The sequence below is a fragment of the Colletotrichum orchidophilum genome (genome assembly GCF_001831195.1).
Source record: "Colletotrichum orchidophilum strain IMI 309357 chromosome Unknown Scaffold_6.1, whole genome shotgun sequence".
NCBI classification, from domain to species: Eukaryota; Fungi; Ascomycota; class Sordariomycetes; order Glomerellales; family Glomerellaceae; genus Colletotrichum; species Colletotrichum orchidophilum.
In genome coordinates, this window is record NW_019172962.1 from 1 (window position 1) to 539,724 (window position 539,724).

The 539,724-nt window shown below is 53.9% G+C and overlaps 158 protein-coding genes across 158 annotated transcripts; 83 read left to right on the plus strand and 75 right to left on the minus strand.

The window, feature by feature from the left end:
* Nucleotides 1-1,818: 1,818 nt before the first annotated feature.
* CORC01_01114 (uncharacterized protein) lies at nt 1,819-2,598 on the plus strand (the record flags this gene model as incomplete). Its single annotated transcript, XM_022612770.1, has 1 exon — nt 1,819-2,598. The coding sequence occupies one exon, from the start codon at nt 1,819-1,821 to the stop codon at nt 2,596-2,598; it is 780 nt and encodes a 259-aa protein (XP_022480531.1).
* A 4,807-nt stretch (nt 2,599-7,405) lies between these two features.
* Nucleotides 7,406-8,771, minus strand: CORC01_01115 (FAD dependent oxidoreductase superfamily; the record flags this gene model as incomplete). The annotated part of the gene is made up of 2 exons (XM_022612771.1): nt 7,406-8,186; nt 8,320-8,771. The coding sequence occupies 2 exons, from the start codon at nt 8,769-8,771 to the stop codon at nt 7,406-7,408; spliced, it is 1,233 nt and encodes a 410-aa protein (XP_022480532.1).
* Nucleotides 8,772-9,122: 351 nt separating this feature from the next.
* Nucleotides 9,123-9,991, plus strand: CORC01_01116 (short-chain dehydrogenase; the record flags this gene model as incomplete). Its single annotated transcript, XM_022612772.1, has 3 exons — nt 9,123-9,308; nt 9,362-9,523; nt 9,581-9,991. The coding sequence occupies 3 exons, from the start codon at nt 9,123-9,125 to the stop codon at nt 9,989-9,991; spliced, it is 759 nt and encodes a 252-aa protein (XP_022480533.1).
* Nucleotides 9,992-11,291: 1,300 nt separating this feature from the next.
* On the plus strand, nt 11,292-12,193 carry CORC01_01117 (TATA-binding protein-associated phosphoprotein; the record flags this gene model as incomplete). The annotated part of the gene is made up of 4 exons (XM_022612773.1): nt 11,292-11,313; nt 11,646-11,672; nt 11,765-12,024; nt 12,086-12,193. The coding sequence occupies 4 exons, from the start codon at nt 11,292-11,294 to the stop codon at nt 12,191-12,193; spliced, it is 417 nt and encodes a 138-aa protein (XP_022480534.1).
* A 429-nt stretch (nt 12,194-12,622) lies between these two features.
* Nucleotides 12,623-13,377, minus strand: CORC01_01118 (uncharacterized protein; the record flags this gene model as incomplete). Its single annotated transcript, XM_022612774.1, has 2 exons — nt 12,623-13,236; nt 13,326-13,377. 2 exons carry the CDS (start codon nt 13,375-13,377, stop codon nt 12,623-12,625), a joined length of 666 nt encoding a protein of 221 aa, XP_022480535.1.
* A 470-nt stretch (nt 13,378-13,847) lies between these two features.
* Nucleotides 13,848-14,624, plus strand: CORC01_01119 (PRP38 family protein; the record flags this gene model as incomplete). Its single annotated transcript, XM_022612775.1, has 1 exon — nt 13,848-14,624. The coding sequence occupies one exon, from the start codon at nt 13,848-13,850 to the stop codon at nt 14,622-14,624; it is 777 nt and encodes a 258-aa protein (XP_022480536.1).
* Nucleotides 14,625-15,170: 546 nt separating this feature from the next.
* On the minus strand, nt 15,171-17,639 carry CORC01_01120 (uncharacterized protein; the record flags this gene model as incomplete). The annotated part of the gene is made up of 3 exons (XM_022612776.1): nt 15,171-16,576; nt 16,635-16,796; nt 17,504-17,639. The coding sequence occupies 3 exons, from the start codon at nt 17,637-17,639 to the stop codon at nt 15,171-15,173; spliced, it is 1,704 nt and encodes a 567-aa protein (XP_022480537.1).
* Nucleotides 17,640-18,725: 1,086 nt separating this feature from the next.
* On the minus strand, nt 18,726-19,931 carry CORC01_01121 (parasitic phase-specific protein PSP-1; the record flags this gene model as incomplete). Its single annotated transcript, XM_022612777.1, has 4 exons — nt 18,726-18,957; nt 19,011-19,424; nt 19,485-19,545; nt 19,631-19,931. 4 exons carry the CDS (start codon nt 19,929-19,931, stop codon nt 18,726-18,728), a joined length of 1,008 nt encoding a protein of 335 aa, XP_022480538.1.
* A 2,024-nt stretch (nt 19,932-21,955) lies between these two features.
* CORC01_01122 (uncharacterized protein) lies at nt 21,956-23,470 on the minus strand (the record flags this gene model as incomplete). The annotated part of the gene is made up of 4 exons (XM_022612778.1): nt 21,956-22,526; nt 22,593-22,894; nt 22,948-23,410; nt 23,463-23,470. The coding sequence occupies 4 exons, from the start codon at nt 23,468-23,470 to the stop codon at nt 21,956-21,958; spliced, it is 1,344 nt and encodes a 447-aa protein (XP_022480539.1).
* Nucleotides 23,471-25,924: 2,454 nt separating this feature from the next.
* CORC01_01123 (uncharacterized protein) lies at nt 25,925-26,086 on the minus strand (the record flags this gene model as incomplete). Its single annotated transcript, XM_022612779.1, has 1 exon — nt 25,925-26,086. The coding sequence occupies one exon, from the start codon at nt 26,084-26,086 to the stop codon at nt 25,925-25,927; it is 162 nt and encodes a 53-aa protein (XP_022480540.1).
* Nucleotides 26,087-26,507: 421 nt separating this feature from the next.
* On the plus strand, nt 26,508-26,654 carry CORC01_01124 (uncharacterized protein; the record flags this gene model as incomplete). The annotated part of the gene is made up of 1 exon (XM_022612780.1): nt 26,508-26,654. One exon carries the CDS (start codon nt 26,508-26,510, stop codon nt 26,652-26,654), a length of 147 nt encoding a protein of 48 aa, XP_022480541.1.
* Nucleotides 26,655-27,031: 377 nt separating this feature from the next.
* Nucleotides 27,032-30,175, plus strand: CORC01_01125 (polysaccharide deacetylase; the record flags this gene model as incomplete). Its single annotated transcript, XM_022612781.1, has 2 exons — nt 27,032-28,558; nt 28,619-30,175. 2 exons carry the CDS (start codon nt 27,032-27,034, stop codon nt 30,173-30,175), a joined length of 3,084 nt encoding a protein of 1,027 aa, XP_022480542.1.
* A 3,564-nt stretch (nt 30,176-33,739) lies between these two features.
* CORC01_01126 (calcineurin-like phosphoesterase) lies at nt 33,740-35,677 on the plus strand (the record flags this gene model as incomplete). Its single annotated transcript, XM_022612782.1, has 1 exon — nt 33,740-35,677. The coding sequence occupies one exon, from the start codon at nt 33,740-33,742 to the stop codon at nt 35,675-35,677; it is 1,938 nt and encodes a 645-aa protein (XP_022480543.1).
* A 3,651-nt stretch (nt 35,678-39,328) lies between these two features.
* On the plus strand, nt 39,329-41,239 carry CORC01_01127 (uncharacterized protein; the record flags this gene model as incomplete). The annotated part of the gene is made up of 1 exon (XM_022612783.1): nt 39,329-41,239. One exon carries the CDS (start codon nt 39,329-39,331, stop codon nt 41,237-41,239), a length of 1,911 nt encoding a protein of 636 aa, XP_022480544.1.
* Nucleotides 41,240-43,889: 2,650 nt separating this feature from the next.
* Nucleotides 43,890-44,877, minus strand: CORC01_01128 (uncharacterized protein; the record flags this gene model as incomplete). Its single annotated transcript, XM_022612784.1, has 2 exons — nt 43,890-44,789; nt 44,842-44,877. 2 exons carry the CDS (start codon nt 44,875-44,877, stop codon nt 43,890-43,892), a joined length of 936 nt encoding a protein of 311 aa, XP_022480545.1.
* Nucleotides 44,878-45,739: 862 nt separating this feature from the next.
* Nucleotides 45,740-46,336, plus strand: CORC01_01129 (uncharacterized protein; the record flags this gene model as incomplete). Its single annotated transcript, XM_022612785.1, has 1 exon — nt 45,740-46,336. One exon carries the CDS (start codon nt 45,740-45,742, stop codon nt 46,334-46,336), a length of 597 nt encoding a protein of 198 aa, XP_022480546.1.
* A 635-nt stretch (nt 46,337-46,971) lies between these two features.
* CORC01_01130 (uncharacterized protein) lies at nt 46,972-47,193 on the plus strand (the record flags this gene model as incomplete). Its single annotated transcript, XM_022612786.1, has 1 exon — nt 46,972-47,193. One exon carries the CDS (start codon nt 46,972-46,974, stop codon nt 47,191-47,193), a length of 222 nt encoding a protein of 73 aa, XP_022480547.1.
* A 675-nt stretch (nt 47,194-47,868) lies between these two features.
* CORC01_01131 (short chain dehydrogenase) lies at nt 47,869-48,681 on the plus strand (the record flags this gene model as incomplete). The annotated part of the gene is made up of 1 exon (XM_022612787.1): nt 47,869-48,681. The coding sequence occupies one exon, from the start codon at nt 47,869-47,871 to the stop codon at nt 48,679-48,681; it is 813 nt and encodes a 270-aa protein (XP_022480548.1).
* A 1,071-nt stretch (nt 48,682-49,752) lies between these two features.
* On the minus strand, nt 49,753-52,794 carry CORC01_01132 (uncharacterized protein; the record flags this gene model as incomplete). Its single annotated transcript, XM_022612788.1, has 1 exon — nt 49,753-52,794. The coding sequence occupies one exon, from the start codon at nt 52,792-52,794 to the stop codon at nt 49,753-49,755; it is 3,042 nt and encodes a 1,013-aa protein (XP_022480549.1).
* A 1,594-nt stretch (nt 52,795-54,388) lies between these two features.
* CORC01_01133 (uncharacterized protein) lies at nt 54,389-58,520 on the minus strand (the record flags this gene model as incomplete). Its single annotated transcript, XM_022612789.1, has 4 exons — nt 54,389-57,063; nt 57,117-57,335; nt 57,391-57,462; nt 57,527-58,520. 4 exons carry the CDS (start codon nt 58,518-58,520, stop codon nt 54,389-54,391), a joined length of 3,960 nt encoding a protein of 1,319 aa, XP_022480550.1.
* Nucleotides 58,521-63,098: 4,578 nt separating this feature from the next.
* On the plus strand, nt 63,099-63,443 carry CORC01_01134 (uncharacterized protein; the record flags this gene model as incomplete). Its single annotated transcript, XM_022612790.1, has 1 exon — nt 63,099-63,443. The coding sequence occupies one exon, from the start codon at nt 63,099-63,101 to the stop codon at nt 63,441-63,443; it is 345 nt and encodes a 114-aa protein (XP_022480551.1).
* A 3,650-nt stretch (nt 63,444-67,093) lies between these two features.
* CORC01_01135 (uncharacterized protein) lies at nt 67,094-68,123 on the plus strand (the record flags this gene model as incomplete). The annotated part of the gene is made up of 2 exons (XM_022612791.1): nt 67,094-67,442; nt 67,567-68,123. The coding sequence occupies 2 exons, from the start codon at nt 67,094-67,096 to the stop codon at nt 68,121-68,123; spliced, it is 906 nt and encodes a 301-aa protein (XP_022480552.1).
* Nucleotides 68,124-70,513: 2,390 nt separating this feature from the next.
* CORC01_01136 (uncharacterized protein) lies at nt 70,514-71,233 on the minus strand (the record flags this gene model as incomplete). Its single annotated transcript, XM_022612792.1, has 1 exon — nt 70,514-71,233. One exon carries the CDS (start codon nt 71,231-71,233, stop codon nt 70,514-70,516), a length of 720 nt encoding a protein of 239 aa, XP_022480553.1.
* Nucleotides 71,234-71,628: 395 nt separating this feature from the next.
* On the minus strand, nt 71,629-73,314 carry CORC01_01137 (uncharacterized protein; the record flags this gene model as incomplete). Its single annotated transcript, XM_022612793.1, has 4 exons — nt 71,629-72,272; nt 72,498-72,731; nt 72,796-72,969; nt 73,101-73,314. The coding sequence occupies 4 exons, from the start codon at nt 73,312-73,314 to the stop codon at nt 71,629-71,631; spliced, it is 1,266 nt and encodes a 421-aa protein (XP_022480554.1).
* A 5,461-nt stretch (nt 73,315-78,775) lies between these two features.
* On the plus strand, nt 78,776-79,464 carry CORC01_01138 (uncharacterized protein; the record flags this gene model as incomplete). The annotated part of the gene is made up of 2 exons (XM_022612794.1): nt 78,776-78,974; nt 79,145-79,464. The coding sequence occupies 2 exons, from the start codon at nt 78,776-78,778 to the stop codon at nt 79,462-79,464; spliced, it is 519 nt and encodes a 172-aa protein (XP_022480555.1).
* Nucleotides 79,465-80,745: 1,281 nt separating this feature from the next.
* On the minus strand, nt 80,746-81,388 carry CORC01_01139 (uncharacterized protein; the record flags this gene model as incomplete). The annotated part of the gene is made up of 2 exons (XM_022612795.1): nt 80,746-80,962; nt 81,207-81,388. The coding sequence occupies 2 exons, from the start codon at nt 81,386-81,388 to the stop codon at nt 80,746-80,748; spliced, it is 399 nt and encodes a 132-aa protein (XP_022480556.1).
* A 4,820-nt stretch (nt 81,389-86,208) lies between these two features.
* Nucleotides 86,209-87,690, minus strand: CORC01_01140 (major facilitator superfamily transporter; the record flags this gene model as incomplete). The annotated part of the gene is made up of 2 exons (XM_022612796.1): nt 86,209-87,516; nt 87,589-87,690. 2 exons carry the CDS (start codon nt 87,688-87,690, stop codon nt 86,209-86,211), a joined length of 1,410 nt encoding a protein of 469 aa, XP_022480557.1.
* Nucleotides 87,691-88,844: 1,154 nt separating this feature from the next.
* CORC01_01141 (uncharacterized protein) lies at nt 88,845-90,947 on the minus strand (the record flags this gene model as incomplete). The annotated part of the gene is made up of 7 exons (XM_022612797.1): nt 88,845-88,907; nt 89,002-89,867; nt 89,939-90,079; nt 90,139-90,180; nt 90,247-90,450; nt 90,510-90,522; nt 90,591-90,947. 7 exons carry the CDS (start codon nt 90,945-90,947, stop codon nt 88,845-88,847), a joined length of 1,686 nt encoding a protein of 561 aa, XP_022480558.1.
* Nucleotides 90,948-94,003: 3,056 nt separating this feature from the next.
* On the plus strand, nt 94,004-94,800 carry CORC01_01142 (uncharacterized protein; the record flags this gene model as incomplete). The annotated part of the gene is made up of 2 exons (XM_022612798.1): nt 94,004-94,283; nt 94,349-94,800. 2 exons carry the CDS (start codon nt 94,004-94,006, stop codon nt 94,798-94,800), a joined length of 732 nt encoding a protein of 243 aa, XP_022480559.1.
* A 985-nt stretch (nt 94,801-95,785) lies between these two features.
* CORC01_01143 (uncharacterized protein) lies at nt 95,786-96,082 on the minus strand (the record flags this gene model as incomplete). The annotated part of the gene is made up of 1 exon (XM_022612799.1): nt 95,786-96,082. The coding sequence occupies one exon, from the start codon at nt 96,080-96,082 to the stop codon at nt 95,786-95,788; it is 297 nt and encodes a 98-aa protein (XP_022480560.1).
* Nucleotides 96,083-98,324: 2,242 nt separating this feature from the next.
* On the minus strand, nt 98,325-99,020 carry CORC01_01144 (uncharacterized protein; the record flags this gene model as incomplete). Its single annotated transcript, XM_022612800.1, has 1 exon — nt 98,325-99,020. One exon carries the CDS (start codon nt 99,018-99,020, stop codon nt 98,325-98,327), a length of 696 nt encoding a protein of 231 aa, XP_022480561.1.
* Nucleotides 99,021-99,698: 678 nt separating this feature from the next.
* Nucleotides 99,699-102,428, minus strand: CORC01_01145 (OPT family small oligopeptide transporter; the record flags this gene model as incomplete). The annotated part of the gene is made up of 4 exons (XM_022612801.1): nt 99,699-100,651; nt 100,707-101,604; nt 101,748-102,041; nt 102,177-102,428. The coding sequence occupies 4 exons, from the start codon at nt 102,426-102,428 to the stop codon at nt 99,699-99,701; spliced, it is 2,397 nt and encodes a 798-aa protein (XP_022480562.1).
* Nucleotides 102,429-105,434: 3,006 nt separating this feature from the next.
* CORC01_01146 (glutamate decarboxylase) lies at nt 105,435-107,330 on the plus strand (the record flags this gene model as incomplete). The annotated part of the gene is made up of 4 exons (XM_022612802.1): nt 105,435-105,452; nt 105,535-105,773; nt 105,828-106,430; nt 106,481-107,330. The coding sequence occupies 4 exons, from the start codon at nt 105,435-105,437 to the stop codon at nt 107,328-107,330; spliced, it is 1,710 nt and encodes a 569-aa protein (XP_022480563.1).
* Nucleotides 107,331-107,987: 657 nt separating this feature from the next.
* CORC01_01147 (RNAse P Rpr2/Rpp21/SNM1 subunit domain-containing protein) lies at nt 107,988-108,506 on the minus strand (the record flags this gene model as incomplete). The annotated part of the gene is made up of 1 exon (XM_022612803.1): nt 107,988-108,506. The coding sequence occupies one exon, from the start codon at nt 108,504-108,506 to the stop codon at nt 107,988-107,990; it is 519 nt and encodes a 172-aa protein (XP_022480564.1).
* A 619-nt stretch (nt 108,507-109,125) lies between these two features.
* Nucleotides 109,126-111,095, plus strand: CORC01_01148 (ATP-dependent RNA helicase SUB2; the record flags this gene model as incomplete). The annotated part of the gene is made up of 4 exons (XM_022612804.1): nt 109,126-109,348; nt 109,914-110,324; nt 110,375-110,993; nt 111,047-111,095. The coding sequence occupies 4 exons, from the start codon at nt 109,126-109,128 to the stop codon at nt 111,093-111,095; spliced, it is 1,302 nt and encodes a 433-aa protein (XP_022480565.1).
* A 9,640-nt stretch (nt 111,096-120,735) lies between these two features.
* Nucleotides 120,736-121,038, minus strand: CORC01_01149 (uncharacterized protein; the record flags this gene model as incomplete). The annotated part of the gene is made up of 1 exon (XM_022612805.1): nt 120,736-121,038. The coding sequence occupies one exon, from the start codon at nt 121,036-121,038 to the stop codon at nt 120,736-120,738; it is 303 nt and encodes a 100-aa protein (XP_022480566.1).
* Nucleotides 121,039-122,288: 1,250 nt separating this feature from the next.
* CORC01_01150 (uncharacterized protein) lies at nt 122,289-122,609 on the plus strand (the record flags this gene model as incomplete). Its single annotated transcript, XM_022612806.1, has 1 exon — nt 122,289-122,609. The coding sequence occupies one exon, from the start codon at nt 122,289-122,291 to the stop codon at nt 122,607-122,609; it is 321 nt and encodes a 106-aa protein (XP_022480567.1).
* Nucleotides 122,610-125,681: 3,072 nt separating this feature from the next.
* Nucleotides 125,682-127,805, plus strand: CORC01_01151 (cyclin; the record flags this gene model as incomplete). Its single annotated transcript, XM_022612807.1, has 2 exons — nt 125,682-126,075; nt 126,136-127,805. The coding sequence occupies 2 exons, from the start codon at nt 125,682-125,684 to the stop codon at nt 127,803-127,805; spliced, it is 2,064 nt and encodes a 687-aa protein (XP_022480568.1).
* A 217-nt stretch (nt 127,806-128,022) lies between these two features.
* Nucleotides 128,023-128,400, plus strand: CORC01_01152 (uncharacterized protein; the record flags this gene model as incomplete). The annotated part of the gene is made up of 1 exon (XM_022612808.1): nt 128,023-128,400. One exon carries the CDS (start codon nt 128,023-128,025, stop codon nt 128,398-128,400), a length of 378 nt encoding a protein of 125 aa, XP_022480569.1.
* A 4,566-nt stretch (nt 128,401-132,966) lies between these two features.
* CORC01_01153 (uncharacterized protein) lies at nt 132,967-134,263 on the minus strand (the record flags this gene model as incomplete). Its single annotated transcript, XM_022612809.1, has 3 exons — nt 132,967-133,329; nt 133,397-133,789; nt 133,844-134,263. The coding sequence occupies 3 exons, from the start codon at nt 134,261-134,263 to the stop codon at nt 132,967-132,969; spliced, it is 1,176 nt and encodes a 391-aa protein (XP_022480570.1).
* Nucleotides 134,264-134,939: 676 nt separating this feature from the next.
* CORC01_01154 (CorA-like Mg2+ transporter) lies at nt 134,940-136,801 on the plus strand (the record flags this gene model as incomplete). The annotated part of the gene is made up of 3 exons (XM_022612810.1): nt 134,940-135,563; nt 135,628-136,259; nt 136,348-136,801. The coding sequence occupies 3 exons, from the start codon at nt 134,940-134,942 to the stop codon at nt 136,799-136,801; spliced, it is 1,710 nt and encodes a 569-aa protein (XP_022480571.1).
* Nucleotides 136,802-142,830: 6,029 nt separating this feature from the next.
* CORC01_01155 (IBR domain-containing protein) lies at nt 142,831-144,957 on the plus strand (the record flags this gene model as incomplete). The annotated part of the gene is made up of 2 exons (XM_022612811.1): nt 142,831-143,426; nt 143,571-144,957. The coding sequence occupies 2 exons, from the start codon at nt 142,831-142,833 to the stop codon at nt 144,955-144,957; spliced, it is 1,983 nt and encodes a 660-aa protein (XP_022480572.1).
* Nucleotides 144,958-146,878: 1,921 nt separating this feature from the next.
* CORC01_01156 (major facilitator superfamily transporter) lies at nt 146,879-148,949 on the plus strand (the record flags this gene model as incomplete). Its single annotated transcript, XM_022612812.1, has 6 exons — nt 146,879-147,029; nt 147,108-147,164; nt 147,214-147,724; nt 147,791-147,921; nt 147,974-148,571; nt 148,631-148,949. The coding sequence occupies 6 exons, from the start codon at nt 146,879-146,881 to the stop codon at nt 148,947-148,949; spliced, it is 1,767 nt and encodes a 588-aa protein (XP_022480573.1).
* Nucleotides 148,950-152,139: 3,190 nt separating this feature from the next.
* Nucleotides 152,140-153,093, minus strand: CORC01_01157 (SH3 domain-containing protein; the record flags this gene model as incomplete). Its single annotated transcript, XM_022612813.1, has 2 exons — nt 152,140-152,883; nt 153,040-153,093. 2 exons carry the CDS (start codon nt 153,091-153,093, stop codon nt 152,140-152,142), a joined length of 798 nt encoding a protein of 265 aa, XP_022480574.1.
* Nucleotides 153,094-154,067: 974 nt separating this feature from the next.
* Nucleotides 154,068-155,919, minus strand: CORC01_01158 (2-methylcitrate dehydratase; the record flags this gene model as incomplete). Its single annotated transcript, XM_022612814.1, has 3 exons — nt 154,068-154,687; nt 154,737-155,514; nt 155,638-155,919. The coding sequence occupies 3 exons, from the start codon at nt 155,917-155,919 to the stop codon at nt 154,068-154,070; spliced, it is 1,680 nt and encodes a 559-aa protein (XP_022480575.1).
* Nucleotides 155,920-157,895: 1,976 nt separating this feature from the next.
* On the plus strand, nt 157,896-159,075 carry CORC01_01159 (ELL-associated factor; the record flags this gene model as incomplete). The annotated part of the gene is made up of 2 exons (XM_022612815.1): nt 157,896-158,046; nt 158,120-159,075. 2 exons carry the CDS (start codon nt 157,896-157,898, stop codon nt 159,073-159,075), a joined length of 1,107 nt encoding a protein of 368 aa, XP_022480576.1.
* Nucleotides 159,076-159,961: 886 nt separating this feature from the next.
* CORC01_01160 (POPLD domain-containing protein) lies at nt 159,962-162,934 on the minus strand (the record flags this gene model as incomplete). Its single annotated transcript, XM_022612816.1, has 1 exon — nt 159,962-162,934. One exon carries the CDS (start codon nt 162,932-162,934, stop codon nt 159,962-159,964), a length of 2,973 nt encoding a protein of 990 aa, XP_022480577.1.
* Nucleotides 162,935-164,081: 1,147 nt separating this feature from the next.
* On the plus strand, nt 164,082-164,949 carry CORC01_01161 (uncharacterized protein; the record flags this gene model as incomplete). Its single annotated transcript, XM_022612817.1, has 2 exons — nt 164,082-164,191; nt 164,256-164,949. The coding sequence occupies 2 exons, from the start codon at nt 164,082-164,084 to the stop codon at nt 164,947-164,949; spliced, it is 804 nt and encodes a 267-aa protein (XP_022480578.1).
* Nucleotides 164,950-165,268: 319 nt separating this feature from the next.
* CORC01_01162 (polygalacturonase) lies at nt 165,269-166,894 on the minus strand (the record flags this gene model as incomplete). Its single annotated transcript, XM_022612818.1, has 4 exons — nt 165,269-165,400; nt 165,469-165,570; nt 165,645-166,157; nt 166,232-166,894. The coding sequence occupies 4 exons, from the start codon at nt 166,892-166,894 to the stop codon at nt 165,269-165,271; spliced, it is 1,410 nt and encodes a 469-aa protein (XP_022480579.1).
* Nucleotides 166,895-168,940: 2,046 nt separating this feature from the next.
* Nucleotides 168,941-170,227, plus strand: CORC01_01163 (pectinesterase; the record flags this gene model as incomplete). The annotated part of the gene is made up of 2 exons (XM_022612819.1): nt 168,941-169,751; nt 169,815-170,227. 2 exons carry the CDS (start codon nt 168,941-168,943, stop codon nt 170,225-170,227), a joined length of 1,224 nt encoding a protein of 407 aa, XP_022480580.1.
* Nucleotides 170,228-170,562: 335 nt separating this feature from the next.
* On the minus strand, nt 170,563-172,779 carry CORC01_01164 (C-5 cytosine-specific DNA methylase; the record flags this gene model as incomplete). Its single annotated transcript, XM_022612820.1, has 1 exon — nt 170,563-172,779. The coding sequence occupies one exon, from the start codon at nt 172,777-172,779 to the stop codon at nt 170,563-170,565; it is 2,217 nt and encodes a 738-aa protein (XP_022480581.1).
* Nucleotides 172,780-174,552: 1,773 nt separating this feature from the next.
* CORC01_01165 (HhH-GPD family base excision DNA repair protein) lies at nt 174,553-175,914 on the plus strand (the record flags this gene model as incomplete). The annotated part of the gene is made up of 1 exon (XM_022612821.1): nt 174,553-175,914. The coding sequence occupies one exon, from the start codon at nt 174,553-174,555 to the stop codon at nt 175,912-175,914; it is 1,362 nt and encodes a 453-aa protein (XP_022480582.1).
* A 1,580-nt stretch (nt 175,915-177,494) lies between these two features.
* Nucleotides 177,495-183,981, plus strand: CORC01_01166 (helicase sen1; the record flags this gene model as incomplete). Its single annotated transcript, XM_022612822.1, has 5 exons — nt 177,495-177,853; nt 177,916-181,635; nt 181,683-183,534; nt 183,605-183,835; nt 183,889-183,981. 5 exons carry the CDS (start codon nt 177,495-177,497, stop codon nt 183,979-183,981), a joined length of 6,255 nt encoding a protein of 2,084 aa, XP_022480583.1.
* Nucleotides 183,982-190,878: 6,897 nt separating this feature from the next.
* On the plus strand, nt 190,879-194,247 carry CORC01_01167 (uncharacterized protein; the record flags this gene model as incomplete). Its single annotated transcript, XM_022612823.1, has 1 exon — nt 190,879-194,247. One exon carries the CDS (start codon nt 190,879-190,881, stop codon nt 194,245-194,247), a length of 3,369 nt encoding a protein of 1,122 aa, XP_022480584.1.
* A 992-nt stretch (nt 194,248-195,239) lies between these two features.
* Nucleotides 195,240-196,109, plus strand: CORC01_01168 (oxidoreductase; the record flags this gene model as incomplete). Its single annotated transcript, XM_022612824.1, has 1 exon — nt 195,240-196,109. One exon carries the CDS (start codon nt 195,240-195,242, stop codon nt 196,107-196,109), a length of 870 nt encoding a protein of 289 aa, XP_022480585.1.
* A 319-nt stretch (nt 196,110-196,428) lies between these two features.
* Nucleotides 196,429-197,771, minus strand: CORC01_01169 (BRCA1 C Terminus domain-containing protein; the record flags this gene model as incomplete). The annotated part of the gene is made up of 2 exons (XM_022612825.1): nt 196,429-197,526; nt 197,700-197,771. The coding sequence occupies 2 exons, from the start codon at nt 197,769-197,771 to the stop codon at nt 196,429-196,431; spliced, it is 1,170 nt and encodes a 389-aa protein (XP_022480586.1).
* A 788-nt stretch (nt 197,772-198,559) lies between these two features.
* Nucleotides 198,560-199,738, minus strand: CORC01_01170 (uncharacterized protein; the record flags this gene model as incomplete). Its single annotated transcript, XM_022612826.1, has 1 exon — nt 198,560-199,738. The coding sequence occupies one exon, from the start codon at nt 199,736-199,738 to the stop codon at nt 198,560-198,562; it is 1,179 nt and encodes a 392-aa protein (XP_022480587.1).
* Nucleotides 199,739-200,503: 765 nt separating this feature from the next.
* Nucleotides 200,504-201,342, plus strand: CORC01_01171 (translation initiation factor eIF-1A; the record flags this gene model as incomplete). The annotated part of the gene is made up of 3 exons (XM_022612827.1): nt 200,504-200,524; nt 200,762-200,840; nt 200,960-201,342. 3 exons carry the CDS (start codon nt 200,504-200,506, stop codon nt 201,340-201,342), a joined length of 483 nt encoding a protein of 160 aa, XP_022480588.1.
* A 752-nt stretch (nt 201,343-202,094) lies between these two features.
* On the minus strand, nt 202,095-204,119 carry CORC01_01172 (WH1 domain-containing protein; the record flags this gene model as incomplete). The annotated part of the gene is made up of 3 exons (XM_022612828.1): nt 202,095-202,126; nt 202,180-203,857; nt 203,910-204,119. The coding sequence occupies 3 exons, from the start codon at nt 204,117-204,119 to the stop codon at nt 202,095-202,097; spliced, it is 1,920 nt and encodes a 639-aa protein (XP_022480589.1).
* Nucleotides 204,120-205,569: 1,450 nt separating this feature from the next.
* On the minus strand, nt 205,570-205,847 carry CORC01_01173 (uncharacterized protein; the record flags this gene model as incomplete). Its single annotated transcript, XM_022612829.1, has 2 exons — nt 205,570-205,743; nt 205,800-205,847. 2 exons carry the CDS (start codon nt 205,845-205,847, stop codon nt 205,570-205,572), a joined length of 222 nt encoding a protein of 73 aa, XP_022480590.1.
* Nucleotides 205,848-207,119: 1,272 nt separating this feature from the next.
* On the plus strand, nt 207,120-209,973 carry CORC01_01174 (DNA repair protein; the record flags this gene model as incomplete). Its single annotated transcript, XM_022612830.1, has 2 exons — nt 207,120-207,161; nt 207,214-209,973. 2 exons carry the CDS (start codon nt 207,120-207,122, stop codon nt 209,971-209,973), a joined length of 2,802 nt encoding a protein of 933 aa, XP_022480591.1.
* A 483-nt stretch (nt 209,974-210,456) lies between these two features.
* Nucleotides 210,457-210,745, minus strand: CORC01_01175 (uncharacterized protein; the record flags this gene model as incomplete). The annotated part of the gene is made up of 2 exons (XM_022612831.1): nt 210,457-210,651; nt 210,725-210,745. 2 exons carry the CDS (start codon nt 210,743-210,745, stop codon nt 210,457-210,459), a joined length of 216 nt encoding a protein of 71 aa, XP_022480592.1.
* Nucleotides 210,746-214,546: 3,801 nt separating this feature from the next.
* Nucleotides 214,547-216,238, plus strand: CORC01_01176 (uncharacterized protein; the record flags this gene model as incomplete). Its single annotated transcript, XM_022612832.1, has 4 exons — nt 214,547-214,609; nt 214,733-214,756; nt 214,818-215,427; nt 215,496-216,238. The coding sequence occupies 4 exons, from the start codon at nt 214,547-214,549 to the stop codon at nt 216,236-216,238; spliced, it is 1,440 nt and encodes a 479-aa protein (XP_022480593.1).
* Nucleotides 216,239-216,904: 666 nt separating this feature from the next.
* CORC01_01177 (hsp70-like protein) lies at nt 216,905-218,749 on the minus strand (the record flags this gene model as incomplete). The annotated part of the gene is made up of 3 exons (XM_022612833.1): nt 216,905-218,327; nt 218,403-218,529; nt 218,617-218,749. The coding sequence occupies 3 exons, from the start codon at nt 218,747-218,749 to the stop codon at nt 216,905-216,907; spliced, it is 1,683 nt and encodes a 560-aa protein (XP_022480594.1).
* Nucleotides 218,750-219,225: 476 nt separating this feature from the next.
* CORC01_01178 (exosome complex exonuclease RRP40) lies at nt 219,226-220,033 on the plus strand (the record flags this gene model as incomplete). The annotated part of the gene is made up of 2 exons (XM_022612834.1): nt 219,226-219,423; nt 219,503-220,033. The coding sequence occupies 2 exons, from the start codon at nt 219,226-219,228 to the stop codon at nt 220,031-220,033; spliced, it is 729 nt and encodes a 242-aa protein (XP_022480595.1).
* Nucleotides 220,034-220,509: 476 nt separating this feature from the next.
* Nucleotides 220,510-222,510, minus strand: CORC01_01179 (uncharacterized protein; the record flags this gene model as incomplete). The annotated part of the gene is made up of 2 exons (XM_022612835.1): nt 220,510-220,789; nt 220,841-222,510. The coding sequence occupies 2 exons, from the start codon at nt 222,508-222,510 to the stop codon at nt 220,510-220,512; spliced, it is 1,950 nt and encodes a 649-aa protein (XP_022480596.1).
* A 3,104-nt stretch (nt 222,511-225,614) lies between these two features.
* On the plus strand, nt 225,615-228,280 carry CORC01_01180 (nonsense-mediated mRNA decay protein 1; the record flags this gene model as incomplete). Its single annotated transcript, XM_022612836.1, has 3 exons — nt 225,615-225,758; nt 225,818-227,528; nt 227,592-228,280. The coding sequence occupies 3 exons, from the start codon at nt 225,615-225,617 to the stop codon at nt 228,278-228,280; spliced, it is 2,544 nt and encodes an 847-aa protein (XP_022480597.1).
* Nucleotides 228,281-229,034: 754 nt separating this feature from the next.
* Nucleotides 229,035-229,754, plus strand: CORC01_01181 (uncharacterized protein; the record flags this gene model as incomplete). The annotated part of the gene is made up of 2 exons (XM_022612837.1): nt 229,035-229,145; nt 229,365-229,754. 2 exons carry the CDS (start codon nt 229,035-229,037, stop codon nt 229,752-229,754), a joined length of 501 nt encoding a protein of 166 aa, XP_022480598.1.
* A 679-nt stretch (nt 229,755-230,433) lies between these two features.
* On the plus strand, nt 230,434-231,514 carry CORC01_01182 (uncharacterized protein; the record flags this gene model as incomplete). The annotated part of the gene is made up of 3 exons (XM_022612838.1): nt 230,434-230,581; nt 230,652-231,062; nt 231,123-231,514. 3 exons carry the CDS (start codon nt 230,434-230,436, stop codon nt 231,512-231,514), a joined length of 951 nt encoding a protein of 316 aa, XP_022480599.1.
* A 202-nt stretch (nt 231,515-231,716) lies between these two features.
* Nucleotides 231,717-232,836, minus strand: CORC01_01183 (uncharacterized protein; the record flags this gene model as incomplete). The annotated part of the gene is made up of 2 exons (XM_022612839.1): nt 231,717-232,545; nt 232,607-232,836. 2 exons carry the CDS (start codon nt 232,834-232,836, stop codon nt 231,717-231,719), a joined length of 1,059 nt encoding a protein of 352 aa, XP_022480600.1.
* A 260-nt stretch (nt 232,837-233,096) lies between these two features.
* CORC01_01184 (uncharacterized protein) lies at nt 233,097-233,441 on the plus strand (the record flags this gene model as incomplete). Its single annotated transcript, XM_022612840.1, has 1 exon — nt 233,097-233,441. The coding sequence occupies one exon, from the start codon at nt 233,097-233,099 to the stop codon at nt 233,439-233,441; it is 345 nt and encodes a 114-aa protein (XP_022480601.1).
* A 1,207-nt stretch (nt 233,442-234,648) lies between these two features.
* Nucleotides 234,649-236,688, minus strand: CORC01_01185 (AMP-binding enzyme; the record flags this gene model as incomplete). Its single annotated transcript, XM_022612841.1, has 6 exons — nt 234,649-235,319; nt 235,373-235,535; nt 235,589-235,846; nt 235,915-236,280; nt 236,339-236,574; nt 236,646-236,688. 6 exons carry the CDS (start codon nt 236,686-236,688, stop codon nt 234,649-234,651), a joined length of 1,737 nt encoding a protein of 578 aa, XP_022480602.1.
* Nucleotides 236,689-239,880: 3,192 nt separating this feature from the next.
* CORC01_01186 (uncharacterized protein) lies at nt 239,881-242,382 on the plus strand (the record flags this gene model as incomplete). The annotated part of the gene is made up of 6 exons (XM_022612842.1): nt 239,881-240,089; nt 240,149-240,258; nt 240,321-241,328; nt 241,381-241,673; nt 241,722-241,907; nt 241,957-242,382. 6 exons carry the CDS (start codon nt 239,881-239,883, stop codon nt 242,380-242,382), a joined length of 2,232 nt encoding a protein of 743 aa, XP_022480603.1.
* Nucleotides 242,383-244,409: 2,027 nt separating this feature from the next.
* On the minus strand, nt 244,410-246,264 carry CORC01_01187 (eukaryotic aspartyl protease; the record flags this gene model as incomplete). Its single annotated transcript, XM_022612843.1, has 3 exons — nt 244,410-245,358; nt 245,433-245,994; nt 246,060-246,264. 3 exons carry the CDS (start codon nt 246,262-246,264, stop codon nt 244,410-244,412), a joined length of 1,716 nt encoding a protein of 571 aa, XP_022480604.1.
* Nucleotides 246,265-251,059: 4,795 nt separating this feature from the next.
* Nucleotides 251,060-254,435, plus strand: CORC01_01188 (uncharacterized protein; the record flags this gene model as incomplete). Its single annotated transcript, XM_022612844.1, has 2 exons — nt 251,060-251,274; nt 251,330-254,435. The coding sequence occupies 2 exons, from the start codon at nt 251,060-251,062 to the stop codon at nt 254,433-254,435; spliced, it is 3,321 nt and encodes a 1,106-aa protein (XP_022480605.1).
* A 366-nt stretch (nt 254,436-254,801) lies between these two features.
* On the plus strand, nt 254,802-256,038 carry CORC01_01189 (ATP12 chaperone; the record flags this gene model as incomplete). The annotated part of the gene is made up of 2 exons (XM_022612845.1): nt 254,802-255,159; nt 255,251-256,038. The coding sequence occupies 2 exons, from the start codon at nt 254,802-254,804 to the stop codon at nt 256,036-256,038; spliced, it is 1,146 nt and encodes a 381-aa protein (XP_022480606.1).
* Nucleotides 256,039-258,346: 2,308 nt separating this feature from the next.
* Nucleotides 258,347-259,215, minus strand: CORC01_01190 (uncharacterized protein; the record flags this gene model as incomplete). Its single annotated transcript, XM_022612846.1, has 2 exons — nt 258,347-258,913; nt 259,033-259,215. 2 exons carry the CDS (start codon nt 259,213-259,215, stop codon nt 258,347-258,349), a joined length of 750 nt encoding a protein of 249 aa, XP_022480607.1.
* Nucleotides 259,216-261,299: 2,084 nt separating this feature from the next.
* On the minus strand, nt 261,300-263,373 carry CORC01_01191 (uncharacterized protein; the record flags this gene model as incomplete). The annotated part of the gene is made up of 3 exons (XM_022612847.1): nt 261,300-261,660; nt 261,720-262,758; nt 262,809-263,373. 3 exons carry the CDS (start codon nt 263,371-263,373, stop codon nt 261,300-261,302), a joined length of 1,965 nt encoding a protein of 654 aa, XP_022480608.1.
* Nucleotides 263,374-263,979: 606 nt separating this feature from the next.
* On the plus strand, nt 263,980-264,840 carry CORC01_01192 (WW domain binding protein 11; the record flags this gene model as incomplete). Its single annotated transcript, XM_022612848.1, has 2 exons — nt 263,980-264,052; nt 264,116-264,840. The coding sequence occupies 2 exons, from the start codon at nt 263,980-263,982 to the stop codon at nt 264,838-264,840; spliced, it is 798 nt and encodes a 265-aa protein (XP_022480609.1).
* Nucleotides 264,841-270,190: 5,350 nt separating this feature from the next.
* On the minus strand, nt 270,191-270,673 carry CORC01_01193 (uncharacterized protein; the record flags this gene model as incomplete). Its single annotated transcript, XM_022612849.1, has 2 exons — nt 270,191-270,405; nt 270,469-270,673. 2 exons carry the CDS (start codon nt 270,671-270,673, stop codon nt 270,191-270,193), a joined length of 420 nt encoding a protein of 139 aa, XP_022480610.1.
* Nucleotides 270,674-271,654: 981 nt separating this feature from the next.
* CORC01_01194 (uncharacterized protein) lies at nt 271,655-272,572 on the plus strand (the record flags this gene model as incomplete). Its single annotated transcript, XM_022612850.1, has 1 exon — nt 271,655-272,572. One exon carries the CDS (start codon nt 271,655-271,657, stop codon nt 272,570-272,572), a length of 918 nt encoding a protein of 305 aa, XP_022480611.1.
* A 506-nt stretch (nt 272,573-273,078) lies between these two features.
* Nucleotides 273,079-273,573, plus strand: CORC01_01195 (uncharacterized protein; the record flags this gene model as incomplete). Its single annotated transcript, XM_022612851.1, has 1 exon — nt 273,079-273,573. The coding sequence occupies one exon, from the start codon at nt 273,079-273,081 to the stop codon at nt 273,571-273,573; it is 495 nt and encodes a 164-aa protein (XP_022480612.1).
* Nucleotides 273,574-274,362: 789 nt separating this feature from the next.
* CORC01_01196 (uncharacterized protein) lies at nt 274,363-275,240 on the plus strand (the record flags this gene model as incomplete). The annotated part of the gene is made up of 2 exons (XM_022612852.1): nt 274,363-274,913; nt 274,979-275,240. 2 exons carry the CDS (start codon nt 274,363-274,365, stop codon nt 275,238-275,240), a joined length of 813 nt encoding a protein of 270 aa, XP_022480613.1.
* A 4,685-nt stretch (nt 275,241-279,925) lies between these two features.
* Nucleotides 279,926-281,580, plus strand: CORC01_01197 (major facilitator superfamily transporter; the record flags this gene model as incomplete). Its single annotated transcript, XM_022612853.1, has 2 exons — nt 279,926-280,541; nt 280,673-281,580. The coding sequence occupies 2 exons, from the start codon at nt 279,926-279,928 to the stop codon at nt 281,578-281,580; spliced, it is 1,524 nt and encodes a 507-aa protein (XP_022480614.1).
* Nucleotides 281,581-282,530: 950 nt separating this feature from the next.
* CORC01_01198 (DNA/pantothenate metabolism flavoprotein) lies at nt 282,531-283,718 on the plus strand (the record flags this gene model as incomplete). The annotated part of the gene is made up of 1 exon (XM_022612854.1): nt 282,531-283,718. One exon carries the CDS (start codon nt 282,531-282,533, stop codon nt 283,716-283,718), a length of 1,188 nt encoding a protein of 395 aa, XP_022480615.1.
* Nucleotides 283,719-283,917: 199 nt separating this feature from the next.
* On the minus strand, nt 283,918-285,691 carry CORC01_01199 (acetyl-CoA transporter 1; the record flags this gene model as incomplete). Its single annotated transcript, XM_022612855.1, has 2 exons — nt 283,918-284,251; nt 284,304-285,691. The coding sequence occupies 2 exons, from the start codon at nt 285,689-285,691 to the stop codon at nt 283,918-283,920; spliced, it is 1,722 nt and encodes a 573-aa protein (XP_022480616.1).
* A 982-nt stretch (nt 285,692-286,673) lies between these two features.
* CORC01_01200 (cenp-O kinetochore centromere component) lies at nt 286,674-287,611 on the plus strand (the record flags this gene model as incomplete). The annotated part of the gene is made up of 2 exons (XM_022612856.1): nt 286,674-286,743; nt 286,803-287,611. 2 exons carry the CDS (start codon nt 286,674-286,676, stop codon nt 287,609-287,611), a joined length of 879 nt encoding a protein of 292 aa, XP_022480617.1.
* Nucleotides 287,612-288,605: 994 nt separating this feature from the next.
* CORC01_01201 (uncharacterized protein) lies at nt 288,606-289,544 on the minus strand (the record flags this gene model as incomplete). The annotated part of the gene is made up of 1 exon (XM_022612857.1): nt 288,606-289,544. One exon carries the CDS (start codon nt 289,542-289,544, stop codon nt 288,606-288,608), a length of 939 nt encoding a protein of 312 aa, XP_022480618.1.
* A 2,080-nt stretch (nt 289,545-291,624) lies between these two features.
* Nucleotides 291,625-292,332, minus strand: CORC01_01202 (Yae1 protein; the record flags this gene model as incomplete). The annotated part of the gene is made up of 1 exon (XM_022612858.1): nt 291,625-292,332. One exon carries the CDS (start codon nt 292,330-292,332, stop codon nt 291,625-291,627), a length of 708 nt encoding a protein of 235 aa, XP_022480619.1.
* A 673-nt stretch (nt 292,333-293,005) lies between these two features.
* CORC01_01203 (pirin) lies at nt 293,006-294,055 on the minus strand (the record flags this gene model as incomplete). Its single annotated transcript, XM_022612859.1, has 1 exon — nt 293,006-294,055. The coding sequence occupies one exon, from the start codon at nt 294,053-294,055 to the stop codon at nt 293,006-293,008; it is 1,050 nt and encodes a 349-aa protein (XP_022480620.1).
* A 12,891-nt stretch (nt 294,056-306,946) lies between these two features.
* Nucleotides 306,947-307,510, plus strand: CORC01_01204 (uncharacterized protein; the record flags this gene model as incomplete). The annotated part of the gene is made up of 3 exons (XM_022612860.1): nt 306,947-307,045; nt 307,225-307,436; nt 307,486-307,510. Coding segments are annotated over 3 exons (336 nt in total), but the record flags the coding sequence as incomplete, so codon positions are not given.
* Nucleotides 307,511-310,624: 3,114 nt separating this feature from the next.
* CORC01_01205 (uncharacterized protein) lies at nt 310,625-311,769 on the plus strand (the record flags this gene model as incomplete). Its single annotated transcript, XM_022612861.1, has 2 exons — nt 310,625-310,843; nt 310,903-311,769. 2 exons carry the CDS (start codon nt 310,625-310,627, stop codon nt 311,767-311,769), a joined length of 1,086 nt encoding a protein of 361 aa, XP_022480622.1.
* A 3,285-nt stretch (nt 311,770-315,054) lies between these two features.
* CORC01_01206 (uncharacterized protein) lies at nt 315,055-315,492 on the minus strand (the record flags this gene model as incomplete). Its single annotated transcript, XM_022612862.1, has 1 exon — nt 315,055-315,492. The coding sequence occupies one exon, from the start codon at nt 315,490-315,492 to the stop codon at nt 315,055-315,057; it is 438 nt and encodes a 145-aa protein (XP_022480623.1).
* A 9,003-nt stretch (nt 315,493-324,495) lies between these two features.
* CORC01_01207 (uncharacterized protein) lies at nt 324,496-324,973 on the minus strand (the record flags this gene model as incomplete). The annotated part of the gene is made up of 3 exons (XM_022612863.1): nt 324,496-324,601; nt 324,682-324,775; nt 324,871-324,973. The coding sequence occupies 3 exons, from the start codon at nt 324,971-324,973 to the stop codon at nt 324,496-324,498; spliced, it is 303 nt and encodes a 100-aa protein (XP_022480624.1).
* Nucleotides 324,974-326,537: 1,564 nt separating this feature from the next.
* On the minus strand, nt 326,538-329,407 carry CORC01_01208 (uncharacterized protein; the record flags this gene model as incomplete). The annotated part of the gene is made up of 2 exons (XM_022612864.1): nt 326,538-328,670; nt 328,736-329,407. The coding sequence occupies 2 exons, from the start codon at nt 329,405-329,407 to the stop codon at nt 326,538-326,540; spliced, it is 2,805 nt and encodes a 934-aa protein (XP_022480625.1).
* Nucleotides 329,408-331,139: 1,732 nt separating this feature from the next.
* On the minus strand, nt 331,140-331,667 carry CORC01_01209 (uncharacterized protein; the record flags this gene model as incomplete). Its single annotated transcript, XM_022612865.1, has 1 exon — nt 331,140-331,667. One exon carries the CDS (start codon nt 331,665-331,667, stop codon nt 331,140-331,142), a length of 528 nt encoding a protein of 175 aa, XP_022480626.1.
* Nucleotides 331,668-331,770: 103 nt separating this feature from the next.
* Nucleotides 331,771-331,998, minus strand: CORC01_01210 (uncharacterized protein; the record flags this gene model as incomplete). Its single annotated transcript, XM_022612866.1, has 1 exon — nt 331,771-331,998. The coding sequence occupies one exon, from the start codon at nt 331,996-331,998 to the stop codon at nt 331,771-331,773; it is 228 nt and encodes a 75-aa protein (XP_022480627.1).
* Nucleotides 331,999-332,948: 950 nt separating this feature from the next.
* CORC01_01211 (uncharacterized protein) lies at nt 332,949-333,173 on the minus strand (the record flags this gene model as incomplete). The annotated part of the gene is made up of 1 exon (XM_022612867.1): nt 332,949-333,173. A coding segment is annotated over one exon (225 nt), but the record flags the coding sequence as incomplete, so codon positions are not given.
* Nucleotides 333,174-335,398: 2,225 nt separating this feature from the next.
* On the plus strand, nt 335,399-335,506 carry CORC01_01212 (uncharacterized protein; the record flags this gene model as incomplete). Its single annotated transcript, XM_022612868.1, has 1 exon — nt 335,399-335,506. The coding sequence occupies one exon, from the start codon at nt 335,399-335,401 to the stop codon at nt 335,504-335,506; it is 108 nt and encodes a 35-aa protein (XP_022480629.1).
* A 426-nt stretch (nt 335,507-335,932) lies between these two features.
* CORC01_01213 (uncharacterized protein) lies at nt 335,933-336,802 on the plus strand (the record flags this gene model as incomplete). The annotated part of the gene is made up of 2 exons (XM_022612869.1): nt 335,933-336,336; nt 336,574-336,802. The coding sequence occupies 2 exons, from the start codon at nt 335,933-335,935 to the stop codon at nt 336,800-336,802; spliced, it is 633 nt and encodes a 210-aa protein (XP_022480630.1).
* Nucleotides 336,803-337,751: 949 nt separating this feature from the next.
* CORC01_01214 (uncharacterized protein) lies at nt 337,752-337,979 on the plus strand (the record flags this gene model as incomplete). The annotated part of the gene is made up of 1 exon (XM_022612870.1): nt 337,752-337,979. A coding segment is annotated over one exon (228 nt), but the record flags the coding sequence as incomplete, so codon positions are not given.
* Nucleotides 337,980-340,213: 2,234 nt separating this feature from the next.
* On the minus strand, nt 340,214-344,025 carry CORC01_01215 (RNA-dependent RNA polymerase; the record flags this gene model as incomplete). Its single annotated transcript, XM_022612871.1, has 2 exons — nt 340,214-341,151; nt 341,202-344,025. 2 exons carry the CDS (start codon nt 344,023-344,025, stop codon nt 340,214-340,216), a joined length of 3,762 nt encoding a protein of 1,253 aa, XP_022480632.1.
* Nucleotides 344,026-345,377: 1,352 nt separating this feature from the next.
* Nucleotides 345,378-347,408, minus strand: CORC01_01216 (glycolate oxidase; the record flags this gene model as incomplete). The annotated part of the gene is made up of 5 exons (XM_022612872.1): nt 345,378-345,784; nt 345,844-346,242; nt 346,316-346,534; nt 346,598-346,997; nt 347,049-347,408. The coding sequence occupies 5 exons, from the start codon at nt 347,406-347,408 to the stop codon at nt 345,378-345,380; spliced, it is 1,785 nt and encodes a 594-aa protein (XP_022480633.1).
* Nucleotides 347,409-348,316: 908 nt separating this feature from the next.
* CORC01_01217 (uncharacterized protein) lies at nt 348,317-348,532 on the plus strand (the record flags this gene model as incomplete). The annotated part of the gene is made up of 1 exon (XM_022612873.1): nt 348,317-348,532. The coding sequence occupies one exon, from the start codon at nt 348,317-348,319 to the stop codon at nt 348,530-348,532; it is 216 nt and encodes a 71-aa protein (XP_022480634.1).
* A 429-nt stretch (nt 348,533-348,961) lies between these two features.
* Nucleotides 348,962-349,599, minus strand: CORC01_01218 (uncharacterized protein; the record flags this gene model as incomplete). The annotated part of the gene is made up of 2 exons (XM_022612874.1): nt 348,962-349,323; nt 349,446-349,599. Coding segments are annotated over 2 exons (516 nt in total), but the record flags the coding sequence as incomplete, so codon positions are not given.
* A 2,968-nt stretch (nt 349,600-352,567) lies between these two features.
* CORC01_01219 (ribosomal family S4e) lies at nt 352,568-353,826 on the minus strand (the record flags this gene model as incomplete). The annotated part of the gene is made up of 3 exons (XM_022612875.1): nt 352,568-352,919; nt 353,200-353,622; nt 353,813-353,826. The coding sequence occupies 3 exons, from the start codon at nt 353,824-353,826 to the stop codon at nt 352,568-352,570; spliced, it is 789 nt and encodes a 262-aa protein (XP_022480636.1).
* A 1,020-nt stretch (nt 353,827-354,846) lies between these two features.
* CORC01_01220 (MYB DNA-binding domain-containing protein) lies at nt 354,847-356,550 on the minus strand (the record flags this gene model as incomplete). Its single annotated transcript, XM_022612876.1, has 1 exon — nt 354,847-356,550. One exon carries the CDS (start codon nt 356,548-356,550, stop codon nt 354,847-354,849), a length of 1,704 nt encoding a protein of 567 aa, XP_022480637.1.
* A 1,365-nt stretch (nt 356,551-357,915) lies between these two features.
* CORC01_01221 (uncharacterized protein) lies at nt 357,916-358,516 on the plus strand (the record flags this gene model as incomplete). Its single annotated transcript, XM_022612877.1, has 3 exons — nt 357,916-357,983; nt 358,047-358,365; nt 358,427-358,516. The coding sequence occupies 3 exons, from the start codon at nt 357,916-357,918 to the stop codon at nt 358,514-358,516; spliced, it is 477 nt and encodes a 158-aa protein (XP_022480638.1).
* Nucleotides 358,517-359,587: 1,071 nt separating this feature from the next.
* Nucleotides 359,588-362,645, plus strand: CORC01_01222 (uncharacterized protein; the record flags this gene model as incomplete). Its single annotated transcript, XM_022612878.1, has 5 exons — nt 359,588-359,927; nt 360,003-360,083; nt 360,139-361,216; nt 361,279-362,244; nt 362,399-362,645. The coding sequence occupies 5 exons, from the start codon at nt 359,588-359,590 to the stop codon at nt 362,643-362,645; spliced, it is 2,712 nt and encodes a 903-aa protein (XP_022480639.1).
* A 1,051-nt stretch (nt 362,646-363,696) lies between these two features.
* On the minus strand, nt 363,697-365,306 carry CORC01_01223 (uncharacterized protein; the record flags this gene model as incomplete). Its single annotated transcript, XM_022612879.1, has 2 exons — nt 363,697-364,768; nt 364,837-365,306. 2 exons carry the CDS (start codon nt 365,304-365,306, stop codon nt 363,697-363,699), a joined length of 1,542 nt encoding a protein of 513 aa, XP_022480640.1.
* Nucleotides 365,307-365,817: 511 nt separating this feature from the next.
* CORC01_01224 (uncharacterized protein) lies at nt 365,818-366,066 on the plus strand (the record flags this gene model as incomplete). Its single annotated transcript, XM_022612880.1, has 1 exon — nt 365,818-366,066. One exon carries the CDS (start codon nt 365,818-365,820, stop codon nt 366,064-366,066), a length of 249 nt encoding a protein of 82 aa, XP_022480641.1.
* A 2,580-nt stretch (nt 366,067-368,646) lies between these two features.
* Nucleotides 368,647-369,306, plus strand: CORC01_01225 (uncharacterized protein; the record flags this gene model as incomplete). Its single annotated transcript, XM_022612881.1, has 1 exon — nt 368,647-369,306. One exon carries the CDS (start codon nt 368,647-368,649, stop codon nt 369,304-369,306), a length of 660 nt encoding a protein of 219 aa, XP_022480642.1.
* Nucleotides 369,307-371,629: 2,323 nt separating this feature from the next.
* Nucleotides 371,630-373,720, minus strand: CORC01_01226 (ABC1 family protein; the record flags this gene model as incomplete). The annotated part of the gene is made up of 1 exon (XM_022612882.1): nt 371,630-373,720. One exon carries the CDS (start codon nt 373,718-373,720, stop codon nt 371,630-371,632), a length of 2,091 nt encoding a protein of 696 aa, XP_022480643.1.
* Nucleotides 373,721-379,718: 5,998 nt separating this feature from the next.
* Nucleotides 379,719-381,998, plus strand: CORC01_01227 (uncharacterized protein; the record flags this gene model as incomplete). Its single annotated transcript, XM_022612883.1, has 3 exons — nt 379,719-379,908; nt 379,971-381,414; nt 381,473-381,998. The coding sequence occupies 3 exons, from the start codon at nt 379,719-379,721 to the stop codon at nt 381,996-381,998; spliced, it is 2,160 nt and encodes a 719-aa protein (XP_022480644.1).
* Nucleotides 381,999-384,442: 2,444 nt separating this feature from the next.
* Nucleotides 384,443-384,784, plus strand: CORC01_01228 (uncharacterized protein; the record flags this gene model as incomplete). The annotated part of the gene is made up of 1 exon (XM_022612884.1): nt 384,443-384,784. The coding sequence occupies one exon, from the start codon at nt 384,443-384,445 to the stop codon at nt 384,782-384,784; it is 342 nt and encodes a 113-aa protein (XP_022480645.1).
* A 905-nt stretch (nt 384,785-385,689) lies between these two features.
* On the plus strand, nt 385,690-387,489 carry CORC01_01229 (uncharacterized protein; the record flags this gene model as incomplete). Its single annotated transcript, XM_022612885.1, has 1 exon — nt 385,690-387,489. The coding sequence occupies one exon, from the start codon at nt 385,690-385,692 to the stop codon at nt 387,487-387,489; it is 1,800 nt and encodes a 599-aa protein (XP_022480646.1).
* Nucleotides 387,490-388,114: 625 nt separating this feature from the next.
* Nucleotides 388,115-391,127, plus strand: CORC01_01230 (uncharacterized protein; the record flags this gene model as incomplete). Its single annotated transcript, XM_022612886.1, has 5 exons — nt 388,115-388,190; nt 388,287-388,597; nt 388,657-389,971; nt 390,023-390,841; nt 390,895-391,127. The coding sequence occupies 5 exons, from the start codon at nt 388,115-388,117 to the stop codon at nt 391,125-391,127; spliced, it is 2,754 nt and encodes a 917-aa protein (XP_022480647.1).
* Nucleotides 391,128-392,374: 1,247 nt separating this feature from the next.
* CORC01_01231 (CDP-alcohol phosphatidyltransferase) lies at nt 392,375-393,825 on the plus strand (the record flags this gene model as incomplete). The annotated part of the gene is made up of 3 exons (XM_022612887.1): nt 392,375-392,682; nt 392,786-392,928; nt 393,023-393,825. The coding sequence occupies 3 exons, from the start codon at nt 392,375-392,377 to the stop codon at nt 393,823-393,825; spliced, it is 1,254 nt and encodes a 417-aa protein (XP_022480648.1).
* Nucleotides 393,826-396,131: 2,306 nt separating this feature from the next.
* Nucleotides 396,132-397,318, minus strand: CORC01_01232 (bZIP transcription factor; the record flags this gene model as incomplete). Its single annotated transcript, XM_022612888.1, has 3 exons — nt 396,132-396,645; nt 396,738-397,117; nt 397,196-397,318. The coding sequence occupies 3 exons, from the start codon at nt 397,316-397,318 to the stop codon at nt 396,132-396,134; spliced, it is 1,017 nt and encodes a 338-aa protein (XP_022480649.1).
* A 7,552-nt stretch (nt 397,319-404,870) lies between these two features.
* Nucleotides 404,871-405,965, plus strand: CORC01_01233 (uncharacterized protein; the record flags this gene model as incomplete). The annotated part of the gene is made up of 1 exon (XM_022612889.1): nt 404,871-405,965. One exon carries the CDS (start codon nt 404,871-404,873, stop codon nt 405,963-405,965), a length of 1,095 nt encoding a protein of 364 aa, XP_022480650.1.
* Nucleotides 405,966-408,810: 2,845 nt separating this feature from the next.
* Nucleotides 408,811-409,175, plus strand: CORC01_01234 (uncharacterized protein; the record flags this gene model as incomplete). Its single annotated transcript, XM_022612890.1, has 2 exons — nt 408,811-408,886; nt 408,946-409,175. 2 exons carry the CDS (start codon nt 408,811-408,813, stop codon nt 409,173-409,175), a joined length of 306 nt encoding a protein of 101 aa, XP_022480651.1.
* Nucleotides 409,176-409,714: 539 nt separating this feature from the next.
* Nucleotides 409,715-411,175, plus strand: CORC01_01235 (aromatic prenyltransferase; the record flags this gene model as incomplete). Its single annotated transcript, XM_022612891.1, has 2 exons — nt 409,715-410,991; nt 411,046-411,175. The coding sequence occupies 2 exons, from the start codon at nt 409,715-409,717 to the stop codon at nt 411,173-411,175; spliced, it is 1,407 nt and encodes a 468-aa protein (XP_022480652.1).
* A 1,434-nt stretch (nt 411,176-412,609) lies between these two features.
* Nucleotides 412,610-413,812, minus strand: CORC01_01236 (uncharacterized protein; the record flags this gene model as incomplete). Its single annotated transcript, XM_022612892.1, has 2 exons — nt 412,610-412,835; nt 412,911-413,812. 2 exons carry the CDS (start codon nt 413,810-413,812, stop codon nt 412,610-412,612), a joined length of 1,128 nt encoding a protein of 375 aa, XP_022480653.1.
* Nucleotides 413,813-419,171: 5,359 nt separating this feature from the next.
* CORC01_01237 (uncharacterized protein) lies at nt 419,172-419,552 on the minus strand (the record flags this gene model as incomplete). Its single annotated transcript, XM_022612893.1, has 1 exon — nt 419,172-419,552. The coding sequence occupies one exon, from the start codon at nt 419,550-419,552 to the stop codon at nt 419,172-419,174; it is 381 nt and encodes a 126-aa protein (XP_022480654.1).
* A 4,288-nt stretch (nt 419,553-423,840) lies between these two features.
* On the plus strand, nt 423,841-426,784 carry CORC01_01238 (uncharacterized protein; the record flags this gene model as incomplete). The annotated part of the gene is made up of 2 exons (XM_022612894.1): nt 423,841-425,353; nt 425,406-426,784. 2 exons carry the CDS (start codon nt 423,841-423,843, stop codon nt 426,782-426,784), a joined length of 2,892 nt encoding a protein of 963 aa, XP_022480655.1.
* A 3,609-nt stretch (nt 426,785-430,393) lies between these two features.
* CORC01_01239 (uncharacterized protein) lies at nt 430,394-431,320 on the plus strand (the record flags this gene model as incomplete). Its single annotated transcript, XM_022612895.1, has 1 exon — nt 430,394-431,320. The coding sequence occupies one exon, from the start codon at nt 430,394-430,396 to the stop codon at nt 431,318-431,320; it is 927 nt and encodes a 308-aa protein (XP_022480656.1).
* Nucleotides 431,321-435,043: 3,723 nt separating this feature from the next.
* On the minus strand, nt 435,044-436,128 carry CORC01_01240 (Ras family protein; the record flags this gene model as incomplete). Its single annotated transcript, XM_022612896.1, has 8 exons — nt 435,044-435,231; nt 435,284-435,541; nt 435,592-435,620; nt 435,679-435,701; nt 435,763-435,842; nt 435,907-435,933; nt 435,993-436,024; nt 436,097-436,128. The coding sequence occupies 8 exons, from the start codon at nt 436,126-436,128 to the stop codon at nt 435,044-435,046; spliced, it is 669 nt and encodes a 222-aa protein (XP_022480657.1).
* An 8,586-nt stretch (nt 436,129-444,714) lies between these two features.
* Nucleotides 444,715-445,064, minus strand: CORC01_01241 (uncharacterized protein; the record flags this gene model as incomplete). The annotated part of the gene is made up of 2 exons (XM_022612897.1): nt 444,715-444,895; nt 444,961-445,064. The coding sequence occupies 2 exons, from the start codon at nt 445,062-445,064 to the stop codon at nt 444,715-444,717; spliced, it is 285 nt and encodes a 94-aa protein (XP_022480658.1).
* Nucleotides 445,065-451,842: 6,778 nt separating this feature from the next.
* On the minus strand, nt 451,843-453,477 carry CORC01_01242 (RNA recognition domain-containing protein; the record flags this gene model as incomplete). Its single annotated transcript, XM_022612898.1, has 1 exon — nt 451,843-453,477. The coding sequence occupies one exon, from the start codon at nt 453,475-453,477 to the stop codon at nt 451,843-451,845; it is 1,635 nt and encodes a 544-aa protein (XP_022480659.1).
* A 1,823-nt stretch (nt 453,478-455,300) lies between these two features.
* Nucleotides 455,301-456,119, minus strand: CORC01_01243 (uncharacterized protein; the record flags this gene model as incomplete). The annotated part of the gene is made up of 2 exons (XM_022612899.1): nt 455,301-455,602; nt 455,834-456,119. Coding segments are annotated over 2 exons (588 nt in total), but the record flags the coding sequence as incomplete, so codon positions are not given.
* Nucleotides 456,120-457,646: 1,527 nt separating this feature from the next.
* CORC01_01244 (uncharacterized protein) lies at nt 457,647-458,169 on the plus strand (the record flags this gene model as incomplete). Its single annotated transcript, XM_022612900.1, has 2 exons — nt 457,647-457,671; nt 457,757-458,169. 2 exons carry the CDS (start codon nt 457,647-457,649, stop codon nt 458,167-458,169), a joined length of 438 nt encoding a protein of 145 aa, XP_022480661.1.
* A 6,998-nt stretch (nt 458,170-465,167) lies between these two features.
* CORC01_01245 (short chain dehydrogenase) lies at nt 465,168-466,256 on the plus strand (the record flags this gene model as incomplete). Its single annotated transcript, XM_022612901.1, has 1 exon — nt 465,168-466,256. The coding sequence occupies one exon, from the start codon at nt 465,168-465,170 to the stop codon at nt 466,254-466,256; it is 1,089 nt and encodes a 362-aa protein (XP_022480662.1).
* Nucleotides 466,257-468,405: 2,149 nt separating this feature from the next.
* CORC01_01246 (uncharacterized protein) lies at nt 468,406-470,838 on the minus strand (the record flags this gene model as incomplete). Its single annotated transcript, XM_022612902.1, has 5 exons — nt 468,406-469,202; nt 469,266-469,810; nt 469,870-470,427; nt 470,544-470,615; nt 470,714-470,838. 5 exons carry the CDS (start codon nt 470,836-470,838, stop codon nt 468,406-468,408), a joined length of 2,097 nt encoding a protein of 698 aa, XP_022480663.1.
* An 803-nt stretch (nt 470,839-471,641) lies between these two features.
* CORC01_01247 (uncharacterized protein) lies at nt 471,642-473,042 on the minus strand (the record flags this gene model as incomplete). Its single annotated transcript, XM_022612903.1, has 2 exons — nt 471,642-472,025; nt 472,086-473,042. 2 exons carry the CDS (start codon nt 473,040-473,042, stop codon nt 471,642-471,644), a joined length of 1,341 nt encoding a protein of 446 aa, XP_022480664.1.
* A 389-nt stretch (nt 473,043-473,431) lies between these two features.
* CORC01_01248 (splicing factor 3B subunit 10) lies at nt 473,432-473,799 on the plus strand (the record flags this gene model as incomplete). Its single annotated transcript, XM_022612904.1, has 3 exons — nt 473,432-473,434; nt 473,490-473,696; nt 473,755-473,799. 3 exons carry the CDS (start codon nt 473,432-473,434, stop codon nt 473,797-473,799), a joined length of 255 nt encoding a protein of 84 aa, XP_022480665.1.
* Nucleotides 473,800-474,048: 249 nt separating this feature from the next.
* CORC01_01249 (MAGE family protein) lies at nt 474,049-475,130 on the minus strand (the record flags this gene model as incomplete). Its single annotated transcript, XM_022612905.1, has 4 exons — nt 474,049-474,588; nt 474,690-474,784; nt 474,840-475,047; nt 475,101-475,130. The coding sequence occupies 4 exons, from the start codon at nt 475,128-475,130 to the stop codon at nt 474,049-474,051; spliced, it is 873 nt and encodes a 290-aa protein (XP_022480666.1).
* Nucleotides 475,131-475,420: 290 nt separating this feature from the next.
* On the plus strand, nt 475,421-478,207 carry CORC01_01250 (uncharacterized protein; the record flags this gene model as incomplete). Its single annotated transcript, XM_022612906.1, has 4 exons — nt 475,421-475,426; nt 475,607-476,450; nt 476,498-476,760; nt 476,813-478,207. 4 exons carry the CDS (start codon nt 475,421-475,423, stop codon nt 478,205-478,207), a joined length of 2,508 nt encoding a protein of 835 aa, XP_022480667.1.
* Nucleotides 478,208-478,955: 748 nt separating this feature from the next.
* Nucleotides 478,956-480,567, minus strand: CORC01_01251 (translation elongation factor EF-1 alpha; the record flags this gene model as incomplete). The annotated part of the gene is made up of 4 exons (XM_022612907.1): nt 478,956-478,991; nt 479,054-480,126; nt 480,244-480,367; nt 480,520-480,567. 4 exons carry the CDS (start codon nt 480,565-480,567, stop codon nt 478,956-478,958), a joined length of 1,281 nt encoding a protein of 426 aa, XP_022480668.1.
* A 3,863-nt stretch (nt 480,568-484,430) lies between these two features.
* On the minus strand, nt 484,431-484,751 carry CORC01_01252 (uncharacterized protein; the record flags this gene model as incomplete). Its single annotated transcript, XM_022612908.1, has 1 exon — nt 484,431-484,751. The coding sequence occupies one exon, from the start codon at nt 484,749-484,751 to the stop codon at nt 484,431-484,433; it is 321 nt and encodes a 106-aa protein (XP_022480669.1).
* Nucleotides 484,752-485,361: 610 nt separating this feature from the next.
* CORC01_01253 (uncharacterized protein) lies at nt 485,362-485,856 on the plus strand (the record flags this gene model as incomplete). Its single annotated transcript, XM_022612909.1, has 1 exon — nt 485,362-485,856. The coding sequence occupies one exon, from the start codon at nt 485,362-485,364 to the stop codon at nt 485,854-485,856; it is 495 nt and encodes a 164-aa protein (XP_022480670.1).
* Nucleotides 485,857-487,017: 1,161 nt separating this feature from the next.
* CORC01_01254 (uncharacterized protein) lies at nt 487,018-487,659 on the plus strand (the record flags this gene model as incomplete). The annotated part of the gene is made up of 1 exon (XM_022612910.1): nt 487,018-487,659. The coding sequence occupies one exon, from the start codon at nt 487,018-487,020 to the stop codon at nt 487,657-487,659; it is 642 nt and encodes a 213-aa protein (XP_022480671.1).
* Nucleotides 487,660-488,300: 641 nt separating this feature from the next.
* CORC01_01255 (uncharacterized protein) lies at nt 488,301-488,870 on the plus strand (the record flags this gene model as incomplete). The annotated part of the gene is made up of 1 exon (XM_022612911.1): nt 488,301-488,870. One exon carries the CDS (start codon nt 488,301-488,303, stop codon nt 488,868-488,870), a length of 570 nt encoding a protein of 189 aa, XP_022480672.1.
* A 367-nt stretch (nt 488,871-489,237) lies between these two features.
* Nucleotides 489,238-491,588, minus strand: CORC01_01256 (type I phosphodiesterase/nucleotide pyrophosphatase; the record flags this gene model as incomplete). The annotated part of the gene is made up of 2 exons (XM_022612912.1): nt 489,238-489,689; nt 489,749-491,588. The coding sequence occupies 2 exons, from the start codon at nt 491,586-491,588 to the stop codon at nt 489,238-489,240; spliced, it is 2,292 nt and encodes a 763-aa protein (XP_022480673.1).
* A 1,539-nt stretch (nt 491,589-493,127) lies between these two features.
* On the plus strand, nt 493,128-495,676 carry CORC01_01257 (uncharacterized protein; the record flags this gene model as incomplete). The annotated part of the gene is made up of 4 exons (XM_022612913.1): nt 493,128-493,312; nt 493,424-493,974; nt 494,027-494,227; nt 494,277-495,676. 4 exons carry the CDS (start codon nt 493,128-493,130, stop codon nt 495,674-495,676), a joined length of 2,337 nt encoding a protein of 778 aa, XP_022480674.1.
* Nucleotides 495,677-495,776: 100 nt separating this feature from the next.
* On the minus strand, nt 495,777-496,841 carry CORC01_01258 (uncharacterized protein; the record flags this gene model as incomplete). Its single annotated transcript, XM_022612914.1, has 1 exon — nt 495,777-496,841. One exon carries the CDS (start codon nt 496,839-496,841, stop codon nt 495,777-495,779), a length of 1,065 nt encoding a protein of 354 aa, XP_022480675.1.
* A 1,045-nt stretch (nt 496,842-497,886) lies between these two features.
* Nucleotides 497,887-499,096, minus strand: CORC01_01259 (metalloprotease 1; the record flags this gene model as incomplete). Its single annotated transcript, XM_022612915.1, has 4 exons — nt 497,887-498,010; nt 498,069-498,101; nt 498,165-498,697; nt 498,794-499,096. The coding sequence occupies 4 exons, from the start codon at nt 499,094-499,096 to the stop codon at nt 497,887-497,889; spliced, it is 993 nt and encodes a 330-aa protein (XP_022480676.1).
* An 890-nt stretch (nt 499,097-499,986) lies between these two features.
* On the minus strand, nt 499,987-500,437 carry CORC01_01260 (uncharacterized protein; the record flags this gene model as incomplete). The annotated part of the gene is made up of 2 exons (XM_022612916.1): nt 499,987-500,039; nt 500,146-500,437. 2 exons carry the CDS (start codon nt 500,435-500,437, stop codon nt 499,987-499,989), a joined length of 345 nt encoding a protein of 114 aa, XP_022480677.1.
* Nucleotides 500,438-501,330: 893 nt separating this feature from the next.
* On the plus strand, nt 501,331-503,918 carry CORC01_01261 (fungal specific transcription factor domain-containing protein; the record flags this gene model as incomplete). Its single annotated transcript, XM_022612917.1, has 4 exons — nt 501,331-502,513; nt 502,626-503,055; nt 503,140-503,428; nt 503,523-503,918. The coding sequence occupies 4 exons, from the start codon at nt 501,331-501,333 to the stop codon at nt 503,916-503,918; spliced, it is 2,298 nt and encodes a 765-aa protein (XP_022480678.1).
* Nucleotides 503,919-504,271: 353 nt separating this feature from the next.
* CORC01_01262 (phytoene desaturase) lies at nt 504,272-506,011 on the minus strand (the record flags this gene model as incomplete). The annotated part of the gene is made up of 1 exon (XM_022612918.1): nt 504,272-506,011. The coding sequence occupies one exon, from the start codon at nt 506,009-506,011 to the stop codon at nt 504,272-504,274; it is 1,740 nt and encodes a 579-aa protein (XP_022480679.1).
* Nucleotides 506,012-508,169: 2,158 nt separating this feature from the next.
* On the plus strand, nt 508,170-510,060 carry CORC01_01263 (squalene/phytoene synthase; the record flags this gene model as incomplete). Its single annotated transcript, XM_022612919.1, has 3 exons — nt 508,170-508,192; nt 508,254-509,177; nt 509,247-510,060. 3 exons carry the CDS (start codon nt 508,170-508,172, stop codon nt 510,058-510,060), a joined length of 1,761 nt encoding a protein of 586 aa, XP_022480680.1.
* A 666-nt stretch (nt 510,061-510,726) lies between these two features.
* CORC01_01264 (thioesterase) lies at nt 510,727-511,908 on the plus strand (the record flags this gene model as incomplete). Its single annotated transcript, XM_022612920.1, has 1 exon — nt 510,727-511,908. The coding sequence occupies one exon, from the start codon at nt 510,727-510,729 to the stop codon at nt 511,906-511,908; it is 1,182 nt and encodes a 393-aa protein (XP_022480681.1).
* Nucleotides 511,909-513,372: 1,464 nt separating this feature from the next.
* CORC01_01265 (DASH family cryptochrome) lies at nt 513,373-515,567 on the minus strand (the record flags this gene model as incomplete). Its single annotated transcript, XM_022612921.1, has 2 exons — nt 513,373-515,005; nt 515,062-515,567. The coding sequence occupies 2 exons, from the start codon at nt 515,565-515,567 to the stop codon at nt 513,373-513,375; spliced, it is 2,139 nt and encodes a 712-aa protein (XP_022480682.1).
* A 1,865-nt stretch (nt 515,568-517,432) lies between these two features.
* On the plus strand, nt 517,433-518,089 carry CORC01_01266 (uncharacterized protein; the record flags this gene model as incomplete). The annotated part of the gene is made up of 2 exons (XM_022612922.1): nt 517,433-517,622; nt 517,683-518,089. 2 exons carry the CDS (start codon nt 517,433-517,435, stop codon nt 518,087-518,089), a joined length of 597 nt encoding a protein of 198 aa, XP_022480683.1.
* Nucleotides 518,090-518,928: 839 nt separating this feature from the next.
* On the plus strand, nt 518,929-519,285 carry CORC01_01267 (uncharacterized protein; the record flags this gene model as incomplete). Its single annotated transcript, XM_022612923.1, has 1 exon — nt 518,929-519,285. The coding sequence occupies one exon, from the start codon at nt 518,929-518,931 to the stop codon at nt 519,283-519,285; it is 357 nt and encodes a 118-aa protein (XP_022480684.1).
* A 3,750-nt stretch (nt 519,286-523,035) lies between these two features.
* Nucleotides 523,036-526,600, plus strand: CORC01_01268 (peptidase family M20/M25/M40; the record flags this gene model as incomplete). The annotated part of the gene is made up of 4 exons (XM_022612924.1): nt 523,036-523,070; nt 523,139-523,207; nt 525,111-526,375; nt 526,446-526,600. The coding sequence occupies 4 exons, from the start codon at nt 523,036-523,038 to the stop codon at nt 526,598-526,600; spliced, it is 1,524 nt and encodes a 507-aa protein (XP_022480685.1).
* A 281-nt stretch (nt 526,601-526,881) lies between these two features.
* Nucleotides 526,882-532,000, minus strand: CORC01_01269 (WSC domain-containing protein; the record flags this gene model as incomplete). Its single annotated transcript, XM_022612925.1, has 3 exons — nt 526,882-530,403; nt 530,458-531,804; nt 531,920-532,000. 3 exons carry the CDS (start codon nt 531,998-532,000, stop codon nt 526,882-526,884), a joined length of 4,950 nt encoding a protein of 1,649 aa, XP_022480686.1.
* A 2,089-nt stretch (nt 532,001-534,089) lies between these two features.
* Nucleotides 534,090-534,404, minus strand: CORC01_01270 (uncharacterized protein; the record flags this gene model as incomplete). The annotated part of the gene is made up of 1 exon (XM_022612926.1): nt 534,090-534,404. The coding sequence occupies one exon, from the start codon at nt 534,402-534,404 to the stop codon at nt 534,090-534,092; it is 315 nt and encodes a 104-aa protein (XP_022480687.1).
* Nucleotides 534,405-537,103: 2,699 nt separating this feature from the next.
* CORC01_01271 (uncharacterized protein) lies at nt 537,104-539,550 on the plus strand (the record flags this gene model as incomplete). The annotated part of the gene is made up of 2 exons (XM_022612927.1): nt 537,104-538,753; nt 538,807-539,550. 2 exons carry the CDS (start codon nt 537,104-537,106, stop codon nt 539,548-539,550), a joined length of 2,394 nt encoding a protein of 797 aa, XP_022480688.1.
* Nucleotides 539,551-539,724: the final 174 nt, after the last annotated feature.

A 539,724-nucleotide genomic window follows, 5' to 3' on the forward strand; every position in this document is an offset into this window, starting at 1 on the left:
GGGGGGGGGGTCAAAAAGAGGCTAGTTGTTGCTGCTGGTTTCGAGAGAGAGGACAGGTGGAGAGTTTTTGAACCAGGTGAACCGTGAACCTGAGAAAGCAGCTGCCCGAGGGTTCATAGGCGGAGGATGAGGTGGATAAGCTGGGCCAACACCGCCTTGCTGAACCCCTGTCCCTGTTCATCTTTCTCAATAGGCTGTCAGCCTGGTCGATTCTTTTTCCTTCTCTCATGATTCCGTCTTCGGAACTCTCTTTATGCCGTGAACTAAATTTGGTGATTGCCCCATCGTGTGCTTCGTTTTTCAAGGTGGACATTTTCAAAGTCTTCCAAATCTCACGAAGAAACCATCAAACAACCACCAAACATTCACCCCGTTTGGGAACGCTAGTCTCGCCTCGCCTCTCGCCCGGGGAATACACAATACCGCATTCTATCCTCGTTGCTGTTCCCCCCGGGGAGAGGAAGGAAGGCCACGCACGACCATCCGCAGCAGACTTCAGACGGCACATCCGACCGCCGAAAGTTGGAATTGGAATGACGACTTCCTTTTTCCTGGCTTTTGCTTCCTCTTGAGGTGTACCTTGCAAGATGAAAATTACGGTACGGTCTGAGCAGAAACTAGGCAAGGGAACAGGTAGCGCCGCGCAAGTGCAGCCTTGTCCTTGGGATTCGACTCGCGTCCACGGCGGTGAGCAATAGACATTCACGCCGGCCGGGACGGGCGGCGTCAATTCTCGCGAGATCTTCTCAATCTCTCTTCCCTCTCTCTCTCTCTCTTTCTCCGTCGTTCCGCCTCTGCTGGAGTACCGTGTGTCTGGTCCTCTGTCCCGCGGCATCTATAATCATCACACGCACCTCGGATACGTATACTACCCTCCATGATCAATCGGCGTGGCATGCGCCTGATCCTCCTGGTCTCTTCCTCCCAGTGATCCCCCCTCCCACTCATGCATCCACCCCAAGATTCCTCTCGACGTGCGGAACCTGCAAGGCACCATCTCTCATTCCTCAAGGCCCCCCAACCCTAGCAAGCTAGTGGCTCAACTCACTAGCGTGTGAGTCCTTCCTCTTCCCACCCCTGCTCCGTTCACGTCTTGTAGGCTATCCTCCTTTTAGCCTCGATCGTCAGGGACCTTGGCTCCGCGGCGTGCAGTGCCCACTCCACTTGTACGGTGTGCGGTGTGCGGCGTGCGTGTACCTGTCTTGTCTCTCTCTGCAGCGTAGCGTACCCTCGCGTCCACTCGCTTTTCCCGCATTCGGGTTGGGGCGGGTGGTTTGCCTTGCCTTGCCTGCCGTTCCTGCCTGCTGCCGATTTGCTCATCCCCACGCTTGGCAGGCAGATGTGGTTCCCCATGAAAATCCTGGTTTCCGCCGTCATGGATGGTGAAGTTTTATAATAAGACCATGCCCGCTTTGGTTTCCCAAACGTGAGCACTCTATCCCGGATCTCCCTTCAACCACTCGACACCCTTGCCACCGTATCACAACCACACTCTTTGAAGACTATCCAATATATACCTGTGCGGTAAAATTCAAGTCCTCTCGTGGTAACATATCATATCTAAAACAGCCTACGAGCCTCACTGTCGCCTTTCTTCCCTCTTTGACGGGCTTCCTTCTCTCACCGTTGCTCGTCTCCCGACACCAACCCGGATACACAAGGAAGGAAACACAGGAACGACTAGGAAAGGGAAACAAAAACCAACAAATTTATACATTTATACATATAAATATATTCATCGACAACAATAAGAGGCCTACGTCAAATTGACCATTCACCATCTCGAAGGAGCTATACTCGACTTACACAATCATCACGATGCTCGGATCACCACCATGGGCCCATGGCCAATCTTCACCATCATCCAACAAGGGAAGACGCCACCCAGAAGCACTACACACCCGCAAGCCCTCCCTCACCAACTCCGTCTCCAGCAGCGACTCCTCATCAACACAATCAACCCGCTCAACAGCAACCATGCGCCACACAAGAGTCCTCGACTTTGACCCCCTCTCACTACACCCGACCTTTCACGCACCACCAAGGCTCTACGAGCGGCCTTTTATCCACAACTCCCAGTGCATCGAGGACGAGGTCATCAACTCGTACTTCTCGAGCCAGGAGGCGGCGGCAGCCGCCGAAGACAAGGCAAAGGCCTCCTTTGCCGCCGCCATCCCCGATATGCCCGTCCCGCCGGTCGACTCTCCCCGGACGCCGATCCAGCAGCAGGAGAGATCCCGAGAACACGCCGCCGAGGGCGACGACTACTTCCTCTTCAAGGTCCAGCAGCACATCGCCGCCACGAGGCCGCAACTGCCGCGGTCCCACTGGTCCGAGTCGACCATCAACACCATGGCATCTCAGCACGACGACGATGAGGAGTCCTCCGAGGACGGTAGCATTGTCGACGATGAGAGGCCCGTGAGGGAGTCGCAGTGGCAAAACTTTTCTATGAAGCGCAGCTCGCCTTCGACAGTGAGACGGCCAGCAATGAAGTCTCTGGACAGCGTCGAGGACTTTATCAAGCGCGGTGGCTGGAAGAGGCGTGGCATTGTCTTTGAGCAAGAAGGCGCCCGAACTTCCAACACATTGTTCTAAGGAACATACTCTACTCAACTATCCTTTTACAAGGTTTTTATTTATGGAAGCTTATTATCGACTGCTTCAACAACATCATTCACCCTTCAAATCTTTTCCCATCACCAGTCTGGGGCAGCAAAAACGGCGAGAGACACCTCCGGGGGCGGGGCGGTTTTAACGGCTTTCACGACAGCGGGCGCATCTTTTGCTTTTTGATCCCTCGATATCTTCTCCTTTCTTTCTTTTTTTTTTTTTTTAAACAGCGAGCCTCATTTCTATCGGATATCCTCCTTTCACCACGGATTTTTCAGAATTCAATCACTCGGTTTCTACTACTGTAAGACTGCGGCTGTTTGGTCGGGCACTCGGGGAGGTGTACGGAGCATTTGGGTTGACGTCATTTGGGGGGACGCGGTTCTTTCTTGGGGTATGAAAAAAAACGGTAACTTTTTTTCACGCACGCGCGCGCACAGGCAACTGTCATCCAGGGCAGGCAAGGGCGGAATCAGGGCCGGTTTACCTTCCGTGGAAAGGACCCCGAGCCTGAGGACGACGGGGGTGGTATGGGCAAGTGGCAGGCCTACGTTACACCCCCGGTATATCCGTAGCATCATCTTCATATCCCGTATTGTAATTTTATTCACGGAGAAAAAACCTGGCAGTGCATCTTGAATGCTGCAGGCTCTCTTTTGGTCAAACATCAATTCTTTGGTACCGATGATCGATAATATGTTCCAGTGATGCCATGATCGGGCGTTTACCTTGGAAGTATCCGTAAAAGGGCATCCACTGCTCAGTGAAAAATCCGATGCAATGCATTTTCTTGCTTCTGACTTCATCGTCATGGTCACGTCGCCCAATCCCTCTGCAATGTTTTCCCTTCCCCAACCTCGTCCCGATAATCATCTTGGTCTCCCTGCCGAGTCATGCCAAGCATCGTCCCTTGCTCGTCACAGGTAAAACCCAAAGAAACAATGATGGAAAGATTATTCACAGATTTCGGGCACCTGACTGGGTTCCGCGGAGACGGAAACTTAGTGTAGTCAGTGAACCTTACCCTTTAAACCCCCCTGGCTTGCCGGTCGGGCATCTCTAAACCGTTCCATTACCCTTGTGGTGAATTTACCAGCCCAACAGAATGTTTCCGCCTTGTTCCTTGCCGTGCCGCTGGAAGGGCCCGAACCTCCACAGTGTTTGGGAAGTTAGGCTTTCATCGGCCCTTGAAAAGCCCGGATCCGAATTGGATCAATGGATAATGGCGGCACCGGCGTGTCATTCTCAGCAGTTAGTGAGGGGAGGAGGCAGGGAAACCTCTACCCATCGTGGGCCTCCGTCACCGATGGGACTCACGAATGCAACGTTTTGAAAGTTTCCCTGCTTACAGATGCCTTACGCACGGAGACCAATGCTCTGCTAAGAATCCGCAAACAATGGATAACAAGAGACGGACAGCTAGTCTTGAAGGCGATTTGGCCCAGTACCAGTAGGCCCGAATCTTTTGTCTCGGCGGGCTCTCGAGTCTTTGCCAGTGCCTGGTCAGCTACGGATAGTAGCCCCATTCGGGAGATGGACCTTCGGGAGATGGACATGAGCTGGGCTTTCCTACTCCTACCGAAATCTCCCACCAAGGTCGGCACTGGAGACCTTTTCAACAAAGGAAAATAGGCCAGCCAAGCCCGGGCTATTCGGGAATCGGGACGAAGAAAAAAGGTCGACTTGTAGTCTCTGATTGGACAATTGCACACCCACCACGTACACCGTGCCCGGCAGCCGGCAGGTGATGCTGGTTGCTAAGAAGCGTCGATTAATTATGAATCACCTTTGGCTCGTCCACGGTATCTTTGTAAGTGGGTTCGTTTCCCGCGGTGGTGGGTAGATACTATAAGAAGCTAACAAATGTTTCCACGTGGACATCAAACTGGGCGCAGCCTTTTATTCTTTCTCTTTCTTTGCATTCTCGTGCTCGTGTTTCGGTTTCCCTCTGGTGCCACTCACCTACCACATGGCTGTGGTGGCTCTCCAATGCGACGCTGCGGAAGTGCTGGGAGGGATGGCGGTGCCCGACACGGCACAGAAGCTTCAACGGGTCCGCGGAGAAACGGGTTTAATACCACCTGGTGGGCTATGGATTCGATTCGGATTCGACAGCTCGCTCATGGTGGAAACCAGACTCTTGGCACGGTAGGGTAGTACCGAGAGGCGAGGTTGAGCTTCGAGCCTTCGAAAGGACCTTCTGTTCTTTTTTTTTTTGAGAGAGAGTTCAGCACGACAGGGGCGTAAATTGTTGTCCCAAAGGCAAAAAGGGTCAAAGCTCTCAGAATAAACTCCATTACGAGGTTGACGCCGAGTAGGTTGGCTTACAAAGTTACGACCGTAAGGTCCCGGGGACGGGTTCTCGTCCTCTGACGGGCTTATTCGGTCTTTGACGTTTAGGCCTACCAGGATGCACATGGAGACTTCCCATGGTCGATAGTGCCTGCCACGAGTGCCACGAGTGCCATGCAGAGCGGCACAGCGAATGCGCTAGCCAGGCACGCCATGGGCCTTGGTTAATGCCGAGTATCCCATCCGTAACGAACCTGTTCGGATCCGGAGAACCCTCTGCGCTTGTCAAAGGTGCATTCGCTGTCGAGATCTTGCGAGAGGGAGCCAATCGATTCGGGAAGGAGGGGCACGGTCGTTTCTCGGGGTGGACTCTTCAGCTGGCGTTGTAGAAGTCGTTCGTTCCTAGCGCGGTTCGTCCATTGTGACTTTGCAGGTACTTACGATACTAGTTCGCACGATGAGTCGTGCGTGGATGGATTCATTCTGCGGGACCGAATCGGTGCGGGTGTGCGGGTGTGCGTGTCTGGTGATCTTCATCATCTGGGTCCATGGATCATTGAATACGGATAGCTACCAGAGCCTTGGAAACCAACACAAGTCCAATGTGGATGACTGATTTCATCTCGTTCCCGCACGCCGGGCCCGCTCAGGCTGCCAGCTACGGTGCACTACCCGGACGATGGTAAGTGTGATGGGCGGATGACATCGCGGAAACGGTGTCCATGAGTCGCGACAGCTTCTACGTGGTAGGGAACGGGGGCCCGTGCCTGGGCAGCTTCGTTGCTTACGCATCACTTTGGTCGACGCGGCACGCAACTGCCGTGCCTACGTCAGGTTTCTTGGGCTGCTGGGCATGACCAGAAGGACATCATCATTATCGCCATAGGCGACTAGCCGAGGAAAAAAGCTTGGAATTTCCAGCAACGAGTATCCGTGGATGTAGGTCATATTATTCCAGACTTATAGCACAAAAAAGGGGTACGAGACAGACACAGACATGCATATGATGAGGCGGAGTTATCAGACATGCAGGTACCCGCGCCGTCTGGTTTGGCCCCTTGCTTGAATTGTGGCAAATTAGACAGTCTCGTGGACGCGACACGCAACGGAGCCTCAGAAGCAATAATGCCTTTTTTTTTTTTGTGCTGTGGACAAGGGACAAAAGCACCCGCGAACTGCAAGGGAGGCAGGTTGTGGCTCTGGTGCAGAATGAGGCTTGCTACCCCGGGAGTACGTAGACAGGGGATACGAATTGGGACGATGATGAGAGATGGGGTTATTAACAGAGCCGAACTATCGGTTTTCACCGATGCAGTCAGCTTGCCTCGTCTGATGTGCACTACCGGTACCTGAGTTGACTGACCAGGGGATGGATGACGGGCCTTTGGTTCAAGACCTAGGACCAAGGGATGGTAGCGACGGCGGAACAAAAGATGGAAACCCGGAGATATGATGGAAACGTTGAGAAGCCCTTTGATTCGAGCCAAGCAAGTGAGCAAAAAAATACGAATTGGAAACGCCGCGAGGACGGCACAAATCCCACAAAATCCGTCTGTTGCCCAGGGTCGCAATGTCCGACCCAATCAATGTTCTCCAGTGATTAAGCTACATTTTCCGTGTGGACGCCACTAACTCCATTTCAGCGCATTCGTTTCGCTTATAGCTCTCATGTTTTGTACGGATATAGTCCACTGCCAGACCTGTCCAGTGTCCACCTCGTCAGCCCAGCCTGGCGCGTGGGCTGTGGTAGCCTATTTCTGTTCACCTCATCTCGTTCACTAATCCCCACGACAACCTCAGAGCCACGCGTGGGTCAGAAATACGAATAGCTCCATCATCTTTTCTTTCCCGCCGCCTCACTACTTCAAGCGGTGGGAACTCACTCCCCTTGAGGCAGCCTAGCCTCTAGTAATTAGTGTCGACAGTTGACCGACTTGGGCGGCTATTTCTGGGCGGATTTTCGACAGGGCGAAAAGAGAGTTTCCCCTCCCACGAGTCTGACGAGAAGAAACGACGGGGCCATGCCGCCTCCCTTTCTGCCGAGAATCACCGTTCGCCGTCCGTTACTCTTTGCGTGCCCGGGTCATGACATATTACCGCAGAAGAACCACCCTAGCCGCGCCAGCCTGTCGCCCAAGCGTTTCGGCCATCGAGGAGCGACTGCTCACCCGCGACGGAGACTGGTCGGTGCTTGCACACCCTCACGACGCAAGCGCGACGGCGGCTGCCATGCATTGTCATAGCACCCGAGGCCGTTACGAAGGCGCCAACATGGGCTTCCCGGTAACGAGTGGCGATGTGGATGCGGCGCTGATCGTTATATCGGTCACACCCATCAATCTAGTTACAGACTCACGGGGCCTCGGGAGGAGGCGAAATTTTGCAAGCGGAAATTGGGGAGAGCCTGTTTCTTCTGAAGAGATGACATTGAGCGTGGTCATCAACGACCGCGCCAAGTTTCTGCATGAGATCTGCCAAGTGGCTAGCGCACCCAGGCTCTTCATGTCAAGGCAAGCCTGGATATGTCGGCGCTCAGCTTCCGCCCCTGCATAAGTTCCGCCATCACCTTCCCCGTCCCAAGGCATAGACTGATGCCCCAAGGACCATGCCCCGCCGCGAGATACACCCCGCCCTCGGCGCCGGTGCGCGTCGCAACTCCCCCGAGCCGGCCGTCCGGCACCCGAGTCAAGATGGGAGCGCCCGAGTCCGTCACCGGGCGGAAACATAGCCCCTCCCGGACGACTTCCAAGTCCGTTTCGCTGTTATTGGCGATGATACGTGCCGCCGTGCTCTTGAGTTTCGCAATTGCATCAGCAGAGATGGGTGCTTGACCGGGTAGAGGCGGGATGGGCATCGATGGCGAGTTCACGCCGGCGATGTAGACGTGTCCGCCGACCCTCGAGAACAGCTCCGGTGAGAACCCGGCGCCGTCTGTGCTGAAGATTGCGTGGCAGGCCGTCTGCTGTTGCTGGGCATCACTTGATTCCGGAAGGAGGGTCTTGACCACGAGCGAGTGTCCCGCCAGGCTGGAGATGGGCACCTCTAGTGACGTGCCAGGGAAGAGCTGTGAGAAGACACGAGGTGACCAGGCGCCGGCGGCGACGACGAGGCGCGTACAGGGGACGTCGGTCTCTGTGGAGGATGTCGTTTCCCCTATGCGGACCGACGAGAGCTCGTCGCGCAGGTCGGTGCGGACGGAGAGAACTGTGGCTGGGTGGTGGAGGTGGACGCGGGCGGATCTGCATTCTTGGAGGAGGAAGTGGCAGAGACGGAGGGGATCCCTGGCGATTGGAGTCAGGTTTCATGTTCAACCAGCATGTTAAACCGGGTTGTGAGAGAGAAAGAGAGTGTGTGTGTATTGTGTATATCACACGGGTGCGTGATTACATGCATGCAGCTGGACTGGAGACGCACACTTGACCCGTACTTTCCGAACCCCCAATCAGCTGCACATCATCGCCATGCTCCCTTCTCAACCACGGAGGCCCGTTAGTTGGAGACTCAGCGGCTTCGATAACTTCAGCTCTGCTCCCGCCGTCCCGCAACCAGTCGGTGTCTTTCTTGCTCTTCTTCACGGGTGCTGCCGAGTGGCTAAAAGCCGTGCTTGTCGACCACCCCCATTTCTCTCTGCCACCGTTCTCCTCTGCGAGCTTCTTGTGCTCGTCAAAACTCAACACTCCGAGGGCGGCGTATTCGAGCGGGAACCAGTCCCTCGCGAGAAAGCCACCCGCGTACCCCGACGCTGAGGCAAAGAGCTCTGGTGAAGGGTCGACGAGGTGTATTGTTGAGCCTGGTTGGTGGTCTGCCAGATAATACGCAATCGAAAGGCCTATGATACCAGATCCAACTATTACTGTTGTGCTCATTGTCACAGTGACTGAGACAATGGTGGCTTTTGTGATCCGTTCAAAGGAAGCTTGAATTTCGAATCTTGAATAATGACGTTTTGGGTTGAAAGCTCGAGCTCCAGCAGACCAGAGCTCTCGACCCCGCCAACCTGATAAGATAAGGACTTTGATCCCCGCTCCATTGCACAGCGCAGAAACAGCAAGAGCGCTTCGCTGCATTGGAATGGCGCAAGCCGCCAGGCCCATTTTTGGCATTGCATAGGTACACACTTTTTTTTCCCCCTTGCTGCACTTCTTTCGCTGATCTCAAGCCAGAAACAAACCTGGATACAGCCAAATTTAGCGTCGCATCGCCTCTGAAGAAAAATCATGACCTCAAAGGTGATAATCGTGACCGGCGCCAGCCGAGGCATTGGTCTTGCCATCGCCCAACACCTCATCAAGGACTCCCACAAGGTTGTCTTGGCGGCGAGATCCAAGGACCAGTTGGAGGCTTTGAAGACTGCTCATCCCGGGCAGGTTGAGTACGTTGCAGGTGACTTGGGTGACCTCAAGGTAGGACTAGTGGGTAGATTCATCGACCAAGTTCAAGGCTAATAGGGATGCAGGCCATCCCCAAGATCGCCGAGGCAGCAGTCAAGGCCTTTGGCAAGATTGATGGACTTGTCATCAATCACGGTGTATTGGAGCCCGTCACCCGCCTGGCAGACTCTTCTATCGAGGAATGGAAGAAGGCATACGACATCAATGTTTTTAGTGGGCTCGCATTGGTGAGTGAAAACTCTGATTTATTTCTCTAGTCTGTCTAATCTGACCATTACCACAAGGTGCAAGCATCTCTACCTGAGCTGCGCAAGTCCAAGGGCTGCGTCCTCTGGGTGTCCTCCGGCGCCGCCACTGGCGCATACACCGCATGGGGAGCCTATGGAACTTCCAAGGCCGCCATGAACCACCTCTCAGCACACTTGGCAGTGGAGGAGCCCGAAATCACCAGCATCGCCGTCAGCCCAGGCCGCGTCGACACTGCTATGCAGAAGGTAATCCGCGACACTGGAGCCGGGCACATGGCCGACAAGGACCACACCTCATTCGTGTCTGCTTTCGACAAGGGAGAGCTTTTCAAGCCTGAACAGCCCGGCAGCGTCATGGCGCGGTTCGTCGTCAAGCCTCAACACGACCTCTCGGGCAAGTACTTTAGGTGGCAAGCTGGAGAGCTTTCAGCGTATCATGACGCGTAGAAATTCGCTGGAAGTTCAACGTTAGCAATTGCTTGACCATAGAGGTGCAAATAGAAAACATTGATAACAAGATGCCTCAGATGAAAGATGAAAAGCTCATATTTGATTCCACATTGTTTATTCAGGATTAGCATGGAATATGTTTCATCATCATTGGCAAGCCCATGCGGGTGTATAGTTGAAGAAATTTTCGCATTTGCGACTTACCTTGAACTGGCAACCTGAAGGCGTGGTTTGGTAAATCCCAGCGTTGTCCAACACCACGAAACCAAATTCGAGCTTGCATTAACAATCTCCAGTCGGCCGGGAAAGGCGATGTGAGGCAGATGCCCACCCCATTACTGGCACATGTGCGTAAAAACATGGAATCGATTGAATTGCGGGCGGCGCATGCTTCCTGTCTGAAATCCTTGTTAGCAACGCGGTCTCGAAAACACAGCTGCAGCAAAGAAAACGAAGATTCATGGTGATAGATCAGATCATGTCCGTTTGGCAGGACGGTCATTCACCACTATGAGGGGAGTTATTCCTCGTAAGTTTGGGGCGACAACAAGACTCATCATATCGAGGTGAATGGAAGAGGGAATGGATGACCTACCAAGTTCAACCAGGACAAGCAGCAGAGCCGCCAGATGCTCTGAAATAAGAGCGCATGGTGTTTCTCGACTCTGCTGTTTGCTGATGCAAAAGAGAAGATAGTTTGGGCATCGTGGAATATTTCGTCTTTTAAGGCTAAGAAAAAATTTGGAGTGATTGGGGACAGCTGGCCCGTGCGATACGGAACCACGGAGGCATCTCTTGCCGACGCACCGCTGGGTTGGGTCTGAACTCTGAACAACCTGAGGTAGAATTCTTGCGTGAACCTGGAAAGCGCGCGGAGTGAGCCCCACTGCGGCGGGACCAGGCAATGACTGAGCCTGCACTTTGTGGCTCAGTGGCCCCTGCTTGCTGAAGGCGCACGGGGGGTTCAAATGCACTTGATGTCCCGCATCCCAAGGAACATAAAAGACCCCACCAAAGACACGGCCAGACACTGAACGTGCCAGTCCTACAAAGTCTCCGCGATAGCTTAATTACTTTGCATGCCCACTACGCCACCGCGTCTCGTTCATCCACAGCGACCTATTTCCGTATAAGTCTACGGTCGACACGAACGCATCACGAATCAATCAGCCCATTCTCATCACTACCAAGGCGAAAATACAACGCTCGTCGTCAAAAAGTAAACGAAATCGGCCATTCCGCGGTCCCGCCAACGTTTCCTTCCGTCTCATCGTCGCTCTCATCTCACATTACAACCATGTCGGACCACGATATTGCGGGTAAGTGTAGATCGATGTTTCCCAAAATCCTCCAACGTTCTCCAAGAGGCTTTCCGGTTGCTGCACACCTATCCTGCCTGGTTTCCACGACCGGGCCTCGCCACCGGCTTGTGCCCCCCGCAAGCTTCACTGAATCCCAGAGTTGGTCACCATGTAAAAGATGTCGCAAACTGCACCTTTCTGTGCATCATGCGGCGCTTTGATCGTGCACCCTTGCGGCCAACGTGGGAACCAGAATCAGGGGATACCTGGAAGTTCATGGACTGCCTGGGTATCCTTTGCTACTCACTCAGCCTGATTTTTGAACTTCGATGCTGACATGACATATCTAGGCAACGATGACTTGTCCTTGCCCAAGGGTATGTGACTCCCCCCTACAAGAGATGTTTCTCTCACGAAACACCTCTGACTCCCCTTCACTCGGTGGTTCTCATGCTAATCTGCCGCATAGCCACCGTTCAAAAGATTGTGACCGAGATCCTACCGCCCTCGGCTGGCGTTGCCTTTGCCAAGGAAGCCCGCGACCTGCTCATCGAGTGCTGTGTCGAGTTCATCACCCTCATCTCCTCGGAAGCCAACGAGATCTCAGAGAAGGAAGCTAAGAAGACTATCGCCTGCGACCACATCACCAAGGCCCTCGAGCAATTGGGCTTCGCAGACTACGTACCGGCCGTACTAGAGGCCGCAGCAGAGCACAAGGAAGTGCAAAAGGTACGCTACACACCCTGGCACGACCCACACAAGGGGCCAGTCATCGCTGACAACTATGTAGGGACGCGAAAAGAAGGCAAACAAGTTCCAAAACAGCCAGATTCCCCTCGAGGAGCTGGAAAGAATGCAGAGAGAGGCGTTCGAGGATGCTGCCAACCGCCACGCTTAGAGAATAGCGGCACAAGGAGAGTAGGCATTGGCTTCGTTTGATTCCGCATAGTTTTGGGGTTTGGCGTTCAGGGTACTTTGGGACAGAAAGATGATGATTATACAACGCTGACGAATGCATGAATCCGGCTCACGGGCCGCGGTGGAATTAGCTTTGAGGGAAACGACCATTCGGCACATGGATATCGAATAGTCTTCTCGGCACATCAATACAAAGCTCACATGGATTTGGTCCAGTACTGTCATTCGTTTCGTTTGCTCTGGTTCGACATCTCCTATCTGCACAAGTGTACATGGCCAAACTGTATCTACCGACTTCGTAAACATCCCTCATTATTGACCTCCCAAAATCCAAACAACGCCAGCGTTCCCGTATGTGTGCCCAAGGGACCGCAATCCGTGACCCGTATAAACCCATCCCAACATCATCCTACCACAGTCGTCGCTGGTAGTAAACCCTCTCTTCGCTTTCCGACAGCCGCCTCAGCTCTTCCTTGATCAACCGCCGCCTCTCGGCACGGCTGATGGGCTTCTGGTTCGATGCTTCGGGGTCGGGGTTCGCCTGGTCCTTCACGTTCCAGCCGTTGATGTTTCTCTCCCTCTCGTCCATCTTCTCCAGGTCTTCCCTACTGATCCCGCCCTTTTCCTCTTTTTCCGATGGCCCCATCATCTTCTGCCACATGCCGGATGTCCACCTTGCGGGTTGCAGTCCGGCCTTTGGCTTCTTCCCTTGCTGCTGCTGTTGCCTATGCTTTTCGGGCACCGTGGGGTTCACCTCGATTACGATCTGCTCCTGCTTCCCATTCGCGCCGTAGAGCGGTGCGTTCTGCCCGTTGCCTGCGGCATCCTTTAGGTGCTCGGGAACGTAGTACGATGCCTTTGGAGAGGGCCGTAGTTCGGGCTTGATAGCTTCGCGCAGCTGGCTGAGCGTGCGCTGTTGGATCACGTAGCCGCTAAGAAAGAGGGCCGTAGTACACGATACAACTATTTTCAAGGGGAAAAGCGTTTGCACGGAGTGGCGAAGCACGCAAACGCGGATCGCCGCTCGCGCGCAGGACGCAGTCTGAGGTTAGCCGTTTGTTCTGATTATCGGGAACGCGGGGGACTGGAATGCGGGAACGGGCGGGTGTTACCGATGGCCGAGGAGATGAGGACGGAGACTTGGGAGGAAGTGAGGAGCACCATGGCAACAACTGTGGACTTTAGGTGACGCAAAAATGGCGATTTCTGAATTCTGGAGACTTGAAGTAAAATTTCCTAAATGATTTGAATGATTTTAATGAGTTAGAGCTCGTTGAAGGCGTCGGCTTTTCACCTGGGCCAGCGTCGCAGTCGTCAGGGATGCGCGGCGTGAGCGTGAACTTGGAAGTGGGCTGTTTACTTGGTTCGCACGGCAACTATCGATAAGCGCCGTCAATTGGCTGTGACCTTCAACTTTTCCACCCTGCGTCACAAGCGGGAGCTCCCAACGCTTCGCTACCACCCCACCACCCGAAGAGCTACCTAATCCTCCACGAAACGCGACTTCTACTCAAGCCAGGCCTCGCCTTCATCCAATCTTTCCGTTCCCCCCATCCACACGCAACAAGACAGGCCGAGCCTCCCGAAAACATCCCAAAAACATCCCACTCCCCCCCCAAAGAGACGTCGCAAAGATGAGCAAACCCGACCTCGTCTACGCCGACGAGCGGCGCTTCCTCGACGAGCGCGGATCCTCCGCCTCCCTGGCCCCGAACGGCGAGAACCCGGCCACAATCATGGAAAAGGCCGTCCGCGAGCGCATCATTGACTCGTACTTTTACAAAGAGCAGTGCTTCGCCGTTAACGAGGCCGACATTGTCGACCGCGTCGTCGAGCACGTTACCTTCATCGGCGGCACCTCGGGCGTCACGCAGAAGCCCACACCCTTTTTATGTCTCGCGTTCAAGCTGTTGCAGCTTGCGCCGTCGGACGATGTGCTGGAGACGTACTTGGGCTTCGGCGGGGAGAAGTTCAAGTACTTGCGCGCGCTGGCATGCCTCTACGTCCGCATGACGAGGAAGGCCAAGGACGTTTTCCTGTTATTGGAGCCATTTCTGGAGGATAGGAGGAAGCTAAGGAGGAAGGGGCGGCAGGGAACGAGCTTGACGTATATGGATGATTTCGTCGACGACTTGTTGACCAAGACGAGAGTTTGCGCGACGAGTTTTAGGGAGTTGCCTAAGAGAGTTGACTTGGTGGATCTGGGTGAGCTTGAGGAGAGGATCAGTCCTCTGGGCGATATCGACGAGCTCCTGGATGAAGAGGAGGAGGACGAGGAGAATGCAGGAGCGAATGGTGCGGACGAGTCAGAAGGCGAAATAGGGGAAGACAGAAGTGGTGACGGGGAGCCGATGGACGTGGAAAGATCGAGGTCAAGGTCGAGGTCGAGAAGCCGAGACCGGTCTCCTTAAAGAGTATAGCGTTAGCAGAAGATGATACCCAACCCCTCGCCCACTACGGAGCAGAGAACAAAACAGACTCGAGCATGATTTGGGTGCCCTGAGCAGGTGTTCTTCAGTACTTCGGACATCTTCAGCTTGTACATGATCTCCTGACTTGGCGAAATATATACCAATGACTAAGCATCAAAAGATCCAAAAGACCAAAAAAGAGTTCACCCCCCGGTGGGGGCTACATCTCTGGTGCACTTGCTGGGAATTGAACTCGAACTCGTAGCCTGTCGTCGAGTAGGCTGTTGGCGTAGGACCTTAAACCCCTCCACCACGACACAGTTTGACCTGACCCCTCGACCTAGAGGGACGCCTGCTGTGCTGGTGACAGGAATGGAGTTGGCGCGCCCTATAGGGGCTTCTCTCGTGGTGTAAAGGTATCGGATGAAAGGGTTGATCGTTTTGGGTATATTCTATCGTAGTATACATTTTACAGATTATCACCTCCCAAAAGGCAACGTGACATATTACAAAACGCTTGCTGGCCGTCTCGGAGAAGACTTGCCATCAAGCAGACAGTTGACGGAAGAGGTTATTGGCCACGCCGAGCAACCGTTTATCGTCCCAATACTGGCCGATCAACTGGAGACCCGCCACACTCCAGCTATCGTCCGCCTGCCCATCTTGTGACTTGATCTTGATGGGAATACTGATGGCTGGAAGCCCAGCCAGACTGGCCGGGACCGTAAAGACATCGTTCATGTACACCTGCACCGGCGTCTGGCGCTTGATATCCTCGATTCGCGGCGGGAACGTCGGAGCAGTGGGACAAAGCAAAAAGTCCACCTGCGATGGGCCGAGTTTGTCCTGAAGCTCAATCTCATCCTTCATATCGCTCAAATCGAACTGTTGTTCGTCATAGAGAGGATTCTCGAGCCTGAAGACTCGGTCAAAGTCTCGCTGGACAAGCTTGCGCACTCGCTGCGCTTGGATGAAGTAGTTATCCATCGCCTCGGAGCTCAAGCTGTAAGAACCGAGGAGGATACGGCGTTTGACTTCGTCGCCGAAGCCAAGGCCACGGGTCTTGGAGTAGAGGACCTCGCCCGCGCCATCGCTCTCGTCTCCCCGGGTACCGTAACGGACGCCGTCGTATTTGGCGAGATTTGAAGCCGCTTCCGCAGGCGCGATGACGTAGTATGCTGATAGGGCATGCTTCGTGGACGGTAACGACACTGGGACCACCTCAATGCCGGATGTCTGCAGAAGATCTGCTGCGTCAGACCAGGCAGCCTTGATCTTCGGGTCCAGCTCCTCGATGTTGTATTCCAGAGGTATGCCGATTCTAAGTCGTGACTGGCCAGCTACCCCTCGACTCTGATGCTTTCTTCGAAAGCTCTTCGACAGGGAGGTCGGGTCCTGAGCATCGTGCTCCACGTCCAATCCGGTACTGAACACCAGATCCTCAATGACACCAACCTCCCTAGCCAGCAGACCAACAGTGTCCAAGGAATTCGCATAGGGAACGACTCCAAATCTCGAAAGCATGCCGTAAGAAGGCTTGTATCCCACTACACCGCAGTATGCAGCAGGAAGGCGGATTGATCCGCCCGTATCCGTCCCCAGCGCGACGTCCGCTTCACCAGTCTGAACCGCAACCGCGCTGCCTCCTGAACTCCCGCCAGCAGAGGTGGGCGTCGAGGATAGCGGATTGAGCACAGGACCGTGGACCGAGTTCAGCGAATGGGAACCCATGCCGAATTCATCCATATTTGTCTTTCCAATGACTCGGGCGCCTCGTTCTCGGAGCTGGCGCACGATGGTGGCCTCGTAAGGGCTTTTGTGGGAGGAGAGGATGGCGGAGGAGCATGTTGTCGGCAGCCCTGAGGTCGCGATATTGTCTTTCACCGCTAGCTTGAACTTGGTCGCGGCGTCAAGAGTTATTGCAGGTGTAGCTGTCGCTGCATTGGAGGGATCTGCGGCTCCTTGTTAGCTGTGGCGCAATCGGGGCGGGATAGGTGAGCTGTCTCGCACCTGGCCGCACGAAGTGGTTGAAGTTATGGTGCGAGCGTCTCGGCTGCCGGGCTGCTTGCGCGCCACATCTTGATCTCAATGGCCGCAGATGCAGCCGCGAGAGCTTGACGTGAGAAGACATGTGGCTATGAGCCTGTGACGTTGGTTTATGCAGCTCCTGGACTTTTTTGGAGAGCTTCCCGACTCGGTGAAGATTGGGGCCAATTCACGGAATGCCGGATGATGACTAAGCTAAACCCGGGGTGGACCTCAAGCTCCGGGCCCGTGTCCGATTACCCTACCTAGGTATCCGAATAGATGTTTCAATCACACGGGACGTTTTGTTTGTCCAACCATCGCCAGTTTCTACACCTCGTCGCTTTTATTATTGGCCTTTCCTGTTTCAATTGAACCGATGAGAGCCCCTACGAAGCCAAATTGAATCAGAGAACCAATTTACGCGCAGAAGATCGTCTTTCAAGGAATCTATTCAGACTAATCTCATTTCTTCTTGCACTGCATGATATTACTAAGCTTGTGGGCTGCTATTGAAAGTCGCACCATAGACTTGGTCAGACTTTGTAATTGGTGTCATCTTTACTCCAATGTCCCGAGCCACACTTTTGCCAGATTATCTATCTTTACCTGAAGGACTGTTCCATTCCTTGTAATTGTAATTATTCACCTGAAGGCCCACCCTCTTCACACCAGAAGCTAACAAATATCTTCAGAACGTCCTGCTCTTTGATACGAGTCCAGTCCCAAAGTAAACGTGCTCGTTTCCGCAGCCAGTCGTTTTCGGGAAGCATGATTCAACAAGTTAGCGGCATGCAAGTGTTGGTGGCGCACCGACTAGCGTGAGGACTTGTCTGTATCGCGGTTGTCCTCACAAACGAAATTCATCTTGGCAAACTCAGGTGTGCTCAATTCTTCCAAATCGACGTCGTGGTATGGATACACATCCATTTTCTCACCCATGGTCACGGGGTGATTGGTCTGGCCGGACTCAAAAGCCGAGTCGAGCATTTCTGGCTTATTTTCGTAAGAATCGTGCCTCGATGAATTCAATGCGCACCCAAGTTGCTCATTCTCCCAAGGTGGGTCTCTGTTAGACAACCAAGAGCACGCTTTTCCATGTCGATCGTATACCTTCCCACTGACGGCACCGAAAAGAATGTAAAATAAGTCAACACGATAGAAGGCGCGAGAGAAGCGGGCGTGCTCGGCAGGCGATAGAACGGCGGGTGCCGGTGGTCTTGGGGTGTCACGACAAGGCTGGCCCCAGGATTATACTGCAAAATCGGTTATGATAGTTTCAGTCAAGGCGTGGGTGTGCGACATCAATCGTATGAGTCCTGAAGGCAGTGGCCGGATCATGGTTCTCTGTGGAGCATGTCTAGCAAGCCGCGAATAGAGCTCTCATCGCACTGATGCGGAAGTCTTGTAGCTTCTAGCGGTCGTTACTGAGTAAGGTAGTAGGTTTGGTTCCACTTGGCGACGACAAATGGCTGTTTCAACACCATGATTTTGCTTGAAAAAAAGAATGCATATAGCAATATAAAAGAACAACTCAAGCCAGAATCTCAAAATCCTCTAGACTGTAGAATCGATGGCACCAGTTTGCAAGGGATCTCTGTACTTAGAGGCATTATAACGACGATTACGCTTCCGCCTATGACCGAAGATTTAATTAGAATGCTCAGTGCGGGAGGAAGTTTAAGACAACGTTGGCAGTGGCGGGAAGTGTATTGAGTGAACTTTTGAACTGTGAACCCCGACGTTGCAAACGCCCTGTGAGGAGCTAGGCAATCCTCGACCAACGCAGCGCTAAGTGCAGACAATACAACCAACAGCAATCAGGTGGGAAAAGCCGCTCTAACGATTGCATGCGACCTGTTTCAGGTTTAGTCACCCAAGCTAGACCAACCGGCCTGTTTTCACATGAGGAGAATAATGCCAAGGTCATAGGTCGCTTGTTAGGCTAGAGTCGATCGCCTACACCGTGGTGTGGCAGTTAAATTTAAATCTAGCACACAAACATATCTAATCCGCCCATCGCTTGTCTATCATCTGAGGTTTAAGAACAAAGGAAATAAACATTACAAATCTAATCTATACCGGCTGGGCCGACGTCGACTTTTCTTTTGCTGCCTCCTGTGGCAGATCATTTGCTGGAGCTTCGCTATCGTCTGTGGTCGTGTCATTGATTTTATGCTTCGGTATGGCGTCGTCACGAGACTCCAAGTTGCGGAAGTTGTGTGTGTCGAGTCTTTCTCTCTCCTTCTTGTTGAATACCACACCCGGATGTCCAAATAACAATGAAAAAACAGCCAAAACCATTATACTACGCAACGTTAGTAATCAAGCTTATCTGAATAATAGAGAAAGGGGGCTTACGATGACTCCAACACAATGAAGAGTGTTTCGTCTCGGAACCAATGACTGAAGTACCCCTCGTGCAATTCCACGATACGGTAGATGCAACGCACCAGGATGAGCAAGGTACCGGCGCTCAAGAAACTCAGAAAAATGACGAGTCTTTTGCTCATGGGAGGACGAGTCTTTAACTGATTGTAGGCAAAGATGTAGTCTGCAAACAGTCCGCAGAATACCGAAAGCGAAGCGACTTGCAGCACCAGTCCAGCGAGTGAGATGTCGACGCCTTGGTCTGCGTCCGCTTTGGTGTCGCTGACGGCGGACAGGGCACCCCCAACAGCCTGCAGGACCAAGGAGACAAGGTCCACGGGGATGAAGGTCCAGTAATACAGGCGAGGTGAAAATCGTGAGATTGATGGATCGAGGAAGTTGATACTGCAAAAGCTTTTAGTCAGCGTTCAAAGCTTGGGCAATGAACACAATCAAGGAACTGACGTTTGAGAGAGTAGAACGTAGGTGGCGGCAGAAAAGAATACTGGTGCTATTGTGATGCAGACTGTGATAGGCATTAGCTCCAGAATCCTTTGAGCGTTTCGGGTAGCCCGAGGAAGAGCATCCTGGAAAGAGGAAGAACTACTTACTGATTTGCATGAGAAACCCATTAAAGTCGAAAGGGTTGTCGTAGATGAAAAGCCTCCCTACGTAGCCGACAATTTCCAAAACGCAACCGCTGATCATGCTTGCTGTGAATCCCCAAGTTTTCCACTTGAACCCAAGGACGGCATGTAGGGCCAAGGCTGCAGAAAAGAAACCGATAAAGATGCCGCTAGCGGGAACAGAAGGCTTGTACTGAAGAATACTCCATTCTATCGGGCAAAGGCTGAGCGTGCAGTTGGCATCAGGTCCGAAAGCGATGAGGCCGTCGGGTAAAGTTTCCGACATTGTGAAGTTTGCACCGGCGAGGTGTGGCGTGAAGCTGTTGATGAGAGTTCAAACGGGTCGGGCACTATAGATGAAGAGGGCGGATCCAGGGCAAGTCGGCATGAAGGAAGTTTTATAAATATGGCCTTGCGCCAAGGAGACGGAGTTCAGAAAAGTTGACAGCTACAGTCAATCAGTCATCAATGACCCAATCCCCCGGTGTTCCGCGGGTGCAAATGGGTGTCCGGCGCTCCGTGTCCGTCTCGCACAGGTACAGCGGGCCTGCACATCATCACGTCAGAAGGTGGCTTAGACGCGTCCCGACATGGCCCACTTCGAATATTTGCCTAGTCGCAGCCTCCCGTGGTCTGAGCTATCTAATCTAAGCAGCTAATCCGCGGATTCTCTTTGGCATCTCATTGACAGCTGGGCAAACCTCCTCTCGACGAATCCTGTCGCAGTCAACTCAGCCGCAAAACAGAAGTGCCACAAGATGGGGACTTATGAAAGTTCTCAATTCACAAAGCTTGACTAACATCTTTGGCCGCCCGGTTTTTGTCGGAGAACAACTGGATAAAATTGCAAGTGCAGCGTCGCACGGCCTGTGTAAATACATGTCGCCTGAGGAACCAAAATCAAGGTATCTCCGATGGAATAATAAGGCAAAAGAGCCAGAATAGACCAGACTTAACCCAAGTCCCTGGGACGCGTGGGAGTGCTGCGCTAAAGAGCGGTGATGGTCTTAGTCTGACGTTTAACACCCTGGACGGTTTTGCCTTTTTGGGATAAAATCTCGCGGCGCTAGCTTTTGTGGAACGATTGCCGGGTGGGCCACTCCGTTTGGCTCCGCAGACCCATAAATTCCAGGCCCGAATGATCCGTCGGCCGAACAGACTGGAGAGCAACACGCCGAGTGAGACGAAACAATGACCGACACTCACTCTCTGGTCTTTTCCCTGGAGCAAGGCGGCCTCACTTAGGGATACCACATGTGGGCTATTTAGACTCAACAGACGGTCCTGCGCGCGGTATCCAGAGACATCGGATTCCACATCACTGGTGATCTGTCCAATTGATAACTCCCCCTGTATTCATCTTATTTTTATTTCATATCGTATTAGTAATTTAAAGCGCCCGGCTGTTTTGATTGTGCCGCCGGGCTATTTTGAGTGTGTGCCAGTGTCAGAAACGTCCTGCCACTGGCAGCAAGTCCGCGGCAGCCGCCGCCAGCCAAACAATCGTCAATTACGACCGCAAAAAATCGCAAAGTGCGCCTATACAGAGTACAGCTGGCTGGCACTGGCATACAAACTTTGGTCAAAATAGCCGCAGCGGCTCAATTTAAATAGCTTCACGTATCAAGAAGTTTAAAAGATTTGCTTGTGTTTGGTTGTGAGGTTGTGCCGCGCGCCGCGTGCCGTCGGCGTGCCGTGCCTTGCCTGCGCTTCATTGCAATGCCACGAAGTACGGCGCCCCCGACAACCCTGTCCAGCCAATCGGTTTGGAGTCTTCCAACATGAGCGACGCTAAAATTTAGACTGATGACGTGTATTCAATTGTTTGACTGTTAGGGCTGTTTGCAACAGGCACCGGAGCAAGAGTTTTCTGCACTACTTCAATGATCTACCTTGCAGACAGAGATCCACCAAAGTGCCGCTAGTTCAAAAGCACATCACCTACGAAGGGTTTCGCAGCAACAGTTCATCACTGTGTGTACCTACTGTAGATGCGCTGTGTTAACTGAAGAAAGAATTCAAAGATTGTCCCAGTTGTAGCATATGTGCCCCGCGGGAATCTCGAGTTCTCTAAGAAGAAACAGTAGTGATATATAATAGACATTTGCGAAGTGGTATATGGAATCTAGAGGTTTCATGATGGCGTTTCTATAGTATGAATTGAGCCGGATATGACATAAAACTCCTGCATCTCGAAAGTCAAGGAAACTGTTTCATGTTAATCTGTTCGTCAATGAGACGTCTCGGCCTAGATCAAACTGATGTGTACCCCATAGTATCAGCTGAACAACCGCGATCCCGTTAGCCCTGTCAGAACTTCAGAAGAGCTCGAGAAACTTCGTCCGGCGAGGGCCGCGAGGCAGCTCTCCAGACCTCCAACAAGTCTTTCCTGTACTCATCGGCCAGTCCAAAGCCCCGACCTTTGACGATGTCGAGGAACGCAAGCATACGAGTCTGCTCTGTCGAAGTTCCCATCTCCCTTCCTATGAACTCGGCAAGGGGTAGATACAGCGCGACATCGAAACCCGACTGGCTCGTAAGCGTCTCAACGCAGCCAAGCGCAACCAGTGCTTGCTGATGGAGTGCTTCCGCCGGCAAAACCGGCAGCTCGCACAAGAGTGATTTCCAAGATTCGTGATTCAGTCGGTAAGACAGCCCGGTGAGAGCCCAGTGGTAGTAAGGGGTAATACAAACAGAAACCTGGCTGTCGGGGTCTTGGGAGAGCTGCAGGAGGTTGCTAATGACTCGAGCTTGCAGAGTCGATGCTTCGCAAATGATATCGAGGCCTTGTACTTTGAGATTGATAGCTTCTCGACGGTTATCGCCTTCGGAAGGCCACGCATTGGCTCTGCTCTCTGACTTGAGGGTCCATTCAACCATTCTAACGGTCGTGAGTCTGGAGTCTGCATATTGCTGCTTTGATACGTTGACGAATCTGGAAGCTTACCTTGACTGTAGCCTGGCCCACTGGTTCAAAAAAGATATCATATCATCAATCTTTGCGTCATCTGATATAATTTTAGGTGCCAGAGGACGTCCTATGGAGACTTCAGGCTCCGTTCGGCGCTCTAAAGGCGCTTCGTTGGCGGCAATAGCCGAGAGAATGTTGAGGAAGTTGAAAAATTGGATTAAGCTTCTCTCAAATGTGGTGAAGCCAGCGTAGCCATTTACTCTTGTATGTTGTGCAACATAGCTCGAGATTCTCTGAAGCCATTTCTTGAAGGCTCCATCTTCAGCACATAATACCAGCTTATTACTGTTAGCTGGAATCTCAACACCCGAAAAGATAGTGTGGAGCGGACCTCGATGACTGCTAGTAGAAGGGTGCTGAGTAGGACTGAGCTGAAGGGTGACGAGTTGGGCTTCTTCAACTCCATCGCCATCAGAGCCTTTTGCTTGACCCATGTACCCAAGAGTGCCCTCTTCTCTTTCTGGCTTACTCGAAGTACTTGGGGATTTTGACAGGCGTAAAGGCCGCCCATGATTGACAACGTGCGACTAACGTTTTCATCTCGATGTGAGAGTGCCGTCACGCCGGCGCTTCGCATCACGGACGCTTGGGTCAAGTATCCGACTGACTGGAAGTATGTGCTGATGTATTTCCAAGAGTCTTGAACCAGCACTCGAGGGAGTGAAGATGCTTGCTGCTGCTGCTGCGGGACGAACCGAAAGCCTGCGGACGGCCCCGATGAGGCGCACTCCAAGCCGCGGGCCACGCAATTTGAACAGGGCCGACCACCATTGCACTGACATTTATCAGTATCGCTCAATTGTTTGTTTCTGAAGGAGGTCTTGGACGGATCTGTAAATGTCAAACCTTTGCATGCAATCTCTTGCAAGACGCGCAGCGGTGTCCGGCACGGCGCTGGTCAAGTTGTCCACATGGCATTGGTGTGGCTCTGTAGCAGATTAATACGTGCGAATGGGGTATTTGGAGGAGCACATCACATACTGCAGGCGTCTGACTGGATCCTTGGAATCAGATTGAGGCGTAAGAGATGGATGGGGGAGAGATGTTCGTCAGGGAGACATTGCCTGGCCTATCCGCGGGGTCCGAAAATGGAGCTGGTTACATCAGCTATTGTTGTGGCGTTTGGTGAGGTGATAGAGGCTTGGCAGCACGCTTCCCTAGGCTTGGAGGGGTTGGGCTCCACAACGCTCCTGTCAGGCTGCGTCACATCAAGAGTAATGCACGTAGGGTCAAGTGGTGACTGGCATTCGAATCTGTCCTTCTTAGGCCTACTACCTCTATTTTGACTCCCGAGCCTCGTTCTATAGGTAAACCACATCAGTTACCGGCACCATAGTGGCGGTGCCCCTGTTGTGGCGGTACAACTGAAAGCTTCTATAATATGTCACGCGCCAGAGCCTAGAGCACACAGCAATGGGCCTATGAAGTGGGTAGAAAGTAGCTTGTAGTAACCCAAAGTGAACAAGGAAAAGGTCAAGTCCATATCTTACGTGAGTGTGAGGGACACGTGAGAAAGCACGTGGCAGACGAAGTCGTTTGTGCTGATGCTAGGCCACATTCCGTGTCGTAATATACAACCAAAAAGCTCGGAACAAAACTTTCAGATCAACACTGAGGTTTCGATCCTCACCTGATCTTTCATGAAATATACACGTCTCTCTCGTCTGCCATGTGAAATAGCTAGAGCTATCGCTGCCTGTAGTTGAAGTTTTGCATCCGAAGTCCGGGCGAGCCTCGAAGCAAAGCGAATTCGATTTCGCCAGGTTTCTATTGCAGAGAAGATTATTTTTCAGGTCAATATGGTCTATTTTGGTTTCGGAATAATGCCGTGCTTGCTGCCGTATACGATTCAATAAAAGGAGAAGAGTCGGAGCCAAACATACAAATGCCGAATGTCCGTACAAGGCCTTTTGAATGTGGAGTGGATGAATCACATAGCCTTTGTGTACCTATTATTAAGCAACGCGTGGCATCTACCGTTCATGACGGTTGCGACGGAGATTGAGAAAGCTAAAATGGTTTGCGTCCATACGGCCAAGTCGGCCCTCCAGCTTAGTTTCATCTTGGGAACAGCCAAATACCAGAAAGGGTAGGAACTGCGAAATCGGCAAGTATCGATAAAGTTGCTTGCTACTCTCCTGTTGTAGTTATAGGAGGTGGGCTCTGCAGCATATACTTTGGACGGACAATGATTAGTCATGAAAAAGTTAGATAGAGCAGTTTCGCTAGGTTTCGATAGTGTGGAAACAAGTTTTCTATATCCGTAGTTTGCTCGGGTTCTCAATACATGTCTTCAACGAAGCCAGAGACGCCGTGTGCTCAGTATGTCTGTTTCACTACAGCTTGCCTTAGCAATCAATGGATTGAAATTCCGAGGAACCAATGCCCTGATCCGATAACCGATGCACCTGTTGGAGACTACTTGCCCTTGAATTTCATTATGGAGATACAAAGCTGCTGGCAATGCGCACAGATCAAACCCCGTCACTCCGAGCCTGTGCATTGACCAGACTCGTTGGCGCCCCGCTGTCTCATGGCGTGGCATCCTAAGTGCAAGATCAACGTTACCTAGGAAAAGTTGACGCTAATAGAGTCTAGAGCCTGGAGGTCACGATAGCATAAAGGGGTAAGTGGGCAGTGATGGCTAGGCAAAAGTTTCTTTTCGCGATGAAGCAGGTGCATATACAAAATCAGCTGTCGTCAGCTGCAAGACGATGCTAAATCAACGGCATTGAAGACGCGAAATTGAAGCAAGCGTTCTAGTGTCTGGGAATAGGAGACGAGACGTCTCGGGGGGGAGATGCAAGCGACGCCAACGCACCAAGTATAACCGTCCCGAAGAATGAGAAGCCGCTGAGGTAATAAACAATGACTCCAACGATAGGGTTATCGTATGGACCTTCCGACCGAGAGTCCTGTGCTGGCGAATGCGGGCTATCCGGAGCTTCTGCGTTGCCCTGGGATCAACTCGTCTGCTCCAACAAACAAGCAGCCAACCCCTGTTCGGCCCCTGACAGCTCGCAGCGACGCCCAGGCCAGCGATCCTTGCAAGCGCACCACCCATCGGCAATGTCCAGACTCTCATTCCCTGATAGCCTTCGGCGGCCCCTCTCTTGTCCGGCGTATCTGGCGTTAGCTTGCGGCATTGGCTTCCAGTGGTACGGTCCGTAGGGACTTGGCCCCCCGCGAAAAGATCTTTTGGTTATTCGTGCAGCAACATATGGCTTTAGACAGGATCCAACGCATCTGCAGCGGCACGCCGCAGGGCTGCTCCAATTGACAAGACGCCGATGTCGGTTGTGCAATCATTAGTGATGCAGAGAAAGCACTTCATCAAACACAAACGGGGCGGTTTTGGTGAAGGTAGCCACAATTCGATATTGTGATGAATTACCCGCACCAAATGGACGCGCCCATCCAGGCCCAGTGTTTAACCCTTCCGAGATGCAGAACGAGGCCACAGCTTCCATCTTATATAGATGGCGCACGGAGACGGCGGCGACATGCCGGAGAAGTCGGGCCACGCGCGCGTTCAAGCAGCATTATGCTAGTTAAGAAGGACATTGAAGTGGGCTTATATCGAGTCATGCGGGATTTCATTGGTTGGTTTGAGGTTCATAAGATTGACCAAGAGCCATTCGAAAAGTTAAACCGGCGGGGACAAAGCGACGACACCTCAACAACCTGCCATCACCTTGTTTCCTCTTAGAAGCCAGACCCGCCGTGATTTAGGATTTAGTAGCTTGGCACCACCGTTAGTGATATCGCCCATATTGCGCGCCGCTCGCCGTCGCCAGTCGTTGCCAACAACGGCCGCCACTTTAGGGGCGGGGAAGAATAACGGTGAGACGGAGAGCAAGCTTTTTTTCAGTACCGTTGCTTGTTGCACGGATGATGGGCCAGCTATTTTGGGGACCCGTCATCTTGTCTCCCGCAGCTCGTTGTCCTTGTAGCTCGTCGTATACGGAAACCTTTTCGACCTTTCCCATCTCCATTTCCCAGCCAGCTGGACAGCTCCAAGACGCTAAGCCAAGCTAACAAGGTTACTTTGCTTTCCTGCAGCGCGGTGCACCGCCCAGGCGAGGATCCCCAACCATGACTCGGCCTTCTTTTCATAGCTGGGACTGGAGCTTTTGGCTGAAAATCTTGGCAATCAAAACGGGATGAACATGAATGGGGTTGATGGTGCTGCACTGTTGATAACCCGCATGGGCGCAAAGGGGGCCCCCGCAGACTTGGCAAATTTCGATAGGATATATGGTCGGCTTGCCATGCCTTCCTATGATAGATTCTGATCCTTCTCTTGTCCTTTACTACTACCTAGTCAAATGTTAGTCTTACTATCGTAAGACAACGTCACTCGTTTTACCAAATACCAAAGTCGTTCTTTATAATACTAGTCATTCTTTCGCACCATGCATTTCAAAACAATTGCTGCCTCGCTCCTCGTGGCGGGAGCGGCTGCCTCCCCCTTCCAACGCCAAACCTCGAACGAGACCTTCTGCGATGAGGACCTTCCCCTCCCTGAGCCGAGCACCACCGGGACTCACTTGCCGCCGTTCCCCGTGAACACCACCGTCCCCGGTGTCCCGTCCAATCCTGGCGGCTCTTACCCCGGCTCTCCGTCACACCCTGGAAACGGCCCAGGTAACGCTGGTGCCGGCTCTGGTTCTGGTTCCAACTCTGGTTCTGGCTCTGGCTCTGGTTCTGATTCTGGTTCCAACACTGGTTCCAACACCGGATCTAACGGAGATTCCGACAAGGGATCCGACGACGACGACTCTTGCCCCAGTGAAGACCAGCCTGGATCCGGCGATTCACAGCCTTCCGCCGGCTCTAACGCTGGTTCTGGTTCTGGTTCTGGTTCTGGTTCCGAGACTGGTTCCGGCTCTGGTTCTGGCTCTGGTTCCAAGACTGGTTCCGGCTCTGGTTCCGGCTCTGGTTCCGGCTCTGGTTCAGGCTCTGGCTCTGGTTCTGGTTCCAAGGCTGGTTCCGGGTCCGGGTCCGGGCCCGGCTCTAACACGGGCTCTTCCACCGGATCCTCGACAGGTTCCAACACTGGATCTAACGCTGAATCTAACGCTGGATCTAACGCTGGTTCTGACACCGGCTCTAACGGCGATTCCGACAAGGGATCCGACGCCGACTCTTGCCCCGGTGAAGACCAGCCTGGATCCGGCGGTTCACAGCCTTCCGCTGCCCCGTCCGCCCCCGCCGGCAACGTCCCCTCATACCCGGGCAAGCCTGCCGCCGGCTCTTCCTATGTCCCCTTCCCTCAGAACAATAGCATTCCCACCAATTCTCCTTCCCTCATTCCCACCGAGCCCATCGCCATCCCCAGCACCACCGTCCCCGTCGGCAGCAACAACACCGCCCCGGCCTCCGGCACTCCCTCCGCCAGCGCCACCGCCCCGGCCAGCAACGTCCCCTATGGCGATCCCATCTTCAAGTGTACTGTCCAGGGTGACTTTGCTCTCACCTTTGACGACGGCCCGTTCCTTTACACCAATCACGTCCTCGACCTTCTCGCCGAGGCTGATGCCAAGGCCACTTTCTTCCTCAACGGCAAGAACTTTGGCGACATCAACGACTACAAGGATGTCGTCAAGCGTATGATTGCCGACGGCCACCAGGTCGCCTCGCACACTTTTGACCACGCTGACCTAGCCACTCTGGGCGATGCTGAAATCATCACCGAGATGACGGAGCTCGAGGATGCTCTCCTGAAAATCATCGGAAAGTACTCCACCTACATGCGTCTTCCCTACTTCAGCTCGAACGACAACACCCTCTCCATCCTCAAGGCTCTTGGGTACCACGTCATCCAGGCCGACATCGACACTCTCGACTACGCCAACGACGCTCCTCTCGGCAACCTCACCAGTGTCGGTATCTTCCAGAAGGGTGTCGATGCCGGTGGCTCCATTGCCCTGGCCCACGACGTGAGTTTTCATGAGTTCAGTTGACATCTCGCTTCATACCCATACTGACATCCATGGCAGGTACACCAGAACACCGCCGAGTACCTCGTCCCCGAGTTCCTCCGCATCATCAAGGAGAAGGGCCTGAAGGCCGTCCCCGTCGGCGAGTGCCTTGGCGACCCCGAGGCCAACTGGTACAAGACCAAGCGCACCTCCACTCCCTCCGCTACCGCCTCCAAGATCTCCATCACCATCACCAGCACCGCTACCCCCACCGGCGTCATCGGTCCCGGAGGCGCCTGCGGTGGCCCTAATAACTACGTCTGTATAGCCGGCACCTGCTGCTCCGAGTACGGCTACTGCGGTTCCTCGGAGGCCTACTGTGGCACCGGCTGCCAGTCCTCATTCGGCATCTGCGGTGCCCCCGGCGCTGTTCCCTCCGGCAGCGGCAGTACTCCGAGCGCCCCTGCCCCCTCCCAGACTTCTGGCGGCGTCGGCCCTGATGGCTCATGCGGTGGTCCCAATAACTACGTCTGTAAGCCTGGCAACTGCTGCTCTCCGGCTGGCTACTGCGGTACCTCGGAGGCCTACTGCGGCACCGGCTGCCAGTCCTCATTCGGCATCTGCGGTGCCACCGGCAGTAGTACACCGAGCGCCAGCGCCCCTGCCCCCACCCAGACTTCTGGTGGCATCGGCCCTGACGGCACCTGCGGTGGTCCCAATAACTACGTCTGTAAGCCTGGCAACTGCTGCTCTCCGGCTGGCTACTGCGGTACCTCTGAGGCCTACTGCGGCGCCGGCTGCCAGTCCTCATTCGGCATCTGCGGTGCCCCCGGCAGTAGTACTTCGAGCACCGCTACCCCAACCCAGACGTCTCCTGCCTCTGGTCGTATCGACCCTGAAGGCACCTGTGGTGGTTCCAACAATTACATCTGTGAAGCTGGTAACTGCTGCTCTGAGTACGGCTTTTGCGGCACCTCTCCAGCCTATTGCGGCACCGGCTGCCAGTCCTCATTCGGTAATTGCGGTGTCCCATCTAACTACGTTGCCCCTACCCCCACCCAGACTCCTGGCGGCATCGGCCCTGATGGCTCATGCGGTGGTCCCAATAACTACGTTTGTAAGCCTGGCAACTGCTGCTCTCCGGCCGGCTTCTGCGGTACCTCTGCAGCCTACTGTGGCGTCGGCTGCCAGCCCCTATTCGGTGTTTGCCCTAGCACTGTCCCTACCCCGACGCCTGGCACTGGCGGCATCACTCCTGACGGCTCCTGCGGTGGCACCTTTAAGTACAAATGCAGGGCCGGCGACTGCTGCTCTGAGTACGGCTACTGCGGTGGTGACGACGATGCCTACTGTGGCACCGGCTGCCAGCCCTTGTTCGGTACCTGCTATACCCAATCTGGCTCCAGTACCGCCACCCCCACCCCGACTCCTTCTGCCCCGAACTCTTCTGCCCCGACCCAGACTCCTCCTGCCCCGACCCAGACCTCTGGCCCCGTCAGCACCGACGGCACCTGCGGCGGGGCTCAACGCCTCACCTGCCCTGGAACGACCTGCTGCTCCCCTTACAACTTCTGCGGAAGCACTGATGCTCACTGCGGCACTGGTTGTCAGTCTGCATTCGGCCACTGCTCTTAAGCCGGTGGCTCAGTTGAGAGAGTTTGTGGGCTATAATGGTCACAATAGATTAATGTGGTTTGGGGACAAATTTTCTTACATGTATCTTGTAGAATTGTGTGCACAGAGTCAATAAAGTGTATCTACTCCATCTTTGATATAGCCACCTAGTCATCACAAACCCGTCACACTGCTCTTCTCGCTTGAGCAATATCCGCATGGTTTTGTAGGCCATGAGCTGCCAAGCTACTACTAGTAGTCTGCGAGAGACTGAAACAGTCGATTGCAGGTGCCCGAATTGTGAATGTGCCAAGATCTGTGGCTCGCTTCAAGGATTCCGCCATAGGCGTGCCATGTAACTAATAGCCAGACTAGTAAGAGTAGGTAGGCTTGAAGAGCCGCCGAGAGACAGTGACTATCACGACTGTGTAGAGACCAATGAGAAGGCGACTAAAGCACACATGAAGGCCGTCATCTCACTGACCTGTCTATCACCGTAGTAATTTCTACAGGAACCTGAGTTGTGCAGAGACCGCGGGAATCCGGGGTATCGACGACGGGCTGATGTGATCAGCCGATGCCTTTGGCGGGACTTGTCTTGCTTATGTGTTCCGGCTATGCACATCCATGGTTGCAACCCGCGTATCGTCCGGAATCGGGACACTCCGTATCGGGACACCCCGCATCTGGCAATAGGTACATCTTGTGTGGTCGGCCGACGTGATGAGATAGTGCCAAGCAAGAAAAAGCCACTGATATATCTGGGGATGTCGTACTCGAGTTCGTGCTTTCATGCCCGAAGGTGGGTGACCCTGAGAGAACCCACCACTTGAAATAAAGACCGACCTCGGTAGCGGAGTTGGTTTCTTTCAGAGATCAGCCTATGTGTACAGGAGATTGCTTTTGGGGCCTTCACTCTAACTAAAACTCTTCTATATGAGGATACCATCGTCATTCCCCCTAGTCTGGCTTTTCGCAGTGATTGCCAATGAAGGGGAACGTCATCAATAATCATGTCATTGTGTCGAACCTTGCGGAACAAATGCTAAGTTGAGTTACAGTGCATGCTCATAGTTCAATTTCATATCCATCGCGTCACTAGCCGTTGGGAATATTGTAAGTTGCACCGATCAGATATCATTGCTTCCTGCTTGAATCGTCTTCAACTCCTTCTCCTGACTACTGGATCAGCAACTCGCAGCCGATTTGTTCTTCAAATGGTTCCGCGGCATGATTTCTTACAGAAAGAATGTCACAGTGTACGGCTTCGGGTATGGAACTTTGGACGGCAACGGAGAGACTTGGTCAGTAGCTCGATCCTCGGCAAGATTCTTCCAACTTGAACTGACATTTCAGTTACAACCTGGTCAAAGGTCAATCTAAGTATCCGGAACACCCTCATTCTCTAGCACTCTAGAAAGCTTCAGACATGATGGTAAAGAACGTAAGCATGATTCAAAGTCAGATGTGGACCATGGCAACCATCACGTTCCCCATCAATGTACATTCAAAACCGCGACGACGCGATGGCTATCAGAGATAACTCCATAAACATCCTTATTGTGAATTCCACTATGGATCACTCTCTGGGTGTAGCCTTTGGTAATCTTGGCCAACACAAGGTCGACTTTGAGCGCGTTGAAAATATCACTTTGAGACATATTAGGGGCCTTGAAACTCGGTACCAGTCTGTCAAGACGGAGACTAAAGATTAGGTGACCTATCCTCCAAATGGAGGTGGAGGTGGTATCGGATGTATGTGGAAGCTGAGAAGCTTCCGGCCTGTCTTCTGAAACAAAAGCAGGCTAACTAATGATGCGGAGAAAAGACTTCAAGAAAGCGAGCAAGTCGCTTGCTTTGCAATACCAAAGCCTCCAAACAGTAGTAGAAACGCACTAATCGTATTTGTAGCTCTCCAAGATTCCGAACTCACTGTAACACGAGAGGCGCCCTTCCTCATTGGCTAACGCACCAGTTTCAGTGGCCAACAAGGAAACTGTGAAAGCAGTACGTTCAAAGATTCGTACATGACGCTCCGCAACTGGGTTGGCGATGGCGCTTCTAGCTACGGTGCAGACATGAACTAAAGCCAAGGCTCCGGAGGGTACGGGAACATCACCATTTAGGACATTGACTTGAAAAACACCACGACCGGAGCTGTTATCACCAAGTACCGATGCAGAGATGTTGTTTCGGTACACGGTTTCGAATGCAGCTTAGCGCCGTCAAGACAGCCACAAGTTGATCAAGTTATATATCTTCTTTCAACACGACTGCTTCCACCGTCACCAAGAGAGTGGCCTGGAAGCGCCAACAAAGTTGTCTCGCAAGAGTTGGGCGTAAGCTACTCTCATCTTATAGAACTCTTCAGACAGGAATCAATCCCTCTACTCATAGCCTTCCCCCATCAGACATTGCTCTGAGTTCGAGACGACGACTCTGCTCTGCCTTGATGATTCAGATTGCAACCATCTCCTCTACCTCCTTGCATCTTTTTTGGCTCGTCTGGGATGGGGGAATATTATTCCCACATCTCTCAATTCGTTCGTCACTTGAAGAACATTTATGTCACGGTCAAGTCTCTCAGAGGCCGCTTTGTCCCAGCGACTGCTTGCGGCATATCACAAAGTCTGTGGCGAAGTAATGTGTCACTCATATTGACTTGATGAACCTAATCTCAGGCTCTTCCCAAAAGCTCCTGGATGATTTATCCAAAACCCCGAGTTCATGATCCTCTCTGTCTTGGACTGTATTAACTCGGACTCTTGGATACTGATAGTCGTCTCGAACTGGCTTGGAATTTGAGCCTTCGGAAATCAAGGCAATGACCCATTCTGTTTTGGTTCGACCCCTTTCCCCAGAGCTCAAGCTCAACCTTCGACTCAACAATGGTTTCGAAGTTCGCTGCGGCAAGCCAAAAGTGTCCGCTCTCCCGTTTTTCAATGCCGGTCCGGAGGACAGGATACCAAACCGTTCCGAAAAACCCTGTTATTCATCACGCTAGAAGCTCAGATGAATATCAGCTTGCTTTCATATGCCCCGAGCATTTACATATTTATGGTGGACTATGGTTGGGACGACGAGGCCTAACAAAGTGTGGACGGAGGAAATCCCATTGGTAATGGACCCAACTTTAGCCGACGGGCCCAAGCTCAACGCCTCAATGCAGGTCCGGGGATCGTTCCGGGCACGTGGACTCGGACCCTAGCTCTGCGCCATCACAGTTTCAGACACTCCAGAGCTCGCATCTGTTAGTCCTCTACCCCTCTTTCTTCGCATTTCAAGGCCGATAGGCGAGTGGTATCCTAACAAGAACCTTGAGGGATCGTCGCTGACGTAGCGGGTCGTCAGGGCACCCATCGGAGACTGGACGGAGAGCTTCAGGGAGCTCTCTATCTCCAGGCACCCGTGACCGTGACTCGCCAACGCATCGCATCAAACCCAGCCGCCTCAGCATTCCCATCATCCTCCCCGCACGAGGCGAAGCGAAGGGGTGCGGCATTCTATTTTCTCGTGCATTAGCTCTTTTGCTCTTCCTTCTCATCACCAAACCCAGCTACCACATACCTACACACGCACACAAGTATGGCGAAACAACGATCATCACCACCCTCGCTCCGGCGACACCCCTCCGTCCTCACGGCCGCGGCCGCAGCGGCAACAGCCCTCTACCTGCCCCTCGCCTCCGCCTCCCAACCCGGCGCCGCGTCTCCCGTCCCCGCCCCGATGCGCGACCTGACCTGGGGCCAGGTCAACTTCCTCCACACGACCGACGTCCACGGCTGGCTCGGCGGCCACCTCCTCGAGCCGCAGTACTCGGCCGACTGGGGCGACTACGTCTCTTTCGCGGAGCACATGCGCCGCAAGGCCGACGAGCAGGGCGTCGACCTCCTCGTCGTCGACACGGGCGACCGCGTCGAGGGCAACGGCCTCTACGACTCCTCGTCCCCAAAGGGACTCTTCACCTATGACATCTTCAAGGAGCAGACCATCGACGTCATCTGCACAGGCAATCACGAGCTCTACCAGGCCGACGCCGCCCAGCGCGAGCACGACATTACGGTGCCAAACTACCGGGAAAACTACATCGCGAGCAACCTCGACTACATAGACCCCAAGACGGGCGACCGCGTGCCGCAGGCGCAGCGGTACCGCAAGTTCAAGACCAAGAACCAGGGTCTCGAGGTCGTCGCCCTCGGCTTTCTCTTCGACTTCACCGGCAACGCCAACAACACCGTCGTCCAGCCGGTCGAGGACACAATCAAGGAGGAGTGGTTCAAGACGATGCTGCGCGAGGAGAAGCCCGACCTCTTCGTCGTCATCGGGCACGTTGGCCTGCGCATGCCCGAGTTCAAGGCAATCTTCACCGCCATGCGCAAGGAGGCCTGGTTCGCGCCCATTGCCTTCTTTGGCGGCCACGCCCACGTCCGCGACGCCCTCTCCTTTGACAGGGAGGCGTACGCCATCGCCAGCGGTCGCTACGGCGAGACCATCGGGTGGATGTCGATCAACAACGTCAAGAAGAAGTCCAAATCTACCACCGCCGACGGCGAGGTGTCGGACGAGGCCGCGGCATCAGTCTCCTTTTCCAGAAAGTACATTGACAATAACCTGCTGGGCCTGTACCACCACACCGGCCTCAACGAGACGACCTTTCCGACAGAGCACGGCAAGAACGTCAGCAAGCTCATCACAAAAGCCCGCAAGGCCCTCGACCTGGACTACAAGTACGGCTGCGCGCCCCAAGACCTATGGGTGAACCGAGCCACGTACCCGGGCAACGACAGCATCTTCACCTGGCTCGAGACGCAAGTGCTCCCCGACGTGATCCACAAGGACGACAGAAAAGACGTGCCCCGACTGGTCATCGTCAACACGGGCGGCCTCCGCTTCGACATTTTCAAGGGCGCCTTCACAAAGGACAGCACCTACATCGTCTCCCCTTTCACGAGCACCTTCAAGTACATCCCTGACGTCCCCTACCCCGTGGCCAAGCGCGTAATCGATCTCCTCAATAAGGCCGGCAAGATCTTTGAGGAAACAAATACGCACGATGCCCGCTTCATGAACATCCCGGAGATGATGTACCCCAAGGACGACGTCGTCATGCTCAAGACAAAGGAGAAGGAGACGGAGGGCGAACCCCGCCGCCTGGAACTCCGCCACGCGTCCGACGACCAGCAACCGCTATCCGATGGGAACGACAAGTCCAAGAAGCCAGACCTCATTGGCGGATACACCACCAAAGACGACATCGGCACCGACGGCGACGACACGGAGCACTCACCCATCACATTTTACGAAGTCCCCAACTGCATCCAGACCGAAATCGGGTTCCCCAAAGAGGGTGAGCCGGAAAAGGTGGACCTCGTCTTCATCGACTTCATCTTGCAGTGGATCATTGTCGCGCTCAAGTTCAGCGGCGGCGAATACAGCGAGAATGACGTGTTGACCTGGTCCGACGAGACGCTGACGTACAAGATGGGCGAGTGGATCAAGGAGAACTGGAAGGGAGACTGCTAAACGATACGGCAAAGACAGAAGGTCTCCTTGGCTGCTCGAATACTCGCATCTTCATTTGTTTAAATTGATTTGAGCCTCAGATAAATGGGGTCACTCGATAGGAGTTTTTGTTTGAAATGGATCTGAACCCCAGATTTTTGCTTTTCATTGGGTTGTAAACAACACATGCTCTCTATCTTAGTTAGAAGAGGTCGTATTTTTACACTAAGATGCGAATCTCGGCACAGAAGGGGGGGGGGGATATTGGCACGATTTCACGGTATGCCACAGAATGTATGGTAACACAGGTAGAACTACACACGGTAGACTGCAATAAACAAGCCCGAGACACACTCACCTGCCACGTTGCGTCTCAACAATGCCGAGTCAGAATGTGTTGTCCGCGCTGGGACACTTGCGCTCGGCCGTATGGTTCCTGGGTAGCTGACTGTCGACGGACCTGTCAGTGTCATTCACCCACCTGAAGGACCGACCAATACGACCTCGTATTGGGGGCTCACCGGCAAACGCACATCGTCCGAGTCCGAGTCCATTCTCTCCCATGTGGGCAACACGATAGCTCTCTGCAGCAACCTCCTTTCCCGCCACCCTCTTGCACGCCGTGTACTACTGTGGCGCACGGCAGAGGCCCCGAGACGAGCAAGCCACGCAAGCCAAAGGCGATATCAAAATGACTGAATATGGTCGTGGGGAAAAGCCGTATGGCGTCCAGACTTGCAACTTTGTCAAGTCTGGATCTCTTCTAGCGAGTAAAAGTTTTTCCTCTGGGTAGCCCCCCCCCTTCTTGAAGCCTTTTTGTCAACCGACGTCGGGACGCCCGAGCGAGTGCATTAGTTGTCGTTAGCTGGTGCGGGCCGACCTCTGTTTTTAGGGCGTGGCATCAAGGCGGCGACGCTATTGACAGACTGTCAGCTGAAAGCTGTGCAAACCAATGTGTAAAGTTGTCCGACTCAAGCCTGGTGGATTTCTTCAGTAATATGGGTGGTCGGGATCCTAGGGGGTGGGAATGGCACCATCCTCCTATTCATGCGTCTCCCTAGATCTGGGTCCTGGCTTTTTCCCTAGTCCCGCTACACCAAGATAAGGGACGGCATGAAGAAGAAGCCTACTGTATCGGGTGTGACCCAAGTATCGTACGCATCCACGCGTGTGCATGTGGGGGGTTTTCCAAGAAAGACAAACCGGATCCCGAGTCTGCCCTTCGCAAGGCGGCTGCCCGCGTAAGGAGCATCGTCGATCCGTCGGAGGGTTTCTTGTCCCTGGAGATACCCACAGACTTCTGCAGGCAATACGAGAAAAGGTGTCGTGCTCACCCGTAGATCTCAATTGAAGTTTGGATACGTTTTGACGTCGACGGTCCACCGGCGACGGAGAGATTCTGATGTCACTTCCCTTGATAGCTCGTGGGTATGCTTTCCCACCTCGGCATCGAGCTCGTCTCTACCGTCCTGGTTGTCGGTTTTTTTTTTTTTTTTTTTTTTTTTTTTTTTTTTTTTTTTTTTTTTTCTTTTTCTTCTCTTTTTTTCTTGTTTTTTTTTTTTTCTTTTTTGTTTTGTTTTCCTTTTTCTTTCTTTTTTTTTTTCTTTTTTTTTTTTTTTTTTTTTTTTTTTTTTTTTTGCTTCAAGGGTTCCATCGGGCTCCATCGACTCCATGTTTTGTTTCGTTTCGTCAATGGATCAACACGGCAGTGATGTAGCACCTGGCCGGGGGTACAAATAAGTTTCAAGGTCTCTGGTTGCTCGAATGGAGAAACCGACCCAAAAGAACATGCAAGCTAAAAAGGAGCTGCTTAGCCCAAGGACACAGGCACGACAGGGTGCCGGTACCTTAAACCCCTTTTCTGGGAGATACGTACCGGCGGTTTGGCATCGCATCTCGTTTCTTCTGAATGACCCTGGTTAAAACGCCCTCCCGTGCCTCCCCCTTGCCTAATATAGTTATCTACCCCCGAATGATAGCATAAGGTAGGTAGGTAAGCTTCAGGCACTTCAGGTACGGTGAGCATCCCGAGTAATGTACCTTTCAGTTGGCCGAACTCTGCAGCACTGCAGAACCCGCAGACATTAAACCTGCGGCGGCGGTGGGCTAACGAAAGATTTTCGAATGAGAGAAGCTGTACTCCGTAGAAACTTCCAAGAAGGAGATGAGTACGGAGTATGCGGGTGTTGAAATCTCGCGAAACCCTTGATCCCAGACTCAGCGAGGTCGTATTTTCCGGGGGATTGCGTCTTATCAAACTGTATGATCCTTATCGTGGACTTCGAAAGTGGTCCATCACGCGTTCTTGTCCACTGCACCAAGGGTTGAAATCGCATAAGGCTCGTCATGTCCTTTTTTCAGGGGTCTTCGCCGTCTCCCTTTACAGGCCATCCGAACTTCGTCACAACTCGAGCCGGCTTGGTGCGAGTGTGGGTGCGAATCTGGATGTGTGCCCACGACCTCCTTGCAGCTGCAGCGAAAAATATTAGGTTTTCGGATTAGATCCCCCCTTCTTCTCCTTCGTCTTCTACCTCTCACCCCTTCGGTCGACCTCCCCCACTCGAGCTGTTGACGTGCGCGCGTGGAGGCCCTGCCCCCGATCATATGTAGCTACGTCAAAGGGGGAAAAGTGCGAAATTGCACACACACTTGCCAATACGGCCATCAATTCCCAGCGGAGGGACGTGGGCAGCAAACGTTATTTGTCGCGCTCTCACCGGGCTGCCGTTTCATTAGATACCAGTCCCAAGAGGGAAAATGTGCCTGGGAGACGGCCTGTTTCTCATCTCCACACTGCACTCGGTCCTGGTCCACCCCTCACTGGCGACAGCGGCGACGTCGCAATAGCTCGGTCTGCTCCGGTTGAGTTCCCCATCACAGGTGCGTTTCCTTGGCCTTTTGTTTCCCATCGTTCCTCGTCTCAGCCCTTCACGATCTTTCATCGTCTCTTCGTTCTCTCGACTCCTTGCTGGTCGCTACTTCAGACTTGTTTTGCAAGGGATCAATAGAAGTCTCATCGCCCTTTATCACAGACAATCCGCCAACAAGAGACTCACCACTTATTGCTTTTGCGCTCAAAAACTCAAACCCTCGCTCAACCTTGTCTCGACCCAGAATCCACTCCACCGGAGCTCTGCCTGTCCACCGATCTAGGCAGCTCGTCCATTCTTGACTCCCTCTTCAGGACGTTATTGCTGCTGTGCCCCTGATCTTGTGACGGATCAATTGTCTTGGGGCCGCGAATAAGGATCGTCGCCCATGTCCATCACCCAACGCAACCTCCACAACTCGAGCACTTTCACCCGGAAAAAGACGCGACATGGCCCGTATGCAATAACCATCACCGCTCTTCCTCTTTTCACGACAACGTTGTTCTTGCTCGGTCGCATTCCACATCCCCGAGTGCTCGACATTGGGGCCGTGGCAGCACTTTGAACGATTGTTCCATCCCCTTGAATTGGTTCCTCGTTCATTTCGCATAGCCAAACTCATTCGATTATTGACCCGGACGTTCATTGCCGGGATTCGTCCCATTCGCTCTCTCTGTGCATAGCTCAGAGCCATTTTATGCCCTTCATTTGTTTTGTATGCCCCTCACCAACCCCTCCATTTCGCTTCATGGGCCAACCCGGCTGACCAACAGTCTTTTGATACCCTCTTCATAACGCAACCATGGTGTCTTTTTTCGGGTTGAAGCTCGGGGCCGATAAGAAGAAGTGCGCTGCTCCTAGTCCTCCGTCGTGGGAGTGTGAACTGACTTTGTGTAGGAAAGCCGCTGAGAAGGCCGACATGAAGCCTCAACGGAAGAAGATTGACCAAAACAATCTCGGTGAAGGCCAATTCTTCGGGAAAGATCTGGAGCGGCCCGTCCTCATCAACGGATCGCGTCCCGGCACGGCCATGTCGAACAAGAGCTTCACCGCTAACTTTCGTCATCCAAATGCGCCGTACCTGAATGGCGGCTCATCTTCCCTAGTCGACCTGGGTGCACCTGGCGCCAAGGGCATTCGATCTGTTGGATCCGAGGCTAACTTGAATATGCGGTGGAACAACGTTTCTGTGGCCAGCCTGAACAACATTGCGTCTCCGCCGATCATTACCGGCGGTAATGGATCAGGAAGTAGACCGGGAACACCAAATTCAGCCCGGGCGAAGGCTTGGGTCAACCCTCTCGACGTCCACTTTGCTCGTGATGGTACGGGTTCCAGGAGCGACGGAGCTCTCAGCCCGGCGCCGAGTGCTGCACCAAGCGGCTATCACTCCGGCTATCACTCTCCGAATAGCTTATCGCCCCTTCCTACGCCGACCGTAGCCAACGCACCTCGAAGCCCACTTCGGCAGTTTGAATTCAACCTGAATCCGTCAGACTCATCAAAAGATGACAAGCCAACCCCGGCTCCGCTGTCATCCACCAAGGCCTTACCTTCGCCTCCCCAGTCCATCAACGGTTCTCTCCCACCGTTGAGAACAGATTTCAGACCCAAGACGGCAGTCACCGCCGTTCGTGAAGCTCACAGGCCGCGGCCGGCCGCACTCCCGTCTCCAACCGCGTCGACGGGACGCTCCAGCGACGAGGACCATTTCTATCCCAGGCCAATAATCCAGAACGTTGCCGCAAAGAGGGATACCCTCACTATCACCACACCTAGAAGGCAGAGCTTTTCCATGAATATCGATCATGAACCTACTGGACTCGATTTTGGTATGGCGGAACGAGGACGGAAACCAGAGTGGGAAAGCCCAATTATTCCGATAAGTCCTGTTATGCCAGTCAGTCCACCGCCGAGGAGCGCCCGGCGACCGCGTCCGCCAGAGATGAAAAACCTGCCGCAACCTCCCAGGAGCGCCGGTTTGCCACCCCCAAGACCGCAGCAGGTACCATATGAAGGGCCGCTGCGAAGTCCTGCCCGACCTCCGGACGATTGGCCCCCTGCCAGACAGCGTCAAGGTTCGGATGCGCGAGAGGGGGCAGTCTCTCAGGCCAGAGGCGGGCTAGAATCGGATGCCTTTGAGCGTGCCCAGTACGATAGCCGGGAACGGCAAGGTCCAGAGGTCAGAGAGAGGAAAGATTCCGATAGTCGATCTCGCGACGATTTTTCTTCTCCGCTACAGGGATATCTCGGACCCCCGCCTCCCTCGAGACGGGTCGCACCAGGCGAGGGCGAGCGGAGCTACGGTATAACACCTTCGAACCGGCGACAGCCTCCGCCGCCGCCTGTCGAACTTCAGCGCAAGGCGTCAAACCCACAGCAATATCAGCCGCCCAGCTGGGACGATCGGGATGTTCACCACGGGAACTTCGCAATGATCTCACCTCGCATGCAGTCACCGCAGCCGCCCACGCCGAACAGCTTGTTTCCCGAGGCCTCGAACGATGCGAACTGGCCGTTACCGAGCCCGTTGGCAAGCCCAACATTTGGGAGTCAAAGGCCGCACACGCCAAAAGAAAAGTCCGAGGTTCAACAGATGAGCCCTCCGCCAGGGATTGCCCCGCCACGTGAGCGAGGTGACGCGAGACGGCCAGACTTTGGGCTGAGAGCCCCGACTGGTATTGCGGATGAGTTTCGGATAGGATTCATCTAGATAGGCAGCAAGAGACGGAGCTTTGTACCAGAGTTGGCAAAGTATGCATTTCATCAGGCCGGTGCAGTATATACGGCATACCTTGAGACAGTAGCAGAAGACGTCTCGGAAAACTTGAGTTGGGGGGGGCGCATGAAGGGCGAAAACATTCTTTGAACATTTGCTTCGAATCATTTGACGTTGGTTGGGAGAACAGAATGGCGAATAGGGCGAGGTATGAGGTTGGAGTTTGCTTCCTGAAGTAGTCATTAAATGATAATGGAACCATCCCAATTCAGGCCAGCTTGGTCGTGACTTCCACAAGGTCTTGCATATTCTTCAGCGAAACGCAAGGCAAGCACCGGCCGGCAGGTTACGGCAACCTGACCCCGGCCCCAGAGCCCGATGGCTCTTTCCTTCACAACCACGGCTCGCCGGGTGTTGAGGTAAGTTGTGAAACGATGAGATGGCAAGCTGCAAGGGAAATCTCCCATATTGACACTAGAAAGGCACTTTTACCTTCAGACTCCACACAATCCCGGGACCGCGTGGAGGTCGCGATCCGCTCCTTCATCAACTGGTTTTTAAGGTTTAAAATCATCAGCGGCGGACATAGCTCAGTTGGGAGAGCGTCAGACTGAAGTCAACTTCAATCACTTAATCTGAAGGTCGTGTGTTCAATCCACACTGGCCGCATAAATCTTTAGTTTTTTTTTTTTTTTTTAGTCATGGTCGGTCTTCGAAGCTTCTTTTCACAGACAGAGACTCAATTTGAATTCTGTGAGTAGTAAAAATAAGCCATTTTTGGCACTATCTCTCCCGTTTGCAATGATCGTGCAGTGCCATTTTAGATTTTGTTCCGGTCTGCCGCCTTCCGAAGGCTGGGCGGCTCGGCAGGCAAGGGTTTCCAAAACACGTCCCGCTGCACGTAAACACTGCACGTTGACGGTGCAAGCTGAATGAGCCTCCGGCCGGCCGACAGGGCGGGTCCCGGATGCGCCCTCTTTTCCCAGGGAAATAGCCATGAATTGAAGCTTATAGACGCCTCACGCATGGGTTCGACAAAACTGGTCTCGTGAGGTGCCGTGGCCCTGGATTGGTTCGACTGTTTCCATTCTTTCCTAATTCAAGGTTTTGATCACACCCAACTGGGTACATGGAAGTAAGGCATGTCCAACCACAAGGGACGGAAAACGTCCATGTCACGTCTGAGGTTTCCGGACGAGGGGCATGCCATCTGAACTTCCGATGTAGAAGAGTGCTTGCCGTGCTGTTGGCCAAGATCGGATGTCTGAAGCCCAGCCGTTTGGTCGGTGAGAATTGGCGCTGGCACTGCTGGTGGCTGGTGACTCTGTGGCTATCCGACGGGACGGCACTCGAGGGCGGGACGAAGTGAGTATAATGACCAGGACAGTCTTCGAGCCGAGTGCGTCTTTTCTCTTTCGTCCTCAATCACTGCATGATCCACACTGGTTTTCTCTTTCTTGTTTGCAACCTTCATTTCAGTGCTGTGCACTTACTTTTGGAATATTTTCAGCTCTATCCCTTTTCCATCGATACCCTTGATTCAGACTGTGATCTTCCTTCTTGCCCACCTAAAAACATCAGCACATACCTCAAAATTTGTTACACGAACATCACTCCCCTTGTTGTCAGTCTTCTCACAGGCATTGCCTTGACAGGTAAGTCACTCGCCCGGTCTTCAGCATACTTCCTTTTCTCAAGAGAGGGTCGCAAGCCTGACTTGGATTCTGTACAGCACCGAGTCCTCAATTAGGCGGAGGCGGTGGTGGCTTCGGTGGAGGCCGGGGTGGTGGCGGCCGAGTAGATTTCGGCGGTGCCAGTGATACTGGAGGCTTCGGAGGTGCTGGCTGTGGAGGAGGCGGCGGTGGCGGCGGCAACGGCGGGCTGAACGCCGACCAGAATGAAGGCTACAACAACGGCGGCAACAGTAATGCCGGCAATGCAAACGCTGGCCAGAATAACAGCAACAATAACAACCAAGACAATGCCAACCGGGATAACGCAAACGATACTGCCAACCCCAATGCTGATACGAACGCGGCGGCCGATTTTGTCGGCCTGGCTTGCGCGGATGGAAGGGGTGCTGGTGCCCGCCTAGCCGACGGCCAGTGCGATGTCAATGGCGACGTCAAGTTTGTCGAAGGCCAGTGTGGCCAGTAGATACCTGGAAGCAGGTGGTGTTGTGTATATCCAGATGGTTGAAATAGCTTGATGGAGGAGGTTTTACATCGTACCATGGCTCTCACAGAGGCATCTTTGGGAGGTTATGCAGTTTGGATATACCGGTGTCAGACCACGCTTCACATGCCTGAACGCTGTTCCAGTGGGCAGGAGGTGCCGGCCTATCACGTTCGGGATGGGGAGTCGTTTGAGCTAGCGAGTTGAACATTGCAAAGGACGGTCAGTCGAAAGTGATGCCTCTTTGGGAAGCTTGCCAGATACGAAGGTGCCTGCCTTCTTTGAGCCAAAAGCATTTCACTTGTAACTCTGACTGACCAATCTCGTCTGAGCTGCAGTTGCGGATGCTTTCGGCACACCTGGTTCGAATACTCCTTGAAACTGATGAATCGAAAAGAGTGGAATTAGAAAAGTTGCGTCCCAGCCGTCTAAATAAGTCTTCCTATATCGTACAGCCTGAAAGGCGGTTCTAGCTCAGATAAATCTTGATCGCTTCGTAACAGCTAATATACAGTCCACCGCCAACAGCCGACGCCAGAATCGTCACCGTGGCACCTCTAAACAGACCACGAACACCCTCTTTCAAGATAATGCCCTTCGCCACCGCAATCGGACCAATCTTTGCACGGGGAGAAATACTCGATGCCTGCAGAGACCTGTCATTGCCAACCACGTCTCCGCCAGCCGCCAGCCTCATCCTCGTCTTGACCACGTCAATGGGCACAAACAGACTCGACGACGCGCTCCCAGCAACAGCGGCGCAGAGTCCGCTCGCGAGTACCTGATGCGAAGTACCCCTCTCCTGGCCCTTGAAATCCCTTCCGATGAAACGTTCCTTGAGGGTCTCGTAGAGACAAAACGTCAACGTGGTATTGGGCAGGTCGCTCGCCACGAGAGCCGTATACCCAGCCCACAGCTTCTTCGGCTGCTTCGCGAAGCGCCTCAACGTGCTGATGGTCGGAGACGCACCACCAACGCCTCCCAACGAGCGCACATCTCTCGTACACACCTGCGCATTCTGCTTCAGGACCTCGGCAGGGTTGGTGATGGCGCAACTGACGAGACTAGCCGCCGCACCGCTAGCCCCATAAAGGACGGGCAGAGGAACGCCAGAAAGGCGCCCCTCAGACTTTGCGCGCAGGGCATAGCTCTTCAGCCCCTCGTAAATGGTGAAGAAGGCGGCCGATGACGGTACGCTGGTGATGATCGTGGGGCCGAAGCCCTGGTACAGCCCGAGGAATAGGGTCCGGTTTACGGCGCCGTTGACGGTCCTGTACTGCGTCGTGTACATTGGCGACTGCATCCGCGTGACGAGCGTGTCCATGGGATGGACTAGAAAGTCCACGCTCAACGCGGCGCATGCTGCGGCCTGTCCGTTCGTAAGTCAGTCTGCGACGGAGCTCAAAGTGCAATGGGCTTACCGAGACCACCGATTCAATTCCAGCCCCAGTCGACATTCTCACCACCAACGCCCACTTGTGAAGCAGAGCATCCTTGACTTCGAAACAGTTATCATTTCGGGTCGTTCCCTCGATAAGCGGGTTCCTCAGAATAAGGTGCTAGCGCGTGTCAATGAAAACTCGACGTTTTTAGGTGCCTCAGTGCCTCAGTGCCTCAGTACCCCAGTTCCCGATAAATCCGCCGCCCGCTCTAGACCCCCGGGCTGTCCCGGCAAAACCAGGCACCGATTCAGGCCATTGGCGATCACTGAGACGGAGAATAAGAGAAAACTATACGAATCTGTCTTTTGATCCTTTTGTCTTTGGAGTTTGGTATCCTGTCAAAACACCTTCCGGTTTGCTCAACTTTTCACAGAAATAGCGTCTCTACTCAATGCTCATCTGAGAGCTGTAGTCCGTTCGGGAATCTAGAGCTTAAGTCATTCTGTTGCGTTGAAATGCCTATAATGAATGGTGAGTTTTGTCCCTTCGACGTTCCAAACGAAATACGATGTCTCCCTTCTATTTATTCAAAATTCTGAGTTCTATTCAACAATCAAGTCCCTGGTGCAATGTGGATCTTGCGCCCTACACCCAGTCGTCTTTGCTACAACGCCCAGTCGAGCGGCTATGCCAGCTTTGACGCATGTGTGAAGCATCCAAGATCTTTGTTCACTTCACAGAGAAGTGATTCACTGACAACGGCATTATGACAAACCATTTCTTCGGCGTATAAAGGTGCCACTCTGCTGCACTCACCAAGACATCTTCAAGGTAATTACAGGTCGTCAATCGGACTGACAAGCGGGATAACAACTTACAACTATCGTCAACTTTACCCACCCACTCATCACTGCACTCGTCTAACAGGGGAAGAACCATGTGCGGAACCAAGCAGTTCGTCGACCAGTGCAGGACCTGCTACGGCGTCATCTCCATAGAGGAGAGACCGACCAAATGCGACAAGAGGACGTGGGTGTACCCCCACTTCTTTGAGCGCAGAGTCCCCTACTGCCCAGATGAAGGAAAAGTCTACGTCTGCGTGCGGAAAAACATAAACCAATGCCAATATTGCTACTGGAAATCTCTCGAGATCACACGGGGACTGGACATGCCCTGCCACGAACAGCGCCCAGAGCGCAGCGGCGAGCCGCCCAGCAGCAGCAGCCTGGGTTCTCGCTCACTGACACATGGCTTAGGCCGGCCCCGGTCGATGAGCGCCTACCAGAGCGTCCACAGCATAGAGGCCGAGAAAGAGTCGCAGGGAATAGCCGGGTCCGTGAAGAACTTCCTTGGTAAGTGTCTTTCAAAGATTTTTAAAGGAGCCCGCCGAACCTCGGGCTCTTGGCCGAATCTCGACGAGTGGGAGGACGTTTGTGGTGAAGAGGACAGTAAGAAAGAGACCAACAACAACAGCAACAAGGCTGCGTCAGTACCAACAACGACGAGTTTTGAAGCGCGCCAGGCATTCAAGTGATTAGATGCTTCTTATCTCGTCTTTGTTACAAAATAGGAATTATCTGAGGATGCCCAATTGGAATACCACCTCGTGGATAATGTTGTTCAAGCGTAGGTCTGGTGCTCGTTGACTCTACTGAGTATTTCGTACTGCCTCTCAACTCTGAAAATATGAACTAAACTTCGCATGAGAATGATGATGCATGAAAACTTGTCTAGGCGAAACCTCCCAAAGTTGGATTCTGCTTCGAGTTCCATTTTCTGCTGAATATGCCTCGCAAAGACTCGGTGTGAATGAGGCATGCTCAGACTCAGGGATCACAATGTTGAGATTGCCCAATGTGGTTCTCCTAATATTCGTTTATAGTTGTATTTTCCGATGGAACCCTGCCAACCTGGCCAAAGGGTCATCTGTATCGGTCCCGAGTCGGCACCAGCCAGACTTATGGAGTCAATCAACAGATCCAGTGGCACGGAATGGGTGTCGAGTTCATCCCATGAAGAAGCAAAGACGCCAAATCAATAATATGACGGGCCCGGGTAGTTGCAGAGACACCTTAACTTGGGACTAGAACCCGAATGGGAGATGCGAATAGGGGAGATGTCACCGAATTCGCATCGACTTGAACCCATTGTCCAAAGCACTATAAGCTCATGGCTCAAGCGCAGCTACAACTGCAGACAGGGCTCATCACCAAGTATGCAGTCGCCTCGGACGCTCGCTGCCCGGCCAAGCAGACGGCAAAGCCCGATGAGCGCCTCGAGACGCAGTTCTCGAGGGGGGCGCGGCCGCTGTTTCTTCATCCGCGTCAAGCATACTTCTATCGCAAAATTCCATTAGAAGCACACATGGTGTTGAAGACATCATTCTCATGAACGGGCCCGACGACATATGCAGCAAGGCAGGGACAGGCAACCGTGCCGCACGGGATCATACCAGCCAAGACACCAGGGGTCTCTGAATCCCCAAAACCAAAAGGAGTGGGAAGCGGGGGGCATGCCCTTCAAGAACCTGCGGGGAAGCCTGGATTGAGAAGTGCCTAGAGAAGAGGTCAAGGGATCAAGGCATAAAATGAAGAAAAAAGAAAACTTAGGAGAACTGATGAACATCGCTACTTACCGGAACCGTATACGACCATTTCACACCCTCAATACCAGGATAGAGAGAGAAAAAGAGTCCAAGAAGGTTCCGCCGGGCATATTAACGGCGCTGAGGCCAGCGCCCAATCGAGACGTCTCATTCTCCACAAGATCGCCCCGCAACAGCCCCTCCGTCTGACGATGCAACGTAAATGGTCCACGGCGGCGACCTTCAATGACGCACGTGGAGGGAGCACTCGCTCAATTGAAATCAAGAACCTCTCATATACTCTCACTCTCACTCACTCACTCACAACCAAGTCACGTAACCATCACCACCTCATCAATCTTTTTTTAGCTTAAACGCTTCGCAAACACTAGAACCAACCCTTCAACGTCGCAGCCCGCAAATCTACCTCGCGGGCCAAGCCCCTTCTCACCACTCACACAGTCAAAGTCACAGTACACACAATGTCGACCCCACGCCTCCCCGGCACGACGGTAATCGTCACCGGCTCCGGCGGCGGCCTAGGCAAAGCCATCGCCGAAGCCTACCTCGTTGCCGGCGCCAACGTCGTAATCTCCGACATCAATGAGGACCGCGTCGCCGCCGTCACCTCGGAATACCGCGACACCTACGCCGGCAAGCTCCACGGCATCGTCGTCGACGTCACCTCGGAGACCTCTGTCGAAAGCCTCATCAAGGGCACCGTAGAACGCTTCGGCCGCCTCGACGTCGTCGTCAACAACGCCGGCGTCATGGACAAATTCGACCCCGTCGGCGACTGCACAAAGGAGACCTGGGACCGCGTCCTCGCCATCAACCTCACGGGGCCCTTCCTCACAACAAAGTACGCCGTCAACCAGTTCCTCGCCCAAGGCGGCGGCAGCGGCAGCGGCGGGCCCGCCGGCCTCATCGTCAACATCGGCTCCAACGCGAGCTACCGCGGCCTCGCCTCGGGCGTCGCCTACACGGCCTCCAAGCACGGCGTCATGGCCGTCACCAAGAATACGGCCGGCTTCTATGGCGACAAGGGCATCTACTCGGTCGCGCTGCTGCTCGGCGGCATGGACACCACCAACATCATGGACGCCTTCGCCGAGGGCGTCAACCAGACCGGCATGGCCAAGGTCACGGCCGGCATGCCTGAGTACAAGCGCGGCGAGACGGGGCTGGACCCGGCTGCCGTTGCAAAGTACTGCGTATTTTTGACGGACAAGGACATTGCTTCGTCGGCGAACGGGAGCTGTGTCGTTCTCAACCGAAACTGGCCATACGCCTAAGCTTGGTTTTGCTTATGAAGGCTGAGTGAGGTTGAAGGAGAGCACGGATGATAAGTTTCATAGAATTGGTGCTCAAACCTAGAGGATTGATTGGATGATACAGGAGCCGGAAGTAACCTAGAAATAGGAAAGATACCTACCTACCTGAGGAAGGTTATTTATGATTGTCAATTTACAGAGTTTTTGTCGGTGACGAATTAGCAGGCCATGGCGACACTTCGGCTGCAACCCAAGCACTAAAGGCAAACTCAAAGTCAATTAAGGCTGAACAACCAAACTGTCTGTCATCAGAACCACAAGTCTAAAAAAGAGCAGAGACGAAGTGTCAGAATATGCAAAATAGAAGATGCGGCCAGTGTGGATTGAACACACGACCTTCAGATTAAGTGATTGAAGTTGACTTCAGTCTGACGCTCTCCCAACTGAGCTATGTCCGCCACGATCTTCGAACAAAGTGGGCAAATTTGGGCCCTACGTACGGTTAGACAGCGGGGCCCCCACCCCCCTAGGGCACTTCATCCGTGTCATATTCATCATGAAAGGAAGGCAACGTGAGGATACCAAACCAACATAAGAATAATGTCCACAAATATAATTCTTTCTGGGTCACTTTCCCTTGACGACCTCTGACGGTGGTAGATGAGCTGGTGACGACGCCCTATATACATAAATACATACCTACCTTCCCAATCCCAGTTATCCCGTGAGGAATGATCCGCGCTCTCTTGTTGGAGCGACTTGTTGGAGCGAATGCTTTATTGTTCTTCTCCGACACATTCGGCTGCGTATGTTTCAATTGATGTTCTTTTTCTCTAATTAAAGAGCCTCCGGCGCCATGTATTAGTTCTGGTCTCTACTCCATCTCGGCTGCTTCCTATCTGTGAGCGTCTTACTCATCAGCACTCGTGATCTTCGTCGCATAGGTTTTACAATCCTTCGTTTCCCTTCATCCAAGATATGCCAAGCTTTAATAATGAACACCACGCTAAATGCTAGATCTCCCTCCTCTCTCTCTCTCTCTCTCTCTCTCTCTTTTCGTGCGAACTGTATGCTCTCCAAACTCCCAAGCCCTCACCCATCCCCACGCATAAGCCCAACCCTCCTATCCCGCTCATCCCTAAGATGCTTATCCTCCCCCTCCAACAGCATCTTCTCCTCCACAAACGCAGCATCACCTGTCCGAAACTTCTCCCTCATAATACCATCCTCCGCTGATATATCGGATCCGGACCCCAGAGCCTGCCGCTGTGGTGAGGAAGAAGAATTCCGCGCCGGCGAGACTGTCACCTCCGGCGGCCATAATATACGCCGCGCCTCAGCCTCGCTCAACATCTCCTCCTCCGACGACGAATTATCATCAAACGCAGAAGCGCCGCCCCCGGCAGGCGAAGAGGGGACCGCCAAGAACACATTCGCGACAGTCTCATCTGCGCCCTGCCCCTGGTCCAGCTGATTTCCCACTCGTGTTCCACCGTCTCCGGCTAGCCGCTCACGTCCCCACTCATCGACAGAGACGACATCCTCTACACCGTGGGCAGCCTTCGCCTCCGCCTTCATCACGTCCGCCTCCTCCCTCGGCACCTTATCCTCCCCGCCCGCGACAACGTCCATAGAAGTCAACTTCATCAACGTCCTCAGCCTCTGGTCCCCGACGAACCTCCTCATAAGCACCACCTCGTTCTTCCGAAACGTCTCATAAAACCTCTGATTCACCATCGCCGCGGCACGCAAGTCGTCCAGGCTGTCCACGCACTTTTCCAAGATCAACAGCCGAAGCGCGTCCGACCACTCCAGAATATTGCTCTGCCCTTGTTCTGCGTCCAGTTCCGGCTTCTTACCAGAGGAGAAATTCCTCAACCCCCTGTGCAACACGGCCTGCGGCTGCGTAGACCGATGCCTCGACAGCCCCCACCCGTGAGCCCGCCCGCTGACATCATGCAACGTCAACCCGGACACGCTATTATAGATATCATTAATTGCCGCGCGGAACGGCGGCGCAGGGTCGCACACCCCGCCCTTATGGATCGCCAGCGGCGAGCTCGCCATAGTCCGGAGCAGATTGACGAGCTGCGCCAGGCTCCTACGAGGTGGTGAGTGCTGCTGCTGCTGCTGCTGGTCGCCGCCGGCCAGGTGCCCGAGCACTGAGGGGTTCATGATGGTGGGCAGCAGCTGGAGTTCGCCGTAGATTAGCATGAGCCAGCCGAGATTCGTCGCGTCGCAGCCGTGACTTCCTTTGGGGCACCTGGGAGTGCTGGTGAACATCAAGGCGGGGACGGTGGCCGTAGATGACGCTTCGGCTGGGAGTTTTGAGCTCACCGGCGAGCGGTTCCTGACCTGCAAAGGACCCTTGAGCGGAACCGCGGGAACCGTGGCGCGATCTTGCTCGACGGCACTGGAAGGTGGACGCAGGTACTCCCGTATAACATTCACGCAGCACTCATGGACCTGCGCCATCTTCGCCCCCCTCACACCCCAAATCTTATCCTTGATCCTCTGCGGCCACGACATGGCCCTTAGCTCCTCCTCATCAACAAGGTTCAGGATAGCCGTCTTGGACATGCGTGTAAACAGCTGCCGGAACCCAAAAGCGTAGCTGATGAGCAGCCAGCCGTCGGGCATGGCTTCGCTCCCCTTATGAATCCACTGCGGCAGCCACCTGTGCTCGACGAACAGCTCGAGCGGCGACGTGCATCGATATCTCAGACACACTTCAGCGATGGCGACGAATTGCTCGAAGGTCACGTCCCTCGGGATCTTATCATTATGCATGTGTGCCGCACGCAGAAGAATCGTCAGCGCCTGCTCTCGATCACGTTCCAACTGCGGCATGCGGTAGAGCTTCGCCTCGGTGCCATCGTCGCAGATGTACGAAGTCGGGGGAGGCGCCAACTGGTCAGCCACATCTTCGTTGTCGTGGATTTCTATGTGCGCATGCTCGGTGAACATTCTCTCAAATATGGGCGAGGTTTCCGCGAGTAAAAAGGAAGAGACGCGAAACCTGAGCACGGGCAGTGCCTCGGCTCCGATATTCGCAAACTCGAGAACGGCATCCCCGCGAGGCGAAACATTGAGCTCCTTCACAGGCCTCTCGTCCGTGACCCCGGATTCTCCCAGCTGGAGGGTGCGCGTGATCTCGACGAGATCTTGCTTGGCTCGATCGTGGTTCCTGAACCGTATGTCATAAAGTGGGAAAAAGTCCGGGTTTGGTGAGAACGTCTTGACGATGCTGGTCCTTCTCATCTGCTGAATTGCGGCGGCACGGAATGCTTTATCTTGGAAAAGGGATTTCACCATATTTGGCGTGGCATCGGGTTCGTAGTTTCCGTACGTCTCTGATAGCGATAGTTCAAGCGCCTCCACCAGCGACTCAATGCACCTCTTCCACTCGCGGACGGCAGACAGGCAGACCTCCCGGGTCGGCCCGCGATGTTGCCCAAGGCTCTGGCTGGTCGTCATTTCCGAAAGGCTCCTCCCGCTGAAGGAAGATCGAGTATTGGCCGATGCAGGGCTCTGTGGCACCTCTAGTGACGATTCTCGTGACGGCCCCCGGCCTTCCACCCACGTTCCGGTCGCCTGCCCGGGCCCCTGCCCGGACGAGGTGGGTGCGGTTGTGGGACTACGCAACAAGGTCCGACATAGGGCTGCATGGTCCTTGACTTTGGCATATTCTTTATAGGCAGCGTCCGCGTCCTTGCTCGAGAGCGTCGAGCCGACTCGTTGCGTCAATTGTTGGATCTGGCGGAGGTTGACGTCCGATTCATCCGCGGCGCCGGCGGAGCTGGACCCACGGGAGGAGACCCCCTCGATCGGCTCTCCACCAAACTCAAAATCGCCGCCATGCCTCTGTTCTCGCAGTGTAAGCGGCGTCCGACAGCTCGAGCGTCTCATCGCCATCGTAACGTCAAGGGCAGTGAATGGGTAGTGGCTTGAGGAGAGAAGTGCAGATGGCAAAGATTTAGTGTGTGGGACTTCTAGGAGTGGAGTTTCTCTCACCGTAGGAGGCCTGTCGTCCTTTGCCGAGCTGATGCTTGATATCTTGCGCAGCGCGTTGCTCAACCGCCTAATCTTGGGAGACGTCGAGGCGACATCGCTCCGGCTGCGTTGGCGTCCCATCACACCGGCTGCGACCCAGATGCGATGCAGGGGACAGCGTCCAGACCAAGGAGCCGAGCGCAGGGACCAATCATTGCCGATATCCACCGATCCGAGGGATGAAAAGGCGGACGACAAACCAAGGTTATCAATGTAAAATGATCGCTAATAACGCTACCTCCGCGTCCTAAAGTAGGGACAAAACGGGACGGACTCTTTTCCGGTATTCGTAAGTATCGGCATGGGTAACGGCAGCGAAACGGTCAGTTTTTTTCAGATTGCGTTTCACGGGTACAGACGAATTGCTTCTGCCTGGGCTAGCTGCATCCTGGGGGGAGTGAGGGGCAAAATACGAGACAATTGGGGGCCAGGCCATGTAAGGAACTGCCTTTTGCCAAGCAGGGACCGCGGTGGTAACCGTGGTATTGTCATTTTGGAGCACCGGCCACTTGAAATAAGGCTGATGGCGGGGTTCAATCACCATGCCGATGACGTAATCTTGCGTCCCTTCCGAGACCCTTACCCTAGGTTGCACAGTAGATGACGATGGCTTCACAATGGCGTCTGGAAATGGCTGCAGAAAGCCAGATTCGGTTTATTACTCGGTATCCTCCCAAAGACTGTGGCTCGCGTTTTCAAGCCAAGGACTTGATCCTCCAGGGACATCTCTCTCACAAACGTAATACTTGCTTTTTAAATCATGGTCTTTTTTTTTTTTCGCTTCCTGTCTATCTGCTTACACTGACACTTATCATTGATGTCTTTTTTCCACTCCTTGAATGCGGTCATGCTGGCTTCTCCTGTCTTCCTCTCTTCAGTGACAGATGCCCAATCATTCCCCGCCGGGTATTTCATGACAATCGAAGCCGTCCTAAATACAGCCCTTGTAACGTTATCATCCACTCAACGTCTTGCTTCCTCTCCATGTACCTTACCCCCCATGGTATGACGTTGTTGACAAAAGGAAACTTGATGACGAATGCCCAACCGTGTACCCCATTTCGAAGACCGTTGACGCAAATGCAATGAGACAAATAATAGACCCTGCCGCCCAATATAACTCAACAGCGTTCCCCCCTTTTGGGACCTTGGTAGGTGAGGGGGCAAAAAAGACAATTGAGGCGTGACAATAGCCTCTCCAATTTCCATGCTTGAGCCAACAACCCCGTCTCGTTGAATCAGCACTCACTCTTGCGCAATCCATTGATGTGTTGCTCCCCGAAGATCCTTGGACACGTTCGCTAATCTCATTTTTGTTCCGCCTTGCCAGTTCCGTTCGGCTACCACTGAGCACGACTTGGTCGCGGCAAGTCCAGTTGGTATAGGGTGCTCGTCATAGCACCAATTCGATTCCCGGATCCCACTGACCACCTCCAGGCCACAGGTGCATTGCAACACACTTGCCACTAACGACCACCAAACTCATCGCTGCAATCCAGAAGCAGAGTATCCAATACTTGTGCATGACCAAAGAAGGTGAGCAGTATAGTAGCATTGTTTTCTGCAGAGGCCACTCATCTCGTGTGCCCTATCCAAGAAAGCATCAGTAGCTGTCTGCCGTGCAACGGTCACTGCGTTCATGTGCAAATTGTTGTGTTGAGTCTTGACCGTCTCCTTAGCCGCCCTTTCGGTCTGCTTCGTGCTTGGGTGGCTGCTCGCTGGAAACAAAGCCGCCACCATGGTTCTTAGTGTCGGCACCTTTCTTGCGGCCCTTGGTGGCCTTTTGCCATGTGCCTTCAGGGCTTTCACTCTTGACACCACGAGTGTGACCGTTTTCTCGAACGCCGTTGACCTTGGGAGATTGGGCCTGAGCCTGGCCGGAGGTATGTAGCTGTGACTGAGTCTGGGCGGTCCCTTGAACTGAGCGCTGTGCGGCCGTTGAACCTCGCTTCGGTGACTGAGTCGATACATGGCCTTGCTTGGATTCCTTTGCGGCAACCCCTTTGCTATGGTTCCCTGAAATAAATGGCTCAACATGGGCCTTCGGTGCTGAATTCTGTGCAGCTGGTGGCAACTGGTCATTTTTTGATGCGAAGTCATTCTTTCTCACAACTGTTGGCGAAGGGGATCTAGTCTCGTTGATTGGTGAAAGGTGCTGTGCCTCAATGCTCAACTGATGGCCATTCATCCTGTTTTCTCGAGTTGCGAGATCAAGTGGCGCTATTACTCCACTTTGCGGTCTCGCTAGGGCTCTCTGGCGGTGTGATGTCTGGGTGCCATTGATATTGTCTGGTTGCGGCTGCGTTTGCGCTTGACCTTGCGGTGTCCAAGCATACTGATTCATCGACATGAGTGCGATCCTGTCACGAAATGAGGCGTCATCGACGGGTTGAGGAGCAGAAGCAGGCGAGGCCGAGGTCGTCGCGATGGCGGTTGCCGATGGAGTGGTGGTGCCGTTGACAATCACTGGAGCCCGCTCAGGAACGGGCGTCTGAACTGGTTCAGACCTGGGGAAGGCCTGGCCGTCCACCTGATCTGCGGCGTAGCCGCTTATTCCGAGGCCTTGAATTTTCAGCGTACTTTCCTGAGATGAACGGCATTGATCATCAGCCGCATTGGATTCCGTTGCAATCACTGCAGAAGTGTGACGTTGCGATGGCGTCGAACTCGTGCGCAAAGATGACCCAGTGCCGTTGACTACCAAAGGCCGCGATGCTGTTCGAAGACCATTCGTGCTGCCAGACGCAATGGTTGGAGCGGACGCCACCGAGTTACCTCCAGTGGAGAAGGCTCGGGTATGGCCAAGGGGAGACGGTGAGCGAGATGTTCTTCGCATTCTGCGGTCCAGAATAGTCTGCGGAACCTCGGTCGACAACCTACGACGACCTTGGGTTGGCTGAGTTGTGTCCGCAAAAGCTATGGCGTTGGGCGCTACTTGAGAACGCGCCGGGCTGGAGGCATCTGAAACGTAGTAACCCAAATAAGCTCCTTCGTCAGAGGCAGGCGAATTGCTCGCTGGGGCCTTGGGGGTTTCGTCGTGATCGACGTCACCTAGCACGCCGTTCGAGACCGGTATGCCATTCACTTGCCGTGTAGGATTTGAACTAACGTTCATCGGCGTGCTGGTCCCCGGATATGCCTGGTTGTGCTGTGCTGTAGGGGCAGAGCGGGAGGCAGGCTGAGACTGCGACCTGAGTGAGCTTCCTGAAGTCGAGGCGCCTGACTCTGTTGTCGCTGATGATCTCTGAAGGCCCCTTCGATACTCTGGCGTAGTGGTTGTCACTGTCGCCGGCGAGGAGGGATAGGCGAAGCTCGACTGGCCGTAGTAGGCCGTCATGGGGACTCCGTACATGCTATACCAATCTTGAGGGCTAGCGATGGGAGCACTCAGGGGCGGGTTGTCGAAAGAGTTGGTTCTGGGCCGTTCTGGGCCCTGCTGCGAAGCTGAAGAGGACCCCTGCATCCTCTGAGCAGCGTGCATTTGGGCGGCCATCTGTGCTTGGACTTGCTGATAAACCTGGGATTGAGTGTACAGCTGGAACCGAATGTTATTTTCTTGCTGAACCTGGGCGGCCATGGCTGCACCTACAAGCGCTGGATATTGCTGATGAGACTGTGCCTGTTGCGCGTACCACGCAAGCTCCTGGGGGGTCATAGCCACGGAAGGCATGTACATGGTGTTGGTGTCGTAGGCAACGCTCGAAGAAGCTCTCCTGTTCGAGTTCACATTCCGCTGGAAGTTGTTCGAGTGTCGTCCTCCACGGAAGTTTCCACGGCCCCCTCTACCAGAGTGTTGCTGAGAAGAACTGCGGATCATGACGGGCCTCGAAGTGTTTGGCGGACGCTGGAACAGTGGTGTTTCTTCCTTGGGGTAGACGTATTGTTCGCAGCATTCGCCCAGATTTCCTTCTGAGATCAGGTCAAATGCTCGTCGCAACTCCAAATGGAGACCGCGGAAAGAATATTCATCTGCGGTGTTGCCCAGGTTGCGAACAGTATTGAATGGCTCCTCCACGCACAAATGATTGTTTATGCCAATGTGCCATCCTTTTTCCAGTCTCGTTGCCTTCCGTCCGAGGCGGATCGATATCACATGTTTGTCGTAGTCGAACTCGTGCGCGTAAAAGCGCAAGAACTGGAACAGGAGCTCACCCAAAGACGCCTCGTTCTTTTCGCCGAATCCGCCCAGCTTTTCCAAGTCATCGGCGAATGCGCTCTCGCGCCCGCCTCTCTTAGGGAGCCGTTGATGTTGTCGCTGGTGAAGTGAGGGAAGTATCGGCGGGTCGCGGAGCTGGAGAAATCCGATGATCAGGCAAATCCACGTGTAAGAGCTAAGGGTACCGCCGAACGCTGTGCCAATCAGTAAAATGTGCATAGAGTCAAAGGTATGCGGCAAACCATACCAGCATCATTTATGATCCTCTTCCGCGTCCAGTACTTGATAACCATTGCCAAGGGCCGCACTCGAGGATCGATCTCAATGTATGTTCTGACCATTCTCGTGTTCTCCAATGCCAGAGTATTGTTCACGTTCATGTCGCATGCAAGGCCGAGCTCGGGATCCCAGATCTTGACGATGGGAACTTTAGCGCCGGAAATGCAGACGACTTTTTGCATGCCCTCTATGGTGATTCGTATTAGCGGTGTTGGTTCTGACCCAAGGAACAGTGTACGCACTCTTCGCAAGCAGTGCTGCAATCATGCAGACGCCCTCTAAGTCCTTCCAAGGCGTTGTAATGCAAATATCGACTGTCGAGGCAAGTTAGCGTTGCATCCCTAAGAAGCAGCCCGGTATCCAAGAGAGCCCACGAACCATCCGAGTCGTCCGAGCAAAGCCAGTTGCCCGAGGAGCCAAAGAGATGTACGCGGATATCATTCCCAGGCCATTCCTCGTTGAATATTCTCTCCAGCTTGACGACGAGCTTTTGACGGTTCTCCTCGACCTTCTCAGTCGGTCGTAACCGGTCGTACAACTCGCGCATATCTGTGGTCAGTTTTCTCTCCTCATCTTCCGACAACTTGCTCTTGATCTTCTCGAGGCTGATCTTTTCCAGCTTGTCGCTTCCTATGCTGTAGGGCATCCTCCTCTTCGAATTCATCTGAGAAGTCTCATATTGGCAGCCACCCATGAGTCGGGGAGGAAGGGGGCGTAATGACGGGAGGTTGCTGTTCGTCTCTGAGTAAGCTGACCGGGGAGAGTGATTATTCGTGGCCGTTGGCGAAGGTTCCCGCGACTCAAACGAGAAGTTTCTAGCATGCTGTTGAGGAGTCGAGGGCATCGAGTTGGAGTGGGATTGTCCATTGCCAGTCCGGGCAGCTGGGCGTGCGGGGAGAGGATGTGAAAGCTCCGGTTGCTGCGATGACTGCTGCATCTTGGGCGGAGCGTCCTTGCCTGTTATGACAGCGCGATCGCCTTTGTCTTTAGTCTGCACAGCTCTATTCCCATGGCCTCCTTGGGAACCCTTGATTGAGGATATTTCCTTGTTCGACACCTTGGAGGATGATCTAGACCGAGGGGCCGCCTGGATCTGAGGGGTAGCCACCGTCGCCGGAGGAAGCGCTTGGGGTTGTTGCAAGCCGCCTCCTCGTCCCGGTGAGACGAGATTCGTGTAGTGTAGCAACTGCGCCTGGTAGACTGAGGCTTGCTGTGGGAAGAGCAAGGGCCAGAAATCTAGCTGGGCCGGAACGCGGGAGGAGACGTCGCTGAAGTAAGAAGCCGAACCCGAGGATGATATTGTATGGGCTTGGATCCAAGGAGACGTTGGATATATATGCTTGGATTCTGTTGTGGTAGCTCGACTTTCCATGGAGCGAGACCTGGCTCAGCTTCCGTGATGAGGGCGAGCGGGACGAGTCGGGCGCTAGCGCAGGACGACGAGAGAGGGAGATCGATGAAGGTCTGGTAGCGGTGGCCAATTCGTTGCGAATAGAGTAGAGTAGAGCCGAGTACGCGAAGGGAATCGAGGCTATTCGAGAGGGCAATAAAAGGACTGGTCTGAACGCGGTCGGGCGGGAGGTAGACACTGTTCAAAGTGGTCGAATCTCTTGCTTTTTGCCCCAAGTTTGAGCCGGCTGCGTAGAACGAAGAGGGAATTTCGGTGGGAAAGAGGGTCGGAGTCTTTGTGATAGCCGCTGCTAAGGCAAGTAAAGGGCTGCTAGAGGAACGCGAATGAACCGGAAATATTCATGAAGTTTCGCAGACTCGGTCTGATGCAGTCGGTGCGAGGAGGAATTGCTGTGGCAGAGAGCACAATCCTCTCTCTCTCTGGTCGTGTCGTGGAGGTGGTGCTCTGGGGGGAAGAGAGAGAATGTCGTCGACGGCAGGAGGCGAAGGAAAGGGTGTGGAGTTTAGATCGGGGACGTTGACCCAAAAGCGACAGGACTCGGGGGGCCTCGGGCGGTGGACCGCGAAATAACGCTGGGGGGGAAGGGTCTAAGGGGGTGGTGCGTAACGCGTAGTTGCCGCCACGAATTGTGATGCTGAGGTCTGTGAATCTGGTGAGCGGCAAAGGGCAGAATAATCAGCAACGGATAGGAGAGAGAGAGGAGGATAGAGACAAGAAGGTCAATCCTCGGAGGAGTGAGAGAATTGAACGATGTCCCGGAAGAGCGAAGGAAAGTGTGAAGGGGAGCGTTTCGTTTGGGGGTGCAAGGAAGGGAAGGTACCTCAATCCAGGGAAGGTACCGGGGGTGGGGAGGATGCACCTGTGGGTGGTGCAAGTACTCTTTACGCGAAAACAAGAGTGCGGCACTGGGTGTGTTTGGTAGGCACCTTCCTTAGGCAAGTGGTGAGGTACCGTGGCTGGGCGAGAGTGAGGAGAGCAGGGTAAGATGAGGTTCCTGAAGCGGCAAAGTCAAAGTCGGGAAAGTAAGGTAAGGCAAGGCAAGGTAAGGCGAGGTCAGGTAAAGGCAAGGTAGGGGCAGTTCCAGGTCGCGGTATGGGTCGAGGGCCAGTCGAATGAGAGCGTGGTGGTGTCGAGGACTTGCTCTACAGCGAGGGGAGAGGAGAAGAGAGTGTGTGTGTGCATGTGTGAGTGTGTATAGGTATGTGTGCAGCGAATTGAATCGCACACACTGTGCAATGAGAGGAGCGCCTCCGTTCGTGGAAATAAAATAAGCTGGGCAGGAGGGAGATGTACCTCCTAGGAACGAGGGAGCGGGCAGTGATTACCTATGGCACCTCGCAAGAGGGTCAGTCCCAGCCCCGGTCCTAGTTCCAGGTCCAGTACCAATTCTTGTTCTTAGACTACGCAAAACTCAGCCAAGAATTGGATGGCTTCACAAAAAAAAAAAAAAAAAAACGGTACGCAATGCAAGGTCAAGTGACGCTCATGTTCAGACAGGATGGGGTTCGGCAAGGCACGGAGCGAGGTGTGCTGGTGCAGCGTTCGTGGTGATTTGGCGGCGCATGTCCTGCGACAGTCCCATTTGATTGCTGGTTTGGTTACGGAGTAGGTAGTCTCGTCTGGTGTGTGGCCCCAGTGCACTTTAAGAGGAGGGGAACATGAAATAAACCGTGCCAGGGCAGCACCTCAAAAGGCAGCATGAGAATCAGTAACAGCATCAGCAACATCAGCGATAGCCAGCTCGCCGCAGTAACTGGACTGACGATGATTGCTGAACCAACCGTTGTTTTTTCTTTACTTGGACGATGGCAGCATACTCAGTGAGCAGCAACAACCAACTTGTTACGAGGCAGACTTATCTGTTGGAAGAATGTGAAGTGGTCGAAGTGCCGTACGGTACCTCAGGTAAGGTACTGACGTACTCAGGTTCCCTACCTAAGGTAGTAATGGAAGGACATGACACCTCCAATATGAGAATTGGCCGAGGACGGGAAGGGAAGGTACATTCCTTTCTTCTTCGCAAAAGCCTAGATGCAATATCACGATACAGCAACGCCTAGGTATCTGAGGTAAGGTACGGTACAGAACCTAAGCCGGCACCCATTTTCTCGATTGGGTCTCTGGGTTGCTTCTTCCCTTTACTGCGAGTAATGACTTCAACTCGTTCCCTCCACGATTGTCACATTTGGTCGACCTCGCCATGGTAAGGTACTGGGTGACACCGGGAATAAGGTAGGTCAGGCACTCATTCGCAGACGACAAGGCACCTTGAGGGGTTCGCTCAACCAGTGTGCCGCCGCCTTCCCCTTTCCCCTTCTTTACTCCTCTACTTCGTACTCTGTATCTTAATACCTACCCCTAGTACGGATAGGTAGGCAATCTTGATAACATGAGAATTCCCTCATCTTCCATTACCGACCCGAGTCCCTTAAGGAGCGCTGGAGGGTTTACTTTGGCCGCATCCCTTTGATGCGAAGAAGCTACGACCACTGGCTGTACCATGTTCGGTCCCCACAGTGCGTGCACGGAGCGCGCAGGCAGGCAGGAGCAGCAGCTCAAGTGGGTAAAACGACACACTCTGGGGGCAGGGAGAATGCACATGTGGGATATCCGTACAGAGGAGAGGAACATAGGGGAGGGGTCATTTCACGGGTTTTGTCGCGGTCCTCGCGGGAGTGTGGTCGCTTGACTCACATTCCCACCCTCGCATTATCTATCGCCTACATTATCCGCCCACGACGTTCTGCCCGGCACCTCTCCAAGATACGGGATACGGCGCCTTGAAATTGCATCCCGTAGCTTGCTCGCTCGGCGTGTGGGATGGCGGGCAGAGTACCCCCAAGATGGGCAAAGTACTTGCAGCTGCGCTCCGCGAGTCCGTACCAACGTCGCGGTGTAAAACGGGCTACAGACAGGGGTTAAGGGGTTAGACAGGCGCCACACGCCCCTCCGACCACCGCTTGTCACTTGCTGCTCGGCTCCTGACGGGCCTTTTCTCTGTTGGGATATGACGTCGCAAAACCGGCTACCTGTGGCTTGTCTTGGGTTTTGGCGTTCTAGCCGGCGTGGATATGTGTGCGTGTGTGCATATGTACGTGTGTATACGAATTTTTGTTCGTGCGTGCGTGTGTGCGTGTGTGTGTGTGCGTGTCTGCTGTGTACGGATAGTGTCGTGCTATATTAGATTGGACGCTCCTCCCTGCTCTCCAGCGACTATGTAATTATTTGTGGTCCGCAAACCGAGGCAAGAAGCTGGAGGGAAACCAGAAAAGAAAGTAACATTTCATGCGTGTGCTCTCTGTGGCTCGGCAGCTCTCTCCCGCATGGGGGAATTACTCTCACATTGGGCTGATTCCCGGTCCATGACATGAACTAAGGTACCTACGAATGCTTTCTTTACTTTGCATCTCTGCCTCTGTCTCTTACCTGTCAACCAACACAGTAAGTCCTGGGTTGAAGGAACACCGAGGTAGAGGAAGACACTTGGTCCGCGGCCCCAATACCCGGGCTCGGTGTATCTTATCTTAGTAAGCGTGTATATGAGCCCCGCTTACAAGCACTCAAGCCAATATTGCAATGTGAGGGATTTGGCAATGTCATTTGGGAACGTGGATGCGGAATGGGCCCTACCTTCCTCATGTCCCCCGCCTCCCCGTGGAAGGAAGAAGGAACTTTCTGGGAATGGAGCACAGGTAGGTACCTGCTTGCCTGGGCTGCGTCTGCTGCTGCGCCTGTGCTGCACCTCACCCTGCCTTGCCATGCACGTTTCGACCGCGACCGCGACTTGCCCTGACACGGTGAAGAATGAGAGCCATGTCTCTACTGACGGAGAACACGATGTTAATACTTGATATTGCCTACTTCGTACCAACACAGTGGACAGGATTCCACATTCTAAACGCTCGCTTGATTTCCGAATGTCAGGCCCGGACTCCTGCACCTCCCTTTTTTTTTGTCCCGCCTCGGCTTGTCGTTCATCTGGTCTTGTCTCGCGCCCTGTCGCTTGTCGCTCCCTCTTCTCTTATTTCCTGGCGGATATTTCCATTTCCCATTGCTCCCACCTTCCCTGCCGGCATCATCTATTTCCACCACCTTGAAATTATCAGGGTCCCGATACTATGGCCACCTGAATGTCTTTCCAGGAACCCAGCAGCTAGTGGGGTCTCTCCGTACACATCCCGGCTCACAAGATACAACAGCATCTGCCGCCACTGCCTGCAGGCTGGGGACTCCTCGAGTGCTTGTCAAAGAGGCCTGTCCGGCAACGCCTTTCGACGACCCCCGATGCCATGGGCCCCAAACCGTCCAAAGCCGAGCCAACAATGGACGAGAATCACCAACGCGCTTCCCAGAACCCGGTCGTGCTTTCGCGCTGCCGGTCTCCGCAAATCACCCCGTCGTCTTCCTCGGCCGCTTTCTCACCTTTCTCTGCTCACTCCTGATCCAATTCGTCTCGGACCCTCCCTCTCCCCGGTCGACCCCTTCTCCGTGCGTCTCGCTCATAGCCTGCCATCGCTATTCTAAGCCCCAAGATCCGGTATGAGGGAGCGTCGGATGAGGGAGCCCCGTCCTTTCCGATCCCCGTTCACCATCCAGTCATACGCCGAACCTCCCTCGCCACACCGCGCCATACTAGGAATACCACACGGGCCATCCAGCGTTTCTTCGTGTGGGGTCGGTCAACTCGAGCGGTCTTACAATGCCGACGCCGCCGCCCGACGCCGCAACACCAGCACCGCTCCAGTAGCGTCAGCGTCAGCGTCAGCGTCAGCGACGACAGCGAGAGCGGCACAACACGAGCTACAGCACCTTATGGGGCTGATACTCGATGATGCTCAGCTGATGCAGAAGGATTCGGCCCTCATCCCGCCCATCCCCCAGTGACTTGGGACTCGGAACTATGGCCAAGTGCCCCCTCACTGCCGAGCCGTCTTTCAGCTATTTGCCTCTGCATCAACCCTTAGGGGATCTTGCACAGTGACTTAAGCGCTTTGGGTGGGTCGTCACATTACTCCGTCACGGCGTCTGGCGACACTGCCTCTTCATTCAGAGTAGATTGCCCAATCCAGGCACCTTGCACACACCCACCTGCTCTATCGATTCATTGAAGTGCTGTAATTATCTCGCGATGAGCAACTAGAGTGAGACATTTACTCGGTTTCAAAAGAGCAAGCGAAAGCATCGCCGTCCCCGCTCATCTCTACGCTTGGCATCTCGGAATTCGACGATGGCTGGAAGTATTCACGATGTCTAGAGACACGGTCTGCCATTAAACTCCTTCTATTCCAAGCAGTGGGCCCCCATCGATGTAAGTCCCTCGTGTTGAGGATTGGTCGGGACGGCCCTTTAGCTCTACGGCTGGCTAGCAAACCACTTACACTTGTCCGTAGCCATGTGGCTTCGGGCTGGAGAAGGGCTGGGAAGCGGCCATAATCCGTGAACAGACGAGCAAGAAGGGCGAAATGTCTCGTGAAAGAAGCTAAGTCGAAAAGTGGCCGACACTTGGCGGCTGAATCTCTTGCCCTCGTCCTTTCGTACCGCTTGAACTCAGACAGTTCCCGTCTCAATGCATCGCGACTAGTTTTCACCCGATCTCTTGTTTGGATTCCAAAGTCACGGTTTACGTACAAGAGACCACAGCCTGTGGCAGCTCACTTCATACCCAAACAGTACAGAGGGCATCGCTAATTGAGGTGTCAATCGGACTAAGTGTACCACCGCCACTGCTGACCTGAGATGATCGAGGAGCTGTCTCACCTCGATTGCCACTGCAAACAGATGAACAACATCTCTTGGTCGAGATGGTCCGTCTGATAATTCGATCCACGAGTCGAACGTTGCCATTATGGAATAAGTCTACTTGTTGCTATACCGAGATTTTTCTACGCTACTGTCTTACGGCGCTAAGTTGCTGATGCTATTAAATGGCACTCCTGCTTTCAACCAGAACTTGAAGTTGGACAGCACTCGTCGGCAATTCGGTTTCGCATACCTATCCCAGTGAACCACAAGGTCACCAAGCTGGACTCGTGCACCAAACCTTGCGGCTGACTTGCGCAACGTGGCTGCTCATCTCACAAGGGTACCTGACTGGATACAATCACCGACGTCATGGCTTTGATTCGGATGGTATCCAATGCACGCTTGGATGCCACCTCTGGTTTCTCGATTGACGACCTCACTGGAGTCGCAGAGAGAGACGAAATGGGCTAGACGTCCGCTCGTCATTGGTCTGGATCTAAAATGGCCATTTCGCTTCAACCCCCCTCCACAGATGTCTCGATCAACTTGCGTGATGAGTATCCTCTGCAGGCGCCCGACCGAGTGGGACCTCTGTGATGAACTGCAAAGGCGCGCTCACAACTACGTTCCCAGATGCAATGCAACCTTCCGTCAGATGGCTCCTACCGCGGGACGCCGGAGACAAATGTACTTCGTCAATGAGAGCCATTTGCTCGTCTCTAAAGAATAGCATCGGCAGTCCGGCTCGGACTACAGGCTCCGAGTTGGGGTTTCCCACCCTTTTCTCTCCGGCAACGTGTACAAGGGGTACGTTTATTCAACACTCGCGGAGCAAAGAGTCAGACACCAGGAAATGGCCACGTTTTCAATAACGTAGCGTTAACCAGAGATGTTTTTCAGCTTGGGGAACGCAGCATCTAGACCGGGCAAGAAAAGTCTAGCACTCGGAAGATACCTGCAACAGTCTAGACTCTCAGCCACCCGCACCGCCATGCCGCTCGCTACAAGGTTTTTCAACTGAGACCTCCCGCCAACTCAACTGTCTGTACGAGAAAACGTCCGCAATCAAATGTACGGCGGAAGACGATCCGTGAACGCTTCCCGCTCCCCACATTCCTTCCCGCCAGTCCAGTCTCCCTAAATCTAGGGGCGCGCAGATCGACGTTAGTTCCACCAATCTGCTGTTGGGACCGAATTCTCATTTTTGGACGGGGCGATTTCACAAAGCTCCGACTCACCCAAACATTGGCTTCTCCGGATCTTGGCACATTTCTCTCGGCTCCAGCTTGCCGGCGATCCTCAGCCGAACCTACTGCTCCAAATGAAGCGACCACTGGCGAGCAATATCGAGGTTGAAGTGAGGCTGCTTACTTTGGTCTCGATTAGTATACCTCAGGTCTGGTGAAGCGAACACATGCCGCCGATGGCCACTTTCGACCTCCATGCAACCTCCTTGCTATTCAAGTGGGTCTTCACGGCTGGACAGTGCCATGTTTCAATTGTTGATTCTTGTCCCTGCCTCAGATTACCCCCAGTCGGCCAGTGGCAACCTAGTCGTCCAAAAATTTCCATGACATCTTCGATGATTGTGGCGTCAATAGCAATGTCCAGGCACGACTCCGCCCCTTCCTCCATGGCCATTAGCACACAATCGATTTACTTGAGCGTTGCAACGCGGTTGCTGAGAGATACGGTCAAGCTTGAAGGGAATCCGGCCGGCGCTTTCCTCACTTGAAGTTCTGTGAGCAGTGTCGACCGGTTCAAGCGAGTCGTGCCTCAATAAACATGCACATGTTTCGACGGGGATTAGCCATCTGAAGATGGCGGGCGTGCGTTCCAGCGAAGTCAGCACCCCTCGGACCTCGGATCGCAGACTATGTCAGACTCAGTAATATTTGGAGTTCTCTTTTTGGGTTTTGAGGACTTGGATCGTGTTGGACCATTTTTCCGGCTTCGAGAAATGGTCCAGAAGACAAGGCATAGTTACTTGTTTTCCGAACTTATTTGAAAAGCTCTCCAAAGGCCAGCCATATTATATAATGCGCCCAAGTATCTTGGTATGGAGTGGTTATATTTCAAGACAAGCTCCCGCATCATTCAGTACAAGCGAAACAAAAGTCTGTTCTTTTGTGTCTCTTGTTTCTTTCCTCGCGAGAGGCGCAGGGCGCGGAGAACCAGAGAAATCAGTGTTCTGCGACTCGCGGAAAACACCAGGCTGAGAATCGCACCGACCAAGTCCTACACACAACAGCTAATTCTATCGGAGAGAAACCTCCCACCCAATCAGGGGTTCTACAAAGCAAGCCAAGCCGACATGGGACTTCAGCCTCGCGACGTGGCTCTCACCGTGGTTCGACCAGGAGCTCAGGGCGCTCGCTAACCAAACATGCGACGTGCCCTGTATCGAAAGTTTCAGGAAGCTCCCCAGAGCTCCTCGCCGGTCCCGTCTCCCACCAGTTTCTCTGAGGTGGTCTCTTTGGGATGCCGCCCGCCGACATGAGCTTACCCGTCATGTCCTCCTTTCACACCTGTCCTTCTCCTCGCTCTTCTTCGCCATCTGAGTAAAGTTAACCTTGCATTTGCATTACATCTGCACGCTGTCTTAACCCAGTTGATCCTTGCCGGCTCATTGCTCCTTTCCCGCACCGCTTGTCACTGTAAGCCATTCCCGCAAAGTCGTTCCATCGCTTGAGACGTCTGTAGTCTTAGAAACAGGATACACACTGCCTACCGCATTGCTATTACCCACACATATACGCACGCTCGCACACATATATCAAAAGATCACCACCATGCTGTCCAGTTTGACAACCAAGATCGCCCTCAGAAAGGTGGGCTTAAACAGCAAAAGTTTCGATTTCGGCGGCGGCGATTCGACCGACTCGAAGAGCAAGAAGGGTTCCAATGCGGGTCTCGACGACGACGTGGCGGACAGGAACTCGGGCGGCTGGCCGGCGTGGATGTCTATGAAGTCGTTGCCCATCACCGTCGCGCCGTGGTTCTCCCCGCCGCCCCCGCCGGTCCCCATCAGCGAGGTCCCGAAGATTGGCGACCTGGCCCCGTTGGACCGCGACAGGCAGCTCGAGTTTGGCCGCGGCCGTCCCGTTCTCGTTGTCTTCCTGCGCTGCGTCGGTTGTGCTTGTACGTTGTTGGCCGTCCCTGTTGCCCTCGTTTGACCACTATGTGATCGATTGCATTACAATATTTCCTTCATAAGGCTCATTATGGCTGACATCTGTCCTCTCTCTCTCTCTCTCCGATATAGTCGCCCAAAAGACTTTTCTTGCCCTACGGACCCTGGCCAACAAGCACGCCCGCACCCTGACTTGCATAGCTGTCTCCCACTCCTCCCAAGCAGCGACCAACAAGTGGATCGACATGCTAGGCGGCGCGTGGAACGTCCAGGTCGTCATCGACGAGGACCGCGCCATCTACGCCGCCTGGGGCCTCGGTCTGGGCAACGTGTGGTACGTCTTCAACCCGACGAGCCAGGTGCAGGGCTGGAAGGAAAAAGGGTGGCTAGGGGAGAAGGTCGCGGGGGCCATTCAGCGAACCGGGACGGGGGCTGCGGCTGAGGCCGCCGCTGCTGCTAAGAAGCCGCCCATGGAGAGGCGGGGAACGGGGATGAGCGGTGCGTCGGCGATCAGTACTGGTGGAGAGGACGAGGCGGAAGGAGGGGCGAGTACGGTTATGGGAAATAAGTGGCAGACTGCGGGTGCGTTTGCTGTCGATGGACGCGGGACTGTGGTTTGGGGTGGGAAGGCGCTGCGGGCTGATGATCCGATGGATTTGGAGACTGGGGTTAAGATCTTGGGGGTGTAAACGATAGAGAGTAGTCTTTGATTCCAAGAAGATACGATATGGGCTGAGATGAGGCTTGGCGGATGTGATGGGTCGGGCGTTTTCTATAAGGGTTGGTATGAAAGGGGGGCGGCGTATTGTTGGTTCGATAGCGGGATCTAATGTTATATTGAACGTGTACAATCACAGTTTACGGGGTCGCCAGCTTTGGGTAACGTGGTATGCTTCTCACATGATGGCAAAAATCCTCGCGGGGCGATAACGTATCCTGGTATACTGGTCAAGCAGTCCTTTCCGGCAACACTCGGCGGTCCGCCCAACGTGACGGATCTAGATAAAAAACCAAGCGTTACATCGCGGGCATCGCCGTCGACAATGCTTCAATCTCTTTCAACGTCGGATGTTAGACGGAAGTAGAAGTAGTAGAAGAAGCAAAGTGGAGGCAGTGTTCTCTTGATTTTGTTTGGTTTAGAGATGTAGACGAGTCTCGTGGACAGGAGAATATCCCCGCCCGCTGAGTTCCTGATGTTGATGACTCCAAGCTGAGACGACCACTCTTCTCACACATTACATATCACCAGCCTGGACAGAAAAACATAGAAATGGTAAAAGAAAAGAAAAGAATCCAACCAAGACGTCCGCTTCTTCTCACTAGATCAAGCCTATCGCCATATTCACGAAAAACGCTGGTTGCAGTTGCGAGGAATGAGACCTGTCCTCGCTGGGTTGGTCAGACCATGGATCGTCGGCCAGTTGGGCGACGCGCATTGCCCACTGCGCTGCCGACTTCATCCACATGCAGGGCGATAAACAGACGTTGGGAACCGGGTAAGTGGGACCGGGCCGCGCCGGAGAAGGGAGGGGCCGGGGGCGCGGGGCGGGGGCGAAGAGGTGGTCAGGCTTGGGGGCGGCCGAACCAACACCAACGGTTCCTGTTACATGAGCCTAATACCAACGTCGCTGCCGCGGCTAGAATATGTGTTTGCTTCTCGTACCCAGGCATTCTGCGTATGCCTGGTCTTGCAGGAAGTACCTATAGTTCAATTTCGGAATGTCGTATTGAGGGGAAGAGGGGTACGCACGCGTACGCAGCTCCGCAATGTGAATTGTCTTGTTGGTCTTGGGGCGGGAAGGGGAGGTAACGGGGGAGGACAAGGATTTTTCCCCCTTTCGAATTGGAGGTGTCATTTGTCTACTGCTAAGCCATGGCTCGTTGGATGTCGGTGCCGGCTGCTGTTAGACGGGAGAACTACCTGGACTGGGACGCGTGTCCTCGCTACTCTGACTCAACTGCCGGGATACACGCACCCTGGGAGGAAAAGAAGAAAAAAAGCGCAGGCTGACGCTGAGAAAAGTATCTTGCGTTGGAGGGAAACAAGCATCACCTTGACCAACACAATCTTGTAGGTTGATTTTTTAAAAAGGAAAAAAAGAAGAAGAATTTCCTGCCGAAGCGTATTTGACTTGTTGGAGCGCGAGCGGGTGTTCGTTCACAGGATGACAAAAATCCCGGAATCAGCGCCGGATCCATCGCCCGCCACCAAGATGATTCCATCGAGGCACAAAAAAAATTGATGTCTGAATGAAGACACACGCACACACCCTCTCGTCCTCATCTAACATCAGTCTCCAAAAAAAGTCGAGGAAGCCATACGAAGAAACTTATCGTCCAAAAGACGATTCCCTTGGATGATATAATACTGGGTGCGAAAATAACCAAGCAAAACGCCGCGCCCCACCCCGCAATCCTGGTTTCTCCCGTCCTCGTACAGCTAGCATCCCTCCATCCCACTCCGCTTACGTCAAAATTCAGAATATCAATAGTATGGCGCTTTTAATGGTTCCCAATGATCAATCCAAAACCGCAAACCAACAAATCCGCCGCCCCCAATCCTGCCTCACCTGATAAAGAAATCCCCAAGCGCTTAAATCCCCCCCCCCCAAAGAAACGGGTTCAAACGGGCGGAAGCGGCAACGGAACCTCCCGCAAGCCACACAGCCCGAGCCTCCCGTCTTTCACCCTTTCACCTTCGCCATACGGATAGGTAAGGAACCTATCCCACACGGACCATATACCCGTCCGTCCGTGTGACGCCCGCAACAAGCGCTTTATCACCACTCACTCGTCCGAGCGGGTTTTGTTCGACAACCACTACAATGTGCTACCCATAGTGCCGTTCTCCTTTACCGGCAACCTGTGATAGGTCGGATTACTTACGTCCCAAGTTTTTCTTCTGAACCAAACCCCGCCACCGACTGTAGATCCTACTACCCTTCCACGCTTCCAATCTTTGGCATGACCTCACCTTTGCTCGAGTGCAGTAGATCAAAGTTCGGGCCTCGCTAAACTAGAAGACCTCAGATTAAGGTAGCTTGCTCATTGACATCGCATCCTTTGGACACCACACGCATTAATCACGAGGTGAAGTTCGAATGATGAGGAACCAGACAGCCTTGGGGGGAGACCAAATCCATATATTTTTTTCATTAGGTTGCTGCTCCATCCTGAGCGAGCGTGTGTGCCAAAAGAAAACTAAAGAGAAAGCAGTCCATCCGTTCCGTCTCCAACGCAAACCCATGTGATGATCTATCCGCATCTTTCCCAGCAAAAATCCCCCATCTTGATGCGGCCAAGTTTCCCTGTCTTTTCCATGTCGAAGGGAATCACGAAAACCCATTATGGCTCCGGCCGTTCTGGTATCCCAGGAGCGGTCGAGGGCTGAAAGGCAAGTGAAGAACTCCTGCGGCGCAACCTCCGGTGTAGAAAACCCCATAGCAGGAAGACAAGGAAAAAAGGATCCCCCCAAGTAGCAAGCCAGAAACACCCCGATCCCCAAACCCCTGTTTTTTGTGATTTTTTTCGCCGTGTGAAGAAAGAAGAGTCGTCTTGTGTGCTTGTACCAACTCCCCGGATGTGCGTTTCCCAGTCCCAACCCATTCGAGTCAAACCAGATGTCGGAATCCACGCCCACGCCGATTGTATGCTCGCAAATCGAATCATAGGTTGCCCCTCCGACGCTTTTGGCACCCGAATCGTTCCATGCCCAGCCCCGAATGGACAACTGCCCAAAAGAACAGAAAAATGAATCGCCCTGCTCCGTGTTCACAGTCGCCAAAATTTCCCAGATCATCCGAAGCAGTTCCTAGACGCTGTGATGTCCCGCCGCAGCTCCTGGCCGACACCCAAGATCACTGCTGACCCCCTCTTTCGAATCCCTTTGACATGCATCCCCTTTTACCCCGTAGCAATACTGTTCGACTCCAAGATTGCAGAATGCGGCCCCTGCTGATGGTGTAAAAAGAAAACTCCTCAAAAGATGCCGAAAGACACCTTCACACCGAGTACCGTGTCGAGCCCGAGGTATATATCAAGTTTTCCGTGACCGTGGAAATTCAATCGAGGTTGAAATCAAACTGAAACCCTCCACCCGCGCAAACCTCCCATCCATCTTTCTCCTCCTATTCAATTCCATAGTTGCGCCGATGTTTTTCAAAGACGTAATGCGATTTAAGGCGACAAGATCTTCTAGCCCCAAACGCTCGCCGGAGGCTGGCTCAGGCCGGAAGACTGAGGACCCCACACACCGTTTCCGCGGCCCCAACCACCGGGGGACGCCAATGGAGTCGTAGATCTCTTCGAGGACGAATTCGAGGCTCCAGCCTGATTTCCTGAAGGCCGAGTGCCGATGGGAGCGACCGTTTGGGCCGGTTTGGCTCCGGCCGGAAGCTCCTGACGCGGCGGAGAGCCGCCGGGCGACGAGTTGTTGGTGCGGGCTGCAGCCTGACTAACTGCCGACTCGAATGCACTCTTATTGTTGCTCGGAGCGTTGGGCTGAGGGCTAGCAATGCTACCGCCGCGGGAGCCTTGTTCACCCGGGGGTCCGGCAATGGAGCCAGGACCGGCATCAGTAGCGGAGACGGGAGTGTGAGCATCACCGTGAGGAGGCGGGCCGCGAGCCGGGTCGTAGGTCAAGGGAGATTGTCCGCGTAGGCTGGAAGGACCGCTATGGGTCGGGACACCAGTGCGTACGACTCCGTTCTCGTCAACGTAGCCTGCCTTCTCAGCAAACGGGCCCTCGCCATATAAGGCGCTCCGCTGACGAGCGATCAGGTCGCGAGTCTCTTCCTCGGACATGGCCTTGGCACCATAAGGGATGTCAGAAACGACAGCTGCGCGCACAGTTGATTAGCATGGCTTCCTCCGAAATCTCTCGGTATTACGGGGAAGGGATGGACGAAGGATCTTTCAGGATAGCATCTTTCGACAATGACATGACGGGGCAGCAGGATGCGCATGATGGTGAAACCCCTCGGCCTGAATTATCTATTTTTCTGCTTTGCTGGTTCCCCCCTGGCATATGGAGTATGTGTGCTATACAGAAGAGGGCGGCCTACTTCGTTGGTATTGCTGCTCAGTGTGCAGGTTTCGCAGTTCCCGCTCCCGTTGGGCGGCCATCCTTCTCTTGGCCTGCATCATCTGTTCCGCGTCGTTGGAGCCTCGGGAGGGCTGGTGGCGCTGGGAGGCGTAAAAGTTCTGGAGGTTCGAGTTGGGATGGCCTCGGGCATCATCGAACTGATTCATCGAGTGCGGTCTGGGTCCGGGACCGGCTCCGGCTCCCATGCGTCCGGCTGCGCATTCAACGTTAGTATCGGGAAGGCTGCGGTGATGCCCGCCTGTTGCGGGCAGACTTACTGAAGTCGAGGGATTTTCTGGCGGGACCATGACCGGCGGGACCCATCTTGGGACCACCAGGGGTTGGGTACTCACGTCCGCGACCGCCCATGCCGTATGATTTCCCGCCCTTGGCAAGATTCTCGTACGCACGATCAACCTCTGTAGGCCTAGCAGTCAGTGTCCGCACCACATCTATAGTAATCATCTTGTCAGCCAGGCTCTTCCTGCGCGCGACACATTGCAGACGCGGGTCCACGATGGAGTTGGAGAAACCCGCGCCATGTATTTGCTTGCCATGCGCCGAAGATTTCGGTGTGACCTACCCTCGAATTGGTAGAAGAATGCGAAGTCGTCCTGGGGCGTTGGGCCGCTGGCACCTGTTGGCGAGAACCTCGAGTCAATTCCGGCGTCTGGTTTTGCGATCTGGTGCTGTTGCGACAACTGGGCCGACTCACCAGCACGGGCAGGAGGCGCTTGGTGTTCCCAGTTGTTCTGGCCGGGATTGGACCATTGCGGGTTGTTCTCGTAGTAGGACATGGTGATGCTTGTGGTTGAAAGAGATGAAACCCGGTTGGCCACAGTTGTTGTCTGAGAGGTCGAGACGAAAGTGCCGCGCGAAAACGTCGCTCAAGTGTGTCCGATCCTTCAAGAAAGAGGCGGGGATCAGTTGATGTCTTCTCACAGCGATGTTCAAGACCAGAGGCGCGGTTGAGAAGCCTCAGGGGGAACGATGTCGCAAAGGGATGGGTTGAAGGAGGGCGCCGCAGTGTCAGGGGAGAGGCCAACAGGGAAAATAAATTTTTGGGTATGGGCGGCGGCGCGGTTAAATGTCTCGCGGCTTTTTTTGCGCAGGGGTTGTAGCGGACTGACAGGGAAACCACTCACCAAAGGGGAAAAGAGGGACGGGGTTTGTTTCTCAAAGTCGTTGCGCGGACTCGAGTCAACGACCACCGGACTAGAAAGCAGGCGGGTAGAGCAAAAGCAAGGCTCTCTTTCGGCTTCGAATGCGCAAGAAGAGCTCTTTGCAGCGAACCTTGGTGCAAGGGCACTCGTTTGAAGTAGGCGGCTGTCGACTGGTGCAGTCTGAGGTGATGGGTAGGAGGAATCAGGCGAGTGCTCCGAGATGTAGGAGAGTGAAAAGAGTAAGGTATGCTGGAAACGAGACGACAGGGAACTGGCGGGTCGAATCGGACGTATGGGAGTGTGCTCTGGGTATTAGAATGCAGCGGCCGGGTCGGACAACCTAGAGTGATGCCGATGTCAATGTATCCTTTGCTGGAGGCTCGTGCCTAGGCTTGACTTGGAACCGTGGCCAGGCGACGTGGAACTTGAAGCAGTGAGGAGAATATAGGAGAGCCAGCAGGGTAGGGCAGGGAGGAAGTCACAAAGAGAATGATGATGATGACTCTGTGTTTGCTAGTGCAGCCAGTCCCGGGGTGGCAGGATTAAAGAGGCGAGTGTGGAAAATGAGATAAAAAAAAATGGGGAGAAACGGGTGTAAGAGACGGGTGTGAGAGGGATGAGCACTGGAGTACTTCGTGCGGTGCAGCCAAGCCGACGCGGAAGGTAGGCCCAGTTGTCAGTGGGTGGGTGGAGGTCGAGGAGCAAAGGATGGGACAGACAGGAGGCAGCGGCAGGCTTGTACTGCGACTTCCAGTTGTGACTTGCAAGTTGCGACTTGGGCCGACTGCAATTGGGGGAGTTCGGCAGCGACAAGTTTCCAGCCAAGGACAGAAGTGGAGGAGAGGGAAGGGGGGAATACCAATGTGAGGTAAGGCAGGGTGGCAGGCTTGGAGGTACCTTGGGGGCAGCGAGAAGACGAGGCAGGGGTGGCGGGGAGGATGAACGATGGAGGGTGTAGGCCATGGGCGAAGGAGATGGAAGTTGACGGGAGGAAGGTGCCAACTGGATGAGGTACCTTCGACTACCTTGAGGTGGCACTACGCAAACTCCAGAGAGTGGGAGCCACCCGACATACAACCCGCCCACGCCCATGCCCACCCATCGCTTTCAGACGTCGGAGCTTCAAAAATGTGCTGGGTATCTGTACGGATACTATAAGTATACCGGGTATTGTGTCCTCAGTCTTGTACCGTCCTCATATGTACCTTAAGAGCGTATATACATCACCTGCCCCGCCCAAGGTGCCTTGCTTCACCTCACCTCACCTCAGGTCGTTCAAGGTAAGGAACCGGATATGCAACAACCAGAAAGAGCGAAGGGGGAAGGGGGAAGGGGGACCGGGGGGAAGGGGCACGAAGGGGGTGCAACCCCCCCCCCCCCCCCCCCCCCCGCCAAAAAAAACGGGGGGGGGGGAAAAAAAACGGCGGCGGCCCGGAACTGGACCTGCAAAGGACGCACACTGCAACCGCGCCGGGGACCCCAAATGGGAATCTGGGCCAAAGGGGGCGGCGGACTGGAACTGGACCTGCAAAGGACTGCAACTGCAACTGCGACTGGGACACCAAATGGGAATCTGGGACCAAGGGGAGGGGGGGCAGGGACGAGGGATGAGGGACGACATTGGACATTCGTGACATTCAGCAACGGGACGCTAGCACAAGAACGTGACGGAAACTCCATCGCTGGGAAGGAGGAGGACGGGGTGGGGGTGACCGAACCGGAGGAAGGTTCCGATACATGCTGCATTCGAAAACGTGCCTTCGACTTTCCATGTGGAGCCCAGAGGTGTACTTACTTACCTACCTCTAGGTATCTGACTTTGCCTGGCATTGCAATGAATGGATTTATCAACATCGTCAACTTTCTATCGTGATACTTCTTGTCCTCAGTCTCTTCAATCTCATGGGTAAGAGATATCATGTCTGGCGCATCACACCCAGACACAACACACTGGGCGCGGCCGACGGTTCTTCCAGCTGCGGTGCCAAGCCTACGCGCTTACCTCGAATTCCTTTAAAGCTTCTCCCTTCCACTCCGTGACTTGGAATTCCCCGACACTGGCCGAGGGAGCCTGCCGCGACTCGGGAGGCGAGACGGCGACTTGAGACGAGACACCACAGGAGGCATGTACCAGATACTGAAGTTGGACGGTATTCCTCCGTTGGGCAGTCTCCAAATACCTTTACTTACCCGCCCGTCTTGCTGTCCATGTAAGCATTTGACAGTGCTTACTCAACAGCCAACAACTTCCATCATGATACCCACCAGGCTGCACTCGGCTGGTCCGTCGCAACTTTCGACGAGGCAACCAAAATGCAGACCATGCACTGCTGGACTGCGTGGTGTATGCATACAAGTAGGTTGAGGTACTTTGCCTCTTGGAAGATGTACACTATTTCGGTGATGTGAATGGGAGAGATGCGGAACACGGGGGCGTGTCGACATGGGAAAAGGCCGAGGTAGCTAGCTGGTGGATGGGTTTTTTCTATTTTATTTTATTTTTCGGAATGTGGCCTGGCCCCTGCCGCTCAGCATCCAGAACCCATTAAGGTAGGAACTGGAACAGATAGCTAATATGATGAAAGACCATGTCGTCGTCAGCGGTCGCCCGCCTGCACCTGTCGCCTGTAGCCTGTCGCATGCGGAATCGGGGATAATTAACATTTGGGATATCGCGTGGGCAAGACGCCATTAGATGAATACAATCTCTAGGTGCTCTACGGATACTCCGTAAGGTAGCTTCGCAGTGCTCCATCCCATCAGCAAGCTTCCAACCCAGGCGGGCCGGGGTCGGCAAGCGATCCACTCGATATTGGAGAAGCACGAGAAGGAGATTGGCATTTCGAGATGAAAAGAGGAGCATGCATACTCCGTACTGATTTGTATCCATGCCTTCCGCGCACCATCTCGCCAGCCCTATCTGTCTATAATATTGTATATCTCTGCTGCCGTTGGGTCAAGTTCTCCGACTGGTACCAAGACAGCTGGTAAGGAAACTGCCAGCCTCCGGTTCTTCGTGATGAGGTAAAACGGAAAAAGGAAAAAGGAAGGTGGACGAAGAAAAGATGAAGATGACCCGACACGTTCCTTAGGTAGTTCCCCGTCGAAATCTCCATTGTTGCGTTAGCGCCGTTTCGACTTCACGGTATCGGTACCTCTTTGTGTCTTGGGTTCCCGCCCGCGCCGTTCGTTCTTTTTCCCGAGCATTTCCATGTTCGTCTCTCATTCCACGTCGCGTCTTTTCTCTCCCCCGTCCTTCTCCCGCCCCTTGAACAGTCGATGCTGGGATTCCTGCCATCTCGCGCCGCGCAGCGCACCAGGACAGACTCGTGAGCGTCACTGACGAAGCAAGCAGACAATCTCCAGGGAACCTGAAATAACGACTGGGCCAGACACAGACCAATGTGTGGAGAGCACCCCTGCCAACCACTTAAACCTCTGCTAGTCCACCCACGCTGAAGAGCAACAAGTACCCATGTGCATGGCCCTTTCCGCGATTGCCATTACCAAACAGTATCTACGGGGGGACGTGCTTTATCCGTATCGCCGCAGCTCAACCTGGAAAGTGCGATGAAGAGATAGGCATCTGTACTGTACCTTACGTTGGCTCCGAGAAGCTGTCCTTGTGGTGCTCACCTCCAGGTTAAAGGAAACAACGTCTAGCTCCCTGGGCTTTCGTCAGGAACGTCACATCACTTATCTGTTAATGAACACCTCTGCGGCCCGTCGTTGCGAAAATCCGTCACCGTCATGTGAAGTTCCAAACAAGTTGGCCATTTTGCAGGATAAGCGATAGGCAGGCGCATGCGGTTTTTGGATATACACATAAACCTCTCTCTCTGCTCTCACTTGCTGCACACTAGAAACCCTCGCATCGCGCACATCATGTTCATTGACGATACGTCCAGCGCCGGCGAGTTACTTTCAGCTAAGCTGGACATCACCAGGACCCATCATAGTTCTCCTCGCAGGAAACCGCTTTCCCGAAGACCAAGAACTGTAGCTCGGGCGTTATCTCGCCACACATCAACTATCCCCGGTCTTCGTCAGGCGCGACCATTTCGAACCTGTTGCGGCGTCTTGCTGACGCCTATTTGAGTCAACGTTGATCTTTCTGCAGAGCGAGCAAACATTTCAGCCACCGACGCAGGAAACAGAAAGCAAGCCATTGCCACCAGTCCCGTACTCCTACTTCGGCATGCCTCCATGCCTATCCCAAAGAGCAAACCCCATGGTCAAGGCCGAGACCCTTCTCATCAATTAGTACCCCAGGTGCCAAGTGGGCCGCAGATTTGCTCTTTCGCGCGCTCTAGCAGCAATAATTCTCGCGCCTTGGCATACGGGTCCCTAGAACTCACCTCATTCCCGCCAGCCTACAGACAAACCCCTATTTCACCACATTGGAACGACAGTCTCGAGGTTCGTACGAACGTGCCATGCTTGCAAGACCTCAACAAAGAAGCATCGTGTCGGTAATTTCCTTCTGTGTACGCATCTAGCCCCAGCGGCTACTCGCAGCTTCGGGTCCAGCAATTACGTCAGCTGAGGCCGTAACCCGCCTCTATCTCGAGATGCGATTTGATCGGTTAACGTCTCAGATGGTCACTCTTCATCTTTTTTAGTTGCGTTTCTTCGCCTCTGGGGGCCGCCCTAGTCTGACTTACCCTACCCGCTAACCAGGTACCGACTCCGGAGGTGGGTGTCCTTGAACCTCCTTGCCTCGCCTCTCGCTCTCCGAATTCTGACAACTACCTACAAATTAAAATACGTTACCACCACAGTTGATCAGCTCGGGCTTGTCGACAAGGATGCACCGCCTATGGCTTGCAACCCTTTTGGCCAGCCATCACTGACACGTCGACGTGCTGCCGTAGCGTAGGTGTTGCCAGCAATTGACCTCCTCTACTTTGAAGGTTTCCTTGCCGGCCGCTGTCAACGTGATCGGCCTTATTCTATTTAATGATTTGGGTGCGGATGGCTTCCTGAACAACGAGAGATCGAGCTTGTTACCCCGCACAGCGGTCGCCTTGTACACTCGCACACGATCACCGAGGCACCATTCGATCCAACCGAGCCGCCTTCCTTACCGTGTACAATGGACCGACCTCCCGCCGCGTTCCCACCTCCCTCTCCCCCACAGGTCATGCACAGGGCTTTGCGGACGGCGCGATTCCGTCGGGAACGGAACGCGGGAAGACTATCGCTGGCAATTCTAGTGCTGGGAGAGCAGCAGTTCGATCACCATTGTCAGAGGGCGCCGGCGTTTTCGGACCAAAGACGACTTATCTTCATGGGTTGAAAGTCACTGACATCAAAAGTTCGGCAATAATTTTGACACCCAGGTCGCCAGTGTTCTAGAAGGTTACAGAAGGACAGTTCTCGCCTCCAAGATGGAGAGCCCTGCCTGCCTTATGCGTAGAAGTGGTAATCAAATACAACTTTCCCGGATTGCTCCTCACTTCAGGTCTCGAGAAGTTGAGGTTCGCGCTGCGGCCCCATTCGCCTCAGGCAGTCAGCGTCCCGAGCTTCAGACCGCGAGGCCAGATCCCCCAATATGGCAATATCTACGGATACGTGATCCACACTTCATCCTACCCTGATCCCAGATCCCTCAAGCTTTACGATTCAAGGCGCTGGCAGACTGGCAGCTGGGGCCGTCGCAATGTCAACGAATCATCAAAACCGTGCGATGTGATCAGACCATCACCGCCGAGACGAGATAGGATAGTGATGTCCGCGGAGTCTGTCCGTCTTGGGCTTCCGCTCGGTTGCTCTGAGGCCTAATGTCGAAACGGTCATGATTATGATTCATCTTGATTCGGTCCAACGTTCCGAGCGAGTGGACGACCGTTTGATGAATTGATGAGACTCCCGAGAGACCTGGACACGCAATCAAGTAAGGGTGATTGGATACCGACGACGACCACGACGACGACGCCGCCGCCGCCGCCGTTGTTGCCAAAGATGCAGCAAATGGCCGCAGTGCCGTCATATCTGGAACCTGCGCAGCCTGCAGCAGGTCATCGTCACACACCTACGTAGCAGGCATCACGTCTCACGCTGCAAGCCTGCAGGGCTGTTCTAGTACTGGTGGCTCAGCTCTCCGAATGGGGGAGCAACAAAGTGGCTGCAGAAGGGCCAGCTATGCGCGGCAAAAAGTCGGCATCGAACTCGAAGGTAGCTGGCCGATGTCTCTCAGCGATCCGTCGGCTACTGGAGCCCTCCCTGACGGAATGGAAGACGCGCCGCTGATTGTTGAAACTTGAATGGAACAGTTTCCAACTCTGTTCTCTTGTCGGCTAGGGAAGTGGATCCATCAAAGGATCCCTGAACCTGCTCCCTTTCATTGGAAGCAACTTACGTCTTGGCTCTTCACCTGTTTGGACCCTTTGGGCTCTGGCTGGTACGATTTTTCCCCCAGCCGGAAACACCTCATTACCGGTCTAAGGGATCTTTGGGGAGACTGCGAGATACGACAGACCGATCCGTCACGTCTATTGGACGGTCGTAATCGCCACGGTAAGGAATCCGCTGTGGTAGAGTTTGGATTCTGTCGCGACTGCGACAGCCCAACCCGACGATCTGGATGGTGATGGTCTGATGACAGCCCGCCTCCCAAAGGACCTCACAGTCGTCCCATCTCGCTGAACCTTAGATTCTTCATTGCGAAAATCGATGGCAGGCTGTCCAGGTTGCCTACCAATGTACGGGTATCGTATGGCCGGCTGATACCGCTCAGGCACCGCGCTGTCGAGAATCATCTTGTCGTGTCAGGTATAATGATTCAACACGAGGACCTTGCTTGCGAGTGATCGGCGCCACGGGCGCAAGTTTGGAACCGCGTAGTCAGTTAGTCAGTACAACGAACGTGCTGCCAGTTGTCCGTTTCCTTACCCGTCACACAAGGGTTTCCTCAGCTGATCTGAGATGGCCAAATGGTCTTGTTCTTCCTCGAAGGATTATTGTCCCGACAATGCCGAGAGAAACTGCACCGTTGGCTGATGGCGTCCAGTCAAGATCCGCAACGTCTTGTAACACAGTCCCAGCTCTCTTACGGGCGACCAGCTAGCACTGCGCTGCGGCCAGTTTGGTCTCCAACTTGCAGTACTTAACTATCACATCCAGTCTCAGCTTTTTCATGGGGTAGCGTCGGCCATCCTTTCCATAGATCATTCCAATTAGGTGATTCGCGGGGTTACGCTTACGGGGTACCAGGCGACGGATATGTCCCCGAGTTCGCGCCGTTACTACTTGGCATGGGCATTTGTCCATCATGGTAACGCTACACATCCATACCACAGCTGTTGATCGGGGACAAGGCAGATTTCAACAGTCACGGAGAGTCCGCTACAATTCACTGCACCGAAACCAACTTGATATAAAATCTTCAAGCAGTAGTTTAGCAGTGCCTGCCTTTCACTAAGCGTCGATCCCGAACAGCAAAGAGCAGCGGCCTGACTAAGCAATACTGACCAACACCAAACCGAATCTAGGACGAATTCCGGTGCAACGCTCCAACGGTCTACCTTTTTGTTGCCTCCAACAGTTTGCTGACAAGACTAATGGTGCTGGGCAGCGGGAAACATGGGGGTAATCCCGCTTGGCTGCTCTTGGACTCGCCGCTTGGGGGCCACTCCAACAGAGCACTAAGGCTGCATGTCACCAATTGCAACAGGGCTAATTTTCTGGAAGCGCCGCGGTCCATCATGGTAGGACGCGAAACTCGTACGACACACTGATCGAAATGGCAGTGCGCAATCGTCGGCAGCAGTGAGCTTGGCCCCTCTGAATTCTGCTGCAACGTGAAGCCGCGCTGGCAGTCCTCCCAAGCCAGAGAGGCAGATCCGATGCTTTTTGCAGCACGGAGGATACCTTCACACGATCCAGCAGGCCAGTGAGGTGTTGCCGACCACCCAGATTTTGTTGCCGGGGAAAGTTCGGAACGTTGCATTCTACCTCGACGCTTGCCCTACTGCGTGTGTGGAACATTTGGATATATAGGTGAATGTATTGTTTACCAAAGTCGTATCATGGGCCTTCTGTCCATAAAACTGCCGGCTCAACGCTGCCTCCGCCGTCGGGTCAGCCTCGTTGGTGATGGCAGCAGCAGGGGGGGAAGGGGGTCAAGTAATAGCTTCCAATGTTGCAAGACACGCATGCACCTACATGCAGGTTCTTGCATTTGGTACTTCGACATCACATCTGGGAAACCAGTTAGAGCAGACCAGGCATGGCACATGGCGTCCAATCCAGCGCTTGTAGGTTGGGCACACGGCTCACGGGAAGAGCGTTCCCCACGTATGTTTGGCATCAGGCCCCGATCAGGGATGAAAGGGGGCACATATGCCACTTTGCCCATCTCGGCCCAACCTTCTTGAGCCTTTTCAGGTCTTCCTTCCAGTGTGGAAACTCAAAAGGTGGGGTGAGCCAATCATTCAATGTTCCCGGTCGATGTACGCACTCTTACATCGAACTTCGGATGAACTCGGCAGGTGACATGCTTCTTGTCTGAGGGAGGAGGAGATTTTTGGTTTTGTAGTTGTTTCCCCGCGCCCAACTCTCGCGAGCACTAGCCACATACCCGACTCATCTTAAATAGCTTTCATGTGTGCTCCGTGCATGGCATACCGCATGCCGGGGTGGGTGTTGAAGCTAATATGACACTCGGCAGCTTGAAGAGACCACTCTTTTGGTCGGCGAATAGAACGGCCCGGATACCAAGAGCTTAGTCGGCCGGCGATTCCGAACTGGACAACGAATAAGCCATCGTCTCTGTAAGGCCTTTGCCTACCCGTAACTATGCCTTCTTCGAACGACCTCTCTTCCACCGAGTTTGCGCGCGGAAAGGATAGGCTCTTTGAAAAATCTTTACGTCACCGAACAGCGGCGATTGCGAGCTCGGAAAGCCCGCCATGGGGCCAACCAGCACGATACTGTCCCCTTGCCAAACCCCGTCCCACGTTGGCCAGTCTGATGAGGGTAGAGCCTCTTTGAGCAGATCGTGAAGCTGAGCCATCGTACGTAGCTAGTCGTATCCGCGGACGCCTGGGCCAGTAGACAGAGTCTCGTTTAGCTCAGAGGCTCTGGGCTCAACTCGAGCGCTTGTTTGATCTAGGTAGTATCAAGAGCCTTATCAAGCTGCCATCTGGGCCGAGGTAACGTTACAACGTGTTGATCAGCTTCATAGATGCCGTGCCATCACAACGTCCGTCTGGTTGCTGTACGCCCTCTACGGGAGTCCGTTGCCTCGGCTTACAGGACAGCCATCGGATTTCATGATGTTGTTGTGAGAAAGTTCGAACTCAAAGTCCAGTGGAAGTAAGTCTTTGGCGAGGATCCTACCCGAAGGACAATATTTCCGATGGTATTGACCAGGTTCATTATAAAAATAAAAATGAAAATGAAAATAAACGAAATCGGGGTTCCTAATACTGGTAGATGGTGGAATCCAGATTGTTTATAGAACGAACCTGGATGCGAACAAAGTTTTTCAGAAGAACAGCTTTCGGGGCCTTGCCAATCGTGTTCGTTCCACCCTTAGCGATTGGAGCTGCCATGACTTTTGATGTTGTGAATAATAATGCTGTACACTGGCAATGATGTTGCTTGAGGATGAATTTTGGGCGTAACCTTTTGTACGGTGGCATGAATCTCAAGCTTGTTGTACCTACCTGTGTTCCAGGAGGACTTAAGGGTCAAGGTATAAAAGAGGGAGACTGGGCCAAGGGGTGTATATCATGGTGATCTCAGACAGAGCGGTCCTTCGCTTGGAGCGTATTGGGACAGCGATATTGCCCACTAGAATGAGAGAATAAGTTGATTCCCTTGCAGCTGAATATGAAAAGAATCCATCGCGACCACCAAGGATATCTGATATCAACCTAGATTCGCACTTCTTGGGGGTGAAATCCCAAGACTTTGGCAGGCCTAAGACGGTCATCTAGAAGAGGTGGAAGGGCAAGAGATTCCAAAGTTGGCTAGAAATCAATGAGGTGTTGAATAGGCGCCACAAACACTAAAGACTTGAGGGCAGGTATAAGGGAATGAGAAGCAGACTCTCCTCTCTTTGTCTCTCTTATGCTTACTTTCAACACGTGGCAGAATCAGAAACGGCATCGATTGCCTTTCGCTTGGAAAGGAATGTGTGGGGATATCGTTGAGGCATGCTGGGATGGAGGTGGCATTGTCTTCCAACTTAACTTGTTCCATGAGAGTTTTGCAATTTTTAGTGAGAATTCTTTTCTCTGGAAAGAGGGCGGGGCGTCTTTCTGTTTTCCATGTTTCAAACGGTATCCAGGTGAGAAGTATATACGGGATAATACTCTGACGCCTTTCCACCTGGCAAGGTATCACACACACATTTCTGCGAAAAGGCTTCCCCGAAAACAATGCCTAATCTCCAATCGTAATACCCATATTCAATCAATTATACATATAGTCATGGGACCAAGTGAAGCAAAGAAAAAGAGCACAAAAAGTTGTACCGACGGCGGGACTTGCACCCGCAACCTTTGGCTGAAACCCCAGAGATAGGAGGCCAATAAGCTACTATTGCTCCACGCCGGCTGCTGTACCGTTCGACCATCCGATCGTTGGCTTTTTATTTGTTTGTTGGATCAAATGAAACGGGAAGGAGCGTTAAGAATGGAAAAGTGTGAGCTTAGGGAAGGGGCGGGCGGTCGGGAGGGTGAATGTTGAATAGACAAAGGCCAGGTGAGTTGGCGGTGTATATTCTGTTTGTAGACAACCTCAGGCTGAGAAATTTTTGAATGAGGCAGCGGAATCTGGAAACTGAGTTAATAGATGATGATGATACTACTGTTGTGTATGTGACCTGACGAAATATTGGGGGTTTTGAAGGCTTTCAGGTGTCACCGCAATACCTCAACAATGATGCAAAGATGAGCTGGATATAAAGGATAACAGGCCTCTGGGAGAAGCCCCTGTAGGTTTCCTTTTCAACACCGTCCCAAGAAAAACCCATCTCTGTTTGATGTTCTCCTTGACTATGATAACCGGCAAGAAAGAAGAGGGGGAAGGTTCTGGGCTGAGAACCACGGTCATTGTCAGATCGCCTAGGTATTTCCATACTTCTTTCTTAGCGCAAGAGAGTTGGGAGGTTTGAGATTGCACTTTATGTTCATGAAATAAAAACACAATGCATCGAAGCCACGGCTTATATGTAGGAAGCTCTAGTATGCTTCCCAATAGCTTCTCGAACTATGAGTCTCACGCATAGCTCTCGTACAAAAGACCTCATCAGGTGGTAGAAGCAGCATCACAGTAGTGGGATCGCATCCAATAAGATTCTTTCAGAACTAATTCTTTTTTTTTTTTTTTTTGTGTTTGGGGTGGTAGTTGTTGATTTTCGTAAAAACACACGAAAAACAAAACGACACAGCAGACAAGAAGCCGCATAAGTCGCCTGGGTGCTCCTCCCCAAAAATTCCTTCCGACACTATTCTTTTTTTTTTTTTTTTTTTTTTTTTTTTAAATCCTTCGTCAACATTATCTGCGCCCTGCCCAGGCAAGCGAATTGTCCCAGAGCGAAGTAGCCTACCATACGCATGGTCGCCGTGCCCGGGACCCCACGGCTCCTCCGCGGGATCCCAGGGTCCGATGATCTGGCAATCTTCGAGGTACACGCCCCTCGAGAGCCGCGGCGGTGGCCACCCACACGGACATCGACACGCCCTGCGACGCCGTCTTGAAAATCTCGGAGAGGTACGGGTGCTTCGTGAAGCCGCCCGGCTGCAGGCTCAGGGCATGGATGCCAAGCGCACCGTACCGCCGCTCAATCTCGTTTGCGGTCCAGAGGTTGGCCGCTTTGTTATCGGCGTAGGTAGTTTACGTTGTCAAATTGCACCCCGCCGAAGCGGTGGGCGACGGAGGAGACGATGACGACGCGGGAGGCGTGTTCCGGGGCCGCGGCGGCGCGGAGGGCGGGTTGCAGGAGGTTGAAGAGGAGGAGGACGAGGGGGTCGGTTTCTGGGTTGAAATGTTTTCCAGTGTTGACTGTGGTTTGAGAGGAACCGCCATGTCCAGAGTGACATTTCTATTGCTACAAGAAGCAGCCCCTCCGACCTCCCGCGCCAGTGTCAAGGCTGTACACAGTGGTAGCGTTGAGATTGGGAGTCAGGAAGAGGATCCAAAGCAATCCCAGATTCAACTCACTAGTCTTCAGCTCCGAAGGTATGCGAAGCAAAGCTCACATGTCGCCTCCCATCCCGAACACAAAATATTACTCGCCATGCCTCCGTTTCAGCCGTCGATTACCCAAACCCAATGTGGGACAGTAGCTCACGCTCACGCTCATGTTAGCGTGCTAAGCAAAAGATAAAATCATGTACATTTACCACCCCTGAGTATACTACACTGATCCTTGTATCAGACTCCTTTAAAATGCTCCCCCGGGCCGAGTACATGTACAGTAGATCGAATTTATCAACACCAAAAAAAAAGAGACCCCTGACAAATTGTCACACAGTGCTCTGCTTCTCACTGTTATACACACAATAGACCGTCTCCTCACGCGGCCTTCTTCTCGGCAGGCACCTTCTTCTTCAGTGACCCAGGCGGCGTCTTGAGACCGGCAAACACCGCCGCCGCGACAACAGCCATGCCTGTGGCACCCATGGTATACGCGACCTGGCGGCCGGCCCACCAGTACACGCTGGTGAAGAGGATCGGCCCCAGTCCGCGACCGAGCTGGCCCCAGCTGCGGAGGATGCCGAGCTTGCCGCCGCGCTCGTCCTCGGCGGCCTCGAAGCTGCTCAGCGTGTTGAGGCCCGAGACGACGGTAGCGGACGTGACGGCCAGGCACGTGGCCGCGGCGTACAGCCCGCCGGTTGTGGTGATACGGCCTAAGAGGATGAAGGAGGCGAGACAGGCCACGACGCCCGTGCGCACGGAGAGCAGAGGCGGGAGGCGGCGCGTGACACCGCCCTGGAGGATGGAGGCGACAAGGCCAACGAAGCCGAGGAGGCGGCCGTTCTTAGCGGAGCCGAAGGCGAAGAGCTCGTAGGTCATGAAGGAGAGGGAGGACTCCATGCCGGAGAAGAAGAGCAGGAATACAAAGTGGACGGCATTGAGGAGGAAGTGCGAGTTTGTTCGCAGCAGCGGTGTCGGCGTCGATTGCGGCGTCGTCGTATTGTTCTTTTCGCCCTTCTTGCCGGGTGCGCCGCGGCCCTTGCCAGTCAAGGAGGGAAGGGTCTCGGGGAGGCAGAAGTAGAGGTAGACAGTCTCGGTCAGGATGAGGAATAAGCTGAAGCCGGCGGCGGTGGCGAAGGGGTTCTCCTTGACCGTGCTGATGCTGCTTAACCACGCGCCCAGGCCGGGACCAAAGGTGAATGCGATAGAGAAGCAGGCGCCGATGAGGGCCATGGTAGAGCTTCTGCTCTGCTCGTCCGAAATGTCCGTCGCCATGGCGGTGGCGAGCTGGACGTTGCCCTCGGACAGGCCGCCGACGACGCGGGAGGCGACAAAGGTGCGGAAGTCGACGGCGACGACCCAGAGGAGCACGGAGAGGATGTTGCCGCACATGGAGGCCAGCAAGGCGGTGCGGCGGCCGTAGCGGTCCGAGAGGTGGCCGATGAGCGGGGAGGCGACGGCCTGGAGCAGGCTGAAGAGGGAGCCGAGGGCGCCGCCGAGGAGGACGATGTCGTAGCGGGAGTCGATGGGGCGGGCGAAAGCGGCCTTGTAGCGGTTCAGGCCGGAGAGGATGGACTGGAGAAGGGTGGCGGGACCGGTTGCGTTTGCGATCTCGGGGCCGATTTCGCGGTCGCGGTAGAATTCGAGCAGCTTGGGGAAGAGCGGGAGGATGAAGGTGAAAGAGATCTAGAGGAGGAGGAGTTTGTCAGCTATGGGAGGTCTAGATTGCGAAAGTTGCTTGAGGGGGCAGAAGGTTACCAGGTCAAGGAGCAGAGAGATAGCAATGACTCTGAGCACACGTTTGCGCGTGGAGGGGTCGACTGCCGTCGAGGGCGGCGGTGATGTTGCTGCCGCTGCCATTGTCGCGAACCTGCGCGGAGTGTCCTGTGCGTAAGAATGAGGAGGACGGATCCGTGGACGACGTGGGATTCGGTGTTGTTGACCCGAGAGACGGGTTCCCGTTGTACAAAGATCAAGTAGACCAGAAGAATGAGCGTGGGGTATTTCGGGGGAGATTGGCCGAACAGGGGAGAAGAAGACAATCAGTCAAGGCACGAGAAGAAAAACCTGGGTAGCAATAGGCAGGGGAATTGAAGACGAGGAAACGAAGACGAAGGGAATATGCAGAAAATAAGAAAAAGAATTCAAGGTGGGACGACAGGTGACAGGACCAGAGACAGAGTCTCCGTACCTAAGACACTGGAGTGTGAACGGGGCCGTAAAGGAACAACGTGGAAGTCGTGGCGCGCGGTGTCCAAGCTCCCCCGTCATTGGCGTCGGCCGGTGCAAAAGGTGCAGAAACATGCTCTTTCCGCCCTTGTCCCCTGAATTGGTGATCCAGTCGGCCCAGTCCGATGTTTCAGGGTCAGGGGCTGACGCTGGGCTGCTCCAGTGGCCCGCCGCCTGGGGGGCCCACCCGACCTCACTGCTGCAGACTGCGGTGCTGGGCTACTGCACCTTGCGGCCCACGGGCTTATGCTGCTGCTGCTCGCGCTAAATATCGGACGGCATCCAAGCCGGACCGGGGACCTGTTGACTTGGCCGAGTCCGGGGTGGGGTAGACATCGTCAGCTGCATTTTGGCGCCTTTTCATTGGTCACTACTTCCAACGGGCACGGATGTGGACTTGGACCTCAACTTGCGTCTGTCTCTTTCTTCTATGCATTTGCGAGGAATGATCCGAACTCTGGAATTTCTGCTTTCCCGCCTGGTGAGATACGGCAAGACACAACTATGACATGGCTCATTCCGTCCCATCTCACCTCATCTGATGACAAGTCTGCCATCAGCATGATCAATCATCACCAGCCGTAGTCCCGGAGATGACGGGCAGCTGAAGCCAAGTACTATTGACCTTGTCGTTTTCCCGAATCGACGCCAAAGTCCAGACTATCGCAGCTCTCAAAGGCCCGTTGATGGGATACTTGTCACCTTGACAAAGACGGCACTACCCGTTCCTCGAGCAAGCTCAGCCACCAATCCTAACTGTCCAGAATAAGCATCTCTCTGCCGCGCTAACTATGACCGCCGTCGGTGTTGTCACTGCTTTCAAACACGACACGAATCCCCTTGGAATTCTGTATGCTCGTCAGTCAAATGTCAGCCACACGAGAAGGAGATTCTTCAGTCAATACACGACCCTCACTGCGATCCATCAGAATGTAAACGTACCTTGTAGGGAATCGGAATAAAGTAATCCGCCGCCATCTCACAATCTCTCACCGTCGTCTCGAAAATCTTGACGACGCCCACGTCGCCCGCCCGCCGGTCGTCGTCCTCTTCCTTCCCGCCGCTGCTGCCGTCCACGACGACGCCCGCCCCGCCCCACCGCCGGAAGAGCTTCGCCAGCATGAGGTACAGCTCCGCCTGCGCGAGCGCCATCCCGAGACAGACGCGCGTGCCGCCGCAGAAGACGGTCAGGTACTTTTCCAGCCGCTCGCCGTCCTCGACCCACCGCTCCGGGTGGAACCCGAACGGGTCGTAGTAGATCCGCGGGTCCGTCTGCGTCTTGTACGTGCTCATGCCAATCACCGTCCCCGGCGGGAGGTGCACCGTCGTGCCATTGCCGGTATCGCCGTCCTGTCCTCTGTCGTGGTACACCAGCGTCTCCTCGGGACACACCCTCGCCAGCCGCGAACTCGTGCCGAATCCCAGACGCAAAGACTCCTTGACGACCCCACGCAGGTACGGCAAATTCTCGAGCTCCGCCAGCGGGATCACGGCGTCACGGTCCGGGATCGCGGAAAAGAGCTCGTCGCGCAGCCGACGCAGCGTCGACGGCCGGTTGAGGAGGTGGAACACGGCCAGGGACAGCGTCCACGACGTCGTGAGCGTGCCGCCCTGCACCAGAATCTGACCATCCTGCGCAAGGCGGGATACCGTCTTCTCCCGGGGAGGCAAGAGCTTCGAGGACAGCATGTCGTGGAAGATTGTCGGGTGGCTGACGTCCAGTTGCCACTTTTCCGTATCCTGCGTGGCTTTGATCTCGGCGATTTGGTCCTTGATGTCGTTCTTCATCTTGAGGAAGCCGCCCCAGCCTGTATGGACATGACGTGTAAGTGAGGGCCCGACAAGGAGAGTGTGAAGGGCAAAAGGGGTGGGGTTTCACCAGGAATGAAACGTCCGGAGAAGGACTCGGGTAGTGCGTTGATCAGCGTCAGGGCCCAGTTCATGTGCTTGATCATTGGCCCTAGATGTGTGCCCATGAGGAGGTTGTCAGTAACCACCTTGCCAAACGTCTCGTCCTCGACTGCAAAGTCCTCGTTAGCTTCGTCCGATGTGTGCAATCTTTACGAGGGCACTACTTACTCAGGTGATCACTCCGGGCGAAGCTGTATTCGTTGATGACATCTGATGGTCCGTCAGTTGCTGAACTCTGTACTAGTCGGTGAGACACATCGTCCCGGCATTGCTTACCGTTGGTGAAGGCCGAGAATGGGTACATTACATCCACGGGTTCGTCCGACCTCTTGCTGAGTTCCAAAAGACGGTCGAGCAGCGCATCAACCCGTTCTTCGATGACAGGCTGCAGTTTGCGAACCGTCTGCGTCGAAAAGAAGGGATTCAGCGCCGCGCGTCTCAGTTTGTGGTGGTCATGGTTCACCGTCGCCAATGCGCTCTCTCCAGTCTCGTCAGCTCATCACTTTGTTCATCAAAGTAGAACTCCATTAGAGCCTTACCAGGGGATCCAAACTACCCAATCTGGTCAGCAACTGTCTTCATTTCTTTCCACCCCGTCCCGGAAAATTCAAGGTACATACCTGCTGCGTATAAAACGCCCACTTCTCTCTCGGCCTGCTCGGCCCCGTATAGAGCTCCGAAAAGAACTCTGGGTCGCCCACGTGGACCTCCCACGGGCTGATGCGCACGACGGGCCCGTATTGCCGGTGCAGCTCGATGATCTTGAACGTGTACTGGCCTCCCAGGACGATGTCATAGTAGAATTCGTACAGCTGCGTCAGAGCCGCCAGCCTCGGCCCGGGAACGTGGGAGATGGGGCTGAAGTAGAGTCGTCGGACGCCAAGCTGGACGGCGTACAGCAGCCAGAGGCTGGACAGCAGAGCCGCGAGCTGCGCCGGGCCGAGGGTGAGGCCCGAGAGGAGATCCTGTATCGCCATCTTCAATGCGGGATTTCTTATTGTTTCTAGCTGAGCGATGAAGATGCTGCAGCATAGAAGATGGGAATGATCCCACGGCTCGCTCGACGATAAATAGGTTGCCGTGTCTACTCCAGAGGCCGGGTCCCGTGACCGTATAACAGACCACCACCGCTGCCACCACTACCACCACCACCTCGGTCCTCAATGTGCCCACTAATTTATGCCAGGATACGTGCTTAACGGGAACAAGGTGGCGCCAGCGTATGGTCACTGTGAACAATGGAAGGTACTCGGTTTAGCAAAAGAGTCTAGCGCCGCACGCTTAGATGCCACTAGTACAAATGATGGGGGAAGCTAGCTTGTGCGCTGAAGCAACTTCGTCATCTTGACGCGAGAGATTGTGGGCATCCGAGCCTACTAGTAGGTAGATAAGTCGGCCTGCGTCGAAAAAGAAGAAAGTTTCGAGTGGCATCGAACGGGACAAGGTTGCGGCCGAAGCAGCGGGGGTCCGGGGCGCGAGTCGGGGCGCGCTACGACTCGAGTGCCAAGTCAAGTAAAAATATACAGAATGAAAGTCAATGGCTTCATGGACGCTTCTCGTCTCGATAGCTCCAGCACGCGTCTGCGGAGTGAGGGTGGCTCTTTGTGTTCGAAAAGACTTTTCGAATATATAAAGAATAACCCATCTGTTGTGTTGCCTCAAGCGAGAGGAAGAGCGTTTGGTGACGAGGTGGGTCTTTTCAAAGTGAACTTTATACCGGACAGACCGGAGACTACAAGGAAAGGACACTTCATCGAGGACTCGTAACCTCGGCTTGGCATGGACGACAGAATGAAGAAGCCGGCTGATTTCAAAAGTTATCATCGTCGAATTTCTTCCGAGGAAATGTGCTGAAAGAAAAATATGCCGCCGGTCATGATCACGTTCCCATCGCTGCAAGGTTTCATGGTGTCCAAAGAAGACAGTACTAGCGGACTTGGCAGACAAGTAGCAGAACCCGTACGGAGTACTCTGAGACGATCAAAACAGACCTTCAATGTGGCAAGCATGCGACCTCGCATGAGAGAGCCATGTGTCGTTCGCACGTCAACTGATGCCAACACAAAGGCAAAAAGAGCCTCACAAGTCCATGTTGGAGCGAAAACCGCGTAGCCCGTACGGCAGCACCGCCACAGACGTGCAGCATCGCCCAAGCAAGGTAACCTTGATCAGCGACCGCCCCCACGATCACGTTTACTGGGGCGAGATGAAGTCGGAATTGACTTCCAACGCCAACAACATGCTCTGAGGAAAATACCACCGAAACCCGGATAAGCTTTTCAAAGTTTCCATTTCGGAAGGGGGGGAGTTTGCGTGGCCGCCGGCCCGCGGAGGCCCGTGGCGTAGAGCGCAGGGTGGCCAGCAAGCAAAGGCAAAGCAGCAACCCATCATATCCCTCGTTCGCATGTAATGCAGACTCCCTGGTTGTCTTCATTGTGTTTTCTTGTTTTCTTCATTTCCGAAGCGACGTCTGCGTCTGCTGTCGTCTTGGATTGTCTTGAACATCGAAGACCATGGTTGCTTGCCAACTTGCCAAGCTTCTTCGACAAAGAAGGGGAAAGCACCACCACCCTCGTGTCTGTGTGGTTTCGCAACAGACATGACGGCATACACAGCAGAAGGTGAGCGGTGCTGTGCCGCAAGAGAAGGAGGAAATGGCTGAAGTCTGGACCAACCCGAGTTCAACGTGCGCCGGGCGATGATCTGCAACGAGTGTCCTGGGAGGGGGTCCCCGAATGACGTCGCAGCTATCCGCATCTTCTTGTCAGTTTGTCAATACGACCGGCTCTGTTTCTCTCTCTCTCTTTTATGAGAAGTTCCAGGTGCCAAGGATCCCATTGCAGATGCCTAGAAGTGGAAACATTCTCAAATTTGTTCCTGGTGGAAAAGAAAGTGGTACTGGCACCTGCGATGGCGGAGTCGAGTCGAGCACACGGAGAAATAAGCTTCCAGGGGACCTGGCAGGTTGGCACGACCGTTCCCCCAGTCTCTTGGGTCCTGGGATTCGATCACATCCCCTTGCGCCCCTGTACAAGGTACGATAAGCTCCGAGGACAGCATTGGTCCCTCTTCTCACAGCCCTCCGGTTGCCTCCATAAGGGCAAATGGCGGGCCCGTAAGGCTGATTGAGGGTCCTCTATCCTAACTGCCAATGCAGCTGCCAACTGGGTCTTCATCTTGATCTGTCTCCAGGTTCAGAAGGGGTTATCCATCCAGCTGCGCTTATGTGCGTGCCCTGGTGGTAGCGCCGCCCGAAACTGTGGTAACTTCAATGCCAAAAGAAGAAGCATCAAGTCACTTCTTCGACTTTTCCATTCTATGGGTATCTACAGGCTAATACCACAAGCTAGGCCGGCGCCAAGGAGGAGGCCCGGGGGTTTTGTGGTGACAGTGACGAGATTACCATCCTCCACACCGTTTCCCCTCGCGCGCAAACGGACGAATAGCATCAGGTACGGCTGAGCTTTGCCAAGACAGCCCCCCGTCAAGTTGGTCTCTCACCAGCCAGAGGGCCGTCTGCCGGATAGGCTTGTTTTCTTGGTAAGCCAGCACTTACCAAACTGCTTTTGGAGCGAGAATCCCTCCCCCGGCTCTCTCACTTTGCAGTTTCGGGGGTTGATGTGCGCTCACGAAGTAGAAAATGCAGGCCAGAATGACGAGGGAGCCGCCAACCGACCCCTCGCCCCAGACTATCTCACCCTAGCAGGGCTCACTCAAACGAAAAGGTCGGGTGGGACTAAACGCCGGCCGTCGATGCAGGTAAGACTGGCGGACGACGTCGCTTGCAGTCTCTTTAATAAGTGAAGACTCCGCAGCCTGCCTCTTCACCTCCCCTTCAGCCTCGCATCTTACTTTACTCCCCTACTGTGTACAGTGTTTGATCAATCTTCTCTCGATCCGAATGTTTTGTGTAACAATACATTGAACAACCAATCAGAGATCATCCACCGAGGGACAAAGACAATTGACCCCAACATCCAGTCACACAGTGTTTGGCGAACCGTCGACTCGCAACACAACTCTCCCGTCCCAAATGGACTTCATCCTCGAGTCCCGCGTCCCCAAGGGCGGTGGCTCCAGCGGCAGCCGCGGCGGAAGCAGTGGCAGCAAATCCTCAAAATCATCATCAAAGTCAAAGCCCAGCAAGAACAAGTACAAGGGCGGCCACGTCGGTGCCGCCGGCGGGGGCGGAGGAGGAGGAGGCGGCGGGGGCGGCTTCAGCGCACTTCCTCTCTGGGCCCGGATCCTGATCATCGTCCTGATTGTATGGCTCGTCCTGTTCCTGGTCTCTCTCGCATATTACACGGTCAAAGGTACGAGTTTCTCAACTTTTTGTGGAAAAAAAACAAGACCCCCAACGACTTACACCGGAAAACAGAATTCAAGCGCAAAAAGGAAGGCAAGCCATTCCGCTTCGGCCACGTCCTCGGCCACGCCCTCCTCGTCTCGACGGGCCTCTGGATCCCCGTCACGCTCTACAAAAAGTTCATCTCCCGCCGCAAGAACACGTCCGGAGGAGGCGCCGATGGCGCTAGGCGCTCCGCCGGCGGCGGCACGTACGCCAAGCTCGAGGAGGGAGGGGAGTCTGGCGACACCGGTAACCGAGACTCTTGGTACGCCGGGGCCGGGGCCGGCACCCACAACAACGCGGATAGCAAGTACGAGCCCATGGGCTACGCACCTCATCGGTTCCAATCACCCGCTCCTCCCCCGGCTTTCTCGGCCTCGGCCGGCACTGCCCCGACACCCACCGGCGCGGCGGCCGAATATTACACGCCGCAACCCCCTTCTCACACGGCGCCGACTCAGCACCCGCCCCAATACAGCTAAAGACTGTCCGGTCGATGTGATCTTGGGCCATGATATTGGGATGCTGTCTAAATTTTTTGATGATGATGATAACGCCTTGTTCAACATTTCTGTTTTTCTCTTCCCTTCTCCGGAGCGATACCCCTTTTCCTAAATGTAGCGTGTCCTGTGCCACTTGGCAAGTATGTATGCGCGTCGTGGAACAGTACATAAAGTAGACATCAAGAGAGACTTTTCTACTTGTTTTCTTTTCTGGATATTCCTCCTACATGATTAGTACTTGCATTGCGATGTTCTCGAACCATTGGTGCCGATTGCTGATGGAAATGCTCCCAATGTGTGTAGCTAGGCACCCAATCCAGTCCACGTACAGCAACATAGCTTTAATGCACCCGAGCTCATATAAGCTTTTTTTTTGGTCAATGACCTTCTCGTCCCCCGTTGCCTAGGAGGTCATCACGCGGCGAGGATGATATCAGACAACTACGAGGCCAACAGGAGCTGGGCTTCGTCGTACTCATGTATATTGCTGTGTGTGGGCTGGGTTCCTCGCATCCATCCTCTCATTCTCATGTTCTATGGGACCCCCACTCGCGCCTCATCTTCCAGTCAGCTGGAAAGCGTCGGCAGACGATGGGCTGTAAGTGCTCTTTCGCCAATCCACGAGGCAACGGAACCTGAAACCAGCGCTTCGCTCGTCTCAAAGCTCGACCGTCATCCGTATATTTTTGTACAAGGTACCACCAGCGCATGGTTCTGTTGTCTTCTTCCTTCTTTCCTACCCGCCTCATGATGTGACTTACACCGTCAGCTGGCCTTATTCTCATAATCCCCCCACACTGGCCAGTACTTGCAACCATCAGGACCTTTGTCCAACTACCTCAAGGCAATTAGTTTCAGAAAAACTCCAGGTCAAAGACACAAGCAAAGAGCGAATCAGACGTACCTCTCAACGGCCGACAGCCAACGCCGATACCTCATGTTGAAAATCCTCAATTCTGCTCCACTACCTCTGAGACGCAGCACCGTCACCGCTACCGCCCCGATTCTCACTCGAAGCCGAAGCCGACGTCAAAGTCGCAGCAAAACCCGCGCCGTTCCCTCCTCCCGCCTGTGACTGCTGCTGTGACTGCTGCTGTTGCATCTCCATCCGCAGCATCCTCGCCCGCTCAGCCGAGACCGCACCCATGCTCTTGTGACAGCCGCCGCCGGCCTTGGGACTACACGCAGCGGCAGGTGTTGGCTTTCGCTTCGGCTTTGCGAGTCCTCCCAGGTCCGTGGTATCATACCCGCTTCGGCCCATGATGTCCACCCCGGCCGCAGCGTCGCCCCTGGGAATAGGAAGAGGATAGCAGTTCTTTTTTCCCCCTCTATTCTTCGAATTGTACGTTGGCGAGCGATTACCCGCGTGGAAAAGGGCCTCTCGTTGTGTCTCTGTAATAATGGAGGTGAATCCAATTTCTAATAGTTGGTAAAGAACAGCGTTCGTCTGCGCTTACTGTTGTCTTTACCGCTTTTAGCCCCTTATTTGGCAGTGAAAGTCAATGTCGGTGCGGCAATGTTCAGGACTGCAAAGTCAAGTTTCTTTTAAAGATCAAGTCCAAGGAGTGTATCAGCGTGGCCGTGGCTGTAGAAGAACAGAGCCTTGGCAATCGGGTATCGTCTCGTAAAGTATCGTGTGTTTGCTACCTTCTCTTGCGAATGACATGGTCTGGGTAAAAAATCTTAACCTCTACTTGAGAAAAACAGCAATGTGGGTTTTATGATAGGACTGATGTTATGGTGAAACCAAAAGCCAAATTGAGAGAAAGCTGATTTATGGCGATTGATCGTTGGTTTTTCTGTTATTCACCCTCAAATGACGCGGGCATATATGTGTTTATGTGTGTGGGTGTTCGTACGTCTGTGTAAGGACAAAGTCGCGGAACGTCGCACCTTGTCAAGTTTCCGTGCTTCTTTCTCTTTGCTTTATAATACCAAACACAAGAGTCTGCCCCGTTTGGCTTGTCCCAGATGTCTTGCTGTTTGCTCCAAAAGAGACCAAGATTGCGAGATTTGACCCAGACTTTTCGTTGCCCGTCACTGACTCAGCCTGTCTCAGGCGGTTCTCCTTGGTGTCACTTTCTCCCAAGGGGACAGACACATAATCGAGACAGAGGACATCAAGAAGAGGGAAATGGGTAGGGGTTCATTTCTCCTCGTTGTGTTATTTTTGCTTTTCCCCCCCTTCAGTACCCCTTTCGCCCCTCCCCTTTCCTTCTTCCTACTTGACGGACTGCACGGTCGTTTTCGCCCTGTGCAACCACATCTTGGAAAGAAAAGTGAGACAATGACTAGGCTCTCTCGCTGGTATTTGTTGAGCAAGGGAGATCGGTTCACGGCCCGTCTCGTCTGGAATATCTGGATTGGCATGTCTCTCCATACCTTGGCCCCTTCTCCTATTGTCTAGACTGACACAAAGTTCCGAAGGACAATAGATTATCAAGACATGCTCACAGACGCTGTCAAGATTGTCAGATATCGAAATCTCGGGGAGACTACGGAAATAAATCCGGCTGGGCCAGATAGCTAGGATTGGATCGGGGCCCGCTCCGCGAGAACAACGTTCCTCCAAGAGGCTCAAGTAAGACGTTCCTCGTTCCCCTGTGATAATGATGAGGGAGGAACTCGCCCCCAACGATTCTGAAGGATCGCTTATTAGACATCAAAGGGGATAAATGATTCTAAGGGCTTCAGGAGTTAGGGCTCGCTAGTCAGGAACAGCGCCACCAGAGATGTTGTCTCAATCCGTCACGGGAGGGAGTCGCCGGCATCCTTCTTGTGTTTTGAAATGCATTCATTCATAAGCGACGAGGATCTCCCACAGTTCAGGCGATGGAAACTGATGTGACGGCAGCTGCCACTCAGCCGGCCTCGATCCATGGAAATATCGAACCGAAATATCGATGCTTGGTGTCTCATATTCTGAAACCTGGTTCCTGGCGCCATTTTGCCGTATGCTCCAGCACCGGTTCGCCCGCGATAGATGGTCGGGCATTCTTCTGGTGTCCGAAATTTACCATAAAGCATCCATCAAAGGTAGAGTTCTGGCATTCATAGGAAGGGTAATTGCATTAGGATCGGAATGGATCCACCAAATGAAGCCATCTATACGATGGTATACAAACCTACACCATTCTTCCATCCTAGGGACCTGCCGATAGGCCTTTAGAGCTTCTCCACGGGCCGGATACCAAAGGAGCCCAACAGCTTCAAATTGCTAGTTGCCGATCTGCGTGATCAAGCCATATTGAGCTGCTTACTGCAGGTCGCTCTATGGCTTATCAAACCCCGCTCGAGCTGTTGCTCGGCTCTTTTCCTCGGCTCTCTCTGTTCTTCGCCTCGATGTTTGGTGAGAAAGCTTCTGCCCGTGCGCGTCAGTTGACAGGCTCCTGTGTCCTAACTATCGAGATCAACGACAGCTTTACGTACCCTAGGAGTTTACAGCTGTCGCGAGGCGTAGTCCCTTTTGAAGAAGGTGCATCAGCCTTGGCTGGTTGAAAATGCTACTGTGCCGCGGCGTCTTGCTCGCCAGAAAGCCTCGAGTCATCGCTCTGCAGGTCTCGGGTCTGTTCATGGCCGTAAGGCGACTCGTGGCCAGCTTTACTCTTTTCCCTATCCTGGCCGAGGAGTCGTCGAAGTCTGGCACGGAAGCCGCGCTTCCTCTCCTTCTTGTTCTTCTTCTTCTGCTGGACGCCAGCGGCCTCCGACATTGGCTCCTCCTCCATCCAGCCCGCCGAGACAAAGCCGCCACGCTTCCATTTCCGCGGCTTTCTGCTGCTGCTGCTGCGGTGCCATGGACGCTCGGCGGACCGAGAAGAGGGCGGTGCAGAAGAGTCCCAGTTGTCTGCCAAAATGTTCGGTGGCAGCTCAAGGTCCTCTACGTCGTCCACGTCAATGTCCAGGTCCTCGTTGGACGAAAAGGGACCCCGGGACTCAATCGACGCCCTCGACCTCCTCGTCGCCCGCGACCCCTGGCGCGAGACGAGTCTACTCCGTACCGCCTTCAACGATTCCTTACTGCGGCCAGATTCGTTGGCCAGCTTTTCCGTGGCCGCGAAGATGGGCTGACTCTTTTCGCTCCCGCGGCTGCCATCGTGACTCCTTATTTTCTTGTTGTTATTGTTGTTGAACTCGGGGCCGGCGGTTGGTGGGTCGCTCCATAGGAAGGTGGCCGGTGGGAGAAGTGCGTTTGTGTCCATCAGCGAACTTTTGGGGTATATACTGGTAGGTACATGTACTCGTAGTGATGGTATGTTCCGTTGCTTCAAGTCATGCGGATTACGGAATACTGAGAATGAGTGAACGATGGATACCGGAACTCGAGGTTTGCGGCGTCTTGAGGTCTTTTGCGCCTCCCGAGGTAGGCAATGAGTGACAAGTCAAATCCACTGGTGTGATGATCCTGAGTGGAAGGAAAAGAACATTGAGAACTTGCTCAACAACCTCAAATGTAAAGTTGAGGCAGGGGCGAGCCTCCGGTGACGCACGTAGTGCTCTTGTCATTAGCATTTAGGAAGCTGCGTTCGACATCATGCAGAACATTGGAAGGGACCCCCTGAGCAACTATCCAAAGATTTGGAGCAAGCGGCACTTTCTACACGAGCCAATCATTTAGGCAACTGGAAATGAGTAGCAACGTCGATCCTATCGTTGATTCATAATTATTAAATAGACGGGCAAGTAGATTCGCATCGAGGTATCATCAGCCGTACAGACAATCCTCGCATCAGAGCCGTGAAAAAGCAATACCCAAATACTCCCCCCAAGGGGCCGTGAGACCGTAATACATACGTTCAGGAAGCCACCAAACTCCTATATCCTTGTCAAACTGAACATCATTAACACGCTTCTCGAATTTTCACAACCTAGGAAATTCCTCAAGGCCAGCTGCTGGGCCCAATAGTCTCGCCTGGTGCCACTTGCGTCCTGATTGCCGTGCCCTTCCAGTCCATCGTTTCAAAGACATTGACATTACCCCACCATTGCGGTGGCCTGGCAGATGTGAGGTACAGCGTGAAGAAGATGATGAGCGTGGCCACGATGAGGCCACAGTCGAGAGCCGCCGAGGTAATGTAGTTGTACTGCAACCACCAGCCGGTGTAGCGACGTTTGATGAAGAAGTTGAAAATGGTGCCAACGAGCGCCCAGCAGAGGTAGATGTAGACGCTAGCAGGAGGGAGCCAGCCAGAGCCACCGTACAGAAGCGGCGTGTTGACGTAGCGCCAGATGCTCTTGGGCCACTTCCGGGCAAGGAACCAGGTGATGACCGGAGTGATGGCACCGACGAGCCAAAACCACTGGAGAGAAGCGTACAGCGCCTGGCCGGAAAAGATACGGGCGGGACCGATCGCACCCCAGATGATTGATGCAGTGAAGAAGACACGACCACCGGGGCAAGTGTAGCTGTTGGGCTGGTCGGGCTGGCAGACGTCTGGAATGGTGCCAAGAGCCCAGTTCATGACAGCAATCTGAACAATGGCCGACCATAGCGATGCGACGAGTTGGGAGGCGAACATGGTACGAGGGGGTACCTTCATGTAGTGACCGAGCTTGAGATCCTGCGCAAAGTAAAGCGCTTGCGACATGCAGATGTAGCCGTAGTTCTTGAACATCATCATCGCGAGGGGGCGGCCGGGCACCATGTAACCGATGATGAACTCGGTCAAGACATTGAGGCCAAGCTGAATGTTGGTGATGGCCTGCACAATGCCGATGGGGATGATCCAGAAAACCGGAATCAAAATGCACACAACGTAGGCCCATGCTGGGAAACCAGTCGGCCAGCCAGCAACAACACCAAACGAGATGGCAACCATGACGACAAAAAGTGCTAGAGACGATTGTTAGTCTAGGGGAAACCAACATGACATAGGGCTGGGACCTACCGAGATACCACCAGTCCTCGGCGTCGCGGTACTTCTTCATTAGACGCATGTGCACGTCGTCCTCTTGGTGGCGCGCAAGCTTGAATTGACCCCATATCTCTGTTCCGTGATACAACACAACATGGACGACGACGGCAGCCACGGCGGCAAACGACAGACCATAGGCTAGAGCAAACTGGGTCGGCAGGTAAAGAGGCGAGTAGTCATTATAGGCGGTCTCGTTGAACTGCAAGTTAGCGTCGAGGATTCGAGTTACGTTGTAGACGGCGCCAGTGTTGTCGAACGATTCTGAGCTCTGTACAGGGAAGTAGTCGGAGTACCAGGTTCCAGAGAAGTGGATGCCGGATGAGATGATGACGAAGAAGATGATGATACCCGCAATGACGTTGGCGATAGCGTGGAAAGGCGGGATCAGCGGCGATGTCAGGTAACCTGAGATGACGGTCCAGTCAAATGAGATGGGCATGAGTCCATAACCCGAAAGGCCACCAAAGATCTTGTTGACAATCTCGTTCTGGGGCGCAACCCAGCAGATCCAGGTGAAATACGAAAGGCCCTGGAAAATCCAACCGGGGAACCAGTACCAGATGAATGCACCGCTGCTAACAATGAGAAACCAGCGGTAGCGGCCAATTTTCCAGCCGTTGGTCTTGGTCGGGTCTGAACCAGAGTGGTCGTGGAGGGTGTAGAAGAGAGCACAGTTGACCAGGTTCGACGGCCAGATCATGGCAGATGGCCATACAAGGAATCGTCGTGCCAGACCGGCCAGACCGTATCCGGTGCAAAGGGTAGTGATGCCAAAGAGCAGCTGGAAAGCCCAGCCGAAGTGCTGCTTGTAGAAGAGCTGCTGCGCAAGCAAAACGTCTGTCGCGTACAAGACACCGCCTCCATAGGCAGCCTAATAATCATTGTTAGTTCCAACATTGGTCTTGTCTCGCCAAGGAGCCTCATTTGCGCCTCGACTCGAAATCTTGGCTGCTGTAAATCTCCAATTTGGAGTATCTACCGGGTCCCGCTCTGATAGAATTCGTCCGAACTCACATTAGACATGGCCACAATAATAACGTGCTCCTTGTAGTTGAAACGGCCGGGTTTAAGGTTGAATTTGACACCAAAGACATTCTGCTCCTTGTCAGGCATGACTAAATCCCAACCCAAGCCGATGGGATAGGCAATGAGCTGGACGACATAGGTGGTGATGGTGACGCTGGGGTTGCGGAGTGAGAAGAGCATATTGACACCGGAACCAACCGTGCACAGAAGCATGCCGATGACCCAGGCGCGAATCGTATTTGCTGGCAAATCGACATCGTAATTCCGTACCACAGCGCGGACCTTTATTGCGGCGTCGCATCATGTCAGCGATTTGAACGAATATCTCACTTTGCGAATTTCTTCTGCCTGTCCCTCCCTTCCCACCGCGATGCCAGCGATTGTTTCTCGAGCCTGAGCTGAGTCTCTGCGACGTACCTCTGGATAGGGTGAGTTGTCCTCCATCAGAGCCTGTTCAATCTCGAGGCCCTTCTCGGCGTTTCCAGTTGCGAGCGCGGCATCGACATCGTTGAGCTCGTCAATTGGCATGTTGGGATCGAGCTTGTGTGCCTTCTCGAACTGAGCCAGAGCCTTCAGCGGCTCGATACCCGTGGCCTCGGCATCATCTTCGAGGGCGGGGTAGGGCGTGATCTCCTCGGGCTCGCCACGTTTGCGAAAAATGGACGGCATCGTGACGACTGTGCCTCTCTCCTTCGCTCTACTGTCGACGGAGTAGATTGAAAGGTGAGGATTTAGGTGCGCCGATTGCGGATGGGCTGGAGAGTGACCGACGAGATAAGCACAAGGACGAAAAGAAGGCCCCAAGGCCACAACGGGGAAGATTGGGGACAGCGGGCGCCAAGGGCTTTTTCAATCAAATCAAGCGAAAAGATGGCGGCGGCGGTGGCGGCGAAGGTAGTGCCGGTCGGCAGTCTGCAGGCTACCAGTAACAGAACAAGACAATATGACAAGGCAGAGTCAGCCCGCCAGACCAGTCAAAGTCCCACTTCTCGCAGATTGATCACCAACAAGAGGCAAGATGGCTTGTGGCCTCTTTGATGTGGTCCCTAAGAATTCTGCAGAGCAGAAAAGTGTGTGCGCGTTGCGTGTTTTTGGGTTGAGATTCGCAGAGTCAAAAGAACGGCGCGCCCAACGACACCTATGAGTCGACTCTTTACCCTCCCTATTATCCTGTATCTATCCCCCCAATAGGTATCACACTCTGTGTGTGTGTGTGTGGGTGGGTGGGTGGGTTCTACTTGCGGCCTTGTCGGCGACTTGCGGCGCTGGAAGGGATGGGGGGGATCCAAGGGGACCAGAAGAAATCGACCGTCTAGCGTGCTATCACGACACAAATGCAGCGTCGACGCGACAGCCCGCATGCCCAGCGGCCGTTTGTCGACCTTCCTAAATTGGGGTAGCGACGTCCGAGGGGGGCTGTGGAGGAGGCGAGGGGAAAAGAAGAATGGTTCGCCGGGGGCATGGTGACATTGGAGGACAATGGTCAATGGGCGACCACCCTGATCCACACCTCTTGACCTCTTGCACACCTCGGGGCCGGGGAACACCTGGAGCTGACTCTCTGTTGGTCCAGGGTAGACGCCTCGGTGGCTTGATGCTTGTTGGTCTGGATGGCAGGAAAAGGCTTTTGGCATCCCGGCTTCTTCCCTTTTCGAGCTGCTCTGCCTCCCACCCTTTGTCCGAGAAACTTGGGGATCGCCGTCCGAGCAGCAAGACTGAAGGACGGAGAATTGGCGAATCAACTGCAACCGGCTTCGAGTGACCTTCGTCCGATGTATACCTTACTGAGCTGCCAGTTCGAAGATTGTCCGAGTGCCAGTTGCCTTTAATTCCCAAGGGTCCCGCTAGACTCAGAGTCCTGGAGTAAAAGCCACCACTGCCATCGCGCCAATGCCATGGCCACTGTAGCCGTCCACTCGGCTCAGCCGCAGCCATTGCGCGAGACTTGGCGAGTCACTGCAACGGAACTTTGGTCGAATAAGGCCATATCGGCCAATCATCAGCCGTTCTTTTCGGCCGGGAAGAGCTGGGCTTCCTGGGAGAACCCGGCTTATCTCTGGTTGATGAAGAGGGAAACCGACGTGAATGGCCACTAGGACATCCCCGTCAGTACTGACAATCTTATCTAATTTCCGATGGTGCCTCGTTGCCTTCTCCCGGTGTTGATCTGTTCGCCAGGACCTGATAGATGCCCTTTTTCTTAAGGTTTATCGAACACGCGTGCGAACCCCTGGATTTGGAGTGTCGGTCATTATCGAAGAAAGGCTTCAGTGAGTTGCTAGCCAGACCTGGGTCGAGTCCTGATCCGGTTTCTTCGGGATATGGGTAACATGATGCTGATGGACCTTCCGGAGGGCTCTGACCGATCGAACGAGGCGTCAAACTCCCGCAGTCAATCTTATGCGATCAAACCGGTACCGGGATCGAAATGGTAGGCGGATGCTGTTCGAGAGGCATGTCTCTTGTTGAACGACTTGAAGTTGCAAAGAACCTGGTCAGCCTCCTTTCGAATCGCCCGCCGATGCTTCGTTTTCAGAGGCTTGGCTTGGGCATAGGCGATATCAACGTTGTGATCCTCAGCCATTGTGGGCTTTGTAGATTGATCGTCGAAGAAGTGGACAAGTCTTTGCCGGGGGGCTGGGTCTCCCAAACAGACTACTTGACAGCTGAGAAAGAGGAAGATAAACAACACCAGATTCCAACTTGATCTGGGTAAGGTAAGGCGCCCAGCTCATGAAAATTAAGGTACCGTACTGCGATCACGTCCAAATTCCGCGGTGACTTCTTTTTTTGGGTTTTGCCGTCTGCCGGCGTACCTGCTGCAAAACTGCTGTGCCAAGACGGGAACGGGACCCACCCGACCTGTCACTGGAAGGGATGCGGAAGGAGCCCCCCCGGCTATTCAGGTCCCGGCCCCAGGTCGCAGCTTCCCAATGCCGTCACTCATCCACTCTGTAGGGCCAGACTTTCCGAGTCCTAATTCCTCTGCGATCCAACCGTTTCCTCCCTGCCTTACCTCACCAAGCATTTCAGACATGTCATAGCACGTAACAGAAACTCCTTCTCCTCGGCCACTCGCCCGTCCAAACTCAACTTTCAGCTGCGCTGGCGCGACACGCAAGCCATCCATCATACCTACCTTACGTACTGAACCAAAGAGGAACTCCACCGGCAAACTCGGCAATGGATCGTACCTCCGTTCACGGTCTGCTCCACGTCCCCAGCAAAGCTGAAGAGCTGATGCTGCACCACCAAACTGGTTGGCCATGGCCTTGGTAGAGAACCCTGAGGGGCCTCGCACTAGGAGGTCGGAGACATCATTCCTGTCTAGCCCATCGCAATTCCTCCCCTCCTCGGCCCGTGATCTGGGGCTGGAGGCGTGTCTTTCATGCACTTAGAACTACCACTTCCGACAAAACTTGACCGCATGGAAACTCCCGTGCTCCGCTCGGTCTCCCGTATGTCGTCATTCATCCCTCATCATCGGCTTGACGGCCACCTTAGCTGTGTCCAACGCTCTTCGTGATCTCCTGTTGTATTTAAGCCTCACGCGGTGCCTCCCCGGCCGTAGCAATTCTCATCTAAACATCAATCCATCGCATTTTCCACCCCGTGCATGCAATCTCCGTTCCGATCCTTGAAACGATTTCCACAGCTACCAATCCACGCGTCATTATGCCTCTCGCAAGCCACGTAGGTCTCGCAGCCATCCTCAAACGATGAATGATGCACAACACACGATTGAGATCACATTGAAAACTGATACCTTCTACAGGTCAACCCAGAGGACATTGTCCAACGCCTTCAGGCAACTCACATCACAGCCCCGGGCAACGCCAACGTCCTCAGCCATGGTACATCAGCACACATCCAACCCTATGACAGTCGATACACCAGTCAAACCAACATCCCCAAGTACAAGATTCCCGACGAGGGCGCTCCGGGAGACACCGTCTTCCAGATGATCAGAGATGAACTAGACCTCGATGGCAAACCCAATCTCAACCTGGCGAGGTGAGTGTCCACGCCCTTCCCAATAATCACCTTCTCACTAACACCATCGCAAAGTTTTGTGGGAACATGGATGGAACCCAACGCCACCCAGCTCATGCAGGAGAATCTCTCCAAGAACCTCTCAGATGCAGACGAGTACCCCGCCATGATGGAGATGCACCAACGCTGCATCAGTATCATCTCCCATCTCTGGGGTGTCCAGCCTGGTGAGAAGGCCATCGGTTCCGCAACTACTGGCTCTTCCGAGGCCATCCACCTCGGCGGCCTCGCCATGAAGCGCAGATGGCAGCTGAAGCGCAAGGAACAGGGCAAAGACACCTCCAAGCCCAACATTCTCATGGGTTCCAACGCGCAGGTCGCGTTGGAGAAGTTTGCCCGTTACTTTGACGTAGAAGCCCGCATCTTGCCCGTTAGCAAGAAGAGCCACTACCGTCTGGACCCGGCACTGGTAAGAGAAAATGTGGATGAGAATACCATCGGTGTCTTTGTCATCCTCGGCAGCACTTACACAGGGCACTACGAGCCCGTTGAGGAGATCTCACAGATCCTTGACAAGTACCAGGAGGAGACTGGCATCGACATCCCCATTCATGTCGACGCCGCGTCTGGCGGCTTCATCGCCCCTTTTACCCACGCAGGCGCCGGCGGTTCCAAGTGGTAGGTAACCTCTACCTGTCTTAGTTCACAAAAACGCTAACAACCCGCAGGAACTTTGAGCTCCCCCGCGTCAAGTCAATCAACGTCTCGGGCCACAAGTACGGGCTCGTCTATGCCGGCCTCGGCTGGATCATCTGGCGCGACCAGTCCTTCCTGCCAGAGGACCTCATCTTCGAGCTGCACTACCTGGGCGGTACAGAAAAATCCTTCACCCTCAACTTCTCCCGCCCAGGTGCCCAAGTCATTGTGCAGTATTACAACCTCATACACCTGGGCTTTGACGGATACCGCTCCATCATGGAGAACTGCCTTTCCAACGCCCGCCTGCTTGCCCAAAGCCTCGAGGCCACGGGTTGGTACACCGTCGTCTCCGACATTCACCGCCGTGTTCCTCATAAGGAAGCCAGCAGTGCCGTGAAGAAGTTTGTGAACCAAGCGGCCACCGCCGTCGGAGGCGAGAGCGCGGCGCCCGGGGAGACTTCTGCCGATTACGTTGCGGGTCTGCCCGTCGTCTCCTTCCGTCTGACGGATGAATTCAAGGCCAAGTATGAACACATCAAGCAGGAGACCATCTCCTTAATGCTGCGCGCCCGCGGCTGGATCATTCCCAACTACCCGCTACCGCCCAACGAAGAGAAGATTGAGATTCTTCGAGTTGTTGTCCGCGAGACGATGACCTTTGATCTGCTCGAGCGACTTTTGACGGATATCGCCGAGGTTACGGAGACGCTTATCGAGAACGATCAGATTGATTTACAAGTTCTGAAGAAGCATCACAGCCGCCGAAGAGTGCGCGTCAAGGGCGATGAGGAAAAGCATAAGAAGAAGGAGGGTGCTGCCAAGGAGATTGGAAAGGAAGTTAGGTCGATGGAGGATGGCATTCATCGTGCGGTGTGCTAAAGCATGTGCTCAGGCGTGACGTGCCGGCAAGAAAAAGTATTGGTAAATGGTAGCAGCAGCGGAAAAGTTCATGGCTTATGTGTTGCAAAGATTGAGCTGATAAGTTCCTCTAATCTTTCGCGTCCACTTCCTGAAACTGAATGTGACTACAAAAGCCCCGTCTTCGTCGTTGGACCTGACAGCTCAGCCTCAAGACCTCCACTACTCGCCGCCGCATCTGATCTGGACTTTCGATTGTGTGATCAAATCCATGGAACGTTAGCCAGGCTTCCTCTTTCCTCGTTCCGGTGGCTGGAACAATAGGTGTCCAACTCTCGTCCTCTGTCTGTAGAAGGGCGAGTCGCTAGCTTCGGAGCAAAGCCGAGCTAGTAGCTACACGCTCTACTGTGAGTCTATATTCTTGTTAGGAAATCCCACGGCGCTTTCTTTACAAATTCCAAAGAGATCATACCTGCTGTGAGTGCATGACAGGTGTTAAGCTATTCAACTTGCTGCACAGCATCACTAGGCAGTGCCGTTTGATGCGGCAGGCCTCAGGCCTCTTCTTCTTTCATTGGCTCTCATACGGAAGAAGAGGCTTGAGGCCTATCGCACCAATGCTATTTGGAGAAATATTCCCTGGTGCTAGGAATCTGGTGAGGAGAAAGAAATCGATTCTCATTCACTTGGGGCTGACGGAGCAGAAACCTCAGCCATCGTGTCCTGCTCTTCGACAGCCTTGGAGTCTCTGAATGGTCGTCTTTTCTGCCGGGGCGCGCTGACGGGAAATCGCTTGACGTTGCCGCAGGTCTTGCACTTCGTGACCATGACATCGGCCCAAGGCTTCTTCCCGCCCTTGCTCAGATTTTCAACCGTCGTAGTGCACGACTTGCCCTCGATGAGCAGTGAGTCACAGAACTTGCACATCGTCTGCTTGACCAACGGGCTCGGGCGAATTTGAGCCTTGAGAGAGACGGCTCGAATGTCGGATACGAACCGCCGGGCGACCTTCTCGGTCGTAGAGCGCATCTTCTCGAGCCCAGCGAGTCGAGCATCTTGGTGAGGCCGTGATGAGTTTGAGGGCACTTGGGCGTCTGGGATTTGCACAGTCGCTAGGTATGAGGCGGCCTGGTGCAGGTAGGATACCCGCGTGTATGCGTGCCGGTTTGGCAGGCTTTCATTTTTGGGTTTTGCCATTCTCGTCCTCCCTACGATTTGTCCCACGTTTCAGGCCCTGAGTGGCATTGAAGCCTGCGTTGCAACGAGAGTCAGTCGGCCTTGTTCTAAAAACTTCGGCAGGGGTGGTGGGTATGCACATATGGTTGCCAAACATGCATTCAGTGTTTCTCCAAAGCAAAGGTTAAGGTTATTAGCGAGCGTGCACTGTGTAAGTACTGCCTGGATACGGTCTTGCCAAAAACGGGTCTGGTCACATGACGTCGCCTTGGGCGAACTCAGCCGCCGTTCCTACGCGAAAGCTTTTGACCTGCGCTGCCCGCGTCCTCACATCTTCTACTTCCACATCACCTACGGCGCCTATCTCCATCACGCCTTCCCACCTTGCACCTCCAATTGCCATCCGCTTTTAATCCCCCCGCCCATCGTGGACTTTCTTCGACACGAATCCGCGGTTTTTCTTCTGCGATTTTTCCAGTCCTTCGACCTACCTTCCTCTCTACGCGACCAGATCGTCACGCATCTCCTGACACCCCAAGCGTCGCATCGCAGCCTTGGGACCTTTTTCGCCGTTGCGCATCAGTTCAACCACCATTTTCCCTCCCACCATTAAATAACGACACCCCCGACAATTGAAAACATGTCTGCTGAGGAGGATCTCATCGACTACTCCGACGAGGAGCTTCAGACCAATGAGACTGCGGCCGCCTCCAACGGGAAGAAGGCTGACGCTGCCGCCGGTAACAACGTCGACAAGAAAGGCAGCTATGTCGGCATCCACTCGACCGGTTTCCGCGACTTCCTCTTGAAGCCCGAGCTTCTCCGCGCTATTGGCGATTGCGGTTTCGAGCATCCTTCGGAGGGTCAGTCCTGAGTTTATGATACCCTAACCCATACATCATCCCCTCCCCCATCAGCAAGCGTCCGTCCATCTCGCAAGCCACAAGACAAAAGCCATCGACGTCGCCATCGAAGAAGAAGAACAAGAAACCTTATCGAGAAGCAGGAGTCAAGTTGGACATCCATGTTTTTGCACGGGCACTGCTCGCGAATCCACCGGTGACAGGTGGATTATACATGCGGTCATTGAGGGGAAGCGTGATAGCACCCTCGGCCGTGCGAACACTGTGGTGTTCCCGAGTCTACTTTAGTCGGACGGTCGCTGCTAGAGCTTCGCCTCTCAGCGGCCTGGCTTCTTTTGTATCACAGTTGCGAGCGACACGGGGCGCCCGCGACGCCGACGGTCGCGACTCGTGCTCTGCCCCAGCCACCATCTTGATTGATCGATTGGCGTGTTGTCGTGGTGGAGGAGGAGGAGACCAACTCGACAAAATGGCTTCTTTGCGCAGATGGACGGGCTCTTTGCACGCCCTCTACGTCGTTCTTCTGCTCTTGGAACATATATCTAACCTCGGCGCGATCCAACAGTCCAACAAACCTGTATCCCTCAGGCTCTCCTCGGTGGAGACATCATTTGCCAGGCCAAGTCTGGTCTCGGAAAGACGGCCGTCTTCGTCCTGACGACCCTGCAACAAGTCGAACCTGTTCAGGGCGAGGTCTCCGTGTTGGTTATGTGCCACACTCGTGAGCTCGCCTTCCAGATCCGCAACGAGTACAATCGTTTCAGCAAGTACATGCCCGATATCAAGACTGGTGTCTTCTACGGCGGTACCCCCATCCAGAAGGACGTCGAGACGATCAAGAACAAGGAGACCTGCCCCCATGTCATTGTGGGCACCCCTGGCCGACTTAATGCGTTGGTCCGCGACAAGGTTCTCCGCCTCGGCAGCGTCCGCATCTTCGTCCTCGACGAGTGCGACAAGATGCTCGACCAGATTGGTGAGTTACGGCCTCACCCCCACCGCCGGCCAATCCCTAACACAAACCAGACATGCGTCGTGACGTCCAGGAGATCTTCCGCGCCACTCCCACCCAGAAGCAGGTTATGATGTTCTCGGCTACCCTGTCCGATGAGATCAAGCCCATTTGCCGAAAGTTCATGCAGAACCCTACCGAACACTACGTCGACGAGGACACCAAGCTCACCCTGCATGGTCTTCAGCAATACTACATCAAGCTCGAGGAGCGTGAGAAGAACCGCAAGCTCAACGAGCTCCTGGACGACCTTCAGTTCAATCAGGTCATCATCTTCGTCAAGAGCACGCTGCGTGCGACTGAACTGGACAAGTTGCTGAGAGAGTGCAACTTCCCCTCCATCGCCGTCCACTCCGGCGTCAGCCAGGAGGAGCGTATCCGCCGCTACAAGGAGTTCAAGGAGTTTAACAAGCGTATCTGTGTTGCTACCGACGTCTTCGGCAGAGGTATCGACATTGAGCGTATCAACCTGGCCATCAACTACGATCTGCCCGCTGACGCCGACTCTTACTTGCACAGAGTCGGTCGTGCCGGTCGTTTCGGTACCAAGGGTCTTGCCATCTCCTTTGTGAGCACTGACCAGGACCAGGAGGTTCTCAAGGCTATTGAGAAGCGCTTCGAGGTCGCTCTTCCGTGAGTTAACCTTCCATATCTCCCTCGAGCGCTGCATCTAACACGTCCGACAGTGAGTTCCCCAAGGAGGGCATCGATGCCAGCACCTACATGGCCTCTTAAGCGTATAATGCCACGGTTTGGCAGTGCAGTCTGCCGGTGGATTTTCTTGGTTCTGGTTTCGGGAAATTGCAAAATTTGGACGTGGGTAACGCACACGTAAAGCGGTCACGCAAAAGGGAAGATGAAGCTGCTTTAGTGCAAATGAGAAAAAAGTCTGTCAGCCTCTCACGGAGACGCCTGTTGCTATTTGTACAGAGTAGTCCTCAACATGGAATCAAGACTGGATCACCACGCTCGTTTACTTCGATCGCTCAGATGATGTGTCACATATGCTACCCTCGAATTGATTTTCACGTGCCCCTAACTACAGGCTCGGGTTGTAAATTGATGCGGCCGGGTCAGATAGATGCTGGCGTCGCTCCAGCATCACGGGCGATTTCTCACAACAGCATGTTGAACGCAAGCTTGCTCAGATTAGTAAAGTCAAATACTACACAGAATTCCTCCATTCCGCTATGTGACTGGCTGCCTTAGTTTTAGCAGACCTCTGGACTTTGTCTTTGTTACACGATGTCGTCCTCAGACCCTCCGGAGAATGAGCGATGCCTTCGCGAGCGGTGATGTTTTACGGCTGCACAGTTGTAATGAGCAGCACCTCGTGGTCGAGTATCCTGATCAGCCGTCAGCCCTGTGTGATTGATGGATGGATGGGCGGATGATGGTCCACCAAGAAAGCCAAAGAGGAGAATAAGCAAGCAAGAACATGGCCATTGACGGAGAATCAATCAAAAGCATGAGCGGTGGTTGTAAGTGGTTCTCCGAGCGCCACTGGAGACCCGGTGATCCAGTCCTCTCTATCTAGCTGCAGGTGAAGCCCTCGGCCGCCCGCCCCCCGCGCCGGGACCACTTGATAGAATTTCCGAGGTGAGAGTTTGCTGAGTAGGTATCCGCCTGCTACTCGTGTCGGCGGTGAATGTAAAGGAAGGATGACTATACGTGACCACCTAGGCTCATCACGTTGTACTATGGCAATTGCGCGGTGTCTCCTCCGGTGGGAGGACAGTGAAAGTCAAGAAGCCACAGGGTCTCAATACATCAACCATATCGAATCGCATCCCTTTTCAGGAGTTCCTTTTTCGAAAGATTGATGTCATGGAAGGGAGCGTGGGCCCCGAACTCGTTTTGGAAACGCTGGCATTCCACATGCTTCATGAGAGGCTTCAGGTTCACGATCTAGCATCCCACTATTGATTGAAGGTTTTCGCCATACTTGATTCCATTTCATCCTTACAGGCTGATGCTAGTCAGGTGAATGCCGACTAGTAGGGCGTCAAGAAAATCTTTGACTGCGCTCCTCACGTACATCGTGATAACTTCCGTATTGGGTTGCCCATGTCTGGAGAAGGATCCGAAGGGGTTGAGGGAGCACCTCTCTCCGAGTCACTTGCCACTAAGCAGTACTTCTTCTCTTCTATTGCCAGGAGACTCGACGAGGAGTGACTGACTGACATGGCCACTTGATTAGGTTCGCTTATGCTGCTGGCAAACGAGATCGCTATTGAGTTATTGAAATTCAAGACGTGATTTTGGGTAAAGCGACCGCTCTCACGCAGACCTGACTTGTTGTCTTCTTTTTCTTCCCTATATCCAACCGCCTGTGCTGTGGGAATTGTACTGACGTTCTGAATTAAAACTTTCATATCGTCTGCTAGGCTCGCGCCTATTCAAAAGACCTTGTCTAGAACTCATAATCTGTTGTCAACAAAGCTGGGGTTATGCTGCTGGACTCACTCTCTGTGGACAACGAGTGGTATCATAGAACAGCTTTCAAAAGACGTTATCCAAGCGTAGAGTGGCTTGAGACTCTGGGCGTCAAATGGTCCAGCATGTCTTGACGTCGTTAATGGATTGGCCACATCTTATTATTGTAGTGCAGATATCTCTGTCACAGTAGACTTGTTATAAACTACTTTGATAGGGCGTTTTCTGACCTATAGCCATCTTGTCTTGAATCTTGTCTTGGTCGTCTTCCACTATCTGTTGCTGCCGAGCGTATGCCGCGCGTACACAAGGGGAGAGAAGCCAGAAAGGTAATTGCATTATTCATCTTCATCTTGTTCCATACGCTGAGTCGAGTAGTTGCTTTTTGTGAGCATTATTATTAGACTGCCGCGAAACAGTCTCAATCACCCCATTTTAACTTCTTCATGAACGTCGATATGCCTGCTCTGCCCGTCTTCCAGAAGCGCTTCCTCGGTCAGAGCACACGGAATCTCACGAGTGCGGAGAGCAGTAGTAGCATCCCGTTCCTCGTTTCCTTGCTCAAATGCGCGGCTGAGGATATCTCAAACGTGTGTTCATCTGACGGGATTTTGACATTGGTCAAATATGAACAGGTTGTTCCTGTAGCATCCACGTGGTGTTCATTGGCATAAGCTCGATTACCGTCACGGGAAGATAAGCATTAAAGGCAGCATCGTCACAAGTCTCCGCCGCGGCCAGGTGAGCTTGACTTGAGTGAAGTTCTCGAAGGCGGGAGCCTAATGATGCCAATGGCTTTGTTATATGGGCGATGTCACATAGACATACAAACCCTCGAATCACATACACGGAATGGAATTTGTGAAAGACACATACCCTATCCCTCTACCCATCAACTCTGCCGTATTCTTCACGGAATGAGTGAACAATTGGAGACAGCACATGAGAAACCCGAGCATTAGAGCTATTATGGTACGTAGTGACTGTCAACTGAAGTATGGCAAACATCCTCATAAGCTCTACCAGCTCCCCGAATTTGTGCAAATCCTGCAATCATCTCATACCGCGCTGCCGGATTCGAGACCTTCAGCGTCTATAACAGTTTATTTATACCATCCATTCCAGGCCTCCTTCCTTATGATTACAAATCACATGTCGAGATCCGCCTGTGGACGAGGCCTTACGGGCAGTTAGTATCCTTTCTCTTTTGACCTACGTTGAATAAGGTAGGATAGCAAACGGTATAAATACAGATTTTGTGAACTCCCTGGTACCAAGATCTCCTCTCCAAAGAACTAACCCGCTTGTATGCACCGAGAACCAGAGGCTGTGAGACGCGGTCCAGGGTTTTGTTGTTTCGGATACTTTAATGCCCAGCAGAAAGGGTCTCTCACCTGGACAACTACAGCTTCATCACAAAGGGCTCCAGATCTCATCTCAGTACCCGGATACAGGCTTCGCAAAAGGTCCCAAGCAAAGTCCTCATCAAAGTTACGTATCCGTCCCCGGCAGAGGCTAGCGCATCGACTCTGCCTAGAGCTCGCTCGAAAGGACAGACAAACATTGTGAGTCATCTCACAACTATCGTCAGACCGAGTACGATGGACGGACTTTGCTTTCCTCGAGTCTCCTGACACCGACAACCTCCTCATACCCGTATCACTCCTCGCCTCTTTACCAACCTCGGTTCACATATACCTCAATGAGAAAAGCCTCACATCACTCCATCGCAAACCACCCAGTCCAAAGCTAAGCGGACAAGCCTTCCCCTTCGGAGGAAAGCTTACGAAGAGAGTCATCATCTATTTACCTCATGACGCAGCAAAAAAAAAAGTGTCATTCACGCATGACTTGCACAAAAGAAGACACAAAATTTCCTTTGTCCCTCCACACCCCTCCTCCTTCCTCACCTCTAAGCGAGGCCAAAAATCACAATGGCAACCTCGCTTCCCGAGCAAGGAAGACCAGGCAGAAAACACCACGAGGCCTCAATGACGATGATTCATGCAAACAGTTGCTTGCCCACACGCCGCTGAGAAGACCATATTTAATTCTTGAACCAAAGCTAGCTAGCCTCGGGTCTAAATCGGCCTCGCTGCCTCGCGGCCCCGCTGCCTGCCTGTTTGCCTGCATGCATGTGTAGCCAGCCATTGCAGAAGATATTCAATTACCTTACAATTTGTACACACATCATGAGATTACGTACAACGCATCAAAAAAATCAAATAACACTCGGTAGGATTCGGCAACGGTTTAAACTCAGCCTTCATCCTCACTTCCTCAAAGACAGCCTCGGCCCACGGAAAGTCAGCCTTGGTAACAAAGCCTCGCAGCCTGACCACTTCTCCAAGGGGACTGAAAGACAGCCAGACTGCCTGCCTGCCAATATGCGCAATCAAACAAGCTCGGCCCTACGACGCTGCATATCTGGGGAGCCAAATACAATATTTTGCGCATGTTGCACAGTGGCAATCCTGCCGTGCCGTGATTGCGGCGTCATCTATTCCGCAAGTGACTGGAATTTTGGCTTTTGTAACTCTTACAATTACTGCAACATCCCCAGTCTGCCTACTGGGCGCTCCATCTCTAATGACCTACCTACCTGATGTTTCCATCAAATGTCGTCGCAGCAAGCCAAAATAGACAAAACACAGCCACAGAAGGCGGCTGAATCAAGCGCCGACCACTCTGGACGTGGACGCCTTTTTTTTTGCCGACCATATTGCTCTCGCTTGCTGAGCTGGCGTCTTCTGCGCCTGCGCCTGCGCCTGCGGACGCGCGCCTACTTGATGGGGAGGAGCCGCGTCCGCTGTGCCTCGGTTACCAGCAGTCCCATCATGACCCCTTTACCTTGTTCGAATCGTGCTAAATGTGTACTCTAAATAAATTACAAAGACCCCGAGAAAGGTTGTCGCGAGTCGTGTGCGAAACCCAAGATCTGGGGCAAAAGCATATCCGGCGGGGTGGGGGAGGGAAGCCAAGAGGGTCGCAGTGAGCAAGCTGTCACGCGCGGGAGCCGGATGGGGTGGGTGGTGCAGAAGGTTCGGATTGCGCAAAGCGGGAACTGTTGCAGCTAATCGACAGTTTGACAGTCCGGACACCTTGTCCCGTCCATTCGGGCTCGCTTTCAACGGAAGACGTCGGGTTCAGAGGCATCGTAGGTTCTCCGTCCAGTCCAGTAACAGCTGCTCTTCGGGCCTTTCTCCCCCCGCAATGGCCACATTTGCGGTGATAAGGACAGCACATCATAAGAGTCATTCTCTATGACGGCGAGATAGGTTGCTGACACGTCGGCGAACCGGTGACTAAATCGTCCACGCTGTCCCCCTATTGCCGACACCGGTCCTTCTTCCCCCACATCGTTCTTTCTGTCTGAGGCCGCTGGAGCGATTGCGCGCACGCGTTGCTACCTGGAGACTGGCGAGCTGACAAGGGCGTGTGTCGTGAAGTTTACGGATACACGATGGTCGCGTCGCCGTGCTGGTCCATCCCCTCCAGCCTGTCCCAAGGGCAAGGGGTCAATCGGCCGAGGTTGGGGCACTTTCATCCTCGCATTCTGAAAACCCCATGCTGTCCGAGGGGCTGCTTTTGGCTTCATGACGTCTAGAGCAGGACCAAAGCTGGGTGTCAGCCGCCCGGCGCAGGGGGATTCAGATCTGAGATGAGATTCACGCCATAAGCCCATGCAAGGCTACTGCTCAGCTGCCTCCGCGTGAAGAACTGCACAATAGATGAGGATGGCTGGGCAGCCTGTTCGCGATGACCTTTTGGAGCGTTTCGATAGGCTGTCGAGCCGAGCCAAAAGGCCAATCAGCAGGGCCCCCCATCTTGTTCCCTTGGTGATTTGCCTTGCGGTGCTGGTGAAGTTGGGGTCGCAGACGGGTCGTTTGTGGATGACATCCAATCCATGCTGCTGCCTGGTTCAGGATTTGGGAGGAGGCCCCCAATGGCTTGGTGATCCCTCGCCCGTGGGAAGTGGGTGAGAGCGGTCACCAGGAATAGATAGAGATCCATCGAGGTTGCTGAGTGGCAAGGTGATTCGCCCGTCAGCTCCCCTCCAGGCCCACTTCTCATGCGAGCATGTCTCATCGACTGGCTAAGGCTGTGGATGCCTTGGGTATTCGGATAGGCGTCCGGAACTCCATCTTTGACGCGAGCTTCTATCCAAAATCCATATGAATGACAACGCAAGGAGCCGGACTCTGGACGCGGCTGGAATGGCCTTCAGATCGTTAGTAATGCCGCCTGCCGAGCTGAAAGGTCACGCGAGGCGCCGCTGTCGCGTCTCCATCACCTCAGCTTGCGGGTGGCCGTGAAACCAGGCCCAAGTTCCAAAAGACTGCGCCGCCAGCGCGGCCAGCGCCAAGCTGTCTTAGTGATGGCCTCGCAGAATCGAGGATCGAGGGGGCGAGACGCCATTAGGTGATCTGACTGCTCACGAAGGTTCACACCGTGCTTACAGGGGGAGAAAAAGGCAAACGTCCCAATCACCGACACTTCCGGGGCCGCGGACGGCTCTCCACTCTACCTTGGGTGCTTGGCTTCAGATGCGCTGGGGTTTACGACTTGCATCCTCTCGAACTGACTGATCAGCATGCGCAGGTTCAGACGACCTCACCAGTTCACACATTAGCCAGACGGGGAGGCACAATGAGGGGTTCCGTCCGCCACCAACAGCATGCCTAACGTCAACATTGGCGAAGCCTCTCCCGCTAACTCGCTTGGGGGACGGCAAATCGCCAGCGACGAAGCGTGACTGAAGCCTAGTGGCACAACCGCCTCCCCACAGTTAGTGACTATGATTGAATGGCGTCGACGAATGACAATATTTCGATTTGACAAGCGCTGTTTCTGTGGGATCACGGTGACGGAATAACAGCAGACGTCTCCCCACAGCATCGAAATCTCCGCATCACGGGGTTGAGATGTGTGGTTGGGTTTCTCCCAAACACGTCGACCTACATCACCAATAATTCACCATCAAGTGATGTCTGCATTTCCACGATCCCCAACACGCGGGGTATTCCGGGTGGGATGATCTGTCTCCAGGGGACACGAGGAGATCACGGAAGAGCTTCTCGCTATCGCCGATGACTGTAGGGGAGGAATCGGTATTGGAGGGTTGTTGGTGTCGCCCGTCCTTAGTCATGCTGAACAAAAGCGAAATTGTCGCTCGGATGAGCTCTCGGGCGGTGCTGAAACCCAACGCAATTCCCGTCAGGGGGTGATCATCACCCCATATGTTGCGCCAGCCGAGCTAGAAAGCCGCGATCTTCTCGAAGCCTTCCGCTTTAGACCGCTCGAGGCCTATGGTTGGTCTGGGCCGACCGATTTTCTCCAGCAGGCAACCAAATTTTGTCTCGGTGACGCCTTTGGTGTGTCGCACTCCTGTCACTCCATAAACTATTATGGTGTGTTGTTCGAGATTTGAATGCGCACCGAAAAATTTCTTCATGATCCGGTGCAAAATTAATGCGAGCTTTACCGAAAAACTAGAACAGCGGATGTGCTGCTATCAAAACATCCGGTTACTTGGTTGCGCGCCCGGTTGTTCAAGCCTTCGTGACCGGGTGGTTTGCTTGAGTCGTGTGCATCAGCCGCGCGGCAAACCACGGCAGCGGCATCCTGCAACTTCCCGCCATCATCTACTGTCACTGGCAGTATTGTGTCCCGCTCTATGACTATCGCGAACATGATACGGTCATAACATGGGCCCCGGGAAAGCCCCTTTTCCCACGGGTCCGTTGAATCGAGGTATTCCGAGATTCCACGGACATGCGCTCTCCCAAATGAAGCCTCGCTTTTCTTTTCATGCCATGGCAGTTTTGGTAATGCCAAAACTCAGACCTCCTTGCCGCCACCACCAAGACACTCCGGGCCATGAGTTGTGCCACTTTCGTGAGCGCTGCGCTGCTCCTCGTAGTGAGAGATGGGTTGAGAGCCTGACCTGCCAGATTTGACTTATCAAGGTAACAGGATGGCCACGTACCGGCGCTCATTGGTCTAGGGGGATCACGGATCGGAGGAGGCAAAGGATGCTAAGAGCCCACTAGCTACCTTACGACCTGGACAACAGGTGTACCTCTTTGCAAGGCGCACACAGGGCTTTGGCTGGAGAAAGTCCATCCACCGCAATACAGTGCTGCTTCCTGGCTTGAAGAACAGCGCCACGTTGTTGTTCTGCTCTCGGAGTAAGCTCCTCGAGCGAATGAAATTCCGGAAAGACAACGGTGAGAGTCCATCCAATGACTGCCAGTTGTCTGTTGTTCGCCCCTCTTCATGTTCCCTTCATTGACGCTGCCCTGCATCCAAGATGGCAATGCTAGATATATTGAGAACAGCCCTCCAATGATGGTCTGCCGCGGAGCTGAGCGGGGCAGGCTGCGACAGAGGTGTGTGACATGGCAACATCACTGAAGCTGCAGAAAGCCTGCAGCTTGCAGCTAGACCGAGTGATGCCTGCGAACTGCACAAGGGGGCGGTGGCCAGGTGACGGCATTTGGAGGCAAGCAGACTCAAATCTTCATGCCCCCCTCCTCCCGCCTTGGGGAGCTAAACTTGATGCCATTCCCAGCCCCCAACTTCAAGAAGAGATATGGCCCCAGAGTCGCCTTGGTGGGGACACTTTATGAGACGGTCGGACTTTCACGGCGTCGACCCTGGCCGTGTTCTGCGCAGTGCTTGACAGGGTGCCCTCGTTCACTGTATGAATAAGCTGGGCAAAGATGCCAAAATTTGCAGGTTCGGTACGAATCGGAACGAATATCGTGGTCGCCGGGGTCTAAACTGGCGGTCGGTCTCCCGCGCGCCCATTCCCCAGTTCTGTAGTGCAGTCCGGCGGGCCAGATGAGTCGGTACGCGCAGTCCATGTATCAAACGTGACAAGGCTAAGAGCACCGGGCGAATAAGAACCGTCAGCCGTCTAGGACACTCAGCACTGATTGGGTGTTTGTCTTTCCGTCAGCGTTATACTTTGTGGCAAACAGAGAGCTCCCTGTCCTCCCTGCCTTTCCCGATGCTCAGTTGCTCTGTTGCTTTGGTGTTATCTGGTATTACCCCCAGCAAAGTAATATAGAGCATCCATGCACTGTTTGGGTGAATTGTGCACATTGTGCGCCTTCCTCAAAATGGAGATATGCAGGGAGTGGGGGTCAACACCCAAGTACTACTTCAGGTCGTTCCAAGTTCCAAGTTCCAAGTTCCATTGTGATTGACCTCGCAAAAGTATATCAGAGTTGCCGCCTGGGATATTTTGGGGTCTCTGTTTGAAGGTCAAGTGGGTGTAGTATATTGGAAGGTTAGGCAAGAGCGATGCATGACAAAGATGTCATGGCTTTACCAAGGGTTGAACAGTCCCTTTGAAGAGTGGGTGGCTTCGTGCTGTTTTGGAAGACAAGCTGCGTCTTTCAGAGAGGATGCGACGTGCACATGAGAATGTACACAGAGGAGACCATGAGGCTAGAGGCGCAGACGGGATCCTCGGATCGTGGGAGGAGGGACAAGACGGCCATATCGAGATATTATTGAACAGTGAGGCTTGGTCTGTGGAGCCTTGATAGACGATACGTAAAATGAAATGAATGCTGGTGACAGTGTGGCTGAATCTGCCGGATGCGACCTGTTCCATTGTCCCCGAGACGTCCGTGTTTTGCAAGAGTCCAAGTGGTGCATCCGTATCACAGTAACTTCGTAGACGGGCTGACAAAGACGTCAAGCGGCTGAGAAATCGCCCCTGGGATCAAGAAAGCGCCGGAGACGCGCAACTGGCATGTCGTGGCCCGTAAGTGTCTCGTCAAGCCCTTTTTCGGGACTTTCAAATCTACCAATACAGCTTTGAATCTGAAGCGGAGTTTGTGGCGGAATTTGAGGGGGCGCACTTCGGTGTCTCGGGGCTCGAGGATCCACTGGGTCCTCACGGGAGCCCGCGCGGTATCCGTAGCTAGGACCTCTTTCTCGGCGACGGTTTGTCATTTCCAGACTCGCAGAGACTACTGAGCCACTCGGCATTGGGCAGTGACTGAGTGCGTATGAGGTCACTGGCCAGGGCCGATTCTGAGGTTCCCAGGACCCGTACAGAGGCCCATCGTTCCTGTACGGATACCTGATGGGGACTCCGGGCGTCGACATCGGCAGGAAGTGCCGTCGGCTCTCGAGCAATAGTCCGACAGCGAGATTGGAGTGATATCATCGTTGGACGCGTCTGCGGAATTTCGGTGGAAGAGCTCTCGCGATGACAGGCCATGATGTCCTTGGAGATCGCTCTGACGTTGGAAACCGAGCAGTGGTATTCCGTACATTGAGTCTGCGCCGTCAGTGGTCAGGTCAATGTCTGGAGACGGACGAACGTGGCCATGTGAACTCGGCTTAGCAGCTCATCGAGATCCCCGCACAGCACTGATTGGAGCTGACGCTTTTGTATGGTTCGTGCGCGTGTCGGTATCTCTTGCAGGCGGTTTCTGGCTGTGGCTAAGGTAATCAGGGGCGTCGCGGTTGGCTGGCTTACTTGCCCCGATTCCCCGATTCCCCGAATTCTGAAAGGGTGTGTAGTAGCATGATGAGAGAGGGATGAGACGCAATTCCTCTACCCTATTCCTCCTCTATTCCTTCAGATTCAAGTTTGACCACCCAGTGGCGAGACTTTGGGCGAGACAACAGCTGTTGTCAGCCGATTCTTTGCAGACTGTCGCGTGCGCTGGGGACGCATAGGATCGCTTGCAGTTCGCCGGGTAAAAAAGAGAATATTGAATAACAAACCGTGGTGATGGCCGGACTCGTGATACCCTCATCAGCACAAGCCATGGCGTGTTCATACTCGTACGAGAGACACGGCGCGCTTCATCCCAAGGTTCCAAGGGTTATCGAGGGTCTGTGTTTACTTCATCCTGCGAATCTGCGTTTATGCCTGGTGGGCCTGCTGGATGGACGGAGGAGAAGGAATGGATAGGGTTGTGAGGGCGTCAATGTCTGCAGAGTTCATGGCGCACGAGGAGGATCAATTGCGACGGCGTAGCGGAGAGGGGCTTGCTGGTCAACGATGACTCTTTTTTCTTTCTGCCATCGTCCAAATTATCCCCTCCCCCCTGTTCCCCTTCTCTCCCTCCGTTCACACCTTCATACCAGACTCGTGCCTCCAATCATCCCCCCCCCCCCCCCCCCCCTTCCCCCCTGCTTCCCTGCTTGCCTGCCTTACCCCGAAGGCTCTTTCTCTCTCCTTCGACGCCCAGGTGCTCTTGCCTTGCCGGCTTGGGGCTGGGCAGCAGCAGCCATTCAGCGGTGCAGCTTGCCAGAAACCACAAAGGCTGGGCCACCGCAGAGGGTGTGTTGCTGCCGCACACGAGTGGTCGAGCAGCCATTTAGGCTTGGCGGGGCTAACCCCGAACGACATGACGTGAAATAAATTTGACCAATCAGAAAGAAGATAACGAAGTGAGCAGCCACTTGGAAGTTGGCGACGGAAGATGCCAGAGCCAAAATAGTCGCGCAGAAGATTTGATGCAGGCCGCGAAGAGGGAGAGAGAGAGAGAGAGAGAGGGGGGCTTCAAGCTTCAAGCTGAAGCACCGGGCAGGAAGGCAGAATCCCCAAGGTTGCAAGGCATCAAGGGGTGGGATGAATGCATGGAACGAAGTGGAATGGGTACCTCACTTTACGCACTACACCACAAGGTCACAGTGTTGTGTTTGGTTTGGTTGGTGGCGATGGAAAGTTCGGGCATCATCTCGGGCTTTTGGGCCGGGTGGAAACAGAAGCAGAGGTACCTTACGCCGTACGGCCGTTGGGAGTCGGGACGGGAGGACAGGCACTGGAGCACGTAGGAATGCAAAATTTGGATGAATGGGGAGTTTGGGGCCTTGGGCATAGAACAAGCAGACAGGAGATAACGACCTTGGGAGCTTGGGAGAAAAACACTGGACAGGCATGAGAGGTAGATAGAGTGGGGTTTGGGGGATATGCAGCTGTCAATATGGGAGGGAGTGTGAAGCAAGAGGAGGCAAGGGGATTTGGGGGCATTGGTGTGTACTGTGAGAGAGGTGTGCGAGAGCAGCTGGATGAGTATGAGTATCCGTACCTAGCAGCAGAATGAGTGACGAGAAGCGTGGTCAGAACGAGAAAGAGAAATAGAGACGTGACACAGCGGATGAAAGTGTGAGTCTGAGAGCGATGAACAAGAGTGGAGACGGTGGCTATTTTTTTTTTTTTTGGTTTTCAATATGCCCCTCCATCCCGGGAAGGAGGACGAGGGTGGCCCACTTTGTATCACGATGCCGGCCAATGGAAGGACGGATGAAGAAAAGGCAGTGGACGGATGCTGAGACTCGCTGGGTGTTCCGGGCCCCGGCTGCATCCTCTCCTCTCTGCTTCTGCTCCTCTTTTCCCTGGGAACCCGAGTGAGGTGGTACCGTGGTAGCAGCGCCAGCAAGAGGTCGGTGCCGGTGCAAGTGCAAGTGTAAGTGGCAGTCTCCCTCTGCTCCCCTACCTAGACTCCCACCCACCCCCCGTGGCCCACACCAGTTTCCCATACCAGAATCCAGTGTCCGGTACTTCCTTCTATGTACCTTTCCCTGTCCCGTCCAATGTACCTTTTGCCTCTGCTATTTGCTCTTGCTCTTGCCTGTATCCATACCGTCGCGACGACAGAGGGTTAGAGAGGAGAGAGAGAGAGAGAGAGAGAGAGAGAGAGCGTGTGTGTGGGAGGGTGTGAGTGCTCCCCCAGGCATTCAAAACTATCGCCGCGCCCACATCGTCGTGCACATGTGTCTTCCCCCCCTTCCTTTTCCTTTTGATCCATCGAACAATCGCCATCGCCATGTTCGATTCCAAGGTCTAAATTCGTACGACAGCGACTCTCCGAAGTCTGCTAGACGTGCCTCTTCTCGGGAATCCCTGAGACGAGACTCTAGACCATCTCTCCGCTTATTCCTTTGTAACCTTGCTTTCTGGTCGTGTAGCAACACGCCTACGCCTACGCCTCTCTCCTCTCACTTCCGTCTCCCCCTCGCCAGCAGATCAATCACTCACCGTGTCCTAATCTACCGGATCCCTCTTCCTCGCCTCTAAGAGTCATCTCGGCCACCCTCGGTCACGTTACTCATCGAGCACCATCGCAACACATCACCAACACCAACACCATACGACAACCGCCCAACCCTCGCCATCCCTAGGCTCCCTTGTTTGCATCCGCAGCGGCATTCACTTGTTCCTTGCGGCTAACAAAGGCATTAACCTCCGGATACTTTTTATTTTCAGCTCCAGCTCCACCATCAGCAACAACCATCACGAAGCAGCCCAGGCACGCAGGCTTTCAATCCCTACTCCGCTGGGATATTTCGAGATCGGACTACGGCTTCAATAGAGTCACACGCGCCTTTCTCATCGTCACCCAACGAACCCTCTGCTGCCTACCTGCCTACAAGCGTTTCCACGCACCTCCTTAGTCTCCCAGTTACTCATTTCCTGCCTTTCAAAAAAAATTATCTCCGATACCCTGCAACTTTCATTCGGCTGTTACACATTATACTCATTCCTTTTTAATCATTTGCCCCGGCAATACCCACGACGACAATTCACACGACGATTACGACTCATCACTCAACCTGGCGCCTCACCAGCTGACCCAGCATCTCCTTCGCCACACTCCTCTGTAGTCGCAAAGAGACATCTCCATCCGAGGGACTCGAAGCACTGCCTGCAAGGTTAGTACCAGTCCAGATTGATTCCTGCGCCGCATACCCTTCAGCACACCAGTCAGCACAATTATGTCAAACGCCGCGAAAGTGGATGAGGGCCAGAGAGTGTGAGAGTGAAAGACAGACAGAGCGCGACCAGACTAGCGAAGCCAACTGCACCAGCAACCTGAGGTGGGCTACCTACCCTGCCTGCCTGTCACTCTTCTCCCCGTTGCCTCTCCTGGACCTCGAGAGCGATCACGCACTCAACCCCCCTGGTCCACCCCCGGGGTCTCCTTCTCGGCCTTCCCTAGGCTGCCACTGCCACTCCCACTGCCACTCCCACTGCCCTCTCTCTCTCCTACGCGCGCGCACGCACTTTACTTTCCCTCCACTCCCCTCCCCTCCACACTCCAGTCTTCACACCTGCCTGGCATCTGGAGCCACCTGCCTGGGCGGCAACCCAACCAGGCTCACCCCCCTTCGCCACCCCAAACCCGAAAGAGTCATCCACACCCAACCTGGGGCCCTCGAGCCAGACTTGAGCCACCCAAGGGGTCCTCCGACTTCGTCACGCCAGCCAAGTCGCCCCTCTGAACACGTTCAAGATACCACGGGCGGCGCAAAGGCGAAAAAGAGTCACACCTCATCCCACCTGCTTGGATATAACCTCTCCTCGCAGCCACACTTGGCTCGTACCTTGCATCCCCTCACCTCTCCCCTCACCCTTCCCTTCGACTCCGACCTCGCCCTCCTCTAATCATCACCACCACTCACCCTTAACCAACACCCATCACCACTCATATACTATACACCTGACTACACCGTCGCGTCGCATCCATGGTGGCTCTGCAGTAGCTCACTATATTATCAGGATCTATTAGCCCTCCTTATCAGATGCATTAAACCTACGATGCCTCTTCGAACTACAAAATCTACTCCAGTCGCCCGTCTTGTTTCGTCTTCCGGTTTGATCCTTCGTGTAACGTCGGCTGTGGACATTTGCGTCTAGTAGCCGCCTCCCCTATCTACGACTCTCAAAGACTTTACAGCAGTAGTTCCATGCTGTTGTGAGGTTTCGCGTTTCTGATACGGTATCACGATCTGCTCATACGAACCCTTTACGGTTTACCCGGTTGACTTAGCTTGACGGCGACTGGAGGTATCTCTTCCACATCGAAACCCCAAACGCCGAAACACCCTCCACCAATTGTATCCAAGATGACGTACGCCGACGATGACTCGTCGGCTTTCATCAGCACCTACCAAAGCAACACTTATAGCTCCTCGCTCGAATCCTTGACCTCCACATCGTCCGGCTCAGTTTGGTCTGCTGTATCTTCTCAGTCATCTACCTCGACATCCCCTACCAACACCTCCGATTCCGATTCCGCCGACGTATATTGCTTGTCGCGACCCTCGGCTGCGTGTGACACTGCTGTCAGATTCACGAGTCCTTGGGCCCGTCAACCCAGCCAGCAGGCTGCCGCTACCATCCCCCAGGAGTTGCGACAAAATCCTAGACGGACCAGTGGGAGTGCCACCCGCTCTGGAGCCCCTCCCACCCTGGTTCGCCAGGCCGAGCGCAAGGTCAACTTTGTCGACAACCTTGTCGGTAAGCAGTAATGGTGTATATGCGCAATAGATCAGACTCCTGACCCAGTGCTCCCTCTAGATTCGTCGACCCAAATTGTCGAGGCAATCTGGCCCCTTTCCTCTGTCGTGTGTCGCAATGAGCTTGGTAACAAGGCAGTGCTGCCACTGCGGACCTTTATCCAGGAGACCTTGCGCCGCTCCCGCACTAGCTACTCCACTCTCCAGGTTGCGCTGTACTATCTGATCCTGATCAAGCCCCACGTTCCGAAGCACGATTTCACCATGGAACAGCCCGACGACAAACAGGAGTGCCGCGCGCTTCAGTGCGGCCGTCGCATGTTCCTTGCTGCTCTCATCCTCGCCTCCAAGTATCTGCAAGATCGAAACTACTCCGCCAGAGCTTGGAGTAAGATTTCAGGGCTCAACACGGGGGAAATCAACCAGAATGAGATTGCATTCTTGCTGGCGGTCAACTGGAAGCTCCACATCACCGACGAGGTATTCCAGCGCTGGACAGAAATCGTCTTGAAGTACACCCCTCCGTCTCCCCCCGCCCCCGGAACTTCAGCCCAATGGTACGCCCAACAGAGCTCGAACTGGAAAATGGTCATTCTCAAGCTTAATCCTGAGCTGGACAATATCGAAGGCCTGATCCCTATGGTACACATCGCTCCCAGCTCTCGCACCTTGTCACGTCACCGTACCATGCTTCCGGCGGCGCAAGATGTTATGGCTGCGACAGGTGCTTGTGGATTGGGCTACGACTCGACAGAACTTACCCCCACCCCGCGATCCTGCCAAACCCCGAATATTATGGAGCCCGTTCCGGCCACTGTATATACCCCGGGCCGGCTGGCTCCCGCGCTTGGGCTACTTCCCACCCCGCGTCTGACACCCCAGTCGAGCGGATACAGCACTCCTGCCGTGAGTGCTGCGTCTTATCTCAGCAAGGGCAGCTCAATGGGCCTCGCCATGGCCCAGGCCTCCTGCGTAAGCGCAACCCATTGTCTTGATCGCTGGCCTGTTGCAAACACCTCGTCGCCTCAAGGTTACTTCCCCGTTCGCCGATCTTCTCTTGCAACCACAATCTCGACTGCGTCTTCTCCCGAATCGATGGTTTCTGATACCTCGCGCACCTCTCGCTCCTCCTCCATTTCATCTGCCTCCTCACTGGTCAACGCGCCGGCCCCTCTGGGTGTCCAGGCGCGATTCCGGTCTGCGAAGCTGTGCAGTGAGAGGTCAAGCTTGAGACCGACTATCGCCTCGGTTCCTGAAGACTACGAAGAGAATTGCATCACGTCTTCGCCTGAGTCTTACACTGGCCCGGTCGGCAGGCTCTGCGAAATGTCGTTGGATACTCCCTTGGCTCAGAGAGAACGTGAATTGGATGAGATGACTCACGACCCCGCGAACGACGCTGCTCGCGCACTTCAGGAGCTTCAAAACTACCGTTCAGACGATTCTAGTTCTATTGCCATGTCTTCGCGTAAGCGTGCTCGAGGTGTTTCGATTGTCGACAACTGTCTCCAGGAGAACGTTCGGGACATGCTTTCGGGTAATTACTCCGGTAAGCAGTGGACTCAAACTCTGGTTCGCACCAGAAATAGCCAGATGGGCACAAACGACCGAGGTTCCCCTCGTAAGCGCGTCTGCTGCGCCAGCGAAGCTGGTCCGGGGTACGAAGCCTCAATGCTTCATTCAATGGACGGATACCGCGGACCGGGTATGTGGGAGGGGATTCTCAACTGAGCACGTTGGGCAAACCTCCCGAGATACCCACAGGTCAAATGTTTTCCACAGCTTGACCCTCTTGTGCAATATCCTCCATTTCCTTTGTTAAAACGAAACCAAATACGGGGCGGCGGGGAACGGAAAGTGCTAATGATACCACCTTGGCGGTTCATCGAGTCCTTAGAACAACTTAGATGGCGTCAAGGAAAGGCACGAAAAGCGTGGTAATCTTTGCATGCATCAACGGATCAAGGCATATGGGGCGGTGGATGGTGAAGAAGATTTGTGTCGGCATTCTCGCCGCGATTGTGTTTGTACGATCACACTGAAGAAGAGAGTCGATTTGCGTTTTGAATTTTTTTGCGTTGTTTTGCAACTGGGAACCAAACGATTACTGGTTCTCGGATCATTTGCACTCTGGGATGGAGATGAAAGGGTCTTCCGAATCGAATCGCCCGCGATCAGAGTTTGGGAGAGTGTGATTGGGCGCTCGATGGAAGATCCGAAAGGGGCGACCAAAACGAGCCAACAGGAAACACGATCCTACTCGCTGCGAGCGGCGTCAGTCATCCGCCGCGGTTCATCGGAAATGTTTCATCACGAAAGAGGATGAGAACGACACAGCAGGTGTTACTACAACTTCACAGAAAGCGATGAAGCTATATTCGAGAGATTCATAGCTAGCTTTTGGACCATGAGACGAAAGTTGTTGCTTTGTCTGGCCTATCAAATCAATATCACCAGATTTGGGACCGAGTTTCCGTCTGTGTACCCTAGTGCTGGAAACAGCCTTGTTGACATGTGCTATTGTGAGAGCAGTTACCATAGTGTACCTGCCAATGCTAATATCAACGGAGTATTACCGATGAGCCCGTCTGTCGGCACGACTAATACGGTGACATTGGGTGCCTCTCGACGTGCTGAATAGGGGCTCTCGAAACGGATTTGGCAACGGCATCCCAGTCTAGATGGTCCGAGACGGAGAAGGGCCTAATGCGAACCTGGTCGATTGCTTTTGACTTGACCCTTGAAGAAATGATGAGACGTCATTTGGCGGCGGTGGTGGTGCTGCTACTAGGTACGCCCGACGGTTCATCGGCGATAACGCGGCGCGCGCGGTTGGGTGGAGTTCGTTCGAGTGAGCGAGTGTGAGTCATACCGCGCCCGTGGCCGCCGACGCGGCACGCTGCTCATCCAACTACACCACTACCAGCGGTTCACCACCACCCAACCGTCAGTTGCTGGTGGGTTTCCCGCTTGCCGCTTAAGGAAGTCCAGTATGGCTTTTTTTCCCTAAAGAGTTTTGCTACCCTACCCTGGTCACACATTGGGCGGTGAAAAATGCGGAAGAGGGTGGGGTTGGGCAAGGCAAGTTTTTACAGGTCTGTCATGTGAAAAGCGGTTTCGTTGATTTGTTTTTATTAATTTATTTCAGTATGCCAAGTGGCAAACTCACCACCTGGTTCTCATTCGTTTGGAGGACTGGCTACTCAGTCTGAGAGGGTCATGCGTGAAACGGTGCTTGGCGCCGTTTCGGGGTTCTCGGAGGAGAGGGGAGGGATGAGTATGATTCAGCATGATGTTGAACGGCATACCGCGATTCGGTAACAAGGAGGAAAGGAGGAGGAGTCCGTTTCCCTCTTTCTGTTTTGGAGTACGGCCCGAGCAAGCTGGCGAATAGACTAGTGTCTCCTTGCATTGAGGGGATTCACAAAGGGGTGGGGGGTCAAATGTCACCTAGTGGTGGAAGAACGATACGGGGAATGGTTATGGACTTTTGGTTATGATTACGTGACAGAAGAGGAAGCCTTACACGAGGGCTTTCGAGGCCTGGCCCTTCTTGGGAACTTTGGACGACAAGTGTCATCTCTGTTCGGACGGCAGGCTACCTTTGATGTCACGATGGGGCTCAAGGGGAAAAGCCTAGGTTGTGAGGTTGGATAGGATATTCGCTCGTCTCGGCCCGGTAGGCAGGCAGTCACTGATGTCGTGGACGGTGATGTTGGGGGGGTTTCTCATAAGGAGCAGGGGTGGGGGCGGTTTGTCAAGCGTTCAACGCTACTGCCTGGCCCTTCTCTGTCTGCCTGCTGTCAAATGTGATGAGGATGCAGGCATGCTAATTCTTGAAAAAGTTTCCGAGGGTTTCTTGTCTGCGAGAGGGTGTAAGTTGTAGGAGGCAGCAGGCAGTGGAGTGGACAAGCTTGGATGTGAAAATGTCAGATTTGGCTACACCCGATCTGGGACGCCGGAACGGGGGGAGGGGGAGGGGAAGGGGACAATGGCTTCCTTGCTTAATCAACGTCGGGGAAACCTACCCCATCGGTGTGAATGATGCCTTCCAGTCGGCGATTTTGGTTCTGAACCGGGTATCCCGGTGGCCTTTTTGGCCGTCTTGCTTACTCGGCCAGCGCAGAGCAAGCTCCTATACCGGGAATGCCATGATGGGAAGTAGATTGCTCAACGCCCAGCCCGATTCAGCTCACCGATGTTATCTCCAAGATGGTGTCTCGGCGAGATGGTTTGGGAGTAAAGTTGGCTGGATGTTGGTGTGGGAACACGTAAGTACGTGCCCGTGCCGCCTGTATACTCGGCGATGTGTCAAAACGCAGGCCGGTATCGTGGAGCGGTCCCCGAGAGATCCGGCGCTTGGAGGTGGACACATTTGGGATCAGGAAAATCTGGGGATGGTGTGTAGAGGGGAACAGAAGTTTGATGGCCTGTCATGCCGTGTTGCTGTTGCGCGCGCCCTTTGGAGCTGGGGTGAGATGAGTTCGGATGCCGCATGCCGGATCTGCGGGAGGGGTTACGGGTGAGAGACTGTTTCGGGCAAGTAGAGATGGTCTGCTTCTGCTGTTTATTCTTTGGTCACGTCATACTTGATGGTTTTTGGTGTGTGTCAAGTAAGAGCAATGAGCTTGCCAAGGCATTTTATCAGAGCATATCCTCCAGCAACTCTGGTCACAGGTTGATTGGACGTATGACGTGGTATCCATCAAGCCGAGCGGGCTCTCTTTCTCTTTGTTGGTAGCGTTGGACGACCGAAGAAGTCTTCGCGGAGGCCATTGAAACGTAGTGTATGTGTGTCGTTTGCTGACTTGCTACTCCCAAAATGGGAGGTTTCCTCGAGGTTCATCTAATCTTCAAACTGTCGTATAGCCATCCCTGTTTCTAGAAACCGCAGGAACGATGGTGTCAGTTTGGCTTGCCGTCTGTGAAATTATCGGATCATCTTGTACGTTACGGCATGTATGGTCCAGGTACATCCAATGGCTGTGGCGCGACTAGCACCTTCGTCATCAGACGATCAAGAATGGATATATGTGTGACGTTGTTGCAGCTATTGTCTATACAAAAACCGGGTAGGCGGTCTCTTCTGTGGACCGATATGTCTCAGGACTTTACACCGTTGGCACGGTACTTGGTTGAAGGATGTGTAGCTTCTTGTCTGAGTGTGATATCATTACAAAGATTTCACATCGTCCATCGCCGCTATAGACGAGTAGTTGAGCTGTAATCTTTGGGACTTCCCCGCCTGTGATCAATCTTTGCCAAGTGTTACTAAATCCTCCCCTCACGTCTTCAACCACCTCAGCTATCGGAGACTGATCCAAGCTGGTCCCCTACACATCTCTCAAATCAAAGTGTACGCGCATTTCATAGTTCTCAACAAGGGGCACTCAATGCTTTTCGAGGAGACCGATATTCAAACCGCAGTGGCTGTGTCACTGTTTCACGAACTGCAATTTGCTGCACTTTTGCACTTCCGTCTACAAGTCCGGAGGGTCGCTTAATACAACTGTGGGTTAGGACCTTCCATCCCAGCCTTTACTGATGTATATTTTATCCCAAGGAGCAAGTCATCGAGTGAGGATTGATTGCCTGCGTACAATTGCCAGTTCCTCAACTTCGCGGTCAAGGTTTGGGACTTCCCCGGGGACGACGGTTGATCAGGTAGTATGAGTGCTTCGTCTCTCTAGAAAAGCAGAGTTACTGCCCTGATAGGTAGCAAACCTCCAGTTGAAAAGCCGGTTCCTACTTTTCTACTGGCCCCGTGACAACTCTCACACTCTCAGATCAGCTGTGGTATGATAGCCTAAACGCTCGAACTCTCGAAATGTCTGTTCGAAACAGAAGCCATATCATCAGGGGACAAAATCAGAAGGCTGTAAAAGAAAAAAGTTGCGAGAATCGTTGAGGGTATCTAAAGCCAACTGCGCCCTGCTGATCCCAACACCGAGCGGGGCTTTGGCTCCGATCCTCCCCTTGGTGTAGTTGGTTCATCACGTTCGACTGTAATGGTTACATTGTCATCGAAAGGTCTCTAGTTCGATTCTGGAAGGGGAGAAAAATATGATTTTTTGTGTTTTTTCGCGATGGTTTGCTTCTAGAAAGGTTTTGGGAATGCTTGTGAGAAGGACAAGTTGCTCCTGTGCTTGTTGGGGAAGGAGAAGCCGGAAAGGACTGGTGTGGGGGGCTCTGGCAGTTGTGGAGACTGAGTGTTGAGTTGTGATGTTAAGAGTTCCCAGTGCAAAGTAGCAAATCTACTTACCCAGAGCTATGAGTGCAGAGACAACCTGCAGAGACAACTTGCAGAGATGATTTGGTGTCTTTGCATCCTCGTACCATTCTGTAAGCATCTATGCCTGCCTACTACTGGCATTCTTGCTCAAATTGTCACCACACAAGCGTGTCTCATTTGTATTATAACTTCGACGAATTCGTTACTACGGCCTAGGAACACATCGCCAAGTAAAAGAGTTGCTGTGTAGTTTTTAGTGTTCCGTTTTAGCTGATAAATAGAAAGGCATCGTCTTTACCCATGACAGGCACGCTCTCGTGTCTCTTTCAAACTCCAGATGGGACTTGACCTTGAGTACCTACTGTCTCTGCAATTGAAGAGGAATTTGACAAAACATTTGGGTTCAATACTTGTTCAGTACTCGGTTTTTAGCATCACAAAATCGAAAACTCGAAAAAAAAATTCATGCCAATCCTCGGTTTTGAAGGACTTGACCCCAAATTCGTCTCAGGGCTATCTATAGCCTCCTTCAAAAGTCTCGTTGCCCACGCGCCCAGAATTGCATTAGTGCAAGCGTGTGACTCCCATACACTAATACATCATATGCAGAAACGGCCCATTCTTTTAAAAGCGTAGGTCATTCCTCTCCACCCACTGTATTCAATGGTTCCGCGGCTGAGGCATGAGACCAGCAGCCATGATCGAGTGCGGCGCCAAACGATCATGGCGGCCAAGTCTCGACGTAAGCAGGTCGATCACGCGGCGGTGGTATGCAATCATTCGCTTCTCAAGCTCGATGAGCTCGAACAAGGGCCCCGCTTTGCTGCGGGCTCTCGCCGCCAGCAGTCGGTTGACCTTGGCGTGCTCCTCTTCGAGGATCTCGAGCGGCCACAGCGACGGGTTGTCTTCCAGCGCGTGCGAGGGGAAGTAGTCTTCCACCAGGAGCAGCATTTCGATCAGACGGCCGTCTAGGTTCCCTGGATTACGATGCGTGACGGCATTTTGAAGACCGATGCGAAGAGTCTGTACCGGTTCAATTTAGCTCGTGATCCGCACAAGTAAAAGCCCCTGGAGGCCGGGATCAACTCACTTCCCAAGTCTGACTTTCTGGCTGAGTCTTCGCGCCGCCTCTCCGGAGCCAGAAAAGGAGCCTTTGCTGCTCGAGCGTCCACGGACCGGTGAGGAGGTCATCCGGGATCGTCGTCTTTGGATGGACATCGACGTAGAAGTCGAGCGCTGGTTTGGAGCCGTTGAGGCTGTAAGAGAGCCAGTCGTATTCGAAACAGCTGCGGGAATCAAAGTGACCGAAACCCCCGACTCGATCGTGAGGTAATTCGAGGGGGTTATTCGGCTCTGCTTCCTCATCTTTCAGGCCCACGTGGGAATGCGAGTACCACCTGTGGCGGGCGAAGCGCCAAGCCCAGACCTGTCGAGCCTCAAAGATGATGTCCACGTTCACCCATGGACTGCTCAACAGAGAAGACTGATTAAACCATCAGCAAAATAGGAAGCCTCGGGCAGTGACGTGGAATCGGACCTGGAATGCAGAATCACCTGGAAAGAACTCAGGGGAGCTCTCATAACGCCATAGTCCGCGGGCGTCTTCTGTCGCGCCTTGCCTCAAAGCCGTCTTGATAACTCGCTTGTCGACACCAAACCAGCAGTCCCACGTGGGATGAAAAGCCGTGATGACGAGGTTGACGAGCGTAGATCGCCCAGAGAGCAGGCAGCCGAGGCGTGGGCTGCAACGAGGGAAGTTGAGATTTTCACTTAGTATGAATATGTACTCGATGATCTCGAGGGGAAGGACCTGCTCGAGGCCTGACGCGCGCTTGGTGACTAGACGACCTGACAGGCGTGACGTCCGTTTCTGTGCTGATGATTCCCTGGTCTGTGGTCCGGAGGAGGAAGCGGCTTTGCCACGCTTGCCTCGGACTTTGATCGGGGTCAACGGCATGATCTGCCCATAGAACAGCCGCTTCTCCCCGTTTGCGCTCTCTCGTATCCCCAGGCGGGTTTTTATGTCTGCGGTCTCATTTCAGAGATGAGAGTCGAAGTAAACTGCCAAGCTTGGCAGACCTTCATGTGAGAGGGGTTTGAATGAAGATGGTTCAAAGGTAAACTGGAGCTGAGGTAAGAATGGTGTAAGTGAAAAACCTTGTGCCTCCAAATATCAGAACTGGTCAGGATTCCAGATGGAGAATGTGCTCAACAGTTAAATTATTGCTCAAAAAAAAAAAGTCAAACAAAAAAAGACTGTGACTAATCGGAAGAATTCCAGAGATGCTGTTCTCCATGAAAACCCTTCAATGCCGCCTTTTCTTAACCCGCTAAATTAAGTGACTGAGGAGGGTCTCGAGATTTCCAGTGGGGGTTTTACTGTGCGAGGGCCGTGCCGAATGACATCAAAGACTGTATGTGATCACCTGGACCGTGCGCGTGGTCTCAACCTTAAACTCGCTGCGCGGTAAAACGATCAAAAAAAAGTTGGTGTCAGTTGAGTGATGGCTGAGCTTCGCGTTGTCAATTCGCCCAACACCGTCCAGCGCAAGTGACCCGACGACCTCACAAGATATCGAATCTCCAAGCTAGGAGATTGTGTGCAGTGTAGGTCCGCCGCGATGCCTCCCGCAATGTCTCCCGCGATGCAGGCTCGAGTACCCTCGACAAGTCTGCTCAGGTTCCTGCGGTCGCAAACGGAGGCCTCGATTTTCAGCCGAAACCAAGGCATCGAAGCCGCCGCCTGTCTCTCTCGATGCGGCGGCTCAGCTCGCCCAGCCCAGAACCCCCGTTGTCTCGCAAAGCGACCCCAAAGGACGGGAACGAGAACCATTTCGACAACGAGCTGCAGACGACCCGAGCTCCCGGCTTCTTCGCCTGTTATTACCCGGATAAGCCGCAAGCATAGAGCACTTGAACAACCACTGGTAATAGCATCGTCGCCCTCAACCGTCGCGTTCTTCAGCACAACCCGCACAAGACGGAATGCCTGCGGCGACGACGACTCCTCTTCGGCGCCGCGTCGGACGTGGAAGGAGAAGCTATGGGGCATCAGGAGCTGGGGCGGCGCCAAGGCGCTGAAGCCCAACGACCTCCCCTTCCACGACGAGGGAGGCGCCGGGTCCATGTTCAACAACCGCCGCGTGTTGACCGCCAAAGCCGCGCTCGAGCCTAGGCTGCGATGCACCGAGGTGGACGAGAATGGCGAGGTCATCTTGGTGGATGGCGAGTTCAAGAAGACGGAGCTCATCGCAAAGGTAAGAAGATGTCCATGGGACAGACAGTCATCGAGACGACGCTGACGAAGATAATGCTATATAGTACGGCCTGCTACCCCGCGACTTGCGAAAGATTGACTCGTCGAACTTGCCTCACATCTTCGTCCGCCAATCCGCGATCCTCCTCAACTTGCTCCACCTCAAAGTCCTCATCAAAAAGGACCGCGTCCTCCTCTTCGACGTCTACGGCTCAAAGACGTCGTACCCGCAGTCCGCCTTCATGTACGACCTGCAAGGCAAGCTCAAGCAGAAGAATGTCCAAGGCGGCGTCGGCGGCCTCCCCTACGAGTTCCGCGCCCTCGAAGCGGTGCTGACCTCCGTCACCTCGGAGCTCGAGGCCGACTTCGAGTCCGTTCGAGACCCCGTCATCCGCGTACTCAGCGAGCTCGAGCACGATATCGACCGGCACAAGCTTCGCGTTCTCCTCATCCTCTCCAAGAGAGTGAGCACCTTTGAGCAAAAGGCCAAGCTGGTGCGCGACGCCATCGAGGAGCTGCTCGAGGCCGACGACGACCTGGCGGCCATGTATCTTACCGAGAAGGCGCACGACCTCTACCGCGGTGTCGACGATCACACCGAGGTGGAGCTGCTGCTCGAGTCGTACAACAAGCTCTGCGACGAGATCGTGCAGGAGGCTCAGAACTTAGTGTCCGGAATCCGCAACACTGAGGAGATGTACGCACACCCATACTTCCCCCTTGCAATTTCAAACCCATCCTTCAGCCTCGAGAAAACCAATACTTCACTAACATGAAATTTCTAGCATCCGCGCAATCCTGGACGCGAACCGCAACGCCCTTATGCTCCTAGATCTCCGCTTCAGCGTCGGCACCCTAGGCCTCGCAATGGGCACCTTCCTTGCCGGCCTCTACGGCATGAACCTCGAAAACTTCATCGAGGAGACAAACTGGGGCTTCGCCGGCGTCACAATCACCTCGACAATCTGCTCCCTCATCGTCTGCTGGTACGGCCTCGTCAAGCTCCGCAAAGTCCAGCGCGTTAAGATGATGTTTGACGAGCGCGGGCCCCTGACGCGGAACAGCCGCGCGTCATCGCAATCCCAGCAGCAGGCACTGGGCCAGCAGCATTGGTTCCAGGACGACGGGCCGGGTAGCCTGCTGGACGCGAGGAACCGTGAAAAGATTCGGCGCGTTACGAACCAAAAGGCCGCGGCGGCGGCGAACGCCAAGAGCACGACCAAGAAGTGGTTTCAGTGAGCCTGGCATTGCGAGGGGGAAAATGTTTTAAAACAAATCAAAAATTCGACAACCTCCAACGAGCTGGGCATGGCACAGAGAAACAACGCAAAAACAAAACCCCCCGCCAAAAAAAAAAAAAAACCAGCACTGTCTTGTGCTCCTCCAGCCTTGCGCGTAAGCCGTACGCGCCGCGGCGGCATCTTTTCCCAGAGAAGGAAAAAACGCGAGCATTTGACCGCTGAAAGGTAGACTGTTCAAAGATCATTGCCTATGCGAATGCTTATCCTTGGAACGGACTGTACGCGGCGTTTCCGGAAGCAGACGTGAGGCGCAAAGAACGAAAAGTATACGAGCGCCACGAACAACATGTCCCCAAACGACTTGTCGTCTACAATGACTACTCTTCCCCCCCAAATTCTATTTCTGTACAACACATGTGGCTTGTAAATTGTCAAGGTTCTTCCTGCGTATAGGACATCATACCACATCTTCCAGCTCACTAGAACGAGTTTGGTGATTTTCGTTGCGTGGCTAGAACCCCTGTACAACAAAATGTTACCTATACCCAACACCTCCCACTAGATCGATAGACAAAGATGAATATTCTCCTTCAACGAGATTCAATGGCAATTTCTTCGACGTGTCTTTTCAGGTATGCCACGGTGGTATTTCGGTCTTCCATATCGCCCCAGCCGCCCTACCCGAAGTCATGCTCAAATATAGGAGCACTAAAACTCTGTGAACTGATAGCCTGCGACCAAGGTCCACGCCCGCAGCTAGCGAAACAGCACCGACGCCGGTGGCGGCTCCAATTTGCCCCGATCATTGCCCAATGCATCGAAATGGGCGGCGGCGAAAAGGGCAACAAACTTGGGGAACGCCAGTTATTATTTGCACAGAGACGCTAGAGGAAACGCTTTCCTTTGATCGACTGGCAAAAAAAAGGATAGTTGGCCGGAAACGTCAAAGTCGGAAGTCTGGTTCAAAGCCAGATGCCACTTCGATGCCGCAGTGAAAACAGGGTGACATGGCGAGGAAGGTAGTAGAAACCCAAAAGAAAAAAAAGACTTCGGCTGATGATATCAGAGAGTCAGCAGCTGCAGAAGGGAAGCTATTTCCTCCTCTTTCTTGCACCATTCTGGGCCAGCCGGAGGTCTGTCTGTACAATGAATTCCAGCGAATCAGCCCAATATCAGTGCCGCGAGGGTTTTGCTGGCTCTCGAGAGTTTGACAGGCTGGAAGGAGTAAGCTACTAATACTAGCGGATCAAGTGCTAACCGGACATCGCGGAAGAGGAGGGTCGAAGCTCTCTCGACTAAGTAAAGCAACGACAGTCTGATTTCTCACGTTCTCGACAGTAAAGGACGGCTAGGCATCCCATCAGATTGGCGAGTCCGTGACTGCGTCCAATGACCTTGGGCAGATGAGGGCAGCCGGGGTCACCCTTACTCCGGCTTTCGTGGGAAACGCATCTGACTGACTCGGGCGCAGGGTGGTATTTCGTTCCATACTGTGTTTGCTAGTCAACGGCCTGGAAGAGGCAAAGAACTATAACAACTGAAGAGCGGTGTGCTTCGAGACCTTGGTAATTTTCCACCATCGAATGGGAGCCCACGTCTGGTGAAGTCCTGCTCCTAGTTGGTGAGATGAGCATCGATGACGAAAGATGTATGGAAACATGAGGAGGAAACAGCTGGCGAGCCTCTTCCCGCGGGACATGCTGACAACGATAACCCCTTGCCTCAAATATCGGAGAGGGGTCATCCGCCATGTCGCCTGCCTAAAATCAAGGTAGGCAACCGATGCCGGCCATGTTTCCTGATGCGTGGCGACAGACATCGGGTAGTGAGTGAATGGTGTAGGCAAGTAAGCGACAGCGTGAGCGACAACGACGTGGCTTTGTGTAGAAATCTCAAAAGGATTGCTTCGAGGATGAGAAAGGGTCGTAACCGCTTAGATACTTTCACGGCTACCTTGTAGCAACGGATTCGATAGTGGTAGTTCGTTCGTCTGAGCGTCTTCAGGACAATGGAAAGGCCTGAGAAGTAAGCAGTTTCTCAGCGGCAACTCGGTCGAGAACGCCTCGCTGAATACGTGATATAATTCGATAATCCACCCAGAAGAATCATCAGTCAAAAGGGAGAGTGGCCGGGAAGCTTGGGCTGTTAGTGGCCCATCATCCCACGGCCGTTCTTGCGCTTCGGTGAAGTTCGAGCCTTAGCTCTGCCTTTTTGCCTTTTGCCTTGACCCCCCATCCTTCTGTTTCCTTTTGGCGAAGAGGAGAGCTGACCGTCACCAATCTGGAGACAGCTAAAGGTACCCATGACCAACGGACAGAAATAAAACAGACACAATTGTCGGCCCAGGGAGCGACCACTTTGGCGCCTGTGCATGGGGATGATTTGTTTGCTAGTCTAGCGGAAGCGGATCTTGGCCTCCTGGTGAAAGTAAGATGAACCCCGGATATGAACCCGGCAGCGGACCGGGCATGGTGGGGCCGATACGGTGCGGGCTTTCCATGCTAACGGTGAGTATCCGTATGCCGCGCGAACTTGGACCCCAATTGTCGATGAGGGGAATCAGGGGATAGGGGAAAGGGTGAGAGAGCCATGCTTCCCGAGGGCGATTAGAGTTGTGGAGTAGAATCGCGATTGGACCTCCTCCGCCGCGGTCGAGAATCCTCTGGCGAGTCAAGGCGCTCGTCTTTGGGGAGTATTGGAGGTTTCTTTGGAGTCATGGGTTACTTTGGCCCTTGTCAAGACAACTGTGGGGAGCTCAGACCATCTACCGACCTTATTATCGACCATATGAGTGTCACGGACGTTTCCAAAGCTTAAGTGGCGAGCAATGGATGGCTCAGAGTTTCGCATGTACTGCCCATGTAGCTGTTGGAGAAGCGGGATTCAACGTTGGGGGGTCCTATTGAAGCTGTTTCGTAGCTATGTGTGAAAAGCCCAGGATGCAGTTGCCCGGCGACCAGTTCTGGATTCTATGCTGCCGTGGGCATGGCCTAGTTGGAATACAAACAACTTCTTTTGCATAGACACTATTAACATCAATATCAACCTCAGCCATTTCCCCTGCCGTTGGCGGATACGGAGACGCGTAGAGTGAGTAGGGTGGGAATGTACGAACGCGATTGTGAATGAGAGACAGAAGTTTGTGTTGACGGGACTTCGCGAAGCTTTATCCCGGTCGGCTGGAACGGGGATGGGGTTTCTTTATTGGAGAAAGTGGGCTGATATCTACCTATAGACCATGGGGACGGATAGCTTCGGACGTTTCCTCTCAACCGGCCAAAGCTCACGATGCGATGCGAAGCGTCGCTGCAAGCTGTTTGCGGACTGACTCTCGGGTTCGGCAAATCATCTGGAAACGCCTGCTGATACTGGCCAATTGGACTGGGTGCCTATGATGTCGGAGGTTTGGAAAACGGCTGGCGCTCGAGAGGTCGCTGGGAATCATGCGGATCTTTCCCATCCGACCATGCAGGATCCTAAGCCGGGGTTTGGATAAAGGCCGGAGAAGACCTGTATGTGCTGTCAGCAACAGGCCAGACGAGCAAAGAGGCCGTCAGCGATGGCAAGGAAAGGGGGAACGACTCCATATACTTAGGAGGATGGCTCGAACTGCAAACGAATCAGATGCGTTTACGACTTTATGTTTAATCTTGATCTGGGCTGCTTCAGAAGCATGCATCTGGGGAGGATCACGTTTGCTCACCGCCGGGCAGCAGTAGGAATTGTAGGTATTCGTAGGTCGACCTGCCATTTGGCAGGGGCCACAGGAGGGCAGTGGAGGGGTCAACAACGAGTGTTATCAGCAGGATCTCGTCCAGGATAGGTACCTCAAGTCTGTGGCGTTGTGGAAGTCAGTCGGTCCACCGTTCGGCGCCTAACGCCCGTCAGTACCATATGGAGGAGGCTTGTCAAAGGGGCTGCCGGTAGATTGTGAAGTCCATGGTTGATGTGGGATGGAGACTCCATTGTGGTTTGGTCGGGACCAGCTTCCAATAGTTGTCGGCGTTGAGGTCCAAGCCCAACCAAGCAATAGATGCAAATCTGCCGCTGGTATATTTCTGCGGCAGGTTAGTTAGTAAGGTAGGTTCGTTTCTCAAAGGACCAACCTAAGCACTAAGAAGGTTCCTTGCTCTGGTAAGGCAGGCAAGCCGTAGGGTGCCTAGGTCAGGCGCACGGGATGTAATGTACCCAAGACGGGCTTGGGATAGGGAAGGCGCCCAATTACCTTCTTCTCCCAACTGGGATCCAATGGCTGACCTGAGATGGTGCGGGTGATGTGGGACGAGACTCAATACGTATCTGTCCGTGGCGGCGGCACCGGCGGGGCCTTGTACCGGTATCCACAGAGGAAGGTGCGATTGCTGTTGTGTATCTTTTATATAGAGAGCCCGGCCTGGCGGTACTTGTTCACAACCTTAGTAAGTAACCCTCCTGCTTACCCAGGACCTGAGGTAAGTAGCTACCGGTATCTCATTCTTGGCCCCCCCAGCCATGTAGGAAATGGGGAATCAGGCCATGTCGGATGTGGCGCCAACAGCCAGAAGCCCAATCCCATGTCACCATGTCCCTCCACTCTCCAGTTTGTTCCAATCCTTCCCAAAGCAGTGGTTCCTACCTGCGTCTTGATGCCTGCCCTCGGATGTCCTTCTGGACGTCTTTGTCATATCTTACCGGCCGTCTTGTGGCCTCGACGTGATCCCAGTCGCCTACCTCTCCGAGCCTCCAGCACTCAGCCCATAATTGAAAGTGCACAGCGTGCCAGCGACCACCCGACTGCTCCCTTTTCTGCTGGGCCTGCTACCCGCCACTGTTCTCACCTTGGACGGTACACTTTCCATCGCCCCTGTCGCCCTGCCGCCCTGCCACCCTGCGATTCCGATTCCCACCTGGCCAGTCTCCAGCAAAGGCTCCTTTTCTCCCTCACGCTCTGCAGTCCTGTTGTCGTTCTCGTCACACATCAGCCGACAAACCACCAACAAATCATACTCGAGTCCCGCTCTCACCCGACTCTTTCTTGGATTCGACAGAAACATATAGCAGGACATCAAAGCAAAAGAATAGGCAACGTGCTCAACAAACCGAGGTCCACCCACATCATCCTCCCTTTGCCTTGAACCTCCTGTGTCGCTGCGATCTTTTTCATTCCAACGCTTCACCGTACACACTTACCTGACTTGAACCGCACCCACCGTTCGGACCTTGGCTCAAAAACGTTAGCATCGGGACGTTGATTATCGACAACTTAGAGAGCCCACCCCTTACGAATACCGTCTGGCCTCCGCGGTCTCCAGAACCTACGGCCCCTACCCGCCCGCGACTCACCCATCTCACCACAAGGTGGTAGAACGCCCTCGCTGCCTCTCCCCGCGCCATCTCTAGCCTGCCGTGGACGGATAGGCCCCCTCGTCATTCTCAAGGGTCCGTAAGATCTGCGCTTTCGCCCCTGCCATCAACCGCCCTTTCACTCGACCGTATTTCCGGTACAGCGACGCTCAGCTCCCCTCCTTCACCAAACCGGAAACCTTGCATCATCCTCCTATCCCCTCAGTCACGTTCGCGGTCCAGGCCGCATCCCAATTCGCCGTTTCGCCTTCTCACCCAAAAAGAAAGAAAACCCACCACCCTTCCACGCGCTCAGCGCTGTAGAGGATATCCCACCGCACCTATTCCTGCTTCCTGCCCTAGGGTCTTCCTTGCCCATTACCACCATCTGCAAACCTTGGCTCTTCTCTCGTCCTATCATTGCCGCCGTCCATTTCGCCTGCTCGACAGACCTTGTGGTTGCCCTGCCTCGTGGGTTCATCCTTTCTCCGGCCTCACTTGATCCGTTCGATGTCAAGTCAGTACCTGCAACCTCCGTTTCAAACCATCTGCGCATTAATTGCCAATTAGTCGTACGACAGGAGTCTGCTTGACTGGCCGGCAGGGTCCGGAGAGCTGTCAACCACACCGAGCCCCGAACCACGATGCCTCTGCTCGCGCTGCCCTGACTTGACGATTTCCTCTTTTCCGACCCCTCTGCCCGCCATGGGTTCGCTCGCTGGCCAGACGAGCTCATCTCCGGACATAGCCCGCCTGCCGCCTGTTATGACAACCCCAGAAGACGGCGAGGCAGAATATAGCGCCCAGGTGCTGCGGCTGTCGTCGCAAAGGTCAGAAGCAATTGTCGAGGAGGAGCTATTGGCAAAGGCAACTGCCCTGGGCATTTCAACCTCCCGATTTTCACACGACAAGCGCAACACGTCGAGCGCGGAATCGCAGACCTCAACCATCGCGACCCAACATGTTCGAACCTTCTCAACTGCCTCGCGGGGTTCGGCCAGTACAACCTTGACCTCACATCCCTCTCTAAACGCAGTTCCGATCGCCGCCGACGTACCTCCACAGTCTCTCGCCAGGAAACGGTCCAAGAGCCTCAGTTTCTCCCAATATGACAAGTATCTATCGCAAATAGATCCAAATATGCATCAACCCAAAATTCAAAAGACACCTCCACCCATTCCCCACGATACATCTGCACACAGCCTATTCAGTGTGACTTCACGAAGAAGTTACTTCAGCATCAAAGAGGGCATGAGGAAGATACGATGGAAGAGAAAGTCTGGCTTGCTGGAATCTACAATGTTTGTTGCCTCCCTGATATGTTTTCCAATTACTGCGCGCTGACCAAAGTTGAGTTCTTGCATATGTTGTCGCAATGACTTCAACAAGTCGAACGCCTTACACAGCTTGCCTTGTGGCCATACGTACTGTGCCGAATGTCTCAGCATCATGATCCAGCAAGCTACGACAGAAGAGTCAAAGATGCCGCCTCGATGCTGCACACAACCGATCCCGGGATCAATCATTCAGAAGATCCTCAACCGAGAGGAGCAACATGCGTTTTTGAAGGCGGTTTTGCAGTTCAGCACGCCCTGGGAAGCTAGAATCTTTTGTCCAAACACAGCTTGTGGCGAATTCATCCCTCCTCGCAACCGAATCGAGCCGAAGCACCCCTTCGACGTTGTGTGCCGTAAATGTCGGACACGAGTGTGCGTGATGTGCAAACGCAACGCCCACCCCGTCGGCAAAGATTGTCCGTCTGATTGGGAACTGGAAGCCGTCCTAAAAATGGGCGAGAAGTCTGGCTGGCGACGTTGTTACAAGTGTCGCACACTGGTCGAGTTGAGCCAGGGCTGCACCCACATGACCTGTAGATGCAAGGCTCAGTTTTGCTACATTTGTGGCGCCATCTGGGATCCGTCCGTTGGCTGTCCCAACTTCTGCAACGGAGACGAGGAATTGGAACGTAGGAGAATAGAAGAAGAGGCCAGGAATGCTGAACTAGAGGCAGAAAAGGTTGCACAAGAAGCAGCCGCAGCTGCTGAAGCCGCCGAAAAGGTCGAAGCCGAGAAGCGGACCCGCGAGGATGCGCAATTTTCCGCACTACAAGGCGAGATGATTGAGGAAATGGGTCGCTTTCGAGTATACATGAGGAGGAAGAAATGGGTCATGTGGACGCGGCAAGCCGAGAAGAAGCAAGCTTTGACCGACAGATACTCGGACCAGATCGACAAAATGAAGGAGCGCCACGCGAAAACGGCTGCTCACCTGGAAGAACGTCAGATCGAGGCAGAGATGGATTTGAGGTCAACCCTTGACCAGAGCGAGAAAAGCGTCAAGATTCGCCTCAAGCACATGGAGGCATACTGCGATGGCCTCGGCCGCACTCAAAATGCCGACCTGCCACCAAGAGTAGTTACGGAGAGAGACCTTCGTCTGCTGGGACAACAGTACAATGTGCGAGACGGCATGGAGCGTTTGCATCAGGCAAAAATCAACGTTTTGCGCGACCGACAGGCTAAGCGCATGGAGGAACTTTTGGAACGACAGGAGCAAGAACTCGAGAAACTGACCGACAAGAAAGAGCAGGAGATAGAGAATCTGGCAACGGATTTTGCGCAAGAAGAAGATACCCTGGTCAAACTTTCTAATGACCGCAAGCAGAGACTGCAACGACGTTGGTTGATTGCAATCGAAATCCTCCGAAACGAACTGGAGGAACAGACCGGTGACCAATACGCGTCACTCATTCTACCAACATGGCCCGACGATACCGAGACGCAGGATGAGATCCTGGCATCACTTCCCGAGTCTCCCCCAATTGGGGACTAATATGGTTTCGCCGCCGGCTCGCATCAACGCTTGCTTTCGATTCATAGCATCACTTGCAACCACTTTTTCTTTGGCTTCTCACGTCGCGTACAGATACCTAGGATATTGATGTTTACAAGGAGTCTGGAGGTTTGGGGACATACCGGGCATGGATACCACTCATTGGTTTTACAAGTGCAATAGCAGCGTTGGCTGCTGAGATTTCCTTCTGTTATCGAGAGAAACGTGGCCTCTCAATACCTATTTACGATGACGGGTGGACGGATGGCAGCATTTCATGGCACAGACGTGCGGACCACATAGTGCCGATTAGGAAACCCGATGAATGGGGGGACCTGACACGAATGGACGATTTATTCCACATACTTTTTTCGCCGATGAGCGTCTGGTGTCGGTCAGCTAGTAGGACGGTTTTTCCATGGAAATCCGAACGAGACAAACACGCCACTAGCAGGGTCTTTTGGATTCGAAGATTGGCCCGAGGCTCATCCCATGACGGCAGCTTGTGAAAGCGGGCCGAGACTAGCGATGGAACATGGCGGCCAGCGCTTCTGCCTCTAATGAATATTCATCTATCTGGAAGTATGTTTGGAAGACTGCTGGATGTGAAGAAGACTTGGCGTCGCATTAGAAGGTATGACTCTCATCAAAATCGGATGTTGAGCCCGCAAAGCAAGCGCCATGTATGCCATGAATCACCGTCGGTGATATATGGCAGAATACGGGGTAAAATGTGGGATGTCAATTGGATGCCGGCTCGTCGAAATTAACCTCTAGGCGTTATTTTTCGAATTCTCCGAGCACTGCGCTGCCGTTGGTCTGCAGTAAGTTGCCGCCGGATTGGACTCCTTTGAGGCTCAAGACGAAGAGACAAGGGTTGACCTTGCATAGACTATTGTGATTGTGTTTCAGCTCGAACCAATTCGCGGCCAACGCACCCCTCCATCGCAACAACTCAAAACCCTTCGCCGTATCTGAGAGTTTTACAACAGTGGGATCTTGGCGGTTCATGAGTGACTCAGTGGTCGACGGTGCCGTCACTTGCAACCATCCCATCTCAACAAGCTCGCAACGCCCGGCCTCTTGCAGTGATGAGCTGACCAGAGCTTTCCCGAGAAATGGCATGGCAGCCTTCTCTCCTCTGATTGTCGTGCTGAACCGGATTCGCGTTGGCTGGCATCGACGTCTCACTTCCCCGTTGGTCCGTTTGAAAAGAGACTTTGTCTAGTAGTGTCTCTACACAGCAAAGGCAGACCAACGCGACCATTTCGTAAGCATGTTTGGTTTGGCTCAGCGCGGGGCAGATCGACTTGGGCTCCATTGTCTTGTTTGTGTGGGCCAGTGGAGGGCTATAGAGTTGTCGAGTGTTGCTAACTAAGACCCAGGTTGACGTACTGCCCGAATAGGCTCTTCACCAACAGATGCGTGGCCAGGATTAGGTCGATCCGAAAGCCGCCCATCCCACCCAAATCAAATCAAACCCCAAACGTCCGCATGAGTTGACCAATCTGGAAATGCTTCGAGTCTATCCCTCCTTACCCCCCGTATAGTGCTCCGTGCGCTCAAACAGTTGCGCAGTTGCACACATCGGCCTTCGTCTCAGATTAGACTGCTCGTCTAACCGCGGCCGGCCTATGACAGAGCGCTCGCCCCTCATGCCAACCTGTCACCACACGGCGACATGCAACAGTATATTTCCAAACCCTCGCCGCCATCCTCCAGTTACTGGATTCCTCTTCGCTCTTCTAGTCAGACGACAACATTCCGCGGGGAGGAATACGAAAGTTACTCCGTGATCAAAAGGATTTTAGAGACTGGAATTGGCCGACATCACACCACGATACTTTGTCACTTCTGTAAACACGGCGACGAGACGAGATCTCCCGAAATCTAGATAAGTTCCTTGGACAGGACTTTCAAGATGGCGTCAAAGAGCGGCTGGACCGAGTCTACAGATAACCTCGCCAATGTGCAGAGGGTCGAGTCCCCGAACGCCCTGGTGGTGGGATCGACGCAGCTGTTCGAGGGAGGAGTTATTCGATATGTACCGATGCCCACGCCGGATCCAAAAGGTTAGTTTAGATCGGTCGAAGTTCAAGGGCTGGGGGGTCAAATTCGAGATGCGAGCGTTTACTGACATAGCCTGATAGATCCCCTAAATTTGCCGAATTGGAGAAAATGGACGTCCATTGGCGCTCTCTGCTTCTGTAAGTCTGGTAGTCAGGGTGGGTTTGCTGTGTACTGATTCGTTCGCAGTCGGTTCTCTCGCCCTCGCGGCTGAGTTCATTGTTGGTGCTCTGGTACCCGTATTTGTATTGGAGTACTCCGGCATCGACCCCCACATTCTCAGCCAGATCGACATCGGCGCCTTGAACAAGCCCGGTGAAGTCAACCTCGACCCCGTCAAGCTGCTTGCTGGCCTTGGCGGCCCGCCACTGTACCAAGTCGCCTTGTTGGCCTCTGTTCCCTTGCTCGTTAACGGACTTAGTTCCTACTTGCTCGTGCCTCTCTCAGTCGCCGTTGGCCGTCGCCCTGTGCTTCTGCTCTCTGGTTTCCTCGCATGGACCGGCGGTCTTTGGGCCGGCTTCTCTCAGGGACTCGGGAGCCATTTGGCTGCCCGTTGCTTCCAGGGATTCGGAGCGGGTGCCGTTGAGGCTTTGATCCCCCTGATTATCCAGGACATGATGTTCATTCACCAGCGCAACAAGGCCATCGCCTCTGTCGGTGCTTCTCAAGGTCTCCTGATTGTGAGCTTGGGTATTATGAGGTAAGCTTTTGAAACACTCATCAAGTAGACTAGCGGTCTTCTGCAGTCACTAACTACTTGTCACAGCCCCATCATTGTCTCTCGTCTCTCTTGGCGCTTCATCTACTGGATCACTTCCGGCGTCGGTGTGCTCGCCTGGGTTGGTCTGATTTTGCTCGTGCCCGAAACCCGTTGGATCCGCAGCGACGATGAGCTTGGTAAGTATTATTCGCCTTTAAATCAATACACACATCTGATACGTTGGCACAGCTGGCAAGGAGGTCTACCCCCTGCGCCCTGGCGAAACCCGCCCTCGTGTTGACGAGTCGACATTCCGCCCACGCTCCAATTGGGAAGAATTTGGTGTTTTCAACTATGGCTACGAGTGGAAGGAGGCCAAGCAGTCCATCATTGACATGTTCAAGACGACCTTGTTCCCCAATATTATTTGGGTCATCATCATCAACTCCATCCTCGTCTCCATGCAGGGTGCCGCAGGTCAGGTCGGTTCGTCACTCCTGATTGCCGCAGGCTGGAAGTTCGAGACGCTCGGCTTCGCCGTCATCCCCATTGTCATCGCCAGTCCGTTCGTCTGGTTCTTCGGTGGTTATGTGGCCGACAAGATTTCCAACTACGTCGCCAAGCGCAACGGAGGCCGACGTGAGCCCGAGGCCCATCTCCTCAGCTTGATTTTCCCGCTTCTCGCTTCCATCGTCGGTCCGATCTTGTTTGGTTACGCCGGTGAGAATATTCGAACTCTGCCGTCGATTGTCGTACTTGTCGCCATCTTTTTGATCGGCTTCGGTCTGCTGACCGCCAACACCATCTTCGCCGTCTACTTGGTTGAGAGCTACCCCCGTTTCGCAGGGTAAGTGAATCTGCTCTTTTGAGATGTAGTAAAATCTGGTAACTAACACGTATACTTAGACCCGTGTTGGTTAACGTGTCTTCATCTCGTCTCATCATCGGCTTCATCATGTCATTTAATGTCACCACTTGGATTGAGCAGCTTGGATTCTTGAAGAATTTTGGCATTTACAGCGCCGCCCTCGCGGGTGTTTCGATGCTGTTGCCCGTCATGTACAAGTATGGCAAGCCGATGCGTGCCTGGACCGCTGGCCGCCTCGAGCCTAGCGTCATCCCGGCGAAGACGCTCGAAGACGACGACCAGTACTGGAACAACGAGCGGCCACAGTGGCAGGATGAGAAGATGGGTACCCCCATTGGCATCGCCCGGCCGATGTAAGGCATACGCGACTCCCGAAGGACTATTTTGTGGCAGCGCACATAGTCTGAGCAACAAGCGTAAGCGTACGACAGATTGAAAAGAAACGACAGAATGTTCAACACGGAGACAGGAGCATTTCAGCGTCGCTGTAGAAGCCGGAGCGGAGCAGAACTGCGAGCGCCATTCTTGGAAATCTGTCAAGGATGGGGGCGTCGCTTACGAGGTGTGGCTGGAGGGTTTGGAGAGAGAGAAAGCTTGTGTATGATTTGCACTCGCGCCAGACCCGGAACTCGATTTGGGTCCGCTATTCATTTCACGCTTGGGAGGAAGGGGTGGCAGCGATGGGTGGGAACGATTTCGGAGCCTGCTAGTAGACGGTGTTTTTGTTGCGTTTTCGCTCTTCCTGTCCCCTTCACTATCCTGTTTCCCATTTCCTGCTGTGATATGGCTGCGGGAAATTGGGGAGGAAAAGGTTTTGACACTTTAGATGCCATTCTGTCACACATGCAGCAGTGGATCCGAGGTTGTTTGGCCCTTTGGTGTGGATGGTGATTGTTCATTACCTCGCGTCCTGGTTGTCAGAGAGGATTGTGTTCTCTAAGATACTGCAGGCCTATGGTCTTCTTCACACGGCGAGGGCGAGGAAGTTGGATAGTGGAATGAATATCAACCCTCTTTTTGTCACGAATTATCGCCGTCCCTCCCGTGACGCGTCTTCATCTTGTGATTGCTAGAAGATTACCACAGTTGTCTCTCTCAAATCACGAAATGATGTAATGCAACCCTACGGCGACAAGCTGATTCGCCTGCCAGTAAAAGTGACAATATCCAGTCTAGCACGCCAATATACACTGCTAATCTTGAACTTCATCGTATACCTCAAAACGAAGGTTTCTGGCCCAAGGGCAAGTTCCAGGGGGACCAACAAATGAGGCTCGATCTGCTCAGCTGCATCCCCGAAATCAATTCTTTCAAACCTCCCCAGATTATTCCCCCCGCCGGACAGCCTCCCCGTCAATGAGAAGAACTCCCCGGCTAGGCGGGGAAGGGGGCTATGGGGGAGAGTATGAACCAAAGAAAGAAAGGGCGCGGGGTAAAAGTTCGTGCCCGAACTGACTTCACGTCCCCCCCCCCGTCTCTTTCCTTTCCCCGGATCGAGCACATGTTCATCCATGGCCTCGGTAACGGCAAAAACGAAAAAAAGTCTATGAATGACCCGCTAGCGAGAGAGGATTGTCGTGATTCGATCAACCTTGATCCATCCCGTTATAGGTGGTAGGAAAGGGGGTTCATCCACGTAGTTGACCTCCGGGTGGTTGATCGACGAGTCTGGGGTTGTGGTAGTGGACTGGGATGGGAAGAGGACGGAGAAATATCGTCTGGGGAACGGATTGGATGAATGAATGGGGGGGCGGGGCAGTGAGGGCAGTGGAAGAGTAGGAGAGACGAGTCTCGAGAGAGGCTGCTTCGCACTTTCACACCGGCGTATCAGTATCAGAGATGGATGGGAGGGAGGGACTGACGGGATGGGGGAGATGGTATGTGCGCTCGTGCGCGCGCCTCTCTCGGTAGGTAGGTGGGTATTTGTGTTTGTGTATGTGTATGTGTACGGACGGGATGAGTGGGATGTGATAAGTGTTGTAGGAGAGAGACAGAGAGAAAAGGAAAAAGGTCCTCAGCATTCCCCGAAACTACCTCCCTCAAGGCATGATCCCTTTTGCCAGGTTCGCTGGGGAAAAGAAGGTGATTGCACCCGGGCTATGCATGCCGAACGGAGAGGTAGTAGTTCTAGCACTACGTACGCAACTCGGTACACGAAGCTTAGCAGCTCAAAAGGGTTTCATATACCGCCTCCCTCAAGCCGGCCTCGAACGAGATGTCGAGAGATGAAAGTCAAAGGTTGCCGCTGTTCTTTCGTCATCGTACAATCTCACTCTCACATACTTGGCATCATTTACCGGGGCTCTCCCGGATCCGAAAGAGAGGTTGGGAGTGATGGAAAAAGAACAACACCGAGAGGGAGAGGGAGAAAAGGCGTACTGGGAGAGAGCAAACATGGCCTTCCGATTGGAGAAAAACACCCGACCTTACCAATCTCTATTCTTCCTTTCTCTCTCTCTCTCTGTCTCTCTTTCTCTCATTTTCTCTCTCAGATACCAAAGACAGGGAAAACGAGGGCATCGTCGCGCCGTGACCACCCTCCGTCCTAACTCTCTCCCCCTTCCCCCATCCACCCTCCGACGTCCGTTCGGGCCTCTGAGCCAGCCTCCCCCACTTCCTTCACCACCCCCTTGTATCCGTACTTGATCAAAAACACCCGTCAGACGGGTTACGACCAGAAGGAAAGACAATTCGAAGCCAGGACCAACTCGGATCCGGGGTCACCGAGCCGGGAAGTCGCCCCCTCCCCTTCCTCGCCCACCAACACCCCCCTTTCCATTCCCCTTTCCATTCCCCTTTCTCCGAAGCTTGCGTATTGACTGGAGTTTCGAGTTACGAGTTGTGTCGTTTTGGATATTGGCAAGACCAGACAATGCAAGAAGACCAAGGTGGTGGGAAGGATTCAAGATACTTCAGCAACACCCCGGGTTGAACTTGGCCCTTCCCACTTGTTGCCTCATTTGGCCCCAAATCATTCGAGCCCCCCAATCATCTTCAAGTCCTCGGGACACCCTTCAGTAGCCACTTACATGACTAGAAGCCTGGCCTGCCAATCTGCGATACTTCACATCGTGTAAATTGACCTCGACAAATGACGAAAGGCAACACGTGGAAGACCCTCAAGGACGCAACAGCATCACGTCACCGGGTAGCTTTATGTACGCGTAAGATGGTTTTGATGTGTGGAAATGCCTAAAATGCAAATAAACGCCCTAACCAATGACCGATTAAGGGGGAAGAAACCCTCGTTGAGTAAAAAAAGAATGAGCGTGCCCAACTTGTGCAGTCTATCCCGCGAAAACCATCTTTCACCGGCAAACCGATTCAAGCAACATCAGCCGAGAAGGCATCAGCACCCGGCTAGGCTTTCCCAAGGATTGAAATACACCCAATCCCAGCAAACAACACAAAGAAAGAGCGATTTACCCTTTCCCCCCAACATGTTCATCCCCGAGCAAAGAGCTCTCCATCGACCCATAGAGTATGTCCCATAGCAAAAACGGCAATAGCAACAAAATCATCAGCACTTTCACAGTCAAACACACATCTAGAAGATGCTGTTGACAATGTTGGAACCGATAGTAGCACCAGCACCAAAAATAGCAGCGTTACCAAGCTTCTTTCCAAACTTCTTGCCCATCTCGGCGCCCTTGCCGCCACCCTCCTTACCCGCCGTGCTCTGATCAGCGACAGCTTGAGGCGGCACGTCCGCATTGTACGGGTTCTGCTGAGGCGGCGGGCCCTGAGGCTGGGCATACTGCGGCTGGGGAGCCCACTGCGGCTGCTGGGGAGCATACTGTGGCTGCACCGGGGCGGGAGCAAAGGCGCCCTTGGCCATGTCCTGCTCGACGAGGACGTACGTCTTGGGGAAGATGCCCTCCTGGCCGGTGCGGAGGTTACGGCCCATCCACCAGTCGGCGTTCATGTACTCGTGGATGGCGATGCGGTCGTCCCGCTCGAAAGCCACGTCGCGGGCGTCGGCGCCAGCGTAGCGGTACAGCGCGCGGGCGTGTGCGAGAACGGGCTTCTCATTGGTGCGGGCGGGGAGGGACGGGGGACCCGTTTGGTTGTAGGATGGCGGCGCCGGCGACGGGGTCGGGTTGACGTTGAGGGCCGCCATTGCGGCGGTCGGGGGAGGGGAGAAAGAGTTGTTGTTCTGGACGGGGGTCGCGGCGTTGGGGGCCGCGCGGGATGCGGCGCCGTGAAGCGGGGTTTCGGCGGGGAGGGTGGCGTGCATACTGTCGTAGGCATCTTCGGAGATGACGCCCTTCTCGAGCAGGTTCTCGAGTTCCTGGATGAGGAGGGGATGTTAGACGAGTGTTTCTGCGGTTCCGTGGGATTGCGGATCGGGCGGATATCGAGAGAATCGGTATGGAAAGCGGCCAGAGCCGGTCGATGCTTTCCACGCGCTCTCGATACCTCAAAGACGCGTCGAGAGATGACCTACGTTCTTGATGGTGCGCAGCGACCGGTTGGTCTCAATGATGGTTTGTCTGTCCATGTTGCCTGTTGTGAGACTAACTCCACTTGAATCGAGGTCGGCTATCACAAGGGTTGCTCAAGGGGAGTAGGAGAAAGTTGAGCGTTGTGGTCGATATTCAGGTCAGAAGATTAAAAAACTTCTGTGAGCCGTAGAGCAAGAGGGTATCAGACGTTGGGAAAATCTGAGGAGGCGAGGTTGTTTCCAGAACAAACAAATGCCGTCGGAGTGAAGTAAAGGTCCGAACAGGAGATCAAGACGGACTAAAGTGGCGCTGTTGGTGGAGGGCCAAGTGGGAGGTACAGTAGCGCGATTAGTACCTAGGCACCTAGGTGAGTGGCAGTGCGGCTTAGGTAACACGCCAGGCATATCGAGTCCCTCTAGGTGGTCCCGGTGGTTCCAAATGACACTCTGGAAAACGAAAAGTGTCTGGCCTGTGAAACACCAAACACGCCGTGACCCGAGCTAGCCGTTTCTCTTGTCATCCTCCCCATTTTCACCGTTCCAAGAAAAATGTTCACTGCAAATGCGCCCGATGAACTTGCCCAGACTCCAGCTCAGGGAACGGGGCTTGGTGATCATCAGTCATCCAGGTCAACGACGAAGCCAATCATTCCCGAGAGCGGACTCGGGGAGGCTGTGCCCGCAACCTGGCCGTGACTGGGCAGCACTTGCCCGAGTCGGGAGCCAGCCGTGGGAGCTTCTTTCAGGGGCGGCTTCGTCAGCGACAAGCCGTTAGCGCGCAGCCAGCCGGGTGTCCAACAATACTCGTGTCGCCTTTAACTTCCATATCTATATCCTCTTTAGACCACACGCACTGACCGGCGCGTCGTAAACGGTACCGATACGAGGACCACAAAAAGATCTGTTGCACAAAAGATGGTCCTTTCCTGAGCGCCACAACACTATTTGTCAGATTTCCCTATCTAAATCCTGTAGAAACATAACATCTATAGTATCCAACCTTTTCATATAATTCCTTCATGCGTCGCCGCCTAGATGAACTTGCTGTCTTTGGCAACATACAGATCGACATACTCATCCACAGGCGTGGCCTCCAACTTTTTGGGGTCGAGGCCGAGGTCGATAAGCTGCTTGACCCTGCCAGCATCGAAGTGGGGCTCCAAGTGTCTCTTGTACTTCTTGAGAATCTCGGGCTTGGCCTCCTCTCTTCTCAGGCGGTGTCCTAGAGGTGCCTCGACGACAACCTCCTCGAGCACTGTACCGTCGTTCAGCTCGACAGTTAGGGCGTTGGAGATGGTTCGGAGGGCGGGGTCGTGGTAGTCCTTGGTGAATTGCGGGTCCTCGACGCACTTGAACTTCTGGCGCAGGGACTCGACGAGAGGGGAGGTTGCGGCCTCACTGCCGTCGACGTAGTCGGTAGCCTCGAGACGGCCGAATACGAGCATGGTAGCGGCCATGTACTGGATGCAGTGGTCGCGGTCGGCGAAGTTGTCCATGGGCTTGAACTGCTTGTCGATGATGCGGATGCAGGCCTCGTGCGTGCGACAGGTGACGCCCTTGATGTCGGCTGCCGACTTACCGATCTCCTTGAGCTTCTGGTGAATCTTGGAGGACGCCTCGACGGCGGTCTGAGAGTGGAACTCGGCTGTTTCTGATCAGTTGACAAACTCAGGATTGCGAAAATCACCAAAACTACTCACCGGGGTAGGAGACCTTGAAGAGAACGTTCTCCATGACGTAGCTGCCGTAAGGACGCTGGAACTCGAACTTCTTTCCCTTGAAAAGGACGTCGTAAAAACCCCAAACGGGAGCAGACAGAACGGTGGGGATGCCCTGCTCGCCCTTCATGACCTTGAGAGCCAGGTTGACGGCGCGCTGGCAGGCATCACCGGCAGCCCACGACTTGCGGGACATGGTGTTGGGGGAGTGACGATAAGTCCGCAAGCTCTGGCCGTCAACCCAGGCCTGGGTGACGGCATCGGCAATCTGCTTCTCGTTGAGGCCGAGCATCTTGGAGACAACAGCAGTGCTGGCAACCTTGACGAGGACAACGTGGTCCAGGCCGACCTTGTTGTACGAATTCAGGAGAGCCAGGCAGCCCTGAATCTCGTGGGCCTTGATCATACCCTCGAGAACATCGCGGATGGTGAACTGCCTACCACCAGCAATGTTACCGCCGGCCTTATTGGTACGGGTGATCCAGTCGGCCACGGCCAAGATGGCACCCAGGTTGTCGGAAGGGTGTCCCCATTCGGCAGCGAGCCAGCAGTCGTTGTAATCGAGCCAACGGATCATAGCACCGATGTTGAAGGCACCGTTCACAGGGTCGAGCTGGAAGTCGGTACCAGGAACCTTTGAGCCATTGGGAACAATGGTGCCGGGGACAATGGGGCCCAGCAGCTTGCTGCACTCCTTGAAGCGGAGACCCTCAAGACCACAGCCCAGAGTGTCCAGGAAAACCCATCGTGCGGTGTCGAACTGTTCTCATGAAAGCGGCGGTTAGCGACGGCGATCTGGTTGTGACGCGGGGTAAAACTCGGGCAGGTCAGGCCCGACAGCGGCAGGAAGAGGGGGGTAGTAATAGGGAGAAAGGGAACTCACGGCAAGCTCGGAATCGACTTTGTAGCTTTGGACGTAGTTGGCAATGTCCTTGATCTCAGGATCGTACTCTCGTGCTGCGGCCATGGCTGGTGCAGCGCTCTGTCTCACAGATGCGGTGGTGAAGTTGTGGGATTGTTGAGGGGCGGAGCGGGCGGTGGAAGAAGCGGCAAAGTTAGTGGAGGCGACGCCGGCGCGGAGGGGAGTGGCCAGGCGGACGCTTCGCGATTGGAGACGCAGCGATTGGGAAGCTGTCCTGAGACCTCGGTTGAGCGCCGCAGACATGACCGTGAAGGTGTATGCAGGTCAATTGAGTGGAAGGCGAGTAGTGAGATGAGGAGGGGAGATGTGGATGGTCTTGGGGTATATCAACGATATCTTGTAATTGTAGCAGTCTCAATGCCTCGTGCTCTCTCTCTCTCCCTCTTGGTCACTCGAATCAGGAGGAAGAAAAGTTTGGAAAGAGGAAGAGAAAAATCTTACAAAATGTTTACTACGCCGTAGCAATGCTGGAGCTTGTCTCGGCCAAGGGGAGAGGGGGAACACATGGACGCAGGGTATGGCCGCTCGCTGCCGAAGCTTATGTGGCTGTTTGATCCGAGGTTGTCTGCGCTTACCCCTGGTGGGCCATGATGGCATTGAGGGCCACAGGGCCTGAATGCTCCTCTCTAGCCTGGGGCAGCGGCGGGGGAGCTTTGACGTGAACCTGGGCGAGGTTGGGGCCTTGGGGGAGGAATGTGGAGAACGGTGGCCCTCCACTGCTCACCCCGGCAAGCCGCCAACACCATTGATTTCCCCGCCATTATGAATTTACTACCTGGGATCTGTAATCGATATGGGCACGATGCATCGATCATGTTTAATCAATTGACGAACAGAATATCTTCTAGGGCTTGCACTGGATATTGAGGACTAGGGCAATCTCATTGATAGCATGTGGAGGCTGGGGAGGGGATGACAATGCTGAGCAGGGGACATTTCAATCGAGCCGTGCAAAACCCGGATGTCTCCTCGGCTACCCGCGGGTTCTAGATAAGGACGAACCCAATCTTAGCGCCAAGTATGGCGCTCTGGCGGGTAACGGGGAAAGTCGAGAAATGGATCTCCCTGTGTTGTGCCATCTCTGAAGTGCGTTGGCTAGGTATGAGACGTGGATCTTGTCATCGAGAGAAGCGCAATGTCGAGCAAGCATCGCCCCCTGATGGCCTGGGTGAATAATATGAATATTTTCTCAAACAATATTGGAACGAGATGCTAGGCATATAGTCATGTTTCTTTGTCGTTGAACGCTCAGCATTTGCAGCGGAAAGAAATACCGCTCTCTTCCAACTTAAGAGCTTACGAGGGCCTCATTTGGACAGCATCGTAATCACCACATTCTTGGGTACGGGCTATCTTCTGCTGGGCGTATGAGTAAGCTAGATTTCAATCTGGCTAGGAACAGTTAGAATATAAGGTAGTACCTACCCGGATGACTTGGCCTTCTAAGTTCGTCGATTTAAAAGGCTATTCTTGGGTCCAAGTCAGCAGCCCAGCTGCCGAAAATGAAATGTGTATCACTCCTTCAAGTTTGATGGTAGCCTGATTCATTCTTGGACAGCAATCCATAGAAGATCTCGGTGTTCTCATTGTTGCTGGTTCAGGCGTCCAAGCGTCAGCCTGTCTAAAAGGTCACCAACGGCGAGCTGAAGGCACTGGAACAGAAGGAAATGAATTAAGCGACTACCTGTAGATCCTGCAATCTCCAATCTTCAACTCACTCGTCTCGCCTCGCCTCACCTGTCTCAGACTCAACCTTTGTACTTTCTCCATTAGAGTCCTTTACACCAAAATCAATGACAAGAATTCTGCTCTTCTCGGAACCCGGAACCCTTCGTTAAATCGCATCACCTTCTCCATCAACTTCTTGTCCGACATTCATTTTTGTCGGTTTTCAATCCCTGGGCTTTCATCCCGCATCCACCACCCTGCATTATTAGCAGCGCAACCCACCTGCGGTCTCGGCCATTCTGCCTGAACGGCTGGAGCATCAGCGCACCCTCCGCGGAACAATTCTAGAGTTTGCAGGCGACTTTAGCGGAAGCGCGGCTGAAGCGCCTCGACTGCAAAGGGACCGGCCCCCCAGTCCCGTCTCTAATCATCTCCCTACGAGGTCCCCTCTCCCCACTTGCCTTCAACGATCATCGGCCTACCGTAATCTCTCCCTCCACTCTCCCTCCTCACTTCACTCTCACCACTCCCTCTTTGCGACAGGCGCCACAATGTCGGCTCTTCGTCCAAACCATAGGGAAAAGGCCGTCCCCAAAAACCTAAATGGCCTCATCGACCCGACGAAGACGGGCAAATACCCCGTCATCCTGAGTGACACTCTCCTCGGGCGTACCCAGAAGGAGGTCTTTACCTCTGTACGATGTACGTGATATCCGCGGCAGAGCCCATCCTTGATCACGACGCCATTGACTGACAACTTGCGGCCTCACCGCAGACAACCACAAGCCAGAACTAGCCTCGGAGCCAGCGACGGCCAGATTAAAACCCGAAACCCCTGGCAGCAAGTCGAGCTTCGACCTCTCCTTTCCCGACGGCAATAATGGCATGTACGGCTACGCCGGCACTCGAACCATGGACGACAACCAGTATGTCCTCTACTTCGACCCCAACAGGAAAGCCTTCATCCTCGACAAGGTCGACTCCACCTTCCATATGAACGTCACCCGCACCCCGAGCAATGACAACCCCGAGACCCTGCGCCAGCAGTTCGAGCAGCTCGATACCTCCATAACCGCCACTCCCGAGGTTCGCAAATCAGCCGTCGAAGGCAAGGACAAGCCCCCCCCGAAGCCAGCCTCCAAAGCCGCTGCCAGCAGCGGTCCCAAGCGGCCCTCGGCCAGCAGCAACAAGAAAGCCCCCAAGCCCCGTCCACCGCCTGCGCCCAAGAACATCACCCTCGCCCTGCCGACCAACGACGCGCCCCCGCCGAAGGCCGCCTCCCCGGCCAAGAAGAAGGACAAGGTGCCCGCGGGCTCGGACGAGGAGGAGGAGGACGATGACGACGACTTTGGTTTGACGATAGAGTACCCCGACGAGCATAAGAACAAGAAGCCCGACTTCTCGCCCGCCTTTGCGCCCAACATCCAGGTCCGCAGTTTCTCCGACTTCTTGCGGGACTCCGAGGCCGACGATGCCGACGGCGAGTCGGACCTGGAGGAGCGCGATTTTGCAAACTTCAATCTGCCGAGCCCGATGAACGGCCAGGCGCAGCGGCAGCAGCACCACGACCAGGATGAGGATGCCGAGGGCGAGGTGGAGCAGATGGACGTTGACTCGGAGCCCGACTTTGAGGATGCGTTGGAGGACGATTTGGAGGCGGAGCTGGAGAAGGAGCTGGAGGCTGCGAACAGCGGTGATGCCGAGGAGAGCGAGGTCAGCGAGGAAGACTAAGGCGTCGCCGTCGTGGTTGCATTTGCAACCCATATCGAGAGGCCTATGATCTCAAAGCTTTGACTTCCGATAAGGGGCTGATGAAGGTGGTGTCTACCAGCCGCCGGAAGCGTTGGACGAGTCAGTGGAAGATGAAGTCTTATCGTGTGTTTGAAAAGAAATCCACCCCATTGGAAGCGGCGCGTTTGCCCTCGGGGAGGGGATATAATGACGGCGTTCACAGCAGGGTCAAAAGGAGTTGTTGCCATTTGTTTTTTCCCATATCCAGGCGGCCTTTTCCGTTCTTACGGAGTCCAGCCTAGGCAGAGCGGGTATACCAGGCAGGATATCTCAGCCAGATGCATGTTGTTTTGATTTCAGCAGGAGGACTGGACAGGACAGCACAGGACAGATTACACTCGTCAAAATAGTCGATTGTTCTTTCACTTTGGACTTCTCTCTTTCCTAGTGAAGATTTGCGAATGCGTCGATCTTTCGTCGCGTATGAAAGGGTGGTGGTATGTTCCGGGGATTTGGTACCTCAGTTCCCTACCTTACCTTGGAATCCCTGCCTGGGTAGCCGTTCCAACGGCAGGTGTCCACTGAGGTTAGTAGCAAAGACGACAAGATGGCACTCGGGGGAGGAACATGACGTGGCGTAATCTCGAAATGCTAATGGGTATATCAATTCCCCTTGTCGGTTCTTGTTCTTTATCCTGAGAAGACCCTATTCTCCGGGGCTGGCTATAAAGACGCCCTTGGGACATCTCCATCTATGGTCTTCACCCGTGGCCGACGTCCGCTTTAACCAATGCGTGTCCAGCTGGGTATTGCAAATTTTGCGCAACTGCAGTATGCCGTTCACCAGGTCATCGAGTCTCGAGTTGTGCAAAAACTGAGTACTTTTTCAAACAACCTCCCACCGCGCAATCCATCCAACGCTCTCCCCGGCATTCCGCACAATACACAACGTCCCCTCCCTGGCACCACCACCACCACCGCCATCCCTCATCGCCTCAGCAGCCCTCTCGGCCGATAAACACCCGATAGCCGTGCCCCTTCCCTCGCTGAGCGAATACGACCCCGTAGTCACGAAGCCAATCAGGTCTTCCTCGCCAGGGATCAGGGGGTGTCCGTTCATGTCCGTCTGGTTCGGTTTCGCGGGGGGATACGCCTCCTGCGCGGGGGACGCGAGAAGCGTCTTGGCTAGCATTTGCTTCCGCGTTTGCAGGTCCGCGTTGGCCTGCTGCTGCTTCGTCTTTCGGGTGCTCTTGGCCAATTTCGCGCCAGGCGGGTTGGGAAGCGTGGCGAGCCATTGGGCGCGGAGATCGGGTGGTAAAAGGCTGCCGCCGCTACCGCCCTCGACGACGGACTTCGTCGGCGGCGGCGGCGGCGGCGGCGGAGGGGCCGTTGCGGGTACTTCGGCGGATGATGTTGGGACGGTGGCCGTCGGGCGCGGGGGAAGGCGATAGATTCTCGCGCAGGAGGTGACGACGCCGCGGTTGAGAATGGATATCTTAACATTGATGATGGATCTCGGGGGTAAAGGGGATGACGAAGCTGCTGACGACGGCGGCGATGATACATGCGCCCGGAAGGTATCTTTCCGAATCTGCTGAAGCGTCTTGAGGAAGTCCCCTTCGGACGACGCGGCATCGGACGCGGCTGCGGCTTCCTCCTGACCTTCCTCTGCGGAAAGCTCGTCGACGTCCATCTCATCCGCGTCTGGCGCAGCCCGTTTCTTATTCTTCTCTTCTTCCTCCTTCGTCGTCATTGTCGCCGCCGTCTTCTGCCGGAACAGAACCTCGACATCGCACGCCCACCCGCAGCCAACCTCCCCTTTCCGTCTGGCGCCGAGGTCCAATGACGCCCATGAGACCCGCTTGCTCTTCGGCCGCCGCTCCCACGCCGCCTTCCGCAAGGATCGCTGCTCCAGCTCCCACGCCGCGCCGGCGTCGGTAGCGATAAAGTCGAAAGGGAAGCACGGCGCGCCCCGCTCGAACGCGACCTGCCGGATCTGGTCCAAGCCCGAGAAGCGCGGGTTGCCGCCCGAGCTCAGGGGGAAATGGACCAGGCTGTGCCACAGCGGCTGGATGCACCTCCACGGGGCGAGGACCGTCCAGTTCCCTTGGGACCGGGTAACGGTCGTGCGTGATGCTAACAGTATGACGGGGATCGGCGGGTCGGCGTCCGAGACGCCCAGCCCCGTTCCCGGACGCCTTGCTCCTTTGCGCTTGTCGACTGATTTTTGTGATGGCAGTCTGGTGGCCGAAGCACGCGCATCTCTGTGGAAGAGATTGTAGGGCTTCAGGCTGACGTCTGCGGGCCACTTTGCTAGAAGGTCGAGAGAATCGTTTTGCTCTCCTTCGTCGTTGATGTCGGGCTGCGCGACTTTCCTCGGCGGATAGCGAAGGCGCGGATCCAGGACGTAGAAACCCAGAATGGCGTTTAGGGGAAGCGACGCGGGACTAATAGGGCTCGTCAGCCCCTCGAAGATCTCTGCATGCTGTTCTCTGGATCCCTCTACTGTGTGATACGCATGCAGAATGCCTAGGAGGGCCTCAGTTGATGCAGGACCGGTGAGCTCGATGCTGCCGATTTCGAAACGCAGATCCTCAATGTAGAGCCTGGGGTTCTGCATGTTCACCAGCCGAAGAAACTCGTTAAACACCTCGAGAAACGCGGATGGGTGCACTCTGACAAAGACCTGTCGCTGGACCTTGACCGTCTCCGCTCCCTCTCCAGCCTCAGCTTGCTCAGCGACTGGCTCGGGATTCCAAATAATCGTGGCCGGGCAGACATCCCGCCTTGCGCCCCTGACCTCTCTGCTCAAGAACCCAGTCCAGTGCCGTGTGCCCTGCCTCCACTTCATTCCCCTCTCGTTCCAACAACTCTCTTGTGTGACGCCGAGCCTGCGGAGGACTTGCTCCACGCCCCTGGCCGAACCGTAGAGCCCGATCGTGCTGACGTAGCTCGTATCCCAGACGACGGCGCCCCTCTCGCCCTGCGACCGGTGCGTCGCCCGGTACGTTTTCTCGTTGGGGGTCAGGGGTATCGCGAACCGCCAGAACGGGTTCTTGGGCTGCGTCATCCGCGCCCTCTTGGCGTGCCACAGGTGCGTCGGCAGCCACGTCTTGTTAATCTGCCGCTTCCTGAACTTTGACTTGCGCTGAGGCGGGTCGTTGAGCTGGTTCCGGCGGATCTTTGGCCGCGGCGGTCTCGTTGTGACTGTGACTGCGACTCTGCTCTTATCCGAAAGTGCCTTCTCGCCCGTCTCCTCGCCCGTCTCCTCGCCGTCCTTGGCCTTAGCCTTGGCCTTCGCGGCTTTCATTAGCCTCTTCCTCTTCTTCTCCGCGAGGATCCCCAACCTCTTGGCCGTCTCGGCGCGGATCCGCGCCCTCGTCGTCTTGGGCCTCCTCCGCTTCGATAGCACCACCGGCGTGTTATCCTCCGCCATCTCCTTGAGGGCCCTCCTACGCAGCCTCTTGGGCACCCTCTTGGCGTTGTGGCTCGCCGTCCGCCGCCGCAGGCCGCGGGGCACCTGCTGAAAGGCCCGGCTCGTAGCCTCGGCCTTGGTGTGTCGCATGCTCTCCTCGAGCGCCCGAATCTCGAACTCGCGCGCGTTCAAAAAGGACTGGAGGTCGAGCTCGCCGTCTTTAAGGGCCGCGTCGGAGGACTGCGCCGCGATCTCCCGGTCATTGCGGATCTTGACGCGCTTTTGCGCCCAGCCTCCGCCGCCGCCGCCGCCGCCGGTACCGTTGTTCCCTCCTCCATCGCGGCTGTTGCCGGGCCGCGAGCCATTGTCGCCCGATGGGCCCTGTTTTCGTTTGTTGGCGAAGGCGGACTTCAGTGGTCTCTTGTTAGGACCTGCTGCCGACATCACTGGTCATGGCGTGAGTGCAATGGCGTAGAATGCGTTTGTTGCGTCCGTCGCGTCAGTAGGCAGCTCCCGTCTCTGGGGCTTGGAAAGTTTGGAGGTTCGAAAAAAGTCTTATCTTATCGGGAATGCTCTAGGAATGCCCCCGGAGGGTGGGCAGACGAAATTGAGGGGTGGGCGATGGGGTGGGGTCTGGAGAAGCGACTCCTGCCTTTTTCGTTCAGTCACTCAACAGATCAGTGTTATTAGCTTTCAGTCCAAAAACAATTTGCGAGGCTCTTTAGAGCCATATGTCTCCTAAACTCGGTCTTTTTGCTTGTTGGTTGTAATCGGCTGAGAGAAAGATAAGTTCTGCAAATGAACTGGATCCTTCGGTCCATTTTGTCCACTCGTCACTTAGATACGTTGTAGTACATCCCTTCTCCCAATATAACTATTCCACAAAATACCTACCCGGGTTGGGGGGAAAGTGGGGGGGTGTTGGACGTTGCCCTGTCCTAGTATCCCAATTTATCCTGACACCCGTATTATAGTCTGATTATGTAAATTTTATTTGGTGATCTTGAAGGCTAGGAATCTCCCTTTATATATACATACAAAAGCCTCAGACACATGTTTATAATCTCTTTTGTTCAAGGGTAAAGATTGGTTATATAATGTAAGCTCGGAATGGAACTGTTCCAAAGAAGAAAACAGAAAGGTGCATTGAGGGTACACCCTGCTGGGGGTAATGTTGAAACCCCCCCCACCCCGGGTACCTAGGTAGGTAAGAACCGAAACAGCCACGGTCAGCATCATCAATGGGCAACTTTTCCCTGGAGATAGTGTAGCAGGTACTTTGAAACGCGGTTGCAGGGCTGGGTTCATCTAGGCGTTGAGAGGTCGGGTTGGGGGCTGCAACATAAGTCCATACCTTAGGAAGTGATCTCAGGCTTAAACCATCCATGAAGCTAGCGAGGGAAGAGTGAGTCACTGGACCGACGAACCTCTCAACCTGAGCCGCCCCAGGCCTATCATAGCTAACCGCGAATCCCCTGCTATGAAAAACCCAATCTTTGGGTATTTTGACTTCTCCTATCGTCACACCTGAGTTCCTTCTTTGTCACATTCTCATTGTTGGATTAGGACGGCGAACATCCGAATGCCCAAAATGCCCTCGCAAACACCCAAGCTCGACTTCTGGCTAGAGCCCCTAGACCTACGCAAACATCTCCAGGACTTCCATGAACTATGTTCCGACGAAAAAGCGTGTCTCTGGAGGTAAAATACATCGCTCTTTACAATGCTCTTCCCCACATGCTTTGCTCACACCCCCGTCACCTAGCTCCCAACCGTGCACCACAGGCTTAGAAGTCTCCAAAGAACGGCTGTTCAAAGCTCTCACGCACAACCCCGAGAGTAAACCATGGCACCTGAGCTGCGCCGTAATGTCCTCGGACTACGTACGTCCGGCGCCGGCGGGCAGCAACGGAAGCATCAGCAATACCACCACCGAGACTAAGATGATTGGCGTGGTCAGGACGACGAGGGCTTCGACTTGGGGCTTGTCGATAGGCTACAAGCTGAGGTCTGACTGCTGGGGGAAGGGGTACGCTACGCGCGCTATCCGGGCGTTTTTGGAGCTGTACTGGAGCCTGTTGAGGGTGGCGCCTCGGAAGGAGCTAATTATCTCTGAGGCACGGGAATCGGGCCAGGGAGAGGAAGGCGGTCCAAGTGCCTCGGCTGGAGATCTACAGATGGATCAAGGTTTGCAGCCAGGGAATGGAGCTACCACGTCGGCCGGGGACGTAGCAGTGGACTTGGGCGAGAGTGACGGCGACGGCGACGAAGTCGAGATTACTCACCTTATCGCTCAAGTGGATCCGGAGAACGTAGGCAGCATGAGGGTCTCTGAAAAGTGCGGCGGGAGGCTTGTCACCGTCGGCAGAGAGTGCGTCAAGGTGTGGCGGTTTTCTGAAATGAGGGACATGGCCGTGTGGAGGTTTGATAAACCTTCTGACAACGTCGAGTCATTTTGACGGGCAATTGGACGGAAACAAACATCGCCGGATATTTCGAGGGGATGGACGCCGTTGCGCACATACAAAACGGAGGAAGGAGATTTTGTGTTTAATGAGGTGAAGATTTCTTCGACAATCAGTCGATTTTTCAGCCTCTTGAGTGTGTGGACATGAGAGATATGAAGCTTTAATATAGGAAGTATCCACATCTTCTCTGACGGAAACTTTGGCCCTGTTTGGGTGCCGAAAGTCCCCGGGAAAGTTCGCTCTCGAATACAAGAAAAAAAACCAAATACACAGAATGAGATTGCCGAATTTTAGCCCAACAACTCGGAATCTAGTTCTTGGTCACCTTGGTCACGCAGTTGATTTGAAGAAGGCTATTGTCCAGGTTGATGCAGACCCACTGGGGGGGCTTGCCGCTCGGGACCTTGACGTTGATATTGGTGGCTCTGATATTGTGGCATGTCTATATTGGGGGTTAATGCCATGCGATCAATAGGTTACGACGGATAAAGAGCAGAAGGAGAAACTTACATCAGGGCTGCTGCAGACGAGGCTCCCGGCGCCGGGGTCGTTTTTGGGAGAGGTTGTGCCGACAAAATTCTTGAAGATGACGTCGCTAATGGTCACCTTGGACTAGGCAGATGAATGTCAGTACCCTCCATCCAGTTTCAATTGACTTGAAATGAGGCCTGCTCATAGTATCTTACAGGGTATTGTTCGCAGAGCGTCTGGTTCTTCTGGCCGTAGCACTGGTTAATGGTGATGGCGTTGTCATTGTTGTCATTGGAGAAAGTGTCGTAGGTGATGTTCTTGACGTATCCGGCGCCACCACCACCAGAGAGCGAGGGCTGGAATTGGGAGTTGAAGTTGGGCCAGACCTTAATGCGGGCGGCGTCCGGGGCGTTGGACATTGACGTGTTGTAGACTAAGACGTTCTCGACGATGTCAAAGGTGCCGGCGTACTGGCCGAGGGAACCAACGGACATGCCGTGGGGGGTGCCGATGCAGGTGAGGCCCTGGACGATAATGTTTGTCGCGTTGGGCTTGAAGGAAACGCAGTCGTCGCCGTTGTCAATGTGCGAGTTTTGGATGACGATCTCGTCGGAGCGGTAGATGTCCCAGCCGTCCGTGTTCTTGGCCGGGTTAGCCGAGCTGGAGGCGGCCTTGATGTTGATGTCCGAGATGAGAATTTCGGAGCTGTTGGCGATGAGGTTGAACCACTGTTGGTTTTTTGTAAGCGGTTGTTCCATCACGTGAGGCATGGTGAGAAGGAGAGTGAGTATGTGAGTCTTACTTGAGGCGAGTTGATCATATTCAGGCCCGTGATGGAGCCGCCGTGAAGGCCGTCAGTGACGAACAAAATAGGTCTCTGGAGGGTGGCGTTGGTCGCAAAGAGGTCGTACCACTTCTGGCCGTTGCCGTCGATCGTGCCCTTGCCGTTGCCGTAGATTTGGACATCCTTGCCGCCAAACTTCCAGAAGGACACGGACTGCTGGAAGGCGTACTGGAACAGCCGGGGCAGCCAGTAGTCAATGTCGTCGCAGAACTTGACGGTGCCGGTGATGGCGACGTCTACGGCGTTGAGGAAGGTGAGGTCAAGGGGCGAGCAGATGGTGTACGAGGCGTCGAGGACGATAGTGCCACCGTTGTTGCAGCTCTTGAAGGCCTGGAGAATGGCGGCCGCGTCATCGCTGCCGTTGGTGCCCGGCTTCACTGCGCAGGTCTTGGTCCTCGGAGGCGAGGTGGGGAAGGCGCGGCTCGGGTGGTAGGGCGCGGGCTTGATATTTGGGCGCTGGGGAGCGGCGGCAAGGGGAGCGGCGGCATGGGTAGCGGAGGCATGGGGAGCGGAGGCATGGGGAGCGGAGGCATGGGGAGCAGAGGGATGGGGAGCGGCGGCATGGGTCAGAGGGACCAGGGCGGCGGCGAGGAGACCGCCGAGCAGAGTTGGAGCGACCATGATTGGGCTGGTAGGAAAGAAAGAATGAAGTAGATAAAAAGAGTGTAACGGCGGTCAGGATTTCTGAAGCGCCAAGGACGATGTTAATTGCCAAATGATTGGAGAAGCTGTACAATACGGCTTTGAGACCTGACTACGTAGGATGAATCCACTCTGTGACTCTACGAAGGGCTGGAAGGATTTATATCAGATCTTCCGGGTGAGCGTCGGAGCAGTGGAGGGGGATGCGCCGATGCGGAGCAGGGATGAGCTTCTCGGCGCGGCAAGGTTTGGTTTGGAGAACCTTGAATATTCACCATGAATGATACGGCGACAACTGGATTAGGGGTGGCTGCCGTAAGTAGAGCAGTGCACTAGGAAGGGGTCTAGGAAGGGGGGAGCACATGGCAAGGTCTACGGTTTTTCCGTCCATATGAAGGGGTCCAACGGAACGACAAGGCACATGGGATGGGATGGACGGTCGAGACGGCAAAGCTTCGCCGGTGTGTGTTCGTACTGCATAGATATACTAACTGGTAGCCACGGGGGACGCAAGGCGAACTGCGATTCATCAGATCAACCCCCGGTGCGGAGGGAAAACAGCCAACAAGTCAAGCTTTTTGTGGTTTATATGGCCAAACCGGGGTCATGCTGGCGATAATTGCGCGCGTTGATGTCCGCTGTTTCCGAGAAAAGTTTGGCAGGAGGAAATCTGGCAGGAAATGGAGGTGCTTTGGGCGGTTTGGACATGGAGTCTTGGGTGAGAGCGCCAGAAGGTATGATATCTCTTATGAGGACGTGAGAAAGAGGCTGAGAGAACTCAAGATGAGACAGTAGCGGGAATTGGAGACTGGAGACAGGCAGAAAAAAATAGAGTAGACGAAATGCAACGGAAATCAAATAAGTGGAACCCTCACTGAGTTTCCCGAGCACCCATTGGACTATATAAAGTTGTCAATTACATTGCGGGCTAGCGCTAATTAAGGGCCAAGCGAGGGGCGCCTTTTGCGAACTCTCACTGATTGGGCCCCTGAAAGCGTGCAGCGGACAGCGGACAGGCGTGCCAGTATACCCCACGTGTCCAGTGTGGGGCGCCCGGCAGGCCAAGCCGGCTGGCTGAGACTTGGCTTCGTCCATGCCGCGTTCCGAAGGCTTGATTTCCGGGCCACCCTCCTTCCCTCCACGGGCCGTCATTATTCACTGTCCAGTGTCCACCTCTCGGGTCGCCATTTCCCCGCGTCATCAACAACCACCATTGACACCTTTGGCATGGCTGGCTGGTGGCTTATAGCTAGTGCATGTGCCCTGCAGACGTGGTTCGTGGAATCCGCCAGCTACATTTCTTCCACCTGCAAAGCCCTGCAAGGCTCTGCAGAGCCCCAAAAGTTGGAGTTCGACCTCCTCATTTTCCCCAACTTTTGCCATCTATCCGCACTACCATGTCTCTCTTCCCCATGGGCACATCGTCTTTCACACGTCTGCCGAGGACGATGAGCTTCCCGGGGGAATATTTCCGCGTCTACCCCGCGCGTCCACCTGGGAGAGAGAGAAAAACAGAGACAGAGAGAGGGAGTCGTAAGCTGATCTGCCTGAGGTGGTATATTGGACAGAAATGCAAGGCCAAAGACGGCGAGTAATGCAAGCTTCGCGCACTCTCCCGGGGCCAATATGTTATACTTTCGCGCTGCCACTGCGAGTGCCACCTTTGTCTCCGCCCGCAATACCAGCGGCCGGCCACGTTCTCCTGAGGCGCACTCCGATGTGTCGCAAGGAGATTGTGACCAGCCCCGGGTAATATAGGCAAGGAAAGCTTACCGCGTACTACATAGCACTGCTAATCGAGGTAGCAATGGACGACGGGAAGGATACCTATATAGCAAGCACCTATCCAGATTCCCGGATCCCAACCCGAACTCCGTCAGAGACCTATCAGAAACCACACTCTTTTCACTTAACCACCACACTCTTTTCATATCTTTCTAGGCTTCCACTCCCTCTAGCCTCTCTCTGTCTCGTTTCTGTGAATATCTTTGTCTTCGTATGTGAGAAAGCCAGCGTCGCTTCATAATGAAGGCATCCATCCTCCTCTCCGGAGCCCTCGTCTCCCTCGCGGCGGCCGCCGTCCCAACAGGCCCGGCAAAGACCTACGCGGCATGCCAGAAGAAGACGCCCAACAACCCCCTCAAGGGTTGCCCAGCAGATACCCTCTTCGTCAGCCAGACGTCCAAGTTTGCCAACTTCACCACCATCCAGGCCGCCATCGCCTCCCTCCCCCACGACACCTCCGCCCACATCATTCTCATCGACTCGGGCATCTACATCGAGCAGCTCAACGTCACCCGCCCGGGTCCCCTGACCCTGCTGGGCAAGAGCGACTTACCCAGCGCGGGAATCTCCTACTCCTCCTCGTCTAACGCGACCGCCGGCAACGCCCAGAATGAGGTGCAAGTCCACTTCAACGCAACGAACCACCAAGCCCGCTTCCCGGACAACGCCTATACCAGCGTCCTCTCCGTCGGTCCCACCCTCAACGCCACCCTGGCCGGCTCCGGCCCCACGGGCTTCCCGGTCCCCGCGGACACACCCTTTGGCTGCTCCGACTTCCGCGTCTACAACATTGACTTCCGCAACGAGGAGTACCCATATTCCAACGGCCCCGCCCACGCTGCGGGTGTGAGCAGAGCCAATGCCGGGTTCTACTCGTGCGGCCTCTACGGGTTACAGGACACCTTGTATGTCGGCAAGCTGGGCAACGCCTACCTTTACGACACTATCGTTGGCGGCGAGACGGATTTCATGTATGGCTTCGGCCTCTTGTACGTTGAAAAGTCGACGCTCTCGCTGAGAAACTGCGGCGGCGGCATCACCGCTTGGAAGGGTAAGCTTTTCCACAAGCACTCAATCTTACACATATGCGGCGTGTTGACTAACACAACCCTAGGAACCAACACCACCTTTGAAAACAAGTACGGAGCCTACATCTCCGACTCCCAGGTCCTCGCTGCAAACGCCACCATCGCTCCCCTCATTCGTGGCGCCTGCTCCCTAGGCCGCCCCTGGAACGCCCAGCACCGCTCCGTCTTTATGGAGTCCTTCTTGGACGCCAGCATCAAGCCCCAGGGGTACACGAAATGGCAAGCCACCGACCTGCGTTTCAACAACTACACCTTTATGGCCGTGTACAACGATCGCGGACCGGGTTGGACGCCCGAACAGATGAAGGCTAGCAACATCACCATCGTGTTGGACAAGGCGGGCGTCACGCCGTACAGGAACCCCGCAGATGTCTTCCAGACCCCCGAGGGTAAGCCTGGGTTTGTCAGCTGGATTGATAAGAGTGTGCTGAGAGCGTAATGTCTCGAGTATGCTAGGGGAACATTGTGTGAGCACAAGAAAAGCCGAGCAAACGCAGATTAATCTCGAGATTTGGACTGCAGAAAAAGACAATTCCCTTTCTGTCGGTCCTTCCTTTCCATTCAGTGTAACATCAAAACCCCGGTTCCTTCACGTCTCTGCGAGAACATGTGTCCTTGGGCCCATTCCTCGTAGTCTCTGGAGACCCATAGTCCAACACCATCAGTTTCCCGTATTATCGTTCAACATCGTCTTCCCAATCGTGACAACGCATCAAAGTGAGCACGATTTCCACGCGCGATATAGTCCCTCGCCCGAAGCAAGATGGTGCCTCTTCAGTCAATCACTATGGGCGAGCCTCTGACTCCAAACTGTGGCGGCTCGGGCGAGGGCCCAAGCGACATCGTCCTCGGGGTCGAGGACCGGAAGTACGACAGCGGCGTGTCGGGGGTATCCGGGGTCTTTGGCGCCTCGGGCACATCCTCCATCTCGACATCCGAATCTCCGTAGAACTTGATCTCGATCTGGTCATTCTCATCGAGCATCATGGCGTTGTCCTCCGAGTCTCCCTGGTTGCGCAAGGGCGATGGCAGCATCGCGGCGACCGGGGTAGGAACACGGCGCGGCGCCGGCGCCTCGGTCACAAAAACAACTTCTCTCCCGCCGACGCTGCGCCTGGCGTCTCGGGGCGGGGCGAAGCCGTCCTCTGCCAGAAGCCAGCTCTTCAGGTGCTCGTAAAGAAGCCTCACAACGCAAGCCGGGAAAGCGTTACCAATCTGCTTCTTGAGGGCGGACTTGGGTGCCTCGGCGAACTGGTGCCAGACGGGGAACCCCTGGAGGCTGGCGAACTCGCGGACCGTGTAGGCCCTGGTGTTGGACCAGTGCATATTTTGGCCGCCGGAGCAGGTCACGCATCTCTTCAGAATCTCGTCGGGGTTGGATACGACCGATCCCAGCGGCAGAGTGTCTCTCACCTCGTCCTCTGGGTTGTGGAAGGACGAGGTAACCCGAATCTTTGATAGCGCCTGCCTCACCGTAACGTATCTAGCGAGGCCGCCGGCTCCCGTCTCGGAATGAGTCGCCCTGGGGAAAGGAGGCAACTTCTCTCCGGGACATGAGCCGATCATAATGAGCCTCTTTCGGACCTGAGGAAGACCCCAGGTCTGAAGATGTACAATTTTCCAAGTGATGGAGTAGCCGAATTCGGTGAAACCACCTACCAGTGAACAGAAGAAGGGGGCGTGGACTGGTTGCATGATACCGAAAGTTTGTTCCAACGTGAAGATACGAGGTCGCACCTTTTCGACGAGGCTTCTGCAGGCAAACAAGGCGGCAATGTTTGCTTCATCGTTCTGTCCGGCGACGGTGTGGGCTGGTGACCATGTCTGACACGGCGGGGACAGGTGAAGAATGTCAACGCGCATAGCAACGTCCCTCTGGGATACTATAAACTCGTCTACCGTCATCTCGAAAAGGTTCGTGGCGGGGAAGTTCCGACGGTAGGTATTACATGCCCGATCCCACGAGTCCACGGCGTGCTGCAGCTTCAAGCCTGCCCTCTCGGCGCCTCTTGAGAAGCCGCCAGCGCCGCAGAATGAGTCGAAGACAGTGTACTGTTGCTTCTCAGGAGGTTGTCCATGCGCTTGGAGTTGCGCCTCCGGAATATGAGCGCCTCCTCGGATTGTCACGCCTCGCCAGTCTGATCTCAAGTCTTTCTCAGAGACTTTGAAATCTTCTCGCTTAACTTCGTCCGCTCTGACCCGCTCCAAAGTCCAGTGATGAGCTCTGTGCGCCTTTTTTTCCTTGGAGTCTCGGTAGTGAATATAGTACTTCCATCGACACACCAGCGGACCCTCCTTCTCAACCGCTTCATGGTCGAGGAAAGCTTTCGGATCGTACCTGTGATGAGGATAGAGGGCATTGGTCATATGTAAACTTCTCGGCCCGATTATGGCCGAGAAGGGCACTTCGATGCTTGCTTGATCGTCGGCCGTTCTATCGTCGGTTTCATCCAGTTCGTAGACGATTGCCACCTCGTTTAGCTTTCGTGGCAGCTTGGCCATTAGTGAGCGTGCTCTGACGAAGGGCAGCCCGCCAATGGTGAAGTGATGTTTTGCCAAATTTTCAGTGATAGAATTCACCAAGATGAACTGTGGCTCCAGTGCCGGTTTGACGCATTGCGCGGGATCGAGCTCGTACAGCCTGTTGAGCTTGATGGATAAGTCGCCAATCTTGATGTTCTCGTGACGACGCTCTGGATCCTTGGCACGGGGCGCCTGGCGACGTCTTCTACGAACATGGATGATCGGATAATCATCGACAGTAAGGTCAATTAGGTTCTTGAGCTCCTTGTCGGCAAGATCTTCTTCTTCTTGTTCTAGCACATCAAAGTCGCTGCAGATTGTGATAACAGAATTGTTCCTGCCTCCTTGCGGCTGGTATGCGTTTATTCTGCGCTGGAAATCAGCCGTTGCCTGATCTTCAGCAGTGTGATCATCGTCGACAACGATGGCCGCAGAAGGGCTGCTGCCCGAGCATTCGACGGTCGCCATGAGGCCTGAAGATTCGGACCTTGGCTGTTGAGTTAGCTCAAGGTAAATGAGAATGACAGGGAAGGCGCTCACGTGATTTTCTCCGTTGACAGTATGCAAGTCTCAAACGAGACGGTAGCGCTTGCAGGAGATAAGAAAATGAGTGTGGAAAGGTGTAGATATCCGAGTCTGGTAGGTTCTTGGCCTAAGATAGAGAATTCTCAGCCAAGACTTTTCCCTCGCCCAGGCTATACTCGAATTCGCCTCAGTCACGCCCTGAGGATCACGTCAGTCAAGAGCAAAAGGTAAAAAGGGTTCAGAGTTCAGAGTTGAATAAAGACATACGGGGAGTTCAATCTGTTCGGTTTTGAGAAAGAAGAAAGCGAATGGGTGGGCTTCAGAAGTGGAAGTTTTGAGGGCAAGAGTAGGGCTGCGACCCTTCCAAGTAGAAGCAGGAAAGAATGAGGGGAACTTGAGGGCTGAAGAATTGCTGACAAGAAAACAACTTATGTAGATAATTGAGATCGTCCAAGGGGTCGGTGGATGACAAGGACACGGTTGGAGACGTAGGTAGACGAGTGCAAAGTAACTCATCACCTTTCTTCAGAAAGAATGCCTGGCTTGCTCTTGACCTCACTATTCATGGCTATACTTCACCTCTTGAATTGGGAGTAGCGCAGAACCACTACTGCTAGATTCTCTAAGCCATCTTTCACATGTTTGAATAACATCTCAAGGTCCTAAAATCACCTTCAGCTTCAGCTCACATAGTAGCAAGGTAAAAGGTTTGGAATGGTACCATAACGCTTTGAGCCCCCTTCCATGTCCTCTTGATCAGGTGTATAAGAATTTTCCTAGCAGATTGAAGCTCAGCAGAAAACTTCTAGTGTCTTCAAGCTTCATGTGCATCTTCCTTTATGTGCCTATAGTCTTTTGTCGTGGACCTTGCCTCCTTTCACGAACGATCACAGCGAAAGGTCAAGGTGATTTTACAACTCCTTTCTACACCGTGTTCTATCTCTTTCTTCTGCACCAAAACTGCTAAGTCATGGCAGTCGCTTGTAACTTCTTAGGAACAGCCTATCTGCCTATATAAGTAAGGCAGCAGCACTGTGAATGAACATAGGTAGACGCCTAGCGGCAGGCGCAAGGAACGATAACGTACCTTACCCAACCCGCTGACACTTTCCCAGCTTGCAGTCCTCCCTTCCCAGAATGAATTTACAGTCCTCTAGGCTGCCAATTGCCTCGGATATTTAGGTAGGACGGGAGGTCTCGCTTGTTTCATCCGCGATTAATTTCATCCGAGATGCACAACTTCAGTGATTGAGGCTCTAGCACAACACAAAACTGCTTTCGTTCCACCCTAACTCCTTAATGTGTGAATCACCACATCTTCCTCATTTTCGATATATGAATCCAAGCAAAGCCCTCCGAGAGTTAGATGTATGAAATCTTGGGGCGCTGCAAAACAGCTACCACGTCCCCTTTTCGCCCCAAAGCAGAGCACAGCGCACCCATACCATTTCGCTATAATCAACCAGCACCTGGTCTACCTAACCTCTTGCCACCATGCAGACTCGGAGTGCTACAAACCGTGCTACCCAGGAGAATCCACTACCTCCAGTAAAAAAAGAAACGGTTGAACCGGCTTCTACTGGAACCAAAAGACCTGCCGATGATAATGACCAAGATGGTGGTCATGTACAGCGGAACAAGCGCGTGAAAGACACAATCGGGGACAAATCATCCACACAGGAGATCAGAGCAGATCATCCACATGGCCTGGGTAGCATGGCTTATCACCTGACAATAACCAGCGTAGATGATGAGTCGTTTCCAAATAGCTGCCCGGAAGTCTTCACGTTGACTAGACAGCGTATGACTGCAGAAGAGCTAGAGAAAGCTTCCAAGAGGCGACGACTGCCGAAGAAGTCGGCAACGAAGAATGCAGATGACGAAGAGAGAGATGAGAAGGTGGTAGAGCAAGCAGACCCCGAATCAGACACGGATTCAGTTGACGACTCCGATAGAGAGGCTGGTAGGAGGGTCAACAATGACTATCGACTGATGCCAGGAGCAACACCCTTCCCTGACTGGCCCGGACCTGGTGCCAAGGAGTGCCAGACTGTCTACGACATCCTCGTCACGGAATATCAGCAGAGAGAGCAGCGCGCAGAGCCTGCAAAACGCAAGGCGCTGAACTTCAGACAGCCACACAAAATCCCGCCAGCTTCCGCCACCGTTGCCGGATGTGGAGAAGTGCCATGCTTGGTCGATGCCATGATGAGAACAATCATTAGTCAGGCTGTTACCCGCGAAAGCGCCAACAGGGTCATAGAGAACGTCATTGGATTGGTTGGTCTGGTTGACGTGAACGGACTAGGTGCAGGAAGCATTAATTGGAATGCTATTCGACTGGCACCGAAAGATGTCGTATTGGAGGCTTTCCGAACAGGTGGACTTGGGCCCACCAAGTGCAACGCCATCAAGTTATGCCTCAAGATGATTCGAATGGACAACAAGAAGAGGGCAAAGGCGTACTTGAAGGAAAAGGAAACGGGAGAGCCTGCCGGTTTGCCTGGCATCGCGAGACTGAACCAAGAACAGAAGGACCACCAGCTGAGCAAGATCAATGCGGGAATACTGACACTGGATCACATCCGGGTCATGGAGCCACACGAAGCGATGCTGGAGCTGGTCAAATATCCCCAGGTCGCAGTCAAGACAGCCTCTTGCCTTCTCCTATTCAACTTGCAGATGCCCAGCTTTGCCGTAGACACACACGTACATCGAATGACTAGATGGCTGGGATGGGTTCCCATGAAGGCGAATCACAATGACACTTATATGCACTGCGACTTTCGAGTACCCGATCACCTCAAGTATGGACTCCATCAGCTGTTCATCGAGCACGGAGGAAACTGTTATCGCTGTCAAGGATCTACCGTTGAAGGTACTGAGAAGTGGGACAAGACAGTCTGTCCACTCGAGCATCTTTTGGCCCGTGTCAAGAGGCAGAGCCAGGCGAAGCTCAAGAAGAAGAGTGTGGAAGTCTTGGGCACCATTGATGGATGGGTCAAGCTCGAAAAACAGTCAAATGGAGCGGCGACCAATGAACAGTATGAGGATGTCGGAAATAAACCTAACGTCTAGGCCGGAGAAATACAGGAAGGGGTCCAGAGGGCCCGGATATTATGGTGGACGAATTTTGGAGGTCTGAATCTATCTTTGAAAGGAGACCATTCCCGAGGGAAACATGATGTTCAGTTTTTGCCTTCTAGGGAAGGAGTCTGGAGGTTTGTTATTTTATCTGGGTGATTACTTTTTCTCACAACATGATTTGATGGGCGTATGAAGTTGGGAGAGAATGGAAGAGGTTGAATCGTTTGAGAGACTTCATTGCGGAGCGGGAGCATTTACTAGACAGCTTATTCTTAGAAGCTGGTGCATAGAGAGCAGCGCAGATTTACAATTGCGACAGACACGAGCGGCAACGAATACTTAAAGATTCCCATGAAGCCATATCTTCCCCGTGGTTGTTGCACTCACTTCAGCCTGAAAGAGTTCCTTGCTCTCCGGGATGACTTTCTCACTGAGGGTTGTCCACATCTCTAACACGTGTGACTGAATATTGCTTCGAAGGCGGTGGATGAGATGGAAGAATCTAGTTATGGGTGTTTAGCCATCTTGATCTTCTATTGTTGCTAGGAAAGGCTTTAGAAGCACAAGAGCCAAGCCAAGTAGATTTCAGTATGGTTTTAGGAAGCCGGATAGAGCTTCTCGTGTTAGATGTAGAGCTCCTGGTGTTTCGTTGAATTGATCATCAAACTGTTCAATGGACCAATTGATTTTGAACATAGACTCACAAAGGTAGGCCAAGCTGAAGTCGTTCATGATGTTGTCGTTGTATCAATGGAAGAATGCAGCTTGAACAAGCCCAGAACAAGCCCACTGAGGAACAACTGTGGGATGCACTGAAGTAGGATTTAAGGTATGGTCCGTGCATTTACAGTGAAAGCCTCCTGTGTTCTGTGCCACAGCATTTCCAAAGTCACCTAGCCTCTGTACAAACGGCAGTACTCCTCCAGCCTGCAAGACGCCACCTTCTCCTCCATCCGCTACCCCTGTCGACACGCTTTAATGGGAATCGACGCCTGGCCGCGTCCTAGCCGGGCCGGAGCGTGTCACTACACTTTTTGCAGCCCACTTCCTTAGGTTCATCTTTGATTGCCGACAACTACCTTCTTTTCCCCCTCCAGCAACCAACCTCGAAGATCGTGGGCTTTCCCTTTCCCTCCCACGACCTTCTACTCCAAAGTCGTCGTTCCCTACAGAGGACTCTTCCGCTGACTTCTTCTTGGTTTGAGAGGCCACTTCGTTTTCTTCATCTCAGAAGCGTTGCTACCCCAAGAGGCAGCCACGAAAATCGACGATCCATCGACTCGCCAACGCAAGACCTATCACGTGTCTCTCAAGCTGATACCTTCAAAGCACTCCACTGCCTTTGCGTCACGCTTTCAACCGCGCGCAGGTAGAGTCGCCCATAGCCTCCCGTCCTGTTGCGCGCTCGACAGATCTTTCCTTCCGACCCACTATTGCCGAAGCTCCCTCGTCTGTCGGGCACCTCGCGCCGCGAGTCACTCAGAGTAAAACCACCGAGCTACCTACCTTGTGCCTGTCCGACCCTCAGAACCCTCACGACATGCCTCGACGGGCTCGATCACTGCAGTAAAATGGAGTCACAACCGGTCGAGGATATCCTCGAGGAAAGCTATCGGAAGTTTACCCACATCCCTCCCGACTTCCACCTTCTCTGTCCCAAGGTCGACGAGGATGATTTTGAGGACTACGAAGACCTGAATACCGAAGGCGAAGCCATCACAGCTCCCGAGAAGAAGGAGAGAGTAGAAAAATGGAAGGAGCGGATCGACATTGCCTACTGGACCAGTCTTCTGCTCGCGTACGGCAAGGACAAGGCTGGCGTCTGGCTCGACGCCTGGGGCAGCCGGATGGCCATCAATCTCCACAACTGCGACAAGTGCGTTCTCAACTGGCACATGTATCGGAAGAAGTATCTTCAGGTGTTTGCCGAGTAAGTCTAGACTAGCCAGAACGCCACATCTAACCGTCATCACCGTGCTGACCAGACCTCAGGAAATGGCCAGAGGAAGCCGTGGCTGGAATCGAAAATTGCCTCCACCGCTTCGATTTTGACCGAATCGACAAAGGCCTTCAATGGGCCAAGGACATCGTATTGAAGGTTGAAAAAGAGGGCCGCGCCTTCGTGAGAAACGATTTGGGCGAAGACCAGGGCGCGGTTCTACTCACCGTCTACGAGGCTCTATGCTGTATGGCATATGTCAGCGTGCCGGAGAAAAGAACACTGTTCCAGTTCGTCTTCGTCCGCCTCTCTGGCAAGAAGCCACTGAAGCTGGGCGAAAACGTCCTGCTGCCTGCCATGACTCAATTTCTATTTGGAGAGGACAAGATTCGACTTCAATTTGCTGAAAAGTCCTGGGAGCGTCTTCGACCAAAGTCTTTGACTCAGGAGCAGTTCAATTGGGCTGTTCATGACAACTTGGTGGAGGCCATTCAGACAGTCTCGGCGCTCAACCCCAGAGACCCCGCAGCCCTTCCAGAGATCGAGCGTTTCTGGAAAGCCGTCAACTGGATCATCAAGACCTTGGACGAGAAGCTCTTGTTACACGGCATTCGGGGAATGGAAATCAAGCCGAGCATCTACGACTTGCTCTTCGTTCATATGCAATGCGAGTCGGAAGCAATTTTGTTGCTCATCATCCAAGCGTTGACTGTCCTGCTGGAAACGTCTCCGCAGGCGTTCTGGGATACTATCGGTGACGCGCGGCCATTCGTCGTCGTTGAACAGCTTCTATCTCAGCCTTTATTCAAGCAGCTGCTTGCGCAGTCTCTGACCTTCGCCATCACTTACGACGATGGCACAGGCAAAAACGACTCGGTCGAGTCAATCACGACTTCGTGGATCAACACATGGATTGCCTCGCTCAAACGTCAGCAAAAAGGTGATGCTTGCGAACAGCTGCTTCACTTGCTTTTTGAGCAAGTTATTCATGATTCTAGCATCGGCGAGCAGGGAAAAGCTGCTTGTATCAGAGCCGGCTTAGATGCTTTGGATCACGTTCTCCGATCATTCTTGGACCATACAATTGATGTCATTTCGGGCACCACATCCGTCTATATCAACACGATTCTCAACGTAACCCTCAAGTACAAGGATATCATCAACGAAGGAGCGGATACTAGAAGCAAGGAGCAACACACCCTCGGTGTGCCCAAAGCAGCCATGAGCGTCATCAGTGCCGCCTTGAGCTTAGACTCCAGGATGACTGCTGAGGAGCATCTCGAACTCCGCAAAGCTACGTCGAAGCCTATTCAAACGGCCGTCACCCGCAAATCGGCAGATTTGTGGGACGGCTTTCTGGAAAACCTGTACGAAGGCAAGCTTCTCCTGGCCAAGACCATGCTCATGGCCATGGCTCCACTTATCAATGTCGAAAGATTTCACCCCCCTAGGAAAGACCCTGAAAAGTTGGACGCGGCTAAGAAGAGCTTCAATACCCGATTCGTCAAGGTTGCCGAGGCACTCGGGCGCGTTTTACAGCGCATGTGCGAGTTTACATCGCCTCAACTCAACGAGCTGTGCCTCATGGCCCAAAGCATTCGGCCCATCATTGCGTTCACAGTCCACGGTGAGGACGAAATCAGCAGTGCGAGCGCCGAACTCATCAAGTTGATTACCGAACAGCCGTCTAAGGGAGACGCACTCACGGTGTTACTTGAACGGAATCTGAGCACCACTCTTTCTTCCATGATTTTCGCAATAAGAAGGATCATGGAGCCGTCACATGCGGCATGGGGACCGGCTCGTAACATTATCAACACCGCCAAAGTCGTGCTCTCAAGTCTCAGTGATCTCTCCTCTGGTATCCTCAGGTCCAAGACTCTGGACCACAATGAACAGATCGCCGTCACAGGCTGGTGGGTTGCTCATTGGAGATACATCGAGGTGGCATTCACGTCAACCGCTAACTGGTCCCATCTTGCCGATATCAAAGTGATGCAAGACTTTTGTCGAGATGTCATCGAGTTGGCCGACGGCATGCTCGCCCAGGATGGCCTCTTCGCATCAGCTCTGCAAGCAACTACCCTCCAGACCGATACAAAGCAGGCGAAGCCAAAAGAGGAAGAACTGACTAAGATGCAACAGCTTCTGAAAGATCCTCAGCGCCACCTCTTCGGTATTGTCAGGATGCTTCGCCTCAGAGATGCCTACTTAGTTGAAGTCACTGTGAAGGTTGTGGCCAAGTTACTGACTAGGCTGCGTGAGAACCAAATCGACATTCCAAATGACTCCAAGACTTACGTTCAAGACTCTTGCGTCAAGTTGTCGACTACCGGCCGCTACCCAGTCGTTACCAATATGAACGACCAACAACGCGCTGAGCTTCTGAAAGCCCTGGGTGAGGATGATGACATTGAAATTATCCAGATCCAGCCGGTTTCTAAGGAGAAGCCGAAGAAGCAAAGTTTCCTCGATGCTTGGTCAAAGTCCGGTTCTTCAACGCCTGCGTCCCAGGCGGTTCGGTCGAACAAGGACGATGTTCTCGAGCTAAGTAGTTCTGTCGATAAGAAACGATCAATCTTGGATCAAATGGCCGCTCGTCAGAAAGCGTCACCAAGCCTACCCCGACTGCCCATCAAGCCCAAACTTGAGCCCGTGGTCTCTCAAGCATCGAAGAACGCCCTGATTGAGTCACGCAAGAAAGCCAAATTGGAGAAAGCTAAGAGAGATGCCGATGAGGTTGCGAGAGTCCGCGCTCTTCGAGGCGCCGCTAACGTGGGTGAGGGCTCGGGGCTGAGGGGTCTTAGTGGCGTAGTTGGGAAAGAACATACAACCCAGAAGAGTCAGATCCTGGTCGATAGCGATGAGGAGGACGAGGATGACTCTGGAGATGAGGATCTCAACAATCTCATTAACAAGGGACAACAAGGCCAAAAGGCAGTTGACGAAGCTCAGAGACGTCGCGAACGGGCATTACTCGAGAAGACGCGCGGCCCAGTCAAGAAGGTAAAAGTGCAACGCTCTGCCAAGGATATGCGTGCCCGTTTGATCCCCCCGATGGATCAGCTTCACCAAGCCATTTTGGAGTGGGACATCTTCCATGAGGGCAATGATCCACCCTCGACTTCGTCTTCAATGGCCATTACCAGGGTCGCAAGCATCTATGCTCACCCTCAGGAGTATAAGCAGACCTTTTTGGGTCTCCTGATTTCTGAGGCGTGGCGATCTTTCGTGACTGCTAAAGATGAGACGACATCTAAGCCCTATGGGCTGAAGATTGCGTCTCGTATGAATGTTGATAAATTCCTTGAAGTGACTGCCAGCATTCCCAAGATTGAGAGCAAGGATAGAATGCTGTCAGAGGGCGACATCATCCTGGTGTCAAAAGGCACTGAACCTCTGACGGATAAGTCCGAAGCCCATTCCCTGGCGAGAATTTGGAAAACTACATACAAGAAGGAAAGGCTAGAAGTGACATATCGCCTGAACAGCAAGAACAATCCCTTACTTGCTGTTAATGCTCTCGGTGTCGGCTCTGAACTTCAAGCTGTCAAGATCACCAACATGACGACTATTGAGCGAGAATATGCGGCCCTTGAGAGTTTGCAGTACTACGATCTGATGCTTGAAGTCCTCAAGGCTGAACCATCGCCCATTTTGAAGTACGGCGATGAGGCTGTAAAGGGCGTTATGCAGAATTACCAGCTCAATCCTGGTCAGGCCAAAGCCATTCTCGGTGCTAAGGACAATGATGGCTTCACCTTGATTCAGGGGTAGGGATCGTTTTCTTCTTCTCATTTCTCACGCTAACAATTTGCAGTCCTCCTGGTACGGGTAAGACGAAGACAATCGTGGCCATGGTCGGCTCGCTGCTCACTGGTAACATCCAACCTCCTGGAACAGCTATCAAGCCCAAGCTTCCTACGCAAGCGGGCCAGACCGCCATGCCGAAGAAGCTTCTTGTTTGCGCTCCCAGTAACGCCGCTGTGGACGAGCTGGTGTTGCGTTTGAAGCAAGGTGTCAAGACGATGACCGGGTCATTCCACAAGATCAATGTGCTTCGTCTGGGTAGAAGCGACGCAATAAACGCCGCCGTCCGAGACGTCACTCTCGATGAACTGGTCAAGAAGAGACTCGAAGGCGATACCACGCAGAACAAAGCCAAGGAGGAGCGCGACAAGATGCATAACGACGCAGCGAAAATCAGAGACGAGCTGGCAGAGATTCGACCCAAGCTCGATGAGGCTCGTAAAGCTGGTGACCGGAATCTTTCGCAAGCCCTGCAACGAGCCTTTGATCAGCTGAAGCGTGCTCAGATTAACATTGGAGCCAAGATTGATGAGGACAAGACTAGCGGCAACACAGTCAGTCGTGAAGCAGAGATTCGCCGCCGGCAGATCCAGCAGGAAATTCTCGACGGAGCTCAAGTTCTCTGCGCCACGCTCAGTGGCAGCGGTCACGAGATGTTCAAGAACCTGAACGTTGAGTTCGAGACAGTCATCATCGATGAGGCCGCGCAGTGTGTCGAGCTCAGCGCCCTAATCCCGTTGAAGTACGGCTGCACCAAGTGTATTCTCGTTGGTGATCCGAAGCAGCTGCCTCCCACCGTACTCTCTCAATCCGCCGCTAGGTTTGGCTACGACCAGAGTCTGTTCGTCCGAATGCAACAGAACCACCCAGACTATGTCCATCTTCTCGACCGCCAATACCGCATGCACCCCGAAATCAGCTTATTCCCCAGCTTGGAATTCTACGAAGGCAAGCTCGTTGACGGAGAAGATATGAGCGCCCTCCGCCGCCAGCCTTGGCACGCAAGCGCTCTCCTTGGCCCCTACCGCTTCTTTGATGTCGAGGGTACCCAGTCGAAGGGCAGCAAAGGTCGCTCGTTGGTGAATCACTCTGAGTTGAAGGTTGCTATGCAGCTTTATGAGCGATTCAAAACGGATTTCGGACGAAACTACGACGTTCGCGGCAAGATTGGCATTATTACGCCGTATAAAGCTCAGTTGCAAGAGCTAAAGTGGCAATTCTCGCGTCGTTACGGAGATTCAATCACCGAGGACATTGAATTCAACACCACGGATGCCTTCCAGGGTCGAGAGTGCGAAATCATCATCTTCTCTTGTGTTCGAGCCGACCCCACTGGCGGTATTGGTTTTGTCAAGGATATAAGACGCATGAACGTTGGTCTCACCCGTGCCAAATCATCCTTGTGGATATTGGGAGATTCTAGAGCACTGGTGCAGGGAGAATTTTGGAACAAGCTCATCGACAACGCGAAGCAAAGATCACTCTACACCAAGGGAGATGTCATGTCGATGTTGCAAAAGCCGAGTGTTCTACAGGCGCTGCCTCCGCTGTCGAAACCCGTGCAGCGGGATGACTCTGACGTTGAGATAGCAGACCAACCTCAGGCCAAAGACGTTGACACGGCAGATGTGGCGCCCACGGCGCAACCCCGACTGCTGGCCCAGCCTGCCCAGCAGCCGCAGGCGAACTACACTGTGGCGGAACGTCGACCGGGTCCTTGGGAGGGAAACAACCGAGGCGAGGTACACCCTTCTGTCGCCCGAAACTCTGATCGACCACCGATCATCCAATCATCTACGGCGAAGCAGGAGTCCAAGAAGAGGCCATCCGATGCCAATGAGGGACAGCGTGGCGCAAAGAGGGTATGTGACGACACAAGCAGTGATGATAGCAGAAACTTCTCCCCGACATTTCCTAACACAGCAACTATAGATGGCGACCGAGCAGAATCGGCTGCCCAACAGACCGCCACCGACGGGTCCCAAATCCATGGGCCAGGCCAAGGAGTCGAAGCCGCCGAAGCCAGCGAAGGATCCTTCGGCCATGGTAGCCCTCGGTCTGACACCAGCTGCACGACCGCCGGCGATGGAGACGACGGCATCGTCTTCGAGGACATTGCCTTCGAATTCCTCACTTCCGCAAAATCGTAATTTACCCCCGAGAGTAAGTGAAACAGGGTCCCTTGAACTTTGAACACGGCTGATACCGCCCCCCAGCCTCCCGGACAGAATGGACCAAACGGACCAGTCATTCACAGAAAGAAGCAGAAGGCCGACCCCTTCATTCAGAGAAGGCCTCACAAACGCTAGGCGAGCTAACTAAAATGCGATGCGACGATTCTTTGATTTTTGTTAGAGTACCCAGACTCAATAAAGTGCCTGATTTGGGCACAAGAGTTTTTTGCATCACGGAGACAGGGACATATGAGCTCCTGGCGTTAACAGGTCTTCAATCAAGGGGACATTGGGCATTTTGTGATGGCAACGGGTTGTTTGCCTCTCATAATCTTTTGGTCTGGCCATGGAAAAAGAAAGCCCTGGCACGGACATTTGGCCGAGGCAGGATGAATTGGGGGAACTAGGAAAGGAGCTGGGGGAGGCAAGCCTGGGATTCCGTGATAGTTGGTCCATATATGATGTGAATAGAAGGCACATCCATTCGTGTATAACGGGTATGCAGTCTATTGCGCGTATGTCGCTAGGAAGGAAGTAACACCGCATCACATCGTGGTGAGCAACGAATTTGGCGAGGCGCCACTTATGCAGGGGCCGGGGATAATTTCCGCCCTCCCGTGGTTTGGCAACTTTTTCTTCACAAGCGTTTGCGGGATGACGATGATGAGTGTGTGACCAGCACCACAAGCGCAAGGACGGAGACTTTTGCTTGCAAGAACGTGATGGAGGTAAAGTAAGAGAGTACCAGCGGAAAGATTTACCAAGCCTTAGCTGGAACATTAGTGTTTGTTCTCCGGCGGCGACTTCATTTTTCTTTTTTCATATTTTTATTTTCATTGGGTGAATTCCCTCCTCCCATCATGGGTCTTGAATGCAAAACTAATCGACTACCACAAGACGGAACGGGTTCCAGTTGGACCAAGACATGCAGGGAAGCAAAAGGCGGCCGGCCGACGCCCTTTGGGATTCGTGTTAGTAGATCAAGAAAGCGTCTCGCGTCGCGTGCGCGTGGCTTGAACACTTTTAGCAACAGCGAGGTGAGTGAGTGAGTGAGTGAGTGAGTGAGTGAGTGAGTGAGTGAGTGAGTGAGTGAGTGAGTGAGTGAGTGAGTTGAGTGAGAAAAAAAAGGCTAGCGAGCAAGCGTAGTTTAAGTGAAGCAGGGGAAAGAAGAAACCTAAAACTGCTGGGCTGCGTCACATTCAAGCCTCGCCGTTTTTGGCGTTTCGAGAAAGTGGTGTGAAATAGTAATTTGCATTGTAAAATCGGCGATGAGTAGATGGTGACAAGCAAGAGCTACCCGCCGGGGTATTCATTCAACTGATGGTGAGTGTGTGTTTTCACTCTTCCTTGACTTGAGGTTTTCCTCAACGTGGTTAGCAGGCACAAGACACAGACGATGCGGACGACACGGATGAACCACCCGTGTTTCCTATGTTTGGATAGGCTGCTGCTGGTGAGACGGGACCATCACCGGCAGGCCGTTTCGTAAGTCTCGGGTGTCTTACGAGCAGAGGAGCATGCGGATTTCTTTCCATTGTGTTTGGCGGAGGACTAGGAAGAGAGAGGTTTGCCCAGTGCCGGACGGGCGGACGGGCGGGCGCCTTGGCTTGGGTGAACCCGCGAGAAGGTGGAGGCATACGGCGACGAGTACTTGCGCCAGTCCGACATTGGCATACTGCGGTGACCGTCGTCGGACTTTGGGGGGGGGGGGATTGGATCGACTGGGATGGAGTCACGGTCTATCTATATGGTTGGCTATCTTGAGACTGGATTGGCTTGGCGGTGCCTGGTGGTGCCGGAGGATGGGGGTGGGATATTAGTGCGACTTTTTGTGTCCGAGTGCCGGCCGAATGATTGCTTCTCACCTTCGTTCTGGTGCTTTTGTGGAAGGAGGAAGAGAAAGCTTGTGTGGCAAGACGGAATCGAACAACGCAGCGGAAACGAACAAACAGTGCGAAACAAACGTGGTTCGGGAGCGGGAAACCACATGGCGATTTTTGCCCGCTCGTGTGGCTTCCGGTTTTGTTTCTGACGACGGTGCGACGAATGATGGATCTGTGAGGCTTGGAATAAACAATTTTGGAGTCTCTCCCGCCCGTTTGGGCGAGACTGGCAAGGAGATTCGGAAACCCAGGGCTTGGCGAGCCGAGATGAGGAGAGAGCGATTCAAGATTCAAGATTCGGTTACTCAGCCATCGTTATTTCCTTGGTCAAGCCTGTGTGGAAGGATTTGCTTTCTTTTTTTTCTTGACATTGATAGATGGATCATGGGGGGGGACTTGATGTACGGGAGCCTAGTGGAAGGCGGAATTGTCTGACTCTCTGGGCGACTCAGGACATGATTCAGATGTTTGTGATTCAAATTGGGGAAAAAGGAACAGAGAGAAACACTGTGTGGAACGTTTCCGTGTACCGATACCTAGACAGAATCTACTTACATAGCTACCTACCTAGACGAGAAGGATGTGGAGGACGAGGAGGATGGGCGACCAGGATGGCACGGTGATGTCAAGCAGAGTAAGCTCGGGTTATGGTTTGTGGAGGGAGCCATGTGTCATTCGTTCATCTGAAGGTTTTGGCGGGCAGTTACACTTTTTTTTGGGCTGATGGGATGGACGGCGGGGGGGTTAAAGGGGACTTAGAGAAAAGGGAGGATGGGTATTCCCTGTCTGGCTGGCGAGACCATGCCACGAGTAGCTTGCACCAAGTGAACAACAAGATCCCTAAATATGGTCCCTTTTTCACTGTGTCTCTCGAAGGTTGGCGATGCTATGCTAGGAAATCCACTTGTTTTGCCTGGCTGTGCCCAGGGTCTCGTAAGTCTCGTTTCTTGGGTCGGACAGGTTCGGCAAGGCGCACACGGTGTGTGATGGCATGGTTTGTTTCTTGTTTCTGGGACAATTGTTTCGGCTCTTGTGCATGGAGACAGAGAGGGGAGGGGGGTTTGCAAAGCGGCCTGTGTTGCGAATGAGGGATGGGAGGTAAGACAGAGGGGTAAGCGGGATGGTTGATCGGACCGGGGGATGGAAAGATGGGTAGGGGACAACGGAATGCCTAGGAGGGTTAGGAAAGCTAGGAAATCTTTAGGCTTGTCCAGAGTTGACGACGGCGATGTGTTGCGAACTCGTGATGCGTGATGGATGGGAGAGGGTCTGGGAGCGGCGCAAGGGAGAGCGAGGGAGATGGAGCCGAGAGTTCAGGTCGAGGTCGAGGCCGTGGTCTCCCGGCGACAGGATGGAGTGGATATCTTCATGGGTACTACGGATACCTTGCCGCCATCACCGTACAGTAGCATCAGGATCCGGTACGGGGCCTCGGGAGGACGATGCGGTTGTCGTCGGTAACGATAGGCCGGTGTTGGTCAGCATTTTCAGGCAAAGGGAGAGAAGGGAGGTCGCGAAGGACTCGAGACTCGGAGCGATGTGGAGGGATGGAGTTGAACAGAGTGGGAACAGAGGACAGGGAGGATCCCTCTCGGGGGATGCGCCCGGCTGGACGGACGGGAGTAGGAGCTCCACGGCGGATAAGTTTAGCGAGCGAGATGCAAGTTGTGCATGGATCATTGGTGGTGCAATGCAGAGCTGGATGCCGGGCATGGGTACGCAGTATGGGTGGGCATGGGCATGGGCATGGGCATGGGTTTCCGCGATCCGTTGCATTATTTGTACGAAGTACGTACCTGCGAGCAAAGGGGAAGGGGTCTTTCAGCAGGGCATGGACCACCAACTATGAATGCATCAAGGTTGTATTGAGGCAGGGGGAGGTAGGGTTGACGACATGCAAAGAGCTGATATGTGTGTGCATTGCAGAATCTGTGAGGCAGCATAGCAAGCTGTATCAAGTAAGTCTGGGAACGTCCGGGTACTGAATATGATAGCTTCGCATTCTTTGGGTAGCAGGGGTAGGTAGATAGATGTATAGTCGACGACAAGTCGGATGAGATCGACACGAACCTACGGATACGGAACTACTGAATGTAACCCTCGACCCAAAAATATCAGCAAGATGCGTTTGTGCGCTGCAGAAGCCGATAAGCTCATTCATGCCAGATGCGCTGATACTCACTCGCGGCACCTGGGTGAGTGAGTGAGTGAGAGGCTCACGGTGAAATGTCACGTCACTCTCGGGCATCTCGCACCCTTTTTCTTGTGGTGGACCTGAAGGGTGCAGGACTAGGAAGTGGGAGCTAACGCTTGAGCCCGTTGCTGGCTTTGGGACGGCCGGTTTTGGGCTGTGGGATGTTTGTAGTACGCGTGAGTGGTCGCTGTTAGTGAGAGACTCTTCTCTGGTCCGAACTACCTTGGGTAAGGTAGCTTCAAACTTGATAAATCTGGGTCGAGGCTTTTGTGGGAAAATGCCGGAGACGAGGCTTCTTTCTTGTATTTCCGCCTTGCTCATTTGCCGTTGGGGGTTTGACTGACATTGTACGAAGAGTTCAAGATTGCAAATGAAAGTAAGGCTTTTTACTGTGTTAGTATGCATAATCACAGAATGTCCTTGTGAGACAGGACGAACTGAGAAAACGGCCGACATTCTGTGCACCTACCTTATCTGATAGATAATTCATCATTATAAACGGAAGATGGCCTAAGAGATGACGGAGAGAAGCCAAAACAAGCCACAAATGTCCTGCCACTCTTGCGAACGGACATGGAATCGACTTAGTCTCTCCTTAGTCACCACTTGTTCCCAGCCATTTCTCTTCTAGCTGGGTTCCCGCCATATGAAAACGGTCGCATCATTGCCCCTTTCAAAACTCTCTTTCCTCGTGCCAATCTTGAATTCACCCGTCAAATTACGGTTACGTCGATAACACCTCGGGCCGATCAACGTCGAGAGACCAAATTTCCAAACCACGTCAGGAAGGAAAACAACGAGAGCAACCGAGGCAGGCCGAACGATCGGCATCAACAACAAATTTGCAACACTCTTTCATTTAGCACCAGACACAAGAGGCTACCGCCCCGGTGGTTCAGTCCCACCAGGGACCAGAACAAGACACTTCAGAAACACCACAAGCCAAGAAATTCCATCTTTTACCTCTTCAGTTTGCCCCAAGACGACATCTCTCCGTAACAAGAAAAGGGCGGCGGGTGGCAAGTATCCTGCTAACGAACGCGGCCTTTCACAGGTCCGACCGTGATGAACTCCCCCTGGCTACGCATCACCAACCCACCACTGAATCTCATCGCTATCGCTTCGCATCGTTGCATGCTGCATATGCTGCCACCGTGCGCGCAGCACCCCTACCGCACATCCCTGGCCGGGGTCACCCAGCGTTCTGGGCGCCGTCAAGTTCTCCTCCTCCTTCCTCTCTCTCCCGTTCATCCCCCCCAAGTATGTGCATCCTGGTACCTAGTCGAGCAAATGGACGACGGGCTAGGCCCTTGTCCAACGCACGCCAGACGTCGCCATGAAGTAATACTGCATCTCAGCCTCGGGTTTCGTTTCTTTTGTTACCCTGGTCCGTCTGCCATCTTCACGCAAACCCGCTCTTGGATTGCTGCCGGATGTAACCTGTTTGTTTGGCTGTCAATCGGAACCCGTCTGCCTGCTGGATGGAGATTCTTCCGCTGCCAGACTGGCAGAGAAAGCAAGAAAAAAGCAACTCCCCCTTGCAGTCTTCTCCCAAATCCCAACCCACTGGCAGCATGCACCGGGGTGCCCTCACCCGGGTGGGTTCTCCATCTGTCAAATTGTCAAGTCTGCCGCCGCCGCCGATACCGCGTTTCCCTTCGTCACATCTCAGCAAACCCGGTGCTGCGGCCTCGCTTCAATCTTGTGCTGGAATTGACTCTCGTCTCCGCCCGAGCACTCTCCTCAAGTGAGGAGAGTGACACACACTGGGTACATTACACGTCTCCAAGTGGTGGACCGTCCTGGGCTGCAAGGCGCCGGCAGAAGAAACATCACGGGCTCCAGTGTGGCGCTGTCAACTGGTTCCTTTTCTCGCGTCTGGCTTTGGCTTCCACATCCGTATCGTATCGTTTTCCTTGGCCCCTTCTGGCTCTCTTCTCTGCTAATTACTTGCTATTTTTCTTCGCCATCACGCCTCGTTCGTGCTGCATGTCCTAGGTTCTTCCACAGTGTGTCTCTGGGGAAAAGCCTCGTGGACGTTTGCGCCTCAAAAGCTAGCTTAAACGAGAAATAAGAAAAATAAATGGCGAGCGAGGCAGCTCGACCCCGAGTCTCAGCGCCACAAATCCACCGAGCGGCCCCTAGATGAGCGTACTAGACCTCTTAGTGACGACGCCTTCTCCCTTTCTTGATCTGCCCTGAGGTCCCTCAGGTTCCTCCTTCCCCCCACCGCCGCCACGCCGCTCTTCGCTTCTTCTTCCCTTGCGCCAAATTGTACTTTTCCCCAAGGCTCTTGCGAGACTTGACGAGGTAAGGTAACTCGAGAAAGTCTGACTATGGCGTTCCGCCTTCGAGGACGCTAGCCCTCGTTCCCATCATTTTGCACGGACGCCGCCCCGCGATGGTTTGACGCTTCCCACTGCCACCGTCTGCCTCCCCTCCCGCATTTCTTCGTCCCAACGGTCGACCGGAGGGATAAGGAAGGATATATATCGATCCCCTACCGTCCGCGTCCTGGCGTTACCAGATAGCGAGCGGGAGATGATCCAAGTGTTGCTCCATGAACCCTAAGCCTGGTATTGTTTTGTTTCTGTTCTCTCTTCCAACCTGTCCCCAAACCCCTCCCTCTCTCACCAAACTACGTCCGCTGCCTCTCCAAGGTGATGTACGGACATCACTTCTAGACGCAAACAGCGCGTTCAGTCTTCCATCTACGTCGTCCTTACGTGACCGACATTCCACCTCTTCGACGTGTGTCGCTAAGCGACCCGTCTTAGCCAGATCTGTTTGCTGCGCCGCAGGCGATTTACTTGGTCGAAGACACCTATCGTTGTGCGACTTTTCTCAAAAACATATTGCGCATCAAACTCTTTTTCTATTAATCTCTTGGAGGATTCTCTCGGGCATGAGGTCTCAAGGCAACCCATCACAACGTTGAACTTTCTCCTGAGGAAGATGGTCTTTTCAGAGAATCAAGTCAACAGACGTAGCGAGGTCATGGTCATCTCATCAAATACAGGTCCACCGCGGCTCGACCTCGCACTCGCCCGGGGTCGCCGCGGCACGTTCGACAGCTTCGACAGCGGCAGCGAACGTGGATTCCACCCTCGCATGGCGCGGTCGTCCAACGACCTCTTCACACAAGCTCTCAGCAGAATCGATACCGCAGATTGCGACTCAGAATGGGGCGCAGTGCGCGCGAGCGCCAGGGAGAACTGCGACAGAGGGGGCATGGCGGATCTCATCGACTTCCTCCGGACCACGTCGCCGCCGCCAGAGTTTCCCGCCCAGTCCCTCTTTGACGATGACACCACCACCACCGCCACCACCACCGCCGCCGCCGAACCCCAGGAGCAGCCGGAGAAATGGGGACTGTTCAAGAAGCTGCGCCGGCCGCGCACGCGAGCTAGGTCAGAGTCGCCCATCCGCCGACCCCGGACCGCAGGACTCCCCAACTCTGCCGTCGCGTCAAAGACGAGCAGCGGCAACTCGCATATCGCAATTTCCATTCCGCTGGAGTACTGCCACGTAGGACCGGACTCTGACTGGGCCCTCGCAATCTTCAATGCCACGCCACCACTACACCCGACTCCACCCGTCAGAAACAGGGAAGAGGAGACCAGGAATGGTGTCAGACCTTATGCCAGTGAACGAACCGTTACTGTGCTCAAGACCGTCAGTGAGAAGGGATCCATGTCACCGCTCAACACGATGAGCACGAAAAGGGGGCGCAAGGGCTCTGTGTCGATATGGCCCAAAATCAACCCCAACCCCAACCCCATGAGCCCGCCAAGAACGCCTTACACCACACCGCCGGGCAGCTTGAGTGGGCGGTCTTCGATGTCGAAGACGAGACGCGACCGGCTGCCTCCGCCTCCGCCCCAGTACGCCGAGCTCCCAGCCGAGCCGGTTCATGCAGCCAAAAGCTCTTATGGGAGCCTCGACAAGGAGTGCGGTTTCGCCAGGGACAAGGGCTCCATCGCCCAAAATCCGAACACCCGGAGACCCAGAGCAAGAACAACACCAAGGCGGCCCGAGAATATCGTGCTGCCGCCCAGGAGGTCAAGCATCAAGATCGTGAGACCGCAAGCGGACGCTGGCCTGGACAACCAGAGATCTATTGATGGCATCCTTGGTGGCGGCGGTTCCCAGCGCCAGAGTGTATCTGACGGTCCTCAGCTGAGCCCTGGAGCCTTTTCCGAGGCGCACTCCATCAGTCCAAGCATTGCAACGACAGACTTCTCGGAGCCAGTCATATCGAGCGCAAGGTCTGCAAAGGCCTATTCGATGGCATCTATAAAGCAAGCTGACATGCCGGTCCTACCCTCTCGGCAGTCTTTCCCTGTTCGGCCGGGGAGCAGCGACACGACGCAGACCACTCTGGTTGGCGAGTCCCTGGCCTCTCGAAACCCCTCTACAAGAACTGCTGCTTCCAGGCAGAGTCGTAAGGAGCGTGTCAAGTCTCTCAAGCAGAGAGATATGGATGCGCTCCGAGCCCTCACGAGAGAAGGTCTGCAAGACGAAGATGGCGAGGTGACACCGAGGCCTAGGACCTGTGAGACCGTGATCAGCTCCCTGCGCCTCCCTTCTCGAGATGGGACGTTCAGGTCCAAGGATCATTTCCCCCAAACAAAGTTGTCCGCCACGAACTTGGCACACATGGCCCAGTCCCATAAGAAATCGATAGCGCACAACACGAATGGTACTTCAACAAAGATATCGGACTGGCAGGCCACGCAGGATACCGAGACTGAGACTCCGGGGTGGAAAACGGCGCAGGAGGAGCTGACACCCGGCTGGGAAACCGCCCAGGAAACGTCCACAATCGACTGGGAAAAGACGCCATTTCTGGGAGACATCACGGCTGACTACCGAGCCTCAACAGACACTGGCACCGGCAAATTCGGGATTGGGGACGTCAGAGACAGCACACTCAGCTGTGAGCCACCTCGGCGATGGGGAAGTCTTCACCGTGCTAGTTGGGCGAGCTCGGTGCCACTCCTGGACCGCATAGGAAGCTTCGCGCCGTCTGACGCGAGCGTCGCTCAGATGGCGGAAATGGGTAACAGCCGCGCGCCCCCGCTACCAACTCGCATGAGACGCCCTGACTCCGGTACTCTCTCGCAAGCTGACGCGGATCGGCTGTTCTCGAACCGCCTCAGCTTCATCGCTTCTGACGATCAGGTAAAGATGGATGTCGCGGAAGACAATCAGTCTATCGCAGGCAGCATCGCCGCCTTCCCCAAACCCGGCTGTGGTCCTCGCTTGAGCGATATCATGCCCGTCGCCGACGTCGTCCCCTCGCTTCCAGTCGATGAGAGGTGGTCGGCATCGACACTCAACTCGCCAGTGACGGTCATCGAGGTCTCCCACCCTCCCTTCGCGACCAGCCAGCCGGCAGGGCAAGCTCCGACGAACGTTTCTCGCCCACATACCGCGGGCAACACCAACCCCGTGTTATTCAACACCGCCAGGGTCGACCCTGACAGCAGACGGGAAATGACAACAGCTGACGACGGCGACGCGGACGAGACGGCAACCTTGCGCCCCAAGAGCCGGTCACAGGAGGGAGAAGACCCCCTAGGCCTGCTGACACTTTCGGCCCGCGAGCTCCGCAACCACTACGCCAACCTCCGCAGCGCCCAGGTGAACAACCTCGCGCACGAGATGCTCCGCAATCAAGAACGCCTCGAGCTGCGCTTGCAGCAGCAGGAGCGTAACCAGATGCTCTTCATCGAGCGCCTCGAGCGCTGCATGAGCGACCTGCGCAGCCTCCCCGGCTCGCCCCTCTTCGGCCCCCCACGAGGAACAACCCTCGACTGGCCCCTGTGCGGCGGTGGTGTCGGGGATGGTGGCGATGGAGACGACTACGTCTATGAAGAGCAGCACATCAGCCGCGACGCGAGACATGAGGTCCGCGTGCGGAGGACGAGCCGCATACGCGGCAATACCAGCGGCAGCCGGTCGCAGCAGCAGGCCGAGGAGTCCCACCGTTCCTCCCACGGTGGTCGGCGGGTCGGAGACTTTGACGACTTTGACGGGGACTTTGTAGGCCTCACTCACCCTAGACAGAGGCGTCCATCGACGTTGCACGATACTCCGCGCAGTAGCAACGGCACGGGCAGGGTGGTCCGAGGAAGTAGGCACCAGGCGGTCATGATGCAGCCGCTGATCACGCGCGGGGGTCTGGACGCCATGGAGCCGCTGATCCGGGAGCTGCAACTCGCGTCGCGGGTGAGCCTGGAGGCGGCGCGGGCGGATTCAAGAATGGAGACGCCGGTGGCCGCGGTGGACGGGGGCGGGTATCACTACAGTATGATTTAACGGGGGCGATGATGATGCTAGAAGGCACGGCTTCTTCCTCGGTCTCAGTTTTATTTTCACGATTTTTCATATTTTCTTCTTCCATGATGTCGATGACCTATTTCTTTTTGTGGCTCGGATGTGAAGTTGGCCGATTGCTCAGGGAATCCTCTGCGGTCTCGATTGGGTGGATTTTCAGCGACCTCCACGAACTGAAGGTGTAGCTGATGGTAGCTTTTTACGATTGGTGGGTCGGCTTATCTGATGAGTGTTTATTTGAGGAGGAGGATGGTGAAAGTGAGTATACCCAGAGCTCATGGTCAGATTCAGTTCAGTGTTCTTCCCATTCCCCTCCCATATCGTGAGCATTGAACATCTGCGCTGCTGATGCAGACGCGATGAATAAAAGGATACCTCTAGCTTGTTTTTCAATACGAGTTGCAAATATGCCATGCAATGGAATCAAAAGCCTACTCTAATCAACGATGAAGGGCAACCTTAAATGGGTCGATGTGATCGGAGGTTCAGATCTACGTTGAAAGTCTCGACCAATGACGTCGTCGGTTCAACGACGCGGGACCCTTGCAGTAGTTTGTTTCCGGAAGGGGGATTTAATCATCTGGATTTGGGGGCTAGTTTCTCGCGTTTCCCCGTCGTAGCAAAGTCATGATGTCTTTGACCTTGGAATCTTTGTGGAGCAGGAAACTCAATTCAGGAGCTGGTTCATTTGTTGTTCTTGGGAAGTCAGTAGAATAAACATGTAGCACCCTAGCTAGATGAAGCTTACCGTTCGCAACCCCAATTCCCACTCGTCCCCTCCCGTCGCTTCTGCACAACGCGTTAGAACTACATTTCATGTTCCTCGCGTCTTACATGAGACTCACAGTCTCGCTCAACTGAGGCCATATCAACAGTGCTTGCTCACTCTCAACGAGTAAGAGGATACACTCACAACACCAAGACCCAGAGGACCGAACGATCGACGACGACAAACACACACGCACACACACACAATGTCCCGCCCGTGGATCCTCGTTGCCCCGGCCTCACGCGGCATCGGCGCGCACCTAACCCGCCACCTCCTCCGCACAACCACGGCCCCGATCCTCGCGACATGCCGTTCATCCGACACCACGGGCGTAAAGCACGCCATCCTCTCCTCACTACCCCAATCTCCATTTTCTAAAAACATTTCACACTCCTCCCCCGCCGCAAAGGAAGCAGAAGACCTCGCCTCCCGCCTCAAGGTCGTCCGCCTAGACGTCACGGACGAATCCACAATCGCCGCCGCCGCCGCCGAGGCCGCGTCCTTGTTCCCATCAAAGACGCACCACCTCCGCCTGGCGCTCGCGACGCCGGGCATCCTCCACCCGGAAAAGAGCCCCGGCCAGATCGACTACGACGACGCCCTCGACACGTTCAAAGTCAACACGCTGGGGCAGATGATGCTGATGAAGCACTTTTCCCCCTTTCTCCCTCGCAAGGCCGTCAAGATGTCCACCGACGTGGACGAGGAAGCGAGGGGTCTCCCTCACGGTCGCGCCGTCTGGGCCGCCATGTCGGCGCGCGTCGGGTCCACGTCGGATAACCGCAAGGGCGGGTGGTATAGCTACCGCGCCTCGAAAGCCGGCGTCACGTCCCTCGCCAAGTCGCTCGACCTCTGGCTGGCGGCCCGCAGCGGCGACAAGGCCATGGCCGTGGCGTACCACCCGGGCACCGTCCGGACGGGCCTGTCCGAGGGGTTCTGGGATACCGTGCCCGAGGGGAAGCTGTTCGAACCCGGCTTTGCGGTGGAGAGGATGTGCAAGGTCTTGACGGAGGAGGTCGGCGTCGAGGGCCGGGGCCGGTTTTGGGATTGGGAGGGCAAGGAGATTCTGCCGTGAGGGAGCCCGGACATGGGCACGAGCAAATAAATTTCCAGCTGAAAGATGGAGGCAAGTTAACAGGGTAGTTAATGTAGAGGATAGGAATATCTTTCCAAAATGGCGGCTCTATGATCATTAGAGATATTGAATGATGGACACATAAAAGTCAGTTTCAGCTTCATCATCATTCCATGATAAATGGCTCTATAAATGTCGTGAAGAAACGGCTTGTTGTAAACGAGACACGAGACACGAGACGTCTCCTGGGTAACTCCGTGCTGTGAAAGAACTCTAATCAACTCCAGTCGCCTCAACCACATCAACGACCAAGCCCCCCTCACAAGGCTACATCCTGGAACGATGCACCGTCAGGCGAGACGCCGGGCTTCCCCTCCTTGGTCGGGTTGTCCTCGTCCCCCTTGCCGTCCTCGCTCTCCGAGTCTGAATCCTCCTTTGGCCGGTGCGCGAGGTTCTGCTCGTCCTTGTCCTCCAACCGCACCTTCTGCTCCTCTTGGCCTACAAACCGCTTCTGCTCCACCTCCTTCTCTTCGTCGCCGGAAGTTTGGTCGTCCTCCGCCTTGCTGAGGGGGTTCGCGCCTTCGGGCGACTTGGCGGACGACGCGGCGGCGTCGCTGTTGCCCTCCGGTGTGCTGGCGGCCGGGGGTGTCGGCAGCTCCTTCTGCGTCGGTGGTGTCTGCTGCGATTGAGGCATCTGCTGGAGCTCATCGCTCGAGGGGCCGGGTCTGAGAGCGTCTAGGTAGAACTTGGTCACGCCCAGGATACGTCCGTTCTTCTCGCACGCTTCAACCCACTCGGGACGTACAACGGGAATGTTGGTCTCGACAGCCTTCTCCCACGCCAGGCCGCGGCCTTCAGTGGTGACAAAGTGCGTCGTGTCGATGCGGACGCTGTCGACAATCTTGGCACCGATGCGCTCGACCGCCGCGGACAGTGCCTCCCTGGTGGCAGGGGGCATGATACCCGTGGTGATGGTGATACCGCTAAGATCCGTCATCTTGTGGGTGCGTACGGTGACCTTTTCAGAGCTGAGGGTGCCGGCGGTGGTGCGCAGGACGAGGTGGAAGGTGTAGTCTGTGTCGACGGCGAGACCGCTTATCTTTGTGCTGTGCATCTGCAGCGGCCGGGGGATGTTACCGGCCTTTTGGCCGTTGCGGTGGAGGGAGAGAGAGAGGATGTCGGCGGTTGCGAGCTCGATGGGATCCCATTCGAGGACGACGGAGGTTTGGGTCGCGTTGCGGCATCGTAGGACGGGCGTCGTGGGCGAGCTGGCGCCGAAGGACGAGTAGATGCGGTCCTGGAGCTCGCGGAAGGCATGCTCGGTCTTGGCCTCTGAGCCTAGGTTGCGGGCGACGGTGATGTCGACGATGCTGCCAGAGGAGATGTTGGGAGGGAGTAGGATAGACGGAAACTCGATCTGGAAGAGCGGTATTAGTACAGGGTGTTGCGAGGTGTTGATAATGAACTTGATGAACAGAAATGGGAGCCAGGGCGGGGGGAAGGGCGCCGGGTCTTTCGACATGACGGTTTCACTCGCTAGCTGCCCCTAGTTCATCGCCAAGATTGCAGAGGGCATTAGATACAACGTACCAGACGCTTATCCGGTGTCAGAAGCACCGTGACGCCGGCGTCGACCTTGCCGACGGTCAATGAGACGAGCATCGTGGACTGTGCTTGCTGGTGTTGAGGCTTCCTCTCGGTTCTCGAAGCGTGGTACGTAATGCAAGGTGGGTGTTCCCCGTCTCCGGCAAAGGGGGTTGGATCAATTGCGCGAGGTCGGTCACCCGCTTCGTAGGCCTTTTCGTCTCGGTTCGAAAGATGGATTATCGCGATGACTTCAACATGAAAGTGGCCAGGTGGGTGAGCAGGAAATTGTTGCCAGCGGTGCTTGTGTATGCGAGACACATATGCTGGATCAAGAGGTACAGACGCCAGTCACAATTAATTACCAGGTTGGCAGCTCCAGACGTCTCGGTTGGCAGCTGTGCGCTAGCGATGTGATTCGTCGCCAGTAACTCTGGAACTGGTTCAAGGAGTTGAGGTGGCTGGGTACGTACCTGCCCCGTGCTTCACCTTAGTGTCGATTTCGTCTTATAGTCCGCTGGATATGGGGATGAGATGCTTCGCCGACCATTGCAACTACTTCCCCTTGTGCTTGGACCGAATTGAAAGACTCCGAGACATCCTTCTTCACATTCAACTCTTTCTTATGCTTTTGCGAAGTGACAGACAATTACAGGGACTGCCGCCCACTTGCCATGAAATCGTAGTGTAGGCAATGATGCATCGATTCTCTATCTTCCAAAAAGTACAGCCTTCTATTTGGGGATATCACTTGTAGAATTATGTCACACAGACTCCAACCGGCATTTTCATCATAAACACCATCATTCGATACTTGGATCAAGTCCATCATCTCGTTGTCGGTCAATGTCCAGCTCGAATTTTTCTCATCCCCAGAGCAACCCCGAATTCAGAGGTCTTTCTTCCTCAATCCGGCGTTTCTTCTCCTCGGTTTTGCGCTTCTTCTCCTCCTGCCTGAGCCTCTTTTCCTCGGCTCTTTGCTGCCGTTCCTCATTCCTTTGTGTTTTCATCTCTTGCCGCTCCTCCTCCTGCCGGAACTGCTCTTCCCGCCACTCTTCCTCCCGCCGGGCCGCCTGTTCTCGTCGTTCCATCTCGTCCTTTACTCTCTGCTCTAGCAGCTTCTCGTAATCGCGTTTGAAACGCTCTGGGTTCTGCTCCGCGTCCTTCAGTTTGATCAGGCGGTCCACAGCCATGTCCATCGCGGCCCGCAACTCGGTCCGTGGGAGCCTCTTCACCACGTCAGCGGGGAGCTTGGCGGTGAGGGCTATCGTTCCTTTCAAGTCGCCTCTCAGGAGAGTGTCCTTTCCCCTGCCTGGCTTTGCGGGCTTGACGAGACGCCCCTCGGGATCGTAGCCTCTGGCGTCGAGGGCGGCGTGGATCTCGCGCCTCATAGCCCTCCTGGCATGACTGACGACGGCCGGGCACGCGACCTGGGTGACTCCGTATAGCCAAATCCAGAGTGGTTTGTTCTTCTTCATCTGCTCGTACTTGTGCCTGTGGAGGACTGAGTAGGGATGCTCGTTCATCATCTCCACAAAATACTCCCTGTCCCAGTTTCTCATGACATGCCGCGGAGATATTTGAAGGCGCAGGTACTTGAATAAGGCGCGATTCATTTCGTCAGGCAGTTGGACCGATCGGTAATCCAAGGCGGCTAGCCCAATATCCAGCTGTAGGAATATCTTTTTGAATTTTTGGGACTCTGGTAAGTTCTTGAAGTCGACCGGATGTGGGGGTGGCTTGGGTTCCCGAGCTGATGGGAGCTTCGGAGCGTATGCCTTCAGCGTCTTCGAGTCTTCGCCACGAAGCTTCCGTCTGATCTCCTCCTTCTTCCGCTCGCGTTGTTCGCGGCTTTCACGTGCCCAGTATTTCTTGTGTTCTTTCTCTTGGCGAGCCCTTTCGTTCGCCCATTTTATCCTCAGAATTGAGCGGGAGGGGGGGCGTCCTGGGGAGGTCGAGAACCAAGCGGCCTGTGCCACCAGGTGTGTACCAAGAGGCAGTCTTCGAATCGTGCTCGTAACATGCTGAAGTCGTATTGGCTTCATCGCATAAGCGTCGCCGGGGGTGGTTCTCAGGTAGTCATCACTCAACGGTAATGCTCCGGCAACGATGTCGTAGTGTTGGGCTAAGGAAATGGTCGAGAGGTCAGGTCAGTGTCATGAGGCCGGTCTCTACCTTGGACTTCGTGGGGCGAAGAGGCTCGGATATATGATCTGCAATCTGCAGGCAAGCTCCAATTATGTCAGAAGTGATGCGGGCGAAGCTCTCCTAAAATGGCTTAGGTAAGTCGAGAAAAGCTTAGACCATAAGAAAGAGTGGATTACTGGTGCCACAAGTGAAACCTAAGGCCGGCTGTGGCTCAGGCAATTCAATGGGCTTACGAAGTATTGGGATTGGTAATGACACACCGTGACACTAAAGTGAATATGAGCCACAGCGCACTTTTCTCCATTCCATTGGTAGGTGACGCTCAACATCCCTCCCCACTTGACTCATCTGCAAGAGAAGGAAAAACGAGCCAGCCCGTTTCAACATCATTCGCCCCTTCCCACTTGAGAGAGCCCACAGAAAGCAGCGACAGGACCCCCTGTTCCACTAGATCACTGCCCAGTCTGCCCTGTACAAAGCAACCCACCTCAGCCACAGAGCCCAAAGCACCACCATTTTGTTCGCTCGACGCACAATAAAGCCCACCACCCACTTTCGCACTTCCATCTCCTTTCGACAACTCGTTCTCTCTCCCCTTCCACAAACCCACCCCTCTTCCCATCCTATACCGCTGAGAACCGGAAGTCTCAACAGTAGTCAAGATGCCCAAGAACAAGGGAAAAGTAAGTTGCCCTCCTCAGTCTCGTATCGAATGCGCCAAATGGAAAAAAAAAAAAATTCCCTCTCGGCGACAAAACCACCCCTCCCCCTGCTTAGTCGGGGCGCCCCGCCAACAACCCCGCCCCCTCCTTGCTATTGCTCGACACACGACGCACATTGACGACGACGATGATGATGATGATGCCTTCGGCGACGGGGCCAAAAAATGGTTGATCATGAGCGACTAACAACCACAACAGGGAGGAAAGAACCGCAGACGTGGAAAGAACGAGTCCGACCACGAGAAGCGTGAGCTCACCTTCAAGGAGGATGGCCAAGGTCAGTTCACTGCTAGCATCCCCGGGGATAAACAACACATTGAACGCGTCTCTCCTACCGCTACTTCATACCAGTATGGTAAATCAAAGCGCACTATGCTAACCTTCTCCCTCCCACAGAATATGCCCAAGTCGTAAAGATGCTCGGCAACGGCCGCCTCGAGGCCCAGTGCTTCGACGGCGTCAAGCGCCTCGCCAACATCCGCGGCAAGCTCCGCAAGAAGGTCTGGATCAACCAGGGCGACATCATCCTCCTCTCCCTGCGCGAATACCAGGACGACAAGGGTGACGTCATCCTCAAGTACACCGCCGACGAAGCCCGCTCCCTCAAGGCCTACGGCGAGCTTCCCGAGTCCGCCAAGATCAACGAGACGGACACCTACGGCGCCGACGGCGATGGCGACTGCAACTTTGAGTTTGACGACGACCGCGACAGCGAGGAGAGCGAGGACGAGGCTGCTGGTGGCGCTGGCAAGAAGGAGGTTGACATTGATGACATTTAAAACAATCCCTAACGTCGCCTTGTTTTCCCCCTCAACCCACCACTTCACTCGAAAAAGTGTGTGAGTTGAGAAAAGTACCCGAAACCTTCCCAATTCTCATTCAACCGTCTTCTGCTGCAAGACTGAGAGCTGGGAACGCTGTCTTCTCTCTCAAACCCCGCGGCCGTTCCGTCCGTGTTCGGCTGCAGGGTTCCGCGACAGTCAAGGTGTGAAGGGTGGTGCATTGGACGGGCCATGGTGGGAGAGACGTCATGGCTTGTCAAATCATCAGAAAGATAGATCTACATCTTACTTGCGTTTGATTAATTAAATTATTTGGTCAGTGGCTTAGGCCACTCACCAAAATTCATGAAAATCTTGGTCCCTGCTCATCTGTGTACGAAGTGACATGTCACCGGCATGAAAAGTACTTGCTTCACGCATTTGAATTTTGTTTAGTTTCAATTTCTTGCAAGCGGTCAGCAGGTTTGCTTTAAAAGCAATTTTGTTGCTTGCTACCCTACTGCCATCTTCAGATGCGGATACGCTCAGTATCTCTCTGGTATCCTGATTTGACCAACTGAAGAGCTCTGATCCATTTCACCGTCCCCGTCCGCCTCATCCCTAGTTGTACAGCCGTCGCTTTGGATGGCCAAGAATCGAATATAGTGTAATTCTGCTTCAAAACATCCCAGAAGCCTTGGACACACGGTACCGGTCCGACTCGAAGGATTTCTTCGCACATTCCCTTTAAGCCCCAGATCGAGCATCGCTCACCAGTCGTCGTTGTCGCTCCTCTCGTCATCTAGTGAGACGTTAGTACCAGTGCACCTACAACACACGCTGAGCTTCGCTTACCACTTCTGCTGACTTTCTCCTTTCTCTTCTGGAGGGCAGCGGCGAGAGCATTGGCCATGTCACCACCGCCACCAGGTGCGACACCCGCTGGAGGCAGGCCGCTTCCATGCGGGCCACTATCACTACCGCCACCAACTGTAGCACCGCTTCTGTCGCGGATCTGACTCCGATCTACCTTCTTCAGCGCTCTGATACCACCAGCCTTTTGGATATCTCCCAAAACTGCCGAGCGCGAAGAATCCGGTGCAGGAACGGGCACGCCAGAAGAGTACCCAGAGTCTCGATTCGGCATAGGGGGTGGCAGGGGAGGTCCGCCCAAGCCTGCTGGTGGCGGAGGTGGCGGCGGGGGGGGAAGTGCTCCTGCTCCAGGGGGCGGCAGAGGCGGCGCAGGTGGCGCATTGTTCAACGGAGGCAGAGGAGGTGCCGGAGGTGCATTGGATGAGGGCAATGGCGGGGGTGGAGGAGCATTCGATGTTGGGAGAGGTGGCGGCGAGGTGGGTAGAGGTGGCGGCGGAGGAGCGTGTGACGCGGGTAGAGGAGGAGGTGGTGGAGGACTGCCAATCGCTGGAGGTGGTGGCACAGGCCGTGAAGACGGAGGCGGCAACGGCGGTGCCTCGGATGCCGGAGCTTTCGGGGGGAGTGGCGGGCCATCCGAACGTGGGGGCGGCGGCGGCGGAACAGGTCCTCGGTTCGGAGGCGGTGGGCCCTGCCTAGCCCCGGGAAAGGCGGGCGGTACACCAAATTTGTGACCAGCAGGCCGTTCCTCCTCCTGCATTGGCGTTTTGGGCGGTCGCGGTGGAGGAGGGGGCCCAGGGTTTGCTTGCCCACGGATGGCGTTGACCGAACCTCCTAAAGCGTGTGCGAGTTTACCAGCATCTGGTAGAGGAGGCGGTACCGCGAATCGACTCCTCGATGCTTCTGGCGCTGGAGGCTCGCTCGGGGGTGTGGGTTCTCTGTTGACAGCAGGCGTGTCTGCTTTTCCAGACCTCCTAGCAGGCGGGGGAGCAGGTGCGGCGCCGCGCCTGGGTGCGGGCGGAGGCGGTGGTAAGCGTGGTCCGTCCGAGTGACTCCCTCCTGGAGGAGGAGGTGGAGGAGCTCGTCCGTTTCGAAGTTCAATTCCATTTGTATGAGGAGCTGGCGGAGGGGGGGGAGGAGGAGCATGACTCCGGGAGCCAGCCATTAATTTCTCTTGTTCCTCCTTCAAGAACTCGACAATGAACTCTTGGTTCTCCTTAATGAACTCATCCGTCAGTCCCTTGTCTCGGAGATCTTGACCAAAATTTTCCCGCCACTGAGGGTCGAAGGCATCGAGAACAGCAAATTCGGAGGATTTGTGCCCATTCAGAGAAAGCATGCGGCCGTGTGGCAAGTTCGACCGCGGGGAGTCGGGAGGAGTAGGTGATGCAGCATGTCGGCCGCCGAAAAGACCTCCCAGAAGACCATGTTTGTGTGCGGCAGCCTGGGAAGCTCCTCCAAATGGGGTCGATCTTGTGGCTCTGCTCGCGTTCTTTTCTCTATCGTCCATTTTCTTTTTGAATTGCTTCGCTTCCTTTTCGTCGGTGAAAGAAAGACCAGCGAGGCATTCCTCAATCTCGAAGCTGTGGAAATAAGTGCGATCTTGGTTGTAGCTCCACGTATCGAATATCTCCTGATCCCAGATAACACCGCGGTTTCCAGACTTGGAACATGTCAGCCAAATTTGCATCAGCGCCGAGAGCGCAGTCACTCACTGAGATATCCACCATCTTTAGCCAGTATGTGTTGCCGACGAGATCATTTGACAGGACGATGGCGCCCTGAATTCCCGTGTTTGTCCATCTCGCGGGGTTGGGGTATGCAACGTATAGCCTGGCAACGGCCACGGCTTGAATCTTGTTGGTCTGCTTGGGGACGAAGCGCTTGACGGTCTCCTTATCGTCGTCGCTCAAAATGGACGGCATGATGGCGGAGAGGAAGGGTCGCCAGAGGGCAGGGGAGGGAAGGGCAGTCGGTGGGATCGGTTGCGTGAGGTGTCGTTGTTCGTATGTGGTTGAATCAAGGTGGATTTGGAATTGGGATGAGGTGGAGTGGTTGGATGGGTCGTGTGCTTGCAGGAGCCGCGGCAGCAAAGGCAGCAGCCACCTTTGGTCGCAGTGGTTTGCGTTGTACGCGTGTGTAGGCGATGGTAAGTGGCGCTTAGTAGTTGGTGAATGGGCAGGGCAGACAGATACCTCCTCTTTCGGGATGGCGCTTCGTAGGTCGATCGCTTTCAGCAGCAAGGAGGACAAGGACCCCGAGACAAGTCAACCAAGTGCCGTCGCTTGTCGGTGTTTGGGGAAGCAGGGTACTGAGTACAGTAAGGTAAGGTAGGTAGGTACAGCTAGTATCGGGATGGTGCTTTGCTATGCAATGCGGTATATGAGACAGCCACTCTGCGTCCGACAAAAAGCGAGCTGCGTGGCAGAGTGATAAGCTTGTGGTCAAAGATGCCAGAGCTTCCGGGTCCGGGGGCGTTTCATGAAATGTGGACTCGCATCACTTAACGGGGGAACCCTGAGATATCATGTAATTGGGCTTGCGGAAAGGCTGAACGAGGAGAAGGTTGTGCCGGGCGAGGATGAGGTCCGGGTGGTTTGTATGTGGTGTGCGTGCGTGTTGCGAATGGGAATGATTACCGGCACCTGGGACCTGATTGAGTGGGAGAGAAACGGCTTACGATTGTTGGACTCACTTGATGACCGCCTAAAGGCAATGGACTTGCGCAGCCCAGCGGAGGTGGGCCACGGCTGGTGGCTGAGTCGTTCGTTTCAGTGGGCGCCGGCTAGGATGTTTCCCTCTCTCGGGCGCTGCTCGGGCGTCTGCTCAGGCCCCGGTCTCTCGCTATTCTCCTTCCCACGCATTAAATGCTGGCACCAGCCACACACACCACCCGACGACTCTGTTTGCACCGCCACGTGGAATTCAGAGGAAGTCTGTCGTCATTATGGGACGCGCAACGTGCAGCGTAGGGTCGCATTGCTGCTTCCATTCCCGAAGACACTGGCTACGGCTGCACCTACCTCAACATGGGAATAGAGGCATGTCGACAATCTCTATGCTACTTCCAAAGTAGGACACTCTCTCTTCCCCCCTCCCCCATCCTAACCGTGCTTTCACCGTACCAAAAGGCATTGCAACCAATGTTTCAACTCGTTTACAACTGCGCGATTTTGATGGCCAGGGGAATCCAGGTCATGTGGGAGGTGTCAGATTATGTGGGATTTGATTCATGATTAAGATGACTCTATCCACCGACCAACTCCTGAGTCTTCGTGCTTGGCCCGTTTCCATCGCGGTCTCCCATATTCTACAATTCGTACCTGGTCATACATGGTCATGCATCACGAAGATGCTGCCTACTCATCATATGTTTTATTTGTTCAAAGCCTCCGCTTTGGCTCGACGCTCCTCCTTGGTGCCCTCCTCTTGAGCGTTGAAGTCCTTGGGGACGGCAGGGCCCGGGTGCGCTTGGTGAGCGGCGAACTTGGGGTCGATACCGCCCTCCTTGATGGGCTGAGTGCTGAACTCCTTCTCCTTGTCGGAATTCTAACGGACGTCAGTGATGATACTGTAGGCGTGTAGAAGAAGGTGATGACACTCACGTCACCCTTGGTGATGTTGTTGACGAGTTCCTTAACCTTGTCGGCCATTTTGAGTGTTTCTTGGTTGCTTAGTGGTTTGGTTTGAACGTTTGTGCAGTTTGTTGGTTTGATATGGAGAAGTACAAATTTATCAACCAGAAGTCAGGGCAGGACACTGGGCTGTTTATAAACGATCTTGCTGGCGGCTTACATGTGAGTTGAGGCAGGTCATTGCGGTACGTGGAAGGTTGCGACGGCCGATGACGTCGTCCTGCCCGCAGAGGGGTAAAGGCAGTCACAACACCGCGAGCAACATCCCCGCTTACCTTGAAGGCCCCCGATGCAAAGACAAATGCTTTTAGTTGTGCGATTGGCTATCTGCATGTACCGCCCCTAGCCGGGCCCCTTTGACAGCCATTGATCTGGATGGGAAGATGCTGGCCAGACTCCTGCGCGTCACCGGCGGATTGCCTGCATATCACGAGGGCCGCTAACGTGGAATAGGATGGGCCCAAAAACTTGACAGAAGACGTCGTTTTACAGTGACAAGCACGCCATGCTCCATAACCCCACGGTTGTATATGCCAGTGATCGTTGCCGAGTTTCGTCGATTCGATGCAGTATTGGCGCTAGGTAGGATCGCTCTTGAAGATCCCAAGACGCAACGCAACGGCCCTAGCCATGCCATGGCAGTCTTGTTCCTGTGACCATATGATGATTCTCGAGGGCCCTCTACTAGCCGTTTGAAGAGAGGCATTGCCTCGAGATTTTGCAAACGATATGGAGTATGATACTCAAGATCGTCTTGGTCAGCGGAAATAATCCAAGCGCGGTCTCTAGGACACTTGCATTGAGTATCAGGTCTTTTCTATGGGTGCAAGTGACTGGACTAACACTCATCACCGGTGCCTTCTGAGCTTGTGTGTTAGTATGTGCACCACGTCTGAAGCGATAGGTTCTTGGGCCCAGCTTAACCACGACCACTCTGAGAGGAGCCAGAATATTCCCAAGATATTTTATCAATGAGTTTCTAATACTTCAGGTGGTATGTAAGAGAGAATAGCAACCACTAGGTAAACACTTTCTCAAAGTAACCTGCAATTGAATGTCTTGCTTGATATTCGACATTGAGACAGTACAGTAGGAGGAAAGTGATAATCACTGTCTGGATCGGTTCGATGTACCGTGCGTAGCACTGTGCGCCAGTAGCTCATTGGGAACTTCAGTGATAATCTCTGTCCGAATCCAGTCACGATCGATCCAGGCATGTCTCCAGCTACATTGTAGCTTTCAACCACGCTTGGTGCTGCTGCCTCTGCCCACAACCAGCCACGATGCACCATGTCAGCCAACGCTCAGCCGGTCAAGCTCTCTCTTCCCCTTGTAAGTCCTTGTATCTAGATCTCATTTGCTTCGTCACACTGAACCCTGTCAGGAATACCAGCAAAGCCTCTTCCAGGAGCTGCGGAATGAAGATGAGCTCGTCGTCCTCGCACGTGGGCTGGGGCTCATGAGGCTCGTCACAAACCTGCTTCATTCTTACGATGCGGCAGGAAACAATTTGATTATTCTAGTTGGGGCCGAGGACCGCGAAAACAACTGGATCGGAGAAGCGCTGGCCGAGCATGCCGCAATCAGCCAGTCGCCCAACGCGAGGGGGCTCACGGTCGTCAACACCGACTTCACCAGCGTCGGTGCGAGAGAAAAGATGTACACCCGCAGCGGGATCTTCAGCATCACCTCGCGCATCCTAGTCGTCGACCTCTTGACGAATCTTCTCGACACCGAGAAAGTCACAGGCCTAATCGTTTTACACGCTGATCGCGTTGTGGCTACCTCTCTCGAGGCCTTCATCCTGCGAATCTACCGACAGAAAAACAAGGCCGGCTTCCTCAAAGCATTTGCCGATAACCCCGATCCATTCTCTACCGGCTTCTCGCCATTGACCAACATGATGAGAAACCTCTTTCTGAGAAAGGCGTCATTGTGGCCGCGCTTCCACGTGACGGTAGCGGAGTCTCTAGAGGGCAAGAAGACCGCTGAAGTGATTGAGTTGAACATATCAATGAGCGAAGCCATGCGAGATATTCAAAACGCCATTCTAGAGTGTGTCGAGGTCAGCATTCATGAGCTCAAGAAAGGCAACACGGGCCTAGAGATGGAGGATTGGAACCTCGACAGCGCCCTACACAAGAACTTTGACGTGATCATCAGAAGGCAGCTCGACCCTAACTGGCACAGAGTTAGCTGGAAGACTCGGCAGATCGTCAACGACCTGAGCGTCCTTCGTGGAATGCTCTCGTCCGTTCTCTCCCTCGATGCCGTTTCATTCTTGCAACATTTGGATACCATTCATGCAGCTCATTCGCCGCCTCCCGGGTCGACGAGGCAAAACCAGTCCCCTTGGTTATTTCTTGATGCAGCGCAGACCATCTTTGAGACAGCACGGCGTCGAGTCTACTCCGCCAGCGCGAAAGCTGCAACGGCAGATGCGAACATCGACTCACTTCGACCTGTTCTTGAAGAGCAGCCGAAATGGGCTTGGATGGCGGATGTCTTGACAGAGATTGACAACAGCATGCATTTTGACCCGCCAGCCCGTGATGATTCCAATGGCACCATTCTCATCATGTGTGGCGATACAAACACGTGTAGGCAACTTCGAGACTACTTACAGACCATGTACTTCAAGCCCAAAGTTGAGAAGGACCCGACGAAAGAAGAGGACGAGGATGAGGACCAAGCATCAGCAGCTTTCATGATGCGGCGAAAGCTGCGAAACTATCTGAGGTGGAAGCGGGAGTTTGCCCAAGTCAACGCTACGCTGTTTTCCGAAAACCAAAAAGCTCTGAACGGCGCCACCGATCGTTCTGGCCAACGGCTTCGGGGCAAGGCACCATCAAACAAGCGGAGGCGCATGCGAGGCGGCGGTATGACGGGAACATCCCAGGGCCGAGCCGACAACGGCAGCATCCTCCAATTCTTCGAGAAGCCCACAGACGTCGAAGACCTCATGGCTGAGGTACAAATCACAGAGGAGGAAGCGGACCAGAAGCCGGAGATCGTCACCGACCCCCTGGATAACATGGAGGACTTTTTCCAGCTGTACGAGATGCAGGATCTGGTCGTTATCCATGCGTACGACGGGGATCAGGACGAGCACGTCTTGGAGGAAGTGAAGCCCCGGTACATCATCATGTACGAACCCGACGCCGCCTTCATCCGCCGCGTCGAGGTCTATCGGTCGTCACACAACGACAGAAACATCCGGGTGTATTTCATGTACTACGGTGAGTCGGTCGAGGAACAGCGGTACCTGTCAAGCGTGCGACGCGAGAAGGACGCCTTTACGAAGCTCATCAAGGAGCGGGCTTCCATGTCCCTGGTAATGACGGTCGACCCCCACGGCGCCGAAGACCCTCAGGAGGCTTTCCTGCGCACAATCAACACTAGGATCGCCGGCGGCGGACGCCTTGCCGCCACGGCGCAACCGCCCCGCGTCGTCGTCGACGTGCGTGAGTTCCGCTCCTCACTGCCGTCGCTCCTACACGGGCGGTCCATGATCATCGTCCCCTGCATGCTCACGGTCGGCGACTACGTCCTCTCGCCCAACATCTGCGTCGAGCGCAAGTCCATCAGCGATCTCATCTCGTCCTTCAAGGACGGCCGGCTGTATGCGCAGTGCGAGACTATGTTCCAGCACTACAAGAGCGCCATGCTCCTCATCGAGTTCGACCAGAACAAGTCCTTTACTCTGGAGCCCTTTGCCGACCTGTCCGGCAGTCTCAACAGCATCGCGCCGACGAATATCTCGTCGGACCTGCAGTCCAAGCTCGTCCTGCTCACGCTGGCCTTTCCCAAGCTGCGCATCATCTGGTCGTCCTCGCCCTACCAGACGGCCGAGATCTTTGAGTCGCTCAAGGCGCAGGAGGACGAGCCGGATCCCATCGCCGCGGTGCGCGCCGGACTGGACAAGGATATGCAGGCCGAGGACCAGGCTTTCAACCTGGAGCCGCAGGAGATGCTGGGTGCCGTGCCGGGTATTAATCCAAAGAATATTATGCGGCTCGTGCTGGCGACGGAGAACTTGAGGGAGGTGGCGAATTTGACCGAGAGAGAGCTGGAGCCAATGGTTGGTAAGGAGTCTGGACGGCAGGTCTACGGTTTCTTCAATCGCAATGTCCTGGAAGATTAATTGTACTATCGAAACAAATTAGCACCTCGTATAGTCCTTTCCCATAACCCGATAACTATTCAGGGTTGGGCGGAGATCCAAGGCATCATTAAGGAGATGCCCATGTTACAAGTATTGCCTAATATTCCGCAAATCTGTGTAAATTGGTGCGTTTAAACATGATATCTGGATGAAACATTGCGCAGTCAATGACACCTATAATCAACGTACATCACAACGGGAGGAAGCTTGTGTGTGGTTATCATGTCATACCAATTGAACTAAGCTAGTGGTATCTGGGTATCTTAAGGAAAAAAAAGGGTATGCTGTCAAAGCTGATTGCGCAAATTTTCCATCAATGCAGTCGGAGGCACATAATGCCTTCTTCCCCCGCCAAGCTCTCTTTCCACTCGTGCGTACGCATTGCGAGAATTTGATAGTATTCGTGCAATGGTCATGTCGTTGTCCCCCTCCATCCTGTCGTTTTCAAATGGAAGGGTCGACTTAGATTCGACTCGTAGTCGTGTGGCGCGAGCGACGACCGCCGCCGCCACGGCGGCCGCAGTAGCCGCAGGTCAGGAAGCTGATGAGGATGTTGCAGAAGGAGACGATGCCGCCGATGATGGCTTGGAGAATACCTCCGATGCCCGAGATGATGGCGGTGAGGCAATTGCCGATGGTCCGGAAGAGAGATTGGACCTGTTGGAGATGCACAATCAGTCCAAAAGGTCTAATGGACGTAAGGGGTCAGGTTGTAGAACTTGATACTTACACAAGAGACGACGGCACCCATTTTTGAGGTGGTTTGATTTTGTGTGTTTGGAAAGATGTGGTTTGGTGGTTGTAATTGTTTGGGAGATTGATCCTCTAAAAGGTGTTTGCGTTTTTGTTTGCTTGATGGAATTGTGTTGTGATGAGATACTATGAAAGCATGTAGACTGACAAAAAGGAAAAGGGTCTTATATACATTGTCCGTCAAACCAACACCTCTGAATGCGCAAGTCAAGGCACCCCCTTGTGACTTACCAAACAGAACACGCCTTACATCACAGAGCGGTGACACCATTACTACATCCCCCGCCATCGTCGATGTTGACCATGGGGTAAGGTATCGTATCACACATACCCTAATTTCCCAGTCGTTCAACGCTAGGAGGTTGAGTGTGTGAGTGCGAGGCGTGCCAAAGCGATCTGCTACTGGGACACCGCATAGTGACGTCAATGGGGTAATCTCCTGCGATACATCACCTTTTTGTTTGTCCCTGTCCCTTTCCCACCTCTGCCCAAGGTACTTACTCCGGTCTTCCCCCTGGCTCCCTCCATTCCTCCAATGGTCGGTATGTCTCAAAAGCAATCGGCTGAGGGAGACAATGACTAGGTATCTCAGAAATGAGAGAAAATTCGAGACGAGGTGTGTGACCTACTATCACACACCCCGACCGCATTGGGCTGAGTGCAAGGTTTCTGATCACCATCACACGACGTTATCTCACAGGGCCGGAGCGAATGCACCGTCCAGAAGGAGCGACAGTCCCACAGCGTTGGACGGTCGAAGGGTGTGAAAGAGCCCGTTTCTGGTGGCCCCCCTCCACACTACACAGTAACCTCACGTTAGCCCGCAGGAAGATTTTCGCTACACGAGTCTGCGTCGACGACTTTGATTGCACGTTGGCTATTGGATCAGAGATCAACTTGGGCTCCATCGGTGATTGGCGACGAACATGTCATGGTGCAGTTCGTACCAGAGAAACTAAGTTAGGCGGCAGGCTCGCGCCCAGCCACAGGACTGCTGTTGTGGCCAACTGTGAGCAAACGTGGTGGCTGTTGGCGTAGCGTTCGTGGAGGTCATTGCGGTTGTCTCATTTCTCTTCCTCCCTCCCTCCCCAAACAGGTTCCTATGAAGATATGACATAGTTCGTCTGGGCAAGCTGTGAAAGGGATATGACGTATGCGGCTCAGGGAATTATTTGTGCTGGGGACTCGGGGCTGGGCTCCAGCTGGGATGTTGATTGAGTTGTGGGGAGACCGCACTGCGTCACACTACTCTCAGACTCTCTCACGCCGGCTGCTGTTGGGGGCGACAACGGGTGACGGGTAGCGCGTCCCCGGTGCGGGTTATTGGTGCTGGGCGTGACCATCCCTCCTCAGTATTTCCCTAGCCCGTTTTTCAAATTTTTTTTAGGCGCTTCTCTCGGGAGATTTCACGAAGGGTCTGGAATGGTCTTTTAAGACCTGGGCGTTGTGCGTGATGGCTAGGTTGAGGTGGGTGTAGTCTGTCTTATCTTGGACCACACACACACACACACATTCATCGCGAGTTGCGATATCTTATTTATCTTTGGTTCATGCAGCTCCCTCTCCATCTATGAGATGGGTTGTTCATCTTGATGCAGATGTCGGCCTGTCCCGGGCCACTGAGGGGGCACTATGTAAAGACAGGTTTTTCGTGATGGGGCAGCACCCTAATAATGTTTCGACATGTCTGCAGGGGAACGGCATCGTCACTAGTTCGAGGCCTGCGTGCCTGGATCATCTGAGTTTGAGATGTCACGAAGCCCAGACCTTTGCCCTTTCAGATGCTTTTTCGCTTTGACTCGCTGCTGGATCTCCATCGAAGGGTCCCTCTCTGGTTTGCAGTCTAGGTACGGTTGACATTGACTTGAATCCAGTGTACGCGGAGAAATCGATGGTCAATCGGTGATAGCCGTAATAACGGCACGGCTAGAGAGTGGACTGGGGAAAGCTTGATATGTGGTTCACACTTCTGACTGGCATCGCGAGGTCAGGGGTAGACTGGGTTCAACAAGCGTTTATAGGTGGACTGGATTGATTTAGACCCTCGTACATTAAAGGTTCGATTATATGGGCTCCGAGTCCATCAACCCACTGCCAGAAAGGAAAGGGAAAAAACCACTGAAAATTGGTGAGACGGGGCGAGTCGCTCAAGTACATGTATCTGGAAAAGGCATGCATATCGCAGAGGTATTCTGGCGGAATGGAGCATTAGGAAACGGTGATTTGGTTGAGCAGAGGCAGTACCTTATCGTGGGCCTCCTTTAATATCGATCCTGGACGGACAAGTTTCGACGCCATTATGCTTCGGCGACAATATATGCTCACGTACACACGACGAGGCCGTCGAACCTCCTTTACAGAGGCCTGGGACGGCACGACAGGATAAGGCTCGCAGCGACAACAAAGCAAATGTATATGGGGACATTGATCACCTTTAAGTCATCGACCTCGAAAGGCGTCCCCAGACAACTTGTCACGAATGCCTATACTGACTGTTGATGAGGTAAGGTAAGGAAGGTACTAATTATGGGTTTGTGGTGTGGCGCAGGCTAATGTAATGGTTAATAGAACCCGAGAATCCAAATGTGGCTTATTAAAGAACTCGGGCCAGACACATGCCGCTACTGCGGTTCCGGTACGCCCAGGACGCCGGGGCAGTGGCACTCCTAGCACAACCTAACAGAGTTACGTATTCGCTCGACCCTGTCCAAAGTCAAACTCTCTTCTTTCATCATCAAAAGAGAGAGCAACGACACACGAACACGGCTTGTTCTAAAGCCATTTAACTCTGAACCATCTTCGCCGAGAAACTGTCCCAGTCTTGGAAATCTCCAACACCCAGCGAATCCCTGTTTGCTGAGTCATTCCGCCTTGGAGTACTGGAACCCCCGAATTCCTGACCACCCCCTGCGCATCTACTACCTTCGCGCTCACTCGCAGCTTCCATTCTACTATCGACGCCCGCGGACGGACGAACGCACAGTCAGATAGATGGCGATTGGTCGCTGACCACACATGCAATCTCGAGCCTTTCCTTCAGCGGACAGTCAGAAAGACTCAGGGTCACGGCACCAGCATCCCGTTATCTATTAGCCGTGTTGCAATTCTGCCCCTCTCTCAGCTTCTCTAGCACCGTATTATCCGGCTGTCCCGAAACCGAGCGTCGCTGACGGAAGGCACAAGTCTCTTCGTGTTGTTGGACTCTCCTGCGCGTCTGCGTCTGCACCACTGCCTGCGTGTGCTTTGCCTGCCCTTGCACACTCTACCTGCCCGCGCACTCATACCGACCTACGGTACCTACCTCCGAAAACGCGCGGTCCTCACCTGAGGTAGCAGGTATTATTGACCTGTTGGCCCGACGGAACCCAGCCAGCCATGCCTTCATGAAACATGGCCTCCTTAAGTAAGCCTCTATTTGCTCCTTTCTCCGACTCGATCTTCTCCATCTTCCGTCCCATGTCGAGCTGATTTTTCCGGCGTTGGTGTCCTTGTTGTATTCTCTTTATTTCACCTGAACACACATTCCTTGGGACCACGTGGGTTGCCTAGCCCTCTGCTCACCCGTACCTCTCATGAGGCTGAGTTCTCACTGAGACAACTCCAGAGACAGCTCGGTGGCCTTTTCTTTTGCATCCAGCCCTATTCACCTTCACCATCTAATCAACGACCTCACCATTCCCATGTCTCTCCCTTGAAAGCACGTCTTGTTGGGGCCCGGGGCTTTTCAGTCCCCGCCTGGTTTTGCTTCTGCCTCTGTCTCCATCATTACCACCAGCACTGAGCGAATCACTCGATCATAATGAGTCCCCTCAAGAGCATGGCTAACGGGGGCTTCCTGCCCACAGTCAATAAGAACAGAAAGGTAATGCCTCCTCACCGCGCCCACCATACTGCCGTGGGAAACTCAATCCCCAAATGTGGAGGATGTGCGGTGTTGATGTTGGCCATTCAGCGAATTGGCTTGAGCTAACGTTTTCTGACGCAGCCAAAGTTTGAGCTACATCTAAAGGTGTGAGCCCCTCCTAGCAAAACAGTGCACATATTTGAACCGATCGTACTGACAACTCCAGGTCTATGATTTGAACAACGTCCCGTTGGTTTCCGGGACATCAATAGTGAAATGGAATCTCGCACACTCCATCCACGCTGAGCACCGCGGCCGCACCCCGCAGTGCCCGATCTCCAACCACAAGGTTGAGTACAACTACTCTAAGGTGGTCAGCCATATCCGGATCAGCATCGACAAGAACAACAACCTGACCGAGTGCCCCGTCGAGTTTGAGGTCCTGCAACAGTTTCCGGGCAGCGGCAGGGAGGAAAAAATTTCGCTCGGTATCGTCAAGCTCAACCTCAGCGAGTACGTAGAAGAAAGCGATGGCCTCACTCGCGAAAGCGCCAGCTTCGACCGCGGTCACTCGCGCAAGCGAAGCAGCGGTACCAGTCAGAGCCCAATGTCGACGAGGGCACCGGTCCTGGACGATCCCGACGTCGAGGATGGTATCGTGAGGCGTTATCTCATGCAAGAAAGCAAGATCAATAGTACATTAAAAATCGGCATTTTGATGTTGCAGCTCGACGGCGACAAGAACTATTCTGCGCCTCCCTTGAAGACTGCACCCGTATTTGGCGGGATTGCCGGTATCATGGCGGGCGAATCGGTCGAGCAAGATGACGCTGGACGTGAGGTTTCCCCTCTCTCATAGTCCTGCGCCTTTTGGCGGCCTATCAAATACTGACTCCTTCTCCAGAGCTCCCTACAATGGCAAAATCCAGAGACGCTTCCGAAGTGCAGGACATGTACCGCCGCGCCCTGGCAGCCTCCTGGTCCTGCCAACCTGGCGAGCTTCCCGCCGACCAGTGCATCGAAGACATCTTTTCCGGCGGCGACGGCTGGCAATCTGGACGCACCGGACGCACCGGCAAGAAGACGACAACCTTTGATCTGGACAACGGCGGCTCTCTGAGCTCCGATGAAGGCGGCATGAATGGCACACTCCGGCCCTCAGACTTTCGCAAGTTAGAGCGGAAGCAGCAACAGCAGCTGGACCCGCCTCAGCAGGATCACCTGCACCTGCACCGCTTGCACAACCGCCACCGCCACCACTCCCGCAACAACAGTGGCTCCAGCGATAAGAGCATGAGGAGCTTGAGGAGCGTTAAGAGCATGGCCACCATTGTTACGGGCCGTGGTGACGCGGCGAGCAGCACCGCTGGCGCGAGTAATGTGGCTCGTCGCGGCTCGCACAGTCGAACTAGGGGTCGGGACGACGACCAGCGTCTCGGAGGTGGTAACGGCGGCGGCGGCGGTGGTGAAATCAGCGCGCGTGACTACGGACGCTCGCGGAGCCGTAGCGGCAGCATGGTGAGCCTGGCGCCGACGATGGGCAGCAGTGATCGCGGACGCGAGAGCTCGAGGAGGAACAGGGAGCTGGAGGAGTTCGATGTCCGCGACGATCTAGTCGCGTGGAGATTACCTGGTGCTGTCACTTAGAAAAAGAAGAGTGCAGTGTGATGATTGTAGGGTGACCTTTTGCTTGGTTTTTTTTCTTCCCGACTTTGTAGCAAGGTGTTGACGGGCAAGCGTACATTTTTGCATAGGCAATCCCTCCCCCCCTTGTTTTGTTTCGATAATCAGTCTATGAGCTTTTGTTCACGCATCGATCTTCCTTTGGTTTTTGTACGCGGCATACCAACTTGAATCATCACCACACTTGACATCTTGCTATGTTATGGAATCAGATTTCCTACCATTCCATCGCAGCATCAGGGGAAAGCGAAGCTCATTACAAACATTTTCGTCTGCGTCTTGTCTTTGCCTAGACTAAACTCGTCCACAAAAAAGCTCGCTGTCTATCAACCACCTTCTCATGCTATTCGAAACCCATCTTTTTGGCTCTCCATGTTCCGGGTCGTTTCCGTTTTGATTCATCCATTTCCACTGCCCTTCCCGGACCACCTTAGATTCCATGTCTATCGAGAGTGGGGGGAAAGTGCTTTTTAGGAAAAGCACTGGGAAAAAAAGGCTCATCCTTAACCCCCCCGGTCCCTAATCACTCTCCTTTTACGCCAGGCCGGTGCGCAAGTGGCGCACCTTCTCTTTACAGGCAAGTCGTGGGAAAAAACAACTCTACTGTCTCTCTAGATGAAGAGAGACACTTCAAGGAGCGCTAATGGTGCCGCGGACACCACCCTTACCGCCAACCTCTCTCGCCGTTATCGTGACGCCAAGGTCGGCGGCGACGTTGATGGTGACCTCGACCTTGGAGCCCTTGCCGACGCCGCGGACGGCGGCCTCGGCGAGGGTAGGCCCGACCTTCCAGACCTTCTCACGGATGTCCTCCTCCTCCTCGTCGGAGAAATCCGAGTCGTCCTCGTCGTCGCCGTTAGTCTCGGGCTTAGCCTTGGGCTCGGGCTTGGTGACCTTGATGTGGGCGCCGCCCTCGACGATGCGAACGAGGACATCGCCACCCTCCTTGGGACCAGCAATCTTGATGGTGCGGCGGGCAGGGACGGCGGTCTCAGCAGGGACCACGGGGACAAATTCTTCGTTTGCGCCAACGACGCCGATGGCGTTGGCAATGTGCTTGACGGTAGTGACGGCGGCGTGGGTGCTCTGGTCAATGTCGTCGGCCTCGTACTCCTGGATCAGGGACGCCTGGAGGGCGGCACCGCGGGCGAGGAGCTCGGAGGGGTTGATGGCGTTGGCGACGGTGGAGGGCGCGATAACCTTTGTGGACTCGGGGAAGAGGCCGGCAAAGTTGGCGGCGATGCGGGGGGTGTGGGCGGTGCCGCCGGCGACAATGACCTCGTCAATGTCGAGAACGTCGAGCTCGGCCTTCTTGACGACGCCCTCGACAAGGCGGTTGAAGCCGTCAAAGACCTTGCGGGCAACCATCTCGTAGCGTAACCGGTTGATGGTGGACTGGAAATCGATACCGTCAGCCAGGGACTCAATGCTGAAGCTGGCGTTGTTGCTCAGGGACAGGGCCCTCTTGGTGGACTCGGACTCGGCCCTCAGCTTGGCCAGGGAGCGGGCGTTCTCGCGGGGGTCGGTGGTGTGCTTCTTGATGAACTCCTTGGCGAAGTAGTCGATCAAGACCTGGTCGAGGTGGGAGCCGGAGAACTCGTAGTCGTGAGCGGTGGCGAGGACGGTGTACATGCCGCCGCGGGAAGCGACGACGGCCACGTCGGAGCGGGTGCCGCCAAGATCGGCGACGACGACAATCTTGTCCTCAATGACGGCCTCGGGGCGGGCGTCGTAGGCGAGGACGGCGGCGATGGGGTCGGAGATGACCTGGAGGATCTCCAGGCCGGCGTCCTTAGCGGCCTTGAGGAGGGCCTCCTTCTGCTTCTCGGTGAAGTTGGTGGGGACGGTGATGACGGCGGAGGTGACCTTCTGGCCAAGGTAGTCGCTGGCGGAGCTGACGAGGCGACGGATATAGCGCGTGGCGGCCTCGTGAACGGAAACGTTAGAGGGCTCCTCGGCATCCTCCTTGTCCTTCACTGAAAAGGAGACGGTGCCGCTCATATCCTGAGGATGAGCAGAGGCGTGGTTGTGGGTGGGGTCGATGGACTTGAAGCTGTGTGGCGGGTTCATGTCAGTTTAGATGCCAGGAGGGCAGAAAGGGGAAAGTTCATGGAGAAGTGAATCGTACTCCTGACCGAGGAATTCCTTGAAGTATGCGATCGTGTTGGTGGGATTCCGGATGAGGAAGGCCTTGGCCTGCTGTCCGTAGTACTCGTCTCCGTCAACGTAGGAGAGGATGGTGGGAATCTGACGATCTGGCAGAATTTCGCATTGTCAGCGGGTTTGATCCTCTGCGAAAGACTATACTAAAAGCCATGTTTCCCCGGGGAGAAGAAACTCACCTCCGTCCTCGTTGGCCATAACCTCGGCCTTGTCGTCCTTGGTGTATGCGATGGAGCTGTTGGAGTTGCCAAAGGTAATACCAATGACGGTGCGGTCGCCCGGCGCGGGCCGCGAGTCACCGTTCGTAGCCATTTCTATGTGTTGCGTCCGGAAGACGTGTGCGTGTGGCTATGTGTATTCGTCGTGGGGGGAGATTGTACAGGGAGTCGAGAAGCAAGGGCTGATTATTAAATTTGGTACCGCGGGCTCCTTTCGAGATCTCGGGAGGGAATGTTTTCAATGGTGGTGGATGGTGGGGGTTCAAAGGCCAACTGGAAATTTTGGGCAAGGGAAAAAAAAATTCCCACGTTCGCTGTCGTTCCAGTGGGGCATTAATTCTCCACCTACCCCCGTCCGTCCCAATCAAATCCAATTCGCTGGGCACACAAAGGAGCCCCGCCAAAGCTTTCTATATTCAGTATCTACCTTAAGTTGTTGCCGCAAGGCTGAATCGAATAGTGGCAGAGAGAGAGGCGCAAAAGGCGGAAAGTAAAGTACTTGGCGTCTGCTATCCCCTCGACCATTTCAGTTCAGCATCGCAATCATTCCTGACGCACACGAAACACGCGATGGCTTCCGTCGGCCCTTACGTCCTCCCCGGTGACGAGATTGACGAATCTCTCATCCCCTCGCATCAGAAACTTCCATTGCGACTCGGTCCTGGTCTCCGACATGTTCCTCCCAGGCAAATAGTGCCCACCATCGCCGGCAAGCTCGTCTCCGATCGCAAGAAAAACTCGATATGGGTTGAGCAGACAAGTGGACGGGTACGAGAATCCCATAAATGGCAGATTTTTTTTTTCTTTACGAAATTGGAGACAAAATGTAGTTAACAATCATCAACAGTACATACCCGCCGTCGGCGACCTCGTCATCGGCACCGTCCAGCGGACCGCCGCCGAACTCTACTACGTCCTCCTGGCCGATTATTCAACACCGGCAATGCTGCCCCAACTCTCCTTCGAGGGCGCGTCGAAGAAGACTCGTCCCCAATTAGCGGCCGGCGCCCTCGTCTACGCCCGCGTCACGCTGTCAAACAAGCATATGGACCCCGAGCTCGAATGCGTATACCAATCAACTGGCAAGAGCGACGGCCTGGGCCCCCTCGTGGGCGGCATGCTCTTCGACATCTCACTAGGCATGTCACGGCGTCTGCTCATGCCGAAGACGACGGATCTTGTTGTGCTGGAAGAACTCGGTGCCACTGGTGCGGCGTTCGAGACGGCCGTCGGTCGAAATGGCAAGATTTGGGTCAACAGCGAGAGCATCAAGATCGTCATCGCGGTGGGAAGGGCTATTCAGGAAACAGACGAGCGCGGCCTCACAGTCGATCAGCAGAAGAAGCTAGTAAGATCCTTAATCAAAGACTTGAGTTAAATTTCCATAGCACACGCCCTCCCGTGATGCTTTTTGGCCTTTTTCTACAGTATGTACCCTGGCGGCCTCTCCGCGAGCCTCCAAACGCCCGACTGCTGCTATGGCAGCACCCGATAAAGAATGTACATGTGTTGCCCCCCTTTTTACTCCATGCGCTGAGGCAACCGTGCTGTATATCACATATTGCCCACTGGCAACAATAAAACGAATAAGACCCCTGAGCGTCGCTAGATCTGATACGAACGGAGTTCTATCGGAGGGTGCCGCGTCTCACGATCGACCCATTTGATCTCAATTCCAGTCCTACGACACGCTCGAAGATAGCTTAGGCGGGAGTCGTTTGGAAGTCACTTGCCTGTCATTTTGACAGGCCACTTCCCAAGCGTTGCCTCGTACGTTTGGGCCATGTTGGCCCTTTCCCCACTGGATCGGTGGCACTGTTCTTGCGTCTAGGAAGAAATCATTCGCACACCACCCTAGGTTCCTCCCATATTCTCGTCGACAATGTCGGGTTCTGGGTCGCCCATTGGTGTGACTTGATGGATATTCATCATGTGCCGTCTCCAGTTGTCTTTTCTTGGAAATGACTTGCCTCCCGCCTTCGAATAGGGGCAGGTACTGACAGTGCAGTGGAACTTCTTCGTCTTCTTATGTTTATCGTTAATGTGACGATCCAAATGCGTTTTTGTGCCAAACCTCTTGCCGCAATTTGGATGTGCGCATTCATGAGGTCTCTCGTGATATCGTTTGTGGTGACTAAAATCTATCAGTATCACTGCAACGGGATTCCTATACATCCCAACTTACTTTAGCTTGTGAACTTGGTCGAAAAATCTGCCACATTCGTCACAAATAAAAGTCCTAGGGGACGGCTGCATCCCTGGATACGGTGATGTGCTATTACGGATATCCGAGCTGCCTTCTGATCGAGGGGACGGGCTGCTATCGATTTGGGTGTTCGGCGTGCTTTGATAAGACGGTCCGGAGCTGGCTTGCCCAACTACCGGCGGGGAGTGGTCAGATGGGTCGGTCATTTCCCCATCGAGGAAGTGCTGGTTATGTTGATTGTGTTGATCAGGCATGAGATGGGTGGGGTCAGCTGGTTGCGCGGCATCGTTCATATGCACTTCTTGGATAGCGCCGTTTGCCTGGCTGCCATTTACCAGGTTCCAGTTGGTCGCCTGGGATTGTCCGTTCGTGTATAACTTTGGTGGTCGATTTGCTTCTTGCTGCTGGCGTAGGAGTTCTTGTTGCTGCTGCTGCTGAAGGAGATACTGTTCCTGTTCCTCGAATGGTCGTTCCGGAGTTTGTGGTGTAAGAGCTTGCGGTGCTTGCGGCGGTTCTGATGTTGGCTTCGGAGTGTCGAAAGGTGGTTTAGGGGGCGGGTGCGCGATATTGAACAGCTGTTGGTTCGTATTCCAATTGTGTTCTGTCGGATTGGATGGTGCCATGATGTCCATTGGGTTCACAGTTCCAGGAGCGGGTACAACAGGAGGCAAAATTGGCGGGGATTCAGTCGTTTTGGCTGCTCCTTTCTTTTCCAGCTCCGAAGCGTGCCCAGGATCTTCTGCCTCTGACATGGGGCTGACAGGGAGGTGAATAGGCGAGTCCAGCTGAGCGGCTCCGAACGATGGACCGGTAAATTCGGTGGGAGAGTCCGAAAGGGTTTCGCTAAGAACAGGCTGTGACGGTTGTGATAGTTGACCCTTTGAGCGGACATTTGCGGAGTCCTTGGTGCTCATGCGGCGCATCATACTCGCCAGGTTGAGCTTGAACGAACTTCGAGAGCTTGAGCGCCCAGGGAGTGCCGCGCGAGTCTGGGGTTCATCGGTTGGTGGCGGCGTGACCATACCAAAGGCCTCGGAAGGAATAGTTGGACTGTAGTAGGTCGCGCTGTGTCCATGATTGGCTTGGGTATAGTCCATGCCATCGGCTCGAGTAGCAACCAGCTCAACACCCACGGGGGTCCATGGATAGGACGACTCGCTATTCCATGTAGGCGCATGTCCGAAAGAGTATTCCGTCGTGCCACGCCTCGTCGTAACACTCGATGGATGAGTACTGTCGCCGGTGAAGCCACGCTGGTGCTGGCTGCTCAGCTCATCGCTGGGAGGGCGATAGATGCCATTGTGAGATGACGAGGTCGTGTCCTTGGTAGACTGTCTCTCTGTGCCCCGTAACGTGTCGTCCTTGTGTCCAAATGAATCTTTGGAAGAAAGACGGCTGTTGAGTCCGGGCCCGGGTCCCGGCGCCGGGACCTGTCCTGAAGGACCCATAGGTCCGGGTACGAAGGCCGTTTCCGTGTCGAGACGTTCGGGTAATCCATGTTTCCTAGCTCTCCTCTTTCGCACGATGAATGGGTAGGCGCAAACACCAACAAGAAAGACGGCGACAATGACACCGATAACGACGCCAGCAATTCCCCCTCCTGATAATGAGCGGTGCTCCAGTGTCGCGCGGTTGGTGAGGGAGAACATCTCTCGTTTTAGCTTCAGTCGGTCCACGTCAATCGAGCGTTGTAAAAATGATGGATTGTCGTCAGATTCACCAAGGTCTGATTGGGCAGTAATGCCCTCAGAAGAGGCTGCTGAAGGAGCCAATTTCGGCACCACGAATCAGCTCAGCACTCGCTGCACCACATGAGCCTCCCCCCAAAAGACCTGAGACACTCGGATGACGACGACGGCGGCGGGTGCGAAGTGAGAAGGCGAGGTATCGACGCTGCCTCGCCTGCGATTTGAGGGTAAAGGTAGTCCAGATGGTATGTTCTATTGAGACGACGTTGTGGGTGGACGAGCGGTCGCCGTGATGGCGATGAGCCCACGAGAGAGGAAGCGGATGAATTGCAGTTGAAGTCAGCACCGTAATGGGGGCAGTTGGATTAATTAGGCCGTGACAGTAGTGGTTCAGCCTCACCCAGAGGCAGGTGCGCTCAGCGAGCGGGCGCAGGAGAGTATGGTAGTACGGGAGTACGGGAGTACGGGGGGAGACTTGAAGTGGACCAAGGAAGGTTGGACTGGGTTGCCTCCCGCCTCCACGTTTGCCTGCAGATTAAGGGAGTACCTGGGTTCGCCTGTGGCTCAACCGGGCAAAGGTATGGAACCTTGGAACACTTACGTCGGGTGGCTGACGGAGTACCTATGGAAATACCGGAACTCGACCAAAATTACGCCCACGTGCAGGTCGCTCGCTATCAAAATTTGGCCCCGCAGTACCGGCGCTTTGGCCGGAACAGACCAATCGTGTTCTCGTAAAGCTTCGCTGCCCCGCCACACGGCCTCTCTACGACCCTTGGTGTCTCCGTGTCTTGGTCGCAGCGCTCGCAGGGAACTCGAAAGTCAGCAGCGACAATCCATAAGAAGCTGGGCCCATTTTCTGGACGAAAACGCTCCTACGCTCCCTCATTCGCGCCGTTTCGCCGCCACCGCGGGTCCCTGTTCCCTCGGCCAGCGACGGGGGGCTTGCCTTCTGCCGCCTACCCCTGTTTGCTAGGTCATAAGGAATGGGAAAAGCCCTTAGCTGGTGGGGTAGATCTCCATCACCGTTAGGAACTTTCAGGTCGGCAAGGACTGCCAGCGGAGATGATCACAATCCGTCAAACCGACGTGCCGGCGCCAGAGTCCGCACACAAATCACTCGCATTGACGTCGGGCGTCTGTACCTTGACAGGTTTCATCCTCCAATGCTCTCTATCGAGGTTAAGGGAATTTTGATCGTGCCCGAAGCGGCATTGGACGACATAATACGAAGCTAGTGCCGCAGTTCGGCGTGCTGCGTTGTGTTCCAGCGACCGAGAGCATTACCCTTGCCTCCGGCTGAACTTGCTCCTGGCTGGGCACTGGGGAAAGCATTCAGGGACCTGCTCCTGGTGTCTGTTGGACCCTTGTCGTGGTGGATCAGATCCTGCAGGCGCGAATTGGTGCTAATTCTGCGACAAGGTCTTGGCCTAAAATAAGCCCACGAGACCCGGCCCAGCGGTTGCCTTCCGCCGACGATGAGATGGCTACGATATGGCAAGGGCAATCATTTTGTTCAACCAGGACGAGCGACCGTCGGAAACTTCAAGACATGCTTGGCATTCGATATGTGAAGTTGACTAATATCGAAGGTGAGCTTGTCTCTTTCGATGGTCAATTTGGTCTCGGTGGCTCCATCAGAGTCTGCTTCACCGAGACAAGGTGCCGACGTCGAAATTGCCAACCTCGGAAAACTCCGTATACATCCACATATCCGATTTCAACGACACGACGTGATCAACCAAGTGACAGAGCGATTGAGCATACCACATGAACAGACACTCGTATCGCTAAAGAGGGCATTCGGGAGGACCAAGATGTTTTCCGGATGTATTAAAGGCACGACGATGAAGCACCTCATCTCCTTCTCATAATTGCCATGCATTTTTATCGTCTTCAGTTCCAACTATCCACCTCGCTACAGTCTGTCTCATAGCAAAGTGAGAAAAGACAGCATGTAGGCCATCATATCATGTCTTACTTAACAATTCGTGTTACTCAAACAGTCACGACCTGGGTATCTGAGAAGTTGGGTTGTATCTGTCTATCTTTTGCCACCAGGTCACTCACGAGACTTGCTTATTTTGAACCAAGCAATTTTTGAGGATGATTTTAACTTGACGTTCCTGTCTCTCATAGTCGAGTTGAATCAACTTACCAAACAGAAGCCCAAAGCCAGCTTACTTCGGGATGATGATCGATGCTTCTGCCGGCCAGAGACTGGCCCTTGCATTCAAAAAACACTCACCTCTCTCCTCTTGGCCTGTACCAAGATTTTTGACAGGCATGTATCTAGCTGAAGGAGTATTACCTCCGAAATCGTTGCCTGTGTCTGACCGCGATACATATCGTCCAAGTCTCCTTGCGTTGCACTTGCCAGGCACATACTGTTATCCAGCTGTCCCCCTCCAGCACTGCTGACATTGTTCCTCAGATCAGCGTAGAACGCTTCCCTTGGTTGCGTATTCCTTTACATAGTACCTGTCGAAACATCGACAATCACAAATCGCAGGTGTTTTCATACGAGGCGAATTATCGCTGAATCACTTGCGGAAGGTGGACCCAGCATCAACCTCACGTTTGCTCTTGCCTCCCCGTCTTTTACGAAGCCGGTGGCACCTTTCTGCACTTTTCACCAAGACAAATTACTTCCAACCTTCCTCTCTTCACTTGAAAACATTTACCAAAAGTCTGCCCACGACCTGATCTTCTGGTCACGACTTCCCGCCTCTTCCAGAGTCGTCGCGACCATCTTCAGCCCGTTATCTCGCCGCGGTCTACTCTTTCCTCTCTGTCCACTCAACTGGGTCCTTCCATCTTGTACGAAAACCTCCCGCGGACCTCCATTCATTCACAATAGCCACAGAAGGCTACGTAAAGAGAACACTCAACCTACCGCCTCTTACTTCCCGGATGCTTTGATTGTGATCCCAGGACATCGGCTTGGGCGTCGACTTGGCAACGTTTAGGACGCACGCAGTCGCGCTTTGTTTAGCTCGGCATCCAAAGGCATGTTATTTCAATTATTGCGTCGCTGTTTGAAAACTTGCGTTAACGGCAACTAGATGCTCTTCACGACCTGGAACGTCGGCTACGGCCCAATCGACGATTTTCAAGCGTCCCTCGGCCACAATGAGCTCGAGCAAACCATGAGAGACACTGCCTTCGTCGGCAAAGACGGTCACACGTCCCCCACGCTGCAGCAAATCGTAAGTCTTCCCTCTCTATCCTATGCTGATCTTTGGCATGCTGAAACGAATTGTTCCAGCTGGAGCTATCTGACAGAGACTGCGGCCGTCGAATGGTCCACTCTTTCAATAGCAAAGACGAGTTCGCTCGTGTCCATCGCGAAGGCACGATAACGGAGATGGCAAACGAGGCCTCGGCCATCAAGCGTTTCAACGAAGCACCTACGACGAGATACGCCTGGGTTATTGCTCCTGTACCGGGACCATATTCCCTCATCTCGTCGGATTTACAGAAGCAGTGGATGGTCCTCGTTGAGTTGCCTTCAACCCCGGAAAGGCATTTCCCTGACGAGGGCGAGATGTGCAAGATCTCTTTCAAACGAGATTTTGTTTGCAAGGGTAAACAGTACAACCCCGGCACTCTTCCAGCACAACGAATTCCCAACCCTTACGAGACAATTTTGGAGATGTCCCAATATTCCTTGCTTGCGGCATTCAATGTCACTATGGACTACGTCGCCGACCCTGCCACGAAGGAACAGTATCACCCACTCTTGTCGATCGCGGTCAGCCAGAATATGGATTACAGTCTTGGGCAACCACCTCTCAATCTTCAGAATGCCACTGAGATCAATCTCCGGGTTGATCAGAACCCTGTCACGTACGAAGCTGAACTGATGGCATTGAGCATCTTGACTCAACCGAAGAAAGAAGCAAACGCATTGTCGGAAAACACAACTGGGACCTTTGAGTACTTGCTGGATTTTCGGAAAGAGCCAAGCTTCTACGTCAACATGTTCGACAAAATTCCACACATGGACAACCCTGCTAGCCATTCGAACGCGTTCCTGCAGTCGGCTTATAGTCGACTGAACAGAGACCACAAGAACGTTTACGAGCAACTTCGTCGAATCCCAGCGGGACTTGCAATAATTCTTGGGTGCCCCGGGGCAGGAAAGACGGCACTGAACGCCTTCATCTCTGCCATGGCTGTATCTCAATCGCTCAACGTGGTGCGCGATGATGGGAAGAAAGTATGCAAGCCGGTCAAAGTTCTTTATCTCCTTGATGTCAATTATCCCTGCGATGACGCAGCCGACAGAGTGTATGCAACCTTGAAGGACGCCAGAATCAAGAAGTCGGTCATTCGGGTTCGAGGTTGCGCTCGCGAGATGCGAAACAGTACAAAGCTTCACCCAGCACCCCTAAAAACTGAGGATGACGAACCTGATTTTACCGCTGGATTTCTCAGACAAGCCCGTGCTTCTATCGCTCTATCACACCGCACCCATTCGCCAAATGAAAACCGTGGCGATCGAGCGCCAACCCTGGATGAGGCTGCCTGGGAAAGGTACGGTGCTGACCGAAGCCAACACAAGTCGTTGACGAAGATACTCGAAAAGCTCGAAAAGGGTGCGATCAAAACCAAAAGAACGGCCAGAGAGCTGAAGTCTCGTGTGGCTGGACTCTATTTCTCCGTGATTCAAGATGCCGACTTCATCGCGACAACCCCCGTTGCAGCCTCTGGATACCTCAGCAAGAAATTCACGCCAGATATCGTGTTCCTGGACGAAGCCGCACATGCCAGAGAGCTCACAGCTCTAATCCCGATTGCATTGTACTCGCCTTGTGCGTTCATCCTTACCGGCGATACCCGACAAACCAGACCCTTCGTTGAGGGCGGCAAGGGCACTGAGAAGGAGAACGTTTATGCAAAACAACTCATGATAAGCACCATGGAAAGAGCGGATCTCGCCGGGGCTTTGAAGAGCAAATTGCTCATCAGCCACCGTAAGTCTTGCATTACCTATATTCTTCCGATCTTCACATGATGACCCCACTAATGGCACCCAGGAATGTACGGAGACCTACAGGTCTTGGCGTCAGAGTTGTTCTACGATGGGCAACTGACCTCAGGAATACCCGAGGCTGAGCGTTTTTCAGACCCAGTACGTCACATGCAGCGATGGCTCGGACAATTCACTAGGGGCCAGGAGTGCGTTGTGCCTCGAATACTCCTGAACCTACGATATTCCAGGGAAATGAGAGACAGATCGAGCTTCTACAACCCGGTTCACGAGAACTTCATTAAGCAACGCTGTTACGAGCTGCTCAGAAACACCGAGTTCAGACAGGTTAGCAAACCTGACCAACCCGGACGGATTTTGATCATCACGCCGTACAAAGCTGCTTTGGTCCGATACAAACAGTTTATCAAAGTCCTCCCGCCTCACTTCCGCGGAAGACTGGACATAGAGCTACGATTCAACGCTCTGGAGGCCCGCACGGTAGACTCTGCCCAAGGACATGAGGCAGATTTTGTGTTTGTGGACACGGTAAGGACGAGGTGTGCTGGATTCCTCGACGACCCGAAGCGGTTGTGCGTGATGCTCTCTAGAGCTCGGCTTGGAGAGATGATTCTGATGCATGAGGGCATGACGAAGAAATGGGTCCACGAACAGCAACAACATCAGAATGCGGAGTGGACTACGAAGGTGTACGATTATTGTCGCAAGAACGGCCAGCTGCACTATTTTGGCTGAATATATGGCTGTGACTTTGAAGTGGTACATCGATTGTGGAGATTGGATCAGGTAGCGGATAAATCCCCGTTACAGCAGCTTGTCAAACTTAGAGGGTAGACACTTGACAGACTGCGTCAAACAAGAAGATAGTTGCCAGAAACTTTGAGCTGCATTGAATGACTACACCGGACCTGTGAGTGTCTGAAGTGCCGTAGCCTGATCTAAATTCGGCCAAATTAGTCCTGAAGCTGCCAGACAACACCAGGCTGCAGAAGCATGCAAAGTGCATCTCGAATCTGAACCATCGCCAATAATGTCCTTAGGGAGCATCTAGTTAGCAATTTTGGCTTCTTTAATGTTTACTGAAATCCGGTAAGTTAAGTCCGGGCCGACCACCCCTATTAATCACCCAGAACCATCACCAAGAAGATGCTGCTTTCGGGTGCCACCGCTTATATTCAACCCTCGTTCCAGCCTGGTCACCCCCAGAATTTTCAGCATGGGAGGAGGCCATTGGCTTGGAATATTGATGTGCCATCAAACAAGCCTGCATGAGCAGCTGAAGACTTGCCAGAAGACAAGCAGCTGTGAAGCGATTTCTCTCCGCTCGAAATGCGCACACCATATAAGTTGGTTGGCAATTGCCTGTACCAGATACGTTACCCAACTGGCACTTTGTCATAGGCTCCCCTCAAAACAGAGGTAAAAGCCTTGCTCATCTTTGCAAGAAGGTCCTTAGAGACAGTCGATTGATTCTACTAGTGAACCGACGATGACGGATACGCTAGTAAGTCCAACGGTAGCTGGTGAAGTACCTCGAGCCACTACCAATCTGACGACTTCAACCGCTTCCGAACAGCCTGCTACTACCGGCAGTGGAGACGTGAGCGTACTTCCAGCTGCTGGTTACGCTATCTCGAGTGATTTTGTAATCCAGAGCCTTGGCGCTCTATGACTGACGGCCTCCGTAAAGATAACGCCTACGTTGCAATACAAGAACTCGAGAAAGACCCCTTTATATGCAGCATCGGCTCCGGCTTTGGACAACCGCTCTTTAAGTGTCAACTGTGTATCGAAGTCAATGTAGGGAGGGTAATTTTAGGAATACATTGAACCCCAGTTTCTCCATTATCTGGAGTTCTGCAACGAGGTGCGGACGGTCACGTACAGCGTCACTACCATAGCCTGGATAGCCGGTTCTGTCATGAGCTGCATCATTGTCTTATTTCTCCTCACTTGCTTCTGGTTCCTCAGACGTCTCAGACGGAAAGCCAATCGGCTAATTGCCGGACACAAGGAAAGGAGCAAAGGAAACGACGAGTACACCAAGGCAGAGCTTCATTCCGAATGTCTACCTCGAAAGCCTGCTGTAGAACTCGAGGGCTCATACTCAAATCCATTGCCGGATATGAGCAAGAACGAAATCGCTGCCCAGAAGATGTTGTCTCCGCACAGCCGCCACGTTGCAGAGATGCCGGAAAGACGTGATTGAACAATGTGTATCCACATGGCCACTCGAGGAAGGAGAGGAATAGCATACGGGGGATGGAGCGAAGTGGCATGCCGGGCAGCATGAGGAGAAGTGAATGATTTTGTGCCGCTCTTTGCATCGATGGTTAGTCTTCGTTCCGTACAAACCGCAGCTACCCGTGTCGTCCTCAAAGTCCAGCAGACTTCGAGATGAGTCGACCAAAAGCGTCAAATGGCACAATTTTACTTTGAGGAATGGGCAGTTCTTGCGTTCCCACGAGTCCTGAGAAGAGGACCCCAGACGCCACGTAAGATGAACCCTCGTACGGACATCACCACGAACATACTCTAGTCCAGTTACACCGCATGGTGGCACGCTCTCATTGGCGCTTAATATTCATCACAATCGTAACATTCCATTCGGCCTGCGGGATCATGCTTACGGACTGGCAGCACTGGAGATCACGGACTCCCGTTGCGCGGCTAATACCCGTACCAATGGAAGGATGCAAACATCGCTGCAGCGGACCGTCACTATGACATGGCGGCGTTCGGCCATATAAGTCAGCCAATACCATGCATATCCTCGACGCTGTCAGCGCCTTCATGTCTGACGTTCCTTTGCGGGGGAGAAACCCTCATACTACATCACGCAAAAACACCAATGACCTGATTAATCTGACGTTTCCACTCGACTGGAGATGTCATCTTCAGAAACACCAACAACGGGGCCTGGGACTACATTATGGCTTCCTATCACGGAGCCACCGGACTTAGCGACGGCCACCGGCGGGAGTGGAGGGAGCTTTTATACCCCAGATCCAACGACACCCTGCTTCAACCGTTGCAGTATGCACTTTCTCCAGCATCGGCCTTTCGATCGCGGAATGCGTCCCCGCGACTAACCAGAGATTCCTAGATGAACTATACATTTACATCCAGGCCGTCGGTACGGAACCATCGATCTGTGACGCAGACTCCTACTTTCGAACAGAGTACAAGGAATGTATTTCTTGCATAAAAGCCATATTCACAAGCCCGGAAAAGTACATCACAGAGAGAATCGAGCCGAGATTTTCAGAGTATCTCAACTTCTGTAGCAACATGGCCGGGGATCTGACGTACCCAGCTAGCCTGTTGACCGTCGTGACCCGCGTCCACTACGGATACATTACAGATTTGAACGACAAGGTGATACCGGGAACACTCAAAACGGTAACGGCGACGGATGTCAAGTGGCCGGATAACACTCTAATAGGCGGCACGTGGCCGACCGCATCTTGGGCTACTGGAGTAGAGACTTCGGGGGCATCCGAGACAGGAAGCTCAGGTTTGATTTTTCGAAACTGTCCAATCTAACAAAGGATGCTAATCAAAGAGAGAAAAACAGGACCTATACCAGGCAACTCGGCATGGATTGCGGGACCGGTCGTGGGCGTAATAACAGCCATCATGCTCTTCCTCGGTGCGCTCTGGTTCCTGAGGCGACGGAGGCAGCGGATGACCGATAGGGAGGAGTCTCTGGTTCCCGATGGTGGTCGCGGTGGCTACGGCAAGGAAGAGTTTGAAAAGGCGCAGCTACACTCGGAATGCATCCCGCATCGGATCGTCATGGAACTTGAAGGGTCGTATCCAACGTTTGCGCCAGATATGAGTCCTGCGATGGAGATGAATGCGAACGAGGTGCCTGCGCAGGAGCTCTCGGTTCCGGGTAGTCAGCATGTTGAAGGAGTGACGGAGAAGCGCAGGTCTCCCAGGCCAGAGAGCCCAGTTCTTGGATGATATAGTTTCCTGTTTTCATTTTGACTCAACTCTCATTTAGCCTGAAATTTATCACACCAATCCAAGGTTTTCTTTATTTGGAAAAGCGATATGAAAGCTGGAATTGATTCTCATTTTCTTTTTTACCTAAATTATATGTACTAAGTATCCTGAGAGGCGTGGTATCATATCATGCTTCCCCGAAACGACGCCTGCAATAGTTTCAACCGATCACACCTCGCCTTGCCCGGCTCGACCCAGTGAACTGCAGATTCTCGTTGCCCGTGACACCAGTCAAGACGTTTCCAATACCCTGAACCTCGCCGTTGCCGCCCTGCATGATGGTGGCGTAGTTGTTCGCGACCAGTTGGATGCCGGACACAAAGCCCTGCTCGTCAAAGGCGCAGTGCCCGCCATTGGGCGAGTTGTTGACCGTCTGCCTGGCGTTGACCTGGTCGGTGCTGAGCCCGGCGTCCGTCGCGATCTTTTCGTAGGCCTTTACGGACGCCGGGATCGCCTCCTGCAGGTTGGAGAGCTCTTGGAGAGTGCTCTGGAAGTGGATCCTCGTGCCCACGACGGCTTTGGCGTCGACGACGTCCACTTGTGGGGGCAAGGCGCCGCAGTTGAGGAGGACACCGTTGCCGGCGTAATTCTGTATGTGGGCGGGTATGAAGAACCCGGACAACATGAGGGAGCCACCCGAGACTCCCGTGAAGAAGACGTTGGACTGGTTAAAGGCCATCATTTGCGGGAGCGTCTTTTGAATAAGGTCGTTGACGGCCTGGGAGTGGGCTACGCCGTCGGTGCGCTGGAGCCCTTGGCCGCCGCCCCAGAAAAGGTTCGGGTCCGGGGCGAGGACGACAACGCCGGCGAGGTTCTTCTGGACGCCTTGGTTGGGCATATCCTTGAAGGACTGGCCGCCATCGCCATGAAGGAGGACGTTGATGCCGAGGGTGCCCTGGGCGCCTGGTTGGGCGGCGGCGCCAGGGACGCCGGACGCGGCGGTGAATTGGTCGGCCGGGCCGCTGATCTTGAAGCGGAGGTCAAGGCCGCTGGGAAGGGTCCGTGTTAGTGATGTGTAGGATAGGAAGGAGTAATGAATGGTGGGCTTACTTGACGTTTGCGGTCATGTCCAGAATCATCGATCCGTCAGTCGCTTGCGAAATTCCCTGGGGAACCGCCGCGAGCTGCTGCTGCGCTGTCTGCCTGTTGGCGCGACCGTTTCCGTTCCCACCCCGGTTTCCATTTCCCTTCCTATTCTGGGGCTGAGGTGCGCCCTGGACGACGCTCAGCAAGCCAAGGACTACCGCGAGTGCGGCGACGGGGGATCGGACGGTCAACATCCTGTCGAAGCGAAGAGAAAAGAGGAAAATAAAGGAAGATTGGATATTAAAGACGATAGTTGGTGAAATGAAAGGAATAGATGCCAAGCCTGCGGCGCGTCGCTCTCCCACTAAGATCAAATGTCTTGAAAGACTCTTGGTAGACGAGTCGGAATTTCCCAGAAATCCGGGGACGAAATCAAAGAGGGAAGGAAAAGAAAAGATTCCTAAACGTAGGATGGGGTGGCAGGTTAGGTTTATCTTAAAGAACCATTTGCCGCATGAGCATCGACCATCTCATGGTCATGGATTTTGAGTTTCCCCGTCCGATGACAACGACGGGTTTTTGTTCTCCTCTCTCGCTCAGCAATGGCCAGTGTCGTGACCGGCTCTATCCCGTCTTTTGCTCTGCGGCGTCGATTGCCTGGTTCAAGCGAGCCGTCTTCAGACTAAACACGGGGAAGAAGAGGAGTCGATTCGCCAGTGACCCAGGCATACAGGCCATCTGCGAAGCGACCCATCTCAAATCGAGGGACGAAGAGAAGGGAGGGGATGAGCTGGTGTTGTCTCTGTTTCGCCTGGACTCGGTTGTGTGTGAGAGTTGGGATAAGTCAGTCTGGGTCTGATTGCCTTTCTGGCTGGTCGAGGACTTAGGAGCAGTCAAAGGGCCTCACGGATTTGGCTTCTGATCTTCGACACGCCAGGGGAGGAGGGTGAACAACATGACTGGTCAATTGGTCCGACATGGAACTGGGTTTGTCGTTGCAAGATCACCAGAAAAGCGTCTTTTTGGGAGCACGCAGCCAGGTTATGTAAGAGGTTGCCAGTGAGGCTCGACGGCTGTTTCGCTTGGCGCTTGTTTCCCGACTCGGGAGCAGAGGCATCCTCGCGCAAAAAGGTGTCACAGAGCGTTTGAGGTTCTCGTCCTGCAAACTCAAAACCAACCCCGGGCGCCAGGTCTATCCCTGCTTTGCGCTGCAAGGCACAAGGCACCCGCTCGGCCTCTCGCCTCAGACCCCCGGCCGTCGGGGGGGGTTGGGTCGTCTCCCACCTGAGAGGAAACCCCTCTAATTACAGATTCCTTCCCTGATCCTCACGCGGGTCGCAGCGAATGGCAGCGAATGGCTGAATTGTTTTGCCGCGTTTAAATGCTTTCATGAGGATTCCAAAAGTTCAAGTTCCCCTCGGAGGCGAGAGAGCATTGTTTGATTGAGTTCCTGCGACGCTGGGCCGCGGTGCTCCAAGAGATGCCAAGTACGACTAAGCATTGAGGCTCGTTGGGAAACTGGCGTGGGTCCGGCCAGTCAGGATCGTTGACTCTGGCAAGGTTTGAGATGACAAACAAATGGTGCTTCTCGAAAGTTTAATTGAAGTTTAAAGAGACAACTGAGAAATATTTAGGTTGAACCCTCGAAAATTGGGGTTCGCATTCAGGTGACTCAGGATGGGAGCCAAATGGCACATTTTGTTTCCTCGACACTTTTTAGTCTGCGTTGGACTTTCACAAAGAGACAGCAGGGCGCTCAGACGTAATACGTTTCGGGAACGCCTATGTGAACCCACATTCAGTAGAAACAGCATTCTGATAGACAGGAGACGCTAAATATAAGCTTTCCGTAGCACGAAGCACACCCGAACGATCATCTCATCCCTAGCCTCACATCAATCCCATCCATCTAAACACACCGGCCCTGTCGTACACATTCGTGGGTATGTACATGTATCTCAAAAGTGGATACCAGAAATTAGTAGATGCAGAAAGTGTGTTGTATATAGATATGCAACACGGAGTATTTGGCCCTTATGAGGGATAGGAGTAGGCGCAAAGATATCTCAAAGCTTGGCACCCTTGGATCTTCTGGCCTCCTTTTCGCGGTCGCGGAGCAGACGGCGCAGGATCTTGCCACTAGGGCTCTTGGGGATGATATCAACAAACTCTACGCCGCCCTTGATCCACTTGTGCCGTGCCTTGTGTTCCTCGACGTACTTGCAAATATCAGCAGACAGCTCGGCCTCAGGCTTCGACGCGTAGGCGGCGGCGCGGACGACGTAAGCCTTTGGCACCTCGCCGGCGCGCTCGTCGGGGATCTGGATGACCGCGGTGTCCGACACGGCCGGGTGGGTGAGCAGGTGAGCCTCGAGCTCGGCCGGGGCAACCTGGTGGCCCTTGACCTTGATGAGCTCCTTGATACGGTCGACGATGACGAGGTGCTCGTTGCCCTGGGCGGACTTGCGGACGAGAACCTCATCGCCGGTCTTGATCCAGCGGCCGTCATCGTGCCATACAAAGGTCTCGGCGTCTGCCTTCTCGTTGTGTAAGTATCCCAGCACGACCGAGGGTGATTGCACCAGGAGTTCGCCGGGTGTCTCGTATTCCGTGATCTCGGCGCCCGTCGTGGGGTCGACGAGCTTGCCGCGAGCACCGGGAACGAGAGAGCCCGAAGATCCGACGTCAATGTCGATCTCGGACGTTGTGCAGACTACCGTGCTGGTCTCGGTCATGCCTAGATTTTCTTAGTACAATAGCCAAGCAACTGATGGCGAAAAAAAGGCTTACCGTATCCTTGGCCCACACGCCACTTTGGGTATTGCTTCTTAAGATCCTCCACTGTCTCTGCGCCAAGCGGCGCTGCGCCTGTGTATACCCAACGCACATTGGTAAGGTCATATTTGCTGCAGAGATCTTGGTTGCGAATGACTTGGATGACGATTGGTGGGACCTGTGTATGTTAGAGGCTGCGCAATGCTCGCAATGCCGAACATAGAAACTCACGACCGGGAGGCAGTTAATCTTGAAGCGCTCTACGGCATCGAGGAACGGCTTCAGCTCGAACTTGGGCAGAATAATGATGCCGTCGCCACGCCAAGTGCCACAGTGAGCAATGACAACCAGGCCGTAAATGTGACTAAGAGGAAGAAGACCAAGTGTCGCTTGTGTCCTGACCCCAAGCTCTCTCCTCGGAACGGCTTCGTATGTTGTGAATTGAAGGACGTTGGCGATGACGTTCCTGTGTGAGATCATCACAGCTTTCTAGAGCCATGTCAGCCTTCAAACCTACAAATACGGCCCGATGGCCACTAAAGACCAGAGTTGCTTACAGGCAAGCCCGAAGTACCACTGGAATAGCACAGGTAGGCAACCTGGCGTGCTCCCTGTCCCTTGACCCACTTGAGAGGTTCCAACTCGGGTAGAGACTTGCCCTCTTGGATTAAGTCATCGATAGTGATAAAGGGTGATTTTTGATCAGCGCCCGGTACCGACAGCAGAAAGATGCGGTCATTGGGGATGTTGGCGGCCTTCGCGGCCTTGAGTGCGGTGTCAAGCAACGGAATGCAGGTAAAGAGAGCCTTCGAATTGGAAGATCGCAGCTGATGTTCCAACTCTTGAACTGAATACGCTGCACTGGCGGGTGTAACGATGCCTGACAAACGGTGAATCGCATGGGTGAAGGGAATGTAATCGATCTGTGCACTCTTTTAGTTCTTGGGTAACCGTGGTGTTTGGGGCGCCACTGCTACTCACCGTATTGAGAGAGTAGAGGCAGACGACCTTCTCCCACTCCGTTTCCTCGTTTGGTCCGAATCCGAGCTTCTTGGAGATTCCTCGCGCCAACCAGTCTGTTCGCTGCCTCACCTCGGATGCCGAGTATGACTTGCCAGTGAGGCCGCAGGTGTACGGGCTTCTGGAGTCCTTGAGAGCATAGCGACCATACTTCTCGTTGCTCATAAACTCTTGAATCGTGATGGAATCCGGAGGATCTGTGGCATTTCAGTGAGCACTGGTCGCGGCAGAAGCTGGGCGAGGCCCGAGGCCAGAGAGAATATCCTACCGATGGGCAATTGAGGAACCCAGTTGGGCGAGGTGAAAACCATCTTGAGTGACGGAGGAGAAGACGAATGGGGTAGTGAGTTGTAGCTGGTGAGAAGCTGGTGTTCACGCGTTCCAACTTGTTTCCGGAAGCTTTGCCGCGCGCAGGAGGTCCGTCGTTGAGATGTGAATCGTCATCGTGAGAAGGGTCGGGGGAGGTTCGACCTTTTGAATGATGTCAAGTAAGGTAGCGCACGAGGCTCGGTGGAAAGCTGCAGCTGAATTGCCGAGCAAGCGGTTTGTTGGACGGGAATGACAGCGAAGGGACCGACCGGGGGGAGGGCTGGACCGAGTTTAGATCGCTCTTGCGTTGCACCTCTGTGCCCCTGGTGAAGGGCCCACTGGTGTCTCGTCCTGCTCCTCTTCACAACCAAAAGCAGCAACCCAAGGCTTGGAGGAGCATAGCTTCCCCCACCTCTCCGCATCTCTCCCCACGCACTTCCAGGTTGTCGCACCTCGGTAGAGGGTCCTGATAGCTCAGCATCTTGCCGCACTATGCAGGAGGTTGAAGCATTACCGGTATGCGTGCCACCCGGCGTAGTTCCGTAGTCCCAGCGGTGGGCATCGAGGCTATGTCTGTTAGGACGTTAACTGTGGCCGACGATGGGATGGGGCCCGATGCCAGCAGCCGATGCGTTAGCGTCGAAGCCGTGCCCCTACCCGTGAGTCCGTGACCCACGTCAATTCCAAGGGGTTCGCCATTCAGGGCCCAGAATTTCGCCGAGCAGCCAGTGGATTTGCCGACTGATGCATACCTAGGCGGCTTCTTTGCCTTGCTTGGCGATTGGCGCTTGGTGTGTAGCCCGTCTTATCATGTCAACACAAGAGAACCGAATTACCAAGGTAAAAAGGACGCCGACCAACCGAGATCCTTCCGATGACGAAGCAAGTTTGCTTTTGCCGATCAGATTGGTCATTTTGCCTTCTTCAGCGGCCCGCAACCCCAGTCGCACCCCGGAAGTCAAAATATTTAGATTTGCGGCGCGGAATCTCCCTCCCGCCCCGGATCCTCAACCTCCACCGAATGTCGCAGAGTGGGTCGTGGGCTGCGTCACACGGCCGACCGCCGGCCACGCGACGGCCGCGAGATCCTTTCATCGTGACCGGGAACGGCTTCCTCTCTCTGAATGCTTGATTGGCATGATAACTCCTCTGGCTATATCTTCCTTCCCTTCCTTTCGTGAAACAAACCCGCGCAAGAGCCTAAGCGACGCCGTTACACAAGTAGCCAGAAGTGGGGCATTAAATGCGTGGTAAGTCGAATTTTGGCTTTCAAGACAACGCTGTTCGGACAAGAAGTCCTTCAGGCTTCACTGCCCCTGTCCTATATAAATTCTTCGTTCTTGAGGTGCCATCATGTTGCCCCCAGCTAATACCCTGTATACTCAGTGTCAGAAACAGCTTGTTTCATGCCACGATAGTATCGTCGAGCTGGCGAGAACCCATTTCGCTGAACTCTGCCTGGTGGCTGTCAAGTGATGTCGGTTTCCCTCGAAGGATACGGTTGTGATTAATCCGCGTGCTGCTCCTTCTGGGCCTTCTTGTATCTCTGAGGCAATCAGGCTCTGTTACTATTTCACTGGCGAGTAACAGTTATGCTCATTTATTGTACCCTTCACTTGTTTATCAGCCCCGACTAGAATGCCTGCATCATCGCAGTCATGCCGGATGCTCATATGGTTTCACGCGACTCACCAGGGTATCTAGAGATGACAGTTTACATGACGACAAGTCGTACAACTCACTCGCACTAATGGAGCTTCAGACCTCAAATCCAAGCCATGTACGTAAATAGCGTTCTTTTGCAATCGCAACGCTAGCCTAGCACTGAAAATGCTCCTTCTGTCAACTGTTTTAAGGATTTGTTGAAACTGTCAGTCTAAGCCAATATCGCGAGCATGGAGCCCACTGTCTTTGACAGGCTTCATTGCAGTTTCATGACATATTTTCTGAGGGAAAATCCGTACCTATAGAGAAGTAAAAGGCCATAAGTACTGCTGGTAATGCTCGGGCTCTTGATACCATGGCCAAGCGCAGTTACTGCCGGCTGGGTAACGTAGCTTTGCAACACTTGTACCCCCAAATTCCCTTCGCTCAACGTATAGAATGTTGCCTCTCAGCCTGTGATCATGAAGATCTCTTACATAAAGCTTTCTACTGAACAGAATGGCGAGTGGTTCTCTGGGCACATCGTACCCTCAATATCTGGGCCGCAACGGCCAACTCAGCCTATCCCTCTTTCCACCTCACTCCAAACCACGACATTCCCCCATTCAAAGGCACTTTATTATTGAGTACAGACTCGGCCGACTCAAGCGTCTAGCCTTTCATTTAAGAACATAATCGACATGATCCCTTCACTCGCTCCTCTTATCAGATATCCAATGAAAGAGTGCCAATTGCGATCTGAAACATTTGTGTGCTAGAAACGATAAAAGACGGAAAGAACGTCATTTAGTACCCAAGATCCTCCAGAATTAAGGTACACTGATTCGCTCATCCCCTTGGTATGGGGAATACTTGCCCTGGTCACTGAATCACTTGCACCTTCCAGCCTTGCTATGCTAGCGTTCTTCGTTCTTTCCCATCGCTTCCATAGTACCTGGGCTCCAGGTAACTGAACCTTCCTTGCTGTTTAGTCAACTGGCCCTGTGACCCACTCGTACCTTCCATCTCTTCTACGCTCCTTCTTCACATTGCTCTTTGGCCTTCGGGCGCCTCCTCCACGCCTCCTCCACGCCTCTTATTTAAGAGAGACGATTCTCCGCAAACTCATTTCTCTTTCTCTTTTTCTCTTTCACACACACACACACTTCTCTCACCCACCCAAGGACACACCTGGCGTCACTATCTAAGAGCTCTGCCTCTTTATTTGGTGTAGCCCGATCACTGTGGTCTTCACTCTCTTCATCCCTCTCTTACACCTCACTATCCTCTTCTGCGCACCAAGTCTACTTTCTCCAAATTCTTCCTGCAGTCATTCAAGCTACCCAGAAGCGCTATTTTGAACTTCTTGGACTGCAAGAAGCACTTCTCAGAATCTACATTGAGGCTGTGATCATATTTTTCTCTGCGTGAAGCACGCCTCACGATCGACAGTATACTGCGGCGTCCCTTATTCCTTCTTCAACGATTCCCTAACCTTCCACAGTCAAAATCTCGTCTTTTTCCAACAACTCAAGCCCTCAGTAAGCACCATGGCCGACTTCAACAAAGCTGGGGCTGAGCCTTTTGGAAGCCCCCCTGTTTGGGCCGAAACCCGCCAGGCTCTTTGTGATGCCCTGCCTTATTACAAGGCTCACCAGAGCAGTGGCTACACCAGCGGCAAGATCCTCAAGGGATTTCTCATTGCCGGTTTTCCTTCTGTTCGAGACCGCATGGATACAGAGGTCATCATCACTGCGCTGTAAGTCCTTCCGAAAGTTCCCTCGCTCACTAACTGCTAATCTTTGCTATCTTTGATAGTGGTGGTGGCAGAGAGCGTGATCAGAACGGCGACCTGGTCCGAGTCAAGGATCCCCAAAAGTCGAACAAGGAATCTGCCCACACAGCTATGATGGGTGCAATGCCCGTTGGTGTCATCTTAGGCAAGTCTCTGCACTATCATTGTTTGGACATCTAACTCATTTCTAAGTAGATGCCAACTACCCCGGCTTGTCCATCGCTACCGAGCACAAGTATAATGTCATGGGGTTCTTCACCATCACTGATATTTGGTCTGAGGTAGACGCCACTGGTCAAACCTTTAACAAGATTCGACTTGAGAAGGCCGACCGTTCTACGCCGTCTTGGTGGCAGGCAAAGGCTGAAGTTCAACACACGGTCAAGCCTCGGGAGTTCAGTGACGTTCGTCAAAACTGTCGCAAGTGCTCGAAGATGTCGAAGCAGTACTTCGTTCAGGGATGGACCTGCCTGAATGCTCACTGCGAAGAGTGCTTCACCTTTCCATCGGACGTCGACACCAAGGGGCTTACAGCCGCTTCCCACTGCGCCGCAACCCTTGCTTGGTGCACCGACTGCCATGAGCACTCCAAGTCGATCTTCTCTTCTGGATGGACTTGTCTCAACAATCGCTGCAGACGCTTTTTCAAGTTTCCAGCTGGAGTGGACGTCACTCATTTGGAATACTCTGCTGACTTCCTTCAGGAGAGAACATCTTTTCAACTCCCGAAGCAGCCTATCCGTCCCGCCATTCCTTCCATGGAAGGCTACTTGGGCACAGAAAAGGCAATGCGTGCGGGCATCGTCTGCCCTCAATGTCATGGTTGCTCAAGGCGAATCGACTGGACACACTGGGCTTATGAGAACCCAGCGTGCAGCTTTGTCTTGATGGCTACGCCGACTTCATACTCTCTGCAGCACATCCTCCAAGAGGAGACACGCACCAAGAGGAACTCAGCCAACAGGCCCAGAGCACTTGATACAAGCATTCTGCAGCACCGTGCTCAGATCAATGGTTTTCCAATTGAGCAGTATCTTCTCCCGGATCCCTTCAACACCAGTAACATCATTGGCTCGGTCAGCATCATCCGCACGAACCAGGAAATCAACTGCCAGCCTGGTGGTCCTGACAAGATGTGGGAGATCTCTAACGAGACTGTTGACACCCTCGGCCTGACCAGAAACCCTGTGTTTCAGAGCGGATGTGAGTCTTCATTCAACGCTCTTCTTCAAAATATTTCGCTAACATGTTGCAGCAACCGGAGAGAAGCTGACCCGGAACTTTCTCCAAAACTGGGGCGCCCCTTACAAGTTCATTGTCGCGGTGGATTCAATGCCGTTTTCAGCGGCCCCTGAAGCGCTCATGGGAGCCCTCAAGAGAATGGAGTGGGCTGGCCGCGCATCGGTTGAGATGACGAACGAAGTCCTGGGAACTGCCAGCAGCCCTGCTCAACACATTGGGTTGACTCGGGACCCATCCATCACTCGCGGCTTTACCGAGTTCAACGAGCTCTTGTCAATCGGCTACATGGAACAGGACAAGATCAGCGTCAGTACCTACATGAACTCTTTCTGAACTCAACACTGACCCCTGTAGTATCACGACGACGGAGAAGACACCTTGGGCCCTACGGTAGCTACACTTTCTTTGGGAAGCCCGGCCATCATGTGCTTCGCCAAAAAGCCGAAGAAGAAGGGAAAGGAGGAGTGTGTCCTCAAGTTCCCTATATATCACGGCGACATCGTAGTAATGCATGGCCCCCGCATTCATGAAGCATATCTGGTAAGTAAATCTGAGGTTAGTATGAGTACTGGTACTAACATTGCAGTAGCATAAAGTCGACCCCAAGGGAAAGCGTCGCATCGCTCTGACCTGCAGAAACATCGACCTCAAGCACCCGAGTTTCACCCCTCAAGACCGAGATGATGCAATCATGAAGAGCACTGTGCCGCCGGTATCCAAGGTCTGGGACTACCCGAAGCCCGGTGACAGCGAGGAAGTCGAAATGCAGCCTTGCAGTAACTGCTTGACTCCGGCTCACAATAAACCGGTCGTGCCCAGCGCTACTGCGCCCATGACCACCACCATCACCACATCTGGGGTCAAGGATCCTGCAGGAGAGAGCGATGCTCCACGTCGTCGAATCACGCGCACCCATGCCAGAAAGCGCGTTGCAACTGATCTCAACGACGGTACCTACAGCGAGGGAGAGGCTTCTCGCTCTCGCACTGCCAAGAAGCGCAGAACCAAAGCCTAATAATTTGCAACAATACGCCCAGAAGGGCCACGATACTCTTTTACAACTTTGCGCTTTTCGACCATCTAAGGAGATGGTTTCGGAGCATGGATTTTTCGATTCAAGGTGTTTTTGCGGTACTTAATGATTTCTGAGAGTTCGTTTGGGAGACTGGAGAGGCGGACGTTTTTCTTTTTCTCATTTCCATCTTGTTTCATGGTTTCATGGAGAAACTATGACATTCTCAGCAATAGAGATGCTGGGCACACATCGAAGGAGACTTTTGCTTTTTACCCGAGGAGAACTTGGAACAGCTCGGCTGCTTTGGCAGCATTCTTCATCTGGCAACGATTGTTTGCACATACCTAGCTTAGTTACTCGTTCATAGTGGAAATCTCTCCTTATTTTCAGATACATCTTGTTGACCGTTCCTGATGCGGCGGCATGCTACCAAGACCGACTGCCAAGTCAAGTCCTATCTGCCGAAAGCATTTCCACACCTCACCCTACGATGATGTGTTTCGATGGGCGTTGACTACAAGCCGCTCGTGAGGCTGACGAGGGGAGACCCCCCTCAGGCACTAAGACTAAGGCACGTGTCTCGACTCGGGGACTGACGAATGAGATGAGATTCCACCGTCCCTCAGCTCGGGAACTTTGGGCTTCGGATTTTGAACGAACGCCATTTTTGTAACTATTTGGGGATGGGGAAGGAGCAGGTAGGGGGAGACAAGAGCCTCGATTCCCCGGCTTCACCCCCCGTCCGGTAGTGAGACAATATACGGAGGGTGCGTCCTGCTTCCGGGGTCCCCACTCCCCCCCCCAATTGTGGCTACCTTACCTCGGGTGCTTGCCGTGCTTGCCTCACCTCCCACCCGGTGGACAACAGAGAGCGCACACCTTACTGCTCCCACTACTAAATTACTATCTTTAAACTACTATTTCAAAGATATCTGTATCAAAAACAAAATACATAAAATTATGAATGGTCATACTTCAACTCGTCTCAATATTTCGTATTTATACGTATTCATATAATCGAGATTTATAATACAGCTGCGGTTGTAGTTGAAGAATCTATTAGGTGTGCCTTTTTGACCCACCGGGTTCCCCCCTATCCAAATCTTCGGGTCCCCAGAACGGCGCATAAGCACAAAAAGGCCGGATGTGGTCTGGGAATGTCTCGGTGGGATGGGTCCAGGACCGCGGCTGCCAGGGGAAGGAGGGTAGGGGGCGCGGGGTCTAGAAACCACACCCACACTCATAAAGAGGGTAGGGCGATGGAGGAAACATGAGAGACACTACGTCAGGGAAGAGACACAGGAGGAGGGGAGGAGGGGCAGGCACTTGAGGTCAACGGCGTTTCCCGGAGTCAGTCCCGACGCAGTTCTGTTGGTCAAAGTCGAGCGGCTTTTTTTCGGTCTTGTCTTGGAGTAGGTAGGTAGACTCGTCACACTTTTGATGAACACAGCTAAAAGGAGGCGGATATGATGAAATATGTACGTGTGTGGGCAAAGATTTGCCCGATATTACAATTACAGCAAGAGAACGAATGGGAACGAGCCAAAAAAGCGTGTTTTGAAGCTTTGGAAAAGTGAGGCGCTTGTTCATCGTGTCTCCCATTCTCCAAACGAGAGGGAGACGAGAGGACAAAGGCTTCAAGTTTTCGTCATTGGTATCGTAACGGGTCATAAACAGCGTCCTAGCTAGACATCCTGCGCTTCCCCAGCTTGAAAGACTTCCGTCCCTTCCTTCAAGCGTTTGGCCAGCTAGCTAGGGAAATCACATCTCTCTCTCTCTCTCTCTCTCTCTCTCTCTCTCTCTCTCTCTCTCTCTCTCTCTGTGTGTGTGTGTGTGTGTGTGTGTGTGTCTTCTCCATGACAGATAAGAGAAAAAAAAGAGGTGTCCATTAATTCCTTCTTCCTCCCCAAAAATCAATGCCGTCTTTGAATGCAAGTAGTAATGAAGACTCCAAATAATGCCTCCCAAAACCTGAAAAAAGGGGTATCGTATCCTTAGCCTTTTCTGTGTTCCCAAAATCAAGCAGATTAGAAAGCCGCCGCCGCCAACGTGAGCAAGACACTCATAACCAAACCCAAGAATCTTTGGTTGATAGTACACAACAGGGACGAGGCGGCAGAGTGAGAATCGGAGGAAGTCGAGGAGGAAGGTGTGGTCGCGGTCGGGGCAATCGCACCCGTGATCGTCGAGGAGATGCTGCTGCCGCCGCCGCCGGCCGCAGTGGGGGCAGACGAGGCGGGTGTGGCGTTTCCGGTCGCGGAGGACGACTGAAGGGAAGGCGTCAACGATCCGTAATCAGAGAGTGTCACGTAAGTCGGGGTCGCGGTGGTGGGGGAGAAGTAGGTCGTTCCGGGTGTGTGGTCAGGTGAAGGAGATGAAGTAGTAGAAGAAGGAGCCGCAGAGGAACTCACTGCACCTGGCGCGGGAGCGATGCTGCCGTCCGGGGTCGCGGGGCCGTTGCAGAGTCCCACGATGCCGCTAGGGACAGCGTTGTCGCCAGCGCCGACGGCGATGATGTCTTCGTTGCCGCAGTTAGCGGCCTGAGCCATGTGAATCGCCTGGTTGTCCCAATCGAAGACAAAGTAGCCTGCCTGCATCATGCTGTCGCCGAGGATCTGCTGGTCGGTGGTGATGACGAGGCCGACGTAGCACTGGCCGTCCTTGGGTCCCATGTCGAGGATGAAATCGCTAAGGGGCACGCGAATGGTCTTCTGGCCGAAGGTGAAGGTCATGTAGGCGTCGCTGCCACCGTTGGCGAGGGGCGGGGTGCGAAGGGAGCAGTCCGTGTACCAGTAGCCATCACTGTCGGTCACTGCCTTGAGGTCTGCGAAGATGGGACGTGCCAGGGAAGGGTGAAGCCGGGTGAGGGTCGTACCCGAATCGAGCATAACGTTCGTATCACCCGCGCCGAAGTCGTACGACTTGACCGGCTGGTTGGGCAGGGTCATGCCGACAGCGGTGAGCGTGGCTGCGAGACTGGTGTTGTGAGTTAGCATGAAAGATCGGCTGCATTCTACTTGACGAGACAGGAGTGAGAGGCTTCCACTTACCGAGGCTCGCCTCTGACGCCTGCAATCATGGGGACACGCTGAAGCGCTCCGATGAACTTGCCCTTGTCGAGACCGCCGTAGATGAGCGCGCCAGTGTCAGAACTGGAGTGACGTAGATCCAACGAGAAGACGCGGCTGCCAATGACATTCTGATCAGCCAAGGTGTTGAGGATCAAGCTGTAGGGCATGCCCTTCTCGAAACCAGCCTTGAGATCGGGAGCCAGGCCCATGATGCCGGTCGAGATTCCATCGCTCTTGGTGACGACGCCAAAGGTCTGATTAACTATAGTACCAGCACCCATAGTGATAGTATCCGTGTAGTAGGCGATCTCGGCGCTGGTCTGAGTGGTAGGGTCCGAGGGGTCTCCATAGTTGAGTCTGCGAGCTCCAATGGGACCAATGGCCGGAGTACGGCTCTTGGCCGGGTTGTACTGGCCAGCAGCGGTACATTCCTTAGCTTGGGCTGCGGAAGGAGCAGTGGAACAGTCCGGGTTGACCCAGAGCTCAGCCGAGCCGGTATCGAGCAGGACAGTCACCTCCTGAGTAGGGGATCCAATCGAGACTTTTTTTTGTTTCCAGCGTCAGCTCGTTCAAAGGAGGAAGAGGTAGTAGTGGGAAGGCACTCACTGTCAGTCGAGTAGTAAAACTGCTGATTCTTGAGCGTGACCTCGATGGCGTCTCTCTCGCTGAGGTGGCCCAAATCAGGTCTGATCTGTCTGACCGGCATGGCGATGAATCCCTGACCCTCAGTAGCACGAGGGAAGGAGAAGGCAGTGACAGAGCTCACTGCAGCGCCGGCGGCGGTGAAGGTGATGAATATTCCAGACTTCATCTTGGGCAGCTTTTGGTTCTCTTGATCCGGGACTGTCTGGCTTGAATAAGATACAATAAGCCTAGTGGTGAGATACCTAAAGGGAAGGGTTTCAAAAAGGTGAAGGTGGGAAGGTCCCAAAAAAGTCGTTGAAGCCAGTGAGAACCTTGGGAAGAGAAAAAAGAGATGAGGCTTCGTGAATTGAGGATATCCAGCTGGTAAAAAGAAGGAAGTAAGGCAACGTATGAAAAAAAACGCCACTCGGAATCTCCAGCTTCTGGGTAAGGCAGAGCAGCTCAACTTGAGCTAGGTGGGTCCAGGTCGGTTCTGGGGTTGTTGGTGGCATCGATCTTTGAGTAAAGTAGTGGAGCCCTTCGAGGAGGGAGCGCGAGAGAAGGCAAGGCTGTACGAGAGTCTTGCTGCATGCACACGCGCTAGTTGGCGTTGGCGTTGGCTGGGTCTCAAAGAAGACAACCTCATAAAGAGTAGCATGTCTCTCCTCCATCTGCCATCCCCTACTCCAGCCTCTGTTTGCGGTAGGCACCAACACCAATATCTTGATCCCGACTTCCGGTTCCTTGGCTAGATCCCATGGCCGCTACCTCAGCACGCGTGGCCGTGTTTCTGGATGTTCTTGAATCTCCTCCACCTTGGCTGACGCCAACTGGCTAGAATTACACAAAGAAAACGGGCAGTGGGCCACTTGCTTGCTTGCTGGCTGCATGCGACCTCAATCTTGGGCCCAGGTTTTCTTTCCATGTGTCCTTCCACGTGAGACTCTGGCCTGCGACTCGCGAGACCACAGTAGACCTAGAATTAAATTGGGACTATGATGATGCTACAGTTTTTGAAGTTATGCTTGGAGAAACGATCGACAAGCCTTCCATGGTTACATGAATTAGGTCAATGGCACGGAGAGCGCACTTCCTCGAGATGTGACACATTGCCCCGAAGCCGGCGACCAACGGCCCGACCGGCGCATGGTCCCGCTTTGCGGGATCTCCCATCGCTCGATAGGCCACTAGATATCATGGCAACTTTGCTCTGAAGAAGGACCGCAAGACCAAGTTTCCAATAATCTTGTCTGGCTGGAATAGTCATCAGATTCTCAGTATCACATTGTTTGTCCGTCGCCTCTTGCGGCCATAAATATTTGACACAAGCGTCTTGCCAGACAGGGTCGTTTTACTTGCAAGAAAGTAAAATCGCGGAATCTACCGCCGGGTCATTTCTCTCAGCTCAAAATGGAGCCGCCATGTGGCCACTTGATCCCCGGACTTGGAGGGCAGAGACGGGTTCGGAAAGCCATTTATTCTATCGCGGCAATCACCGTTCGGCTACGTCATCACAAAGAAGCCCATCTGATGGTGATGAAAGAAATGGTTAGATATAAGATTGGCTGGCATGCTCTTCCGTCTCATGTTCTGTTGACGTGGTCGGCGTAATTTCGTGAGCTTCATTTCCATCTCCAGATCCGTTGTCGAACGAGCCCCACCAGCATGGTTGACTAGTCTGGGGTGCGTTGCACTCGCCAGAGGGCCAATCACCGTATGTCAACCCAACCACTCTTCTTGAGAGGTTCATGTCGGGAATGTGACGTTGTATCCAAACACTTGTCTGACGTATGCAACAGACGAGCGACAGACGACTCCTCGATATCTTTGAAGAGTATTTGAAGAAGAAATGATCACTTACGAAGCCCGGCTTTTACGCCCATCGACGACGCCAGGTGTACCGCGAAAGATCGAATACCTATCTCATCTTGCGGTGCTCCTCGTTCGATACATCCCGGACAATCTCTTCTTACAAAGGCTTGCAAATGGTTTTGTCGCCTTTGCGGACATCGCCGGTGATGCTGCGGCAGGACTGGAGATGCTACCGATGCTCATCTGCGTCTGGGTTCAACGTCGCTGGTGGGAGTGAAAGAGGCGCCTGTTCCACGGCTACATAACGTAGCCTAGTGTATGAGATTGGAGGTCCAATCTTCGCGATGGCGACCAAGCGGTGACGGCCAACTGTAAAGAGGACCGCTTTCCCCTGCATCCTTGCAGGACTCCCCACAAGATAAGACGTGACTCAGTGATGTTGGGATAGTTATCCACAAAGGGCTGGAGAGTCCCATCCGATACTGCAGGTGATGCCGGTGATAGGATGAGGATGGGCCGCCTCGGAATTATCGGACTCGAAAGACTCCGGGCATCACGGGGGATGCGGAGCAGAGGCACGCAATAGAGCCGGTCTGTATCGTGACTAGTCGCGCGTGAAGGGTGCGCACTTCTCGGAAGGTACCTTACCAGGTAGGTTGAAGAATCCGTCATTCTGCTTGACAACCGTCCTATTAGGGCAGCGTTGGCACCTACCTATATGCAAGTGACGGCCCAGAATGGTGTGGGTGGCGGGCTGTCCACGGGTAAACTGAAGAGGGGAACTTTTCTCTCTAGGCACTAGCTGGCGGCAATTGGTGAACCTGTATCCCAAGCTAGAGGCGTTTGTTGAGCAGGAAACAGAGACATTTGAAAGGAACGTTGGGGGAGAGTTTTGATGATGAGTGCGGTCAGCGAGAGCCAAGGTACCTCACCTTGAGCAGGTGGAATGAGATAGGGTGAGAGGACGAAGTGGTGGCTTTGGGGTTGAGAGATTGAACGAGCATGCAGGAAAAGTAGGAGGGGTGCAGTGCTGACGACATCAGACGGATGGGACGGCGACGGTGACAACCGAGCTGGATGGGTCGAAAAAGTAAGGCGAGGGATGCAGATGCATCTGGGCAGATTGGAAAATATAAGGAGCGCGGGAGATAGCTCAGGTACGCACTTGTCACTCCTCATCCGGGCCCGGGCGAGCGAGCACATGAAGAAGTATTCACAAGTTTCAAACCTCGAGTCTCGACATCGACTCGTGCAGCTGGCTAGCACTGCTGTCGATATTCGCCTTGCCTCAAGTCAGCTGGACAAGGTTTACAAGTGTGTAGATGCGTGAGCATGATTGGACCTGTATGCAAATGTCCGAGCACCTGTTGGAACTCTTCGAGCCGGGGGGATCATCCCAGGCACCTGTCCGTCCCAAACACCTCAAGACACCCTGGTGGACCGCATTCCCGTCTTCCCAAACGCCTGTGACAAGGCGACGAGGAAGACCAAAATAGAGACGGGGAGACGGCTGTTTTGTTTTGGCTCAGACACTGACTGGGAGCTGCAGCATCGTGAGTTCGCCCGCGGCAGGTCTCAGTGCATACCAGGAAACGAGGTACGGATAGGGCATCAAGGCAATATGGATGGGTGGCCGGTGAAACACGCGTCCAATGACAGGTGCGTCTGCATGAAGTTGAGGAAACAAAAAAGGTACCACGCTGGCCACTTTCATTTCTGAAATATCTCGCTTGGCGGCAGCTTCTTCCGTGTCCAAGGCTTGCATTCGTGAGACGCAGACATCCCGCGTCCAATATCTTGGTGCATTGCTATGAAGCTTACCACTGAGAAGACTTGTGCCAGTGGGGGACGGCATTTGTTGTGTCTTTGGTGGTATATTTCCTCGTGTCTTTGAATTGGTGGAGAAGCATGTTTTCATACCTGGGTGGACTAACGCGGCAACGATCTACCATTCCTTAAGTACAAAGTAGACGTTTACTAGTACCATCACATGTATTGGGTGCCATCGAGCTTGCCATGCACTCTAAAGTAAGGTACTGTGTGAAAACGGTACAACCCCCTTTGCCCCTCCTTCACCACAGGGCTGCAGGGGACTCGGAAGCTCAGGCCAGGCGGCGTATAGGTCGGGTGGGAATCCCAGCCATCTCGCGCTTCCATTGCGAATGGCAACAGCAAACGCGTATCCCGCTGAGAGCCGGTCTGTCGGCCTTGGGGCGGTTCCCCGAGATTACCATCTCCCCATTCACACAGGAACTTGCCCATCTTGGGGCTCGTAATCTCATCTTCCAGCGCATTTTGCCCTCACACGTGTGTTTCGCTATCCCAGCAGATTGCTCATTTTGATGTTATCTCGACATGTATCCAGTCGGCAAGAGCTGTCCTCTAGCCGTCTTCGACAATGATTCCCCAGTGGCCGGTTTCGATCCTGAGGCAGGCATCTCAAATCGCATTGCCGTCGTTCTGAGAAAGGATCATGAGACCACATGCGCGAAGGCCGGATGGATAATCGGGTAAGAATGATGACGACGATGGAGTCCGCAGCAGGTTGACAATACAGCGAGATGCTGGTGCGGTGCAGACAGCAATTTCGGGCCCAATTTATGACGAAAGAGTCCCGTTGCACCGGTCCTCGAACCAGCCCGAGAGGGGGTGACCTGGGAGGTTGGCAGGTGCCCAGCTAGGCAGTGTGCAGGATTCTCACAGGCCAGCCTTTTCGATTTCCATGGTCGTACGTACGGAGTACGGACGAATGGTGCACACATGCTGAGGTACCCATCTCCACTCACCTCGCAGTAAAGGTACTTACCTGACGAAGCACGTCCACGCTTAACGCCCCCGTCGAGCCGCCCCCGTGCTGGCTTGGTCTGGCCGGGCCTTGACTGGAATCTGTTTCTGTCGGGTCTCTTGTCTGCCACACCCAAATTATTGCTCGCTGGCTTTCTCCATTACGCCTGCTCCCTTTCTTTTTGACCTTGTCCAATGCCTCACTCCTTCCTTGCTTTTCGCGATCTAAACCGACGAAGACGGCGACCAATCCTCCAAACCTGACGCGACGCCTCTTGCTCCCTCCTTCTCCAACCTCGATGCTTTTTCTTTCCCATCATCTACTACCGGCCACCAGGTAGTCCTCCGACTCCTCTCGCTCATCGGGCCCCGACACCCCCAGCGCCATGAACGCGATCCAGCAAAAATGTCGACCGAAGCACCAAGTGCTGGTCCTCAAGTGTTATCCACGGACCAACAAGGGCGCTGTTGATGTCAAGCCGAATTCTAGCGAGCTGAGCTATCTGCTGTTCTATGCCACCTCCCGCCGTTCCAAGATCCAGAAAATTGGCTCCTTCTTGGAGAAGAAGACGGCAAGCGATGTCTGGCGACAGCGCATCGGGTTTGTGACCCCCCAAGGTATTGAAAGATCGCCTTGCTTACCGGAACTCTTTCAGAAATGTGCAAGTCACTCTTCGAATCCTCACGGCACTCATCGAGAAGGCCCCCAAGGACCTGCCGCTTGTGGCCCCTAATGTGCTCAAAATTCTCGACGTCATCCTTGGATCCAAGGACATCACCATGGTCGAGTCCTCTATCCCCACCTTTGAGGCCTTTTGCGAAAACCACGATGCATCTTCCTCCTTTGCAGATCAGGCTTATCTCGCCCAGTACGAATCGATCGTCCGCACCTACGCTTCGCTCGCCTCGACCCGCGAAAACCCTGGGAAAGGAGCCTCCAGCAAGCCTGTGCTGATGCGATGGAGGAATGCTGGTCTCGAAGCAATCAGGAGCGTTTCCTCTTCAGAAGCTCTGTCGACTGTCACTGGCCGCCAGTTTGACGTAATTGTCCCCGTTATTTTGGACAACCTTTGGTGGGATGACGACGAGTTGCTCGACACATTGCTGTCGCGCATACAAATGGAGGAGAAAGTGCAGGCAGAGAAGCTTCGCCGTAGGACAAGCGTCGCAACTGTGGGGACCAACGATACTGGCGATGCCAACCCTATCGCTCTGACAGGCACTGCCCATGATGTCGACAGGCTGGCAGAGGAGGACGTTGGTGTGCTTGCCATGCAGTGCCTCAAGCAGATCTTTGTGGCACCAAATCGGCCACAGATCCATTCCGCGACTGGAGCTCTTTTCCAGTTCATCGAAGATCGCATCGCAAACGGGAACACAGCTGTTAAGCCGGATGAGAAAGTTGGCCAGGATCACGGGTGGGCAATCAGCATTTACAGCGCAATCGCGAGATGGGCACCTGTGCAGGATCGCTACGTTATCCTGGTGACGGCCATGGATCATCTGTCGAAAGCACCCGTCAATGACGACAACCTCAAGCTTCATCTATCGCTGGCGGCCATGATTGGATCTCTCCTGCGTTCCGACGTCAACTTGATTGGGCTGAGCGCCATGGACGTGTTGCTGGGCCTCGTTCAGCATATGAAGAAACTTATTCAACTACCTGGAGGTTTTGGGAGAACCGAAGGAGAGCCTGACGAAGTACCCTCTACTTTGCAAGGATCCGGTGACGTATTCGCCCAGCGAAGAGAACTCCTCGAGCGTATCCAACTCTGCATCGGAGATCTGGCGACCCACGTATACTACGCAGACCAGATCTCGGATATGATTTCAACGATCCTTCTCCGACTAAAGCCGTCCAAGTCCTCGAGTACCAGCTCATCGCCCCAGGCAGAAACTTCCGAGCAGCCCTCCTCAGACGAGATGACTACCAGCCAACCTCAGCTGGAAACGTACCTTTCCCGCAATGTGGGTAAGACGGCTGCTTTGAAGGCAATAAAGAACATACTCCTCGTCGCAAACCCGCGTGCCCAGATGTCCGGCAATCTGAACTTGTCGAGGAATAAGGTTCCTATTCAAGTCTGGGAGAGCACACACTGGCTTCTGCGGGATCCAGATGGCGAAGTCAGAAAAGCCTACGCCGACGCGCTTCTGACCTGGCTGGATCGCGAAACAACAGCGGCCGATTGGAAGGCGCGAGATGACAGCACCCAGCACCACCGGTCTTCTCTCAAGAACAGTCGCGAGCTTCAATCTGCCAGCGCTGCTCAACGAGCCGCATCAAACGCATCCCACCGCGAGAAACCATCGAGGCAGCGTTCGCATTTCCTCCAACTTCTGCACATTGCGATATACGACAATGCCTTGCAATATGTCGACTACGACCCGGACATCGTGCTTCTTCACGTGCTACTTACCAAGCTGGTATCTCAGCTGGGCGTAAACGCAGTGCAGTACGGATTACCAATGGTGTTCCGTCTTCAGGAGGACATTCCAGATGCAGAGCTGCCAGTGCAAAAGGTTCGTCTGGGCAGTCTTTGCCACGGCTATTTCTGGGCCGTGACCGAGAAGTTCGACATTGAGAACTCTGCCGTGGGACGTGCAATCACGAACGAAGTTATCCGAAGACGCAGCAAACATTTCTGGACAGAGGGCGTGGCCATTCCTCCGCCAGCGCTAGAGCTCCTTGGAACTCCCGGCGTTCCCAAGCTGCAGACCAAACTACCCGCCACAGAGGTTGAAAGCGAAGCGTTGCTGCCATTCGACGACCGCGCATCGTTCGTAGAGAGTATTGCTGTGAGCTATGCAGACACAAGTGTCTCACCACCGAGCAGCCCCCCTCAGTCTCCCGGGCGAAACTTTTCGCACCCCATTCTTAGCACCTCGATTAGCACGACGCCCGCAGCGCCCGGGTCGGAGCTGCCGAGTGCGTTCCGCGAGCACATGCTGACAGACTGGTCGAGAGATGCGGCTATGTTAGCCTTGCAGGCGGGAAGCAAGTCAGAGTCGTTGGCTGGCTCAAAAAGTGGCACTATGGGAACCAACCGATACCACCTGACAGTTAATGGCGCTAACGGGCATGGCCAGCCGGGAGAGTCTTCACCGCTGGGCAGCCAGCGGAATCTTCGTCCGAACTCCCAGGTCCTAGGAGGCTTGTCTCCCATGAGCAAGTTGCGCAAGTCCAGTGTCCGGAGTGGCGTTTCGCCCTCACCGTCGGACTCGAGCCGGGGCGTAGTCACCTCCATTGACCAGCTCAAAATGGTTTTGACAGGCCAAGTACCCGCGACGCCCATTGGCACGTCAGCTGGCTTGCACCATGACAGCGATAGTGACAGCATGGTTAGCTACGACTTTACCCCATCGGAGCTAAGCTTCAACCCGGCGGCATCTCAGCCGGAAAACGGCGACGGAGCCTCTCTTGGACGGCAGAGGTCTTCCTCGGCATCACGCAAAGGTGGGCCGCTCAACTCCAATCCTTTGTACGAACACAACGAAGACGAGGACGTTCCGCCAGTGCCGCCACTGCCCGGCCACATTGGTGGGCTAACGTCCTCGGTTTCTGTTCAGGATTACGCAGTGAAGCCGGCGAAACGAGTGCTTAGCAGTCGCGGTGGCGACAGTTTATACCAGGGTTCGACGAGAGGAGATGGTAGCTTATCGATGGTGTCAGGAGGAGGGATGGATTTACACGACCTTCTTAATGGGATTGACAGCAGAGCGGGAGAGCTCAGTTTAGGGAACGTCACGAAGCCGCCTTACTAATGGTTTTGGGCGAGGGGTTGAAAATTTGTATTGGTACAACTTGGCGTAGACGTATAGCGAGGCGCGTAGCCGAGTTCTTGCACTTGAAGAAAACACGTGAGAAATTTAACGTCGCTTGGCGCTGTCCTGAATGCGTGAGGACCCTGAAATTTGAACTTCGTACACCGAGGCTTCACCGGGCTCACCTTCCGAGACCGTCCCGCATTCTGATGTCACCTCAGGTACGAGCCAATCATACCCCTGTATTGACGACCGGGGCTTCCCGCGAAGCTCCCAAAAATTGATTCAACGACGTATTTGTATCCCGTGGCTGCAGCTCCCATAGCTCCAATCCACATCCACGACGTCTTTCTGTGATACCACACAATGAAGCCGTCAACACGCATTCCGCTTCGTCTTTTCACGGCGCCTTCGCCATTGACGTTGTCGACTCGACGGTCATGTGCCCTCAACCTTAATGCGAGAGCCATCTCGACGACGCCCCTCAAGCCCGCCGAGGTCGCACCCGTGGTCGGCACCGGCCCGCCACCGGAACCGCCCATCGCTGACATCGCCGCCGAGGACCGGGCCGCCGCGGCGCGAATCCGCGTCGAGAGGAGGAAGAGGCAGGCCGAGATGCTAAAGCACGCCAAGCAGATTCGGACGTCGGCGGAGGCCAAGTCGAGCAAGCCCGGCGCTCTGAAGAGGAGGTTTTGGAATGATGTTACTGTGCAAGAGGTTGATGGTACGTCGTTTTTGTCACGTTTGATACCTGTCGCTGCTTGCAATTTCCTCGGTTAGACTATCTGGCTAACGACATTGGCAAAACCCGACAGGCGCCCTCCAAGTCCACCTCGACTCCCGCCCCCTCCGCCACCCCAATACCAAGGAAATCATCCGCCTGCCCCCCTCCAAGCAGCACCTCGCCTCAGCCCTGGCCATCGAGTGGGACCTCATCACCTCGGCCGAGCAGGCGACGAAGCAGCACCTGATCCCCCTGACCTCGCTCATCTGCCGCGCCATCGACATCGCCGCCGACGACGCCGCGAACGAGGGCAAGATCCGGGAGCATGTCACAAACACGCTGATGCGGTACCTCGACACGGACGCGATGCTCTGCTGGGCGCCGCCGGCGGGTGCGACAGATACGCGCAACGATGCGGGGGAGTCGCTTCGAGACGTGCAGAAGAGGACGGCGGAGGCGGTCGTTGGGGCGGTGACGCGCCGGGTGTGGCCCGGTATTGAGATCAACCCGGTCTTGGACGGGCATAGTATCGTGCCGCAGAGGCAGGCGGAGGGGGTGAGGGAGGTGGTGCAGGGGTGGGTCATGGGGCTTGACGCGTGGGAACTGACGGGGCTTGAGAGGGCCGTGCTGGCGGGCAAGAGTCTTGTCGGGGCGGCGAGGTTGGTTGTTGAGTGGAGCGAGGGTCCCGTGGGGGAGTACCGCGACAGCAACAGCGGCAAGTTTGGCGTCGAGGAGGCGGCTACGGCGTTGAGTTTGGAGGTTACGTGGCAGACGGGCGCGTGGGGCGAGGTGGAAGATACGCACGATGTCGAGAAGGAGGATCTGAGGAGGCAGCTTGGCAGTGTTGTGCTGCTTGTCTCTGGCACGAACCGTAGGTGAGAGGGAGATGGCGGCCCTTTTTTCTCCGGGGATTTGGCTGTTGTATAAATAGAGATCTGGGATCTTGTATATCAGAGGATGGACACCTGATTTAGAGGATCAGAGTGCTTTCTTGTAGAAGTAGTGGTTCGAACAAAAGTTGGTGATGGACTCCTCCTTAAACTTGGTCTATACACGCACCTCTAGTCCAGAGGCCCGACTGTAGAGGTCCTTACCCAAGTCGAATACCAACCCGACGAGTACCCTAGGAGCTGCTTGTTTCTCGCCTTATTCAACTGGGCGATGGAAAATAGCTGCTTAGGAGGGGAGGGAGCTGACTAGTGAATGATCATTCGTACCAACCATTTGTGTGCAAACGTTACTTTGAAACCGATCTGCAAGGAGAATAGACCATCGTCCGCCATCATCTTCCCCACCATGAAAGGCAGATCACAGATACTCTCCAAGACTTACTCACCTGGCGTTTCGAACGATTCAAGGAGGCTCTCAGTGTTCTCACTTTGATCAACCCGATGCAGAAGGCTCCTACTAATTGAGGCCTCTTTAGTTAGAAATACCTGCTCGTTTCCCATACCTACCTCACAGTATCACATTGGAAAGATCATCGAGCTGGCCGTATTTTCGCCTATGCCCAACCATGTATGGTGGATGACAGCGCAAAGCCACCAAGTCGATATGTTCTCAACACAGCTTTTCTCAGTCGACACTATCTCTAGAGTAGCCCCTCCTGGGACACAAATGAGATGGTGGTGAGAATTATCGGCAACGTCGTTCTGACCGTGGTTTACCGACGACTAACCACTCTCAAAACCCCGGAAGCCCCTTTTCTAATTCAGCCCGATGACCTTTCCAGCTACTCTATTCCGAGATACGCGCAGGATCCAAATCTGGGTTCTCGTCGCCCTGAAAGACTCTGGAGGCTCTAAGACCGAGTACCAGGAAACCACAAGGTTCATTGACGTTTTATAGACCACGCTTCGGACACTGGATGGCATTCAGGCTTTGTCGTCGTCACGTCTCGCATCCAGAGGCTCTGCAAGATATTGGCGATCATGTCGAGCGTCTGAAGAAAGAGATTGACGAATTCTTGTAAGCTATGCAGCAATACGCGACATCAACCTCAAAAAGATACAATCTCTCTTCAGAAAGGGTTGGCCCTGAATTGTCGAAACCGCATATCAACCTAAGTTACCATTTTATGTGAGTTTGAACCTACCAGATCCTTGTGTACAAGAAAGCTTTGGGCTGACGGTGTACCTTTCGACTTGCAGCGTCAGATGGAACATGCCATGAAAGCGTCGTTGGAAGCCTACACCAGGAATCAAGAAATCGGAAAAATCCTGCACACATTTGAGACCCAAGATTTTAGATTGGATAGTTTCTATGAACAGACCTCGAAGATTTTATCCCTCCTTAAAGTCTTACACACCCAAGTTTAATCGAAGGCGCTACAAGACCGGGTACCTGTAAGACGACCAGGGTCGTGGCCAGCAGAATCACCAATCGTCGAAGATACAGTGGCTAAGGAAAAACGCTGTGATTTGGAGGCCTTGCTTCTATTCCCCGGAATAGCTAGCAAGTCGGGTCTGGTCTGGTTGGTATCCCTAAGGGCGGCAATATGAGGAGTTGTCTCTCCCGTCTCAGAACCTTGCCTTTCTCCCGGAAACTGACGACATTCAGATGCCTACTTTCTTTGGCTTTGATGACAGAGTATCAGAAGATCGTCCTCCCACTTTTCAAAAGACTGACGCTCATACTACTATTCTCAGCGTTTCAATTGCGATCAGGAAGAGTTCGCAGAATCATTCAATTAACTCTCGTTTCCTCGGACATTCTGGCTGAGGTAGAATCAATGCTTCATGCTTCGTCAGGATCAATGTTCGAATGCTTACCTAATTTTTAATTCAAGATGGGTTTCACTGAAAAGTTTGGTAGGTATGGATAGAGGCGAGTTTAGCTTTAGCAAATGCTGCATTCCAAATCATCGTGCCCGGCCGTGACTATACTACGTTCCAAGTAAAGACTGTAATCATCTCTCATCGTCTAGAGACATGTCATCATCGAATACGTTACAAAGGTATCCAGCCTTATAAACAATCCTCCCCAATATTAACTCCAGGTCATTAAGGAATGAAGTAGGAATAAAAAAAAGCCTTGCCCCATGAATCCCCAAATCATGCCCCTTATTTTCTCCGATTCATTTTTTTGCAAATCCCGTTTGTAAACAACACAAAAGGGAAGGGGGGATATGGTATACAGGTTCAAGGGAATTGCCCATCTCATGTATGGCGACAACTTGATGGAGCTCTTACATCAGACCGACAGCAGCAACGAAAGCGCCCAAGGCCGCGCCAGCAACCATGACACCGCGGTTGGCATCAGCGGGGGCAGCAGCGTTGGTGGAGCCAGAGCTGGAGCCGCCAGTCGCCTGGGCATTGAACGCGCCAGTGAAAGTCGTGAGCAGCGTGCTGCTGCCGGAGACGGCCTGGGCGACGGTGGCGGGGCCGGTGGTGGCGACGCCGTTGACAGTGCGGGTGAGGGTGACGGTGTCGGTCTTGTATGCCCAGCCGGGGCCCATGCCGCCCCAGGCACCACCGGGTCCCCACCAGCCGTCGACGGGGCAGCCGGTGATGGTGACGGCGGCGTCGGTCTTGGAAGCGCCGCCCCACCAGCCGCCGCTGTAGGTGAAGGTGCTCGTGCTGGAGCACGAGGTGAAGGCGTTGCAGACGGAGGAGGAAACGGAGGTGTAGGTAGACAGGGCGGCGGCGTCGGACGTGCAGGCGGACTGTACGCAGTCATTCAGTTGCGGGGCGTCGGTGCAGAAGGCGGCGGGGGTGGGGGTGGCTGTGGCGAAGTGGGATGAGAAGCAGGAGCTCTGGTAAAGTTTGTGAGTAAATGTCGCAAGTAGAGTTTACGTGTAAAATATTACGGTTTTGTACAAGATTGGATGGGTATAGAAAGGTGAGATGACAGGAAAGCGTAATTTAGACTTACAGCGCATGATGCAACGCCGTTGCCGAACCCGCCAGGGCCGAACCCGCCGAAGCCACCGCCGTAGGCGAATCCACCCCAGCCGGCGCCGTTACCGGGACCAAAGCCACCGTTTCCGGGTCCAATGGGGTTGGCGACAGCGGCGGCGCCCTGGGCCAAAGCAGCAGCAACGAAAGCGGCCTTCATTTTGACTGATTTGATTTCGTTTGAATTTGTGAAGATTTGGTACTTGAGACGATCGAGAATTACCTGCGACTGCAGTTGCGATGCGTTATACGTGAGAGGAAATGTTTGTCTGATTTGTTGCGACGAAGGAGAAGAAGAGATGCGTCCCGAGGTGATGGTTCGAAACAAATTCCGAACGATTGGACGGACCGAAGCTCGAACGACTTGTCTTTATATTCTTGAACGACATGACCGCTTCTTCGCCTCGCTCTCCACACGCCCTCTACTACCTTACTACGCTAGTCTCACTCAAATGCCGAGCTTGCTGATGGGGAGGGAAGGGGGGAGGGGAACAGACAGCTTCGGTCCCGAGCAGCCGTAGGGCAAAAGAAAGCAATGCCATGGTCTTGGCGCATCTCCGTTTCCTCTTGAGGGGGGCGATGAGGGAGGCGAGCCGCCTCGTCCACGGACACCGCGTTGTGGGCTCTTTGAACCTCCGCAGATCCTACCGGATGCCCAGGCTACTACTGGCACATCACCCTCCCTCCAAGTCGTGTCTCCATACATGGCTTTGCTTACCTTACATCCGAACAGCTCAGCTCAGCTCGCACATTTTCTCGCCCTGTCCGTCCCTTGATCAAAGCCCACCGCGCGGTCCTGCATGACTGCATGGCTGCATGGCTGCATGGCAGGGCCCCCGGGCGGTGTCACCAGGAAGGAGGAACAAGAGTGTGGAAATGTTTTCCCCATGGACACAGAGCTCTTTGCCCCTTCCCGCCAAAAGTCAGCCCCTCGCTCTGTGGCAGTCGGACAAGACTAGTGGTTCGTCGGCAAGTATGCTTAGCTCTAGCTTCAACGGGCTCGCATCGTCCACCGTCGCGCAGGGCGCTGAGAGGGGTGAGGTGACACGACAAAAAGATGGATGGTGGCCGTCCGGGATGGGATTTGGGGAACACCGAGCCACCACCACCGGAGCGCCCTAGTGTTCGATTCGGCGATCCGTCATGAACGTCCAAGCCAATCAACACGAACCTCCGTTTCAACCGCATTGGCTCTCGGTCCCCCGGGTAACTCGATCAAAGGAAAAGGTACCTCCAGGAAACACCAAACGGCGGGAGGGTATGCTTGTCTTGCTTGTTCATTTCGCGTGTCCTTCCTGCAAGGAAGCGTCAGCCTGCGTTTACCCTCCCATTCGGTTTGCGAAGGGGGGAGGACCCAGAAGCTGACGTGTGCCCTTTTGATTCTTCGTCCGAATGGGTTGCTTCAGCCTCCTGCTGGACGGACCCAGCTCGTCGGGAGAGCGCACTGCTCCTTCGAGTCGGGACGAGGAAGAAGGAGAAAAAGAAGATGGAGAAGAAACGAAACGGCGTCAGGTCAGCGAGCGATGACTGTCTAGGCGCTGGGGGAACGTGACCACGGAGCTGGGCCGAAGCCTCATTTCGGATTGTTTCAGAGTATGTGCTTATGCTAATACTAGGTGCCGGCTGATCGACACGCCGTCATCCACCACCAAAACAGACCGCCGTCAGGTTTGGCAGCCCAATCGTTGGCTAGCCGCCGTCGTGCCGAGAGGCGAGGCTGGTCATATTTGCTTCAACTAAGGCAGGTACTCTCTCACGGGGCTTCGCGCAAAGCCTCAGAAGATGACGCGGACAGTTGGCTCATTGTCGGTAAGCTGGGGGAAGCTGACCGATGTGGAAGGAAGAAATGTCAAATTTTGTCTGCGTGTCTATCCCAGTCCCACGTGTGTCGGATGTTCGGCCGTCTGCAACGCCGTCCCATCCCCTAGAATTAATCCCAACCCGAAAAAAGACCTTGTTTGCTGAATGCTGTTAACAGGCCTGTCAACCTGGGCTTGTCCGTCTGCAAACTCCATCGCGAAAAAGAAATATCTGGAATCTCATCTCAAACATGCCATCGCTGCAGGGCAGTTCTGTCCCAAACTCATACAAGTAGTCCTTCGCTCCCTCGAACACCGCCTTATGCTCCCCCAATGACGTCCGTCTCATCATCATCGTGATTAGAATCTTTCGACTCCAGGCTCAGCGGAAGCTTCTCCGAATGGCCCAATTCAATTGCGTCGTCCTTCGCCACATAGGCCTGCCCTACAGCATCGTGCCAAAGGTGTCTTCCTCCTCCTTGAAGGGGATAGGCTTGCGTGGACTTGCGTCGTCCGTAGTTTTACGGTGTCGGAAAGTGAAGCCGACGAAGAGACTCTTGCCCATTTCGTCATCACGATCCGCCATAGTCTCTAGCGCCTGCTGTTTGTCATGCACCTCCTTGTACTTGGCCATGTCAGCCTCGTTGCTGAAATCATCAAAGTAACCCGCATCTGTCTCTGAATCGAGCTCAGGCACGAATGGAGCCTTTGTGGTTCGCAGCGTGTCCCAGTCAACCTCGGCAAAGTAATGGTGAGAGTTGATCTCCTTGAAGTTGGAGAAGCGCTTGGACCGGGAGTTGATGCAACTAAAGCGCAATGTTAGATGATGTCACAAGACATGTCAACCGTGACAGGGCCCACTCACGTCGTAATGAAGTTCCAAGTGCGGTTGCTGAGGAAGTAGTTAGGGTCCTCCCAAACGGGCCGCTTGAGCACCTCGCGCCAGTGCTTCAAGTTTCTCCAAGTCTCGTCAGGTGTGGAGCCTGCAAAGGGAGGGAATCCTGTCAGAGCCTCGAACAGCATGCAACCCAAGCTCCAGTAGTCCACTGTGTAGTCGTACTCGTCCCCTCGAAGAACTTCGGGCGCCATGTAGTCGGGCGAGCCAACGATGGACTTGGCGTAGTTCATGTCCTTGGCGCGCATCGTTTGGTACCCCTCCCTTCGCTCAGCCACCGTCCGCTTGTCCATGGGCTTTCCGAAAGGCACCGAGGTCTCAGATGCCTTTTCGAGACGAACTCTCATAGATTCGATCTTGGCCGGCGCAAGCATACCGGCAGCTAGTCCAAAGTCCGTGAGCTTGACGTGCCCGGTGGAATCGACGAGGAAATTCTCCGGCTTCAAATCTCGATGAATGTAACCCAGCTGGTGGAGAGCATCAACAGAACAGAACATCTCGGCGATGTAGAAACGAGCATGGCGGTTGCTCAGAACACCCGTGTTGTTGAGCAGCGTGCGGAAATCTCCTCCCGGCACATATTCCATGGCAAGATAGATACTCTTGTCATCTTGGAACGAGTAAAGAAGCCGCACAAGCCAGTCACTCTTGGCAGTGGTCAGGATGTCGCGCTCTGTCAACACGTGGCGGACTTCGTCCAACTTGAACAGCAACTTTTTGCTCATCACCTTCAATGCACAGACTTCCCGAGTATCTTTCTTCTGCGCCAGGAAGACCTGGCCGTAGCCTCCTTGTCCAACCTGGGTGAGGATCTGGAAATCACCCTGACGAAGTCTGACTCGTCTCTTTCTGAGGTTTGCACGCTCTCGTCCCTTGTACTTCTGCCACATCTGATTGTACGTTGCCTCATCAGTCTCTGGCGGAGGCGGAATCTCCGATTGGAAGTTGTTCAGGCGGTTCTGTCTAGAGCCGACATACGTCAGGAGGTCAAAGTAATAGTCGAGGAAGTCTGCTCTTGGTTAGTTTTGCGGACACGAAGTTTGACGAAGATGAACGTACAAAGCTGTGTCACGTTGACGAGTCTTCGGACATTGGGGCGCTGCAGGATCTCCAGCTCTTCGGGGGTGAGTGCTCTCTGAGTGTTGAACTTGTTCCTAGGAGTTACAGCCTTCTCCTTGGGCTGATACAGCTCGTGACGGGAGATGGCAGCGTGGCTCTGTTGGTAGGGGGAGTCGTTACCTCCCAAGCGCGGGATGGGAGGAGTGTTCTCCTGTCCATGTGACTTCTTCAAGGGGCTGCCTGCTGAAGTTGCTACCTTGTGCAGGACGCTGTCTTCCACGTTGGGACTGTATTCGTTGCCTCTTCCCGATGACTGCGGTGTGGTGATCACACTCAGAGGACGATCGAGTCTAGGCCTCTCCAGAACAGGCGTGCTCAACTTGAGCGCATTGTCGAATGCGTCGGGCAGCTCGTGGGCGCCGGGGGGGTTCGTCTTCTTGCTGGGGCTTCCTTGGGGTGTGCTGGCAGGGTTGATGAAGCTGTTTCTCGTGGGTGTCTCGGGTCGCGATGCTGCATTACTATCCCTGTTTCCTCCGGGGAACAAATTGGCCATGAAGCCCGACATTGTTGATGATGTCGTCGAACAACCAGGTCGGAAGGTGGATCGAGGGAGGATGCGGGGGGGCGAAACGTAGCGACCAAACGATCAACCAACCTGCTTGGAGGGGTAGTTGAGAAAGAGGTTTGGGAAGGATCGCAAAGCACTGCAAGGTACGAATAGAGATGCGTGCTCGAGATAAAGCGTAACCAACGCGGCTTATTATGTTGTTATCTTCTCCGCCGTGGGGTTGACTTGGGTAAGTAGGAATCCAGGGCGATGGATGGAGACAGACTGCCCAAGATCTACCCGACCTACGGAGGCTGGCCACTGCACAGTCGATCGCTGGTGGGCACTTGCGTATTAGGGGGGAACAAGGGAACAAAGCGACAGTGTTATTGGGTACTGCGGGGCATTAAGTCAACAATGTTGCAGGGGCAACTATCAGACCCCTGTCAAACATGTGTTTCACGTGACTGGATAAGAGCAATCGATAACAATCTGGAACCTCTGAGCCGCCTTATCGCTATCAGAGCAATTGGTCTTCCCAGGTTGGCAAAGAATGGAAGCTTCTTGTGACATTGGCGTTGAAACTCCAACGACAATCCCCATTACGTCGACGCAAAACCCAAGATGCCGAAAGAAAAGAATTACAACCCAGTCCAAGCTCAGCGCAAGGCTGATAAAGCGAAAGCAATCAAGAAAGGTAGGAATTTACCCTTGCAAGACATTACCTGGTGAAGTCATTACTAACTCATCACTCTTCTAGGCAAGGCCGAAGTCCAGGGCCGTCGCAATGAGAAGCTCGCACGCCGCAACCCCGAAAGATTTCAGAAACAAATCGACGACCTCAAGGGTATCACGACAAACGGAGGAAAGCTTTCGCGCCACGAAGAGCAGGTCCTCGAGGGCCTCGAGAAAGAGCTACGCGCAGTGAAGAAGGCGCGCGAAGCGCTCGGCGACAAAGCACCCACGTTCAGCCGCGTTTACAACCGCGATGGCGATTCTTCTGGAGGAGTCCTCGGAAAGCGGAGACGGGATAACGACGAACTGACCAGCGATGAGGACGTCCCCGACGACGTCAAGCGGATACCCATGCCGAGAGATACACCGCCGCCGATTCCAAAACAAGTGATGGACCGGTGGTACGCAAAGAGACGCGCTAGGAGGCAAGCAGAACAGGCAGAGAGGGAGCCACCAGAGGAGAGGGAGACGGAGAAGGAGAGAAAGCTTGCAGCGCCAGAACCTAAGACCGTATACGAAGCAAAGCCGATGGTTCGAAATCTTACAAAGGAAGCTGTTACTGCTTTCGTGCCTACTCATGTAAAAATGAAGTTGGACAAAGGCAAGGGTCAAGGCGGCTTAATGGAGCCTGAAGAGGCGGATCGGCTGGAGCAGGAAGGCTACCTACAGACAACCGCGTCTCTCGGGGAATCAGAGAGCACTGTGTCCCGCAAGGTCATGGTGGAGGAAGTGGAGGATGAAGATGTCTGAGTGGGGCTATAATGTTCCAAGGAGTCAACGAGAAGAAGCCTTGATTTTGGCCACGGGTCCGACAAGTTAGTACTGCGACTCGACTGTCATATGGCGCTCAAAGCACCAAATACCGTTCCGGTGGGCTGCCCATCCATGGACCGCTCCACGCGCAGCAAGCTGCAGAGCAGACGGCGAAACCCCCAATCCACCAGATGATCGCCATGCCGCTCGTCGAGAGCACATGGCAGGTAACACTTGGAGTCGAGGGAAGGATCGCTATATTCACAGCACAGAACCCATACGATTCAGTTTGGCTCCCATGTCAGATTACAACCTAACCAGACGGTGACCAGCCGGAGGAACCTGTGCGGCCGGCGAGTCAGAGCCGCAATTCTGCGATTACGCCACACACCCTTTGGAGATAAATTTTTCATACCATCTGAAATACGACGGAACCTCGGTTCCCTGCGTTTACAATCGGCGCCTACTGTGTCTGGTTTTTGCGAGCAGCAGTGTGTGGATATAGCTATTCGCCTCCTCATTGAGGCCCAATTAACAAAGTCCAATATATTCAATCTGCATTACTGTTCCATACAGATTGGCAACCTGGCCTCTCATGTGTCTAAGACAAGCCGCTTGAGGCTGTGACTGGACTGCCGCCTGCCAGACTCACCTCCATCGCCTTGTAACACTGCAGACCTGATTCTCTAAACATATCTCAGCTTTGCCGCTTTGTACTGTGGCAGAAATGAAATACCACTAACGTATCTCAACCTCTTTGTCTTCCCGTTCTAGGTCCAAGGCAGGATGGGGTATTGAAATCGTTGGACCACTTGATTTCAGTCCGCAGCATTTCATTATTCGACCCTTCACAAAGACCGGCTCTGAATGACTCGTGACGCAATCCATAAACATACCCGCAGCATCGCTATTCCTCTTGTACGAAGGGCATGGTACCATCAACGTGCCAGCCCCTGTTCCCTTCTGTCCTTCGCTACCAACCTGCCAGCGGCCTCGCCACGCGACACCCATCCCATTCAAACTCAATATGTCTTTCTAGTCATGCAATTCGGAAATTCTGTGAAAGGTGCAGTCAGTTCTTGTCGGGGGATAAGCTGTGCAAGAATGGCACTAATGAAAGTAACACTCAGATTTCCGCTGGTCAATTTTGTTGGTTTGGCCTTCCACCATGAAATCCCAGAAGCCCAGCGTCAGAGTCAGTGTGCAGTGTCAAGAATGAAGAACACTCAACGTATTGAGCATATGGTAAATCACTCCTCTCGTAGCATCAAAAGTACACGTAAATGGCTCAGAGAGCGATGTAAGGTAATTCGTGTGCAGCCTTAGTGCAGACGAGATTCCAAGTCAAAGATGGCAATGCTTCATTTCCCAAGCCAGAGTGGTAGGACCTAAGGCGTCGAAAGGCCCATCATAGTAATGGATAGTTCTTCCAGTAGTATTCCCCTGTAAAAGCGGCCCAAAAACAATCCTTTCAAGGCTGTAGGAAAACCTGCCATCACTGTTCGGATACTCTACACCGTTCAAGTAAAAAAGGGCGTGGGTCTCCCAATCCGCCAGAGACCCAAGGATGAGATTCCCCTGTACGATTCAACTCGTGCCAGTTTCCTGGCCCGATCCTGTCATTTCCGCAATGTTCAAGTTGTAGGCTTCATGCCGGCGTCGTGGTATGGTGGCACTGGCGAGCAGGAAGAGAGTACTGAGTCAGGCACGGTCTTAAGGGGTCTCGAAAGCGAGCGGTATTGAGACGGAGGGAGGGTCCCTGGGGACGGGAAAACATTACCCGATGTGTAATCCCCCGGGACGTTCTGTAGGCCATTACGCAAAGCTGACATTGAAATTATTGGGCCCTTCTTCCTTTTCTCAATAATCGTGAACCAGGAAAGAACAGGGGGCCCTCGAGCATAAAAAAGGGTTAAGCTGTACGCAAGGGATAGTATCATAAGCAACCGCCAGATGTAGGAACATCATTCTGCCGGGGCTGAAAACTTTCATCTGAAATCCTTCTCTAGGAGTCGAGAGGAGTCAATACCATCTCTCTCTGGGATCTAGTGTCAACAACGTCTACTGGAGCAGGCCGCCCACGACTTTAGTACCGATCCTGCGTTCTGATGAGTTGTTGCCAAGCAACTCCCATGCGAAAGTCACTCTGTGTAAGTAGTGTCAGTGGACTGACCTTTCTCTCCGACTCAAGTAGCAGATAGAATGCGCGGCTCGCAAACACTGAGTGGCTGATCATCAACGACTCAAGTCCCATCGCCTTGAACGGCAGGGTTTGATTACTGCGTCGTTCAAAATACGGAGTTATACAACCCCTCTCTCGGCTCAGCTGAAGCCGATGGACGGGGGGTAAATCAAGGCTTCAATGGTCAGATGTCGTTCAACAGAAACGCACAGTATCGCATTGATGAGAAAAGGGGCGGGCTGCCAAATTGGATTCTTCTCATAGAGTCTATAAAGTGTATCTCATCGGCGCTCTTGCCGTTTACAAATACGTCTTCTCGACGAGACGTGACGAGCCTTCTATACCAGATATAAAAGAGGCTTGAAAGTATCCCAAGAGCTTGTCATCTTGAACGGCTATGGTCCAGCATAAAGCCGCCAGAACCTGGCTCGACATACGTACGCCGGGTAATGTCGCTCTTCCGGGGCCAATTCAGATCAGGTGAAGAGTTAATGCCACAGCGTGGGCTGGTCAATTTGATGAAGAAGCACTTTCCCACTACTGATTGAAATATCTACCCGCAAGCTATGCCCTGAGCTTGTAAACACCGATACTAGATCGACTCATCTTTGGAAGTCGTACACGAGAAATGTTGGTAAATCAACAAAGACCCCAATTTTCCAAACAGGATTCCCTTACTAAGATAGGGGTCACTCGGATTTGTGGTCACAAATTTCGGGCAGCAGGAGACTTGCCCCCGCTATCGACTGGATATCATTTTTGACAGATCCGGAGCGCATCAGCTGCGGGCTGGCGACTAACGGCGCATTTGATACAGGGAACATATCATATCTTGAGCACTGCATCAATTGTCGCTCATTCAAAGGGTGTACACCCCCTTGTGGCGATTTACAAAAGCCGATTGGGTACGAGTCTTGCGATGTTCTGTCATACTCTAGTTGGTTCTCGGGCCCTCGGCACATGCCGTTTGATACTACTCTCGCACCATACGATTACCAACCTCATCGCGGCCGTGACTGTCAGGCTCCCTGCGGTCAGAAGTAAGGAAAACCAATGTAACCTCGGGGTACAGCCATCAATTAACTTTCAGTCGACAGGCCAAGCCGGTGTCTCGGGAGTGCCAACAATAACAGCCATGTTATCATTCAGCTGGCTCGAGAACGCCATAGAATGGCTTTGGGAGTAGTCTTTGGGCCAGATTCATCTTAGAGGCTGGCCACGAATCGGGGTTTCCACCGGGCCAGCAGGATTCGAGGAGGGCCCATGAACATCAATCGATATCCTTTTCTTGGATATGCATGCAACTCTGCGCGCAGGGAGTGAGCAGAAGTCAGTCCACCCGCGCAGTAGCGTTTCAACGCCTTCAAGGACGCCTGGTATGAACATTTCAGCGGGGGTTCCACTCGAAATCAATCGTTGAGGGTGGGGAAAGGACTCCTGCTAGTTTTGGCGCCGTTGCTTGAGTACTTGGTCATGTTATCCTCGCCAGCCGACATAATCTGCCACTGGAGCCTCCTAGACTTGAAGAGATGGAAACTTTGAGAGTTATCGAATCGTATGGGCCGCAGTTCATGGGCTGGAATGATTTGCTAGCAGTTGGTGGGCAGAAAAGAGGCAAAGTGCTGAAGCGACTGGAACAGAATGGCGAGACACGGCAGCGATCCTGGGATCATGCGACTCCGCGACCGACTCCAGGTTGAGAGACCATCGATGCTGATTTTGGATCATCATCTTTGGCGTTTCACTTTCGTCTTCGGCAGTTCGCAGATGCTCGCTCAGCTTACAGCAGCTGCATGAGAGTGCTGAATGGGGTGTTGTCGGTTTGCCTTGCCAACTTTCTTTTTCATCTGCTATCCCGGCCCGATGGCCTTCAATCGCTGAAAAATCCGATAACTAGTACATTCCCAGCAGTGGTCCAACTGGCATGTAAGCATGGGGGCCGGCCGAGATGCGGAGATGTCGTGACTTTCGGTGTAGCTAGTTGACAGATCATCTAGTCTGGGCGGTTGGTGGGCAAGGGTAATCCAGACTTGATCTTAGTGATGCCCGCATGTCGCCATTGGCAGTGATTGGCTAGACGTGGTTTATTGATGCGGGTGAAGACTCGGTTTCGATAAGGCAGTGCGTGAACATGGCCAAATGAATGGCATCGAGAGGTGTGAGGTGTGTGCCGTTCTGTTGGTAGCAGAAGCGTACGTGTCGTGGTACCTAGGTACACTACAAGCCACGAAGGTGACGGTCATGGTGTTGATGGCTGGGCATTGCAGGAGACGGCAGCGGGGCTAGGTCACGATTGCATGTGAGAAGGATGCAGGAATGGTTGGGAGGAGCTGGGACCGATTGGCTGAGGATTTTTCTTCTCCTTGGCCGTGGGAGATTGCGATGAGAAGCTGAAGCCATACCTGTACGTCGGCCAAGACTCGATCTTTAGATGGCACCTAGAAGAAGGTTTCGCGTGAGAGACTACAATTAGCACGCCGTGATAGGCGACATACCCGACCACGTTCTGACATAGCCATACCTTACGGTACCGTCAGGGACATGTTGGAGCCGGGTACTATGCGCCTCTGGCATTGGAAGTGGCTGGATCTTCCCACGCCTTGGTAGCAGCCAAGGATAAACCAAGAGGATCCTCCTGCAGTACCCACCGCGCACAGTCAGCAAGTGCAGCCAAAACGAAAGACACTTCGGTCCAAGGACTAAGGCACCAAGGGGATGGCGACGCAGGTCGTCTCTTTCCACTAATGAGGGCAGTAGAACTAGGTCCAGGCTATCCTAGATGGAGTTTTGGAGAGAAAAAGGACCGCCACCTTGGTTTAGAGATGGGGTCAAGAGAGGGTGTGGGAAAGACGCGATGGTGAGACTTGACAAATGCTGCCGTGGCGTAAGGTACTTGGCACGATTGTGGGGAAGTAGAGCTCAGGATACCCAAGTAAGGTAAGCACGTGGTAATGTAAGTAGAGGCACAGCAGGCCGTTGGCGTTTACAAAATGCCGGTGCGTCTGCAAGTTGTCGGTGCCATGGAATGCCATGCAGCAAGAAGATGTTGTGCAAGAAGGAGTGGACCAACAGGGCACTTGGGAAGACATCCATGAGGACCGGGAGGTAAGAGAAACCAGCCTGGAAAAGGACATGGGAGGAGGAGCAACACCACGGGACGGATCATTACCTCCTGGCCTGGCCCATCGCCTGGCCCATCGCCTGGCCCATCGCCTGGCACATCGCCTGGTGGCCCAGCACTTTGCCACCTCGCGCCTTCCGTATCGGAGTTTGATCCGGCAGCCAATCAGGAACATCGGTTTCACCGGATTGAATTCCGCTCCGCCACTGAACGTTGGGCATCCGACTGTCCAGATTCTTTTGCAAACCACCTGCCCAACCTATCAGGAAACAGAAGGGATCGCCTACCTTCGTACCTTCCTGCCTTCATTTCACCCTCTTACACATCCAGTCCATCAACGCTCTCCCTCTCGCACCCGACTTGATGCTGCTGCCGTCGTCCGCGGTCCCAGTCACTTGCAGTTCCATTTTGCCATCCTCACCTCCTCTTCCACCACCACCACCACCACCACCACCACCACTTCCACCACTACTACTACCACTACTACCACTACCGTCCGTGCCTTCTGTCCTCTGGGCATTGTGCATTGTGTACCAAAACCCAAAATTTACTCAATTCTGCCACTACTCCCTTGAGTCTACACATACTCCCCCACTTTAGCTCTCAGACAAACTCCAACTTCGGCTCCGACTTTAACCCCATTCGATTCTTTGACTCTTTGTCCTGGCTTCACTATGCGCTCTCTCCCTCTCGGTCGTCTTACTCTACCGTACCGCTTCCCAACACCAACACATTCAGAGCCTGTTGTCTTGTTATCTTCAAGATATTGCATTCGGCATCCCATTCCGCTTGTACGGACAGCCCCTCAGCTGTCACCCTTATGCGTATCCACCCTCCCGCTCATCTTGCTTCGACACACGGGGCGCCAATAATGCTCATCATGCGAGCTCTCTCTCTCTCTCTGCTTCTTCCAGAAGTACTTCTTTGCTCCATGTACGCCACCCCGTGTAGTAATGAATGCGTCAGCTATCTTCTCTGTCTGCTATTTGAGACATCCGGCAACTCAGGTCGCCTGGTGTGAAAAGACACACAGTGGGTGGAACGGCTGTAAGTCTATTCTCTCACTTTGTCCCCTGTCGGTCCTAGCCCCGGTAGGAACCCCCAGTGGCGCGCATATTCGCAGCCCTTCTCGCGCTTCCTCCGTTGAGGGCCCGCTCAAATATCCTGTTGCGCCCCCATTCATCGGCATAACACTTCAACCCCAGTCACCCTGTTGCCCGTATCCTAGCATAGACTTTTATCCTCCATCCCTGGTTGTCAAAACTAATCATTTCTCCCTCGCAACCATCTTCTGTCGGTGTCTCCTTAGGGCAAAGATACTCATTTGTTCCCAAATCCAGATACCAGCTGCCATCCAGCGAAATTTTGAGTTTTCTTCGGATCCCGCCAGTACCACCCTCAAGACAGCCTACCCTAATCAAAGACCCTCGAAGGAATCTGCAGGAAATTGCACCTAAAATTTCTTGACGACATAGACTGAGCCATCTGATGTTCATTCGGGAGGCAATATGATGGCTCGGTCAGCCTACCCCGGGTTCTTGCCCATGTATGCCATGCCACCACAAACTCTCCTATCGCCCATCAACGAGTGTCACCAGTGCCAGCTGTGGACCGGATGCGATTGCTACACTGCTGAGTTAGCAGTCCCACCGGGCACACCGGCCTCCTCGTTGGCCTCCGTACACCGGGAGGTTGAAATCCGTGGCCGTCAGTTGTTCGACACAACAGCCCCGACTACATCAGACTTCATAACGACTACTTGGGCACCTCAATGTGGAGCGTGGTCTGCGTACCAGCACTTGGACTTCCAACCACCTGAATCTGTTGTATACAACCCTACTCATCCGTGGCCAAATCCCGTTGACAATCCTCCTACTCTAGGCCAAAACTGGCTATACACTCCCGATGTTGAACTTCAGGCTGAGCCGGCCCCGGAAAGAGCGACAACAAGCAAAACGACGAGGATGGCGAACGATCGAAAGCCGGAATCGATGAGTCAACCACCCATGAAGAAGGCGCGTCTTAGAGCGAGAGCGCAAGCCTCACCGTTAAGCACGACTTTGTCCGATGGAAACGCCAAGTGCATTGAGAACGCCAATGAGCGCAGGGACAGTGACCGCGATACCTGCTCATCAACCAGACCGGAAGAGAAAAAGACGTACCGCGTCAAAAACCGAGCCGCTGCAAAGCGATGCCGTGAGAAGACGAAGCAACATGAGATGGATCTCGCCGCTCAAGAGAAGCGGGTCACACAAGAGCGAATGTACCTCGATGCTTGTGTGACGGCGCTCAAGAACGAGGTCCTTGTCTTGAGAAGCCAGATTCTCGAACATGGAGGTTGCGACTGCGAGATGATTCGAGGATATATCGCAAGAACAGCCAATAATGTCAGCATCGGACTTCATGGAGAATGCCAGTTGGTGTAACGGGATGACGCAGATGCTACATCTACTCATCGTGTCCTTCGCTACTGAGCGGATGCAACGGATATGCATCAATGAGTGCGTGAAGCCGCGCATTGTGAATATGGACGAAAATGAGAAGGTCGAATAAGATCGAAGTCTGGGGCATTAGGTACAGCGAAGGGAATCCTGATGCCGGCCTCACATTTGCACGATAGTGAGCTGGCAAGATAAAGATCGCCATCCGGTACAAGCTGCAATGAGTGTAATGAGGTTGGCTCTCCTTCACTTGTCATTCCGAGCACTCCTCTTCTCCTCCTTTGGAAGCCGAGCAACGAGCTTTCTCCATGAGACCTTGGCTTGAGTCTATTGACTTCACAGCCTTCTTGAATTCTACCCCCTCTTGGGCGCGGCTGTTCCCCAGTAGCTATTCAAATGGTCACGTCCTCTTCCTATTCGCAAGCTAACTACTGGTGTAGGTATATTTCACTGGCCATGGCAGGTTTGTGCCATGTTCTCTCCGTAAATCTATGTTGCAATGTGTGTTGCGATGCGTTCAGCCAACCACAGCCATACCTTGGAGAGGCGCTCTGGAGGGGCAGAAAACCCACCACCTCAAAGACGCCCCGGGTTGGCTTGACATCTCAGAACCACTCTCTGCCAATCAATGGCCGACTGAGCCAGCGCCAGGCACTAATAATGACGACCCGATTAGCAGTGCCGCATGTACTTCGACCTGCTGGCGGGTTGCATTACGACTGGCACAATTATGGTCTTTGTGCAACCAAATGATCTCTTTTGCTCAACTGTTCTTTTTCCTTCATTCTACAGGCCTTTTTGTGTCTCCCCCGCCTTATTCCCCTCAGCGGGATTCCATCGAAAGCAGTCTTAGGCAACTGGTTCATTATCCGTCGTCGTCCGGGTGCACCAGGCTTGGGTTTCAGCGGCCACAGGCAGACTCTGCAGATTGTGGGGAGTGTCTAATCCTAATTCCTGCTGGGCTGCTGACACGAACCGACAGCTGAGCTGGGGTCCGATGCGCCAGCAAACTCTCGATAGCCACAGCGGCCACTCGCACCTACGACATCCTTGCATTTCTGTCCCTTCTGTGGATGGACGGATCGCGCAGCAGCAGCCTCTACCTTGCTAATGGGCTGGTCTGGCCACGGCCAGACGATTCCATGGCTTTGGGGAGCTTTGCGAGCCAAACTCAACCTCTTTTATGTGGTTTTCATTTATTAATATTATTTCCATTTCTTCCCTTTTTGGTTTTCTTATTTACCTAGTGGGAATCGCGGCAGCTCTCCCGGCACCGGAACAATCCAAGTGGCCTAGCCAGCAACGGGCACGGGGATTTGGCACGAGGGCCACCGTCTTGTCCATCCATTTCGTCATACCTGCCTACCTCACGAGCTCCCAGGAAATTGAAGACTACTCATCGGGACGGGCCTTGTCAGCACTCCCAAACACTGCAACAGTAATCTAACACCACGACGATAAAAGAAAAGATTCAATTACATCCAACATGGCCAGGGGGTCGGCAGTATGACACACGCCGTCAAAACGACTGAGACTTACCAAGCGACGCGGCGGGCGGATCTGGTCTGGCGGTTGAGGCCCGCTCTGGCTCTGGCTTTGGCTGTTCCCTTTCTCAATTCGTCCACGCGCGCCATTTCAATTGCTACGACGAATACGCAGACATCGCCGTACCAGCTACACGCTTACGCCCATAATATATACGCCTCCTCTTCCACAATTCGTGGCCATCTCGGTTGCCCGCCAGGCCTACCCATGGTCTTGTGGCAACGGTCACGATGAAACCACAGCGCGAGCTTTTACCGGCGGGCCCAACAGCAGCCAGCAGCGCCTCGTCGGAGCGGGAGACGACCCCGCAGTCTGCCTCTGGTACCACGGCTTCTGCACCAAGACGACGTCCCCAGACAAAAATTGCCTGCACCTCATGTCGCCGCAGGAAATCAAAATGCGATGGCCAACGTCCTGTGTGCTCCTTGTGCGCGGGAATGGGTCGTACCCGTTGCGAGTACGATGCCGGTCCCGACGTCACACGCTTTGCTGCCCTGAAAACAAAACATGAGGAGCTGCAACGCCGTCTTTCTCTCTTTGAAGAACTCTTCCGCCTCTTGTCCATGCGCTCCGAGCCGGAATCCGTCGAAATCATTAGGCGGATGCGGACTTTGGACATAGAAACTGACCTGGACGACCTGGTCAAGTTCATCAAAAACGCCGATCTGCTCATCCAGCTAGCTTCTGCACAAGCTGAGCCCCCTGCATCGGGGGCACCAGGTTCTGGCACGAAACACCCAGAACCTCCCGCAGAAGATCTTTCCTCCCTACTTGAGCTATTGTATATCACACTCAGCCTCATGGCTTCTTCATTCCCCGTGGCACTGGCTGACACCAAGACATTAGAAAATCGGCAGTTTCCAAACTCGACGCAACGGCTCGCTTGGCCTTTCTTGACACGATAAGACTTCATATTGAAGCCTTTATCTCTACTGGGCGTAGTCAGTCTGGCCCCGCTGAGTCGATCAAGATGGAGGGGTTGGTGGACGGGGTCACGGATGCTGCCGTGGATGGAGAACTGCAGGATGGCGCGGATGGCGCGCACCACCATGAATCAGGGGTTTCCCTAAAGCGACTACTAAACGACGATACGACGAAACCGAGATGACGCACAATGCATATTCTGGAAGACCGACACGTCCTTGCATGACAGGCATGAGGGACGAAGACTACGAATGGGCGGAGTAGTTTGACTCGTATGAGGACGGCGTTGTCCAGCACTTCTCGAGACGGCAGCAGCTACACAGACCGCAGAATACTCTGCGGCACGATGAGTATGGGTTCTGCCAATGGCAACAGTCATTTTTCAACGGCAGCATTCTTCGTGGTATAGGGAGACTACGGGCCTTTGGGAGTAGCACGGCCTCTATGACTTCGAATAAGCAGCGACACCGACTCTAACCTATCATGGCCTCGTTTAAGGCTCCATAACGAGACGAGGAAGGAGGCCCAGCAAGAAGTTTGAAAGACGGGTGGAAGGCATCGAATGCCCGTGTTCACGGTCAGCGGTTGAACGGGCAGAATGGGAGCTTGACGTTGCAGCTACGAGCTTTTTTTCCTCTCGGAAATTTACTCTGTCCGGAAATGGAGCAGCGCGCAAAAGAAAAGGAACCAACGAGAAGAGTCTCTTGACGAAACAAGTTGAGGCAAAGCATGCAGACATGATGGCGAAGGTTCGTGACATTTAACGAACTCGAATTCTATGGCGCATGCGAGGTCGTTTCGCCATCACACGGAAGGAACAGTGAACTGAATCTGGAATACAGAACGACATTAAGCAGTAGTTGCATCGTCTTGGAGTGAACTCCTCTTCTCTTGACCCAAGCATGCGATCGGCCTCTCATCTTACACACCGAGCATTGAATCTTCAACTTTCAAGTCGAGCCCTCTGGCAGTGTCTTCCCACCCGAGAAAAAGAAAAAAAAAAAGAAAAAGAAAATTGTCCGCTGGGATGAAATGGGCTGGCTTTCATTTCAGCCTCTCACGACCGTATGTCAAATGAGGAAGTCTCAATCAAGAAACGTTGTGATGCGCACTGATGGGATGGTGTGGTCCATGCCGAAGCACTAAAATAGTCCAAGGGGGTGTTTGGCCCTTGTAGAGAGGTACCTAGTGAAGAATTAGGTACCAAACTACGGGGACGCCATTTTTGGGCCAAATTTTGTTCTATTTTGTCATCTTTCCCCCGATTTGCTTAGCACTTTTTTCCCTTTCCCAACGGTCGCTCAGGGGTGACGGACGGATTTTCATGTTCCCAGCCTTTCTAGCCCTACCGGGCGTGTAGACGTACGACGCCTCGGGCCGAGAGCCGCATTTTGAATCTACCTCATCAGTGTACTCATCGAAACATTGTCAGGATAATTAGGGGATAGAGGAAGAAAACATGAAGCGTAAAAAGAAAAAAAAACCCCCCCCAATAACCAAGCGAGAATGGAGTTGCTGGTGCAGCTTAGGCTCCCTTTTAGGAATGGAAGGACAAGGCACATAGCCGCTTTCGGAAAGGGAAAGAATGATTCCATGAAGGGTGGCATTAGAACACACATCTGGGACTTGGGCGCGCAAGGCTAGGAACCGGCAGGGCAAGCTGATAGGCAGTCGCCGGTGGGGAAACGATAATAATTTACAACGATATGCCTGAGAGAGAAATGGACAAAGGGCGGTAATGGGAGAGTGGTTGGGAAAGAGACACAATGGGGAAAAAAAGAGCGATGAGCCTGGAGAATGAAGATCAAGACAATAATACGATCTCGATCCATGAGGGGTGTTGAAAAAAATAGAATCTGACGTAGCAGTGGGTACTTTTCTCTTTCCCATCCGTGTCATTCCCCGTCATCCCCCCCCTTCTTTCAGAAGGCGCGCGGTTGAGGGGTAGCAAGGAAGGGGGATCACGATGCACTACTCATCCGTGTTGTTGGCAGAACCAGTCACGCGAGCGGTCAGTCGGGCTTCGGCCGATGCCTTGTCGCCGGTCGGTTCCGACTGCGGTTCCGACTGCGATTCGGGACACTTCTAGGTCAGTAGTAGCGAGCAACGATTGAATGTGGTTCTGGAGAAGACCTCGGGAAGGGGCTAAACATTTGTGGACAGAATTGCGACGCCCCGAAAACAACCCGAACCCTTCATGTTCCCCTCTGTTGCGGTGCCCACTTTGAGTCCCGACCTAAAGAGGATTAGACGCAAAAAGATGACATGTCTGAGCTAATACTCAAGAGGAAAAGAGAGTGGGACAGGAAAATTAGGTGAGAAGGGAGGGGGAAGACGGAGAGAGACATGCGGCGGTTTTGGCACGGGTTATTCCGTTGCTGGTTTGTCGTGAGTTGGATAAGGCTGGCAGGTACGTGCCAGGGCAGTAGGCAGTAAGTAAGGTCCTTTTTCAGTTTGTTCGCTGGTCGTTGTTTCCCAGTGTGAGGGAGCGTCGATTCGGTCGTCGACGACTGAGGTAAAGGTAGGGTTGAACTTTTGAAGTGACCGGTTGCGGGCGAGCGGGCGAGCGAAAGGGCGGATCTAAAAGTGTGCGGTCTCAACTTTCAGCTATTATAGAAGCAAAGTCAGGCTTGACCTGGCAATGGCATAGCTGGATAAAGTGTGGCGGGAAAACCGTGAGCCGGGGAGGAGCCAGGGAAGGGGGGTTTCCGAAGACGAACGGCCGGAGCCGGCGAGGGCGGCGAGCTGTTGAGGAGTGAAGCGTCGGCGGCTGGCGGGAGCCGGGGGTTCGGTGAGCGCGTGGCACCGTACCGTACCTGAGCCGAGGGTAATAAGTCGGAGGGAAGCAGGACGACGCTTTTTTTTTGGTTCCGCTACCGGGCCAGGTGCCAACTGTAGGACTTGGAATGAACATTCGCCCTGATGAGTCTCTTCTTCATATGTACAGCTCACTTTTTACGAACGGCATGATATCAGTGACAGTGAATCACCACTTTTGATTTGTTTTATGGTCGACTGGTTGACGGTCATATGTATGTCTGGTGGGAGTAAATTTGGGCTATTTCTATCTCGCCAGATGTCGATCATTAGTGGAGGAAGGCACCGGAGTAAAGGCTATTGCAAGCGAGGGAGGGTTGAAAAAGAGCGTCTCAAAAAAAAGAATTGCCATGGTTGCGTTGTTCGCTAGTTGTGGTTGGCGTTGTGTGGAGATGCGGGAGTCGGGGCACTGAGGCAAACCGCGTGGGAGCACGTGGGAGGTAGGGAAAGGACAAATCGCGATAGTGCGGTATATCGCATTTGCTGCATGAAGGCACTCTTCCCTTGAGGTTCGTCTTGCCAGGTATTCTGTCATCATGCGGCTCTAGATAGCACGAGAAAAGACACCCAGGAGAGAAAGACTATATGTACAGACATGCGTCTTAGACAAGTCCAATGCTAGATAGTGTCACGGGTCGATCTGGTCTGCTGGCAGACTGATTCATCCTCTTGGGTTTCGGTGGTGGGGCGTTTTGGAGCCGCCGATTCTCGGCCTAGAGTCCAGAATCCCAGAGCGAGTTTTGATGGAAACCTACGACTAATTGAAATACGCCATTGGTCCGTTTTTTACGCGCGACTTCGCATCCTTGCGTCTTGGAGCCGCCCCCGACGCCTTTGACTAACATGTACTTGTCAATGGAAGAGGGCACATGCCAACGCCAGACAACATGACCATCTCCGGGGGCGCGGGACTTGATGTCCTATTCCCACCAATACCATGCTAATAGCCTAACTCTAAAGAGCAAAAAGGAAGAGAGCGGCGCATGGCATAAGGTAATGCCTGAAAGGCGTTTTGTCGATCTGAAAGGCAGACGAGACGGGGGAAGGAAAAAAAGCAGCCGGGATTTGGTTCGGTTGAATTACCCACATCAACGAACTCCCATGAGGGAACGGGAACTGCAATCCTTCCTCTCTTCCGTCTGTACCTTGCGAATCCAAAGACTTAATAGGTGGTCCATGTCCAAACCAGCCCAATCCCGGCCTAGCAAAGGAGCTGGAACCTACCTTATTCACACAACACCGGCTACCGGCTGTCTGTTCTCGTTGTCCTGGACCCCTGGGAAAACCTGGGGTACAGCTAAAGAAAAAAGTTTTTTTTTTTCTCTCTTCTCGTGACTCCCTCGCGCTCTCGCTCTCCCGCTGCCCGCATTACGTGACTTAGGCCTTTTGGCTCTCCCTGGAGTGGTTCCATGGTCCTTTTGAAGCGAGCCGTGCGTGCCTTGGTTATGATTGCATGGAAATGACTGGATAGTTGCATCAAATCACCTAACCCAACAACTCGTCCACACGAACGAACCCTTCCCCCCCCCCCCCTTCCTTCTACCCACCCCCCCGTTCATGATCAGACCAGACCAGACCAGCTTTAGGCGAAGACCGAAGAAGCGAGGACCAGTGATAAAAAGTACAAGTAGGTTCGTTGGTCCGCTCTCCCACAACGGCCCGCGAAAGTAGTATCGATATTAGTCGACATTCTCTCCTCCCAAAGCTTGAACCTGTTTTATAAGAAACAGGCATCTAAGACTCCAACGAACTTGTCACCATAAGCACTATTGCGCGTCGTGTTTTGCTCAAGAAGGCGTTCAGAGGCAGAGGCTGAGCTTGTGTGCGTGAAAGAGGAAGAGAGCTCGTGTCGGAGACAACAACTTGGTGCGAAGACAACGAAAGGGTAGTAGGGCAGAGAGCTCAGCTCACAGGGTTGCGAAACTGCAGGGCGGAAGTCAAACAGAGAGCAGAAAGAAGAAGAAGAAGAACAAGATCGGCAAGGTCGAGGGAAACCAAAGATAGTGCGAAAGCCCTTTCTCTCTCTCTTCTCCATCCATACGTCCATCCCATATGGACCCAGAAAAGGCTTCTGCAACCCGCCAAGGCGATCACTTCGCACCCGAGCCAGACTATAGCGGCTATGACTACCCGCTACCGAGCAAGACGGAGAGTGCGGCCCACGACGGCGCGGCCGCGGCCGTAGGCAACGACTTGATTCCATCCGTCTCGAACGCTGTCGCCGGCGCAAGCGGCAAAAACTATAATCAGCACCGCAGCGATTTCAACAAAAACGCTCACAGCAAGCAAGGCGGGGGCGCGGGTGATACCGACGACGACTACATCCACCGCACGGATACCGTGGGGGCCTCGACGACCGCGGAGGAAGAGACGTACCCTGAGGGCGGGCTCCGGGCGTGGTCCGTCGTCCTGGGGTCCTGGCTGGCGCTGTTCTCGGCCCTGGGTATCATGAACAGCATCGCCGTCTTCCAGACCTACGTCGCGACGCACCAGCTAAAGGAGTATAGAGAGGGAACCATTGGGTGGATCTTTTCCGTGTATACCTTCCTCTGCTTCTTTGGGGGCATCTACATTGGGCCGGTGTTTGATCAGTACGGCCCGCGATGGCTCGTTCTGGTCGGGACGGTGTGCCTTGTTATCGGCGTCATGCTGCTGAGCATCTGCACAGGTAGGCCACATCTATCCACATCCCAATCACCCGTTGGCCGTACAATATCACCACACCCCTCTTCGACTTGCGACAATCACTCCATCTCCGAGGGAACCAAAGATACAAGGCGCGCGCTAACATCCTTCCAGTATACTGGCACTTCATGCTCGCCTTCGGCATCCTCTGCGGCCTCGGCAGCTCCCTCGTCTTCACACCCTCCATCGCAGCCGTAGGCCACTGGTTCAAGCGCCGCCGCGGCTTCGCGACGGGTATGGCCTCCACCGGCGGCTCCATTGGCGGCATCGTCTTCCCACTCATGATGAAGTCTCTCTTCCCCCGCATCGGCTGGGGTTGGACCATCCGCGCCGTCGGCTTCATCTGTCTCCTCCTCTGCGGCGCCTCCAATTTTCTGATACGCTCACGCCTCCCGCCCGCCCGTAACGCGAGCCCGCACCCGGACCCGCGCATCTTCCGCAGCGCCGCCTTCAGCCTCACGACGGCGGGCATCTTCCTCATGGAGTTTGCGCTCTTCATCCCGCTGACGTACATCTCGAGCTACGCACTCAGCGAAGGGTTCGGCGAGTCCTTTGCGTTTTCCATCCTGCCGATCCTCAATGCCGGCAGCGTGCTCGGCAGGGCGCTGCCCGGTTGGTGGGCGGATAAGGCTGGCCCGTTCAACAGCAACATGGCCGCCATTGTGCTCTCCGTGATTGCGTGTCTGGCGGTCTGGCTGCCTGCGGGTTCGACGACGGCGGGCGTGGTGGTGTTTGCTGTGCTGTTTGGGTTTGCGAGCGGGAACAATATTAGCATCAGCCCCGTGTGCGTCGGACGGCTGTGCAAGACGCAGCACTACGGCCGGTACTATTCGACGACGTATACTGCTGTCTCTATTGCGTGTTTAATCGGTATCCCCATTGGTGGCGAGATTGTCACGGCGACGGGTGGCAAGTACTGGGGTCTCATCATCTTCACCGGGCTGATTTATGTTCTGGCCCTGGTGGCGCTCATGGCTGCAAAGTTTGTGTGCGTTGGGAAGAATATTTGGAGCAATTTTTAGACGAAGGAAAAAACAACCACGGAGACTCAGATGGGGGCAGTTATGGTAAAGAATACCCGAGATCTTTGGCACAAAAACAGCGATGGGATATTGTAGGCAGTTATGATGAGAATTGTACGTAAAGGAGCCGGAGTTCTAGACACGGGATAAATCGTAATGATGTAATCTTATCTTACATTCAGCTGTTTGTTTTCACGAATCAGAAGCACTCATATTCGGCTATCGGTACCAAATGAGAAGAGAATGATCCGGTTTTGGAACTGTGAGATTTGGAATGCGATTGTAACGGCGTGAACGCCGACGGGACGTCGTTGCGAAGCCCCGAAGCAAATACGTTCCCAGAAATCCGCAGCAGATTCCATCCCGGAGGTGCGGGTCGGTGGGGCACGGGCCTCCTTCGGGCCGTGCGGAGGAACCGAACCGGCGCTGGAAACGACGGTTTAAAACCCTCGCTGCGTCCTCTATTCTTTCTTGTAGTGTTCTTTTTTTTCAATAATCTGATTGTCTTGAGTTTCGGAGATAGCACATTCAACACATCCTCATACCCTCTCAAGACTGTACTCTTTGGGCTTAAGGAGATCCTGAAAATTCCAAGGTGAGTTTACATGTAAGCCACGTCATAGGGGAGAATGCGCCGGAGGACCGAGGTCCGGCGGAGGTATGAGCCGAGTAAGGTGAATGAGTCTTATCGCTCATACGTCTCATACGTCCTACTTTTTGAATATGAATGAGGGATGAATTCAACTACCGGAGATAACAGCTTGTGTATCAATTCACTGACAATGCCTAGGTCTTGCTCACACGTACGAACCGCCCTTGTCATCAATTCATTCTCCCTGCCACCAGGCTCTCATAAGCCTCACCACCACATTATTCAATACACAAACGAAGCGACTTCCCGCCCAGGGCTATTGCATGGGATATCTCATCTTCATCACACTCATTTCAAAATGTCCATCCCCACAGAAACGGCAGAACGCCAAGAAGACGCCTACTTCTCCTCGCAACCGCCCCCCAAAAACCTCGAGTCCCACGTCTCCGCCGCCCGCTCCTTCATAAACAATCACGCCGCCGCCTCCCGACGCGTCGTGCTCGTCACCTCGGGTGGCACCACCGTGCCTCTCGAGAAGCAGACGGTCCGCTTCATCGACAACTTCTCCGCCGGCACCCGCGGCGCCACCTCGGCAGAGTACTTTCTCGAGGCCGGCTACGCCGTCATCTTCCTCCATCGACAGTTCTCCCTCCAACCTTACTCGCGCCACTACTCCCACGCCACCGACTGCTTTCTCGACTTTTTGGCCGAGGGCGACGATGGCACCGTCGTCGCTAACCCGGAGCACCAGAGCCGCATGCGCGCCGTGCTGCGCAAGTACACCGCCGCCCGTAAAGGCAATATGCTGCTCATGCTGCCCTTCACCACCATCACGGATTATCTCTTTGAGCTGCGCGCCATCGCGGGCCTGCTGAGACCCCTGGGCCCCTCGGCCCTCCTCTACCTCGCCGCCGCCGTCTCCGACTTCTTCCTCCCCCAGGACAGGATGGCCGAGCACAAGATCCAGTCCACCAATGCCACGGACACCTTCTCCGGTTCAGGAGGAGGAGCAGCACCAGCTGCGGTGAGTACCGCCGCCAAGCCCACCGGAAACGGCAACGGCAACGGCTCAACCACCGAAGACGAGGAGGCTTTCGACAACTTCGACTCCACCAAGGTGGCTAAATCCAAGAGCCTCGTCATCGATCTCGACCCCGTGCCCAAATTCCTCCAAAACCTCGTCGACGGCTGGGCGCCGCAGGGCATGGTCGTCAGCTTCAAGCTGGAGACGGACCCGGCCATCCTTGTGCACAAGGCAAAGTACTCGCTCGAGCGGTACCAGCACCACCTGGTCATTGGCAACCTGCTGTCCACCCGCAAGTGGGAGGTCGTCTTCGTCGCCCCCGGCCAGGCTGACCGGTGGGTCCGCGTGCCGAGCGTCCAGCGCAAGACACCTACCGCTGGTGATGGGCCGGGGACCTGGGAAGATAAGCCGCTTGACCCCAGCGCGCTGCCGGAGAGCGACCCCGAGATGGAGATTGAGAGCTTGATTATTCCTGCTGTGCGGGATTTGCATTCGCAGCACATCGAGTCGCTGCAGAAATAGAGCATCAGTGAGCGGAAGAAGGATTCAACAGATTTTTGGCAAGCGTCACGTATATAACGGCATAGCGCGCAACAATGGTAATGAAAAGTATCAAGTACAATGGTTTCTCTCGCTCTCTCTATATAAAAGTTCTCCAAACCACGCGCTACGTGATGCTAGTATGTTACATGTCCCCTGGGTTTTATGCACAGCGCACGCCTCACTTGGACGGCGACAAACGCCAAGCTCTCATGGGGAGTGACTGCAGATGCAGGACTCTAGGTCGGATATAGAGCATGAACGTGACTACGCCAAAGATGACGCAAATGATGTTGACAAAGTAGTATCCATCGCGCACCATCTCGCACGTGCCGCCGCCGTTGACGCACTTATCCTTTTCTGGCTGTAAGGAGCAAGAGAAGGGTTCGGTGATCACGGGGCCCTTGAGGGCTTTCAGATCCGCGGGGTTGCCGGGTTGGCAGGTCGCGACAGTGAAGTAATCTACGAGACGCAAGACAAAGAAGCGCGGGAAAGTGCCGCCAAGATTGCAAACACTGCGACCAAGTTAGTACGAGCATTCAAATCGACAGCCATGGATAGACTTACGTAGCCAAGAGAGTCATATAGGTGCCGCCGATGACGGGGTCTGCGATTCTGGCGTGGAAAGCAGAGACAGCGACGAACATGACCGTGTTCGTGAAAGTCGAAAAGACGTGCTCGCCAATGACGACCAGCATGTACCAAGGAGTAACGCCGCCAGCCGGGAAAATGGTGACGGTGAACTGAGCAATCAGAGCAGCGACAAGGCGGCCCATGAAGCCCCAGCACCATAGGCGCATGGGCGTATATTCCTGGGACCACTTGCCGGCGTAGTAGCCTAGTGCGATTTCGAAAGGGAAGTCGATGAGAACTGTCAGTGCCATGTTCTCCTGGCCGAAACCCTTGTCAATGAGCTTCAGGTTGGTGACTGCGTCGTTGGCCTGGAAGCCAATCTTGGCAATGAGATGAACAATGATAATAGTCTGGATATTCTTCAACTTGAGAACGCCCCACATGATCTTGTACACATCCCAAATGCCATCCTCATTCTTAGTTCTCTCCTCACGCTTGAAGAGAGAGAGACCGATGGTGATGGCAATATATGCCCAGCCCCAGAAAGTCAGATACCCGCCAAGAGACATGAGGCCATGGTCCAGGGGAGAGCTGCGGAAGTAGCGGTTTGCAAAGTCCTTGGAGTTGAAGGCCAAGAAAACGGTGTAGGACAAGAAGTGGCCGGCAGTAAGACCGACGGTCTGCGCGGTGGATGCATAAGACACATTGCCCGGCGTGAGGAGAGTCAAGGCCCAGCCGTCTACGGCGATATCTTGAGTGGCGCACATGAAAACGAGGAAGAACCACCACCCTGTGAAGTTCCACACGGTAGGGCCTCCGGGCTTGCCGGTGTTGGCCATCATATTCTCGACCGTAGACCCAAGCCAGAGCATACCCAGCCCTGAAAGCAGCTGAATGGGGAGAATCCAGCTTTTTCTGCGTCCGACCTTGGGGCTCCAAACCGCATCAACGATGGGACTCCAGAGAAGCTTCAGCGAGTACGGGTATGAAGCTAGACTAAAAATTCCAATCTCGCTGTAAGACATGTGGTCCTTCATGAGGAAGGGAACCGAGCCGCCCGCGAGACCCATGGGCACACCCTGCAGGAAGTACAGGAGTACCAGCAGGAGGAAGTTCCTCTGGTCCTGCAACGGCAACTCGAAGAAGCCATGGTTATTGGCGATGGGAGTCTTGGGGACGGGATCGTCGAGAGTAAAGGATTCGCGCGACATGAGGTTCGCGGTTACGGTGTCGGAGCCGGGAGTAGTCGCCTTCCGTCGGAACTCGACGTTGTTCTGGTTCATCGCGCCGTTGGCGTGACCGTTCGTGCCGTCTGTGTCTACAGCTAGATCGGCCAAAGCTTTTCGCTTGACGGACTTGTTTCGGCGTGTTCGGACGCTCATTTGTGCTTGGCTCGTAGTTGAGGTATGTCTCGGTTGAAGCGTGCGGCGCAATGCTAGTATGCAGCAGAATTCGAGATATAGAGTGAGAGGGGTTGTGTCGAAACGTAAGAGGTTGTTGTTTGGAGAAAAGACTTTATGCGACAAGTCGAGAGTCGTGAGGAAAGAAAAAGATTCTTTGTCTGTCCAGCGAGGACCACCTAGACAAGGTCGAGGGCGGGGTGGAGCAGAGTCCGTGGCAGTCAAGGCGACGCTGTCTTAAACAACAGCTTAGACCAATGACAGATGGTATGGCGCTAGGCAACCAAACGATCGAGAGCTTGTTTTTCTGTGTGCGCGGGTTGGTTGGGAGAAGGAGGGGAGGAAACGGGCGAGGTCCAGGAGTGGAAGCGCAACCGTGGCCTTTGACACTTTTGGGAACGCCAGTGGCAAAGAAGGAATGGAATAGTGGTCGAGTGGCCGTTGCGGGGTCTGGAAAATCACGGAAAGAATGGATAAGAATGAGATATGACAAGAAAAGAACCCAAGTCCAGAATGGACTGAGACGTAATGAATTTGACCGTAGTAGATCGAGACAGCAAAAAAAAAGTATTGCTGTTGCGACGACACTTCGGGGTGAAGCAGAGTTGGGAGAAGATTCAAAGAAGCTTATCCAGGTCCAGAAACGCTCCACTTGAGTGAAAGCCACCCGCCACCCGGCGAGCTCCCTGGGACCCCTGGCGCCATGCCTCATTTGGCGCCCTGGTTATTGATAAGATAACAGCTTAGATAAGCCCCCCCCTTGGTCGCAATCCGAGCCGTCGGTACGGATCTTGTTGACTGGGTTCAAGTGTCTTGCGTTGCGCTGCGTGGCAACCAATGTCAACTTCACCAAGACGCGTCCCCCGTGTGGAGGATCGCCATCACGTCATCGACGATTACAACAATCGCGCTCACCCCCCCGCAAACCTGCAGTCCCCTGTCTCAATCACACCCAGCAAACAAAATGTCTGGCGAACTCCAAGATGATGCCGTAGAGGCTCTTGAACAGGAGATCAAGGACCTTCGAGCTAAAGGTACGTCAGTCAGGCATGGAGTCTGACATTGCGCAGATGCTGACCTATGTTGCGTCCAGCCGCGTTGTTGAAGAAGGAATTGAAGGTGCAGGCCACAGCACTCATCTCTTCTGATTCGATACGGGCTGCCCTCAAAGAAGACAACGAGAAACGCACCGCGCTTGCACATCCATCGGAACCCAATACCGTCCGCGACCAAGTCCTGTCCCGGTCCAAAGCCCAAGACGCGCACGATCAACAATGTCTCTACAGAACCTGCGCAACAATAACCACCTTCAAGGTCAAAGATCCTGATCCCAATGCCGTCGATCGAGGCAACGTTCTCGGGATTCGCATCGAAATTATGTCCGACGCCAAGTTCCGACGGCCATACTATATTATGCTAAACCGACCGTACAAAGACTCGCGACACCTACGAGTTCACCGGCATACGGTGCCCCCATGCATTCCGCTTGCTGCGCTCGTCGCTCGCCATCTTCCCACACCTAAGTCTGCCGATGCCGAGGGCCAGAAGGCGCAAGATTTGTCTCGTTTCGTGCGAACCCTGAGGAGGGAAATTCTGAGATACCACAACCGGACTGCTGTGATTGGCGATCTACAAAAGGCGGCTGGGTTGGTTGGCGCCGGCAGTGAGGGAGAAGATCCCGAGCAGGCGTTCACAAGCATTGTTGCCGCAGATATCGAAGCCAAGCAGATCAGTATTGAATGGGCCGATGGCAGGGCGGGCAGACTGGTCATGAGCGAAGACGGACAGATCCAAAAGCTTGTCGTGCTTGGCATGGCGGGACGGGACCGAGAGGCTACGAGAGATCTTCTAGGCGACAGCCGTCGCGTAGAAGATGTCGCAAAGCGATTGGCAACATCTTGAGGAACTGGGTCAGAACGGACAAAGATGTTCTCACAAAAAGGGACTTCATGGACTAAAGACCTGTCGCCTGTCGGGGGAAGGAATCCCGCTCTGAACAATCTCGTTCAGGAACCCTTTCTATGGCCTTCGACGAAGATCCTGCGAGGATATACCTCAACCGAAGGCAACCAAACCAGCAACCAGTCCGCACGAGTGACACGAATCTGTGCTGTCAGTTGTCAGTTTTGAAAAAAAGCGTGACATCTGTCTACCTATCTTGACTCATGCACGACTCTCCGAGCTATCCGTAACTTGGGCTGAACGCAAAAATAAGCATATTACGTTCTATTACGTTCAATCTGCAAGGTTATGCAGCCACAGCCTCGCGTCGCAACTCAATCGTCAAGGTATCGAACGGCACTTCTTGCCGGGAGTAAATGGTGGAGAAAGCAGAGTGGGTCACGTCAAAACAGATCGACTGAAGGTGCTCCGCGACCTGAATATCTGTCGTTGATCTACAGCGTCCGGCCAGAAACGTCCGGCGAAGGCACAAGAGCCAGGGTCATACGATCACGGATGAAGACAAGGGTTCTGGTAGCGTGAGGGAGATGCGCTGTAGCCATGCCATCTTGTCTGAACTTGGATGCGAAGATTCGGTCCAAGATGCTGTCACTGGTTACTCTTGGAACGAGCAAAAGGCAACGGAGCAAGTGGTTTTAAAAGTACGCAACCCATTATTTTAGCCTTAACTAATTAAGTTGGGTTCTCAGATGCCTGAGCCGTATTCCTCCTTCGCCCAGGTTTCGCGAAACCCGTGGCGCCAACCCGTCCTGTCTGAGTGAAACCCCATTCCCATTCGTTGATTCCCAGTCATTAACCCAGTTTACCCCATTGTACCCAGTTCCCATGGTATATCATCCTCTGTGTCTGAAACGCAAACCCCAAACAATTGCAACGTGTTGTCTTTTTTCTCTAGTATGTGAAAAGCAAGGCAAAGCAAGAGTGTTTCTTTCTCTTAGATGAAAGCGGCAGCGGCGGCCACCACGGCCACGACCACACCACCTGCGCGCTGCACGTTCTGGACAGCACCGGCGGTAACGACGGCGCGGCTTGTGGTCGCGGTCGGGTTGGGCCTGGTGACGGTGCCTATTTCAGGCTTGGTCGGTGTGGCGGAGGGAGGTGGAGGGGGACTAGACGGAACGGGAGGAACCACGGGAGGAGCCACGGGAGTAGCCTCGGGAGGACTGGAGGAGACGGGGGGAGGGATGACTACGGGAGGCACAGTCTCGGGAGGGGAAGGGTTGCTGGGTGCGGGCTGCTCCGCGGGCGGCGCGGTGGTCGTGGGGGGAGCCACGGGCGTGTAGGTCGGTGCTGGGTTGGGCTCGACGGGGACGGGGCAGATGGTGATGATGGCGGGGACGGTGACGGTCTCGTACATGGTGCCGCCGCCGCCGCCGCCGTTGCCGGGGCAGTCGGTGACGCTGGGCGGGCAGCTGTAGACGGTGGAGACGGCGGTTTGGGTGATTGTTGAGGTGGTCCACTTCCACTGCGGCGGGGTGGTGGTCTCGGGCTGGTCCGGCTCGTCGGGTGGGTAGGTGGGCTCCGGAGACGGCTGCTCGGAGCACTCGTCGCACGGCTTTGGGTGCTTAGGCTTCTTGTGGCCGCCCTTGTCCTTGCCGGGATTCCACCACTTTGGCTTGCCCGGGTGGACCCAGTGCCAGCCGTGCTCGTTGTCGCTATCGCAGTCGTCGATGTAGACTTCTGGATGGGGAGGGTGCCATACGGAGATACAATCTGAGGGGGGACCGGTCATGGGGCCAAACGTCTTGATGCTGAAGTCTGCGTTGCCGTTGGCGAGGCCCAGGGGGTCGATGCCCGGCGGGTAGGTGAAGTCACCGTCCCATGTTGCGCGGGCAACGGCCGCGAAGCCGAGGATTGTGACGGTGCAGCGCATTGTGCGTGTGTGTGATGTTTTGCTCTGGGTAAAGAGTGAATGAATGATACTGTGAAGTAAGGTAGGAGAAATATGGAGAGAGCAAAGGAAAGGGGCGGTATTGAAGGTATTAGCGAAAGTATTGGTATCAAAGATACTAGAGAGAGAAAAGGGAAACGGTTGGGAGACCAGGTGAAGAGCCTCCCTTTTCTATCTTTTCCGTCGCGGATGCCCATATAGGGCCTCAAAGTGACGATGGCGGAGGAATCGGGGCCAGGGGTAAAGCTGCTAAGCCCAACATCGCGAATAGATTCACGGGGCCCCTTGGATGAGTCGCTATGGAGTAGGCCAGTTTAATTGCCGTCAATCTCATTACTCCGCCATAGAGAAGACTCCTGTGACCCATCCAGGAGGGGCTGAAAAGAAGCAACGCCCCGCAGGCCTCCATCGCATGTCGAAGATCTCCCTGATTGGGTTGTCCGGCCTGGGTCTCGACAAAGATCAGGGGAAGACGATCACAAGGGAAGACCCAGCTCGGACGGACGTTTGCTAAAATTACGTTGGATCAGATTGGGACGACAGGTACGGATACGGGAAGAAGGTAGTTGGGGAGGCCCTGTTTCTATACGAGCTCCTCTCCGTTCGGAGAGAAGGAAAGAAGAAGAGACGAGGGAATAGCGGCACAGGGCCGAGATGGAGATGGGCGCAGCTCTACTAGCAAGGCCTCTGGTACAGGGACGGAGCATGGCTCGGCAGATGGGATCGCCCAGGACCCCGGTGCAGAGCAATACTCAACAAGATCTTTGCCTTCAAGGAACCTGGGGGAGGGTCAAGGAGGGAATGACGATGTCACCCTGTCCGACAATCAGGGGAGCGCGCTCTACCACGCTAGTCGTTTATCCCTGCAGACTTGGTCTCGAATGGTGTTGAGCTTAAAGAGACTTCGACTCGAGATGGGCTGACCCCTCCAAGTATGAGGCAGCACAGCCCATCATCCGAACTTTCGAAACACCTGAACACCCCTCCTCCATGAATTTGGCCAATTTCCAACGTCAAAGCATCAGGCACCGCAACGCGGCAGTGTGGCAGTCACCTCCCTTTTCGCAAATTCGGAGAGTTGGGAAACGAGGTTCGTTTATTTGGGTGTATGATGATGTCAGTGAGGGTTGGTGGCCTCCCATCCGCCTCGTGGTGGTAGGCCCATAGGTGGCGGTGGGCTCTGTGAGCTAGTCGCTTAAGACGGATCTACTATAGTCCTCAGCCTCAAGGCAGGTGGTGGTGTACGGCGTAACTTCACGGTATGGGGGTTTCCATGCAGGTTCTCCTCTATGCAGAGAGTGGTATTGAGATTCATCGAGGATATGGCTGGGTAAGATCGCGTCAACAGAATCCCCTTTGCGACGTTGCCCTCAAAAATCGGAAACGCAACGTACCCCCTTGTCGGTATCGAGTTGACAGATGGTATGACCGCATTGCGTCTTAACAATTTTTCTTGGCCGTTCCACCCCCCGTCAAGTTCTGTCAAAAGTAGGAAACCGTCAAAAGAGTCAGAAGTAACGACGGGAAAATTGAGCCAGGATGGACGACAATTCGCCTCGTCATAAACTGCAAACAAGCAACAGAAGGGGCGTCGTCGAATTTGCGGCTCCCAGTTGGGTGGGTGCCCTATACTCGCCACAAACCCGCAGACAAGGAGGGAAGTCTTGCGAAATAGTCTTGGTCAAAGTCCGATTTAACTCTACCCTAGCGAGCGAGAGTCAAGGGGCTCCTCGTCCACCGCAGGAACCCAAATAGCCAAGTAATATCAGCCATGATATTAATGCAATTTTTAATCAGCTGTATTTGGTTAGTCGAATGATACCCACTCGGCATAGCCATTGACGAGCAACTTACTGGAAACCCGTGATGGCTCCTGCGCACTCGTGATATAGGGCCGGCAGCACTGTAGGTGAGATCTCTCTCTCTCTCTTGATTGAGGGCACCAGCTCGGCCCGAAGCCTCACTTGCATAAAGGCCTAGTGAAAATTCAGTTGCCGCGAGCAGCGCACGCATTGCGATGATGCGCCCTGTTGCGCAGCGGCAACCGCCGGCAAAAGCAACTTCACCAGTCTAGAGGTTTCTTGGTCTGTGGCACCGCAGAGCTCGGTGCCCGCTCCGGGCTAGGCTGTCTCTCGTGCTCCCGCGCATCGCCGATGGCGTTGAGGACGATGCCCCATCGCTCAAGCTCGGCGTCTGCAACCTTTTGCCATTTTTGAATGAGGGGGTGGGCACGAGCCACGTCCGCGAAGAGAATTTCATCACCGGCGCGCTCCTCCCCGACATCAAACTTCCAAGTCCCGTCGGTGTTCCAGTACGCAGATCCAAAGATCGAGTCGATCTTTAGCTGCGCCTTGGCGTCTTCTAGGGTCTTGCGGGCTTCCTTGGAGAGGACCTCGTCGTCCTGGCTGCTGCCGCCGTCCAACGCGGCGGCGATGCCCTCGAGGAGGCCAACGATCTGGCCGGCGACTGAGCCAACCTCGGCGCCGAGGCTGAAGCCCTCGTCGAAGCCCGCCTGGATGCTGTGGGCCTTGGCGGCAGATATGCCTTCGCGGTAGCCAGCGTTGGTGTGCTCGGCCTGCAGACGCGGTATGTCGCCCGGGTGCGTTCCCGTGGGCGCGTCCTGGGCGAAGTTGGTTGTTGGTGAGCCGGGCTCCGAACCCCAGACGTCGTCGAACGTCTCTTGCGCCTCTGGCAAGAAGGTGATGCGTGGGGCGTCCATGGCGCTGGTGAATGGCTCGATTTCAGTGTTGTCAATGGGCTGAAGATGCATGGTGTTAGAATGATTTCAAAGGGGCTCAGGAATCCTGTGCCACTGTATTCCGAGGGGGTAATGCGGAGCGATGGCAATGTCTCTTTGGATGATGCTGGAGTTGGATGAGATAGCTTGTGAAAAATTGGGAGCTGCTTTACAAGCAATTCCCCCGCACGTCATATCTCTTCGCACTGTCTACTACACACATTGCTCGCCGCTTGTTCACAGTGCACTCAATGTTCAACACAGTACAATACGCCACGAAAGTGATTCAGCATGTCCTGGCCCACACAATGCCTTCATCTCACATCGTGATCGATCTTGGCGAGCAGCCCAAATTTAGCAACAAGCACAGCAGAAAGGTGATGTATATTGAACATTGAGAGACATTCACTTTTTCCAAGCCTTGCCTTACAACAAATTGATCGCTGTGACCGGCATCCCGAGGTCGTCTGACATCTTGAACTGCCGTGGGCTTACCCCAGATAATCTGGCAGGGATCTGAGGTCCATTCATTTGTAGAGCACCGTCTTTACTCTTTGGCACCAAAATAGAAACCAGGATACCAGTCTCCCCCGGATCGATGTAATTTCCAATCAAAATGAAATTGTCAGGCAATTACATTTGGATATATTGTATTCGCTCGTAAGCAGACGTCTATTATGTACATGGTTTCCTTTTGTCAATGTTTTCATGCCGTATCCAACACAACGACCTCGGCCTCGGCCTCGCCGACGCTCTCGACACTCAACTTGTCGCCAGCATTAACCGCATCTACAAATGCACCATCGCCCTCGGACAAGATAGCATCCTCACGGCCATCGATCCTGATCTTCGCCTTGCCGCTCTTCGTCATGGGTAGGTGGACAAACACCTTGCGCTTCGTCTGCTCCGTTACCTTGGCGCCGACGACCCACTCGAAAACCTCGTTGGGTTCGATGATGCCCGCGCCCATTACGAAGTCGGCGTGGATGGGTATCGTGTCCGGGATCCGCGGCTCCGCCGCCTTCTCCTCAGCGGCCGAGGCGTCGGGCCCGGCTTTTAGGGGAGATAAAATCTTGACGAACCCCTTGCGCTTGTCCTCCTCGGCAAAGTGGCGCGTGTGGTAGGTGGGCGGCAGGCCGCGCTTCCAGGGGACGGCCCAGATCTGGAGGAAGTGCACCGTGTCCTTGTGGTGCTCGTTGAACTCGGAGTGCGCGATGCCGGTGCCGCCTGTGGTGAACTGCACATCGCCGCGGTGCATGCGGTAAAACTTGTCACTCTGGCCGCCCTCGGCGCCCTTTTGCAGCATCGAGTCGCGGTGCGTCAGCTCACCCGAGAGGATGTAGCTAAATATCTCAAAGTCGCGGTGGGGGTGCGTGGGGAAGCCCGAGTTGGCCTTGACGCGGTCCTCGTTGAGCACGCGCAGGGAGCCAAAATTGTTGAACCGCGGGTCGTACCAGTTTGCGAAGGAGAAGCTGTGGTAGGTGTTGAGCCAGCCGTGGTCCGAGTGGCCGCGGGTGCCGCTCCGGTGCGGCGTGATCTTTGCGTGGTGGAGAGTCTTGGACATTGTGGTCTTGACCGCGTTGAGCATAGATGAATCAAACGAGTCTGGGATTGGTGAAGGTATCGTGGTAATTGTTGTCGTATTTGTGTTGAGCTGAGAGGTTATGTCTGTGAAGAAGCTCTTGAGCTGCGTGTCGAAGATGATGATGGAAATGAAGACAGCCAAAATCGCAGTGAGCGTCGCGGTACGAGGCATATATACTTGAGGCTCGTAGCTTCACAAAAGATGGACAACGCTAGTATGGTCGAGAAGCAGGTTCGATCTGGTTTGAGATTGTTGTTCAGCGTTGTTCAGCATTTGCAAATCTCACGGGCAAGCTTATATGTGCCATGGCATCTGGCTGGCGTGCTGCAAGGGTCTTACACAAGGCCCCTGTGAAGCTGTCTAAGCGGTTACCTAAGGGGGCCCTTGACGCAGGCGATGACTGGACGATTTCTTCACCAGTGCGCGCTGCTTAGGATTGGATTATTCATGCTGACAGCTTCGAGAAGAATGTGGTCCCGCCTGTTCGGCCCCGCAGCTGCAGATCTGGTGGGTCATTGTCAGTGACGAGGGAGGGCTAGTGTGATGCAAGAGTCAATGGGCTAGCCCGAAAACCGGGGGATTATCGGATGTGGAGCGAAAGCCAACTTCAACCTCCCGTCTCCAGACTCACGATAAGGTAACACGCACGACGACGATCCAGGTCACTTTGTGTCATCAAATTAGTGTGCCCGACTATAGTGCAAGCTGATACACAAAGTGCTGTGCTTTTTCAATTGTACGAGTCACTCTTAGGCCCACGATGTCAGGTGCTCTGGTCATCTCAAATTCGATTTCTTCAGGATTAAAAACTGATGAAGAAGAGGCGAAACGTTAGGGTTGAGCTTGCGAAACTGAGATCCTATCAAGCGACTCATTAATATCGTTTAAAGAGTTGTCATTTGATTCTAGACTGCTTAGCTACTGTGGCATATCGCGCACCGAAGCCGCGCCATTCAAGCGCGATGAAGGAAATTGCCGAAACTCACCATTGGTCTGTCTGTCTTTATCGTGGCCTGATTGGACACCCCTCTAGATATCGCTTTTAATATGATGCGTACCTTAATGATTTGGACCTGCGTAAGGTAAGTTACGTTTCTAATATTCAAAATTGCCTGCCCATCTTGAAAGACGTACCTCGATATCGAAGTAGCATCACGGGTTTGAAGTTGCATAAAGGGAATGTGAAAATGATAGGTAGGCGGCGGTGATGCCCATCACAGCAACAGCCAGCGCAAGTAAGTTTGACTTGTGGCAGCAGATCATTGAGATTAATTTATTGCTTGAATGATATAGTGTTGCAAGAGAGAAGAAGAGAAGACGAAGGAATGATAGTAGGCGGTTGTCTGGATAGGGCGGCGAATGGATCCAAACACCACCTCTCCTGGCCAAGATCTCCAGGAGTGCAGAATTTGGCCTGGGGATTCCATTTTCGCAGCATAAGTGATTTACTCGTCGCAAAGCCTGTTGCTGTGGAGAGGGCTGTCAACAATCACCGACCCACTTCGACGTCTCGACGTGGAGGACCTGGAGGAAGGAGGCAGGCGCGCACCCACACCCGACTGCGCTCCTTCCCGCCTCTGCCTTCATCTGATGAGTACTAAAGAAAACGCCACAAGCCCTCTGAACACGAGAGATACCCTCTTAGTGAACAAATTCACTCTAAATTGTCACCAGCACAGAAGGCGCCCATCCAGGTCAAGTGGGTCAGGTCAAACTGTGTCTGGGGTCGCCAAGGTCGATATTACGAGGGTTCGAGGTTCGATTTCCGCTAACGCCAATACGATATACGATTTTCGACAACTGGATGGTTGCTCCTGGACCGCCAGTTGAGCTTATCGACAATTTCCCAGCGGCCCGACGACAAGAGATGTAGCTCCCATTCGCCACCGGGGGAGTGAACTCTTTTGCTATTGAAGTAGAATTTCAATTTTTTTATATTCTTGTATTCTGGGGCGGTGGTGTGTCTTGCTGTTGTTGTTCTGTACGTCTTGAGGGGACCGGCTACCATCCAGCCTTTCTTGCCTTTACTCTTGCTGTCTTTGGATAAGTACTGCTTATGTAACTTGTACTGCGGATCGTAATTGAATACCAGCGAGCGAATGCCTCGAAGATAAATGGCTACATACTACATACAGCAGTTTGCCTCTATTGACAGAGCCTGTCTTTGAAAAGAGGTGCTTGGTCGTAAGTGAGGCTGCTTTCCTGTTCTCTCAATCAGGATTGCCCCATCAACATAACAAGAGGGTGGTGGCCAGGGGCATTGTGGCTTGGATTTCATCTTCAACCCACGTCCTTGGCCAAGTCAATATGACGCCGGAAAACATGAGGCCGATGTGTCTGTTGTCATTTATTGGAAGAGAAGCACATCGCATCAAAAGCTGCTTACCTACCTACTACCCATGGATCGGTCGGTCGGTCATGCCCTTTACCTACTAGGTAGTTATGGGAGCCGAAACCTGCTGTTCGTGGTACCAAAAAACCGGACTCGGAATACAATGCCTGATTTTATCCATCGTCAATGCACTATAATCCTGCCTCCACTTGGACGTATTTCCTGATCGCGAAGGATCGTGAGTACATGCATCATAGAGTCTGTCTGTCACATATCCGACTAGACCATAATCGTCGCACGTCATCCTGCTTCGGTTCTGTTACCCCCCGCCCTTCCCCCTCTTCCCCTATCTAGGAATCCATCAATGCAAACAATGTGTGTAGCTAGTTAGCATCGTCGTGACGGGCCTGCCATACTCGAATGGACTTCACCGTGATTGTTCTAATCACATCACTGAGTGTGAACTTCAAGGGGTTCAACTCAACAAAGGCCAAACACGTGCCTGCTGAAAGTAACATGCATATTGGCCAAAACAATAGGTTTCTTGCTGACCTTGGTTTCGACAGAACACGCTCAGCAGTTAAAGGGGGGCGGGGTGTTCCTCAAGGCGGGGGAGGCACGTTCAGGTCAATAAGAACATATTAGTAATAGAAATATACCCAAGAGACTCGTCGAGAGCTATCCGAAAGTGTAAGGTCGTGGAAATTCTCGTGGACTGCCAAAAGCTTAGTCTCCCAACTCTCTGACACCGCCAACACCAGTCGCGGGTGATGTTGCATCAATCTTGATCCTCACGAGTTGAGAGCTAGCCAATGGTACTCTGGAAGCCAGTTCAAGAGCAAGATATCCATCCAATATTGAAAATATCTGGAAGATTGGTCACCGTGTAGAAGGAAGCCCGCAAGCTGGACGAGGGTAGCCGTATCGCCTAGCAGCAACACCGAGACGAGCATGCTGTTCACGTAGGGGCGCAAAGTCGGGCGCTCACGGTACCACAGCTGAAGACATACTAATGAAGTGGAAGAGAATAACTACAGGGGACGGAACTTTCGACATAGTTGTATGCATATTAACGTTGCGGTTGAATCGTGGCACAGGGTCAAAGTTCTAGCTACTGTATGAATGCCTAGCCTCCCGCGGGGGTGATCCGTAAGAGATGTCGTCAGTGCCCCGCTGCGATAAAAGCTGAAGAAAAGTATGGTTTTGGGTAGGGTGATCGCCCGAGTCCGTCTTGAATGTGAGAGATTTCACTATTTGGCTGCTGAGAGTTTCAACAGATGGATTCTTGACGTCGACTCATGGTAGGCTTCCTTTGATTGTTTGTTTTGCGGCATTGAAATTCAGTAGAACGATATTGGAGGGTGTTTGTCAAAACAACAGCCATATGCGGCGCAGTAGATCCTAGATGCAAGACTTGGATAGAAGCCATGATACTTATCATGACCAGCTTCAACTAACCAGGTAGTATAGGACCTTGGGTTCTCCCATTGGAAGTACATCTGCGGTAGTAGCTCCTCTCACACACTGCTTTATTGGATACTAGGGTAAAGCAACATTCAGATTACGCGTCAACCTCGTATAAGGGAACTAAACAAAAGTAGGTGACGGTGACATATGGTTGGCAGCTTTCGAAGGGCAAACCACCGTCGTCCCTTACGTGAACTGCAAGACAGGCTCCATAATCCGCACGACTCACGGGTCTTTGTCCATATTTAAAACTCCAACGCCCTGGCGGACAGTGTGGGGTATGATCCCACCCGAAAGATGACAGAACTAATAGATCGGCGACCCACAGAAGGCTCTGTGTTAGTCAAAACCGTGATTAAGTTGATGTCTTGACATCGTCTTCGGATCTTTCCCGCGCGTTTGTCGGTAACGAAAGCATACTTTTCTAACTTTACAACGAACAAGCGTTGACGAGGAGTGGCTACATGACGTTTCTCTTGTGAAGGTCAACATTAGCTAGGCATCATACCCACACCTTAAAGTGAAAGCCCTAAAACACCCCTAAGGATTTTGAGCAACATCTGAATATCATCGAAACCCCGGTGGACACGTCGAGAGTATATGTCTCGCTGTGAAACAATGATGTTCGCAACTAAGACCAATCAAGAAGCATAAAATGACCTCGGTTCTATCATCCAGGACCTGGCATACAAGACGGGCCCCTGGGACCGGATGACACAACAACTCCCTCAACCCAACACACTCTCTTCAGCCTCGGCAATTCTCAGTGGATAAATCTCCAAAGCGCGACCCATTGTGTAAACAAAATTCAGAACCAAGCTCGAGACAAATACGTTTGGAGATCCAGTATTTCTGCTTCACGTCCGTAACCCACCGCTCGGAAACAACCAATAAATATTACGCACTCCAGATGGGGAAGGCTTGAAAACCATGCAAAGACTGACGTGCAGGAATGTCATCAACAGACTTGACACAACTGCGTCCCATCATCCAAAATGACGTCTCCAAAATGACGTATCCAAAATTCGTCCCATCGCAAGCGCCGCGATATATAGCTCTCCCGAATACCGTTCAATCCCTTTTCCCTCTAATCATTGCCTCATCCATGATAACTATCGCTGCAGTCAGAAAAACAGCAGTTCCGGGCAATGAAGTACGCACAATCTAGGCTCGGGTAGGTATCACCAAGTATCCCCATGTTCTTCGTCATCCCCGGCGAACGTCAAGACGCGACACGACGGTAAGCAAACAAGGCTTCGCCCGCGTCCCCAGCGACAAGGGGTGTGTGTGTGATGGCATCCATGGCTCCGAGCCAAACGAGCAGCCTTTCGCCACAAGAAAGCCTGACAACCGGTTACGAAACCAAGGTACGCAGAACTTAGAAGGAGGGTTATGTCGAATATCTTCCGTCGCCTATGCGACCCCAGCATCTCAATCCCGCCAGAGTTTATCTAGATTAAGGAAACCTACTTACCTCTTTTTTATTCCGCCCCTTACCTTACCCCCTTTCCCAAGGTAAAACGGCTGAATTCCCCGCCAAAAACAGTAATCGATTCGTCGCCGGAAGAAAAAGCACATAGACAATCGCGCGCAAAGACGCATTTTCTTTTAAGAAAAGGGCGCATAGCAATACACCGAACACGCACACCCCAGCCGTTACATTTAGGGTTGCTCTACTTACGACGAACGTTCAGGCTCCAATCAGCGTGATTGACAATGTTTAGTGAACTCCCGAGCAGTTCATGCCCCCCCACCCCAAAATTCTCCCTCAGACTTGGACCTCGATGAGCCGAGCGTCAAATCCCCCCCCCGGAAAAGTAAGAAAAGAAAAGAGAGCATGACCATAGCTCTGGACAGGGGCACTTGTCTCTCAATGTCACGAATCTTTTTTTCTGTCAACCTCGGTGAGCTGAAGCGGCACATAGCTCACCATTTCGAGGTACGTCCCAAGAAGCTTGTGTGTTAAACTTTCTCCCTCTTCCCACCGACTCTGTGGGGAACTTTCACACCCGGAGCATCGTGCCCGGGCGTGGAGAAATAATCGCCGATCTGCTGGCCCCGCGGGTCCCCGCGCGGTGTGATTGTGTCCCCGGAAATAAGGAGGCGGCCGCTGCTTCAGTCAAACTTCTTTCTTACACCGGTGAGGTCAAGAAAGGCATGGTATCCTTCCTCGTCCCGGAACCAATTCCGCGCAATGCCAGAAGGCTTTTCCAATATACTTGGAAAGTGACCGATAATTTCCTCCTTAAGTTTGGCAGCATTTATTATAGGGGTCTGATATGCAAAACCTTGTTGTGTGTGTGTGTGTGCGGACAAAAGTTTCGCGCGCAGCCGCGGCGACTACCAAAGTTGGCCTTTAGATTGAACTGTCAGGGGTGTCGAGAAAAAAGGTCCTGCAAACACTTGTTCACGGACAGACCAGTTGAGTTTGATGCATGTGTGGGGGGATCCATGACCATGCGTATCTGCGCACGTTGGTGGTAAAACGCAGAGGTTATTCTGACACTCGCAGCGCTTATGGGTACTCTCTGAGGAAAGAATGCTCTGTATCCGTATCCGTGCATCAGACGATTATCTTGATCCCAGTGAAGTCGGGCTTTTGGTGGGGGGCTCACGGCAGGTCGTGAAGAATCTTCTCAAGAAACAGGTCGGGCGCACAACGACGTAAAATCTCACAGTCCTGGAACATTCGTTAAATTAACCCTCCGAGTCCGCTGATTTCGGCACTGGAAGAGGGACTCACCAAGAGACGAATCCGATGGAACGGGTAGGTCGCGCTCTCACCGCATCGCGGCCGGGTCCACAAACATATCTCAATCGCAAAACCGGCTGCGGTAGCAAGGTTTTCGGTTGCCAGCACTGCGTTTCACTGGGGTCACTGCGACGCCAGCCGGGTGCCAATCACCGCTCTGCCGTTTTCAGATGCCGGGAGAAGACCGGCGTGAGTATCGGCAGGATGCAGAGTGGGGGCCCCACTCCTCCGTGACGGCGGGATGACTGATCGGGGTTCATCGTACGACGGCTTTTTGGTTGCAAATCAAGCCGCCTAACCGCCCTAGCCATCCACCGCAATCCCCACCGCAAGGGAAAATCACCAATGACCTCCACTGTAATTTTTTTCCTTTTTCTTTTTTTTGCTTCTGCGCAGCAGCAACAGCTGGAGCGCACACACCACGGGTGTCCGTCCCTCTCGGCATTACGGAGCGGACTTTGGTCGGAAGACGTTCGGGCAGCTGGTAACGGTTACCTTGTCCAGACCGCGGCGCGCTTGTACCGCGGAAGTCACTGGCATAAGGTAGTGAAAAAGGGTTTTCATGCTCGTCTCTAGGCCTACCCGGCGATACATTGCCTTTCTCGTAATTCATGAGGTAATGGTGTACTAATGAGGTATTTCCGTGTATGTGGGAGATTGGTCACTGCACGGCTCCAAAAGCCGGCACCTTCAAGGCTATGATAACAGAAATCAATATCGTGTGGAGTCGCAACGCAACGCACTTTGTGATCGCAAATTCAACATGTTTGACTCGCGCGAGCATGATATTCCTTGGCAGCCACCCACCTTTTACAGCTGGCGACTTTTAACCATCCGCAAATCGGTTTGTCATGTGACGAAATAGGAAACCAAGCTGACAGATGATTTCTACGAGAGAAAAGCTTGGCAAGCTATCACTGCAGATCCGAGATCTGCTTCCCACAGTCGCAGCTTTGATTGAAAGGCTCTGGCATATCCTGGCCGAGGAAGAGGCCCATGCGTTCCGTGGACGGTCATGCTTGGAGCTTGACTAGGCGCGGTGTGAGTGACAGAACATAGACCAATACATGACTGACCTACAGATACCTCGGCCAACGGAGCCATATCCGTGCATGCATGCAAATCGTTCGGGCCTTGTCGCTCGTCGTACTATCATTTCCTGATCCTTGGAGGATGGCCCACCTGAGAGAGACGATTTCAGATGCCAAATCATTTGTGACTTCTTTGCTGGTGCCGCTGGTCTCCTCAAAGTCTTTGCATAGATGCCCATGGAAATCTCAGATCCAGCCCGGAGATAGCAACGGGGTTCAGGTCCACTCCCCCGAGTGTTTTGCAGACAGGGGCGGGTGGCGTGACGTGACTGTCAAACCGCTCTTCACCTCCGTCGGGGCGTAGGCTCTGCTTCGCAATCAGCCGTTCAGCTCCCTTGAAAACATACCCAGGATGAACGAGTAAGGTACGTTGGCGATCGAGATTCTGGGCCCCCTGAATGCAGAGTCGGCCAAAGAAAAGCTGAAAACATGCATGGAGTCAGTCGGATCAATTGTTCTGATCACGTCTCAAGCTTTTCCGTATGCCCAAAGACGTCACTTGTTGATGTTGAAAATTGCTTACAGCCTCCGTTCATGTGGATCCACAACAAAAAGGCCTCAACTTTGGTGCACTTTGTGAATACCTAGGTCCCCCGGGTGCGTGGGTACCGCTAAGAGACGCCGCTCCGGGGCCCGCTGCCGGGTGCCAAGACCACATCGGCATCCGTTAATCTCCAATCCCGCAATCCCGCTCGCGAGTCTTCCCGGGCCCGGAGTCTAGCCAAAGACACATAAGGACAGAAAACTCTGTTACCAGCGAACCCCACCACCCTCGGTTGATAAAGAACTAACTTGAGCTTCCCTTGATTTTGAGTGTGGACAGAGCGATCATGCGCCCCGAGAATCCACCAGGGGCGGGAAGACGTGCAACCCTGGTGCGTATCAGCTATCGGACGGCGGTGTCGCATATGTCGTTCGGGACCGACGAGCTTGTCCTCGATGATGCGGAATCACTAGGAGGGGGGCCCCATGTGAAGGGGAGATGGCTAGCACGACGATGGTTCTCTAGTTTCTGAGCCGGCGTTCAGCATCTGGAGTCCAAGACCCATGCGGCATCCCAACTCTGTACGTTGTCAAGGTTGGTCTAGATACGGGCCGACAGGTTAGACCGAAGACTAGAAGTATTCCGCCGATTTGCGCAGAGCTCTAGATAGAGCCTCGGGCGCGCAGATGACGTTACTTGCACCCAAATGTGCTGTAGACACAGAGGGGGGGCTTTGTGCTTGCCATCGTGGCATGACAGTCTAGTTACAAGTGCCGATTGCCATTTTAGAGGCACGAGGCCGCCTGTCCAGACCTATTTGGAAACCTTGATACGTTGAGGAGACTCGATTGGAAATCCTTCAGACCGACAAAGGTCGAAAACCAACACCAAATCAAAGTAGGTATCGCGTAGCGGAACAGCTTGAACGCCGCGCCGACAAGCAATGAGGCTCCAATGCGATCACACGTCATACAGATTGTCGTGGTGGAGTCGAACCTCGGCCGAACTGGAAATTAGCAGAAGCCGAAGTCCGCTCTCGAGCACGAGGGGACCGGTGGCACTGCATTGTACGGATACATAGAACAGCTGGTAGGGCGGCTGGCGGGCTGGCGCTTACAAGACAGCGGGCAGAAGGGTAGAAAAATCGGTGGGCTACCCGATACTGATGGTATCCCTGTTTCAGGGCCTGGTTTGTAGGAGATGGTGGTCGCCGAAATGCATGCAGAGTATCCGTAGTGTACCCGTACCATCCTCAGCCCGCGTCCAAGTGCCTTGGTATCGCGATGGCGGGGAAAGGAGGCGAATAGTCTAAGTGAGCCATTTTTGAAGAATCCGGCTTCTCCCTCGGGCCCTTGATGGAAGACCCTGAAAGAGCTGATTAGGGGGTCATGAGGAGGTATCCGCCAGACGGGGACCAGGGGAGCCCAAAGCCTTGGATCCCGATCTCGTGGCGGGTGGAGGGGAAAGTTTCAATGTCGCGATGGTACCGGATGGAAGGTGTGCGGCGCAGCAAGCAAACGGGGTTCATCTTGCCTAGGTATTCGTAGGTCTTGGGAGAAAAAAAAATTAGGAAGCCCAGGGTTGGGGTCGCTCTATTCGGTGGTTGAGAGTGTAAGTCGGAGACCGAAAGGCCGCTTTCGTTGCCGAGAGATGGCCCATGATCATCAGCCCAGGATCGACCGGGATAACTTTATGAAAGCTAATGCATACCAGACGGAGAGCGGGAGGCATCCGCTGGCCTGGGCGGGCTGCGCTACCTGGCGGATACTGATCCGAACCAACCCTACTGTGGCCCCGTGCTACGGGTTGGGCGTGGTGGGACTTAAGATTATTGAAAGCATGTGGCCTTTGATGACAGCGGGCAGGCGGCGTCATCGACAACAGGCCAGACGGGGACGATTGAGGAAAAACAGGGCGATCGTTGCCTTGTGAAGCTTCCACGTTAAAATTTGACGACGAAAACGGGCGCGCGGTGGTGAAGGATCATACCTCGGAAGTGATCGAAAGAGAACCGAGTCGATCTTAACCGGGCGGAGGATATCGAAAAGACCAGACCGATGCGGTTTCCGGGCGGGATTCAACGGTGGGGGAAATTGCCGATGATCTGATCAGGCGACGTGAAGAAGCTGCGCGTAGATAAACAAAGATTGAGATTCGAAAGGATGGCGCATGGAGATGGATGGTGATTTCGATGGGGGGGGGGGGGGGGGGGGAGCGGGGACTTCGGAAAAAAAGGCCCACCACGGGCACTGACCCCCACAGATCTCCATGTGGAGCACGGAGGGGGGGATTACTTTCCCTGCGTGGGGGCCCAAGGTGAGGGGTGGGTGGTTGGGGGGGGGGTGGGGGGGGGGGACTGCAGAGGTACTCGGAGAATACAGCACCTCAACGTACCTTAGCTCACAACGTACTAATGTGAGTATCCGTAGGGGGAAGTACCTTTCCTGCGTGGTGGCCGCAGCTGTGGGTGTGAGCGGCACTTTCCTTCATGGGGTCAAGTGGATACGGCACTTGATAGCAGTGTAGCCGATTAGTCAGTTGAGCCTTGATCCGCGCCAAACCGGATAGAGACGCGGAGATGACCCATTGGAAAAGAACCATCTTCTAGAAAAATTCGACGGTCCCACGATGGTTTTACCCCGTTGTCGTGATGGAGGGGGATGCGAGCGAGGATGAGGTTACACCCGACGGGCGATTTTCCGCTCTCTGATGGTGCTTCCGCTGCACGTCCTGTGTTCTGAACATAGTTTACGAAATGGGGGTTGAGTACATCAGAGTACGGTGGGATGCGGCTGCTGGGCTAGTTTCTCGATGTTGTGTGTAATCAATGGTCAGGATGATTGGTTGTCTCTACGATGTGCCTCAAACTATCCATCCCCCCCCCCAGTCCGGCGATTAACTAAGCTTTTCGTGCTCCTCCGCCGTGAGATGTCTAATTCGTCCCATGTTGAGGCCGATTGGAGTCGGCGACGGCGCCAGCCACAGGCCGATGAGACAGGGTTGTCGTTTGTTACCGCCGCGCACGCGGTGGTACTGACGGCTCGCTGTGGCTTCGTTTTGGAGGGGATACTCCCTGGTGGTGCCACCGTGATATGACTCTCAGAGCTATATAGCAGCTTCCTTGGGCCGAAGCCATGCTTCGTACTGAGGGCGCTTTCCCGGACGAACCTTAATGGCTCGGTTTGCAAAGGACACGGCATATTGCGACGGGTGTGTCCTATCCAATCGCGATGAGGTGGAAAAAGCCGGCTGGATGGCTTACTACTGTGTAAGGTTGTAGGAACGGCGTCGTAGACGTCAAGGTGATTGACGGTAAGCAACCACTTACACGGAGTTGTTATCTCCGCTCCGTGGAGCTATGCCCCAAGACTCGATTGGCATGGGGGAGTGGAAGACAGCACGATGATGCCAACGTTACGTGCGATGGCCCATTCTTGACAGGAGCAGTTAGTTATCTCACCCCCTTAGACAGAGCCATGCAGTGAGTAATTATCAGCGATTCTAAATGGGATTGGCCTTAGGAGTCACAGTGGGCTTGCCATGCGGTTGTAGTGACTAAGCAACGGACGGGCGTGAGCGAGAAGAATGCAGAAAAGCTGACAGTTGTGAGGGGCATGTCCACTTTATCGGTGAATGCACGGGAGGAAGAATCTGCTAGTTAAATCCGGCGGGAATACCTCGCGGGCGACGAGTGCGGATGGATATATGAGCGTTATCTGGTCAAGACCCACTTAGACCCACCACCGCAAGCCTCTACAATGTACACACCTCTACTTCGAGTGGAGGGTGCCTGATCCTTCCCGGCCTGCTGGCACCGTGGCACCTCATTCATGCCTGCGATTGTTTACCGCTTTGTATCTCCACGAGCATCTCCACGACAGGTAGCCTAATTTTTGCCCTACCTTAGGTAACCAAGTGGGGGACGAAAAAGAATGCATTCTTTCTGACACATACACAATCATTCTTCGCCCAGTAATAGCAAATAAAGAGCCAAAAAGACCGAAGAAAAACTCATCTAACAGGAAGCGTAAGATTTAACAGTATATTATACGTATGTGAGTGATGGAAAAAAGGTCGCGGTAGAATAGAGAGTCTGCGCTCTATTTTGTCCCCCACTTGGTAGCCTATCTACAATACCTCACCTTACCTTAGGCACCTTAGGTACGTGACTACCTTAGGTACCTATGCACCTGGGGCTTTTGGTCCGGGCAAAAATGATCTCCATTGCTTATTTCTCGCCCTCCTCCGCCCGGGCACCGTTTCGGGAACCGAGTCGGCCAACCTCGCTGGAGTCTGGAGCAAGGAACCGGCAACTTGGACGCAGGCACCAGAAAGCATCTCGTACTCGTACGGATACAGCAACCCCAGATGCGTACCTTACGAGGTATCTGTACGGATACACCAACCAACTGAGCAGGGCATACTTGCTGCACGGGCCCTTCGATGCTTGGCGCGCGGGTCGGTGCTGGGCTGGTAGGTACAGCAAGGCACAGCAAGGCAACTAGCACTCCACGTTCTCAGACAAACAGAAAGAACCCCAGGGTTCCAGAAGTCTGGATGCCAAAGAGGAAGCAACTAATTCGAATGAGTACTGACGGCTGTTGAACTTGCAGCTGCCTCAGACCTTCCACAGGCATCTCACATCCCACATGGAAGGGATGGCAACCACAGCTCTCGTGTGTCGCCTTCGGTTCAGCTTGATGCATTGCAACTCGATCCGCCACAGACACATCACGACTGCAACTCAACATCGCCGACCATGGCCGCATGAATCTTGATTGCATGTCAACGCCCTTCAGCCCAAACCAACCCTTGATCACCTAGAGCTGGCCTTGCGAGCCTCTGCCCCGTGCGGTACACCTTCACCTCTTCCTTCTCACGGCACTTAGTAGGCTCACGAGACCTGTCTTGGCGGCTTGTCAACGGTGAGCCGTGAACCTACCGCCGGTGGAGGAGCGGGCCAGAGATCGGCCTCGCTGTCTTGAGTCTTGTCCGTGCTCCGCAATCCCTCCGCGCACCACCATCGGCGAATAGGCTGTCGCCCTCCGTTCCAACACTATCCTCATCGTCGCCGGACTTTCGCTGCAGTCCACCTGCCCGACCCTTTGCAATCGATCGACGAACCATTAGCTCCGCCTGCCGCCGTGGCAAGCCGCCGCGTTTTGCTCGGCAAGAAAACATTATCGCGGCTCTTAATCGTTGACTTTGAAATAGAGTTTGCTGCTCGAAACTACACGCCATGACGTCTTTACCCTCTTTCCACCCTCGGACGGTGTCACAGTATCAGACGGGTTTGATGGTGGGCTCAATCCGACTGCACGCTCCTGCCGCACGGAGTGCTACGATGGCCAGAAGTTTGAACTGAAGCAACTCCTCATCTTGCCGTCAGTGGACTTTCAACAGACTGCCTTGAGCCGCACCTGCCCGTGAGCTCCCACAGAGTTCGCGGTTAGGTATTACCTATCTTCTATGCAGCTCGTCGAAGCATCGTGAACCTTAGCCGACTGGTAGCTGCCGCTCTTGGCGCATATCAGACTTTGGTACGCACCGACAGCATGGGATCTTTCACCATGAAGTGAATTAGGATGACACAAAAGTCCGCCCGCGGCGAGCATCCCACCGAGGCTGTCGGCACCGTTGGCCTCAACTAGGAAGTCCCTGCATGGCTGGGAGCTCGAACATCTTCCACTGTCTGTTCTCCGAACCTGTCCCGGAGGCATTCGACCTTACTGACACGCTTGTGCCCTATTGACAAGGGACCTCGTCCCTCGTCACAAAAGATGAGCTCTTCCTTTCTGGCGGCACCTTGCCAACTACCAGTCGGGCATACAAGAACCGTTGGACCAATTTAGCCCCGGATAGGAGAACAAGAGGATCGGGACCGTGTTAGTGCCTGTAAGGCGCACTTGGGTAACGCGACAAATTTGGAAAGATTTTGGCCCAGCCCAATGGGTTATGATCCGTCATGATTCATCAACCCTGGCACCCTGTCGATTTGCCCGAATTGGCATTCCAGTCAGGGACCAACCAAGCATAGCAATGCCAGTTGGCAAATTCCGTCTCTGGCGTCATCAATTCAATCATGCCTTGTTGTCTCGCCCCCATTCGAGTCCAGAGCCTCTCGAGGATCGTATAATATCGTGGCTCCGAGCTATTGACCTGGAGTCGTGGTAGATCGCATCGTCGATGATAAACGCGCAGTAAAAGTCAAGACCCCGCCCTCGGCGCCGGCCTCGTTTACAGGCCGGTATCTTGGCGTACGGGGTTGCAGTTCACCCTGATCGCCCCGTCAGCGGCCCCGTGAGATTCCGCCGCATGCACAAATCGAGAAATTAGGATTATGAACAACCCGGCATGGTCATCGGACTCACTGCATTGAACCTTGACGTAGTGCCCTCCTCGAAGGCGTCCGCGGCTCAGCGAGTGGTATGGTGCGACGGAGGGTACACGACTACACGTTTATTCCAAAATCGGACAGGCCAAATGTACAGACATGAGAGAGACGCTGGTGTCAACATGACCTTACCGTCCCGTGCGGACGGGTGGGGTTGGGGAGAGAGCAACGCTGCAACGCTGCAACGCTGCAACAGAGAGACAGAGAGACAGAGAGACTGGAGAGGCTTATTGTCGGTGTCGGAGGGATTTGTCACAATGACTGTCTCTCGCGTGTCCTGGTCGACTATTCCGTTCCATTCCTTGGGCCCATCACCCATGCAAAGCTTACTCAGGTCGTCGGGGACTTAGCAACCTCCACTCCCGAAGTATCGTCATGTACCGATCAGTCCCAGCAGCGGGCCCGCTCAACCTGACAGCACCATTACGGGCCTTGTCCTCGCACAACCCACTTTCATGAGGCGCACACTCGGCTTGGTTCCTACGAAGTAGCGTTCCGTTCACGATTTATCGAGTGTTCCCCGAGGTAGATGGTCCAGACTCGGCCCATGCCAACATACTTGCAGCATCATGTCATCTTTTGTTCATGACCAAGCCCCATTGCTTGGAAAGATCCCATCTCTGGATCCCGGCTGAGTCGTGGATAACCCTGCTTCCTGAATATAAGATGTGGTCGGCTGTCCCGTCTGATTGGGATCCCCGTACAAAGGATCCAGAAGCTATTCATGTTTCGAATCGGGGACCTTGATCACTGTCCATTTCAACTCCGCCGAACTGACGTCGATACCTTCAATGATCTGATGCACAGAATTCTTTCTTAAAAAGGGACCATCTCGACCCGGAAACATTCTCTCGATTCACACTGCTACATCCAAGGCAACAGCATCACCTCGAAACAAAAACCCCGAGGTCTCATCTTACACACCAGGATTCACAAGAACCTTCTTGTTACACCAAGCAGCACACCTAGCAGCCTAAACAGCCAACCTATAACCCATCCACCATTTCACCCACCACCCATATCCTCCCGCATCCACCAACCCGCCAAGTAATAAGAACTTTGGTGACGAATAGAGAAAAAGGGGGACTAAGGACGAAGGCCCAAGACCCTGGGACAGCACAGCAAGCTTGGCAATAAGATCCGCTCGAGACACGTCCGTTCTGCAGTCAGCAATCCGCCGTATCAACAGCAGCAGCAGCATCAACAACAATTACAGCAAATAAGCCGTACTACGTACAAGCAGCCGGCTTGCAAATCCAATCCCAATCCCTTTCCTCGCCGTCCTCTGAACTCCGCAGCGGACTTTTCCTGGTCGCGGCTAGCTCTTGGGGGAAAAAAAAAAAAGGCTACTAGCGCGCTACTACGACTAGCTACATCCCACAACTTGGCTACGTACCAGACGTACTTCCATACTCGCTCTCCTCGATTGAGCACAAAACGGAACAAGGATCCCTATCGTGGCCGTCTCATTTTCACAACTACTGGGCCCGCCCGCGCACTCGGACATAAAGACGTCGCCGACCGTTAATGCCACCCGCCGACTACCTAGACCAGGCCGGCAAACCCACACCTACACCACCACCTATTCGTACCTAGACGTTGCAGCACCCGCACCCGCACCCGCACTCGCTCTAGCAGACTCCCACCTGGCACCCAGTCTGCCCTGCCCTCCACTGTACTTGAAAAGGTTCCTTACCGCACGCCGCTCGTCGTTCCGCACAGTCGCACACCCTGTCTCCAGGCTGCCCTGCTCTTGCCCTGCTTGGCATTGCGAGCGACCGAACTCTATCAACCCCAAAAGCTTCCGAGGTCTTTTCCCTGCGCATCACATAATCTCGCGCGCGCACATTAGACGCACCCCGTCTACTCCCCGTCGTCTCCCCGTTGCTGCTCGACATTAATAATTTGCCAACGCCCTCCACCCCAGTACCCTGCCGTGCTTACTGCCCGCCCTCTTGACCCTAGCGCCGCGGACTCTTGGCTGTGTCATCCCGACTCTTTTACCTTTTTGGTTTATTCTTTAACTGGGTCGGCTCTCGTTCTCGCTATCATATATACTTCACTTACACGGCTCCCATCCGCAGTCGTAAACATAAACTTATACGCTGTTTGCCCTTTCGTCTCCATCACCAATAACTCCTCCGTTTACACACCGCCACACCTTACTCTTCCTCCCTCATTGCCACCTACTCCTCTCATAACTATTAATCATCCATCACAATGGGAAGCGGTCTACCCACACCTCCCTTGGAGGAACAAAAATCCAGGAAGAGCTCCTCCAGCTCCAAGTCCATCAAGCCCAACCGCCACACTGCTAAGCGTGCCAGCCCTCATAACGCTACACAACATCACGATCACACCTCTCAAGCCATGTCTGCCGACGGACGCCATAAGAGAGTATGGAAAGCTTGCGAAAGATGTCGTATGAAGAAGACCAAGGTAAGTGACGCCGCCACACCCAACCCGTTCGCCACAAGCATCTGACTCTCTTATCTCAGTGCGACGGAGAATTCCCCTGCAAGAGGTGTAAGGACGACGGTCTCGTCTGCACCGCCGGCGTTCGCAAGAAGACGGAATACAAGCAGCTGCCCAGAGGGTACGCCGAGGTTCTCGAGCACACACAATTCGCACTCATCGCCACCGTCCACAAGTTGTACTCCATGGTTAGGAACCAGCAACAATGGGATCTTGGTGAGCCTGAGCTCAATGATCGAGGACAACCCGTCATCCACAACATTGCCCAGAAGCTTGGATGCATTCGGCCCAACAGCGATATCGACTTGCCAGTTCACTCGGTATTCCCTGAGGACGAGGCAGGCTTGGCCGAGTTGGCGCGTCAACTGGAGGAACAGCAAAAGGAACGTGATGTGGAGAAGGCGATGAAGGCCGAAGTTGACTCTACTTCAAGCTGCGAGCGTTCAGACCGCGCAAGCTCCTCCGACGTCGATCACTCCGAATTCGAGGCCGATTACCGCAAAGCCGTCTTTGGCGGCCACAACAACCCAATGACCATGTCCCCGCAAAGTTTCTCTACCGGTTACACTGAGTTTGATGTAGACTCAGTTGCCTCGCCCATCGATCCGACCGCCGCCATGTTCCAACAAACCCAGTCTCCGCCCATGAACGCTTACCAACAATGGAATATGCCCAGACAATCAGCACCCTCTTCAATGGACCTCGCTCAGCAATTCTTCCAACATCCCGGCGCTCTCACAAACATGGACATGCTCAATCAAGGCCTCATTGAATCAGAATTCGGTACGATCAAGCCTCACGTCCTCAACTGCCCGAACCCCGAAGTAATGATGGGAATGGGCGACCCGATGATATACGGCGGCTATGACGGCGAGCCAATGCGACTGTAATCCAACCAATCCAACCAAATTACAACAAAGCCACTGAGCATTTCAACTACGGATTATGAGTTTATAGAGTTGGGGGCATCGGCTGGGGGCCATGGCTCATCAGGGGCGCACAGAAGATTTGGGAACATGGGTTTGCGAATTCTAAATTTTTCAATGATACACCGCGAAGGCGTTGCTTTTTGGGAAAGGACACCATCTCGCGAGAGAAAGGCGTATGACGGTTTTCTTCTGGGGGGGTTATTTGTTTTATTTGGGTAGTCGGATGAGGATAATCACCACCGTTCAAGGGATTGAGATAGTGAGCGGGATAACGGCCTTTGACAAGAAGGATAGCATTGAGGTGACGATTTCATGTTACGACAACAACAAATCGAAACCGTTGTATCAACTTTTCATGACCGTGTCTATTTACTTTCGTGTAATGGCCAAGGATATATGGGCGCTGGGTTCAGCTGGCCAAGATTTTAGAGAGAAAAAAGTTTCATTTTACGGATACCGCCCCCCCTTTCTCCTACTTTCCCACTTTCACAGAGTTGGGACGGAGGCAAGCTTTGCATAATGCTGAACCAGGGGAGGGGAGGTCAAAGTACCCTATGCTTTTTTACCCCCCCTTCAGTGTAAAAAATAGATTACGATACCAATTCACCACTCTTTGAGCAAAAACAGAAGAAGACCCAATCCCAAACCAAGGCATGCATTGCTCATCTTCGATTGGGTGTCATTTCTACCGAATTGGGAACATTCAAGACAGGCGAGACAGGTCCGTGTGAGCATGTCGTTAACCCGCGAATAGTTCCTTTTTTCCCCCACTGGCACGTTGATGTAACCTCCCAAGTTTTGACTTTCAAGCGTATAATCTGGGTTGCAAAGGTAGTGGTGGTGGTGGTGGTGGTGGTGGTGGTTCCCAAGCATGACGCTCCAAAGAAAGACGGTGATAAACCATACAAAGTCTGTCTCGCACTCTTTCCTCTATTACCTTTTGCCTGTTCCCCAGAAATGGATGAACCACCGACTACTACACTACCTAGGTGAATTGTCGACGGCATGCTACCGTGTCAGCGGCCCAACCCCCCTGCCCTGGACTCGGCTTGCACTCTCGGGGCTTGGAGCCCAAATAAAAAATCTAAATCTTGAAAAGATCATCGGGATTGTTTTTTTTTTTTTAAATTAACAAGGAGCCAGCTCCGTTAGTAAATCAGCCCCCTCCCAAGTTGCCTGCGAGCTTGCCAATTTCTGTGCTTTCTGGGTTACCAACGCTGCGACTGATGCCCGGAGGGTTTGGAGCAAATGCGACGCTCAGAGTTGCCAAGGGGATGGGCCACGGGGTCTCCACGTCACGACTTATAATTCTCGCCAGGGGGGACGGGCGGCGGCGGAGAATGCAAAGTCGTTCTGGCCGGTGCCGAAGGGGGACGGACGAACAACAATAACGCAGGGTAGGGCCCAAATGCCGCAGAGAGACAACAGTCAGACTCCTGTCGGGCTGTCTTGTCAGCGTCACACAAGGTAGCAGTCACTGGGGAGACGAAGACGGCCTCACCGTACCCATCGGCGACCAAACCGGCAACTCCAAACACAGTTGCGAGCTGTGAAATTCCCAACGCGACGTGATACTTTCTTCAAGCTTCTGGCAGACCCCACTTGGTGATTTGATCGACCGTACAGCTCAGCAGCCGTTGCCAGCATCTCTTATGAGATTTGGGGGCCGAAATGACAGCGATGGTGCAACATGGCATGACTAGACAGAGCTCCCTTGCTGACAGACACAGACCGCCGACCTACTTTTGCTTTACTGCCATGTGAAATGAGACGCTTGTCAGTCGTGTATCGCATCACCACACGCAACGATGAACATGTTCGAATCGGCGCGGACGAAACGTGTCTTCCAAACCCGCCGAGAAGGCGGGCGGGCAGTCGGTTAGGCGTCGTCACGCCCCCCATCTCTAAGCCACTTGGTAGAGTCTTGGTCAATTCTGGTTCTGGACAAAAGGTCCCCCTGGAGCATCCGTGATCCTTGTTGGTCGATCAAGGGGTGACAGGGGGGAGGGGGGTGTGGTTGCGCCAGCAGTTGTCGATGGTTCTGCATCCGCCGCAGCGGGCTAGTGATTGGCAAGGCGCAAAAGCCAACAGTCTGCGCAGAGACGCACCCAACGCACATACCGCAGACACTTAGAATCTAGACGCGGAACCAATCCTGGCGGGTAAAGACTTCCTGGTGCAGGACGAAGCAGGGTTGGTCTGGCAAGAAACGCGTAGAGACAAGAGAAAAAAAAACTTTCCAAAACACACGACGGAAAACCGTCTGAATGCGTCCGCCTTACGATCTCCTTCGATCCCAAGAGCCCACATCGCGGCGACCCACAGAGCATGTTCCACTAAACGCGGGAAGCTCAGGGCGCTGTTCATGCGATGATTGCTGCGTTTGGGAATAGGTACTAGGCAGGCTGTGGCGCGGGTCAGGGGGTGCGGTGGTTGACCGTTTAACAGCGTTGCTGTTTATTGTGCATCCCAGATTACGGAGTATAGCACTTTGCGCGCCAGGGGATGGTGGGGTAAGGCGTTAGGTGGTTGGAAATCGAGTTATGATGTCGGCGTTTGTGACGGAGGACGGGAAGTTGTAAACCCCGCGGTCCGATAGTGGATGACCCACGGTGAGTCGATTTTTTTGTGAAAATTCAATTCCATCGTCCTCGTCGGGTCCGAAAATTGAGTGAGGTGAATTTTTATTTTGGTTTTTCTGCTGCTTCAGGTAAGCCCCGGGGGGGCATTTGTTGTTCACGGACATCAAACACAGCCGATGACAATGTCTGAAGGGGCTCGGGCAGGTGTTGGCAATGACACCCTGTGAGTTCACGTGTTGGGCTGGGCGGATTGTCTGAGTTGGGTTGATGATGCTGGGTAAACCCTGGTTCTTGGTTTGGCCGTTGCTTGGAATTCAAGGCGCTTTGTCAGCGGGCCGCTCTGGCTGTTGAATGGACATGAGCTAGTTCTCTCGTCGCCGACAGGAAATAAGCCTACACGAAAGTTCCCGTTGACTTTCAAAGGTGGACATGATCGACTGCCATCAAAGTAGACTACCCAACATGGGAAGCTTGTGCAATGGTCGAGGCCCAGGACCAAGCCTTGGGTGTCATAGGAAGTCAATCCCTTTTTCCAGGAAGTGAGGGAAGCAGCCCATGTGTCCGACCGGATCGGACCAAAGCGAGGAGAAGCCTCTCGGCCGCAGCTTTCGGGCTTCTCGTTTTCGGGTCCTCCATGTTCTTCTGCCCTCAGTATGTGACAATTCTATCGACATGCAGAGTATGGGCACAAGACGGTAGCATCCACTGCCTGACAGACGCTGGGCGGTGATTCAGCTCCACTATCAGAAGGGGGCCGAAACGCAGTGATGTGGGATGTTGGCTGTTCCACTGAAATTGTTCCCTCCTTTTCTGTCCTTCTCGACTTGTTCTTCTCTTTGCTCCGTACCGTAGTACGCAAGCAGCCAGTCGGACTGCAACACTGTCTCGCCCCGTCCCACTCTGTCCACATCGTCGGGATCGGAGAGAAATGGGTACGGCTTGTTGATGACCAACCGTCAACGTGGTGTGTGGTTCCCTGACAAGGGGTCCGTATTTTAGGCAGGTGATCGCAAAGGATCGGCCGCTTGTAGTTGGCAATTATGAAATTAACACGGCTTTTGTGCAAGCTTCGGCAGCTCTCGGTGCCGAGCTTGGGATCCATCGGCCCCTAGCACGCAGATGCGCCGTATCGCCATCACCGCTCATCGCCGACGTGGAGCGGCCGGGATGTGGAGGGCCGGCGAGGGCTCTCAATTTGAAAAAGCGAAGAGTGCGCATGAACCCATGATTTGGGCCCGTCTACGGGAGGGGCCATTAGGGTTGAACTTAAGGTGACGAGGTACGACAGGTATACAACATGATGTTGGGTAAATTTGGGGGCAGAAACAATGTAGAAGTTTCTGCGCCCTAGGTAGTGGGGGTTGGGAACAAGGCGCGCTTGTTTGCAGATGAATATGGGTTTAATTGGCGCTTGTCTTGGCTCGCTTGGTATTCTTGGAATCGCGGTCCGCGGCTTCGGGGCGCTGGTACTCCGTACATGACGACGACTCAGCGCTAGAGAGTCGGGGTCCTCTAGGGCCCTCTGGGATCCTTGTCTGCCAGCCGCTTGACGTCGAATTCCGTCCAGCGAGGAGTCAGGACACGTATTTGAGTATCGGTAGGCATCAGCGATCACCCGCCAACCACCAACCGTCAATCGGCAGCCATTGACGACGGTGGTGAACGGATACCCGTAAAGGGGCTGTGGCGGGTGGGTCGTTGCGGGAGTGCACGTGGACCGCGTTTTTCCGGGGGATTTTCTTCACGCGTACGGATACCGTACCTTGACCAAGGATACGGAAAGGCCTCATTTCGCGTTTCGTCTTCACGTCAAATCCGGTGTCGTCTGCATGCGTTGCCGCTTTCGCTGCCTGGCGGGGTTCCGGTTGTTGATGTTGGCAGGCAATTCGATGGGCTGATGCAGTTGTGAATTTGTAATGGAGGGTTGATGGCGGGTTGACTTGACAGGGGCGGATGTTCCTCGGGTCCGAGGAACTTCCGGGAAGGACGGCGGAAGGTTGTGCAGGTGGGATCATGGAGGAGGTGCCTTGGGGTGGGAGGGAAGTTACTCCCGCTACTCGTCGCAGGCTCCTATTATTCCTCCGTCGATCCGCCTGGGGTTCAGCTCATGTTTCGCCCGGAAAGGGATACAGGACCCTTGGGCAGCTGGCTTGCTCTTTAGCCATGTTGGTGAGAAGGTGAGGAGGTGATTGAGCGCGTATTCCCGCATTAGTTCCTGCACTCCTCGTACTTTCCGAAACCGTCCATCATAAATACCTATCTGATGTCAGGTGAGGTAGCGGTATTGATGAATAGGAAGTTGCGTCGGTTTGGACTGTGGAAACCTGAATACGCAGGATGCAGCAAAGGCCTGTGATTGGCGGGGAGAAGCTTCAGCTCGAGGAAATAGGTACCAGAGGCACCAAGGTACCTAGGTACCTAGGTACCTTGAGGTCCTGCTTCCTGCCATGTGCTGCACTCAGTCAACGACCAAGAACTGTCCTGGCTACGACGTCGTTCACAGCTCTTTCCCTTTGGCCTCTCTGTCGAAGGTACTCGTACTTTCTCTCTGTCTGGTGCCACAATGCCAAAATATTGTCTCCAAATCAACTCGGTTGGAGGTGGCTGAGCTGTGACCCATTCCACTTCCCCGCAACTCAACACGCGTATTTGCGTATCTGTTAAGGTAGGGACGCCTCAGCTTTCTCGCATTCCTCGCATAGACCTCGCCCGTCCTCGTTTTCGCTTCGAGGTGCGACGCATCTTAGCTATCATTAGGAGCAACGGCCATGCCGAGCAGCCGACCTCACCAGCCATTGCATGATGCGGAGTTGACGAAGATAGTTGAGGGGCCCTTCACCCAGCCAAGCACTGATTGACTGCTTGCAGACGATCTTATTGTGGCTCGACTCGGGTTGACCCCCCAGGAAACCAGCCCCAAGGAACTAGATGGGCAAGCATATTTTAAGATTGATTCCTACTCGTCGAATCAAGTTTCCCTTGCCGACTCCATTTCAACGTCTTGGCCGACCATTTGCCCAAAAATCGGTGGTCGTGTCTCTCTTGGCGCCCTGCACACGCCCTATTGGCATCTCGTCATTCACCTGAGCAGACATCGTTATGCTTCTCCTGTCAAACCACACCACGGCCACCCTGTCATGCCAACTTCCGAGGTCCCGCCCTAGGCCTTGTACCTTTGGGGGGTGGTCTGTGAAATTGCACCTCTCTTGGAGTCTTGGGTTGGCCTAGGCCCATACCAGTGCATCTGGATCGACCAAGATGAAGAGCACCTAGGACGACATTTGAGTGGCATGACCCAAGTTCCCTCAAGTATCTCCATGTTACTCCCAGGTATGATACAACTCTGCGATCCAAGAACCCACGTCGGGGATCTCACCGAGGCTTACGGATAGCACGATGGATATTGTTGAATCGAGCCAGCACCGCCAAGGACGGTAATAAAACTTGACGTCGAGGAACCGACATCTGAAAGGTGCCATCCTCAGTGGACCACCAATCAGCCATCTCACTGCTTCCTTGACCTGACTATCCGATGACGGCTACCAAAAGTATCGTGCACTGCCCTGGAATAAGGCGAACTCTGCTGCCCTGCCATGTTGCCAGAAGCATCAGAAGAAACTTTGCGATCATGGCATATTGGACTGTAGACAGCCCATACACTCTATGTACCGCACCTTGATGGCCAGATGCCAACGAGAGGCAATCCCAGTCTCAACAAACGCGACGCTGTTGATAGTCTAATTGCAACTGTGCCAGGGGCTTCTGATTTGGCGAGGGCTGTGGACTAGGTTTTACAGCTTCATCTATTCGCACACGGCTTTCACAATCTGGAAAAATCATTCCAAATATTGCTTGATGTAGCCAGGCTCGGCGCGCCACCAACAGTCCTAAAGGCGAGCTTTCTCGCCTTTTTACATGGAATTCGAGTCAGGTGGTGTGCCAGGGCACGAACTTCTGCTCAGTCACCATCTTACAAGATTCGGCACCTTCTCGCATCGCAATCGCCTGGATTGGCATCGAACAATTCTACGCAGTTTATTGGGAACGTTGACACCACCATATGTCGCTGCTCTATCCGTAGCTATTGGCAAACCCGTGGCGTGCTGATAGACGCGTCGATACACTTCGCAAGTCCGTAGACACACCATAAGATCCGACGTCGCTTTGGTAAACTTAATGCCAGTCGTTTGGGTCACGCTAAGCAACGGTTGCTATTACCCATCAGCACCTTAATCACCCTGATACGGTTGCAATTTGGACAAAAATACTCCGTACATGTCATATTCACTCCTGTTGGAGGACAGCGGAGATAGGCGGCTCTTGCATCGCGAAGCCTGTCAGCTTACCAGCAGCAGGTAAGTGAAATGAGGCTAATGCAGATCTTCTGCCCAAGTTTTACTGGCAGGTGTACAGAGAATACCCGGCGGGATTCGCGACTTCTCAAGCTTTGATACTGTCGTCCAGTCAAAAGCGGCAGATCCCTCCATTTTGACCAGAGGAGTAAGCCAAACAGAGATAGGCGCTCGTTCAATCCCACGTCAGCAGCAAAGCTGCCTCCTGAGCTCAAGGACACGGGTTTGATATGAGGATCAGTTTGATGGCGGCATCATTCCTTCAATCACAACCTCAGAGGTGTTTGACAAGTAGCGCTCGCGAACACCCGCATCGGGCCTTGTGCGTGTCACCAGGTTGGGGATTGATCACGGTGGGGATACCTGGCCGCAATGGCTTGGAGAAAGGAAAGGCATTTGGAAGCAAATCTCATCCTCTGCCAACGGGGGAATGTCGTTTGATCTGGAGAGGAACTGAGCTAATTACTGGTATTACCCTATTCTAAACTCTAAGAAAGCCTTTTGACTCGCGTACTGGCCTCTCAATCTATCGACAATCTCACCCGCAGATGAGAAAAAGTCAAATTTAAGACGAAGTTTGGGGCTACAGCCCACCTGTGTGGCATCGAAGATTGATGACGGGCCCTGCTTCCGTCAAGAAAAGAGTGTGAGCGAAAGTGGTGACTGGGACTCTCCTCTTTGAGTCCAGAACGCTTGGGAAAAGTCTATCCGCGATGTTTGGGATTGGGCACGCGCGAGTCGCGGTTCATCCTTTCTCGGTACGGCGAAACGGAAGTGCGAAAGATTGGCCACCCCGGTCACAATGTAATGGCCGGCGCACCGCCGGCCCCATGTTATCCGTACGGCGCGCGTCAAAAAAGGGGGCAACAGGGTTAAAAAAAAAAAAATTAAGGTTAAGCGGCAACGATTGGGGATACGACATCACCCACAGGGATATATGCTGGCACCAAGCGCGAGGCTTTTTGACAAGCGTTCGTTTATGTACGTTGGGATGTGGTTTATTTACATGAACAACGGTAGGGGGGTTTCGCCGCTGACAAGGATTTACGGCCTTCATCTTGTCCTATCCCGGCCCCGCGGGCTTGGCCGGGGTCCGGGGTGCGGACAGTATGGTGTGGCTCATACGTACGTACTTCGCTTTTCCCTTCCGCAGTGCACGCGGAGCTTCGGTTTCGGGCGTGGATTCGTTGCAAGGAAAGCAACCAAGGTAACAAGGCAAGGAGGGTAGAGGGCGCGCGGGAAGGTCCAGGACGATGCGACGGCTGCTTCGACTGCATCCATGACGCTGGGCGGGGTTTTTAGCCGGCGTCTCGCGCGGTGTGGAGATTGTGTAGTTATTCCGATCATGAAAAGAAGCCACCGGACTGGTGGTGGTTCATTCTTGCGTGGTAAGCAGCACTGAATGGGTTTCTGCATCCGTCCGAGCGACGGACGACTAATCGGCGACTGTGCGGATTTGTCATCTCGCCGTCGCCGATGTGGTTACCACGGCTTTTTCCCAACACACACGGTCTCCCTGCAAAGCCCATAAGAGCTACGGTCTTCTGACGTGATCGAGTTCGTCGCACTTTGGGGTCTTTGTCCACTCGGGGTCTGGGAAGGAATGCTTGATAACGGAGGGGAAGTCATGATGACTGACAAATTCTCCTCTTCCCCCCCCCCCTTTCGAATCCCATCCCGGCTACGCCCCTTGATCAACAGGTTCCCCTTCTCGGAGGGCAAGAACCCAAAGCACGGGGCAAGCATTGGGCATCCTCTCGTAGATGCGGTTATGCCGAGTCATTACTCTTTTGGGCTGGATCCCGCCTGAAAACCGAGGGAATGGAACCGATATCCTGGGCTGGGAGCGGGATGGCGACTTATTTGCATGGTGAGCTTGGTGACGGGCAAGGTGAAAGCTGGATACCTCCGTACACCGCCCCCCGTACACCGCCCCCCCGGGGTTCCCCCACACCCTGACGGGTCCTTACCGGGACAATCTCTATTTATCGCATACAACTACAGATACATCGGGGAGAATTCTGGCTTTATGGTGAGATGGGGGGCAGTTGGTTTATCACTCACTCACTTTCTTGGTCCACGGCGTTGGACCCCTTTTGAGGATTAGACTGAATGCTTCTGCGAGGTTTCAGTCACTGTTGGGAAACTTGCAGCGTGTGTTGACCAGTAGAAAGGCTTTTTTGCTTCCCGGAGTGCGGTGGTATGATATGGCTGACTGATTAATGAGTGCGGCGGCCGTGACCGCTCTGGGTTTCGGTAACACGAATGGCGGTCATTTTTCTCTTCTGCCTCCCCCTCACTCTCTATGTTGGTGATTACAGGTCACTGAAGTTGCGGTCTACATCCATCCTTCCATCTCGCCATTAGGGTGTGATGATCTGACACTTGTGCTGTTAGCATCTTGCTCCTGAGATGGCGGTGAGTGAGGTGACAGGCCCCCTGGGCCTGTCGAGGACGAAGGAAGAAGATCTCTCCCCTTGGAGCTGGAAGAGGCGAGGGGCGATCTGCTTTGCCTATCCCCCCCTCCTTTGCCCCTCCGCAGCGCAGGGGGTTGGCTGTCATACGGGGTTCGTTGAGCTTGTTTTTTCTTATTATATCATCTTTTTGCCGGTTCGTCGGATGGCTGGGATTAGGTTTTCTTACTCAGGTCTGTGTCACCGTCACTGTCACTGTGTCAGGCGGGGTAGACGTTCTGTTCTTGATTCTCTGTTGGATAACCTTTGGGTAAACGGGCCGGGGATGGACGTGGTTTGGACCCGACCTGTTCCATGGCAAACGGTGATGGTGATGGTGACGGTGACGGACTCGAGTTACGGAGCTCGCTATCCTGTGTTGACTTTGTTGATAATGTACACGAAAGCATGGAGAGCGAGATGGCGTCTCGTTAGAATCAGTCGGGATGTTGGTTGATTCGAACAAGGAACCCGGCATGATTGTTGCTGCCGTCACCACCCGAGGCTGTGCTGACTTGTTTGGCATCTACAGACAGTTGTGACTACGATTCCTTATCCTCATCGTAATTAATATTGAAGTTACATATCGAGATGCGCTTGATCATGTTCTTTCCACACTGATATCACTGTTCTGTTAGGGTCTGACACTTCTCAATGTGTGGCATGGCAAGAAACCAGCGCTCCTCTTTTATTGAATGAGCCATCACCATCAAATAATGTGTACGCTCCATTTTTGCACATGTAATGGTCCAGATCAGCAGTTTCTTGGTCGATACTCGTGATCTAATTTCTCGGCTTGTTGTGGACATTCAGGTCTTCATTTGCCGTGAAAGGGGATTCAGTTGAAGGATTGAACAAGGTTTTATACCAAACTTTCCAATATTCAACTTGGTTCAGCATCATTGCTTGTGAATGCTGAATTGATTTCATCTTGTTCTCGCGGGAACCCGTTTGCTAACTCGCGGACTACACTCACCATCTTCTCAGACTCCATCAAAAGACTACCTATAAGTGTCTCTTTCATATAGAGCTGCTAAGGACTTTCCATGCGAAGGAATGATGCTTGTGTTCAAGCTGGTTAACGTCAAGGAACCGGTCTCTGAGGTTTGGATTGCTTCTGATGTCAGGACCCTCTTCTACAACGCTACCTTCATATACGACGACTTCACTGCTTCACTGCTTTACTGCACTAGCCTACCTTGCCTCTCAGCAGAACAGTCAAGGTTTGCGCTAGATCATGAGGAACACTCGTATAGCTCGCACACACAAACTTTGGGGAGTCCATCATGCTTCTTACTCATAACCCTAAATATTTCCAATGTTTGCTTCAACGCGCCTTTCTGTCATTTGCAGGAACGAGAGTGCCCTGTTTTGCGAGTCCTGGTACAAAAGTGACATTAGGTCATTCCGTAAGACGAATACATGTGATATTTATAACGTCGTTTTTATGTCAACCATGTTGGGTAGGCAATATCGAATTCTGACCTCAGCAGATGCGCGCCTTCAATGCTAACGCGGGGTCGATCTCGGCTACAATGACAACGGGGCAGTTTTGAAGTTGACTATATTGTCACCTTTTGGTCTTGTAATGACCAGAATACCAATCAATAATGAAAAACCAATGGAACAACGTGGATTTTGACAGATGCCCGTTCCACTGCCCTTGGGTACTTCGAAACCCATGAGTCTTCTTTCCTTGACTAGCCCACGACCAACATGTTCGACGCATTCAACCTTGAAGAGAACTTACAAAGAATCCCAGAGCCAGGAAACCGAGAGGGCGATCTGCTGAGGCTCAGGTGGACGGAGCCTTACATAAACGTCATGAAAGTCATTTCTCTTAATAAATCATGTCTCCGTGTCTTTTGTTTTCAGTAGCATTGTAGCACACAGTAACCAAGAATGACTGGTACTCATCAGATCCGGCAAATAAAACTATTCCATAACTAAGAAATCACATGATACCGACTACCTACCTTTCTTCTTCACGAATGTGATAGGCGTCACGGCAGCAATGCGTGGAAGATTTTAGTCTCGGCTTTCGCCTACATCGACGCTCTCCCCGAAAAATATTCCAACCCGCAACTCTACACGTCCCCCAAATCTTCGCTCATCATGAAACCCCATAGATCAGATTCGTAGGTTTCTTCGATCTCATCTTTCTAAAACCTTTCCCTTCAATCGAGCAGATGAAAGTGCGACTCGAAGACCTGACATGTCGACCACCGTTGGCTAACTTGCCATTGGTTGAAAAGCGAGTGCGTTTCATCTTGAGCAGGAGTCCTACTATAGTTTCTACACGTAGTGAAGTTGTTTGCCGGCATGGTTGGGATAGGGGTCAAGGCATCAAAACGCAGAGATTTTGGTCGCTACAACCACTTACATAGCCGCCATACTGATGTCTTTCGTCGAGGCTAGCCCTTTAACGATATTGAACTGTAGAAATATAGAAGAGGTTTGATGGAGCTAGGCTGTCAGAAGTCAGATATGTCATCGTGACAGGTAGAGCAACTTTCGAGGTCGTAGCCTTGCTCCGAGCGATGATGTTCCATGCAGACCAGATGCTCGCAATGTGTGTTTTGGAACACGTTCATCAGCTTGCGCATCATGTTATAAGATTGTAATCCAAAACTGTTGCCAAAGACTCGTAGCTGCAATCATGCTGGAGCTAGAAGGACGCGGAAGGTAACGCGAGCCCAACTGCGACGAGCCTTTTTGATGGCCGTGAAGCAGATCCGATGAATGCGGAAACGCTGGTTGAGTGCCGGAGAGCGAGATTTGGCGTAGGTGGGTAGAAAATGCTTCAGCAACATTTTCTGACACAAAATTTTTCAAGTTCCGTAACGTATCAAATTGCTGTGCCGTAGGTATTGTGTTGATGAGGCTTGATCATTTCACGTCCCCGAGGTCCTACTGAATTTGATCCTTAATTTTTATGCTCGTACTTCCTGCTCATCGATAGTCGTTATGAGTGGTAGATGGCTCTCGACTTCAACCAGTCACAGCGTGCCGCTCTGGCTACCATGCTCAACGATACTCATCGTCTGCCTACCATATAGAAATGTGGAATAGGCAGTTTCATTCAACTAATATGCATCGCATTGATGCCCTCAGAATATCGCAATGGGTTATGGAAATATTGTTTGCAATACCTAATGTCCAATAAGAGGAGACCCTGTGCAAGGCTGCGTCAAATCCCTAGGCTTTCCTGTTGTCGTACGAATGGACCACATGCTTCGATAGGAAGCAATAGTTTGTAAAATCGGGATTAAATTCATCGAATTTCTACATAATCAGCATCTAGAACTCTGCAGACACGGCAATGAACCCCGTTGCCTTGCCCTCAGCCGCCTGCTTCATTAGCTCCTGGTAGATTGGGTCCTTTGTCTGGTAGTACTCCATATCCCTAGTAGTCAGACCGCCACCATTAGTAAGATGTTCGCAGTTTCGATTTTGGAAAGGAGACACAGGAAGGGAGATACACACTCTTCATTGGCAAACGTGATTTCATAAACGACGGACCATGCCTGGGATCCCGGGACATCGGTCAAGACCTTGCACTTGCTAGCCTTTGAGGCGACTATGTATGTTTGGCCATCCTAACGTTCCCAGAAGAGAAGAAGAGTGAGCTCAATTGGTCTCGCAGTAGCGTATGAGATGTGCCGAGCATGAGACTTGCCTTTTTGCAGTCGTGGACAAAGTTGCTGAACCTCTTCACCGCCTCCTCCTGCTTAGCGACATCGGCGAGGGCGATGAGTCCGATTCTAGTGATGGTCATGTTTGTGTATTGTGCGAAGGACTTGTGCTAGGTGAGTTTGTTTTGTGGCAGATGATGAAAGTAGCCGCGTTTTAACTCCGTAGATTATTTCCAAGAAGAGCGCAGTTGATGTTGAGTCTTATATAGACGTCTACGAACTCGGTCACTTTCCAACACAGGAAGTCACCGCCGTCAGCCTCGGCGCACCGTCTACGTCTCATCATGCCGATGGAAGGAGGCGGAGCCAGATAACCCCCGTCCCGTCCCCCTTTCTCCACGGCCCAGAAGCCACCTCCGTATTGGAGTAAATTCCCCTAATGGACCCGTACTGGTGGAGCTATGTCAACGGCACTCCAGGCTTCCTTTTCTATAGCGTCGAAATTGCCGGGCAGGACGAGCTGGGGCACCACAAGACATGTCGTTGGGCGTCTCACCAACAAAAGAGAAAGACCGAGACGGAATACGTAGTGAATAGGGAGAGGGGTTCAAATCCACTAATCTTCACTTGTTCAACGGAGACCAACGTACACTATGCATAAATCCTTTGGCACCGCTCAGCGCTATACCCCAAAACGCTACGCTCTGCCGAGGCATGAACCCAAGTGTTCCAGGCGACCAAGCAAAACACTGGTACCGAGACCTGTGCCCCTCTCTCACTTCCTCCTCCCTCAAACTCCCGGTCTGGAAACACGGAATCGGGCGGGACGTTCTCTGACAATTCGGCTGTAGTCAGACCTCGTCGCGGAGCATATGCCGATTCGGGTCGCTAGCTTGCGTCAGTTGACGTGTGGGAGTTGTGTGCCGGGCAGATCCCGGCTTCCCGCTAGTGGAGTAAGGACCCCGGACGGTGGGCGGGCCTGTGCTGGCCTCCGGGAACAAACCCCCTCCACCACGCGGTCCGGTATATGATCGATAGCTACTTATCCTTCTTCGCCGGCCGGTCAGTGGTGCGCGTGTGCATGTGAAGAGGCCTAGCTTGGTCCTCAGAGCCTGAGGAAGTCAAATGCCGGGAAGAATGGGGTCACAACTTTCGCTTAAAGTCACTCGCCCCCCTCCGTTAGGAGAAAGTTGGTCACGTAATTGTAGGAGAGTCAAGTTGTCGGTCAGTCTTGTCATTCTTTCTATAAACATCAAAAACTTTTTACATGACCAACTCCCAAGATAAACTCGAGGCCCACAAACTCATCATATCAAACAGTTCCCCTTCACCCCTGTAGGCATGTCTTTGCGAACCCATGGTCCCGCCATCCCTCGCCCAAAGGTCTTGTCCTTCCAAATACCAAACGCCTTGTAACATTGAAATATGCTTTAGAGTTAGAAATTAACGAGCTGTGATGCATGAGACATTTCTTAATCTCCGCATGTTCCAGCAGCCAGTTCGCTCGGATACAAACGATCTCGCTCCAAAAACGCCTTACCATAAGAAGATGCAGGATATCAGATGCTCGCTAGCTTGAAGCCAACACAGAAAAAGAAGAACAAAAAGATGAGTCATCGATGCAATCGAATGACGAAAGGGGGAAAAGGGCGAAACAAGAACCAATCTATGTACGTGTGAAATCTTTTATGAAATCGGAGCAGCACATCATTGGCTTCCCCTACGTCGCCGTTGATCCCTGTAATTAAGAGAGTAAGGAGCGGGCCGCTCCTGGCGAACCGTTCGCCGGTCCGGGAGGCCGGACCTCATGTCCTGATAGTAATTGGTCTGCGCTGACCCCGGACCCGGCTGGAAAGAGACTGGAGACCGCGGGGCGTACGCAGCATGGGACATCTCGGCTCCGGTCGTGGGGTACAGACAGTTTGGTGGCGGTGGTCGCAGGTAGAAGTTGCTTTCTTGCTGCGTCGTGTAGTGCTGCGGGGGAAGACTCGACACTGGCTGCATCGGCCGCATCATCTCGACCGAGGTGGGGGTTGGGTATGCCTGCATTGTTCGATCCTGCATCGGGGCTCCGAAATCAGTGATGGGAATCGTCTGCTGAATTTGTGTCGGGAGAGGCTGCTGGAAGAAACCGTGACCAGCGGCGTGCGGAGGCTCGGCGGGCGCAGAGTGGGTAGCCATTGGTGAATGGATCCGAGATGACGGTTGGCTGTAGCTAGTGGGAGCATAGTACTCCGGAACAGTGTTGGCGCGAGGCTCAGGACGACGGCCATGGGCAGTAGTCATGTCCCGGAACATACGGGAGCGATCTCGGTTCAAGGCCATCGCCGTGGAGCGATCCGGTGGCGGCGTGGCTTGGCCGTCCACCCAGCGGCAGGAGTCAGACTCGTCCGCAGTGTGAGAAGAAACGGACGCGGGGGCCGAGGGGACTCGGCTCGCAGTAGTGACTGGAACATTTTGGCTTTTGTCCGCAGCTGCTGTCGCGTGGTCCTGCGCGCGCTTCACCACCTCGGGGTGAACACCCTCAACGTACTCAATAAATTCCTTGAGGCTTTGTACCTTTTGGTTCAGCTGTTCAATATTCTTGTCAGAACCGTCGGAGTCATCGGAAAGTAGACCCTTGACCGCATCAACGATCTGGTCGGCAATCGACTGTAGCCTCTTCTCTGTGCCCCGCAATGGAATGCCAGTAATTGGCTGAAGCAGGCCGAGAAACTGCAGAGACTCTTCAATGTTTCGTCGAGCAGCCTGAAGCGACTCGTTAGCTTGACGAAGTTGATCATCGCTGGCTTGGTTCTGCTGCAATTGCTCGCAATGGCTCTCCAAGGAGCTGACGTGTGCCTGTGTGCTCTGGCGGAAGGAATCGATGATTCCACTTGGTGTAAACGTATGAACGGGTTGGGATGGTGCTCGGCGAGCCATGACTGGCGTCCCACGTGTGCTCGAAGGACGAGATTCGTGAGGGCGCGGGCTTCGCCTCGGCTGTTGACTTTGGGAAGTCGAGGGCAAGCTCCCTTCTTGTACAGGGCTGTAAGAGCTCGACGGAAGTGGGTAGGATGGCCGAGGCGCGGAGCGGTTGCTCTGGATAACGTGGACCTCTTGAGGCGCAGGAAAGGAGGTGCCTGGCATTGGAAGTCTATTTGACTGTTCTGGATACCGGGGTGGCATCTGGAAGTCTTGTAGGGGTTGAGAAGCGTTTGAAGGAGGAAGCTGAGATGGCAGGTAGTCTGCACGGGGGTCGTTGTGCATGTGAACAGCCTCTGGGTGCTGAGAATGATGGCCCACGGGCCCAGGATGATTGTTGGAGCTGCCGTGCTCCTCCACAAGTCGGTACTGCTCGTAGTAGTCGGCATGGTTGACTGCCCTCGAGGGCAGTGCCTGTTGCCGCTGGGGCACTGGCAACTGCGGCTGCCGCATTTCCGGGATGTGTTGTGGTGGCATCTGCAAAGGATCCCAAGCATTGCCGTTGTCTGCGTTGAGGCCTTGTGTGGCCCAGAGAGGCTCTTGGGCGGTGGCGCCCGGCCTTTGCTGGTCCTGTTGTCCAGGCACGTAACTACTACTCTCATTCTGCGGCATGAAAACAAAATTGACTTGTAAGTCGTTCTCCGCAATCATGCCATCTAGCGGATGCTCGCAGATGCATAGGTCGAGGTTTTCAGCAAAGGCAGGATCAAGGCTGAAAGAGGGGTCGATGTCGAAGCTAAACTCGTCATCTGATTCCAAGTCTGACCAGGTATTGCTTCCGTATTGCTGGAATTTCGGAGCTTCAGCGACGATGCGAGTATTGTGCTTTGTCACGAAAGATGTGGTGGAAATGTGGAACGGCTTAGGCGAGGCGGACTGTGCAAGAATGGTTAACTGATGTTCTCGAAACTCATAAACGGCTGTGACAATGAAATGCTTACCATTCGTCCTGCAGAAGACTTATAAATGGGAGAATCAGGGTCTCGAATTTCAATGGCAGAGTCTCGACGCCCTTGAACGCGGTAGAATCGTGGTGGCGGAACATCGTCTCCCGACTCGGAAGGGCTCCTGGACGATGCACAAGACGACGCGGAAGGAGTCAATGCAGGCTGCTGCATATCTACACTGTGTGAAAGTGCATCCCACTGGGCCGTGAACAAAGAGACTCTGTTGACGGGCTCCAAGTTGACTCTTGATGCGTTGCCCTCAAGCATGACCTCGCGTCCAACGTAGACACAGGAGCCAAAGAGGGTTGCGATGCCACGGTATCCCATCTGAGGAAGCTCCAAGGCGGAACGGCGAAAATCCAGGCTCGGACCGTACAATGTGAGGAGGAAAGTGGTTCCGGCTCGTTGCTCGGTGTGGGTCGGAACCCAACAGACAGCTTTCAAAGGCACGAGCATACACTGGTTGTTCCGGAGATTGAGTATGTGAAGAGCGTCTGCGAGGTCCTCTCCTGTGCTGCTCTCGACAATAGCCACCGGGTCACCTCGCTGGTACTCCTGGCCGTCGAGGGATCGCCCGTCATGAACGAGCGTTCCATGCGCCGGCTGCATGTTCGCGTTCACTGGATCGCTATCCAGAAGCGTAGTATTTGATGATGATGAGGACATTACGTCTCACAGGGATGACTGCTGGTCTGGTGAAAAGAGGAATGAAAGAAGAGGGGAGGCCGTAAGGCGCAGATATCAACACCACCACGAGGATAAATGGATTCCAGCGTGGCACATCGCTCGGTAAGAGTTGGTGTTGCGTTGATGAATGCGTCGTGGCCGAGCTGCACTGTGAAGAAAGAGTAGCGTGGGTGCGAAGACAACTTCGAAGCGTTAATACCAGACAGGGTGTTATAGGTGAGGGAACATGGAGGAGCGGTGACCAACTGTGTTGACGAGGAAGTGACGAATTTTATAACACAAATCGGAATATGGGAAAAGCGTGAACGCATACGCCTACGCCTAGGGCATTTTCGTGGCACCAGATGCGACTTGGCATCGATTCGGGTCCGATACCTAGACCATGGGTCATGGAGTAGCTGCAGCGGAAGCCTCGTCGCACATCCGCCTGTATGAACTCGTACGCAAATCCTAGTCGACACCCTCCCATCTCTTGCGCACGTAGGAACAAGGGGTATGGGCGTGTGAATGGAAGAAATCCCAGGATGCACTAGAGGGCGATCTGGTAGGTACCTAGGGCCGTAAGGTACAGATCCTTGTCGACGACAGCCCAGGGATCATGACGGGGCAGGCCGGCACGACTGGGGGGGGATTAACAAGGCCATGCCGCCATGGCTGTCTCGGACCCTTTCTCCACCCTCGAGACCTGGCTGCTCTGCACTGGCTTGTGTGGTTGTGGGTGAAATATGTAGGTATACCACCCAGTGCCTTCGCAATTGCGTACCAAGTACCTACCAGCTTGCATCGGAACATGGCTTTCAGCCAGTTCGTATCATCCACCTCTCTCGTCTTTGGCCACTTGGATCATCACTGGTAGTCGACATAAGAAAGAGCTTCGAGTCAAACGTCTCGGGAACGGGAAAAAGGCATCATCTGCGACAACTACATCCAACAGCTAGACTTTTTTGACGCCATTGACGCCGTCTTAATAGTAGAAAATCCTTCGCGGCAGCGTAGCATAGCGCTTGTTCGGTGCAGATAGAGACTCGTTTCAAAAGAAATGTCATGAACATGGGACGCAAAATTCTGAGAAGTGATAGGGCGAGACACGCCATTGGTTATCGACCATGCCGGAACACCATCCAGCCTGCGCCGACGTGGAGTAGCCCGACGCCTGCAAAACCTCCTAGCCACTGGCTTCTCAGCGGTGACCCCGCTAGGATCCCAAAGTCGAGCATGGGCCTATACCATTTCTTCGATGAAGTTAACGAGTCTTTGCGGCCCACAAATTGGGGTTCCGAGGCAGCTCTAAGACAGCATAACTGATCGTCATACTATGTATGCTGCCAGGACCGTCGCGATGCAGAACAGGACAGCCCCCATATAGGCTGGGACTCTAGGTGACCGAATCACCGCCACGGGCTGAGACCAAGGCAAACACAGCCGTTCTGGTGGCTTCGCCAGTTCGATATAGACCGCTCCGGTCTCGCACACTCACGAGCGCCAGCGCCCCTGCTGGGTAACAAAGCCAGCTTGGAGCGGGCAGTGCCAGTTGTTGAGTCGCTTGATGGTGGGATGTGTCTTAAGAGGCGGCATTCGCCTTATCAATTGTACATTTCGTCCCGCCGGGAACGAGCTTGAACCAACCACACCAGTGAGGCTTGCCCAGGGAGCGCCCACGATTCGCGGGAGAGGGGGGTAACATGGTCTAGAGGTAGCCACTTCACCGTCCTTACTTGCTTGTCTTTGAATCGGCCTCGGTCTTGGTATCGTTTTGTGGTTTTTTCTCTTCTGGCATCTTGCCGAATTTTGTCAAGATGTTGGCAGCCCATTCCTCAAATTCCTTCTCGGCTGCCTCGTCCGTCTGACCAGCAGCTCCGCGGATGCTTCTCCTAGCCATCTCTCTCAGGTCGTCGACTGAAGACACGTCCAACGCCCAAGAAGCGCCTCCAGTCATCATGATTGCGAAGCTCATAACGTTGAGCGTTGCCAGGTTCAACGCCTCAAAGGCAATCATGCCACCTTCGGGGTTTCCTTGTTTGCCCGCAGCGTAGTGGCTAGGTTGGTAAAATTTCGGAAAGGCAGCTAGTTGTTTACGGGCCACGGAGCGTCGGGTGATCATTGCCGAAAAGACGAAGAAGCCAGCGCCGGCGAAAAAGAGGCCAAGTTGTTTCGCAGCTCTCGATGGGAAGATTGAGGATGTTGGCTGTGCCTGTGACCGCGTCAGGCGAGTGTCAGGCGACTCATTCTGGGAAGCCATGGCGGTTGGGGAGAGTTGCGCGAGCATCGGGTTTTTTCCCTTCCATTGCAGCTATTGTCAGACAAAACTACCATCGTGGCTTTCTCGAGGTAGCTCACCAAGCTCAGAGCGGCATCGGCCGGTTCAATTGATCGAGACAGGTGTCGATGCAGTCCCTTGCGCGGTTGGTGTTGACGGGCTGGGGTGGTAAAGCGGAGCTCTGGCGGGACAGACTCGGGAAGGGAGCTCTTCTGAATTGGAAGTCGGGGGGATGGAAGTTTCCGCCACTAAACATTTCGGGCCCGGGACCTGAATATGCAATAAACCAGACCCAGCGTTCCGTCTTGTACATATGCTACCGTTAGGCTACTAAGCGAGCTGTCACCTCACCACGTGCTCACATAGTAGACCTGGTGCCTTCTTACGGGTAAGAAGCTTGCGTGCGTGTGCCGGCCAAGCCTTCCAAGGTTCTTACCTAAGGTACCTTGGTCATCTCCTCTCCCCTTGCGTGTTGTTCTGCACCCATATCTTCTCAGCAACGCAACGCATCTCGCAGTCGCAGAGGAAATTGATGACGCAAACGAACTCGCTCGATTTGATTTGGAAGAAACCTCTCTTGCCAATCTACCTTACCTTCGTATCCGTATCTTGCAATTTCGCGGCCTGCTAGCGAAATGCTACCATTCGCTACGGGCGAAATGCACGTTGGCCCACTGTCAACACTACGACGCACATCTTCCAGAAGCCACGCATCCAGACTCGCCAGGTACCCTGCGATTGCAACTACAATGTACGGCTGCCGCAGCCAAGCCACAGTGTAGACGGCATAAGAAGAAGGGCGGGAACCTCGAGATTGCGTTCGCGAGAAGCTTCCGGCCGCCCCTCCGGCCGCCCCTCCGGCCTCTGCAGATGACCTGCTGGCAATCACAGTGGTCTAACATGCTCCTTGGCGCTAGCTGGCTGCGCTAAAGCCCTTGTCGAGCAATGGCACACGGCACTCCCCATGATTACAATGTCCAATCAACATGGCCCGCAAGACACTACCAATATGCCTTCCACCCCATCTTGGGATGACAACCCACCTTGTAACGGCTGCTCCCATCAGTCGAAATCACCTGCAGATGACATGCCAGTCAGATGGCCGGATGGCTTCCCCGGGGGCCTGTCCAGCTGCTCTATGGCTGCATCTGGCGAGTTGCCTAGACCCCGTCGTCTATTCCATTTGTCCACTGAATACTCAAAAGCACCACAGCAACGAGTATCTGTGCAAGACGTTCAAAATGACAGATCAAGTGTCGTTTCTCAGCTACCTGCACTTACACGCCACGCCCACCGACGCCTCACGGGCCTGCATCTATTACGATTCATTCCCCCAGCTCGGAGCCCATCATTCGCCAAATGCAAACAGTCCTGAAGACATGCTTGTCTCGGCAGCGATCGATTGTCCGAGATCTTGATTGCTGGATCGCCAATGGGTTTTTGACGATTCCTTGATGCTCTGTCGGTTTTTGGTTCCAGCGTTGCAGCGTTGTACCACACTGCTGGGTTCCCCAACGCATGCGCCCGATGCCTACCTTAGCAGAGGTGCACGATGCAGGCTCGGCAAATATCCAAACACCAAACATGATCCTTCACTGACGACACGTCGTTTGGTTGGCATTCGTTTGCAAACTCAAGTTCTTCATCTTTCTCGAGGGTGGAAAGCTTTTCCTCGAGCTTGTTCTCAATGCGACGTCAACGCAGCAAACTTTCAACTGTCCACTCGCTCGCAGAATACCATCTTCTGCCTAGCTCGTTGACCCTTGCTTAGACAGGCCACGACGCTGTCGCCAAACCCGCCACAATGACAAAGGAATGGGCAGAATCGATCGTGGTCTTGGTGCCAAACCAGAGCGATCCAGGCACTTGACGGGCGCATCAGGGTGAGGGTCTGCAAAATGATGAAAAGACTGGGCCAGGGCATCATGTGCTCACGCTGTAGATTAAGGAGGGCACAAAGTGGGTGAAGCTATCGCATTCATGTTCGTGAGATGTGATTATTTCAGGGCGAGTCGCAAAATGACATGTTTAGCGCATCGCAAAAAAAAGAATCATCAGCGGGGTGCGTTGTCGGTCGTCGTCTGTGGAGACTACAGAGCTCCCCTTCCTCAACATGTTCTGGATCAAGGAGAACGGCGTCCCGACAGTCGGGCACTTGGTTCGACAAACACTTCAAGACAAACAAGCCACATTCGAGTTAGATGGGAGACATGTGTTAGCTCACAGTTACTAACGAGTTCCAAATTGACCACAATGTCTCAGGGCAAACTCAGTTTCATCACAAGTTGATTGTCTTCTTCATCGTCAAAGAAGGATTCCTGCAGTTTCCCGTCATGGGGTAGACGATTTATCCGTACAGCACGAGACAAGTCGCCTGCGATGAGCAAGGATGAGTCCTGTTCTTCAAGGTCAAAGCCACTGACGAGAAAGATCAATCAGGAGGTTGGCAGCCTTTGTGACGCGACAGGCCTATGATTTCTCGGGTCCTGTCACATATCACTTCCTACGAGATCTAGCGCCTCAGCCAGGAAAGGCAATAGTTACGAAGTCGGCACCCAATTACGTCGAGGATCCCGCCAAAATGACGCCCATCCATAACATAGTCTTTCTGTTGGAAACTCCTAGTCGCTACTGTTGATGAGGGATTTTCCCATTTGACCAGATTTTTCGACATGCAGTGCAGGTGGGAATCTCCGCGATCGCCGAGGCGCAAGTTTATCGTACTTTTCAACCTGGGGTGCCACGGTTCCTTTACCACAACACTGGGTCACGGATCAGATTGCATCGTGTCATTGTCAGATCGATTAGATGGGCCAATGCAGCCATGCTATGACGGCCAAGTCCAAGGCTGCCTGCCTATCAGCAATCGCCGTTTGACATGCAATGAACTGATTGACCAACGTGCCTCCCTGAAGACTAGCAAACTTGTATGACCCAGGTTTCGATGGCCGACGGGAGCAACCGCGCTGCCGAAAGTTTGCTCCCAACCGCCGTGGGTCCCTCCCGTCGCACCCTTGGGTACCCAGCGCTCCTTTTTTCGTCGGCTTTTTGTGATTCAGCATTGTTGTCAAATTTAGCAAGTTCACGAGAGCCGACAGGATATGGCGCCAAACCGATGGGACGCAGCGCACAGACTGAAATCCGACAGAGAGGAAAGGGATGTGTGCGAATCTTGGTCGTATTTACTAGGAGCACACCACGCTTCGCTTCTGCCTCTGGTCATAAGTACCGAAGATGGCAAGGAGGCCCCAGACACGGCAGAGGGGAAACGCGATTATGGTCAATTGTCACTTTCTGATGAAAACTTACAGAGACGGAGGCTGGCTACGTGAGATATGACCAAGTGTAGGATAAGGTAGGGAGAGTTCCCTGGGAAGAAGAGGAGAATTTCTCAAGATCGAGCGAGACCAATGCTTAGCGCCGCCTATCCATCCCATCGCCAGGCCCTGGTCCCGGCGGCGTATCCCCCGGGCCCCCGGAGAAGCGGGCCCACCCTGTCCTGGGTCCATTCCATGGGGATCTCAGAAAAGCGGCGGTCGGGTAAGGCGCGGCTTCCCAGGCTGGCACACGCCAGCGAAAGCACCGTCCACACTGTGAGCCACACACAGTACGACCACCTGGGCCACACAAGGCTACTCTGTATCCGTACATACCTTACCTGGTAGGTTGATTGACCTTGGAGCCTGCATCATTCGAGCCCACTTCCACCCATCATGAACCACTCACGTCGACATCATTCCCTTTTTTCTTTCTGCTGCCCACAAAGTCTCATTCTCCCTACGCACGAAACCCCCAACCTGTCGAGAGATTGGACGTCATAATTAAAGGGTCAGCCAGCCAACGAATCGCGACTCGAACCTCAGCATCCCTCATCCCGGCTCATCCCGACCCATCCACGCCAGTTCTCACGTGGGTTGATATTCAGGGCTTCAACGACATCTCGGAGCACACAACCAAAGGCAACAGCGATTTGCAAACTCGATTCGGCCAATATTCAACAGCCAATCACCACCCGCTTGGTATATCAACTGAACCCTGCTCAACGTTTCTCACAAAGACCAGCCTGTCGGCGCCCACCCCTCCTCTACCACGCCACCTTTGCTACAAACTAGCGGGAGCCTCAGTCGTGTCCCAGACAGCCGTCAGGAACCATAAGCCACCTGATATTACTTGGCCCGCTGCACATCATCCCGAGAAACACGTTCCATTCTTTCTGTGCGGCACAGCACGAACCATATCGGGATACCATGGGGAAACCCAAAAACACAAACCCCGGGAAGACAAAGGCCGGCCCTGGAACTAACAATGGCGGCAACGCAAAGTTGACCACAGCCTCGATTCCCGCCGCTCCGCCCGCGTGGCCCCAATTCAAGCCGTCGTTACCGGTTGCCGACCTGGCTGCCGACCAGCTCGCATCCTGCCCCGACAAGGTCATCCTGATTCGCAACTTTTGGCCAAAATCCCTCTGCAGTTCCTATGTCACATTTTTGAGGGGTTTGCCGCTTGTCACCACCCCTGGTCGACCTAAGCGGGGAGAAGCGGTTAGGGTGAATGACCGTTTTCAAGTGCAGGACGCTGCCTTTGCTCAACGCCTGTGGACGGAGACTGGACTGCGCGAATCGCTTGCTCAAGAAGACATTCAGGGTTTATGGTGAGTCCACTGTCTTCTGTTCCCTACCCATCCCCCGGCCCTCCGAATGCACCCTTGCCACGGACAACGCATCCCAGGCGCTTCCGGCTAGATCCGCCAGCATCTGCGCACAATCAAACGCACCCAAAAACAGTTATAACAAACATGAAACCCACCCGGAAGAAGAAACCGCCTGCGTCGAGCTCTCCTCGCTACGGGATTGTCATGAGACTTGCTGACATGGATTAATGGTCACAGGGGCGGTGAGGTCGTCGGTCTGAATCCCAATATTCGCATCTACCGTTACTCAAAGGGCCAGTATTTTGATGCACATTGTAAGTCTTATGGTCATATCATTTTCTTGTCATCCAACGCCACACACGCGAAGAGCGCTAGGCACTCTGCCAGTCAACCGGCAAGATTTCTGCCGCTGCATGCAACTAGGCCAACGGCCAAGTGCTCCGAGGTCCTCACGCGGTTGCCATAGGTTGCACATATTTGTCACTGGTCAAGATACGACGATGTGGCAGGCAGAGCTCTGCAAGCTTTTGTCTTGGGGGGGCAACCTATTTCTCATGACATCAACGAAGAGCTCTCTCCACACCGACACTTCTGGGCCCTCGAAGCTGGGTTGGTTGCAACGAGACCGTTGCGAAATCACTGCCCCTGTCCGAGTGGACTTGCCGCAATGCCTGTCACTAAGCAGCCAAGCAGATTGCGCGAGGATTTGGTAATTCTCGGTCCATACGTTTCCTCCTTCCCATGACAATTACCTTCATCGACCCATTCCTGTGGACACCATGATTAACATGGTTCCCTGACTATGCATGTCTCAACCTCGTCGAACCCAAGACCCGTGTCTACCAAGCAGGTCGTAACTTACGACTCCGCATGAGGAACCTGCTGAAAGATGTGAATCCGTTGAACCACTTGCCCTTGAAGACGATTTGCGGACCCACAGCGAGTGTCTGGGCCAGCGATCTACCCTTCAGATGGTCATATATGATATATGACATCTTGCCTCCCCCGCTCAGTCCTCTTTTGTTTGCACTCTCCTAGTCATCACGATCTTTCATCCGAGCCCCAGAGACCCAAGGATTTGTCCCAGAAGCCACAACCCTGCGGATCGTTCCATCCCGATCCGCTAAATGGCGTTACCTCCCCCTGGCTGATGTTGGAAGTTGAGTCCGGGAGCCTGCGAGTCCGATCCAGCAATGCCCCTCGACATCTCGCATCTTCCTATCCAAACAAGAAAGTCGGCAACGAGAAAACCAGGGCCACCTTGCCATGCCTTTTGGCGACCCTAGGTGTTTTTTTTTTCGAGTCCTGACTCTTTGCTTCTGCATCCTTCACTTGTCTTCCGTGCAGGCTTCCTCATCATCTCCAGCTTCAAGATCGACGACCTAGGCTGACCAGTGGACCCCCACACACAGACGACGATTCCAACAACGTATCACTCACCCTCGACCCCTCCTCCGGACCCGTCACGTGCAAGACAACCTGGACGTTGCTCCTCTATCTCACCTCTTCCGCTGAGGGCTGTGCTGGCGGTGAGACCGTCTTCTTCCCCAATGACCGCCGCTCCGCCAAGGAGGAGATCCCAGTCGCCCTCGAAACGGGGATGCTCCTTTTACACAAGCACGGCGACGACTGCATGCTGGTAAGTCTTTCTCTGTTCAGAAATTTAGCCCTTCCTATCCGTCCGTACTTCCAAAAACCCCCATGCGTCTTCCCCTGATCCCCGAACGAACCATGGTCAAGGCAAGACGTCTGTGAGCCTGTCTTTTTTGTTTCGTGCAACATGGACCGTTGCCACCACCACGATGTATTCGCTAGCAATTCCAGCCCAGGTACCTGTTTTCATTGCTTTTGGTGGCGCGAAACGAGGACCCAACCACGGCCACCACAGCTGCGGCCTCACCTCTTCACCTCTCTGTCTTTCTCACTCACTTTCTCTGTATCCCAATCCCTTCCCTTCAAAGTCCCCTCCCAACCACCGAACTCGATGCGCCCACTCTGCACCACCTGGCAACCTGGGTAGAAAAGAAAACCCCTGCATCCCTTCCCGCTCACCTTTCCCCTGATATTTTTCCCGTACGTGGTCGCAGCAAAAGGTCACTGCAGACTGACACATGCTCCGCTTATCAACAGCACGAGGGGCGCGAAGTCAGCGCAGGCGAGAAGTGGGTGCTTAGAACGGACCTCTGCGTCAGAAAGTGAAGAAACAAGGAGAGGAGGGATAGGTATGCGATTAGCAACCCCCAAGCAACATCCTTTCTCTCCCCTGCCTTCTTCCGCTTCCTGGTCATATTGTTCCTAACTTACCGATTCGACTGCTGTGTCCCCTTTCTGCCCGCTCGGACGTGGAACATACGAAAGAAGCTGAAGGGCACATGTCGTTCACTGTTTCTTTTGTATGCCTTTTTCCCTTTTCCTACCCCCTTCCCCAATCCACTGCCTTGGTACCAGCAATCGCCACGCAACACTGAGGACGTCCCTTCTGGGCCCAGAGACAGGCCCCGTTCGACCACGGGATCGAAGGTCTTGCTATTTTCCCCTCTTATTTGGTCAGATATTGCTGCGTCTTATGGAGAAGTGGGAATATATGTTTGCGTTGTAGAGGTGGAACACTTGACAATGCGCTGGCCTCTGGGCCAAGTGATCTCGCTGTATGCATGCTGCGCCGGATTATGTTGTCGTTTGATCGACGACTGTGGATAGACAGACAAATAGACAGACATGCTGTCGTCGTCGGGCTCGGCCAGACACCAGACAAGCTAGACAGGTGGAAGAACGTTGGAGACATGTAGGTCACACAGGTGTGGAGTGAGAGAGTGAGAGAGAGAGAGGCACTACCAAGGAAATGGGGCATTTCTGGAGGGGACACTGGTAAACCTGATACCCCAATCGCAACCCGACAATTCATACATTCAGGCATCACCAGGGCACATACACGCGCTCACACACACACACACACACACACATATACACAGCGCAAAAAAAAAGGTCCTGTCATGGCGTGTGCCAAGTAGAAGTCCTTCTCGATGTGGTGACATTGACACAATCCGGGAAAGGCTGACTACCTGCCTACTCTGTATACAGCCCTTCTTTCCTTTGGTCCTTCCCATCCCCCATTCCTCCCCCCTCCGGCGCAAGTCCTGTGGCCGACGCCCTGCCGCCCGATATTTCCTTTTTAAACTGATGTGCACGAGTTTGGATTGGATGGCACCGGGCTTGCAACCCCCTTTTCCACCTGCCGCTACCTTTTCTGCGGCCACCTCGACTTGCTTGCTGCTGCTGCTGCTACCGCAACCCTTCTATTTCCCCTTCCTCTCTTCCGCTGCCGAAGCAGCCCACGAAACATTACACATCCGGCTAACCTCCCGCCGGCTCCCCGAACGGCAACTGGGAAAGCAAGGCTACATTTTACCTCATTTCCCTTGGCCCTTCTATCCTTCCTGAGTCCTCCCCCCCCTAATGCCATGGCGGCTTTCCCGCGGCAACGCAACTTGAGCCATTTACCTACCCACCCAAACCAACCCCCGTCGATGCGGGAAATCAAGGATGTATCCGGACCCAAGACACGAGCCGGGACTTCCCCTAAGGCCAGAGTGGCATTGAGAAAAAGGTGATTTCTGCGTCAAGAAGCGAAGTTATCTATCGTGTATATTGTACATGTCTACCTGCGAATGTCGAAAAAGTCAAAAAGGGCGTCTGCCTGAACGGGGGGTTGGCGGCATCGCGGCCCAACCATGAAACAGAAAAGCCCTCTCTCTCTCTCCGTTATCGCTTCTCTGCTCCTCCGTCTTCATGATTAATGAATCTCATTGCGGATTGCGGGAATGACCTGTCAAACGCCCCTGTCGCAGCAGAAAACAAGCCATTTCCGGCGGCGCAACTAGACCATGGCGCTGCTCATCAGTCGCTCCATGGCATCCATGGCACTGTCTTCCTCCTCAACGTGCACCTCTTCCAAGCCAGTAGCAGTACCACGGCTCTCAGGTGATGGTGAGACTTCGGAAGCCTTCTTCGTGGGGCTCTCAAACACCTCCAACAGGTCACCGCGGTGCACCACTCTGCCGTCATCAAGCTGAGTCTCTTCTTGCTGCTTCGTATCCTCTGTCTCAACCCGGCGAATAGGATAAGACTTCATCGCGATCGCCTTGGCCTCGGGATCGATGGTCGGCTTGATCTTGACGTGGCCTGTGGCGATGCGGCCCATGATCCAGTGAAAGATCCACGGGAAGCTGATCAGGGGCATTGATTGTCGCTTGTGGTCCTCATCCTCATACTCCTCTGCAAGCCTTGCATTGACCTCCTGCTCGGTCACTTGATACATGGCAGCCACAAAGGGGGCGAAGTCTTCGAATCTTCTACTGCCAGCCACTGCGTAGCAAATCTCGCGAAATCTTTGCTTGAGGGCCGCTGATTCTCGGCCAATGTCCTCTTGTTGCTTGTAGTCGCTGCCAACCCGTGGCCTCGACAGGATGAAGCCTGTCCAGGCTTCAAATTCGGTCCCAACGTCACGGTGACTCATGAGACGGCGTAGAGCTGTGTCGTATTGACCTTTGATCTTGCGAGCCTTTTGCAGAAGGTCTTCGGAGAGTTCAAACCTTCCCAATACCCTTCCGTCGAACTTCTTCTCGTATAGAGGGTTAAGCTCCTGCTCTTTGACCATGTCGTAGATCTTGCCAAGCGCAGTCCGTGATTTATATGTTTTCGAGCGGTTCATGAAGTGCGGCCATCGTTTGGGGTCGAGCTCGTTAGGATATTCGGCTGGGTCCGCAGTCTTGACGTAGTCCACCGCCTTGGAGTGCAGCTGTGCCAGCCTCAAGCCTATACGTTCTGTGTTAGCATCTAATAGCACTCACAGGCCATGTACTCACATTTCGGATCATTGGCCCCCTGTTCGGAGTGATCAGCATGAGCTAGATGCGCCCCGGCAACTTTAGCCAGGCAGTCGTTCTGAATATAACGAACGAAGAACGTTCTCAGGTCTGATACCTTGACATCCCGCTTCATTTTTGGTGCTTTGGGTGCGATGTAGTCCATGGGTGGCTGGTGCCAGGTTTGGGGAATGAGGTCCGGGTTCCAGATGACAAAGAAATCATCACCGTCAAGGTCGCCTCCCGAAAGCATGCTGGGGACGTCCCGATCACCAGTGCTCGGGAACACCACGACATTCTGAAGGTGGTGTAGTCCAGGGATATCGACCGCTTCCACAACCCGAATGTCACCTGGATGAAGCGAAGGATTCCGTCCCACAATGCACACACCGGTGACGCAGGAGTACTTTCCATCCTGAGGGTTCGGAATCTGAAGGAAAATCTGTGGCAAGTCCTCGATGTTGTTGGTTGTCTTCCCCTCAGTTGCCTGGCTATGGCCTCTCAACGCGCCCGTCTCGTCCAAGCAGCCGAGAAGGAAAGCGCCTTGGTCGACGACTACTCGAGCCTTTTCCTTCAACAGCTTCATAGACCAGATGCGCCAGAGGTCCAAAATTGTCAGCACGAATGGTTCTTGAACCTCTGCATCCATAAAACCCCAGCAGACTAGGTCTTTGATGGTCAGAGATGTCATGTTTTCGTCAATGTATTGCCCTAGTAAACTTGCAGCTGCCACTCGATCTTTCATGGCCTTCTCATAACCCTGGATTTGATTTTGAGCAAGATCCAGGATGGGAATATCCTTGACACCAAGCGTCGTAAGGATCGTGATGGTTTGTCGATTCAAGGTGGCTGGTGAAAACTGAGCGAACTTGATAATCTCGAGGCCGTTGAACTGGGCTCTGAACTTTGATTGTGAAGGTCGTATGTGAACATTGAGGCCCTTTGCGTCAGGCCAAACAGCGAGCATGCCTTTGCAGCCACCCATGCGGAACTGGAAAGCAGAGGGTATTCCAACAGAATCATGACCCATCTCATGGATTACTATTTCAGCCAACAGCTTCGAAATCTTGCCAATGCCATCGCTGAAGCAATGGCCTCCGCGCTTGATATCGTGCATCTGCACGATTTGAGGAACCGTAACTCCTCGAATTTCTCGCGTCGTTGAGAAGCATTGACCTACGCGAGCGGCGTATTTGGCGACATTCTTGATGTGTCTGAAATGTCCCATCCAGTCACGAATTTGATCGCATGAAAGATGATCGGTCGGACAGAAGAAGTAGACAGCGCATTCTCGAATTTGCGAGTTTCCGAATGCCAGAAATTCGTAGGTGCGATTACCAATCTTGATGCCTTGCTTCAGGGCACGGTATATGCGGTGGTGGATCTCTTCCCCTGCGTCGCTGTAGACCTTACCTCTGTACAGCTCGTCCGTGAACTGTACTCTTAAGAAGCGGTCTTGATAAGAGTTGTATTTTCGCAGTACCCTGTTGGAGGATTCGACGCTTGGAGAGCAAAAGTGCATGGTCGATGGTGTGATAATGACCTTCCGGATCGTAGTGCAGTAGTACGGCATGCTCATACCGGGAAAGTAAAGAGCAGCCTCTTCGCTCTCGAATATCTCCATCGGATTCCATACCCTCTTCCCTTGATCCGCAAAGTACTCAAGCATCCATTTCGCCCGGTCCTTGTCCATCTGACACAGTCGGTCGATGAATGGCTGAGTGATTGAGTACTCGGATACAATGCCCCGAGAAATGCAGACCTCAAGCTGGTAGTGAACCTCAAAGGTCAAGTGGTGGTTGTCGTAGGCAGGATCGAAAGTACCCAATTGACTCTCGGGTTTTTCAGCTCGAAATAAAGTACCGAGCAGAGAAGGTCGCAAAGGTATAGTCATAGAGTGCTCTATAACGATGGTCGCGACATTGTGGGCCTGTAGAGCCTGCAGGAATCTCTCCAAGATGTTGTTTCCGGCCTTTGGAATAGCGAATCTGTAAGTGGTCCAGCGACCAGTATTGATGAAGTCCGGATCTTCGAATTCTGCTTGAAGGGTGACTGGGAAGTCTCTTGGCAGTTGATCATTGTGTAATATGACTGTGCGTCTTTCCCACCTGTCCATGGTGCCCCTTGAAGTCTTGCCCACGGCCATCTTGCTTCGTTGCCTCTTATCTGCCTTGGTCCAGAATATGGGTGGAAGCTCCAAAGGCATGACTAGAAGTGTATTTTCATCTCGGTCGGCTCGGTAGACACTGGTGAGACGGGCGAAATCAATTTCGCACTTGTGGTGGTGTGTATCTTCGTTATCGTCGTTGTTGTGGCCTTCCGGGGAGCCCAGGGGACAAGTGTCGAAGTAAACGGTAAGCTTCTTCTTATGCAAATCCATAATGATACGCACGCCTTTCTCGACGGATTTGAGCAACATCATCTCATTCTCCTGGAGGCGCGTGCCAAAGTCCATACGCTCCACTTCGAGCATCATCCTGGAATCGAACCAAATGTTGGGGTCAGAGGGGCTCTTGATCAAGCTACAGTATCTTTCATTGCGCGGTCTGAAAGTCCTGAGAATGACACGGGCAATCTTGCCTCCACTGTATCGAACTATGTGGAATCCTGATGACCAGAAGTTGACTTTGGGCGGGGGCTCAAAGCGAACCAGGGCGTAACCATCACGGGAGCCGTCTGGTTTCTCTCCGAACTCTAGCAAGGAGATATTGCCTTGATGTTTGAAGGACTCGTATAGCTCAACTAGGTTGATGATGGGGGGGAGGTTATAAACTTTGAGGCTGAATTCCGGCCACGTTCGCCAAGGTTCATCTGCCACGTCCATGACGTGGGATGGGTGCTGGAAGCGAAAGTCAGCAAAATTTATTGTTCGTCTATTGAAAGGAATATTCAACGCCGAAAAGTTGAGCTCGGGCTGAGAAATGATGGAAGGCAGTCAGGTGGAAGGTGAAAGGTGAGGTGTGCGAAGTTCCTTCCTAGCAGGTAGCCCCAAGAAAGCAGAAAGGGCCAAGAATGCCTTGTCAGAATTAGGCAGTGCTGGATAATGTTTTAGATAGACAGCCTCTCTGAATCTCTTGGGAGATCATTAAATCCCTAGCCGGGGCTAGCACGGGGAGTAATTGAAAGGAAAGAAGTGATACAGCATGAGAAACAAAAGTGCTCGAGGTCAAGTTGGACACACCTGGTTGTGCAACAGCGCGTCTGGTGTCTTGTCCGTCCTTCCTGGATTTGAGAATATATCTCATGAAACTACTCTGCCCTTCAGTTACCTTACGCGATGAGTGTGAGTTTGTTTGCAGACAAAGTGAGAGGGAAGGACTAGTAGAATGTAAGGTAGACGGGAAGGTTGAAAATCAAAGATTGAGGGAGGGGAGAAGGTGGGTGGGTGTTGAGGATGTGGAGGGTGCCTGGTGGTAAAATTGAGGTAAGGAAAGTCAGGTACCTAGGCAGAACTCGGCATATTGGTCGTGAAGGAAGGAGCTGCTTCATCGCTCTTTCTTGCCTTCAGGAAAATGCTTGAATTCTTCTAGATTCTGCTTCCTTGTGATTTCCAACCTTTCTTTGCCCACCAAGGTAGGCGCTTTGCATGCGCCTACCCGCTACAATCTTGGATCGATTGCCCGCACTCCATCTCCTGCTGTGATTGCTTCGGCATTTGAACATTGCTATTACCTAGCCAGTTACTCCCAGCCGTCCATCTCAAGATCTGATTCAATACTGAAATGTCGCACCTCCGCCTGTCAGGCACTCAAGTATCAGCACGACGGCAATTGGTAATTTGTTCCTCATGATCAATGGCGGAACGAAGCTTGAGGTTTAATCTACATCCAGTAAATAAAAGCACGCTTTTTCGGAACTTTTTCCATACAATCGAAGTATACGGCACTCCAATTTGAAAAATACAAGGCCTGGAGAAGATCTATCTACTTTCTGCTAGGTAGCTAAGGCCCCCTTTTGGGAACGCGAAGATCGTGCAAAGAGGTAACGGGCACTCTCAATCAGGTTGGAGAATAATGGCCATCAGATCAACCCCATCTGCCTGGAAGTACGAGGCCTTCTATCGCCTTCTACCGGAAACCGTTATGCATCGGAAATGGACAGTGATACCCCCAACGTCGATTCCTGGTTGAGGAAGCCACCTCATCAACTTTGACCCCATATCAAAGGACCGCAGGCTCATGATGAGGCACCTTGGTTCGTCCTTGAACCCTCAGGAATATCCATGATTTTTCCTGGGTTCATGATCCATTTCGGATCGAGCGCCCGTTTGATCGACTTCATAACGTCAAGGGTATCGGAGCCGACCTCGAGAAGCAGCGATTCTTTTTTGCCCCAGCCGATCGAATGCTCGCCTGTACACGTACCCTCCATATCTATCGCTCGCTTCACCATGTTGTGCACGCATTTCTCGACCTTTTCTCTCTCTTCAGGTATCGTCCGGTTGTAGATGATGCTTTCGTGGAAATTTCCATCGCCGATATGGCCAAGGATACTCGCGAAGAGCCCCATGTCGTCCATTTCCTTCTTGCTGATCTCGATGAGGTCGGCCAGACGGCTGAAGGGAACAGCAACATCGGTACTCCCTACGCGTTGTCAGTACATGGATCCCCATAAAAGCCAAGACAGATGACGAGCAACTCACAAACTTCTTCACCGTCCTTGCGAAGCGCCAACATTGACCACAGTGATTCTTTCCGGGCAGACCATAGCAACTTCTGCTCCAGCGCGTCCTTTGCGAACTCGAAGTTGCCACCCTTATGATTCTTGGTAATTTTCTGGACGAGACCAATATTCTCCTTGACGCCGGCCTTGGTACCGGAGAACTTGAAGAATAGGGTTGGGAGTTCCTGCCAGACACGAGGCGCTGTTGCGCCACCCAGATTGACGACCTTCATTTGGACCTCATCCATGATTTCCATCGCTGCCACAGGAATACCGTTCCGCATAACCTCAGCTGCGGCCGCAGCAGCGTCTCTGATACTAGGGAACGTCACCACAGCAACTGAAAAGTCCTCAGGCACAACAGTGAGCTTGAGGGTTGCTAGTTGAGGTTAGCATGCATCCAAAGGACCTCTGGCGAGTTGGAGCCAGCACATCCGCCTCTCTCGACTTACCTTCGGTCACAAGGCCTAGCGTTCCCTCAGATCCCACGAATAGACTATTCAGGTTGTAGCCGGCAGAAGACTTTCTTGGCCGCCTCCGAGTCTTGACCACAGTACCGTCTGCCAAAACAACAGTGAGGTTGATCACCCAGTCCTTCATGGTTCCATATCTAACCGCATTCGTTCCCGAGCAGTTGGTACCGATCATTCCACCAATTTTTGCGCTTGGGCCTGTATTTTCGGTTAGTCTTGGAAATCTCACTTCCGGGAAACACTATGTCGATCTCTGCTTACCCGGGTCAATGGGGAAAAAGAGACCGCTCTCCATCTTCGCAAGTTTCTCGTTCAAGTCCTGCCATCCGATACTCGGTTGTACAACAATGTCCATATCATCCTTATTGAAGGAGAGTATCTGGTCCATGAAGGCAAAGTCGACGCTGATTCCTCCATAAGGGGCCGAGAAATTTCCTTCCAGACTAGAACCACCCGAGTACGGAATGATGGGAACGTTATACTTGAAGCATACCCGCGCGATCGTTGCCACCTGTTCTGTTGACCGAGGATACGCAACAGCTACGGGAAGACCATCAGGATTAGTTGACGACCACTCAGAATATCCGTGGGCATGTAAGTCATCAGGGTCCGTGGAGATGATATCCTCGCCACCCAACTCCTTTCGAATCTCCTTCAAGGCCTGAACACTGAGTTAGAGACGGCACTCATTCTGACGCTGGGGTCGTATTACCTGCTCCATTTCGGCCATACTTGCATAAGCCACAGGGCGAGACAGGCTGTCCGGAAAAAGCAGACCATTACCAAGTGGGAGAAAGCCAGCGCTTGCAGAATTGTCCTTTATCGAACTAGCAAGACCCCAACCAACAGTGCCGGCGGCCAAAGCAACAGTCCAGACTGATTTCCCATTCCAGCCGCTTTGTGCGGTGTTGGCCGAACCTTCGGAGTTGACCCGAGGGCTGGTCCGTAGGAGGGTCGCGGCCGAAAAGCTCCGACCGGCACGGAGAGCGGGCCTAGCGAGTCGGCCCCTCAAGCCATGGCTCAAAAGGGGCCTCGCAGAAAGTTTGGCCGACATGCAGGGAATGAAGGTCATTTACACGGACACAAAATCCGTTTCTTCAAGGAGACTGTCTGCTATTGGCCAAGAGGTTGACCGGGGTGAGATCCTGAAATCGACAGGGTTTAGCGGTGGGTTACGTCGGTGAGATGGCTTGTGCCGGCGTTCAAGGTTGATGTTAGTCTGCGCAGCTGTACTGAGTTTGAGCCGGGAACGTCGAGTCGAACTGTGAGCTGTGGATAACAATTCCTAATATCGCGAGTGTAGGACGACACGAAAGTCGACCAGGTATCGATCTGTCGAAGGATGACTACCTTAGGTGAAGGTCTAGCGAATGGCCTTTTGCCGAAAGGGTCGGGTGTTGCGCGAAAACGAGTCCGTGACAACCGAAGTCGGGACGATGAGCCCAGGGGAAAGAGGAAGACGACGTGTTTATATTCAGAAAGCGAGAGAACTCGTCGACCACGTATCCAAATCCACGGCCAATGTCGCAATCGCCCTCGGGGCAAGCTAAGAAGCTGAGTGTCGGGGCAAGTGGATATGGTGGATGACAACGGGGCCCTTCGCCTTTAGCAACGATGCCTCTACCTCTTTTTTTTTTTTTTTTTTTTTTTTTTTTTTAAATGGAAGAAGTTGAGAGCATGACCCGAACCTCAAGTACCTTGGCGTACCGCATCCCACTTTAGGAACAAGGTGCAGACAAGGCAGAGGAAGTGGGTGGATAGACGGCTATCTTACACCCAATCACGTTACCAGAGAAGGGGGATACAGGCCCAAAAAGTGAAGAGGTCAAGAGCCGGAGGGCTAGAAAGATGAAAGCGTGGCTAGCGAGTGAGCAAAGGTGGTTGCTCTGAGTTGCTAGCGGGGGTGAGACTCTGGACTTTTCCACGATGAGGTACTTTGTAGTACCTCGCTTCAGTAGCACCAGTCCGAGCAAGCTTTCCATGTGGAGCAGCGAGCTTGGACTTGCCATGTTGCTAGAGACACAAGAGGACGACATCGGGCGTGGATCCGGGGCACAGGCGGGGAAGATCCCGAAGCTGAAACAATCCGAAGTCGTCGATGCTCTCGGTGAACGGTACATTTCCCCGCGGAGCGGTGCGTCGAGGACCGACGACCAGGTTCGATGTCGATGCGCAACCTCTCCGGGCGTGGTGTAGCTCAACGTTTCTCGGCGACGCTGGGTGAGTGATGGCTTACAAAACCAATAAATCGGGAATAGAGACATGGGTATCGGAGTTGAAGCAGAAGAAGAGGCCAACTTCGAAGGACTGGGTGAGCATAGATACGAGCCCGATAATGGACAACGGCAGAGCCTTTCACGTCATCAGTACGAACTGGTGCTGGGTTGTGATGCAGGTGTGACCCCCGTTTCGTGGGGTGGCGTGGGCTACGATGGATGGGGGCAGCAACAACCTTCCGCAGTTGGCCTACTGGAAGTCTGGTTACCAAGACTTCTCACCGACGTAATCAAATTCACGGCAATGGCAGCGGCAAACCACCATCGGCAAGCGAACTGAAAGTCGAGTTGGAAAGGCTGACGAACCTCGTGTCCGAAGATGGCGCTGCTGTCATTGACTTAAGCTGCCTTACTTGTACGACGGTGAGACGGACAGGACTCTATGTAGTCTGGCAGAGCGGAATGCCATCGACGAGAAACTGCAAGCATACCGACGTACCCCCAACGAAGAGCATGGGTACAGGGGGGCCGCGAAAATTTCAATCTCCTCCCATGACCACAATTTCCAGCCTCTTGTGAGCGACAAAAGGGCCCTGATTTCTGACGAACCCCCGCGTACCGGCCTTTTCGGTGTAGAGTCCGCAGTGGGGCTCGCGCGAGGGGTAACGGTGGCCCACGGTGACCGCCGAGGACGCAGGCCGTTGGCCTCCGGGTCAGCCAAACAACAGGTTAGTGAGGGTGCCGCTTGCCGGCTGGAGCAGGCTTTCTCGTCTGTGGATATGACTGCAGGTTTCTGAGCATCCGCTCAAACGTCAACCACTGCGAAGTCGCGCTCACCTGGTGGATCAATCACCAGACAAGGGCAGACACGGGCCTTCGTGTTAGCAAGTGACAGTCTGCCAGCGGGAAGTCAACAAAGAGGAGTGTTCCGAGATGAGGACCTTGGTTGCTGACTGTCCCACCCACTGAGTGTGCCCCGGACGACCGCTCCCGATGGCAGCGCCGACACGGAGGTTTTCCGAGGTCAAGATAACAGAACCTACAGCCGATATGTGACGAAGCAGCCAAGCAGAGCAGCTAAGCCTCTTGTTCCATCTGCAATAAGGGATATTGCTGTCATCTGACTCCCAGAAGACAGAGTGACATAAGCTCAACAATTTCTTGGGCTACCATTGCGGGTGAAGGTGGTAAGCAATAACATTCACTCTGACAACTACGGATAAAGTACCTAAGCTAACGAGACGCCATCAACGGGAATTTCCATTATGTCAGCGGTGTGTCCGAGGTGCATCAATGTTACACCATACCCCAGACAGGTCATCAGACGCTGTGAGACACCGACCTTGCGGAACCGTCGCACTCGCCCGAGGCATATCGAACATCCTATCCTCTCCTCTAGCCAAGACAGTGGCACCGCTGTTCGTTGCAAGAAGGTAGTCTTTAGTCACTTCCGATCACAGTCTCGTCGTGCGGCTTCCGATGACACAGCGCCCTCTTTCCACGCCCGCTCAGCCCTCCTGACGACCTGCCCAAAGGATTTCCAGTGCGTCTTTAGTTAGGTGCATCCCACGCTGCAAGCCTGCAACGCAACCCCCCCTGCCGCTGGCCATGCGACCCCAACAATCGATGAGATTCGATCATCGGTCTATGCTAAAGTACCTACTAAGCTTGTATGCTGGATGGACTTCCAGGTACTCAGGGTCGGAACCCGGATAACGCATGGTAGGAAAGCCGCTCGCAAATCGTTCTTCTCGCCGCTGTTCCTGACAGAGTGAACTGGCGGAAAAGACCCCGATCTCACGGTCCTAATTCACGCTATTGTCGGCGCAAGACAGCAGCAGGCTCGCAGCGGCAAACACCCATCGGACACATGGCTAAGAGTTGCCCACTCTAGATGAGGACGGCCAATTCGGATGTGCTGTATCAATCCAATGGCCATTGGGGCTGCCAGCAACCGGGAAGAAGAAGCTTTGGATGGGACGGTGCGTGACGGCTTGGCGGAGTACGCACATGCGGATTCTAGAACGAAGCAGAGAAACAATGCCTGTGCCCGGGGCGACTGCATTGGATACCCCGCGTGCCCCCGATTGGTTGCTCATGTCTCACACACTCGGCGGCAAAGTCGCCGAACGCTTGCCCGCCGCCGTTGTTACTACTGCTGTCCGCTTTTGGTGCCAAACATGCCAGAGCCTGCCCAAGCGTGTTCAAGGTCCTTGTACCCGACATCGTAACTGACCGTCAGTTGAGACCGCGGCATATATCGGTGCAGAGGACGTGGAAGAACCAGATCGCCTGTGCCTCTTCTCACCGACCTAAGATCGAGTATCGAGATGTCTCAACATGGTCTCCAGGGACTCGAAGAACATGGCAGATAGGCTGTCGTCTCGGTAGCAGTTACTATTTGTAGCACAACAGCTCCTAGACGAGATTTTGCCCGGGTTTTGGCAGTGCGGGTGTTACGGCGGGGTTGAGTGACCACAATGGCGAGGTGGTCCACCTCCACAAAGTCTAGTCTAGAAGCTGCCCCAAAGCTCCTGGCGGCAAGCGAGAATTCTTTGGACTCGGGGTCAATCCAAGACACAACCTCTTGACCCCTGCTACAACCAATTCAGAGCTTCTCGTTTCCGGAGTGCAGAATATGGAGAACGTGGTGGTGCGGGTTGCCACGGCAAATATGTCGACCAGTGTCAAGGAAAGTAAATCGAACCCCAGAATCGCGGATCAGCAATGGTGTCACTCAGGAACTACCGCCCGGTTGGAGATGCTTCGCCCCTGGGACGCAAAGTGATTGTGAGTTGTGACGAATGTCCCATAAGACATTTCGATACAAGGCGAGGAGTCCCGCCGCCTCTGCTAGATCTATGCTCTGCTGAGTCCCCCCCTCCTCGGTGAGGGTTGCCTGTGCCGTACCCAGTAAGACGAAAGGCAGCCGCCATGCCGCCTTCTCCAAAGGGTGCCTATCGTAATACAATGACCAATCGATTGAATGGTGAGAATCCCACCACCGAGGCAAAGACGCTAGCATCCTGCCGCCCCGGATGAGGCCCCATTCCCCCGCAGTCGTTCACGGACTCGACACACACAGAGAGTGTGTGTGTATGTGAGAATGATCTTATGGCTTTGGCGCACGCGGACTGCCGGGTGTGCCTGCGTCATACAAGCATACAGAAGAGAGCACGAGACCATTATCGTGCGGTCTTTCCGCGGGGTTGCGGGAAACGTTTTGAGCGGTTCGCCCTTGGAGACTTGGCGATGTAACAACAGCACACTCTCTCTCTCCCTTCTCCTCCCGGGAAGGATACAGCGGGAGGGGGGGATGTATGTGTTGGAGAGAGTAGGAAATGGAGGTTACAGCCTGACAGACAGCATGGTGTATAGTTGACGAGTTGAGGAGAGGATGTGTTCAAATGGAAGGCATTGCGTGGGCGATATCCATCTAGAGCAGATTGTATCCTTGATCTCAACTGGCTCTCATGAGGATGAACAAAACGAATCAGATGTACATCTCGTAAATATTTGGACCAGCCACAGTATATCATCATCTAAGGCCAATCTCGAAGGTCGGGACCTGCACTGTACCACTTCCAGGTAGGCAGTCTAGTACTCACAGCTTAAAAAGTAACAGGAAACGACAATATTGCCTGTTACAACAGAATGTGATGACGTCGTAGTAATCTCATAGCCAAGGTGAGATAAGATGGTTTTCACAGGACAATATCACAAGTGTGGCAAATGGGAACTCAAGGTTGGGCGGAAGAGTGACCTTCAATGGCTTGGTATTGGCCGCAATACAGCTATCTGCCGGGTAGTCAAAGCCGACAACTCTAAAATCAGCCCTAGACTCCGTAATTTTTTGATCATGCTCAATCCCATTTGCCCGACCCAAATAACCGTTTCGTCCCGAAAGACATCACGAAAGTGTGTGGTGTAGCAAGGTTGTCACCTTTCGGAGCAGCCCTGGACAGCACACGCAGCAGACTCACTCGCAATCTTCTTCAGTTGGTAGAAGAGTCGCTTAGTTGCCGGCGAGGGCGTTGGCGCGACGGCGGTCACGCTCCTCGGCAATGGAGAGCTTGACACCCTTGCCCTTGGGCAGGGAGATCCAGGGCTTCTCGGAACCGATGACGAAGACGTTGGACTCACGGGTGGCGAAGGTGTTATCAATAGCGTCCTTGATGTGGACGATGTTGAAGCCTCCGTCGTGGCGCTCACGGTGGGTGATGACACCGACACGACCCATGTTGCGACCGCCGGTGACCATGGCAATGGAGCCGGTGTCGAACTTGATGAAGTCCTCAATCTTGCCGGTGGCGAGGTTGATCTTGACAGTGTCGTTGACCTTGACGAGGGGGTCAGGGTAGCGGATGCTGTGAGGAGCAGGTCAGCAAAAAGGGTTCGGATAGGGTGATACATTACAGCCGTCGGATTTGTGTAGCTCCAATCTCTTTTCTTCGTAATCGACCAATATTCTTCTTTTTGACGTTGCAATTCCGCCTCCCTCCCACTTCAAAGGAAAGGGGATATGATTGGGAAGTCATATTCCAGAAATTGAACAAGAGAGCATTTTGGGTGATGACGAATCGACCAAAGCTTGATCCAACGGCTGAATGATGTCTGACAGAACCAGTGCAGAGTGTGCAAACTCACGTTCTCGCATCGTGCGTGACCAAGAATGGGATTCCACCGCGGCCGAGCTGAACGCGCTTGACCTTGCCAAGCTTGTACTCGGCCTCCTCGGCCTGGATGCGGTGGACGGTGAAGCGGCCCTTGGTGTCGTAGATGAGGCGGAAGTTCTCGCCAGTCTTGTCGATGGTGATGACGTCCATGAAGCCGGCGGGGTAGGTCATGTCGGTGCGGACCTTGCCGTCGACCTTGATGAGGCGCTGCATGAGGATGGAGCGGGTCTCACGGAAGTTGAGGGCGTACTTGAGGCGGTTGCGCAGGAAGACGATAAGCGGCAGGCAGTCGCGAAGCTTGTGAGGACCGGCCGAGGGGCGGGGAGCGTAGGTTCCGGACAGCTTGTCCAGGAGCCAGTGCGAAGGCGCGCTAAGGCGCTTCTGGTGCTTCTTGCTGTGAGGGCATTGTCAGAACGTTTGCTCGTGTCGAGGGTGTGTCGGACATGTTTTGCCATCGTCGTCGGATTTTTTCTTCGCTTCACCGTGGCGGGCAAGTCGAACTCGCTCGAGTAGCGAAAAAAATCCCGGATTGTATCGACGACAACGATGCTTCAGGAATTCAAGATTGGATGTCAAATACTTACAGTCCCTTGCCCATTTTGTCTGACTGCCGGTTAGTCTATGGGGGTATCTGGTCGGTGGGTGTGAAGGTCGAAGTCGAAATACTCAAAGTCAACTCGGGACGTGGAGTACGGAGGGATTGGAGTGGGAATTTTCTGTGAGGCGTAGGTTTTTCGAACCCTACACTTGTGTCTCTGGGCGGTCTAGCGGGGCTTCGATAATCCGGCGCTGCCCATTGAGGTGGTCTGGTGAATTAAGCGAGATGGTCCGTGTGCCTACTTCCTGCTTTGCCTTCGTCCTCCGTTGATTCGGCGGGTGGTGGGTCCCGTATACGGGCGGCACGTGGCCTCGCAACACGGTTAAGGTTGGATCGATGACGGCGGCCCCACCAACAGCACAATAATAATACCTACCTTACCTAACATTACGTCGGTTTGATACCTGACCAACGGCAGAAGTAGCTTATCAAGTGTCTCTCCTCTTCGGGACAATCGTCCAGTTCCATCACGAGCGTACTGAAACGAGAAGCCTTCTAGATTCAGAATACACACAGGTCATGTGCACTATCTTCGAAACAATCATCTAGCGATTGGTGCTCTCTGGCTCATTGTGCCAGGTATTCGACGCTCTACCCAGATAATCGGTTGAAGGCCTGAACCAGCCATTCCCGAGAACTTTCTCGTTCTTGCGCAGAAACGACTGTAGTCCATCTAAGTCACTCCCGAACCCATTTTCTCCTTCCTTGGCCTAGAATATCTGATTATGCGCCGTATCTCCAAAATGTGATTACGGAAATCAGTTGGTATAAGTTTATGTCCAGAAACGACCGTTCAGGGAGCAAAGCGCCACATTTCCCCATGTACGCCACACAAGCAAAGAATACGCAGCACTTTTGATTCTAACGTTTGATACAAAGCCCCACAAACAAGACAGCAGGTCGAAACCTAGTATATGTACTAGGCTGTTGTCAAAGGACGGTGTTGGGATAATTGATAATTCCGAGTTGTTGAAAGTGATGTTGGAGCTCCCTGGGATCCAACAAACTCCTCAAGGTCCGTCAAGGCGATGTCGATTCGGATGTCTGATCGGGTGCGTATATCGCAGCCGAGCTGGCGACCTGCGAGTCGTCCAGAAGCAGGCGAGAGATATCCATCTCTCCCGCGCTTCCCATGAACGTCGCCGTGGTCGTTTCGCCAAAATCGAAGGCCTGCTGGCTGGCAGGCAGCTCCACATTGTCAATGACAGAAAGAGGCCATCTAGGGAGGTCTTCCTTTGAGTTGGTTCTATTCAATGTCGCCTCCAGAGGAGGTGGTCTGTTGGGCTGCAGAGTATTCGAGATGCTCATGCTAACCGTTGGTTCGAGCGTATCGCCTCCTCGCCCGTCCTGGGGTTGGAACAATCCTTTCTCAATCTTGGCGTAAACGATGGGGTACTTGTTCCGAACCCTGTCTCTGAGGTCTGTCGGTTGTCGTCCAGAAAGACTAAAACGTGGATCTCTCTGGATCTTGGTCCAGGCTGGTCCATATTTATCCAGCCCTTCGAGTATTTGCTTATCGTCTTGGTCGGTAAAAGGTCGCCTTTCTCTTCTGTGCGACTTCTTGAATGGACCGTGTATTCCCAGCTCGGCCAAGTCCTCCAGCTTCTTTCGGTGTGCCCTGCTCCTCTTCATTTTTGGGAACGCGTCCAACTCAGCCTGGGTCATCTGAGGCTGCTCGCTCGCAGTAGCCTCTTCTTGGGCTATGAGTATGTTTTCGGACAACAGTCCGGTTTTTGCTTTAGCCTTTGGTTCGGTCGGCGTGGTTGGCAGCGCCGCAGCAGACGCAATTTTCGGTTCGCTATTAGTCCTGCGCAGCTCGTTGGGGCAGCAGGTGCGAAAACGATCCTTCAAGTCACCCGCAGTTCGGTCATTGAAGTTGAAGTCGGGATCCGCAAGGATATCGGTCCACTTTCCCACGCCATGGCGATTGACTCCTAGCAGCAAGTGGTTCGTCTCAGCTTCGGACCACTTCCTTCTCGGCTTCATGGCCTTCTTTCTTGTTTTGCCACCACCAGATTTCAAGTTCTTGGTCGTCGTCGACTCAGCCTCCGCAGGCTTCTCAACTTCGATCTCCATGTCCTTCTCCTCCGGCACCGGCGCGAAATCTCGGAGCGGTTTAAGCTGGTTGTTTTCGGGTTCGTTGAAGTCGTTGGAGGCGATGGGCGGGAACAGCGCGGCGTCGGGAGGAGGTTCGTGTAAGCCATTGATGATAGGCGGCATGGTGGGCATGACCTGGGGTTGAATTGGCTTCTGTTTCTTGACCGGCTGTGGTAGCTGCACGAAGTCGTCCTTGGTAGCAACAGTGCGGTGCCTCTTCTTGGTCGCGGAGTCATCTTTGTTCTCGGGCACCTCGTCGAGGATCTTGCTTAGGGAAAAGGAAGAGTCTACATTATCTCGGTCCTCGCCCAAGAGCAGTCTCAATTGTAGATGCGCGGTGCTGTTGACTGTTCCTCGATCGACTGCTGCTTCATCGTCCTTTCTTGAATCCCGTACGGAAAAGCTGTCGTCGAGGGTGCCGGCATTCTGTGGTGGGGCTCCGTGGCTGGTGGCAAGCGAGAGCCCTTTGGTGTTTTCCTCGCGATGGGTCGTATCAGGCTCGAGTGGAAAGGGCCGCTCAGAGGGACGGGAGAAGGCCAGGCGGAGAGGCGGCAGATCAGCGTGAGCGAGCTGTGGCGTGGTGGAATCGTTCAGCAGGTGGATGAGGCGTGGCTCGATGTAGGCCATCGTGGGCGAGAGGAGTCGGAGTGGGCATTTGGTTTAAAATTTGAGGTAGGAAACAACACAGACGAAGAGAAGGGAAGCGAAGGGGGGAGGCGAGGGAAAGAAGAAGAGACAATGGACGCGGGATCGATGGTGGAAGGTCGGCGTGCGGGCAGGATGGTGACGAGGAGAAGGAAGTCACTCGAGGCGGACGCGGGAGACTTGTACTCGAGTCTGCAACGAGTTTGCTCAGGTAGCAGAGACTGGCAGTGACTGACCGAAAGGCGGAGGGGGAGCAAGAGAGGTAAGGGTAAAGCAGCTTACGATTGGCAGTCAGCCTTTCAGGGCCCGGTCTGACAGGCAGACGGGCTCACCACAGACACACTGACTGCAGGGCTCCTCCCAGAAGATTTGCCCAACGATGAAAAGTCCCACGTGAAGAATCCCCACCAGAGAAGCGGCAACTGAGACTAGCGCGGTTGGGTCTGCGGTATTTGCTGATACCGATCAGCAGCGGACGTGGGTGTGCCAAGTAACTTTAATACTTTACGATTATCATTAGCTGGTGCCAAGCGAAGCCAGTTTCTTGTCTCCACGCCGGCACGCAGCTTTCCCTCTGTCCCTCTGTGCCGCCTCTGTGCCCATCTCCCTTTTTCCCCAGGTTACGACCAGGCGAGGTACATGATATTGGCAGTCAGTATCTGGTCGAGCTTGGACTGTCAGGTGGAAGACAAGACATGAAATGACAGATGGCTGCCCAAGCTAAAACAAGCGCCAGGCAGGAGATGGATTGATTGACCTTGACAGACATTGGCACTACTAGATGGCTCACTGCGCACACCTCTCGTCCCACCTTAGGTTCACTAGATCTCCCTTCCCTGAGCCTGAATTGGGGCCGGCCGCTGCATAACCCCAACCCAACTCGGTGCGGAGCTCGGCAATCTTGGAGGCTTGCTGACTGAACAGTATTAGTACCTTACCTGAGGTACCCAAGACATGTTTCTCGCTCCAGTTTACAGCCGCCCGTGGTCTCCGCCTCCGCCTCCGCCTCTCCGAAGTGCTGCATGACACACCACACACCAAACACCACACACCACATACCACATACCACATACCCTCCACCAAGCTGAAAGAACGTCTCACAGCTTCTCGGTCTGATCAATTGCGTTGCCTGTTGCCCCTCCCTACCTTTGTCAGGCTGTTCTGAGCGAGTATTCTGGCCTCCAATCCTCTGCCTTGCCAACGACCCAACCGTTCTCACGAAACCACTAGGCCTTTCCAAAGAACCTCAGCAAGGGTTTGGTGGCTGCCCTTTGTTACACTGCCTTCAATCCCCTCTCCCACTTCCCACCAGCAGCTTTACCGACCCCAACGGTCCCGACTGTCGCCATGGCGGCGGCTGCGGCTCTTCCAACCTTGCCCAGACTGGTATTTACCGTCTTCGAGCCCATTTCACTGTACGTTCACTCTCGCCACCTGATATGCCAGCCGCCACTGAGCTGATGCGTCTTGTCTCAAAGCGTTGGCGGTTTCCTAGGCGCCGTTATCAACCCGGATTGGTTCATATCCGAGCAGATCGTGCAGGGTGCAACCTCGGCCGTGCCAGCTGCAGAATCTGATAATACCCGTCTCGTGGCTCTCCAGCTTGGAAACATGTACCTGCTCATGGCCATGGTTGGGTTAGCCGTGCTCAACCTCACCAGCGAGCTGAGAGTCGTGCGCGGCTACCTCGTTGCTCTTTGGATAGCCGACATTGGCCACATTTACGTATGCTATCACGTTATGGGTCTCAATCGCTTCCTCGACGTGGCAAACTGGAACTCCATGGCCTGGGGCAACGTAGGAGTCACGGTGCGACCACCCTCTCGTTCGAGCTATGAAGCCGTGCTAACCATCGAAGGCCCTTCTCTGTCTGACCAGGATGGCTTACCTTTTAGGCCTCTTCGGACAGGATTCTCCTCTCAAGAAGTCCGAAAAGAAGCAGCAATGAAGGGGTCTTCATGTTGCGCTTTCGTGAAAGTCCAGTCCTCTGGCAACAATCGTAGCCTCAAACTCTCAATCGGGGTTCCTAGCTCGAATCTGTTCGAACAAGTGCCTTGCATCTGTGTGTTAGTAGGGCTTGCCCGCCTCTTCTCCATTCATTTCTTTGTAATACCCTTGGATATATAGGCCTTTCATCAACAGAAACGAAACAGCCACTTTCTTGGAATGCTTTTGTGATGCTCGCCTGTAGCCGAGAGACTGATTGCCCACTTACACGACCGGGCGTCGCCAAATTGGCCCTCAACCACTACCAAAACACCTTGCGCCAGTACCGTGTACAGTGTACCTTGATGATTGTTGTTACCATTGCATGAATGATGAAATAAAAGCACATGAGAAAAAGTGTCGGTAAAAGCATATCGAGGTAGTGCAAGCAGCTCGGCACCCCAGGTGACTCAGCTTTGGAGGCGGCACAAGCATGCGTCCTACCTTCGGTAGTATCCATAGCTCTACCGCCTGTACAGGCATGCTCAACCACTGAAGCAATTATTTTTGCTGCCGGAAACAAAGAAAGGATGAATAGCATCGAACAAAAAGATTCATCTATAACTCGATTGGTTACGCATGCCTAGAAGAAGACCAATGACAGGCGTCGCAGGCGTGCGCTGCGTGACGAAATTACCGACTTCTTTGGATCGCGCAGTCTTAGTGCGTACCTTGACTAATGGAGGCCTGGGAAAAGGCGACTGGGGTCTGTAAAAACACCTTGCGGCGCTTCATTTCCCGCAGCCAAACCAAGACATCGTATCTGTACCTTGTGTGGAAAAGAGGAATACTTTATTTAACCTTAATGTTCCCTCTGTCACTCTGAAAAGGTGACGCGAGTGCTGTGGATACCTAAGGCACCAGCTCGCTGAGGCCAGAAACCGCGCGCACCTTGTAAGCCAACTCCCTCGTGAGGGTTAGGGTTAGGCGATGAAGGGAGCTTGTTTACATTTCTCCAATACGTCCACCCATTCCCGACGCCGACGCGTCTTTTGGGAGCCGCAGTCGTTGGATTACCAGAACCGAGTCAGAAATGGCCCGAACAAGAACTGGCCGCGGTGCTCCGGAGCCCCCGGAGCAGAGTTTCGAAGACGCTCGTTCCGCCCGGTTGACGCGACGTCGTGCGGGCGGCGCTGCTGGCACGGCGGAACGCGTCGAGTTCACCACCGCTACTGCTGCATCTCAGCCGACGACGCGAGGTAAGGGGAGCAATAAGGTCGTCCCGACGAGCACCACGTTACGAGAGATGGCGGAAGAACAAGACGAAGACGCGACAGAAAAGCAAGAGGAAGACGGTTTCAGAAATGAACCGGTCGCTCGTTTCAATGCGAAGGAGATTGTCAGAGATATCAACCCGCAGGACAACGACAGTGGTGAGTCACGGCGTCCTCCCTCATCATGTGTGCTCGTGATGGGTATCTGAGGGCCGAGACTAACAGCCGCTACAGAAATGGGATCGCAGAGTATTTCTGGCAAACAGAGGAACGCAACTCCGGCTTATATGAGTGCGGCATACACGATATTTTCAAGTCTGTCACTACTGCGTTTCCTCCCTTGCGAGGCAACATGCTAATCTTGTCACAGGCGCACCCAGGGTACCAGGCTCGTCAGCACCGAGAGCATCACAAGGTGCGATACTTACATTGCGCCTTTTCGCTAGGGACGAGTTACTGACTGAGGCAAAAGGTCCCGTACAGCTGCCGGGAATAGAGGACGATGGCAGCGATGACGAGTCGGAGATGGGCGATGACGACGAAGACGACGCCGCCCAGGATGTTGTCGAAGCGGAACTGAAAGAGAACGCCCTCGACTCACTCTGGCACGAATCCGAGGCTCTGGCGAGGCTGCTCCGCAACCCAAAGCCCTCCAGCAAATCCTGGTGCCGGTTACTGCCCGTCTTCCGGGGCAACTGGCTCCGCACCCGCGAGTTCTTTGTGGAGAGCGACGCGCTCTTCATCGACCTCTTCGCCAGCATCGAGGACATCAGCGAGAGGCAACAGCTCAAGGCGCGGGCCGTCATTATCGGCGCCAACGCCACATCGCTGCTCAACGTCATATCAGACGCCGAGCTCCGCAAGGAGGGCAATTTTGATAGAGTCTGGAAGATATTTCAGCGCCTCGACGAGGACTTCCCCGCCCCGCTCTGCCCCTACGACGAATACGCCGATCACGTTACCGAGGACGATATCGAGCTCGCGCTCGACATCCGCACGCACAGGCTGATCACAAGCCTGAAGGCCTTGCAGGATGGTCAGCAGAATCCGGCCGACATCGCGGCGGAGCTCTTTTGCGTCACCCTGAAGGCCTCCGTCGATGCGGAGGAGGCTCTTGAGCATGGACCGTTCAGGGGCATCGACGGCCGTATGACGGAGCGATTTGCAGACAGGGCGAGGCAGATTCTCGCCGCCATCGAGGACAAAACCGTGTACGATGCCATTCAGGCTCTCGACGAGATATTCCCGCTCGAGGGATCCCCTGACCAGTCACAGAACGAGCCCGACAACGAGGCGACCGATTTCATCAGCAAGATTTCCGCCTGGTGCAGCAGGATGATTGACGAGCTCAGCGTGGTTTTGAAGGATCCGCCGCAGGAGGAAAGGCCATTCTCTCCGACAGAGTCTTTGGCGTCGACCGCGTTGCAGGACATAGTCCGCAACGACGTGTACGGTTTTCCCAAATACCCTCAAAGTCCTAGACGCGAACCACACACTAACTCTACTACAGACGCGAAGACATCCTGTCCCGATCAAACGTGCAACTCCTAGCAAAACTCTCCCGCCAGCTCCCCTCGCGCCTACGTACATCCCCGTCGCTGGCAAACTCTCAACACGGAGCCACCCTCGAGTCCACCGTCAACGGAGGCCTCGGCGACGATTACGAAGAAGAAGACCGCCGCCGCAACCCCTCCCCGGCGCCCAGCGACCTCTCAGCCATCATCGCAGGCCTCCCCAGCACCGCCATCATCCGCAGTACACAACCTTCTTCTTCCGCCGAAGCCGGCACCAGCACCGCCGCCGTCCCGCGCCGCTCCGGCTTCACCGCAGTCAACAGCGGCGGCGGCGGGAGGAAACGCCCCCGCGAGGCCTCCTCCAACCACTCTCAACAATCTCAAGAGACCGATGACCCCTTCGAGGAGGACGACCGCGAACCGAACCCCCAGCGAAGGGTCCAACTCGCCCGCGACCGCCACGACATGCCCCCTCCCCCCTCTCGCCCCTCAAAACGCGTCCACCTACCCTCAGCCGCACCAGGGCCAGCCTCGTCAGCACGCCCAGCAGCAGCACCCCCTTGGTCTTCCCCGTCATCAACTTCCACCACCATCCGCCGCCGCTTCGGCTCCGAGCTACCTAACAGCGCCCCCGCCTCCTCGGCACTCTCCAGGAGCAGCATATCCAGCAGCACCAGCACCGTCGCCTCCTTCCGCGACATCAACGAGATGAACCGCCGCCCGGCCTCCCGTGCGGGACCCCAGCAACGCGTCCCCTGGTCCGATAAAGACACCCGCCGCCTCATCCGCCTCATAGAGTACCACAACTGCCTGTGGGCGCACATTGCAAAACGCCAGCTCCCTGGCGGTCGCCCCAGCAGCGGCGGCGACTTTGAGGACAGGGAGGACTGCATCTTTGATCACCCGCGGGACCAGCAGGCCATCCGCGACAAGGCGCGGAATCTCAAGGTCGATTTGCTAAAGTATGTTGGTCTTTTCTCTCCAGCCTCCATCCACCCCCCCCCCCCCCCCCCCCCCCCCCCCCCCCCCCCCCCCCCACCCCCCCCAACACAACACCCCAACACCCCCCAACCCCCCCCCCCCACCCCCCACCGCCCCCCCCACCCCCCCCCGCAGCCACACACCAGCAGCACAACCCCCCCCCGCCCCCGCCACCCCCCCACCCCCGCCGGCCCGCAGAGCCGACCTTAATCTCTACCCGGGCTTCGACGGCATTGCCCTCGGCAAAAAAGAACGTCTGGCCCTCATCAGCCGCGGCAAGAACCCGGATCGCAGGGAGGCCGACGTCGACGAGACGGGCGAGCCCACGCATACCGAGTACGTACCGCTCGACGACGACGAGGAGGAGGATGATGAGCTGTAGCTTGGCTAAGCTAGCTAGTCACCTTGCGAAGAAGACCCATCTTTTACGATTAGCTTGCTCTCTATATATACAAGGGATGTACCAAGTGAGAAAAGGAATAACGGCGACATGGCACAGTCGGCCTGGCTCGCGGGTTTTTGGAGGCAAATATTTTGTTGGCAGCATTCAATTCGTGAGGTTGAAGGCGTTCGAGGATTGCGATGGGGTGTAGTCTCACTAGCGCATATCAATTCAAAGTAGTCACGCGTGCTGCAACAGGGGCAACCTCAGGTGTTCAGTCTTCACACGTTAATAAATCATTAGGTCTCGTCATGAGAAAGACAAATTTAAATTCTTGAATAGAAATCCGGTCCCTATCAAGACTGCCCTAAAGCTATCGGCCGGCCTCTCCCGGGTAATCACCACAGTCGGCCCCAACCTGTCTGTATCTCTTGTGCTCGTCTGAATGGAACCGCAGGTCTTCCCTGCCCACCTGCTCTCCAACCAAATGTAACTGATTACAACGCTGCTAAGCTCAGTCTACTCTTTCGTCCCCATGGTCTTAAGGTCGTTATGGAAGCGAAGTGAAAAGAACAAGGAAAAAAAGGTGTGGTGAAGCGAGACATGATCGCTGCCAATGAAGAAGCTGGGTAACGTATTTTCGGTGCCAAAAGTACAATAAACTAAGTCTTGCATCCTTCTCGTGCGTAACAGGCGTCTTGGCGATGCTAGTGTCATCCGGCCGCTCGAGTCGGAAATGCCGATGTACGTCGTCATCTTGCCTGTGCTATCGTTGAGGTAAAGAAGTAACAGGGATATCAAGGATTTTCGTCATGCGAAGTTGGGCTGATTATGCTGTCATTTCGCCAAGTTTTGGGACGCCCTCCAACCATAGAAGTTCGTAAGAGTAGGTATGTGACAGAGGAAAAGGGGGTATGCTGCGCGGTGCTCTCAAATCTCAACAAGTGCAGAAATCAGGTGTAAAGCCAGCCATTAAAAGAGGCTGTAGGGTTCAGAAACGTAAGGGTATCGAAGGTCCAAAGGTATGCGCAAGGACCAATTCTGAAGCGGTCTATCGGCGACGAGCGTTCGGGCTATTCTTAAGTCGCGAAGTTCGCCAGCCCTCATACCACTGTTCTCTGCTGGCCTCGCGGAGTTCGGCTCTCCACTCGCTGAAGACGGCATCCTTGAGTCTCGTGAAGTCACAGTGCTCCTCATTGTAAGGGTCCGCGAAGCCCCAGGGGAATTGACGCCCCAAAATCTCGGGTTCGTACAAATCAGGGCTGATAATAGAAAGCGGGAGGAAAGGCACTTCGTCCTCCTTGGCCTCCTGCTTTGCCTTGTGCTGACGGATGGAGGACCCAGAAAGCCGTTTTGAGCCAGGAGAGGAGGGTGCACCTTCCCGTCCTTGGATAGGGAATGCGTCCTCGTCGTGGGAGTCGGCATGCTCGTCATCAGACACTACCTCTTCCTCCTCTTGGATTCTGGTGGAGTCGTCGTCCTCGTCGAGGCCCAGCGCCTCAAGCGGGTCCAGTCCCAATTTCTTTATGGTTTCCCATACCGTCTTCTTGAGTACATTCATGTGCTTGGTCGTGAGCGTGTCCGACTTGGAAATCACAGGGATGACAGTCGTCTTGCCCTGGAGTGTACGGAGCACTTGAAGGTCCAGATCCTCATCGAGACCTCCCGAAATGCGAGCCGCGGGGGCGTATTTACCATTGTGCCCATTCGACACACTACCCTTGACTGACGCCAGATTACGGTCGAGACGGGCGGGGTCGAGAACCATGAAGACGGCATGGATGTGGGTATCTTGTACGCCAGGCGATCGAATCACCTTCATTTCTTCGGTAAAGGTCTCTTCAAACTTGCTTTCAAGGAAGGCCGACATCTCCCTAAGCTGGAGATCGACAACGTTCTTCTCCAAGCCTTCCGAATCCCATAGCGTGAGACCAATTCGCTCGCCGTCAATCTCTGTCTCGAGATAGTGAGGGATGAAGTTGCCAGAAGGTGGAGATCTGGGGGCGGGGTCTTCCTCCGCCTCGGTCTTGCGGGATCGCTTCTTCGGCGGGAGCGCCAGAGCAATCTTTAGGAATTCGAGGAAAGATGTCTTTCCAGCGCCTCGGGTGCCAATGACGAGAACGCTACGCAAATGGGGTCAGTGGGCTGTAAAGAGAGAGCAGGCATGGCAGTGTCTCGGAAGTTGACCTACTTGAAGGGAGTAGGATCCTTTCTTCTCCGAACCCTTCTAGGGCTGTTGACAGTGCTGATGGCGCTGCTAGCATAGCTGTAGCGACCACGGTGCGTCATGCTCTCGGTACGAGCGTAGGGGTCGTAGGCATTGGCGGGAATGGGAGGCATAGGCGGCACAAATCCCGCGGCACTGCGGCCGGGTTCCATGGAAGGCCGGGTCGAGTAGGCGGTACCTATGGTGTGGTCCGACATGATTGAAGCCTCCTCAGCACGCAGGTCAGAGGGGATGGAGTTAGAGAGCTGGTCATTGGCTTTGTAGAACTCGGGGAGCTTGGGAGGAATTCTGGAGATTGCAGCCTGACGCTGACGTTCGAGTTCGCGTTCCTGCTGTTCGCGAAGGGCTTGGGCTTTCTTACCACCCTTCCCCAGGTCGCCGGACTTGGAACGTCTGAGAAGCATACCGAAGCTAGAGCGACGGGGCTGGCTCATTATCTAGGGTCCTCAGCATAAAATAAATGTTTCAGAGTCGGAAGCCGCAAACGGAGTGGGCGAGTAGCACATGCGACCACACTGCTGGCTGGCCGTTGCGCTTGTTGGTTTATTGAGGAGCCTCTGCGTAATTAGGTTGCGTGGAAGCGGCGAAGGTGTGGACCGCTAATCAAGAGGATGTCGAGTGGCACGGTGGCTTAGACTTCGGAGTTGGAAAGGGACAAGAGCGAATTGGCAATCGGATTTCGCAGGCCTTCGATCTTGCTTGGGCTGACTCTTCTCTTGTGCTCGTTGTGAGTGGTAAGAGAATGGGAATTGGTACGTCCGGAAAGAGTGGAAAGGGGGGAAGTGATCGGAGAATGGGTCAATGACGGAAAAGAGTGTCTGGTAAATTGAGGTTAGCTACCAAGTAACGACAACCCGGGTCGACCGCAATTGCCAGCCGCCCAAACGCCCTTCTCAGCCAACCGCAGGCGTTGTCGTGGCGGGTGCAGCGCAGCGTAACAGGGAAATGGCAGCCAGGAAGAGGTTTGGAGACGGAACGAAGAAGCCAAAGTCGCGTCAGATCAAACAGGAGCAGACCAGGGACCAATGCGAGAGGCAGCTCCCAACTCGAATTCTGGAGACGTGGGTGTCCCCAGCGACCGTCCTCGCCGTCTGGTTGGTTGCGATGCAGCGGCAGATCTGCCGTCTGCAGAGGGTGCAGTGCAGAGGAGGGGCGGACTCGCAGCAAATAGGGGCAGGAAGAGGGCAGAGATGAAGCGGACGCAGGATCGTCGCCGTTATATGCACTTACCAATGGAGTGCCGGGCCGATGGCTGAAGCTAGTGTTGATACGTTGTTGCTATTCTCGTGGAATGGCAGTGGCAGCAGTAAAAGGCGTAGACGCAGACGCAGTCGAAAGAAACAGGTATGCGCTGGCGCCTACACAGAAACAAAAGTAAGAGGACCGCAAGCGAAACGTCGGACGGATGGTGAAGTGAGATCGGATGAAGAGGCGTGGCTGCGCGGGGAGGGTCAAGGAGAGTCGAGTGTCCGTGACCCGCGCAAGTCTGAGGACAAGGACGAGGAAGGGCTGGACGGGCGACGGTAGGATTTTGGCCGAAATGTTGACGAGGGGAAATGGTGTAATTAAGTGAGGGTGAGAAAGGAAGGACCTGGGCGGGACGAGCAGAGAAGGGCAGATGCGGGTCGTGGATTGGGAAGAAACAGGGAATGGGTACTCTGTATGGAGAAGGAGAGCAGAGGATCTGAACTTGGGTAAAAGGTCGCCAGATGCGCACTGGTGCAAGCAAGTGCAAACAATTGAGCTCGAGTTGTTGGACCTGGGCTTGGGATGGCACGATGGGTAGATAGACTTGGGACCGCGACGACGTGTTGTCGGGTGTGTATCCGCAATGTGGTGTAATTATGCCAGTGGAGGTAAAGGTGACATGGGCGGTGGATCGGGGTGAGGTCAGTGCAGTGCGCAATGGTGCGCAGTGTAATGCAATTAGAGATTTGCTAGTTGCGCCGAAAGGAGATTGTTCTTCTTCTTGCCAGGCTGAATAGCGCATGCAAGATGGTGATGGTTGCTGAACGGTGTGATGTGTAAAGGAATGAAGACAATTCGGGAAGGCGAGATTTAGTACCTTAGCTGGCGCAGGTATACGGATCAGTAGGGTACCTAGGTAATAGAAAGGGCAAGTACCTACGGATACTCGAGGGGCGCAATAGATATGGGGAGCGCATGAGAGAAGCGCATCAGGATGGGCCTGTTTCCCTGGTGCCGTGTTTCTGTTCCTGTCCCTGTCCCTGCCTCTCTCTCTCTCTCTCTCTCTTTCTCTTTCCATCTCTCCCCGTGCTGGATCCAATGTACCATCCAATTTGAAAGCTGGGAGGGGCGGCACCGATACGCAGTCAGGATGTGCACTGAAGCAATAGCAATTCGCGGTTGTCATTGGCTACATGAAAGGCAATCCGCGCTCCGCACCCTGCAGCAAGACATTCCCCCGACGCAGGTACCGACGGGGCTACGCTAATTTGGGTTGAGGTCAAGGTATCCGTCGCTTGTCTCGTCTGAGGTGAGCCTCTGAGGTGGTTTGCTCTCACGGGCCACTACCAGTCCACCACGGCCCAATGCTCCTCTCCTGAGGTGGTCCCCCCTTCACCCCTCGTCTTTCACTCTCGTCTCCTCCTTGAGTGCTCCACGAGAAATCACCTCCAGGCTCCAACCTCCGCATGGCGTGTGACGCAGTCAGGCTCATACGGTTCGCTAACCTAGCCCAAGGTCCCCAGAGCCACTAATGAGAGCTAATAACGCCATTGGGGGCCACCTAGAGCTGTCCAAGGCCCCCATGCACTCAAAAAGATCTCGCCAGCCCGCTCCCACCACGAGGGAATGGGTCCCCCTCCTGGATGGCAGAAACACCGTTTGAACTCTGCATTTGGCTGCCACATTTTGCTTATCTCTGGGCCCGTCGTTGGACCAGCGAGTTCTGCATTCGCATCCAACATGTCAGATTCGAGATGATTGGAGCCTGTGGACTTGGAGTCCAGCATATGCAGAATGCTGCCGCTGTACCACGCATATTTCCCGAATTGCATGGTGGTGAGCTGATGCATTTCGGTCAAAGGCAGTGATAATCTCGATAAGGCAGTCTCTACACCGTGTCCATGCATGGGACAACATCCCGCTAAACCAGTAATAGTCCCCGGTACAAGAATTACAACGTCGCTGCCCTCCCCCCCTTTTCCCTTTCCCTTTCCATTGAACACCCAAGACACTGAGGATGACGTGAGGGGCCGTTGAGACCGGGATTTGGGAACACCGTTACCGCCTGAATAAGAGCTTGCTTTTTTCGTCGTCAACTTTCTTGCCGTCTCAGACACCAGCACAAGACATCTCGCCATTTCGTTCAGCCGCGTAAATCTGCAGAATGAGACGAAATGCTCTGTGCTTGTAGTAAGGTACATAGAAACCGCACTCGCTTAGACGGGTAAGCGCCTTCCCACGACAGAGTTTCGATCGCTTTCAGATGTAACTTACGGAGTGCCGGGGCCCAGAGAAGGCCAATTCCATGGAAATTCCGAAGCAAAGGGACCTTCCCTAAAGCAACATCCATTGAATCACAAACCTGCCTTCCCAGCAAAAACAATCCAAGAGAATGTGCCTCAGGCCCAGGTAACCCCTTAAGATTGCATCCCTTGACTGCAACTTGCAAGTCCCCTGCTCCGGCGCATCTCGTCGACTTCATCCTCCGACCAATCATCTCCCGCCAACTGAACAACTGCAGTTCGGTTCCCTTTCGTCGTTTCCTCCCGCGCGTCTGTCACGCGTGGCCTTCGCGAAGGTTTCGCTATGCTTCGTTACCGAGAGCCTAAGGTATACAGTGGAGGGCGACATTCTTTCAACCTTACGGATAAACTGGACATCGAACATTCGGACAAGGAAAGAGGCGGCTTGGCAACTCACGTGTGCTTACACTACTATTACACACACACACACACAACCACTCGGCATCCTACAGCATCGCTCTATGAAGCCAACTCAGTTTTATTGAACTTGTGTAACACGCCACTGTACCAAGTGGTACCGAAGCAATCACTTGAATGTTGGGTTGACTCTACTTCTGTCGTGGCCTGCAGGGCTCATGGCACGGATGGAAACGTCTATGCTCCCGCTGCCGCCCTGTGCGCTCGTCGACCCGACTCGTCCTTTCCCGAATGCCCACCGGAAGATCGTCGACATGCTACCTCACTGACAAGTCCAGATGTGCTCGATCTGGTATTGCAACACACACTACTTCCGCTACCCTGCCGTCATCCTGCCCTGCACACCCTACCTAGCACCAACAGCAACCGTCACGCAACTGTCAAAAGGCTCTCACTCACGGTCTCCCCAAAACTCCCCAAAACTCTAAACACTTCAACTGCCTTCACCTCTCACTCGACCCCCATAACCAACCAATCTCGCTCCTCATTCACGGCCCCTCTTTCCTCTCGGCTCCCATCACCATGAACTGTGGGGCTTCCGACGCTGAAATGGCCCTTGTTTCACATTAACCACGCGGTCCTTCATGCCATCTCATCCCAAAAATTCCTCTCAAATTGTCCGAGATCGATCGGCGCTCCAATTTTACAATGCTTTTAGCTTGTGGAGCAATGCACAACCGCATTCCAGGGTCCAACTCACGTTGCTTGATTTTTCTTCCTCTCTCATTTCCGCATGGGGGCCTTACTGTAAGGGATTGTCCGTACCATTCAGCCAGCGTGGCCGGCCACATCCGTCACCTCGCCTTACATGTGTAGGCGTGAGACAAGACGGGTGTCTCTTCCCAAGTGGCAAGCCCCAAGACAAGACTACTACGCGTAGTGTAGACTATTGCCTGCTGATCTGCTTCCATAGCCCTAAGCTTAAGTCGACTTCATGCAATTCAAGACATGAGCCATAGTGAATATCAATATCCCTCTCATTTCATCGCGCGGCTCATAAGAACCGATGGTTTCGTGTGAGCCCGCCAGCCCTGGCGTCTCATTCAACCAGGTCTAGGAAGATCCCGTGAGCCGCAATATTGCGGAAACAGCTTCCAAGTTCTGACCCCAGGTGTGCAGCCCTGACACCCTGGTCGCTCGGGTGGCGCCCCCGTCGGCCCGCTGGCTCATGCCTCTCCCGCTCCCATGCAATACCGAGTCGAGCCTCCAGGCCCAAGTGACTGGTTAAGTTCATATCTTGAGACGTTCTGAATCCTGTCATCGTTGGCTTGGGCTCGCAAGCCATTGGTCTATCGAGCACCGTGGATATGCGACGGCCTCGTACTTCAGCAGAGACGTCGTGCCTTTTCTCGGCCCATTTTGATAGTCTCCCTCTTTGTCAATTGCTTTACTGGCCACCGGCTTCTCAACGAACATTATATTGACACCATTTACTGCAGATTCTACAAATAGACAGCAACCGACTAGCCGGGCCTGGGATGGTTAGAAACAAGGTTACCTAGCCAGTGGATGGTCTTGTTTGCATCAGCCTTACAAGCAACCGAGTGAGCGGTCGGCATTCGGTTAGGTAGTGCACTTGCTAAACATTACCTTTCTGATACAGCCAGGATGAAGTCTGAAAGGCGTGAAGACGCGTCCGTTGACCTTCGTAGTCAGTTGGTGGTTTGGGTCCTCTCTATCCTGAAGAATCTACAAGGGGGCTTGACCAGGTTGATGTTTGGAAGTCTCCAATAACGGGGGTTTCAACCAACTCGTAGAGAGACGAGAGGACTGGGGTTCTTGTTGCCCTGTCCAAAATTACTCAGACGTCATGAAAATTTTGTACTTTGAAGAAGCACACCAGATTATGTACTGGTCTATAGCCGAGTTTTCAGAAACGATCGTATAGACAAGGGCTATCTGACACGGGCGTGCCAGACTGGTTGTAGGAGAGCAAGTGAGGCTCGCGGGCTACCCATGAATAGCGACATGTCGATCATAGACGAAAGCGACGCTTGGGATGATGTTTTCATTATACACGGACCATTTATCCTCGTTGTAGACAGCCCATATATGTTCCTCGGCCCCTGCCCCTTCGTCGATGATATGCTACCTTTAACCCACGATCATCATCTACGATCTGCATCTCTTTGAACTCTCTTGCAGTTTTCGACAAACACGCCGCCGGATACAAATCGTTCCATACAGATATCTAGCCATACCAACCCATGACAGTGACGCTCAGTTTCTCTTTAAACGTTTCAAGCCGACAAGCATTCCACTCTCCGGCTCTTACAACGAACATAATAAGCATTATCTTTATGGATCAAGTTATGTAAATCTTGTCCCAGGAGAAGGAAGAAAGGCTTGACGAAGAAGTTATTTCAGCTTCTAAAGATGATATACCGGACAACAAATAGGATTTTCAACAAGTCACGAAAGAGCGTCATCAAGTTGACGCTATTTTTATGCCAGGACATTACCTACGTCTCGCAAGAAAAAACAGCTTGTGCTTTGGTCTTCATCTCGTACCTACATCGAGGGAGGTGTTGCCCGCGCCCAGTGTGATGCTTGTAGTGGCGAAGGAGAGGTTCTGCCAGGAGATGACGTACTTGATTGCCTATCCTCTACAAGAGAACCTGTGCTTCGAAGAAACAGGAAGTCTCGAGCCCAGGAACACTGTACTGTGACGGATAATTCCACGTTCACGCATGAGACTTGCACGTCGATGCTTGGTAAACAGATGAGTGGTATCTTTCCCATATCGAAGGGCTTCTAGAAGGCCCTCACCAAGCCCCGAACACCTCGAATCTAATAACCTATGATTTCAACTCTATAACGCACCTCTTCCCGTTTTGCGTCTACTCCGTCTAACCCTCAAAAACCTCATGCTGCAGCTCGACTCCGAAATCCTGCGCAATATCCTTCATCCTCTTCTCCATCTCATCCTCCATCCCGCCCCCGAACCCGAGCAGCTGCTTCACCTTGAAAAAATAAAACGCCACGTCTGTCAGCGCAAGCACACTCTTGAAAATCAGATGCCGCCACACGTTGCCAGCCCTCTTCGCCCACGGCAGGTTCGGGTCCTCAAACAGGCTCCGGCTCGCCCACTCCCCCATCAACTTGACGCGGTTGACGGGGCTGCCGAGGTACTGGTTGTTCCCCTGCACGATGCGCATGTTGCGCCCGATAAAGATGAGCTCCTTGGGCCACTTCTCCTCGTCCGCCAACATGTCCCGGATCCCCTGCTTCATCCGCTGCTGCATCTCGTAGTGCCGCTCCGCGGGTGTCTTGCCCTCGAGCTCCTTCATGATGCCGTTGCGCGTCCGCTCGTCGCCGCCCTCGTACGGCCTCAACAGCGTCGCGCTCGCGAAAAGGTCAGCCGCCTTGATGCCCCACTCCGTCGTCACCTCTTCAATCGTCTTGTTGTCGAATGTCATGAGCGCCTTCCAGAAGACGCCGTACTGGTGGCGGAACGTGGGCGACATGTAGACGTACAGCCCGTGGTCGATGAGCACGAGCTCAGCGCGCCCGTTGGGCAGCCGCCGGATAAAGATGTTGCCCGGGTGCGGGTCGCAGTGGACGACACCCCATTTGAAAATTTGCGCAGAGAAGAGGTCGATCATGGTCGTCATGACCTCCTTGCTCGACAGGCCCAGGCCGCCGCGCCCGCGACGGCCCTTCCACTCGCTGCGCTCCGGTTTGATTTGCTCGGCGTAGGGCCGGTCGCGGAGCTCGCGGCGGACGGCGGCCATGTCGGGGGGTTGAAGCTGCGCGCCCTTGACGCCCGGCGACCCGTTGCCGTACCCGCCCATCCACCGCCCGTTAATGCCCTGCTTATCCCACAACCGCGTGCCCTCGATCCACTCCGTCACCAGGACGCGCCGTGTTGACAGCTCCGGGTAGACCTTGGGCACATACACCCGTCCCCTGAGACCCTTTTCCGAGTTGATTAGGTCCCTCATCGTCTCCGAGTTCTTGGCCTCATTCAAAAAGTCCGTCTCTAGCTCCAGCCGCTCCGTAATGAAGGGTACGAAGCTGTACAGCGGCAGGTCGAACCACCGGCTGTAGATCCATGCGACGGTCTTGAAAGCCCACAGGTCCCACGTGATCTGCTTCGCAATCTCTCGCTTCTGGATCTTGACGGCCACCTCGCGGCCGTCGGGGAGCCGCGCCCAGTGCACCTGCGCGACACTGGCACTCGCCCTCGCCCGCCTCTCCATGACGCCCTTGCCCTCCTCCCCGCGGAAACTGACGCCAAAGACCTCCTCCACGCTCCGACCGCCAAAGTCCTCGCGGATCACGGCCTCGACGTCGCTCCACTCGTCCTGTGGCGCGTCGTCAAACATGCGGGCAAACATCTTTTGGAACTCGGGCGGCAGCACGGCGCTCTGCATCGCGATGGCCTGGCCGATCTTGAGGTAGAGCCCGCCATTGTGCCGCAGCAGGTCAAAGAGACGCTCGGCGTTGCGGACGTGTAGGTCCTGCACGGAGCCGCCCGTCAGCGGCTCCGGGCGGAAGTTGAGCTTGTAGTCGAGGGCGACGAGTAGACCCGTGCCAAAAGTGCGGAGGGAGCGACCGAGCCCGGAGGCGTAGATCTGCCGGTCGGCGAGGTAGATTGCGCCGCCGACGGCAGAGAAGATGACGAGTCTGCGCAACCACTTGCGGCCGCGAGGGTATGTGCGCGCCTTCTTTGGGGCGCCGAGCGATTCTGGCGAAGGGGGGATGAGGGCCTGGCGGATGCTGCTCGTGTGCATGCGCGCTGATCTGGTGTGCGAGAGGAGTCGTAATGTCGTCGTATTCGCCGCTATCGTCGCCGTCGCCGTCACTGCTGTCGCCATCGGTATCGTCATGGAACTACGCAGAAAGTGACGCCCCGTGGCGGCCGCGGAGGTAGAGACGAGACATCTCTGCGCTGGTGACCTCGCGGCGGAGAGACCAGCTATGCTCTGGCGTAACATAGCTGGTGATGGCGAGGACGTGTGGAGAGGAAATTAAGGCTGAAGTGGAAGGCTCCCATTACCTTGCCTTCAAGTCGAAAACAAAAGTGAACGAAATTAAATGGTGAAGTCGAGGGAAAAAGTTGTAGAAACCAGAGGTGAATCGGTTCGGCACGGCCGCCGGATCTGTCGTTTGCGCTACAGGCAAGTCCAGATCAATGACGAAAAGAGGGCCAGGCCACCGAGGTACGCCAGCGCCCACCCAAGGAAATCTCCGTCGGCGAATCAAGCACCGATGCGTCTATTGCGTCCATTGCGTCCGTTGCATCCGCTTGTCCCCGGCCCCGCCCGATCGCTCTCGGCACCGCTTGCAGGTGCCCACCTCGGACCTGGCGATGGACCAGGGTAAAATAGAACGACTTGGGAATTGGTGTAGTCTCCTTTTAAGCGGTCTACAGAATAAAGGCATTTGGTGTAGTTGGTCAAGGTCAGATGAATAGCCCTCAGACGTGAACTCGGGGTTTGGTTGGTTCTACGCTGTTTTCTAATAAAGATTCAGACAGAGGCACGAGGCCTCTGACCCTGTTTGACAAACTCAAGAGGTCGCACGAGCCCCTGTCCGGCGTAATTAAGGTACTCAATACACAACTCTTCGCGCATGGTAGTCTTATTCCGCAGCAATAACAGCAGCAGCCGCATGCTGGCTTCTTTTTTTTGGCGGGTCAGCTTTGAGCCATCTCGAGGTATGGCGAAGTAATATGGAATGAGTTTACCGAATCGCACCTGCGAGAACTTTCGATACAATCGGATTGTCTCTACCCCTACTAGTTTTCCGGTCTTAAATCCGAGACCGCCCGGATCTTGACGTAGAGCCTGAAGATAATTTTCAGTGTGAAGGAATTGATAGCAAACCTTAGGAGGAGGGGCACGTCGTCTTTTATCTAATTGACACGTCCAAGTAAATGTTTAAATATGCCTCTTCCAATGGTTGTTATCTAGATCACGACTGTCACCACTCCCGGCCCCAAAACCAATTAGACCTCCTAGCAGCATTGCGCATCAACCACTTTTTTGCCCCGGATGCCCTTACCTTCTAGTCCAGTCTGGTGTATAAGTGGCCAGCGCCTTATTCAAGGTTGACAAACTGGTAACGTCAGAACGCCCACTCGCCGGCTGACTGACAGGGTTGGTCGCGGCTCCGTCTGAAGTGCCGCCTTCTGAAGCATTGGGGATCGACGGCGTCCGGTGCCTGAGATTAAGTGAAACAAAAGGGATGTTGTGGGCCGACTCCATGAGCAAAGCCTGAACGACGCAGCTTCTGCCGTCGAACCCTTTTGGCAGGCACCACGTGCGAGTTCTATGACGGAGGGGGGAAGGGGACGCACCAAAAAGGTTGACCAGCACCTCATGCAGTTGGACGGCGGCCGTTCCCGCCCAGAGGCTCAGCGGGCTTGGTCACTCGATGTAGGGCATGTGGGTGATTCCTTCGTCTGATTTCCTCATTGCTGGCGAGAGAAGGGTGCTTGCTTGTTGTGGCAGAAACGGAGGCGGCACACCACCTTCGAGGGCACTGTGGTCCCGACGTAGAAGATACACCACCACTCGGGTTGGCCATGACGCAGTTGGTCGACAGATGTGACTTCTTGGTTTGAGCTTACAGGATCTGGCAAGAATGACTGCATGAACCCTGTGTCCCTGCACACCCACCAGATCTTCATAGTTTGCATGGCCTCACTATGGACCAGAGGCAAACATAGAACATTCGATGGAATGAGCGCCATTCCATGGGTAGTTGGCAGAAGTCCCTTCTTTCTGCCGTTCTAGGCAATGTGCAAGTTGATGTGTAAACCGCCCACGGAAACTTTTGAGCCAGGGAACAATAAGGCTCGGTATCTTGGGTTTCGTTTCGGCGGACCGTCTGGCATTATGCGACGCCTAGTCTGTCATGCAGGAGCCTCCTACTGTGCCCATATACCGAGACATGTCCCGACATTGGACGCAAAGTCCAGTCTGTTTACCGTCGCCCATCTTTCCTCCGAATATTCCAACATGAGCTGAGGGGCCCTGGTGGTGCGCTCTACAGATGATCGAGTAGCTTTTGGCTGCCACTGACTCTCCCGGGCATGGGTTGGCCAGGTCTGTTAGGGTAGGAAGATGAAGGATGAAGCATTGTCCAAAGACTCAACGTAGCAATCGGCAGGAGTTTGGCCACAAAACCCCAAGATTCGGTGTGGCGGCTTTGCCTTGATCGATATGAGTCGATCAAAGACGCCATGGCGCCTGGAGGTTGTTAAAGACGGAAGACACTGACGCCGACGTGACCATGCGTCGAACAACGGGACAAGCCAGGGGAGTAAGCTTTGGAAGGGTCAACGAGGCCCAGAACAAGCCGTCGATCGACGAGCGGTTCGTACTTTGCCTCGTCAAAGTCTGATAGTTTATCATGTTGCCCTCGCTTCTCGTTCACAAATGGCGCATTGTCTGGCGGGCGGCATGGGCTGTTGCGTCCCGCGTCGACTGGAAGCTGGCGGCAGAATGGACTGGGGAGATTTTGGCATGGAAGCCTGCGGGAGACGCAGGGCGAACAACCTTGGTGCCTGCCTCAGAATCTGAGACGGCGAAGCGCCCGTGTCACAGAATCGCCTGTTGTTAGCCACTTGCCTCAAGATTCCCTCATCTGAACGAATGAATACCTCACACCTCAATCACTGTTAACGACGGCATCACGGCAGGTATCACGCGCGATATACTTCGGCCAAAGGCACAGATGGAAGAGGCTCTGGGCGGCGGTCATCTTGTAGGCGACATGGTTTCGCTCCCACCTTCTCCCACATCTCTGACGGCTTCTTTCTACTGGTAGAGCACGGCCAAAGCTTGGACAGCCTGAAATAGCCCGGGGTAGCGATGCTAGCGCCCGACAATACATGGTTGCGGCGGAAGGCTAGCTGTCTTGGTCAGCGGAACGGTTCGGTTTCGACTTTCGATCCAGAACATGGCCGTCGCCTTGGTGGTCGTCGGCGCCGGGGGTTTGTTCTCGCATTTCCGATACGCCTGAATTTCTCGACATTGATATCGACAAGGACAGGTTATTGGAACCAAGTCGAGCGACGCAGCCCGAGTCTTTCTGCTTTGGCTTCCGACGGTTCAATGGGCGAAAACTGTGGAAGCTCAGAACGTCAGAGAAACGGTGCAGTATTAACGAGGAAGATGGCAAATGAATGCTTACCGCCGATTGACGTGGAGCACCGCGCTGGCCGCATGTATCTGCTACGCGGGGTATCCACGGTTCTCAAATCGCTACAGTAGCTGCTTGGGACTTATCGACGGCAGAGTGGATGCTTGTAATTGCAGTGTAGGGATACGACCGACAACGGCGTTGCGTAGACCCCTGGGCCCTGGATACCGAGAGAGTTTCTGGTGCCCCAACCCGACAAGGGGGCTTGAATTCACGATGTTTTGCCTTTGCGTCGTCCGTTTGACCACGGAGTCTGGGACCGCTCGCCAGCTTGCAGGAGTCTGCTTGGAAGCCCACGGGAAGATAAGCTTGAGAACCCCCTAACAATGGAGACCTCGAGGCTTCGTACGGACAGGAGACGCAGAGTCCACAGAGTCAATGGGAACAAAAAACTGGCTGGCTAATTCGGATCTTCAAAACAGATAATTGGTGGAGTGGTGATCGGACCAGCATCTCTGAGCGGCGGGGTCCAGACAAGCAGCACCCAGCAGATTTGCTGCCAGATATCAATGGTTTCCCTTAAAAGGCGTAAGCGGGTTTGAATGCCGAAATGATAAGTCGGGCCCGCCGTGGAAGCACGCGATTGCGTGCAGTCGATTGTAGATAAGCCGTATTAGAATCAACCAGGACCTGACTAGAATGTGATGAATTGAGTTTTTTTCCCTCTCTCTTTCCTCGTCGGTGTGATATCGGTCGTAATTTGGGAAATTATATGTGACATGGTCGTCGTTCGTTGGTTAGAGGTTCGGGTCGGGTGTGCGTGCTGCTGCTAAATTGACATTAGCGGACTCGGTCCCGGCTTCCTGGGGCCAGACTAGTGGATGTGAACCTTAGCTACTGTCGTTTGTGCCTGGCTTGGGGACAAAGGATCCATTGGCTGTTTTGTGTGTATTCGTCCCGTCTGTATCAGTATTCCACGTATCAAAAGGTACTTTATGTTTCCACGGATAGCTTGTCTGGTGCGTGAAAGAAGTTAGGTAGGCAGGGCGTGCCTACAGCGTAAGGTATTGCGTTGAAGCCTAATGGCATTCAATGTTTCTCGTCAAAGAGGACCAGACTTCCGTAAACACAAGGGCATTGTTCTGTCGAGCTCGGAGAAACTGTCCTTTTGGGAAAACCACGCAGTCGCGGCGGCATGTCTTGGGAAGAGAGAGGTGGAATGGTGTGGCTGCCGGGGGACTGTTGGACACGCGTTGAGGAACAAAGAATAAGGTACCTTACCTTCCGTCTCGCGCTAACCTAAGATCGATACATTGTCGAGGTACCTGCCATTTGGGGTGCCTGCCCCCCATCGATATTGGGGCAACCTGCGCTGCATCACGGCGGCGGGGAAAGGATATTGATTCGAACCAACGAGTTAGCGAGCACAGCACCCGCTGCAGAGAGCCACTTGGGGGTATTTGTATTCCAGGCTCTGATGCAGGCTGTCTCCGTTTCTCTCGTACTCCAATCTCGTCGCCCTCGTTCTGACCCTGTCATGCGGCTTGCGGCTTGCGGTGGGCCTGTCTGCCTCTCGACTCTCTGCCAATCTGCATTGCTTGGTGCCTCACTGCCTGCAAGTGCCAGGTGGGCTGTGTACTTTGACTTGCTCTGAGATTCTTGTAAAAGGTACGTGCTTGTCTCTCCATCGCGCTACAATAAGTCCAAAATCAACACCGGGGTGCAGATAAGATTAGACAGCAGTACTGACGAGCGACGCATTTTGCCCTCAAGGCACACAATCGATCAACGCTACCTTACCTCATGTACAGAGACTATCAGCGAAATGTATTGTAAGAAGTCATGATCGACAACCAGCCTCGCATAGCAGGCCATGCAAATGAAGCTGGCTGGTTGCAATTCTAATCAGAGGCAATTGGATTAATAGGCATGTCGACTGCAGCTTGGCCAGCGCCCCAGCCACATCCAGCTGCGCAACCTGCCCTAAGATACGCCTCCCGTTGGAGCACTGGGATCCTGCACCAACCGGGGCTATCTATCTTGGGAACTTGTCTCCAAAGCAGTCGGGCTGTTGTGCCAAATGTCCTTCTCGCCACAACCCCCCTCCTAGGCTTGACCACACCCCCCTGCTCCCGAACCCCTTGGCTCCCCTGCCGTGTGGCCCAAAACTGCCCACTCCTTAGGTACCTTAGGTACTGCACCCACGGTCCCAATCCACTTTTCCATCTTCGCTCCCTCCACACAAGTAGCCCACTCTCCCACTTGCCCGCCCACATCGTCCTTCCTCCCCAGATCATTCGTACCTTTGTCTCCTTCTCCCTCTTCCCTTCTCCAGGTCGAACAGGAGGAACTCGATCCTATTCACATCGCACAACCTCAACCAACTTCCTGAATGCACACTTGCACATAGGACACGACAAATCTTTACGACTTACTCCCATCTTCGTCCGATTCGATTTGATTCAAAGCCGTCGACCGAAATACCGCCTCCTTGCGACCTTACTTTAGGACCAATACAAGAACCCGTCAGGACACCGACTGAGCAGACTTGGGGACAATTGAGCAAGAGTGTTGGCAAGAAAGAAAGAGTCAGGAATCTATCGCATTACGCTCTCATCGGCACTTCGTTACGCTCATTCATGTCACTATTTCCGACCACGACTTTTGTCAACCAGTAGACGATGCCGCGCAACGACTTCATCTTACACTAGCCCACCCCGAACGCTTCTCGACGACACCCGGAAATCTCGGGCGCAACTCACCCTCTCAGTCGCCGCGTCTTGACGACGCCGGCTCGCTGGGTATCCCTACAGAAGCAGGTTTCTTCGAAGATAAACCGCCATCATGTTGCGACCGGCGACTCCCATGTCGGTGCTGCTCTTTGCGGCCTTCGCATTGCTTCTGCTGTCTACCCTATCGACCCCGATTATCAAGGCCATTCCGCTGGGCAGTTTTAAGGGAGCCAACTTTGGAGTCTTTGGAGTGTGTAAGGCAAACGGCGCTTGCGAAGGTCCTGAGATTGGCTATGACACGAGTAAGTAGTTCGACGTGGTGTACTGCTGACCCCCGAAATGGACCGTGGCTGACACTCTATAGCACGAGTTTTTGGAGCTGCGGACAGCAAGGGGGCCTTTGATCTTCCAGACTCTGCCCGAAACACCCTCTCCGCCATCTTGATCGTACATCCTGTCGCGGCTCTTGCGACCCTCATCATGTTTATCATGGCCGCCGTCGCTCACCTTCACTCACCCTCTCACTCAGCGAGATATCTTCTCGCCCTCTTCATCTTCTCCTTCATCGATTTCCTCATCTGTCTACTGGCCTTCCTCGTTGATGTTCTCCTCTTCGTCCCTCACATGGCATGGGGCTCATACATCGTTCTTGCTGCTACTATCCTCGTTGGAATGAGTGGTCTGGTCTCTTGTGCCATGCGCCGCATGCTGGTTAGCAGAAAGGCTAGGAAGAAGAGGATCGCTGAGAACGCCGAGATGAGCGGAGAGAACTACTACAACCGCGAAGCCCAGGTGAAGACTTCTGCATCAGTCGCCTCTCAGCCTGCTTTTCCCGTTGTCAGCGGTGGAAACGGCATTGACAAAATGCCGACTTTTGCCTCATTTGAATCTCAGAAGAAGGATGACCAGGTCAGCGATGAACGCATCCCTCTCACAGCAAGAAGTCCCGTCAATGGCTCTCAAGGCGTCATGACCGCAAGTGATGCTCCTCCTTCACGATCTGGCTCTGCTCCGCCGATCCAGAGAGATCCTTACGGAAACCCGATGCCGCCTCAAGATGGTTTTGGACCAAGGAGAGGGCCCTCGCAAGAACGCATGAGAGGCAGAGGCGGCATGCCTCCTGCAGGATTCAGAGGACGCGGTGGTGGTTATGGTGGCAGAGGTGGATACAATGGCTACGGCCCTCCGCCTCCAGGAAGAGGCGGCTATGGGCCTCCCGGGCGAGGAGGTTACGGTGGCCCCCCTCCCGGCGGTCGAGGCGGATATGGACCGCCACCGCCTCGGGGCGGTTTTGCACCAAACGGTATGAGAGGAGGCCGCCCACCTCCGCCGGGCTATCAGCCCGGGCCTGGCGGTCCCGGTGGTCCTGGACCTTACGATCGTCGACCCAACCCAGCCAACGGCTATGGCGGCCCCCCTCCCGGTGGCCCCTACGGAAGTCGTCCTATGGACATGGCTCCAAGTTACACCGGTGCGAACAACAGCACAAACCCATCCCTCCCATCTATCCCTCAGCAACAGCAGGGATATGAAGCCTACAACCCTGATCGTCAGAGCTTGCCGAGAGCTGAATCACCACCGCCTCTCCCTGGCCATGATGGACCCCCGCCGGTCGGTCACGCCGTTGAGATGGACGCATCTACAGGAAGCCCCGCCCAATCACCTCCGGGCTTCGGTCAGTTCCGTGACAGTGACGCTGACATCGCTGGCATGGTCGGACTTCAGCAGCAACAAAGCGGTGAAAACAGATCCCACCCGCAGCGACATGACACGTACATGAGTGAGGCAAGCAGGTACAGCCAAGACGAGTAAGTCCCTTGAACCTTGAAACTTTGAGAGAGAGCTATGCTGACCCGGAAAATTTAGTGCCTATGTCCCGCCTCGTCAGGCTTGGAACCAGAACCAGAGCTCATCGCGCACGGCGTCTCCGCTGCAACAGCAACACTCTGCTGAGATGCTTAATCGAAGCTCGCCTGCGCCAGCAGCCAGTGACTATTACGAAGATGTCGATCCGCGCTTCGCGGACGCGCCAGCACCGGCACCGGCTCCCAGAGCAGGTCCCCCGCCTGGCCTTCAGGTACCTCTACCCGCGCCCAATATGTATGATGACGCTCATGCGGATGCCGGTGCACGTAGTCCTGGCGCCGAGTCTGATCTCTCCAACTTTACCTCGATATCCCAGAGAGGGGTTAACCCGAGGTGGAATCCTGCGCCGCCTATGCCAGGTTATGGTCAGCCGATGCCGCCTCGACGGCCCGTCCAACAGCGACGGCAAGACATGCTGTTGAACAACAATCCCGACTTTGAGCTTCCTGGCAGTCGGTTCGGTCCCCCATCCAGAGCAGGAGGCACCGGCATGATACCCGGCAGTGCATACCCGCAAGGCCTCTAATTACAATTTCCTCCCGTCACTCGACTGTAATTGGTTCTTTTCCGTCAGTCGAGTCAATTCGCCAAGTATATAAACCAATCTTGGGATGCCTGGCATTTCATTTCTCAACCTTCCTTGAACAACACGAGTCGCAATTTTCGAGTCTCAGCACAGGCTCATGATGTTTTCACAGTCATGTCCTTCAGCCGATACCCCAAGCAACATTCAATTCTCGTCCGCCCAGTACATACATCGGACTCGTGGATTCCTTTGAAACGGGCATTCTCTTTTTTTCAATGCTCCATTGCGTCGAAGCAGGGTGGATACAGAGGTGTTTCAACTCTAGCATTCACCAAAACTTGTCCCGAGTCGCCTCTTACAAACGCACGGGCCTTTTGGCCCTTTTTCCTTTTCTAGATGATTCAGGGGTTGCACTCCATGGCTCATCGATACCGTTGCCTACTAGGGCAGCCAACTCTTGGATCATTTCTGATTTCTCAAGCTCGACGATCCAACAAAACATGTGGGATATGATAGAACCCTGTTGAAGCATGTGTAGGTTATCTGGTCGCGGTTGATTACGACCTTTTTTGATGAGCGGTTTCATGGCGGAGTGTGTGGATATGATTGAAGCAAATGGTTCAAGCTCGTCGGCTAGGCTCTTGAACTGCCCTTCAACTATCCTGCATGTGACGAGGAAGATACGGGTTGAGGAAAGCTGAGTTTCGTCGCGGTTGGCGGTTGACCCGCGTCGTTCGCTGCCAGTGCGTGCAAGACCAGAGTACCACAGGAAGGGTGGTTGCAGAGAGAATACAAGAGATGACACTATTCTTTTACGCTATCCCATGAACAGTGACCTCCATTTATGTCTCCCGTCAACGCCGCATGACAAATCTGTCACTGGTGAGAATTGTAGTAACTTGGATAAGCCAGTGTAATTGAAGGCTCTCGGAGTTTGGCTCACAACCGGCCTAGTCATCCGGAGCATCCTGGAGAGCTGATCTCCAGCTCCCTTATTCACATGGTAGGCCTTGGCAGTTCTTTGCTGATCAAGCTTACAAGCAAATACGGGCCGAATCAGTTAGCGTTTGGACCGGATCACAATGACTTTTCATGCGTGCTACCAGCGGATAGGGCTGCCAGGCGTCCCTCAAGATCTGCACATCAGGCCATCTTACGGACGCAGGCGGCCGTGATAGAGTTTAGAGGGGGATCAAGAGGCAACAAACACCCGAGATCAAGATGGTCTAGACTGAAACACTTCCCAGCTCGAATGGCTACCTATGGCCCGCATCACCTTAAGCCTTTTGACCTAATCTGTCAATAGGTGCGGTGCGACGGAGAGAGCGAGGGCGGGGAGGCGGGAACCGATGGGCGCCTCCTATCCACACGTCGGACGCCTAGCGGGATGGTATCGATGCTGCTTGATTAGGTTTAGCCTTGTGGTGCAAGTGAGAGGTAGGCAAGCCGAAGCTGGAGATGGGTCGTGGTGGATGTCAAGGTACCTACGCGGGGCTAAGGCAACCTGTCAGGAGGGGAGGTTGAAGCCCTAGGTTGGTGACACGAGAACCCAGAAGGAGGAGAACAAGCCACCCCCAACCTTAATTCTTGACTCCTTATTCGGGCATAGAAGATTCAGTTGAGATTCTCTAGTCAGACAAGCAGGTAAGGCAAGCTAGATGGAGCGACAACCAAATGCAGCGGTTTTGACTTCGGAGGTCCTTTTGGTTTCTCATTTCGAGGATCCTTCTTTCGACGTTTCAATACCTAGCGTAGATCCCGTGGCGTAATCTGCGAGACGATTGGCTGGGGATTCTTGATATTCGAGAGAGAGACGGAATGGAGAAAGCTTTTCCCAACTCTGCTTAACGCGGGGATGGCAAGAGAGAGAGAGATATTCTTGCTCGCTCATTGGGCCGGGGAACGAAGGAAGGAGGAGGGAATAGGGGGCGATCGGGGATTGTGTAACCCGAGGCTGGGAACCTTTGATCGTTGCGTTCTATGGAGATTGTGGCTGTTGTTGCATATGCGAACTCTTTTGTATGTTTCGTTGGAGCGTTGAAGTTTTGGTCAGTTTGTAGGTAGGGCGGCAGCGGTTTTTGCCGTTGGCAATAGTGGATGGAATAGGAGGGGGGGTTAGATTTCTTGATGCGCTTAGGTTACTTTCTTGCCCATGGGTCCAATGGGAAGAGACGCACCCATTCATGGTGGGAAGAGAGATGATGACAAGTCGCAGGCTGCGGGCCATCAGGGGTGGAGGATGGATCGAGGACATCTAGGTCAACAGGCTGAAAAGCTTCTTTGAATATAAGACTCGAGTACCTCGCATGCCTTGTCGGAGAGATGAATCAAAGTCGACTATGACTTTGGTATCATTTCGTCCTAACAACTTTTTCGTCGGAATATTCACATTCACTCTCATCCTTAATCCGTCTTTGTCCCATATTCCGACTCCGGACGACAACATGTATGCCACCGGTATTGTGCGTTCTCCCAAGCACCTCATCGACAGAATGAACCTTGAAAAGCATGACCACTACGTCGTCTGCTTTGCCACTATCACACGCAATAGCCCCGGGCATCCATCCAACAGAACGACGGCGACCGAAGGGGATGTGTGTCGATATCACCTGTGGGTGTTCGACGCTCCGCCGCTTGTCCTCCCTGCGCTTGAGGAAGACCTTATCGTTCTGAATGGTCCTAGCAACATCAAGATCAGATTGAGTGGCTTCGAGAAAGGAGTCCCGACAGGATGGTTGGAGAGGATTACCGATAACCTAAGAGCTCGCATACAGGCTTCTTACTAGGTAGGTACTGATATGCTCTTCTCCTTATTCCGCATTGGCTAGGCAGGGCGGCGGCTGGGACTTTGACTTTCCCAACGGGTTGCCTTGCAACCTTGCTGGCGATGTCTTCCTTGGCGTCAAGTTTCCTTGGTTGCTCTGCTGCGGAAGAGACCGAAGAGAGCGAGGCTGAGATGGAGGGACTGTCCTGGAGGTTTTTTACGCGACTCCTGCCTCACTCTCCCTTCGCTGTCTTTGTCTTACCTGGCCATCTGCGTATATCTATTTCTGAGGCGGAAGGAAGTAGCGCCTTGAGTTGGCTCATCGCCTCGGCGAGGCTCATGCCTTCCCGCTTCACCTTCAATTCACCTGCAACGCTGCCTGCACCTCCCACCCGCGCCTCGTTCCTCCCCGGTCTGGTAAAAATCCACGAGCGCGCCTTCCATCCGACATTCAGACCGCGACCTTCCACTCAGGTCCCCTACGCACCCAAAGTTCCTGCCTTCCACAGCATCAACCCCGGGCACCTCCTCTTGACCCTTCATCCCCTCCTCCTCTCGTCTTCCCTCCATCTATCCTCCGAACCATCAATTCGCCCCCTTCAACTTGCAAATTTCGTCAACATCCGCTGTGTCACAGCTTCACCCCCGTCTCAACTTCCAGACGAGATGACCTGAGGCTGCTACATCTAAAGCAGTTGGCACCATCCTTTTCTTGATTCCTTCCTCAGTCTCATCATCAATCGTTCCTTCATCCGCCACAGCAGCAGCAGCACCACAGCACTCCTTTGGATGCTCCCCGTCTGAGCCATATTCTCCCCGACTGGATCAACAGCAGAGCACATCGTCTTTGGCCAACGCTTATCCATATCAGGGTTCCCGATTTTTGTTGGATGCTTCCAAGTATTGCGGATGCCTCTGAATCTCAACATGGACCATCTATCTTCCTCCTCGTCGTCGGCGGCGGGCACTACGACCTATACCCGGCAATCTGTCAGCACCTTCCAACAGGATGTTCCTAAGCAAACCTACACGACCGCTGGTACCATCTACAACCCCAGCAGCGCTCAGCCGCTCCAGCCTCCTGTCCGTCGCGGCCGCACTCTCAAGTGGCCTCCCCCAGGAGTTGCTGCCTCGGAGCTGTCCCTCTTTCCCAAGTCAGTCCTTGCTGGCTTGCCTATCAAGTCACAGAATCTCGTCACCACGCCCACCAGTCCTCGCCCACCTCAAATCCCCAAATACTCGCCTCTTCAGCAGAACTACGACCGCGCTGTCAGCCCCCTCACCGAGAATAGCCTTGAGTCTCCGAATGAATTGGACGGTCAAAGACTTTCATCTTCATCTCTCATGTCGTCTTACAACATGGATAGCAACCAAACCTCGCCGGTTGCTGCCGTCATACCCACTTCTGTCGTGAACAAGCATGCCGATGCCAACTCGAGCGACGATGAAGATGATGAGAGCTTTGGCGAGAACCCTCTCCGGGGCCTGACTGTCAAGTCTCTCCACAACCTGGCCTCGTACCCCAACCCGAACCAGAAGAGAGCTCAGAGGGCGCTTCTTCGTGCTCGGCCGGGTGCCACGCCGGCTCCCTCTGCTGGCAACATCAGCCGCACGGCCACCCCGTCTTACGGAGCCCAGGCCTTTGAGGGTTTCGATATAGGAAATGACGGCTCACATTCTCCTGGTCTGTTTCGTTCTGCCAAGACTGACCCGAACGAAATCCTCAAGATGAAAGCCGATAGATCGGTCCATGACCTTGATAACTCCTGGCGCATCAACTGCACAACTCCGCCCCCGGGTCTCTTCCCAGCTGCCAACATCCAGAGAAATCTTTCGCATGCAGCGTACAAGTCTACTCTTGCAACTGGCCCAGGTGCCCCTCGCCCCTTGACTGCAGGCCCTCCCGGCCAGCGACAGTATCGAACTTCGACGTTTGAAACTACAATCAAGGCCCTCAACAACGGCCTCAAAGAGATGCCAGTCGACGGACCCATGTTCGACGATGCTCACCAGGCACCCCCGTGCCTACAGAAGAACATGACGCTCGATGCTTTGAGGTTCTCGGGCACAGAGACACCCTCTCATCTTACAAGCAAGCTCCCTTCCCTTCTCTGCGGCTCGACGCCCGACACAGACGACTGCTACCAAGACGCCGTCGATGAGTCGAGAAACCTGTCTGATGTGGACATGGAGAAGATTCTGGAGTACATCAAGCTTGGACAGAATATGAACGAAGCCACGAGCCGTGCTCAGGCTGCATCCGCCATGCCCATAGTGTCTGGTGATGACTGGCAAGCCGATCACCCCAAGGCCGCTCGGCCTCCCTGGACGAACGGTACGTGGGCCATCACAGTAGATGCGCTCCGGAAACGCAACGAGAGAACCAGCCAGCTATTTTATGCAGGCACGGGTGCGCTTGGCAAATCGATGGAATCTGTTGCCCAGGATTCAGAATTCCGCAGTTTCAAGCGCCAGGTTGGTGTCATTGGTGACCGACGACCCAAGGTCAAGCCTGAGAAGGTTGAGTACCCGCCCATTTCGGTTCACCAGGTGAGCAACATGCCGGCCCCGGAGGCAGCAGCGCCCCTCATCACTTTGGCCTACTCTGCGCTGGTGAACCACGAGGAAGGAGTGCACAATCATCCTCAGTTTCATCAGTGGAAAGACCCGGAGCCACACATGGTCGACACGTCTACTCAGGGGCTCCGATCGGTGTTTGGACAGTGATGGATAGATTTCGTGGAGGTTTCCGTCAGTCAGTCATCTTCTGCTTCGTTAGCACCGTCGCTTGGATGGGGACCTGGTTTGGGCCCCTTGGTGTGGATTACCTGGGGAAACATTTTGGGATTGGGGAGGATATCTAACAGAGCAACAACCCCTACTACATAGCTTAGAGGGGACACGAAGCAAGCTGTCCGTGGGGTGTTTGCTGAATTCTGGCCATTACACAGGACAGCAAAGGTGGTCATCAGTCTTTCCCACTTTATCATTCTCAGATAGGCAACCAAAAGTTTAGGTATCTTCAAACTGCTCTCCTTTTTCTAGGAAGTTTTGTGATGACGTTGCATAATATGGAATATTGGCATCAACTGAATTCTGAAGATCAGGACTGGACATGATCGATGGATCATGTGTAATTGGACCGAAAGGGTATGTATCAATGGACACAAGCTACCCTTGAAGCCAGATAAGAAAGACGCGACGTGGAAGTGAAGTGTGGCTCCATGTCACGTGCAGAGACCCCACACCCATGTTCGCAACGCTACCCACCGGTCATCAGTAGCAGCCAACTGTCCCAATCGAAGTCACCGACGCCGACCTCAAGCAGTCCGCCAAAAAACCGCTGCCCAACATGAGCTACGGCAAGAAAGACGAAGATGCGGATTTGGGCCTGGTCAAGGTGGATAGGACCCAGGTTTTCCAAGAAGGTGAGTTTCTGGCGGAATTGCATCCCATCCTCTGCATCCCTCTGGAACCCCTTCAAGCATTGGCGGCGAGCAAGCTGGCTAAAATAGAGTGAACAGCACGACTATTCAATAGCTCCCCCATTCAGCCGCGAAGATGTCGAATCCTCCTTACCAAGATCGCCCTTCTGCTCTACACGGGCGAGAAGTTCCCCACGAACGAAGCGACGACCCTCTTCTTTGGCATCTCGAAGCTGTTCCAGAATAAAGATGCCAGCCTGCGACAGATGGTCCACCTCGTCATCAAGGAGCTGGCTCACTCGGCCGAGGATATTATCATGGTCACCAGCACCATCATGAAGGACACTGGAGGCAGCACCGATGCCATCTTCCGACCCAACGCCATCAGGGCCCTGTGCCGCATTATCGATGTACGCCGAAGCTGTGAGCTTTGCCGAAGGGAGAGGATAGTATGCTAACTAGCTATCAGGCGACCACAGTCCAGTCCATTGAGCGTGTTATGAAGACGGCAATCGTCGACAAGAACCCCTCCGTATCGTCCGCGGCCCTCATTTCCTCTTACCACCTCCTCCCGATCGCCAAGGATGTCGTCCGCCGTTGGCAGAGCGAGACTCAGGAAGCTGCAGCCTCCACCAAGTCCTCCAGCGGGTTCTCCCTGGGCTTTTCCTCTTCGAGCGGCCAATTGCCTGCCAACAATTCTACCATGCCCCAGTACCACGCCATCGGCCTGCTATACTCGATGCGCATGCACGACCGCATGGCGCTCGTCAAGATGGTGCAGCAATTCGGTGCCGCCGGCGCTGTGAAGAGCTCTGCCGCGATCGTCATGCTCGTCCGTCTGGCCGCCCAGCTCGCCGAGGAGGACCCGTCGCTCAGAAAGCCCATGATGCAGCTGCTGGATGGTTGGTTGCGCCACAAGAGCGAGATGGTCAACTTTGAGGCCGCCAAGGCAATCTGCGATATGCGAGATGTTACCGACGCCGAGGTCTCTCAGGCTGTACACGTTCTCCAGCTCTTCCTCACCTCCCCTCGTGCCGTCACCAAGTTCGCCGCTCTCCGCATCCTCCACAACTTCGCCTCCTTCAAGCCCAACGCCGTAAATGTCTGCAACCCCGACATTGAGCTCCTGATCTCCAACAGCAACCGATCCATTGCCACATTTGCCATCACCACTCTGCTCAAGACGGGTAACGAGGCTAGCGTTGATCGCTTGATGAAGCAGATTTCTGGTTTCATGTCCGAGATCACGGACGAGTTCAAGATTACTATTGTCGAGGCCATCCGCACGCTGTGCTTGAAGTTCCCCAGCAAGCAGGCTGGTATGCTTGCTTTCCTGAGTGGCATCCTCCGCGACGAGGGTGGTTACGAGTTCAAGCGCGCCGTCGTCGAGAGCATGTTTGACTTGATCAAGTTTGTTCCAGAATCCAAGGAGGATGCGCTCGCCCATCTCTGCGAGTTTATCGAGGACTGCGAGTTCACCAAGCTGGCGGTTAGAATCCTGCATCTGCTCGGTCTCGAGGGACCCAAGACTTCTCAGCCCACCAAGTATATCCGTTACATCTATAACAGGGTGGTTCTCGAGAACGCTATTGTGCGTGCTGCTGCTGTTACTGCTCTCGCTAAGTTTGGTGTCGGCCAGAAGGATCCCGAAGTCAAGCGCAGTGTCGAGGTTCTTCTTACAAGATGCTTGGATGATGTCGACGATGAAGTCAGAGATCGTGCTGCTCTCAACCTTAGACTCATGCACCAGGAGGATGAGATCTCGGAGAAGTTTGTCAAGAATGGTATGTTTGTTGTAAAGCGCCGTGAGAGAACTCTGACTGACCACTTTGCAGACAGCATGTTTTCTCTGCCGTACTTTGAGCACCAGCTCGTCATGTACGTCACGTCGGAGGACAAGTCCGCATTTGATAGTCCCTTCGATATCTCGCAGATCCCTGTCGTTACTCGCGAGCAGGCAGATGCAGAGGACCGGACGAAGAAGCTTACAGCGACTGCCCCGTCTCTCAAGCCTCCCAAGGTGGGTCCTACAAAGGCCGCTGCAGGTGGCGCAGAGGCTGCTGCATCGGCAACTGCGGCTTCTCAGCGATACGCCCAGGAATTGATGCAGATCCCCGAGATGAAGGAGTTTGGCAGCGTGCTCAAGTCATCGCCCGTTGTCGAGCTTACCGAATCAGAGATGGAGTACGTCGTTACCGTCGTGAAGCACATTTTCAAGGAGCATATTGTTTTCCAGTATGAGGTCAAGAACACGCTGGATGCGACCGTCCTTGAAAACGTCTCCATCGTTGCGACGCCTTCGGAAGAAGAGGATCTCGAGGAAGTATTCATCATCCAAGCTGACAAGCTTCCTACAAACGAGCCGGGCAAGTTGTATGTTGCTTTCAAGAAGGTCAACGGTGAGGGATCCATGCCGGTTAGCAGCATCTCCAACGTGCTCAAGTTCACGAGCAAGGAGATTGACCCCACGACAAATGAGCCGGAGGACACTGGCTACGACGACGAGTACGAGGTGGCCGAGTTTGACCTCTCAGGGAGTGACTACGTTATTCCGACGTTCGCTAGCAACTTCAACCACATCTGGGAGCAGGTGGGCGCGGCTGGCGAGGAGGCCGAAGAGACTTTGCAGCTCAGCAGCATGAAGAGCATAGCAGGTGAGTACTCGTTGCGCGAATTCGTCATGAGTCGAGCTAACAACGATACACAGAGGCAACGGAAGAACTGGCAAAGGTCTTGTCACTGCAACCCCTGGAGGGTACGGATGTGCCCGTCAACCAGACGACACATACCCTCAAGTTGCTTGGCAAGACTGTTGGCGGTGGCAAAGTGGTGGCCAACGTCCGGATGGCGTTCTCGTCCAAGTCTGGTGTGACGACCAAGATCACGGTCCGCAGCGAGGAGGAGGGCGTAGCGTCGCTTGTTGTTGCATCAGTTGCTTAAGGAAGGCAGTTGTTTGGAGTTTTGTGGGATCGATACATGGTCGGACATTCCAAGCCAAGACGCACGTACGGCAGCACAAGGAGACAAGGACTTTGATTCTAGTCCAAGGTACTCCACCCAGCAGCCGCCACCATAGTAGCTGGGGTTTGTCAAGCAGGAGTTAGAGCGCATTAGCGTGCGCGTAAAAGGACTGGCGGCTTGCGTATAAGTAGAATGAAGACATGAAAAAGCATCACGAAGCACTGGCGGGTTCATGCGTGAAGTGGGATGTGTGATGAGGAACTAAGACAGTAGTACTATAGCTCGTCTGCTGCGAGCCACCGCTGTTGCTAACGTATGGTCTTTGACGACTCGGGAGCTGTTCATGGGTAAGATGCGTAAAGAAGTAGCTCAACGCCCGAACCCTGTCAGGATCCAGCCGCATGTTCAGTTGATCGACGTAGAGCGGAGCTGGTGCTGGTGCTGAAATTGGGCTTATTAACGATTGATACTGGGGGTGCTTGAAACGTGTGGCACGGGCCATAAGGCTAATCCCCAAGAGGACTGGTTGGGCTTTTGGAACTTCTAGAGCTCGGGGGCCCGGGAAAAATGACGTTCGGTGACGGAGTTCTCTGCGTGTGCGCTCAAGCTGAGCTGTCCAAGGAAGGGTTTAAAAAAAAATTAGCTTGGTCCTTTCGGCGCGACACGGCGGCCACGCGACGTTTTCGATGTTACCACATGTCAAGTTCTCCAACCCTTTGCTCTCATTCGACCTGCTCAACGCAACTTGACTCTGTCGGTCAGGAAACCTCTTCACTTGTCACGGGAGAACCTTGACTAGCCAAAGTCTCTACAGTCTACGCGTCTCCACATGCTCTTTGGAAGCTCACACCATCGCGCATAACCTGATCCACCACCCCGCCGAAAGAGAGTCCTCGACCAACCCCGGTTTGAAGCCATCGTCACCGCTTGAGGACTGGACCGACGTACGGATACCTTTCGGACCCATACACTGGTCCTACAGCGCTCTTTCTTGTCTTCCCCGGGACCCGCGTGGAGTCCGATCCGCCAGACAACAGGAAAGGAAAAACTAAAAAGCTTCCCGACAACAAAAGGAACAGCACGACAGCAAACAAACATCCGCGGCGCTCTGCACACCTTTTCCCAACTACGTATTCTCGAGGGTTGAACCGTCAACCAGGGCAGGAACACACAAATTCTGTTGCTCAAGAACTCAAAACAGTCGCTGCAACCAACATTCGCCCAAGATGGTCTACGTGCGCCAGGAACGCCTGCCGGCGCTCAAAGAGTACAAGTACTCAGCCGTCGACCGTTCCCTGACTTCAAAGTACATCCTGAAGCCTTTTTACACAAACGTCGTGATCAAGATGTTCCCCATGAGCATGGCGCCGAACCTCATCACGCTGACGGGCTTCACCTTTGTCATTGCAAACGTGCTGACGCTGCTCTGGTACAACCCGACTCTGGACCAGGACTGCCCCAGCTGGGTGTACTACTCGTGGGCCGTCGGCCTGTTCCTATACCAGACTTTTGATGCCGTGGACGGATCACAGGCGTAAGTAGCTTTTCCTTTCTGGTCCGTCTCCGGGCTCAAGATTGAGAGAGAGAGAGAGAGAGAGAGAGGACAAGAAGCTAACGTGGGAATGTTTGCGAAACAGTCGACGAACGCACCAGTCCGGACCGCTCGGCGAGCTTTTTGACCACGGCGTCGACGCGCTCAACACCTCCCTCGAGGTTCTCGTCTTCGCCGCATCACAAAATATGGGACAGAGCTGGATGACGGTTGCCGTCCTCTTCTCTTGTACGTATCTTCTCGCGCGTCTCAGCGCAGCCCGTGAAGTGAAAAAAAGAAAGAAAAAAAGGCTAACATAACTTGCCTTCTTCTCCGTTCACAGCCCTCCTCACTTTCTACGTCCAGACCTGGGACGAGTACCACACAAAGACCCTGACCCTCGGCATCGTCAACGGGCCCGTCGAAGGCGTCCTCATCCTCGTCGGCGTCTATGCCCTGACCGGCTACATGGGCGGCGCCTCCTTCTGGCAGCAGTCCATGCTCCGCACCTTTGGCGTCTCGGAGAAGCTGGGTGTCCCCGCTGCCCTCTACGAGCTGTCCTTCACGCAGTGGTACATGGTCCAGGGCTCCTTCGTCCTCGTCCTCAACACCATCGAGTCGGCGCGCAACGTCATCCAGGCCCGCCGCGCCCGCGGTGACCGCTCCCGCGGCGCGCTGCTGGGCCTCGTCCCCTTCTTCGGCATGTGGGTGCTCATCATCTCCTACCTGCTCCTCAACCCGGCCATCCTGCATTCTCACCTCGTGCCCTTTGTCATGTTCGCCGGTGTCGTGAACGCCTACTCCGTCGGCCAGATGATCACGGCCCACCTAGTCAAACTCGACTTTCCCTACTGGAACGTCCTCGGTCTGCCGCTCGCGTTTGGCGTCGGCGACGCGCTGGGCCCCGTCCTGCAGCGCAACTTTGGCTTCGGGTGGCCCAGCGCCCTGGGCGACGGCGTCTACCAGGTCGCCTTCATGTTTTTGATGCTCGGCATGGCTATCGGCGTGTACGGCAGCTTCGTGGTGGACGTCATTGTCACCATCTGCGATTACCTTGATATCTGGTGCCTGACGATCAAGCACCCGTGGGTCGAGGGCAAAGAGAGCAACGGCAACGCCCAGGTCAGCGGCAAGAAGTCGCAGTAATGGGGGAAACCAGCGGGTGCAGCCCTTAACCAGCCTTTGCTACGCATTGCACGGCTTGAGGTTGTGTAATCCACAGCAAAATAAACCTCTCCCGGCAGCTGGTTGTAGTCCAGGAGCCGACGGGGAAGTTGCGAGGTTAGGATTGAAGCGATCAGGAAGGCTGCAGTTTTTCATGTTATGCTCGGATCCTGACGACCTTTACCAGAAGAGGGGGAACATGAGGGATGACATGAGAGAAAAGCATCTCTCTCGTAAAGAAACATGAACTCTCATGGCCGGTTTCTGCAAAGTTTTCTTTCACTTCCCTTTTTCTGTTTTGTTTTTGCCATCGCATTTTCGCATTTTCGGTCATCGGCAGGAGATGCTTGACTCGACCTCCATTGCCCCACGATAGCCGCAGTGACCCTCAATGAGTGGGGATGGACGGAGGCTCAATACGACATGACAGGTATAGGTGATGATGACAGGCGGGAATGCCGGCCGGCTTTTCCATTTTCCTTGCTGGGGATCGGTCTGTTCTTGGGACGGACGGACGGACGGACGGGGCGGGGGCAGGGCAAAAAAAAAAAGTAACGATGTGACGGAAGTTTGTGTTGTTTTTTACCATGTCGCTTTTGTTTCGTGCTTCTCTTTGCGGCGGCAGCTTGCCTTTTACAGTTTGTTACTTCTTCATCTCCTTGTTTCGTTTCTCTGGAGTTCCAATCCCCTTTTTCTTGGCATCTGTCCTCTGGGAGTTGAGGGTGGTGTGCGTACCGGACCAAACGCATAACAGAGCAAGTGAGGGGAGACTCGACATTGGGGTTGTCTGTCTATTTTCTTCATCCAACGTCGGTTATCGATTACCGGTTCCCGATATGGATATGTAGTTGTTCCGCCTCACTTCATTCGTGAGCCGGGAAGGGGTGAGGGGGGGGGGGAGGGCCGGTTGGTTATATCAATTTCCCCTGTATTTGGGCATAATGCGTGAGCAAGCTTAGATGACATACCAACCTAATTTCTAAACACTTGAGCCCCTCCTTTTCCGTTGCTGCCTGACACTTTGGAGTGTCACGACTCAATATGTAGATAGGAACTGCAATTGAATCAGCTTACATTGAGTCTCCAAACCCGTTTGGGTATCAAATCAGCGAATTTTTGCGAGCAAGGCAGGAAAAGCAGGCACGGCAAATAAAGCACCTGAGGTAGTGAAAGGAAGAAAGTCCAAGGCCCCGATAAAGGGACCCCGGGAAATGCAAAGGAGGGGCGGGGGGGCGGATATCAATGTAATCATCGATCGAATAAAGGATCGGGGAAAGCAAGGGTTAAACAGGATGGCCACACCAGAAACAACCAGACTGCCCGCACTACCTGACCTTGCCTCTTCCCCAATCCCCCATCCACGGAACGGGCAACACGGTAAGAGAAAACCCCATTGGCGGCAAATAAGAGTTGCAGCCCAGGCGGCGGAACCCCGCCTGCTTGCGCCCGCCGTTCGCCCCAAACTCCGAAGCGACCACGGCAGACGTGAATGTGTGGATGGATGAGTCTAGACGCCGCAGACCGATATTCTTTACCAAGCTACCAAGCAAAAAGGGCGTGCACTGTGCCATTATAACACGGGGGAGAATGGGCGCTGAACAGGCGAGAAAACATCTGAGGTGGAAACATTGCATACATCGAGATAATGTCATGATTTCTTATCAACGAAAACAATACTCGCATCCAAAGAAACCCAATCATGCCATCCCGCAAGAACGTATCTCCTGCCGAATTCTCCGTGGCGTGGACCAGGCTGTCAGTAGCCTTTCCTCCGTCGCTAGAAAAACCTCTTTGATGAAACAGATTTCAGAGTGACCCCAAATAGCATGCACATTGTCCAGAGAAAAAAAATCACATTCTCCAACATACCGAAAAGGCAACCACTTGCCCTCAGGTCGTGGGCGCTTCCTCTGGCGTTACCCGATGATGACCAACATGCTCCTTAGCCCATAAACCTGCCGGCGACGACATCTCTATTGCTTCGGTCGTGTCGTCGCTGTGCAGCGCCGTTTGTATTTCCCTGTGTAAAAAGACGCCGTGTCGTCTAGTAGAAAGGATTTGTCACGTCATATACCTCATGCTCTCGGCACTGCCACGTCAAATAGCGTTGCAAATGAATGGCCATGATGCAAAACAGGACGAGCCCTGATACTATTCGACGTTTTAGCAGGCATTTCCCCCTCCATTTGTTTGACTCCGTTTAACCAAACGCCGAACCGTTATGTCCGTGAGTGCTGCACGTCGCTTACAAAGCGCATCCCTCGGATCCCGCGGTTGAGGTTCCCTGACTAGAGCAGCTCGTCACTCCCGCTCGCAACGCTGCCTTCGATGGCGTCGATAATGCAGCGCTCCGAAAAGACGGGCCCCTGACCGTCGCACCGCGCTTGGTTCTTGAGTCTTTCACTCACGTCACCGACATCCACCAGACCTCTCTTAAATAACGGGTGGCTGATAATGAAGTCCCACGTAGCGCCCGCCGCCAGCAACCGCTCTCCGTCTGATGAGATGGCAACTCGATGACTCGGTGTCTTGTTATTATGCGGCGCTAGCAGGTCTGTGTAGAAGTCTTTCGGATTGTAGTTCATGGGACCTGTTGTCCGGGGCTCTGGTGATGCCGAGCTGTGGTGGCCGTTCAAGGAAGAGGTGGCGCGGAGGATCTCGTTTTCGGTGCTAATCTTCTGCATCTCACGCTTGAGTCGTTCATTTTCAGTCGACTTTTGCTGAGCTTCCGCCTCTAGGTTCGCAAGCTTGGCCTCCAGGTCCTTGACGTGTCTCTCTTTTCGTTCCCGAAATGCTCGCTGCCTGTGACGCGGGTTCCATGTTAGCGATACGGAGGAGCGTGAAACACCATGCGGCTTGATATCATGGACACAGAGAGCAGATGAACAACGTACGCGGCGCGGTTCTGTGCTTTCCTCCTCGACTGGGCGGGCGTCATATTTTCTTCATCGTCCGAATTTGACTGCCCCCGGCGAGAATGGTCGTCGAGGGGCTCCTGCTTGTGAATGAGAGCATCGGGCTGAGCCTTGATCTGCTGGACCGGGGGAGCGCTCATCCCATTGTGTTGCGGCCGTTGCTGCTGTACGGGTTGCTGCACGGGTAGGCCATGGTTCGGGGGTGTCGGAGGGCCAGGAGGACCGGGGAATGATGTGTGCTGGGGATTGAACTGGGCGGCACCGTAGTTATCAAAGTTATTGAAGTGCTGCTGGTCACTGGGATATTCGCCATAGACATCCTGATCGGTCATGGTTGTGTAAGTGCAGGTCGCAGTACGCTAAGCAGCAATCCACCAGTGACCGGTGGGTATTCGGGGCTCAAGACGGGAAACGAATCCCGTCTGGACTTGACTTACCGGTGGAGATGTTGTATTGAAGTCGTCTGAACCTGCCGAGTTGGAATGGGATGGCGTTAGGGGCGGAATGCCCATGAACTGGTAAGGCTGCGCTTGCGCGAAATATTGGTGAGAAAAGTCCATGGTCGCGATCCTGCTTTGAACGGGTGTTGAACGACGTTGTTGGTATGGTATGGAAAGAATGGAAAAACGGCGGAAGACAAGTGGGAAGCGGATAGGTGTGTCCTGATGAGGGTCCAGGTCCAGGTCTAGTTCAGGTGCAGAGGGGGAGGGGGCGTGTAAGAACTGAGGAGGAGTCGGAGGAGGGGAGGGGGGGGGCGGAGGCGGCGGCGCAGATTGGAGAGGGTCGAAGTCAAGGTTGAGGTGCCGGGAGAAAAGTGCCAGTAACGTCCACAGGAGGCTAGTGCCCCCAGGCGACAAGGCGAGATGGCACTGTTTACTACGTAGAGGATGGGACGAGTAGGTGGGTACCTATGGGTGGCTCGGGGCGCAGGGAGGGTCTTGCGAGCAGTCTGGAATGCTGTTTGCAAGAGGCAGAAGAGAGAGAGAGAGCAAGAGAATGAGATTGAGAGAGAAAGAGAATGAGAGAGAGAAGGCGGAAGAGGATCGAGGACGTAAGTGAACCCGGCTGTTTTCAAAGGGTTATCGTCCTATGGTTGTGTTGCTCGCCAAAGCTCAATTAGAGCGTAGATGGTGGTGTACAACGAGGAGGAAGAGTCTCTTATGGTTCCTATGTCCTGTGCTCGAGGAGAAGACGACGTCGAGTAAGGTGCACACAAGCACAGCCCAGGATAGGATAGGGCGATAGGCGTGGAGCACTGGACACTGGAGCTGGTTCCAGACGCTAAGGCTCGGCAGGTTAGTGCAGGACCCTTTGATGATGAACAACGCAGGAGAAGCCGAGTCGACCGGGGTTGGCGAGAGGTTGATGCTTCCGACGCACTTTTGGACGCTACCTTACCTGAGGCACTATACAGGCAGATGTAGGGCGTGCGGGACGTCAAGGAATGCTGCAAGCTGCAGTGCAGGTTGCTGGACGGGACAGGGTCTAGTACGACAAACCGCTGGCGCAAGTTTCGAGGGCTTGTCTCAGTGCCGCTAGCGCAGTGTGGATAAATATCGGATTCGGGTCTTGAGTGTGCGGTAAGGTGAGGTGAGGTGAAGTGAGGTGAGGTGGTGAGGGTCTGGAGTACAGGCACGGGATGGCAGACTTGTCTAGGGATGCCTCTTTAAAAAGGTTATTGGCACACGAAGCATATCTGGTGACGATCAACAAGTGCTGTGACCCTGTGACCTCAGGGACTCGAGATAGAAAGGACAAGCGTCGATGTCCGGACGAAAAGCAATGGTAGTCAGCGTTCGCACGTCTTTGCCAAATGAACTGGTCACTCTTCGTCGCAAAGGTATGCTCGCCGAGACTGGATCGACCTTGTGTGGCCGGAGTGCTACAATAGCCCAAAGTCTACCGGGAATATGGAATGTAGCCAGGGCAATCTTTTTGCCTTTGATTCCTCGGGCTTCTCTTCTGATGTCATGGAGTTGGGAAACCCAATTCGGGACGAGTCGAGGTGTAATACAACAAACCCTACCTAAAGCAGGTTGGGCCCAGAGTAGTATGTCTATCCGGCGAGGTCGAAACGAATCGGATGTGATTGTACGAGGGAGACGACAATCCAATAGGCTGGACAAGCCGATGACATTGGACAGCAGACTCTGTTGTCTATTCGTGCACTACTAACTTCTGGTGGCTACACGTGGTCCGGGCAGTCCCTAGAAAGCTTGAGGGTCTCCTTGGCGACGTTCGTGACTCGTCTGAGTTGAGAGACGAAGGGTCTGACTGCTCGTCCCCCGACGTTCCCCGACGTTCCTCAACGAGGCAGAGAGATTTTGAGGGCATAGGCCAGCCTGGACCAGATGCTTCCAAAGATGCGAGGGGGTGAGTCGGGCGAGACTTTTCAGGGGATGTCAATTGTCAGGGTATTCCACCAAAAGGCTAAGTTGGAGTGACAGCGGGGATAAGGTTGCTGTCGATGAAGCAGACAAAGCCCGAATCCAAGTTTGTTGGTCGGGGCAGAGTTTTGATAGATAGCCGATCCCTGGACAGAGTTGGCACTTTTTGGTGGAACTGGCCTGATGAATCTGTAGCGCACCCGTGCAAGGGACGTGGACGTCTCTACTTGGTGCACTGACACAGTACAGTGATGCTGCGAGGATAGATGGCCTTGTAAGACCGGTCCCCGCGGGATGACTTGCTGGGTATGAAGGGGAGGTTATTGCTCGAAACCGGTCCAACGATGCGAATGTAATTAAAAAGACGGCCGCCGCAGGGAAATTGGGAAGCTGATAGTAGCTGGTATCCGTAGCTGATCCGTGACTCCGCGATGCCAGGGTGCGAACAAGACGCCGGGGATGTGAACGCTGGAGGCGTCAAGGTCTCAAAGTCTAAAGCTCCGTGATCCATAACCCATAATCCATAATCCATACCACACACCGCACACCGCACACCGCACACCGCGGGATAGACAGTGGTGGCTGGGGGCAAATACGACCCGTGCTTGCCTCATCATTCAACGCAGCTTCACAAAGCTTTACACAGCATTCCCACGTCCGCGTACTTGGGGTTGTTCAAGCACGATACATGAAGCATCAGGCACGAGGGGAAGCGTATCCGTACTACCCTGCCAGGTCTGAGATAGGTAGCCGCTGACAGGGCGCTAGAAGTTCCAGATTTCAAGACAGGGCGAGTTAAGGTACATGCCGGCTTGGCTGGCTCCGTACCGGGCCCCGAGGTAGATGGGACCTTTCCTCTCCTGCCCAAGTGCGTGGGGACGGATGCCCTCGCCGAGACGGCCTCAAGACTCTTGGGTCCTTCCTCACCCAACAACAGTCAACAGAGTACCTTAGTTACTCGTTATGGTTCGAGACCCCTCTTGCCATTGTTTGTGTCCGTACTTTCTTCTTCTCGCAACACTTTGATTACTCCCCCTTCCATGTCGCCCTTCATCAACACATCCTTCATCTACCTGTCGCTCACGTGCCCCCTCCTCGAGACATTGGCGCAGTGGCAACGGGCACCAGCACCAGCCCTGCACAACGCTTGAACGCAGCATCGCCTCGCACCGCATCGCATCGCATACATCTTCCAGACAAACACTTTGTCCGGGGGCTTCAGGTCCACGGCTTTCGTTTCCCGTTTCTGCAGGACCTCCGGCAAGGGTATCCTCCCTCCTCACCGGTAATGAATGCATTTCTGCCTCTGCCCACTGAGAAAGTCAAATCTAGTGGCCCTATGGCCGCGCCGCCTGCGCGAGCAAATGCAACCTGACCGAACCTACCGTCATACTATGTAGACTCACAGGGCTTACTTCACAGCTCCCTATTGAGGGCGGAGACCGTTGCTTCCTTTGCCCCGCGCCAACTTACACCTGCGGTACAGAGTATTGTGCCTCATCTCACCGTGGGTATCGACGCCGCGTGTCGAGCAGCATCCGAGGTAACATGTCCTATACTCTATGCTAATCAGAGTTTATCAAGCTCTTTGTGACCATCATCTTCGTCATCTCCTCTTGCCATAGAGTTGCCTTTCCCCTCTACCTCCAACCTCATCACCGGCTTCTCCTGCAATCCAGCTCAGGTGTGCCAGGCTGATAGTCCTTGGCCATCCTCAATCACTTACTATGCCATTTCTTTCGGCGACCTCGTCTATTTCCTCAGAACTTACCTAGGTCCATACGGATACGCCAGTGTACCGAGACGGATGCTCGGCGAACAATAAATCTGCAACCAAAGACTCCGCAGCGCAGTCGAATCTCCAACATCCCTGAGGGCATCAACGGCGTCTCAAGCTTCCCGTTGCATGGAAGTGTGGCCCTCACAGGTACCCGTACCCAGCCGTTCTAGCCGTCTGCTGGTCTTCCTTCCTCCCTCCCTCCCTTACATCACACCGTGCACCTACTACGTATGGTGACCCCCTCCATTCTCACTTCGTCTCCGTGTTGGCCTCGTCTTTGTGAACCCAAGTCTTCTGGAGTGTTTGACCAGGCCGTCAAACCTCCTGACTCAAGACCGCTGTGCCATCACTATCTGGAAGCCAGGCTGTGGCTCCAAGGCCAGATAAGCCGAAGAACTGAACAGCGACCATCGGAACCATTGGACGATTCACCGCTCCTTGTTCACCATGAGCAGCTATTGGCGGGCATCTACTAAATCCCATTGCTGGAAATGATCTACAAGGCTATATGTCGGTTGAGGACTTCAACCCGGCCTTGTGATCCCTTCCACCAGCATCTATGCTCCGGGCTCATCCTGGATCCGCACATTGCGAGGCCAGCAACTAGCGATATACCTCATCGGTGCTTTTCGTAAACCCAGCCCAGGCGTTCCAGGCAATCACTCAGAGGAATGTCTGCAGCCATGGTAGACGATGCTGGTACAGCAGCAATCTGCCACACCGCATAATATTCCGTACGAAAGGCGAAGACCGATTCTCGAAATCAGAGTATGCGGTGGCTGGCTTGCCGTTCTCCCACTAAACTTATCTCGAATGGCACTTTCACACACACGAACCCACGCACTGGAAAGGAAAGATGGTGTGTGGCAGCAACACTGCGACATGGAAGCAGTCTTCAAACTCGTAGACCATGAAATAATACCAATTCTCTGGTCACAGCTCTTCCCCAAGAGTCAAATGTCGTGGGTCAATCGTCTCGTCCGAGGGCCTGCTGTGCATAGCTCTGAGGCTGGATCCAAGACTCAACCTAGCAAAGCTTACATTGGACGCGTCCGGATCCAGCTCCCTGGTCCCGAAAGACTCCTTCAGCAATGCAACCAAAGCTTCACCGCTACTGGCTAGCTTAGATCCGCTTGGTCGATATCTTTGCTCGCGATCTGTCTTGACGAGTCTCCCAGCATGGCTGTCCCTTTCAAGAATCTCTACCTGCACACATGGAAAAAAGAATCCAGTGTGGCAGCGGGAGCGCAAACACCCGTGTTGTCGCCAATGATCTCAGGCGGCTCGCGTAAGGCTGAGATCGCTGGACACCCACACAATGCCAATGCATATTCCTGCGATGACCAGGTGTGGCCGCGTGGGCGACATTGATTGATTTGGCCGCGGTAGTGCCGAAGGGGGCTGCACAGCAAAACTCTGTTGGTAACCTGAAAATCTGACACAGACTTGCCGGTGTTGGACAGCCCATTGAAACGGCGACCTTTAAACTCTAATCACCTTGCACAGTATCCGTAGACTAGCTGTGTCTCCGACTAGCGCCATGAAGTCACCCCTCGATTCTCTGATTGACAGGGTCTGGGCTCGTCGCACGCGCGGTGGGCATGCTGGCACGGTACACCGGACGGCAAGTCAGATGCCGTCTTGAGGGATGAACCTGCCAGAACTTTCTATTGTGATCGAACGATCACTCAGACTCGCAGGCCCATCCTGTTGCATTGCATCTGAGCACTTTTCTCAGCCAGCCATGATAGTATTAGTATCATCAACGTCGCATGCCTCCCGACGGATCGTCGATCAAAGACTGAACAGCGCAGCTTGGAGAATCAACCACTATGCGAAAACCTGATGAAGGTCCTCGCATGTTCCTCTCCCAACACACTAGCCATGACTGGCAGCTCCATACAAAGACGAGTACGGATAGAGGCCACGAGCTCAGTGGCAAAAGGATTGCGCCTATTCCCGTACTTCGTACTTCTCGATGCGTCCATTCGGGGGGAAAGCCCGCATCGCTTTAAACCTATAAATTTATCACATAAAAAAAGAGATCGCTGACGAAGGCTTACGACTAGGGGCATATTTATGTTGTCGATATCGCGATCCCAAGGCGCCCTTGTGAAAGCCTCTGGTCTGCAGTGCCATGGGCGGGCGGGCAGGCATACGGAACCTTGGAGCTCGCGAGAGAAATCCCTGTCAGACCAGCAAAGCCGCCCAGTACAACTGAAGGCTGCTATTGCTACCGCTTTGGATTTCAACGACAGTCAAGTCTCGCAAGAAGAATGCCGACTTGACCGTACGTTTGATGAGGCAGCAGGAGCTTGCCTCGCGTAGAGTCTGCGAGTAGCGAGGAGAATATGCTCAAGGGTGGCCATTTTAGGCGCAGTCAGCAACAGAATCATACCCGGTTCGGACCCGGTTGGGAATCTCAACCGCTCAGCCCCAGTTCCGTCCAACGACAATGCAGTTGTGAAGACCGCCGCACATCACTGATTGGCCCTGGAAATAACCAAGGTCTGGTTCCCGCTGACATGGCGCCCGCATAGCCAGCGACAGCCCTACCGTAGGGCTTATCGTGGGATTCAAGGGTGCAGCTCTGGCCTTGTTTATCCAACCAGGTGTATGTGCTGGAACGGGGAAGCCGGTCGTAGCCGCATCAGCCGCTGCCCGGATGGAGCGTCCATCGCATGATGATACACCTAGCTCAGCTTGCGGATAGGCTCAATGGCCACAGCCTGCCATGCCCGCTCCCCGCCCCGCCCTCCTCGTGAGGGACAGCAGCGGGCGAGAGGGCGAGGGGGAAGAGAAGAGCACAGGGACAGGACGAAGGTTCCACGTTCGCGGCCGTCCTCCCTTGACCTACAATGTACCGAAACAGCCCTAATGTCGCGGGGTTAGGTTTCTGCTAGCCTTCCCGAGCACGTCCTTCCTCGAATAGTGCTCAGAGCTCGCTTCTATTGGATGACGGGTTCAGAAGAAACTTTCCAAATTCCGACTGCTTTGGGGGACGCATAGCTGAATACCTCGGTTGACGGGAGAGGGAATGTGGGCAAGAAACAAAAGCCTGACGGCTTGGCGCAGCTTACCGTCCCTGGCCCAGCCCGTCCCACCCGCTCCCGGGTGCTCCTCCGGGATTGCGGGGGTGGGGACGTGATCCCGCGTCCAACTTTCCGGACCGGTTGGGGGGCCGGGTGGGGGGGAGTCCACGTCCGCTGCTGCACACACTTCCGAGACATTTTGGCGGATTGATCCCCACATTCCCGTTTTTAGTAAGTAAGGAGGTCTACTGTTAGACGAGAAGGTAGGGAGGCTTTGTTGGGCTGCGTAGTTTCATAGCCGCGTGAAACTTTTTCGCCTTTACTGGCCGATCCTAGACTTTGTGTCGTTGTTCCCATGGATTAGCGATCTCCTCAAGACGCGGCTATGAAACTTTTACTCCTTTGGCTTTGTAAATCATGTCATCTTTCTCTCACTTAGCATAGGTTCCATGTTATTCTCATGCTTGGTCCCCAATCGAAGCGATGAGTACATGTCAAAAGCAGCGGCCTCCCGAAAAGATGTACTCTGGGTCTTGAGAAAAAAAAAGATGTCTTGCATAGTCACCGATAAGTCCTTGATAGTTCTTAACCTAGTATTCCACATTCTCTTAATTCTAGAAACACCGTGAACGAGTCTCCCGCAGTGACATTTCTCTTCTAGTAAACAGCACAAATTAAACGTCAAACCTGAAGGATCCATCCCGGCATGATATTGCGGATTCAAAATATTGGCTCCTGAACTCTCTGACTGACGGTCATCAGAAATTTCAATATCGCGCTTAGTATAGCGGCTTCCGCCTATTACCGTGACAGCAAAGTAACTCGGATATTTTCCTCTACAGCCTGACGAAGCGGCGATCTTCAGCCGGTAGTCGTAGCTGACGGCAAAATGGTAAGAACAAAGGGGGTTCCAATGGCAATAGTAGAGCTTGTTGTAGAGCTTGTTGTGTTTGAACCTGCAGTTGATGACGATACTGAGGGAGACGAGATGCTACTTGTACCCGATTGTGTTTGCGATGTGACTGAGCTAGATGGCGAGCTCGTTGGAGCAGCAGTCGGGGTGCTGGTGGGACTGGTGACCTGGCTACTCGTCGAAATACTAACTGTCAAGGGGAGACTACTCGATAACGAGGTGGTACTCAGTGATGATGAAAGGGTTGAAGTGGAGTTCGAAATTGAGAGGCTTCCTGATGCACTAGTAGACAAAGAGCCAGATGTTGTAACACTAGTCGAAGAAACACGAGTGCTTGATGACCCTGAGGTGGTATTCGAGAATACTGATGACGTGCTTGAGATGCTGCTGGTCGATGACCTTGACGTAGTGCCAGGCGAAGAAGTGCTGCTGAGTGAACTTATAGGTGAGGTGCTTGAAGATGTAGTAGTTGAAGAGGATGTAGATGCTACCGATGACGACGAAGATGGCGTTGTCGAGGACGAGGACGAGGACGGTGAGGTGACTAATGTTGACGAGGAGGAGGTAGAGGATGTCGATGTCGACAAGGATGTGGAGGACGTTGGCGAGGAAGAGGAGGATGTCAAGGAGGAAGACGAGGATGAGGTAGAAGTGGACGAGGACGGGGTCGATGTTGAAGAGGAAGAGGAAGATGTTGACGACGAGGATGATGACGAGGTAGGCGTGGTCGAGGTGGTCGAGGAGGATGTTGTGGACGATGTTGACGAGGTGGTGGATGAGGTGGTGGACGAGGTGGATGAGGTAGTAGACGAGTCAGACGAGGTAGTGGACGTGGACGAGGTAGATGAGGTAGTAGACGAGTCAGACGAAGTAGTAGAAGATGTAGTGGACGAGGTGGACGAGTCAGACGAGGTAGTGGACGAGGTAGATGAGGTAGTAGACGAGTCAGACGAGGTAGTAGACGATGTAGTAGATGTGGATGAGGACGAGGACGAGGACGAGGATGAGGACGAGGAAGATGTAGACGAAGTGGTCGACGAGGTAGAAGACGTTGTTGTAGTCTGCGAGTTGTCGGGCACCGCACTCGTGCCATAGACAGAATAGTAGAGGTTGCCATTCGTGTTTCCACCACAGTTTGCATTCGGAACATTCGATGCGGGCGGGTTCTCACCGCAGACGTAGTTGCAGTTGCTGTCAAGAACGCCTGCTGTGTCGGAGAAACTGATAACGGCCAGAGGTAGGGAGCAGAAGCAAGTGTTTTGGCGAAGGAGAGCGAATTCGTTGCCATTATTAATGCATATAGATTGGCAAATAATCGGTCCATTGTCGATGGCTGTTCGCACTGCCGTGAAAGCGAGGGGGTTGGAAATCATACCACATCCCCGGTACGACATGGGCGGGACATTGTAAGCAGTTCCTTGACCGAGCACGCCGCTGAGGGCATAGCTGAGGGCCAAGAAGACTATCCGCCAAAGTGAAGGCATCGCTTGTCGACGATCTCGTCCATACATTTCAAAAAGGAGATGGAGGTTCTGGAAGCGCAGGGAGAAACGGCAGGATCTGTATTTTCCAAAGGGAAAGAATCGAGAGGGCCATGGAGACTGATTAAGGAGAGTTATATGGGTAGTGTTGGATTATCTGAGTAGAAGTATAGGTTTCATCTCGATGGTATCACAAAGCTCATTCACTAGGCAACGATCATCTTCAGTTTCTGGCTTGATACAAGGGAGAAGGGGCAGATGTGGCATGCAAGTCCAGATTTGAGATGACAACGAGGCTGTCTCGATTTCTCAGCCCAAATACCAAGGATTCAGATCAGATACATTCTGATCAGTAATACGTGATTGGGCCCAGGGCAGCTCATCAAATGCTCAGGAATTTCGGATCCCTTTTCAGGAGCTCATTCGTGAGACAAAGGCGAGCTCAGCCTCGCGTTCTGGATTCCTCCTTCATCAACTCCCTCCTACATTCAGACGTTGACTTACTATCACCTTGATGAAGGCGGCAGATCCAAGCCCATTCTGCCACCCAAGGGGCCTGAGGAGACCAAACCGATATGTTGGCTGAGATTTGGACGTGGCGCTGAGATGACTTATTAAGGCTGAGTGTCTGAAATGCTTGACACGGGTTGAAATATTGGTTTGCATACTTTAGCACCAATGTGATGAGACACAGCGACCACATGCTTACTTACAACGGCGCAGCACCCGCGACACACATTGCCCGGGTCGCGCCAGGCCACTATGGCTGGGTTCGGCAGGAATATCTCGCAAATTGCGGCCCGAGGAAAATTCTCAGACTGCTTTTCGACGGCTTGGCGACGGCTAGAATGTTTTCCTCTGTAGGTCTCCTGTACCGGACGGGAGTCGAAGAGAGTTGAGCAAACGTCGATATTTCTATTCGATTTTCTTAGTCAGCACCATCCTCCCATGGCCCCCACGTGCCACCGCATACATCTTGGACGCAAGCTCGGACGATTGGGCTGAACTGCGGTGCAACTTGATGAGATTCTCAAGACACAGGACTCTGCCCATTCGACTTCAATCTCAGCCCTCAGCCCTCAGCCCACTTCTCTACTTCTCTACTCCCATAGAAGGAGGAACACGAGCAGCATGAGACGACACTGCCACAGCAAAGTTATAGCATGGAAATCTTCCATCTTAAAATCCATAGCGTTCCCTCTACCCAAGCACAGAAGACGAAGATGCCGCGTGATGTCACAGCAGAGGCCGCAGACGATATCCTCACAGCGCGAGCTTGTGCTCTGCAGGTCTACAAGAAGACCTCGGCCACGAATTACCGAACTCGTTCTCGGCAGGCAGATTCAGGGTACTCTGCAAACCTCACTCCGTCATATTGGATCGAGCATCACAACTCTTCCGTACGTCTAATGTCTTAATTGAACGACTTGATTGAACAAGATTTTCGTCTGTACTATGCCTATATAATTTGGAGGACAACCATACAAAGATACACTTAGCGCAGATTGACACGGTTGTCAGACGGAGAGGATCACAAGCATTCTTCGACTTGCTAGCTGCGAGCAGATATGTGCTTTTGCTCTGCCTTTTCTCCCTTCTCTCCCTTCCCTTCTTTCTCTTCCGTGCGGCCTCGGGCCGTGGCAGTGCAAGTGCGCTTGCGTTTCTTCTCCTCCCACGGCCACTGAACTGCGTTCACAACGCATTTAACCGGCCCAGCAGCTTCCTCCAGAAACCATTCTGCTATTTGACGTGAAGCTACGTGGGAAGAGCAAGCTGGCAGGCCGACTTGGGCACAATCACATTAGGTTCACGTCGTAGTTGAATCAGGCCGAACTTCCCCTCTTCCTCAAGCAAACGATCTCGCAGAGGAGAGGTGCGATCTGCAATACGCGGAATCCGGTGCGGCCGAAACAATTCCCCACCGCACATTACGGCTTGAGCGGTTTACATAATCAAAATCCGACTGCTCGGCAGGCATTGCATGTAAGCCGTCGCTTGCTTTCCCGAATTCGAGGCCACCGGCCATCCCCAACAACAGTTGTATCCTCCGCATTGAGTTGTTCCCGCATGAGTCTCCCGAAAACTGTCGGCGGGTTACACTCTTTTGCAGGTTGGACCGATTGCCACGCCTGATGCGCCCGTCTACGGAACCTCAAGTCGAGACTTTTCTCCAGTCATGTCCTTCTTTATGGGGAGATGCCCAAGGGTGGACCTTTCATCTCATCTTCCATCCTTCCAGGGAAGCCCGGTTTCGAAGCTTCTCACACATTTCTCGTCTCGAAAAGCATCTTCGATTTTGTTTTGTGTCCTCCGGGTGTCCGGTGAGATTTTTTTTAGCCTTGTTGCTTAACAAGGAAAGGATGCGACCAAAGCTCACCAAGACCACACCAAGCTGCTACTGCATAGGATGGCGTTTAACGGTGTTTCTCTTCTATCTGCGCCTCACCGACAGACTGACAATGCGGCCTTGGCCTTGGGCTCTGCTGGTTGTGATACTAGCTGCGCTTTCCGCAGAGGGAATAAATTCATGCAGCTGTAAGTTGCCACATGCAACCGCAGCCCGCAGGTTGCATTTTGACTGACTTGTGGGACAGTACCATCATTGAGTGTCATGGTTTCCATCCGCGTGCTTCGTCAGAAGACGCATACCATCTTTAGTCACTTTCCTTCGTTAGCAACTCCGGGAAAGAAGCCTTATCCAGCTGAGGAACGAATGCGAAGTCTCTCCAGAAGACGCGGGCCCCGGAGAGGTCTGTTCTCCCCTCGCAAAATGGCCAAGTACAGGTCCCGATTAACGCCTCCGGACCACAACGCCGGGTTTTGAGTGGGTTCTTCTCATCTGGTTGCCCAATATGGCAGTCCGACAGAAGGGGGACAACGAGAGAGAGTGTCCGTATCCTCAATGCAACTGGCCTGTGGCCTGGGAACCCCCTTTGATTCACTTGCTCTTACCAGCGGACAACATCCCCGTCGACCCTACCAGACCGCTGGCCTCACTTGGCAGAGTGAGTTCGATCGCGACTGGCAGCCATGCGTCCCCGGACTGCCACGCCCTCGGCAGGGTCCAGATGCTGGCCCCATCCTGCCTTCATTCACCAAGGTCTTGGATTGTCGTTGTCCCTGCAGAGCACCGGCAGGTCGTAACGACCCAGCCACCAGCGCGATGATAGATGGTTTCAGGATCAGCCTTGGGAGAGCCGCCTAAGGCAATCGCAGCTGAGTCTGCTGCTCTAATGGGTTGGACACCGCACCAGAGATATAATGTCCTGGACGGTCTTCCCTTTCCCTCTGAGTCTAGAGTCAGGACACTTTCATCTCGCAAACACTTCTTGAATACCTTCCTTGCATAAGCTCATCGCAACAATGGCTCCTACTATGGCAGCGTCCACTTACACGGCCACTCCCAGGTCATTGTTCCCTCTGCAGCTCTCCCCCAGGGCTCTGAGGTCACCGAGGTCACCTATGACCTTCAGCCAGTTCGAAGTCTTGTCTCCTCGGGCTATGGCTAAGCAGGAAAAGGACCTATGCCTCCCAGCAGAAGGCACCATCTACATCCACAAACCCGACCAAGACTTTTGGAATGTCCGTTGCGCCGAGAGCCTGGACGCTTTCATGCGCGCCGCCGGCTCTTACACGCCAGCTCAGCGTGCCGCCCACCTCCAGCTTCTCTCGGAGATCATCGTCCCGTGCATGGGTCCTCACCCGGCCACGGCCCCGACCAAACCCCTGCTGACCGCCGACGGCTCTCCATTCGAGCCATCATGGAACATCACCGACTCGGGCTCCTCTTCGATTCGTTTCTCATTTGAGCCCATGGGCCGCCACGGTGGCTCAGCATCAGACCCATTTGCACAGAAGATCATTTCTACAATCCTTCCTGCTTTGCGTATGATATCTTATGGCGTGGACACGCGGTGGTTCGAGCAGTTCATGACCGCTCTCTTCCTGACAGAGGCGGAGTCGGAGACCGCCCTCTCCAGACTTCCCAAGGGAACTCGTGCGCCAACCTCATTCCTCGCATTTGACCTGGATGGCGCCAAGGCTGTGTTCAAGGCCTACTTTTTCCCGATTCTCAAGCACATTGCGACTGGTGATTCGACGGAGAATATTACCTTTGACGCGATTCGCACCCTGTCACCAAACGGCGCCGATCTCTCTCAGTCTGCCGACGCTACGGAGCAGTACTTTAGAAATGCTCCGTTTGCCATCCCCGTAGAGATGATCGCTCTGGACTGTATCGACCCTGCAGAAGGAGCCCGCGTTAAGGTCTACTGTCGTACCCGCTCAAACGCTTTCAACGTCGTGCGTGATGTGGTGACCCTCGGCGGCCAAATCAAGGACAAGACGACGCTTAAGGGTCTCGAGATTCTCCGAGGGATTTGGCATCTGCTGCACAACGAATCAGAACCCCACGACGATGAGTGGAACAAGGAGCCAAACATGTTGAACACCCTCCACAAGGGCATTTGCTACGGTTTCGAGCTGAAGCCGGGCGCGAAGTGGCCCGAGGTGAAGGCATACGTTCCTCTTTGGCAGTACGCCGACAGTGACGCAGTCATCTCAGCAAACCTGGCCCAGGTCTTCCGTTCCAGAGGCTGGGCTGTGGCTGAAAAGTACGAAGAAGACATGGCTCGTTGCTTGTAAGTTGAAAACTACGCTTCCCTTATGAATTGAAGACTGATTTTTGTGACTAGCCCGCGTTCGGATCTGAGCAAGACCACAGGCACGCATTCCTACATCTCATTTGCCTACTCGGAGAAGAAGGGCGCCTACTTGACCATATACTACTCCATCAGGCCTCAGGACTCATTGCTGGCTTTTTGAGGGGGCGGAGCACGACTGATGCTAGCGCTCGTTGCTTAGGATGGGGGCGTTTCTATCTTATTCTCTTTTTCTCACTAACACATGGTGCTCGCGCTCTCTACACCGGCAAAATATCCTGAGCACCATTCCCTGATATATATCTGGCAGACCATGCGATTGGTTTGAACTCTGAATCTTCGTTACATACCCAAGGAAGACGAATTTGGACGATAAAAGACATAGACTGACGGAATAATTCAATTAGTCAAATTAACCTTCTCACACTCATCTTATGGTTCGGCAATGCTGCAATATCTTGTCTCTTGAGTCCCACAAGGCGAAGAATGATGAAGAAATATGTGTAGGCTGTATAAGCGTAAATCCCGCCAAAGTCCGTTACTCGTTCCAGTATATCAACACGTCTGATGGTGTTTGCCCGCCGAAATCGGCGACATGAAAGGATAGGTAGATAAAACCTTTAAACAAGGAGACGTCACTATCTAGAACTCCGGGGCTGGTGTACTTTATAGCCTTTACTTTTGTCCAGTAGGTTGTGTCCAACTGCTCTAATCCACCACGGATCTCGATCCCAGTCCAGCCCCCGCGGAGATAACATCAATGGGTGACGAGCGAGAAAAAGAACCCTCTCGAATTGGCTTTTCTGCCGGTATAGAGATGGTGATGGTGCTTAGCACCCGGGACGGCCGGGAGATACTAGCGGACGCAACATCCCGAATACACAAACACCCAGTAGAATTTCCATTCTCATGGTAGTCCTCCAATCATGCGTCATCTCGGGACGAGGTATTCCCGCCCGACGCCGAAAGAGGCTCCTAGAGAGCTTAGACTTGTCGACATGTTGGATAGTATGATACCGGCGCAAGAAGAAGGGGGGATTACGTCACATAACCATGTTCTGCTAAAGTGCAAGCTTCATGGGAAGCTGGCTCACGTCACGAATAATAGAACCTTCAACTCGCTAGAGGAATTTCAATTCAAGGAATGTGTAAGTTTTTTTCTCGTGGGAGACTATGAACACAATTTCGAATCCCCGATGCTTTCCATTGCGATTATCGTGCGTCCACTTGATAACAATAGCTCTTGATGGGAAAATGAGAGTGTATGTGTAGACGCCCAGCACACGTTCAATCTCCAAACGGAGCAAATCAAGAGCATCTGATACGATGTTCTTCATTGCGTGTGGCCAGAGAGATCCATAGTGTTTGCCAATCCCGTTCCTGGAAAACTCAAAGCAAAAACAAAAACGCCGCATCTTTATGAGATGTGTGGTTTCCTCTCATGTCCAATTTTTTGGTAATTTGATAAATAATTTCTTGTTTGGGTTTTTTTTCTTCAAAGCAACGAAAAGGAAAAGGAAAAGGAAAAGTGGTATCATCAGTTTAGTTTCGCACGTGGGTTGATTTCGAGTTGCATTTCCAATCGTATTCCGATCCCTTAGACCTGAGCGGTCTCAGTCTTGGGCGCCTCCTCGTCATCGTCCTTGTAAGGAGGAAGGTCGTCGGACTCGGCCATAAGTTCGGACTTCTCTTCGACGGCACCGGCCTCGCGATGCGCAGTCTTGCGGGCACGACGGCGGCAGTGGCGGCGAGCGAAGGGGGCCTGTCGACGGACGAAGACGCGCCAGAGGCAGACGACGAAGGTACCAACCATCATGCCAATGCTGTAATTCCGTGTTAGTGGAGCCGTGGGAAAGGGGCCACGCGACCGGGGGTCTGGGGGGGGATTGACGACTTACATGCTAACACTGACGCCAGCAACAATGCCAATGAGAACCGGAAGCAGGATGTGTGAGGTGATGTTCTTGGCCAACTGACCCCAGGTGTGGTGGTGGTGTCTCATTTGACCGTTGTTGTGAGCGTGGTGTCCCTGGTGTCCGTGACGGTGCTGGCCGCGCATGCTTCCGTGCTTGCGACCTCCGCATTTCATGCCACGCATGTTTCTCAGGATGGCGGCGCGCCATCTGCAGTAGAAGGTGGTGCAGTCTTCCGCGGGCGGCTCGTGATCCTCCTCTTCCTTGTGGGACGGAACAGAAGTCTCGGTTTGCTCGACGTTGCCGATCATGAGGCTTCCGGTGGGGGACTTGATGAGCTTGACCTTGACATTGGGAACGTCGGCCACGAAGCTATTTCCAACCTCGATAATTTGGAGGTCCACCTCTACAAGCTCGAGCTTCTGCTCATTATCCTTGGCGACGGGGCGAACGCCCAGGCTGTAGCCCAGTTGAGGGGTGTTGGGGTCGGCGATTTGAGGGTGCTTGGTGGCGGCCTCGGCGAAGTCGGGAATCTGAGGAGCACGCAGAGCCTTATACCACGAGGCAGGTTTGGGATAGAGCTCAAAGTCGTTGACGAGGAGATGGTCGATTCCAGCGGAATCGGTGTCGATGGAGAAGGTTAGCTCGAGGTGGTTATCAAGATCGGTCATTGTGTGGTAGCGGCCATCATGGTGACGCATCGTCAGAGGGCAGCCGGGGCAATCGACCTTGACGCGGTGGCTCGCGAGGCCCATCTCTGAAGGAGCCTCCTCAAAAGGGAGGGAGTTGACGATGTCTTTGTCGGCTTCGGAGATCTCGGGGACGATGACGAAGGCTTGCGTGGCCGTAATCGCAAGGCCGGCGGCGGCGAGGGATTTCAGTAGCATATTGACGGGGCTTGTGTCGTTCAGTCTGCTGGTTGGTTTGATGAGGGTCAGGAGGAAATGACGATTGGGTCTGTATGGTGATGGTTATTTTGTTCCGACGGAGAGTGTAAGGTCGAGGTTGATCAGTAGGTACGGTAAGGGAAAGGGAGATGTTAGGGTTTGAAGTTGGAGTAGGAGGAGAGGTGCAATGACATGAGCGCCGTATCAATGGGTAAGGCGGAGTAAAAAGGGACCTGGCCAGCAGCAGGCAGACTCGTAGCGTGTGTCGGTCACTTGTTATCCAAGGCCCGCAGGGCAGTTATGCTGACGCAGCCCGCCGTGCGGGCCTTGTACGGGCCTTTACCCAGCAAAAAGATGGAGATCAGATGCTGCAAGTGGCGTTAGTCTGCTGGGGGCTCGGGGGGGCGAGGGGCACTCGGGGCATTTGGGACGCTCTAAGGGACGGACGACACAGGGCAGACAGGTGACTGGCCTGTCTCGATGGACGAGGGTTTAGCGGATGATTGCGTGTGCCGCCGGGTGGTGAGTGACTTATCCGGAACCTGCGGAGACGAATGGGGACTTTCCTCAGTGCTACAAGCTTTCCTGGGGCGGGGGATGCCTGAGGCCGTCAGTGTCATACCGTAGCGCTGCACATCCCTCAGCCCGATTATGTCATTCGTTCTCCCAGAGGCATCGCGACGGGTCGATCGGCCTGCTCAGGCACATCTCACCGGGCCCTCACCTCGCACTCGCCCAACTCTCCTGCCGCGCCATCGTCCACTCACCTTGCACGCTTGTCGTATGTCCCCACCTTTCTCCTCCTCTTCCACTTTCCGCCGCCTCCGCGCCGGACCACTTTCACGCGGCAATGGGCAACGGGGCAACCTCTCCAAGACTTCAATACTCGTATTGATGTGTATGGCATGAGCGTCGGCCGTGCAGGATCAATCGCCCTCCCCTCGCCCCAGCCAGCACGGATAGAGTTTTTTCCTGCTTCTTCGTCGATTTGAATCCTGGCCTACCTTATCCGTACCTCGACGCTTCAATGCTCGGCGTACCGTCACCAAGGCACCCCTGCACTCTCTACTCCCTTTCCTCAGCACGAGCACTGAGCATTTCAGTTTGATGACGTCTATGGCGTGTGCTCGAATACCCCTTGCTCGATTGTAAAAAGCCCAATGGTCTTTGGAAGTGTGGAACAGCTCGGGGGAAAATTATGGTGGCACCTGGGTAACTTGTTCGTTGTCCGCTCCGAAGGATGAGGAAAAACACGGCGGTGCTATTGATTCATCGTCGCACCGCACTCTACTCAGTCAAAGCCCGCGGCGCCTCAGGTAAGGAGGTCGCATCCGGGTCTGAAACCTCGTCGCCGTATCATCGTGATACGGAAGCCACCAAAGCCCACCCAAAAAAGGCTGGCGACCCCCCCCCCTCTTTTTCGCCTTACCCCTACGATGCTGCCAGAATAGAAACGGCTGTCGTCGGGCTACGCAGTTCCGAACAGGTGGGTTCTTGATTCGAGGTTGTTCATGCTGGTCTCGACAGTTCGGTCTGGCCGTTGGATGCCCCCGGGACCCAGTCCTCCCCAGATATTGAAAAGTGACAGACTTGACTCTGGTGGGCTAGACCTCCAAATGCAGAACGGTCTCGTAGACTGGGAGTGGGCGGCCCTTCCACCGTACGGAAACATCGGCCTCTAAGAATGTCCTGGCCGGCCGCCCAGGACTACCGGAAATTGCAATCACGCGATTCCCGCTCTCCGGGCTGTACTGTCTCTCCGCTCCGGTGGACGTCCCGACGTCCCACCGGTCAATTTCCGATTTGATCCTTGTGGGTAGGAAAGGCAGAAAGACATAAAGTTTGCACTCATTACGGTCCCGCTCATTGACGTCGATAACCGTCGCTCCTCAAACTGCCTTGACATGACATCTCGAGAGGTCGAACCGCCGCGATCTGGTAATGAAGACTGGCTTTCTTCGTTTTCTTAGATTTACACTTAAAGCCCTCCTTCTATGTGGCTGCATCCCACGCTCGCCCTATGTCCTAATTGCATGGATTTCTGATGAAGTGCAGTCGGTTGGTATTGTCAATAGTCGAGCTTTGCAATATCTTTGGAAATTAAAGTGTCGGAAAGTTTCGACGCCTCCTGTGAACCAAGTATTCTAAGGCTCAATTCCTCGACCCCATTGAAAGAACCACAAAGCCGGAGGTAGGATGCAACAGTGAGATCTTTGTCTAGGCCGAGCCAGTTTGATTCGTTTTATCAGCATATTGTATAAAAAGAAAAAACCTTGGTCTAAAATCCTCCCGTCTCTCTTATCCCCCACATTCTCCCCAAGCCCGCCATGTCAACCTCTTCAACGAACATAAAAACCAGCCGGGATGCTGGATTGATGGCTATCAGACGGGTAGAAAAGACTCGAGCCACAGCTGAGCTTGATCAGACCAAGTGATTGCTTCTGAGAAACTGGCCAGCAATTCGAAGGCGCCTTGGATATGTGCGAAGAAACTCGTCAGGAAGAGCCCGAACGGCGAATTACCTCGGCGCCTGTCTGGTTCCTGCAAAATCAGCATATAAAACTAAAGATAGCATAGCTTATACCGAGCAAAGCAAGTAATCTCAAACGGCTCTCTTGTAAAGCACTCAAACCTGGGAGACTCCCTTTCGGAGCAACAGATGAATGTGCGTTTGGCCCATGATTCCGAGAAAATTCTCGGCGAACGAACCATGCTCTGCTTTGAATTCAGTCAAGGCAGGTGACAGAAAGAAGAACGGAGTAGCAGTATTGAGCCTCTCAAGATATTGAAAATACTCCATCTCATTCGATCCCATCATGCTTCTTAGATGTGAATGGACGCCGGGATAGTGCTTTCTAATTTGGCGATAATAGTCCAATGAGTGTCGTCGAATGTCATCAAGGCCGGCGTTGACTCATGAGCCAAGTGGCAAAGAGTAAGTCCCTGGGTTGCATCAACGAACACGTACCTTCCCCGTCATGTAGTGAAAGCGCTGCAAGCTGGTATCGAGGTCATAAACGACGTGAATTCTGTATTCGCATTACGAGCAGACGAAAGCAAAAAGAAAGACCCGTCGTATATGTCAAGAAGCAAACGCGAACCTGAGAAGATCCTGAGCAACTTATGAAGTGTGTATCTCAGTCGCAACAGGATCGAGAGCTTTGCAGGTCATGACCACACACGTCAACGAGACGAAGCGCAGTTGCAGAAAGCTGTAAGTGAAAGCAGGGTACACTCCTACTACCAATCTTGCCACACACTCTCTACATCGAGGACGCCCGAAGCAGATCAGCCGCCCCAGAGGTCCCTCTTTTGGAGACTGAGGTCAAGTGCTCGAGAGCCAGGCAAAATCCTCAACAAATGCTCTCTTGGTGGATTCCTGAGACCCTCTTCCCGTCATCCCGATGCGATGCCGCCAGCATTTCTCTCCAGTACAATGAGTTCCAACCTCCATATCTCTACTTAATCATCGCTAAGTAACATCTCCTGACAGCATCCAACATACAAGAGGACCTCAGCAAGACCTGTCGTCGACAACACCGGTGTTTCCCTAGCAGCAGAAATCCTTGTTTACAAGTGAGCTGTGTCTCACCATGTGATGATAATGGTCAGATTATCAGACCCACGCAGAAGACTAGCTTGAATAACGACAGAGTTTTTGAGTCATGTTATTCTGAGTTTGGCATGTGCCGCCAAGAAACGCTCTTAGGAACCTTGAGTGATGATCGTTGTACGGCGTATCACGGTTCGGTTTAGCAAATGTTGTCCGAGGGAGAGGAGGAGGAGGAGGAGGCATTTAGTTGCCAGTTATCGTGACGATACCTTTGTGCAAATGGCAAGCAAGCTCCATTGAGATATGCGCAGATTGACTGCGTATTACAGCTAGGGAACGTGAATACGACTAAAATAGAGAGATTGAGTTTTCTAGTAGATCATAGGCAGGCTGAATACTTGGCTTGATGGTTCGACATGATCGACACTTTGTTGGAATGTTCGCCGAGGCTGGAGATGAGATTCGGGGACCGGCATGTGGATACCACCAGTTCGGAATCCTGAAGAGATGTACATCATCCACAACTTCTTGAACGCGATTATGTGACATTTGAGATTCCTCCAATTCCCTGCCCAACAGTAAAAACAACCCGAATTTGCCAGGCTTTCGTGATTAAGGAGTGGGAGAGCTTGTCATTCCGATTTGGATCAAGACAATGGCCGTCGTCCAAGGGGAGCAAATGCTCTTGGAACCTCTGTGTCGCGTTGCAAATGGATAACACGCTACCCACCGTGATGTCGAGATCTCAAGCCGATAAAAGGCCCACATCGGAGGCTAGTCGGCGCCGTGGGGCCGGGAGGTTTGACGTTTTTAACTGGGCACGGGAGCTAGCGAGCTGCCAATTATATGGAGGCTGGCTTAGAATTGAAGGACAGGTTCATGTTGAACTCCATCAACGGGCGCAAAGATAGTGAGAATTCAGTTCGCCTCTGGCAGCTTTTGTAGGTGATGACGTGCCGGTCAGATAATTACACCAGAAAATGAGGTCAACATTGGAGAACGGACCGCTGGATATGCAGGCCGAAATCTTTTGTCGCCGCGCGGGAAATGTTGGCCTACCCGCGTGACGGTCGGTGCATTGTTCCGTTTCGTCCCAAGGTCCCACGTGTGGATGCGGACGGCTATTCAAATTCTGCGGAGACATGGGCAGTGGAAGCAGTCATTGAGTTTTCCTCTTCCTCTTCCGCTGCCGTGAAGCAGAAGGCATCTCCAGCTGGCTGCCTCGGTGGTAGACGAGAGGAGGCATAGGCCCCGAGCTCAAGCGGCGCGGGAGAGATGTGTCTGAACGATGCTGTGCCTGAAGTTTCTCTCCTGCGACTTTGCCCTGGCACCACCCCGTGCTCTGCGTGCCTGAATATGGTGCCAGAGCACATGCCTGGGGTCAAAGAGCCAATAGCGCTCTGCCGGCCCTCATCGCATGCTCGGAACCCGAAGATGTTGAGAACCTGACAAGATCGAGCCGAATGCACCAAAATATACCTACGCGTGCCAATAACCTTCCATGTCTTACAAGCGACATCGTTCCTTGCCAAAGGCTCGGAAAGGGCCCACGCAATAGGGACCTTAACGTGGGCCAATTGAAGCCACTGTGACGGATAAAGAGATCTGACCATGGGCCCTGTTCCATGTCTGCAGCGTGGATGCGACAGCTGAAACGCTTCTAGAACTCGAAGTTCGACCTGCAGTCTGCAGTCTGCAGAACAAAAAAAAATTGCATCTGCGGGCGGTGGGAGCCAACCTGGCGTGACCACTGTGCCTCTCTTGTCGCTGCATCACTGGTTGGACGAATTGATCCAGGAGTCAGGGTTATCTCGATGCGTGCCACGGGATTTGTGGCAGGAGGCAACCGATGTATTTGTGCAAACCTTTGCTCTGCAGTTCTGCGCATGCAGTGGTAACGGTCCGGTGGCCATATGAAAGGCCAATACCAAGCAGGCCGCAGAATGTCGTGTATGGTACTGAAATGCCGGCGCAAAGAAAAAAAACATGACACGGTTTTTGATGGCGCATGTAGATGGTGTTCCTGCGGGTGGAATAATTGCAGGAGCTCTGAAGCTGCACACCGCAGGCAGACCCCGCTCGCTTGCCTCCAAGGTAATGCTGATCAGCGTTCTCATGCCGGGGACCTGGGGTTCCAAAATGCAGTGCGACCGCCGACAGCGCAGGCCAAAGGCAACTGAATTCCATTCTCCCGCTGGTCGCGCAGGCGTATCAATGGCAAGCTTCCTCCATGGTGATGTTGCCCAGAAGACAGGTGCCTACGAGGTGAGTCTGGAAGATGGGTCTTCATGTTGGTAATCGAGAACTCACTCATGGGCTTGTTCTTGTAAGTTGGCCATGAGTTGAACGGAGAGTTGCCGATTGACCCTTTATTCATGGGCTGCATTTAGACCCTGTGGTGCATTCGGAGTATTTTCCTCTCATTTTTGTTCTGTGACAGACATCAGTCCAAGGAACGTGTTGTTTCAATCCGTCCCGTCTCCTCGATTGGGATGGCGGTAATAGACGGTAGTAGACGGTAGTAGGTAGTGATGAAGTCTGCCCTCGGCGTTGACGAATGGACAGTGGACCCTCGGTTGTTATTAGAGACAAGCTGGGCGGAAGTAAGAATTGGAGTGTCTCGATAGTTTGGGACAGGAAGTCGGCGATGATAATTTGGAGGTTGAAGCGCAGGTTGACTAAAGCTGACTCAAAGTTTTCGGGATGCTTCTTTACGGTTTAGCATCAGGGCGCCCGCCAGGAACGAGAGTGTCTTGTTCCAGTTGCAGGTCGGCTCGACTTTGCTTTTTTCTTCGTTCTTTTTTCCCTTGTCTCGAAGGATGCACACCAACAGCAACTCTGACAGGTGCAGAAAAAGTGACGAGGAAGGCCGGTCGTGCCGCAGGTTGCAGGAGGAGAAGGTTGCGTCGAGGGAGGCGGATGGTTCGAACGAGAAGGTTGCGATGGCGAGTTGGGCGAGTTTGTTGTCCAATCGGTCCACATGTTGGCCTGGCGAGTCTTTTCTTTCGAAAGTTCCTCTGGGAAGTCTCGAGTCCTGTGGTTCCTTGGAGACCAGCAGCTGCCAGCCACTGAGCCTAGGAACCCCCTTACACAAAAGCTTGCAACAAACAGCAGGAGGACTCGAATACTCTGAATTCCGGAGACTACTTTAGGGTGATGGCTGCGTTGATGACGGTACCTTAGGTACTTGAGGTTTCCCCCAAGATCGGGCCATCTGGACCGTGATTGCAGGGATTAGAAGGGCCTTGAGGTGCGTGCCTGCGCTAGTGTTTCTGGTTAAGCCTGATACGCTCACCATTGGCCCACACCAGATCAGATTGACCCACTTGGGAACTGTAGAGAGCAGGGGTTGGGCGTCCATTGTAGAGACTCGGGAAGGAGGAGAAGGAAGAGTCGAAGCAGGAGCGTTGGACTAGCACCTTCGTTTGAGACGGCAGGACGGCAGGACGCAGGACGGCAAGTGTGAAGCGAGCGACTTGCAAAAACGGCCCGGCGCAGTCTAGAGTCTACCTATTGGAGCTTTTTTCCTCCTACGACCAGGAACGACCAGGAACGGTGTTAGCGTCAGCCACAGTCCCCAAGATGAGCCGTGCCTCCTTGCCATCGGGATCTCCTTCTTCCAAAAACTGCAGCCAGGGGCAGCCCTTGAAGATATGCCCATCAACCTTTGGGACGACGGGCGACGGGCGACTTGGCCTTGCCTGACTATTGATTCCATAGAAGCCTCACTCGCGTATGCCGTCCTACCTACTCACTACTGTATAGTGCCAAACTGCTTTCGTCCTGTGCCCGGGCCTCTTTGAGTGCTTTCCATGGTGCCATGCTCTCGGAGCTCTCGATGGCTTGCTTGCCACGCTGTCACGCTTGCTACCTAGGCAAGATACCTTGGATACCTTGAAGGGACAATAGCAACGGACCTCGATACTGACTGAGACGAGACCTTTCAACGGCCTCTCGACTCTGCCAAGTCGGGCAAAGCTGGGCGTGTTGGCGTCACTCCATAACGACTACCCCCCACCCGTCATTTCCCTGCACAAGACTCCGTTTTTTCTCTCCATCCACCAGATATCTTTGGACAGGTCGTTTGCGCAATCCCATCCCCGTCCCCACGTTTGTGCTGATGCTGCTGCTGCAAAATACGTGACCTTGTATGTACGGTGAGACATCCATTTCAAGGTACTTTGTTACATGTTACGGCTACTGCCTTCTTTAGATAACCACCACGTTCGCTTTCGGCGCATTATCCGGACTCGACGTGGAGAGAAAAGAACTAAATTTGCAGTGAAGAGCAAAAAAAGGGGAACAAACGGTCACAAAACACCAACGACCCCTGGTCTCTCCCACTTCCATGCCGGTGGATGGTGGAGTCTTCTTGCTTGCACCGACCGATTCTGCTGAATGGGCTGTCTCTCAGGCCAGACCATCCCCAATCCACGTCCCAAAATCCCACCCCCGTCTCTAGATTGGGATTCAGATCCAGCCCGGCCCTATTCTGGCTGTCTGCTTCTCTCTTTTCGTTCTCTGGGGGATCCCTCCTCGCTTCTTCTCTACCCCTTCCTGTCCACGTCTCGACTCCTCTCCCAGTCTTTTCTTCTCCTTCACCTCCGCCTCGGATCCTCCATCAATCTTTCCGTACGGTTGTGACTTGCAGCCGCAGTCCAGCCAGGTACGCGGGCCGTCTGTTCAGCGTTCCCTCGATAGATCCCATCACGATACATCTGTGTGTCCGCCGACCAACCAATACACACAGACCCGGGTCACACATACACACACGCACACACACACGTACACACACACACTCTCTCTCTCTCTCTTTTTCTCTGTCCCCTTCTCCGTCTCTTTCGACTTTCCCTTCCTCTTCAAATCTCGCCGGCTTGATCTATCGCCATTGGTATTTTTCTTCATCTCCCTTTTTTTTTTTTTGCCGCCGCCGCCGCCGCCAACCGGACATAAGTTTTTGTCTTGAAGACTAACTGCCGCAACCCGTCCGAGAACATCGAGAACATCGAAAGGCCTGCGTCCCTATACCGTCTGACCCTCATCTCCTCTCTCTTTCTCTCTCTCTCTCTCTCCGGATCGTTGCCACGGGATTCACTCAGTCTTCAAGCAAACCCATATCGACGCTCCGTTACCCCACGCGACGTCGCCTGTCAGTTCGCACATCACATCGCCATCGAATCCACCACGGACCTGCTTCTCCGCCTGATTGTCTCTTGATCTCCAATTCTTCAGACGTCAGTCACTAGGCCCCCCCCGGAGAAGACCTGCCTCCCCGACGCCGGACATACCCTGCCCGTTCCGCCCGTCTGAAACACTCTCAGTCCTTTCTACAGCACCGCAAGACCCGTTGTGTGTCGTGCACTCATCCGCGCTCGTCACACCACCCGATTTCTCTTCTCCCGCCCGCCGTCAGAGCTGCTCTCCGCTGTAGCTGTTGCGCCGACGACTGCGTTGGCCCGTCTGTTTGTCGAAGTATTTGCCAAAACGCTCTTGCTCCGAGGTCGATGCCATCACCTTGCAGTCATTCTCATCACCGTATTCACTCACTAAGTCAACAATTCCGTCCGCTATCCACGGCCGTCACTGCTGCATCCCATCTCTCTTCATCTCTCTATCAAAAGCAACGACAAATCTTGCCTGGTGGGCGAATCACGTCCGACAAAGGCCAAGTCTCGAAACACCAAATGTACGTGATTCCCTTTGGGACTCCCCCTACCCGTGGCCCGGCTGCTCAGGTGTTCCTTGCTTGGAAGGGTGCGGCCGACTTGAGGCAGCCCTCCCGAACCACCGGAAAACCTCTGTACCTGTTACTGGCGGCAGTTTGCCTGAGTGGCCGTGCTGCCTCACTTTCTCTCCCACTTCGCCTCTCTTCCTTCCAAATCCCCTAACGCTTGTCCGGTGCTGACGAGGACTTCTGCACAACAGATCGTCAACCGTGTCTTTCCATTCTCTGCCATCCTAATTAATCCATCTAGCAATCTGCTACCCTGCTATCTTCGTGTACGCAGTTCATTCCTTCGCCTTTTTCTCGTTCCGCTCTTTTCCTTTGGCTACTGGCCACCCGACCGCACTTCAGTGTTGCACTATACTTCGATTCTTCCTAATAGGCCTGGGTCCTGTATTCAATCTCACGCAGTTACACCGCCTCGCAATAGACCTGAGCGGCCATTCGTTTGATCCAACTGCCAGCCACTCCTTTCTGTACGCGGCGCTGTGTCGACTGCTGGCAAGTAATATTGCCACCTCGAGCCTATACGAGCGTGGTTTCGGGCAACTTCAGCTACGCCACCGCATCCCTCAAACCATCGGAGACCCGCAGGAACCACTGTGATAGAATCTGCACCTAGGCGATATCGCAGAGCGAATGGTCTCGTTGTCGTGCCTGGACGCGCAGGCATCTTGAAAGGGAAAACAAACGGGAAGTTAGGAGGAACACGAAACTCTGATGTCGCTGGATCGAATTCACGAGTACTAAATGAGTCAACCCCAATATGGAAGAGATATGGATCGACCGCCAGTTGCAGGATCCGTCAAGCGGGCCAGAGAGCGGGCTCAAGCCGGCTTCCAGAGGGAACAGCAGTCTCCGCCGAGCGCCACGAGAGTCCCGATAATGGAAGAAGACCCAGACAGCCCCACGGATGTCTCAGACCGACGTCAGATTGTCGAGCCGACACCATCACGGATACCGAGACTTCAACTACCGAATGGCCTGCAAAATAAAGACGGCAGTCCCGGGCTTGCCATCTCCCGACCAACACAAATCCCACAATGGCCGCTGCCAGGGCCGATCCCGTCACCCGTGATCAATCCCGATGCGGAACCCTATCGACCTCCTCCGGGTCGTGGGCCACCGCCGCAACGACCTCCACGCCCAAGTAGAGTTCCATCAATCTTGGACAGTTCACGGGTCCAGGATCACACCCCCGTCTTCCAATATACCCCTCAAAGCGGGCGAGAATCGACGCTGAGCCAAGATGTCTCATCCGCACCGCTTACTCCATCGTCAAGGCACACCCAATCTTCACTTTCTTCAGTCGGATCGATTCCAGACTTCCCTTTGCCGTCGACCATGCCACCCGTCGCCTTGCCACAGCCTGTAGTACCGCCAAGGAGAAGCGTAACACTTGGTCCGCCACCGTCGGCACGTCGAGGCGACTCATCCTTTTATTCGAATGCTTCATTCGTCTCACCGATTCCCGAAGAGAGTCCTCGGTCGAGGTCCCATACCTCCTTCGCTTCCAGTGCCGCAATGCCCGAGAGTTGGGGTAGTCATTCACCAGGATTTAGTCCAGGATATCCGGACGATTATTATGAGGACGACGCGTATTCGACCGAAGACGAAAACAGCCAAATGAGTCGCGGCACGGGATCGCCATATGGGGATGCAGGTGACGAGAGCAAACTTGTTAGGAGTGCCAGTTTGGGCAAGATGTCGAAGCCTTCAATCGTGATGAATCGCGCCCCGAGCAACGGAGACCCAATGCCGCAGGATGTACTAGATGAGCAAAAGTCACTGCGCCCGTCACCGCGGCCATCGCCGGTCCCTTTCCAGCTTCCTATCAGTCCTTTCGACACTGGAACAGCCTATTATGAGGCTTCCAGCTCCTCGGGTTCAGCCCCTATTACCGCAGCCACCGCCACTACTCCATCAATCTCGGCCAACGCAATGCTAGGCGCTTTTGCCGCTGCCAGTGCGACCGATCCAGCAGAACTGAGAAAGGTTACGCCATCCCCTCGTCCGTACAATCGCCTATCAGCCATTCGCCGACCGCCCAAACTTGGACTCGACATGGATTCGGTCAGGGCAATGGAATCTAGGGGTAGCATGACGAGCTTGCCGGACCTCATCAAGCGAGCAACCCGTCTGGCTGCACTTATTGACCGGGGACGAAGACCTGCCAGCAGATTCGAGATGGACGACGGTACATGGCCCGACGAGAAGGCCTTTCGGCGAGAGGGGGGGGAGCAGCAAATGTCCGGTGTGTCTTGTAAGTTTACCCCCGGTGCCCACCACGGCAGCATTGGCTAACCGTTCTTCAGCTGGTGACAAGCACCAGTCAGGCCTGTCTGATATGCTAGCCGCATTCCCGCCACCTGCGGCTACAACACCAAACCCTCCTAATCGCGGAAGCTGGTTCCAACGAGCCTCCAATGCCTCGTGGCCATTGGCGCCGGGTAGTAGGGGCAGCACTCCGCAGCCTGTGACTCGAGCGATGGCGGCAAGAGGATCCCCATTGGTCAGACTTGAATCCAATGACGGCGAGTCTTCGATCAAGCGTCGTAGAAAGTGTTGCGGTCTGCCTTTGTGGGCCTTCATCCTCATTGTCTTCCTCATTTTGGGAATCGTCGTCGCCGCCATCATCGTCCCCCTCGAGTTCTTCGTCTTCCGGAAAAATCGGACCGCTAACTCGCCAACAGCGGAGCCGGCTCTGACCCAGTGCCAGAACCAGCTCAAGTGCGAGAATGGCGGAACCAACGTCGTATCACAAGGCGTTTGCTCCTGCATTTGTATAAACGGGTTCACGGGGCAGACCTGCACCGTGGCCGGAGCCACAGGCTGCACCACCACGAACCTCTCGGGGAACTCTACCTCGACTAAATTTAGTAATGTCACGCTCGGTCAGGCGATCCCACGGCTACTGCAGCAATCTCAGAAGAATTTCACGGTTCCCTTGGACGGCACCGACATTCTCGCCAAGTTCAATACGGAGAGCCTGTCATGTATTGCGCAAAACTCCCTCGTCACATTCGACGGACGGTCGACTCGAACGGGGACCGTTGTTTTTGATACAGATGTCAACGCCAAAGGTGCCATTCCTGTCCAGGTCATCACCATTCCCCCAGGGCAAACGGCAACTATCACGATTGATGCCAACGCGCCGGGAGTCGTGATAGTCCCCTTGCCAGACATCGTCGGTGGGTTCACAACACTGACAGGGCCTTTCCATGTCACGACTATATATGCTTCCAGCTCGACCATGTGGGCCACTATTCCCATGGCGCCTTCGTCAACCACACTCCCCGAGACGACACCCTCTGTAACCCCAACGGCCCCTACTGTCCCGCCTACGACGACACCAACGCCAACCATACCTCAGAGCCCTCCGTTCCCCTCGGTACCAGCGCCGTCTGCACCAGCACCCAGCCCGACCTTCACAGTCACCGAGGAGACTTTGGACTTTGCCCGTGTCTCGATACTTTTGATCCTCGAGAGACAAACTTTGATGGCGGCGACAACGGCGCAGACTGTTTTGCAGCGGTTCTTCACCACTGCGGATCAAGGCAGCCGGCAACAAAGCGGTGGAGTCACACCTGCCCAGGCATTGAACGTTACACTGGGCGGAGGCAACTCGGTGGATCTGGTCAATTTCCTCATTACAATCCCAGGAGGCATTCAGGTTGGCCGCAAGAGCAGCTGAGGGACGAACATAAACAAAAACCCCAAAAAAAAAAAACAAATAGCAACCAACCGAGCGATGGTCATTGACGGCGTGCCGAGGCATGCGTGGCAAAATGTACATAGATATGAAGCTTAATGAGGCGACTCAGCGCTCCCTCTTTCGAGTAGGAGATCTGGGCGGTATGAGAGATGTTGAGGCACGCCGGTCGACCATATTGTATAAAAGATTTTGGTGCGTTTTCTCATTCCTACGAGCGGAGGATTTTTGGCAGGCACAGCATCTCGTCGTGTACGAGTAAGTCAGCGAGGGCGTTGGAACTGATCAGGCAGTAGAAGGAGCTATGCAGATACCACTGATATCAATCAAGTCATAATCACATGTACCGGACTGACTACGCTAGTTGGCGAAGTCAACTGATCAGTGAGTTGGAGACGTGATATTTGGGCTTTCGCCGTGTCCGAGATATGATCTGGAGGGATATATGATGGGCTGGGGGAGTGGATGGGTAACGTAGCTGGTTACGATACGATATTGGCTGAATTTTTGTAGGGGCAAAATCCCGATGGGATGTTATGGTATACAGGTCGTCGGGATCCCCGTGAAGGGTTTAATCTCAGTGAACCAAGGAATGAATCGGCGAACTCATGTCGTTCACTTGAGATTTTTTGTGAGATGCGATTTGATGCCAACAAGCCAAGTCCCAGTTCCCAGCTTGGTTTATTATTTTTCATCCGGTACCTTGCATACATAGCGACTTGGACTCTGACTACCTTACCATTACTGAACTTCAATAGACAAAAGCTTACTTACCGTACTGTGTAGAGAGAGGTGCATCCAGGGTGGGCGGTGCTCCATTTTTGAAGCTTTAGGAGGGATGTTGGTGGGTTTTTTCTTATTGGGCAGGGCGCCATTTTCTCGGTCAATTGGGTGAGAGTTTTGAGATGAGAGTTAGCCGATGGCAAGAGTGGGATAGCTTTTGTGTTTCCCCAGGCTTTGTGTTTATTTCCCCAGCATTTGATTATCTGGAAAGTACAAGATTAGAAACTTAGATTGTCTGTACAACCATTGAGCGGCTGACTTGTTGAGCTGCTGTAGTGCTACGCTGACAAGCTGACTAGTGCCTCTTGAGGCTGAAGATGGCGGGAAATACTCAACATGACGAGACTCGAGAGTCCAGACACACATAAGTAGATACGGGACACTACAGCTTGTAAGGCTTTTGCCAATTCGCCGGAAGTTGAGATGTGCGGGAGGAGAGGAAAGAAGTCGCCGCTAGGACGGATCGAGGATGGGGGTGGCATGTCTTCATTCCGAAAAATCTCGCTTTGTTAGCTGACGGGCTAATAGTTGCAGGTGGACATGTGCACGAAGAAGACTAGGTTTCTTGGCGGGTGAAGTTGAACATCTTTCCGCGGTGGCCCTTGCGTTTTCTTCTTTGGAGCATCTCTCGTTCTTGAGAGAGACTTTGATTTTCTTTCACAGATAGTGTTTGTATCTTTCACAGCAAATGTGTATTCTAATTCCGCCTTTTTACGCGGTCCACCTCTTCCCCCCCGGGAATCTCTCGCCCACATTGTGGCTCTGTTTCTCAGAGTCTTTCGTTTGCCGGGCCCGTGGCAGGGTTGAGAATCGGCGAACTGGGTGCCCAGCCCGGTTATCTTAGGGCAAGGTACAGAAATCACCGGCGGAAACACAGCCCCATCAGAGTGTTGATACTTGAGAGCAGTAGGGCGGGGAGCCCCCGGAGGTTCTCCTCGACTCTGATCTATCCAAGCGCTCGTCTTTGCTCCTAGTGCCGTTCTCCCAACGTCCATTTCTTCTTACTAATTAGTGGACTGAGTTTATCACGCTCTCTCCTTTGCCCATGCACTAACAGATCTCCTCCCCCCCTTCTCCACCAAAACACCCCTGCGATTTCTCAACCCCCTTTTCTACGTAGTACGTAGTAGGCGCAGGCGTGCCAGAGCAAGGGTTCCTGCATAGGTGCATCCTACCCTCCCTCCTCCTCCGCCTAGTTGCAGATGCCGTTCGCTTACCACCTTACCCACCAGGGATGGGGGGCAAGAGTGGGTAAGTGGGTTCTCGCAGTGGATGAGGGAATCAGTTCGAGGGTGATTGCGGCCCATGGGCAGGCTGTATTACTGTTTATCCACAGAGGGAGATCTGAATATGTCCCCAAGGACCCGAAGGTCGAAATTCTAGACTGAACTCTCAGCTAAAGAAAGTGTTTTCGAGTTTCTTGAAACCCATCATCCGTCCTGGACCGTCCCGATCCCCTGAACTTTGATTGTCTGTCAGTCAGATATGTAGGAAAAAAGAGCCCTCTCACAGGGAAACATGCCAGACACAGCCTCCCCTCGTTTTTGGACTTTGAAGTAGCAGCCAGCAGGCAGAGTGATGGAGGAGGCTTTGCGCGAGATGCAAGAACGCGACTACGGTCATCGTGTCGCAGTCGGCGCGCGCTACCACGTCAGCTCCTTCATCACATATTAGCACCGCATCCAAGGGGAAAATAAGGTAGACTTGCCCGTCCCTTCCATCCCGCCCACCATCCACTTCGCACTCTTTTCAAGTTCTCCCGCACCCCTTGCTGAGAAGGCTTGCTAAGCCCGCGCGAGCGTGCCCATTGAGGCTGTGGGGGACGAACCATCCCCAGAGGGAGGAGAAAACGGTCAAGTAAGTTCGGTACCGTTTGGCGTAGATGACTCTCAAAGAGTACCTATTTTGCAAGACACGCCCATCCACATCGGTAGCACGCACTTGGTCCTGAGAATAGCAATGAATAGCAGCAGAGCCCACTTGGCGCCGGCGGATGCCGCTGCTGGCTGTATCATTACTCCAATCCCGGCCGCGCCCTGTTGGGCCTGGCCTTGGAGGAGTAGTAGGAAGCAAAGCGACAGACAGATACACAGTCGGGGACAGGAACCTGACTGTGACTGGGCTTTTGCTTTTTGGCTTACAAGTGGGCTGGCTGGCTGCTCATCCTGAGTGACCCCTTCCTTGCTCTCTCCCTCGCTCTCAATTTGCCGCCATCTCACTGACTTTCTTGTTGTTGGCTTGGCCAATTTTTCCTTCCTCATCTTCCCATCTCTCTCTCTGTCTCTCTCTCACCTCCCCCCAATCTGCTCGTCTCGCGCGCCGTCTTTCCCCTTCGCCTGACTTTACAACCTCATTCACTCTTTACAAGGTCTAGTCCGTCACTCTCCATTAAAGGGAGGAAAGGATTTCCCGCTTTTGTTCTGTTCCTTGCTACCTTACCCACTGGTCAATTCATTCCTTTGCGATTCTGGCTGTCCGTTGCTTTTTGCTTATGCTCATCTTGGGATGCTTATCGCATTGAGAAGACGCCGGCTTCCTTAAGTGGGCTGTTCCTCGCGCGCAACCATCGCGGTCACGCTTCTGGTGTCGACTGGCTGAATCGACACACTTTTGGATCCCCTTCATCATCTCCCTGCAAGACCTTGTGGCCGGATCCGGTTTGGACTTGCACCCTAAGCGGTTGAACCTCGACGCCCCCCTCCTCAACCTTTGGATACAACTTCATCCCATCTTCGAAATCATCTCAAGTCGCAAGTCCAGATATCCCCATAAATTTTAGACATACAGGCAGTCAACAACCCGCCCATCATGGACTACAACCAGCATCACCACCCGTCAAACTCAATTGACAACGCCGCATATCCCGGGGATTCTAGCTACTCACCCGGCGGCCACCCCTCCAACTCCATCAGCAATGCCGCCTACCCTTCAGACTCGTCCTACCGGCCGTCAGACCCGACGATGCCCACAGACGACAAGCTCGCCATGCCCAACGCCCGTTACTCCCAATCCTATAATAACAATAACAACGCCGGCACCGGCGCCACCAACACCAGCAGCAGTAGACAATCACAAACGCAGTTCCCGCCTTATCCAACAAATGCTCCAGCACCTTTCCAGCAGCAATCAACGGGTTGGAACCAGCCGCCGAACCACGACCCCCTGCTGGGCCCATACTCTCCTTCCCGTGGGCCGATAGCACCGTGGACCCCGGATGGAATGTCCGCCGCGAACCCAAACCTCCCACCGCCGCCGCCGTACGACCCCTCGAGGCCTGGCACAGGAACAGGCCCCTCGACACCCCGCGACTCGATATCACCAAACCCCTCTGAGAGCGCCCTCCTCAGCGGACAGCAGCAGCAGCAGCAGCAGAATGCGGCGCACGCCCCGCGACCTCAGAGCAACTACACCAGTACCCCACAACAAGCTCCTGCGCCGGTGGCCGCTCACGTCGCCGATGCGGCGCCGGGACAAGGGGAACGGGGCGGGCCGCGCACGTATTTGCAATCGATGACGGGCGGGATGCCGGCGTACGGCAACAGTCCTGGACAGCTCGGTCCGGTGGCGCAGGCGAGGAAGAGAAGAAAGATGAAGCTCGGCATTCTTGCCGGTGTGCTCTGTGCTGTCTTGGTGTTCCTGGTCGCGTTGATTGTGGGCGTGCTAGTCGGCATCGTCAAGGTCAACCAGAAAAATGATAAGCGGCCTCCGTTTCAGGGACCGCCGAGTCTCTTTTAGTTTGCAGACACTGCCGCGAGTGGTATGCCTTCGTTTCTTTGCTGCAGACCAGAGGCCTGATTGCATCGTAGGCACTGCGACTATGATGGAAGACCGACTCGAGCAGTACTGCCATTTCGCCCGTTCCGTCCTGAAGTTCCTCGAATTTTTCCGAACAGTAAGGGGCGACACTACTTCACCGATACCCCAATGACTTTTTCCAACATATTTTCTCGCTCTTATTTTTCTTTTCTTTTGTGTTTATAACAACACCAACCGAATTTGCTTTTTAGCAACTATGGTTAATTGAGCGTCGCTTGAGCGGGAGGGGCGAAAGGATGAAAAGGGGGTGGTGATGATACGAGGAAGCGACGTTTAATGTCTTTTACATATATTTCTTTTCCTCCCCGGAAGTAAACGATTCGGAGGAAAAAGTTGGGAATTGGGATTGCGGAGGATTGAAACACCGGCGCGTGTTCTGGTCTGGAACCCATAGACGACAAGCCGTGGCTTGCTGAAGAGCGGCGGCCCAATGAGACTGAAATGATATCAAGCGTCAGTTGTTATAGAGTTTTCTGGAATCCTTGTTTTCCTGCGGAGGGAGTCTCTCGTGAGGTGGTGAAGTGGCCTGGGGTTTGGTTTCTTCCCGGTGAGTAGATGATGAGTTTGCGTAATGAGCTTCGGCATGAGTATCCGGACATGGCACCTGCAGCCCGTCGGTTGAGGAGGACTGTTTAGTGTTTGCAGACCTTTTGCAAGTAAATGTTGTATCATTGACTTGAAAAGAGCCGAGACTAGTGCCATAAGCTGCTGTTGGAACTGGCCTGCCCTCTTTCTTCTTCACCGATGAGGTTTCAGGGTTCCTGCTTGCTTGCTTTCACACCATCAATGGCACCCCATTTAAACAGTCGAGGATCGTCAACGAGACACGGAACACATTTGGCGAAATACGGTATCACAATGGCACATGCTTATTTGTGTTTGCCTTTGGACTTCCTTTCCAAGCGTAGGCGAGAATCTCTTCCTATACCATGACTCTTTTGTTTGCATATCTGAGGGTTACAGGTAGGTAGGCACTTTTGAGGATTCGAGGCTGGGATGCTATATGTCCAGGAGTAATAAGAAATGATACAAAGAACGACGATCTGTATATATATATATATATCTTCAGTTGGCTCCGTTGCAGACCGAGGACGAGACTGGTCCTCATAGCTGTTCTATGGTAACAGCGGCGCAATCTTTGCTATCCACTCTACTATACGAGAAGAAGGAAGAAAGAAGGTGAAGGGCAAATATAGATGGTCTAGATTCGTGCCTTCCATACTCGAGTTTGAGACAGAAGTAACAGGGTATGAACCAAGGGTTTATTTAGCTCTTTAATGTTCATCTTTTTACGAGTCATATTCGACAAGGTAGTATAATAACGAAAGACCGGAACTGTGTGTGCCGAAAGCATCCTCTGACTAGCTCTTGTGCCATTGTCAGTGTTTTTGGAGAGAAGTTCAGGGGTCTTTGGTGCCGTAGGAGTGAGGAAAAAGAGACGACTTGGTCGGTTGACCGAAGCAGCCAGACCACGCTCTGAATCAAGCAGAGTTTAAAAGTAACAATTTTTAGTCTATACTTGGCCCACAGAGAGAGTACTTGGAGGAAATCCACCCTGAAGGAAAGTGCCGCCGCGTTGCGTGATCCGAATGAGTTTGGCTGTTGCAGGCACAAAAGTGAGAGCCGTCAAAGATGTATTCCATTTCGGGGGGGCTTCTCCTCCTACTCCTTCTCGTCGGTCTCCTTCTCTGTCTTTCATGGCGGCGTCCTTTATGTGGCGATCGCCGCGCGTCTAGGCAAGCCTATAAAAAGCACGATAGTAGAGAGCTCCGCGGTCCGAGTGTCTATGCCATTTCCAGGCCAGCACCTTTAGTGGTCTGCCACCGTGGGTGTTTTCAGTGCAGAAGAAAATCAACTTGGAGATAGGAATAGAGACAGTGTGTATATATATATATGTGTGTGTGTGTGTGTGTGTGTATGTGTGTGTGTGTGAGCGTGTGTGTGTGTGCGGAACCTATGACGGGAGGAACATTTGGTAAGGAGTCCTCTGCGCGGCATGTTACACAAGACAGACGGACGCATGCGCCAAGAATTGGAGCAAAACCAAGTAAAGTTCTCACCGTAAGCCCACCAGTCACGGTTGAATCCTATAATCTCGTGAGTATATATACACCATAGATTCTTGACATCGATTCTCATCACGTCACGTCCCCCCTTTGCGAAGCTCCCCCTTTCAACGCAAGTCGGATTTTCAACTCGAATATCTGAAATGTTCTTTACGTGAGAATTGGTCTCGATCGAGGAAGAACATTGAATAGAGATTCCCACCTGAGCTCAGCTCAGCTAGGGAATATGGAAGAAGAGGCCGAATGAGGGACAATCTGATGAAAGGGGTTCGCTAACAATTTACCTTTTCTCGCTTGCGCAACGTGGTGGAGGTTGTAGCTCTTGGTAGTTTCAAGGGGGCATCTGAGTCTTGATCCCTTTGCCAATCTCGTCAAGACCACTGTTTATCATTGTGTCAGCGTATCTCGCGCAAACGGCGAAGGGACACAAGACGATGTTTACAACTTGTTGATGGATTTATAGTGGCCAGCAACTCAAAGGGACGTCAGGCAACTAGCTCGGCTAGTATTCAAGCACACAGCAAAAGGGCGAGAGAAAGTGTGAATACCCCGGCAAGGAAAGTCAGCTGCTGGGTGACAATCTCAACCGGAAGCCTCGGTTGACGCGTGCGAAAGAGCCTCCTCATCCCGCACCAGCGTACCAGGAACAACGGAATGGGGGCTGTGAGGTTGCAGCAGTCACATGCTTCGACGCGGGCAGCCTGCTTATCATGATCGCAACATTGCATTGTCACTTGTCACAAACCAGACAATCAGCCGATAGTGCTACAGTCTTCAAGAATGAGGCCAAAGAATGCCATCAATTCTGGCCCGTCTGAGAGGAGAGGGAATTCCTCCATCCCACACGAGCCCACGGCTGCTGTCAGCCTCGCTACCTTTGCAGGACACACTAGTTGTTTTCCGAACGCCCGATGAGCCGGATCCCGCCCAAATCTTGTTTTTGTAAGTAAAACTCCATCCATTTGCCCTACTGTTTTGGTTTGTCTCCTTCCCTAAGGCATGACGAAAGACAAAAAACAAAAATAGAAGAAAAATCGAAGACGAGAATGAAATTGTGTGAGCTATGTTGGTGATGGGTCTTTGTCCAAGTTCGTCCCGTCGTGAAAAAAAATAATGAAGAAAAAAATGGCAAGTCTTTCTGCAGTTGGGAATCTTGCTGCTGCGATGCTTAAAGATACAACGGAATTGATCTCGTATGCCTTCATCCAGCTGTTCTCGATGGAAGTTCAAAATGAAGTCGTAAAGCGTACAAAAGGCCGTGTCGGAAACAGAGACTGAAAACTTTGTTGCGGTCAAGTTGATGTCGAAAGTTCATGAGAGGGTATGTTTTGCCGATGAGGCAACGTCGTCTTGAGCGCGAAAATTGAACGGAAAAGGAAATAGTAAGGAAGTAAATGACTGTGCTGTAGGTCTCGTAACATATGATTGTCGGCTGCGAAATCCACCAAAGTGGAGATAAATCATCGTTGGGACGCAGTCGATAGAAATACCGCGCATTTTCGCTTGTAGGAAAATTCATTGCTAGTGGGCGTCTCGGATTGAAAATGCAGTCGATAGGGGATCATGATTGGGGAACTCAGAGGATCACACATCGGTGACCGTCTGGGCGTCTGCGCCTTCGATGCTTCCGCTTGGCAAACCCCATAAGCCCGGGGTTTTTCTCGTACTCGTGGTCGTCGTCTTCGTGAGCGGCTTGGTTTTGGAACTTCTCGTCCTTCATAAGAAGCTGGCGGCAAATGTCTATGAAGACGGCGTCGACGTTGGCTGTTGAATTTGATTAGCATGATCCTTCCAAATCACCTCGTCATTGACTTACTTCGTGTCCTTGCGCTTGTCTCATAGTAAGGTGCATCCCACATCTGAGAGCATGCAAAAGCCCTTTGTCTAGGTACGGACCGCTGCTCCTCCAAGTCGGCCTTATTGCCGACGATGACGATAGGGACATTGTCGTCGTCCTTGATGCGTGTGATTTCCTCGCGGAGCATCTCAATCTCGTTCATTGACGATGATGACGTGATGCTGAAGACCAAAATGAAACCTTGACCAGATTTCATGTAGAGGTCACGCATGGCAACTGCCTCCGCGGTCAGATCAGGTGTTGAACGATCTAAATGGTTTACTTACCGAACTGTTCCGTGCCCGCAGTATCAAGGCTGGCCTATTGTTAGATGAAAGGTCTCACGGCAGCTAGAATGTGCCCTCGTTACTCACATTTCCAAGACCACTTGCCGTCCCTGGAATAGATCGAGTCAGTGATTCGTCACAGCAAGTAGCACCCGCATAGGATCAACTCACATCAACCTGTAGTTGTGTCCGGTATGTGTCTTCAATTGTCGGGTCGTAACTCTCGATCCACTCATTATGAACGAATTGAGCTTTTGCATTGGTTAGCTCAACTGCAATTTTGACACGAGCCTTTCGCTACGCCGTGCTGCTCACCTGTTAAGCAGCTCTTTCCAACACCTCCTAAAGGCAAAGTCAGTGGGCCGCGCACGTGACAAGCGTAATTCTCAACATGAACTCACCAGCACCCAGCACCACGACATGGAGCTCACGACTACACAGAATCAGCTTGCACTCTTTCCCTCTCTACTTTTCAACGCTGGATTGGCATTGACGCGGAGCATACCATGACTGATGATGCCTGTTGTGGCGCGACATGGTGTCTTGCTGGCCAATTTGAGAGTTCGTTTGCTGTTGAGTGAGTTTCCTGGTGGCGGAGACGTACGGCCAGTACGATTCAGATGACCAAAAAGTGCCGGAGCGATTTGATGTGTCGGAAATGCTTCAACAGCTGGTCGTCTTCCTTTGAGGAAAGGCCGCCGGGCTGAGTAGTTCGCAATCGGCGCGTCATGCGGCAAGGGACGACAACAAGGTTAAATAGATTGTCGGCGAGGCGGAGGGTTTGTTTGGGCGGAGAAGTGGTGAGGTCTGAAAGCCTGGTAGCGGATTCGAGGCTGTGGATTCCCGTGCAAATCACTCTATATCGGGAGTGGATGGGCGCGATTTCCAGAGGACGCAGCAAGGTACCTGGAAGGAACGCAAGAGAATGGCGGGGGGGTCCGGACGCAATTGTAGTTGGAGCACAGGAGTGTCGAAGTTTGAAAGTCGGGGGCTCGGGTCAGGGAGCTCTTGGTCTGGCCCGTCCGAATTGATTGGAAGAGTGGGGACCACAGGAGACCAAGGAGGGGTGCTTTAAAGGGGCCCGAGGGGAGGGGGAGTTGACGGGGAACGAGGGACGAGCAGGGGAAGAAAAAATGTAAAAGCAGATGCAGAGATGGAGGGCGGAGTCGAAGAGCGAATGGAAGTAGGTAAAGAACGGGAGAAAGGAGACGAGGGATAAGGAACTTGGAAGTGTCAAAGACGAAGGAGAAGGAAAAAGAAGAAGAAATAGACGGCGACAAGCCAGGCCAGGACAAAAAAAAAAAAAAAAAGAGTCAAAGTCCTCTCTCTACCAGCTCTCTTCCTCCCATACGCCGCCGGCCACCCAATTGAAAACAAATAGAGGGTGTTGGTGCAGCGGTTTTGGTCGTTCTGTTGTCTGCAAGGGCCTCTCGCCAGCCAGCTGCGCTAAGGTAGGCTAAGGAGAGGGTAGCCAAGGCAAGGTAGGGTAGGTCAGAGGTACCTTGCTGAGCTACTTTGTGACCTGGGCGTCTGGAGGATCCCCGTAGATAACTCCGTCGCGGCAGCCAGTGAGTGGTTGGCGCCCTGTGGACGAATCTGATGAGGTAAAGTCGGGCAATTGTCGGGTCGGGGCAGGGTAAGGTAGCTGGGTAAGGTCGTGAGCGGGTACGCACAGCCTCCAGGTATAGCACAGTCGGAGCTGAGCCAGATGGGCGCGAGGGAGGCGAAGATTCACCGGAGGCCAGGTTGAGCTATGCGAATACGGAACTGCACGAGATGGCCAGTTGCAGTACGGATACAGTGGATGGATCCAGGTTGAGGAGGGTGGGAGTATGGTGTAACTAGACTCTCGAGGCAGGCAAAAGGCAAGGAAGGCCAGCACTGGTCAATGGTTGTCGATCACTTTTGTAGGTTTACCTTGCGATGAACAATCGAGAATCCTACAAAGCACCCCAATGCAGAGGTTGTTGGGTTGATGGCCGGCTGCTGTCTGCTTGCGGGTTGGTCTAGTTCAATACATCTGGTCAGCAAAGGTTATTCCCGCTTGCCGACTGCCGAGATGGATGGCATTGGCTACTGGATACTGGCTGTAGGAACTTGTAGAAAAAAGCAACAGAAGAGTCGATCTGGCCAAGCCAGAGTGAGGTCAGCATCCCAAGCAGAAGAAACTCTGTTCAGGTCGCACTCGATGTTGAATGCCAGGCAAGGCGGCAATAGGATAGAGAGAGCATTAACGAGATGGAGGGGGAATAGGATGTGGTTGCACGCTGGACGACACAGCCGCCGGGTGACATACCGTACTTGACCAGGGTGTCCAGTCGAGCGGGATAGCCCAAGAAGCCAAACCACTAGCCGGAGCTGAGAATCGAACTGTGGCGAGTAGAAAGACAGGACGTGATGGAGGTGACGCGAGTAGGCAAGGTGCGTGACGGGACGCGATGCGATGTAGGTGATGTGATTGATGACTGGCATGTGGATGGGCGAGTGAAGAGAGGTTTGCCAGTTGCTACTGACAACTACGAGCTTTGCCTGATTCGAGGGATCGACGGGAGAAGGGGGGGGGGCTTACGAAAAAGCCGAAGAACCAGACCTGATTGCTAGGGTTGAGAAAAAGCTTTACAAACAGGTCAAACCGAACGTCGGGCTGTCGCCTAAGAGTGAATTCCCACGCAGGTAAGAAGGTGGACGAGGAGTAAGGAGGACAGCGAGAAGGAGAAGCATGTGGAACTGTCTCAAAGTTTAGAAGCCTCCTGTCTCGAAATAACGGAGAGGCTGACACTACTGTCGGACGCTTGCGCGGTAGCTTCAACGTCGTCGCTATTTAGGGCAGAGAGTCGGGGACGGAGCTTTGATGACTTTGTCGCAGGGCTTCAAAGGAATGGCTTTAAGCTGAAATGGAGGTCGGCGGTCGTCATTGGCGTGTTACAGTACGATTTGGATGTGGTGTGGTGTGGAGTGGGTGCTTGAGCGTCGTGCTGATCCGGGGGGCCACCGGACAACGTTGGTTTAGTGCGATTGCGTTGCGTCGTCCAACTTTGGCAACTTTTTTTTTTTTGTTGACTTCCCCCGAACCTCACCAATCTTGTCATCTTCCTTCTTTCCTGAAAAGGAACTGTGCCCTGTGGTGTGAGGCACAGCAAAAGGCAAGATCCAATGGGTGTTGAAGTAGTCGAGGTAGGGTTCTAATTGGGTCCCCCCGGCAAGCGACACCTCGCCATGGCAATGATTGGGCGAGGCGGCGTGGCATCCCGCTCACGCGGCGGCGGCGGCGGCGGCGGCGGCGGGGATGATTGAGGAAGGTCCAGAGGATGAGGTGCTTGCTGACCTCTGGCCTATCTTTTCGCGGACGGCGGAAACAGAGGATGCGATGCCGTGCCGTCTCTTGGCTGCTTTTTTTGACCGAGGCCAGCCGCCGACGGGATCCAAGTAGAGTGGTGTTTGGCTCAAGTAAGGTAGATAGATAGGTCTCTATGACTAGAAGTGACGGCATGTGGCGTCTAGACAAGCTGTGACCTAATAATTAGATGGAATAGACATGACCTCTGTCGATACCAAGATCTTTGGGCATTGTTCGTAGGCTGAAGACTAAGCGGCACATATCCTTACAGTAACCTCGTTCGGCCGGCACTTCTGACCTGTCGATTCGCTCAGCGTCCGTGGGCGAGGCGTGGGAACGGGTCTCTGTCCAAAAGTAGCTGAGTCAGGGTTTGGCTGCCGTTTAGCCAGAGCAAGACTCCAGTTGGGTGCAGCGCGCAGTGCGCACAAACACAGCTCCTGCATAGGTAGGTGGGACTCTCCATTAAGACTGGAGAGTCCCACCCGTCCCATGTGGTGAGGTTCCTCTGTACTATGTAACCATGCGCCTACAGGGCTAAGGAGAGGGGGGCGACGGTGCGGCGGAGGTGTGAAGTCGAGCCGGGCAGGTAGGTAGTTTGTGGGCTCTCGACAGCCGCCGGGCCTCTCACGGATCAGCAAGGCCATGTGCAGGGCACGCCGCAGACGGACTCTCGACCCCCCCCCGGCCCCCGGCCGGCGTCGAGGGAAGTTGACAGGACATGTGGTGGATTTCAGGTTGCATTGGATTGCCGAGAAGGCATGTTTTAGTGCGCTCCCTGATGTTTCTGTTTCTGCCTCCATCCCATGTCCGTTGGGCGGATGGGGTTGTGGTTCTTGCATGGTGGGACTGGGCACCCAGGGCGCACGCAGGTGGACAGCTGCAGGTGCAAGAGCAAAGATGCAGATGGAGATGCAGTCGCCGTTGCTGTTCCATGCTTGCTTGCCTAAGACTGTACCTGGGTATTCAGTTCCCAGTCTTTCTTACCTCACCTTGCCTCGCAGCTGTACTGAGGCAGGTGCGCGATGCGTGGGCAATGCCCGCGGGCCCCAATTTGGAAAGGAGACATGTGGCTGCCGTTCTTTCCTTCTCCTATTCTCTGCGTTCTTCCTTCCTTTCCCATGCCGCGCCATGCCTTCCCTGCCGTTTCCTTTTCAACACATCCCACAGCGTGCCACAACGTGCCTGCCATCATCCATGCCGTTGCTCCCCGGTCTTTTACCTCCTTCCAACACCGCGCCGGCTTCGTCTCATCCCTACCTAGGTTCCCATCGCTCCCTCCCATCGCTCCCCTCGCAGCTTCACATTCAAGGTACTAAGTACCTTATGTGGTGGTCACTGCGTCATCGACTTACAATGTAGCTTGAGTGACTAGTCTCCCTTTTGGGGTCACTTCACAATTCACTTGCTCTTGTTGCGCCTGCATGCTTCAACCTCGACACTGCTGCTCTCAAAATCGGTCAATACTCTAGGCCCAATTGAAAATTTCTAGGTTGCTACAAGTGTCAATGGGATGAAAGAGGATATCTCTAGGCAAGCAAAAGTCCCCACTCCAGGTCCCTCGTTCCCCACAGCTATGAGCTCTCCGACTCCGATGTCAAACTTTGACTTTGCCTGTATCTCACAGCTTCAACCACCTTAGCTCTTACTGCGCGCTCCTTGCTCGATGCCGCAGGCCTGCAAGCCTGCAATCCTGGTTCAAAGGCGACGGCCCCGCGCTGGCCCAACTTCCAAGACGAGACCATGAAGCACCGCCGCACTCTAGCACTGGAATGCATGCAGGTGCCATACCATTGAGGAATCCATCCTGCATCCAGTCTCCCGTCTGTAACTCAAGACTCCTTCTTTTATCTCTCAACACTACCACAGTACTCGACCCATCCACTTTGCCCACCTTCTCTCGACTTCTCCTGCATTACGGCCTGTCCCTGTCAATCCAGGGCAGGCCACTATGCACTTCATCAAGAAGAATCGTCTTACACGCACTAGACTTTCCAGTCCGCGCAAGCAATGAGGGGTCGTTGAATGTTGCGACATTCCTTCTCTTTTCAAGTGCATATATCGGAATCGACACCCAACGATAGAGTCCCGAAGCATCCGTTACGACCCTCTTAGCTCCCCAGTGACCAAAAACTCTACAATCTCAGATAGTACGGGCTTTACAAGGCCTCTCGGCACCAGAGAGCTTCAAATAGAGTGCAGCAAGGTCCACGAAAGATCTGCAGGTCAAGTACGGCCATTGACCGAGGCCCGGAGCCGAGACAATGACCAGGGACGCCGCGCACCAACTGAACTCCCGGTCTAGCCATCGCAACGTCGCAACCGTTCCCAAACTTCCGCTTCCATGTCAGCCAACCATTCCAGTGCCCCGTCTTGGATATGCGCGGTCGACTGCCTCACTTAAGCCCACCCGCGGCAAACCAACGTCGCCATGGGAAACACAGCCCGTGGTCGATATTTCGCCAATCATGGCGTCGAATTCCTCGTCTAATTCGTCACCTCGGCTCGCGAGGAGGATGGTGAAAATTCTCCCCTCTCCAAATAGCCTGATTTCACCTACCGACGAGCGAGCATGCGCCCCTGCATCTTGGACCTGAGAACCGACTGGTGGGATTCCGGGGTCCCCAGGAAGCTAGCCGCAGATGCGAGGGTAGACGTCTCGCTGCTCGCGCGCCCCTCCCATACAAGTCCGAGTTCCTGTTCCCGTTGCAGCCAAGGGCATCACTACCTTACGGCGTAGCGTATTAACCCCATGACGTTGGCGAAGAATTCGGAATACTGGACTCTTGTGAAGTCATGCATCGTTTGGATCTTGACGCCTTTCCTGTCGTCCTCTGGACGGTACATCCGACTTGATCTCCTGCTTTGGTAGCTGACCCGAATCCGGCATGTGTGACTGAAGATGCAGCGACCGATCGTCGACCATGCCCTCGGGCCGCGTCGTTTTCGTCAACACGTCACTCCCGCTGCCTATGGTCGCCCAGATCGTCAGCTCCTACAGACCTTGCAGACCAGGTCAATCCCGAGATTGTCGAACCCCCAGGTCCACTCCTATCCCCTCCCTATCTCCGATTTGGTGGCTTCCAAGGAATGGTCTTTGTAAACCGGAGAACCGGTCTGCTGGGTTCTATAGTCGGCAAGCGGTGTCTAGCCCCTAGTCTATTCCACATCTCCAACGGGAGCTGTCAACTTCGCTTCCTGGAACATGGCCTGCCCCTATTCCCCAGTCTCGGTCATTGCAGTATTATTTATGGAGCATATTCAATGACTCTGGTACGATTCTTGTCAGCTCCGACGTTCTCAGATACGCCAGTAGCTAGGTACGCCGAAACACCTCTAATCATACCCCTTAAAAAGATATCTTCAAAGGTGTACGGACCGTAAACGAGGAAACTCTCGACACCCTGACGCCCAGGCCACGTCTCCGCCATCTCACCTTTCCACGTGGCCAAGATGAGATGGGCTGCACCCTTAGCACGCTAATCAATCCACCTTTGAGTTTCAGGCAGGAACTCTAAATCCTCTGGCTTCCAAGCCCGCCACGACCAAGTCAATGCGACCGTTGCTAGTCACATCTGCTAAATGCTCGACCCCCAAGTCTTCGGTTTGCGAGCCTGGGACTTCATTTCGAGAGTGATGCTATACGTTATCCTCGTCCAGTAGCCATGGGCACCCGACAACACCCCTCGATCAATCGGTGTTGCTCAGCATTTGATGCCCATAAGCAGGAGGCCTGAAGCAGACTGGCTGTCTTGCTCGTTAGGAGTCATTCTTCCTATTGTGAATGGTATCTGGCGAAGACGATTCCTTCGGATGCCGCAAGCACAGGCGCGAGAAATGCTAGGCCGATGATGCCATGGGTTTCCCAGCGACATCATGCGGAGGATCTACATCCGCATGAGCGTCATGAGTAAACCATCAGGTCCCCCACGAGATCACCAGCCGAACATGCTTCACACTGCCAAACTTTCGAACCAGTTGAGAGTGAGTGCACCTGGCTCGCCACTGCCTTGCCGCATGGCACTGACTGACCAATGTAACTACATTGGGCATTCGAGGCCTGAGCAGTCGAGTTCCGCCGCTCCGTGGCTCCGAATGCGAGGACGGCATAGTCGTGAAGTTGCCTCAATAGGACAGGTTGATGGATATAGCGGCGTATCTCATGATATGTTTTTACGTGTTCGGTAGGCACGGAGCTTCAGGTGAGCGCCTCCGTCAGTTGACGTCGCTGCCCGAGCACAAGGCCGCAACTGGCGTTGACCTAGTTCCCAAAGGCTACAAACAGGACGCGCAGCCTCGATAGACAGTCGGGAACACACGACTTGGATGCCAGCTATCGCCTTATCTGCTTGGAGACATCATCATTGCCTCGCATGGCTCACTTATTGGAGGAAACTCCCGACAAAGCAGGGTGCCGGTTGTTTGCGCGGCTGGTATGCACGTCACATGCTTGACATTCGCGAGCTCCTTGATTCGCTGCCGTCGCGGTCTGCGAGACATTCCATGGAACAGCATATTGTCCATCGGAATGCGTCTCACGCCTGCCTGAGTAATTCCGTTTCCCACGCTCCCACGCTGGGAGATCGTGCAGGTCGTCGTTATGGCCGGGCTGTGGACAGCTTTCGGAATGTTGCGCGAATGGCAAGAAACACAACGAAGGCAATGAGGGGCTGATATTATCGATGGAACAAAAGCTGTCTAGGTGGTTAACCGGCACCGTTCGAAATATCTTCTTATCGGTCCGGGTAACTACCAAGAGGAAAATTCCAGACCCATTCCTACCTTCCTCTGAACGGTTTGGTAGTTATTCCCGGTCTGCATCACGATGTATACACCATTATCATCTTTGAAGGTTGTTGTGCGCCCCCCCCCCCCCAAATACACTTCTTTACCAACCAAACAACGGGCCAGAACGAAATATGAAAACTCATCGCAGGAACCTTGCTCAAGGTAGGCCACAACCATGATCCCAGAATCAATTCGGTGGACGAAGTTTCTCTGACGAGACATTTACCCAGCACTGATTGGCCTTTTGATCGACGACCCACCGCATCCGGCATGAAAGTGCGGGCTCCCAACAGACTCTGCAGTATGGGGCTCCGCTTCCGCAACCAGCCGGGTCCACATTCACCAGGGCACGCACAACCCAGACTAACAATCATAATACCAAAATCTTTGGATAATTTTCAACAACTGGTCTGGTGGTATAGTTGGTTATCACGTCAGTCTAACACCTCGAGGAGACTCGGCTAGTCACACTGAAGGTCTCCGGTTCAAGTCCGGGCTAGATCATCACATGGGCGATTGGTTTAGTGGTATAATGACCGCTTAGCATGCGGTAGGTCCTGGGTTCGATTCCCAGATCGTCCATTCTTTTGCTCGTTGTGGTGACGTGACGGCGCTTTTTTTATGGTTGTGCGTCTATGCGACCAGGTAGATTTGGAGGGAGCGAAAGCCGGAAACAGTAGATGGTGGAGTCTCTGGCAAGTGTTTACCTGCTCTTCAACTTAAGCTGTCAATGCCGATGTCACGGACATGTTGCGGCGTGGAGTTAGGTTGCTGTTTCGATAGCATATCCACTCGGTGAAGAAAGGTCGGTAGTGGTTTTACTCCGCGATTATATATACGTGTGAGAATCGGGTTTGAGATGGTACAGTATACATCAGCGACCAGAGGATCTGCATCGAGCATATTTGGTGGTGAAAATGCATTCACGAATTGGAGATCGGTGTGGCTGCGTGAACAGCAAGCTTAGAGAGGCTCCGGATGAGTTCAGTGAGCTTTGAAACTTAGGAGGCACAGGACATAAATATCTCCTCGGCGAGGTCTCCTTGGCCCCCTTTTATCCCATCTAGTAGATGATCGATGCCTATGGTGAGAACTTCTATTACAATGCTCAGCGTCGGGATCTTGCCATGGAGTTCTACTTCGAGGTCGGGGTCTCTCTTATCCATCTCGCCCATCGCATGTCTGTCGTCGTGATTGAGAGTTTGGTCCTTGTATCCTCACAGAAACACCTACGATTTGAGACTGACAAAGCCTCGCTCTTCTTTCCTTCCTGCTGCTTCTGCTCTGATTCCATATTGCTCTGGGCTCTTGCGGAACTCCCTGCTGGCACAAGACTTGAGTCTGCTGCCATTCTGACTGCTGGGAATTTGATTTCCTCTTTCTGCCACCTGATCACGTATGCCCGGGACTGTGGTTAGATTAATTTCGGATAGCATGGTCATCTACGTGACTAGTTGTTAGTGCCATGTTGCGTGTCCACACTCACACGTGTTCGTGCAATTTTCATACGCTCTCTTACAACTTAGGTAGGCAAATATGAAGCTAAACATTCATGTATGGCCCTTTCAAGCTCAGAGGGATTTTGGGCGCGAAAGCTCTTCCGAATAATCGAGCCGATTCGATGTTCCAGACCTAATGAGGCTTTGACCACTCCTTGTAGGGTTCGTTAATATGCTTAGATGGCATTGGTTCATCCGACTTACGTTGCGTAGCTGTTGTTCCATTATTAGAGGGCAATCTTTCAAGCTCGGAATCAAGAACCCACTAACTTGGAGTTTCAATTTCGAATGTCCCAATGTGAATTGGGTACTCGGTCTCAGGAATTACCGAGAGTAGGGGTAACTTCGAAGACGTCGTCGCCGCTGTCGTGCTTGGGGCGAAACCACAGCGGGCTAGAGTACGGACCGTGGCAGTGCTCGTCGTCGTCAGTACTATTCAGACAGAATATAGGGATGAATATGAAGGATGCTCAGAGAGCATGTGATTAGAGGACGAGATTCTACTTAGATTTTACTCAATCTTGCTCGTGCTATTAGGCGCACATGGAGGGCCCTTCTACGCTTCGGTGTTCCAGTGCACATACAGCGGTTCTGCGAGCAACAAGAATGCAGAGGGGAGTAGAGTGCTCTACCCATCCGATGGTGCAACTTGAATGTGCCTTTTTAGGGTCGGTTTGGGAGCCGCTTCTAGAGCCCATTGTGGAGAATCCTCCGCGTTTCCTACTCAGCTTGCAAATAGATATAGAAGTGTATATGCTCTCCACATGCAGTCTGGGAAGTGAAGAGGAATATCCTGATGATTAGGGTGATTAATCGTATCTTTTACACTAATATGAGAGGTTTGAATGGAGAGAGGACTATGTTGCGTCCTTCCATCTCTACTTCTCGTGCGCCGGTTTCGAACTTGTTTTCCAGACCATCTTGCGGCTGCCCTTCTTCCATCTTACACCCCAGAGTCTAGGGCAGAGAAACAACTGGTAAGTGGCTGCAACCTAGCACACTTCGATTCTCCTTCAGGGTTGCTGCTAAGTCGTGTCTAGTTCAACAGTTGGGCGCCAAACTAGATGAGGTCAAAAAGATATCGGAAGTGAGCATTTCGCGAGCGGTATCATTTTCCTCATTTGTGAAGAATAAATTCCCAGTGTGGAGGGCGTTTCCACACGTATACAGGCCTTGGTCAGCCTTTAGCTACTGATCGATAGTGTCTACAATTAGAGAAATGCCCTGCTCGGCGAGCGATTTGAAAATATAATATACGATTCGTATTAAAAGGAAATGGTTCATATTTGTCTTCGGTTTTCCAACACACTATATTGGTATAGTCGATAAAGGAATCAATGGTTGACTGTGTGTTTAAACTGTTGAGAACTTGATACGCATGGGTGAACAACAGTGAGCTAGCGGGTTGCCAAAACTGAGATTTTGTCGGATTGATGTATGAGAAATAGAGGAGGGTACGATGAAACGGCGGAATCAAGCCATTTTATATCTAGAGAGATGAAAATGATGATATTCTACCCCCTAGAAGACTCTAGACGATCTCTAACCGCTTCTTTGTTCTTGTAAATCAACCCAAGTTCCACCGCGTGATTTGGTGAAGACTCGTTTCTGATGTAAAGAGAGCATGGAAAATTTGGTAAAATCCAATAAACCGACATGAATTAGAAGATCAAATGTGAATTTGAACTTATGGGTCGCGAACCAATGGAGTTCGACCTGCGTCACACTAGGACACGGGATTTACACCTCTGCTCATTTGACTGGAGCTATCGATTCTTGTTACTTGTTCCAGTCAAAATCTAGAGCCTCGAATCAGTCTATCATAATGAACAGGTTTGTTGTACGGGAAAGATTGATTGGGCTATCTTGCATCAGGCAGCCACCTCTCAATCATGTCGGTGCTCTTCATGAGGAAACCAAGCCCGAGGCTATCCGCTTAACCCCCCCATGCTCCAGAGCCAGAGCCCAGGAGCTTCCTTTTTGACTCCTTGCGTACTACTCAAGTCCCATCAGCTGATCAAGCCGCGTCATATCAGGCTTCAGCCCCAGCATAAGCCAAGATACCCAAAACCATCTCGCCGCGTGACAATATCGCATCCCCACATCTTCCAGCCATCACCAACCGCACTCTATACGACAGGTGCGCCGCGGGTAATACCGCGGCGAAAATCATGCCTGCTTGCAAGCTGGTTCAACACAATGTGGAGGCGTGGCAGAGGGGTTCGCACGACCGTGGCCGGGGCCCGCACCGGTGGAGGTTGGGCACACATCGGCCCCACATACCGACCCGGGGCCCGGATCGCCGAGATGTGGGCGTGCGCAATGGCTCCTGGTCCATTCCCTCCCGTTCTGATCGTCGCCCAGAACATAAGCAAGATGAGATTCGGGCAATAGGCATCTCTAGGCAGAAAGTCCAGACCGGTCGCCGCCACCTCCGCGTTCCCTCCTACCTCGACACCCTCCGAGGGGCTGCAGCGAACCAAAGGTGGAAGTCGCTAAGGGTGACCGCGTCCACACGACCACGCCAACATCGTCTCTTCCTTCTTCTTGAACGGTCTCCTCGTCAAACATTCCCTTTTAAGCAACTTGCAGATGGCAGACTCACTCTTCATCAGCAGGAATTGAACAACTGACGGAGATTGCTCCACGGGGTAATCACAACGTGACAGTTTCCTCCCTCCATCCCGACGCCTCTCACACTTCTTTAACCCCTGCCACTTCATCCTGCCTTAGCGGCCGGACCTCGGCTCCAGCTTACTCCTCTTCAACCTCTATCGCCCAATCCGTGCGTACCAAATAAATGTCGTCCTGTTCTTCCTCAAATCTCACTCACCTGCTCTCACCGGTCCCGTCCCGTCCCTAGACGCCGCCCCTCACCGGTGAAGCCAATCCCGCCATCCAGAGTTCGTCCTCGACGAAAAAGTTGGCCACCACCACCACCTCCACCTCCACCACCACTGCACCTCGATGACACGAATGCCCACCCCCACGAGACCCTTGGCACGATACTTTACCCATCCAGCACTTCGACCGTAGGAGTCAAAGGGCCGTGTCGGGAGCGTTAGGGAAGAGAAGAGCCGTCCCATTCCGCCGCGCCGTCGCTAGTCCTGGCGTTGGTTCATCCTGCCCATCCTTCACGACGCGTTTCCCACCTTCCCCATGTCCTCCACGTCCACTTCTGACTGGCTTCGCGCTTCACACCACACGATACAAAAATCGATAATGTCGCTGGCACGCCCTCATTCGACCGCGGCGTTTGCGTGCCACACCGGAGAAAATTTGGCCTAGAACACGTCAGAACAAGCCGACGTAGCGCGAGCGCGCCCGCGCCTTATGGCGTCTGCGCCGCAGGATAACAGGTTCTGCAGGTTCATTCACAGATATGCACTCGCAGCCTGCTGTTGCGTCTTGCATTTTTCCATCCCGAGATGCATTTCTTATCAATGGTTGCTCTCTGGTTACTGGTACAAGCATCAAGCTTCACTTCCGAGGCTGTCGCATTGTCCGTATCACTGCTCTCTATGACGATTCAACCTCTGATTCTGATCTCATCATCCTCTCCCCCACCCCTCCTTTCCCCAAAGGAAAGGATCTCTCGACATCTCGATATACCACGTATCCAACGGAGCCTCTGCCAAAGGCTGCGGAGCATTGGGGCCTTTGGGTCGCGCAGTTACCGGTATCCCGCAATCCCGTCCTCCTACACCACCGAATTACCCACATGCGCGCCCGCCGCGAGGTAAAGCAGATAAAATCTCAGGATCGCGATGTTCCAAGACTTTCAAAGTCCACCACCATCACTTCATCCCATCAGCACCAACTTGCAACTCCCACGCTTCAGTTTGGTGGTAGCCTCCACATTACCAGCCAGCTCTTTGGCAACCAATGACTGGTAGCAGGAGGTGGAGTTCCGTCCAATGAGCAAGTGTGATGCTACACCATATATACGCACTACACCCTTCGAGAATCCTGGATCACCACCATTCCCCCATAATCAACGCAACGTGGGTTGTCTCGGACGCCTCGATCATCGCAATCCAACTCCTTGTGGATGGGTGCCGTCCATCGAGCCGTCTTTCGAGATACGCTGCTTTTGCAACCTCTACAAAAGGCATGCTGCAAGGACCAGGTAGGTAGCAATGTGATCCACGTCCTCACTGCTAGCGCCGGGTACAATGGGCATTTTGCTGCGGGACCGCAAACAAGAAAATTTGATCGAGAAAAAAGGTCGCGAGACAAGGAATGCGTCCTGTTGATCCCCAAACGACGGTTCATGGGTTGATAGGTGTTGTTCAACCGCGCGACTCTTCGTACGTCTCCGTCCCCCGGCCCCCGCCTGAGCCGACGCTTCGGAGGTAGCTCCGTTATCTAGGTACCTAATGCCTCGCTTCGGCACGCTTCACACCCAGCAGCATGTTTGACAGACCAGGCTTCCTTGAATCGTAATTCCCTTGCTAAATTTGCCGTATGTAATTTGCTACTTCGCCTTACTCCCCTACTCTTTAATTTTTTGTTTTTTGGTCCCCAAGGAAAGGCCTATGCCTTTTTTTTTTTTTTTTTTTTTTAATGTGCTTCGTGAACTATTACATTCGTCTCCATTCAATCACCAACAGTGGCCTTGGAACAATCACCCATGCATGTCCCCCATATCTTCTCACGGTGGCATATATCTATCTGCCTGCCGTACTCAAGTAGTTTCACAACAAGGCAACTTCAGTTAAACCCAGAAAAGATGGGTAAGTTCTGGGAACTATTACTGTGTACCCGTCTGGCCTTCAACTTTTTGCCGAGTTGTATTTCACGTGGATCAACTGGGGTTCAAGTGGACGCACCCCCTCACCCACTGCGCGCGCCTCACGCCTCGGGACTTTTGTCCGTACGTGGCACATCAAGCTCAGCATTTCTCAGAGAGCAGCGCACCGTACTCATCCCGTACCGTGTGCATTGATCCCGGGTATGGTCCTGGTGAATTTGGTTTCCGTAGACTACCTTGGGATAGCGTCAATAGGTACGAGAGATGGATGTGTGCACACGTAGAAAGGCGGCCTTATGGGCCTCTTAAGACCCTGGTCCCGCTGACAATGTGACACCGTCCTGGTTCGTGCCTGTCAATCAGCGGGGCATGTGATTGTCCACATGCCCACCAACCGTACCTGGCCACCGGGTCGTGGAAGATCGTCACTCACTTTAACCTCAACAAGCCAATGCAGAGTGGGCCACAGAAGCAGGCATATCATCAACAAATCAAAAACTCCTTTCTTTGGCCTATGAGAATCCCATCAGGGGGTATGTTCGCTCCCACAATGTGCAAGTCAAAGACAATTCCAGTCAGTTTAAGGAAAGGGGGTAAGAGAAACCGACCGATAGAGGGGAACACAAATCAGAGAAGAAAAATTCAAACGAAACAATGTGCCCTCGAGGACCAGAACCTGGTCTGGAAAGTCCATCCTAGCTTCCTAAACCCCATTGTGTTCCGATCAAACCCATGGATGTGTAATGAGGTCCCTTCCGTCTTAATGCCGAACGATAACCCCGATGATGCGTATCCGTAAAGTTTGTGCGTAACAGCTCGATGCAACCTTGCCTCCACAAGCCATCCATCCAGTGATGGTCTCGACCTGGTCGAGTGAAAGTTCCCGAGCTGGTCAGAACTTGTCGCTGCCAGATGGTTTTCCAACGCCCGCCGCAATTCTCCCTTCTCCACTGTCCGCCCTCTGGGAGAGCGTGACTTTTATATTTCATACATGTGTGAGCGTAGTAAACGAAAGAGTTCTTCAGACTTTCATGCCGTGTTTTTGTTTTGGGTTGGCGGGTGCCGCGAGACCAACCGAATCCATTCGCTCTTTTCTGTGCTTCGGGGCATTTTCTCTTTTGGGGTGAACTCATGCAATGCTCCCAAGGCTCAATACAATGTTCCCTCTCCATACATCAATCGCTAGTCGCTGTGCCGATAAATATCCCAGTCTCTCGCGAGAACCTCGAACCCATTGCCCCAAAATCGTCAGGGCGCCACGTAAAGGCGTTGCCGAAAATTTCGAGCCTAACAACTCCATCCGTGAGTCGTTGGCGCGGGGTATTTGTTGTCCGGAGGGCATGGGACCAGATTCCCCAAAGTTCGTCTACCATAGTAAAATGTCCGTTCCACGCGCCATGCTGAATGAAAATAAAGAAACCTAAACCGGAATTGATTGTTAAAAGGAAAGCCGAGGCCAAACAATTCCTCCGCCTAATTGCAGCCTAGTACCCGAAGTCGACGCAAATTAAACGCCCACTGATGATTTGTTCCTGGACTCCGATGAGATGAGAACATGGACGAAGTAGCCGACGCGACTCCGGTGCTGGTGGCTGCGGTGGAACAACGAAATTAGGCCCATCGCAGAAGGGCGAGTGAGGATCGTGTGAGATTTGAAAGGGAAAAAAATCAAGGTAAATGATGAAATGCCGGAAGAAATCATATGCCGATGTAAATGCGTATGCGCCGAGATCATCAAACAGCGCCGTCCTCGAGGCTGTCCGAGCACCTTCTGGTTTGCCTTGTTGCCGTGTATCCGCACTTGAACACCGTAACGCCAGAACTCTCGCCATACTGCCTCTGAAAGCCAGATAGGCCTCTTCGCATACCAGCATGCCTTACCTGCCAAGCATATGTGGTGGCAGATAATTCGAGTTGTTTCCATTCATCAACGAACCGGGCCCACCAGCAGTCATAGTGCTGCTGTTGTAACCGTTCCACACGTTGTTGTTGCCGGTGACTGGAAAGCCAGCAACGGTGTAGGGCGGCGTGCCCGAGGAGCTGTTATTGTAACGCCCGGAACCAAGGCCAGGTGGCGCCGAAAGTCCTGGAGGAGGTCCGTTGGTAGTCTTGAATCCATTCGTGGACCCTGTCATCATGCCACTCATTGGAGACGTTGACTGACCTGGGGTCTGTCCTGATCTGACTCCCAGGGGGTTCTTCGAGAAGCTGAGGCGAATGCCGCCCTTTACGCTATTGTGCAGCGGATGGCCGTAGAGCTCGTGAAGAGCTTTCGTAGCGAAGGAAACATCCTCAAATTCAACGAAACACATAGGTCCGTTCTGCTTGGTCCGGAAGCAAAGCCTCTTGTAACCCCGTTGCTTGGAGAACATGGCCTTCAGCTCCTCCTCAGAGGTGTCAATGGGGAGATTGCCCACGTAGAGGGTGTTGCAAGGCGGGTTCTGATCTGCAGGGTTGACCGGCGGAAAGTTATGGCGGCCGTAAGGACCAGTTCCCATGTGAAACGCCACAGTGTGTGGGCCCCCACCGCCCATCACAGTGGGTGACATGACTGGATGTGCCGACATCGCTGCCATCCCTTGTTGACCATACTGCGGAAGCGAGGACGGGTTGGGTGTTGTGCTGGTGGTGTTAAGGGACAGGCTCGCCAGACGCGATATGGGTAGTTGTGGGGCGGTAGCTCTTCTCTGAGCCGTAGCACCGTTTTCCGCGTAGGCGACTGGATCCTTCAGCAGCTCACCGGTCTCGTCATCATCAGCGGCATCATTGTTAATCAGCGATTTCCCGGAAATGCGCGTCCGTTCCGTGAGGTGATTTCCGATGGGAGACTGAGGCGAAAAGAGGTTCTGATAGTGTGCGCTGGACTCCGGGTTGGGCAGTTCGCTGGAGCCATAGATACCGTTCAGAGGCGGCGAGATCTTCTCGAGAGATTGGAATGCGCCGTTGAATCGCGATGGCTGTCGCGAGGATGGGGCCGAAGAAGCTGCGGACGAGGCAGTACTCGACGATCCAGTCCCTCCGGCTTCGGCATATCTTCTCGACGTGGTCGGACTACCCCCAAGAATCTCAACAATCATGTTGGCGTCGTTTGAAATGTTGGATTTTCCATTTAGCATGTTCTTTGTTTCGATTGCCCCGTTCGTAGTCCTAAACTTCAAGACGGCCGAGCGGAACCCCTTGTCTTCTGATTGATCTACGGGTAGCACTTCGACGTCGACCAGCTCTTTGGACCAAACGACCATAAGGCGAAGCGATTCCTCCGAGGTGTTCAGCGGAAGGCGACGAATCAGGACAGAGGCTGCCACAGAACCCGAGTTGGAGTACGGCGTTCCGACAGGCATGGCGGCATCGCGCTCAAAGGGGTTGACGGACGAGAGGAACGGTGCCTGGGTGTTTGAGGACCTGAAGGGTTGTGATTGATGTAGAAAAGCCGGCGCAGCCATGGCAGTAATCTTTGCAGTGGTGGTTGTTGTCGTTGTTGGTGTAAAAGGAGTGTCGCGACTCGATGTCATCCCACAAGGTCGAGTGCGGCTGATGAGACTGTAGATGCGCCTGGTTCACCTTTTACTCGCCTGTCATCCGCCGGTGTTGCGGTGCATGCGCTGGCGCGTGGTGCCTGGAAATGCTTCGAAGCTGCGACACAGAGAGGGAGAAGTGCGACAGTCGCGCTGCTGTAGTGGAAACTGTTGAGGCGCGTGAACAAGAATGCGGGAAAATGGGCCAAGACGCGGTGAAATTATCGGGTGTTGATGTCGATTTTCGAATGCGCGACGGGAGAGTACAGGGCGATGAAAGAATGCAGTCAAAGGCGTAGTCGAAAAGTTTGGGGGGGGTTGGATGGGTTTTGGTAGATGAGGAAGGGATTATGGGACGTGCGGGAGGAGTTGTGGCAAGGTTATGTATCGTGCCTCAAAGTTCGGGGACGAGGAGAGAAAATGAGCAGGGTGCAAAGGTACCGCGAGGGAGTGTGGCACTATGGCAAAGAGATGGATGCAAAGGCAAGGTGTGATGGTGGGAAGTGTGTAGTGGGCGAAGTATGAAGTGTGTAAAGTGAGGGAGGACCAGGAGGTGTGCGCGCCTTGATGGTTGAGTTGAGTGAGTTGGGTTGAGTGCGGTGCGGTGCGGTACGGTGCGTCAGGATAGCATGTAGGGACGGCTGGCTGGACTACTTCGCTCCAAGGGCAAGGGGGGCCTCGGAGAGTGAGTAGAGCAAATGCTAGGCTGGTTGCGTTCGACAGTCGGGTATCCGTAGCTTCTGGGAAACCGGGACGGGGTGACTGGGACTTGGGTACCGGCGAGTGGTAGGTACGCAGCAGATGACAGGCCAGAGCAGGTCGACCTGCCGGGGCCCCTCGAAGCTTGATGGTGACAGGTACCCAATAGGACTACATCCACGGGTGGGTTGACTCGATGACCAGAGCCGAAAAACGACTAAGCCAAGGTCGACAGCACGACTACCGCGACGGGGGGTCTCTCTGGGTCCTGGTCGGCAAGGACAGAAGAAGCTGGGGCACAATCTGTTTGTGAGCCTGCGCGAATGTGTGCACAGTATGGGCAAAAGAGGGGGTGAAAAGCGGGCGGAGGTGCGGAAGGATGTTGCAGGACGGCGTCAATGTCGTGGGTTTACCGTGGGGTTTGGCAGCGCAAAGTATCGAGAATGGTGGCTTGTAGCCAAAGTCTGTTGGGTCTATACCTTGGGGAAACCCAGAGTGTTCGCTTGATGAAGGGATCAGGCGATGTGGAGGGAGATGTGAAGTAAGGTATCCGTAGTGTATCCGTACAAATGCCAAGTACTCCGTACCCGGCCAGTATCGAAAAGCCAGTGAAGCGAAGACGCTGCAGCTGGGGCGCTGGGAGGGTGTGTGAAAGCAGAGTCGGTCGGTCGCGGTGGCTGTTGGGCCTAGGGGCGTCGACGGTGGTTCTTCTCGAGGAGGTGGTCCTTGTTCGAGCTCTTTGGATTCGGGTCCAGTCCAGTCCACTGCAGTCGTGTTTGGACTTCTGGACTCGAGAAAGTGGGAGTGGAGGGATGGACGAGGGATGCTCGTGCTGTGGAGGTCTAATTGCGCCGCCGCTGGAGCACTCGGGAGGGACGTATCGTACCAATCAGAGGCTGATCGCGTAAGGTGTGAAGCGTTTGGTGTGGGCCAAGGCGATACTAAGGCACAAGTATACTTTTTGTCTACTTGGTCTGGTGGGGATGTGCAACCACCCTGACGAAGGTTCTGTGTAAGTGACTAGCCTGTCGCAGTTGTCGAGAATGCGGTACTTGTACAGGCAGCGATTGTTGCGTTATCTCTGCCTCGCCCCGAGAACCCTGTGAGCGGCCGTCGCCAGTTCAACGCTGTTTCTTTGGCGAAATGTTTGATATCGAGAGCAGTTGGCGAATTGCGTCGACGGCTTCTGTGTCTGTGCTCTTGCTGTGGCGCTCGGTTGGGGGTGTGTGCAGCGAGCGCACTTGGTATGGGGAGGGGGGGGGAATGAAGTGCGCCAGTGTTTTTCCAGGAAGACTGGGAGTCGTGGGAGCAAGCAGCACAAGAGAAGCGGGAGCAGGAGAACGTGGAGGAGGTACGTGTAGGTACCCAAGTAGCGCTTGATGAGGGTTGCGTGCTCGTGGATGTGTGTCTTTGATTGCCGTGGCAGCAGAGGCAGGCCGCGGTCGTGGCAATGGTAAGGTAAGGTTAGGTAAGGTAAGGTAGGTAGGTAGGGAAGCGGTGGTGGTGGGTGGTGGGTGGTGGGTGGTGAGTGATGATGGGTGGTGATGGTGGTTAAGGGGATCCAAGTGAGGTGGGAGACGGAATTAACCTGGGCGGGACGCAGGCTAGCGGGCGGGCGAGCGAGCGAGAGAGACAAGAGAAGGGAGGCCCCTGCCGGTACGTCTTCCTGTTAGGCTGGTTTTCTTGGTGGCACAGCCTTTAGAGGGGATAACGGCGTCAGGAGAGGGTGCGGATTGGTCCAACAAGGTGGTAGCAGTGCGACCGGGCTCAGGGGTCTTGTAGACTTTCGGCGATCGTTGGCACCGTTTGAGGGCTGGTGCTTGCCAAGAGGCGCGTGTGGTGGACGGTGGTGTCTCGCTTTGGGATATCGGCCTGTCGTCTTGCTGTCTCTGTCTTGTCTGTCTGTCTGTCTGTTGGGCGGTAAAAGGGTTGCGCGTATGCTAGGTATGTCTGTGCGTGTGTGCGTGTGTGCGTGTAAAGTGCGTGGAAACTGAAAGTGCGCGTGTGTAAGTGCGTGCGGGTCCAAGGTAGGTAGGTATCTTCTTCCCTGTCTTTGTGCGAGGTGCGTATCTGTACGAGCGCGACATATGTCTACGTCTGCCAGAGGTAACGTCGAGGGACAGGAGAAAGGGGCGGGGAAAGAAAAGGGAGTGACAGAGACCAAATTTCGGCTTCAAGTTGCTGGTTGCTTCCCACCGTAAGAACCGGGAGGGAGCAACGGAGCCTGTCCATATTTTTCGGTCAAGCGGTTCGGTTGGGCAAGGACGGGAGTGTGAGAGAACACGGTGAGAGAGAATTGGGAATCAAGTGGCCGGCTTGGTGTTGCAGCGTCGCACTTTCCTTCAAAGTTCTTCCTGCCTCCAGGCTTTGCCGTGTTGGTGGGAAGGTACTAAGGTAGATAGGTAGTGCTCCTACCCTGCTCATACCAACACCACTTCACTGCGTGGTGCCTTCCTGCCCTCGCCAATCTGAGTTCGAGGCAGCAACGACAGGGTGGAGTCGGCCTTTTCGAAACAGGAAAAGAAGCAACAACGCAGATTGCAGCAGATTCACCTCACCTTACGGTGCTTACTTCCTCACCTCCCTGCTCGACTTGCAGGACAAGTTCCCGTCCCTCAAGCACCATGGAGTAGAATGTCCGTACCTTAGCCGGTATGGGAAGCAGCCCGGTGGAAAGACGGCATTGGACGGGCTTCGTCTTCTGCACTGTACAAGAGTCGTAATCTGCAACACTGCTCACATGTCTCTGCGGATACTCAAGCACCAGGTCAGGTTCCTCGCATTACCTACCTCGACCGACCTGCATCTGCTTCCCAGTATCCGTAAGCTTTGGGGTTTTCTTTTTCTTTTTGCTGCTTGCGTCAAGCAAGAGTCGGCCGAGGCACGGTTGTGGATGCACGTGGAAGACAAGGTGAATATGATCAACGACACTCCTTGCTCCTGGACGACCTAGCTACACGACGACGATTGATAGTGATACTGTGAAGATGCTCGATGCGCTTCGCTGCCATGCAAATGCCGGCGCACGCATCACGAATATCGTACCTGAAGAACCAAAGCAAGAGTTAACAAAAGCTCTAGCTCATTACACAGTACCGAATCCGCTCAGCACCAGCAGGCCAGCAGCAGGCCAGCATGGCCAGCTGTATCGTAAGCTGCCGCCGCTGAAACCCGGGAGGATTGGAGACGGGGTCATTGCATGGAGCTAGACAAGCGTGTGCCTCGCCCTCGATCCGCGTTTGCAACCGCTCGGGAGGACGGCCTCAAATGTCGGGTGGGAAACCCATGTGCTGCGCTCTGCACCTCGCGCCTCGCGCCTCTGGCTTCTGCCAACGACTTGTGCGGGACTACGAATACCTACTCCATTGTTCTGCCTTGCGTCTTTGCACGCCGGGTGTTGGACAGACAGGCACCTTGGCTCCAACAGATCTGTCGGCCCTGATCTACCACGCGAGACCACAGACCAGATGAGGCCATGTGCCCGTCACGCCGGTCAGTTGGCAGACACCCAAGCTACATAGTACATTAGCCTACGGATACCCTGTTCCAACCCGCCTATCTTGCTTTACCAGAACGGGCCCAGTACTGTATTCGTACGTAGCAGCACCCACCATTGTCGACAACACTTCCGCATTGAAGTACCTACGGATACCTGGTGTCCTTATCCATCAACCCAGCAGCATCCGGGGCGAGGAACACCGCATCCGCATCCGCGAAGCAAGGGACCAGACCAGACCCTCAAGCCCGTGCGGAGCTGCGATAGCGTGGGTTAGGACCTGGACATGGGCAGCTGCCCACACGGTTTATTCACTTTGTTTCTGTAGGGCTTTCCCTCTCCTCGGCATCCCCTCCGAGTGTCAACCTTCCTGCGACGAAGACAAAAGATGGTGTCGACACCAGCCCTGTCACGTACACTTATTCTCGATGGAACCCCTTGCTCTTGTCAACTGCGCCGCTGCATCATGGGCCGTCATCGTGCGTCCGCCGTGATAAAGTGCAATATACTCGTCGTATCGGCACATTGGTGGGGGAGAGCTGAGATCTGCGAGCTAGGTCGGCCGTGTTCGGTCACAGAGTGATACATACTGTACACCCTGCCATTCATAGTTCTCGGGACCCGACTGCCAAGATCCTTGGAGACACCGGCAATATTGGAACTTTCCTTTCCCCTCTGGTCCTTTTTTCTGCCCCGACCCGACGACATTGTGCCATTTGAGTTCTGGAGAGTCAAGTCTGTGCCGCGTCTAATCATCGTCAGCCCTCCTGCCGGTACTCAAAACATCCTTCACCCGTTCCCGCCTCACACACTCTGCATGCGCCGAGGCGCAAGCCTGCTGGTGCCATCATATGCAGATAATCAAACTTCTTGCGGCGAGAACCCCCGAAACCCTTTAGCAGACCACACATATATCTGCAGGCAAGATATATAGGGCGCACACTTTTGATACAGGTTTTATATGCAGGCGAGACTTTTCCATCTCGAGGCTCTGCTACGGCCGGAGGGTACGTGATAGCAGTCCTGCCGGGGGAAGGGGGGTTGAACGATTGAATGCCACCTGCCAATCGCGATGCTGGCCGACATTTCAAAAAGGCTGCCAATTTGCCTTTTGAGTGTGGGGGTGGTTTCGCAGCCGGCCAAGATTGAACAAGCCCAAGGGAGTCATGTTCCTATCCATCTCACTCGAGAAGACAGATATTGGTATTGCGAAACGATGGACATGAGATCGTCTGACGAGACTGGCAGGCTATGCAGATGGAGTGGTTCTGACAAGGTACGAAGACACCGTTAAGCCACCAAGTCCATGTCGAGCACGCCTCCGCATCAGGACACACATTTCGGTATTATTTCCACTCCTCTACCTGAAGGTTGCTTCTGTGAGCTACGACAGAAACGTGATTTCTTTTGCTACTTTTCTGCCTTATTCCCCTCTGGATTCTTGTTTTCTTTCGATTGCTGCATTGACAGAATCCCCCTTGCCCAGCCGACTTGCTCGTATGCACCGCTGACCGACCGATTTATGTAGACACCCAGATCGAAGATGACCCGTCTTCCACTTTGACGCTAAAGCAAGGCGACGATAGCTTATTGGATTGCCGAGCAAGCTTCGATTCCCCGGCTCTCACCACGATGCTACTCTTTACTTCATCCTCCGGCCCGGGGGTTGCCTCTGAACATGCCGGACGGAAACCAATGGATCGGTCTTTGCCCCGACACAGCTCACCCAGTCTCAACTCCGCCAATTTCCAAACATGGCTCTTCCCTGAAGTGGCAGTGCGCCTCTCATTGGGCGCCTTCGTATCCTTGTTGTTCTGCAAAGCTGCTCGCCGTTGATACTGTCCAAAGTCCGAAGTACACCACCAAACTCGTCGTCTCGCAAGCACATTCCACAAATTGACTGGCAGATGACATGCAGGCTTGTACAGGTATATAATGCATTTGAAGGTGGAAAGACCTTGAGGAGATGCATGGCGCAAGACGCACACATGCGTACTCAGATCCCTCGCCTCGCTGTGGATGATACTCAGGTTCGACGCTCGTCCCTAAGCTCCCCTTCTTGTTGGACGACATTGACGTGCGGACAATCCCCCTCCCCAGGCCACCAAAGACAGTTGACCTGTGCGACGACAGGGCCTCCCTTGCCCAATGCAGCCCTAGCGTCTTGCTTCCCTGCTGGCTCAATATCGAAGCCGCTCTCTGATCCGTGCTTATCCGTATCTGGTCAGCACGGCAGAATACGGTCTGGGGTGAGCTGTTGAAGGTAAAGACCCCTCCTGATTAGATCCTTGCGCGAAGACAGCGCTTTCTTTCGCCAGTGCTCTAGACTAGCTAGCCACTTGCATTCACCGTCATTTATTCTACCCTCACGATGAAGTCCGGATTGGAAGACACCACCGGCGTCTTAAGTAAACAAAATCAATGGGTTTTCACTATACTAGGTTGTAGGTCTCCTCCCGCGTTTGCTTGCTCGAGGGCAGGCAAATATACCTGAATACCTACACTTTGGCCCGCTCGCTCTACATATCCGTCTGGCTTGACATCAGCGCACTCCATCGACTTGCCCACCTTGATCATCAATTCTAGTAAGCATCAAAAGCATACCACTTCTAGCATTCATCAAATTACAGTGCAACTTGAGTATCTTGAACTGAATTCTTCTCCACAATACTAGCCATCAAAACCCAAGGAAGCAAACTGTTCTAGCTGCCTCGCGAGGTTAAATCCGCACCTCTCTAGACTTCAAGAGGGTTTCCCCATCCTCGAAATCTTGACCTTTCACTTTGAGGTACCCAGTATCTCTGCTTTCATGGTGTCTTCCGCTCTTCTGAGAAGAATTGCTCTGGACGCCTCTAGCTCTAATATCTGCCGACACTGTACTAGAACCAGATTACAGTGCAGAGCCTTGCTCTCTCCCTACCTTGTCTCAATGGCACTTGACGGTGTGCTGACACACCCAGTACAGTTACGCTTGGTGTTTGAGCTCTTCTCCTGGCGCGGCCCGGTCGTCACATCTGCGACCCAATGCTCTCTGCTGGCCTCTGGTTTGTCCTGCCATCCGCTCGTCATCGCATCAACAACAAGTGAGGTCGGCCCACCCCTGAAACAGTGTACAATGTAGTCGTATGAGATGACATTTTTCCACACAAAAAAAAAAACCAACGGAGAGCCAGCTTGATTTCGCCCCCTTGACAGCTACTGACAGGCGCAGAGAAAGCCATGAAGCCAGCAATACCGAAAATATCTAGCATGCTGTAGATACGAAGCTGGATAGCTTCGCGTCAGGAACAGATCAACTTACTATAGGCTCGAGAAGCGAAATCAGCCATGGAAAAGGTTCCATACCTCTTCGCCAAGTTTGTCCCTGTACTAAGGTACTCAGCATGTGCCGCTATACATTCCCGACTCCCGAGGGGCCTCGAAATGCACACCAGCAGCTCTTCGGTTGTATCGGAGCAAGAAAGGACACCCATGCTTCCGTCGGCCACTTGCGCATTTGTGGATCTCGTCTGTGTTGTCCATAGGCACAGTGTAAATGGGGGTTCACACAGCTTTCTACCCATACCACTCGAAGCTGGTTCGATCCAGATAGAGATACAGACCTAGACGACCATCACAGGCTTGCACTGCTATCTTATGTCGTTCGAAAAGCTCCCAGCTCTGCTAAAATTTTTGAAATCACTGAGCCCAGAGCGGATGTACACAGGGCAATTTACTTCCTTGAGGCTCAACTGGTATCCTGCTTTCTCGGCTCTGGGGTTACACCAAAGAACAGACTTCGCCGTTTGCTAAGCTTACGAAACGTTCGGGGAACTCCAGCCTTGCATAAGTTCACCCTTTGTGCTATTTCCTCTCAACTTAGAGTTCAAGGGCCGCGAGTTTCGACCTGTCCCTCCGCAAGTAACCTTCATCGCTTCGACAGCGGGTATTTGGCATTCTTCGCCATGGTGGCATCGACGTTTTCCTGGACAAACATCCTCGCCTGTCGACCCAATTGCGAGGAATCCTGTCGACTTGCAAGCAATCAGTTACAACGCCAATTCTCCACACTAGCACGAGCTCCAAATGACACCCAGAAGAAACCACTACCTGATTTGGCAACAATCCTGATATGTGGTCACTCCCTGTGTGACCGAGTACGTCCTTTTTCTGTAGTTATCAGCCAACCGTTGGAAAGTCAAATCACGTACAGCAGAGACGGCTTCATGCAAACTAGAATCTCATTGGTCCACAACCCTGAAAAGTACAAGCAGCGGTGCATGGAGCTACTGTACGGGTACCATGGCCAGTCACGTCCGGATGCAGAATCCTGAAACTAGCAAGGAAGACGCACTGTTGGGACGAATTCAAGCGCTCAGCGCTTGGACTATGCTGCTCGCATAGCAGAGGGCACCAGGCTCATCCTGATGTCTTTTGAGCGACACCCCCCCCCCCCCATTACGACTTGGTTTAACGGTCTGATTGCTGGCTAAGACGACATGGAAAGGATGGGAGCATGCCAGTAAGCTCCAGTTTGACTCGGTAATTCGCAACCCCATGGACACACACACCAGACCCTCCCGGCTGCTTGAAGGTGGGCTGGCCTGCCAATCGAGACATCTCTCCACTGCCGAGACCAACGACGATGTGCTGTCGACAAGTCTCCCGCTCCGGCTAAACCAGCTACCTTTCCTCGGGGCACCATCCTCGGGCCTGGGCCTTGGAGGCTCGTTCTGACATCTGTCACTTGTAATTGATCCGCAACGGCGCATCTTTTTTCTGCGGCGGGGCATTGCACACCTTAAGCCGAATGCTGGCCGTGGTACCTGTATCTCAGAGACAGATTCCCAAGCATGGCGTCTATCCAGGTCTGGATCTAGCAGCCCCGATTCCCAGCTGACACCTAGTTGGACCGTCACGTCTCTAGTGACTGGTCCCTCAAAGACGGAGCAATTTCCGTGGCTGGTGTCTCAGTTCAATTTCATTTTGCCGAAGAGATGTGGGAGTGCAACAAGTTGTGAACAGCAGCCAGCCACAACCGTCGACAAGAAAGGTCGTCATAACAGCCATTTGCCCTTCCGCTCTTTGAAATCAGATGCTTGAGGCCCACGAGACCGCACACGATGACGAAGTTTGAGCACAATCAATTGGGGGGAGAGGGGGTGGACAGAGAAGAAGCGCTAAGAATGAAAGCGGCCAAGACAGAGAGAGGATTTGAAGGTCAGAACCACCCAACAGGGAGGGTGTCTATCAGGAAGACTTCCGATACGATAGAGTCGGCTGTCCCGTCTTTCACTAGAGCGGTCTGCGGGGTTCCTGGCAAAGCTTGGCGTCGTCGATTCTCACGAATTTGCCCAGATGACTGCCGATGACGAAAGCCTACTCACTTGCATGCTACGGGATTCATCCCCTTCGTTCTACCGTCGGTTTTCCTTTCCTTTCCATTCATCTCGGCCGGGCTTCCATTGAAACATCGAATTCGAGGCGAGACCCACTCTATCTCACTCAAGAAGAATATTTACAGACGAGCCAGCTGTTGAATACCTATGGCTCGCTGATGTTTGGCGAGTGTGGTCAGACACCAAGGCTGTTTGCCTGCGTTTCCTTGGGCAGGATTGGAAGAACTGTTTCCCAAGCAAGTTAAAAAGGTTGAAGGTTTTTTGGGAACTGAAGCGAGTGGCCCCCATTATCTCTCAACTTTGGACAAGACCGGCGTTCGGGTGGCCGCAGCGCCGAGCCGCCGTCAGGCCATGGCTCGGTGGTGTTTGTTCAAACTTCACACAGAGCCGAGCCTTCATCTTTACAGACCCTGGCCGATCACAGGTCAAACCAACGCTTTCGGGTTCAGAATGATGGTGGCATGGATGCGCGAGACAACCAGAGCACCTCTGTTCCGTAATTCTGGGCCATCGCGCTTCCAACAGCCCATAGGGCTGATCGGACCACAAACCACTGCCAGACCTAAGGCATTTCGGGTGCCATGAAGCCATTGCAAAAGGCGCGTGCCTACAAATACTCTGCCCGCTCAAAGTCAAGGTCATCTGACCTCTCTTCCCTCGCCAATCAACCACTCGGGGGGGCTTCCGCATTCTTGGGCAGACAGGGTTGCCTGGCCCTCAGGAAGTCGGTGTCTTTGCTTTTTGCTGAGGCAAGCCGTCCGGAGAAATGGGCCTTTTCCTCCAGGTGGGAAGAAGGTCAAAGCAAGGGTCTTCTCCAACGAAAAACCTGTGCTCATGATAGCAAAAATGTGCCCTCCCAACCCAACCCTTTTTTTCCCCCCTTCTCTTTTGTGTTCCTTTTCCCCCCTTCCCTTTCCCTCATCCTTCTCTTTGTGTCGTTGACAAGCGTGCGAGCTGCAGCACACCAAACAACACTCATCCGAAAACCGCCGCAACGAAACGTCTTCATCCCCTTCCCTCGAGTCTAATTTTGGATCACCCCTTGAGAGACTTCACGGGCAGCAGCAACTATATGCAGGCCCCGAGACAACCGAAACGTTAGGCTAGGGGGGGGAGGGGGAAAGGTTTGGTGTCAAGGGGGTGGGTGTGTGGCAAGCTTGGCACGGAGCCCACAGAGCCCCATGCCCCTTTGCGTCTGGGGTTTATCTCCAGGGTCAGCTTTTTAAACCTCGTCCTGCTTGTGAGCTGTCGATGTGCTTAATCTTCAAGCATGTGGCTGACTGCTCAGTCCGGCCACAGGCTTCGGCCACGCCCGCTGCCCCCCTCCCCCCCCGCCGCGTACCCAATCTGCCCGTCTAGGCCAAGCGGCTCCGGCCAGAGTTGCATGCTGTTTTTGTTTCCCCTGACTCAAAGTTGATCCTGTCTAGTTCCCTCCAACGTCCCAACGGGTCGGGGGGGGCCTTTGGAAGAAGCTCCGGTACCCTGCTCCGTACTTCCCTGCCCGAATGATCTTGAACGCATGCCGGCGCCGGGGCGGGGACTCTTTTGACGAGAAGCCGCGATCATCGTCAACGACGAATGGTGCTCACTCTCTTATTTTTTTCTCTACCGCAAACGGATGCAGGGACGGAATCCTGCCAGCCGAGGCGACAAATGTCGCGGGTTTGGTAGTTCAGCCGCAGCGCGCTACGGCATACAGTGCTTACCTGGCGGCACTGACAAAATCTTACCCGACGGGCTGTAGCCGCGTCGCGTGGGCACAAAGCTCAGTCCACTTCTTTTATCGCCTCGCCTTCGCATTGCGTGGCTTGTTAGGGATACATACCTACCTAGTATCCGTATGTAATCCAAAAACCTGGCTGGTCTTTTCTCAAGAATGTGGTATTCTGATACTGCTTATTTTGTGACCATTTAGATGGTAAATTACAATCGAGACCGAACTCAACTCGTCTAGGAAGCTCCCTCTCCTCTCTTTTATTTGCTGTCCTTCGTTCACCACAGTTCCGCGCCGGGACGTTGCTCATAGACTACTGCAAGCTCCCGCATCTCAACAAAATCAAACGTCTCACAGTCGCGCATCACTCGCCCTCACCGCTCGCCCCGCCCCTCTCATCATGACAGTCGCACAGGGTTACCACAACCTCGTCCCCGTGACAAACCTCTCGCCACCAGTCGACACAACGCAGCCCTACGACCCCTCAACCCTCTCCGGCAAGACCGTCCTCGTCACCGGCGGCGCTCTCGGCCTCGGCGCGGCCTTTGCCCGCGAGTGGGCCTCTCACGGTGCCAACATCATCATCGGGGACATCAACCCGTCCGCCGGCGAGGCCCTCGTCGCCGCCCTCCGCGCCGAGAATCCAAAGGGGGGCTCGCACCACTTTGTCACCTGCGACGTCACATCCTGGGACTCGCAGGTGTCCTTCTTTAAAGAGGGCGCCCGCCTCTCGCCGAGCGGCGTCATCGACGTCGTTGTAGCCAATGCGGGCATCAACGAGCCCGGCGCCAACCAGCGCTTCGAGATGCCCGAGACCTCAAGGACGGATCTGGACGCGCCGCGCGAGCCGTCGACGAGGACCATTGACGTAAACGTCACGGGACTGTCGTACACAACGCACCTCGCCCTCTTCTGGCTGCCGCGCAACGGCGTCTCTCGCGACAGGTGTCTCGTGCTCGTCGGGTCTGTCGCTGGCGTGGGGCATTTTCCCGGTCAGGCGCCGTACACCATGTCCAAGCACGCCGTGACGGGCCTTTTTCGGGCGATGCGCGGGACGGCGTACATACGGCACGGGATCCGCTTGAACATGGTGTGTCCGTACTTTGTGAGCGGGAGCCAGATGTTCCCCGGCGTCGCGGAGGCGGTGTTGCTTGGTGGCGGGGCGGGCGGGGCGGCGTTTGGGGATGTGGTTGATGCTACTACGAGACTTGTGGCTGACGAGGGGATTGTTGGGAGGGCTCTGCTTGTTGGGCCGGGTCTTGATGCGATGGGGGCACGGGAGGAAGGCGAGGAAGGGGGGACGGTCGGTGGTGTGAAGAAGGGCAAGGTTGCGGTGTGGGATGTGTATGCGGAAGATTACAAGGACTGCGAGGCTTTTGTGTGGCGGTGGATTAGGATCATGAATACGGTTGAGTATCTTCGGGGATGGACGGGGTGGATCGGAGATGCGTTTTCGATTTTGACGAGGCCGATTCGAGGGGGAAAGTGAGTGATGTTATGCGGCACGATAGCTGCGTGCGTGCCCCATGGTGAAGGGGGGAGGCCGGACGGAGCCAACACAAGGGAGGGTAATGAGATGACATGGCTGAGAAGGAGGCAACAAGCGGATATAAGCGCCTTACCGAGATGTCAGCGGGCGTGTGAGTCTTGCAATACAACGGCCAGAGAATCGAGGACGGTGCGTGGGCACTTGTTCGATGAATTCAATCTTGCTTGCCTGACGAGCATAGAGAATCCTCGCCAACAGTCGACAAGTAAAAGATGTCAGTGAAGAGTGACTAATGGTAATCAAACAGACGTTTGTAGTGGGATGAGGTTCGACAAGAAGATAGACGGAATTATCAGTTGGGAATCTCTGATGTGTTTTATATGGAAATAAATCATGTGTCCCGCAAACATGTTTAGAATTGTGTGGTCTAGACCTCCCTCTTGGACTGGACACTTGCATCGACAACGAGGCATGAGTTCAACCTCAACAGGATAGGAAAAACGCCCCCACAACCTAGCTCACAATAGAAAACTCTACGGCAATATTCGAAACAACAAGTCGACTCTCCACGTTCTTGTCAGCCTTGTTCTAAGAAAAAGGTCGTTGTGCCATTTAAATTAACAAAACAGCAAAATGTCCTTAAAACCTAGCTTTTAGTATAGACCCTCCGATAAAGCTCTAAATAACTAGTTAACGATCGACATTCTTGCCCGCCTTGTCCTAGGCAGAACGTGATATGTCTTTTTAATTGCATAGGACCACGTTCATCAAAAAACGACTCACAGTGTGTGCTTGTGTATGTTTGTGTCGTACAAGACCTCAACGCCCTTTCGCAACATTCCTCCTCGTCGTCATCATGTTATTCGTTGGCAGCGTGAGACGAATACGGAAGGGATAATGGGCAGTGGGCAACCACCGAGCCTTTGTGCCACTTGTAAGTAGCTTTGTCTTTTATCCTTTTCTGAACCTATACTCACAGGCCTGGGGTAGCTTGTCATCAGGACCGCTGATGTACATCCTTGAGTACTTGGTGTCGTGGGGCGACCAGATTCCCGTTGCCTGAGCTCCAGAACCCAGGGCTACTATCTTGCCGGTCAGTCGGCTTCTATTGCTCTAGTAGAACCGCTTTATATTCCACCATTGGTCGGTGTTTGTTTCCCTACGAAGTGCCGCACCTTTGTGATGGCCCAAGGAGAACGTGACCTCCACTAGCTAGTCCCTGCGCTGTGCTGTTTTCGGTTGCCGAGCATGACCGAAGATGACATACTCACTTACGACCTCGCTGTTACGAACCAGGTTCTTGGAGACCTCGAGACCAGTGGCGGTCCCTGGTAAAAGTTGAGCTTTTTGAGCCCTTTTCGTGTGGAGTACAATGCCAATCGCACCACAGACTGCCCCAGCAAGCGAGACATGGATGCTGTTGCTTATTCGATCTGAGATACATGCAGCAAATACCGCACCTGTCAGAGTCAGCGAGCGCACTATGACCTCCCATATGTCCAAGTTTGGCCCTAGGGATTCTTGATATTTCTAGTACTGATCGCTCATTCTTGTTTAAGAAGTGGTATTTTGAGCACTTGAGCACAGACTCTAGGACGGGTTGCCAGCAGCAGGCGACGAAGCGACGAGGTCGGTTTCAATAACGCATATATCGATGGTGGTTCAAACAGATGGCACCGTACAAGGTGCCAAGTGATGAACCAATATGACGAAGGCGAAGGAGGCAGACGAGGGGGGCAACGCTTCAGAAATAGTAGGGATTGTATTCTTGAATTAGATTGAAGACACATTGGACTCTGCACTGATGATCCTGTACATTCTACCTGACCGCCCGAGGCTCTTGATCCTCGTAGATGAATTAAATTTTCAAAAATGGTGGAACTCGCCCAATTTACATATTCCTGGGTAGCGACCGCATTTATGAAGGGAGCCAGATGGGGCTACCACCACTCGTATCTGCGGACTGGTGATGCCGTGTAAGCCTACACCTTGAAACTTGTTTTCTAACGATGCCAATATATCACCGACCATCACGATAGAAAAAAGAAAGTAGGAGCGACCGCTATAAAATGAAGGGGGCTTTCATGTCGCCACTCTCAATAATTCTGACGATGAGATGAAGCGTTGCATGTTGTGGAACGAATAGTCTTCATCCGCTTCCACTGGGGGAGGGGCCAAGGTTCATGGCCCCCTGAAATGAAGGATCGAGGTTCACCGTCAGATCTTGGGCCTGGCTCAGATCGAACCCCGGCGTGGAGGCACCAGTCATACCATCCGGCCAGTTCATAGTCATCGTCGCCCACAGGTCATCATAGATGGGCTGTCCGTTCACCATCGCGGGCGTCCCATTCGGCGCCGGCGCAAACAGCCCATGCGTCCCGTCCCTGCTCATATCCTGGTCCCAAATGGGGAAGTACTGGTCCAGGCTTCCATCAAACATTGGACACCCGCGAATCGTCCTGGGCAGCTTGTTCACCGGCGTCTCGATATTGGCGATCCGGGCCTCGTACTTGCGCTTGACGACCGCGAAGACAACCTTGCCGGCCGACAGGACGTCCATGCTGGTCTTGGTCGCGGGCGTCAGCGTCAGCTCCTCGCTGTCGGCGCACAGCCGCGCGAGGTACGAGTCGAACTGCAGCTGCTCGCGGGCGCGGGCGTGGTCCCACTCCGGGCAGAGCGGCATGGGGAAGGAAATGCGGATGGCGAGGATGACGGCCTGGATGAAGCGGCCCCAGTCGATGGAGCTGAGCTCGACAAAGGCGGAGGAGGGGAGGTTGACCATGAAGTCGAAGAGGGTGCGGAGGAGGGTCAAGCATTTCTCGAGGCGGTGGGCTGGGATCGGGGGGCCGAGGTCGCTGTCGCCTATCTTTGCTGTGGAGCGGAGGGTGTAGATTGGTCCGGCGAGGAGGAACATTTCTGTGAATAGGTTTGCCAGTGTGAGGGAGTCTGGGCCAGGTTGGTTAGTATGAGGATACTGAGTCGCGAAAAGATTTAGGTTACACGACGTACTGATGTCACTGAGGCTGCTTGGTATCCGGCTTTGCCACTCCCTCAGCTGGCTCTCGAGCCCAAGAAACATAAAGTGAACCTGCTGCTTCGCCTGCTCTCCCTGCGGCATCGTCTTTGAGATGGCAGATGACTCCTCTGTAATGTGTACCAGCCGCGCAAGCCACGCGAGTGTATGATCCCCCTTGAGCGCGGAGTGCTGCTCAAGCAGATCGCAGCAGGCAGCCGTCCACGAGGTGTAGTCGAGGGCCAGGATCGCCATCTTGGCCCAGGCCATTGCGAATCTAGCATCGGTCAGAGTCGTACGGCGGAAGTACTGCAGGAAGGGCAGTACGTGCGCTGAGACCAGGTAGTAGCAGGACACGTAGGCACGGATGCCGTCCATTTGATCTGGCGCGAAGGACGACGCTGTCGCGGCGCTGCCATTGGCAGGCGAGCCTGCGCCTTGATGAGGTGGGTGATCTAGTTCGAGGTCGTGGAGGATCTCGGCGGCCATCCGGACGTATTGGAAGGCTTGTTTGTTCTTTGGGCGGAGGTGAAAGGGGTACCTGAATCTGATCAGAGGGGCGGTTGCTCAAGCGATGGAAAGACGGGATGCGCAGCCTACCATGCCGTGTATATGAGCAGGCCTTGAAGGAGCTCCAGCGTCCGCTCGCCGCCGGCCACAAATTTGAGGCCGAGTATCTTGCGAAACTCTTCGTCGTAGAGAGTGTGCCCCTGCAAAGCACTGGTAGCGGACGCCGTTGAGAGAATGGCGAGAAGCACAAAAGGTTTGGTCTTTGATAACGACGTGACTGTGGCGTCGGGCGGAAGTGCCACGCACGGGAAGTGCTTCAGCATGACGCGGAAAGTCGATAGCAGCTTTTCGGCCGAGTCGAGGTTGAACTGCGGTTTGAGACCGAAGCTCGCCACCGAGACGGACGGGCCCGAGGACGGTGGGGACGAGATGGCCGAGTGGGGATCACTGCCGGAACCGTCGAGGCCGAACATCATGTCTATGGATTCCATGTCGGACTCTGGTGGTAGAAACTCCTCCAAGTACTTGTCGTGCCGGGCGGCGAGATTGTCGAGGTCGTCAGCCTCTTCTACTTGGGGCATCTCAAAGTCGATACTGAAAGTCTTGGAGGGCCCCGGTGGAGGAGGTGGTCTGGGGGCGTCCTGGTTTCTGGTGTAGTGTACGTGTAAGTATGGTTGGTGAGGCGAAGAACCCCGCTGGAAAGTCGGCGAAATCATCCAACAGCAGCAGGGATTGAATTCAAAGAGGGATTCAGAGGAACTTACTGCTTAGACTGTCGCGGACGACGAGTCCTGGGCCCGGTGCGGAAGATGCATTCTCTCTTGAAATCGAGACATCTGGATTGGTTCGTGGGTTGGTGAGCGTACGGATCGACTTATACGCCGGGGCAGCTCGGGAGTATCGCCCGGGTTCAGGGTGGGCACACACAACGCACCTTCGACATGTTCCAAGCTGCACGCTGGTTTGGCACTTGACTTTGGCTGCCCTGCAAGCTTCACAAGCATTGGTCACTCTCTGTCGCGGAGTGGCGCCGGCATCAGGATCGGTGCCGGGCTCCATGATGCGTTGGCGAAGGGGGGTGACGGATCGGGTGTTTGGGGTACTTGGGTACTCGGCCCGGAAAGAAGGATATTCACAGATTGGAGCGCTGTAAATGTTTGCTGAAGAGCTTGGCAGGGAGTTCAAGAGAGAGAAAGTGACTAGAGTCCCTCCCGTTCCTGGACGAGCAGGGAGATAAAATCAAGGCCCACTGCCTACGAAGCCAGGCCAAGATAGGAGATGATGGTGGAGCGGAGAGAATGAGTGTAGTTCCTAGTCAGCTCAAAAGCTCAGCCTGCGCCTTGGATGTCTTGCAGTAGAGCCAATGAGGAGGGGGGGTTGGATGTAATTCCACGAGAACCATTAGGCTGTTGGGGACTTTCGCGGGGGAAACATGGGTGAGGAAAAGGGCGGCGAATGAGTCGACGAATCCTCCGGCAAACTTCGGATGTTAGTGATTGGCTGGTCCCTTTAGGGACTGCATGCGTCAGGCTAGGCGGCTCCGCTCTTAGGGCGGATTTTAGGGGGTCTGAAGATGCTCTACCGAACCCTCCAGCTGCGGTGTCGCGGCTTTGGGCATGGTGCTGACGATAAGTTCCGAACGACATCGGAGTGTTCGAGTGGCAGCGTGGCTTTTTGAAACGTCAACCATGAGCATTATAAAACCACAGACGGGTTTGGCTTTTTAGCATCTATGGTATTGGATTGTGAGATAGTTGTAGTAAACCAGTCTCATGGGCAAAATTCGCCTCGCGAAAAGAGCCTTGTTGTATCAAGTCTACTGGAAATATGCCTTGAAAGGAGATATGCAGATGGGCGTTTCCTTATCGCTGTACGTCTTTAACATCAGGATTGCTTCCCTTGAAAACGCGATCGAAAGCGTCGTCAAGCCGCCACACAAATTTGGAAATGTCGTTGACGTGATACTTGGTCTTCTCATCGTTGTCGTAGACCAAGTGCTCCCCTTGAGTACCAATGTCGATGCCCAGTCCCTTCCAATTCGGGATATGGACCCCTTCTCGATGAGGCTGGAAATCCGAGCTGGCGCAGCGGGATGAGCAGTACACTATACTCTGCCCAAGTTGTTCGGCGCACTCTTCGCAGATGACGGGTCCCTCGCCGCTACCGCCCATCTCCTCATCCTCCTCCTTGAGTTGGATGCACCCCTTCCCTGCCGCACAGCTATGTGCTGTTTTTACGTGTTTGTCCTGTATTACCTCTTAGCCCACGAAACGATTACCTGAACACAGTGGTAGAATGTAACTTACGTATGCCTCTTCGTAACACTTCTCCGAGTCGAAAACTGTCCTCTTTGTGAGGCTCAGCTCGGCAAAGATCAAACATAAAGGGCACGCGATGACGTCCGATGACACCTTGCCGGAGCATGCGACGCACGGCGGGAGATCGTACAGTTCCTTATTGACTTGCGGTCCCTGAGGCGGGGGCTGCTGCCGCTTCTGAGCTTTCAGGAGCTTATCCTGCTCGTGTGCTGCTTGTGCCCTCTTGAGCTCGTTCAGTGTCCGTTTGTGCCTTTCCATATTCCCGGCAGCCTGGGACCTGGCCGACTTGTCGGCCTGCATGGCTCCCATCACCTCGTCGATGGACGCTCCGGTCCGCAACTTCTCCACGTACTTGCTGCATGATGCCGGGATCTCGCCCGTGTTCGGGTCGCGGAAGAAGACGTCAATGAGGACATCGATTTCCTTCTCCGGTAGGAGGTCATCGAATTTCGGTACCAGCTCCTCGAGACTTGGTGCGTCGTTGACTCCTTTGCTGACAGCTCTTCGAACATCCCCAATGAGAGAAGCGGTGGATTTCTGCTCGTCCTCCAACGCAGCCTGGAACTCGTCCTTGCCAATCAAGGCCTCAGCGATTCGTCCCGCTACCGATTTAGGTAGTGTCTCGCGGTAGTGCCTCTGCTTTTCCTTATCGATCCGAGCCTCGATGGACTTGAGGTCTTCCGTAAAGTCTTTGAGCTTCGCAAACAGATCGTCGAGATCGCTCAGGAAGGCTTTGTTGTTGGAGAACCACTCATCCTTGGAATCGGCATATCTGCTTCTCATCGTCTCCACAACCTCCCCATAACAGTCCTTGCAGTGCGCAACGTGGGTCTTGCTGTGCTCCTCAGCGCACTTGCGCTTCAATTTTTCGACGGATTCGGCCTCATTCTTCTGCTGTTTCCGCTTGGCCTGTAATGCCCTCTGTTGGAGCTGGCTCTTGCTCATCTCAGCGCTGTCTGTTGTCGTGGTTGTCGTGGGCAACCAAAGGTGATGGGGAATAGAACAATAGAGGATTTATAACCCCAAAAAGTGACTCATGAGAAATGGTGTTAAGAAGAAGTGATGAGACGCAACATTGACTATTTGATGAAGCTCCTTTGTTTACGTATTTCTTGAGAAGAAGTCCAAGGGGAATGAGGTGGAAGTCCGTGGTCGAGGTGAAAAGGAGTGGGTCTCGAAGGTGAAGTAGCTCGAGCGTGCACGTCCCTTCCAGCTTTCCTCGGTGACCGTCTGCCGAGTTTCAGCCGGCGCATCCACGAAGTCAGCCCTGTGCATTGAAGCTTTGGGATTTTGTAAACAACCATCTGCATCCTTCGTCAGCAACATAAGACAATATGGTAAGTAGCCCTCCCCGAGGAACCCTGAGAAAGGTCTAATGACGGTCATTCGTAGGCCGACAAACTCCGAAATCAGCAAGAACTCGAGCGCCTTCAAACCAAATACGTTGGCACAGGACACCCCGATACGACGAGTTGGGAGTGGAAGACCAACATCTACCGCGACACGTACTCATCCATCGCCGGCCACCCCCCTATGCTGTCATACATGGCACTGGCCGAGAACGAGCCTACACAGCTCCTCCGCGCGAGGTTAATTAGAGTATGTTTTAGCATACCAAGTTCGTCAGGCGGTCCACGCGTTTGCTAAATGCTTGCAGAAAATGATGCAACCCGCTGGCCCACCACCACAACGCGAAGATTAATGATCAACGACAACCATCGGGGTTTGGATGGACTGAAAGATCTGATGACGAGAGGGTAACGGCGTTGAGAACACTTGTTTTGGAATCTGTAATGGAGGGCTAGACACCCTCAGAAATCCATTTGCCAGTACTGGCTGCTCATAAACGCATGCTCTCAGCATGCTTGCTACTTCTTGGGTATCCCGTTCCACCGAACCTTACTTCCTTTTCCGTGGGCCTCCTCGCTGCTTCTGCGCCGCCTAAAATCACTCAATGCGACGGCCCAGCCTCAGCCTGTGACATATCCACGTCGCCATCCGCATCTTCAGCCGGGCGAATCCCAAAGCTGGCTCCAATCTTCTTCTCCAGTTCCGCATCAGCCTGGTCGGCCCAGACAGAACGCACCATACCGGCCGCCCCTTCCACACCAATCTCCTCGAGCCCGCGCGGCCCAATGAGCCATGTGACATCCTCGCTGCCGTCCTGCGCCTGCGCCGCCGCGTTCTTCTGCACCTTGCGCACGACATAGCCCTGTGCCTGCATGCGCTTCAGCACGTCCTCTGTCTTCTCCACCGCCACGTTGGCCTCGGCGTTGAGGCGATTCAGGTGTCGCCGCAGCTTCTGCTCTGACAGCTCGCCGCCGCTGAGGAAGATGATGGTCACGATCATGGTGTAGAAGCCGACATAAGAGGCCTCGGCATCGCTGCTCGGTGCTTTTGAGGGGGCGAGGATGTTCGGGGCGCGGTATTCGGAAGGCAGTGTCGAGGATAGAACGAAGACGCCCGAGCTGGTCTTTGCTTGGGAGCCGGACTTTAATGCTGCACACTGTTAGCAGTGGTCACCAAATCATCTCGTGTCGTATTTCAAGACTTGCCTTGGCGCTTCTCCGCCATTGTGAACTTTTCCCTCACTGCTAGTTCCCGCAGCTCCATGCCCCAGACGGCGCGGAGCTGCTGTTGCGCCAGATCGAAGACTTTCCTGAAGGCTCTACCCTGATCTCCAAGCACTAAAGGGGTTGTCAGCGATTATTACAGTAATTCGACCCCACTGCAGCTCCGTACCTCGCTCCTTGATACCATCTCGACGGATAGGTGTCCGGGAAAACTCGCAGGCCAGAGCATATCGCACCAGCTTCTTGGCAAGTTGGTCTTCTGCGCTGACTGCCGCATCTACCACACCATTTTCGGAGCCTTCTTCGTCGGCCGATTCGTCGTGATTGCGCCGTTGCCTGGGATGTCTGACTTCCTCCTCTGACTCTTCGTCCTCTACCTATATGCTATTAGTCTCTAGTACGTCCCTTCGGGAATCGGCGCGGGGCCTACGGGTCGTCTTCGTCTTTGTGGGGGAGGCATTTTGGTCCTGTGAGGGTTGAACGGGCTTCAACTGGGATAATATGATTTCAAAGACTCATACGTTTGTAATTGATCACAAATAAAAAGTTGAAGTGAAGTCTGTTTACCCGAACAGGTAGCTAAAGTTCAGTAAAGCAGTCCGGGCTGACGCGACGCGGCTTTCGCGGGGCCACTTTAAGGTACCTTAGGCCCCTCGCGCTTTCTTATCTTATCTCTTATCTTATCGATACAGCTTCTGTCGCAAAAATTTGGGAGCTTTGGACTAATACACTCTTGCCTTACATTTAGACATGGTTGTATGTTCGCGAAGGCATGTGAATGCTCATTCAGCGTGATTCTGCGTTTCTTTCTCCCAAATGATTTCGCGAGCAGCTTTTGCTCGTGGTGTGTGCCTGCGATGTCAATTGCGACTCCTCGACCGACCGAGAGCTCATAGCTCACTCCGAATCGCCCCTTTCCGAACCGAACTCTTCCAGCGACGGACGTATAGTTCCGACACGGCATGGGATCGTCTTACCAGAAGTGCAGAAGATGAAAGTGGAGATTCGCAAAGAAGAAAATTACCTCATAGCGATGGCCTGTCTGCTACAGAGCAGCCTTCCGAGACGTCGTTCACGCCAGTAGAACGAGATGGCGCATCGACTGAACCCGAACCGAAAGCTCCCACCTCGTCCAGTGGTTCAACAAAGCGAAGCGGCGGTCTCCTGACGAGATACTATATCGGAGAAGACCCCCAAGATCGCCCCGAGCGGCGTCGCGTAGGCCGTCGTAGCGTGTACCTCCAGTCTGAGCAATTGGATGTCAACATGCTGGGAGAAAAGGCACGGACGATCGTGATGCGCGACATGGGAGGCAGCCAGAGGAGCATTAGTCAATTGCCTGTCGAAGAGCTTCTCCCTGAGGCATTCGATATTGGCAAAAGCCTTCAATCTGAAGAGAAGGATCTGACGATGGAAGAGGCTCTATCAAATCTTGACGAGGTCCGGCCGTCCGACCCCATTGTCTCGTACAGTGACTTTTATGGGCTGTTGGATGTCCTCATCAATGGCTTTACAGTTGCTCAGCTCAGGACATATCTGAACCATGCGAACGCAAAGTCTGCGATTGCGCCCAAGAAGAAGGGGAAGCAAACTTACGATTGTATAAAAGCGGTGACCCCTTGGACCCCAGTGCAACGCGTCGAGATCGATGGCTCGCCCAAGGAGAAGCTGGGATTGACTCTCATGCTGGACGCCTGGCGTTTGGACGTTAAGGAGATTGTCGACGGTCAGGGTATCTTGAACGGGAGGATTGATGAGCGATTCTTTTCCCTGTTAACGAGTGAGTAATGTAACTGGCTGCGGCGATGCTGTCTAACATTCAAACAGATGACGAACAGCGACTGGACGCCATCAGAGAGGCCTATCTCGATCCGGGCGAAAGCATTGAGATCTCAAATTTGATACTAAAGATCAACGCCACCAAGGCCAAGACGCAGGCAATTCTTCAGAGATTGGACGAAGCTTCTAAAGATATCGTCGTGGAGAACTTCAAGGCAGATTGGCTTGCTGACAGTCATGTCGACGCCAAGTTGCTCAGGAACTTGGGTCAGCTCACCAACACATTCATCAATCATAAAAAGCGTAACGAGGTACGTTTTGTTTGTTTCAATGCGCATTTGGCCATGTCTAACAGCGGAGCAGATCGAGGTGTCGTGGATAAAAGACGGAGCTACAGAAGTCGCCGTCGGCGAACAACTGGACCAAGACGACATGGGTGAACAGCTGGGCCACATCGTCCAACGTCTATTACACTCCGCACTCTTCCCCAGGGAAGCGTCTGTCATCCTCAAGCACGAGTCCGACGTGAAGTCGGCAAGACTTGTTGCCGAGCCTCGTGGTACTGAGAAGCTTTCGTGGAAGGACAGGCTCCCGCAGTGGTCCCGCTGGGTGAAGCAAGCTAGCCGCCAAGACTCCGTCGATGGAGTCTTCACCATTACGGAGGGCGAGATCTTACCCCTACCTCTCCACCTCCAGACCCAGACCCCAGATTCAGATGCTCCGTGGAGCAAGCCGTTCGTCTCAACGACCGCCTCCTTTGGCCATATCCTCCACCAATACGATGAGGCAAAATTCTCAATAGCCAAGGCAGCCAAAGCTAAAGCCCACATCTTTTCACCTTGCTCTCCGCCTCCCGCCGGTCTCGCTCCCGTTGTGGAGCCGGCCGCCTTCGCGGAGCTGTCAACCCCCGTCGTGACTACTCTCGTCCTCGGCTTCCGTCCTCACCCCACCGCGGTCAAGGAAATCGCCCGCAATCTCCCCGATCTCCTCGAACTCCACCTCACCGTCCCGGATGACCTCCCCGAGGGTCCTCTAGCGTGGGACGCCTGTCCCAGACGGCTCGTCGCCACCCTCAGCCAGACCTTCGCCGACGTCGCGTACCCCTCTGAGCCCGTCGACCTGCGCTTCTCACAGCCGCTGCTGTCCACCATGTCACCAACTGCCCTCGACGCCTCTGCCTTCCGCGAGTACATTGAGACCGCGAAGCTGAATCTACTTGAAGGACGTCTTCGCCCGCCCCCCGAGGTCGAGCTCTCGGGTCTTCCTTCCGCCAAGGACGCTGACAGCGTTTCGGGGCCGGCGAAATACATGTTTGCCGGTCTCGAGATGCGTCGCACTCTCGAAGTGGATTTCGAGGGTCACAAGCTTCAGTACACGAGCATCGAGGCCGGTCTGCACGGCGGCCGCCGCTCCCAGATGAGTTTGGAAGCTGTTCCACCGTCTGCCGAAGCGGCCTTGTCAAAGGACGAGCAGAAGGGGTATGTGAAGAGGTACCTTGGCATAGCGGAGGACTTTGTGAGAGGGAGGGTTGTTCAGTGGATCGGAGACAGGGATATTGCGAGAGAGTTTGAGGATGTTGAGGAGACGTCGGCGGTGGCTGACGAGGTTGAGGTTGAGGTTGAGGATGCTGAGGAGGTGCAGGCTTTTGATGAGAGTGAGCTTGATCTTGCTGAGGAGCAGCTGGAAGCGGCAGAAGAAGGAGAGGCTGAGACGTCTGTTGGCGGCGATGTTGAGACGCCGAAGAAGGATGACCTGTAAAATCATGTAGCAAACAATTGTAGACCAAGTGTACTATTACTGATGTATAAAATTCTAATCACTCGACGCTGATTTGACTCAAAATGTGGGATGGTTTAATGAGGACGAGGTGAGATGCCAGTCTTCGGTTCAGAGCATGTGCGAATGCCTTCCTTTCTGAGTAGCTTTGGAGGGTGGATAGTCGTCTTAGGACTGGTGTCTCAGCCACTTCAAATAACTCAATACATCCACTGAAGCATAGGCGTCATTTGACGAGGTGCCATGGGCTAGGCAAGGTCCACAATCAAAGGTGGCTTGTGGGGAAGCTTATGAAAACCTCGGGTCCGAGCTGCCTCGCGTAGACTTCGCACATCGTGAAAGACACGTAACAACCATGATCTCGTGGTAGTGGCGGCCAAAATGGTGTTACGAAGGGCGACCACTTTTCATAGCTATACCATTTTATCCTCAGCACACCTTTAGAGGCAACATTTCACGAGCAACATGTCACAATTGGGGGACGGACAGTGTTTTTTTAACTTGGGAATCACTTCTAGGACTCTATTTTTGTGCTACTAAGCACGTATCATGAGAAGTTTTTTTGACGTAGAATCATCCGGTCCAACCTTCCTCTCGATATTCGTGCTTTCCGCCATATCATAATGTCCTCATGCCACGCAAAGGGAATTCGTAAAGCCGTAGAAGTGAGTGAGCCACAGCCGTGAAGCCATGGGCGAACTCAGCACCCAACCCTGGTGAGTTGAATCGCTTATTTCTTGCCAGCCTTGGCAGCGGACTTGGTGACCTGTGATTAAACATGTTAGATGATGAAGGCATGTGAGAGCGATGTGAGTTATATGAACGTACCTTGCCAGCGGTGCCAGCGGACTTGTCGACGGACTTGATGACACCGACGGCGACGGTCTGGCGCATATCACGGACGGCGAAACGTCCCAGAGGGGGGTAGTCGGTGAAGGCCTCAACGCACATGGGCTTGGAGGGAACCATCTTGACGATGGCGGCGTCACCAGACTTGATGAACTTGGGGTTGTTCTCAACAGACTTGCCGGTACGTCTGTCAATCTTCTCGAGGATCTCGGAGAACTTGCAGGCAATGTGGGCAGTGTGGCAGTCGAGAACAGGGGCGTATCCAGCACCGACCTGACCGGGGTGGTTAAGGACGATGACCTGGGCGTTGAAGGAAGCGGCACCCAGAGGGGGGTCGTTCTTGGAGTCACCGGCGACGTTGCCACGGCGGATATCCTTGACGGAGACGTTCTTCACGTTGAAACCAACGTTGTCACCGGGGAGACCCTCGGTAAGCTGCTCGTGGTGCATCTCAACGGACTTGACTTCAGTGGTGACGTTGGCAGGGGCGAAGGTGACGACCATGCCGGGCTTGAGGACACCAGTCTCGATACGGCCGACGGGCACAGTTCCAATACCACCGATCTTGTAGACATCCTGGAGGGGAAGACGGAGGGGCTTGTCGGTGGGACGCTTGGGGGTCTCGATGGCGTCAATGGCCTCAAGAAGGGTCTTGCCGGTGGACTTGCCAGCCTTGGTCTCCTTCTCCCAGCCCTTGTACCAGGGAGCGTTGGTGGTGGGGGCAAGCATGTTGTCGCCGTGGAAGCCGGAGATGGGGACGAAGGCAACGGTCTTGGGGTTGTAGCCGACCTTCTTGATGAAACCGGAGGTCTCCTTGATGATCTCCTCGAAGCGGGCCTCGGACCACTTGGTGGTGTCCATCTTGTTGATGGCGACGATGAGCTGCTTAACACCCAGGGTGTAGGCGAGAAGGGCGTGCTCACGGGTCTGGCCATCCTTGGAGATACCAGCCTCGAACTCACCAACACCGGCAGCGATAATGAGAATAGCGCAGTCGGCCTGGGAGGTACCGGTAATCATGTTCTTGATGAAGTCACGGTGACCGGGAGCGTCTGTCATGAGGCGTTAGTAAATGAAAATTTTTATGATATATGGCACTCGTCCCAAAAAAAAAAACCACCGGTAGGCGCTGATCTGGATGAGGCCGATGATGAAGTGAATAAACTTACCAATGACGGTGACATAGTACTTGGGAGTCTCGAACTTCCAGAGGGCAATGTCGATGGTGATACCACGCTCACGCTCGGCCTTGAGCTTGTCAAGAACCCACGCGTACTTGAAGGAACCCTTGCCCTGTGAGGTTATTAGCAATAATCATGAAATCGCTAGGCGGGGGCACTTAAGAGTTCAGCGGCCTCCTTCTCGAACTTCTCGATGGTACGCTTGTCGATACCACCGCACTGGTAGATCAAGTGACCAGTGGTGGTCGACTTGCCGGAATCGACGTGGCCGATAACGACGACGTTGATGTGGTTCTTCTCTTCCTTACCCATTTTGGCGGTGGGATGTGATCGAGTTATGTGTTTGAAAGGTAAAAGCTGAGCGCGGATTGTGGATTAGCTTTGATGTTCTCACGAGTTTGTCGTCGATGTCCGAGGCAATAGATGTAGAACAAATACTTACTGCACAGGTGATCCGTAAATTTGGATGCGGTATGTACGACGAAGAGCAGAAGAAGGAGGGAAAAGCTTTGCTTTGGTGGGCGAGCGAGGCTTTTGTATGTTGGTGAGTGAAAAAGTTGGGTAGTGGAGTGGGAGTGTGAGACGGTCAAGGTGGGTTGAGTAGAGGTGGGAGGGGGAGTGGGCTAGTCTCTGAAAATTTGCAGGGATGGAAAGGTAGGGAGGTGGGGTCGATTGGCTCTTGCCTGTCGAATTGCCCTAAGGTAGAATTTTTCACTCACAGGCGCAGTTTTTTTGTGGTTGACGGTTGTTTATTCAGGTGTATTTGGCCTGATGTTCTTAGCAGATCGTGGCCCATGGCCAAGTAGCGCGTTGTACCTTGGTTCAGTCTCGCCACGGCACGAACTAAGCGGGGCCGCCCAAGGCAGGTACGTATCGTATCACCCCTCCTTTAGTCTCTCTCCTGCGGCATGCGACGAGCGGTAAACCCCATACATAGTAGTTGCTATCCATGATTACCTAGTGCCAGCAGGATAAACTAGGTATCTGATGTGTAAATTTTTATATACGACATTATCCTCAACTCTGAAGCCTCCTATTGTGATATTGGCAAAGCATATTGCACATTGTACCAGGCTGCGCTGGGCCAGCAGCAGTCGAGGCAACGGGATGTATGGCATGTTGATGTCACAGGTAAGGGGGATGGAGGGGCACTCTGCATCTTTCACCGCGCTCTTCTCTGTCGCGGGGGCGCTGCAAACGATCCTAGCCTGTCGACCCCACCGTGGAAGCTCCAGGCCTCACTGCTGCAGATCCCGGTGATGTCAATTCGTCGAATCGCCAGCCCAGCTAGAGTAAAGAACAATAACAAACGCATTCATCACGATCAAATTTTCCCTCGGGCACTAGCTAGCCGCCTTCTTTTCTGAGGGAAGGAGGGGCAATATGGGACCTTCCTCCCGCTTGTTGTCGGGCCATTTCCCTTTTTTTTTTTTTTGTCGGCAGTCCACCTCGAGGCATCCCATCGACCACGCCTCCAGTGAGAGGTGCTTCTGTCTTTTCGTCCCATCCATACCATACCCATACCCATACCACACATACAGGCCAGACACAGAGACACACAGCGCCGTTTGGCACACACAAAAATTTTCACTAGAGGAGCGCTTTGTTCCTAGTGACCTCGATCTACTTTGCCAACGATAAGACACCCACAGCTTCGAACTCTGCCCCTCCACCCCGCCCAATCCCTGTCAGACACACAAGGTAGGTTGCCGCGCAGCCCAACCTGGGCTCCTCCTTGCCCCTCGACGACGCCCAGGTCTTTGGCCGTCAGACCGTCAGAGTGTGTGCCCAACCCTTCGTTCGGCATGAGTCACGTATCTGGCATTTTTTCTTGCACGGCTACAGCCTCCTCCTGCATACCTTTCGGTGCTTGGAGCCCCTTGGCCTTCATGGATTGGTTTTAGGGCCGTGGTCGCTGTCGCCGTTCCCATGGTCCATCCCACCTCGAAACCAAGGCTCCTCCGCGGGGCTTGTCCTTGTCTGCGTTGGTTTCCGTGGGAATTATCGACCATTGAGGGTGATTGCGATTCCTTCTTGCGTTGCTTGTATTATTTCTTCGGCGAAGGGAAGGTCTACCCAAACGGGCCCCGCGGTACCATATCTTTCTTACAACTGTCGGTGCATTGACTCCGAAAAGAATTATGGCTGATGCGGCTTCTGACGGGGTGCGGGGTTGGAAAAATCTGATCTCAGAGCAGAAGAGGACAAAAAGAAAAAAAAGTGTACGGACAAGGGTGCGCAACAGATCCTGGATCAAGGGTGACGTGCAGGTAAAGTACCTGCTGTACAACCCGTTCTAAGCGCCTGCGCCGCCATACAGGGCAATTATTACCATCCTCTCGCATTCTCGCTGAGCGAGCTTTCCTAGACAGCGAGGTAGTATCGCGGCTGCATGCATATTTGCCATCGCGTTGGCATCTTTCCCCAATATAAGTGAAATCCATCCGTATCGTGGCCAAATTCAAGCATGAACGTATGGACACGCGGTGCAGTGACACGTAGGAGGGGGCGCCGCCGACCACCCAAAAAAAAAAAAAAAAAAGATACAGAGAGAGAATGAGGGGTACCTACCCCTCCATGCTCTGCCATTGCGATAAGGGGCTGGACTCCGAGACATGAAAAAAATCCAACGTCACGTGATAAAGCTCTTCCTTCCTCCATGAATCTTGTTTAAACCAGCCATATCCCTCGCCAGTTTTCGCACAGGGTCGTCACGGGTGACTGCTCGCCTGTTTCTAATTTTCCTATTGGGACCAAGGACGATGGCAGTGGCGACAGACAACGTCGGAAAGCGCCGGCCACAGACCCAGAAGCAAGTCACATGACCTTGCTCAACGTCACCCCGAGACCCGCGGGGCAATCGACGACATTGGATGGCTCGCCGGCGAGTCGCTGAATGATTGCGAAATACAGCATTTCTATACTATGGACTTTGATCCCTTTCCCTTTCATTGGGCTAATGTAACAAGAAGGAAGTAGGGAGATTTCGGACGATTCGAGACGATTCGAACAACTACAATTTCGAAGCAGTCCACACCCCAGTTATGCAACTCTAGAGACACTATTTGGCTCTTGTCCAGACGACATTTCTTGACAGAACTTGTCTGGATAACAATGAGAGAACTCATTATCGATCCTCAGAAGACGACGTTCTGCACCTGTTGCTTGTGTGCCCGCAGAGTTGAGGGAAGGGCGATCTGCGAAATCCCCACACCCACTTACCGGCCTCGGGAGCTCGCGAGATGGTGTATAAATATGTCGCGTAGTTACTTTGTTGAGCTATCTGCAAGACTCCTGGATAGGGGCGTTCACACCTTGATCTGTGGAAAACTCCCCTCCACGCATCAAGCCATGTCGGGAAAGAGATCATTCTGTCCAACGACGACGTCTAGACCTTGTCTTCACGCGCGGACTGCTGTTTTCTTCGCAGTGTCTTCATCGCCCTTTTGGCAAGCTCAGCTAGAAATGAGGCTACATAATGGGGGGCCGTCGAAGGGGATGCATAACGATGGAGGATCATGAGGACGATGGATGGAAAAGAAGGTAAAATTCATGGTTCACAGAATCCCACTCTAAAGATGGTCGAGGAAGATGTCGTCAATGTCTTTATTTTCTTTTGCTCTTCCTACGATACCGTCAGCCGGAACCCCTGTGCGACTTCACGACGAATTTGAATCCCTCCACTCAGCATACTCTCGCATAGCTTTTAGTCTCCAAACCAGTGTTTGAATTCCTCTTTATCAGACAAGCCGCTCCTGCGGAATAGGATGTGGCATGTCTTCTCCGTCTATAAAAGAACGATTCGTGCGCGAGAGAAACACACTGCAAGCAATGTGGCAAAATACCAGCTTGGTCCAGTAATCATCTAGCATTTCTACTGCGGCCGTCAACCTTCAGCAACCCCCCGCTACGGGCCTGATGAAAGGAGCCATACGATGTCTTACGTAGGCACAAGTTTGCCAGTGAATAGGAGTCCCCATGACTATGTAAGAAATCTACCTAAGGTCTTATCCTTACGCCCGCCAACACTATGACTGTCGGGTTTGTTCTAGCAGTTCACCCCCTTTCGACTCGATCTCCATTGCATGTACCACGTCACCCAGCCATTTAAAGCCTTGGTATCGAGTCCTTTCAATCATCACTCGTACAAAAGCATCAAAATCGATCAAAACGTCCTAACTAGGGTTTGCTTTAGGTACATGACCACACGACAAGTTGTTCATTACAGCTTTACTAGAGAGAAACTTGGAACGAGGAAGCATGAGTTCGGGACCGAATCTCAGGTCAGGTTCGGCACCACCTCTGCCCGGTATTCTGTAAGGGAAGACGATGGCAGCTTGGCCCGGCAGCTGACATTGTGGAAAGAAGAATGCTTTGGTGCCCTTACATAGTAGTCGAGTAGGTGAGTGACCTGGTTCCAGAGCCTCGAACAGCCCTATCAAATCACGAGTCCAGTCTGCGCTGACGTGAACGACAAAAGAACCTTGGTCTGCCATGGTGTAGGTGTGGAACGTGTCCTGATAGACGACATGATGCTGACGTTCTCCCAACGTCGTTGGTAATCAGCGAAGAGGGCAATTAAAGCAAAGGAGCGCTTGCCTACTCCCACTTCTGGTTTGTAGCCACCTCAGTCAGGAACGATGAGGGCGAACTAGTAGCACAGGTGAGGAAACCTTTGCGTCCACCTCCTGCCTCATTCTCCAGCTGGAATACAACAGGCAGTAGCTATTCAAGCGACAGCCTTCTTTCCCAGGCAGTTCTTCGAAAGCCACTTCCAGTGTAGAATTTAGACTGGAAAGAGGTGATGTAAACCCCCCCCCCCCTAGTATACATCTCCACGAAACAACGGCAAATCCAACGACAAGGCATATTCTGCGTGCACCAAGCAATATTTCTGTCTGTCACATCAATCCCACATTTCTCTAAGGCCAAAGGGCATTACATCGAAAACAGCTTACATGTCGTCACTCTATATCAAGGGCCTTGCAACGATTCTCCCGGGAACGTACCAAGTAATGCTTGGCCTCACTCAGCGCAATGGGGTTCCCGTATGCTATCACTGTTTTTCTGAAGCTCGACTGGATTACTATTAATCATTTCCCTATCATGAAGGATACTATGGCATGCCTTCCAAGTCAGCTACCATTTCGAAAAGCTGGGGACGATCGCGAATGGGTCAACATCATCCCCTTTTGCCCGGGGTATCCGAGGCCGAAGACGTCATACGCGAATGGAATTCCCTACATGGATTTCTGGGAGAACGATATACGCGCGTTTGCTTACGAGCCTGTCCAAATCCCTTCCTCTTATCTCAGCGTTAAAATCCTTGTTATTCAAGATTTCGTCCCTGGAGTAGCCGAACACGATGCTCTAATTGCCCAACACCCTCCAGGCGTGGTGGGCATGTTCTTTTGCGGTGATATGGTCACGCACGAGGCATTTTCCGCGCACCCTCCCGAGATTCTCAGAGTCCGTGGTCCTGGCCGGGCTGTTGGGGGACATAATGGGCAAGTGATGGGGCCCCGTCTTATTCCTCTTCATTTCGTGAGGTATGGGATCCCGCCCGGGCAGAGGATCCGAACCATCGGTCCGAAGCTTTGATATCGCCCCTGAAGTGTATCAGACTGGCGATGGCGTTGATGCCTGTTCGTCTTGGTAAGCTACACTCTCGGGCTGATGGATCAGAATAACAAGCTGATAATGGTTGAGGCGGCCACGACTTTAGGGTCTCTAAGATAATCAGGACGCAAGAGAAACAAAGCCAAAGAAACGAAAACCTCGCAAACCAGCCGGGCTACGGTGTTTATCGATCCTGTAGCAGTCAGATGGATACATCAACAGAACACCAGGCTTCACAATTGTTCGGTCCCATAGCATTAGTCAAATCACATCCTGCATTTCCCAAGAACTTGTAAAGTCAGTGGGTCTACACTTCTCTGCATGCCAACTGGGATCATTGTAAACCCGAACAGCATCATATTGCGTATTCCAATACTCCCTTGCCAATTTTATCGTCCTACCAATGCAACTGCGGCGAGTAGTGCCAAGAATAGCAAGACGGCTTCCGACTAGCCCGTGCCACCGCTGGAAAGAGCTAGAGTCCTGTACTCGATATCACAAGCTCTCTGGCTCCTCAGGTTCTGAACGGGCTCGTCACCTTGTGCCATATCGGTAGTGAGCAAGACTCGCCTCCGAATTACTAGTTTCGCTCCTTGGTTTGCCAAAAAGTTGGTGGCAGACATACAAAGTGCCTTATCTTTGGGCTGAATTCGAGATTCATCGATTATCAGCATCGGATGGTTGACTGGGAGGTTCTCTAGTATTCTGATGATGGTCAGTACATGAGGTTGAGGACGCGCATCTGATCCATCTCGGAAGCTACATCCTCAGAATCATTCCATAATATCACTTCAAAATGAAGCCCTCCCTCTGTCTCAGTGGGTTTGCGGAGTTGTAATCGAATTTCCGAGACTTCTCGGGTATAGACAGCACTGGCGTTTGTCGAAAATGGAAGGTCTGCCTAATCCTGTGTTTTTGTTTGATAGGACTTTGTAGCTTTTATCTGAGTTTCTGCAGGTGGCGGCTAAAGGTGACTGCGTGAAGCAACTTTGCCTGCGTTCATGTTGGAATCAATCAACCTTCATTTGAGGTCTTTGATGTCTCAACCGCAGACCTTTATCTCTCCACCAAAAGTCTCTCCCACACACATCGACATAATCATCATTCACAAAAACTGTCTTCCCAGTTTTACCTAACACGTTCATGATGTCGCACTCCTCTGGCCAATCCTCCTTGGGATCACCCCCTACCAAGGAGAACCCCATCATCACCGTGGACATCGCTCCCCGAGTGGCCGTCGAACTCAAGGACGACTGGACCGAGGCCAGGGCCAACTCTGCCTTCCTGCTCCATCCCACCACGAAGCCCTTCCGCCCCCTCAGCAAGGGTGCCGCGGCCCTGGCGACCTTGAACCAGAAGCCCAAGGGCCCCGCCGGCAACCCCCTCATCACCATCAAGCCCGTCCAGATGACCGAGGACGGCCTCGCGTACATGCTTCACGGCATCGACGAGGAGCTCGACATCCCGGCCCAGTTCCTCCGCATCGGTATCCGCATCGTCAAGGACTTTGGCCCTGGCGTCCCCGAGTTCGACAACATGACCCCCAAGACCAGCACCCACGCCGCTCGGTCCAAGAACCACTCCTTCAAGGCCGGCGACATGGCTGTTTGCGACCACTTTGCCATCAACATTCCCGAAATCATCAAGATCAAGAAGCTCAAATCCAACATAAACTCGGGCTATGATGTTTCCAATGTCGAGCACTCCATTCCTTGCGACTTTGTTCAGTACGGCTTGCAAATGGGGGGCCCCATTACTGTTAAGAGCAACTTCAGTACCTGGTAATGTGTTTGCGATCGCGTGTTCAGTGAGTGATGTTGTTTATTTGACACAGACACGGCTATTCTCTAACTTGTGCCTGCTAGATGTATACCCTCACTGGACCTGCGATCCGAGATTCGACCAGAGCCACGATCAGGCTAAGAAATTGGATTTTAGCATCTTTTTTCCCAGAAGGTTGTCGGAAGGATACATGCAGTCAAGCAAATCCAGGGGCGATACGGGTTCTGAATTCAGATGGATGTGATTCACTTGGGAATACACTGCTGAATACTACTCGTCTCTGAAGTATACTTTGTGAGCTGATTCATGTGTGCCCTGTTTTCCATCTGTATTCATCATCACAACTCACTGGCAACCCTTCGGTACTGCCAGTTCTTCATAAGCAATTCGAGAATTTTCCTCCGCATCCATCCTTCCGAACGGCAGAAAGGGATACATTCATCAACAGCCTACACGCTCATTCTATTACCTACCTCGCTCGATACGCAGAAGGCCCCTGCCAAAATCAAAGCTTGGAAGGAACGATCGAGCCTTTCAAAAGAACTTATTCTCCGAGCAACTTCATTTCCAGCTTCTAGATTCCGCCACTACAATCCGGCCAACTTGCAGCCACGGCCAATCAAAGCACAACACCCACTCCCATCATGGCGACCGAGAAGCTTGTTGCCGTCCAGCTGAAGGAGGACTGGACACGGGAGAAAGCATCGCTCGCATTTACCTTCCATCCCAGCACTCAAATGTTTCGAGAAGTCAAGAAGAACACCATGGCGTGGCTCCATATTGGCCAGAAGACCGACGGGCACCATGGGAAAGAGTGGGTTACCATCACACCCCTCAGGATGACACCTGATGGGCTCATCGATATGTTCCCTGGCGATCATCCCGGCGTCAATGTTCCATTTCAGATTCTTTGTATCGCACTCCGCGTCAACAAGTTTTGGGGGAACGGCGATCCCGCATTTTCTAGGGCCAATCGCATCTACCGCACGTCGGTCTTCCTCGAGAACACAATGCTGATGTGCGAGAACCTGAGCACCCCTTTACCAGATCTGATCGTGGTAAAGAGAGTTACTTTCAATATCCGGGAAGGCTTTACAATATCACCCACCTCCCACATGATTCACCGCAACTATGTGGACTTTGGCTATCAAAAGGCCGATAACTACCTCAACAATCGCACCAGCGTGAAGCGGAGCGCAAGTCAGATGAACTAGGTTCTCGTTCATGCTGTACAAGGAATATGGTTTTCCCTGTGGAGATCCGTACAGCCGATGGAATCATAGCTCTGGTAAGTCTGATTCGACTGCGCACCGGAGGCTTCCGATCTAACGCCTGAAATTTACAGCGGTGACTGGAGATTTGAGGGGCTACTGAGACTTGACCCACGGTAGCTACGGATGAGGCGAAGCGGGTCGGTGCAGAGGGTTAACAGGACGGGACGAGTGATCAAGGAGAATCAACAACCTTTGGGAGGGTTTCAGTCTATAGAAAATACAGAGAATCGCCGGGAGTATCAAACGAAACCACAATATGCCTCCCACCTGTGAACGCCAAATCCTGCATCCGATTCTACACAGGAAATCATTCCGATCCCTCCTTGTCTCCCGATTCCTTGTCCCCCTTTGATCCCTTAATCTTGTCCCAAACCTTTCCAAACTTGTCCTTGAGCCAGTCCCAAACTCCAATCATGGCTTCCTTGCCCTTCTCTATGGCATCTTCATCGGCTTCGTCGCTCTCTTCATCATCATCTCCTTTCTCGTCATCGTTCGACGCCGGCGCAGTGGCCGTCGGCTGGGGAACGGGGTCCACCTGGATGGCCTTGTCGGTGTTTGTCGGCTGTTCCGCCGGTGGTGCGCTGGGAGAAGCCGGGACTTGGGTTGTGTTGTACGGAGGCACAGGGTCCTCGGGTTCTGGGGGCGTGTCCTCGGACTTGTGAGTACCCAGAGTAGTGAGTGGCAGACGCAAAGTGCCGTTGTTGGGCTCAGGAATGAGACCGACGGAATCGCACAAAATGTTGTACACATTGATGTTTTCTACTGACGTTAGTCGGAATTCATGGCATCATATAAGATGTAGGGGGGGGTTCAATTACGGAAGTTGTCGATCTGGCTGTTTGGCGGATGAGGGAAAGCGGGCCCGCGGGCAATGAAGATGGCACGCATGAGAGGATGCTCATGATCATATCCATGCAAACCCCGAGGGTTATAGACCGTACCGTCCTTTAGCGCCTTTTCCACATCCATCTCGTCCCTCGTAACGATGGCCCATCCAGTCTTGGGCACGATCCACAGGGGCGCGATGCGCCTGTTCTTTGAAAAGTGGTAGCGCTCGGGCATGTTGACATCGCGGAGATAGACCTCAAAGTTGGGGTTTGTCTTGGACTTTTCGACCAAGACATCGTATAGCCCTTGGAGATCGTCGGGGTTCTTCGGCCGGAGACCATATAGCGGCCAGCCGTCGGTGTGCTCAATCTTTGAGGTGTCGACGAGATCCTCGAGCTGCAACAGCCGTGTCGTATCCGTCGTGGCCATGCCATGGTCGGATACAACGATGACGTTGACAATGTGGGTCAGGTTGCGCTGCTCGAGAGCCAGGAAGAGCTGATCCATCATGGCGTCGGCTGACTCGATAGAGACGCGGATCTCCGTGCTATTCGGCCCATATCTATGGCCGTCCGCGTCGACGTTGGGGACATACGCAGCAATGAGCTGAGGCCGCATGTCTTCAACCTTGGCAGTCTTGTCCTCCATGCCCGGCTTGTCGAGAAACTCGAGGATCCTGCTGACCTTATTGTCGAGGACCTCCTTCCCGTTGAACTTGTCCAAAAAGGTCGGCTCAACGCCGAGGATGTGCGCCTCACTACCCGGCCACATGTGGATCGCGGAACGGATACCCTGCCTCTCGGCCGTCACCCAGAAAGGCTCTCCGCTCCACCACTTCGCATCGAGACTTCGCACCGGATCGGTATAGTAGAACTCGGCCTGCATGTCCGGGTCCCAGAACGTGTTTCCGACAATACCGTGGCTCTCGGGATGAAGACCGGTCGCCAGCGTGTAGTGATTCGGGAACGTGACAGACGGGAAGGCCGGGAGCATGTACTTTGGCGAAACGCCCTCCTTGATAAAAGCGTTCAACCTCGGTGTAATTCCGCGCTGCAAAAAGTCGGCGCGGAAGCCGTCCAGACTGATGATGATGGTCGTCGGCGCGAACAGTGCGGTGCCGTTGCTGACGAACTCGGCCTTGTGCGCCGACTTCCTGCCCAATGATAGCTTCCACGCCACCAGAACGAGGATCGCGAAGCCGACGGCTATCATACTGTGTATGACCAGCCATCGGCGCCAGCTCCTCCGCTTATCGCTCTTCGCGTTGGTCACCATCTTCAGCCTTTGCCGGTCGAGTTCGTCGCTGTCGTCTCTTTCGCTGCTGTCGCCGGTCGAGCTTCCCTCCTTCATGGCCCCTTCTTCCATCTCGTACATGAGCTCGCCATCCTCGCCGTACGTTGCCTTCTCCAGCAGACGGTCCTTTTTCTGTTTCCTTCTCGTGCGGCGCTGTTGGCGTCTGTCCTTTTCGTTGAGGAGATTCTCGGACGAGCCATCCTTGGACCCGGGTCGCTGTCCATCGGGGCCTCGGCCGAAAAGCTTCAGGGGGTTCGTGACAGCGAGACCAGATCCTCGGCGCTGCAGCTCCTTCTTTTTGCGCGTCTCTTCAACCAGCGTTTCGATCTCCTCTTCTTCCATGAAGACTAGACTGTCGGCGGCGCGCAGCTCGCGGCTGTTCCGCGCGCGCAGTTGCAATTGGTCATCGTCGCTGTCGCTGTCCTGGTCGCTTCGGCTGTGGAGGGATGAGGCGTCGTCGTCGTACGTATCGGGGGCGAGGAGGCTTGCGTTATCGCGGCCCGCCCGGGACTTTGCGCTGGGACGGCGTATCGACATGGTTTGACGGGATGCCGGAGGGCAAAGACAGGTCGTTCTAGGTCATGGACCGTGAGTCTTGTGAGACGTAGCCTCTTTGTTGACTAATGCCGAGCCGAACAATTCTTCCCCTAATTTCTTTGGATCTCAAAGTCGCAACTAGGCTCGAACCCCTGTGACTGACCACCTCACCTTGATGGCACCCTATCTTATCGCAGCGATAGAGTCACGTGGCACCCCGCTTGGCTGCATCCCCCGTACCTTATTCAGGGTCCATTTCTCGGCCTGTCACTGGCCCGTCAGTCTGGAAACGGGACTGAGCACGGCGTGGCTCCGGTCCGCATGATCCACTTAGCGCACAGGCTAAAAAGAGCTCTAATTATTCGAATCTCGGGCCCGTCTTCTTCGGGCCAAATCATTGAGACAACGTTGACAATATGCTTCCGCCAGCTCATTCTATGGATTCTGTCCGTTAGCCTCATTCGTCTCTGCATGCTTCGGAACGAAAAGAGTATCAATCATTAGGCTTGACTTACAAGTGTACATATTGGCGTGAGTGTGATACGTTGAATGCCGATGGATCCCGCGGTCCGGTTTGCACTCAGGATGCTATCGACTCTGTCCCTCTCCAGGCCCCTCATAGAGTGAGACTCCCTGTCAGACGGAGAATACCGCTACTTTATTAGAAATGATCGAGCTGAGATACGCGCTAGTCATTTCGTGCATTCAACAAATGTCCTACTGTCTCCAATTACAGCGACGAAGTAGGGTAGGAGAGCTGAACAAGCCCCTGCTCGGCAGTATCGGCATCCTTGCGTGCCGTGGTGATAATGGCGCTCTGCATCGCATTCCTCATACAAGGCTTGTCTCGAAAGGAGGAATATGGCCACAAACGCGTCCCAGTAAAGACAGAGGGCTTGACTCCGAGATTATTGCCCGGAAAGCCTACTAATGCTTGAAAGTTGCAGGGTAACACTGAGGTACGAGTCCTGAGTTGGGAATGCGACCTCCAGTTGAGGCGGCCTGTCGCATCTAGACCGCTGAATGTATACGGTGAGAGGCCTTAACAGTCGACAAGAATCAGTCGTTCGTGCCACAAGCCGACGCCGCCCAGGAAGACGCGGAAGCTGTGCTCATGCTGATTGGCAGCCTTGGCTGAAGAAGCAATTTTGTACACGCTCACTCTCCTCCTTCTGTCTCACATCCCTCGTCTTGTGATTCCGTAGGTCCTGAAAATCTGAACCATAGGTAAACTGGTGCGGCTGGAAGGTCCTCTCAGGGTCTCCGAGGTACTGTCCCCCCGAACGGTTGTGGTGGCATCCTGCTCTCGACTTTAATGTAATGGATGTCGACGTTCCGTCGCTTCGATATTCTTCTCGGTAAGCTTGTGAGCGATCATAATTGGAAAGGATCTTTATCTGGAGCATCTCGAATAGTCACATACTTCAATTACAGATTGCAATTCTGCAAGACGCCACTAGGTCGTCGCCGTCTTTCAAGCTTTTTGCTACTTCAAGACACCAACCTTGATGCCAAGCCTCGCCGGCATGCCGCGGCGCCATGCACCGATTCCCCTCCTTGAACACCAGCATCGTATTTCGGACGCCCTCTTGGAGTCGCGACGACGGGAGCCCGACGAGTGCGTCCAGTCCAATCATTCGCTGCAATCCCCGCAATGAGGTCTTTCGGCGCTTCTCCGATGACGCGGCAGAAGACGAGGGCGGAGTCGACCGGACGACGTTTGAGTGAGTTTGATCAAAACGGTGGCCATCTACTGAAGATGCGGGCCCTTCCGGCGGAAGACCCGCATCGGCCTCGGCGATCTCGCGGTGAGCGCTTGTTGACGTGTCTTGCAGAAAAGCCGAGACAGCGTACAAGAACGCCGTGAAGTCTCTTCAGTCACATCTTGACAAGGAGGAGGTCGCGACAGTCTTACCGAAAGGCACCGCCGGCAAGCACAGTGACCCCAAATCAGAACTTCACCGGATTGCTTGGGACATACAAAGGACCAAGGAGGCGAGGCTAGGGGAGGGAAAGACTAAGAAACTGATTGAGTGTTTGGATCACTACCACGGAGTCTTTGATATTCTGTCGCAGGCAGAGTTCTCAGGTCTACCGTTGATCTGGGGCGGTCTGAAGTTTGTACTCCTGGTAGGCGCTTCCCGCTCCCACCGAGACGACAGTCTTACTTACAAGGGCCAGGTAACGAAGAACAATTCCAACGTCCTCTCCAAAGTAGTCGATGTGATGATCGACATTGGGCGGGATCTGGAAAGGATACGAGGGTATACTGCATTGTATCCGACTCCACGGATGCTTGAGTTCTCGGCCGAATTGTACGCGGCGATTGTTGAGTTTCTGGAAAAGGTTATTAAAGATGTGAAGAATGCAGAAAAGAATATTTTCAGTATGTTGTCCTACGAGCTAGCCGAGCTTTCCAGTCACTAAACAAACCACAGAGCGCGCGATGACGACCTTCCTACAGCCCTTTGAGATCCGCTACGGAGAACTTGTGGCGAAGATGAAGAAAACACAAAGGCATATCCGCGAGGACGCAGAGCTATGTTTCCACGTTAGACAGGCAATGACGAACCACGCAATAGACAGATACCGGACGGTACTGCCGCTTCAAAGGCAGGCGATGCACCAAGCCTTTAAATGTAAGCAAGGAACTTTTAGGAGAGAAGAAAGGTCCGCTGACATGAGTAGCCGTCGCCGAAAGCCCGACAGCAGATCTGTTTCAAGCGATACGGAAGAATTTGTTCAAGAATTTCGAAGTCCAAGCCGGATTCCACCAGGAATTGCAGGCCACTTACGAGGTCACGACATCAAAGGCGTGGATCGAGTGGTTCAGGATGGAGCAGAAATACGTCCCCTCGGGATACTCCCAGGAGACAAAAGTGATACAGGCAGAGTGCGACGCCCCCGATCCGCAGCATGCTTTGGTCTGGAAGAAACAGCAACGCAAATTCGCGTCGCATGTCCCGTCGGCGTACTTGATCTGGACGCGCGGCATGACTGCACAGTCGGCGATAGCATCGCTCGTGGACCAGATACTAGTGCAGAAGACGGAGGTCATGATAGACGCCGGGATTGACTTGGATCAATTCAAGGAGGCCAACAACAACGTGGCATCTCTGTGGAAATTCTTCCTCTACCTTACAAGGGTTCTCGGAGGTTGCATGGTTTACATCACCATCGGATCTGTCGGCGAACAGGAGTTTGCCATCGTTGGTAAGTTCGTTCGAATGGCGAAGAGCTGGAAGGGACCGCCTATCAACGTGACGCTCATTCATCCGTTCAACGATAACTTTGCAAGGACGGATGACGTCGTAAACCTTGACGACAAGTACGATGTACACCCGCGACTCACGACGACGGACGCGATGCACCACGTGCTGCTTTTGGAAACCAATCCCCAGCGGAAGATCTCGGACACGATCCGGAGCCTTTTGTGGGAGACCGTCTGGCGAGAGGTGCGGTACGCCGTCATTGGCATCGCACTCACACAGGTCATAGAGAAGGTACATCTCGCAGCTGAGAAGGTCACCCGGGAAGCGCCGGTCAGAGGCACATCGTCTCTATCAGATGCGGATATCAATCGATGGGTCGCTGTGGTCGGAAGGTGGACGGCAGCCACCTGGTCCATGAACAGCATGCGAGAGCAGATCCAGCGGCACATTGACATTGTCGACATTCATCTCCCGCCTGAAAGGAAGAAGAGGCTGGAGAGCAAATTAAGTTTGCTGGTTTTTGAGCAAGACGCGGAACTCGGCTCGCAACTTACGTTTGCGCAACGGGAGGCAATATGGGTCGACGTCCAGGAAGCCATCAAGCCTGGGACAGCTGAAATGTTTTGCACCAAGATAGAGGAGCTTGTGGCCGCGTTACTTGAAGACTACCGTAACGAAGGTTCAGGGGGAGAGGGAGAAGTGAAGGGCCTCCCTTTCCCTGTCGTTGATGCATTGTTTGGGAAGTGCGGGCGTTGGAAAGATTCATTCTCTGAGGATCCGGACTTGGTTGCTGATGGGATGACGAAGGCCATTGAAATCGGGTTTGTGGGTCTAATTCAAGCACTAGCATTGCAAGAGATAGAAGAAGAAGAATAGAAGGATGTCTACATCCAGATCAGACACGTATGAGGACATCTGTCATATTGAACCTAATGAGACGATCATCATTCATCTATCAATATTTCCCCTGAGCTATTTAGCACCACGCATAGTACTCATTATCCTCCCACACAACCTCTCCTTCGCCCTTCCACCGCAGACTGGGAATGCTGCCATCGAGTCTCTCGTCAAAGACGACCCTCACGGCACCCTCCGTCCGATCACTCACCCTCTTCGCCGAAGCCGAGACGCCCTCGTCGGGGTTCCAGACCAGCACCTTTGCAAGTCCCCATTGGGCGGCCTCAATCACCGCGGTCTGCAGCAGCGCAGTGACATCCGCCTCGGGGTCGCCGGCCACGCGGAGGACCTTGAGCTTCTTCTCGCGGAAGTCGTGGTCCCAATACACCCACGCCTTGCCGTCGACGGTGGCCGCCCCGCGATGCGCCACCTCGCGGCCGGCGAGCTCCTTGGCCATGAAGCCGTCCCGCGTAAAGTGCCAGAGCATCTGCTCGCCCGAAGGCGCAAAGGCAACGTGCGTCTTTCCGTCCTCGGGCAGGCTGGCGAGCTTCTTCTTCAGGAGGTCGACGTCCTTGTCGCAGTAGGCGGTGACCTCGGTCTCCTCGAGGTACCGTACACCCTCGGGCTTGCGCAGGACTGAAGGGTCGTCGGGGATGAGCGAGACTTGCAGCGACGGGTAGACGGCCCAACCGAGGCGAGCATAGTACGTGGTGCCGATGTCGCTGTAGAGCGCGCTGACCTTGGAATCGGTGTCCATGGCCTCCTTCAGGCGGTTCATCAGCAGCGTGGCCATGCCGTGGCTGCGGTGGGTCGGGTTGGTGTACACGGAGGCGATGGCGTAGGCCTTTTCCTCGTGGAGCGTTGGAGAGGAGGGGTCGCGGACAAGCAGGGTCTTGGCGGTTGCTTCGCAGGATGAGATGATGTGCTCTGGGTTGGCCGGGTCGAAGAGGACGTAGTAGTTGCAGTGAGATGAGAGGGCCGTCTTTGAGAGCGCGAGCTCGCGGGCCATGTAGTTCTCGAGGGGCATCGGAGGGGCCCATGAGACGCCGTTTAGGCGCCATGCAGCCTCACGCTGGGCAGGCGTTGCGGAGGCGAACTTGACGTCCTTTTCCGACTCATGTTGGGTCACGATGAGATCAGACATGTTAGGCTGCGCGGGTGAAAGTGAACGAGTTCAGGTGAAGGATGAATCTAAAGATGAAGAGTTGAGGTTGCTTTCAGGCGGGTAAGATGAGGTTGTCGCAATGGCTCGGTGACCTGTGTTTCAGCTAGGACACCAACACTCAGACTTTCAGAAGATGACCGAGGGCCCGACTTTTGAACCGCCTTATGAGGAGTAAGGCAAATGCCTATCTGAGGTAGTGGATGCAGGTGAAGCTGAAAAATACTTGACTTGACGTGGGGGGCCGCACGGCAGATTCGCGGGTTCTCTGGATGGCAATGGGCTGTGTGGGACATCCCACAGCGGGGTTAGCGAGTGGCCCCCCCTTCCCCAGGTCTGGCTAGAGCCACGCCCTTGCCTGGATTGGTGATCCCACCACCACTGCGAATGCGGGAAATCATCGTTACAACGGTCACAAATGACAACTCACTTCCATCCTCCAGGCACAGCAATGTGGCTTGTTTGCGCCTCGCCAAGTTGAACAATGGCCTCGCTAAATCTCAACAATGACCATACCATGTGAGAATCCGGCCACAGAGGCTCATAGCGTATCTATGGTACGTAAGCAAGTACTTCAGGTATGTCGATGCTGGCTCTGTAATAAGGTAGAGAAAAGCTGACCGCTGTTCGAAGCTGGCTTCCTAGGTGAGCCTGTCGACTTGAGGTCAAAGACCGGGCCCGGAGCCGGAGTGGGGCCGTGTGCCACAGCCGACTATGGCAGGGCTTACCTTAACAAAAAATGCCCGTGGTCTAGAGGCAAGAGAAGACAGAGATCAAGGCATACTGGAGGACCGGAGTAATTATGGCTGGTTTTTTTTTTTTTTTTTCCTTGACAAGCGGGCTATTCTCTAGCCATCACCTGGATCTAAATACTGCTTGGATCTGTGTGCCTCCCAGCCACATTTATTCCTTGCAGAAACTTCAAAGCCGTTGATTTCGCTTAACTGTTTTCCCATACAAATTCTTCGAAAGATCTTACGTTGATACCCTAGGCTGTAACTGTGCTAAGCTGTGAGACTCGGAAAGACTAACAGAATTTAGTGACAATCATGGTGGAATTGGGTGTCGTTCGGATAGGCTCGCTCGTGAGATAAGTAAGCTTTCTGGTTTGGGGGTCGCGCCACTTGTACCAAGCCTCTCGCATCCTGGATCTACAGGACAAACTGTTAGTACAAGATCGGGTGTGGAGACGCACATGGACAGACTTACACTTGACCAGGCGTGAAGGAGAGGTCCTCGGAACTGGAACTTTCGTCAGCATTGCTGCTCACACTATATAAACTCTGACGATCACTTTCAACATACCATGCCGAGTACATCATATAATTCTTTATCAGATCATGACCGGGGAGCTGGGGGCACGTATCCTTGGGCTCGCAGTGCTGGCTGACGTATGTTGCCTGCGGCGTGTCGGGTATACTGTCCCCGTCGAGGGATTTGCAGCCTCCCTGGAACGGGTGAAGAAGCCCCAAGAAGTGTCCCACCTCGTGGACTATGGCCTTTCTGGACAGGAAGTGTTTCAGGCCCCAGTACCCGAGGACAACGCCGTCCATGGCCAACGCGCGCTCATCAGTGTAGGTTGACAGGATCCAAGGAAAGACGGCGTACCCGAGGGTACCGCGGTCCAACTTTGGCACGACGTACACGTTCAGTGTCTCGGCTCCGCCGATGCGGAGACCTTCCTTCATGTCCAGGGTCTGCCTAAATTTGCGTTCAGAGTGGTTGACGTTGACATATTCGTCGCCGGCGACCTGGTATGTCTCGATAGGGCCGAAGAAGATGCCGTGCTGCGAGTATCCCTCGGCGAGGGCGTCTTCGATTTGTAAGAGGGCAGAATTCTAAGGGGATAACCCAAGTCAGTCAATGTGTGTGAAAGAAGACTTTGAAATCCTGTAACATTTGGTCCATAAGATAGTGAGTGATGGGATAGTTACTTCTTTGAGCTCCCCTCGCTGTTCTTCCGTTCCGACCAAGAAGATATTGACGGGAATCTTTATGGGGTTCTTGCGGCCAATCGGATTCTCTGTATCCAAAGAGCGTTTAGAGAGTGCCTCGAGAGCGACCAAGTCGTCTTCTCCCCCGAGATGATCGTTGCCCTCGTCCGTGCCGCACCAATGGTACTGGCTCGATCTGGTAGTTCCAACGCTGATAGTAGGACGTTGAGATGGCTGGGCAAGTGCGACGCTGGCTAGGGACGCGATGCCCAAAAGGTGCAATGTCCAATTCTGGCAAATCATGATGTGCGTGAACCGATGGGATGTCGCTGGCAACTTGTCCACCTGTTGCGGGCGTTGTTGAAGAAAATGAGCTTCGGTACGCTATTAGAAGCAAGCCTGGCTGGCACAAGGAAATGTTGCAAGATTTCGGTACTGCGGGATCCTCATGATCGTAGATAAATATATTGGAAATTTTCTCCGCTACCTTGTTAAGCAAGAGTCTAAATGATGGAAAGCAACGAGCAATACGCAGAGGTTACCAGCCGTTGCGGAAAAGAATCCATAGCCCTGGAAACTCAACCCGAACCATAGCAACCAACCCTTGTGGTCTATCGTTCTTGAGAACCTTGTTGCAAGCTGTATTTCAACCCTCAGGGTCTCGTCATGTTATCCCCCAAGAGCCACAGTGTTCAGTTACTCTCGGCTCGTGCTTAAGTCCTCTCAGTCTCTGAACAGTGTACAGCAGAAGCCAGGACTATCCCAAGCCGACCAACGTTCAGGCCAGGGTGCCTCTCCTGGAGTTCCAAGGGGCTGAGATCTATTTTGAACTATAGTTCAAAGAGTGTATGCAGCTGCCTGAGGATTAAGGCTTAGCGTATAGTTGTTTCGGTGTCATACTCTGGGTGGCTGCCACTGGTCCGGATAACCGACCGAAGACGGACGGTGATCACATGGTATATAAGCATGACCAGGCAATGTAAGCATCTAGGCCAATATGAGACCGCTGGAAAATCCGTGCAATTGGTGATGGGCAGAAGCGCTAAAATGATTCGCAATAGTCGTCGTAATAGGGTAGAGGGGGATCAGCAAAATGCTGACGCCAGCCCGAAAGTCGAAAATCCTTCCGTGTGCTGATGTGACGAGCGTGTTTTGAATGACGAGTTGATTCGTGTGTATCCGCAGAAACAAAATCAAGCCTTCTTCAAAAGACGCTTGAGAAGATTCTTGCTTGATGATGACGAACCTGTATCAACCCGTATGAGCAATCTTTGTCTAATAGGGCCTTCTCGAGGTACAAGCCAGAGGCCCGACGAAGCATGAACTGCAAGACAAGAAACGAGACGACTTACCAGCGATGTCACCATTGGCCTCATTCTTCTCCTTGGACATGACTGGAACGCCATCCTTGTCGACGAGAGTTGACTCTGAGGACATGGCACCAACGGTGGCCCGCGGTGCCGGAGCAGGCTGGCGGGGCCGGCGAGGCATGGCAGACGCCTGCATGTGGGGAATGACAAAAGCTGATTCGTAGAAGGAGCCGGACATTGTGTTGTTCGTTGTTTTGTTGTTGCTTGTCTCGCTGCTGTCTGTCTTGTCTCTGAGGATGGCCTTGAGGTACTCTTGAGATTCGATGGAACTCATATGGAATTCTAGAATGGAGCTGTAGTTGGATTGACGGCTCTTTGAAGTATTGCCAGAGAATTTGTAATCACTTGTAGTAAATAAATGTCTTGCTCGATTCTATACGGTCTATATCTCAGGTTCGAGGAAGGAGGTCATGGGCCGGCTTATATATATATCAAGAGCCTGATGTTGATTTCCAATGCAAACGCGGCTTCGGCAGGGCCAGTCTCATGTTGACTCACGAAGGGCACAAATACATGACCAAAGTACATGGCATCATGTCAAAGGGCGCGGCTATGAGTCCTAGGGAAAAAATAGGACCATTTGGTACAAGTCTTGTCAATGCTAGTGTCTGTTTTCGACGAGGGTAAGACGGGGGGATCGCTGCCGAAGTGGAGGTCCTGTCGGCTGTCCGACCCGGGAGGTTGATTCCTAAAACCAATCACGCCTCGTTCCCAATCCTCGGGCTGAATGTTGCATGGGCTGGTTGGTGAGCCCCATGGCGGGGAGGCTTGAACGGCCAATCGTTTCGGGTTAGACCTGCGCGACCAGTCACTTTGAAGTTTTGAAGTTCGAGTATGTTCGGTCAGTCGAGTCGGGCTAGAGGGCGGAGGATTCAATGTGAGAATTTAGTAAGCCGACCGCTCCAAAGGGTACCAGCGGCCAAGGAGTGCCCACTTCCGAAGCCGACCCCACTGTCTCCGAAGCCGAAGCCGAGTTCTTCAGTCACCAACTTCATGCGGTCAACAGCCTACAGCTGAGCTGACGATGTGTTGATGGGATTTCCAATCTACTTACCGAAGTTTCGCTTACGAATCGAAAGCTCTATTGTCCAACCTTGTAAAAAGGGGACCATAGTGGACTTTTGATTACTTGAGGAAAAGTAAGAATTCTTGTCCCCCACCCTCCATATGGATTCAACGCAAACACCACCCCGGCTCTTATTCCGAAAGAACGGACGGCCGCAGGCATGTGAGCCGTGCCGGAAACGCAAAGTCGCCTGCGATCACGCACAACCCATATGCAATAGATGCAGAAAGTCGAAGCGTCCCGGTGAGGTGTGCGAGTACATCCTCGGCGACGGTCCAGCGGCCTCAAGAGAAGCTCCGAGACAGACTCGGCTCGGGGAGCAACGGCGTGCTTCAAGGGCGCCGTCCTTTCCCCTGACTTCGACATATCAGTCTACAGCAACAACCGCATCTCAACCCGGTCCGGCGCCCGCGGCGATTTCGCGGACGGCGTCAACGGCTACGGCCACAACATCGCCCGCGACATCCACGACCAGGCACCGCCCCTCCATCCCCGCAAGCCTCCCTACCAGCCCGGACTCGGTCAGCACGGGAGCCACCCCGGCAGTCACACCAGCAGTCCTCGGCATCGGCTACCTCGGCTTTACCTCCTTCTGCGGTATCTACGAAGAGACCCGGTCCAGCTTGAAGCAGCTCCAGCCGTGCGGCGCGGCCCCCATCGGCGAGATCGGGAGCGCCGCCTACTATGGGCTCGAATGCTCCCCGCCCCTGACGAGCCAGGCGCTGGAGACGTGCCTGACTATTTTCCGCCACATCCCGGATCGCGAGACGGGGCTTAAGCTGTTTGAGAGCCATAAGAACCCGAGCGACGGGTGGATCCGCGTGGCTGCAAAACGCATGATTGTATCGCTGTACGACACGTTTCCGCAGTACTTTGAGGCCTCCTCCTCCTCCTCCTCCTCCGAACATGGACGCCCAGATGATGCTCAGCTCACCGCGCTCGCCCGCACCGTCTGCGGAAATACTGCAAAGCGCGTGTCTGAGGAGGAGTCTGACCCGGCCAAGTGGCTGGCGCAGTTCACCGGCACCAACTTGCGGTGGGAGTCACTGGGAGTGATGTTTGCATACTGGGAGCTGGCGGCTCGTTATCTCGGGCCGTACCGGCCGGACGTCGGTTCCCGGTTCCAGTGTGTGGAAGAGGGAACAAAGTTGGTAATGCAGTATAGATACTGCCTCGGCGCTTGTATAGAGTTGACCAAGGCTGCTGGTAGCGGAGGGAACACGCTGCTCCTTTTCATGTGTTCGAAGCGAACCATTATCGAGTCGCTCTTCTCGGGCGATGCTAGTAAGTGATGATCCATGCCTGAGTTTGGAAGGCCGATTTCATTTCCGTACACCGACGAGACATTAGCGTGAAACTCGAGGGGAAACACCGATTGATCTCTTTATATCTCTAGGCTTCGCCTGTTGGCAGCTCCACGCAGAAACAGTAGCCCTTTCCACGTTCCTAGGCTTCCATGACGAGGTCGCGGCGGCGCCGGGAGCAGCCTACAAGCCGACCATCTGCTCCGAGATCAAGCGCAAGCTCTTCTGCTACATCTTTTACGTGGACAAGGTCCTAGCCTCGTTCGCCGGCCGACCGCCCCTCATCAGCCGCCGATACGCGCGCACGCCGCCGCCCCTGGACCTGAAGGACGACCACCTCCTCTCCGACGAGGCCTCGCTGGCGCGCCACGTGGCTGCGCTCGACGCGAACGGGTGGAACACCGAAGGTGGGCTCTACTCGACCACCATCGTCCGGGCCCGGGTGATGCTGGCCCATATCCGAGACGAATTATTCGAGATTGCGCTCGGCCAGGGTTCCGTGACGCTGGTGGAAACGTTGTTGTAAGTTGGCGCATGTGTCAGCTGCTACACAACCGATTTGAGAGTAAGGATCAGTTACTGACTTTTTGGGGGGGCTTGCTTTAGAGAAATCAAAGAACGACAACTCCGGACCGTTGCTGGGTTCCCTGAGATTATGACTTTCAAAGAAGAGGACATCCAAAACAGGAACCTCGAGGTTTCGTTGCTGTACACTCGACTTATCATAAAGCTGGAGCACCTCCAAAACATGTTCTTCATCGAACGGCTGCTTGCAAAAAGAGGCCACGACGACGGCGCCTTACTTTCCGTGAGCTTTGAGATGGTTTCCAAAACCCTCATGTTCTGGACCAATATGGACCGCCTGTCTTGCATGAACGGAGACTTTGAATGGCTTGTACGCATCCCTCCCCCTCCCCCCCTTTTCAATTCTCTCACACAACCTGCCATACCCGAGGGATTCTGGGCATGAAAGCTGACACAACACCAAGGTGATGGCCTACGCGGCCCCGGGAGGCGGCATCCTCTGCCTCGAGCTCCTGAAGCCCACGCTCCACGGCGGCCACCACCCGCAGAACCCAAAAGTGTCGCGGTCGAGCATCATCCAGAAGCTGAGCCTACTCGTCGGGTTCCTGGACTGGGTAAGCCCCACGGCGCCCAACGGCGACCTCTGCGCAGACTGCAAGGTCATCATCCAGCGCGTCCTCGACCAGGCGCTCAACAGCCCCCCGGCGTCGGCCTCCTCCGCCGAAGACGGCGCGATGCCCGGGATGTTGGATATCCCAATGGACTGGGATTTCTCCACGCAGCTTGATTTCAACTTTGATTTGCTTGATACGTTTGATTGGTTGCGTCCGGAGATATCTTCAAGTCAGCAGTCGTCGTAGTGGGCTCATCGAAGGGGCAGATCTGATGAGTTGTCGATGGGGCCGGGATCATGGCATCGAGAACCCCTTTGCGCGAGACGACACTCCTCACCATATTTGATTGGTTTGAGATGAGAGAAGCAAGGCCACATCATGGTGTGCGTAGAACACTGCATGTGTCCGAGATGTGAGCATTGTCACCGGACTTTTGGCAACACCATCGGGAAACGAATGCTGAAGGAAAGGCAGAACGCCATGGAATGAAATACCCTGAAGAATAAACGAATAACCAGTTTTGAAGTGGTGCGTCCATCATATTAACCAAACAAATGCTCCCATGCCCGCCCGATTCATTCAATTCATACACAATAAACCTAGCAAACCCACGGTTGCACAGCTGGCCAGAAAATAAAGTAAATCAAAGCCAAGACAAGCCCAAAAGACAAGACGGCAACCTCCTCTGAGCCAAAGTGGAACCCGTACCGCACATTATCCAACGACTTGTTCCCCGGCGACTGGCTCTGCGGCTTCAAGATGCCGTCGAAGCCCCTGGCCCAGGGGACCTCCAGACCGCGGTCGTCGAGGATCTGCTCGGCCGTGATCTTGGCGCCGGCCATGACGATGGGCACGCCGGTGCCGGGGTGCGTGCTGGCGCCGACAAAGTACGCATTCTCCAGGCCCTCGGCGCGCGTGCGTGGGCGGAAGGCGAGGACGTTGAAGATGCCGTGCGTGAGGCCCAGGATGGCGCCCTTGTCGAGGTTGAACTTGTCCTCCCACGTCAGGGGCGTGTTGACAATCTCGTGCGTGATGGAGTCGGTCAGCGGCGCGCAGCCCGTCCTGGCGCTGACAATCTCCACGACGGCGGCGCGGGCGCGGGCGACGATGTCGTCCCAGTGCTTCGGGTCCTTTGTCAGACCTCCCTGCCCGTCGCCCTTGGACTCGGTCAGGTGGCCGACGGGGATGAGGACGATGACGGTGTCCTTTCCTTCGGGGGCTGCCGAGGGATCGATCCTGCTGGGGACGTTGACGTAAAAGCTGGGTTGTTCGGGGAGTGAGTGGCGCTTGAAGATTGCGTCAAAGGACTCCTGGTACTCCTCGGCGAGGAAAATGTTGTGGACGGACAGCTCGGGGATCTTGCGGTCCATGCACCAGTAAAAGGAGATGGAGCTGCAGCTGGCCTCCCTCTTGCGCAGGGATTTTGTGTAATCCGTGATGGTCGGCGTCTTTGGGAGGAGGTTGCCGTAGGCGTAGACGAGGTCGGCGTTGACAATGACGACGTCCGCCGTGAGGGACTCACCCGTTTCGAGCTCCACCCCCGTCGCCTTCTTGCCGTCCGTCAGGACGCGCGATACCGGCGTGTTGAGGCGGTAGTTGACGCCCAGGCGCTCGCCAATGCGCACCAGCGCCGCGACGACCTGGTGGAAGCCGCCGCGGGGGTACCAAATGCCCTCGGCATACTCGGTGTACTGGAGCAGGGAATACGTCGCCGGGGCGTCAAAGGGCGACATACCCATGTACATGACGGCGAACGTGAACACCCGCCGCAGCCTCTCGGTCCAGAAGTACCTACTCGCGCGGCTCCAGATGCTCTCCAGCGGGTGCAGGTTCACGACGTGCCTCACGAATCCGGGCCTCGCCAGGTCCAGAAACTTGCCAAAATTCCGGTGCAGCACGTCCTTGACGGAGATCTCGTAGTGCGTATGGGCCTCCCTGAGCCACTTGAGGTATCTCTCAAAGCCGTCTTTGCCCTCCCAGCGCTCGATCTGAGTCTTCATGGCGGCGAGGTCGGACGAGTGCTGGAAGAGCTCGCCGTCGTGGAACCAGATGTTGTAGTTTGTCTCGCAGCGCAGCAGGTCGACGCCGGCGTCGGCGAGGGTGGTGTCCAGGTCCCGGAAGGTCTCGTGGAAGAGCTGGGGGAGGAGGAAGAGGGACGGCCCTTGGTCGAAGCGGTGGCCGTCGTGGTGCATGAGGGAGCAGCGGCCGCCCGTGAAGGAGTTCTTCTCGAGGACGGTGACAGAGAAGCCTGCCTTTGCGAGGCGGGCGGCGAGGGCTACGCCGCCGGCGCCTGCGCCAACGACGATGGCCGTCTTGGGCTTCTCGCCGAGTTGAGGCATTGCTTATGAAGTGAGTGGAATTATACGAAAAGTATCTACTACAAAAAATGAGATAGATGGCTGGGTGACGGGTAGTAAGTGATGGTCGTAAGATTGTACAGATAAGGTTGAGTACCCAATGAGTCTATCACCAACTCACAGCACAATGGGAGATTTTGAGAGGCAGGCAGAAAGCTGGTGAAAGAGAACTTGATTAACATTCATACCAGAATAATTGTCCCGTCATTCCAACAAGCATGTGAAGAGAGGCGCGGCGGCCAGTCGTCCCTCGCATGCCATGGGATCCACAAAAGCAACGGGTGCAGGGGGTGGAAGGAAATCGCACGAGAATGGGCTCCGCACCGGCCGGTTCGGGGCAGAGTCCAGAGAGTGATGACACCTCGACTTCGGAGGAGGCTCCTGGCTGGCGAACGTTGCAGAGACAAGACGGGCGGACGGCGCACAAACTTCACCCCAATTTTTATTCTTTTGGACTATGATTACCTTGTACCTTGGGTACCTAGTCTGTGGCGGGCAAAGCAAGGGACAATGCTGCATGGAGCTCACGCGGCACGTACAAGCTAGGTAGCTAGCTCTACCCAAACAAAAACGGTCCTTGAGATATCGATATCGTATTCGCGGATCGCGATCGTTTTATCCGCTTCTTCGGCTATTGCTTTAGATTGAGCAGGCAACCAAATGGGAAACTTCGCGGACTCGGACATTTGTAACGTTTTAGTTTTCTAATTTTTCCATTCGCCGTGCCGTTTGCTGTGCATAGTGCCTAGTCCGTGAGTACGGATAAGTGGGCATTGCAACAAGGAGTTGAGGTTTTGGGTGATGAATCACGTTGAATCCCAATCACCAAGCTGTCCCCCAAACAGCTCTAGGTGCTCTATGGAATTCTTGTCTCCAATTGGCAAACCGGCACCTGGCATTCATCCCGCCCTGTCTCACTCGCCCCTTTCTCACCACGTTTGACACATGGCTGTATCTTTCGAGCTCTCATCCCAAGAAAACGTTTAGTGCTTTTCCTCTCTCCTCCCACCTGGCTAGGAAGCACTAGACCCGCGCCCGCTCACTATCCGACCAGTAATCCCTGATTCGATCAGAACCTGAAAGTGGGCTGGTTGTATGCAAAATCCCATGTTGGGACGCGCATATGGCCGTCATAGACTTGCAATTCCCCTCGGACTCGGCCAACCAACCAGGCCGGCCCGGGCCAACCACCATGAAAGTCGGAGCTTTCTAATTACTGCGTAGCTTACACCAGACTCAAGCAGAGGGAGCTGCTGCACCTTACCTTGGATCCTCAACAATCCCATCCCTCCGTACCTTTCTTTCCAGACGTAGCCCCCCACCCCACACCCAGCCCATCGCATTGTCTTGCCGGATCTGGAAAGAAGCTCTGCTCGTAAGCGCCACCTCCTCCATCTCACACCATACACCGTCGCACCCTTGACATCTTCGTTACCTTCGTCTGGAATTTATGAACTTCGGGAAAGTCCGAGCTCCGAGTTGGAAACAGCGCCTGAAAACATGACCGGAGCAACTTTCCCGCAAGACAACGATCAACCCGAGTTTCGTTCCACTAAACTCGGGACAATTGTCCATTCCTCCTAACGGGAACCAGCCGAGCGGCCAAACTTGCCCCTGGCCTCCATTAATACGCTGCATTACGCTGCAGGAGTCACAGTACAGTAACAGTGATTACCTAGTCCAGTTGCCAACAGAACATACAGAAAAAGGACGCAGGAGAGCAGAAGGGCACACCTTTTTGCAACGCTCCAACGCCGACGTGGGGCCCGGTTCATTCGCGTCTGTTCACCTCAACTCAACTCACCTCACATACCTGGCGCTAGCCTCTCTGTCTTTATTGCGTTGACACCCGCGAGCCCCGATTTAATTACACCTCACCTCTCACCTCTCCCACACGCCCCAAGGTGCTGCTGTCTTTCTTTTGTGCAACCTTGCCGCAGGAACACCTTGCATTTTGGCCTGCTTCGGAGTCGGACGGACTGCAGATGGGGCGAGTGCCGCTGCAGCCGCAGGAAGACAAGCTTCATTCTTATCAACACTCGCCGTCGCCAAATCCCGCGTCTGTTTCCTGAAGCACCCCATGAGAATCTGCTCATTTTTCTGATTCTTCACGGTCTTCACAAACTGCAGCCCTCCCAAGATGGGCTACGATTACGCATTGGTGTAAGTAATTCTGCCGCTCAGCTCTTCCTCAGCTCAGGAACACTCATTCACCCCTTGCTAGGCATGTCAAGTACACCATCCCTCTGGCGGGACTGCTCACTTTTATCTCATACCCTCTCTTTACGCGCATCGATGTCGTGAGGACTCTCTTCATCGTCACAATCGCCTTCACGGCCACGATTCCTTGGGACTCGTACCTGATCAGAACCGGCATCTGGACGTATCCCCCAAATGCAGTCTTGGGACCGACACTGTTTGATATCCCAATCGAGGAGCTGTTCTTCTTCGTCATACAAACCTACATCACCGCTCAGCTCTACATCATCCTCAACAAACCCGTGCTTCATGCTCAGTACCTGAACTCCCCCACCACTCTCCCCAGATGGATAAAGACCGCCAAGCCCCTTGGCCAGCTGGCGCTCTTCAGCAGCGTCCTCTTGGGCGCATGGCTGATCGCGAAAGAGGGTGAAGGTACCTACCTTGGCTTGATTCTGGTGTGGGCATGCTCTTTTGCCCTCTTCACCTGGACTATTACGGCGCAGTTCCTCCTGGCCCTGCCATTGGCATGCACCGCTCTCCCCATCCTCCTGCCCACAATCTACCTATGGGTTGTTGACGAGATGGCTCTGGGTCGCGGCACCTGGGCCATTGAGAGCGGCACGAAACTGGAGTTCAAGCTCTTTGGCAGCCTCGAAATTGAAGAAGCAACCTTCTTCCTGGTCACCAATATGCTCATTATCTTTGGCGTGGCAGCTTTTGACAAGGCGGTCGCCGTCTGCGATGCCTTCCCAGACAAATTCGATAAGCCGGCCGACGCCTTGTCCATGTCACTGCTGCGAGCCCGCGTTTACCCGTCCTCCCAATATGAAATGGAACGCATCTTGGGCATCCGCCAGGCCGTCACCAGACTGGCCAGGAAGAGTCGCAGTTTTCACCTTGCCAGCTCCGTCTTCCCAGGCCGCCTGCGCATCGACCTGACGCTGCTGTAAGCAAAATTTCCGCGCCCCAAACCTAAGTGTAACCCTGTTTGCTGACCTACTACTCCCCTCTGCAGCTACTCCTACTGCCGTCTAGCCGACGATCTCGTCGATGATGCCGAGACCCCTGACGAAGCCGCCTCCTGGATCTCCAAACTCGACCGTCATCTCAGCCTGCTCTACAAAGACCCCGACGCGACCTCGGCGCCTCTTGCCTCGAAATACGCTGCGGAAAACTTTCCCGGGTCAGCCCTCTCGGCACTGGACCTACTCCCCTCGTCGCTCATCCCCCGCGAACCCCTCGCCGAGCTACTCAAGGGCTTTGAGATGGACCTCTCCTTCAGCAAGGAAACGTTCCCGATCACGGACCCCGAGGATCTCGAGCTCTACGCCGCCCGCGTCGCCAGCACCGTCGGCCAGGCGTGCCTTGAGCTGGTCTTCCGTCACTGCCAGCACAACCTGCCGGACTACATGCAAGCCTACCTCCGCAACACGGCACGCCAGATGGGCCTCGCGTTGCAGTTCGTCAACATTGCCCGTGACATCGCCGTCGATGCCAAGATTGGGCGCGTCTACCTCCCCACGTCCTGGCTCAAGGAGGAGGGCTTGACGCCCAAGGACGTCCTCGCGAACCCAAACAGTGAAGGGGCCGGTAAGGTCCGCCGCCGTATCCTCGCAAAGGCCTTTGACCACTACGGCGAGGCCAGGGACTCGATGAAGTGGATTCCCTCCGAGGCGCGCGGTCCCATGGTTGTCGCCGTCGAGAGCTACATGGAGATCGGCCGGGTCCTCATGCGCAATGGCGGGGCTGCAGCGGACGGGAGCGGTCGGGCTACAGTACCCAAGTCGCGTCGCGTCTGGGTTGCCTGGAGCACGTTGATGGCCGCGTAGCTGGGCACTGGGATCTATGTTTGGCACTGGGAGCTTGCATTATCGTCTTAAATGTCTTTTCGTCTTTTCTTTTCCCTTCCCCCTCTCCCCCTCTCTTCAGCCCCCTCCCTTTGGCATTGATAGAGGCATTTCGTATAGACAGCATGGCGTCCATAGGAATGGTTGCAGTATGACATAGACGTGACCCTACACAAAAGCCGCTATGCCTGTGGTTTTTCTCCGATCATTGCTTCACGATGAGATGCCTTGCTGTCGTGATCCCCACTGAGATCGGTCTTTCCGATCGAATCGTCGCAGCAGTGACATCAGGTCAAGGTCTGTGTCCATTATAGGTTGCCCCGGGAGCTATGTAAGCAAAGTCCGTGCGGGGCATGCAAGGGGCGTGATATTCTAAGCTCATTCACCTTACCGCCCAACCATCTTACCGACTCGCTGTGAGGATCCACCGAGCACCGGGACCCAAACGAGGATAGGTCTCCACCGCCAAAAGTAGAGCCTCCATCGACAACTGCCACAAACCGCCAAGTTTTCTTTTCGCCCATCTCGGCCCATCACGGGGAGAAGAACCACCACACCTCCGATCCAATTGAGCCGATCTTGCGCGAAGCTCAATTCAACTGACAGAACGAATGCGCCGATAGTAGACAACAAAAAACAACCTCAAAGATGATACCCAGAGCCTCCAGTCGCCGTATCCTCCGGGACCTGGTCCCCTCGCATCGCTTCGCCCCGCGACCCTTCCTCCAACCCTTCACATCCACGCCCTCCTCCCGCCTCCAAGCGAAGCGCCCGCCGCCGCCGCCGCCGTCTGCGCAATCTCCTCTACAAACCCAGCAACAACAAGCCGCCGCCAACGCGGCCCTCTCGAACCTATCCCATCTCACCCCGGCACAAATAACAGCCCTCCTGTCGTCAACACCACCACCGACAACACTACCAGGAGCAGCAGGACGAGGCATCCCCGGCGCCCCTCCCCCTCCAAACGCCGCCCGACACCAACAACCACCCGCCGGCGCGACCCCCGGCCCATCCCGCCGCTCCACCCTCCTCCGCCGCAGCCTCTGGGCCCTCTTCTTCTTCGCCCTCGGCTTCAAGCTCACAGCAGACCAGCTCGCCACCCTCCGCTTCACAACCCCCTTCCTCCACCCACCCGTCGTGATAAACGACCCGCAAGAGATCCCCCTCTACCGCGCCCACGCAACCTACCAAGCCATCGAAGACTACCCGGTCCTCCAGTCCATGGTCCCGGCGGCCCTCAACGAGCCCGTGCCGGACAGGGCCGATAACGGCGTCATGATCGGCGATATCCCGCTCTCGCACCTGCGGCTGACGGACTGGGAAAACTGGGAACCCTACCGCGACTTCTCGCCCGAGAGAACAAAACACCACCTCTGCGCGGGGCCGGCCCTGAATAGCCCCAACGGCCTCGGCCTCGTCAACATTGTCTTCCGGCACAGGTACACGGGCGAGCTCATCCTCGCCATCATGTTTGGGCAGGGCACGTCGGGCTGGCCTTCGGTAGTCCACGGCGGCATGCTGTCTACCGTCATGGACGAGGCCATGGGTCGCCTCGCGGCGATGAATTTCACCGCCAACACGGCCGTGACGGCGAAGCTCGTGATGGACTTCAAGGTCCCCGTCACGCCGGGCATGCTCTACCTCGTTCGCGTGCACAAGGCGCTTCCCGACTTCCAGAAGGAGAGGCCTGACGAGGAGGACAAGACGGATCGCAAGTTGTGGATCGTCGGAAGGATGGAGGATCCGGATGGGGCTACTGTTGTCGAGGCCAAGGGGGTTTTTGTGGTTCCCAAGGGGATCAAGGTGGAGTCTATGGGTAGGAGGTTCTGAAGGGGTGGTGGGGTGTAGCTTGCTCGGTGTGTGAGCTGGGTTCGAAGAGGTGGGGATGGAGAGGGAAGGGGGAGATGAATGGTTCTTGCATTCCATGACGTATGTTGCAAAGGAGACATACAGGTGACCTCGAAGGCCTCTGGTTTTGAAGCTGAGGCAGGGGAGAGGGGGCGAAGAGCACTTGAAGGTGGCGTGTACCGATAGATGTGGACTCAAAAAGGGAGCAATAGACAGAAGTCGTGATACCTTGGAATCAGGAAATGCAATAAACACATTACGATATACACCAGAACAAGAGTTGACCTCCATCACCAAGATCCGGTGAGCGACGAAGTAGGCCGGCCTCTAATTCGGGCCGCGTGCCCCCGAATTGTGAGATTGCTTACTTTATGGGTCGCGGGTAAGTTTGCTGCAACTTTCAGAAGATAGGCGAGTTGCGGTCTCAACTCTGAAAGAGGCTTACACCGATCCCAGGACGTTGGTCGTCGGACATGTGTTCCTCGTGAGTTTCGCAAGGTACTACCAATAGTGCTCACGATTCCGCTCCCTGCCCGTCCTTCTTAATCGTGTGCGACACTGGTAATGCATAATGGGTACACAATCACCAAATATTCGAAACTTTACTGTACTAGTGATTGATAACTTGAGGTATATGGTTTGTTGACCACCATGCTTGGCTACCTTCAGTTTTAGTTACGGCCAAAAAAGAGTGTTATTCTCCATCAGAAATGTGTTGGATACCTCCAGTTTTATGATCAATGATGAGTTTTCTTTGAGGGCCTGGGTGGTCAAGTGACGGCTCAAAAATAGTAAATCTGTATTAGCAAACAAAGCGCTAGGCATATTTTACACGCGCAAATCATACACTGCCTGTAGAGGCACGCCGGTAGGTTCTGTCCCAATGACGACCAAATACCTCCATTCGCAACAACATTTCTGCCCATATCATAGCTAGTACACCTTCAGAAATCTCACTATTCCTTAAATCCGTCACAGGATAGGCCACAGGATGCGCCGTCGCTGAGTCGCCATAAGCTGTCCCATATCCACGTCAAATTGAAGTATACCAAAGCGCGGCGGTTCCACCAATCATTGTCCGTGTTATTCGTCGAGGACATATCGACAAGATTAGCTCCTCAATGCGTGGCCGAGTCTATGGGTCTCTCGCATAGTCATATTAAAGGCAAGTGCCTCATGCCCAGGGCAACCGAACTGAACAGGACCAGCAGTCCCATCAGCGTGGATCGCAATGAGCGGGAATCGTACCGCGTTGCAGCCTGCAACTCGAAGTCGTCCATGCATCCAGACACCAAGAATTCCCATGATTGACCGGTCCGGACTTGCCATGTATGACGCTAAACACGTCTAGCAACCCCTTGGCTCTGGAGTACAGCGGTGAGGCGGGTGTCACCGATGAGCTCGACCATTGCTGTCCAGAACCCTCGTTCTATACCCATAGAGCGCCTATGACTGAGGGCCAGATGTTGCGGCTGTCCATTGCGGCCGCGGCTGGTTATTAGGGTGGGTGTTGGGCACGTAGTATGAATTGAAACCCCCACCCCTACCGCCGAATGCTCCTCGTCCCCCGCGGTACCCTCCTCCACCGCCGCTGCTACCGCCGCCTCCACCTCGACCACCACGTCCGCCACGATAGCCGCCGCGGAAGTCACCGCGGAAGTCACCGCGGTACCCACCACTCGTGCGATACCCCTGGGGACCATTAGGAGGGGACCTTGATGAAGAGTTGCCTGTTGAACCATGATCCGAAGCAGCGCCGTTAGACGGACCATAGCCGCCGTTGGAGCTTCCTGGCCCGGGAGGCGGTCCTCGTGACGGACCGCCATTAGAGCCGTTACTTTGGTTGGAATTGCCTCGCCCCCGTCGGCGATTGTTATACTGCCTTCTGCCAGTCTTAGGCTTCCCTTCAACGGAGAAGTCGATCTTCTTGATTGGGTCTGTAATCATGATGTTGTTGCTCAGGCCAAGATGGTCCAACTCATCCGCAGGCGTGGTCCAAAGCTGGAACACGTTTTCCAATTTTCCCACGTTGCGAGTTTCGACAACCCAAGCTTTAACATACTCTCCGTCCTTATCATAGTCGAAAGCTTGCTTGACGGGGTTGAAAATTCTGTTGTCGCCACGGGGATCATTACCCACGCCAGCAACGTACTGCCAGTTTGACCAGTTTGAGCTCACGTCGTAGTCGACAAGAAGGTACTCATACCACTCCGCTCCATACCGCCAGTCGATGCCGAGATGCTTGGTCAAGAAGGACGCAACATTTTGGCGAGCCCTGTTAGAAGTGTACCCAGTGTGGTAAAGTTCGCGCTGCGAGGCGTCGATCAGACCCATGCCGGTCGTTCCCTCTAGGAATCTGTCCAAAGTCTTCTGAATGTCGCTAGGCGATGCGCCGAGGTTGTCATCAGAGACCACATGCTCAGGGTCTGCCGACTTCCACTTAGGAGTCTTATCAGACTTGAAACCTGTGACACGGAACAGCTGCGCTCTAAATTTCTTTGTGCACAGGCGCATGTAGTCGCGCCAGAGGAGTTCGAATCGAACAGCTTTGGTTCCGTCGTTTTCCCCTTTGCCGTACCCGGGCGTTTCTTTGAAATTCGCATCCTGTCCGTCCTCAAACTTGACTAAAGCCTCATGAATCTGGCGAGACGTTAAGCAGCCCAGGGAAAGATAAGCCGAAAGCTTGGTGCTAAAGTCGACACCGAGGAGCCCGTTGCGAGTGTCCTTGTAGCTTGACATGGAACCGTTCTTGACGAGATGGTCAAGACGCTCGATGCCGACGTCCTCTCCACCACGGAATGGATGAACAGAAGTGGCCTTCTCAGGGAAGTTTGGCTCTTGACGGAATGGACATGTTAAGGGCTTTAGAAGTCCAGATTCTAGGACATCGTAGGTGGTTGGGATTTGGAATGGGGCTTGCTGAGGAGGAATGGCGGATCGCTCGGGGTAGGGCGGGAGGGAGCCCTTGGCAGGGCGAGCCAGCGTAGGCCTTGGCTTCTCGCGTAGCGGCTCCTGTGTTTTCCTGAAGGCTGTGAAGACATCTGCAAGTTCGCTTGGGGATTTGAAGCCCAGGTCGCGACTGGCGAAGAGCGGACTGTTAGATTTAGGCAAGACATCAGAGGGAGTAAGGCTTACTCGTCAATAAAGTACTTCTCATCCAGCCAAGTTTTGAACTGGACTCCGTACTTCTCACAGACCTTGGCAATGGTCTTTTCGTCCTTCTTCTCTTCTGTTGCCTCCTCTTCGACCATCCAAACGGCGCCGACCTGCTGGCGCTTATCCGCAAAGCCTTGGAGGAGGTCGCCAACGACATCACCAAACATGCCAGCGCGCAAAGCCAAGCCGCTGCCTACCCCTTCCAAAGATTCTTTGAGATTCCACACAGACTGGGCTATGAACCTGGTTCGATGAGGTCCACACCGCCAAAACTTTCCAATCTCGCTGCGAGATTCAGGGTAAGGGGATTTTCCACCTTCTCGTAGTAGACCAGAGATTTCGATCTGGTGTGCTGGAAATACGTAGACGGGGAGAACATGTGTGAAGCCGTGATCAGAGGCGGTTGCGAGGTGATGGAGGATGGGATTGTCCGCGACGCGTAGATCGTGCCGAAGCAGATAGATGAGAATATTGGATGCCGCCATTGTGGGCAAAGATTCTTCGTGTCTGATTTGCAAATATTGGCCAGACGTAAAGCTATTGCAATTGTTTATGACACTAGGTATTCGATGGAATATTTGGTGTTGGTCAAGTGTCGAATGTTCTGAGCCTATATCTTGGCGGCACTTTGAAGGAGAACTCGTCGGTTCGTGAATTTGGGAGCGAGGGAAGAGGGTTAATACGAGCCCTTATTGGTAGGAATCTAGACCAAAGTCATGGCGTAAGAGAAGCCGTTAGATCTGCTTTAGCTCCTGAAAAGAGACTAGTGTCGTAGTCGCCACAGAAGATGCAGAGGTTGTTTTGTGAGCGGGATGCAAGTGGTAGAAGGGGAGTTTTTCCACAAAGGCAGGGTAGGCGAGGAGCGGCAGACAGGGTTCCCCTTGGGGCAAGGAACAAGCTGGGAGGAACCTTGGACTCTGGGACTTTGAAGGAGAAGGGGGTGTCCTGGGGCGGAAGAAGAGGTGAGGTTAGGTTGGGGCCAAAGAATATGACGCAGGAGACGCTAGCCCAGGGGTCCTGCCGCGATGTGATGGGTTGGGTGGTCGGATGATGAGGCTGCAAGACACCTGCGGCATCGACTTTTAGGTTAGACGATCGGGAGTGAGATGGGAAAGTATGGAGAAACGCGAGAGGGGGAGGACGACCCGTCTCTTTGTAATAGAACCACAACGGGGCCGTCTTCGGGTAAGAAGGGCAGAGTTTTTGTCAAGAGGAGCAAACCAACCCCGGGGCGTCTTGCCTGGGAGTCTGCTGGCTGGAGCACCACAGATTTGTCTGCGCAGTTCCTGATGGACACGGGGACATTTGCAGGATCAAGCCGCCGGCCCAACTGAGCTGAACCCGGAAGGTTCACAACGCAGGCTCGCTAAGGAGGTGGGGTACTATGCAGTGAGATAGATACAGTAGGCACTGCACAGCGAGTTGGGAACGTGTGGATAGTAGACTTGGCCGATGGGTATTGATATTCCGATAGTTGGCCCAACGGTATGGAGCAACGGACTGAAAGTTGAGAGGTTGTTAGGCAGGGAGAGGTTGTAAAAGCAGAAAATGACAGAGATCCAATCAGTTTGCACGGACATTTCGCCGGTGGCTTAGAGTAATCATGACGCCTCCTCCCGATTGTGACCTACTCGAATGGCAAGCAGACACACCAAGTAACATTGGACCCTGAAATTTGAAGATCTTGTCGGGTCTGGACCCCCCGGTCACCCCCCTTCCCGGTCTGTTCAGGTGGCCGCCTGATTTGGATTTGCCATGCAACCCAGGAGAGCTTCGGCAGGAATACACAGGTTCTAGCAGGCAGGCACCTTTCCCTTGCCTGTCGGCCGACTCCGAATGAGGCAAAGGAAAACGGCCGTGGCAGGTGACGGGGCCAGTTCTGTGACCATAGACAGGATTCGGCGCCTTGGCCCAAGACCGATAGAGACCTAAGAGGGAGGGTAATTTCCATGTTGAAAAAGGCCGAGACGTGGCACGGGGAATGCGTCTGGCAGCAGGAGAGGGAGAAAGGGCCGTAGATTGCCTGGCGATGGCGAGGGCATGGGAAAGATGGGTAGCGGTGCGCCGAGATCGAAAGGTACTTCTGATGCAGAGATAAAGTCCGGGGTTCCAGAGATCGAGTCCACCCGGACGGATCCATAGGACTAGTTTAGTGGAGATCATAAGTCGGTACGTACAGTACGGAGTACCTGCTGCCCTACCTGACCAGGGACGACACTCGAACCCTCAGGCCGTTGGCAAGCACCTGCTTACCTCACCCTACCTTACTGCTCGCCTTTTGTCACATCTCTGAATCATCGGGTTCTGCTTTCCTTGGGTGGTTACGGATACGGCTGAATGTCGCTCTGGCATGGGAAAGAGCCGCCCAGGCTGTCGAAAGAAAAGAGCGTACCGAATTCCACCCCCCTGGACCACCTGGCCAACGCAGATTCCCATCCATGGACATCCCATCCCCTGGCTCCGGAGCCATCGTACTACATCCGCCCAAAACCACCCGATCGATCCCATCCTCGTGTGTCCAACTGCTGCAACCGAGCATCGCGGGCAGTCTGCAGAGCGCAAACCCATTTCCAAACCCACCTCCCTGCCAGTCAATGCAGGTCGCAATGAAGTTGGAGCTTGCGGCGGGTTGCGGCTTCCACCGGGGGACATGATGAATCATCGAATACCACCAAATGTTCCCGCTTTGTTCCCAGACTCCCAGACTCTCTCCCAGACTCTCTCTCCGTCTTTGGCTTTGGTGCCGCCGCCCCTACCACATACGCCACATCCACTCGGCCGATCGATGGATGGATTGGGTGCGACACCTTGGTGCGAGAGCAGAGCCTCCAGTCCACGCAAGCTTGAGCGCCTTCATAATGTTATCAAGTCGAGTCTCAGATTTAACTCGCCGTATCAACGCTACACGGCGCTTATTTCGCGCACAACTTATTTGGAAGCTTTGGCAATCGTCTTTCGTTACCCGCCCCCGGCCCCCCTTCTTCTCCTCTCAGAAAAGCCAACTTAAGAAGAGACGGTTTGTTGATGGCTGCGGCATGTGAGGTAGTTGAGCTGAATGAAAGTTGCAGCTAGGCACCCTGTTTCGACTTGCTTCAACGGCTCCGAGACGGACTGTTATTCGCCAGCAACACATCAACCTCCAGCTGAGCAAGGGTTCTAGCTCCAGTGTTTGATGAGCTAAAATTCGCTGGCGTGTCATCCTTTCTGAGGAGACACTCGTTCTGCTAGGTGTACGTCAATCCCAACCCCATCACCGACCATTGTGAGCTTTAATTGAGATGATGGAGAGGCGTTGCGGTTTACTAGGCACAGCTATGCCGTTCGGCCGAGCTGTGAGAAAAGACCAGCAACTTATTCGACAGCAATCTCAAAACCATCCGCCATTACGCTGCACTTCGCTGCGGCGCTGCGGAAACCGGCGTCATCATTCCCGCGTGCGGCGCATGCGGCGCATGCGACAAAGGCTAATGTTGCCTTGCTTTAATACTTCCACTCCATTTCCGATCATGAGGCCCGGGGCTGATGCACACTTTGGCATTGGAGGTTTGAAACTCGAACCCCTGGCCAGGGCGACTTCAACTCGATCTGCGTTCAGGGTTTGGTCGTCCAGCATCACAGCCCCGGTGAGTTGCTGGCTTGATGAAGCTACGGCTAGTCTGACGGAAATTAATTGTGATGTATTCAGTAGGCAGAATTAACCACGCTCCTTCGGCGTGACCAACAATGCGGCGCCGAAACCCCGAATCAGCCAATGAAGCCCGCGCCAACACTTGATCTGCACACCAAATGCTGAGAGAGCAGAATTGATGGATCAGACCAGGCGGCTGCGTTAGCCCTGTTGTGGACATGCCACGCTTTGCTTGGCTACGACTTTTCCGACGGCACCGATTTGTGCACCCGTTCTGGGCCCTTGATCCTGAACCGCCCATCGTGTCGGGGAATCCACCCCTACAAAACGTGCGTTGGCCTAGTGCTTGGCTCTTGAGCAAACGGCGCCCCGCCGTCAGACCTGCGAACACCTGTTGTTGCACTGCAGTCGCGGGTTTCATCTTGGACAACGTGGCTGTTGTTTCTTCTTCTAGAATTCTGAATGTGACAAGGAACGCGCTACAGCACGTCGTGATCCAAGATGAGTGGCGACGAGGCTGTTATCGGAAGCGCACATTCGACCGCCAACGCTGCTACACGAGGCCTAGACTCTGAGGATGGAAGCGCCTGTGCGGAGGACGCTCTTCTGAAATCGGCTCCGTGCATCGTACCTTGCTCATAGGACACACACGGCTAGGCACATGCCGTCGATCGAGGCGCTCTTTGGCATCCTTGACCATCGAATTGATCCGACCGGTATTGCTCCGCCGGGCCGCAGCGCGTCGAACCAGGTTTCACTCCGCCCCGACATTCTAGGCCCGCCCAAAGCCGGTCACACCCGGGTAGGGGTACCGGACTCGGACGCCCCGTCCCATATTTCATCGACATCCGGATCGGTGTTCCACGGCCGACCTGCGAATTATCATTGTCTCATTATCTCCAACGACGCCAACTATTCTATTCTACAAATTCTCCATGCCATGCACGTCACTGCGTGCTCGCCACGCTGTTTTGTTTTTACTGGCCTCAGTGTGCATGCATCCCTGCTCACAGGTCTCGGGTTTTAACGCCTGCCGCAAGGACTCGCGCGTGTCTGGCATGCGAACAGGGCGGATTAGGAAGTCTCGACCGTGACCGACTCTCCCACACGTCATTGGCGTAGTCTCTAGTCTTCAGCCACCCGCACATGGCCTGTTCATGACTCTTCCTTTATCAACTTTGTACTTGCTTTCACGACGCCTCGCCAGCTCGATGAATCTGCTGGGGAATTTGAGTCAGTGCCAGTATGATAAGTTCGAGGAAACGAAGCCGGAAGTGTGAGAACTTTGGTCTAACTGTCTTTCTCGTCTCCTAATGGACAACCTCTTCGCATCAGCTGTAGGCTGTGTATCGGAGAGACCGCAACCTGGCGTTTGCCCTTCCAAAGTGACAAACTAGCTCGGCACAGCTGGAGAGGTCGATAATGAATCTAGACCCCAGGTGGAATTGTCCGAAGAAGGAAAAAAGAAAAAAGAAGAAGAAATCGCCCCTGACGATCATCACCCAACCGTCCTATGGCATCATCGGTCTCAGTTGACCTACTAACCACGTCTCTGGGCAATGCAGCCACAATCCTGTAGCCGATGCCAATCAAGGACGACATTAGGAATACCCATGGCATTCTACTGCAATTTCCGAATCGCCATGTGGATGGTCTGCTTCTCAACAATCTAGGCAATCTCGATGGGCGACGATTCAGCGAGCGCATTCATTCAGCCGTCCATTCTCATACGTGTTCGCCGCCGTTGATGTTCGAGCCATCATTTCTCTGCGTGGCTATTGGTATCATAGTGTCGTGGGTGTCAGCCCAGTGAGTCTGATGTTGGAGAATGACATCGATTCTTGCAAAGAACGCGTTATGGGTACAGCCGGGCCACCGCTGCAATGTGGAAATTCTCCGCGTCCTGGTCAGATGACGTCTTGGAGAAAGTGGCTATTGTGTCGTCGCGGCTGCAAATCACGCTAAAAAGCTACTACTTTTGGGACCAGTTCCCTCTGGCGGCCATCAACGGCGGGCCCCCGGAACCAAGGGGCCAGTTGGGAACTCTTTGCTCGAGTGACGACATGCGAGAGGACTAGAACCAAGGGGAAATGTCGACTTTGTGAGCGGCAGCAAGGGCCGACCTGGCGCTTTCGATAGCTTTAAAATCTCGACATCTTGTCAAGAAGGAGTGGAGTTTGGATCGGCCGGCTCCTATGAGCTTCCAGCAACGGCAGTTGGTGTTGCTGAACATACAATATCCCTGCGTTGGTAGAACCCTGAGATGCCATTTCGTATCCGCAGATTGGGGACAGACGCAACTCGCCACTGGTACTGGATTCCCGTTGCGCGTTGCAATTTCCGTTGACAGTTGCTCGAACCGCGATCCCGGGGCCTAGGTTCTACCTCCGGCCATGGTATGTCACGGCATAGGAGGTGATGGGACTGCAATTTGGCAGGTACCAAGCTTATTTGCGCTAATGTTGCGCTTGCCGACGCTCAAGTGTCCGCGCGAGGTCCATTTACACCCACAGAAAATGTCGTCTTGCCGACGAACACCGTCAAACTGGCTTGTCCGTGGTTGATGGTCAGGCTCCAAGTAGAATCTTGTCCCAGCAATGTGCCTCGATGAGGAGCAAGTCTGGTACCAGCTCATATTATCTTCATACCTTTGAGTACACGTATATACTAGACGCCCGTGTCAGAACTATCTTGCTAGGTGATGACCTCGTAGCCAAATATCATGGCCAAATTCGAGATACTTGCGAAGACGAAGATAAGAACAGTGAATCGGCTCGCGTTGCATTCTCCAAGTGACCACCAAACACCAAGGGCAGCGACGGTGGTTTCTGGCAGGTAGAAGATCAACGCATGATATCCCGCGTGACGGATGAAGCGGAAACGAACCGGACAGCGTTTTGGACCCCACCTCGACAGCTCACAGGGCAGACTTGAAGGCCTCCGTGGTGTTTCTCAGCGAAAAAGGCCGGTCATTTTTGCAGGGGATTTCTTGAGGAAAAAGAGCAAGTAAGCAGGGCAGTGGCGAGAGGAAGCTGGCCCACCGTGAGGGAACATGAGTGCGGCCTCTACTGTTCCGTGATGTACCTGATTTAATAATTTCGCTTGAGGAATGAGTAACAGGTGTTTTCCCGGAGCTACAGGCGTTGACCCAATGGTTTCTTGAACTTTGGAAGTCACCGTTGGTGCATGGCCGAGGCTACTGGCAGAGCTGATATCCTTCTTGTTACTGAGAGTAGGCTTCTTTCAACTCTTCTTATTTATTTCAACTCTTCTTATTTATTTCGCGACGTTTCCTAGCATCCATAGGCGAGGCTCAAGGGGTCAGTATGGTGGTGGTTTGCACGGAACACCAAAAGGCTTCTAGACGTGGGAGCCGCGAACAAAAGCAATGAAGATATCTCGCCGCGTCAGCTCACAGCATCGGGATCACGGCGGTACGCTTCGCATTTTAGAGCTCAAGGCTAGACTCAGAGTTGGTATCTTGGACGTACTTGCGACAGTGACTTCCCAAACCTGCCAAAGGGGTTCTCTTAGGTTTGTCAAGATGCCGTAGGGGTTAAACGAGGAGACACCTCGTGATACTGCGATATATCGCAAAGATTCTATCGGTAGAGAACTTATGGGAAACGCGAGTCGTCTCATTGGTCGATATAGAGCTCATCCGTCACCTGTTTGTATCTACAGGCGGAAGACCTGTGCTGATGTGAAAACAGGCCGTCCTGGTTGTTGGTTCCAAGAAAGATGATGATTCTGCGAAGCTTGGGCTCGCAAAGCTTCTGAAGGCGTCTCCGGAAGACGAACCTGTGCTACGTAAAATCTGGTATATACTACTCACTGGACGCTGCAGACTCTACAGCATAGGCAGAAGCAGGCATGAGTTTGCACAGCAGTGGACGGAAATCGTCGGGAAGCATTTCCGCAAAACTACCGGGATTTGGTACAGGCATGAACATCTTTGGATCCGATCACGGCTCTTTCGTTTGCTCGAATCGCAAGAGTCCCCAAGATGGCTCGGCTTCTGCTTCGCAATATTCTCACCCTGCTCCACGTCATACCGCACATCGAGGAGGTTGACAACGACCAAGAAAGAAACTTGTTTGGCCATAAACCTCTGTACACCTTCTATTGACAGTGGAAAGAATATGGCGTTGCGTCAGTTATGACAGACGAATGTGTCGGAGACCAGTGACGGAGACTTGGTGGCAGTCAGACAATGGCAGACTTCCCGCGACCCCTGAGATAGCTATCAAGCTACTATCCGTAGTCTTTACGTCGGATGAATTGCGCTTCGATGGACAAGTCAAATCATATTTTACACCGTCAAGATGCCCGTCTCCGGATCTCTGAGCAACGTGGACTGGTGAGGAGCCCGATCGGCGTTTGCCTCGACAGAAACTGCCACATGAGCTGACAACATTGGTCAACTAGGGAACCAAGCTTCTCCACGATTGCTGTTCACGGCGGCCCAGAGCCCGACCCAGTATTACCCTTTGGATGGTCATTACGACACTTGGCTCGCTCTTATTATTCGTTCATAGACATGACCTTTCAAGGTAGAGATGGAAGGCGAGGAGATGAGGCAGAAGAAGGCAACGATACTAACGGTGATTACATCTAGAACCTTTCAGGACATTATCGTGGGGTCTAGAATCGTTTCCACATGGCCGTCTGAGTCTAAATACATCACCTGAAAACGTAGCCCGAGAGATATGCCCCGGGATCATCAGGGAAGTAGTTCGCGTTCGTCGCATGCTGTTATTCTCTGGGAGACCGAGCGGCAGATTCCCAACGTCCGGCATGGGGTGTCGAACAGCTACGCCCCGGGTCGTCGAGGGTACACGCCCTTCAAGAGCCCCAATAGTCTCTGCCTTCTTCTGTCACAGCCCGCGGCGTATCTGTGGTCGGCATTCCCACGGCATGCAGCTTCGGACAGGATACCAGCACTGTGGCATGTTGGTGGAAAAGGGGCAGCCCCTCACGCCGGAGCTCCAGATGTTGCCATTCAACGCCATAGCTGACTTGGACTCGTACAAATGACCACTGAGGAAGGTCATGGTGAAGATGCGGGGGGAGGTCGGTCCTATTGAGCCACCCGTACATCCCGACGAGCATCGAAATAAGTATATTAGCAAGTATTGTCGCAGTCATCGCAGCAGTCCATCCGATCGAAGGCGACTCGTTCGTCACGATCGACGTTCACAACGTAAGCGACATCTTCTCCACTCTATCAAATGCTCAAGCCGGTTGGACTGAAGGCAGCCATCGAAGCATAGGCAAATGGAGAGAACATTCTGGGGCTTCCTAAACAGTAGTCTTCTGTGGAGAACCCTCCCACCAAGATCGCGGAAAGAGCCGGGCTCGTAACGTGTGGAGCGGTGCGGAAGTGAGTGAAACAAGTGTAGAGGTCTCTGTAGGAGTTCAATGCCGAGTGAGTTGAAGCCTGGGATCAGGAGGTGCTGCCACGCCACAACAGCATACAGCTTCCCTTTCTTCCGTAAGCAGACATTATCTTGCCAACGAAGAGCAGAGGGGTACATCGTCTGGCAAGCTCGGAACGTAAGCTGGCATTCACGCCGAAAGCGTCCACGGGAGAATCTTCTACAAAAGGCGCCGCCGACGCAACGCTCTTGAAACTGCGCCAAGGTCTATTTGACTCTCACAGCGTGACTCTCACAGCGTCCAGCTTCAAGCTGGTGATAAATACCGCAGTCCCGAGCGTAATTCAGATTGTAGAACCTACAGGCCTGATGCTTTATAGAAGACCGCATTTGATATCGAGGCAACGCACGTCAAGTACATTTCCCCGTCGTCTTACAATACAGCTCGCAGCGTATCCGTGTCTGAGTATCCCTGGGGTACTGAGGAGAAATCACTATCGTACAAGTATTCCGGCATCCCCTTCAAGTTAACGACGTACCTAGAGTCCCTTCCGGCTATCTTGCTGGACCATCAAAATTTTCGCCACCGACTCCTCAAATAACCATCTTGCGTTCCTCTCCGTGAGGCCTGACCCCTTGACGCCTAACCTCCCGGTTTCTACGGGCGCCACCACTACCATAAATACTACGTTAATCAACTTCAGCCTCGCTCGTCCGCGCGGATGGTGCCCCCCCCCCCCCCCCCCCCCCCCCCCCCCCCCCCCCCCCCCCCCCCCCCCCCCCCCCCCCCCCCCCCCCCCCCCCCCCCCCCCCCCCCCCCCCCCCCCCCCCCCCCCCCCCCCCCCCCCCCCCCCCCCCCCCCCCACCACCCCCCCCCCCCCCCCCCCCCCCCCCCCCCCTCAACAACCAACCTTTCTCCCCGTGATGCCTCTCCCGAGAAAGGAGCACACAGCACCAACCAAAAGCTTCCAAAGCAAGTCCAAGACCAACACAAACTAAACAATCAAAAATACAAAAAACAGTCACGCCCGCTCCACCCTCGAAAAAGTAAACACCTTTGGCCTAGTCTACACCCTCCACGGCTCCGACCCCTCCCTCAAACCCATCCTTCTCGCAGCCCACCAAGACGTCGTCCCCGTCGCCGACGCCGCAACCTGGACCTACCCGCCCTTCTCCGCCCACTACGACGGCGAATGGATGTGGGGCCGCGGCGTATCCGACGACAAGAACTCCTTCACCGCCCTCCTCTCCGCCCTCGAGACCCTGCTATCAATCCCCGGCGGAGGACTCAGCGGCGGCAGCGGCGGCGGTGACGACAACAGCTACGCCTGGACCCCAACCCGCACCATCATCCTCGCCTCGGGCTTCGACGAAGAGTGCTCCGGCGCAAAGGGCGCCGGCCACATCGCGACGCACCTCCAGCACACATGGGGCAACGACAGCATGGCCCTCGTCCTCGACGAAGGCGGCATGGGCCTCCAACAACTCGACGACGCGACCCTCTACGCCCTCCCCGCCGTCATGGAAAAGGGCCACGTCGACATCTGGCTCAACCTCCACCTCACAGGCGGCCACTCCTCCGTGCCCTTCCCCCACACCGGCATCGGCATCGTCTCCGAAATGGTCGTCGCCCTCGAAGCAAACCCCTACACCCCTCTACTCACCACCGCGTCGCCCCTGTACGAGCACATTGTCTGCCAAGCGCGCTACTCCCCCCGCGCGCAACCCAAAATCACCCAGCTCCTCGAGGAGGGCGACCTCGACGCCCTCGCCGCCGAACTCGTCTCCCTCGACAGGCCCACGCACTACCGCCTCCAGACCTCGCAGAGCGTGGACTACTTCCAGGCCGGACAAAAGATCAACGCCATGCCCGAGAAGATCAAAGTCGGCGTAAACTACCGCGTCGCGCCGCAGAACAGCATCCCCGAGATCCAGCACAACGTCGTAAAGTACATTAGCGGCATCGCCGGCAAGTACGGCATCAAGATCAAGGCGTTTGAGGGCGACGACGAGTACGAAAAGTACGCCGCGCTACAAGAAAAGAAATTTGCGTCGGTGGAGGAGACGCTCGAGGATGCCGTGAAGCCTCTGTATGACGTCGACTACAACGGCACGCTCTTCCTCAGCCGCACCCAAGCGACGCTGCCTGCTCCCATCTCGCCTACAAAGGGCCCGGTCTGGGATCTCTTCTCGGGAACGTTGCAATCCAGTTTCCAGTTTGACGGTGGCAAAGTCGTTCCCGTGGGCGAGCTGATGACGGGAAACACCGACACGAGGCACTACCTGAGTATGTCTCCATCAGGCCCATTGGCCTTCTCTCCCCCAAACTGTAGGCGACAAAACTAACCATGGAACAGGTCTTACACGTAACGTCTACCGTTTCGTGCCCATCCGCAACGGTTACACAATCAACGCCCACACCATCGATGAGAGGATCAAGTTCAGCGCGCACATGGAGATTTTGAGATTCTACTACGACTTGATCCGCAACTTTGACGCCGCAGACCTCTAAGTAGCTCATGATCATGAGCGTCCTTGTTGAACGTTGTCTAGACGGGTGAGACTGAGGGTTGAGGCGAATAAGCAAGTCCCGTGCACATAAATTGACGATGTAAATGGAACAAGATGGTATGAATTTGAAGCGAAGTCTAGATATGCAAGTGATTGTGCGGCATCCAATGTAGGGGTGTGCCTGGGTATGTACGAAATAACATGCTGAAAAGATCTGTGGCTTTTCTACAATAGGCCACTATTATGCAATAAAGTTTCCAAACATTATACGGTCACGACGTGTCAGTTGACAGTCTGCGTGACCAGAGGCCCGCCAGTGGTAGGCCAGGCTACTGCCGTTGACAAAGCGTACAAGTCGAACATGCGAGGTCCGCCACAATAGTTGGCGGTCGCAGTGGTAGTCGTGAGCACGCCGTTCGTTGAGAATGTGCTGACGCTGCCGTAGCAGTAATCCTTGCAGGCACCGCGTCCGACCAGTGACGTGACGGCAGCGCCGTTGAATTCGAAATTACTACCGCCGTAGCACTCGTGGTGGTATTCCATAAAGACATACGGCAACTTGGTCGTCGAGGTTGGCGAATTGCTGAAGAGCGAGTTGGCGTAGCCAATACAAAGCTCGGGTGTACCGCTGTTGTTGGCGAATAGTCCAGGCAGTGCGTGTCCCGCATTGGTGTCCTGGAAACAACCAATGTAGTAGTAGCCGTTTGTGGGCGTGGCAGTGGGACCCGCAGTCGTGCTTGCGCTGATGAGGGACGAAATGCTTGCCGTGGTTGAAGCCGGGACAGTTGGTACGGGAATGGTCGAGGAGGAGGACGTCGGCGGCGCTGCGGAAGAGCTGCTGACTATCGAGGTGGTCGTCAACGCCACGACGGAGCTAGATGAAGGTACGGCCGAGCTGCTCAACGGAGAGCTTGACGAAACACTGGCTGACGGGCCGGTGAATGAAGCCGAGGTGGAAGTAGATACCAAGCTACTATATTGAAGAACGGAGGAAGAAGTTGACGGAAGATCGGAAGCCGATGATGGCACCGGCGACGCAGGAGAGCTTGAGGCCACGATTGAGGAAATTGTCTGAACAGACGAGGTTGACAACACCAGGGTGGAGGACGAGCTGAATATTGTCGACGTGGGCGACGATGCCGTACTTGAAGCCGAGCTGGGACTGACTGGAGAGAACTGGTAGAGGTCAAGACGCCCACCGGCACCACAGTATTGAAGCGCATTGCCCTTGCAGAGCATGTTGCAGTCTGTCAGCGCAGCCGGCAAGGATCCTGCGTTTGGGGTATTGCCGCAGAAGCATTCGCGGCCATATTCTACACCCATGTATTGCCAGTTGCCGGCAGAGCAGAAGGTGGCACAAGTTTCGACAGTCATTGTGTCCGCGGCAGTGAAGGCGCCCGTCAAGGCGCGGCCGTTGCTACCTTCCGTCTGGCAGCCCAAGAACTTGTAGTTGCCGGCTTGTGGAACATGTTGGGGAGCGGAGGGAACCTTGTTCGGGACCGTGTTGCTGTAGACTGACAACCTAGCACCAGCACCGCACAAGCCGACTTTCGAGCCACTGCATGGTGAAGAACAATCCGACTCCGCGGTAGAAGTTTGAGCCGCCTTGACATCCCAGCCGCAGTAGCACTCACGGCTATATTCGACACCAAAGTAATTAAACGCTCCGCCGTTGTAGGCCCCGGCGCTACAGAATGCGGCGCATTTTTCCAAAGTCATGTCATCTGCAGCTATGGAGGCTTCGCCTAGCAGGCGCGTATTGTTGACGAGATCCTTGAAGCAGCCAGAGTATTGCCACTGACCACTAACTACGGCTGGCATGAGGGAGTTTATGGGCGACATGACCGTTGTAGACGAAGGGCTGGAAGAGGAGGTGCTTGATGACGATGTAGACGTGAACGAAGCAACTGTACTTGTGGCCGGCGTGCTGCTGAAAGATGACAAGGCGATGGAACTCGAGCTGCTGGAAAGTCCTGGGGCCGAGGAGCTGATGCTGGAAACTGCGCTGCTGGCGCCGATGGAAGAAGATCCGCTGACAGAGGTTGTCGAAATTGTGACGGCACTGCTAGAGGACGCAATGCTGCTGCTGGAACTTGTTGCAACTGGCACCGAGGAGCCGGAGCTGGAGCTTGGGGCGGTGAGCGAGAGGTAGAAACTGGCGATATCGAATGAGGTGATGTCGGCGTACAAGCTCATGTGGCCATTATCACCTCCGCAAGCCTGAGTATCGTCACCCGTGCAGTCAAAGGTGCACAGATTGAGAGAGTCATCTGTGTACGTCGACGGATTCTTGATGCTTCCGCCACACCAGCACTCTTGGTGATATTGTACTCCAGACAGAATATAGCCCTTGGCAAGGCATAGAGTCTGGCATTGTTGAAGAGTGTTCGTCGTTTGTTGAGCAGCTGTGTTGACCGAAACCTGCAAGTTGCGGCCCGCACTGCTTGTGTCTAGGAAACAACCAACCCATTGGTACCGCGCGGTGCCGTTCGTGAGGAGAGGTCCGACTTGTTTTGAGACAACAGTGCCGGAGAATGCGATGTTGTGCAGTCCAGAGGCTTGGCCGGTGGCGGGGTCGTTGCCGTCGGTGCTGATGGTCCACAGAGCTTTGAGAGCTTGAGACGGATGGTTGGGTTGAACAGGAGCAGCATGGATGCCAACGCTGCCGATGGCGCATGTACCAGCTGCAACCTGCGTCCCTTCGGTAAGCTCGACAGTGGGGTTCAAAGCAAACAGCTGAGGCGTCGCAGGAGGCTTGGAGATGGTAATCGTCAACGGAGCGCCCCCCTTGTTGCAGACTCGGATTTGCTTGTCAACCGAGGTGCCAGCAAGAACATTGCCAAAGGCGATGTTATAGTCCGAGAGTGCGTTCCAGTTACCCGAGCCGTCGGCAAGTTCAAACGTCACAGCTGGAGCATCGTTGACGGAAGCGCTCAGCGTCAGGACAGCGGAGCCACCGTTTGACCAGATGGCAACCTTTGTGGCGTAGGAGCCCGCAATGGATTGGAAGAAACGGAGGGGAACAGAAAGACTCTTTCCAGAGTCCAAAGTGGAGCCGACAGGAGGAAATCCAGACGACGTAAATCCAGCACCCAGAGTGCCGTCACTGGTGAAGTTGGTGTAGGCGCCAGCAGTGTTCTGCCAAGCAAATCCGGTGAAGGTGAGGGTGCCATTGCCGATATTCTGGAGCAGAGCAGTACCGGTCAGACCGTCGGGAGAATCCCGCAGCACAAGTCTTCCGAACGTGATATCCGACGGAGTCGCCTTGAGGAAAGCACCTTGCTTAACTACGGTGCCCTGAACTGTCACGAAAGTGCTCGGGGCGTAGTCGGTCGTGGCGTTGATAGCCAGTGTCAAGGCACTAGTGAGGAAGCCGGGTATGACCTTTGAGGCAGTGTTTGAGAGGTCCCAAGTCACGTTCAAGTTGAAGGATGTACCCGCAGCCACGGCGCCTTGAGGGAGAGTCGAGTTTGAGCACGACCAGGACGCGTCGGCAACAGAACATCCTACCACACCAGCCAAGGCGACGTTGGCCTTGCAGCTGACAGTGGCGCTCGCGGTAGATCCAAGTTCCAAGGATCCAAAGTCGAGCGGAGAGGTGCAGTTGACGGCAGAGTTGACCGGCGCACCGAAACAGACGAGCTTGTTGCCGTTGACGTGGAAGAACACTCGGCCATCGCCGAAAACGGGACGCTGGTACTTGTTCGTGCCTTGGGACGATGGAAGGGCGATAGGGACCATGACGCCGTCCTGGGGAATGGCCTTGAAGGCCATGAGCCCGGTGTTGACATCAGTAATCCAGACCTATTGCTTGTTAGCTGGCAATTTATCATGTGTGGGAGCTAATGATGAACCTACAATTCCAGAACCAGCCTTGCCATTGTCCGATGTGATTGTCATCTGGCCAACGCCAACACGGCCGGCAGAAATCCATGTAGACTGTCCAGCGAGACTGAATTGCGGTGTGCCCTTGGAGTCAAAGCCGAGCTTGTAGGCAACAAGAGCGCCGCCAACGGTGGTTGCATAGATGTAGCCGCCCTCAGCAGGGTAGCTGCCGAAACCACCATACAGAGAGCCACCGAGCTCGATAGTTTGCAAGATACCGTCACCACCGTCCGCAGCTTGACGGAATCCACCGAGATTGTCGGCGTTGACCACATAAGTTCTGCCCTTCTTTCCTGCAGTCACGCCTATGCGGTTGACACCAGCGCCCTTGAAAACGGTAGGATCCAGGACGGCGAGTCCGGAAGATCCAACGTCGCGGTCACCAGAATCAAGTGCAATGTAGTCGAAGGGCTGGAAGTAGTCGATAAGAGACCATTTGCCGGCAGCCGACAGCTCCATCTTGACAATGCACTCATCTAGCGTCGACATGGCGATTCTACCGCTAGCTGGAACATTGCCATTGGCGTGTCCCTGGCCGTTACCAGCCACGAAAAAAACGTTGCTGCCGATGGTGGGCAGACCCATGCCACTCTGCCAGATACCTGCCTTGCCGCTTCTTTCGTTGGCAAGGTCAATAGCTTGGGGGCTAGGCGCACCAGGAGCTGCTTCGGTCGCCCACATGCTCACGGGGCCAACTCCTGGGGTCTTGCTGACAGAAACGATGTAGCCGGTGTAGTTCCAGCGGCCGCAGTGCGATCCGAAAGCAGCAACAATGTGGCCGTTGAGCTCCGTCAGGGCTGGACGCTGCAGTGCCACACCGCCGACCAGATACCGGCCAGCATCATTGTCGGCATTGATACCGTCAATGAGAACTGGAAAGCCCGCGACATCTTCGAGACTAGGAATTCGGAGAGCGTACATCTTGTAGACTCCGTTGGCGGTGCCAGAAGTGGTTCCATCCCGGTACCCTTTCGAGAAGACGTACATGATGTCGGTGTTGGGGTCAATAATGGGGGTTCCCGTAACGCCGATGAAGTCGGGAATATCACCGCAGTTACTGTCAGCTGCTGAGAATGGCGCTTGAATGGTCCTCTCTGTCAGGCTCTTGCCGGTCTTGCCGTCAAAGACACGGATAATGTTCATCTCGGAGGCGGTGATGACAAGCTCGGATCCGCCATTGGGGGTGTAAACCAGAGGCTTGGCAAGCCAGTTTTCCTTGGCATTGGGGGATTGGAACGTCCATAGACTCTTGAAGCCTGAAGAGCCTGCGATATTGGGGTTCAGGTTGTGATTCGGAAGATAGCCGGATTGCGGAGCGTCCTATCGGCGGAGGAGCAGTCAGTACTCGATGAATGACTTTTGCTGGCATGCAGAGGTCCCGCCAGTTGCTGAGGTGCAAGCCAGTGCAAGTGGGAAAAAGAGAAGAGGAACTTACAGCATCGCGGTATGAATCGGTGGAGGCAAGTGAAGCAACAAGCACCGGCAGTGAAGCCAGCACTCCCAAAGAAAGTCTCATGCTGGGCTGGTGGGGAATGAAAGCAGTTAACAAACGAATGCCTGCTTCGAGTAAAACAGTCCCAGAAGTGCTGCAAAAAGTGAATGAAGATGAGCACTTGGTGATGGTGGCCTGGTTGAAAGTCTGGGGTACAGGGAGGATAATAAACAAAAGTCAGTTCCTGCCAAGTCTGCAAGTCGAGGTCAAGGCCTCAAGTTCAAGATCTCAAGGTCACAGGGCGACAATAGACGACGAGCAGGGGAGCCATCGTCTCGTCGAGACCGTTGTTAGTCGAACACATGGCGCAAGCTAGGGCCGGTCGAAGGCAGTTCGCTGGCGATGCAGAAGCACCCCCTCCCAGGGCATCCGGACGGCAAGAGGTGAGGTGAATCGGCGCATCCATGCTTGAGGCGGGCTGGGTTTGGTTGTTTCGACTGTCGATGTCGGGTTCCGTAGGGATGGTGCGGACAGCCAAGCCTAGTTTGATTAGGGCGAGATATTGAAGGCGCCAGAGACATTTCAGGACAAGCGGAAAAAGCACAGCTGGGTAAGCAGGGAAGTCTTGTCTTGGCAGGGGGTAGTTCCGGCAAGCACCGTCTAAAACAGCATCAAGCGAGCGCACGCTCATGTTTTGAGCGTATTCGTGGACAAGGCTGGATTCGGAGAGGCCAAGACAGATGCAAGGTCAGAGACCGACTTGGGGACCAAGGGAGCGGAACGGGTCCGGGCGCGGCGGCGACTGTGCTCGACTCGCCATGAGGGCATCAAGCATAAGTTGGTCGAAGCCATGGGAGGGGCCATGATGCGTCCAGACAGTCGGATGGATCCGTGGAGAAGGCCATGTGACGGTCCAGGATTATTCGGATGGCAGACCCTCGTCCTGGAGCGAAAGGATCTGGCCAACAATATGGGCATTGATGGCTCTCTCCATCCCAGCACAATAATCCACCTGGGCCTGGAGCTCTTGAAGGCTTAAGGCTGGTGAGGTTGGGTTCAGTTCAGTTCAGCGCATTACAGCCGCAGCCCCAACGTTATGCGCGCCTCTTGGATCCAGCTGGTCAGACGAAGCTTTGTGGCGTTGGTCTCGGGTTCGTCGTTGGCCTCGCTGACTGCACCTTGAGTTGTTCCCTTTGCCATCTGGTTGAGCTGAACCGGCCAAGGGGTCTGAGGGAAACAAACTCCGGGTGGTTCAACCGTGTCTAGACTCTAGACTTCCAAGGGGGGGAAACGACCAACGCGCGGCGGCAGCTAATTAGTTTGCCACGAGTAGATTGGCTTGACGTTGGTTTGCCGTTTCTTTTTTTGCATATCGGCAGAATGAGATCTTCGCAGGTGCATCCGGGTTGAAGACATGAAGAAGCAAACACGGCATGGCGGACACAGGCGCACAGGGGCCGAGGTTCTAGTCTGAAAGGCTGCCCAAAAAAAGAATCAAACGGACGGAAGAGCGGAGCAAATACTCGGAGCTGGACAGGGAATGCGGCCTGGGGAAGATTTGGTGGCTTTCTGGCTATGCCCAATAAGGAGCCATGGGGTCCCGAAGGGAAGGGCGGGGAGCACCCTCGAGTTACGCACCTGCCGTTCTGCGACACTGAACATTGGATGAGGTAAGGTGCCTCAATGAGAGCAGCTGCAATTCACCTGCACTTTGCACTTGCACTCTGGTGTCCGGCGCGGCTGCATCTCAAGTGACCATGTCGCATTTTCTGGCAGAACAACACGAGTATCCTGGAATCAGGCGGTCCGGAGACAATTGTACTTTGGTTGCTCGGTTGCCTAAAGTAGGTACCTTAGCTTAATCATGTTAAGGTGCTTAAGGTTGTTCGCGCTAGCCATGCACGCGGCTGCAAGCCAGCACTCTGCAAGGGCGACAGCACGCGGCGGGAGTTCAGCCGGAGAGAAGCTACCGCGGAACACCTGAAAAGTAGCGTCTACGCCTTCTCCCCTGCCCATGAAAAGCCATACGTGCCATGCACCCATCATGAGGGCAGACGAGGTGATGACGTCCACTAAGCTTAGGGACGCAGGGTGGTCCCTCGTAGGCTTCCTCAACTTACAATGTAGGGTCGGTTGACACGAAATCGCGACTATCGAATCTTATTTCTCGAGGTTATCGTACAAACCAGGAGAGGGGGAGACCGACCATGCACGCCTGAAGCAAGCCACGGTGCAACTTGGTGTCCTCGTCGTCCTCGTCGTCCTCGTCGTTCTCGTCGTCCTCGTCATTCTTTCCGGTCCTTCTCAACGTGGACGGACGATGACAAGGGTGGAAGGAAAGGAAGGAAAGGAAAGGAAAGGAAGGACCATCCGATGCCTCGCCACACGTGCTTGCCAGCCGGACGCCGGGGCGCACCTTGCGCTGGCCCTTCCATGAGTGGGGGTGGCAGGCACGCAGGGTGGCGGCCCAAATCGTCGGTTCCAACATGTTTTTGGGGCAGTTGCGGTCGCTCGTTTGTGCCTCCCATCCATGCCATGCTGTAGGTATAGATGTGGTGCCTGCTTGCCTGCCTCTACTGCACTTATCCTGCCATTGCACGCAAACAAGGTAGGTAGGGCGCAACGAGGCTTCGTCCCGGCATCTGCGGCGGGAGAGCAATCTTTTCAGCTTTTTACCGACCTGTGTCCTTCCCGTTGTTCTCCCTCTCGTCACCGCTTGTTTGCCTCGAGTTTGTCGCCATGTGTGTTGCCGTCTCATTGCGTCCCTCACAAGTCCCTAAGCCAGACATCAACAACCGACGCCACGGCCAGCTGAAATGGACCTTCTTTCTTTTCTACGCAGCTTGTTCCACCAAACCAGCAGACACAAATGGAGCATTGATAGATCTCAAACATTGGCTTCACATTGGCACTCGGCTGCATCGTGACAGACGCCCCCCTCGTACGACGCGCTGCCCATCGCCTGCGGCGTGCCGACTGCAGCCTACTCGCGTCCGCGACACCCTCGTGGCTCTGCACCGACTCATCGAGTCTTTCTTGTCTTCATCCCGCGGCACGCCAACTTCCGAGTCCTCCTTGCAACCACTGCGTCCCGTCTGAGACTCTGCCACTCCATGTAGGGCGCATGGATAGCAATCTCGCGCGAAAACAATCAATCGCCATTCGTCGGATGTTTTCTTCGTCCAAAGGCCTGTTTCTCACATTGCGGCTGCTCCCTTCTGCGTCGTCCCGTCTCGCGTGGCCATCCCTTGGGCTGCAGTCACTTCAGTAGTCTCCCGTCACAAACTCTACCTTTCTCTTCTTCTTCTCCTTTTTTCTCACACATTTGTATTTGTGTAAGTCGCATAAGCGCGGCGCCAATGCCAGGTACCAACGGTGCTCCTTACCCCTTGAAACTAACAAAATTCCCATCGACCTCCTATCATTGTCTCAACGTTCTCAATCGGCCGTTTCCCTCAGAGGGAGACTACTTTCATCGGCACTTGAACGAATGGCCTGATTAGGCTGTTCACTCGGGCATACTGACAGATTGGAGATGCGGCTACCCAGCTTTGGTGGACTACGAAATGCCCAGGCTCGTTTCGGTTATTGTTCCGAAGCCACGCCGATTCAGCGTCCGGTGAAGCTTCCAAAATACCGGCATTCTTGCCATTTCTGCTGTCTTTACCACCCTGACGGATAGGCTCATACTACGACTTCTGTTTCTGTTTTCCATCATCAATGAAAGACTCTTTCAGCGGCTCCTCGCAGCGCCTGTGCGATCCAGCAACCCATGGCAACAGCCACATCCAAGTCACGATGCTTTGCCCCCTTTCCTTTCTCCACGGTCTCCGTCTCATCTGAAGGTCTCGCCGTCTCCCATCTAGACCTAGGTGGTCTTGCGAGCTCGGCAAGTCGCCGTTGCCATGAGTATTATCAGAATGCCCAGTTTCTTCAGCTCCTTATCACAGGCCTTTACAAAGCCGTGCTATCGCAAAATCTGGGGGTTTCGTTCGCTGGCCATGATGGCGCCCAACCTGGCAGCATTTCGAGTGGTTCAGCTCAGGGCTCACCATCAATTATCGCCCAAGTGACAAGCTTATCTGCCCCGTTCCCAAATGTTCGGAACTGGCTCTGATCACCATGTCAAGAGCTGTCGCACGTCGAATCCCACATGGCAAGGAGCGGCTCACGACCGGTATCCAGTGGGACGCAGGCTACAACCCTTCACAAGACGTGGACGGAACAGCAGCGGCGGTGAGGCGTTCGTCTTCCAGAATTAAGTCAAAAGCCATTCCAGCTGGATGTGTTTCAGATCTAAACAGCGGCTTGCCAAGCCATCTCTGGGTCATAGCCACGCATTGCAGGTGCCAAAAGTCGGGGCCAAGGATGATGTCGTCGCCGCCACCACATCCGTGTGTTTTCTCTTTCTGTTTTTGCCTTAATCTTCCGCGAGCCGGTCCCCGAGCGCCCATTGTTTACACCGTCGATCATGGCGCCATCTTCGCTCGCGGCGTAGCCCTTGTTCGCATCAGATCTAAGAAGCCTTGAACCAGCCGCCTAGATTCGGTCGTCTTTCCCGTGCGGCTCTCAACGCTTCCCTCCTTCGTCTCAAGTTCCAAACAAGAACTCAATGTTAGTCCCTCTCGATATATCTGTACCACGTTGTTGCCCCGCAGAACACCCCTGATTTCTCAGCTCGTCGCTACGACGATCCAGCTCTGATTCGCTCCCCTCAATGGAAAGAGGCATGTTGAAATACGCTATTCGATCAGCTCCATTACTTTATTCTTATTTATCCTACGACCAACCAGTCACCCAGTCAAGCACGGTTCTAGGTGGTGTCAGGCCACTTGAGGGCCGAGGGTGAGTTACATCCTTAGGCCCCCGCAAAAAGAGTCGCAGTGGATTCGCGAGTCAGGAAAGATCCGCGACATGGGCGAACCCTTTTTGCAGGACACCCAAAAATACGAGGAGCTGAGCATTAGCGGCGTCGGCACTGCGTGGCCATGGCTCCACCACGAGGACGAAAGAAGATTTAGGCGTCGAAGTTTGCTTCTGTTCACTGTACCCAATTTCCCCTCTCCCGTTTTCGACACCGCGACGCTCAGACGACCAATCATCTCAGGCCTTCCCAATTACAGATTGCGATATCGATGGGCTGCGCTCTGTCTTCATTGAGACCAATCGTCACGACTGAGACCGGGAATGCTCGCACGCCTTGGTCTGGTAGGGCTTGTGGCCACTTGTGCCTCAGGGGCCTATGTGCAATGGCAGGACTGTGACGGACCTTCAAGCAAGACAGATGTCTTCGTTCCCCAGAGTCTGAGCGCCACTTTGGTGCCATCAGACGACGGTCGCCATAACCAGTTGACTCTCCGAGTCGGGAGATGGCTGGAAGAAGCGGAATGCCATGACCTAGCCCGAATGATGCCCTCTGCGACAATAGAGTTCGAGATGCTAGGCCGGTCTGCCGCGTATCGTACCACGACCAAGGCAATATGTCAGAAGCTCAACTTCTCCAAGAATTGGCGCTCACCGCTGGTCCATCCAGCCAGCCTATATCTGTCTGTCTCGGAAGATATCGGCTATCTGCCACCGTTGTCAACGTTCCACACGACTCTGCACCTAGAGGGAAACGACTCGGAAGAGATCAGCTGTCGGAAAGCAAATATCACTCCGGCCCTCAGTTCAACCGTCACCTCAATCGTCACTTACTCGACGTGGGCCGTCTTTGTCTTCATACTTTTTGTCGGCATCCTACGCTCTGCTCATAGCACTCCGATTATATTGCATGATGTGGATGACGAAGAACGACGCTCCATCGGCATGGTTCTACCAAATGTGGGGGACTGTCTCCAGTATCTTCAATTCATCTTCTTGACTGGCGGGCTCAGTTTGCGGTATCCTGGCTTCTACCAACCTGTGGTTAGCCACCTCAATTTGTTCTCTCTCTTTGTCAACGGCCCAATCACCCATGGAGTGGTGTACGATAGGGTTGAGGACGGTATCTACGTAATGAATGGCACGTACGGCGGTACATTTGGCCTGGAACTGATGACACAGATCGCTGGCGCGCCGATGACAATGGACACATGGTTGAACATGGTCGTCCTCATGTTCATCATAGCCGCAGGTGTCGCCTTGGTCCTCGAGGTCTTCTGGTTCATTAAACGGGCCTGTGACTCCGACAGCGAGTTTCCACGGTCGGCCGGTGGCATGAGAGACACATGTAGTCGCGTCTTGCATGGTATGTTGTCATATTTCATGTTTCCACTTGCAGCATTGTCTTTTTACCAGCTTGATAATGCCTCTACCCTACCCGCGTACCATACATCAATGGCTGTCGCCCTCATTGTCGCCATGATGGCCGCTTTTATCTGGCTCATCCGGCAGATTCCTACTCGCAGCCTAGGCATTCTAGTTTTCGATAGCACCAAGCGTTATCAACAACTCCCCGCTCCGGATGATTTTCGCCGTCGGGATGGAACCTTCATCTTCGTGTTATTTGCCCTCGCCTTTGTCAGAGGCGTAGCTGTCGGTGGCTTGCAGATCTCCGGGCCTGCTCAACTGGCCGTCCTCGGCGCATGCGAGCTTGTGCTCTTGGCTAGCATTGCCGGGTTCCAAGCATACTCGACATTCTCCATCGGCAGCATTGCAGCGGCCACCAGGCTTTGCAGCTTGATTTTCCTGATCGCATTCCTACCCGGACTTGCCACAACGAACGGGGTCAAGAGTGTCATCGGATATCTACTTCTAGCTGTTCATGGTGGTATGCTCTTACTCGGCTTTTTTATCCCTTCCGTGTGTAAGCTGTCGCGACTTGTCAGGAGCTGGTGGACAGCACCGCAACCTGAGGTAAGCTTGAAAGTCGACGTGTCTTGCGGAATATCCTAACATGCGTTGTGTAGATCTATGGTCTTCGCCAGCTCCGTCGACGCGAAGTGTCGAGAACAAACCTTGCCTCAATGCACACTGCTCGCACGCCAGACACACCATATCCAGAGCCGAGCGCCGTCGAGGAACCCAACGCGGGCTACCTCCGACCGACGTATCGGGCGGACAGTCCCAGTACTACTCGTCTAGATTCCTCAACTACCTCGAGTCGATACTTCCGTCCGCCGCGATCCAGCGCGTCTGTCTCGTCTGTCGAGAACCCGCGCAGTCTAGGCTCCTCCTTGTACAGTTCTTCTACGCCTTCAAAAACGGCGTCGACATCAACGACGTTTTTGGACCAGCGTTCTGCTCAGCAATCCGGGTCAATCATTTCGCCCAGTCGATTGTCCGAGCCGACCGAGGAGGAGTCCAATTCGTTGTCCCAGAGGTCGCCCGCCAGGCCCAGTGATGAACCTCTCGGCCCACGGTGGAACGACTATTCCTTCCGGGAAGCGGATCTCTATTACAACGTACCTCCCCCGCCGCCAGCAGAGAGGGCATCAGAGGAATTGCCCATAACGCCAGCTGCCCGGTCCTCTTTCCGATCTTCGTCTGGGCTATGGGCAAGAGTCACTGGCCAATCCGGGACGGGTGAACAGGGTTTCCAAGTTTCTCGACCTCGACCGGCCTCGGAGCAGGGTTTCGTGGTTGTTCGACCCGTTAGACCGAGTAATCTTGGCAACGGTGCTCCTGGCAGTGTGCCCAGAGCATCACAATAATGTCACCCGTCGTGTGTCGCGTCGACCACGACGGTTTGGTGATTGTTTCGGCCATTGAACGTCACGATTTGTGTCATATCTTTGTACATATCTAATTGCACGGCGTATGGTGGCGTTGGGGTATATTGATTTTCGGGTTATTTTAGAACGGCAGTCGAACCATTGCCTCACTTT